The sequence below is a fragment of the Dendropsophus ebraccatus genome, chromosome 3 (assembly GCF_027789765.1).
Source record: "Dendropsophus ebraccatus isolate aDenEbr1 chromosome 3, aDenEbr1.pat, whole genome shotgun sequence".
Lineage (NCBI taxonomy): Eukaryota > Metazoa > Chordata > Amphibia > Anura > Hylidae > Dendropsophus > Dendropsophus ebraccatus.
This window is the reverse complement of record NC_091456.1, coordinates 172,703,847-173,280,562: the sequence shown is the minus strand read 5'-3', so window position 1 is coordinate 173,280,562 and position 576,716 is coordinate 172,703,847. Positions and strand designations below refer to the sequence as shown.

General features: G+C 41.8%; 1 protein-coding gene and 1 long non-coding RNA gene across 4 annotated transcripts; both read right to left on the bottom strand.

Annotated features, from left to right (window-relative positions):
- Positions 1–91,072: 91,072 nt before the first annotated feature.
- Positions 91,073–117,016, bottom strand: LOC138787478 (uncharacterized). Of its 3 annotated transcripts, none has more exons than XR_011362385.1 (4): positions 116,934–117,016; positions 106,237–106,345; positions 91,708–91,792; positions 91,073–91,481 (listed from the first exon to the last, which is right to left on the bottom strand). It is a non-coding gene; the product is annotated as an uncharacterized lncRNA (long non-coding RNA). The 3 variants fall into 3 exon arrangements; XR_011362387.1 differs by lacking the exons at positions 106,237–106,345; positions 116,934–117,016 and adding exons at positions 98,599–98,666; positions 105,616–105,661; XR_011362386.1 differs by lacking the exons at positions 106,237–106,345; positions 116,934–117,016 and adding exons at positions 98,599–98,666; positions 99,685–99,768.
- A 69,288-nt stretch (positions 117,017–186,304) lies between these two features.
- DCC (DCC netrin 1 receptor) lies at positions 186,305–562,143 on the bottom strand. Its single transcript, XM_069963563.1, has 30 exons — positions 561,992–562,143; positions 560,075–560,145; positions 529,842–530,162; positions 459,990–460,274; positions 446,820–446,970; positions 442,380–442,516; positions 385,217–385,371; positions 378,738–378,858; positions 343,135–343,291; positions 325,419–325,573; positions 306,636–306,784; positions 300,480–300,618; positions 296,619–296,668; positions 276,691–276,832; positions 271,039–271,149; positions 265,973–266,167; positions 247,396–247,491; positions 242,071–242,249; positions 241,146–241,284; positions 239,598–239,705; positions 234,855–235,049; positions 226,816–226,848; positions 224,051–224,110; positions 212,965–213,124; positions 210,124–210,350; positions 209,759–209,875; positions 205,763–205,915; positions 200,064–200,276; positions 187,338–187,480; positions 186,305–186,885 (listed from the first exon to the last, which is right to left on the bottom strand). Exons 1-30 carry the CDS (start codon positions 562,141–562,143, stop codon positions 186,796–186,798), a joined length of 4,404 nt encoding a protein of 1,467 aa, XP_069819664.1. The 3' UTR covers positions 186,305–186,795.
- Positions 562,144–576,716: the final 14,573 nt, after the last annotated feature.

Sequence of the window (576,716 nt, the reverse complement as noted above, 5' to 3'; positions counted from 1 at the left end):
AGTCTGACACAGTGCTCTCTGCTGCCACCTCTGTCCATGTCAGGAACTGTCCAGAGCAGTTACAAATCCCTATAGAAAAACCAGAGATCACTGTGTCAGCCTTGAAAGAAAACATCACTTCTGGCAGGACATGCAGCAGCTGATATGTACTGGAAGACTTGAGATTTTTAAATGAAGGTAAATAACAAATCTATATAACTTTCTGACATCAGCTGATTTAAAAGATAAATAAATCACTGGAATATTTCTTTCAGCTTGTATAATTGGAAATCATTAAGTAACATATCAATGAAATCATGTTCTGCACCATTCCAGACTAACAGCCTCCCGTTTATGGCCACTGAAGCTTTGTTGAAGTATATATATATTTGCATTCACAAGTTCAGTGTTTTTCCCGTTCTGTGATTGTGGTCCGGCAGCAACCTCCGTGATCCGTGCAAAACAGTCCGTTTTTCATCCTTTTTCTATCCGTGTCCGTTTTTTTCATGGATCTGTGTTAAAGCATTTTAAATTACATTGATTACATCACATCCGTGTTCATCCGTGAAAAATACGGATCTCATTGATTTCTATGGGGAATCCTTTCCGTGCATCCTTTCCGAGTAATGACATGTCCTATTTTTTAACGGAACGGATCATGGATCCTTGAAATCACGGAAAATCTGAATAGCCCAATAGAAAGCAATGGGCTGTAAAATTGTCCGTGCGCACGGATCCGTGAGCACGGACAACTTCCCGGAACGTGTGAATGCAGCCTTAATCAAGACCTGACAACAACATGCCATATGGTCCTGATGGACTATTTAAGTTACTTTTCTCTTTCTGTAAACGCTGCCTGACTCTTGTTCTTTGCAGCAGTTCCTCACAGTCTCAGCGTTATATACCCTATTTTTGGTTTACAGGTGTATTCTGGACTCTGCCTCACTCTGCTCCTAGTCTGATTCCAAGTTGTCTTCTGATTTTGATCCAGCCCCCTCCTGGATTGTTCTTCTGCCTAGCTCTTATGGATACTGTTTCTTGTTCTTGTCTATGCTTGTTGGTCCTGTGTCTCCACTTTTTGGCCCTGTGTCCTAGCCTGTTGGTCCAGTGTCTATGCCTGCTAGTCCTGTGTCCAAGTAATTGTACGACTTTAGCCTGGCTCCATTGACTACATTCCAACTTAGGCCCATTAAAGGGGAACTCTGATTAATAAAGATTTAACCCTGTTGAACAGTGTTAAACCACTCCCTGAAGCGGATGAAAATCCTCACTTCCTGTTCTACTCTGTCTCCAAGCCTCTGTCCTCCCCTCCCATCTGAGACAGAGGTCACATGTTCTATCTCTTCTCTTGCCATGCAAGCTGTAACACCTCATCTGTAACCCTGCCCACCACTGACATCACACAATGAGTAGCTGGCCAAGAGCAGGGAAACAAAAGCTTCTCCTGAGCAGTATAGGGGAAAGGAGACCCTGTTGTCTTATCTCTCTCTACTCTATGTAGATAAATAGATGGGTGGGTAGATAGATAGATAGATAAATAGTTAGATAGATACTGTAGATGATAGATAGATAGATAGATAGATAGATAGATAGATAGATAGATAGATACTGTAGATGATAGATAGATAGATAGATAGATAGATAGATAGATAGATAGATAGGAGATAGATAGATAGATAGATAGATAGATAGATAGATAGATAGATAGGAGATAGATAGATAGATAGATAGATAGATAGATAGATAGGAGATAGATAGATAGATAGATAGGAGATAGATAGATAGATAGATAGATAGATAGGAGATAGATAGATAGATAGATAGATAGATAGATAGATAGATAGATACATAGATAGATACATATATAGATAGATAGATAGATAGATAGATAGATAGATAGATAGATAGATAGATAGATAGTGTTACTGTGTTACTGTGCAAAGCAGATACTACAAGACAAGGGCATTTGGCTCTGAGGTGTAATGCATGCTGGGAGATGTAGTTTCCTGGCTGATGCCATGATGTAAAAATGGGATCATTTGTAAAAGTTTGAATCTGGGTCTAGGGGCAGCGTAGACAAGTGGGAAGGGTGTTAAACAATTGGTATGAGATTGGTGAGGGCACTTATATACTTTTTATGCATTTTTTTATTAGATCACTGGAGTTCCCCTTTAATTTAATATGTTCTAGTTTAGTTGCTGTGTCCATGTTTCCATCCTGTTGCTGTGTCCATGTTCCTGTCGGAGTCCACATTCCCATCATGCTATTGTGCCAATGTTCCTGTCCTGTTGCTATGTCCACTTTCCCCTCCTGTTGCTATGTTCATGTTCCCGTCTTGCAGATGTTTATGTAATATTTTATGCTGTACCTTTGTGAGAAGTAATTACATTGCAATAAAAGAAAATTAAGAAATTCACGGCTATAAAACTTTTTTTTAAATTCATTTATTCTTTTTTTAAGCTTTTTCTTTATATGCACATTAACAACCTAAAAAAATGTTTAAAAAAAAAGTATTATCAGGAAAAGTCTATGAACCTGGGTGCAATAAGCAGATTATTACATCTGGATTTGTGGACTTATGTGGAGCACGACCACACGCCATTGAGATGTTTTCGGGGGAGACAGATAGAGAAATCCTCCCATGCACATGTTATTTAGAAGTGGTATCTTGCACTTTTTGGTCTAAAATGATTTATCGGGTGGAAAGTGAAAGTCACATATATTACGAGTAAACTTGCTGGAGCTAAGCTTTTCATTCTGACTCCCATTGACGTAGAGCCTGTAGCACATACTGCACCTCCACGGTAATAAATCAGCACTGGAGAATGAAATGATGGCTCTTTGTTTACTGTCGGAGACTAATAAGATTTCTGCACTTCTGTCAGTTCAGTGAAAATCGTGCAAAACCTAGAGATAGGTGTCAGTGTTGGAGGATACTAATAGATTCAGCCTCATGCCTGAGGAAAAATGCCTCGTAAGACATGAACAAGCCTCGGTAGGGTTCACCGGTATTATGATGCATAGGCAGTGAACACATACAGATAGATGCTAATGCATTTGGTAGACACAGTCTGTGCTATCATTATAGAGTAAATATGCTGCCACACAATACACATAAATAATGCTGCTATATTGTACACGTTATGACAGTATTTTCAGAATATTTCCACTAAAGCGTTGTCCAGGCCTTGACGCGTACACGTAACTGTACATCCATTTTTGTGGTGCATTTCACGGAGCGGCCGGTCTCTGCAAAGATCGCCCTGGCCGGTACTACAGTACCGCCTGGATGATCTTTCACGCTGCAGAGTTCTGATGCGGGCGCATCCGTGTGCGCCCGCATCAGAACTCCCCACAGCACACTATGAAGCTTGCAGCCGCTCGCTTCTTAGTGTGCACTGACATGGTTTCCTACGGCCGCTATTCACTGAATAATGGCCGCAGAAAACTGACATGTCAGTTGTTTGCGGCGCCGCTAGGGGTCCTGGCCGGAGCATATACTGTGTGTATACGCTCCGGCCAGGATCCCATAGACATCCGGCCAAAGTATTTTTTCCTATTTATACGGCCGTTGTTGCAAATTGCACCAACGGCCGCATAAATAGGAAAAAATACGTTGTGTGAACATAGCCTCAGGACGTATAGGTCCAGTATATGGTAGAAAGCAGGTGATTGGTTCATTTGGTGGGTATCTTGTATGGTTAGGCACATGATCAAAACTGGATGACGTCTTTAAAAAGAAAAGATATTGAGTCCTGGGCAGTGCTGTAAAAGAATTATAAGGACTTATTGGGATTCGGGATTAAGAAGCGGCACAGAAGATGACAGCAAGGTACAGTCTGGTCACTTTGGATAGATAATATTATCTCTTCTCCCACTGGCACATATGGATTACACAGTCTCGGTGTAAGTTGTATCACCGCTTTCATGAATTAGTATAATTCCAGCTCTTCGGTCACAGCTCTGTGTTATTTTTTATCGTTGTGGCTCCGTGACACGCTGCAGGCCTTTGACTGGCACCTCCAATCTCTCTGATTATCTATCCTCCCATCAGCTTGTTTATCTTCTTAGTGGAAGTGACAGGGCTACAATCCCCGCAATGAGCCAGCTTTCTATCACTGCTGATAAATGACGGATCTTACTGACCCCATATTTGCAGGCATTTTATGCAATAGAAATGGGCACAACAGAGACTTTATGTTTTCAATTTGCCAGTGCACATAATAACCGTCCGCTCTGCTGGGTAGGTTTTTAGTTTCGCTGATTCAACTATTGTAAAAGGCAGGAGAGAATTATTTATAAGGGAACATTAGCAAAGCAACAGTATGAAGAAAGTGAGTCAAGTATAACAATAACAAAGGAGAAGCCAAGATCTTTATATTCCTATAAAAGTGCCCATAGGTACAAGAATATAACTACCTTAGGGAATGTCTTATTTTGGCATGAAGAAGAACCAACACTTATTGTTAAATAAGAATTGAGAACATTATATACTGTATAGTAGTTGTCATCACAAACCAGCATAACCAGGCAAAACCAACCACCCCCTCCCCTTAGCAGCGTGGCGATCCTGTAAATCCTGCACTGTGCCTTATTTTCAGAGGATGTCAGAGAAGCAGGGTACCAAACTTATAATACTGCCTCCATTGTAAAAGAATATAACTTCTATAATACTGCCTCATATGTACAAGCATACTGTATAACCACTATAATACTGCTCCCTGTACAAAAATATAACTAATATAATACTGCACCTATGTACAAGAATATAACTACTATAATGCACAAGCCAAGTAGTGAAGCAGCAGAAAGATGACCCGTAGCACTCACCAGTCTTCAGGCAGTACGTATCTTTATTTCAGGGTGACATCAAACAGGTTGGTGTGGGGCAGGGGGAGACAGATCCAGCAGATGCTGTGCCCTCGGGCTACAGCCGTTTCGCTGGTAAACTTCCCGCTTTCTCAAGCCCGCTTGAGAAAGAGGGAAGTTTACCCGCGAAACGGCTGTAGCCCGAGGGCACAGCATCTGCTGGATCTGTCTCCCCCTGCCCCACACCAACCTGTTTGATGTCACCCTGAAATAAAGATACGTACTGCCTGAAGACTGGTGAGTGCTACGGGTCATCTTTCTGCTGCTTCACTACTTGGCTTGTGCATTATATTGGATTTACTTACCTCTGCATACCTGTCTGAGCACCACATAAAGGCAACTCTATCGGGTCTAAACAATCCCGTTACCCGAGATACCAAAAGTGACACTTCCTACACTTAAAACACATTTGTGAACGCATTGCTTACCACTGAATGCGATAGTGCCGACATCTCTTTGTAGCTTGTGTGATATAACTACTATAATACTGCCCCTATATACAAGAATATAACTACTTTAATGCTGCTCCTATATAAAAAAAATATATTTATAACTGCTATAATACTGCTCCTAAGTACAAGAATATAACTACTATAATACTGCCCCCTATATACAAGAATATAACTACTACAATACTGCTCCTATATACCAGAATATAACTTCTATAATACTGCCTCCTATATACAAGAATATATCTACTATAATACTGCTCCAATGTACAAGAATATAACTTCTATAATGGAACAACGTAGAAAAAGAGAGGCGGTCACTCACCATTTAGATGCCGAAAATACTCATTTATTCATCCAGCTCATTGGCTTGGATATGGAAGGACTCGTCATGATTATTAATGCGTCTGATTCTGATCATTTGGCTGTAAGGTATAGATTTTTTCACAGATGGAGGATGTGAGCTGGAGTAGTGCAACAAGGCGTTGGATGCTGTTGCCTTGCGGAAAACTGATGTATGGATCGAGTTGTCAATGATTTCAATTTTAACATCTAAAAACTCAAGCTTGGTACCACCAAAAGTAGATGTAAAAAACATGTTAACAAAATTCTGAGTATTCAGATACGCGACGAATTCAAGGAACGTCTCAGATGAGGCGTTCCAAACAATGAAAATATTGTCCACGTATCTGAAAAAAGAAACAATATACTTAATATAAGGATTATTGACAGAAAAAATCAAATTTTGTTCCAACCAAGAGAGAAAGAGATTGGCGTACGTACAGGAGACCGGCGTGCCCATCGCAGTGCCGGTCTCCTGACGATACCAATCTCCCTCGAACATAAAACAATTGTTACCTAAAACAAACAAAAGGGCTTCACTGATAAAGGATCTATAGGCAGGTGACTGACCCGTCCGTCCAAGGATGTGATCGACAGCCCCCACACCCGCATCATGGGGGATGCGGGTGTATAGGCTCTCGACATCGATGGACGCCATGGAATAACCGGACTGCCAAGAAATGGTGTCTAGAGCATGCAGAAAGTCATTAGTGTCTTTCAAATAGGTGGCAAAGGTGGGAAGTAGAGGGCAAAGGGCCCAATCAAGGTATTGTGATACTCCTTCAGTCACTGAGCCGACCGCCGAGACGATGGGACGGCCCGGCGGCCGGCTCAGCGACTTATGTATCTTTGGTAACAAATACCACTTAGAGACACGAGGGGAATCAGGGATGAGCTTTTCAGCTGTTTTTTGATCAAGGGCTTTATTAGCCACTGCTCTGTGCAGTAGTCCTCGCAATCGCTCTTTAATCTTGACAGTGGGATCCTTGTCAATCTTGACATATGTGTTCGTCTCGCCGAGTTGGCGATAGGCCTCTTCTAGGTAATGTTTCTTTAGCATGATAACAGTAGAGCCACCTTTGTCTGCACGCACAATTTTCAAATCGGGTCGTCTTTTGAGCCAATCCAGTGCTCGTTTCTCACTCTGTGTCAGATTGACCTCAAGCTTAGGGTAAACTTGAGCTTTAGCATCCCGGAGTACAGATTTATAGAAAATGTCAATAGCTCCGCCTGGAGGAATTTGAGGAGAAAATGTGTAGGGTTTTCCTCCTAAAAAAGGCTCGTTTGTTTGAACAACAGGATGTAATGCAGATTGTTCACCATCCAGGGTGGACAAGGTATGGATACTTGATAAATCTTGAATAGTCAATTCCTCTGGCATAAAGAAGCCCAAAGGGCCAATATGATACTGAGGGGTGGAGAGCTCTGAGTTAGTTCTACAAATCTGTACTCCGGGATGCTAAAGCTCAAGTTTACCCTAAGCCTGAGGTCAATCTGACACAGAGTGAGAAACGAGCACTGGATTGGCTCAAAAGACGACCCGATTTGAAAATTGTGCGTGCAGACAAAGGTGGCTCTACTGTTATCATGCTAAAGAAACATTACCTAGAAGAGGCCTATCGCCAACTCGGCGAGACGAACACATATGTCAAGATTGACAAGGATCCCACTGTCAAGATTAAAGAGCGATTGCGAGGACTACTGCACAGAGCAGTGGCTAATAAAGCCCTTGATCAGAAAACAGCTGAAAAGCTCATCCCTGATTCCCCTCGTGTCCCTAAGTGGTGTTTGTTACCAAAGATACATAAGTCGCTGAGCCGGCCGCCGGGCCGTCCCATCGTCTCGGCGGTCGGCTCAGTGACTGAAGGAGTATCACAATACCTTGATTGGGCCCTTCGCCCTCTACTTCCCACCTTTGCCACCTATTTGAAAGACACTAATGACTTTCTGCATGCTCTAGACACCATTTCTTGGCAGTCCGGTTATTCCATGGCGTCCATCGATGTCGAGAGCCTATACACCCGCATCCCTCATGATGCGGTTGTGGGGGCTGTCGATCACATCCTTGGACGGACGGGTCAGTCACCTGCCTATAGATCCTTTATCAGTGAAGCCCTTTTGTTTGTTTTAGGTAACAATTGTTTTATGTTCGAGGGAGATTGGTATCGTCAGGAGACCGGCACTGCGATGGGCACGCCGGTCTCCTGTACGTACGCCAATCTCTTTCTCTCTCGGTTGGAACAAAATTTGATTTTTTCTGTCAATAATCCTTATATTAAGTATATTGTTTCTTTTTTCAGATACGTGGACGATATTTTCATTGTTTGGAACGCCTCATCTGAGACGTTCCTTGAATTAGTCGCGTATCTGAATACTCAGAATTTTGTTAACATGTTTTTTACATCTACTTTTGGTGGTACCAAGCTTGAGTTTTTAGATGTTAAAATTGAAATCATTGACAACTCGATCCATACATCAGTTTTCCGCAAGGCAACAGCATCCAACGCCTTGTTGCACTACTCCAGCTCACATCCTCCATCTGTGAAAAAATCTATACCTTACAGCCAAATCATCAGAATCAGACGCATTAATAATCATGACGAGTCCTTCCATATCCAAGCCAATGAGCTGCGTAGCCGTTTGTTGACCAGAGGTTATCCCTCTGACGTCATCAACGACGCATATCTTAAGGCTTGTAATATAAGCACCACCTCCTTATGCAAACCCAAACTAAAAGAGACTAGTTTCCATAATGATAGTCTCAACAGGTTCACGTTTTCCTTCCAAAACTCTTCCATGAATGAGACCTTGAAAAACATCGTTAGGAAACATTGGTACATTTTGGAGCAGGACGAGGATATAAAAAGCGCCGCCCTTAACAAACCTCTATTCACTTTTAAAAAAAGTAAAACTATAGGAGATATATTTTCGGCCGGTAAAGTTAGTCGCCCTAAGTCCTGGCTCACTAAGTCCCTGCCCTCGGGCAATAGACGATGTGGACAGTGTCAATACTGCCCCCAAATGTTGGCACAGTCATACATTGTCCTTGGAGGAACCGAATGCTTTATAAAGCAGTTCATAACATGTAAAACTACCCACGTTGTGTATGCAATCATTTGCCCCTGCCATAGATACTATATAGGGAAAACCAAAAGAGCTATGTGGGTCCGATTTAAAGAGCACCTCTATTCACTGCGGTCCGGAAAGGGGGTTCCTCGCCTTATTAACCACATATGCAATGAGCATGCAAATGATGCCAAATGTTTAAGAATCATAGGCTTGGAAAGGGTTAACCCCCCTAGCAGTGGCAGCGATTGGCTAAAACTACTTTTGAAGTGCGAGACAAAGTGGATCATCCGATTGGATGCCACAGGAGTGTCCGGTCTCAATGAGAGAAATGACCTCAATGCTTTACTATTTTAATATGTTCCCTCGGCTTGGTTTTAATGTGTTTTTCATATGTGTTTTTGATAACCAACTACTTTTGTATTGTCTTCACATGTGTCACATGACCTATAAACACACCCCCACCTGTGTTAAGCACGCCAGAACTGACGAAGCGCGATAGCGTGAAAACGTTCGTCTGATTGCACCTGCTCCTCCACCTTCCCCCTTCCCTGCTTTGTTCATTCCTGGATGAATAAATGAGTATTTTCGGCATCTAAATGGTGAGTGACCGCCTCTCTTTTTCTACGTTGTTCCATACCGGACTGTTTTCTTTGGCGTTGTGCACCTCCATGAGCCGCATCCACATCCAGGTGGGAGCTTGCCGTCCATAAGACTGTTTATACAGTGTGTATTCCCGTAGTGCCAGCCACCCTGTCCTCACTTTGTATAACTTCTATAATACTGCCTCCTATATACAAGAATATAACTAATATACCATGGGGCAATATGGGGCTGGTACATGGGGCAATATGGTTTGATCAAATTATATACCAACATCCTGGAGTTGGTTTTTAAATGTAGTTAAGAAGCATTAGTATCAGCCACAGGTGTGAGGTGCAGCGCCATTTTCTCTTCTTGTACGTATTTTACATTTCTCCCTTTTCTCAGTGTTTGCACTTCTCCTGGTAAGACCCACATGACCGCAATTAGCAGGAGACACCTGTGCACACATGACTTGTACCTCCTATCCTTCCCATTCTACCTGCTGGAGTGTGGTGAGTGTTTTAGACCTTGTTCACACTTGTGTTGTTTGGTGACAGCTTTCTCCGCCGACGGTGCCTGCTGGGATTTACGGGGGCTCTGGGTATTGGTCCTGTGACAGTGGGGTTGCAGAGCCGTTCTATGGCCTCCCTTCCCTGGTTGTGCACGCCTTGTGGGGATGGCGGTCGCTGACTGACACGGTGGTGAGTTAGTGTAGGGACCCATGTGAGCCAGGAGACCTGCAGGCTGGTACATGGGGCAATATGGTTTGATCAAATTATATGCCATCATCCTGGAGTTGGTTTTTAAATGTAGCTGAGAAGCATTAGTATCAGCCATAGGTGTGAGGTGCAGCGCTATTTTCTCTTCTTGTCCATAACTACTTTAATACTGCTCCTATATACAAGAATGTAACTACTATGATATTGCTTTTATATACAAGAATATAACTACTATAATATGACATGGAGAGAGGAGCGGCTGCACATCACACCTATGGCTGTGAGCACAGGTATATTCTGCTTAGTGATTAGCAACACTAGTATCAGCCATATGTGGGATGTGCAGCTGCTCCTCTCTCTCCATGTCGTGTTTTACATTTCTCCCTTTTCTGGGCAGCTGGCACTCCCCTTTATAAGACTTCCGTGACCCAAATCAGCAGAATATACCTGTGCTCACATGTCAGTATCTCCATGTTTTTCCCATTATGTTTGTAGCAGTGATGGTGAGTGCAATACCATATTCATACTTGTGTTGTTTGGGGGCAGCCTTCTCCACCAGTGGTGCTGGCTGGGCATTGGTGGGATATTTTGGGTTTGGTCCTGTGACATTGGGGTTGCAGGGCCATTGCATGGTCTCCCTTCCCTTCAGGTGCATGCTTTGCGGGGGTGGCGGGCACCAACCGACACAGTGTGAAGTTAGCGTAGGGACCCGTGTGAACCAGGAGACCTGCACGTGGTACACGGGGCAGTATGGTTTGATCAAATTATATGCCAACATCCTGATGTTGTTTTTTAAAATAGGCTTAGCAGCACTAGTATCAGCCATAGGTGTGATGTGCAGCCGCTCCTCTCTCTCCATGTCGTGTGATCACTATTATAATACTGCTCCTATATACAAGAATATAACTACTATAATACTGCTCCTATATACAAGAATATAACTACTATAATACTGCTCCTATATACAAGAATATAACTACTATATACTCAGGGCCGTTTCTGCCATGAGGCAAAGTGAGCACTTTGCCTCAGGCGGCAGATTCTCGGGTCCCTGAGGGGGCGGCAGCTGGACCTGTCATTTCAGTGAAGTCAGTCTGAAGTCAGCTCACTGATTGTTGCTGTCCGTGCTGCTGGTGTGTGCTGAGGAATGGCCACCTCCTTATCTGCACTATGTGCTGTCCCTTCCTCCACCTGTGAGCTTAGAATAATCAAGTTTAGGACCTGTGTGAGCGGGCTCGGCGTCATACACAGGTCCTGAACCTGATTTATGGTCGGAGGAGGGGAACATGTCTCCTGACATGTCAGGACGTTCCTCACTGTACAGCAGAGTGCTGGTGTCCCCCTCCCCCTCACTGACCACGCTGCTGCTGCTGCTCCTGTAGTCCTCCTCCTCCTGGGCTGGTGCTGCTTTGGAGGCTGCTGGTGAGTTTTCATAAGGGTGCGGAGTGACTGGGAGTGATGGGGTCAGGGAGGTCAGCATGTGAAACTGAGGAGAAGATTTCCTCCTCTACTGCTCTGGCACAGCTTACACCCAGGCATGTCCCATAAGCCAGTCACTGTTCATACTGGGAATGTCAGGCTGTTTTCAGTTAACAGTGAATGGTGCCATCATTTATTGTCTGTCATTGTGAGTTATATTGTCATGTTTCAGGAGGGCTCTTGATCAGTTTTTAATGGCTCCCATGTAGCATTATGATTTTCTGAGGGCATAATGTGTTTGGCACAAATTTTCTGGGGCACAGTCTTTTTCACTGTAATACTCAGAGGACACAGTATGTGTGTGTGTCACTCTTTAGGGGGCATAATGTGTGTGGCGCTATTTTATTCAGAGGGCACAGAATGTGGCAGCATAATACTTAGGGGGCACAGCATGTGATGCCAATATATTTAGGGGACGTGGCAGTATTCAGGGGGCACAACATAACGTTCAGGGGACTAGTTGTGTGTGGCACTATAATAAGGGTGCACATTATGTGGCTGCATTGTATTCAGGAGGTACAGCATATGGCAGTATTATATTCAGGGGTCACACTGTATGGCAGTATTATATTCAGGGGTCGCAGTGTATGGCAGTATTATAGTCAGTGGGCACAGTGTGTGGCAGTATTATTCATTATATTCTGTCCCTGCACAAAAGGTGCTGTGCTGTCAGAAGATGAACAAGAGGGGGCGCCATTTAAATTTTCGCCTCAGGCAGCAAAAAGGCCAGAATCGGCCCTGTATATACTACTCTTATATACAAGACTATAACTACTACAATACTGCTCCTATAAACAAGAATATAACTATTATAATACTGCTCCTATATTCAAGAATATAACTACTATAATACTACCTCCTATATACAAGAATATAACTACTATAATACTGCTCCTATATACAAGGATATAACTACTATAATACTGCCTCCAATATACAAGAATATAACTACTATAATACTGCTCCTATATACAAGAATATTACTACTATAATACTGCTCCTATATACAAGAATATAACTACTATAATACTGCCTCCTACATACAAGAATATAACTACTATAATACTGCTCCTATATACAAGGATATAACTACTATAATACTGCCCCTATATACAAGAATATAACTACTATAATACTGCTCCTATATACAAGAATATAACTACTATAATACAACAAACAAAGAGCAAAAACTGGGGCACTCACCAGGCTTCCAAGTTCAATCTTAGTGCTTTATTGCAGAAAACTCAATCCATCAGGTGAGGGAGGACAAGGTGGACTAGCGGGCGCTATTATAATACTGCTCCTATATACAAGAATATAACTACTATAATACTGCTCCTATATACAAGAATATAACTACTATAATACTGCTCCTATATACAAGAATATAACTACTATAATACTGCTCTTATAAACAAGAATATATCTATTATAATGCACAAGCCAAAAAGACAGAAATGGCTGCACATCGCACCAATGGTTGACATGAAAGCTTGTTCAGCTACATTAAAAACTGAAATCAGAAGTTAGTTTATAATTTGATCAAACCATATTGCCTCATGTACCACGTGCAGGTCTGAAATACACGAGTCCCTAACAAAAAACATCACTGTGCTGGTCAGCGAATACAATCCCTGCAAAGCGTGCACAAGCAGAGAAGGGGGGCCACGGAATGGCCTGCAACCTCAATGTCACAGGACCAAACCTCAAAGGGCCCCCCCCCGAACCCCGCAGGCACCGCCGGCGGAGAGAGTGGGCGCCAAACAACACAAGTGTGAACAAGCTCCTACCTCTCACCATTACTCCTGCAGGTAGAATGGGAGAAGTGGTGCGATGTGCAGCCATTTCTGTCTTTTTGGCTTGTGCATATCTACTATACTACTGCCTCTGATGTACTAGACTATAACTACTATAACTGCCGCATGAACTATATACGATCAGTGTATCTTAGCAATAGGGAATGTCCGTTATCAGGTGTAACGTACTGGTGGTCCACATCCAATATAGGAAAAAGAAAAATTAAGCACAAGCCATAGAGTAAGAAATAAGAGCGGCACTCACCAAATGGTCTACTTATTGTAAATTGGGGTATAACTGCAAATGAAAACCACACGGGAGACAAGAGTCTCCATTTCTTTATATATAAAGTAACATCCAGTCAACAACACAATGAACACAACTCCAGGATACAGCGGATTCCGCCTCTAAATCCTCATTATTCCTCCGCTCTACCGCTCACCTCCCAATGTCTCTCACATCCCATTGAGTTGCATTTCGGTTGCAGAAATCCCGATAGTGTCGCTGAGAGACTCACTGTATATGACCGCCAGCCTGAAACATTCTGACAAATCAACATTACATCCAATAAGAGCCGCATCGCTGGGAGCCAAACGCATGAATATAAATAGGATTGAAATGAAAAGAATTACGTAGCACTACTAGAAGGAAAACACCAGCATCTCACCGCTGGCTTTGTTAGAAATGGGATTGTTTTTGAATCTACAGTTTTTCGGCATTGCAGGATTCATTCTGGGCAGGAACGGAGAGAATCACAAAAATAAGGGATTGTAATATGGAGAAAATGAAGAGAAATAGACGTTATAAATGATGTTTATTTAAAGGGAAAGTAGCATTTTTTAGAAAATTGCTTGGTTACATTTAGAAATGTGTTGCATTCGGAGCCAGAAGAAGTTGGATGCAGCCCTAGGGAGTACTAAAATCATGGATGCAGGATATAGCCTATGGTTATATCCATATTTTTCAGGCAGCTTTAAAGGGATTATCCAGCATTACAAAAACATGGCCACTTTCTACCAGAGACAGCACCACTCTTGTCTCCAGTTCAGGTGTGGTTTGCAATTAAGCTCCATTCACTTCAATGGAACTGAATTGCAAAACCTGCCCCAAACTGGAGACAAGAGTGGTGCTGTCTGTGGAGGAAAGTGGCCATGTTTTTGAAGTGCTGGATAATCCCTAAAGGGATATTCCACTTAAACATAACTTTTTATGTATTGCTGCTCAAAGTGAGTCCAACAATTCATTCCATACTTGTTATTATCTATTCAGTCTACTTCACCCAGTTTTGAGATGCTGCTCTCTGCTAAAGAAAAGAAAACAAAAAACTGTGTGAGCTTTTCTCTCCGTCTCCCCCCCCCCCCCCTCCTTCCAAGACGGCTGATGTAAACGGCTGGCAGGCGATATCTGTAACTTTGTAGCTTCTTTGGGATGCTAGAAGGGTTAATCTGAGGTCAAGTTGCTGATGAAATCACCGTGATTAACCCTCCCAACATTAAAAAGTTGCAGATAGGGACTTGTTTACATCATCTGTTTTTGAAGAGAGGGGGAAGGAGGGGGAGACGGAGAGAAAAGCTCACACACAGATTTTTGTGTCTTCAGCAGAAGGCAGCAGCTCAGAACTGGGGGACGGAAGTATGGAAGGAATTGTTAGGGGGGTATTACACGGAACGGTTATCGCTCGAAAAAACATTAAATTGTTCAGGTTTAAACGATAATCGTTTTGTATAATAGCAGACAACGATTAAACGACCAACGAGAAATCGTTGGTCGTTTGATAGAATTCAGACCTATTTTTATCGTTTGATCGTTCGCACATCGTTCGGTGTAATAAGAAGTCATAGCTAAAACATACACAATAGCGACAACATAACGTACGTAAGAACGATCATAAGTAACGATCATCGTTCCGTGTAATTGGGCAAACGATTTTGGGTCGTTTTCCATAGCGTTCGTTTGAGGTCGTTTATCGTTAAATGTTAGTCGTCAAAAAATCGCTTGGTGTAATAGTACCCTTAGTCTCATCATGGGCAGCAACATATCAAAACTTATGTTTGAGTGGAATACCCCTTTAATACTGAGAGAAGCAGGATAGTGGTTTTGACAAATTGCCCACTATCTAGGCCCACAACAACTGACGAGTAAGTGATCCTTTTGTATCTACACTTTCATCCAGCGTAATGGACAATACTTTGGGATATTTAAGTTTGTTTTTAGGACACTTGGACTCCATTTTGTTTTAAGACACTCAGCCTTCTTTTTAGGATATTATATCATTGTTGTTTTTTAGTGATGAGCGAATAGTGAGATATTCGAATATTCGATATATGTACGAATATCCCGCGAATATTCGAATATTCGATCCCATTAAAGTCTATGGGAACAAGTATTCAATTAGTATAAAACATCTATTTGACCATTTGGAGGGTGAAACCGGAAGCTGGGGGATTTGAACGCTTATCGAATAGTTATCGAATATTCGCGGGATATTCGTACGAATATCAAATATTCGAATATCTCACTGTTCGATCGAATATCTATTCGATCGAACAGTATTCGCTCATCACTATTGTTTTTGTATCTACTACATTTGCAGATATTAAATGTCCATTTTTGTATAGTACCTACTATCATTGTAGTCTTCTCCACACTTTCCTTTTTTCCTATGTTTTACTTTTCTAAGTGTGAACAGGTGCAAACTTTGGAGTTAAGACTCTGCTTGTAGGCAGTCCATAGCTGGTGGGACATTTTTACTCTTTCTTGTTCAGTGACAAGAATACAACTTGACACCCAGGCGAGAGGTGCCCAAACATATCTCATCTTGTATCCAGACTAGAGGTGCCCAACTGTATCTCATCCTTTATCCAGGCTAGAGGCGCCCAACTGTATCTCATCTTGTATCCAGGCCAGAAGTGCCCAATCGTTTCTCATCTTGTGTCCAGGCTAGAGGTGCCCAACTTTATCTCTTTTTTTTTTTAATCCAGGCTAGAGGGGCCCAACTGTAACACAGCGTTTAGCCAAGATAGGGTACTTAACTGTATGTCATCTTTTATAAATGCTAGAGGTGCCAAACTGTATCTCATCTTTTATCTAAGCTAGAGGTGCCCAACTGTATCTTAGCTTTTAGCCAAGCTAAAGGTGCCCAATCATATCTCATCTTTTATCCAGGCTAGAGGTGTCTAACTGTATCTAATATTTTATCCAGGCTAGAGGTACCCAACCATATCTTAGCTTTTATTCAAACTAAAGGTGCCCAATTGTATTTAATCTTTTACCCATGCTTGAGGTGCAAAACTGAATCTAATCTTTTATCCAAGCAAGATAAACCCAACTGTATCTAATATTTTATCAAGGCTATAGGTGCCCAACCGCATCTCAGCTTTTATCCAGGCTAGAGGTTCCCAACTGTATCTCATCTTGTATCCAGACTAGAGGTGCCCAACCATATTTAATCTTTTATCAAGACTTGAGGTGCCCAACTGTATCTCATCTTTTATCCAGGCTAGAGATGCCTAACCATATCTCATCTTGTATCAAGACTGGAGGTTCCCAACTGTATCTCTCCTTGTATCCAGACTAGAGGTGCCCAACTGTATCTCATTTTTTTATCCAGTCTAGCGGTGCCCAATCATATGTCATCTTTTATCCAGGCTAGAGGTACCCAACTGTTTCTCATGTTTTATCCAGACGTGCCCCACCATATCTTCTCCAAGCATCAGTCATGTGCTTGGTGGCTTCGGTCTTCTCTATGAAGTAGCTGGTACAGCAGAGAACGCTTCAGTGGTGTCGTATAGAGATGTTACCTATATTTTACCTTTTTGACCTCACAATCCCCTGTTCTATGCAGTCAGACAGAAAATTGAGCCATTATTTTCACTGCTTTTCACTCCCCACAAGAAAAGCTCCAGTAGACTGAATAATCCTATGGAGGAAAAATGTTTCACCTGGATGAATGGGGAAGAACATTCATGTCAGCGAGTCCAGCCTTTTATGTTCCATCAATAGGAATGCATTATTTATAGAAAAACAAGGCGTTGTGTAATGTGCGAGATATAGGGGTCATCTAAGGAATACTATAGTAAGGGAATGAAAAGATGTGTATTATGGCTGAAACTGTATGGAGGCGTATACTATAGCTGGAACTGTACGGAGGCATATATGATGGCTGGAACTGCATGGAGGCGTATATTGTAGCTGGAACTGTATGGAGGCGTATATTGTAGCTGGAACTGTATGGAGGCGTATATTGTAGCTGGAACTGTATGGAGGGGTATATGATAGCTGGAACTGTATAGAGGGGTATATGATAGCTGAAACTATATGGTGAGGTATATTATAGCTGGACATGTATGGAGAGGTATATGATAGCTGGAACTGTATGAAGGTGTATATGATGGCTGGAACTGTATAAAGGGGTACACTATAGCTAGTTATAGTCATACACAGCTATAAAGTTAACTATATATAATTATCAAATCAACTGGTTTTAATACAAATTTGTAAATTACTTCTATAAAAAATCCCAATCCTATAAGTTCTTATCAGCTGCTGTATGTCCTGCAGGAAGTGGTGTATTCTTTCCAGTCTGGCATAGTGCTCTCTGCTGCCACCTCTGTCCATGTCAGGAACTGTCCAGAGCAGGAGAGGTTTTGTATGGGAATTTGTTGCTTCTCTGGACAGTTCCTGACATGGACAGAGGTGGCAGCAGAGAGCACTGTATCAGACTGGAAAGAATACACCACTTCCTGCAGGACATACAGCAGCTACTAAGTACTACAAGACTTGAGATTTTTTAATAGAAGTAATTTACAAATCTGTATAACTTTCTAACACCAGTTGATTAATTTTTTCTTTCAAATATATATTTATTTTTTTTTTCTTCCGAGTACCTCTTTAAGGCTGATATTGATATGTTGTGGCTGAAACTACAGTATATAGTGCACTTTTTCCCTCATGACAAACACACAGAGGTTGCTATGCAATACCCGAATAACTCATTTCAATGTATTATTTCTATTCTATATAATTCTATAATTGCTATTCCTATTCCACGTTACAAACACATTACAGCTTTGGTTTTTCCAATTACACTATAACATAACAAGTGTAACTCCGGTATTATCAGCCCCTATGTCATGTAGGAATCACTTACATTGGACTCAAATTCCCCCTTTAATCTTCTCGGCAGCAATATTACATTTCTATAAGTTCAGTCTTTGAACCTGCGGAGTCTCAGTCATTGCCGGTGGGTGGAAAAAAAAATCGGAATGCAGTAAAGCGATTGCCTTTGGTGTGTAATTATATGGCAGAATTTAATAGGAATATGTATTTTCATATCAGTCCTGACTATATTCAACACCTAATACAACATTTAAGAGCAGCCGGTGATGTGATTAGAAAGCCATGGCTTCACTTGTCGCATTTCATCCGCCGCTGACCTCTCACTTGAATCATATAATTGGGGCCGGTGAAATTACTTTCTGATCTTACATTTTTAACTTAAAACTAATTTGGTCTTCCAGAGGACGGCCCTGGCCATGGCCATTTTTCAACATTACCTCTTAAATAAAATATTAAAAAGAGGAGGTTCTGTAGCCTTCTTACTGGAGCAGGTTTCTGTGTCAAATGGACTTTACAACCTGTGGATGACATATTAAATATAGAATAAATCTGTATAACGCAATGTAAATTGGAACTACATCACATGACTTATCCTGTACTGATCCTTAGTTCCATCCTGTAATATACTCCAGAGCTGCACTCACTATTCTGCTGGTGGGGTCACTGTGTACATACATTACATTACTTATCCTGTACTGATCCTGAGTTACATCCTGTATTATACTCCAGAGCTGCACTCAATATTCTGCTGGTGGGGTCACTGTGTACATACATTACATTACTTATCCTGTACTGATCCTGAATTACATCCAGTACATCTCTATACTGTCCTACAGGAATAAAAATAATTTATAATTTATATGTACAATAATATAACTATTATAATAATGCCTCCTATATACAAGAATATAACTACTATAATACTGCTCCTATATACAAGAATATAACTACTATAATAATGCCTCCTATATACAAGAATATAACTACTATAATACTGCTCCTATATACAAGAATATAACTACTGTAATACTGCCTCCTATATACAAGAATATAACTAGTATAATACTGCTCCTATATACAAGAATATAACTACTATAATACTGCTCCTATATACAAGAATATAACTACTATAATACTGCCCCTATATACAAGAATATAACTACTATAGTACTGCCTCCTATATACAAGAATATAACTGCTATAATACTGCTCCTATATACAAGAATATAACTACTATAATACTGCTCCTATATACAAGAATATAACTACTATAATACTGCTCATATATACAAGAATATAACTACTATAATACTGCTCATATATACAAGAATATAACTACTGTAATACTGCTCTATATACAAGAATATAACTACTATAATACTGCTCCTATATACAAGAATATAACTACTATAATACTGCCCCTATATACAAGAATATAACTATAATACTGCTCATATATACAAGAATATAACTACTATAATACTGCTCCTATATACAAGAATATAACTGCTATAATACTGCTCCTATATACAAGAATATAACTACTATAATACTGCTCCTATATACAAGAATATAACTACTATAATATTTCCCCCTATATACAAGAATATAACTACTATAAGGCTATGTTCACACTGCGTATATGTCCGGCCGCATATTTTCGCTGCCGGAGAAACTTGGTAAACGGGGTAACGCAGTAAACTCCGGCCGGAGATTTACGCTACTTGCGGCCGGCTACGTACGGAGCACGAACTTATGCCTGCAGCCTACTTACGCTTCACGAGTGCCCTACGTAGCGATCTGACAGCGGTCTTTTACTTGGAAAGCTTTGCCTAGCCCCGGACACCCCACAGAACCTTTTGGATCGGCACAAAAAGCTGCAAAAATGAAGAAATCACCACTACGTACGGGACCGCATGTAACGCTACGGGCGTAAGTTCCGGCATTTTCGTACGCAAACAATGGTCTGGTTCATTTTTTACGCCGCCTCGTACGATCCGGGCGTAAGTTCGTACGTAGTGTGAACTGTGCGGCCGTACTTCGTTTGCTTTCCATTATACACAAACTACGTAAGTCTCCGGCCGCTTATTCACGGAACGCGCTACGGCCGGAAACTTACATAGTGTGAACATAGCCTAATACTGCTCCCTATATACAAGAATATAACTACTATAATACTGCCTCCTATATACAAGAATATAACTACTATAATACTGCCCCCTATATACAAGAATATAACTACTATAATACTGCCTCCTATATACAAGAATATAACTACTATAATACTGCCCCCTATATACAGGAATATAACTACTATAATACTGCCTCCTATATACAAGAATATAACTACTATAATACTGTCCCCTATGTACAAGAATATAACTACTATAATACTGCACCTATATACAAGAATATAACTACTATAATACTGTCCCCTATGTACAAGAATATAACTACTATAATACTGCCCCCTATATACAAGAGTATAACTACTATAATACTGCCTCCTATATACAAGAATATAATTACTATAATACTGCTCCTATATACACGAATATAACTACTATAATACTGCTCCTATATACAAGAATATAACTACTATAATACTGCTCCTATATACAAGAATATAACTACTATAATACTGCCTCCTATATACAAGAATATAACTACTATAATATTGCTCCTATATACAAGAATATAACTACTATAAAACTGCCTCCTATATACAAGAATATAACTACTATAATACTGCCTCCTACATACAAGAATATAACTACTATAATACTGCTCCTATATACAAGACTATAACTACTATAATACTGCCCCCTATGTATAAGAACAGAATTGCTATATTTGCTATTGCACAATTCTAGGTTACATTGTGCTGTAAGAAATGCTGCCCCAGGCTGTGTGTTATATATTGTATATATTCATTAATAATACAGCATCTCTTTTTTTAAGTCATGTTAAATTTTTACGATAATTTTCCATTTATTATAGCGCTATGTTCTAGGAATCTATAGGAATCTTCAGGATAATTATCAGCCTTACCTTCAGGATCGATGAGTGTTTAAACAATTGGTGAAGATTTCGTTGCGGCTTTTATTAGGCTCCTATATTAGAGCGTTAAGTGTGGTTGTCTCGTCCGCGTCTCCTGGGTGGAATGTACTCTCGCTGAGATCGATTGACTCTCTATTTGTGACTGTTTTAATGATTCATCCCCCCTATGCCCGGACCTGCCTTACAGTAGGTAATTGGTATGGGACTTCTGTAGTATCTGTCAACAAGAGCTGCCAATATACCGTCAAAGCCGACCTCGCCGCAATGTGTTTATAAAGATCGTTCTCCCCGTGGTGGTTTTAGGCCTGATATGTGACTGCTTCTGTAAGGTTTTGCTTTCTATGTAACATTTATCTGTTCTTACATTACTATTATCATTGTTTATTATCCTCATTTATAGTTATTTTTAGCAGTTTAGAGAACAAATTAACCCGGTGATTTTTCTCGATCTTTCAGCACTGTACCATCCAGATCAGAAAAATTGTTATTTTTATTGTCAGGCTTGTTTTTTGTAGGACTAGTTGTATTGTTTAATAGTACGTTTTTTGGGGGGTGGGGGGGATTGGCCACTTTATAGTAACAAAAATGGCAAAATAGTTCAGTGTACAGTATTAGTCAGTGTACTCACAGCACTTACTGACAGCAGCTCCCTAGGCCTTGGCCCGGGGTGCTACTGCAGATGTTGTGTGCAGCCGGTGGGCTCTGGTGTTTTGGGGCAACTTGTCATGATGGTCAGGAGTAGTAACACCCAACCCAGGACACACGGGCACCAGACCTTAGGTAGAACTGATGTGACGGGCAGAGTGTGGCGACAGAGATGACAAGGGATGAGTCTCATATTAACCCCAGTGAACCACCATTGAAATACCAACAACACTATTTAAATGCTTTTAGCTTTGACAGAGGCATTTAAGTAGTTAGTTTTTTGGCAGCCACTGGGTATGAGCGTCCCTCCCTTACCTACCTATGCCCCCTTACAAACTTTATTGTTCCCCTTGTAGACTGTAAGCCCTCGCAGCAGGTTCCTTTTTCTTCCTATGGAAGCCCTCATGGGCAGGGTCCCATATCCATATTTAAACCCTTGCGGGACAGGTCCTCTCTCTCTATGTAAGCCCTAGTGGGTAGTGTCATCTATCTTTATGTGAGCCCCCGTTGGCAGGGTCCTTTATCTATATGTAAGCCCTCCCAGGCAGGGTCCTCTATCTCTATGTAAGCCTTTACGGGCAGGGTCCTCTATCTCTATGTAAGCCCTTGTGGGCAGGGTCCTCTATCTCTATGTAAGCCCTTATGGGTAGGGTCCTCTGTCTCTATGTAAGCCCTTGTGGGCAGGGTCCTCTGTCTCTATGTAAGTCCTTGTGGGCAGGGTCCTCTATCTCTATGTAAGTCCTTGTGGGCAGGGTCCTCTATCTCTATGTAAGCCTTTGCGGGCAGGGTCCTCTATCTCTATGTAAGCCCTTGTGGGCAGGGTCCTCTATCTCTATGTAAGCCCTTATGGGTAGGGTCCTCTGTCTCTATGTAAGCCTTTGCGGGTAGGGTCCTCTCTCTCTATGTAAGCCCTTGTGGGCAGGGTCCTTTATCTCTATGTAAGCCTTTGCAGGTAGGGTCATTTATCACTATGTAAGCCCTTGTGGGCAGGGTCCTTTATCTCTATGTAAGCCTTTGCAGGTAGGGTCATTTATCTCTATGTAAGCCCTTGTGGGCAGGTCCTCTATCTCTATGTGAGCCCTTGTGGGTAAGGTCCTCTATCTCTATGTAAGCCCTTATGGGCAGGGTCCTCTATCTCTATGTAAGCCCTTGTGGGCAGAGTCCTTTATCTATATGTAAGCCTTTGTGGGTAGGGTCCTCTATCTCTATGTAAGCCCTTGTGGGCAGGGTCCTTTATCTATATGTAAGCCTTTGTGGGTAGGGTCCTCTATCTCTATGTAAGTCCTTGTTGGTAGGGTCCTCTATCTCTATGTAAGCCCTTATGGGCAGGGTCCTCTATCTCTATGTAAGCCCTTTTGGGTAAGGTCCTCTATCTCTATGTAAGCCCTTATGGGCAGTGTCCTCTATCTCTATGTAAGCCCTTATGGGCAGGGTCCTCTATCTCTATGTAAGCCTTTGTGGGCAGGGTCCTCTATCTCTATGTAAGCCCTTGTGGGCAGAGTCCTTTATCTATATGTAAGCCTTTGTGGGTAGTGTCCTCTATCTCTATGTAAGCCCTTGTGGGCAGGGTCCTTTATCTACATGTAAGCCCTTGTGGGCAGGGTCCTTTATCTATATGTAAGCCCTCCCAGACAGGGTTCTCTATCTCTCTAACAACTATTACCTAATGTCAAGTTTGTAAAAATATATTTAATTATTTAGGTTCAACACCAGCAAAAATCCCCTCACATTATAGATGTGGTGACCTTCAAATTCCTCAGATCTCAATCCGATCTATCCTCTGTGGGATGTGCTGTAAAACGTGCCAAATCCAAGAAGGCTGCACCTTACCACAGGTCTTGTGGAGTTCAGGCCTCAGTGAGTGAGAGTTATTTTAGAAACACAAGGGGGACTTACACAATATTCAGCATTTGGATGTAATAGCCAATTGATGTATATAAGATCTGTCTGAGAAGTATCTAGCCATGATATGAGATATTTTCTGAAGACAATACGAAAAAAATTGTACATAGGACAATAATGCCTCGGTCCCCTTCGGAGTAGACACCTTACATCAGCTGCATTTTCCGGAATCCCATTGATGGTCTCAAATCTATTCCCTTTCAAAGGTGATTTTATTTTTTGGGGAAAAAAAACGGGGAAAAAAATTTGGGGACACCATATCTGGGTGACAGAATCTCAGCCATCTTTGAAGACTTTGCTTCTCACTATTATTTCTGCTGGACTCATTGCATCATCCCTGAAAGCCTTCTCAATCTTTTCAATCATTAGAGTAATTTTTTCGGCAGTAGTAATAGAAACTGTTTCATAGAGGAGTGTTGGTGTAGATACGTTGGCCTACTCGCACAGGTCTCACAGTATGCACGCTTATTTACCAGCATCTAGCGCCCCACTGACTTGTACACAGTCCATTCTCGTTGGCTTTGGGGTTATGTCGATGTCACCCAAACCATTCTCATTACATAACAATGTCTATTTAGTTTTCTGGATAGACCTGCTACTGTCTTTCTCGTTGTCTTGACCTAATGTGAATCTCCCTTTGAAAACATTCAATTAAAAAAAAGCAAAGTTTTGTTAAAAAGGAAAATAAAAAAAAGGCTTTGTAAATAAATTCCACAGGCTTTACAAAAACTACAGAAGCCCGGCACAAAAACCAGCATACAATTATAAAGCGGGGGAAGCTGTTATGTGACTATGGATGCGTAACATTATAACGGAACAAATAATGACTAATACGTAAGTCTGTTCTATCAGAAACGTGCCATAACCCTTCTTCTACGGCTTGCCGGTTTAATTGGCATTGCGTCTGCCAAGAGAAACAGTCGGACATTTTTTGCATTGATGAAGACAAAACAATTTGTTTCAGCTGAGGTTGGAGTTTTGTAACCTGGTAGGGAAAAAAAAAAGAAAAAGAAAAAGGAGTTGGTTGACATCGCTCAATTAGTATCCTCAGCTTAGTGGAGCCAAGAGAGCGTTTTATAGCTCGCAACTGAAAGACTGTGCCACGTAATTACTTGGGAATGGTCAGAGAATCAGAGCCGGAGCCAAGAAATTCTATTTCCGAGAGCATTTTTTTTTCTCTCACCATCAGGCTCCTCCAAGAAATATCCAGCACAAATATTAAATATTCATTTTAATGAAACCTCCACAACCGGCTTCAGTTCCCGAGCACTGCAGAGACTTCTATTGCCTTTTAACCAGAAGTAAATTAAGAATCCTGTCTATCTCTCTCGCCCTGACAGGTGGTCCTCTGGCTGATATTTTCCAATGAGATTGTTATTTTTTACACATAAATAACCAAATGAATGTTTCTGTTACATAAACCCAAACGGGAACAAACCATGTTGCCACATGACATGATCGAGTGCCAAAGAGTAACCCTATCAACAACCAAGTAGTCAGATTAGACTTTACCGTTGTCTTCCAAAAGCCAAGGGTGTTGTAACTTCTCTCCATGCTTCAGGCCGCCACCGCATTCGCTCTCCCTGCCAGCTGTCTTCTGCAGATGCCTGAGCCCACATGTAGGGGCGCTGCACTGCTGTTGCTTTGGCCCTTAGGGGTGCCTCACCACTTAACTTCACGGTCCTGCTCCCTGCTGTCCTGGCCGGTGCATGCGCCCCCATCTTCTAGGGCTCACACATGCCGGCTGTCATAGATTTAAAGGGACAATGCGTCCCTAATTGGTTAGTGCACAATCACCTTCCCTACAAATAAACCATCTGTCCTCACATTCCCTGTTGGAGCCTCTGCATGCTTCCCATGTGTGGTCCCAGCTCTCCGTGATTCTTGCTCGTGGTTTCTGCTAGTGATTCCTGCTGTTCCTGGTTCCAGCTACCTTTGGTTCTGCATGTGTCTGCTATTCCAGCTTGCCTGTCTACGTGTCACCAGCTGCACCTTACCCGCCGCCACTAGTAAACCAAGCCAGGGGTAGCAACCTGGGGGTTGCCAGCCGCAGCAACTCCATCCCGCCTTGCAGTGGGCACTGGTGAAGCGGCCCCTTAGACTCTCCTTCCTGGTGCGGCCTACATCATCAGTAGTGGTGGTACAGCGGATCCACGACTCCAGTCGTTACTCCTCCACTCTGTACTACTCATCCTGCGGGGTGCAGGCAATTGTGGGATATCTCTCTCAGCTACTCTGCGGCCGGGCCTGAAGCCCATCAGGTCCTGGAATGCAGCAAGGCCCCTGTACACTCTTCTCAATCACTTATAGATGATGTAGCCCAGATATTTATTTTTCTATTTTTACTGATTCTATAGCTCTTGGACCAGATCTGGGGAACCACCATTTTCCCCATAGTTGCAGGCACCAGAGGTGGGCACCCCATCTATCAAACATTCATGGTACAAACTATAATTATGCAATAAAAGTCTACTTCGTGAACACCTCTCACACAGCGGCATGGGATGGATCAAATTACGGGAAATGACTGTATTTCCTCCTTTCTTCTGTCGGATTTTGATCTTAATGGCTTTTTTTAGTCATTTACGATAGACGGATAAACTACTTTTATTTTTTCACAATATACTTTTCTTTTATCAAGCATCAGAATCATCTAAACGTTTTTATGTGGAGGAATTGAAAGGAGGAGCCAGAGGATATACGGGAGAGCTCTGCTTTAAGGTCCTTGACTTTAGAAACGTTGTTCTTTATCTGCTTGTTGTGAAGGTAATTTCTTATAAACAACCTTCTGCTGAGTCCTACACAGCATCTAATTAACAGAGAAATAACTGGAGAATAGAGCCGGGTTCACATTTGCATTTTAATTCATGTGGAGAAGGCGCTGATGACGAGCTTTAGAATTCACACAAACAAATGGAAACTCTGGGCGGGGGAAGGGGGGATGAACACCTAAAGAGCGTGGAACTGATAAAAAATGATGGTATATTCCTGATAATTAACAAAAGCCGACATCAGCCTTGATGGTGTGTGATCTAGAATGTTCTGAGCGACTCCTTTGATTCTTAGAATCAAAATCATTGACTTATTTATCTACACTTTTACTTAAAGTCCGTCCAGTACCAGAAAAATACTGCCTCGTTGTTAGGATTTGTTTGTTGTTGTATTTTTCATCTTCTTTGGTTGTATAAGTGATGGATCACCAACTCACTAAGTATTAAAGGAACTGTCTGCTCTTCCGATCAGCTGCTGCAGGTGTGTCCCGCCCCAGTCACTGATTGGCTGAACAGGCAGTTCCTGTTGGGCTGTGAATCTGGAAAAAGAGATGGGAGAAGCAACGCAGTGGGACGGGTGATTGTCCTGCATTTTTATATTTGGGCCAGATAGCCCCTTTAGATCCTTAAAGGAGAAGTCCGGCCAAAATGTATTTTTTATATGTTATTACTTATAGAAAGTTATACAATTTTCTAATGTACATTAATTATGGGAAATGCTCATATACTGCTATTTCCCTTAATTTAGTGTATCAGGAAGTGTTAGAATTCTCTCAGAAAAAGTGACGTCACAACGAAGGGTGTAATTCCTATGGAGTGTCCAGCAGGGGGCGCTCTATATATAGACGTCAATGAGTACCATTGACTTCTATATATAGTGCGCCCCTGCTTGACATTCCATTGGAATTACAATGAATGTGTGTATGTAATGTAATGTACTGTACTTTGCGATTAAATACATTTATGGAATACTTTGGGGAGCAAGTGTCCTTGCTCCCTAAAGTATCCCATAAATGTAATCAATAAATACATTTGCTGGGCACCGAGCAGGGAGGGAGAGAGGTGCCATCTACCTCCCCCCTCCTTGCTCGGTGCTGGGAACATATACAAAGTACTACTCCCCCATTATCTGCAGATAATGGGGGAGTAGTACCTGTGCTATCTTATCTTATCGCTCTGCCACCACTCACATAAGTGTCGCCGGCTCCGCCACCGCCGCTCACAGAAGTGCCCCCTCCTCCTCCGCTCCCCCTCGAAACACTATGGCCCCGCTGACTCCCCGCCGCCGCCGCTCACATAAGTGCCGCCCGCTCCACCGCCGCCGCTCACAGAAGTGCCGCCCGCTCCGCCGCCGCTCACAGAAGTGCCCCCTCCTCCTCCGCTCCCCCTCCTCTTCGAAACACTATGGCCCCGCTGACTCCCCGCTGCCTGCCCGTGCCGCTCCTCACACTATCCGGCTGGCCACCGGTCTCTGCTCCTGCAGGCTGGCCGCATCAGCCCTCACCCACACCGGCCGGGAGCACAGCGCTCCTGGTGCTTCCTGGTGTCCCAGGCCGGTGTTGGTGAGGACTGACGCGGCCGGCCTGCAGGAGCAGAGAGCGGTGGCTAGCCGGATAGTGTGAGGAGCGGCACGGGCAGGCAGCGTGGAGTCAGCGGGGCCATAGTGCTTCAAAGAGGAGGGGGAGCGGAGGTGGAGGGGGCACTTATGTGAGCGGCGGCGGCGGGGAGTCAGCAGGGCCATAGTGTTTCGAGGAGGAGGGGGAGCGGAGGAGGAGGGGGCACTTCTGTGAGCGGCGGCGGTGGAGCGGGCGGCACTTATGTGAGCGGCAGCAGCAGGGAGTCAGCGGGGCCATAGTGTTTCAAGGGGGAGCGGAGGAGGAGGGGGCACTTCTGTGAGCGGCGGCGGTGGAGCGGGGGGCACTTCTGTGAGCGGCGGCAGCGCGGGTGGCGATAAGATAGCACAGGTACAACTCCCCCATTATCTGCAGATAATGGGGGAGTAGTACTTTGTATATGTTCCCAGCACCGAGCAGGGAGGGGGGAGGTAGATGGCACCTCTCTCCCTCCCTGCTCGGTGCCCAGCAAATGTATTTATTGATTACATTTATGGGATACTTTGGGGAGCAAGGACACTTGCTCCCCAAAGTATTCCATAAATGTATTCAATCGCAAAGTACAGTATATTACATTACATTACATACACACATCCATTGTAATTCCAAATGGAGTGTCCAGCAGGGGCGCACTATATATAGAAGTCAATGGTACTCATTGACGTCTATATATAGCACGCCCCCTGCTGGACACTCCATAGGAATTACACCCTTCGTCGTGACGTCACTGGTTCTGAGAGAATTCTAACACTTCCTGTTACACTAAATTAAGGGAAATAGCAGTATATGAGCATTTCCCATAATTAATGTACATTAGAAAATTGTATAACTTTCCATAAGTAATAACATATAAAAAATAAATTTTGGCCGGACTTCTCCTTTAAATTCATGGAGCATGAATCTCTCTATTAAACAATTTGACGATATATTCATGGACCAAGGATTATTCTTCCAAAGTTTTTGCCATGGATTCATTAAGCTATGGATACCTTTGTCATGACCACAAATTCATAAATCCCTCTATGGAGGACTTGACCAAGAGTCCCTTCACTAAGGACTTTCACCATAGACCCAGGAATCTTTTTACCAAGGGAATTGAAAAGTCCATAAACTCTGAAACCCTCCATGGAGGACTTTGACCATAAATTCTTAAACCTTGGATCCATTGACCCAATATACCTGTGCCATGGACTTTCACCACACATCTATGAATCCCTATATTGAGGACCTGACCAAGAATTTGTGGAGTATAGATCCTTCTTCCAAGAACTTAAACCATTGATCCATGGACTATGGATCCCTTCACTAAGGATTTTTACCATGGAACCATAAATCGTTTTCCCTAGGGATTTGACCACAAATCTATAAACCATAAATCTCTCCATGGATTCTTGTCCAAGGATTGTTCTTAGCTATGATTATTTGTCTTCTCTTACTCTTGTCCTTTTCTTCAACCAGTCTTGAGATCTTATGTTCAGCTATACCTTGACATCCACCAAAAATGTTCCAACCTCCATTCCATGAGGAGCCGTTGGTTGAGAACATGGAGGTCTTCGGACTACTTGGAACAACAATTGGCACATTTTCCACATGTGAAGATTTTATTGGAAAAGCTTTTACAGCCCATAGAACATTTATAGGTTGATAAAGTGACAAAATGGTCAAGTGCCTCCTAGTCTTCTCGAGTGTCAACACTAAGGCTCATCAGTGTTTCTGTGAGGTTGACACAAGTACCAATTCTTTATGCCTCATTCTCTTCCAGTAATAGTATTATATTACATATTGTAATAATGCAATAGATTCTATGGCTCCCTCTGGACTAACCCTTGCCAGCCCGTGCCAGTTTCCCATCTACATTTATGTCCTCTTTTTACCACTTTTGGAGAATTTTTTCCCTGATCTGTGTTAGGAAGCAAAGTGTTAACTCTTCTTTCTCTCCAAATTTCTTTCACTTTCCATCACTCTCTCCCTAAAGTCTTTGTGCACGAGCAATATGCCGCCATCCAGCCACACTCTACCACACACAGTCCAAATGCCGTTGAAGTTAATAAATTCTCTAATAGAAAATGATGCATCTGTTCCCTTCACATTTACGACATCCAATTGGTTTCATTGGCAGCCAAGATTTGTTAGCGGAATCTGCATTAGATTCTAGCACAGTTGGGGATAATATTTTTTTTTCGGCCTTTTCAGTGCTTTTTCTTTTTAGAAATGTTGAGATATGATTTGTTTTTTCTTTATTACAAAATCTTTCCTATGCGGAATCCTATTCATTCTAGAGTTGTGGGCTGTTTATGTTGACCTTTATTGGTAGACATGGATATATTTTAAGGGCAACACATATGAGTACACATCCTTCTAGCTGTACTTATTTGGAGATGCATGGTGTCAGATGACCAGCTTTTAAAAGCCTTATGGCTACTATGTATTTGAGACTCAAAAGCCCAGGGGGCGTTCTTTAGCAGGGAAAAACCACAGGTAACTCTAGCCCATGCACTCTTTATATAGAGGCTTTCAGTCAAATGCAGTAGATATATGGAAGCCAGTACAGAGGCAATAAATAAGAGTATGTGGGTTGGATAGACTTCCTGGGCTTTTGCCATGCTTGCCAACACACCCCGGGCTTTTAGGCCTCATTTGCATATTAACAAAAAGGTTTATATCTGGGCGATAGAAAATACTAGTAAGATAAGAAATGTATGCCCAGAATCCTTATGCAAAGCACTATCTAGCCATGGGCTTACTAATCCCCTGTTTTTCTAGTGACAGGTTCGCATTAATTTGTATCTTATGAAATAGAAGTCTTCAACTAAATTTGCAGAATGGCAATAGACAAACTAAGTCTGGTTTATTAAGAAACAGGAATTTTTCTTGTTTTTGCCTCACTGCAAACAGTTTTTTTTATTTTAGCTCACAGAGCATTGTCTAAACTGGTTCGCTTCTAAGCTGAGAGCAGGACTAGCTATGTACAATGTATCAGTCTGGAGTCCAGGCTGTAGAGCTCACAGAGCATTGTCTAGACTGGATACAATTGTATCACTTCTCAGCTGAGAGCAGGACTAGCTATGTACAATGTATCAGTCTGGAGACCAGGCTGTAGAGCTCACAGAGCATTGTCTAGACTGGATACAATTGTATCACTTCTCAGCTGAGAGCAGGACTAGCTATGTACAATGTATCAGTCTGGGGTCCAGGCTGTTTAGCTCACAGAGCATTGTCTAGGCTAGATACAGTTGTTTCCACTTCTGAGCAGACAGCAGGACTAGCTATATACAATGTATCAGTCTGGGGTCCAGGCTGTTTAGCTCACAGAGCATTGTCTAGACTGGATACAGTTGTTTCCACTTCTGGGCAGAGAGATGGACAAGCTATGTAAAGGTTTCTTTCTCTGAATATCAGTAAGAGTGTTGTTATTCATTGACAACAGGTATACAGCCACAGGATGATGACCATTGCCCCAAGAACATGACCTGTATTTTCCAGAGCAGTGTTCTATAAGTGGGACCTGTCAGGGGTCGGCCTGGGACATGGTACTTAATGTAGTTGAGCGACACAACCAGGAACCAGGAAAGTACATGCAGGAATTGGTAGCTTTCATGTGGAGGGTAGTTGTTAATCTCTCACTCCTTCTATTTTCTTGTTTCTGTTTTATCCTTGAAAAACAACTGAACAGGAATAAGAGCTTTGAAATAATGTCTAGAATTTCATTCCCCAGAGCTTTATAGAAAAGTTCAACAAAAAATCTTAAAAGTGGAGGAAATAAGTTGAAATGAATTTCAATTAAAAAGCAATGGGCTGTTTATACGCAGGAACATGTTTTGTTCATGAACCCATTCATCACCTTGGCTTTAAAGATGTCCCTTCAGCCTGGACCGGGAGCTGATCTGTAATGTTTGGCAAAGTGGCTGCCTGCGCTATGTACAAACAATACAGAGAGGGTGGACCACTGTGCTCCCCCAATAAAATAAGCTATTACCTTGTTAAGGAGTACTCTAGATTGCTCTGCTTTTATAGTACACAATAGACCATTACTAAGAAATCTATATGCTCCTGTGTATGCCTTATGTGCACCTATTTTACTTGAGGTACCATTTAGAAACATTGAGAAATTTAAAAAAATGTCCTTATTATTTCCTTTTTAATCCCAGGCAGTTTTACATTCACTTACAGCGAAATAACCAACCACATCAGTTGGAAGTTTATGTATCTACTACTATTTAAAGGTTTTCATCATGTCCCTCCTTACCCTACTTCCTTCTAGTCTACACAGCTTTTTCACTCTTTCTGGACCATCCACCATCTTCGTACCCATTCTGTTGTATAAATATCCTTTTTGTAGGTCAGATCTCCAGAACTGGACACAGTATTAAAGATGTCTCACTAGAGCTCTATTAGCGGGATCTCTCTTACCCCTGATCATACCTCTAAATGGGTTGATGGCCATCTTGATTCCTTTTCCCCCTCTAATATGGTTCTCTGAATATAGCCTAAAGTTCATATATTCTATACATAATCCACTGAGGATGAAAAGTTTCCCTTTTTGTGCTCAAGTCCTCTATGGACTATTCCCCTTACTAGTTTTATTAAATAATAATTATTTATCTTATACTATAAGACTTTTAAGGGCTCTGATCTTGTATTGAGAAATACCTTAGAGTTTGTATCTAAAATATGCTGCAGCTGTTTGCACTATTGCAGTGTTCGGGTTTTATGTGTCCTCCACAGAAAAAAAAATATATCTCTCAGAGGGGGAGTATGCAATGACCCACTACATGTTTCCCAAATTAGAACTTTGTTATTTTGCACTGTGGTATAATGCCCAATGTACTGACATCTAGTAGTTGTTTTTTAAACTAAAAGAGCAAAAATATTCAATGTACTATACTATACACCCATATATGTTTAGAAAGTTCTAAATAGTGGGAGGATCCTACTCAGCCATCAATCCCTTCTCTAGCTGAGAAAAGAGTATGCTATCCAGAGGGGAGGAGTAGCTCTGTATAGGAGTGAGACTAGTTTACAACAGTTTAGCCTAGAGTGAAGAGTGAGGTTTGAAGAATGTGTAGGTCAGATGGGTCAAGTGGGGACCTGGGACCTGAAGTGCCACACCCACTTAGCCAGTCAGCGGTCATAGCAGGGTCCTGCCTCAGCCGATTACTGCCTGAGTGAGCCTAACAAGTCATGTCCCAAATCTCCACTCAGACCCAGAAGTTTCTGTGACTGGGCGACTGGAGCTGCAGGATACTGCACTGGAGTGAGGGAGGTGAGAACATGCTACTTCTTTTATCCTCCCCCTCCCCAGCACTCTGGCAAAAAATAACCCCAACCTTTAAAGCGACTCTGTATGCACATTCTGACCCCCCCCCCCCCCCAAATGACTTGTATCTTCAGATAGCTGCTTTTAATCCAAGATCTGTCCTGGGGTCCGTTCGGCAGGTGATGCAGTTATTGTCCTTAAAAAACTACTTTTAAACTTGCAGCCCCATGCCCAAAGGCCGGGGCTTAGAGTATCTGTTCCCTAACTTTGCACCACCCCTCCTCCCAACCCTCTTCATCATTAGGAATGCCACTGGAACATTTTCTCCTGTCTGAACATTGCACAGGTGCCTTAACGATCCAGCCCATGTTCAGTATTCAGACGACTGATGAATAGGAGACAATCTGCCTAGAGCATTCCTAATGATGAGGAGGGCGGGGAGGAGGGACAGAGAGGTTGTGCCAGCCTAATGCATACACAATCTAAGCCCCGACCTTTGGGCACGGGGCTGCCAGTTTAAAAGTAGTTTTTTAGGACAATTACAAATGGACCCCAGGACAGATCTTGGATTAAAAGCAGCTATCCGAAGGTACAAGCGGTTTGGGGGGGGGGGGGGGGGGGGTCAGATTGTGGCTACAAAGCAACTTTAAGCTTCTCCTTTAATCAGAAATGTAAACATTATGTAGGGTTCACAAACTTCTATGCACCACTTTAAATGTAAACGACGGGCCACATGAACAATCCAATGAACGATCATTGAGCAATGTAAGCTTAAATAAGCACCATGCTGCTAGATATCTTGGGTGGGCGTCTGCTAGACTGAAAGGACCCTTACTCTAACCTCATTTATTTGCAAAATTGGTCATTTTGCGTCAATTGAAATATCTCGAACCAACAGGAGAGATAAAGAATGGCACATTTGTATATTGGGAGAAACCAGCAACAAAGGGGTCGGAGTCTTGTTATTAATCTATATTGGAGCATATTTTTGGGAGCACAGAGAAGAACTGACTAATAAATAGGAGCACAGAGAGGCTTAACTACTCTATGGGGACATAGAGGGAACCTAAGTATTATATGGAGGAACAAAGGGGACCTAACTACTATATATCGGCACATAGTGTTGTAATACAGGGTAATTGCCCCACGCCTATTGAGTTGACATCAAATAGACCAGATTTCCTCAACCTGTGGCTCTTCAGCAGTTTCAAAATGACAACTCCCATTGGTTGCCCAGGTATGATGGAAATTACCATTTAGCAACATCTGGAGTGCCACAGGTTGGAGAGCTCTGATGTAAACTGTTGGGTCTTCACACTCTATCACCACGGATTCATTTAATCTCCGAGAAGCACTACACGCACTTCAGACTTCTATTCTGAGGCTTATCTGACACCGAGACGTTTTAGAGACTAATGAAAGTTATTTATAGCAGACGTAAGAGACGTGTAGTTTCCATCATTATACCGGGGGAAAACAAACCAAGATGTATGTTCTAATGGAGTCTTTGTCATTGACGGAAATAAATATGGAATAATGTTTTCCTTCACAACATTATCAAGGCGCTAAACAGACTCTAATCGTCACTTTTTACGCACTTGGTAAAGAATAGATGGGAGCCGTCGGCTGTCACCTCTATATAAATGTTGTGTCATTGGATTAACCACTGGAGAAAGCCAATTATGTCTAATTATGTCTGTAAATTACATTGATTGCTGCAGCAGAAGAAGTGAGATACCACAGCTATTCTAGATTGGGATTTGTCTCCATTACATTAAGATGTATTCTAGGCAACTTCACAGGAAAAAAAAAAACTTTGGTTAAAAAATGGGAAAAAGTATATCCCCCCCTCTAGATTCCTCCATATTTATTCAATTTTTTCACCTTTTGGCTATGTTCACACTACGTATATGTCCGGCCGCAGATTTTCGCGGCCGGACATATACGTGTTAAACTCCGGCCGGGGATTTACGTAAGTTGCGGCCGGCTACGTACGGTCCGCAAACTTGCACCCGTAGTCTACTTACGCTTCCCGAGGGCCCTACGTAGCGAACTGACAGCGGTCTTTTACTTGGAAATCTTCGGCTAGCCCCGGACACCCCACAGAACCTTTTGGATCGGCAAAGAAAAGTGCAAAAATGAAGAAATCACCACTACGTACGGGACCGCAAACTATGGTCTGGTTCATTTTTTTCCGCGCCGTGTACGATCCTGGCGTAAGTTCTTACGTAGTGTGAACTGTGCAGCCGTACATCGTATACTTTCCATTGTACGCAAACTACGTAAATCTCCGGCAGCTTATTCACGGAACGCGCTACGTCCGGAAACTTACGTAGTGTGAACATAGCCCCAGGCAGGGGCAGATTAACTTTACCACAGGCCCCAGCCTGTTCATGAAGCCTGGGGCCCTCCAACCTATAGTAATTATGGCAGCACAAGTGTGGTGTTCAAAAGCAGCAATTTTTTACAGATCATGGCAGAATTGTAGCCAGGAGACGATATACCCATAAAGTACAAGTCTGTTTGGGCGGCCATGGGCCCCCTAGGAGCTCAGGGCCCGAGCTACCACCCAAAACTGACCTATTTAGATCTGCTACGGCCTTTAGGCCACGTTCACATAGTGTATATTTTCAATAAACAACGGCCGTTATTTAATGACAGCAGCCGACCACATTGGGCTCTGTGGAATCCTGGCTGGAGTGTATACACACTGAATACACTCTGGCCAGGATTGCATGCGGCCGCAATTCATTGCGCACATTGTGCGGCCGCTATTCATTGGATAGCGGCTGCACAAGACTGACAGAGCAGACAATGTAAAGTGTGGCTCCGGACGAACTTTACATTGTCTGCAAAGACTAATTGGAAAGCGGGCGCACCCGCATGTGCCAATTCCAAAGAAGTAATGTTCATACGTCCGGTATTGCAGTACAGGCCAGGGTGAACTTTCTGTGACACGGCCGCTGTCTTACAGCATTTGAACAGGGCCAGCGTCTACATCCAGGGAACTAGGGCAAAGAATGGGTCCCCTTGCTACTAAGCCATTGGATGTGATGCCATTTAAGGGCTTGGTGATTTTCATATCTGTATTGGGTTTATATCATGCCATTAGCTGTGTGCATCTGTTTTGATCCGTTCTTCCACTGACTTCCATTATAAAAAAAAAAAAGGATCAAAACGCGTCCATTTTTTTTTTTTGTGGTCGACCACATTTTTGTGTACACTAAAAAAATGGAAGTCAATGGAAGAACAGATTAAAAGGAGAACGGAATACGAAAACGTAGTGTGAACCCAGCCTTACCTAGCCTCACCTCAAGCTGTCCTCCTCTTTGCTGCGCAGCTTGTAATCCAACTGTTAACTCCTTGATCCCCTCTTTCAGCAGCTTTTCTCTTTTAGTGTTCTGGACAGCTTCTCTACTGGTTCTTAGCTCAAGTTTAATGGAACTTTAATGAAACTGAGTTGCAAAACCACACCCCAACTGGGGTCAATAGTCATGCTGTTTCTGGAAGAAAGCGGCCATGTTTCTTAGACTATGTTCACATGTAGTATGAGACCAGCTGTTCCGTGACCTGGCTGGGTCACGGAATGGCCAAGCTCGGAAAAGATCATCCTGGCCAGTACTGCAGTACCGGCCAGATGATCTTTAGCGTTGCTGAGTTCTGAAGCGGGCACATCCGTGCATGCCCACATAAGAACTCCCCACTGCACACTATGGAACGTGCAGCCGGAGCCGCACGCTCCATAGTGTGCACTGACAGGGTTTTCTGTGGCCGCTATTCAATGAATAGCGGCTGCAGAAAACTGACATGTCAGTTTTCTATGGCGCCGCTAGGGATCCCGGCCGGAGTGAATACCATGTGTACCGCAGTAATAACAGCCGTGGTAACAACGGCTGTGATTTCTTCAGAACTTACGCAGTGTGAACATAGCCTTAGCCTGGATAACCCATTTAATGTAAAAATGTAAAAAAAAATAAATAAATAAATATATATATATATATTACTAAGTTTTATAACTTTATAAAAGAACTTTAGAAAGATGCCCTTTAACTTTTTGATTACTTGAAAAAAAATCCCCACAAACCTAAGTTATTTCCTTTTTCATGTTTATAGCTTATATACACATATATTTCAGGATCCACTTCCGACACAGGCATTTGTGAGCAAAATGGCCTGTGGTTTGAGCATATTGTAGGCAGCGAGCATGAAATCTCAAAAGGCTGAATAGGGAGAGAGCAGTCGTGAAGGAGACAAAGAGGAGAGAAGAGGGGGAACAGTTATTCCACATGAATACATTTTAATTTTCTTTCTTTACAACCCAAGGTCCCCTAGAGCTGAGAATGATGTACTCTCAGTCTTCCCGCTCTGTAATAAGGAATAATGTTAACCTACAGTGAAGATTAGCTGACTTTTACTTTATCTCTGAGCATCAGGAATGCCAGATGTTAAGTGCAGCTGTGCGCGCAGTGGCGGCACGTTTTATATTAAGGACCTCGTTCCTGCAAATATTAAGGAGGGAAAGAATCAGAAGCCTCATATGCTGCTCTGTTTTATTGCTCAGCCCTGAGCCGCTCTATAAAAGCTCTGCTCTCTGGTGACTCTATTTACAACGCGGAGATCTTATTTATTCGCCGCAGCTGGGCATTGCTCGCCGGGGTCCGTAAATAAGAGTTTGCAAAATGTTCTCTCATAATCACCTTTGACTTGAGGTCAATGCGCTTTTATGTTTGTCAGAGTTGTTTGTACACCAGCATATTTTTCATTTTAAGCAACCGGGCCCGAGGTGGCGCAGAGGTCCATCGCTAATAGGTGATTATGTTTCTCCAACAGAGAAGATGGCGGGAGGCCCGACTTTTATTAACATCTCTTGTTTTATCGTGAGATGTTTATATCTTTCTTACGGGATCTATGTCCAGTCAATTAATTAATTGCATGTTTTTCTCCAAGCACGGTAAACTCTTGTATTAAATGCACATCTGTGGCTTATCCTAAAAGGGGTACTCCAGAGAATGTTTTTTTTTTTAATTTAGCTGTGCTCAGGGTACAATATGAAAAAAGCTATACTTACCCCCTGGCTCCCCTAAATCTCTTTGCCAGTTTCCTGCCATGCAGCACTTCCTGGTTTTCTGTGCCTAGCTGCTCAGCAATCAGAAAGGAGGCAGGGCACTGCTGTTGTCATTGATTGGCTGAGCAGGAAGGTTCTAGTGAGATACAGACACAAAGAAGTGCAGGGCGGCAGGGGAATGATATGGAGATGGCATAAGAGTGAGGGGGGTAAGTACATTTTTCTATTTATCTGGGCCCTAAGTAACTAACAAAGAAATACTCAAAAAAATAATCTAGGATACCCCTTTAAAGAGAATCTGTCAGCTCCAACTCATATTCCAAGCTGGTGTTTGCTCAAGGAGACACATGCTACCTTTTATATATCTGGCTGTGCTTCCATAACTAAGAAAATACCTACTGAGCAGGAGGCATATGCTGCGTGCCTTTTGCTTTGTAAATACTGTCTGGGCCAGGCAATACCATTTTTAGAGGAGCAGAGACTACTGTCAAAATGAAAGAAGTCACTGCTCCTCTGCTAAATAGTGTGAGAATACTGACCTGCTCCGGTTTATAGCCAGGCCCCAACTGGTGTCGTCTTCTGTGATCTTCAGTGACCATATAGTGGTCACTAGAGACCTTTACTGCAGCACTCTAGTGACCAATAATAAATGGTCACTAGAGCATCAAAGGGGAAGATACAGGACTGGGCCTGGAGTCATTTTACAACAGATCTCCAGGGCTAAATAACCAAAACAATACAGCATATGAATGGCTACCCAGCAAATTCTTAAGCGAATCAAAGAAAATTTGAATTCAACAAAATCAGATTTTTTTTTGTTAACCTCCGAATGAATCTGATTTATTATTAATCCATTTGCTAAAAACTAGTAGAGGTCATGGCCCCAACCAGAGCTGTACAGTCTCTCCCTGAGGGACCGTCTATGGTAAATACATAGTTAATTGTCATGTTATACTTGGGCTCAAAGGGATTTTTTTTTCTTTCAATGAACTGGTGTCAGAAAGTTAAACAGATTTGTAAATGACTTCTATTTTTTTTTCCAGTCTTCCAATACTTATGCGCTGCTGTATGTCCTGCAGGAAGTGGTGTACTGTATTCTTTCCATTCTGACACAGTGCTCCTCGCAGCCACCTCTGTCCATGTCAGAAGCTGTCCGAAGCAGTAGCAAATTTCTGTTCTCTGGACAGTTCCTGACATGGACAGAGGTGGCAGCAGAGAACACTGTTCCAGACTGGAAAGAATACACCACTTCCTGCAGGGCATACAACAGCTGATAAGTACTGGAAGACTTGGGTTTTATTAAATAGAAGCCATTTACTCACCTGTATACATTTCTGAAACCAGTATATTCAATTCCCCCCCCCCCCCCCTCCGAAGTATCCCTTTAAATATCATTGTAACCTACCAGGTGTCCCCTGGTGCACCAAATACAACCCAACTTGCAATTCTTACGCCATCACTAGCGGTGATTCAGTGAAACCATGGAACTGGTAGTCTTTGGATAGTTTCTTGCCATACTAAAATAGTGATAAAATTTAAAATTGTAAAATTTTACTTATAGTTAGTTTCAGGCCCGCTTCTGCCATGAGGCGGAATGAGCCTTCCGCCTCAGGCGGCAGATTTTGAGGTCCGGCAGGGGGCGGCATTATGTCCCCCCTGCTGTCATTTTTGTTAAGTATCACTTAACAAAAATGACAGAGGCCGCTCACCTGTCCCGTCGCCTGCGCTCTCCACATCCCGTCAGGTCCCGCGATGTCACCCTGCAGCTGTCACGGACCTCCAGGCTGTGGTGAGTGCCCGGGGTCGGTGGGGGACGCGCTGGGGTGATCGGGTCGCACGGGGCCGCCCTGCGCGACCCGATCACCCCACTCACTCACCACAGCACAGTTGCGGGGGGGATGCCGGCCATCACTCGGGGCGGCCGCCTGAGGTTTGCCTCAGGCGGCAGAAACCCCAGAATCGGCCCTGGTTAGTTTAGGTTGATAGATGTTTTTCTGCAGTAACAGATAAGTATAGGATCAGACTACAGAGGGCTCATTTGTAGTCTGTTACCATAGAGACCTGCATAATAATTAAATTCATTAAACAGTGGGAGATTTTTAATTAAGATTGTTTACAAAGTGCCTTCTGTTTTTAGCATTAAAGTGACAAAACCATAATTTATGGTTGCAAAAGTGTTCATCCCCTTTAGCTGTGTGATTATGGATTCACACTTCAGATTGCATGGTGACCCATGACACATCCATAAATTACTTGGGGGAGAAAAAAATCTGCACTATCCAAGTCAAACAATATTTTTCCCTCTATGAATGCAGAATTTTTTTTTTTATTCATTCTGGTAGCCGGACAATAAAGCACTTCAGAAATCGTGTCAGGGAGATAAATGAGCGGACGTTAATCTCATAAACTCCTCATTCTTTCTTTAATTGCAAGAGTAACCATTAACGCACTATATAAAACCGGGAATAAACTGGGCTGCGACCGCTCTATAAAGCTGTGCATTAGTATTTATTAACAGTGAAGATTTTTATAGTCTGGAAAAAAAACAAAAGTCAGTGACATTTTTAATGCTAAAACTCCAGGTGCAATAATAACAGAGATGTATAAATTAAAGGGCATTGTTAGTAATAATAACTGATGTCTAGTAGAATAATAGAAGAGAGTAAATGTTATCTCTTGTGGTGGAGCAAGGTGTTAGGACTGGAATACTAAGTTTCCGATCTTCCAGGAGATGACACGGGTGTCAGTCTGCCAGAGACACAACACGTTTTTGCAGAAAAACAAAGACAAAAGACTCTCCAGCGCCATAAAAACAATAGTATATTTCTTCAGTAATTAAACCCAACGTGTTTCGAATGCATCAAAACATCCTTAGTCATGGTTCATGAATTTTGAAGTGTGCATCAAGTGTGCATCCAGCACATCATCCACAAAAAGTAAATGAGCCCCCTTTAAATTTTGTGTTTCTTATTGGATAACCACAGGAGTCACAACCCTAACCTGTGGCCTGCCTGAACTTATCACTATTAACCCCTTCAGGACCGGGTAATTTTCGTTTTTGTGTTTTCATTTTTTCCTCCTCGTGTCTAAAAGGCCATAGCGCTTGCATTTTTTCACCTACAGATCCACATGCAGGCTCACATTGGGCCAAGGAAGTCCCCGGTGGGCCCCGTACCCAAGTCACACCACACAGCACGCTGTATTCTCTACCTGTAACACCACACACTGTATTCTCTATCTGTAACACCACACAGCACACTGTATTCTCTATCTGTAACACCACACAGCACACTGTATTCTCTACCTGTAACACCACACAGCACGCTGTATTCTTTACCTGTAACACCACACAGCACACTGTATTCTCTACCTGTAACACCACACAGCACGCTGTATTCTCTACCTGTAACACCACACAGCATGCTGTATTCTCTACCTGTAACACCACACAGCACACTGTATTCTCTACCTGTAACACCACACAGCACGCTGTATTCTCTACCTGTAACACCACACAGCACACTGTATTCTCTACCTGTAACACCACACAGCACACTGTATTCTCTACCTGTAACATCACACAGCACGCTGTATTCTTTACCTGTAACACCACACAGCACACTGTATTCTCTACCTGTAACACCACACAGCACACTGTATTCTCTACCTGTAACACCACACAGCACACTGTATCCTCTACCTGTAACACCACACAGCACGCTGTATTCTCTACCTGTAACACCACACAGCACACTGTGTTCTCTAGCTGTAACACCACACAGCACACTGTATTCTCTACCTGTAACACCACACAGCACGCTGTATTCTCTACCTGTAACACCACACAGCACGCTGTATTCTCTACCTGTAACAGCACACTGTGTTCTCTAGCTGTAACACCACACAGCACACTGTATTCTCTATCTGTAACACCACACAGCACACTGTATTCTCTATCTGTAACACCACACAGCACACTGTATTCTCTGCCTGTAACACCACACAGCACGCTGTATTCTCTACCTGTAACACCACACAGCACGCTGTATTCTCTACCTGTAACACCACACAGCACACTGTATCCTCTACCTGTAACATCACACAGCACGCTGTATTCTTTACCTGTAACACCACACAGCACACTGTATTCTCTACCTGTAACACCACACAGCACACTGTGTTCTCTAGCTGTAACACCACACAGCACGCTGTATTCTCTACCTGTAACACCACACAGCACGCTGTATTCTCTACCTGTAACACCACACAGCACGCTGTATTCTCTGCCTGTAACAGCACACTGTATTCTCTACCTGTAACACCACACAGCACGCTGTATTCTCTACCTGTAACACCACACAGCACACTGTGTTCTCTAGCTGTAACACCACACAGCACACTGTATTCTCTACCTGTAACACCACACAGCACGCTGTATTCTCTACCTGTAACACCACACAGCACGCTGTATTCTCTGCCTGTAACAGCACACTGTATTCTCTACCTGTAACACCACACAGCATGCTGTATTCTCTACCTGTAACACCACACAGCACACTGTGTTCTCTAGCTGTAACACCACACAGCACACTGTATTCTCTACCTGTAACACCACACAGCACGCTGTATTCTCTACCTGTAACACCACCCACACACTGTATTCTCTACCTGAAACAGCACACTGTATTCTCTACCTGTAACACCACACAGCACGCTGTTTTCTCTACCTGTAACACCACACAGCACACTGTATTCTCTATCTGTAACAGCACACTGTATTCTCTACCTGTAACATCACACAGCACGCTGTATTCTTTACCTGTAACACCACACAGCACACTGTATTCTCTACCTGTAACACCACACAGCACACTGTATTCTCTACCTGTAACACCACACAGCACACTGTGTTCTCTAGCTGTAACACCACACAGCACACTGTATTCTCTACCTGTAACACCACACAGCACGCTGTATTCTCTACCTGTAACACCACACAGCACGCTGTATTCTCTACCTGTAACAGCACACTGTATTCTCTACCTGTAACAGCACACAGCACACTGTATCCTCTACCTGTAACACCACACAGCACACTGTATTCTCTACCTGTAACATCACACAGCACACTGTATTCACTTTCTGTAACACAGCACAGCACACTGTATCCTCTACCTGTAACACCACACAGCACGCTGTATTCTCTACCTGTAACACCACACAGCACACTGTATTCTCTATCTGTAACACCACACAGCACACTGTATTCTCTGCCTGTAACACCACACAGCACGCTGTATTCTCTACCTGTAACACCGCACAGCACACTGTATTCTCTATCTGTAACACCACACTGTATTCTCTACCTGTAACACCACACAGCCCGCTGTATTCTCCATCTGTAACACAGCACAGCACACTGTATTCTCTACCTGTAACACCACACAGCACACTGTATTCTCTACCTGTAACACCACACAGCACACTGTATTCTCTATCTGTAACACCACACAGCACACTGTATTCTCTGCCTGTAACACCACACAGCACGCTGTATTCTCTACCTGTAATACCACACAGCACGCTGTATTCTCTACCTGTAACACCACACTGTATTCTCTACCTGTAACACCACACAGCACACTGTATTCTCTACCTGTAACACCACACTGTATTATCTACCTGTAACACCACACAGCACACTGTACTCTCTATCTGTAACACAGCACATCACACTGTATTCTCTACCTGTAACACCACACAGCACACTGTATTCTGTACCTGTAACATCACACAGCATGCTGTATTCTCTGCCTGTAACACCACACAGCACGCTGTACTCTCTACCTGTAACACCACACAGCACGCTGTATTCTCTACCTGTAACACCACACAGCATACTGTATTTTCTACCTGTAACACCACACTGCACACTGTATTCTCTACCTGTAACACCACACAGCACACTGTATTCTCTAGCTGTAACACCACACAGCATGCTGTATTCTCTACCTGTAACACCACACAGCACACTGTATTCTCTACCTGTAACACCACCTACACACTGTATTCTCTACCTGTAACACCACACAGCAGACTGTATTCTCTACCTGTAACATCACACAGCACACTGTATTCTCTACCTGTATCACCACACAGCACCCTGTATTCTCTGCCTGTAACACCACACAGCACGCTGTATTCTCTAGCTGTAACACCACTCAGTACACTGTATTCTCTACCTCTAACACCACACAGCACACTGTATTCTCTGCCTGTAACACCACACAGGTAGCTGTACTCTCTACCTGTAACATCACACAGCACGCTGTATTCTCTATCTGTAACACCACACAGCACGCTGTATTCTCTACCTGTAACACCACACAGCACACTGTATTCTCTACCTGTAACACCACACAGCACGCTGTATTCTCTACCTGTAACACCACACAGCACACTGTATTCTCTATCTTTAACACCACACAGCACACTGTATTCTCTACCTGTAACACTACACAGTGCTGTATTCTCTACCTGTAACACCACATAGCACGCTGTATTCTCTACCTGTAACACCACCCACACACTGTATTCTCTACCTGAAACACCACCCACGCACTGTATTCTCTACCTGTAACACCACCCACACACTGTATTCTCTACCTGTAACACTACACAGCACTGTATTCTCTACCTGTAACACCACTGAATTAGTATGACATGATCGGCCCGCAGTTTGGATCCATCAAATTGTTGATTCTTAGGTGATCCATTATCTTCTTTTTTAGAAGTATTTCCATAATTTTTACTACTAAAGATATTAAGCTAACTGACCTGTAGTTACTGGTCTCTTCTTTACTAACATGGCCTCTTTCTTCTAGAGACAGCACCGCTCTTGACTCCAATTTGGGTGCAGGTTTTGTCACACAGTTCCATTGAAGTGCATGGAGCTTAATTGCAAACCACACATGAACTGGAGACAAGAGTGGTGCTGTTGCTGGAAGAAAGTGGCCATGTTTTTGTAGCGCTAGATAACTCCTTTAACAGCTCCTTCTCTGACAAGCAGGGAAGAAAGCTATAGCAAGTTATTTCTACTGGCTGATCTGCAGTAAGCAGAGGATTGGTATGTACAGGCAGTGACTGAGCACGTGCGTCCACCAGCCTCATTTCAGTGGGTGGACATGCACATAGTGACCAATTTTTAATAATTTTTCTATGCTGCATTACTGCTGGAAAATCTTGCCATCTAACCGTGATGCTCATCTCTCTCAATTATTTCTTTGGATGTCGCTCAATGTATTTTTCTGAGAACAGGACGTTTATTAATGTGCATTATAAAAATGGAAATGTGGCGTATTTGTCATTATCTTTCCAGCAACATATTAATTTGATGTAAATGAGCAGCTCTCTCACACAGCTCCGTGCAATGGAAAATACTTGTAATAACTGGAGGCTGCAATTACGCTCAAGTATTTTTCCGTAAGTAATTGAGAAAAAATGGATTTCATAACAATCTCAGAAAAATCTGATGAATTGTTATCAACGGTTTCATCAACGGCAATTATAAAAAAAAGTGGAGAAAAGCCTGGAAATAAAAATTCTGTTTAGTTTATTTGGATTTTTTTCTTCAACATTTGCATTTCACTCTTTCTAAACGTATAGGCTTTTCGGGTAGGGGTGGGAGGAGTCACCATTAAAGGGACACTAATTTATTATTTTAATTACAGGTTATGAATAATTTTTTCATACTTTTTGGTGTAATTTTTTTTTTTTCATTTGGCTTTAGTAATTTTTCCTATTTTTTCTTCTGTAGTGGCTTGAGTCCACAGCTAGCTCCTTTTTTTCTTTTTCCTTTTCCATATCATGCATACTCACTAGAGATGAGCGAACCTTCGGCATTTGATTAGCAGTGGCTGCAGAACTTAGATAAAGCTCTAAGGTTGTCTGGAAAACATGGATACAGCCAATGACTATATCCATGTTTTCCACATAGCCTTAGGGCTTTATCCAACTTCAGCAGTCACCGCTAATCGAATGCTGAAAGTTCGGGTTCGGAACGATTCGAGCATGCTCGAGGTTCGCTTATCTCTAATACTCACCATCACAAGTCCTATAGCACCATCTGTTTTTCTCCAGGAGAGCTGAATCCTATAACGCTTCCAGACAAGACTCACCAGGGATGATTCCGTCCTGTCCGCTCCTCTGCTGTGCTCCATGCTTGTCCTAGGGCTGCTCGTGTCTTCCAGCCTCTTCTTTCTGATGTAGGTAGCTTGTATCCACCTCTTACGGCCATCTGTCAATCCAGAACCACCTGCACCTATTTAAACCAGCTCCACCTGCCCCTTCCTGCCTGAACATTGTTGGATTCTAACATTCCAAATGAAGGTACCTGTCTGCTGTTTCTGCTTTATTCCAGTGTATCTTGTGCCTGTTCTTCAGAGTACACTTTCTGCCTGACCCTGATCTGTACTGCCTGCCTTTCCCATTACTTACTTGAATTGCCTCACTTGCTGATGATACCCATCTCATCCCTAGTACTGAGCTGACTCTCTTGCTCTCTGAGCTGACTCTTGATCAGGCTTGCTGACCATGTGTACTTGGCTTGTTCCCCACTGCAACCTAGTACTCACACTATGACCACACGTGTGACCTAGTGACCTGATGTCCTCTGATCGCAGAAGCTCAGCTTTTGCATCTTGGAGAGGGATAAAGGGTGAGGGATAAAGTGGACCTAGAGGGAACTTAGACTCTGCTCTCTGGTGTGGCTCAAAGCTAAGCTGGTTTAGTAGCATAGAGGGTCCACACTCACTGTCTGGTACAAATCCATTGCTATTACTGGGTCATGTGACCACCAATCTGACCCACAGAAAATTGTAGCGTTTAATGTGTCAGAGAAAGTAAAATTCTTGTCCTGATTTTTCCACAAAAAATGCCATGTGAAAAATGCCATAAAAATATCACTAATGAGCAGCAGTGATGAGACTCCTCCTCTCTTCTCTGCCACATCTTTATAGTGCTTGAGAAAGTCTCCTTCTTCCTCCATGTCCCCTGATTTTCTGCATTTTGAAGTCCTCGGCAGTGACAGGTGGTTATTAGTGATGAGCGAAAAGTGAGATATTCGAATATTCGAAATTCGTACGAATATCCCGCGAATATTCGAATATTCGATCGAATATTCAATCCCATTAAAGTCTATAGGAACAAGTATTCGATTAGTGAAAAACATCTATTTGACCATTAAGAGGGTAAAACCGGAAGCTGGGGGATTTGAACGCTTATCAAATATTCGATCGAATATTCGATCAAACAGTATTCGCTCATCACTAGTGGTTATTGTTCAGATGTATTTTTAGATTTTCATTTGAGACAAAAAATTCCCCCATAGAAATGAATGGCAGAATGTTTAGAAATTTAGATATGACACAGTACTGAGCAGCCAATCACAGCACACATGCAAATAGCTGAAATGTAGCAGCCAGTGGAAACTCACAGGTCCTTCACTCAGGGCCTGACAACATCCATGCAGCCACATTTGTCCTATTGGCCAACAGAAGATGGCAGGTCCTTATGATTTTACTTCATTGACATAAATACAGAGTTACCGAGCAATATTCTTTACTATTAGAATGCCGCTGTGGATGTCACTGTTAAAGGGACGGTATGGAAGTCGCTCTTAGAGGGCCGATACTGAATTCATTCTTAAAGGGCCAGTATTGCATTCAATTCTAATGGGCTGTTACTGAATTAGCTATTAACTGGCCCGGGCCTGAATTTAGTTTTAAAGGACCACTAACGAATTAGCTCTTAAAGGACCAGTACTGAATTTACTCTTAAAGAGACATTTCTGAATTCTGAATTCACTCACATCCACTTCAGGTCCCGTCCTGAATTCAGTCTTAAAAGGGCCTGTACTGAATTCCCTCTTAAAGGGCTGGCATCAAAGTCATTCTTAAAGGGCTAGTTCCAAATTCACTCTTAAAGGGTCGGTACTGAATTTGTTCTAAAAAGCAGCCAGGGACAGCACTGTATGAGGTGTGAAAACTCTGCCAGCCCACCTAATACACCCTTATTGGAACCACAAAAACAATAAACATTAAAGCATTAAAGGAGAAGTCCGGTGAAAATTTATATTAAAGGATTGTATTGCTCCCCAAAGGTTATACAAATCCCCAATATACACTTATTACGGGAAATGCTTATAAAGGGCTTTTTCCCTGCACTTACTACTGCATCAAGGCTTCACTTCCTGGATAACATGGTGATGTCACTTCCTGGATAACATGGTGATGTCACTTCCTGGATAAAATGGTGATCTCACTTCCTGGATAACATGGTGATGTCACTTCCTGGATAACATGGTGATGTCACAACACGACTCCCAAAGCTGTGCGGGCTGTGGCTGCAGTAGAGGATGATGGCAGGAGGACACTGAGGGACACAGGGCACTGGAGGGACACTGAGCATCCCCCTGCCATCATCCTTTCCAGCAGCCACAGCCTGCATAACTCTGGGAGTCGGGTCGTGACATCACCATGTCATCCAGGAAGTGACATCACCATATTATCCAGGAAGTGACATCACCATGTTATCCAGGAAGTGACATCACCATGTTATCCAGGAAGTGACATCACCATGTTATCCAGGAAGTGACATCACCATGTTATCCAGGAAGTGAAGCCTTGATGCAGTAGGAAGTGCAGGGAAAAAAGCACTTTATAAGCATTTCCCGTAATAAGTGTACATTGGTGATTTGTATAACTTTTGGGGGGCAATACAATACTTAAAAAAAAAAATTCACTGGACTTCTCCTTTAAAGTTTCTCTTAACCTTGGCTTGTTTCTATGACTGTCTCCACCTGCACTTTTTTTCCCACTGTCTTCCCTTCCATTCTCCTGTCTTTTTATGATGGCCATGGCAGGTTTTTCCACAATGCACAACCCCATACCTTGATACCTTAAGTAACTCCGCTGTTCTTTATTATTGGAATTGTCATGACTCAGGTACTTGTATTATTAGATGGGTCCAAATGTCCTCTGATTCATCCCTAATAACATATGTATGTACAGTATATTGCTATACACAGTAATTGAGCCACTGTACAGGATGCAGAATGACCTCTGTATTAGGGCGACTTCCATAAGAAGGTTTTTTTTCCATCTCAGTAGTGTTGGATGCACAAGCTCTGAATACGAGGAGGAGATTGACAATCTAAGTTTTTTTCCCTTCTGTAATGTGGGAGCGCGAGACAGAAGATGAAGCTGTGCCAAATACTCTCCGCTGCTCAACAAGAGCTCTGAGTGGATGTCACCATAACCCGACAGACTCTGGGAACCATTTGCCGCTAATGGGCCTCGAAAGATTCAAATGTCGGCATTTCAGAGGTGAAGATATTGAAGCAGCCAGAGAGAGAGATGAGAGAGGATGTAGAGACAGGTGATTATACCGGCACTAAAATGATACAAGAGCGGCATTTATTAAACCTATTAAAAACCATCACACTGAGTATGTTAACCCCTTAAGGACCGCGGGCGTACATTTACGCCCCTGCTGCCTGGGCTTTAAGGCAACAGGGCGTAAATGTACGCCCGCGGTTTCCCCGATCGCTGTGTATACACACACAGCGATCGGGGAAGATGGCCTGCTATGATGTATAGCAGGCCATCTCTGCTCGTCGGCACGGGGGGTGGTAGACCCCCCCCCCCCCGTGCCGACGGTTGCTGCTATAGGCTGATCTATTCAGATCAGCCGATAGCAGCTAAATTCAGCTTTCCGGGTCATCAGTGACCCGATGACTCGGAAAGCAATGGCAATTGGTGCTGTCCGAGACAGCACCAATCGCCATTAGTGTGCTCCGGAAAAATGGCGCCTGTGCTACCACCACGATCGCTGTGATGGGCTGGCCAGTACCAGCCGGCCCATCACGGCGATCTAAGTGTAAAAAAAAGTGTTGCCGGGTTCTGCACCCCTCAGCTAGGTAGGTGTGTATAGTGTAGGTGCACTTTACTCACCTGATCCCAGCGTCCGGAGCGACTGCGGTGCGTCGGGTCACTTCCATGTTCTGTCGTCTAACAGCGGAAATCCTCGGCTCTTCGGGCTTCGGAAGCTTCACTCTACTGCCCCCTAGCGGCTGATCAGTGGGTTCCCCCCCCCCCATTTTTTTTTTTCTTTTTATGCGCCCTAATGCCGCTGAGAGCTGATCAGCATCGCACGTAAGTGCGCCGCTGATCAGCAACACCTCCTTTTTGACGTAGGGGCGTTTTTTCCCCCTTTTTTTCTATATCCTACCACCACTGTCTGCTGATAAGTGCGGCATTTATCAGCAACACCTTTCTTGGCGTAGGTTTTTTTTTTTTACTGTTAACATTTTTTTTAAAAAACACTACGCTACACGAAATAAATTTTTACACTACACATTTACATACCCCATATACCTATCCCTATATAAAGATGGCCCCCAGGGTGTTTTTGGTGGCAGAGGCATACGTTATTATTGCCTCCGACACCGAAACAGCCAGTGACGATGAATGGGGGGGGGGATCCTCATCAGCCAGTGACGTGTCTGACGGTAGCACAGTGTACGCTGCCCCCCAGACACGTCTTTTCCTCCAGTACATTCCCAATAAGAGATCACGGTATGGCGTGAAATTCTCCAAACTCTGTGAGAGTACCTCAGGGTACACTTACAGACTTAGGCTATGTTCACACTGCGTATGAATCCGTCCGTAGATCGTATGCCGCCGTACATGTGTGGCTAAAACTACGGGCTTGGGAAAAATAGACATGCCGCCGGATGCGTACGAACCGCGAACATACGCCCGTAGTACAGTTATGCTTCCCTAGCTTGTTTCGAAGCGATCTGAGGCTGGTCATTTACTTGGAAATCTTCACCCAGCCCCGTAAACTACACAGAACCTTTTGGATCAAAAAAATCAAGTTCAATTTGGCTGAAATAAGTACTTCGTACGGGACTGCATGGAAATCCACGGGTGTAAGTTTCAACATTTCCGTCCTCAAACAATGGTCTTGTTCATTTTTCACGGCGCCGTATACGATTCGGCCGTAAGCTCATACGTAGTGTGCACTGTGCGGGCGTATATTGTATACTTTCAAGCGAACGTATATTCGCGGTTCGCACTACGGACGGATTCATACGCAATGTGAACATAGCCTTAGGGTACGTGCACACTGCGGAATAGTGTAGGATAACTCTTTGTGTATTCCACAGCTGGCACCTGCCGGCAGACTGAGGCAGGCACATGTCTCCACCCGTGTCATAGACTCCCTCCTACGCACGGGCGGATTCCGTCATCCGTACAAAGAATGAACACGTTCATTCTTTGGACAGAGAGCGGAATCCGCCCGTGCATAGGATGAAGTCTATGACACAGACGGAGACGCGTGCCTCCATCAGTCCCCCTGCGGGTGACAGCTGTGGAATACACTAAGGGTTATCCCTCACTATTCCGCAGTGTGCACGTACCCTTAGAGTGTATGAAGGAAGGGACACCCGAATCCAGCCCCTAGATTCCCCCCCACCACCATCCTCGGAGTTAGTGGGAAGATCGTTTGGGAACTGATCTTCCCACTGCTTGATTAGGGTTACCACCTGGGATAACTTTTATACCAGCACCCCCTCTTCCGGTCCCTCGCTGCCCGAGCTACTGTAGTTTGTGGCACAATCCGAACATATTAGAAGCAGTAATAAAGCCCTAATATTTAGCAGCTATGGAGCGGACCCATCGCTTCTGGATATGAAGGACCCCGTATCGCACCAGGGCAACATTTTCCAGGTGACGTCCCCCACACGGGAAAACAGGAGACCCCAGAAGAAGTGCAGAGTGTGGGGTAACAGGGGGATCAGGAAGGACGCCATTTTCCCGTGTGACACCTGTCCTGATCCCCCCGGCCTCTGCATACTGGATCGCTTCAAGGCGCACCACACGTCATCGGAGTTCTACATTTTCTAAATTCTGTCCCTTATTCCTATTTCAGGGGTCACGTTGATCCAGTGATTATTCTGATCGCCATTATGGAGTCGGGAAGGAATTTTTCCCCTATGATGAGGCTACTGTCGTCTGCCTCACGAGGATTTTTTGTCTTCCTCTGGATCAACACAGGTTGAATTTGATGGACACCTGTCATTTTCAACCTTATAAACTAATAATTGGCCTAATACCCCCAAATAAATTAAAATTGTCCGTTTTCCCCAACTAAATCGGTATGGCCACCATTCCCATTAGAGAATGTCATGATGCAATTACAAAGCCTCTGTGCTGCCAGGACAGTAGAAACCCCCTACAAGTGACCCCATTCTGGAAACTACACCCCATAAGGAATCTAACAAGGGGGGCAGCGGGGATATGGTATTTTTTTTTTTCACGGCACATGTTCTACATATGTGCCCGTCACCAGTGGGGTCCATATGCTCACTGTACCCCCTTGTTAGATTCCTTATGGGGTGTAGTTTCCAGAATGGGGTCACTTGTGGGGCGTTTCTACTGACCTGCCAGCACAGGACACAGGTTTGTAATTGCGACATTGGCCTCCATCCTCAATTCCAGCCTCTAAATGGCGCTCTGCCCCTTTGGTGGCTTGCCCTATGCCCATATGCCACATTATGTCCACATGTGGGGTATTTTCCTACTCAGGGGAAATTACCCTACACGTTTTGCATTCATTTTCTTTTTAACTCCTTATGGAAATAGAAAAATTAAGGCTAGACCAACATTTAGTGTAAATTTTTTTTTTTTTTTTTTTACACTAAAATATTGATCTTGTCTTGATTTTTTCATTTTCACAAGGGGTTAAAAGATAAAAAAACACAAAATGTATAGAGCAATTTCCCCTGAGTACGAAAATACCCCACATTTGGACATAAAGTGCCATGCGGGTGCAGAGTAAGCCTCCAAAGGGAAGGAGCGCCATTTCACTTTTGGAGGCTGGATTTGGCTGGAATGAATTTCGAGGGGCCTTGTAGCATTTAAAAGGCCCCTGTGTTGCCAAGACAGTTGAAACCCCCCACAAGTGGCCCCATTGTGGAAACTACACCCCTCAGGGAATGTAACAAGGGGTGTAGTGAGCATATGGACCCCACTGGTGATGGGCAGAAATGTGGAACAATATGGTGTGAAAATGAAATATTACATTTTTTACACTATAATGTTGGTTTAGCCATGAATTTTTCATTTTCACAAAGGTTCAAAAGAGAAAGAAACACACAAAATGTGTAGAGCAATTCCCCGGTGTAACGCCCGGAGTAGTGGATCCACTGGACCGGCACCAGCGATGGCACAAACCTCACCAGGGAGCGGAGTCTAAGGGGCCGCTGGTTTTCACCAGAGCCCGCCGCAAGGCGGGATGGACTTGCTGCGGCAGGCGACCCCCAGGTCGCTACCCCTGGCTTGGTTGCTGGTGTCGGCAGGCGAGGCGTGGCAGGAGATGGCACAGGCAATAGTCTGCAGATGAGAGAGCACGTGACAGGCTGGACACGGGAACAGGTGGAGTGACAGGGGAACAGGAACCAGGAACAGGGACTTGGGACCAGGTAACGGACAGGACTCAGGAACAGGGACTTGGGACCAGGTAACGGACAGGACACAGGAACAACAGGGAGCTGGGCCAAACGCTATGGGAAGCATGTAGAGGCTCCAACACAGGGGACAGGGCATGCTGGGATTTATAGGGAGTGATTGGGTGCAACTATCAATTAGGGACGGACTGGCCCTTTAAATCTGAGACAGCCGGCGCGCGCGCGCCCCAGGAGGCGGGGACGCGCGCGCCGGCCGGCACACCGGGAGACAGGAGCGTGGAGAGGTGAGGCGCCCCCCGGGGCCGAGGTGATAGCAGCGCCGGGTCCCCGACTATGGACACCGGCTGCTGCATGGGGCAGGAAGCGGTCGCGGCGGCGGCCCGGAACGCGGGACGCCCCCGCGGCTGTGACAGTACCCCCCCCCTTTGGCCTCCCCCTCTTTCTTGCCTGCAGATGGCACAGGAAGCCACAAAGTCTTTGACATCTTGAAACAAACTGGACCACCAGTAGTGGCGAGAGATCCGTTGGCCGGTCTTACGGACTCCAGGGTGCCCGGCCTCCAACGAGGAATGACCCCACTTCAAAATACCTCTTCGAAGCGCAGGGTGAACATGAGTCTTTCCGGGGGGTACTCTCCGAAGCGAGGAGGTGACGACTGGTGCTAGGCGATCAGGCGGTAAAACATGGCAAGGGACTGTGGGTCTGTGGACGAGGACCTTCTGTAAGTTCTCCCGGTGGTGAGAGGACCCGACCTTAGTCTTGGGTACGGAGAGAGGGTACACCTCGGCAGAGAAGGCATCCGCCGAGTCTTGGTCTTCTGCCGGTAGGTCGGATAGAGGCTTGGCTGGGACAGGAAACGGACAGGACTCAGGAACAGGGACTTGGGACCAGGTAACGGACAGGACACAGGAACAACAGGGAGCTGGGCCAAACGCTATGGGAAGCATGTAGAGGCTCCAACACAGGGGACAGGGCATGCTGGGATTTATAGGGAGTGATTGGGTGCAACTATCAATTAGGGACGGACTGGCCCTTTAAATCTGAGACAGCCGGCGCGCGCGCGCCCTAGGAGGCGGGGACGCGCGCGCCGGCCGGCACAGCGGGAGACAGGAGCGTGGAGAGGTGAGGCGCCCCCCGGGGCCGAGGTGATAGCAGCGCCGGGTCCCCGACTATGGACACCGGCTGCTGCATGGGGCAGGAAGCGGTCGCGGCGGCGGCCCGGAACGCGGGACGCCGCCGCGGCTGTGACAGTACCCCCCCCCTTTGGCCTCCCCCTCTTTCTTGCCTGCAGATGGCACAGGAAGCCACAAAGTCTTTGACATCTTGAAACAAACTGGACCACCAGTAGTGGCGAGAGATCCGTTGGCCGGTCTTACGGACTCCAGGGTGCCCGGCCTCCAACGAGGAATGACCCCACTTCAAAATACCTCTTCGAAGCGCAGGGTGAACATGAGTCTTTCCGGGGGGTACTCTCCGAAGCGAGGAGGTGACGACTGGTGCTAGGCGATCAGGCGGTAAAACATGGCAAGGGACTGTGGGTCTGTGGACGAGGACCTTCTGTAAGTTCTCCCGGTGGTGAGAGGACCCGACCTTAGTCTTGGGTACGGAGAGAGGGTACACCTCGGCAGAGAAGGCATCCGCCGAGTCTTGGTCTTCTGCCGGTAGGTCGGATAGAGGCTTGGCTGGGACAGGAAACGACATAGTACACTTGGTCTGAGGTGACCTGAGACACTGGTTGGAACAGTCCTGACCCCAACTGAGAATCTCCCCGGTTCTCCAGTCCAGTTGAGGGGCATGTTCTTGCAGCCACGGGAGTCCCAGGAGGACCGCGGGGGAAGAATGGGGCAGGACGTAGAAGGATATCTCTTCTTGATGTAAAGGACCCACCTGGAGGACTAAAGGTGCGGTCTGGTAGTACACACGGTCGGTAAGAATTTCGCCTGTGACCAAGGAGATAGTCAGGGGCCTGGCTAGTCGGGTCACGGGTAGCCGCCATCTTTGGACCAATGTTGCCGCAATAAAACTGCCTGCTGACCCAGAATCGAGGAAGGCAGTAGTCTGATGATTTCGTCCTGAGAGAGTCCGGATGGAAACTGGCATAGACAGACTTGGAATGGTGGCATTCACACCTAGGGACACCTGTCCCACCGGACCTAGGTGCGAGCATTTTCCGGATGTTTGGGGACGTAGGGGACATCCCAGCCGGAAGTGATCGGAACCCCCGCAATAGAGACAGAGATTCTGCTCCAGGCGCCGGATTCTTTCATCAGGCGTCAGGTGAGCCCGTTCCACCTGCATAGGAATCTCAGGAGAGGGTTGGGACATCGAAAGGTCAGGATTCTGGAAAACCGGCGCCAGCTGGGGATGGCGACGGGAACGGGTTAGTAAATGTTCATGCCGAACCTCCTCCTCCCTCTCCGAAAAACGAGTATCAACTCGGGTGGCCAGTAGAATGAGTTCGTTCAGGGAGGTAGGCAGGTCTCGGGCAGCGAGCACGTCTCTCACACGACTAGACAGGCCCTTCTTGAAGGTGGCCAATAGGGCGGCCTCGTTCCAGTCCAATTCGGCTGCCAGGGTGCGGAACTGGATGGCGTAGTCACCAACAGAGGAGCTGCCTTGAGAGAGGTTGAGGAGAGCAGTCTCGGCTGAAGAAGCACGGGCAGGTTCCTCAAAGACGGAGCGAAACTCGAATAGGAAGGCCCGGAGATTGGCAGCAACTGGATCATCACGGTCCCACAGTGGCGTGGCCCAGGCCAGGGCTCTACCTTCTAATAGGCTGATGATGAAAGCCACTTTAGAGCGCTCGGTGGAAAACTGACTACTCAAAAGTTCAATGTGCATGGTGCACTGAGTCAAGAATCCTCTGCACAACTTAGAGTCCCCAGAGTACTTGCATGGGAGGGCCAGTCGGAGTGAAGAAGAAGCGTCAGGAGGTGGTGTGCGCTGGGCAGTAGTCTGCTGCTGTAAGGCGGCAGTGAGTTGCTGGATCTGCTGTGACTGTTTCTGGATTTGTTGCGCCTGCTGAGTGACCACTCTGGCGACGTCACGGAGATCGGGCACCTCGCCGGGATCCATGGTTGGAGCCTACTGTAACGCCCGGAGTAGTGGATCCACTGGACCGGCACCAGCGATGGCACAAACCTCACCAGGGAGCGGAGTCTAAGGGGCCGCTGGTTTTCACCAGAGCCCGCCGCAAGGCGGGATGGACTTGCTGCGGCAGGCGACCCCCAGGTCGCTACCCCTGGCTTGGTTGCTGGTGTCGGCAGGCGAGGCGTGGCAGGAGATGGCACAGGCAATAGTCTGCAGATGAGAGAGCACGTGACAGGCTGGACACGGGAACAGGTGGAGTGACAGGGGAACAGGAACCAGGAACAGGGACTTGGGACCAGGTAACGGACAGGACTCAGGAACAGGGACTTGGGACCAGGTAACGGACAGGACACAGGAACAACAGGGAGCTGGGCCAAACGCTATGGGAAGCATGTAGAGGCTCCAACACAGGGGACAGGGCATGCTGGGATTTATAGGGAGTGATTGGGTGCAACTATCAATTAGGGACGGACTGGCCCTGTAAATCTGAGACAGCCGGCGCGCGCGCGCCCTAGGAGGCGGGGACGCGCGCGCCGGCCGGCACAGCGGGAGACAGGAGCGTGGAGAGGTGAGGCGCCCCCCGGGGCCGAGGTGATAGCAGCGCCGGGTCCCCGACTATGGACACCGGCTGCTGCATGGGGCAGGAAGCGGTTGCGGCGGCGGCCCGGAACGCGGGACGCCGCCGCGGCTGTGACACCCGGGTCCGTAAATACCCCACATGTGGACATAAAGCGCCATGTGGGTGCAGGGCAAGCCTCCGAAGGGAAGGATCATTTACAGAGCCGTTGTGCTGCCAAAACACTAGAAACCCCCCACAAGTGACCCCATTCTGGAAACTGCACCCCTCAAGGAATCTAACAAGGGGTACAATGAGGATATGGACCCCTTGATGATGGGCACATTTGTGCCGTGAAAGTGAAAAAATTAAAAATTTCCCTTTCACGTCACATTGTTCCACATTTGTGTCCGTTACCAGTGGGGCCCATATCCACACTGCACCCTTGGTTAGATTCCTTGAGGGGTGTAGTTTCCAGAATGGGGTCACTTGGGGGTTTCAAATTTTTTGGCAGCACGAGGGCTCTGTAAATGCGACATGGCCCTTGAAATCCATTCCAGTGAAATTCAGCGTCCAAAGGCCAATTGGCGCTCCTTCCCTTTGGAGGCTTGTCCTGCCCCCGCTTGGCACTTTATGTCCACATGTGGGGTATTTCTGTACTCGGGAGAAACTGCGCTACACGTTTTGTGTTTTTTTTTCTTTTATCTCCTTATAAAAATGAAAAATTGAAGACTAGAACAACATTTTAGTGTAAAAAATTTAATTTTTCCTTTTTCACGCCACATTGTTCTGAAAATCTGTGAAGCACCTGTGGGGTCCAGATGCTCACCGCACCCCTTGTTACATTCCTTGAGGGGTGTAGTTATCTAAATTCTGTCCCTTTAGGGGTGTTTTTTATGTTTTGGCACCCCAGAGCCTCTGCCAACCTGAAGTGGTACATTCAAAAATGACCAAATATAACGGAGGCATTGAAATTCACTAGGCGCTCCCTTATATCTGAGGCTTGTGGTTGCGTCAAACAATGCATTAGGGCCACATATGGGGTATTTCTATAAACTGCAGAAACGGGGCAATCAATATTGGGGTGCATTTCTCTGATAATAGGTTTAAAGTTATGAAAGATATTGGATTACAATAAAATCTCTGCACAGAAAATAAAATTTTTCAATTCAATTTCTTACACACTTAGGGCCACATTTATCATCCGGCGAATGGATGATTTTCGGCGGAAAGTGCCGATTTGCGTCTTTTTTTAAGCAAAAATGGCGGATTTGCGAATAAAATATTCGCAAATCGGCACTTTCCGCCGAGTACGCCAGGGGGCGGAAAGGGGGCGGAAAAGGGGCGGAGAGTGGGCGGAACGGAGGGCGCGGTCTCAGAGTCCGCGCCATTTATCATCCGTTCCGCCAAAATGTACGCCGAAAACCTACTCCAGTCCTCAGCTGGCGTAGGTTTTCGGCGGTGCGCAACGGCGCGCACGGGATTTATGTAGAGGCAGTCCGCCTCTACATAAATCTCTGTAGCGCCGGAGCTGCGGGGGCATTTTTACGTCCGGCGTAAAAAACGCCGGACTTAATAAATGCCTCCCTTAGCTTTTATTTCTGGGTTAAAAAACTTTCTGGATGAGCTTTTGCAGAGTTTGGGGGGTGCAGTTTCTGAAATGGGGTGCTTTGTGGGGCTTTCTAACATACAGTCCCCTCAAATACACTTTGAACCTGAATAGGTCCCTAAAAATATCTGATTTTGAAATTTTACAGAAATTTTGGAAAATTGCTGCTAATGTTTTAAGCTTCCTATTGTCTAAAAAAGATATTAACGATAGTGTAATAAATGCCGCCAACATAAAGTAGACATGTTGCTAATTCTATTTAATATATAACTGATGTGGTATAATCATTTTCTGTATAAGCAGGAAAGTTTCAAAGTTGGAAAAATGCATTTTTTCACAATTTTTCACCTTTTTTGTTTTTTATTTCATAAAGATTCGTTATAAGTATCGACTCCAATTTACCAGAAATGTAAAGCACCATATGTCACGAGAAAACAATCTCAGAATCGTCCGGATAGGTAAAAGCATCCCGAAGTTATTAATGAATAAAGTGACACAGGTCATATTCATAAAATTTGTCTCTGTCCTTAAGGCCATTTCAGGCTCTGTCCTTAAGGGGTTAAAGGGGGTTGTCCAGGCTTAGAAAAACACAGCTGCTTTCTTTCAGAAACAGCGCCTTGCCTGTCCTCAGTGGGTGCAGCTCAGGTCCATTGAAGTGAATGAAGCCAAACTGCAATACCACACTCAACCTGATGACAGGGGTGGCGCTGTTTTTCCAAGAAAGTAGCTTTGATTTTTCTAATCCTGAATAATCCTTTTAAACATTGGAGCTCTTCTTTGTAAGGGGCTCTAAATCTGGCCATGCACATAATATGTTCTACAAACGGTTTTCGCTATTCAAACTATATACAGCGGTGCCTTGAATTACAAGCATAATTCGTTCCGGGACTGTGATCCAAATCCACTCTGAAACCAAAGCAAATTTTCCCATAAGAAATCATTGAAGTGCAGGCAATTGGTTCCACACCCAAAAAATAATGATTTTTTTTTATTCTGAATAACATAGAACGTAGAACAGATGAAACAAACTATGAGAAACAGCTGAATATGTCAAAGTTACTGTACAGTATAGAAATCAGTATGAATTACAATGTATAGTAAGTGCATAAACCTGAAAAACACAGCAGCAGTTTGTAGATACAGGATGGAGCTGTAGATCCCCATAATGCAGTAGTGTAGTACAACAGGCTAGAGTAGAGAAGCAGGGCTGCTGTCAGAGGTCTGTGTGGTCACATGGCAGAAATGGGGAAGGGGTGTGTGTTCAGCCTGGACCAATCAGGGAGTGTGAAGGAACGAGCAGGGCAGATGTGGACACATTGTAGCAGCAGCTGTGTGTATAGCTGAGTGTAAGTGCAGGCACATTATAGCAGCAGTATATATAGCTGAGTGTGAGTGCAGGCACATTATAGCAGGAATGGAGACTGACAAAGACTGCAGGGAGTATGAAGGAATGAGCAGGGGAGATGTGGGCACATACATGCAGCACTATTTGTCTGGGTAGAGAGGGCTTACAGCTATGGAGAGATCACCTCCACAGTCCAGTCCCCTGATGCAAGCCCCAGCCTAAAGTGGATCTGCTATGACTTGGGAGGTGAGACTTCCTGGGTCAGAGTACACTGCTGTAGTCCCCAGATCCAAGTTCCAAGTTCCTCTTAAACCAAGGTACCACCAAGGTAACAATGTAGACAAATGGTTTTCCTTTTCACACATAAAAGTTTCTAAAATGTTCATTTTTTTCATAAAACTTTTCGTTCCCCTGTAAATAGAGTTAATTTCCCTCTTGTTGAAAATAAAAATGGTTATAATAAATGTATAAATGTAAAGATTTAGGTTTCCATGTGTTTCTCATACAAATGCAGCAGAAACATACAGATCGGGGAGGGGAAGGGTGTGATGGGTGATCTCATCCTGTGGTTTACAGGACCCAGTACAGACCATTTTCACTGTCACATTAAACCCTGTGATTTTCTGTGGGTCAGGCTGATAACCCCATGACCCAGTTACAGTGATGTAATACATGGGTGCAACTGTGCTGGAAGGAAACAGAGAGCACTGTAGGACTTAAGAAACAAACAAACCCTTACTGCTTTTTGAACATGCATGGCTTGCTTTTAAGGGGCTTTTTAAGGGATTGTGGATCAATGTAGGGACACTAATATTTTATAATAAGAGACTAGAACTCAATGGTGGCACCATATGCCTTGCTGATTGGTGTGTGCAGTGTATGCCTTAGAGATTGCACAGGAGTCCCTGCTGATTAGACGTAAGCAAATGTTTCACAATTTTAACATAAAAGATTGGTTCAGACCAAACCCACCCCTCTCCAATAGCCCCAAAACTTGTGTATAACACTGCCTAGTTGCCCTAAAATCCCTGTATAACACCCACCTAGGAGTACATCTAAGTACCTTTGATCTGTGTTTTAACTGGCAACAACAACCAATCACAGCTCAACTTTCAAAGATATTTGATGATTAAACAATAGATTTATCCAAGTGGTCCAAAAATGATCCCTTTTTGGGTAATGCAAGAGGATTGGTGGGTTAAAACATGTTCATAAGTGACAAAAAGTTCTTCACCCTGCTTTTTTACAACAATTGGTGTACTACAAAACCTGTCACTATTGTGTTGTGTTTTATCGAAGTCCTTTCTGTGTCCTTTACCAGATCCTCATTTTATCACATGCTATCTCTAGAATCCACCCTGAAACTATGTTTATAGGCTTTACACAACAGTTAGTGTACCACAAAAACTGGCACACCAAACTTGCTTTAACTTCAATTATTGTGTTTGTGTTTTCTTCATCATATCTTTGTTCCTCACAGAGATCTTCTACTAAAACCTCCTATGTCTAAAAATGACAGCTGAAGATTTGTCCATAGTCTTTTATAGCGAATTTGAGATCACCTCTATACTGTCTTTTCATTGGGTGGGATGAATGCTTGCAAGGAACTATGGGCTACCCTGAGGTCATGTGATCCTTACTTCCTGCCTTGTGGCTGATGCTGCTTTAGCAGTTGTGCCCGAAAGGAATCCCTGGGGTCCAAGATTGTGGTTTGGATTGCTCATCTCTATATTTTGGGCCGCCCTATACTATTGATGTAGGTGCCACGTAAAGTACACACAGGAGCAATTACTGCCCAAAAGCAGCATACATAAAAGTGAGCGAATGTTGGGTGGTTTCTCTTCAGATAAATATAGATCCTGGACCAAACTCCTCAAAAAAAACCCTAGACGAGACCCTAAACTGAATTCAGACCCCAGACTCCTAAAATAAGTCAACCAGTTTTCACATCTTCCACTTTAAGAAATTTTTCAAATTCAAATCTTTAAAATTCCTGTCGGAAAAAAACTGTTCACCCACCGGGTCTCTACAGTGAGAAACTGCACTCCCCGAGAGAAAATCCCATTACATATGACTAGGAGACTATACATAAATCCTGCTCCATCCCAGAGGAGCGTAACAAGGGGAATCACAGGAAGATAATTCCAGCTACATCTCTATAAGTGCCTGGCTGTCTTCTTCCATTCATCGTGATGGGCTCCGCACACGCTGTTCCCTACAATGATGGTATCACAGCTACATATAAGATAAGCAGGTAATATCATGCTGCAATGCCAGACTGCTCTGGTTTACAGCAAACGTAAAATAAAAACATGTTGCGCCAAGGGGGATTTTATATAAACAGGACGTGGCGCCATCTGAGAACGTCAGGCAGAAGTATACAGAGAAAAGGTCTATATTACACAGTGTGTACCGGATGGCAGCAATACATTATAGGAATTTAGATTTTGAAAGTTAAACAAGATTAAGTATAATACAAGATGTAACTCAGGATCAGTACATGATCAGTAATGTATGTACTCAGTGACCCAACCAGCAGAATAGTGAGTGCAGCTCTGGAGTATAATACAGGATTATGCCAGGTGCAGTGTCCCAGAGCGGGTGCCAGAGGCCCAGATCCTTTCCCAAGGTGTGTTTTCCTCAATCCTAGAGGTCCCTGGAGATAAATGAGAAAGAGTAAGTTTAGTTTTTCAGTTAGTTAAAGAGAAGGAGGCGTTAGTGTGAGAGAAGCAAGGAGAGAGGTTCCAGTGAGTGAGTCGTTTAGAACCAAAAGAGTTCTGTCTGGCTAGCACAATTTTAGTGAAGTGAAAGACAAAGGGGATCTCCTTATCCACATAGAGGGGCTATCAGAGCAGTCAAAAGGAGGATTTTCAAGAACGGCTAAGTCAAGCCAGCAGTTCGTTTAGCGCACAGGCCAAGATTATGCTGCACCCCAATGGCTAGCTTACCTAAATTTGGGGCCTGCATCCCTGATTGTGTGTCATTCCATGCCCACAGGATGGGCAAGGCGGACATTTATCTCAGTGGAAGCAGGTATTTTTCTATTGTCACTCCTAAGGTGGTCAGAGACCCTTCTTATTGATAACCTTTGAATCTGGATAAGCCCCATTCCCTCAAGTTACTATACTGCACCAAGCTAAAGCAAAGTCCTATATAGGCAAACCTAACAGCGTGTAGCTGCAACCTAACCTTAACCACCTATTCAAATATACCCAAGGTCAACCCTGTCCAAGATATCTTAGACAGCAAGTGTTTTACTGTATCTACTGTACCATTTACACTTTACACTTACAGAGTTTATATAAGCTGTATTGCACAGGTATTTAACTATGTTTTATGTCACTCAGGTAAAGGTAGCTTTGTCAGGTGTCACACCGGGGGATAAAGATACCTTTGGCACTTTAACAACTTGGTGTCTCACTCTCCCCTATCTGTTTTGTAAGAGCACAGCTGAAGGAAACTCCATAGCCAACCACACTTCTCCTCTCTTCTATCACCTCTATATAGAAATAGTTCCTAGTGGGAGGTCTTTTGTCTGGTTTTATGGTAGAGCAGGCAAGCAAGCTAGAGAGTTCCTGCTGCAGTGATAACTGGGCCTGGCCCAGGGCCAGAGCCTTTATCAGGGACTAAAGACTAAGGATACTGTCATGAGCGCTCTTGATAGCTTTGTTCAGCTTGTCTGTCAGCTAGATCCTGCCTTTTCTCAGATTGTCTGTATTCCTGGTTTCCTTATCCCTTCACTTGTTTTTTGTCCTTTGGTTCAGTTTACCTTGCTTAGTTCCTGCTACCATCTCTGGCTTTTGTTTCTCTGTTTGCCTTGTTGCGTCTCTGGCCCCCAAGACGGCCCCGACTACACTCTTTCCATGCTCAACTATACCTTCTTTAAGATAAGCTACACTTCTTCTTCTCACTCCTTGTCCAAGTTGCTACCTTCAGTACTACTGCCACCTGTACCTGCACTTGTTAAGTTGTGTGTTACAATCAACTGTATTGCACTGAAGCTCCTAAGTAAAAGTCATCTCTGTTAAAGTGCTGGACTCTGTGCTGATTTTTTGCCGCACCTGCACCCACACCTTGTGCTAAGGTGTGGGTGCAGGGCTGGGCAACCTACCACCCTTGGTCACTTGACAAGTGACCCCCCCCCCAGCTTGCTGCCCCGGTAATTACACAGTGACTTGTTTTATATAGATCCATTCTATATGAAAACTATATAACCAAATCAGTCACAGTTACAGTCACTTTTTGCCGGTGAGACTAAAGGAGCAATAATTTTCTATGCAAAGCAAAAACAAATCCATGGATTTTTTGACTGATGTCTACAACATAAACAGGATGCTGTTCTTCTGCCGCACATGCATCTTCCCTGGAACACTGCAATAATCTTTTGTCCCAACAGATGGAGCTTTAAATCTTTTATACGACTTCTGAAAGGAAATGCATGTTTATGCATGCAGGGTACAGTGTATACAAATTGAATGACTGCACGTAGAATCGCAGGAAGATTCAGGCTGAAACTCATCCTATTTATTTCATGGTTTTAACCAAGCGGATATCACAGTTTAGCTTGTCATGGTGGGTTGCTCAGGTAGAAAATGGAAAGCACCTCTAATGGCTTCCAGACGCCCATACACAACATATGTACACTATGCAATACACAGCTTCTGTATAGTTAGTACATACAAATTTAAATTTCTCAAACAGGGCTCCGGGTGGTTCCTTGGTAGCCTATAAGGGATTCCCCTAAAGGGATAGCTGGAAGGGTTTTTTGAGAGGAGTTATTTCCCATATAATTTCACCTATAGGATCTCATTTAGGAGATAGGAAATTTCTAACAAATCGAAAAACAGTTGAATGGGTGTATGTAGTCGTAGTCAGGGTAAGGGCTGGCAGGTAGGAATCAATAAATATCTTCGGATATACTTTCAGAAATGAACAGTATACATATCCTATTGTATAAATGAATTCTTGGTGGTCCCTCCCCTCAAAAATGCAAGTTATTGTTGGTGGACAGTGCCGTATGAGTGCCATGATCGTTGGCGTCCACATCTCCGCCTACATCAGTGTGGCAGGCCCGCCCCTCTGTGACATCATCGGTGATTAGGGGCCTAGGCATTTTGTCGGCCCATTCCGGAGAGGGTAGACTTAGGTGACAATGACATCATGGAGTGGACAGGGCCTATGGCGCCAATGTAGGGGGGGATATGGCCCACCAAGAAAACTGTCCACCAACAATAACATGCATTTTGGAGGTGAGAGACCACCAAGAAATCCGTTATATGATAAGATAAAAAAATGGCCAGAATATAAGCTTAAAAAGAATGCTGAGAACTTCCTATATGGAAAGGGTGTGACAATGTCACTTTAACCTGTCTACTGTATCCCATTGTCGGTTACAGTGCTACAAACACATACACTAAGGAATTGGGATTTGCTAGGGTGTAAGGATGCATTAGATTTTGGTCACATAACCTTCCCCCAGGTCAGCTTCTGCTAGATGTCACCAAAATGCTCTGAGGGAGCCGTTCCTTTAGTCTACCTCTTTTATCCAGTCCAGGGGAGAAAATGTGTGCGATTAAGTACATGGCTAGTAAAGGGCTAGTCATCAGGATCCTGGAGATACCTTAGCACCCATATAAGCCTTTATATTATGCAAATTAGGCTTAAGTCCCCAGGAGGTGTTCCCCAGCATAGCAAGGGTTCAGGGTTAGCCAACCCAATTCTTTTTTGACCCAATCCATTGGGATGCAAGTTGGCATGCAATTGTAGCTTTGGAGAAGATGACCTGGGTAACCTTGGCCTCCTGCCTTGCTGGAGAATACCCAGTGGGCACTTGAGCTCTATTTACATTATACATAAAAGCTATTGTAATAAAAATAGATGGACCTAATCATTTTGACCGACTCTATTGTGCTTTTTACACTCTTGTTCCACCCCCAAATCCTATTGATACAAGATGGACTAACAACTTACTGAGAGATTAGGTTACATGCTGCCTATTCAGGGCCATGAAGAGGGGAGGAGTGTTGAGTAAGATGGGAGGGAAAGTAAGTCTAGAGAACAGAGTCAGAGAGAGACACATAGAGAAACAGAAGCTAATGGTAAGTAATTGATCGGTCTAGTTCACAGCTTAGACTGTTCATTACTACTTTATGATGTCCTAAAGGGGTTGGCCACTTTATAGTAAAATAGTTTAGTGTACAGTATTAGTAAGTATAGTCACTGTATATACTCACAGCAGCTCCCTGTGTACCACATAGGGCTAAAATCAGACTCCCCTCCTCCAAGCTGTGCTGCCTTGCTCTGTGGTGAGTCTGTCCATAAGATGGCTGACATGGAGGAGCATGTGACCTTGCCCAGCTCCTAAGTGTCCACCACTGAGCCTGTATATGCCTATGGTGGACACTCGGGGGCGGGGCATGGTCACATGCTTCTCCATATCCGCCATCTTATGGACAGACTCACCACAGAGCAGGGCAGCACAGCCTGGAGGGGGGAGTTCTATATTAGTTCTATGAGGTACACAGGGAGCTGCTATCAGTATATATATAGTGAGTACACTTACTAATACTGTACACTGAGCAATTTTACTATAAAGTGGCCAAACCCTTGAATGTTGCTGTCGCCTCTTAGGGTGTACTATAAAGACATATAAAAACAGGATCCTGTTCTTTGCGTATGTCATGTATGGTAGATATCACAGAGCCTAGGCCCTACAAAGTAGCTTAAAGGGAACTGAAAATTATGGGTGAAGACTGCAAAGGGAAAACTGGTGAAAAATGTGATATAGAAGTCATATAATGCCCAGAAATAACACCGCTCCTCATGTACAGGCAGGTAATGTAGTAACCTTACCCGAAGTCCTATGTAAAATCAAAGAAAACAGGTTGTTAAATCAAAGAAGCATTGCGCCAATTGATCTGATCTGTGGGTTACAGGCAGAGAACAACATCAATGGGGCGGGGTGTGATGTCACCAGGCCTGGCCGTGTATAGATGCAACCTCTGTGATCAGCGCTCTCATTAATGGCGGAGAGATGACACATTAAATATGACACCTCGCCTTGCCTATAATTAAGCACGGGAAACGTTTAAGGCTACAAACAATTTAAGTAAGTCATTTATTTTGGCGATTAAAAAGGTTCACTGAATGTTAATGGATAAAGTTACATTTCTCACTATTTGAAGCTTTCATGAAACCGGCCTAATTATTTAGTAAGTGCCGGTACTGTCTGGCCATCACTGAGAAAGAAACGTGGTTAACCCTTTCCTAAACCTCCATAGAGTAGGAAAGCGAGAGACAGTTTTTCACTCTCACTTTGTATATGCATAGATATATATATATACATAGATAGAAGGCTTTAGGGGTAGTGATTTCTGACACCTCCCAATGAGTCACCAATGCAACCAGGTGGTAGGGGAAGCAAATCGTATGCTGGGTTGTATAGATAGAGGTATAACCAGTAGGTAGACAAATATGAAATAATGGGGGGTCCGATCTCCAGTGTGTGTCTCCTCTCCCTGCTCTGCAAGCTCACAAGCTGCCTGCATCCACAAGAGTTATTGGCAGGGCGGGGAGCCTATGGCTCCTCGCTCTGTCAATGACAGCACTGCATCATTTAAACTGTGAGCTCTCAATACGAGCACTCACGGTTAAAAAAACAAACAGACACAGCATCTGGTGGCCGCGTGGGCCCCGATTCAACGGGTGCTACCCTCTTTTCGACAGCAATGGGTGCCCAATGGTGTTTGGGGTTCCCTTGATGTTATTTTGCAGATATAAAGCCAGATCCTGAGCAAATGGAGAAAGAGATGGTATTTAGTTAAATGGCATCTCTTCCACAATCTGGAAGGCACAGTTTAATCCTAATAGGAGCCACCCTTCTGGGCGTAAGGTGTGTGTACGTGTGTGTGTGTTGGGGGGGGGGCCCAGGAACTTTGCATATTCACTCCAGCTCTTTACTGCAACTGGTTCATCTAGACCAGTGATTTTCAACCTTTTTTGAGCCGCGGCACACTTTTTATACTTAAAAAATCCCGGGGCACACCACCAACCAAAATGGCACAAAATGACACTAAAACAGTACATATTATACATATAGTTAATAATATAGATTCTAAATGTATTTATACTCACTGAAACCTGGGCCTGTTTTCTTCTCCCCCCTGTGCTTCTCTCCACCATACTTCTCTCATGTGCTTCTCTCCACCATACTTCTCTCCCCCTGCTTCTCTCCTGTGCTTCTCTCCACCATACTTCTCCCCCCTGCTTCTCTCCTGTCCTGTGCTTCTCTCCACCATACTTCTCCCCCCCTGCTTCTCTCCTGTGCTTCTCTCCACCATACTTCTCTCCCCCTGCTTCTCTCCACCATACTTCTCTCCACCAAACTTCTCTCATGTGCTTCTCTCCACCATACTTCTCCCCCCTGCTTCTCTCCTGTCCTGTGCTTCTCTCCACCATACTTCTCCCCCCCTGCTTCTCTCCTGTGCTTCTCTCCACCATACTTCTCTCCCCCTGCTTCTCTCCACCATACTTCTCTCCCCCTGCTTCTCTCCACCATACTTCTCTCCCCCCTGCTTCTCTCTGCTGTTTCTCTCCCCCATCCCCATGTTTCTCTCCCCCCTGCTTCTCTCCCCCATCCCCAGGTTTCTCTCCCCCATTGTTTTCTCCTTTTTCACAGGGGCACCATAGTTTGGGGAACTTTCCCCGTGGCACACCCGACCATGTGTCGCGGCACACTAGTGTGCCACGGCACACTGGTTGAAAATCACTGATCTAGACCATTGAAGATTCAGAGTTTGGCTGTATAGACCTAAACATTTTACGCCCAGTGCAATAATTATTCCTTTTTCCCCATTCATATTAAGTGCACTATAGGGGGCGACACTGATCATATGAAAAAATTCCTTATTGGGCACAGGGCCGGCCTTAGGGGTGTGCAGCTAGTGCGGTTGCACAGGGCGCAGCATCACTCCCGGCCAGCAGGGGCGCTCCTGCTGTTAGATGTTCTGTCTGCAGGAGCGCCCTCCTCCTCCGCAGGGGTTTTCTCCTTTCCCCTCTCCTGCCTTCCGGACAGCGCCCTCGGGCCACACAGGCACTTGCCAGACCATCAGTACCTGGCAAGTGCGGCCCTCTCAGCCCCCTGATGCCGCCTCTGGCCCTGGCTGGTTCTCTCCTTAAACTCACATGCTGCACGGAGCTGCTGACGGCCCCTCCCCCTCTCCTGCTGTGTGTGAGGAGGGAGAAGGGGGAGTGATGGCGGCAGCTGGAGGCCTCCTACCAGGGACTGGACTATGAAAAGGAGCAGCAGCATTGACAGTGAGTGTCATCATCAATGTGTTGTCTGTCAGGCTGCTGAGTGCTGCTAGTATTTCCCAAACCCCCATCATACCCTGGTAGCTGGTGTGTGTTACATGACTACAACCCCCATTATACCCTGGTAGCTGGTGTGTGTTACATGACTACAACCCCCATTATACCCTGGTAGCTGGTGTGTGTTACATGACTACAACCCCCATTATCCCCTGGTAGCTGGTGTGTGTTACATGATTACAACCCTTATTATACCCTGGTAGCTGGTGTGTGTTACATGATTACAACCCCCATTATACCCTGGTAGCTGGCGTGTGTTACATGACTACAACTCCTATTATACCCTGGTAGCTGGTGTGTGTTACATGACTACAACCCCCATTATACCCTGGTAGCTGGTGTGTGTTACATGACTACAACCCCCATTATCCCCTGGTAGCTGGTGTGTGTTACATGATTACAACCCCCATTATACCCTGGTAGCTGGTGTGTGTTACATGATTACAACCCCCATTATACCCTGGTAGCTGGTGTGTGTTACATGACTACAACTCCTATTATACCCTGGTAGCTGGTGTGTGTTACATGACTACAACCCCCATCATAGCCTGGTAGCTGGTGTGTGTTACATGACTACAACCCCCATTATCCCCTGGTAGATGGTGTGTGTTACATGACTACAACCCCCATTATCCCCTGGTAGATGGTGTGTGTTACATGATTGCAACTCCCATCATCTCCCATCATACCCTGGTAGCTGGTGTGTGTTACATGAATACAACTCCCATTATACCCTGGTAGCTGGTGTGTGTTACATGATTACAACCCCCATTATACCCTGGTAGCTGGTGTGTGTTACATGATTACAACTCCCATTATCCCCTGGTAGCTGGTGTGTGTTACATGACTACAACCCCCATCATACCCTGGTAGCTGGTGTGTGTTACATGATTACAACCCCCATTATCCCCTGGTAGCTGGTGTGTGTTACATGATTACAACCCCCATCATACCCTGGTAGCTGGTGTGTGTTACATGATTACAACTCCCATCATACCCTGGTAGCTGGTGTGTGTTACATGATTACAACCCCCATCATACCCTGGTAGCTGGTGTGTGTTACATGATTACAACTCCCATCATACCCTGGTAGCTGGTGTGTGTTACATGAATACAACCCCCATTATACCCTGGTAGCTGGTGTGTGTTACATGACTACAACCCCCCTCATAGCTGCAGTGTTACATGACCACAACCCCCATCATAGCCTCATAGCTGCAGTGTTATATGATTACAACCCCCATGATCCCCTAAAAGCTGCAGTGTTACATGAACACAACCCCATCATCCCCTGATAGGGTATGATGTAGAAAATAATAGCGAGACGGCACTCACTGGATTCAGCTGGATGCTGTTTAGTTGCAAAAATCACCGAATATAAAATGCAATGGCATACAGGGAAGCCTTGCAAATAAACAGCATCCAGCTGAATCCCGTGAGTGCCGTCTCGCTATTATTTTCTACATCGTATTCTTGTAAGTACCTCTCATGGACTGAGCACCGCTGTGCGTCACTGTAATACCACCATTTACCTGCACGAGCTTCCTGTGCCCCAGCGTCTGTACACTTGGCTGGATGAACGGTGAGGATAAGTAGTGCAAGGATTTGCTACTATTACTGGATTTTTGTACCCTGATAGGGTATGAAGGGGTTGTGGTCATGCAACACTGCAGCTGACAGTGGGGTTGGGCGGTAGGATTTGGTGGTGGTGGGGGGCGCCGAAAAAAGTTTCGCACAGGGCGCCGTCTACCCTAAGGCCAGCCCTGATTGGGCATAGAACATAATGTAATGTTCCACTATGATGCGTGATCCGAGAAGCGAGTCCTCAGCCAAACTTCCAGTACACACAGATTTTAATCCTCCCCAGCCTTCGCTATGCGCCTCAATTCCTGTATTTCTGGACTTACATCAATGACACATTTATCATGGGCTGTATTTACAGCTGCTTTTTTGCAGGGACCGCTTATGATTTTGCATTGCTTTCGATATTACCTTCATCTGTTTCGCTTGTCACAAAGCATGCAACTTGGAAATACTCAGATGTCCACTGTGACCGGCATCCAGTCTATGTTCCTGGGTTTGATACACTGCCAAGCCGCAACCTGTCTACTGCTTTTTATTTGTGCATCTATCAAACTGAATAGCAATTTAGCACACATGACAGATTAATCCATACTTAAAAATGTTGTAACAAATGTACAGCGCGGCAGGCACCGAGAGGGAGAATGGACATTATATCGATGCTGCACAGGACCCAGAAACACAAGCTAACCAGACTTATATCTCATAGGCTATAATTGCTAATAAACATAATATTATAGGATAGTAATATACACTGAAAAGCTCGTCCTTAAGATAAAGGTGTAATATGGTCAGGTAAAATACATACTAAATCATCTCCCCTCCTAGAGACTAACAATTTCTTCCATACTTGTTATTATCTTTTCAGTCTCCTTACCCCAGTTCTGAGCTGTTGCTTTCTGCTGAAGACACAGAAAACTGTGTATGATCTGTTCACTCTGTCTCCCCTCCTCTCCCGGCTCATGTAAACAACATCCCTGGCCGTCTGTCTCTGCACTCTGTAATGCGGGAGGGTTAATATCAGTAAGGTCACCAGCAATTTGACCTCAAAAAGGGGTGGAAATTCCAAGGGGAATCCCCGCCGTGGACTCCGCTTGGAATTCCGCCTACCTCAGTTTCTCAATGTAAAATATAGGGTGCCTCCACTCTGTGCGGCTCTCCACTAAAAGAATTGACATGCTCTGAATTACTCCCTCTTTCCTCAATTTGAACGCACCCAACCCTCCCAGCATTACAGAGTGCAGAGACAGACGGACAGGGACACTGTTTACATGAGTAGTCTCAGAAGGGAGGGGGGAAGAGGGGAGAGACAGAGAGAACACCTCCCACACAGTTTTATGTGTCTTCAGCAGAAAGCAGCAGGCTCAGAAAAGGGGAAAGAAGATGGAAAAGATAATAACAAGCATGGAACGAATTGTTACTCTCCAGGAATGGGGATGATTCAACATGTATTTTACTTTACCGGATTACCCATCAAGATGATATGTAATGATTACAGGTGAGCTCTAATTACACACTGGGAGGGTGTAACAGTGCTTTCCCTGCTGGGCTATAGACAAAAACCTCAGAGTCTACTTTGGGGTAGTGTACCTCTTGGTGAGAAATCGGTGATTGCTAGCAATTTCTCAATTACGCACTTGAAGAGAGGGGGGCATCATTGGACAGAGAAGCAGGACGGTGGTATTTGATGGATTGTCCCCATGAGTATCCCAGCGGTGGTAATGGCAGAAGTGCAAGAGTGTAAACAGGAAACAATAAATTTGCTCTTCACATCCATTAAGTGTATAAGTATACAAGCAGCAAGACTCCATCAAAATAATAGTCCTACAGGTAATACGACGCGTTTCAGCCAGTGCGGTCCGTAGTAATGGAATAACACCATGGACCAAGACGTAAAATAGGGAAAAACATGATGGTAAATGGAAAAAAGGTAAAGAAGTGGATTACAAATAAACAAATAAAAAGACGCATGTTATTGTGTGTGCTGCGGGAACATTAATAACATAGTAATAATAATAGCCCAGATTGGATGAAAAGCACATGGTATGGAATATATGGGACTGGTCATACTATAAGGCTGTGTTCACACTATGTAAAACAACCGCCGTAGTCCTCGCCGTAAAACTACGGCCGTTGTTTTGAGGTTCCCTATTATGACTGCAATGCAATGTAACTACGGCCGTTGAATGCACACTACGTATCAGATAACGGCCGTTGTTTATACGTCCCCGTGAAAAATGAACATGTCAATTATTTCCGGCCGGTAATGCTGCAACAACAGCCGTGGATTTCAATGCCGCCGCGAACGTAAAACTTATATCTGCTCAATTAAACTTGATGTAATTTTGATGTGGTGTCTCGGGCTGGGCGCAGTATTTAAAGTAAATGACCTGTTTCATCCCGCTTTAAAACATGCTAGGAAGCAAAAGTTTTGGTCGCAAAAGTCCGGCCGGTGAAATCAACGGCCGTTATTTTACGTAAGTGTGAACATAGCCTAATACCGCGGGTACATAAATATAAGTATAAATAAATAGAAATAGAAGATTATACATGTGATTATACATGTGTTTCCTCTTGGTATATTTTATGGCCAGAATGTGTTTTACTTATATATTCCCTTATATTTAGGTACCCGTTGCATTATATGGTTTTCATTATATTCCATGCTATGTGGGATATTATAATGTATAATGCTCTTTCTGCACACACAGCAATGTATCTGACTTGTTATTTTTGGTTTACATATTTTTCTTGTTTAAAGCGACTTTGTCCCCACAATCCCCCCCCCCCCAAAAAAAAAAACACAAAAAAAAAAAAACTTGTACATTCAGCAGGTGATGCAGATATTCTCCTAAAAAACTACTTTTAAACTTGCAGCCCTGTAGTGTGGCCTCTCCGTCCTTCCTCCCAGCCCTCTTTCTCATTAGGAATGCCCCAGGCAGGATTTCTCCTATTCATCACTTGTCTGAACACTGCACAGGTGCCTTAAGGATCCAGAACATGCGCAGTGTTTAGACAAGTGATGATTAGGAGAAATCCTGCCCGGGGCATTCCTAATGATGAAGAGAGCGGAGATGAGGGACGGAGAGGTGGTGCACGGGTACTCTAGGCTATGCCAATTTGACACAGGGCTGCAAGCTTAACCCCTTAAGGATAGAGCCCAAAATGGCCTTAAGGACTGCGACAATTTACTTTTTTTGCATTTTTGTTTTTTCCTCCTCGCATTCTAAAAGTTTTCTACAGGGCCATATGAGGTCTTGTTTTTTTCAGGAACAGGTGTACTTAGAAATGCAGCCTTTCAATCTATCATAAAATTAACCCCTTAAGGACCGGGCCAATTTCCATTTTTGTGCATTTGTTTTTGTGCATTTGTGCTTAAAAGGCCACAGTACTTGCATTTTTCCACCTAGAGACCTACATGAGCACTTATTTTTTGCGCCACTAATTGTACTTTGCAATGACAGGCTGACTTTTTGCATAAAATATGCTGCGAAACCAGAAAAATTAAATGTGTGGTGAAATTGAAAAAAAAAAGCAATTTATTTTTATTTGGGAAGGTTTTGTGTTTACGTCGTTCGTAGAGATGAGCGAACCTGGAGCATGCTCGAGTCGATCTGAACCCGAACTTTCGGCATTTGATTAGCGGTGGCTGCTGAAGTTGGATAAAGCCCTAAGGCTATGTGGAAATCATGGATATAGTCATTGGCTGTATCCATGTTTTCCAGACAACCTTAGGGCTTTATCCAACTTCAGCAGCCCCTGCTAATCAAATACCGAACGTTCGGGTTCGGATCGACTCGAACCCGAACCCGGTTCGCTCATCTTTAGTCATTCGCCCTAGGATAAAACTGAATTGTTATACATGTTCCTCTAGCCAGTCAGTACAATTACAATGATATGTAACTTGTGTAACATTTATTTTATTTGATGGCTTTTAAAAAATAAAACCTTTTTAAAAAAAATAAATGTTCCTTAAAATTGCTCTATTACCATGCTTATAGTGCTCCAATGCTCTCAGCTGCTGCAGTCGAGAACAATCGATTGCTGAGCCAGGATCAGCGCCAGACCCCCGGCCAGACCAGATGTGGGGTCCCTTCCTCCGCAATCCCGTTGTGAGGGGGCGATCCCCCCACTAGACCACCAGGTATGGGGGAAAATAGCCTTTCAAATGCAGCTGTCCACTTTGACATCTGCATTTCAATGGCTAATTAGCAGGCACAGAGATCAGACCGTGCCCACTAATTGCCACGGTCCTGGGATGCAGATAGCCCCCGGGATGGCGGCGGTTCAGAGCCATGTCAGCCATGTGAAGACTCCAGTCTTATAATGGTACAGGGTATAGCTATTGCATCGGAGAACCAACGCTTCATGTTTGGCCTGTAAAAAGAAATTATATGTTTTCTAATTACCGGCAGAATAAATGATCGGTGAAGACGACCGAGAAATATTCATGTTGTATATATTTACCGGTATCGCTAATGTCAGAGTTTCTCGCCTTTTCCTGTTGTATTTTGTTTGCAGCAACAATAAAATCCCATTTAGCTGCAGAATGTTCTCTGTATTAATAGCTCTGAGCACCTATTGATTCCTTTATAAAGTTTCATTATCTTTTACCGTTTTGGGCATAAGCGACTCATCTCGCCGGCATCATATTAATATGTTCCAAGAAAAACGAGGAGCACAACATAAGGACACAAACAATTATTTAGCATTATTATGACAGAGGACATTGCTGGCGAGATGGAAACACCAATACAAGTGAGAATAGGGGCAGAAATGTTGGAGGGAAGGGAAAAAAAGGAGCAGAGAGAACATGAAGTCAAATGGGAAAAGTAATATTGTGACTAATACCGTATAATACCGCTCACTAGTCACTGAAAAAGAACAAAAAATGAGTCGCAGGGGAATAGAGCTATAGTGTTAGTGTATAGTATATTCTTTATAAGATTCTCTAGTACCGTGTTTCCCCGAAAATAAGACATACTCCTAAAATTAGACACCTCAACTAGTCTATCAACTAGCCCAAAGCAAGTCATACCCTCAAAAATAAGGCAGCCCTTGAAAGTACAGCCGCCCACCACCACCTGCCACCGCTCACCCCCTCCCTCCCCATGCTTGTCCCATGCCGCTAACATCCCTCCCTGTGTCGCTCACTTCTCTCCCTCCCCGTGCCACTAACATCCCTCCCTGTGTCGCTCACTTCTCTCCCTGTGCCGCTCACCTTCTTTTCCTCCCTGTGCCGCTCACATCCCTCCCTGTGCCGCTCACCTCTCTCCTTCCCTGTGGCGCTCATATCCCTCCCTGTCCTGCTTACCTCTCTTCCTCCGTCCACGTGCCGCTCACATCTCTCCCTGTGTCACTCACATCTCTCCCTCCCCTCTCACATCTCTCATAACTCTAGAGAATACTTGAGAGATACTTGTGCATGTGTTTAGACTGTGCTGTCTCTGACCATCTTCTGCATTACAGTGTCGGGGTACCCGTCCTACCAGGGTGAAACCAGCCCCAGCCATCGTTACCTGGGTGTAGGTCAGTGTCCGAAGTCTTCCCGTATCACCTGCGCTGCGAGATAGAGTATGTAGACCTTCAGTTCACATCCCACCCCGTGCCGCTCACTTCTCTCTCTCCCCAAGACACCCCCCGAAAATAAGACATAGTGCCTCTTTTGGAACAAAAATTAGTATAAGGCACTGTCTTATTTTCAGGGAAACATGGTAGGAGATATCTTGTATACTACACCGCACAGGACACATCCTCCTCTATACTACACCGCACAGGACACATCCTCTATACTACACCACACAGGACACATACTCTATACTACACCACACAGGACACATCCTCTATACTACACCACACAGGACACCTCCTCTATACTACACCACACAGGACACATCCTCTATATACTACACTACACAGGACACATCCTCTATATACTACACCACACAGGACACATCCTCTATACTACACCACACATTACATCTCCTCTATACTACACCACACAGGACACATCCTCTATATACTACACTACACAGGACACATCCTCTATACTACACCACACAGGACACATCCTCTATACTACACCCCACAGGACACCTCCTCTATATACTACACCCCACAGGACACCTCCTCTATACTACACCACACAGTACACATCCTCTATATACTACACCACACAGGACACCTCCTCTATACTACAACACACAGGACACATCCTCTATACTACATCACACAGGACACCTCCTCTATACTACACCACACAGGACACATCCTCTATACTACACCACACAGGACACCTCCTCTATACTACAACACACAGGACACATCCTCTATATACTACACTACACAGGACACATCCTCCTCTATACTACACCACACAGGACACCTCCTCTATACTACACCACACAGGACACATCCTCTATACTACATCACACAGGACACCTCCTCTATATACTACACCACACAGGACACATCCTCTATACTACATCACACAGGACACCTCCTCTATATACTACACCACACAGGACACATCCTCTATACTACACCACACAGGACACATCCTCTATACTACACCACACAGGACACATCCTCTATATACTACACCACATAGGACACATCCTCTATACTACACCGCACAGGACACATCCTCTATATACACCACACAGGACACATCCCCTATACTACACCACACAGGACACATCCTCTATACTACACCACACAGGACACATCCTCCTCTATACTACACCACACAGGACACATCCTCCTCTATACTACACCACACAGGACACCTCCTCTATACTACACCACACAGGACACCTCCTCTATATACTACACCACACAGGACACATCCCCTATACTACACCACACAGGACACATCCTCTATACTACACCACACAGGACACATCCTCTATACTACACCACACAGGACACATCCTCCTCTATACTACACCACACAGGACACCTCCTCTATACTACACCACACAGGACACCTCCTCTATATACTACACCACACAGGACACATCCTCTATACACTACACCACACAGGACACCTCCTCTATACTACACCACACAGTACACATCCTCTATATACTACACCACACAGTACACATCCTCTATACTACACCACACAGGACACATCCTCTATACTACACCACACAGGACACCTCCTCTATACTACATCACACAGGACACATCCTCTATACACTACACCACACAGGACACCTCCTCTATACACTACACCACACAGGACACCTCCTCTATATACTACACCACACAGGACACCTCCTCTATACTACACCACACAGGACACCTCCTCTATACTACACCACACAGGACACCTCCTCTATATACTACACCACACAGGACACATCCCCTATACTACACCACACAGGACACATCCTCTATACTACACCACACAGGACACATCCTCTATACTACACCACACAGGACACATCCTCCTCTATACTACACCACACAGGACACCTCCTCTATACTACACCACACAGGACACCTCCTCTATATACTACACCACACAGGACACATCCTCTATACACTACACCACACAGGACACCTCCTCTATACTACACCACACAGTACACATCCTCTATACTACACCACACAGGACACCTCCTCTATATACTACACCACACAGGACACATCCTCTATACTACACCACACAGGACACCTCTTCTATACTACATCACACAGGACACATCCTCTATACACTACACCACACAGGACACCTCCTCTATACACTACACCACACAGGACACCTCCTCTATATACTACACCACACAGGACACCTCCTCTATACTACACCACACAGGACACCTCCTCTATACTACACCACACAGGACACCTCCTCTATATACTACACCACACAGGACACATCCCCTATACTACACCACACAGGACACATCCTCTATACTACACCACACAGGACACATCCTCTATACTACACCACACAGGACACATCCTCCTCTATACTACACCACACAGGACACCTCCTCTATACTACACCACACAGGACACCTCCTCTATATACTACACCACACAGGACACATCCTCTATACACTACACCACACAGGACACCTCCTCTATACTACACCACACAGTACACATCCTCTATATACTACACCACACAGTACACATCCTCTATACTACACCACACAGGACACATCCTCTATACTACACCACACAGGACACCTCCTCTATACTACATCACACAGGACACATCCTCTATACACTACACCACACAGGACACCTCCTCTATACACTACACCACACAGGACACCTCCTCTATATACTACACCACACAGGACACCTCCTCTATACTACACCACACAGGACACCTCCTCTATACTACACCACACAGGACACCTCCTCTATATACTACACCACACAGGACACATCCCCTATACTACACCACACAGGACACATCCTCTATACTACACCACACAGGACACATCCTCTATACTACACCACACAGGACACATCCTCCTCTATACTACACCACACAGGACACCTCCTCTATACTACACCACACAGGACACCTCCTCTATATACTACACCACACAGGACACATCCTCTATACACTACACCACACAGGACACCTCCTCTATACTACACCACACAGTACACATCCTCTATATACTACACCACACAGTACACATCCTCTATACTACACCACACAGGACACATCCTCTATACTACACCACACAGGACACCTCCTCTATACTACATCACACAGGACACATCCTCTATACACTACACCACACAGGACACCTCCTCTATACACTACACCACACAGGACACCTCCTCTATATACTACACCACACAGGACACCTCCTCTATACTACACCACACAGGACACCTCCTCTATACTACACCACACAGGACACATCCACCACACAGAAGAGCTAAACATTTTGCAGGATCAGCATATTTTTAAGTTATTAACCAACAAAATACAAACCCAGAGCCATGATATGTAATCTTACTGTCTGTTCTGGATTCATTATAAAGCTCAGCTGCAATTGCCCTGAATCCTGAGGAGACAGGTGTCATCGCAGCAGAGAAATGATCCCGTCACATCTGTTCACAGTGAGTAATCACTACAGCAGGTATGGATGTCTTGTCATCGCTCTCATCTGTGGGGCACGGCTTGTAAACAGAAAGCTGCAGATCTATGAGCAGCTATCAGACTTGTGCAGGCGTCTGCAGAGATCTTAGTGGTACCTGGCTGTGCCGTACGGTTTTTGTGTACATAGGAAAAAGTCTCCTACAGGCAGTGTTGACTTTTTGTGAGAGGATATGGACCCTGTAAATGTACGGCTTATATACCAGCAGCGTTCACTTATATCCGCACATTTTCTAGCAGAAGGAAACCTTCGATCCTTCTGCACTGCAGTAAGTGCATTGCAGACTACAGTACTACGCAGTAAGAAAGGACTCTATTTTTGTCACTAATTGCAGTCTGAAGTTTATAGAAAGTTTCCATAATCTTAAAGGAGATTTCCATCAATGAATGAACATTAACATCCTAGTCAATGGGGGCTCTCTTTGGTGACTGCATATCCCCCAAGGAATTTCAGAAAAGCTCAAATACCTGTGTGAACTGTCTTGGTTATATTTATGTGGTATGGTACCCGCTGATGAATGTTAAACTACGGACTATAACAGGTAACTTTTACTGAGCATCTTCCATAGAATTGAGGAACAGATCTTACCTTAGGCAGATGATGGCAGGAGGTCAATGGCACTGCAAAAGTTAACCCATATTTATAGTAGTTTTGTAGACCGGTCCTAAGATGTTGAATCCCTAAAGTTCTTAAAGGAGAAGTCCCAGCATTTTTAATATTTGACAGGTGGCAGGGGAGAATATAGCAATGAAGCATGGCTTACCTTTCCCCATGCCCGTGTTGCACAGTCTGACCAGCCCCGGGACCCCCACCAGAAGGCATTTTTTCCCGAGATGTGATGATGTCAAGACTCGGGGGAAAATGCCCATCCCAGCTGATGGACAGCCGCTCAGCCAATCAGTTACTGGAGCAGTGTCTCATCCCAGTCACTGACTGGCTGAGCGGGCCGTTTATCAACCAGGTTCCCACAGCGGCAATCCAATGCTAGAGATGCACAGGAAGAGGAGAGTTGGGTGGTTTGTTATATTTTCCCCTGCCCCTGGAGTTTGACATTTTTCACTAGTGGCCAGACTTTTTTTTTATTTTAGGCTGGGTTCAGGGGCTCTGAAGAGGTAGAACCTTCTCTTTTCTTGGCTTCGCTATTTTTAAGAAAATAGTTCAGGTCAGGATACAGACTGTACACAAGATATTATAGTCCTCTGTGTTGTAGCCTGAAGTGGTACACAAGGTCCTGGTCACTTTTTCCACTTGATCCAACAGGCTAAGCAAATCTTAGCAAATATTGACGTCTAAACCATTTGAGACTAAGAGAATAGGAAAGACCCTGAGACCAAGGGATTGGAAAAAGCTGGATATTTATAGATTACCTATTATGTGTTAATTGACTAAAGTGATCGGCTCTAACACTTGAGAGTATAATTGGCTAGGCCTGAAAGTTGTTCCCCTTTTATTAGAAGGTCCTAGACCAATGGTGTGCAACCTTCAACCCTCCAGCTGTTGCCAAATGACAATACCCAATATGCTTTGACACCCATTGGCTGTCTAGGCATGAAGTAAACTATATATAGATAAAAACTGATGAAAAAGACTCACAATAAAAACCTTAAAACAGATGTTATCCTAGTCCTGCTAAGATAGCTACAAAACACTATAGCACTCCAAGTGGAATCTGAGAGTAAGCCTCCTGCCTGGGTGAGATTAAGATTTCTGGATCTATCTGAGCAAAATGAGCGGCCCCATGGCTTTTTTCATGGAAAGACTGAACTGGTTCTTCTGTTCCATAGCAGTTAAATAATACCACAATATAATATGAATATACCACTCATGGATACTAAACATACAGTGGTGCCATTATAACATTGCTATGTAGTGTGGGAATAACTATAACCGTAACTGTATGGGACGACAGATTAAATTTTAGGAGGGGGTACTCAGGTGCAAGGATATTGTACCATATTTAAGTGAATAAAAAAAAAACAGTTGGCTTTCTGCTCTCTAGCATCACCATGTAAGTTTTTTTCATATAAGGTGCTATTACCTTTAGTTATTGTTACTTCCGTTTCACTTCTCTGTCAGGTGATGGGCCCGCTCTCATTTTGCTTGGAAGATCTATAAATTCTAATTTTATAAAGCCTACTACAAGGCTCGACCATTGCATGGGAGGGATGGAAGAATGATGATTGGATCGCTCATCCGGCTCTCCTGTTCTATAATATATGATCCCCTGATCACACTGGGAGATGTTCAGTCAATAAGCATTTATTTTAAGCTGGTTAAAGTGATGTGATCATCCTCATTGTTGGCCCTATTATACAGGAGGTATCAGCCACTTTAGCCAATATTTGCCCCATTTTATAGGGTTCTTAAAATTTCACAAGTTCTTATCATTGTGCTTGGTACCTGACATACATTTTAGTATTTGAGATGGCAGTGGGCCCTAAACCTACAAGTCCTTGGTATATATAGTGTCTGTACCTTTCTTAGGGCCTAGACATGTAAGAAACTATCTTTATAAAGGTTGGGATGATGAACAAAGTTTTATCGAAGACGGAGGAGTCTGAAATAATTGAGGAGATGCTACAGGGGGAACATAAGGTCGCTGCGAGTTGTTCTTTTACTGATTGCGCTTCATGGATATAAACACAAATAATAATTCAACAGTTATGGCTGATGACTTCTTGCTTCCACCAGTATTGGCCTGTCAGATGTTAGTGGAGGGATCATACATCACTGGTCCTCTAACAGCGCCTCTCTATCTTCTTGAACGGTTAAAGTACGTAATCGAAAGTCATGTTCACTGAATAACCTTTAAAAGATAAGCCTCCAAGTGTCTTCCCAATGATCTCTTTAAACTATACAAGAGAAGACACAAAGTTGCTGATGGTAAACTCTACGACCTCTTCGGGTGTTTTTGTGAGACGAGACAAAACACTGTGAATCATCCTGTACCTTGACTTCGATAATAAAAGTAAAACACGAAACGGTGAGATGTGTAATTAGAAAACACCTCGTCGGCTATAGATAGTATCTGCTGGAACAAAAACATTCAATAAAGTAGATGGAACATGACAAGGTCCTGACAAGGGCAATTCATTAATAATGATTACAGGACGGGGTTAAACAAGAAAAGTACTGAGGGGAGATCGACTGAGGATGGATTCATCTTTCCAAAATGTCCACCTACTTAGCCTTTTTTAACCTTATGTGGAGACCTGGAATAACACGGAGGTCAGACAGGTGCTGGTAGAGATTGACTTGATAGGAGGAGACAAAGCTTGTGGTGCATAGTAATAAAAAATAGAAAAGAAAGAGACATAATATAGATATGGAAGATGTAGGGTTGTCCAGTGGCACTTAAAAATAAAAAAAACTGTCTCAGAGTGTAGGAATCGGGAGGCTTTTTAAAAACAGGAGCACACTATAGGGATCACCGCACCGTCGCCCTTAAGGTAGTAAAAAAATAAATAAATCATTTTGGAAAAGGTGGTGGCAGCGGAGCGAAGAGGCTATATACCCCCTGCCTGGGCAAAATGAAAAAAAAAGTTCTCCCCTGATAACCTCCTTAACTTTTATCCTTGTATAAAATCCTTTACTGTGTGGGTACTATATATTTGGTTTGTGTATGGAAGTAGCATTACACATTGTAGATGTCATGCCCGTACCGTTTTGGAACTTGGCGTGGCCCCCAGCTCATGGTAAATGGCTGAGACTGCGCTTTAGTCATGTTTTTTTTCCTCCCACATGTTTGAACATAGAATACTGCTCTATTCCTCTTGATTTTTTTTTTTTACCACACTCATCTCTTCCCTGCGAGTTTCCTCTGGCCACTTAACAGTTAACCATTGTTTTGCCTTTGATTGAAACTTTGCCTTTCCACTTGTCCTCCACTTGTTGGTCTGGGTTCTGGTTCTCTGATCCAATCACGTGCTGGACCGAACCCATGAATTCCTTTATATACTTATTTGGTCTGTTAATCCTTTGCTAGCTATTAGTCTTTTTTTTTGTGTGCTAGTGTATTCCGTGTGTCTTTACCCTCTATATGTTATACCTGGTCACCTGAATTTGGTTTATTGTACCTTTCACTTTGCTTGTGTTTGTTTGTCTTTATTTTATGTTACCCATTGTCACAGAGGAGCGTCCGTCTCTGTGGTTGTCCACAGTCGCAAGTAGGGGAGAGGATGGGGAGAAGTTCAGGGCTCACTGTCGGTGTCCACCTTGTCCCATCCCTGGTCAAACACTACCTGCGGTTGTGACAGTAGAACAATATTTTTCGACACTGTAGAAGTAATATATGGGTACTGTATAGAAAAAAATATTCTGTTACTGTATTGTTTGAGCCATATATAGTGGTATTATTAAGCTTTCTATAGAGCTAATAATTTAGTACGGTTAGGTTTTATTGTTTGGGCATTGTACTGCAGTTTAATTTAATAAATGTATTGAACTAGTATTAAAAACTGTACAGCAGTACTATTCGAGAACTGTATGGAAGTATTATTAGAGTACTTTGTACTGATATTATTGCATTGTATTATTTGTACTACAGTATATCTGAAAATGAAAACGTGAAAATATTACTTTACCAAAAAAGTACTACATAATTGGAACAAACTTGAAGCATATTAAGAAAAGAAAGATGGACTAGGGGTAGCCAACAATCTTGTATGTTTCAATTTTATTTAGGTACTGCATTGTGGGAGCATTTGGTTACTGTACTGTTTTATAATTTTGGCACTGAATAGCACCATACTGTGGGCAAAGTATTGTGTTGAGTATTAATATTTGGTACTTTATAGCAGTCTCATTTGGACAATGTACGATGGAATCATGTATTTGAGTGCTGTACAGTGTTACTTGAACACTAGATAACAGTATTTGGACACTCTGTATTGGTATATTTCAGCACTGTATTGCAGTATTATTTAGACACGTTATAGCAGTTAAACTTGGATGTTATATAACGGCATTATTTGTACACTGTGTAATGACATATTTAAGCACTTCATAATGGTATTAAGGACTGTTTAAAAGTATTATTCAGGCACTGTATAATGTTATATTTCAGTTCTTTATAAAGGAATTGAGCTCTGTATAGCAGTACTATTAAGGTACTGTATAACAGTATTTTATGGGTGTTGCATAATGTTATAGTTTAGCACTTCATAATGGTATTACTTGAGCACTGTATAGCAGTACTATTTAGATATTGTATAGCAGTATTATTTGGGTGCTGTATAGTGTTATAGTTGAGCACTATATAATGGTATGAATTGAACACTGCATGGCAGTACTATTTTGATACTGTATAGCAGTACTATTTAGATATTGTATAGCAGTATTATTTGGGTGCTGTATAGTGTTATAGTTGAACACTTTATTGTGGTATTATTTGAGCACTGTATAGTAGTATTATTTAAGAGCTGTATAGTTCAGCACTTTATAATTGTATTAATTGAGCACTGTATAGCAGTACTATTTAGATATTGTATAGCAGTATTATTTGGGTGCTGTATAGTGTTATAGTGAGCATGTTATAATGGTATTAATTGAGCACTGTATAGCAGTATTATTTAGGTGCTGTATAGTGTTAGAGTTCAGAACTTTATAATGGTATGAATTGAGCCCTGTATAGCAGCATTATTAGGGCAAAGTGTAGTAATTTTATTTAGCCATTATACACCACTGTTATTTGCATAATGGAAGGGTGGTAAATCTTTTTACCGTGAAGGTCCAAAAATGTTGAGAAAAGTCCAATTACTCTGAAAAATGGAGGCCTTGATCTTAGTTATATGTTGTAAATTTTTTTCCTCACGCCATTGTCACTGGAATCCCAAACACAGATCTCAGTATCTATAATAAAGTTACCAAACTTTTTTGCCTTTTTGTTAGTAATATATGTTCCACAATAAACTATTGAACTTTCTCTCTAATTATACCGCAATGTATACGTCTTATATTCTCTCCTGGCGTGGATGATATAAATGATTCATCCATATATTGGCAGCTATTTGTTCTTGCTTTATGTGTATCTGCTCTGCAGTCATATAACATAGATATCTGACAGCATCCTCAGCAGGGGTGTAAATTAAAGTGTTCATGTATTAATGCTGATAAATAAGGTGACATTTATGATCAGCAGATGCCGTATATCACAGGGAACGCCACACTGCCGGGATTTATTATATTTATTGGTTACAAATAATTAAATGATGGAAGAATCAAATCTTCTTTATGTATCTAACCTATATTGTATGGTGTTACCGGATAAAATTGTATTATTTTATTTGACGCTTTACAATAGAAGTAAATAGGAGACTAGATTAAATATGGAACTATGCAGGACTTTTAACAAATAAAATTAAAGGGCACCTCCCATTATAGACTGAACATTGATCAGACCCTTGGGTATCTACTCCTTAAAGGAGATGTCCAGGGGAGAAAATAACAATGCATTGCTCACCTCTCCGTGTCCGTGATCTGCCGCCTGACTGGCCCCGGGACCCCCGCCGGAAGGCATTTTCTCCAGAGTTGTGAAGACGTCACGTCCCAGCTAATAGACAGCCCACACAGTCACTGACTGGCTGAGTGACCAGTCCATCTGCTAGGACAGCTGTGCTATGCTGTGATAGATATCCTGCAGCAGCGATTCAGCACTAGAGAGGCACAGGGAGTGGTTAGTTTGTTAGTATTGTTTGTTATGTTACCTGCCTGCCCTGAGGTTTGAAAGAAAATGCCTGTGGCCGAACTTGTTCTTTAATATCACACTAAGCTTTGGCTCTTTCTGCCAGCTCAATGATCCCTCTAAGGACTTTTTGACTAGTGGTGCAGACTATAGAATTCTTACATGTCCTATTACAGCTGCAAAGGTCCCATGCCAACGCAGTCCGTAGCCACTTCTTGGCCTATACCACAGCCCAATGGCATACTCATGGCACCTAACTAGGCTCAGACTTAAGGCAACTCTGTACCCACAATCTCCCCCACCCCCAAACAACTTGTACCTTTGGATAGCTGCTTTTATTCCAAGATCTGTCCTTTGGTTCGTTCGGCAGGTAAAGCAGTTATTGTCCTAAAAAACAACTTTTAAACTTGCAGCCCTGTGTCAAATTGACGTGGCCTAGAGTGTCTGTGCCCTACGCCTTCTTCCCCGCCCTCCTCACCATTAGGAATGCCCCAGAGCAGGATTTCTCCTATTCATCCCTTGTCTAAACACTGCAAAGGTGCCTTAATGATCCAGCCCCAGTGCCAAACGGACGCTAGGACAGGTCGCGGATTAAAAGCAGTTATGCAACACTACAAGCAGTTATGGAGGGGGAGGGGGCAGATGGTGGGTATAGAGTTGCTTTAAAATCAAACAGGCCCCACAATACACTCATGCACAAGTCTGCAGCCATACTCACTAAAGACACCACAACACAAACTTTTAGGGTCTTATCCTGCCCTCCCGCAGGCAACATATACTTTCAAGTTATTACGGGCACCAGAACAATGGCTCCGGTTGACACCACCCCTGCCAAAAGGGTAGCATCTAGAAAGCTCATGTCTTTGTGCCACTAACTAGCACAAGAAATGGGAACTAGTGTTGGCAAGACTTGCCAAATCTTAAAATTTCTCCTACCCCAAACGCTCGCCATCTGACAGCGGCTGGAGGCGTTGGATGCCGCCCTAGGGAGTCCTGGAAAATATGACTACATCCATAGGTCATAGGCTGTATCCATGTTCTCCAGGATTGCCTACAGCTACATCAAACTTCTTCGGCCGACGGGAGTCAAGCATTTGGTTTTGGAAAACAGTTTTACAAGTCTGCTGAACACTAATGGTAACACTGCGGAGAAAACAAATCATAGGCTTATACTCTTCATGCCAAGGGGGTGCTAGGATTCTCTGTGGGACGCGATACAGTAATATACAACGCACAATAACAGGAATCACAAAATATAACTTTTTAAGGGGGGTATGTTTATTGCAGTCCACCCTGATATATAATAATATCTCCTTCTGGCAACTGTAACATATAGGGGGCCTATGGGCAGCATGTGGCTCCTGAGCCACTGGTGGGGCAATAGGGCCCTACACTGTCCGTTCAGCAGAGATAACCATGGAAAGATCTGCCAGTCTGTCTACAATTGTTTCTGCTACTAATAACATTGGCCTAGACTAGGTTCACATAGCCAAGCTCTTATTCTGTGCCCAGTACATGAGGCCGGTTGGCATGTGCCATCTTGGCCGTATCTATAAACCGCAGAGCTTATGCGCCTGGCTGGCCTGAACACAAGGACATCTCCATGTTCTTACCTATATTTGTACATCTTTTTCTTTCATTAAGACTAAAAGCTAGCCGCCCGCTCTCTTTTCTTGCTCTTGACACTCCAGCTTGACAATGAAGCCTGGCAGATGCTGATTCTCCCACTAATGATATGCCGTTTCATTATGCTTACTTTGCCACTGGCTTTCTGTATAGACTTGGAGCATTATAAGCTTAAACCGGCTGCTCGTACACTCTAACGCCAAGACTGGAGATGGGGAAAATGTAAAATCAGCAAAACCATTAACATTTACACATTGCATCCAAAAAAAAAAGAAAAGAAAGACAAATACCTGTACTGAATGCAATCTGGAGGGATGATGGAATGTATTATGCATGACAATGGCCTAAGAGGATATAGAAAAGCATAGTGCAATTGGTGACATTTGGACTACATTGTGATCATGTGAAATCTTGTTTTTACATGGGAATGCAGCCATGTACTATGTTATCTAAGCAAATTCAGCTCTGCTACATCTGTATAAGAGATTCTTCATTTACGGATGACAAAGTAGGGGAGGCAACAGTTCGGTACAAAGTTCTGAGTGGAGCAGATTCTGCGGGCTGCAAAGAACAGAAATATACAGGACATATAGAAGCATGACATGGCTCACTTACTACATCTGACCTGCGGAATTTGAGTGAAAACTACTTACAGGGAGTAACTAACTACTAGAAGCTATGTACAGGGAGTAACTACCTACTGGAGGCTATGTACAGGGAGTAACTACCTACTGGAGGCTATCTACAAAGAGAAACTACCTACTAGAGGCAATCTATAAGAAGTAACTACCTACTTGAGGCTATCTATAGGGAAAAAATACCTACTGGAGGCTATCTACAGGGAGAAACTACCTACTGGGGGCTATCTACAGGGAGAAACTACCTACTGGAGGCTATCTACAGGGAGAAACAACCTACTGGAGGCTAACTACTGGGGGCTAGCTACAGGTGGTAGCTACCTACAGGGAGAAACTACCTGTTGGGTCTATCTACAGGGAAAACTACAAACTTGGTGCTTATCTATAGAAGGTAGGTACCCTATATACTGAGGAAAGTACTTAATAGGGGCCTTTATACGGGTGAAAATACCTACTGGGGACCCACTAAATATACTGGAAATCTACTTACTTGGGATCTGTGTACTGAGAGAACTACTTGCTTTGGACCTATATACTAGGACAACTACCTATTGGAGCCCCTACTGTATGTACTGCAGAAAAAACCTACATGGGCCCCCACTATGTTTTGGGGAAATTACCTACCCTGTATACTGGGCATTCTGGTGGGTGCTGTCTACCTACTGCAGCAACCTAACTACATATAGGAGGAGACCTACCTATGCTTTCTACCAACCCATTTACTTACGTATTTTACTGCACGGACACCTATACTTCTTTTTACTGTAGGGAAGAGAAGTAAGGAGGAGCCTGAGATATTTATTCAGCATATGAGTTGTGGGGGGAAGAAATCATGTGGTCTGGGCCAGATTGAATGACCGTGATCAGAGAAGACGCCTCCTGTCAGTCACTGGATGTACTGTAACTGCACTGTAATCACTTAAATGGTCTTCAGAGACAGTGTACAGCTAATGTCTACCACTGTATGGGCATTATATGTATAGTATAGTATGTACATGTATTTTATTATTGGTCTTGATGTGAAGGAAATCATTTTATTAACCTCCCGTCCATTAGTTGTCCCATATCCTGTGGATAACTGATACCTCTTATATGAGAATACCCCTTTAAGCTTTCATCCAAGGAGTGGGGGGAGTTTCCTTTTATAAAGTACTCCCCTTTGGAAGAGCGCCATTAACTTACAGCAAGTCTGACAAGCTTCCTGTCATCTCTACGAACGCGGCAAATGTAATTTTCTATCCAAACATCCTCCATTTTCGCTCTTTCCCTCCTCTAATGTGATGCGGCTCAGTAATGGAGCAGTAATTTGTGTCTTTATACCGCCATATAATGCAGATCTCCAATTAACATCCGATTCCTGGACATTTACTATGTTTCATTTCATCTCACTTAATATAGGATCGGATAAACAATGGTGAACGCAGTTTGTGATCTGGATAAAAATACAATTCTGCAAAATGAACCTTGAAGAGTTTATTGCTGGGCCGTGATATATTTCACTTTTAGTTTATTACAACGCCATTTATGCTGTTATTCTGTTGTGCAGCTGTCGGCGCCGGCTCCAAGCATCATTACGCCTCTTTTTTTTAATTTGAGCCTGTATATGAATAGAGAGATATCTACCATTAAACAAGTGCAATGAACGTACAGTCATCCAGTCTTGTAAATGAAATTCGCTAAATGTATAATCCTCGAAGACGCTCAGGTGGGTAGGAGACGGCCATCAGTGGTGACGGATAGGGACCGGATAAGGAAGAAGTGTGGAATGGAGTTAGAGAAACATATTTTGGTAGCTGGTTATGTGGTGTGATTACTTCTCTTACCAGATGCACAATGGTTGTTTTCTCATCAGTCATTCCAGGCCGATGGATTGCAATCTGTTACCATTCATGTAGATCCATTGGAAATCTGATGGAGAGAAAGTGGAAAATGGAAGCGATCCTGCAATAAGAGGTACGATAAAACAGATGCTTATGTATATACCAACATACACACAATGCAGTGTGTGCAGAGGCTTAGCTAGCTTTCCTGATATTGGGGCAAAGATGCAGTTTAGCACTGTCATCGTCCCCCCTCCCCCCCAGTGAGGTATAATGCACTGTGCACCCCCTCCCCCCCAGTGAGGTATAATGCACTGTTTTCCTCCCCATTGAGGTATAATGCATTGTTTTCCTCCCCATTAAGGTATCATGCATTGTGTCAGATGAAGCGTCGAATAGGCGTGAAATGGGCCGTCGCTACAAGAAGTATTAGACTCCGCTACTCCCTCCCTGCCATGTAATGCACATTGAAGCACTTTATTAAAAGTTTTTGCAGTTGAAGATCGGTGAGTGCCACTCATTCATTATTTCTAATGCTAGTGTCCCTCCCCAGTGAGGTATAATGCACCGTGTCCCTCCCCAGTGAGGTATAATGCACTGTGTCCCTCCCCAGTGAGGTATAATGCACCGTGTCCCTCCCCAGTGAGGTATAATGCACCGTGTCCCTCCCCAGTGAGGTATAATGCACCCTGTCCTTCCCCAATGAGGTATAATGCGTTGCTTCCCTCCCCAGTGAGGTATAATGCACCATGTCCCTTCCCAGTGAGGTATAATGCATTGTGTCCCTCCCCAGTGAGGTATAATGCATCGTGTCCCTCCCCAGTGAGGTATAATACGTTGTGTCCCTCCCCAGTGAGGTATAATGCATTGTGTCCCTTCCCAGTGAGGTATAATGCGTTGTGTCCCTCCCCAGTGAGATATAATGCACCGTGTCCCTCCCCAGTGAGGTATAATGCACCCTGTCCTTCCCCAATGAGGTATAATGCGTTGCTTCCCTCCCCAGTGAGATATAATGCACTGTGTCCTTCCCCAGTGAGGCATGAAGCACTGTGCTACCCCTTAAAGGAGAAGTCCGACCAGGAAGTTTTTTTTCATGTTGTCGGGGAGGATAAAAAAAAATAACAACATGCACTTCTCCTTTAGGTTACAAACCCACTTGCCGGATCTGCAGCGAGTCTCCTTGCTGCGTTTTTGCAGCGAGACTCGCTGCAGATCCTGGCCCTATACTTTCAATAGCAGAGAAACTCGCAGCAGGGATGTACATCCCTGCTGCGATTTTGTCTGCAGCCCGCCCCATTAAACCCCCGGCCGCCGGACATTATACATTACCGGGTCCCCGTTCCTGCTTGCTTCGGGGCTCCCGGTGTCTTCACGGCCCGCCCGGCCAATCAGTGCGCTGCGGCGGGGCAGCACACTGATTGGCCGGGCGGAACGTGCCGGGAGCCGTCGAAGCAAGCAGGAGCGGGGACCTGGTAATGTATATCCTGCCCGCCCCCCTGCAGCCCCGATCGCCCCGCAGCCCCCTTGCTGCACGATCGCCCCCAGCCCCGCAGCCCCCTGCCGCACGATCGCCTGCAGCCCCCCGGCCGCATGATCGCCCGCAGCTCCATAGCCCCCGGCCGCATGATCGCCCGCATCCCCCAGCCCCGCAGCCCCCGGCTGCACGATCGCCCGCTGGGGGCGATCGTGCGGCAAGGTGCTGCGATGCTGGGGGCGATCGTGAGGTCGGGGGCTGCAGGGCTGGGGGCGATCGTGCGGCCGGGGGCTGCGGGCGATGGTGCGGTCGGGGGCTGCGGGGCTGGGGGCGATCGTGCGGCCGGGGGCGATATACATTACCTGATCCCGGCTCCTGCTTGCTTCAGCGGCTCCCGGCACGTTCCGCCCGGCCAATCAGTGCGCTGCCCCGCCGCAGCACACTGATTGGCCGGGCGGGCCGTGAAGACACCGGGAGCCCCGAAGCAAACAGGAACGGGGACCCGGTAATGTATAATGTCCGGCGGCCGGGGGGTTAATGGGGCGGGCTGCAGACAAAATCGCAGCAGGGATGTACATCCCTGGTGCGAGTTTCTCTGCTATTGAAAGTATAGGGCCAGGATCTGCAGCGAGTCTCGCTGCAAAAACGCAGCAAGGAGACTCGCTGCAGATCCGGCAAGTGGGTTTGTAACCTTAATGAGATATAATGCACTGTGCCCCTCCACAATCAGGTATAATGCACTGTGGCTCCTTAATACATTGTCCCCCCAAAGAGGTAGCATATATATATATATATATATATATATATATATATATATATATGTGTGTGTGTGTGTGTGTGTGTGTACACACAGTATAGGCATATAAGCACAGACATAAATATATATATATATATATATATATATATATGTATGGCTATACATACACAATGCAGAATATATATATTAGTCATGTACACTGTATACAGTATAAGCACAAATGTATACAGTCAATGCAGCATGAGCACAGACAAACACACAATGCAGAATATGCACAGACACGGACATACACATAGGGGGAATTATCTGAGCATGCCAGATGCAGAAATCTACACCTGCTCAAGAGCAGGTGTAGATTTTTGCCATGATCTAGGTGTAAATCATGATAAATCAGGTGTGAGAACGCCTCCTCCCCATCTTCACATGACCCTTCCTGCCCATCATGTGAACGGGGCGTAGGTTGGATAAAAGGCGCAGATTCCCCCCATAGTATATCTCTAGGGGTTGATGACCAACATCATCCCCTCTACACTCCCGATCTGCCGTTATGCAGCACTATTAACGATAAGATAACTTTATTCTGCAGGTCAGGACAATTATAGTGATTCCAAATTTATATTTTTTCGGTAGGTTTTATTAATTTTATAGACTTAAAGCTTTACATTATCATGTTCTGACCTTTATACCTCTTTTCTTCTTACTAATGTGATGGTAGTTTTCATTGATACTATTTTAAGATACCTACACAGGACTTTTTTTACGCTTATTATAGCAATTCTAGCATTGGGTAATTTTTCTTTTCTGAAAAATGAAATACATGACATTTTGATTTGATTACTTATTAAGTTTAATTGTTTCAGTTATTTTTTCACATGATAAAAAAGTTAATGTTCTGAATGTTTATTACTTGGTTTTATTTGCGTAATAAACACTTTTTCTCCCCAAACCGCTCATACAAAACTAATAAATTAGACGGACATTGTGCTAGCGGCCCCCCGACTGCTATGTTTACCAGTAGGCACCCTGTAATAATGCCATTAGGAGAAGAAGGAGGTAATCAGAAAAAAAAGGTGACTAGTCCATGATATTTTACCGCCTAGATATCACCGAAGCTAATGACCACAGCATCTAGGGGGCTAAACAGCTAGGATTGGCAGTCGCAGCCATCAGAACCAGTGGCCACCATAAGATACTGCCGACTTAGCTCCTTAGCCCTCTCCTTCCTTCTTGATTTAACAGTTTGGAGCCCATTACTTATTTAATGTTTTAGAGATGAGTGAACTTACAGTGCTAGTGAAACCTCCGCTACGTTCGGCCGTTGGCTTAATAGCCACCTGTCTTTGAACTCGGTGACACTCCACTCCGGGTTCCTGGAAAAGCTGAATGCAGTCCTGGGCACAGTTCACCAGGACTGTATCTAGGATTTCCAGGCACCTGGAGCAGAGCTGCACAAAGTTCATAGGCAGCCGTCTGACAAGCCGATGGCCGAGCTTAGCAGAGGCTTCACTAGCACTGTAAGTTCGCTCATCCCTAAACATGACTTTACTTCTCCCATTGGGACAATGAAAGATGAGGCATGTTGGATTATAAAGCAGTGCCCCATGACTTTCACCGCAGCTGTGGGATTGTATACTGTAGGAAGTGCCGTATCCATAGGTGGTGCATTGTCCAAGCATGAGAGTTAGGAAACATAGTAACTGTCCCTATGTGCCTAAGGCTGCGTTCACACTGCGTTTTTTTTTCCATCCGTTTTTACAAAAAAACTGATGGAAAAAGTGATGCATTTGTGTGCATCCGTTTTTCCATTGACTTTTATTAAAAAGTAAAAGGGATCAAAACATATCTGTTTATTGTAACATACACAAAAATGTGGTCAAAATTGTGGTAAAAAAAACGGATGCGATTTGATCCTATTTTTTAAAAATGGATGAAAAAAAATGTAATGTGACCCAGCCTAGCCTGTCCCTCTACTGTGCACAGTTTCCAGCTCTCATCCCCAGGGCCGTCTTAACAGCATTATGGGCCCCTGGGCAGAGGTGCGAATTGACCCCCCCCCTAGCGGCCGCCGCCCCTCTTATCTGGTAAGGTACAGTGGTACCTTGGTTTAAGAGTAACTTGGTTTAAGAGCTCACAGTTTTTCAAAACTGTGACTTGGTTTAAGAGCATTGTTTTGGTTTAAGAGCTCCCTGTATTGAGTGGGAGGGCGGGTGGAGGAGGGACATGGTCTGAATAGCGGGGTCTACAGCTCTGTACTCTGACCCAGGAAGTCTCCCTCACCTGCCAAATCATAGCAGATCCACTTCAGGCTGGGGCCTACATCAGGGGACAGGACTGTGGAGGTAATCTCTCCATAGCTGTAACCCCTCTCTCCCCGGACAGAGAGTGCTGCATGTATGTGCCCACATCTGTCCTGCTCATTCCCTCATGCTCCCTGCAGTCTCTGTCAGCCCTTGTGTTTCCCATCCGCTCCATTACTGTACAGTAACTTATAATATCACAATATGTTTGTTTCATCTGTTTTACATGTTATTCAGAATAATAAATCATTATTTTTTGGGTGTGGAACCAATTGTCTGCATTTCTATAATTTCTTATGAGAAAATTTGCTTTGGTTTAAGAGTGATTTGGATTACAAGCACGGTCCTGGAACGAATTATGCTCGTAATCCAAGGCACCACTGTATATTGCCTATAATAGTGATTGTCATATATGTTGCACACATACAGTATATCACTATTACAGGCAATATACCTTACCACCTATTTATCTACCATATAGATACAGGTATAAGGGTGGAGCAGTAGGTAGGTGGTTATATAGCCTATAATAGTGATATATGTGTACAAATATATATATGGGGGGTACAGGTATATGTGGGGTATACAGGTGGTGGGTAAAAGCCTAATTAATATATATTGGTGCCCCTCTCTATATATGAGACATGTTGCTGTCCCTCTGCATATACGCCATGTTGTCTCCCTGTATACTGTATAATACAGGGAGTCTGTGTATACTGTATTATACAGTATACAGGGAAACAACACGGCTTATATATAGAGAAGGGCAAAACAACATGTCTTATATATACAGAGGGGCAACAACATGACTATTATATATGAGAACCATGTTGTCTCCCTGTATGTATACTGTATAATACAATATACAGGGAAACAACATGGCTTATATATAGAGAAGGGCAAAACAACATGTCTTATATATACAGAGGGGCAACAACATGACTATTATATATGAGAACCATGTTGTCTCCCTGTATGTATACTGTATAATACAATATACAGGGAAACAACATGGTTCATATATAGAGAAGGGCAAAACAACATGTCTTATATATACAGAGGGGCAACAACATGACTATTATATATGAGAACCATGTTGTCTCCCTGTATGTATACTGTATAATACAATATACAGGGAAACAACATGGTTCATATATAGAGAAGGGCAAAACAACATGTCTCATATATACAGAGGGGCAACAACATGACTATTATATATGAGAACCATGTTGTTTCCCTGTATGTATACTGTATAATACAATATACAGGGAAACAACATGGTTCATATATAGAGAAGGGCAAAACAACATGTCTCATATATACAGAGGGGCAACAACATGACTATTATATTATATATTAACCATGTTGTTTTGCCCCTCTCTATATATGAACCATGTTGTTTCCCTGTATATTGTATTATACAGTATACATACAGGGAGACAACAATGGAGTGATAGGTGAAGGATAAGTATATAATACACTGCTGTATACACTGAATGGAGATATATATACACACTCAGGAGGAGGATAAGTATATAATACACTGCTGTATACACTGAATGGAGATATATATACACACTCAGGAGGAGGATAAGTATATAATACACTGCTGTATACACTGAATGGAGATATATACACACACTCAGGAGGAGGATAAGTATATAATACATTGCTGTATACACTGAATGGAGATATATATACACACTCAGGAGGAGGATAAGTATATAATACATTGCTGTATACACTGAATGGAGATATATATACACTCAGGAGGAGGATAAGTATATAATACATTGCTGTATACACTGAATGGAGATATATACACACTCAGAGGAGTTACACCCCCAATCCCTCCCCCTCCCTGTTTACCAGTTCACCCACGGCCCTGTCTGCATCCCTGCAGAGAGCACTCCCATGATTAACACCTTCCCTGCCAGCTAGCCTCCCCCCTCTGGTATCAGCACATACTCACTTAGGCTTTGTGCTTCAGGCCTCTAGCTTCTCCTTCCTCTCAGGGCTCTGCTGGTGACGTCACTCTCCTGCTCCGCACGGGAATGCAGGGGGTGAGAGAGACCTCTAGTGACCGGAAGCAGAATGCAGCTTCCGGCCACAAGAGCGAGCTGTGCACAGCCCCTATGTACCAGCGCTGATCAGGAGCACTCCCAGTTAAAGGGCCAGGGAATATGACACAGGGCAGGGGCCCCCTAGGACGCATGGGCCCCCGGGCAGCCGCCTACCATGCCCAATGGTTAAGACGGCCCTGCTCATCCCTTCATCCTATATATTAGGTGGAGAATCGATTTTTTTTTCCCATTACCTTTCTTTTCCCTCACCTCTGTTCACTTTCCCATAAATAAGTTTTTTACCTAAATGAATCAGCATTGTTCTGTTTATTCACTGCAGAGATCTAGCAGCCCCGGGGGCCTGGAGAAGTCTGTGGATTGGAACAAGTGCAGATATTGTAAAAGTATTAACTTCATCTCAATGCAACTAATTCTTCTACAATACAAAAGTCTAATTGTTCCCATATCTTTCTGACCATTTGTTTTTCTATACTGACAGGTATACAGGGATAATTCTTCTATGCAATGTTAGCCAGGGTTCACACTACGATATTTGCACCTGTCAAAATTGGGATCCCATTTACTTCTATAGCACGAAATGGCTTCTGCCTGTCCAGGTGATCTTGTCTGATAGATTTCTCCTTATCCCAAAACAGGGAGAGATCTATTAATCAAGTCTGGTGGGTGGGGAGAAGTTGATGGGGACCGCCCCACTGACTCATGGTTTAGGAAGAATGAAAGTAATGGCAGGTTCCTATTAACATGATGGCTTCTCCTTATATTACATCTTAAGAGAAGAGCCCCGACAACCTTGCTCCTCCAAGCACCCCATTGTTTACACAGCTCGGCCTCTATGCCTGGCAATGTAGTCGTTGAACCCCATTCATTATGCTAATTGTTAAGGTTCCCAAGGGTCAGACTCCTATAGATCAAATATTATAGGGGAATTCTGCTTAAAAATAACTTTTCATATGTTGCTGCCCCTGGGGATAACATACCAAACAGTGTATTCCTACCTTTCCATGCTCCCCTGGTGGCCTCCTACATCATCTTTGCGTCACTGGCTGAGCCTCCACTTCCAAGATGGACGTGTCTAGGGATGACAGCCTGCTCAGCCAATCACTGGGTGCTGTGCTGTCCCGTCTCGGTCAGTGATTGTCTGAGCAGGCCGTCACCCCCAGATGAGTTTGTCTAGGAAGTGAAGGTGGAATTTCTCAACTCGAAGATGTAGAAGGACACAGGGGGGAAGGCAAGAATACACTGTTTGTTATGTTATTCTCATGGGTAGCAACATATAAAATTTTTTTTTTGAGTAGAATACCCCTTCTAAAAATTGAAAAATAGACTAGTGAAGGACAGGAGCGGTTGGTATAAATATAATGAACCCACCTGTTCCAGTCAACTGCACTCACCATGCCATTGTTCCCTGTCCTATGCTGCTCTTCTCTCTGTCTTAGTTCCTGTGATGTCACATCACCCATCTCATAAACTTACTTGGGTGACATGATGTCACAGGAACTGGAAAATAGGGGAGGGCAGTGTAGGCGTAGCAGCAGAGCGGGATGGGTGAGTATTACTTGTTTATTGTGTAGGTGTGGCAGCAGAGTAGGGTGGGTGAGTATCACTTGTTTATTGTGTCTACACAACCCCCATCACCCTAAAACTTTTATTTTATTTTTCCTCTTTAACGTCTTCTATTTTTATCTCTTTCTCAACCAAGCGGCCCATCATGAACCCCCTCCTGGCCCATTACTCCCAGGACACTCGCCCTAAAGACAATGGGGGAGCTTTATCAAACATGGTGTAAAGTGAAACTGGCTAAGTTGCCCCTAGCAACCAATCAGATTCCACCTTTCATTCCTCACAGACTCTTTGGAAAATAAAAGGTGGAATCTGATTGGTTGCTAGGGGCAACTGAGCCAGTTTCACTTTACACCATGTTTGATAAATATATCGAAGCTTCTGTATTGAGACTTCTTGTGATTTGGAGTCTCTCATCATTAGGACGGTGATGTAACATTGTTATGACTTGACAAGTATTTGGTGATTGCTGAGCACTGGATCCATCGCCGCTGATTTTTCAAGATATATATGTATTTTTTTCTTTCTTTTTGATGTTTTGTTGTTGTCTGGCTGAAAGTGACATGGAGTGAAGGAGAGAACAGATGCGGAGTCCCGCTATCCCATGATGTCCTATTAGTAAATCATAATTCCATTACCGTTGCGTTCCTGTGTGACTCTCTAATGAAGCTTGACGCCTCTGAGCTACAACTTAACAGACTGTAAATTAATTTCAAATACGAGGGGAAATATTCGCTGTCACTTGCACCGCAGACTTTGTTTTTGCTTAATACTTCGTTCAGAATTCATTAAAACCTAAAGTCGTATGTTACTCTGCAAATGTATCTCTCTGCCAAGACATGATGAAGCTAGGTGACCCAATATATCATCCAAAGAGCTACAAGCGTCATAAACTGTCAAAGGGAAACTTCAGCAAAAAACACCTAGGTGCAGCCCCCCTCTTTAATTTGTAATTTACTTTTTATTAAAAAATTTCCAGTCTTCCAATACTTATCAGTTGCTGTATGTGCTGCAGGTAGTGGTGTATTCTGACACAGTGCTCTCTGCTGCCACCTCTGTCCATGTCAGAAACTGTCCAGAGCAGTAGCAAATAATCATAAAAAACTCTCCTGCAGGATATACAGCAGCTGATAAGTACTGGACGACTGTGATTTTTTTTTTTTTTCCAACAGGGGTAAATTAGAATTCTCTGGCATTTTCTGACACCAGTTGATATGAAAGATTTTTTTTTCTTCTGGAGTGCCCCTTTAAAGCATGATATTAAGCCTGTGCACCTATACAGATATAACAGACCTTATCTGAGCTACAATGACGTGAATTTCCCCCCAGAGTGCAGTGTCCCACTGCGTGCATTAGAGATTTGTTGGTTAGGTGTCATATTGTTACTGCTCTAAATGTCATTATATATATATATATATATATATATATATATATATATATATATATATATATATATACACACACACACACAGTATATAGTGGGAGATTAGCTCTGTAGAGCAGGGCAGACAGCAGGATTGGCAGTCAGAGACAGTGACACAAACTTTTATAAAACAGAGATGCCCTGTTTGTTTATTGAAACCAAAAGAAATTCAGCCTTACATACAGGCACAAAGTAAAATAATTCCTGCTCGTCTGAGCTCTAACTTAGGGCGGGTTCACACTACAAAATTCTCGCGGACAATGTCCGCGGAATTCCGTCAGCTGTCCGCCCGCACATCTGGGCGCCTTTCCGCCGGTCCCATAGACACCATTCTATGGGCCGGCGTATTCCGCTATACGCTGAAAGAAGGGTCATGTCACTTCTTTTAGCGGATCGCGGAATACGCCGGCCCATATAATGGTGTCTATGGAGCCGGCGGAAAAGCGCATGCCCGTGCAGGTGGACAGCTGACGGAATTCCGCGGACATTGTCCGCGAGAATTCCGTAGTGTGAACCCACCCTAACACAGCAAATCCTAGCTAAACAGGTGACTTGCTACCAGTCACCCAACATAAAACAACACAAGTTGGTACAATACTGGTGTGGCTTAAAGTCCAAGCAGAAGCTTTAGCAGCCCTGACCCTCTCCACAGCCAGGAGAGACCTCCATGTACAGCCACACCTCTATACACTCTGTGCCTCCACTTATGAGGCCAGTGATGGGCGGCCTCCAGCACCTGGGCTGACTTGGCCAGATAGAAAAACCTGGACTGGCCAGAAAGGGAATGACAGGCCCCACTACCAACCTGCCTGTCATTCCATAAAATCCAGGCCCTTTTCAGCAACTAAAAACAGTCCCATAGCAAGTAGTTCGCTATGGGTTTTAACTTTCCTGGATTCCTCCATATCTCACCCAGCTTTCCCTGGATGAGGTAAGGACTTTCTGGAACCTAGTGTTCACATATGACAAGTACCTCGGGGAGATATAGCGATTCCCAACCACAATCCCTATCACTTTCTCACTATATAGGGATGAGCGGACCGGCTGAGGTTCGGGTTTTTTATGAACCTCAACTATCGGCTTCTGATTCCCGCTGTCTGCCCGCTCCGTGGAGAGGGTAGATACAGCCTGATGACCGCCTAGAAAACTGGGATACAGCCTATGGCTATGGCTGTATCCCAGTTTTCCAGGCGGTCCTCAAGGTTGTATCCACAATCTCCACGGAGCAGGCAGACAGGGGGAATCAGAAGCCGATAGTTCAGGTTTATACAAACCTGAACCTCAGCTGGTCCGCTCCTCCCTAATCACAACCACTGGGTGGTGTCCTGTAGACACATGCAGCATAAACAACTCTTGACAGAGTATGGCACTATCACGCTTTCCTTCCAAGCTGGTTTCACTCATCTATGTTGGGCCAAGAGGATCAAATCGGGGTCCCGTCTATACAATATACTCTCTAGGTTTATTTCAAATTAAATGGAATATTTAACAGCTTTTAAAGTGGGCTGGTTGACTTTAGTAACCGTGAAGCGTCTATCCATCTGTCCCTGTGTTTGTAAGCTATTAATAAAGAAGTAGAGTCTTGGCAGGGATACAGCAAAGTTTCTGCAAGGTTTTACAAGATGCACTTTAAATGTAAAGGAGAATGGATCAACATATTTCAACAAACAAACTGCTCGGCTCCCATTGACAGGAGCCGGAGAGAATGAATGGATAAGAGGAAAAGAGCTTTTTTTATAACTGTCTCTCAAACAGCTTCACATTGTGCAGTATGGGCAATATAAAAATGCAGTTATATGAAGAAAAAAAAATTATTTAGTAAATGCTGCACTATGTAATGGTCTGAACAGTGCCAAAGCATTGAGAGTAATTAGATTGTTTATCTGCAGCCACATGATGGAGCGCCGTACAGGGGGCTGTCTTATTTCTGCAGGAACATTTCATAATCTTTTCAATAGTTAAGTATGCTTTTTTTTTTTTAGCTTGGCAAAAGAGGGATATACAGTATGTTACAAGGTGACCTGTCTTACTGTTCTGCCAAATGCTCATCTTCAGTTATTGAGTGATATGCCTGCCCGGTTAATGTTACTGACAAAAAATAGGCATTTAGATCTCTTTAAAGGGAATCTGTCACTAAGTTTATGTGGCCTTAAATGAGGGCAGCATAAACTAGTGACAGAAATGCTGAACAGATCGGTGTGTTACTCCGCTGTTCTCCTAATATGTAGGAGAATATTATTCTTTATGCACAAGCCAAAAAGACAGAAATGGCTGCACATCGCACCCATGGCTGACACGAAAGCTTGTTCAGCTACATTTAAAACCAACATCAGAAGTTAGTATATAATTTGGCCAAACCATATTGCCTCATGTACCACGTGCAGGTCTTCTGATACACATGAGTCCCTAACCAAACCTCATCACTGTGCCGGTCAGCGACCACAATCCCCGCAAAACGTGCGCAAGCAGAGAAGAGGGGCCACGGAATGGCCCTGCAACCCCATTGTCACAGGACCAGACCCAAAAGGGCACCCCAAACCCCGCAGGCGCCACCGGCGGAAAAAGTGGACGCCAAGCAACACAAGTGTGAACAAGCTCTTACCTCTCTCCATTCCTCTGCAGGTAGAATGGGAGAATACTAGGAGATCCTCCCCTTATGTACACAGGTGCTTCCTGCTAATTTGGATCACATGGGTCTTACACAGCACGAGTGCTAGCCACAATGACAAAAGGGACAGAATACATAAAATATGCACAAGCCAAAAAGACAGAAATGGCTGCACATCGCACCCATGGCTGACACGAAAGCTTATTCAGCTACATTTAAAACCAACATCAGAAGTTAGCAGGAAGCACCTGTGTACATAAGGGGAGGATCTCTTAGTATTCTCCCATTCTACCTGCAGAGGAATGGAGAGAGGTAAGAGCTTGTTCACACTTGTGCTGCTTGGCGTCCACTTTTTCCACCGGTGGCGCCTGCGGGGTCAGGGGGGGCCCTTTAGGGTCTGGTCCTGTGACAATGGGGTTGCAGGGCCATTCCGTGGCCCCCCTTCTCTGCTTGCGCACATTTTACGGGGGTTGTGGTCGCTGACCGGCACAGTGATGATGTTTGGTTAGGGACTCATGTGTATCAGAAGACCTGCACGTGGTACATGAGGCAATATGGTTTGGCCAAATGATATACTAACTTCTGATGTTGGTTTTGAATGTAGCTGAACAAGCTTTCGTGTCAGCCATGGGTGCGATGTGCAGCCATTTCTGTCTTTTTGGCTTGTGAATATTATTCTTTTCCCACTCCTCCCCCCGCCCTCCAGCTGCTGATTGACAGGTGGCTGCCTATACACAGCATGGATAGATAACTGCCAATCAGCAGCTGGTGGGGGGAGTTTCTGCTTCTCATGAATATTGAGGACTACTGAGCTCACGCACATAATGGAGAGGACTACTTATTGTCTATGTTATTCAGGAAGATATCTCTGGATCCCCTGCTGATCATCATTCTGTTCAGCTTCTCTGTCACCCTGTCTCTGTCAGCCTAAACCTACTTACAGAGACTCTTTAAAGTGCATAATCGCCAGGGCATTCCCCGCTATAATCATCCTCAGCGACAGGTTCAGGTCATGAAACACCATTACTTTGGAAACTTGCTTTTTCACTTTGCTTTAAAGAAAAAAAATATAGCTGCTTTCTACCAAGAACAGCGCCACACCTGACTGCAGGCTGTGTGTAGTATTGCAATTTAGCTCTATTTACTTCAATTGAATAGAGCTGTAATATCGAATACAAACTGAGTACAATGGTGGCGCTGTTTCTGTAAGTAAGAGGCCATTTAAAAAAAATACTAGGTTAACCCCTTTACCTAGATGTGTTAACGTACCAGAAACGTGTCATCAGAAAAAGATCCTCTGTGTAAATCATGTTTTTATGTTAAATGTGGGTTTAAAATTTTTTTTTTCCATTTGATGATCCTCAAATCTTGCAGTTTTCAATCTCAACACTTTTTTTTAAGTGTATTTGTCACATCAAACATGTGAAAAGATTTCTGATATCTGCTCTGATTGGAAGATATAGCCAGAGAAAGATTGCAGCAGTGCAAAGCAATCCCTGGCTGCCCCGGCAGTCCGTCACTATTCCCCATAGAAGTCTATGAGAAATTATTGATGGAATACAGGGCCTGAGAAGACGTCACTGCCAATATCTTTACTCAGTTATATCTTCTGATGAGAGTGGGTCTCAGCAGAGTTAGTTTTAGTGACAGTGTCCATTTAAGAAATCAACAGGGGTTGGGGTCGCAAGCGGTTTTGTAATATACTCACCTTATGGGAGATTTATCAAACATGGTGTAAAGTGAAACTGGCCCAGTTGCCCCTAGCAACCAATCAGATTCCACTTTTCATTCCTCACAGATTCTTTGGAAAATGAAAGATGGAATCTGATTGGTTGCTAGGGGCAACTGAGCCAGTTTCACTTTACACCATGTTTGATAAATCTCCCCCAAAGGGGGAGATTTATCAAACATGGTGTAAAGTGAAACTGGCTCAGTTGCCCCTAGCAACCAGTCAGTTTTCTATGTTTATGCATGGAGGGAGCATGGGCCATATGTATAACACTAATTTAAACGTAAAAAAAGGTAAAATAAATAAATAAAGTGAGTACATTGAAAAACTGCTTGCGATCACAAACCCTGTTGATTTCTGAAAAAAAAAAGGTTTCCTCCCACGCCTCATTTATCCTGATTTGCGCCTGCCAGCATGTCCATGGTTTTTAGAGGGGAGGAGGGGGATGAAGCTGCAGTTGGAGCTGCGGCAGGAGGGGGGATGGGGAGTATTTGGCTCTCACAGTTGTGCACAAGTTTAGGTAGAAGGAAAATGCATCAAAGGAAGGACAAACATCTAACTAAGAAGATGCATGCAACTGAATGGAAAAAAAGATCTTACTTTGCTTTTCTTCTTGGCAGAATAATGATATTTGTTACAAGGTGATCGGCCTCAGTGTCCTGCCAAATGCTTGTTTCCAGTAAATGGGTTATCTGTACGCCTAGGAACGCTTTAGAGAGATTAGGTACAAAATACACATTTTAGATCTCATTGAAGGCCTTAGACTCTTTCACATACACAGATAATTTACCACTAAATATAAGACCCTGAATGTCCTCTGCTATCTCATTGTTCAGTATCTTCTCCGCCGCATCTGCCTGTCCCCTCTCCCTGCCTGCAGGAGCTCTGTAATGCCCAAAACATGATGATATAGATATAATAAAACATGATGATATAGATATAAAAAAAACCTAGTGATGTAGACATAATAAAAAATGATGACATAGGTATAAAAAAACCTGATGATATAGACATAATAAAAGATGGTGACGTAGACATAATAAAATATGATAATATAAACGTAAAAACATGATGATTTAGACATATTAAAACATGATGATTTAGAAATAATAAAGCATGGTGGCGTCGACATAATACAATATGATATCGTAGGTATAATTAAACATGATGACGTAGGTATAATAAAACATGATGATGTAGACATGATAAAACATGGTGACGTAGACACAATGAAATATGATATAGAGAAAAAACACGATGATCGAGACATAAAAAAACATGAATACGTAGACAAAATAAAACATGATTACGTAGACATAATAAAACATGATGTTGTAGACATAATAAAACCTAATGATGTATACATAAAGATAACATAGACATAATGAAACATGACATAGACATAATGGTGTTGTAAACATAATAAAACATGATGTTATAGAAATGAAAAACCTGATGATGTAGACATAATAAAAAATGATGACGTAAAAAGATGACATAGACATAACTCTTCAAGTCACAGTCCCTTTCACTATAGCACCCTCTAAGTGCCCTATAACAAATCCATATTGTAGCCATATACATGACAGATAGAGGCTGAGCACTGTTGCCAGATCATACAGTGCATACAAATTGTGACCAGGTACAAGATGTGGCAGCAGGGCTCGACTTCCAGCTGACTGTCAACCAAGCAAGCAGGGTCAGGGATGGGAGGGGGAACAAGCAGGAATTAGATCTTACAGCAGATCAGGTATTCAGGTACCACCTCTACGCCGATGACACTCAGATCTACCTCTCTGGTCCGGATGTCACCTCTTTGCTATCCAGGATTCCAGAGTGTCTATTCCAGTCTGTTTATCTTCCTTCTTCTCCTCCCGCTTTCTAAAACTCAACATGGACAAAACAGAACTAATCATCTTTCCCCCATCTCGCTCCACCCCGCCGTCTAACCTGTCAATCACTATCAATGGCTGCACTCTGTCCCCTGTGCCCAAAGTCCGCTGCCTTGGGGTCACCTTTGACTCTGCCCTGTCTTTTAAACCACATATCCAGGCCCAGGTCCAGAATCCGCTCTTTTCTCACCCCTGACTCCACAAAACTGCTGCTACTGTACATACTCTCATCATCTCTCACTTGGACTACTGTAACATCCTCCTCTCTGGCCTTCCATCTAACTCCCTTGCTCCCCTCCAGTCTATCCTTAACTCTGCTGCCCGACTAATCCACCTCTCCTCTCGCTTTGCCTCTGCCTCTCCCCTCTGCCAATCCCTCCACTGGCTCCCCATTGCCCAACATATTCACTTGAAATTGTTGACCATGACGTACAAGGCCATCCACAACCTGTCCCCTCCGTACATCTCTGACCTGATATCCCGCTACCGTCCCTTACGCAACCTTCGATCCTCCAGCGACCCCGGTCTGCGCTCCCTACTTGTTCGTACCTCGCACAACCGCCTCCAAGACTTTGCCCGAGCCTCCCCCATACCCTGGAACTCACAACCGCGACACATCCGGCTCTCATCCACCATCAAGTCCTTCAAAAGTAACCTGAAAACCCATCTCTTAAAAGTAGGCTACAATCTATAATAATTCTGCATCACACTTGACTGGCTGCACTTTACCTCCTGTCTCTCTCCCCGTACCTTATAGATTGTAAGCCCTAGTGGGCAGGGTCCTCTTCCCCCATGTACCAGTCTGCCATTTGCCTTCATGTAATGTGCTTTTGATCTTGTATTGTTCCTGTTTGTTACCCCCTATCTCTTGTATAGCGCTTTGGAATTAAGGGCGCTCTATAAATAAATAAATAATAATAATAATGAGGTATTCAGGATCATCTCTGACTCTTTGCATCAGTGAATAAAAGTATTTTTCTATGTTCTGCAAGCACAGACAGATACATGAAAGGTACCATGTGTCTCTTTGACCAATGTTAGCAGTTTGGATGTGAATTACAGATTCCATTTAAAAACAGAGAACAAAACCAGTGGTTTATGGATGGAACTGAATATGAGGAACTGTAGGCCTCACCCCACCCAGAGGTTTTTGTTCTCCTTCCCTTCTATACATTTTTATTCCTGTCTTTCATCTCCCTGCATGATCAGAAATTATGTTTTTTGTGAGTTTTTGTTCCACGATTGGTAGTTGTAATAGACACATTCATGTATCTTCTTCATCCTGAATTCTTTATGGATATGTTATATTTTTGGATTTTTTTTTGCGTTGTGTTGGCCCCTGTCTTTTTCCTTTTATAGATTTATAAGATTTCAAAAGAGTGAAGCAGAGGAGAAGAAATATAAGAGCTGGGGATTATAAAGAAGCTCGGGGAGACTACTCAGACGTGATTGGCGTCACCCAAAACACTAGTTTTACAAAGTACCGAAACATCGTTCTTCCACAGGAGAGGATGAAAAATGGGCAGAGATAAAAAGTTTGTCAGAAGAGAGCTGGAAATATGGATGTTTTTATGAGTGTTTTTACCCTGCTTGCAGGCTGCATCTTGAGGAAAGTTCTGAAAGCACTTTAACATAAATGAGAAAAATGTTCTGCGTCTATTGTGCCTTACAATCCCAAAGATATAAATTCACAATGATTCCTTCAGAGAGGCACAAAGTGGATGAATGATGGATCGCCCTGCTCCGCACAGTCACCATCACATCATGTGTCAGATCCTACCATCTCCTCTTGATGCCTTTTGTTAACTTTGATACTAGAGATGGCTTTTAATTGCAGAATTAAAGAGGAAGTCCGGACAGACCCATTGTTTTAAGCAAGTGCAGGGGAGGATAAAAGAAATAACAAGCTCTTACCTCCCCCGCTCCAGTACTGATAGCTGCATACTGCCGCTAAGGTCCCCGGCCGTTTTCTGGTCTGAGCGGAGAACCAGGTTGTGACGTGTGAGGTTTGCTCAGCCAGTCAGCGTCTGAGGCGGGACCCTACTATGGCCGCTGACCAGCTGAGCAGAGCTCACACGTCACAACTAGAGATGAGCGAACTTTTCAAAAGTTCGTTCCGACCGGACTATTTCATAGTTTCAAGCATCTATATGATACGGGGGTAGTGTATTTGGTTGAATTTAGGGCTCTACATGTCAGTAACATTGTTATCTTTTCAATAACTCAAAGTAAATTTTTTTTTTTTTAACTTCAATATTCACCATTACAGGGTCTTTGCAGGAAATTTACCATTACAGAGTCTATGCAGGAAATTCACCATTACAGGGTCTATGCAGGAAAAAGGTCACAAATGCAGTGAAGGAGCAGCAGTAGTCATTGGAGGTATATTTGCACGAGGTATATCATATATGTCATATATGTCATATACACTCTCACAAGGAGCCAACTATTGTACTTGGAATATCTGTAGAGCACTTTTTTTTATAGTTTTATTCTCCACAAATGCACAAGGTATATTTGTGCCTCAGGATAACACCTATGTCATATACACTCTCACAAGGGTGACAGTATAGTGCTTATATATCTGTAGAGCACGTTTTTCTTCTGTGCACCCTTTGCTTTCCTATGCCTAATCTATCTATCTTTCAACCTCTCTATTTTTCTCTCTTAATCAGTATATGTTTCTCCTCTCCGCCTTCCTAATAATCTTGTGGTCTTTGCTTTTGTAAATATCTTAACGATAGTCAGTACAGCAGCGTACAGCAGCAGCATTTTGTCACTGACGAGCTGTGTGCAGTAACAGACTCCTTCCCCGCTCTCTGCAGACTGCGTGGTGCGGTCATGTGACCGCTCCTCTTAAAGCAATACCGACGTCACACAGGTGGTGGGCTAGTGCAAGATCCCTGCTCGGAACACTTCCTGCTTTTTAAAATGGCAAAAATACAAAAGTATTGTATTGCCCCCTAAAAGTTATACAAATCACCAATATACATTTATTAAGGGAAATGCCTATAAAGTACTTTTTTCCCTGCACTTACTACTGCATCAAGGCTTCACTTCCTGGAACATGTGCATCATGTAATGGACTTCTTGTTCCTGTCTACACTTCTGCCAGGAATTCAGCCAATTTTTTTTCTCCTCTGCTATGTGGGAGGGATTGTTGTCAAGAAAGTGTAGTGGGAAAGAGATATAGTAGGCTGAATTCCCATCTAGAGTGTACACAGTAACAGGAAGTCTATTACAGTATGTACACCAAACAGGTGGTTGGGCAGAAGACAAAAGTAAAAGAAAAGAGTAAAAGGTAAAATAATAATAAATAATAATAATAATAATAATTATAATTATTATTCAGCAATATGTGTATATATATATATAGATATATATATATATATATATATATAAAAAAAATTATTATTATTTATTTATAAAGCGCCCTTAATTCCAGAGCGATATATATAAAAAACATGCCTCTACAATCCACAGATGTTTACCTATTGATTTAGGCATTGACTACTTAACCACCATCAGACCATCAGGATTTTACAGTAACACTTATCCCATATATATATATATATATATATATATATATATATATATATATATACAATTATAATTGGAGTTACATTAGCGGCCATGTTGTTCCTACCAGCTGCAGGCTTTATGAGTTTTGCATTTGATAAAATTCCTACTTTTTTCACAAATTACTTTTCTTTTAGGTTATAGCAGGACTATGTAATCTTCTCAGCAGTTTTAATTGGCAGGCGTCCATGTTTTTAGAGCTTCCAAACTATATTGAGAGACAAAAAGTGACAAATAAATGCAGCGGTTCATGGGCTGATTTATTATAGAAGTTTTTTTTTCTTTGTGTTAAGTAGAATTGCTGATTTGTGTTTTGGAAAGCAGAACTTGTAGGCTGATCTATTGTCATTGTGCTTACATCAACATTTGTTACCGTGCTTATATGCTGATTATTATATATATCATTTAGCAATGACTCGGCAACAGCAAAAGAGCCGTGTATGGGGAAAAGTTTATGCTAATCTGAATACACATGTGGGCACGGATAGTTTATAGACTTGAGCAGATTGCTCATTGATTTCAGACTTTCTACAAGATTTTGGAGGTGTCTGTGGGAATATTTGCCAATAGACGCAGAAGACATTAGTGAGGTCAGACAGTGATGTTGGGGAGAGGTGGACCTGACCCAGTCTTCCAGGCCAGACCCCCGTCCCCCTATGACCTTGCTGTATGCTCTGGGGGCAGTCATTGTGGAACAGAAAAGGGCCGAACCCAAACTGTTCCCACAAAGCTGGAAGAGACAATTGTCTACAAAGTCTTGGTATGATAAATATTAAGCTTTCCGTTCTAAGGAACTAAGGCACTAAGCCAACACCCGAACATTATCCCTCCTTCAGCAAACTTTACAGCTAATACAATGCAGTCAGGCAGGTAACGTCCTCCTGGCATTCACCAAACCCAGACTCCTCCATCAAACACCAGATAGAGAAGTGTGATCCATCGACTACACAGAACATGTCTCCTCTGCTCCAGAATCCAGTGGGGGAGGCTTTAGAGCCCTCCAGCATTGTGCTTGGTGATGTAAGGCTTGCATGCAGCTGCTCAGCCGTGAAGCTCCCGGCGGGCACAGTCTTTGTACTGATACCTGGTCAAGTTTGGCCTCGGCAGTTATGGAGTCAGCAGAGCGTTGACGATTTTTATACCCTTGGTGACTCTGCTTTGTAACTTTATTTGGTGTCCACTTTGTGGCTGAGTCGCTGTCGGTGCCTCCACTCTTGTTCTCAGGACTTATAGGAAAAGATGAAGAAGGGAAAAATTCCAGGAAATAACTTGTTACAGTGGTGGCTCCTACAGCACGGCGTTGGTATCAGTGAGCTCTTATGTTTGTAAAGGCAACTACAATTGTAGCAATCTATAGTGAGAAGATGAGGATAAGAGAGAATCACTGAATGAGCTTAAATACTTGTCTCAGGCTGAGTCCAACAACTCTCCCTCTACTAAGATGATCTGCCACAAAGGGTTAAAGAGGAGGCTGCACCTAGGTGCTATGGTTAGTAATGGTGGACCTTGTAGTTCCCTGTAGCTTTCTCCCTAGTACTGTTGTCTGAAGTGTTGGTGAAGATACCCTTGGTGTTGATGAGGTGCAATATGAATCAGACAACAGGGAGTTAAGGCTTTGAGGTGCAACAACAACTTTACTCAAACTTAAGGTACATTACAGTGTCTATCTGTAGAGTACTTCCCAAGATGGCCATCGGCCAGAGTTGGGTCATTGTGATGGTATGGAGATTTGTTGTAACAAAGTGGTGCCTTTTTGGAATAGTGGTAAACCACAAACCCAGTGGGATGAGAGTTTTTTTAAAATATCTGGGCCAGGCTTTAGGCCATCATAGAGCACCCAAAGGGCAATCAGTCCACCGAAACTAGAATAATGTACCAATAGCCGTCATTGCAATTATGGGTGGCCAAAAAGCGAAATGACGGATATTTTTTATTTTTCAAAAACGGAGATGAAAAAACATTGTGGGAACATAGCCATATTCTGGATTTTATGCCCTTGTGGCAATGGGACTGAATATAACCTCTAAACTCAATTCCTAATAAAAAAAAAAGTAAACTTTTCATTCTTCTAGTCAACCTTTTAGTATGAGATCCATATATCTTATTGGAATTTTTTTTCTTTTTTCGCTTGGATTCAGCAAGTAAAAAAAAAAGTTTTCTCCAAGTGTCCAGAGAAGGACCCGGAGTAACCTCCTCCTCAACTAAGTCAACTTTTCACAGAGGTCAGCAATGTTTTTAACTTCTATTACTTATTGAATGTTAACTAAGTATTAACCCCCCCCCCCCCATCCCAACACACGCACAACCGTCAGCTTCGTCTCCAGCAAAATTCATCCTTGTCCTAATCTCCTCATTGACTGCGGCAAAAAATTGTCCTTATCCTCTCCTCTTATCCTCCGAATTTGGAGAGAGAAAGCTTTGGCAGAAAATGGATTATATAAGTGGGATACAAAAGTATAATTATATTCAATTCTGGCGTCCTAATGAGCCAAAATTATGCTTTTCCATTCCGTAGAAATCAGACGTTAGTCCATGTATCCCCAGCATGGAGGAAAATTAATAAAGAGAGGTTTCCATTGAAGTCTACTCAGTGATTGAGAGAACTTGTTATCAGCCACTGTGTAATACCAGGATGGGGGTTCATGAATATATGAATAGTCGCTTTATACTCAAGTGGTTTCCCCTCTAGACTATTCGCCACTAAGAAGAATGCTCCGACCCCGGACAAAGACTTTTCCATGCTGTGCGACAAAATTACTTATAAAATGTCTACTCTAAAATGTCAGCCAGAGAAAAACCTAGGCATTTATCTCTGACTCTTTGGATATTTTTGTGGACAATTTGCAGTGATTGTTTAGCGCCGCTTTTCATCTTTTATAATAATTTCGGCAATGAAAAAAATACTTTATTTTGGGATTTAGAACAGGTTCAAATGTTGGCCGCTGAGCAAACTTTAAAATTGTTACTTTTGTATAGGATTTAGTGAAAATGGACGGAAATAAACGAGACAAAAAGATCTGCTAACCGAGGAGGCTGGGATCCTAAAAAATAGGTGATGCTGGGGAATTTATGTTATTTGACAATTGGGTGGTTTTTATTTAATTTATTTTTTTGTTAGACATAAAATATAAGCCGCGACAGAATGGATGAATTGGTATAACTGTATCAAATCTTAGGCTGGGTTCACACACAGTATATTTTTGGCAGTATATTTGTTCCTCATGCCAGGTCCTCATTGCAACCAAAACCAGGAATGGATGGAAAACACAGAAAGGCTCTGTTCACATAATGTTGTAAGAGAGTAGATGGCCATCATTTAATGGCGAATATTTGCTGTTATTTTAAAACCACAGCTTTTGTATTGAAATAATGGCCGTTATTTACTGTTATATGACGGCCATCTACTCAATTTCAACATTGTGTGAACATAGCCTTTCTGTGTTTTCCATCCACTCCTGGTTTTGGTTGCAATGAGGACCAAATACTGCCTGAAATATACTGTGTGTGAACCCAGCTTTAGGCTATGTTCACACTACGTATATGTCCGGCCACATATTTTCGCGGCCGGACATACTGTATACGTGTTAAACTCCGGCTGGCGATTTACGCAAGTTGCGGCCGGCTACGTACGGACCGCGAACTTACGCCCGTAGTCTACTTACGCTTCCCGAGCGGCGTACGTAGCGATCTGACAGCAGTCTTTTACTTGGAAATCTTCGCCTAGCCCTGGACACCCCACATAACCTTTTTGATACGGGACCGCATGTTACGCTACGGGCGTAAGTTACGGCATTTTCGTCCTCAAACAATGGTCTGGTTCATTTTTTACAGCGCCGTGTACGATCCGGGCGTAAGTTCGTATGTAGTGTGAACTGTGCAGCCGTACATCGTATACTTTCCATTGTACACAAACTACGTAAATCTCCGTCCGCTTATTCACGGAACGCGCTACGTCTGGAGACTTACGGAGTGTGAACATAGCCTTAAGGTGGAAGTGTAGCAAGGGGGAAAAAAAGTTTTCAAATCAACAAATTTCAAAGACTTAAACAGTTAAGTAAGGCTAGGTTCACACTAAGTTTTTGCACTTACTTTTTTAATGAAAAACGCATGAAAAATTGATGCATTTTTGTGCATCCAGTTTTCCATTGACTTTCATTATAAAAAAAAAAAAGATCAATACGAAGCCTTTTTTTTTACGTACACAAAAATGTGATCTGCTACGTTTTTGTGTGATCCCTCTTGTTATAATGGAAGTCAATGGAAATAGTGATCAAAACGGATGCACACAAATGCATCAGTTTTTGCATCCAAAAACGGATTTCAAAAATGTAGTGTGAAACCAGCCTAAGTTACTTATATTAATAATAATAATAATAATAAGGCTAGGTTTACATCCCGATTTTGCAACGCGTCTCACTTTATCTGTTTTGAAAAAAACATACAAAAAAACACGGTTAACCACATTTTGGTGTACGTTACAAAATGTAAAAAAAGAAAAAAAATGTATACGCTTTGATCATTTTTTATAATGTAAGTCAACGGAAAATGGATGAAAACGTATGGCATACAACAGCATCCATTTTTACCATCCGTTTTTGCATCTTTTTTTTCATAGAACGGACACATTAAATGCATAGCAAAATCGGCATGTAAACCTAGCCTAAGTCTTCCAGTACCTAGCAGCTGCTGTTTGTCCTGCAGGAAGGGAGGGAGAAGGGGGGAGGAGCTGCCTTCCTAATCTATTTTCAAGACAGGATCCTCTAGTTTTATAATAGATGCTTTACCCTTTATTATAACTCTGATAAGCTCCAAGTGAGTGGATGTCTGAGAAGAAGCTCAGACACAGCATTCTTCTAGTGAGTCTTCAGACAACTATGCAGTGCTAAGCTTTCACCAGGGGAGAGAAGCCAAACAGGGATACACCTTGCCCACACCAGGAACCTTTGTAAAACGTGCAGGACCTGAAAGCTATAGTAAATGACCCCAGTGGGACAAAGCTTTGGAACGTCTTCATATCCCTCTGCGCAACGCAGGACAAATGGGAAACTCCAGGAGTCTGCTTCGTCCAGATAACCAAGGACGGGGGCTAATACTACCCACCTAGGATGAGTGGCTTGCAACTAGGGGGGCATAAGGTGGTCAAGGACTAATAAGTCATCTGTGAGTATGAGTAGTCTCTTTCACTCCTTCTGTTCACCTCAAACTGTTCTTGCAGAGCACATTACTACATTGGGCAGGGCCCCTCTGGCAACTCCTCTCACTCTACTGCAAAGCACCTTTCTACTTCAGCTACCAGCACCTAAGCCTTCTGTAAGATTTGTAGGGGTGTGTTCACTACCACTCCAGGCTACCGTGACAAGTGCTCAAGTGACCCTAGACCCATACAGCTACCACACCACGGTACCAGCTAACCCGGCAGGAAAAACCACCAATACCCTGCGCCTCACCGCAACTCCGCCCCCTCTCACTACAGCAGCATTAGAAACTCATTTCAGAGTTTCAAATACAAATCAGCATGGCTGGAAACTCCTGTCTGCCATATTAAGTAAACCAGCTAAGCACAAGTTATCCATAAAAAACCATTACATTATTCTCTAATAATTTGCAGGACTTTATAAGGGAAAAAAAAAATAATAATAATTGCGGAGTGCTTCTTTAAGTTGCCAGACGGATAACCTCACGTTTGCTTCAAGAATATTCTGGCATCAAGTGGAGTTCATTGTTGCCTTTCACACTATTTGTGCTTCATATTTTGCAGTAATAATTTTTTACATGGGTGGACGACCACAATAAACCTTTACGTAGGTGGAAGTACTGTAGCATTACCTCCAAACTACAGGCAATAATGCTATCAGGCCATCAATCTTCAGGGTTGCATCTTCTAGTTCCATAGAGGGACAGTGGAACTGTTAAAAAAAAATAAGTTTAGAGAGTTTTATTAAATTAAAAGGGTAAAAAACTTAAATATATATATATATATATATTTTTATATATATAAAACAGATATAAGGACATTATTTGAGTCTGTTCACACGTGGCAAAAAAAATAATAGAAATAAAATGAAAAGCTATGTCGTTTGCAATATGTTGTTGAAATTATAGAAAAACCTCTTGCTCAAAAATAATCCTGCCCTTAAGGAGTTAAGCTTCCACCTCTGTTATTTTGAGGAGGTCATGAATCGGCGTTGGTTCTGTTATTCTCATCCGTTCGCTGATGATGATGCTTACAAGTTGTTGCAAAACAGGATTCACATAATAACACCAATCTTCACATACTTTCGGCTTTCGAGCAGAAAGCAAAAAAAAATTGTCATCACCTTTAGAAATATCATATATTTCAGTATATAAGAAATATACCGATAAAAAAAATAAAAAATAAGTTGTGTTTGTATTATAGTCTATCCAGTCTTTTCCAACTTCATCTATGATCATAAAACATTGTGACTGATCATTGGGAGAACTGTAATAACCACCCAATCTGGTCTTTCATCCCAGAATTGACCTGAATGGTTAAAGAGAGTTTCCGGGACATAAATGTGCTGATGAATAGTGGTGAGCAGATCTGTCATACTGTATCCATGTTTTCCTGGCAGCCCTGGGGCAGCATCCAACTCCTGCTGCTAAGGGGAATCAAATGATGAGTATTCGGATTTCGAGGACGTTGCGGAACCAAAACAGTTTGACAGGTCCGCTTAAACCTACTGATGAGTTGTCCACGGGATCCACAGGATAGCTCACCAGTAGTGATGAGAAGAACTCAAGCATGTTTTCTATCGTTCGGCATTTAAATACTGGTGGCTAAAGAAGTCCCAGAGAGTCTGGGAAAACAAGGATACAACCATAAGGTATAAGCCATGTCTCCATGTTTTCTTCAGCCACCGGTAATCAAATGCCGAACGATTGACCTCGAGCATGCTCCAGTTGCGCTCATCTCTACTCACCAGTAATTGATCAGCTGTAGCCAGTAGCGGATTATAATAGGTCCATTTTGGGCGGTAGCCCGGACCCTAAGCTCCCTGGTGGCCCATGGCTACTCAAACAGACTTATACTTTCAGTGGTGTATTGTCCCTGGCTACAGTTCTGCCATGATTTGCAAAGAATCACTGCTTTTTTACCTTGATTTTTCACAAATCAGGTCATCATGACATTATCTATCCTGTATTATGAACACCACGTTAGTGTTGCCATGGTTACAGTGGGATGGGGGGGTCCCAGACTTAGTGAACAGCCCGGGGCCTATGGTAAAGTTAATCTGCCCGTGGCTGTAGCAGTGGTCATGTGTAGACCCAGTCAGTGGAATGTTCTCTGTTTTGCCAATCTCCTCTCAGGCCTAAAAGGGGATATCCTGTCCCTGAACGGGTTAGATGAGGTTAGAGGAGAGTAATATGGTAGTATGAGGAGGTAAGCAGAAGTTAGGCTTTCCTCCTCTAACCTAGGCCTCAGGTTTACCCTGAGAGCCCATGGGGGACATTTAAGAAATGTCCGCCCAAGGCATACGCCAGGGAGAAGGTGCAGATTCGCCCCCTTCTCCCTGGCGTACGCCTGCCGTATGCCACGCTCTCCGATGGGCAGACTGGGGGAGCTTGGGGGGCCGTGACAAGGTGGGTAGGAGGCGTGGCCTCATTTATCATGATTTATGCCTACACACAAGCGTAAATCATGATCCAAATCTGCACCTGCTGGAAGCAGGTATAGATTTAGTATGCCAGACGCAGGTTCAGGCGCCCGGCCGACCAGATTTACTAAGAGGAGCGCGCGTTCCTGTTTAAGTTATCCTGCACACTGTGTCTTATTTAATTGCACCATCACACTACAGGGGACAATAGGACAACCTAAACAAGTGTGTATTGGGACCTAGGGTACTGTAGGTATCGTGAAAAGTGCTGCACCAGTACTGTACCTTCCAAATAATACCCCAGCGTCACCACAACGGTCTTTAATAACACTGCCATAGTATGGCGGAATAGGCGTGTGCGGAGCACTATCTCTACTGTGTCTAGATCCCATCCTTTCAAAGGTTAACTAGAAGGTGTTGAAGAAACATAACCCTCTAAGATAATACAACATAATGACCTCGTAACAGCCCCCGTATTGCTGGAGATATTGCAATAAAAACCTCAGCTCCTTCCGGCTCTTACAGGAATCTCAATAGTAATACAATATGGTTGCAGTTCATATATTTATTTTTAAGCTGCCTCTAGAGAGTCAAAGAGCACTTGCTTCCTCACATGAAATGCTGTTTTCTTAGTCCTTAAAATACCGCAACAGATGGAGCAGATTATGCTTCCATGAAGACGTGTTTATCATTTTTGGAGTAGGTAAACTATTACTTTTTTATAAAAAAAATGCTTATAGGTAGTGTCGACCCCTTGGATGATTATGTGCACTCCGATATATATAAAACTGAATATACAGCTTTAAAGACGTTATACCGCCACTCACTCCACTTAATACTCTCCCTCAGGTTGTGTGTATCCCAGATGTCACTGTTAATGCCTAAGGTTGAGAATTCTATGCGTTATAGTGCCATATAAGTGTAGTCGGATGGCAGAAGGCGCTGATATAAATATATTTGATTATGTGAGCGGTTTTCAGGCTGTTATTAAGTCCTCATTTATACTCGGGCAGATTTTATAACATTTCTAGAGTTTTATAGATCTAATGAATTATGCAATTAAAATAGAAACATTGGTATTTACATATTTAATGAAAGAGATCCCCAGGCCTTATAGACCCTGCTCTGGCTGAGCTTTATGTATTCTACATAATTTTTCTACATAATAGTTATATTCTTGTATATAAGAGCAGTATTATAGTAGTTATATTCTTGTATATAAGGAGCAGTTTTATAATAGTTATATTCTTGTATATAGGGAGCAGTATTATAGTAGTTATATTCTTGTATATAAGAGCAGTATTATAGTAGTTATATTCTTGTATATAGGAGCAGTATTATAGTAGTTATATTCTTGTATATAAGAGCAGTATTATAGTAGTTATATTCTTGTATATAAGAGCAGTATTATAGTAGTTATATTCTTGTATATAGGGAACAGTATTATAGTAGTTATATTCTTGTATATAAGGAGCAGTATTATAATAGTTATATTCTTGTATATAGGGAGCAGTATTATAGTAGTTATATTCTTGTATATAAGAGCAGTATTATAGTAGTTATATTCTTGTATATAGGAGCAGTATTATAGTAGTTATATTCTTGTATATAGGAGCAGTATAATAGTAGGTATATTCTTGTATATAGGAGCAGTATTATAGTAGTTATATTCTTGTATATAGGAGCAGTATTATAGTAGTTATATTCTTGTATATAGGTGCATTATTATAGTAGTTATATTCTTGTATATAGGAGCAGTATTACAGTAGTTATATTCTTGTATATAGGAGCAGTATTACATTAGTTATATTCTTGTATATAGGGACAGTATTATAGTAGTTATATTCTTGTATATAGTGGCAATATTATAGTAGTTACATTCTTGTATATAGGAGCAGTATTATAGTAGTTATGATGGATGAGAGTAGTTTAACCGGCACCAGCTGATATGATCACTGAATATAGACTGAAGATAGGGGAGCGAACAGCAATGATGGTGAAGGTAAACCCAGCAAATCGGGGTGCTGTGAACGGGCAAGGCATAAATACAAAAATGAGAAAAAGAATTCCGCACTCACTGAATAGAAAACAGTGGGTTTTTATTTCCCAAACACCGAAGGCTTCAGCTGGGAGGCGGAAGATGTTAAGCAGGTGCGCACCTGCTTAACATCTTCCCCCTCCCAGCTGAAGCCTTCAGTGTTTGGGCAATAAAACCCACTGTTTTCTATTCGGTAAGTGTGGAATTCTTTTTCTCTTTTTTGTATTACAGTAGGTATATTCTTGTATATTTGTATATAGGAGCAGTATTATAGTTGTTGTACTCTTCTACATAAGGAGCTGTATTATAGTAGTTATATTCTTGTATATAGGAGCAGTATTATAGTAGTTATATTCTTGTATATAGGAGCAGTATTATAGTAGTTATATTCTTGTATATAGGAGCAGTATTATAGTAGTTATGAACTGGAGAGAATGGAACCGCTGCACATCCCATCTATGGCTGATACTAATGCCGCTAGGCCTATATTAAAAATCAACACCAGAGTGTCTGTATATGAATTGATCAAGCCATATTGCCCCGTGTACCACCGCACAGGTCCTCTGGTCCACACGGGTCCCTACGCTAACTCCACACCGTGTCGGTCAGTGGCAGCCAACCCCGCAAAGCGTGCACGTGCAGGGAAGGGAGGCCATGGAACGGCCCTGCAACCCCAATGTCACAGGACCAGACCCAAAAAGCCCCACCAAAACCCAGCCAGCACCACCGGTGGGGAAGGCTGCCCCCAAACGACACAAGTATGGATATGGTATTACACTTTCCATTGCTGCTCTCACAGAATGGGGAAGACATAGGGTCCAGACATGTGAGCACAGGCATATCCTGCTAATTTTGGTCATGTGGGTCTTATAAAGGAGTGCTAGCTGTTCAGAGAGGGAGAACTGTGAAATACGAACTGGAGAGAATGGAACGGCTGCACATCCCATCTATGGCTGATACTAATGCCGCTAGGCCTATATTAAAAATCAACACCAGAGTGTCTGTATATGAATTGATCAAGCCATATTGCCCCGTGTACCACCGCGCAGGTCCTCTGGTCCACACGGGTCCCTACGCTAACTCCACACCGTGTCGGTCAGCGACCGCCAACCCCGCAAAGCGTGCACGTGCAGGGAAGGGAGGCCATGGAACGGCCCTGCAACCCCAATGTCACAGGACCAGACCCAAAAAGCCCCACCAAAACCCAGCCAGCACCACCGAGGTGCAGCACTCTGTTTCTTCCCTGAACCACATTATAGTAGTTATATTCTTGTATATAAGAGCAGTATTAAAGTAGTTATATTCTTCTATATAGATGCAGTATTATAGTAGTTATATTCTTGTATATAGGGAGCAGTATTAAAGTAGTTATATTCTTCTATATAGATGCAGTATTATAGTAGTTATATTCTTCTATATAGAAGCAGTAGTTATATACTTCTTTATAGAAAGCAGTAGTATAGTAGTTATGTTCTTGTATATAGGAGCAGTATTATAGTAGTTATATTCTTGTATATAGGAGGCATTATTATAGTAGTTATATTCTTGTATATAGGAGGCAGTATTATAGTAGTTATATTCTTGTATATAGGAGCAGTATTATAGTAGTTATATTCTTGTATATAGGAGCAGTATTATAGTAGTTATATTCCTGTATATAGGAGCAGTATTATAGTAGTTATGTATAATTGAGAGAAAGGAATCCTCACTCACCGGTCTGCAGAGAAAGGGGTTTATTGATCCATACACCAGAGGCTGGAGCTGGGAGGGGGAAGGTGTTACGCAGGTGTGCTCCTGGCAGCTACAATTGTTTCTCGCCTATTCGGCGCTTCGTCCGGCTGTGAGCAACGTCAGAGGAAGGGGGAGGTGCATTATATACAGAGACAGGTGAGGAACGAAGACAAAATAAACGTATATGTAAATCAACACAAAATACAAATTACAGTAACGTATTCATGTCATTTCGCTCATTCAGGCCACCTTATATTCTTGTATATAGGAGCAGTATTATAGTAGTTATATTCTTGTATATAAGAGCAGTATTAAAGTAGTTATTTTCTTCTATATAGATGCAGTTTTATAGTAGTTATATTCTTCTATATAGAAGCAGTAGTTATATACTTCTATATAGAAAGCGGTAGTATAGTAGTTATGTTCTTGTATATAGGAGCAGTATTATAGTAGTTATATTCTTGTATATAGGATGCAGTATTATAGTAGTTATATTCTTGTACATAGGGGTCTATTTTGGGGGTGAACTACCCCTTTAATGCATCTGCTCTGGTAAAACTAAAGAATTCTGAAAGATAGTGTTGGCTGAATCACTGACTAGAGTGTACACAGGAATAAAAAAAGTCAATTACCAGACAGGAAGTGCAGCAGGAAGAGCAGACAGTTTGGATGACAGATGAATAAAAACCTTTAAAGGGGTTATCTAGACTTTGGAAAACAGAGCTACCTTGTTATAAAAACAATGCCACCCCTGTCCTCAGGTTGTGTGCGATATCACAATTCAGCTCCAATCATTTCAATGAAACCAAGGTCCAGTTACATCCAAACTGAAAACAGGAGAGGTTCTGTTTCTGGAAGAAAGCGGACATGTTTTTCTCAGTCTGCATTATCCCTTTAACATAGTTTTAACTTGACTCACCTTTGAAAAACTTCTTAGTTTACGCAAAACCAATATTCTCCCATTCTTTATTCAATTTATCCGAGTCGTACAACTTCCACATCCTTTTTTTACTGCGGTTACTAAGAGACGGTGTCCGACAGAAAAGAGAATGCAAATGTTCCCGGACCCTAAGAATTCTGGGTAGATTTTAATGAACAATTGGCTCAGCAGAACGGATCTGGCTGGAGATTCGGAGCCCTGGAACAGATAAGCATAGCGATGTATAGAAGCTAATGGATAAAATGGCAGCTGCTATCTAGAGATTGAAATTTGAATGACAATAACCTTTTTTTTTTAGTGTCTCCTTGGAACAAGCAAATAAGACAAAAGCCTCGTATTTTATATATGTATTTTCCAGTAGGATAATGGGGGCCAGAAACGCGTCATTAGTATTCATGAAAGGGATTATAATTACTATGTAAAAATCCCCTGAATGGAAATAATTAAATTTCATAAACCGGAATATTTTAATAACAAGGGGGATGAAATACTGTGAATAATGTTTATCAAAACTAGGAATTAAAGAGTTTCATGTTCCCAAAAGACGGATGTTAATTTAGTGTAGAGTGAAATGCGGTATCGTCCGCCAAGGTGGAGAAGCGGCGCAGTGAACAATGTATATAAATCCTGACGCTTTAACAAGGCTGACCTGATAAAAGATGATGTATTCTTAATATTGCGAGGGAAAAATTAATTTAGCCGCTAAGAAGGTGTTAATGAATAGGTATGGGGATCTTGTTTATAGACATCAGACATGGGGGGAACAACGCTTATTCCTCTTCAACCACTGAAAACACTTGGAAGCTTGGCTCAGCTATTATAGCAGGCGGTAAAATAGAGTCAAGACGGGCAAGCAATACCTACATGTTTACTGCACATCACAGCATAGGAATGGATTAAAGGGAAACTCCAGTTAAGAAAGATTTAACCCTGCCCAATCCCCACCCATATTCTAAGCTTGTTTATAATAGGTTTCTATGACATGAATTGGGCCGTTTGTCTGCAGCACATCCTGTCTCACACCCTGAAGCTGCTGGAAATGGTCATTGCCTGGTCCATTCTGTCTCCACTCCTCTGTTCTTCCCCTCCCTTCTGAGACAGAGGTCACATGATCTCTGTCGCTTTTGTTGATAGGCAGGCTCTAACCCCGCCCACCACAGTGATCACCTAGCCAAAGTCATCTATGTAGATGAATAGATAGATAAACAGATAGATAGGAGATAGATAGATAGATAGATAGATAGATAAGAGATGGATAAATAGATTGATAGATAGATAGATAGAAGAGAGAGAGGGATAGAGATACTGTGTTTACGAGGCAAATCAGAAGCAGATACTACAAGACAGGGGCAGGTACCTGGCAATTGGCTCTGAGGTGTAATGCATGCTGGGAGATGTAGTTTCCTGTACGGGTGCCATTATGTAAAACTGTGATCATTTGTACAAGTTTGAACCTGGGGCTACGAGCAGCATAGACAAGCTGGCAGAAACAGCTCCTCTCTGTTTGGTATTACACTTCTTTTCCAATTATTTGAATACCGCAGTACCAGACATGGCCATTCAAGGGTGGCGCTGTTTTCAAAGAAAAGAATCTGACCCATTTTTTCCCCCCAATCTCTTGCAACACTTAGAGACTCTATTTTGCTGCATGCATAGACTGTTCCGGATGCCTTCATATTTCAGCACAACCCCAGCCGCGGCTTAATGTAGTCAGGGGATGAGTCCTATGACAAAGTATGGCTGTGTATTTTGCATTCTTCTCTGCAGAGATGTAAACTCTCCGAGATGTTAAGTTACTGTGATTTATAATGGCCTTCCGTGTATCTGTCACAGCAAGTGCCCTTGTCACATTGTGGTCCGGGCTCGGCTTGTCGTCTCCCATATATCAGCAGTCGGTAATGCTATCTCCGGCTCTGTTACAAGTTCAAGTTCATTTACTGTAAACATTCCCTGTATTTTTGCTTTATGGCCTTTTTATCCTTGTCACGTTTGTTACGAACACTGAATTAGATGGAAAGGATATATCTTGGGTATTAAAGGGGTAATCCTGTGGTGAATGAGCATAAGATCTGCCACCACTTGGTGATCTTGAGGATCTGGCACTCTGTTCTTATGATTGTTCATCTTGTTACCCCATATGCTGTGATGAAAAGAACAACTTTTTAGGGATAGGTATTAAAGATGAGGGCAAGTTGAGCATGCTCAAGCCTGATCGTTCACCATTTGAATACCGGTGGCTGAAGAACTTGGATGCAGCCCTAGGGAGTCTTGGAAAACAAGCTTACAGCCATAGTCCATAGGATGTCAATGTTATCCAGGACTCCCTAGCGCTGCATCCAACTTCTTCAGCCTCTGGTATTCAAATCCGGTGGGGAATTATTTACCTGTCCTGCTCCAGGACGCCAGCCGGCAGTCTTCCTAGCTCCCCTGCAGCTATGACACGACCCAGATAACGGATGCCCCGCACAGCTAGTCAGTTTGGAGAAGATGACACGTATCAAGTGGTGCACAGGTCTTTTTTTGGCAGAGAACCCACTTGCACATAAATTTATTTGCGAATGCTTATTTTGTTAATAATTTATCCTATAATTTATACGCCACTTGCACCAGAGAGGCGGGGAGGGGGCGTAATGGGGGGCGCGGCCTCCATGTGCACCACAATTATAATTTTTGTGTTAAAAAAATGTCAGTGAAACCTATGCCAGCTCTGAGCTGGCATAGGTTTTTACTTTGTTCGCATGGACAAGGTCCGGCGGTTCGCACAGAATTTATGTAGAGGCATTGCGCCTCTACATATATCCTTAGAGCTTCAGCGCTGTGGGGACATATGTAATCACCAGACTTTATTTAATTAAGTTCCCCCCAAACCATGCGGGTAATATTATCCCCCGCCGGACTTTTCCTTTAAGTGACAGTTTATGTGTTAGCAGGGTACCTTTGCCTTAGTTCTCTAGGGAGAGGATGCTGCACAACTTCATATATTTCACTGTAATCAAGTGTCAAAGAGGAGTCATGGTGAAGGGCTCCTGCCTCACTTTGGCACGCCTAACCACTCCTTCCTCCTCCCCATGAATATTCTGCACCGGACGGCCCTCTGTATGTTTGAGCCAGCCTCCACCTCCACCTCAGTTTGTAACTGATTTCACAGGCCGTGCACTGAGTGTCCTGACTGTGGGCATTGGCTTTAGCCCCTCAGCGTGTGTGCACCGCAACCACCTGGTCTATGGCGCCTGTGCGAACAACGAAAAGAAGAGGCGTGCGGTCTGTTATATCAGTGGCAAACTGTGAGGGCGGCATGCACGGCCCGACAGCATCAGTGCATGCGCGAACATGGAGGTTGGTGCAACCATGCAGTAGGCTGTTTGGCGCAGAATATTTATGGAGAAAGGGGAGGAGGAAGGATCGGCTGGGTGTGCCAGTGTGGCGCGAGTGCTTAACCATGACTCCTCTTTCACACTTGATTACAGTGGAAGAAATGAAATTGTGCAGCATTCCCTTCCTCTGAGAGCTAAGGCAAAGATACCCTGTTAATTTGTAAACTGTCACCTAATGCACACAAGCAGCACCTTAGGTCGGCACCAGGTGTGGGCAGATTCCCTTTAAGGGACAAGGATTTTTTATTTTTTTTGCTTCGTCCTCCAAATATACTATCAGCCAATATTTTTCTCTTTAAAGGGGTAGTGCGGCGTTCAACATTTATTCACTAAATAACACACATTACAAAGTTATACAACTTTGTAATGTGTATTACTTATGTGAATGGCCGCCTTCCCCATGTTCCCTCCACCCTGGAAGTGTGGTGAAGTTTTCCACCCAAGATGGTGGCTGGGGTCGACAGTGATTGCGTGAGTATAATTCACCACACTTCCGGGGGTGGGGGGACACGAGGAAGGGGTCTATTCACTTAAGTAGCACACATTACAAAGTTGTATAACTTTTAGTGAATAAATGTTGAACACCGCACTACCCCTAATATCTATGTGACTATTTGAGCCCTTGTTTTATCGTTGTAAATATTTCAGGCTTCATTTGGGAATCATAGTTTGTTTATAAGAATGTGGAATATTCCATAAAAACACAATAGTGTTCCCTTTTATTGAGCTATTACCTAATATTTTAGCCTCTTAATGCTTCTTTTTTATAGCGGGCATAGAAAAAGGCAGCGCGGGGATCGTGGGAGCTAAGCCGTCAGCGTGACAGACGAACTCAAACCCCTGTATCTACTAGGGACAGTAGGTTAACCCTTTACATGCTGCGGTCAGATTGTGACCATGACATGAAAAGAGTGTAGTGTAGTACTTACCCGTCGGTTTCTGGATGACATGGCCTCCAATACTAATGGGTCTCCATGAAAGTTGGGGGGGGGGGGTGACAACTTGTGAATGCCCTCAGACCTGCCATGCTAATGCAGATAAAGTGCAAAACACTGCACTAGAGGACTTGTAGGACAAAAAAATATGTGCCTGTACATTGTGTGTATGTATAATATTTTGCACAGATATTTGTTAAAGCAAACGTAGAGTATGACTTAACAGGCAATGTAACGCAGGACAGCCCTGAGGGCCTTGCTTAGACCCCATGCTGTACATGTCAGTCCCCGAGTCTGACAATTACTTTCCTAAGATTGACAAGGGAAACAAAAGGAGCCTTGCCCTTTGCTACCATCATGATCTTCATACACTCAGAAAATTTTGGCTGGGAAGCTGTCAAACCCAGCTGCCCGCTCTTTGCTTCTATAAAACCACTTTGCTGGTACCATGGCCAGACATTTGCTCCAGGACCCCAATGCCAGATCTGTAACAGGCAGGGCTGCCAATCTCATTATTGGTTCTTGAATAACTTCTCACAAAATCATGGACAGGTTATATTTTTTTTTTATAGACAAATTGGAAAACCATAATAAATCATCAAGATTACAAGTGATAAACGTCCAAGGGCCAGAATACTGATATGAGCACATTGGCAGATTTCACGGGGAACTGTAAAATGATGACAATTACAATGACAATGAGCTGTACAAGCTCCACCAGTGTACAAAATAATCATTGGCGCAACCTTTTTATTTCTTGGACATAGAAAAAAAAATCCATAAATTTTTTTGGACTGTCTACTAAGTAATAGCTATCTAAAAAGAAAAAATTGCAAGCTAGGCTTAAAATAGAAAAAAAATTGTACTCACCTGCCCCCACTGTCTTCAGTTTCTGTTTATCAACAATTCCTGCTTTACTCTTTGACATGCAAAAATGTGCACTTAGGGGCCTATTCCACAGGAGCGATAATTGGCTGAATCGGCCCTATTTGCCCGTTTTTCACTCCGTGGAATAGAGAGAACGATCAGCCGATGATCATGTCATCAGCTGATCGTTCATTTAGGTTCAGACCTAAAATTGTTGTTCACCACCAGCGCATTGCTACGGTTAAATAGCGGTGCGTGGTGGCGACCGACGATTTCAGCAGAACCTTACATTACCTATCCGGGCACAGGTGTTCTTCTCTCGGTCCCGCGTGGCAGCATTGGCTTCGGAGCGGGGCTGTCTGATCTGACAGACCGCTCAGCCAATCACTGGCCGTGATTGGCTGAGCGGTCTGTCGGTTCAGACAGCCCCGCTCCGAAGCTGCTGTGGCTCGCGGGACAAGGAGAAGAAGACCTGCGCCCAGACAGGTAATGTATGAAGCAAGGGCTGCAAGGACATCGGTAACGATGTCCCTGCAGCCCTTGTTTCACCATCATCGGGGCCATTGAATAGGCCCAGTAAACGAGCGCCGATCTAGCAGATCGGCGCTCGTTTATGTCGTTGATCAGGTCCTGCTCGTCCGGTGGAATAGGACCCTTACCCTAGCATGTCATAAAGGAAAGCAGGAACTCTGAGCAGCAAAGACTGGGGACTTTGTGAACTTCAGTGGCAGGGGATCAGGGTGGGTGAGTGTAACTATTATTTTCTTTAAGACAGTATTATTTTCTTTAAAGGGGTATTCCAAGAACATTTAACGTGTCCCCTATCCACAGGCTAGGGGACAAGTAAGAGATCATGGGGGGTCTGACCTCCGAACCCACCGGCGATCTTCATATTGGTCCGCGGCCTCTGTGTTAATAATAGAACCGCGGGTACGGCACTCTTTCAGCCTACTCTGCTCTTTCCGGCAACTCTATTTATTCCTATGGAGGTGCTGGAGAGAGCCGAGTGAGCGCTCTTCTGGCTTACTCAGCTCTTTCTGACACCTCCATAGGAATGAATAGAGCCGCGGGTCATGTGCCATACCGACAGCTCTATTCATAACACAGAAGGCAGAGGCCGGTACGGAGATCGCCGGGGGTAGGGAGTTCAGACCCCCCCCCCCCCGATCTCTTACTTGCCCTCTATCCTGTGGGTAGGGGACAATTTAACTTTTCTTGTAATATCCCTTTAAGCCCTAGGGCTACCAGGAAAACATGGATACAGCCTATGGCTGTAACCATGTTTTCCAGGATGCCCTAGGGCGGCATCCAACTTCTCCTAATACCGGAGTTAAATGCAGAGGGTTTGGGTTTAGCCACTTTTCTCCTGTTTGTTAATAACTACTCAACAAACTTTAGGATTTACATTTTACCTTCACATATATGCAATTTGTGGAATGTTATTAAACTTCTAGACAAGATATGACGGTATTGCCTTAGATGCCTTAGATAGTAGTAAGCGCTGTGGAATCTGTTGGTGCTATACAAATAAATATTATTATTTATAGTATGTGTATACGAGACCAAGATAGATATTACGTACCTAGCACTAGAACGTTGCTTCGACCCGGCCTTGGAGCATATACTCTACCAGCTGCCCCCACCGCACCCCTACAACCACAACGTAATAAACAAGGACCCAGACTGGAACCAGTTGGTTGTCAGCCTGTCATTGTGATGATGCATTGCGTCGCTGTCATATAATTCCTCCCCGGGCTTATTGTAATACATATTTCACCATGTACATATTAAATTGTGACATTAACTTGAAGTGCGAATGTGGAGTTCTGTTTGCTTTGCCATCCCATATGCCAGTGTTGTCTCTTAGAACAAATTAAACATAATCTGTGGCAGATAAAACATCGGAAAGTAAAAGCAAGCTTTTGGCTCATGTTTAATGATATGTAGTTAAAGGCTGGCAACGTAGTGCTCTAGAACTGTCATTAAACTGTCATCATACGTCCCGGGAGTAAATACTTACTTACAAGGTAATAAAACGATGTAGGATGCGTGCCATGTTCTTTTAATTTATCGAAGCAATTGTACCACCAACTCCATGTAATAAATAATAACCTTAATTTAATTCACTTTAAATACAAATATACATGAAATGGAAATGTAAAGCAATCAGGAAATATTTGCTACAATATGGTGGAGTAATGAGTCTCGGAACAAAACATAATAAAAATTAAGTAGGTGGCAAAAATCGTTCTTGGGGATGCCATTGACTTTTGAAGGTTGTCTACCCATCAGACTGTAGACTACTTACACCATTGGTCGTAGTCATGATATATGCCCAGAGATGTGAGACAATCGTACAGTAAATTTTCGGCCAAAAGAGCAGCCAAAGGAGAACACCGCTGTAATGTGTGTCAGAGCTCCATTTATTTAGTCCATTTATTTAGTCCAACTGAGGTTACTTGGGCCAGCCAAAGAAATTATTCCGAGACCCCACCTCGTAACTTGGCCCTCTTAATGACTGCCAGTACGTGCTTTTACGAGGGCCATTAGGGAGCTTTATCCAGCGACAACATAAAAACACAGCACATGGTGCATGGAGAATTGTGTTGTGCAGCCAAAGAAGTTGTCTGGAAGAGAATACAGAACAAGTTATAACTGCATCATAAACTTTGTTGTTATCATTCTACACATAGGATGTTAAGAAAAGAGAGATATTTACTGTCTGGGAGTTAGGGTGTTAACTACTGTGTGGGGGCTAACTGCCTCATGGGGTGCACAAAGAAGGCTAACTACTGTGTGTGGGGGGGGGCACAGTTAAATACCATATGTGCAACACAAAGGAGCTAAACAACTGTGTGGGGAGACTACCTACCTTGAGGGGTGCAAAAAAAATCTAACTACTGTGTGAGGGCTAATTGCCTTCTGGGGTGCCGAAAGAAGGCTAACTACTGGGGGGCTCAAAGACAGTATAATACTACACGTGGAACACAAAGAAGCTAAACTACTGTGTGGGGAGGCTGACTACCTCTGTGGGAGACTAATTGCCTTGTAAGGTGCACAAAGACGGCTAACTACTGTGTGGTGGCTAACTACCTTGTGGGGTGCACAAAAAAGGGATGGAAACTATTGTGTATGTGTGTGGAGTGAGGGTTGGGAGGCTAACTACTGTGTTGTGCTATCAACTTGCTGCATCACCATCAATTGTGCAGCCTCCGCTCTGCCACTGTGTACTAGTGAGCCAGTACTGATAAATGTGGGAAGGCGCCTGCAGGGCAGGAACAGTTAAAAAAATGGGCTGTACTCTTAAGTATACATACATACATTGTGTCGATGGACTCCAGTTTCTTATACGACCATGCAGTGGAAGGCTTTGTTGTTAAGTATAGGGCTGCATTCAACAAGTACCATGAGCGAAATGGAAACAACTGGGAGCTGTGCTTAGTCTATTTTAAAGTATGAGCGAACCTCTGAACAATTGATATGCGTGTTTTCCGTGTAGCAGAACGCAGCCGTAAAGCAAAAATCAAAAGCGAGGGAAGATTGCTACTTTCCCTGTGTAATTTTCACACAATATCTAATTTACATCAAAATGATAGCAATTGTGTTCAATCGGCTTACTTTCCCGTATTTTATTAAACTTTCCCAAATTTAAAGCCCCTAAAGTTTCCATCACCCATAGAAGTAAAGTACGGACCTAACTAATGTTTGTGGTGTGCTGCACCATTAAAAAGGGTTCATCCAGGTTTAAAAAAACATGGCCGCTTTCTTCCGGAAACAGCACCTCTCTTGTCCTCAGGTTTAGTAGGGTACTGCAGCTCGATGTCATTGAAGGGAATGGAGCTTAAAGTGTCACTGTCTTTTCATTAAACTTTTGACATGTCAAAAGTTTTAATTGGTCCGGGTCTGAGTGTTCACACCAATACCGATCGGGAGATAGAACTGGGAGAAGACCACGCTAAGCGCAATCCCTTTCTGGCTCTGTGTCACGTGATTAGTCTAACTTATAACGGAGCTCTATGGATAAGTTCGACTGATCACGTGAAACAGGGCGCGGAGAGAGAAGGCGCACAAGCCTCCCACAGACTGTCATTATGACACGGAGGCTGGCGGGATTCTGTGGCGGAGAATTCCGCCAATTGTACTGTGTGTGAACGGAGCCTTAATTATAATACCACATACAACCTTATGGCAGGGGTGGTGCTGTTTCTGCTGTTTTTTAAAGTCTGGATAACCCCATTAAAGCATTTATGTCATGTGCGCAAACTTTTTACATGGCCTCCAAAATTTTTACCACACCTGTGTGGGCTCCACTTCCCAACCACCACTTCATTATAGTCTGTTATGCCCGTCTCCTGCCATCTGTCAAATGTGGTGGCCAGCCTGGGAATAAAGCTCACTGCTGAGTGCTACCAAGTGAGAAGTTGGATGCAGCCCTATAGCCTATGACCCTATCAGCCTTAGGACTGCATCCAACTTCTCCAGTCACCGGGAGTCACATGCTGAGCGTTTGGGTTCTGACAAACCAGAACAATCGGTAAGTTTACTCATCACTTGCCAAGAGTCATTTAACTGGGGAAACAAAGACCAGGTTCTATCCATGGCGGCAAACCCTGGCACCCAAATAGGGTCCCATCTTTTCCTGATACGCCACTGGTCCTAAAGCTCACATATATCTTAATCACAATGGTAGCCCATATTAAATATTATATCTTCCTGAAAATCCTAAAAGTTGATTGGCCTGCCCCTAGACCTAATTTCTACTGCTCAGCAACCATATATTCAATTGGTCTAAGCCTTTATTGAACAAACGTATAAGCTCCACCCCTTGGACTCTTTCAAAACAGGCAAACTTACAACACTCAAAGAGAGAATTCTTATTATTCTTTTTATGAGAAGGATCAGCTGTATTTTTAGCCAAAAGCTAGAAATGGCTATTTTCAGTTGGGACTTACTGTAAACCATTTATAGCCCCCAAACCAGACAAAAAATGGCCCAAAAAGGCCAGAAGAGTAATGCTTGTATGAATAAACAGTAGCTATACTATATACATAGTATATAGAAATTTTTTGGGGCCATATTCACCCATAAAATGGCCATTATACAGTGGTCTTACAGGTGAAACAACAGTCTGAAATACTAAGTGGGAATATGACCATAGATGTCTTGCTGCTGAAACCTTTAAAGGGGTACTCCAGCAACATTTTTTTTTGCTATCAAATTAACTAGCGTCAGAAAGTTATACAGATACATAATTCACTTCTATTTAAATATCTAAATATTCCAGTACTTATCAGCTGTTGTATGTCCTACAGGAAGTTGTGTATTTTTCCAGTCTGACAAAGTGCTCTCTGCTGCCACCTCTGTTCTTTTTCAGGAACTGTCTAGAGCAGGAGAGGTTTTCTATGGGGATTTGGACAGTTCCTGGAAGCAGAAAGCACTGTGTCAGACTGAAAAGAAAACACCGCTTTCTGCAGGATGTACAGCAGCTGATAAGTACTGGAGATTTTTTAATAGAAGTAAATAACAAATCTGTATATCTGTATATAAGACATTTCGGCAGAGTACCCCTTTAATCAACCATAATCGCTGAGAGAACTCAGCAGGAAGTGCTCAGTTGTCTTGCAGTGCCACCACAGGTGAAATAGGGTATTACATAATGTGTAGTGAATTCAGTCGACTGTTTGCATATTGCAGAAGGTTTGTAGCTGTTTACTTCTTCGGCTTATAAAAGACAAGGCCTTGAAGAAATCACTAACAGGATACTAAATATCAGAATGATCTGTTCACTTCAAACTAAGAAAACCCTGGAAGCCAAGTTGGACCCAGAAAAGTTTCCCGAGAAGAGATGTAGATCAGGGTGATTGCTGATCGTGATGGAACAAAACCGATATTCCTTCACATCAATGTCTGTGTTTGTTTTAAGATGGGAGGTTTATATATGCTGTGTATCCAATATTTTTCTTTTATAGATTGACCCATCGTCTCCTCTCTGCCTCTAACTTCGAGGAAAATGATAACTGAGTCCTTGGAGGGTTTTATGTTCCTTATTGATTCGGAGCGTCTGGTAACAATGTGCTTATCTCAGGCTTTTTTTTTTTTTTTTTATATATATATATTTTTTTTTATTAGTGTGTGATTTGACTGTGCTATCTACAAAGAAGAAACTACAAAAAAAAAGTTAAAAACCATGAATTCATGCTACACAAACACACAGCACTCCGAGGTATTCTGATCCTTTAGATGCATTTCATATGTGTTAATTTGATGATTATAACGTTGCTTTTCTGCATTTCAAATAATTTTTTTATGTGTTTTCTTAATGACGATGCAGATATGCCATATTATAGCTCTAGCAGAAGGTTTTAAAGGGGTATTCCAGCAGAATTTTTTTTTTTTTTCCAAAACAACTAGAGTAGTGCCAGAAAGTTATACGGATTTGTCCTGCAGGAAGTACTGTATTCTTTCCAGTCTGGTGCAGTGCTCTCTGCTGCCACCTCTGTCCATGGCAGGAACTGTCCAGAGCAGGAGAGGATTTATATGGGGATCTGCTTCTGCTCTTAACAGTTCCTGACATGGACAGAAGTGGCAGCAGAGAGTGCTGTGTCAGATTGGGAAGAATACATCACTTCCTGGTCCTAACTTACCTCTCCCTGTGTCCACAGTCCACCATCTGACCAGCCCCGGGACCCCAACTGGAAGGCATTTTCATCACAACTTGTGGGCATAACCCTTCCTGGCTTATGAACAGCCTGCTCAGCCAATTAGTAATTGAAGTACTTGACTGGCTAAGTGGCCAGTCCATCAGCTGGGTCGTGGCATCGCTGCACAGGAGATCCCGGAGCCTGGTGGGGTTCCCGGGCCGGTCACATGGTGGATTGTGGGTATGGTGAGAGGTGCCCTACCATTAAAAAAAAGTCCTGAGGTCAAACTTCTCCTTTAACTACAGTTAACTACAGCCTTAGGGGTATCCTGAGGGGAGGAGGCTAAGTACAGCACTAGGGACATCCTGATGGGAGGGGGTTCACTACAGTACTTGGTGCATTCGGGAGGGAGAGGATTAACTGCAGGTTTGTGGGCAGGGGGCATCTACCTAATAAAGAGGGGGGGAGGGGTTAACTACCTACTAAGAACAACCTGAGGGGTGACAGAGATCATCTACCTAATTGGAGGTGTGGTTAACTTTCTGAAGGCATCTACTTAATGAAGGTAGGGGTTAACTACCTACTGGGGGCACATTCCCATCTGAGCTTGCTTTCCTATAGGATTGGGGATAACAAGCTGACCGTTGGGGATCTGACTGTTGGGACCCCCAGCAAACCTTGGGCAGCCAAGCTGAATGCCCCTGTTTACATGATTGGTGGGTGTCCCGGTGGTCAGACCTCTAGTGATCAGGTTAATATCACGTTCAGTTGGTAATACCGTATCTACTTATTTGGTTTGTGGGGGTTACACCTATCATTGTTTTCTCACCTTATTGGCGTGTAGTTGCTCCCACCACTAGAAGTATGGAAGCCCACACTGGGTAAGTTCTGTGCACGAGCCCTTAGGCTTGTTAACAGAACCTACGTGCCCTGGTCGTAGCCATAGTTGCCTGAACCATGAACCGAACTTATTAAAAAGTTCGTACCAAATCTTGGTTCATGAAGTTCGGTTTGCTCATCTCACATTACCACTTAGAAACAAAGACCCAAAAGCCTTACTTCTCTGCTCTACTGCTTCTTCCAACAATCTCAGCACTGCTACACGTCCAGACCTCAGGTAAATCTATACGTAGAATAAAAAGTCATTTTTTTAACGTTGCCTCCTTATCAACTATACATGAAGCTGCCATTACTATTACGAGCCCACACGTTATAGATTATTCGGGATAAGGAGTCACATATAGGATACGACGCACTCCGGGAGAGGACAATGCATCATAAAAATGGAAATCTCTTCCTGACTGCTGATTACTCCGGTTTTCTCAGCCTGCATGCAGAAGTCACGGCGAACGGCGGGAAATGACTGACACGTGTATTACATGTGACATTTTCTAGTTGGAAATGTCCCCAGTGATTCATGTCAAGTCTGTGAACGGCCTCGCGTTGTGCTTCTTATTTTTGTGGGAAAATTCAATTCTCTTTTATATTTTATACAATCAGGAAATGAAAATTCAAAGCTGCCATGGCGGAAGAAAGCTGGAGCGGCATTATGTGGTTTGTTCTCTGGAAAAACTAGGACATTTTTATTTTATCAACAGACATGAAAATTTTATCAGAATTGTTATTATTATTCCTACCCGGAGTGTGTTGTGATGTCATATGCAAGGATTTTGATTTCTTATTGTTTGGTGTCGGTGGGGTTGTAATTTTGAGAAAACTTGAAAAATTTCGAGCCAGGATCGCTGAACTTTAACGTAAAATTCGGGTTAATCAGAACCGAACCTTAAGGGTATAAACCCACACACCGTATAAGCAGCGTATTTACTGCTGCGATACGCAGCAAATACGCAGCAGATTAGATCTAGATAACTGAACACAGCATTAAATCTGCACCATCAAATCTGCTGCGTATTTGTTGCGTATTTGCTGCGTATACGGTGTGTGGGTTTGTACCCTAAAGAGACTCTGTCAGTAGGTTTATGGTGTCCTATCTCAGGGTAGCATGAACTAGTGACAGAGAAGCTAAACAGAATGATGCATCACTTACATGGTTCTGTGCAGCTGATCCAGAGATAACATGGATAATAAGTCATCCTCTCCATTGTGTGCATGAGCCCAGTAGTCCTGGTTATTCATGAGAAGCAGAAAACTCCGCCGACCAGCTGCTGATTGGCAGTTATCTATTCATGCTGTGTATAAAGAGTTAACTGTCAATCAGCAGCAGGAGGGCGGGGGGAGGGGTGTGGCAAGAATCCTATTCTCCTGCATATTAGGAGAATGACTGAACAGAATAATGTAAGTAATGCACCGATCTGTCACTAGTTTATGCTGCCTCATTTAAGGCAGTATAAAACTAGTGAAAGATTCCCTTTTAAAGTGTCACTGTCATCTCTATGACAGATTGTTATAGAGACGTTAAAAAATGTGATCTTTCTGGGTCTTAGTGTTCAGACCGGTATCAATCGGGAGAACAAGTGCGGAGAATGTCCACTTCCGCTCTGTGTTAAAAAAAAAAAAAAAAAAAAGAGTCAAGCTCATAATGTAAGTTTATGGAGACCAACTCTTTTTTTTTTTTTTTTTTTTACACAAAGTGCGGAGGAAACCCTGAGAACACTTAACCACAATAAAACAGCTAAACGATTGCAGGCATTTAGCTTATAGTTACTTACCTGTGAGCGCCCTCCCAATGTTCTGCTTCTACAGTCTTCGGTGTCCCTCGCAGCCGCCAAAATCCCGCTCAGCTACTTAGTGACTTAAACGGATAGTCCTGCGGCCAATGATGCCAGTACATTGAAAATATGTTTAAAGTCACATAATGCATCAGTGTAGATCTACTTTCATAATGACACAATCCCTTTAAGTGGTCATCTGATTTCCCATGACTACAGGCATCCACATTGCAGAAAAGTAAGACACCCAATAGCTCAAGACTTCAGAGCTGTTTTTCAATGGTAAAGAGTCATTTCTGGATAATAAAATTACAAATATATTAGGAGTCTAGAAATACCTGCACTACCCACCATAGTGGTACAACACCTGTACGATATAGTGGTGACTGGAAACCTCTCCAATGTGATGCTCGACAAGGTGTGGCTACCTCCTGTTGGCTTGCAGGACTCCACTTGACCTTGACTCCACCCATGTCTTGCAAGTGTTATAAATAGAGATCTTGATCCTATCTGCCCAGTTGTAGGCTTGTTAAGCGATTGCTAGTGTGAAAATGCTAGAGTAGGGACCATGTCTCTGAAGACACCTTAACATGGTGACATGGTACAGTCTGATTGATCCTCATTTTTTTAAATCTATAGAGCAGGTTTTTATTATGTGCACTCCGGGGGGAGTATATACGGTAAGCACTTGCACCTGTAGGTTGCTGTTGCACTTTCTGTAATTTTTTGTCTATTTTTTTTTTGTCTTGAGCCGCATGCAGCATGTAACCTGCAGTGTGAAGAGAGACATAGAGGTGCTGCCATTTTTTTTTTCAGTGGAAAATCTTAGGTGTAAAACTGAGTGACCCTGTAGTAAAAGGCTTTACAGGTTATAAAATAAAGGTTCTGTCTGCATAATTAGGGGTTTTAGCCCTAATAACATTAAACGAGGTGTTTTTTTAATTATTATTATTATTTATTTATTTTATTTTTTTACCTTTTTAAATTTCAAAGAAAAAAAACTCGGAAAACATTTCATTTAAAAAGTAAAAGTAAAAGGTGTAGACAGGGCCGGCTCCAGGTTTTTGTGGGCCCTTGGTCGAGAGAGCCTCGGCGGGCCCCTTTGAATAGCAAATTATATGGCATCATTGTTAGAGGGTCTCTAGCTCTTGATTCTGTGTAGTGGATCAGCTGTGTTATATACTTATTACCCCCCCTCCTGTTTGAGTGTGTATATATCTATCTCTCGAGCACATATATACACACACTCATACAGTAGGAGGATAATAAGTATATAATACACTGCTGTATACCTACACAGAATGGAGAGATATATACACACTCATACAGAAGGATAAAAAGTATATACTACACTGCTGATTACCTTTTTCACCTCGGGGCACACCTACCAAATAAAGTTTGACAAAATAACAAAAAAAACAACAAACATAATTCGGTAACTCACAGGTGACGTCTTCTTTGATCTGATGCGATCGCTCTCTGTTTCCTCGCCATCCGGCCCAGACCACCATGATGATTTCTTCCAGCTACAATTCTTCTCTTCAGAACCTGTGAGACAAACATCTTAGGCTCCGCACATTTCCAGCAACTTCCTTCCCTTTTCCCCGCCCATAGGCTCCTATACATTAGTAACTCCGCTGCTTGGTGTCATGTGCAGTAAAGTAAGAAGGTTTGTGTCCCCATGCTGTGCCCCCATATAGTAATAATGCCCTCTGTCCCCATAGTAATGCCCCCTGCTCTGCCCCATAGTAAATGACCCCTACCCTGTCCCATAGTAGATGTCCCCTGCCCTGTCCCATAGTAGATGTCCCCTGCCCTGTCCCATAGTAGATTTCCCCTGCCCTGTCCCATAGTAAATGACCCCTGCCCTGTCCCATAGTAGATGACCCCTGCCCTGTCCCATAGTAGATGACCCCTACCCTGTCCCATAGTAGATGACCCCTGCCCTGTCCCATAGTAAATGACCCCTGCCCTGTCCCATAGTAGATGACCCCTACCCTGTCCCATAGTAGATTTCCCCTGCCCTGTCCCATAGTAAATGACCCCTGCCCTGTCCCATAGTAGATGACCCCTGCCCTGTCCCATAGTAGATGACCCCTACCCTGTCCCATAGTAGATGACCCCTACCCTGTCCCATAGTAGATGGCCCCTGCCCCATAGTAGATGCCCCCTGCTCTGCCTTAACACAAAACAAAAAATCATACTCACCTAATCCAAGGGACGGTCCTCTTCTTCCTGGCTTCTCCCTTCTGCTAGCAGGGACGGATCCGCTAGCAGGCGCGATGACGTCATCGCTCTGCGCCTGCTGAGGGGATCACGTCCTGAAGCGCTGCGGAGGAAGGCCCAGCCCAGGACGTCATTGAGGACGTCGCATCCGCCCAGCAACGCCACACCCCCCGGATGTCGCCAGCAACGCGGCCCGCCGCATCCCCCGTACTCACTGTCGGCACGACAGTGAGTACGGGGGATGCGGCGGGCCCCATTGCTGGCTATATCCAGTGGCTCATTGCTCGGGCAAGTGCCGGGGGGCCCCTTGAGAGGCTGTGGGCCCCGGCACTTGCCCGAGTACGCCACGTGCTGACGCCGGCCCTGGGTGTAGAGTACATTGATAAAGGAACATTCTGGGATCTTTTCTGTCTCTATATATCTGTAGGGATATTCCTATGTGTAACAAACACAATAACACAACAAACTTTGATGGAAAATTTTCTGATTCGCGCTGTGTGGAGAACATCATCCGTGTTTTAAAAAACAAACTTGTTACATGTATTTTTCATGTGCCCAGAGGACGCAGAACAAGCTGAGGTTTCACAAAACTAAAATTTTTTTATTCCCCTGTGTTGTCTTTTGTGTTTTTATTGAGGCACTCGGGGCTGAGATATTCACTTGTAGACAGGGAAGAAAACTTATATTTGTTTTTGCTGCTTATTTGTCTATGAAATATTAATGTGTATGCAGAACCACAATGAGCACTAATACATCCGTCATCGGAACAATCCCAATAGTACGCAAGTCTGGAAATAATAGAGATCTCAGCTTTCATGGGCATTTAACCTAATATTTAAAGGGATTTGTCTCCTGTGAAAAATCCCAGTGTATATGTGTGAACTTCTTAAAGTGCGTCCCCCAACCATGAATTCTGTCTTATGTCATAGACCCGGGACATCTGTGAATTATGTATACAACTGCTTTCTGCAACAACAACTGGTAGTAAGGGAAACTGGACCCACAGCAAACCATTGATTGCTGCACCCAATTCTTTTAAAGGTGCTTTTTGACTTAAAGTGTCACTGTCATTTATTTATTATTATTATTATTATTATTATTATTTTTTAAATCAATAGTACAGGCAATTGTAAAAAAAACTTTGTAATTGGGTTTATTAGCCGAAAAAATGCATTTTTATCATGAAAAAGCAGTTTGAAGCTCCGCCCTGTCTTCATTGTTCTCTATGGAGAGGGGAGGAGTGGAGGGAGATGAGACACCAAAACAGGACAACAAAGGGTTAATTTACAGCTACATCACCAGGCTATCTCCTCTGAAGTCAGCACTGACGTCTCTGACCTCTGAATACCGGCTTTCACGAAGCTCCCACTATGTAATCCTTTGTTCTCTGCTCTCTGCTGCCGACTAATCTCTCTCCTCCCCCTCCCCTCTGCATAGAACAGACAGGGCTCAACTGATTTCCTGATAAAGAGCAGTGAATGAGAGAGAGGAGGGAAGGGGGACATGGGGAAAGGCTTTTTGAATGCAGATAATGCCATATCAGCCAAACAAACCCAATTACAAAGTTTCTTAAAATCGCCTGGACTATTGATTTCTGGAAAAAAAAATGACTGTGACACTTAAAAAACTAAATCTGCTTAACCTGCTTAAAAACATAAAAACCCATACATATACTTACCTTTCTCTCTCCTGCTACAGCTGCCATTCTCTTAGAGCCGGTCCCAATGCATAGTGCCTGCACTGCCTGCTCAGCCAATCAGCAGTCAAAGCAGTGTCTAATCTCAACTGCTGATTGGCTGAGTGGGCAATGCAGGTGTTGCACACTGGAAGGAGTAGTGTTGATAGGGAGGTAACTATTAGTGGGAAATGGTGAAGATTTGTTAAAAAATACAATTCTGAACATGTATTTAAGAATCTACCTTTAGAATTATACCACATATGTGTTTATTTATTGTACATGTTCTGTTGAATGACAAATTTGAGAGAGGTCTCTTTGGGTTACAGCATGGCTTTTACTTTTTCAGACTATGGATCCACCCCCTGCAACCTCCAGCAACTGTGGGATGCAGTCACCATGTCTCTACAGACACCTAGAAGGACCTTATGGAGTCTCTTCTGGTCCATCCAGCAACTGTCCTTCTGCTAGTGTTTACTATGGATATTACCTGCTGGTCATAATTATGGATCTCCAATGTGCAGAACAGAGGTTTCACTACCTTCTGAGGGAACCAGCCTGTCCCTGCTGAAGGGGTCATTTTCTACAAGTCCTGCAAGCCACATTGTTTCTAGTCAGTGGTTGGAGAAGTTGCTTTTCTCCAAAGTGCCATGTTGCAAGTTGCCGAATCCAGATGCTAATACCAAAGCTCCACCCTTATAAGTGCTTCTCGTGGTGCCAAGTACTCCTGGATGTGCCGCTCCCATTACTCATTACGGCATAGACGGATTTGTGACCATAAGTAACAATTTTGTCTTGACTCTAAAGTCATTGCAGCCAAGCCAAAGTTTTCAGGACACCCTTCCAGCAGAGCACTGTACCCATTACACAGTGCCCCTAGATAGATAGATAGATAGATATAGATAGATAGATAGGAGATAGATAGATAGGAGATAGATAGATAGATAGATAGATAGATAGATAGATAGATAGATAGATAGGAGATAGATAGATAGATAGATAGATAGATAGATAGATATAGATAGGTATAGATAGACAAATATTAGATAGATAGATAGATAGATAGATAGATAGATAGATAGGTATAGATAGACAAATATTAGATAGATAGATAGACAGACAGACACACATTAGATAGATATTAGAGAAATAATAGACACATTAGATGTCTGAGACTACTTTTCTTTCCTCTGACGCTTCCTTGCTTCCGTATTTTGTTGGGTTTTGGTGATCCATATTAATTGCTTGGTAAAATTAGCGCAGAGCTCTGCTAATGGTCCAGTGATTGCTATTTAGAGGAGATAACAGAAAATGTTTCTTTATATGCAAATGATATTGTGTATGGTGCCGTCTTCTCTTTTCATCTCATTTACTTCTAATTGCTTTCCTCAGAATAGCTAATCTCCTAAATCTTGTCAGCAAGACTTTATTGGGTCACAGTCTCATTACTAATCACAGAAAGTTAGCCCGGATTTCCCACAGACGGCATTTATCATCCACATCATAGGTTTCTGGGACGTGGGGGTCCTCACCTCTGGACCCCCATAGCTTAATAGGACTGGGGCCAGAATCTCCCTGCTCCTCTGCACTGCACTATATGATGGTGGTGAGGAGGAGTACAGTGGTCGTGGTCGAGCATGAGCAGTGCCTTTCCAGTCATCGTCGTTTAGACTGATGGGAACAGGTGATAAAGGTACAAACATCTGCTCTAACAAGTAATGTACTGTGCAGTCAAATGCATTTTATTTCTTTTAATGTTTGAAGGCTTTCCTTTTTATGTAATGATTCGTTTTTATGTAATAATGATTTCTTTTTATAATGGGTCAGGGAGCACAGAGTGGGCTGAGGAGCTAAGCGTGCTCTATACATTGAGGGTGTCAACAGTTAACTACATGTGACCTCCACCATCAGTGGCCAGTACCAGAGATAAATCTGATCATGACTCTTTATCCCCTATATGGTGAAGTCCATAGTCAGTTAGAGGGGGAAGACCTTTCTGTCACCTAATACCCATCCTCGGCAGGCTGGTAAACAATATGGATGGTGTGTGACTACCTCCCAAGGCAACCAGCATGTCCACGCACAGTGTTCCTGTTTCTAGTCAGTGGTTGGAGAAGTTGTTTTTTGCCAAAGTGCCATGCTGCAAGTCACTGAGTCCAGAGGCTAATACCAAAGGTCGGCTCCTACTAGTGTTTTTCCTGGCGCCAAATACTCCTGGAGGTGCTGTTTCACATACTTATCACAGCATAGACGGCTTTCTGACTATGACTACCGATCTCTTTTACAGATATCTATTACTGTTTGAAGGCTTTCCTGACTTTTTATGTAAATATGATGGTTCAGGGAGCAGAGAGTGGGCTGAGGAGCTGAGCATGCTAAATACATGGAGAGTGTTGATAGTTTATTACAGCTGACCATCACCACCAGTGTCCAGTAATAGAGATAACTCTGATCATGGCATTTTATCCTCTAGATGGTGAAGTTCATAGTCAGTTAGAGAGGAAAGGCCTTTATGTCACCTAATACCCACCCTCAGCAAGCTGGTAAACAATTGAGAGGGTGTGTGACTACCTCCCAAGGAAACCAGCCTGTACACGATTGTTCCACAGTGTTCCTTTTTCTAGTCAGCGGTTGGAGAAGTTGCTTTTTGCCAAAGTGCCACTTTGCAAGTCAGAGGCTAATACCAAAGGTGGCTCCTATCAGTGTTCCTCCTGGTGCCAAATACTCCTGGATGTCTCATTCCACATGACTGAGTGATGATCTCTAAAGTAATTGCAACAAAGCCAAAATTGTCAGGATCCCCATCCAGCAGAAGGCAAATGCCCTGGATTTTCCTCTGCACCAGCAGTTGTGTTCTCTACCCCAGATCTACCCCAGGGTCTAACCCCTCAAGCCAGCACTACCAGTCCGTAAGCTGAAGTTTGCTTGCTAAGCACATGATTTGCTGCATCAGCAAAACCAACTTTTAAAGATTCGCATTAAGATTCCAATGGAAGGAAAACTACTTTATTCGACCTGCTTGTTATTGGGAATCACTGGACTTTTTCTATTAATATCAGCCATATTTTCCTCTTCCAAAGAATCAAATTGCATTCAGAATGATTGCAATCAATAGTAATGATATATGAGTGGGACGTAAGAGTCCAGAGTCTATTCATTTCTGTTAAATTGTGGTGGAAATGATATTTCTTAGAAATCCAATTAAAGATGGCAGTAAATACAATGCAGGAGACTGTCAGCTCTGGACAGGGTTTATGCTTTGTGAGTGATATGAAGCCATTGTTAGCTTAATAGTTGTTGCCAGTTGGCTGACTGTTCAGCTTAGTGGATCAGATAGAGCTTAGGTTCACGCTTACCTTCTATTGGGGTCACAATTGTTCTATCAAGCTGAATCAGGGCTGATTCATGGCTTTTCTTATAATTATGTATGAAAATGGGGAGAATTAACTTCCGTTAAAGAATCTCAAATATTCCAGTACTTCTCAGCTGCTGTATGTCCTGCATGAAGTGGTGTATTCTTTCCACTCTGACACCGTGCTCTTTGCTCCCACCTCTGTACATGTCAGGAACTGCCCAGAGTGGTAGCAAATCCTCATAGAAAACCTCTGCTTCTTTCCAGACTGGAAAGAATACACCACTTTCTGTAAGACATACAGCAGCTCATAAGTACGGGAAAACGTGAGATTTTTTTAATAGAAGTAAATTACAAATCTCTGGCACTTTCTGGCACCAGCTGATTTTTTTTGTGAACTACCCCTGTTTTTCCAGGATTCCCTAGTAGGACTTCATCCAACTTCTTCAGCCTCCCGTGATCAAATGTCGAAAAATTTGACTCTAGTCCTTCTCATCCCTATTCGTTGGGTGTTTTTTTTTTTTTTTTTTTTACTTCATTCGCAATTAACAGGACGCTATCACATTATATTTTAATATTTTCAAAAATTTGGTGATGCCAAGTCAGTTTTTTTTAACATAAAAATATTGGTGGTTTGTGTTCTTGTTAAAAAAAAAAATGTAAAAACTTTTTTACACCTTTTTTTTTTTTATGCTTTTGTACTCCTTAGGCCATGTTCACATGGCATAAGACACCAACCGTTCTGTAACCCGGCCAGGTCACAAAACCGCCTGTGTCAGAGAAGATTATTCTGGCCAGTAATGCAGTACTGATCGGATGATCTTCATTTCTGATGAATTGGGAGCCCCTGCATCCCAATTCGCTGCTGCACACATTAGAGCGTGCGGCCGGAGCCGCATGCTCCATTGTGTGAACTAATATGTCTTTTTTTGGCAGTTTTTGGCGAGGCCGTTAGCGATCAAGCCGGAGTCGTTTTGGACGTCCAAAACGACAGCTGCAAAACAGCGTGTGAACATAGCTATTTAAGTGCCGCTCTTAGCTTTGACTGAGACATTTAAGCAGTAAATAGTTAGCATGGGCAGCACGTGGAGCCACCAGGTATGACGCCCATCCCCCGGAGCCTCTATGCATGCAGCTCTGCCATAAAAATAAGCCCTTTGGCACTGCATTAGTACATACAAGTTCCATGCATTACAAGTATATGGCTTTGGAGAATACATATATTTTATAATATATATTTTTTCCATCCTTTCATGCCAATCATTATGTAGTTGCGTTTTCATACACTCGTGTCAGTGTCATACCCTCTCTATGGTAGAGTCAGTCCGGCATCTAATAGGTCTTTTTCAGGGTGCAGCTTTGTGTCCTTGATGGTAAAATGTCCAGATAATCAATATTCATTATTTATAATTTATTTCTTAATTATATCATTGGGAACTTCTGAAGCGAAGCCAACAATTCTCAATTAGCTAATTCCTTGGTACAAGACTTTTTTTTCTTAATCAAAGAGAATTTCCCCAGAAATTAGAAATAAAACATAAAATAAGATTTCTTAACCTGAGAGGTGTCGAAGATCCTGGGCCCCAATGCAAAATCTGTAATGAGGCCCCAACCTTATTTATAATACTGGTTGGTCACTAGATTAGGCAGAATTAGGCTTCACCTTTAGCAGTCACCTTTCCTGGGTCCTCATTGTGGCTATTAGTACTCATATTCTCCCAGGACTTACAGTAGTGCTAAAGTGTAATGTTAAAGGGGTACTCTGGTTTTTTTCAATATGCCCGGAGAGGGGGTGGATGAAGACAATGACGTCCATTTACATGCCCAGTTCCTGGTCTATGAGACGTGATGTTTCAAACCCACTACAGGACCCCGCTACAGCTGCTGATTGGCTGAGCAGGCTTAAAACGTCACATCTCCAGCAGCGTTATATACCAGGAAGGAGCCGGGGATCGGAGCCCAGAGACCAGAGACCAGAGCGGCACAATGTGAGGCCCAGCGCTGTAATCATGGAAGTAAATGGACATTGTTGCTTTCATCAACCATATCGCCAGTCATAGTGAAAAATTCCTTCCACCCGGAGTACCCCTTTAAGCTTATAGTATACAAAAATATCCAAAACTCACTGAAATGAGTTGTGTTGTGACGTAACCAGAAGCTGGGAGAAAATGACAACCAGCGGATTACAGGAGGCTGGTGATTCGGTGTAGCGGTGTAGTGGGCATGGGGTTTTTAAAATATACTTTCTTTATTATGTTTGCCCTACCCCTTGCCCGCACAATAATTTTGCCAGGATTCTCCTTTGAACCAGCACTAGCTGCACTACCTGGACATGGCAGACAGAGGGCACTAACTTCGGCTGTCACCAGGAACTCTGCTTTACATAAGAGTAATAAATTGGCTGTGGGACAGTTGCATATCAATTGCCCTCATTTAACTAATGGACCAAAGAAGACAAAAAAACAGAATGTTTCCTGCTATTTGTAATAAGAGAAACAGATCGCTGATGTCAGGGAGACCAGCCAAACAATAACAGTGCCGGCTGCTAATGAAAGTGCTTAATGCAGTGAAGTCCTAGCTGCATTGCCCCCTGGGAAACATGAATATGCAAAAGAAAAACCTGTGGAGCCTCATCAAAGAGTCTCGAAACACAGGACTAGCCATATATCCCTCCAGAAAGGACCCAGCCGAGGGGTGGCTCCTGTAAGGAAACCACCAAAACCACCATATTAAGTGGCCCTATAAGTCAATGTAATGACAAGGGAAAAACCAAGGCCAGGTTCCATCCACATACAGCTGTTTCGGGCTGTTGCCCCTCATCAGTGTGGAGCAGGATTCTGGCTAGGTGAAACCACCTACACCTTCTTCCATGCTAAGGCTGGGTTCACACTACGTATATTTCAGTCAGTATCGTGGTCCTCATATTGCAACCAAAACCAGGAGTGGATTAAAAACACAGAAAGGATCTGTTCACACAATGTTGAAATTCAGTGGATGGCCGCCATTTAATGGCAAATATTTGCTGTTATTTTAAAACAACGGCTGTTATATTGAAATAATGGCCGTTATTTACTGTTATATGGTGGCCATCCACTCAATTTCAACATTGTGTGAGCAGAGCCTTTCTGTGTTTTTAATCCACTCCTGGTTTTGGTTGCAATATGAGGACCACAATACTGACTGAAATATACGTAGTGTGAACCCAGCCTTAAATTGTCACTCTTGTTTCTAATATCCTCCCTCCATGCGATAGTCTACATTACATATTTTTAATTTGCTTCATTCACAAAAATGACTCCTTACCACAGAAAAAACAACTCTATAGTCTTGGCTACTAAGTATATTCATGTTTTACTATCTGCTTTCCACTTCCTGTTGTCTGGGGATTTTTGTCTCTAGTAACAAGGATATCAGGACAGAACACTGGAAGTGGGGGAGGGGCTTAGCATCTGATATGTGCAAGAGATGGGGAGAGCCTGGGCTGTGTACCTGCTAACTGGAAGACAAGTTCCAAGTTGTCATGTTTGGGCAACAGAGAGTCATTTAGGGCTGTCTCTCCTAACTGCCTGTTGCATTGATGACGCATATTCCTATGTGTAATCCCTACATACAGAAATAAGACTTCTGCACAGTGCAGAGTTGTTGTATGCAGGATGTTGTATGGAGACATACAAGGCCCCTGTGGCTAGGTACTATTAAGCCGTAGGCATTCAATGTCCCGCCATATGGTGCTCTGAAGTATTGTGTAGTAAGGAATAGAGCTTCACAAAGCAGAATCTGATTTTTTTTGTAGGATTCCTATGAAATCTGACAGGAAAAACAACCTCCACGCACCTTCTTCTCCAGCTATTGTGAACTACAACTTGTAGCCTGAGGCAAAGGAACAAGACACCCTGAGAGACGTAGCTTCAAAACAGGTAACATTACCGCTTAAGGGGTTATCCGACTATTGTTTACCAATCATTTCATTACAAGGAATTAAAGCATTTAGTAATATATTCCTGTACTGAAGGATGCGCCAATACCCCACGCTAAACCTCAGTCACATAACATAGAGGTTCTGTAGTTTCTTTCTGTAAGGTGACATATTGACGACGTGTCAGGTGACTAAGGGCTGCTGTTCAAGTCTCTGGTCATGTGACCACAAGCACAAGGAGCTCAGAGAATGATTGCCAGCCTATTGCAGTCATGTGATAGTTGATGTCTTGAAAAAAAATATCTGCAAATGCATTAGAGATGATTGTGCACATGTAATACCACATTTCTCCTATAGTGGCAACTGCAGGAAACAGGGGCGTAATTAGGATTCATGGGGCCCCATAGCAAAAGACAGTATGGGCCCTACAAATCCTAGTGTCTATGGGGTTGTGTATGTTAGAGACTGGGACCAGGAGGGGGCTGGGTGATTACTGCGCCTTGAGGGGCTGAGCGTTGTCCGGGGGTAAGGAGGGGACGCCACTCTAAACCCTGTATCATGGAGGTCGGCCACACTCTGCTGCACGGGCCCCATACCAATTGTGTGGTCTGCCTCTATCTTAGCTACGCCACTGGCAGGGAACATAAGCAGCTGATGGCAATCTCAGATGTTTCTCTCTCTCTCTATATATATATATATATATATATATATGTACACAAGATTGCCATCAGCTGCTCATGTTCCATGCAGTAGTCACAATAGAGGAAAAGTACTATATATAAATGTATATATGTAGATGTATAATGTAGCATAGGCTACTTTAGGAAATCATATAGAGGTTCTTGCTTATGCCTTGTGCCTACCTGTTTAAGCTAATGTGGCAGGCTTTGTTTTCCAGCCATGTTGTTTTCCATTCCATCACTGAAATGATTTCCCAATGCTGCCTATATTTCCCAGGAATCCTCTGGCTTTTCATAGAGAGGGCAGAGTCTCATCACCGCAATTAATCTATTTAGGCTGGAATAAAACAGATGGCGTTGTAGGGCTATTGATAACGAGCGTGGTGTGGATGAAATAAACCCAAAGTGCTTCTCTAAGTTGCATTTCCGTGACGAGACAATCCCATTAAATGCCATGTTTCTATTTCATGCATAAACTCTATACTTTGGCTTTAAAAACTGAGCAATAAAGAATTTACAAAATAAATTTCTTTATGGAAATCCCTGTTTTTTTCTTCTTCTCTTTGCCTGTAAAATTTTTGCATTTAAAGTAAAGCAATGTAACAAAATCCCACAACCTGTATATCCAGCAGAAATATTAAAAAGTATATATTATAAAGATTTTATCTGCAATGAAGCTCGGTGAGTTTGTATTTTTTTGTAAGTGCTGATTCTTCCTCTCGCCGCTTTACTTGCTAATATCAATCAGGAAGGTATATATGTATTTATATTAAAGCCGGCTTCAACAGGATTTGTCAGGATAATATCCCATTCAGTCAATTTAAAGGGATGAGTTAATTTTATGGGCCATGTAAAATAACATTTCGCACCATTTTAAGGATAGATTACAAAGAAAAAATGAACTGCACATAGTAGGGGTAGTTTGTAAATTCCTCCAATTGCATGTATGATATTCATCTTCTGTACAGCCATTTATATAGATGACTGACTTCATTTAAAATGTCAATTTTCAAAAACATTGGGGGTCATTGATAAGGAAGAGCCTCTCCTCGCATGTGCTCCATATTACGCAGATTACTCTTCTCAATTGGACCTAGATTACCAAAAGTCTAATGATACTGTGATCATTGAATATGGGCCTTCTGTATCAAAAATATCAAATATACTAGGCTTCTTCTAGTGCCCTGCTAGGTTATTATAGGTAGGAATGGTTGGGAACTGAACCTGCCTTAACTAAAACTCTAAGAACCTTCTGGATGGGAGGAAGAGCTTAGCTAGTTTCTTCAGAAGGAAGTTAGTGTAGTTGATAGCCTAGAGCAGTATGGTTGATAGCCTAGAAGTATGTAGTTGATAGCCTAGAAGCAGATTTAATAAGTGGACAAGCACAAAGAGGTGGAACCTCTGGATCACCAAGGAGAGCTGACGTCCCTTCTCTGCGGAGCGGAGTCTTAGGAGCTCCTGGTTTTCACCAGTGCTCGCCACAAAGCCAGTTGGAGCCTGTGGGAGACTCCCAGGTCGCTAATAGGCTTGATCGAACTACGGAAAAAGCTAGGTTTGGACCTATTTGGACCTTCCGCATTTGATTCCTGATGCCTTCCCAATCCGTGCGGAAGGAGGAGACAGCCCGGGTACCGCCTGGAATTCCGGGATACAGCCTGCGCGAACCGTCGGACTTTAGGTCCGACGGCATCTGACCTCGATCATGATGCCTGGGATCCCGGGTGCATACTTGCGATCCCTGGAATATGCGGCCAGGATATTCCAGGGAATGGATCCATTCCCTGGAATATCCTGGGCACATATTCCTGGGATTGCAACTATGCACCCGGGATCGCATGCATCACGATCAAGCAAACGGCTTTCGGACCAAAAGTCCGAAAGGTTCACTCATCTTTACCTATTACCTAGGCTGAATCCCGGAATTCCAGGCGGTCCCCGGGATATCTCCTCCTTCCGCCTGGACCGGGAAGGCATCAGGAATTAAATGCGGAAGGTCCGGCTAGGTTTGAGTTTGATTGAACCTAGCATTTTCCGCTGTTCGATCAAGCCTAGTCGCTAACCTCAGAGAAGGACCTTGGTGACCACTGACTGAAGAACTGAAGGAATGCTGGAGTCCAGGTATAGATGCTCTCTCTGTTAGAAGTTCGGGTTGAACATTAGAATATAGTTTAGACAGAACTGAGTTGGAGCTGGAAAGGAAAGGAGATCCAGATACTGTAAACTGAAGATCTCTTGGAAGTGGTTGGAAGCAAGGTAGCATAGACGAGGTTGCTGAGAATCAACACTAACTACTGAGCGAAGGAGGATGAAAGTAGAGACTATATATATATCCTAAGGAGAACTTTCCAGAAGTCTCCAGAGCCTGTGGGCTGGGCTATAAATACAGGAGAACAGGTGAATGCCTGACACTAGAGGGAGCCCAAACCAGCAGGAGATCAGCTGAAAGCAAGAAGGCTGTCACAGGAGAAGCATGCCAAGAGAAAATGGAGATGATCACAGTGTGAACCTGAGCAGGTAGGGATAACGGACACAGCAGTGAGCTCTTACAGCAGACTGGAGAAGCCTGTAAAGAGATGCAACCAATATCCTAACAACTATGGAATAGGCCATAGGCCTTGAAGGGATATATGAGCCTCCATCTTATATACCCCTTCTCCCCCCCCCCCCGGCTACTGCACATAATTAATTATCCCTTTCAGATTACATTTATAGGTATCTGATGAAGTGCTGACCCTTGTGGTCTCGTTTAACGGTTCCTCCTGTTTTTATGGGAAGGTGACACCAAGAGACTTTTGCTATGGGAATTTGCTACTGCTCTGGACAGTTCAGACATGAGCAGAGGTGGCAGCAGTGAGCAGTGTGTCAGACTGGAAAGAATAAACCACTTCCTGCAGGACATACAGCAGCTGGTAAGTACTGGAAGACTTGAAATTTTTAAATACAGGTAATTTAAAAATCTGTATAACTTTCTTGGTTAGACAGCATTTTTTTTTCTCCGCAGTACCCCTTTAACAAAATAAGAATGCAATCTCATGTTTCCCTCATGCATCACCCGAGGATATTGTTTCTCCTTGTGGAGATATAGATGGTGCAGGGAAGTCTACCTTGCTGCCTTGAAAAATTTTGCTCCAAAAAAGTCTAGAAGTGCTACAGAGAAGTCGTCCAATTTTTATGGTAACAGTAACTATAATAAATTCTATGGCTCATCCTGGCATTGGCTGTCATAGGGCACAAGTACATTGACCTTTGCCGAGTCTGAGATTTCTTTAAATAGATATTTTTATTTATTTATTTTTTACATGTACTTCCCCTTAAAGTAACACAATCTAAGAGGCTCGTGTTGTGCAACCCCCCCAAATAAATCTCCTTGAGCATCTCCTATAAATGTCTGCACTCCTGTATTATCATCACGGCTGCACATCTACAAATAGAAGCGGTAATTAAGTGTGGGCGAGCATCGGGAACTAGCACGACTATCGAGACCATTTAGGAGAGAAAATCTGTTCTTTTTTTTTCCCCCAACCAAAATAACATATTTTGGAAGGGATAACGCTTAGAGGAAAACAACAGGAAATTATGCAACTTCATTCTAATGTGCGGAGAGATGACATATGGGCTGTAAAACATTTGTACAATGGGAAAAGGCACCTAAGCAAATAAATCATTCTGTGTGCGTGGTGGAAAACTGAAAAAGTCAAAGGATTGTTTAGCCAAGCATATAGTACCGAATTATATTCAAAGTGATGGTCTTACAAGGGGGGGTCGGGGGATGGGGGGCTGATGTGGCATGCACCACAATGCCAGAAGGGGTGCCAACCAACAATTTTGCCCCAATCAGGGCATTTGGATACATGGCTAGGGCAGCAGGCTGAATTTTCCCCTTGTAAGGCTAAATCTAGCTGCAATCATTCACTATTAGAGTTACTTGAGTGCTCACCTCGTGTAACAAACCCTAATAGAATCAATGGGAGACTTGAGCATTTAAAGGGCTATTCCAAGAAAAATTTACAGTATTTGTCCCCTATCCAAAGGATAGGGGACAAGTAAGGGATCATGGTGGGTATGACCTCCGAACCCCCCAAAGATCTCAGCATCGCCCCCCGGGTTCTGTGTTATGAATAGAGCCTTGGGTAAGGCACAAGACCGGTGGATCTATTCATTCCTATAGAAAGAGCTAAGTAAGCCGGAAAAGCGCTGTACTCGGCTTTCTCCGGTGGCTCCATAGGAATGAATAGAGCCACTGGAAACAGCCAAGTAAGCCAAAAGAGTGCTTGTCCTGGCTGTCTCTGGCACCTCCATAGGAGTAAAGGGTCTTTTTGGCTTCTAGTGGCATTAGGACCCGGGTTTGGACACGTCTTAGCTAAGCTCCTGCATAGAAGTGTGTATTAGGTATGCGAATGACTGTTATAAATTATTGTATCTTTATATATTGTTCTATGCATAACAATGAAGACCTCCAAGTGTTAGACTTTCTAGGGCCCACAAACGCAATAACCTTCCCTCTACAGGTCATTTCCTGCTTTGCAACTTTTTTGGAAGAAGAAAAAGGCAAATTGCAAATTTCCATGTCTGCCGTATATTCTGCTCTGCAGTGTTATCACCTGAACTAGCAAAACTTTTATAACATTCAATAAACCAGATCACAGCTCGTGGCATCCAAGATGTATAGGTCTATTACAAATCCAATGTTTAATTCAGATGTCTGATAAATATTATATTACTCCTCCTTTTTGTTAAATCAAGAAAACTGGTGAAGCAAATGATCACGTATGAGCGACAAAACTATAAGAAATGGTTGTTGATAGAAATGATTGCTACTGGAGCATGCTTGAGTCTGATCATTCGGCATTTGAATAGCAGTGGCTGAAGAAGTTGGTTGCTGCCCAAGGGAGTCCTGGAAAACATGGATACAGCCTATGGCCCTTGGCTGTATCCATGTTTTCCAGGACTCCCTATGGCTGCATCAAACTTCATCAGCCACCGCTATTCAAATGCCAAAATATCGGACTCCAGCATGCTTGAGTTGCGCTCATCTCTAGTTATCAATAATATGGAAATACTTGACATTTATCTGGAGCAATGGTAATGCCAGAATGTTTTGGGCACCTCAAAGGGAACCTTGCCCAATATTATCTTCTGCTACTATCCACTGGATTAGACATCAAGTAGGCATGTATCCAGCAGCTAGGATCCTTTGTTTCTTATTGGTATGGTTATATGTTCTGGCTCCATCCACCAAGTACAGTAGTTTCCTTTGCGATATGGTGCATGTTTGTTATCTGTTTTGACCTTGCAAAACATTTGGTTCCATATTCCAGAGTTTTTCCTGTTGTATTCATCTTCTGCATTCAAGTCCAATGCTTAAAAGGGTATTCGAAAAACTCAGCCTGGTATATAAAAACCATATTTACCCTCCTCTTCCCTGTTACTCTTTGTTCTCCCGTTCCATAGTGCTCCCTCCGTTTGTTGGCCAATCATTGGCAGAAGACCACTGTAGCCGGTAACTGTGCAGTACATGTGCCAAATAGAAGAAGGGGATAGAGGTAGCTTTGGGAGAATGGTGGGTGGTGTGATCGATAAAGATAGGTATAGTTGTTATGCACCAGGCTGAGCACATTCTTAGAATAATAATACAACTTGGAATACCTCCTTAAGAAGGTCTTCCTTAGACTCAGGACCCCATTTGAGGTCTAAGAGTAACCTAGAGGCACCCCTAGCATGGCCCTGACATGTAATGTACAGTACTGTACTATTCGCCTCAAAATGAGCTGAGTTTTTGCAGTACCCTGGCGCCACCACTACACAGGAAATGGATCCAACTGCTTCTGGCTCCTTTCCCTGTTGACAGCAAACAGGTAATTGACAGGGAAGCCAAATGTCAGCACCTTACCGAATAACTATTGATGCCCCATCCTATGGATAGGCTATCAATTGCTTTATCCTTGACAACCTCTTTGAGTTAAAAGGGTTTTCCAATTTAATCTACCTTGTCTTCTAGTCGCAGGACAGCGGACAAGTAAGAGATTGCGGGGGTTCGACCACTTTCTCCCCCCAAGGAATCTCTGGATCGGCACCCCGGCTCCTTTGTTATAAATGGAGTTGTGAGTAGTGGCATGACGCGCAGCTTCATTCATTCTCTATGGAGACGCTGGAGAAAGCCAAATACAACATTGGATCTAGAAATCCCCGGGGGGCTCGGAGGTCAGACGTCCCACAGTGTCTTACTTTTCTGCCATCCTGTGGATAGGGGACAAGTAAGTTTAAATCAGAAAACCCCTTAGGCTATGTTCTCACAACGTATGAGACCGGCCATTATGTGACCCGGCTGGGTCACAGAACGGCCAGTCTCTGAAAAGATCATCCCGGCTGGTACTGCAATACCGTGCGCACCCGCATTAGAACTCTCCACGGCATGCTATGGAGCGAGCGGCCGGAGCAGCACGCTCCATAGTGTGCACGGAAAGGCTCAGTTGTCAGTTGTTTGTGGAGCCACCAGGGATCCCGACCGGAGCGTATAACGTGTATACGCTGTGGCTGGGATCCCATAGACAGCAAGGTAACGTATATTTTCGTAATAATCATGGCCGTTGTACAAAGGTCGTGGTTTTACGAAAATATACGTTGTGTCAACATAGCCTTAATCTGCAAAATTGTAAAATCAATTAAAAAATACATCCCTTTCTGCTAATATTAACAAATTGTATAGCAACTAAAAGGAAAGTGTCCATGAAGGGTGAAAAAAAAAGACGGCAAACCTAATTCTACCGATGTGACGTTAGCTTTTTAGACACGCTGACATTTTTGTTATAACATTTCATTTCCCAGAATCATCGGAGACGCCGTTGTTAGGAATCTTTTAGCAGAAACTTCTTCCTATGCGCGGTGAGGAATGTAATATTTATAGAGCTAGCCTGGTGTGATCTCTAGAGGTATCAAGGGTTTCATTGGGACGTTGCAGATGGTGAGATTCTTTTTCAACCCCGCGTCTTGCGGCTCATTTTTAGCTACCTCTGATTTTCATTAAAAGTTATTCGGCATCTCTGGTTGTTGGCACAGGCTGGAGACACCTGCAAATGTTGCTGTCACACGCCTGGAGTTCTGTGGTGCCGATTCAGGAGGGAATGTTTTTTACGTGATTAATTATGCATGATTATTTTAGTGTTAAATTAAAAACCTTAAGTAAATTGATGCTATTTTGGGGGAATTATTTAATTGAAGCATGTCATGGATTCATTTTATAATGTTTTTTTTTTTTTTTAACTCCCAGACAACCAAAGGAGTTTTTGACCTTTGTGGCAAAACACTTCTTTTTTTTTTTCAACTATTGTTTTTAATACTTTTGGTTTGGTGTGATAGCTTAACAAAGAACACATCAGTAATTTTGTTATTCTAATCTGATACTCCATTCCCGAGATAAGCACAAAAATTTTATATTCCAATTAGCTTATTTGGTGCTCTGAAGGTGGTCCATTCCTGTTTGCTGTGCCCGTCTCCTAATAAATATTCATCATGGGGTCTGCTTTTGATATAGGTTCCAGCCTTGGCAAATCCCATGTAGAGATAAGTGAACCAGTCTGTCTGAACCCAAGTTTAACCTGAACTTTCCAATTGAACTCGCATTTGGTTTCCCTCAGCTATTGATTGGCTAAGCTCAGAATGAGATGGAAGACCTGGGAGGGTAAGTATATTTCCTGCATCTATTGGTATATTCCCACCCCCTTCCAATAGATGTGCACTGAGCCTTAACCCTGTTCCTTGTTGGGGTGGGTACAGTAGAGGACAATCCCAGTAATCCCTGTGAGCCAGATTGCAAACGCCAGTTCTTTCTAAACCAATTTGGGTTGAATCCAACTATCGACCCAAATGGTTGCAAGCCGAACAAACTAAACTTTTTAAAAGTTGGCTCAACTATCTATTATACCATGGTTATATTGTTATGGGACTCAATAAAACTTACTGTACTCCTGAAGCCAGAGCTCTCTCTCCTCTCTTGGGTGTGTAAAGGAACAGCGCATGCGTAGTCACTAAGCACCATATTAGTACTCTCAGGCGCCATTTCACACATCAGTATTGTTTTCTCTGTCCGGGTCTGTTGTCCACAATTTATTTTTTTACCACGTTTTGCAAAAACTTATGAAGTGCATCCGTATTACATCTATATTTTCCGAATCCGCAAATAGAGGATAGTTACCTGTAGAAAGTCTGTGAGCCTTCTGCATTTTGCAGACACCCATTGTTTTCTAAGCCCCAATACTGATCTGTAACAAATACAGATCTGTATATGGGGCCATAGAAATCAATGGGTCCACGTTCTGTCCAATACAGACAGTAGCAGAGCCAGCAATAAATATTTATGAGAAAGTGGGCACAATAGGAAGCAATAGTGGTGCACAGGGAAATTGGTTATTATAATATAGAAATACTTCACATATATCTGGAACTAATTTGCATATTTTTCTTACATATATTTGGAATGGAGCATCGGATTACAATAAAATAAGTACATATGTGTTTAGCATGGCAGCAGCTGTTACAGCATACTAAAACGTCATTATGTGGTATGGTGATCATAGATTCCCTCTAAGGCGCTGTCGCTTCCACAAAATCTGCATAAATCAAGAGTATACAAAAATATAAGACACTTTGTATATTATCTTATGTCAAAGAAAGTGCCCCTTTCTCCACTTACAAGGCTTTATTCCTGCTCTTCCTGTAGACTCAAAATTTTATTCTGAAAAACAGCTCAAGATCATCAGCTCACAGAGGGATCAAGTTACATGCTGCCCATAGAAGTGTATGGAGAGGGGAAAGAGAAGAGGGGAATATAAAAGATGAAATGGCAGTGGCCACATGGAGTCAGAATCAAGCAGAAACTAGAGACTAGAGGAATTATACTAGAGGAAAGATACAATATAAATCTAATCCCATTGTTAGATTAACATCTTAAACTGCATATTATGGGGACTGAAACACACAGGAAACCATATTAAAGGCAGAGCGGAAATCATTATGGCTACTAAATAGAACAGAGTTTTAATCATGGGGGCTTAGGGGTAGGAGTCTATTATGAGAACTGCAAGGAAGATAGGGGTCATCATATTAGATAGGGCACTATAATGGGGATCAAGAAGGAGAGGGAGCCATTATTGAGCCTAAGCAATAGAGGGGGGTCATTATTGAGACTTAGCAAAAGACTGGGCCCTCATGAAGAGCATCATGTGAACTGTTAAGGGAAGCATCATGGAGACTGGGAGGGAGAATGGGCTTTCCTGGGAACTAAGTAGGAGAAGGAACTGTGATAGGGACTGAAAAGAAGAAAGAGACCATCATGTGGATTGAGCAGAAGAAAAAGGCCATCATAGAGACTGAGAAGGAGAGGGAGACAGGGAATAAGGAGGAGGGGAGGACATCAATGGGTCTAAGGTAGAAATTAAGGGCTGTCATTAGAAGAGATGAGCAAAGTGAATTCCTGCTGCTTTGTTAAGGAAATACATAAAAAAACAAAATGGCGGTCTGGAGCATCACTGGGCGGGAAAAAGGGATTAACCATAATGCCTAGCAGCCGTCAAATCAGCTTCAGTCCCCTCTGTGACCTATATAAGAAGGTTCGGTAATGGAGTTGGCCAGTTGGCTGTGTGTGGAGGAGAGAGCAGGGTGGCAGCAGGTACTTACAGCAGAGCAGGGAGAGACTAACAGAGCCATAGAGGAACAAAGGAGAGGAATGGCAGAAATTGCATGATTGACAGGCTAATTAACATTTTTTAAATTGTGATTTTCCAATTTTTGACACTTTTACAACAACATGCTTTAACAAATTCTCCCTTCTGTAATAGTCCCAGTACTGTAGCTATTATAGTTTGGGCTGTTTTAATGAAATTCGCTAAGATTCAATTTGCAAATCTTAATGATTTTTTCAGAAAATTTGCGAAACTCGCAAAACAAATTTCCAGCTTCTTTGCTCATATCTAATGGTTAGGATTGAAAACAAGAGGGTCAATCTGGGTGACAGAACAGAGTGGCTATCATACGGATTAGAAAGCATGGGAGGAGGGATGCTTAATAAAGGCTGAGAAGTAAAGGACGTGCCTTAATAGAGTCTAATAAGGAAAAGGTGTATTCACCGGATACAGAATTTATGGTTTTCATAGATATGATTCCACCTAACAGCGCCCCTAGTGGATAGGCATGGCATTAAATTAAAAGTTATGAGAGCTAAAGTAGAACAGTAACACTATTATACCAGATCCATCAGGAGTCCTATAAAATCACACAATCTTGAAGAGCTCAATGTCAATGTGTCTGCTACATCTGGTAATAACTGTGACTTTCAAGTGTATTTCAACATTTTTTTCCCCCAGAAATTCACAATGGACTTGCAGAGCCTGAGTGAATGTGCTGTGCATTTCCATGAGACTGTCGCACACACACAGTCCATTAGCTTGAAAAATAGTACTCTGTGGGTCTGCCACATAATCCCAATTGTAGAATAGACCCTTCCAATATAGACAAAAGTAAAAATCATAAAACCCTCCAACTCCTATACGTAACATTAAACAATTTATGTAATCTCCGCGGCGCACCGATATCCGTTCCGCACTCCCCGAACATGAGAACATTTTTCAAGCTGACAGTTTCTATCCTCATCACCTTAAAAAGGTCTCCCTGTGAGACGTCTAATGAGGAGAAGGATGAGAGGACGGGATGAAGCAGAATTACTCGACAGATTGTAAGAAATGTCAAATAAATTCATTGCTGAAGGATATAAAGAAAAAAAAAATCCAGCTCCTGAAAAAAAAAATATATAATAATTCACGTAACTGGAAAGCACAAAACTCAGAGCCCCATATTGCATCATTAAAGCTGATTCTGATGTCACCTTCTGACATACACTTCACCTACTGACATCATTAGACACTTAACCCTCTAAGAACATGTGCGATTTTTACCATCAAGATGATGTATTTTTTTTTTTTCTGTGAAAGCCATAACTTTTTTTTATATTCCATGACTGTCTCTGTATGGGGCTTATCTGGTTTTGGAAAGGGTTGGGTATTGCACTATGTATAGTCATTGCTTAAAGGGGTGTTCCCTGTTGTTGTTTTTTTAAAGAGTCCTAGGCACTATAGAACACTTCCAATTTCATCACTATCCTTCATACAAGCTTTGGTTGACCTTACGGTCTTTCTTGACAGGAGGATGACATGTGACCATTGCAACCAATCGTTGATCTCCGGTGTCACCTGCTATAACAGTCACCGCTTAGTGGTGGGAACCATAATGCAGGGCTGCATATAATTGCTGCAAATACTATTGGCTGCAGCAGTCACTTCTGCTTGTGAAGGTAGACCAGGGCTAAACAATTGTTTAGCTGTTTTGGTGCCGTTTAACTATTCACTCAACAATACTTACCTGCCTAGAGTCCTCCTCTGTGTCTACGATGTCTTCAACTGCCTCCAGCCTGCTCAGCCATTTACTGATTAAGATGGGACAGCGCCACGGCCAGTGATTGACTGATCGGGCTGTCACTCTTCAGCCAATCACTGGCCATGGGACTGTCTGGTCTCAGCCAGTAATTGGCTGAGCAGGATGGAGGCGGCTGAAGACATCAGAGGCACAGGGGAGGATAGCAGGGGAACGCGGGTAGGTGAGCATTTATTTCTAAGTTTTTCTTTTTTTTTTCTTTTGCACAAATTTAAAAACGAAGTTTGCAAAAAGTAGCTCGCAAATCCAGTTGTGTGAGTGGGTGGAGGTGTTTGTGTGTGTGTGTGTGTGTGTGTGTGTGTGTGTGTGTGTGTGTGTGGGGGGGGGGGGGGGGGGGGGGGGGGTAATATTCTTGCATTGTTCCGTGAGCATTTTGAATGGCATGACAATATCAAACTGAAATTTGGAAAACTTTTTAAAATGTTGCTACTTTTACACAATAAAAACTTTAGTTTGAATTGTTACAATGTAACAAATGTATTTTCTGGCATGTTAGTTCACTTTTTTTCTAGTCCCACCACGGTGCTAGGCCATGTTCTAGCCTGATAACTCACATAATATGCTGCAATATTTTTGTGTTGATGTGTATAATGCCCCTGGCAGGACCGGATAGGTGAGCTGAGATGGCAGACCTGAGAAGAAATAAGAAGAGCACAGGTGTAGAGAGTATTCTGCCGGCTGCCTCTAGTGACGATCTGTTCTGGCCACACGGCACAAGTTCATTTCATAGTTTGAGGCTGTTGGTGAATTAAAACATCATATTGCAGCTCCCGTAAATTTCAATGCATTGTGTGAGAATTACAAGGATACAGGCCTTAGAGAGTAGATGCTGAACATTTTTTTGCCCAGAATGTTCTGTTTTTCCAACATGTAATACTAATTTCTTCCACTGCTGGCTCTGCATGCAAGGAAATTGAATACTTACTGCCAGGTTTCTCTACAGATCACAGCAGTCTGCTGAAGAAACCAGCAGGGGCTTCAATTTATTTTCAAGGAACCTTTCTTACAAAAAGTAATAATAATAATTTATATATATATATATATATATATATATATATATATATATATTATTATTTTTTATTTTTTTTATAAAAATTTATATAACTTTCAATATATTCAGCCAAAACACCTAAAAACCTAAATTCTACATAACAGGGTTCTCCTCTTGGCACAATCCTTACTTTGAAAATAAGTGATCAGCTTTAATCTGTGAAGGAAACTAAGTGCTCAATTTCTCTGCAGCTCCCCCGGAGGAGAAATGAAGTATTACAGCGTTCTCTCATAAATGAACATAAACATAAACGTCCATATAATAAATAAGCATGCTGGGTGCTCCAGGGTGAGAGACTACAACTGCAGATGTTTTAGACATGACAACCACTTTTATATATTATTTACGCTTTATGAGAACTACCAATATCCTCTAATATGTTACATGTGAGTCACAGATTTTATCCGCACAACCGTGGCTGGATTTTGTATGTGTTGATTGACAGACTTTTGAAAATTGTTTACTTTCTGTGTGTGCTGATCTTTGCATTTTCTTTGACCTGAAGGCACCTGCAGCTTCCTGGATTATTTTACATAGCGCTGTACTAGATTGCTGGTGTGTTTGCTTATTCCAGTTTTTTTCCCCCGTAATGGCTTGTATATCTCTCTACAGGGGATAATGTTCTACAGAAGATACTTTCACCCTCTAGCAATGAGATATTTAAGGAAATATGAAGGGCAACGCTCACACCAGCCATCTCATAGGATCTTTTAGCTATTCTAAAACTTCCTTCCCATCCTTACCATTAATATAGGCGCTCTGAATAAGTATAAGTCCAATTCAGTCTGGGATTCATGGTGAATTTCAGAATTAGCGTTGAAGGGTTTATAAATTTGGGAATTTACAAAAATTGTACCAATTGCACAATATCTGTCACTAATAGTACCCGGAGCACTCACTCTAAATTCTAAGTTAAAATCCATACACAGGAGTCTGTACACTGAGAGATCATGTTACACGCCACCCATTAAACTTTATAGAGAGGGGAAGAGAGGGAGAGCTAAGTAACAAGACATCTGTAATTAGAGAGAGAATGACACAAATGCACAGAAAATCTTCATACTGGGTTTATAGAAACATTGCTTGGCATTGCTTTATAATGTCCTCCATGCTGCTGCTTCTCAGTTTATGTTATGGAGATATAAGAATCTCCCACCCTTCACTGTCCTTGATCTTCCACCCTTCACTGCATCTGTGTCCTCTGAAAAAAGTACAAAGGCAGAGCAGTACATGATGGCCACATGAGCCAGCGCAATGTCAAGACATCATCTCAGCTGGGGATCCCACTTAACTGCCTTAAGCACCTACCTACAATGGGGCACTACTTTTGAATGGACAGAGGGCATTCTTACTATATGGGGGCACAGAGGCTATTACTTCTGTATGGGGGCACAGGGGATATTATTATTGTATGGGGCATAAGGGACAATATTAGGCCGGGTTAACATATGTCCGGCGGTGCAGCCGCGTTTCCCTTTGGCGCAGGAAAAAAGCGCCGGAGGGAAACGCATCATTGAACTGATCCCATTGTTTTCAATGGTATCGTTCAAAATGTGCGGCGGTGAACTAGTGGCCGCCGTATCGCCGGACCGTTGGTGCGTTAGGACGCATCTTGCAGCGTCCTGGCGGACCGCCGCTCCGGTGATGTGGCGCCGCACCAATTCAATCGAATAGAGCGCCGGATGCCTCGCCGGGCAGGACGCATGCCGTTCGGCTCTGGCATCCGGCGTTCAGGCAAATAGAAGCACAAAATAAACACATCTCTCCCCCTGTGTGCTCTCCCCCTCCCCTATAGTCCCCCCTTGGTCCCCCAGTAGTATATAGCCCCCCCTGTTTCTCCTCCAGTAGTATATAGCCCCCCTGTTGCCCCCCCAGTAATATTTAGCTTCCCTGTGTGCTCTCCCCCAATTAGTATACAGCCTCCCTGTGCGCTCTCCCCCAATAGTATATAGCCCCCCATGTGCGCTCTCCCCCTCCCATATAGCCCCCCTGTGCGCTCTCCCCCTCCCATATAGCCCCCCTGTGCGCTCTCCCCTTGTAGTATATAGCCCCCCTGTGAGCTCCCCCAATTAGTATATAGCCCCCATGCGCTCCCCCGCAAATCCCATTGAAAATGACAGGAAAACATACTTGGAAAAAAAAATGTCAACTGATGAGAGCAACTTGTGACAACTGATGGGAACTGATGACAACTGATGGAAACTGATGGTTTTTAATGAAAAGAAGGATAGAAAAACTGATCACAACTGATGCATTTTTGGCATCAGTTGTGACATCAGTTGTGGTCAGTTTTTAGGCAAAAAACGCAACTGATGCCAACTTATATATGTAAACCCAGCCTTACTGTATTAGGGTACAGATTGTATTATTTCTGTATGGGGACACAAAAGGTATTAGTAGGCCGTGGTCACACACTGTCTTTCTTAAAACTTAAAAATAACAGCCACCATTGTAATTTAAAATTACAATGGTGTTGTTTTCAGTCTGTTTTCAGCTGTTGTTTTCAGTCTTCAATGATTTGCATTGAAGTCTATGGAAACAAAGGCTGATAGTTTACACAATGCATTGAATAACAGGCACTGTTTGCAGCGGCCGTCAAATTAATGTTTGTGTCATTAATTCATTAATTTTAGTTAGCAAACAAAGGCCCCTATATTACGCTTGTAACGGCACACAGACATATCCGCTACCCCCTACCTGCTCTTTGTCGCACTGTGCTGGGATCATCTCCCGTTCTCTCAGCCTGCTTGTACTCTGGCAGCTTCTCTTGCTCTGTGCTGGCCTCCTGGAGGATTGGGCTCCCTCTAGTGGCAGACATGCGCCTTTCCACCTGTATTTATAAGCTCATCCCTCCAGGATCTTCTGGCATGTTCCCCTGAGGATATATATCGTCTCCACCTCCTCACCTTATCACTCAGTTTTGTTTGTCTGTCCGCAACTACGTCTGTGCTCTATGGCTATCCACCACTTCCTAGCAATCGTCTAGCTATCTGGATCTCACTCTATTCTTAATTCCAGTTAAGTTTTAGTCTCAACTACGTCCTAACATTGCATCCTGAACTTCTACTACAGAGGAAGAGTTCCTAATCTCGGACTCCAGCACCCCTTCAGTCGGTGGTCACCGAGGTTCTTCTCTGAGGATAGCGAATAGGAAATTATTGGTGAGGACATTATTATTGCATGGTACACTAATATTGTCACCATATTCTGAAGATTTGATGTTAGTAACTTACCTAGACTCACTCCTGCGGAGCAGAGTGACGTCACAGAGACCCGACGTCACTCACAGCCGGCTGGCCATGCAGCTGAGCGGCATTTCACTCAGGCTGAGTGACAGATCGCTCTGCCATTCGGCCTGCAGTGCCTCAGCTGCAATGTGGCTGGATTCAGAAGGCCGGACCAATGAGCTTCTGGTCTGGGCTCCTGATCCAGTATAAAGTGGAGTGATAGCCAGCATCTCATAGCTGGCTATTAGTGAAAACTAGTCCCAGCTCCCCTGTTCCTTTCCCAGCATCCCCTGTCCTAATACCCTTGCTATTATTCTGCCCGTTCTCTGACCTCCGACTATACACTCTCTTTCCGATTTTGTACTACTTTGCCCGTTTGGTTTTGACTTGGCTAGCTGACTTTCCTCCATTGTGTTTGTTTGTCTACGTTTTGTGTTGGACTTACTCTTACTAGTGTAGGGACCGACTCAGTGGTTGTTCGCAGCCGTTTAGGGCCGTCTGTGGCAAGTAGGAAGGGACATTGGTTGGGTTGAGCTTCAGGGCCCACTGTCTCGTACCGTCCCTGGTCTCCCTAGCCTTGACAGTTAAATTGTGTTTTGGAGAATTCATGAGGGCGCTTAGCTTAGGGAGAAACAATTCCTAAAATAATAATATGGTTTATTCATAAAAATTAGGCGGGATTCATATACATTCAGTATGCAAAACTATCTCGGAGACACCACCATCACATGTTTTGTCTTTCATATACATCCAGTATGCAAAATTACCACGGAGACACCATCACACATTTCGTCTTTCATATACATCCAGTGACCTGGAGCAATTCTGGATGAGAACACTAGATGCAACAAGCTGGATCTATTGCAACATTCCATCTGTTGCCCCTTAGGGCACAACATCATACATATGGACCATCCTACATAGTTACTCTCTAATGTAGTTTCTCAATTTAAAAAAATGTTTTTTGGACCTGCAGCTATGCTGGATCTACAGATATATGCAAACCCGGATTTATAGCCAAATGCACATGCCTGTGTTATGGCTATTACAGATGTTTTCCAGGCAAAACTGATCAATGGCCTATTCACAGGATAGGTCATCAATCATTGATCGGCAGGGTGCCGACACCTGGCACCCCCGCCCGGCACTACACAGTGAACCGAGCCAGAAGCAGCTGGCTCTCAACCAATCAGTGATTGATGACCAATCCTTTATATAGGCCATCAATGTATTTTACCAGAAAATCCCTTTAACAAGTTCTGAACTATATGAAACCAATCTATTGGGACATTTTTCCCTGCCCAATTCTGTATGGATTTTTTCCAATCCCATTCTTCATATGACTCCATATTCTAATATTATATGAACACACAATATACCGTCCAAAGTGGTGTGAAGCCGCCGTACAGGCTCTGTGCACAAAACTTCTGGATTGGTAAACAGTGACGATACATTACATTGATGATCTTTTTGGTTTTCCTCTACATTTATGCAAAGGCCACATATGTGAGCCCAGATGCTAATGTAAGGCTACATTGAACCTCCCTTGATTAAAACCGGGTGGCATAACTAATGAATTTTATGGTTTTTTTTTCTTCTAAAACTGGGTAAAAATGGAGATTTTGCAGGTAGGGACTGTCACAGCTGCTTCTATAAGGAGGAATCAAGAAGTTAAGAGGTTCGGGCTCGAAAATCTTAAATTAATTTGAGCTGGAGGGTGGCTAGAAGTGGAGTTTTAGTCATTTCACCTGCAAGAATACATGTAGATCAATGTGTTTGAATGTATGATGAAGTTAATTGAATGTGGATGGAGTTCTGAGTGGTTTGTGGCTTGGCCTAAATACTAAAGAAAAAAAAAATAGGTGAGTGAATCAAAGCACTCAAGTGGAAATGAATAATTAAGTTCCGATTCTGCAGAGAGAACATTGATGTTTGCCGAGTGCAGGTTTAAGAATATTGCATCTGGGAGATGTAAAGGTTTGTTCTACAAAAGTGACTTTGCAAAAAAATTTAGGTTGGAAAGAAATAAGGTAAAAGGGAATTTTTTCTTTCTTTTTTAAGATAGAAGATACATTGGAGTAAAATGGACTTTTTTTTAAATGATTTCTAATTAGATTTTTTAAAAAATGAGCAGAATTGATCTAATTTCGTATTTTTAAATTTAATATTTAATAATAAAACAAATTTGGAAAGTTAAGAACCGGGTGAATATTTTTGGAGAATGATAAATATTTTCAGATGAAAAGTTTCAACTATTACTTAGGATAATTTAATATAATTTTCAACTTAATGTTTTTTTTGTGTGAATCGCAACATTTATAATGAATTGGAATATTATTTAAAAAAATATTCATTTAACAAAATGAGATTATGGTAGGATTATGGTAGGACTATTTTAGAGCAGTTTTGTGCAACCCTCTTCAGATTTAAGCCCTCGTAACTGTAATTTTTTAGCCTGTTTACAGTTAAAGGGGGTTATCCAAGCTTACAAAAACTTGTCTGCTTTCTTCCAGATACAGCACTTCTTCTGTCCTCAGGTCAGGTGTGGGGTTTGCAGCTGAGTTCCATTGAGGTGAATAGAGGTAAGTTGTAAAACCGTACACAACCTGAGGACATAGGAGGCACTGTTTTTTTAAAGAAAGTAGCTGTGTTTTTTTTCTAAGCCTGTCACGTTCCTCTAGGTCGATGACATCACAGAGGGGTGGGGTCTACTGTGCGGAGATATGGAGCACCATGGCCATAAGGCCCGCCCCTAGGGTACTGTCCACCAACAATAATGTAGTTTTGAGGGGAGAGACAACCAAGAAATCCTTTATACCGTAGGATATAAAATGTCCACAACATAAGCTGAGAACTCCTTATATGCATCGGGGGTGACAATATCACTTTAAGTCAGGTCAGCATTTGCTTGCTTCTTGTTCCTCAGGGGGGGAGCTGCGGGGGTGCTCCCCGGACGACCCTATTACATTGCACAATGGCAGCAGATCGTTGCTATACTCCTCGTTTGTCTTCCAACATGTGCATGTTGGCAGATCGTTGCCTTTTATTACACGTAGCGATTGTCGGCCATTATGCCCGATAATCGGCCAAATAGGCTGATGATCTCTTCGTGTAATGGGGCCTTAAGAGTGCACAAAGCCTCAAAATAAAAAGTAGAAAAAATTATATATAAACATCTACAACATTCTCTGCAAATAACAGCATCATTACAACAGATTAACAGAATTAAATGGGAAACTCACAGCGAGTAAGAAGAATCTGACCTGCTGATATCTCGCCATAGTGCAGAGGGTGCTGAGGATGAAGGTATGTCTCTTCTGTCTCTTCTGGGCCAATTTTGTGATATTACAGTTTATTTCCTATGCTAATGAGGTGTATTGGCGCAATGGGGGTGGAACTGCCATCCCCAGATCAGCCCTGGATGGCCCGCATAGCTGGTGTTCATAAGAAGGGAAGGGCTGAGGGTGGTCGTTCCAGTGCACCAAAATGCCTCATTGGCATATGAAATGAGAATACTTATCATAGGGAACCAAATTTTAGGGGGAGAATAAAACTTCATTAGATGTATGTATTCAGATGTCCTTTCAGATAGATCACTGGACCTGGATCCTTGAAAAAAAAAAGAGTAGATCTTAGTATACGATTATGGCTAATCCTATTGGTAATGTGATTTCTATAACTCTTTCCTATAAGGAAAAGAAATCCTCACAAATTACCTGTACAAGATCCTGCAAGATCCAAATGACGGCCATTTTCAGTAGTTCATGAAAAAATAAATCTTCCCAATAGTAACAGAGCTTGTTGACACCCTGTTTGGGGAGATGATGCAAAAAAAATGTGGGGAAATAAAAAAAATGTAGAAAACTTGTTGCGCCACCCGGTGAAGTTTCCGGGGGGACAGGACGGTTTCTGTGTTTTTTTCCTACCTAAATTGTCTTAATTGACTTATCTGGTTTATACACAAATAGAAACAGAACTGTGAAGCTAGCCTAGGTTGGAAGAAGGCAGGGAAACCGCCCTCTGGACACTTTACCGGGTGCCATAACTTGATTTTAAACTAACTTTTCTTTGAAAAGTTACAGCATTTTACAGTAAAATATAGTTTAGTCAAACGTCTTCATGCCCTTTTTTGGGGCAACATAAGACTTCCTTTAATTTAAAAAAAAAACAAAACAATCCGCTTCCACCTTTAATTTTCCAAAGAGTCTGTGAGGAATGAAAGGTGGAATCTGATTGGTTGCTAGGGGCAACTGAGCCAGTTTCACTTTACACCATGCTTGATAAATCTTCCACAAAGTGTCTGCAACATCATAATAAACTATAACAATATAATATCCATGGTAAAAGGCTCTGGAAAGATAGATGACAACTTGTGAGACCCATATGCTTAATATATAATGCTTCTTGAGTGCAAATGTCCCATTAACATGTATTTACTCCAGCGTTACAATCACATTTCATAAAATCAAACAATGGGGAAAGTGATTTAGCAAACGGCAGCGTTAGACTCATTGAGCATTAATTACAATGAGAAGAATCAATAGTCATTTTACAGTTCTAAGGTCTTATAATTTAGGAAAGCTGAAAGAAGGGAAAACAAGCCAATGTGGATGTGAAAGAACTAATACAAGTCTAGTGGTCGCATCCTATATTGGCAACCGGCCCTATGCTGTATATGGCAAATCCTAGAATCCAGTCGTGATTGATAAATCCACCAAATTATTACTGGGCAAATACAATACAGGGGCCTGATCGTTAGAAATAATCATAACCCAGGTGCACTGAGCAGCTTCTGGGTTGCTATGGTTACAACCCCCCTTCCCCTGGAGTCAAACAATCACTCGGATGGCTCCAGGGAGGTCGCAGAGGGAGGGGGTTCCGACGGGGAAGGGGAGCCCTGGGGGATGACGGCAGTGTCAGGGGGAGGAGACAATGTGCCGCAGCCTCCTCCTGCCGCCTGATCTGCAGGAGGGAGTGGATCTCCCCATAGACGCTGCAGTAGCACCGACTGCGGCATCTATGGGGTTAGCTGCTGGGGGGGGGGAGAGCGAGCTCCTCTCCAGGCAGTGGCAGCGGGAGGAGGCAATGTGCAGCAGCCTCCTCCCGCCGCCGGATCACAGGGACAGAGGGGGGAGGCAGGGAGAGCATGACGTCCAGGGACGTAATGAAGCAGAATGGCACTGCTTTTCATGACTGCCCTGGTCTTCATTTTTGGGGAAGGGGTTAAACTGTCCTCCCAGATCTAGCTGCCCATGCGATGCTGTGCTAAAGCATCATACTGTAGGTCTAAAAGCAGATTGGAAAGGGAGAGGGAGCAGTTTGCAATTCGAAAGTTCATATAGTGGCTATTAAAGGTCACATGACCCATATACACCAATGAGATTTATAAATATAGCAGAGCTGGGATGAAACAGATGGCACAGAAGGTGGTGGTAATGTGGGGGGAAAATGTCTATGCAAGTTCTATACTCTGTCCATTCAATTATTCCCCGAATCTGTGGGCGACTATCGGTTTCAGGTATATGGATATCCCCAAGATGATTGGTTGCTTATTATAGGAGAGAAGGACGATACTCCAAGGGTAGGTGGTGCACGTTGTGGATAGATCCAGCAGCAGGTAAATAGAAGAGCCCGGCACTCACCAAATCAGTTATCCTTAATTATTTAGGTGCAACGTGCATAGGTTTACAGCAAGAACGCGTTTCGGCCAAACATGGTCTTCCTCAGCTTAGCTCTTCGGATACTTATGACTTATTGTCCCTATGTGCATGAGCTAAGGAAAGTCCTGAGGCTAGGATCTAATGCAAGTGATGGTATTCTCCGTGCTGCACAACAGAATGTTGGCGATATACAAGCAGCGGAAGATAAATAATACCCCACAACGACCCCGACCTCCCAGCTGCTCGCATCTACTGCAGATTAAGGACGTTCTTGCTCTTTCAGTGCAGATTTCTCCCTTTCCATCCATCGTCATTGGCTCCTTGTTCCCAATCGTCGCGGCTGAAGAAATACAAGAAGCACAAGCTGGCAACACAAGTGGGCCAGTAAATCACGGCAAGCAGCGTCCCGACTCTAATCACTAATTAAACGTATAGCGAGTAACAAACGATTTCATTTCATTTTATAACACAGTCTCATTTGTATGGCTGCCGCTTTGTACGGCAGTGGCGGCGGCTCAGATGCGGTTTTATTGAAGCCATCTAACATTTTAAAGGCAAGCTGCTTTATTAATCGACTAGTTCACCTTTTATAAGCCTGTTAAGAAATTACTGAACACTTTTCATCCATTTGCCAAGCATGTAAACATTGCTTCTTGTCTTCCCTCCATCTACCATTCTACCGCAACCTGGTGCTTCCATCTCGATGTGCGCCACTAGGTAGCACGTTAGCTTCAGCTCAGATCCTTTACTCCTAATATTCAATTACCTGCAATTCAGCCTTAAAATTTTGCAACGTTAAACGTTGCCATTTTTTCAGGTAAAACATCTTGTAAAAAAAAGTCGATAGGTGGCGCTATAGTATTTTTTCGAGACAGTATTTTTTTGAGAATGAAGAGCGTTGTTTGAAACCAAGAGTGACATATTAAATATTTGCAGCATGATTAGTGTAGCTACAGCGCCACCTATCGGTGATTTTCTGAGCAACATCTTTTACTGGGGACCTTATCTTCTAAGTTGCAGGAATACTAACATGGCAGAACTATCATTAGGCCCTGATCTGGAATGACATTCCTATGTAAATGAATCTGATATTACATGGGGTGGGGGTGTTTGGATAACAGAGGGAGAAGCCACGGTTCATATTAATCATGTCTGGTCTACAAAGCGCTGACGTACATGTTGGTGCTATGTGAAGATAATAATATCACATCTCAAGGTTCCATGCATCTCCAGAATCTGTATGCAGAGATATTAATGCAGTTAATGTGGCTCAATCCATTCATCCTGATATGTGCTCGGAACAATCAATTCATCCTGATTTGTGCTTAGACCCGATCGTTTCATCCTGATGTGTATTTGCCCCAATTCATTCATCCTGACATGCACTTGGTCTGATCCGTTCATCTTCATGCGTGCTTATCCCGATCCATTCATCCTGATCTGTCCATGACCCGATCAATTTATCCCGATCCCGTCTGCGCACATGATTAGGGATGAGCGAACAAAAATAGTGCAAAAATAGTGGAAAAAAATTTGCCAAGGTGTAAGTGATTACACGGGACATAGGACACAAAGTTCCTTGGACCCAGTAGGGTGGAAAACAGACATTTGAGAGTGGAACCAGCAGCAGTAATAGTACTGTATTGGACCCAGTGTGGTTGAGAACAGACAATTGACGGAGGAGGAGGAGGCAGCAGCACTTGATTGCACCCCGGCTAGTATGGTTGAGAAGAGACTATTGGAGGAGGTGGCACCACTTGATTGCACTCAGACCAGTATGGTTAAGAACAGACTATTTGAGTAGGGGAAGGAGGCGGCAGTACCTGATTGCACCCAGGCCAGTATGGTTGAGAACAGACAATTGACGGAGGAGTAGAAGGAGGAGGAGGATGTTCAGCTTTGGAGTGGTGACCTGGGAATTCTCACTGATGATGTTGTTTAGCGCACTTTCCAGAACACGGGCGAGTGGGTTGAATCCATTGTCATGCCTGCTCACAAACAGAGTCGCGTCCTCAAAAGGGATCAACAATTGGGAGGACATGTTTGCAGAAACCTGTGCACTATAAGGTTTATCACATGTGCCATACAAGGTGTATGACTCAGCCCTCCCTGCTGCACTGCAGAGACAATGTTCCTCCCACTGTCGGCTACAACACTTCCCACCGTTAGTTGACCTGGGGTCAGCCAAATATCTCCTCCCTGATGGTCTGGAGGAGCTCCTGCCCACTGTGGCTCCGTTCACCTAGGCTCACAAAATGGAGGACAGCCTGAGAGCGCCGGGCCTGACATCGTTGGTAAGACAGCGGGGCAGGTTGGACTCCAGTCAAAGCGGCGGATGGTTGCAAGCTGGTGGAAGCAGACCTTTTGCAGAACTGGCCCCCTAAAGCACCGGGGAGGTGACAGTGGCAAGAATGGGCCAACTTCCTGATGGTCTTCTGGGAGGATGTTGAGCCAATGGGCAGTAACAGACATGTACTGCTCTTGCCCATATTTAAAGGACCAGACATCAGCACTTGGGTGTTCGGTCTTGGACACCAAGAATCCCAACATTTTCTTCACAACTGTGCAGTGATGGGACAGTGCTGGCACTTTTTTTTGGACAGTTTTTTTTTTTTTTTTGCGGCTAAACGGGGTTCTTCTATTTTTTGAACCTTTATTGTAAAGATATGAGATTTTTACTTAATAAAGTAGATCAGCTTGAAACTGAAGTTGCTTTGATGTGTCTTGGTTGATACTCACAGACAGCTGTCACATTACATTTTTGATTAGGCAGCACCCAGGTATATCTGAGGAGACTAGGGGTGACGGCACACATCTTGATATTCACAGAAAACCGGGATACAAGGGATTATAGGAGTAATAATCCCTTGTATCCTGGTCTATTCTGTGATTTTATTTTTTATTGTTATTTTAACCAGATTTGTTACGAACTTTTTCAAAGTTCAGTTCGGTGACTGTAATGAATCTGGTTCGTTACAGTTCGGTTCGCTCATCCCTAATAATGATGTGCGCTCATCCTGACCCATTCATCCTGATATGTCCATGGCTCGACCCATTCATCCTGACATGTGCTCGGCCCAATCCATTCATCCTGATATGTGCTCTGCCTCTTTCATTCATCCTTATATGTGCTCTGTCTGATCCATTCATCCTGAAATGTGCTCAGCCCAATCCATTCATCCTGATATGTGCTCTGTCCGATCCATTCATCCTGATATGTGCTCTGCCCGATCCATTCATCCTGATATGTGCTCTGCCTGATCCATTCATCCTGATATGTGCTCTGCCTGATCCATTCATCCTGATATGTGCTCTGCCTGATCCATTCATCCTGATATGTGCTCTGCCTGATCCATTCATCCTGATATGTGCTCGGCCCGATCCATTCATCCTGATATGTGCCCTGCCTGATCCATTCATCCTGATATGTGCTCAGGGCCGTTTCTAGGTAATTTGGACTACAGGGCGAATCTTGCTAAAAGCGCGTCTTCTTGGATCTGAGGCGTCACTTCTCTTTTCCTCTCCTTCTGGCCCAGACTTCCATGATGATTTCTTTCAGCTACAATTCGTCTCTTCTGAATCTGCCAGACATACATCTCAGGCTCCGCACTTTTACAACAACTTCCACTTTTTTGTGTCATTTGCAGTGAAGTCAGTAGGTATGTGGGTTGCTCCCTGTATATAGGATCCCCTGCTGTGCCCCCATATAGTAATAATTCCCCCTGTGCTTCCCCCCATAGTAATAATCCCCCTATGCTCTATCCCCATAGTAATAATCCCCCCTGTGCTCTATCCCCATAGTAATAATCCCCCCTGTGCTTCCCCCTATAGTTATAATCCCCCCCTGTGCCCCCCATAGAAATAATCCCCTCTTTGCCCCCCAATAGTAATAATCCCCCAGTACTCCCCCCATAGTAATAATCCCCCCTGTGCTCCCCCTTATAGTAATAATCCCCCCAGTGGTCCCCCTTATAGTAATAATCCCCCCTGTGCTCCTCCTCCCCATAGTACTAATCCCCCTATGCAGTACAGATAGTAATAGCCCCATACAGGATAGCCTTCCCCCCGTGTAGCCCCCCATGGTATAGACCCACTGTGTAGCCCCCCACAGTAATGCCCTCCCCTCGTGTAGACCCCATAGTATAGCCCTCCCCCTGAGTAGCCCCCCATAGTATAGTTTTCCCCCTGAGTAGCCCCCCATAGTATAGCTCTCCCCCCGAGTAGCCCCCCCATCCAAATAGCCCCCCATAGTATAGCCCTCCCCCCATGTAGCCTCCCCCCCCCCCCCGTGTTGCCTTCCATACTATTGGCCCCATTGTAGCCGCCACATTCTAGCAGTTATGAGAAGAAAAAAAAATACACTCACCTCTCCTGGATCCTGCGGCAGCGTCTCCTTCTGTCTGGCAGCTGATCTTGTAAGTACAGTGAGCTTCCGGCCCAGGCAGCCTGCCACACACCTGCCCGGAAGCTCACTGCTGTAGCCCCGCAGCGCCCGGACTTCTCTCCTCGGCGGCGGTCATGTGATCACGTCACATGTCCACTGCCAAACAGAAGAGAGAAGTCCGGGCGCTGCGGGGCTACAGCGGTGAGCTTCCGGGCAGGTGTGTGGCAGGCTGCCTGTGCCAGAAGCTCACTGTACTAGATCCGGCTGCCTGGAGGGACCGGCCCGGGGGGCGCACGCCTGGCGGGGTGGCGGCAATCTGGGCAGCTGATGGGACGGGCGGCCAGCGCCCCCTAGCTGTCGCCGCCCCGTGCGGTTGCGCGGTCCGCCCGCCACTAGAAACGGCCTTGTATGTGCTCTGCCTGATCCATTCATCCTGATATGTGCTCTGCCTGTTCCATTCATCCTGACATGTGCTCTGCCTGATCCATTCATCCTGATATGTGCTCTGCCTGATCCATTCATCCTGATATGTGCTCTGCCTGATCCATTCATCCTGATATGTGCTCTGCCTGATCCATTCATCCTGATATGTGCTCTGCCTGATCCATTCATCCTGATATGTGCTCGGTCTGGTCCATTCATCCTAAAATGTGCTTTGCCTGATCTATTCTTCCTGATATGTGCTCTGCCTGATCCATTCATCCTGATATGTGCTCGGCCCGATCCATTCCTCCTGATATGTGCTCTGCCCAATCCATTCATCCTGATATGTGCTCGGCCCGATCCGTTCCTCCTGATATGTGCTCTGCCCTATCCATTCATCCTGATATGTGCTCGGTCCCATCCATTCATCCTGATATGTGCTCTGCCCGATCCATTCATCCTGATACAGTATGTGCTCTGCCCGATCCATTCCTCCTGATATGTGCTCTGCCCGATCCATTCATCCTGATGTGAGTCATTTTTCCTTATTTTTTTCCACATAATCAGGCAACATTTTGCTGATTGTTTTAAGGGGAACAGATTTTCATTAATAATTCATGCCTCCTCACTATACAAGGAGATATATGAGATCAAACACTCCATGTTCTGTCTTTGAGACGGGTTCATGTACATAATCATTTGTCACCGGCTTAACAAATGGGAAAACATCCGCAAAGATTTTACTTAATATTTGGTAGAGAAATCTTAAAGAACAATGTAAGGAGAATTTGCTTACCGCTCTTTCTATATATATCAGCTGCTCTACACAAAGTATTGCCTGCAAACAAATATATCTGGTATTGCCAGATCAGCAGGACCAGATAGCGGCCAAGGCAAATAGAAATAGATCCATTGCCTCAGGCTCTATGTCAAACCCTTACATTGCTTTTTAATGAGTTATCTTTAACCCTTTACACACTCAGTTTTGGTCTTGAGAAAATAAAGAACTGTTTACTTGATCTTTTGCAGTCTGTTGTATTGTTCATGTGTTTCCATGGTAACAGACTGCAAACATGTTCTGTGTAGTCTGATCCTAGATTCATACTCTATTCTATGTTTCCTATACTTTAGGCTAATGTAGTAAATAAGTAGCAGATGATGGGGGTCCTCTGGACTTGGCAATACTTAGAGGCTCCATAGAAAATGAGTACTGGTAGAGCAGGGGGGGTGGGCTCTGCTCATTCAGGGACACAGTTAACCTGCCTTTTCAGGCTTGGCAATGGTTGGACCCTCACTGATTTGTTAGATATCCTCTACCCTTTAATCTGTTATCAATGACTAATTCCATCTTTTGACTGTGCTCGGCAGTCATTGCATATAGCGATAGGTGCTGGCTGTATCTTGCAGGTGAAACCTGTCTACAACTACTGGGAAGGGACTTAAGTCCGATCCCAGCAGTTTTAACCCTCTACATGCCACAGTCAATAGCGATCGCAGCATGTAGAGAGTGAACTGACGGATGTCAATTTATTTATTCATTTTCCTGAATTGTTTCATGTTCTCTTTATGCATTTTAAGGCTATGTTCACACACGTCTTTTTTGTTAAAATAACATACAATATTTATCTATCAATTTTTATCTATCTATCTATCTATCTATCTATCTATCTATCTATCTATCTTTCTATTATCTATCTGTCTATCTATTACCTATCTATCTTTCTATTATCTATCTATCTATCTATCTATCTATCTATCTATCTATCTATCTATCATCTATCTATCTATCTATTTATCACATATCTATCTTTCTATTATCTATCTATCTACCTAATATCTTTTGTCTATCTATCTATCCATCTCCTATCTATCTCCTATCTATCTATCTATCTATCTATCTATCTATCTATCTATCTATCTATCTATCTCCTATCTATCTATCTATCTATCTATCTATCTCCTATCTATCTATTTATCGATCTGTCTGTCTGTCTATCTATCTATCTATCTATCTATGGGTCCATTTACACAGAAAGGTTATCTGACTGTTTATAGTCTGTTTCCGGCTTTGGCTTCAAATCTTTGGCAGATAATCTGAGATCAAGTCATAAAGGAAAACTTGAGATTTCTGCTCTTTTTAAATCCATTCCTTGCTTTGGCTTCAAATATTTGGCAGATAATCTGTCAAGTAATCTTTCTGTGTAAATTGACTATCTATCTATCTATCTATCTATCTATCTATCTATCTATCTATCTATCTATCTATCTGTCTGTCTGTCTGTCTGTCTGTCTGTCTGTATGTATGTGTTGCCCTCTGCATCGGTGTGTACAGTATTCCTACATATTGCTTCCTGTCAGATACAGATGCATTGCTCCTAGCCATCTGCTTTGCTTCTTCTTCTTCTCCCTTAAGTGAAAGGCGAGCTGAACATCTTTATTCCCTCATTGCACACTGGAGATCTGGAGACATTGATGACATGTTTTGTCTAATTAGATTTCTGTTCAGCAAAGAAGGACAAACAAATCACACATTGACCTACAACCATCATGCCGCCTGCACTGTGGTTACAAAACCCATCCTCCTATAGCCTGTGAGGGCATTCAGTGGGTAACTAGAAGGACCATATATTAAGTGTTCTTCAACTGCACTATTATTATTATTAGTAGTAGTAGTAGTATTAATAATTTATTTGTTTGCCTGGAAAATGAGAATAAAAATTGCAATTCTGCATTATTATTATTTTTTCCAATTCATTATATGATACAGATATGGAGTGCCACCAATACTAAAGAGTAATTTATTGTCTGAGCTGTATTATATTATTTTAGAGGGCAAATGAGAAAAAAATCCATGTTTTAAATTTTTTTAAAATTGTTTTCAATCGATTTATGTTTTGTGGAAGTTAATATTATTATAAAAGTACCATAGACCTGTTTTTTTTCTGTTCTGAATTACTATTTCATGATCTCTTTTATTTATATTTTTTATGGAGATTTCTGTTTTATTAAAACTGATTATCCAGGATTGGAAAAACACATCTGCTTTCCTCCAAAAAACAGCCCCACCCCTGTCCTTGGGTTGTGTTTGACAATACTATTAAACTCCATTTACGCCAGGAAAACTGAGCTGTAATACCACACATTACCTGTCAACTGGTGTGGCACTGTTTTAGTTAAAAAAAAAAAGAAGTAGTTTTTGTGAAAAAAAAATAGCTTTTTTTTTGTAATCTGACAAAACCTCCTTTAACGGAGTACTCAGGTAAAAAAACAAAAAAAACAAATAAACTTGCTGCAGAAGCGCATATCTGTTTGCTCTAGTCCTGAAATAACCCAAATTAGCTTGTTTTGGGGTCTTAGTGTGGTAAATCCTGGTTATGCAGTTACTCAGTACAACAATTCTCAGAATGCATTGCTTTATTAATTCATTCAACTCTTCGTCACAGTCCTCCCACCTTGCCTACTCCCCTCCCCCAGCACTCCTGCCAGTTCCCCACCCAAAGCTGTTGCAGAACATCTCATTTCACTGCAGACTATTGCACATCAGTGAAGCACCAGCTGTATAATTCCGTTTTCTCTTTCTGTAACATCATTCAGCACAAGGCAGAATGCTGTAATCCCTCCTCCCTCTCCTAAATGTCCCAATAAAATATATATGTATCTGTATATGACAGGGAGATGGTGATTTAGGCTGGCGGGGCTGTTCAGAGACGCTGACATCAGTCGGGTGGGGATAGAGCTGAGCATTTTTAATCTTTAGGCTATGTTCACACTGCGTATGATTCCGGCCGCATTTCGTACGCCGCTGTACATGTGCGGCTGAAACTACGGGCGTGGGAAAAATAGACATGCGGCCGGATGCGTACAAACCGCGAACATATGCCCGTAGTACAGTTATGATTCCCTAGCTTGTTTCGAAGCGATCTGAGGCAGGTCATTTATTTGGAAATCTTCGCCCAGCCCCGTAAACCACACAGAACCTTTTGGATCGAAAAATCAAGTTCAATTTGGCTGAAATAAGTACTCCGTACGGGATCGCATGGAAACATTTCTGGAACATTTCTGTCCTCAAACAATGGTCTTGTTCATTTTTCACGGCGCCGTATACGATCCGGCCGTAAGCTGATACGTAGTGTGCACTGTGCGGCCGTATATCGTATACTTTCAAGCGAACGCATCAACCTCAAAACTACGTGCGTATATTCGCGGTTCGCACTACGGACGGAATCATACGCAGTGTAAAACATAGCCTTAAAGGGGTATTCCAGAAAAATTTTTTTTTCAATCAACTGGTTTCAGAAAATCATATACTGTAGATTTGTAATTTACTTCTCACACTGCTCTCTGCTGCCACCTCTGTCTGTGTCAGGAACTGTCCAGAGCAGAAGCAAATCCCCACAGAAAACCTCTCCTGCTCTGGACAGTTCCTGACATGGACAGAGGTGGCAGCAGAGAGCACAGTGTCAGACTGGAAAGAAAACACCACTTCCTGCAGGACATACAGTAGCTGATAAGCACTGGAAGACTTGAAATTTTTCAATAGAAGTAATATACAAACCTATTTACCTTTCTGGCACCTATTTTTCTTTCTGCCTGGGTACTCTTTAATTTTTTCCACTACCCCCATTAGTCATATTCATAGACACCATTACTAATTCTTACATTACTATGATATCAAAAGTTTAAAAAATACTGAAAAATTTGAATTTATCCTAATTTATCCAAATTGTTCCGTGCTCTAGGTGGCGTCATGTGCAGTAAAACAATCTGAAGCCGATCCAACTGTTTTGTATCAAAACTTTATTCAATAAACAAAAGAATGCAACATCGGGTAACATTTCTATAAAAAAAAATGAAGATGGGACTGTTCTACAGTGCTTTAAAAAAACCCTTTTCTCCTTAAAGTAGTATACAAGATTGTGTGTAGAAACAGTCCGTGTTTATCTAGAAGTTATTAAGTTTCCTGTCCGGAGAACAGAATTGGAACATTTAAATATTGCAATCACTAATCTAATTTGGTTAACAATTCAAGAAATTCTACTGCGTCTTCTTTCCATTTGGAGATGGTTTTGTATCCGGAAAATAACTGACTTGGCTCTTTAATAAAGAGATGTACAACCAGTAAAACGCAGACACAAAGTTTTGTCAGTGTCGGTAGGGCGGCATATTTACAAATTGGTTTTTTTTTTCCTTTAGCTTTTTTTTTTTTTTTTTTTCGTTTTTGTGATGTTTGAAAAACTCTAATGATAAAGTGTTAAAACAATTTAAAAAAAAAATTATGAAAAAAAATTTCAATGATAAGAATACATTTATCCATTAATATGGTATCAATTCACCAAAGAGTATACAAGTGGAAATGTGTACGGGCCCATAGAAACTTCATGAGGCACTAGATTTCCCCTAGAGGCAACGCAATGGTTCAAGGGGAGAAAATATCTATAACTTGGAATACGTACCATAAGGTAAAATATATATGTATGTAATTGGAGGCAAAGTATGAGTACATAGAATGCTATGGGGGCTGTTTTTATAGATCTGTTCAAGATAGATCTGATGAATGTGAAGTGTTCATTTGGCCAGAGTATGTGAGTGTACTGCAAAAATTAAGAAAACAGGGTATAATGTGAAGGTGGTAGATGCCACTGTATTGTATCCGTCACAGGCATACCTCAGGAAGCTCATTTCCATTTCCTCCTGGTCTACCCTGTGGAATGATACCCAGGATATTTTGCATGAAAAGGTGGCTGTCAGCGGTAGCACCACTCTGCAGGGAGCTCAGGATGAGGAGAGAAAGATAACTCCCTTAAGGAAGGTCTGATGATGTCACTATTCCTATATGGACAATTACCATATATGGTAATATATGGACTCTTTGACTATAGTTGGCCTTTCTCTCCTTCTAAGCTCCGTGCAGAGTGCTGGTATTGCTGACAGGCAAAAGTCTAGAATATGATATTCAGATCTGGTGTGTTCAAAGAATTAAAGTCACAACAAACAGATAATCTTTAGTGAATTGAACTTTCAAAAAAAAAAAAAAAACATAAACAAGCAAAAAACAATAATTAAAGTAATAAAATTATAAAAAAAGATAAAATATAGAAAAAAAATTAATTAATTCCAGCTCAAGAAAACATTTGTACAACGACAATCACAAATGTACATCAGTCTCCAAAGCCAAGTTCAGCTATTTCATAGCGGATACCAATTTTATCATAATTTACCTAAAAGGAACAATCTAAAGAATAAATTAAATAATACTTATAAAAAAAGCACACCCCACCCCCTCCCCCAAACCAGTTCACAAAGTTTGGAACTGGCAGAATTATTTTACAGTTATAAAAAAGTTTTGTGTTTTATTTTTTTTTCTGTTTGTTTTTTTGCTTTTTGTGTGTTTTTTTTCATTATTAATATTTTTTTCTACCACGTTGCTCTCCTTGCACTGAAAAACGTGCAGCATACTGTGATGTATGACCCACAATAGTATAGTAATGATCAGAGCATGTACATCCTTGCAATACAACAAGCAGGAGGACAAAAACTGGGAGATTCTGTGGTGGGGTTTCAACAAGTTACAACATTCAGTGCTCACGAAAAATTACGATAGATGGGTGAGAAAAATTATTGAAAAAAAACAGTGTCTTGTTTCGTAATTTAATGCTATTTGCACAACTGTGGGAAACCAAGAGAAAATTTTGCACATAGCTAAAGTCTAATAGAGGAGTCAATATTTTGATGAATTACAAATTATTTAGAGTGAAACCTCTCCAAAGACCACCCCTTTTAGTCCACACTACATTATGTGTAGTGGACGTTTTCTTTTAAAAGACCACACACATAGAAGGCCACTTTTCAGTGCTATTTTGAGTGGTCTGTTTAAAGAGGTTTCACTGTTTTTAGGTGGATTCTTTATGGTTGACAAATTCGAAATTTTGGAAATGTTGGAAATTTTTTGTTTGCTTTTTTGGACATGCACACATTTACAGGGGTTGCACTAAAGAATATTTGCTGTCAATCATTTTGCCGATGTGGGGACTGGATAAAATCAATCGGACCTGTTATGATTTTTTTTTAGGATTTTGGTTTAATATTTGTCAATTGATGTAAAACACTGTGTTTATCATGAATGTAAAATAAATTGTATCCAAAAGATTATTCTTCGATTGGACCCCCCCCCCAAATATTCCTGTACTAGAATATTAATAGATATTAGAGGTATTAGTAAGTGCTCTGGTTTGGCAGCGGTATCCAAACCCAAATGCTCTGGATGCAGCCCTAGGGAGTCCTGGGTAAACATGGACACAGCCATAGGTCAACAAAGCATCTCCACTCAACACTAGTAATAATCTGTATTTCAATGGAAACCTTGGCTCAATTCCTTTTCCTAACAAATTTGGTAATTGCCAAGAAAAGCCAACTTTTCTGTGGATCATTAAAAGTTTAGTCTAGAGCATCATCTGCAATATAAATTTATTTAGATACTTACAGTCAAATTTTTTATAGGAATGCAAATTAGGGGCTAATATTGTAAAAAGCCAATTAACCTACTAAAAGAAGATTTTTTTGATGTTGCTCTAAACAGATTCGAAACTACAACTTCATCTCCAACCCCTAAGCCAGTGCCAAGAATGTCATATATTGATGATACAGGTCATTATTGAAGGCTACTTTCCTCCCTTGAAAGAGATAGAACCTGTCAAGATATTACACACATGGGCCAAGAGGAAGAAGAGGAAAACTCAGGTAAAAATTTTATTAATCCAATTTAAAAATCTTAGTCCACTGGGAACTATCTTTTAGAAACAATGTGTATTGGAAAGTCTAGCGGGAAGAGTTTGAAGGCAAGAGTTTAAGTATGAAGGCAAGTAATACCATTCATACTTATTTACTATGTAAAAGCTACGATCCCAAGAGTTCTTCAACACATATAAATATTTCAAATCCCCTCTATACCTATGAATGGCAACTGATACAAATAATACTAAGAGTATATGTGGACAATTCCTACTTGTTAGAAGGATCCCTTAACAATATGGAGAACACAAGGTGTACCCATTACTCACGTCAATAATCAACTTTAATTTGTGAAAAAATCTAGCAGTAAGTGTTGAGTTTTCCGGGAGCGACACTGTAGCCAGCAAGGGATTACTCCTGCAATGGCTGGGGAAACAAAGTCACCCCTGCCATAGAGATGGTGGGAAGCGAGGATGCACACGAGGCATGGGACTCTCTTCTGTTGGCAACACAGAGAGCTACCAGACTATGTGGGGGCTTGTTAGAAGACAGGCATGGAAGAAGAAGAGTGGATGAACTGTAAGGAAAATTAAGACACACAAAAGGGCACAGTAAATCCCCCTTACACAGGGCGATCTCTGGGAGCAAGCGAGAGCTGACCTGTCAGGCCGGTGATTGCTTGCTCTTCATTCCCAGCTCGCTGTCAGCACCAATCTTTAGATCGTCCGGCGAGACCATAGGACATAGCGGCGTTCCTCTTACATGGAGCAATGGCAGCAGATCATCGCTATCCTCCTCGTTTGTCTTTCAACATGTTGAAAGACATTAAAAGACAACCATTAGCTGACATCGTGCATGATTGTTACCTTCTATTACACAAAGCGATTAACGTCAGTAATGGCCGATAATTGGCCAAATATGGCCGATAAACGCTTTGTGTAATAAGGCCTTAATTGAGAAAAGGGAGGGAACAGAGAAGAGGGAAAGGAAAGCAAAAGGACCAAAGGGATGTAGAGAAGTTTTACTAGCGAGACAAGAACAGACTGGACTGAGAAGCGAGTATGATAAGGACTGGGGTTTGCAACTGGTCATCAGGTCACCCATCCACCACCAGCAGTGGGCAGCATAGTGCCCCAGCAGTACAGGCAAGAAAAAAGACCAAAAAAAGTACCCTTCTCCGCACTAAAGCAACCAAGAAGGTAGCTGGCAAACAGCATGTGCACAACATGTCACCAAGGACAAGACAGCAAGTTAAGTTTTTGACCCCTTCCCCCCCCCTCCCCCCCCAAAAAAAAGAAAACCTTTCGAATTATAGGTGTATAATCTCCATGCCTTCCATTTGAAGTAGCTACTGATGGAATCAATCTCCATCACCCTTCCAATTGAACGGGCAGAATGGAATTTATCTGACTTCTGACACAACCAGATGTAACTAGAAGCAAAGATCAAGAAAGCAACAAAACCTCTGATACTTTGTGCCAGTAGTCACTGTATGATGTATTGTATCAATTTTATAGAGAAGATAACAGACAGCGCCCTGTACCCACTCATCTGTGCTTTATCGCTGCTGTCGAGCCGGAGACATAAATCATAACCGGAGGGACATCTGAGGTCAAAGAATTGTTTTCTAGAATTCCTTCTCCATGGTCAACTACTGTGTACAAAGACAACGCTACTGCTATAATGTGTGTATGAAACGCGTTAACTGTGCAAATTGGGAGAGCTGTATTTGTATCAAGAATTAAGTCTGGAAATTACAGTTATGTAACATTTACAATGGAATATATTGGTTTTAGGCCTCTTGCACATGAAGCCATCTGTACGGAGTCAAGCATATGGTGCCATCCTACGATACCTCCATATGGCACATTACAGAGGTAGTGTTCCCTAGAAGCAAATTTATGCAGTAATATGGTATCCAGTGTAGCATACCCTGATTTTTAGACTGCAAGATACTATGGAAAGTAGAAAAATGTAAAATCTGAGGCCTACAGATTACCCTATAGACGTCCATGCTTAATACGATGGGTTACTATCTCTGTACACATGGACTCAGACAGTGTCTTCTAGACTCCATACCAAAGGATCCCTATAAGAATTCTATTGTGTGCATGGTCCTGTAACGTCATGGGTAAAGGGATCATCCAAAGATAACTTTAGTGTTCTAACGGAGATTCATACTTGACTGAAGTGGCATTGTACTTGCTTAACCGCTGCTTTCCTTCTCGGGAGACAAGGGATTCCTGTATTGTGATCAGTACTGGTCTTGTAGACAGGTAACTTATATTGTTGGGCTTGTACTAGGCATGGCGAACCAAACCTGTTCCCCGATATGATTTTTATTTAAAATGGAAAACCCCTTTAAATTAAAAAAAAAAAAAAAAAAAGACTTGATATATAGGAGAACTATCCAATGCAACAAGTTACGACAGTAGACTTGTAAGTCTTCTCCTTTCCCTCTACACCTCCTCTTCTTTTTTAGCACTTTCTTATGTGTCATACACTACAACATATGCATTTCCTTATGTCGGTTTCAAAATAAAAGTTTTTCCTAAAAAAAAAAATATACAATTGGCGAAAAAAATAAATAAAAATTCACCTTTAAATACTACACCCATACTAAACTCCCAAACAATGAACATGGAATCAGAATACTTCCGATTTCATCAATAAATATATCTCGAGGGTGGAATTATAAACTGAGCTTGACGCAGTGGCGTCTTCAGGTTCTGAAGTGTTACTCGATCCTTCCGGTGAAAGAGTCTTTGACACATAATCCTTACATTGATGTCCATGAAATAGGGAACAGATAAAGCTGTTCTGAAGAGATGAGTCAATGGGTGTTGGGTCACATGAATTCTTGCAAGTATTACGATAATTCCATGGCTGGGAAAGGTCTGTGGGTCCATCCATTGGTTTTCATGGTTGACTGTGAAACACTGGTATGCTGCAACATTTCTGGATGTCCAAATAACTCCTTGGCTGCCGTTCAGAGGGGGCTAAAGGGCATTGCTCTGCAATGCTTTTCAGGCCCCCATTGGCAGCAAAAAGAGTTAATCTTTTGTCAGATGCACTTAGAAAGCAGAGCCTGTGATAGCATTGAGCTGCTTCATCAAACCTTCTAAGCTTGCCATTTGTTCACTTAGATCGTCTTGCTCATACACCTATAAAAGCAAAAATAAGTTAAAACATAATTTAAAAATAGTTAGAAATTCAAAATTGTACAGATTTTGTCTGTTTTCTCTATATGGCTCAACATACTGGTAATGCTATTAAACACCGTGTTTCAACCCAGTTTTTGAACGTCCTGAGCCCTCAACTATTGTGTTATATCTTCTTATAGTATGGACTATAGAGTCTATTGGTCCTTCTACTGAATTAGTGCTTAATGTGACTGCAATAGCTGCAACCTTTTTAGTTATTAACTCAGGACTTAATAAGTGCTCAGTGGGGGTGGCAATTAGCAGTGGAGAAAGCTCCGCCCAGGAGGAACAACAGATTAGTTCTAAATCAGACCTCTGTGTAAAGCCTATAACATAATAGAAGCTGAATTTATTTTTTATGCTACTCAGACAATGCCCCATTGATAAATTAATATTTTAGAAGTGGGTCTTACACTGGCAGGGTCGTCTGTGTGTTTATGACTCTCCTCTGACACTTCTGGAGCAGTCGGTACTGACACGGGGAGTAGCGGGGATCTTGCTTTTCCTGCCAGGCCCAATGATGCTGTCTTCACTTGGGGCTTGGGTAAGCTGGACCCTAAAATGATAAAAAAAAAGATGAAGTTTAAAATCAAGATTGCAAATTCAATGAATTCTGTTTAATGTTGATAGTTTAGGCCAGCCATACATTTTACTTGACAACTAACCCTCCTCCCATACACCATTTCTTTTTCCTTACACATTCAAGTTGGACTTTAGCTTCCCAAGAACAAAAGTATTGTGCATAGTAAATAAACCAACCACCAGATCTTTCTTTTCCCCGTAATCCAATGTTGGGTAGAGCCAAGAGGCTACAATAAACAATAGATGGTTAGCGATTACCGCCAAAACTGGGGGTCTCAGCCAATATTAATCTCTTTTAATCTCTTAGTGTGATGGTGCTTGACACATTGTAAACCAAGGAGATCAACTACTGACATAGTGTTCCAAGACTGTGGCTTGTAGTTGACAGGTTATCAATATGGAAGACACATGTCTGGAGATGAAAATGGTATAATGAGTAAAGAACAGCTGGTAACAGGATAATGGCCAAGATTGTATAAGTATACTGCAACATTGCTTTTTTTTTCTTTTCAACACAAGAATATTCAGTTTTTGGCACCCTAAAGAGATGTGCCTCCTGGAAGTCTAGGGGGGATGTTTATGGCCAATAGCTTCCTTAACTCCCTGTAACCCCACTCCTCTTTTGCCATCAGTTTTTTTTTGGCTCCTTGGTGGACATCAGGAGCAAGTTGGGACTTCTCTAAGCTTTGGCGTGGTGGTGGCCATTGATCTTTGACGCAACCAGGTGAATTTTGAGAAAGGAAGAGGAAAGCAAAACTGGTTTGTTGGGCTGCAGTTATTTTAAAAAATGGCCGCATCCGTGTTGCATTTTTTTTTGCACTTGAGTGAAAAGAGTGCACATTCCGAGCAGTATAAAATATTTAAGAAAATTTCTGCTTCTCCTTCAACAATCCTTCTTTAATGTATTTCTCCTATGATATCCACCCCATTTGTGTTCCCATTTAAGATACAAAAATATCGTGGACGGCACCTAGGAACACTGAGGACGTAATTCTCTATTAAAATATGCAGATAGAGGCATTTAGCATTTTCGCTGGCATTCTTCACCATAATGATGCTAATACCCTTTTTATTATAATCACAGGGATGATTTTTTATCACTTATTAGCCGGTCCGCTTCAGTTTCCCTGCTTAAGTCAGCAAAATTATTTTTGTAACTGTGTAATAATGCAAACTCAACGATACAATAGATGGTAACATTTTGAATGGGTGCGCTGTTTCTCGGCGGTGGAAGATGGCGAGGATTTGTGCATCTTTAATATAATACCGGAGTCATACCGCTTATTATCTTCATCCTGTTGGCAAAAGTAAAATGTCACGATGTAAAAGACTCTGCAAGTAAAGGGAATTAATTCGACTTGTGCCGTAGCTCGGGTGCCAAGAACGCTTGCTTGTCATCCCGACTAATTACTAGGAGCATGATAGTAAGCAGCGGGAGGTGAGATGGGGAATAAATACATAATGAGATTGTGTTGCCATTTGGTCTGAAGACTGTAGGCTGCCAATATATAACTTACAATTCTTGAGGAAATCGACCAGCTGCCAACTGTTGTGAAAACAAACACGGCTTGGAAAGATTACAATCGGGGAGCAAATTCTGGTGGCCATTCAGTAGTCAGCATTTACAGTACTTTATTATGAATGACCAGACTATACCAAGAGCAAATGGACAGACTATATGGATTACGAGTGAAAAAGCTATACCAAGTACAAATGACCAGGTCATACCAAAGGGAAAGGATCAGGCAAGAAAAATTACCTGGTCATACCAAAGGGAAAGGATCAGGCAAGACAAATGACCTGGTCATACCAAAGGGAAAGGATCAGGCCATAACACGTACAAATGGCCTGGTTATACGAAAGGGTAAGGATCAGGCAAGGGAAATGACCTGGTTATGACGAAGGCAAAAGATCAGTCCATACCAAGGACAAAAGACCAGGTTATACTTTGTATAAAAAAGAACAGACTATACTAAGTGCATATGACCATGTCATTCCAAAAGTATGGCTATACCATGTACAAATGACCAGGCTATGGCAAAAATAAATGGCCAGGTTATACCAAGTGCATATGTCCAGGCTAGATCAGGAACACAAGTTCCTACACTATACTAAGTTCCAAGACCAAGTTATACTAGGTACATGAGTTTGTTATAGAAATATAGGGCGCCTAGTTGGCAGGCCTTCAGGTACCTGTACTCAATAGTGACAAGTCAGCCGAACCTGTCAACCTTGGTGGGGTCGGCCAACTCACTAATATATATATAGGTTTGAGCCTGTTGGATATATACCTAAACCTATTGTTCATAGAGTTTATCTAAGAATTCTGTCAGTGTCTTACCTCTCATCTCCTCACCAAGAACACAGGAATGTTCATATGGAGAGGATCGGAAGTGACTGCTCTTCGCCAATGGACATTTTGCTGACAGCTATTAAGCTTATACCCGCTAGAGTTGCGCATAATTTCAACCATTTTAGACAATTTAGGCGTTCGGAGGGTGCACTGAGGAGACGGGATGAGTGTGTGTGGGTGTTATTATTCCATGCCTTGTCTATGCAGATTTCGGTAAGTATGATATGCTATGGAGTAGGCTGCACCTGTATTGCCCAAGGCCTGCAGTGAAGAGACTTTGATCAATGACCTCCTCCATGACTTGTGAATAACCCCACCATGCACTGCAATAACAATGTCCCTCGTCGTCTCATTAACAAAATGTTCTCGCTGTTTTCAGAGCCGTTTCGTGCATGATAAGCACATTAGAACAATACAGATTATTTCTGGAACGTGTACATTCAGGTCATGCGCAGATCTTTATTGTCCTGGAGTGTCTCCCTGCCTCTTCTATTAATCTTGCTGATGTTAATATATGAATAGAGTCAAACAATAGGATAATTATACAGGTTTCCCAGGGTTAAAATGACTATATAGAGATCCCAGTAGAAAGGAACTGGCCAAACATCCTGAAATTTTCTCAACGTTATACAATGGCACATGCAGTGGCGGTCTTTGGCACCAAGCACCCCAAGCGATCGCTTGGGGCCCCCAACATCCAGGGGGGCCCCCACGCCCCGGTCTTGTGCTCAAGACCACTGAACAGGGCCGCTGCCCCGCTCGCTGCTGCCATCTGAACTGTAACTATGAGCACTCGTAATGAGCGCTCATAGTTACATGCAGTAGCAGTGACAGGGCGGGAAACATTGGCTCCCTTCCTGTCAGTTACTCTTGTGGCCGCAGGAAGGGTTTTCCCTGCAGTCACAAGTGGCAGCTTTGTCCTTGTGGTGCTGGTGCTCCATTGACATCACTGGAGCATCGGCGCCAGGACAAGGGGAGTGCGGCCTCTTGTGATCGCAGGGAAAACCCTTCCTGCGGCCACAAGAGTGAAAAGAAGAGGAGACGCCCGGACCCAGGTGAGTATAAGTGTTTGTTTTATTGTGTTATATACTATATGGCAGGGGGAGCACAGAGGGGTCTGTTTAACTGGGGGAGCGCACATCGGGGGTATATATAAATTGGGGGAGCACACATGGGGGCTATATAACAGGGGGAGCACACAGGGGGGCTATAGACTACTGGGGCTTCACAGAGGGGTCTATATACTACTGGGGGCAGCACAAATGGGGTCTATATACTACTGGGGGCAGCACAAATGGGGTCTATATACTACTTGGGGCAGCAGAATGGGGTCTATATACAACTTGGAGAGCACACAGGAGGTCTATATCCAAGTGGGGGAGCACACAGGGGGGCTATATACTACTGGGGGAACATACAGGGGGTCTATATACTACTTGTGAGGCACACAGGTGGTCTATATATAACTGGGGGAACACACAGGGGTCTGTATACTACTGGGGCAGCACACAAGGGGTCTATATAATACTGGTGGGGCACACGGAGTCTATATACTACTGGGGGAACCACACAGGGGGTTTATATACTACTGGATGAGCACACAGGGGTCTATATCCAAGTGGGGGAGCACACAGGAGGTCTATATCCAAGTCGGGGAGCACACAGGAGGTCTATATCCAAGTGTGGGAGCACACGGGGGGCTAAATACCCCTGAGGGAGCACACAGATGGCCTATATACTAGTGGGGGAGCACACAGGGGGTATATACAACTGGGGGCAGCACACAGGGGGTCTATATAAAACTGGGGCAGCACACAGGAGGTCTATATACTTCTGGGGGAGCACACGGGGGGCTATATATAACTGGGGGAACACACAGGGGTCTAGGTCTATATACTACTGGGGGAAGCAAACAAGGGGTATATACTATTGGGGGCAGCACACAAGGAGTATATATTACTGGGGGCAACACACAGCGGTCTATTGTTTTGGAACGCATGTCGAGGGGGGGGCCCAGACATAACTTCACTTGGGGCCCCAGAAATGCCAAGACCGCCCCTGGGCACATGTATAGGATAATCCAAGCTTGTCCCCTATGTAATATCTATAATAGTGCTTCACCTACCATGCGCCATTTATAATACTGGTGTCTTCCTAAAGTATATCCTCCTAGGGACACATCAAAAGTTTTTATCATTGGGGATCTGAGTGTTCACACCCCAACCGATCAAGTAAGCAGGGATGCTCCATGACAAATTCAAAGCTAATTATTTTGCCTTCCCTAATGCACAGTGATGTCACAGTACAGGGATAATACACACAGTGATGTCACAGTACAGGAATAATACACACAGTGATGTCACAGTACAGGGATAATACACACAGTGATGTGACAGTACAGGGATAATACACACAGTGATGTGACAGTACAGGGCTTATACACACAGTGATGTCACAGTACAGGGATAATACACACAGTGATGTCACAGTACAGGAATAATACACACAGTGATGTCACAGTACAGGGCTTATACACACAGTGATGTCACAGTACAGGGATAGTACACACAGTGATGTCACAGAACAGGGATAATACACACAGTGATGTCATAGTGCAGGGATAGTACACACAGTGATGTCACAGTACAGGGATAATACACACAGTGATGTCACAGTACAGGGATAATACACACAGTGATGTCACAGTACAGGGATAATGCACACAGTGATGTCACAGTACAAGGATAGTACACACAGTGATGTCACAGAACAGGGATAATACACACAGTGATGTCACAGAACAGGGCTTATACACACAGTGATGTCACAGTGCAGGGATAATACACACAGTGATGTCACAGTACAGGGATAATACACACAGTGATGTCACAGTACAGGGATAATACACACAGTGATGTCACAGAACAGGAATAATACACACAGTGATGTCACAGTACAGGGATAAGACACACAGTGATGTCACAGTACAGGGATAATGCACACAGTGGTGTCACACAGTATACACACAGTATGATTCACCATTAGTGGACCGCGTCCAATTTTAATAACTATGTAAACCATCAAGCAGTAAAAATTGTCCTGAAATGGCTCGACCTCAACACTGATGCCACCTGAGTGGAAAAAAGATTAATGTAGAGAAACAATCTTCCTCCTAATACATTTCGTTGTCAGCGGAAAGAAGATGAATGTCATTTCAGATGTAAATCCGTTTGATGAACAGTCCCTTTAAATTGGGAAGTAACCGTAGAGTACAATTATTTTCTTTGACACACCAGTTTGGGTAACCTTCCCGACACCTCTCAGACAGCCCCCCCATCTCATCCACCTTTCTCTTTCTGATGAGAGGTTATCAGCTTTAGTGATTACTCAGCCTGTTTAATATTGATATTACAAATTGATTTCCGGGCCATGAATAAGTTACGTCGGAAAGAAATGACATTTGCGGAGGATTAAACTTATATTTGCAATGACAAAATATATTGGTTCCCTTCGGGTTCTGCATTTAGATTGCACTGGGCTGACAGTTCTGGAAATGGAGAGAAAATCTGATGATTTTTATTTATTTTCAGGTGATATTTTAAAGTCTAAACGGATCTTGTTAACTTCTATAGGTTTTCATGCCTCTCCGCCTGCACCACACTACACTTTACCAATACCCCCGCATGAAAGACACAAGAAGTTCTCTTCTCCCGTCTAAACTTTTTCATGCTCAAAACTAATGAAGATCTTTTTTTCTTGAGCCGGAGTTGTCATCCACCAAAGGACACTTAGCTTTGCCTCATCCTTATGTTACAGTCACTAACATTAGGCGAGTCTCCTTGGAAAAAGAGTAAGGCTACTGTATGTTCCTACATAGTATGAGACCGGGCCGCAGAGTTCTTATGTGGGCGCATCTGTGCACACCCGCCTCAGAACCTCCCACAGCACACTATGGAGGGTGCAGCTGGAGCCGCTCGCTCCACAGGGTTTTCTGCGTCTGACATGTCAATAGTTTGCAGCGCCGCTAGGGATCCTGCCTGGAGTGTATACCATGTGTATATGCTTCGGCCAGGATCCCATAGATGGCAAGGTAACAGATTTTTTCGTAATAATCATAGTAATAGTTTTAATAATATAATAATATAATAATAATAGTTTTACGAAAAAATACATAGTGTGAGCATAGCCTAAGTATGTACCTAGTAAATGGCAAATCTAAGCATATCAATGCTAAAGTTTTTTAAAGTTACATGCGGACATATCTTTGAAGGTAAATGGCTATTTACATATGATGGATCTTATTACTGAACTGTTTGAGGGAGATTTATGAAAGGGTGTAAATATACACCTGGTGTAAACTCCCCACAGCAACCAATCACAGCTCAACTTTCAGCTCTGGTAGAACAAAATCTGAGCTGTGATTGGCTGCTGTGGGCAGTTTACACCAGGTGTGTATTTACGCCCTTTCATAAATCTCCCAGTTTGGGTTCAGGAACTTTCTGCATGCAATACTTAAGACGTGCACCCGCCCCACCATTTCTGCTCCCCGGATAACTCACATATCTTCAATGGTAGGCCTCTGTTCACATGTGAAGGATAACCTCCACGTTCACACAACATAAAAAATCATTAAACAACGGCTGTTGTTGCAGATTGCAGCAACGGCCGTTGTTTATTGACAGCGGTTAGCTGCATTTTTTTCTATGGAACAACGGCCACACTGTAAACACTCTGTATACAGTGCGGCCATTGTTCACTGCGGACGCACAAAAAACTGACATGTCTATTTTGTGCGGCCACACAATATAGTCTGTGCTCCCAATGGATAGTACGACCCTCGGCCGTACTATCCAGTGTGTGCTCGGGTTAATTGCGCCCGCATTCCAATTAAGAAAAAGTGATGTTTATCCTGCCAAGTAAACATCACAGTCAGCAGCCGGTGTTTGACACAGCCGTGAGCGTGGCCGTAATGTGGAAAATGGCTTGACCATGCAATCTTTTGATCACTTTTAGGCTATGTTCACACAACGTACATTTTTAATTATTCATGGCTGTTGTTGCAAATTGCAACACCAGCCATGATTAATTTAAACTATATGTTGCATTCTTTTCAATTGAATCCTGGCCTGAGTGTATACGCATAGTATACCATCGATTCCATCAAGCATCCCCTTATATTAGTAAGTAACGTAACCTGCTCACCACCGATTCCATCATGCATCCCCATATATTAGTAACGTAACCCGCTCACCACCGATTCCATCATGCATCCCCATATATTAGTAACGTAACCCGCTCACCACCGATTCCATCATGCATCCCCATATATTAGTAACTAACGTAACCCGCTCACCACAGATTCACTCGTACATCTCCATTTATTAGTGAAGATGGTAACCCTCTCACCACAGATTCCATCATACATCACCATTTATTAATAAGGAACGTAACCCGCTCACCACCGATTCCATCATGCATCCCCTTATATTAGTAAGTAGCGTAACCCGCTCACCACCGATTCCATCATGCATCCCCATATATTAGTAACGTAACCCGCTCACCACCGATTCCATCATGCATCCCCTTATATTAGTAAGTAACGTAACCTGCTCACCACCGATTCCATCATGCATCCCCATATATTAGTAACTAACGTAACCCTCTCACCACAGATTCCATCATACATCACCATTTATTAATAAGGAACGTAACCCGCTCACCACCAGTTTCATCATACATCACCATTTATTAACTCCTTCACGACCAAGAACGTAACTGTACGTCCTTGGTAAGGTAGGGGAGTCCAGAGCGGGGCCGCGCGGCGACCCCGCTCTGAACCGCCGCAATCCCAGGTGCTATTAATAGCCGGGGACTGCAGCTATTAGCGGGCGCGGTTCGATCAGCAATGTAACCCTGCTTCCCACTGATTCCATCATTCACTCCCACATAATCCATCATGCATCGCCATACCATCAACATTTATTAGTAAGGAACGTAACCCGCTTACCGCAGATTCCATCATACATCACCATTTATTAATAAGGAACGTAACCCTGCTTCCCACTGATTCCATCATGCATCGCCATACCATCACCATTTATTAGTAAGGAACGTAACCCGCTCACCACCGATTCATCTAAACCCCTGTTTCTACGACAGGCAGGAAAGGTTATGATGACTGTATCTCGCCCCGCGTCCCAGATGATTTACACCCTGATCCACTCGGCCCATCATTTTTTCATACAGTCTTTTGCATACCATAAACAATGAGTGAACCCTACAGCGGAGCCTCCCGTATTACACGCGATATACATCAACTTCTTTCTCCCAAAGGTCACGGGTAAGAATAACCTACACGCATTTAATTTCTTTTTCATGTTCTTTCGAGGCTAAAGGCTCCGTCTTGGTGATAAATGGGCACAAATAGCCTAGAGATGTTTCAATAGAAACAATTCCAGCTCGTGCACAATTGCTCAAAATTCCAGAAATGTTTTTTTTTTTTCTGCGTCATTTGGAACATAAGAAATCCATCAGCTTTCCTGAAAAGTAAAAAAAAAACTGAAAAATGGCCGCCCCCTTAAACTCGAATTAAAGGAGACCTGGCAAATGAAAAGGAGACCTTATGTCTGCATATTCATTAAGTGAACTAGGTTTCTTAGTCATTTACACTAGGCCTAAAGCCTGAGGCTGCACTACTGAGAGGGCCTGATGACTACATGTTGTTCTACAATGTTGTCATGGAGACCCTGTATAACCAGTTCACTTGGTCACTGGTAGTTAGGGATATAAATGAAGTAGTGATCTGTCTCCATGACAACCGAGAGCTCCTTAGTAATCATTACAAGTACTATCCTCAGTAGTGCAGCCTTAGGCCTTTGGCTTGTAATCACAGCTAATTAAATCTCAGTATAGCAGTTATTAAAAATTATTTTTGCCAATCCGAATTATCTTTTGGATGGCTTCAAAGTAAAGCTAGAAAGGGAGAGATATAGATATAGTGGATACACAGGTAAGGAGTCAGGTGCTGGGCCCAAGAAGTTTCATTCCAATTAAGCCTGTGTCAACAGGATAGACTTCTTTTAGAAAAAAAAAGGTTTTAAATAAACTGGCATCAGAAAGTTACATAGATCTGTAAATTACTTTAATTTAAAAGTCTTCAGTCTTCCAGTACTTATCAGCTGCTGTATGTAGTGCATGATGTGGTGTATTCTTTACAGTCTGACACAGTGCTCTCTGCTGCCACCCCTGTCCATGTCAGGAACTGTCCAGAGCAGAAGAGGTTTTAATTGGGGTTTGCCACTGCTCTGGACTGTCCCTGTTCCGTGTAATAGTACCCTTAGAGTGATGCTGATTCTGGAAGAAAATTGCAATTTTTTTCAATTCCACTATGTCCCTATTAAATTAAAGTAGGAGTAAGATTATCAGCCAGACAAGGCAGCGAACAAGCACAGTGATTGGCTGAGTGACATGTCAAAAACCATCGGCTGTCAGCAGCACATCTCCCTGTGTAATAGGGCATGTGCAGCTGACAGCTGATTGCAGCAAAGGGCTACATGAACAATGCTGTGATCAATCATGCAGTCTCCCAGTTCAATGCTCTCTTAGAGCGGCCCATCTAATAGGATCCTAAGGCTAAGCTGAATAGACCTGGCTACTAAGTCTCATACAGGGAGCATGCACCTACCAGTTTAGCACTGCCATCAATTCCCTAGACAATGGGTTCTCCTTTTAAAGGGGAATTAAGATGACTCCAACTAACAGCGAGACCGACGCAGAGGAGGAAGGTAACACACATACCTTCCTCCTCAGCGTCCCAGGCACCATAGATTCGTCTAACCTGCTGATTGTTCCTTTTTAAGGCTATGTTTACACTACGTAAAACTACAGCCGTAGTTCTTGCCGCAGAAGTACGGCTGTAGTTTTGCGGGGTGGAACATAACCTTACTTTCAATGGGATCCCGACCGGAGCGTACACACATCGTATACGCTCCGGCCGGGATCTATGCGGCGCCGCAAATAACTGACACGTCAGTTTTCTGCAGCCGGAATTCAGTGAATTCCGGCGGCAGAAAGACCTGTCAGTTCACACAGTGAAGTGAGCGGCTCCGGACGCTTGCTTCACTGTGTGCTACGGGAAGCTCTGATGCGGGCGCACGCTCTGCGGCCGGAAAGATCACCTGGCCGGGGTGAACATAGCCCAACTATAAAAGGTGAAGATGTAGCAGAGTTGAATTGTAGTTTTACCTGCCTTACTATGTGACAAACACAGCTCACCTACATCAGCACCTTTTTCGGATTTGCATAGATCACATCTACATCAAGATGAAACCTGAAGGACAATTTCCCCTTAATTCCTCTTCCCCTCGCCTTGAGACATTCGAGGAATTTCACTTCCCAGTAATAACTCTACAGAAGACATTAAAGGAAGGCGCTCTGGAAATGTTAATGTAAAATAATACACAATCTGAGGCCGATCGCATCCTTCCATAGGCTTATAAACTTCTCTTAAACCTGGTTTGCTTGAAATGCAGATGATTATTTTAGTAGCTTAAGGGAATTTTCACTTGTGAAGGAAGAGTATGGAATTTATGTCAGATCTATAATGCAGCCGGCTTAACACTCCATCAAACATTTTCAATTTACTTGAAAGCGAACTAAACCAAATCACTTATATAGCCGTGTTTATGATTATTACGGAGGGATGACAGGACGCGACGCCGCGCGCGCCGAAGGAATCTAGCATCTTATCTTAGGATTAGGAAGAAGGAGAGCATGCTGCTTTTACATGCACAAACCCTGACTCAAGGCCATAAAATATTTATGAAACCAAAGGGAACCAAATGATTTCCAGTGAATATAATATAAGGTAAAGAAAAGTTACGCCTCAATGACTTTGACGTCTCAACATCGAGAACAAAACATTCTAGAAGCTTCTCATATATGATGTTTGTTGATTGTTCTAGAGGTAAAAAAGGGACATTGGTTGTGGGTGATATATTGGGGCACCCATAGACGGGTGAGAGTGTTGGAGACCAGTGTTAATCCTGGTTATCTTGGCCCAAACAATGGTGATGTTTCTTCTGCGTCCATTTATAACCACCTTGTTAACTTTTTTGTTGAAATGGGCCATCCAGATCTAATAGGTTATTACTGATCATCCAATAAGACAAAGACCCAAGTGGGAAGTGATTGCTCCAAAGTCTTCTCCCAATGGCGTTGTCTTCAGCTGGACCAATGGCATTGGGGGCATTGAGTGACCATATAGTCTATAGCTATATGGTATATGTATTATTTTCTTTATATCATTTTCATATCCATGTTGGAGAACTATGGATCGAAAACAAGACCCCGTAGAATGTTGCCGCAAGCTGTCGTATAGCTGAGACCAGGTTCATTTTCGGTGATAAAGATGGTTGCGGTGAATCAAAAAGTCAAAGCATTCAGTATTTTATGAACCAAGATGGAGGACAACTATGTCGGATTATCCATTGATGCATTTGCTTTGCCCAATTTCAGCCAATACGTCACTGGATGGGATGGTGGCTTTCCAATCCATGATGGATCTGGGTTGTCGGACATATTTGCAACCAACCTTAGTTATATAGAGTGACAGGATTTTCATCCGGAAAGTAAAGGTCAAATGGAATAAGGTAAGAAAACTGACAAACAAACATGTATTCTGAAAAGTGTGTTAGCTTAGGGCAGTAGAGTAAACCTTCAATTGTTGTTGGCCAAACACTCATTTAGTAGAGCGCTACCTAGATCTCCACATGTGGGCATGTGTTTTCAATGAGGAGAGGGGAGGGGTAGGCAGGCTGAGGACTTACCTTCATCCTCAGTGCCCCTTTTGCAATAGAGACATACTGTATCAGCAAGTTAGATTAGTGGGTTTAATACATATACTGCAATGTGATTGTATGTTACTTGTTTAGGAAATTAGACTTGCTCTAAGGGTTTATTCCAAGATTAAAAGTTATTTACCAGATATGGGATCACTAGCTGATCGTTGGGAGGTCTGATCCCTGAGACCCTGATCCAACCGATCACAAGAACAGTGGTCAATTATCTTCTGAATTTAGTGGCAGTAGGCATGCCTGGCCACCACTCCATTCAATGTCTATGGACCTTCTGAGCACTGAACTCAACTAAATGTAGAAAGCACAGAGACCTAGACACTGTATAGAATGAAACAAAGCTGACATACCTGCTTGAGATAAAAGTGACGTATAAGGAACTTTAGGTTCCAATGCAGACATTGGAGGAGGTAACAAGGGATTGGCAAAGCTTCGCAGGGGATGTGTCGGCCGGACGCAGGCTGTAGGTATTGTTCGGCTGGGAGCGTCTTCATTGCTGGGGTGTTCTGGCTGCGTGTGGGATATCAGGGCTGACTGCTGCGGCTGCTGAGTCTCATTCACTGCTGAGAAAAATCAGATCAATGTATTATAGTGACAAACAGTTTGAAACCACAAAAACATTACAATAATAAGAATAACAGTGTACACAGTCATTTAGTCCCCTACTTCAATATCCACATTCCTTCTGGACTTGTGTAAGTGTTGACCATGCTCGGTTGAGCATAGTGCTCGACGGAGCTTCTGAGTGTTTAATCGAGCTCAATACTTGACTAAGCACCTTGCGGTGTTTGGGTAAAGGTGGCCATACATCTTCAATAACTGATGGACGATTGATTGTTCTGGCACCTGCCTTCCATTGGGTACCTTTACCCCAGTATCTAGCTACATGCTGTAAATAAAAAGATCTGCCACTCTATGATCTTAAAAAATTGGTTGACAATCCACGTAATGACTGCCATGTTAGGTATTTAGCACTCCAGGATGCTGAGCTTGTAACCAGAGTAGGGTTTGGTTATAAGAAACGACTCCCACTGTGGAGTACTTGCCTTGTTGTAGCATTACACAGGCAACCCTTTGATATGAATAGGAACTACTACTTCCACTTGTAGGGAGTTTTCTCATCATCATGACCTTGGTGGACTCCATCTTGTGTTTTGGTCCCCACCTGTAGTTATGGGATGACAGTCCGGCTACTTAAACGGCGCTGCAGTAAAACCGAACACCCCTCCACAGATCACAACTGATTGGTGAGGGTCACATCAAGATAAAATTTTTGAACCTTATTTGATCGTCTCCCACATCAGTATTACACACGTAACATGGCAGGCAAGGACCCTGTTACACCCTTAGCATTGGGGCCGAGAACTTCACATTATACCTCTGGTTGACTTTGTTTCTTAAGTTTGTAAAAAACTCAGGTTAAATGAACCATTAGAAGAAGTAAGTTTTCCCTCTTGCCCCCCCAGGTTGTTTAACTTGAATCGACCCGGCTGGTTTCCCAGTCGTTATTAAAACACATAAAAGTAATTGGTGTAAAATGATAGACAAAGCGATTTCTAAAAGGAAATGTGAGGACGCTGCTCAAATTACTCATAACAAGGGCCGTGACTGCGGAATGATAAAGAAAACACATAAAATGATGCTTCACGGCTCCGGAGAAGATCCATTATCCTGGATGGTGTACCGCAGCCCTCACTATAAAGAATTTCATTGTCCCAATGACAATTGATTCCGTTTTATACTAGTAATATATATATATATGCGCTGATATTTAATAGTAAAACCACCGCCTGTTATACAAGCTTCTTTTTTGTTAACTTTTGTGAAATTTTTTTAAAGTATTGAAATAATTTTTATGGCTAATTATATCCCGTAATATCACGGTTCTGGTTCTGTAGGTAATATGAGGCGGTAATACAGCTAATTCTTATATTATTGTATCCTTTATATAGAGTGTTAGTATAGCATGGAAAGATTCATACTGTAGTCGCTCCGTTTTATAACTTTGTATTTTGATGATCCATTATACCTTTAATGCTTTCAATTTCCTGGATAAAACAAGCCTGTGCGGCAGTCTAGTGTTCTGCGGATAGACCACTTACTATACAGGTAGATACCGGGAGATACAGAGATAACCAGCACAGTCCCCGCTCTTGTATCCGAACTGACCAGCGTCAAGCAAATCCAAAAGGAGATAGGATCCAACAATGCTTTATTTTAATTTGTTCCCATAAGTGCCAGAAAAAAGTCATATGATTACATGAGCACTTGTGCGAGAAACATGTCAGATATGGTGGGAGGATGGTTGGATCTTATTACCTTATGCTGGATCATATCTTCTTGCTTGAGGTCCAGTGGATCCCTATAGTGATATGGAAGTCTACACGAAGGTTGGTGGCTGCACCAAGCAAACCGGGGCAGGTATAAGAGCCAAGTGGGTGTCAGGATTCAAAGCCAAAGTTTCTTGACTTCTTAGCTTCTTTCTAAGCTATTGTGCTTGCTAGACAGCACTGGTGAAGAACATAACTGGAGCATGATCGAGTCCGATCATTCAGCATTTCAATATTGGTGGTTGAGGAGGTTGGATGAAGCCCTAGGGAGTCCTGGAAAACATGGATACAGCCTATGACCTATGGATACAGCCTATGACCTATGGATACAGCCTATGACCTATGGTTGTATCCATGTTTTCCAAGACTCCCTAGGGCTTCATCCAACTTTGCAGCCTCGGGGAGTAAAATGCTGAGGGTTCTGGTTATAAGAACACTGCCAAACCTGAACAGTTTGGCCTCTACGCTCAATACTATCAGCCACTTAACTTCCTTTGGAATATACTGTAAAGAACATTCATTTGGGCTAATTCACACCTATTTTACTGTATGTCTGGTCTTCTGGAACTCCAGGTATATGATGATCTAAGGTGGCATAGCCTTTTCTTTCTATTAGAGTTTCCATTCTTGTACATGGACAGGATACATTGAAAGAAGCCCAGACTGTTTAGTTTGGGGTAATGGCCAGATGTATATAACCCCTTAAAGACTATGCTAACTTCCCAAATATGTATGATGTAGCTTTTGAAGGTATTGTTTATCCTTGTCTTACATAGCTCTACTACAGAAAGAAGAAAACTGTCTCTCTAGCACCACCTTTTGGTAGCTACCCTCTAAGTCAATGTTTGACCCATTAAAGAGAGTACTTTGCCAGACTACGTTGTTTTGTGATATATTTCAGAGTTTTGATATGTTTTTCAGTCTGGCATACATAGTGTTTGTCTGATTTCAGAGTCGACTTTGCGCGGTACATGTTGATTTTCAGTTATACGTTAAATTATCTCCCATCTTCTCTGCAGTTCTTTGCGGTCTGTCTATTAAGAAAGCCTTGAGAGCCTTACAAGAGTACTTGAAAGAAGCCGGAGTGCCTCTCCGACAAAATAACAAAAGTAATTTGAGACAGCGCCACAAAACCGTCAGAACCCAATTTTTCGCTGCTGTCTTACAATATTTTCTCTTGTTGAGCTTTGTAGTCTTTAAGGTGTTGGCCGGAACAATCACTACTATCAAAACAAAGGCGGATCGGCTTTTGAAAAGCAATTTGCTTGTTGTAAAATGTTATATAGTTTGCAGAGCTTGTTGTTTCCGAGGCCGGTGAGTATTTTACTATACAGCTTTGAAGTATTCTTCTTTTGAAGGTGTCGTAAGAGCAGCCATAGACGGCATTGCTCCCGCCATCTCCTGACCCCTTATGGCTTTGATGCCACCGCAGAATGAGGAACTTTTCACAGTCTATGATCGATTTTGCTTCCTATGTTAGGCACCTCAGCCAGAAAAAATAATGGTTGGTGCACCTTAATAGGAACATATATAGGACATTGTTACCTACTTTGCTTGGTTCTTGTGCCAGATCCTATTGAGTGGTCACAGCTCTTCCTCTTCATCTGGCCCTGGCTCCTGTCTATGCTACACAGAAGGGTCCCAGATCATGATGTCAGGTCAGTGGACAATTCCAAGAGTGTTGCTTTATAATGCATTGTCTGATTATTAGGACTAGGGATGGTCCGAACCTACCGAGGTTCGGGTTTGTACGAACCCGGACTCTCGGCAATGATTCCCGCTGTCTTAAACCTCTGTGGAGAGGGTGGATAAAGCAGGAAGACCGCCTGGAAAACTGGGATACAGCCTATGGTTGTGGCTGTATCCCGGTTTTCAAGGTGGTCCTCCCGCTGTATCCACCCTCTGCCCGGAGGTTTAAGACAGCGCAAATCATTGCCGAGAGTCATACAAACCCGAACCTCGTCAGGTTCGGACCATCCCTAATTAGGATTACCTTATCTGTCTTTCCTTCTTTGCATTGATTGATTACTGCTGTTCCTGGTCCTGACCTTGCTCCTGTCTTACCTTTCCATTGTGCTACACCTGGCTCTGACCCCATAGTCCTCACTATGCTCTTGTCCCCTGGTCTGATTGTTCTGGTGATGGTCCTTGGCTTCATTCCTGACTAGTCTAATAGCATGACTATTCTGTGGGCTGCATTTGGAGATATTTCAGCAGCAAAGTCCACAAATTCTTGCGGGTGTCAAAGGACAACAGGCACTTAGCCTCTGCTTCCAAGTTTGGTTGGTGTGAAACCAGGGGCGGATTAACTTTACCATAGGCCCCGGGCTGTTGACCAAGCTTGGGCCCCCCCACCCCACTGTAACTTTGGCAGCACTAGCGTGGTGTCCATAGTAAATGAAAAATAATGCCATGATGCCCTGATTTGTGCAAAATTGCATAAAAAAAGCTGTGATTTTTTGCAAATCATGACATAACTGTAGCCAGGAGATCATGCACCCCTAAACGTATACGTTTTTTTGGGTTGCCATGGGCCCCCCAGGAGAATTTAACAGATATACAAGATGACCAATAGAAAAATTTCCTGGAGGTGCCTTAGGGCCTATAGAGAAGATCCTGCCCGATGTCCTACAACTACCTTATCTCAACAAAAACAAATGGCTGGCTGCTGTCCTGAGGGTCATATTGTCCTCCTGTACAATGACTGTAAAAATGAGGGCAATGGACCATCATGATGGACAGTTATGGATGTGTTCAAAACCAAATCTGGCAAATAGATTTTTTTATTTTTCACATCTCTCATTGACACAAGAGCATTGACATCTCTTATTCACAAGAGCAAAATAATTCCAAAATGAGTGTGATGACAATAGGGGGTCTGATCACACCTGGTCCTGGTGTGTAAAATGAGTCTACGGGGCCACAATCACACACAGGTCAGAGTCTATAGAGTGTATAATCACATCCTGGGGGGAGTCCCTAGGAAGTGCAATCACACATTGGTTCTGCTTTGGGTAGCAGAGTCCATGGGGCACAATCACATCAAATCCTGAGTCAATAAAGGGTGCAATCACACCAGGTCCGGACTGACAATCTGGCGGCCTGGGCACATGCCCGTTGGGCCACCCAGCTTGCCAGTCCGTGGGTGGCCCAAGCTGCATAAAGAAATTTTACGTTATTACAAACTAACAGTGCCGCAGCTTTCTGCCACCATGAAGCTTAATCTGCAGCTGAGGGTCGCCGCTGCCGCACCAGATGTGCACTGATGGATCACACCTTGGTCCTGGTGTGTCGGGGAAGTTCGTAGGGCAGACAAGTACACCCAGTTCTAAGTAAAAAAAGGATGCAATCGCACCTCGCTCCTGGTGAGTAATGGAGGGCCTAAATACCACACGAGAAGACAGCAACACTTATAGGCAGGTGGGAAGTGGGGTCCTTGGTACAAACTGTGCACGAGACGCAAGAACACTAAGCCATGCGTCCCGACTTCCTATGACTTTTATCCCCTTTATCACTCCTTTTCACTCAACTCTCCACCATTCTTAGATATTATCATATCATTTTAGAATTCGATGCAATGCAGACCTCAAAAATTTCTATGCTGAGATACAAAAAATAAATAAATAAATTGGTATAAATGTATAAATGAATGAAAAATGTAAAAACATGAAATAAAAGTTTTCTTTTTCATCATTAATTATTACATTTTTTAGCCTTACCTCGACTACTGAATCCCCGATCCACCGATAGTGTAGGAAAAGGAACAGGACGTAGCGTAAACTGCGGATGAGGATACACACAGGTCGGCGATGGAAGGATCCCCGGATACTGGGCGCTTTCTAATGTGGGCACCGGTATGGCGCTGACGACAGCTGTAGTATAAAGAAGAAACATGTTGTAGCATAATACAACGCTCACGTGTAACATTGTAGCATCTGCGCTTCAAGCTTAAGAAATATTAGTGTCAACTGAATGTGATGCGATGCAATGACACCCGTCTGCGATGTAGATATAATATACTGTATATAATGCACAGATCCTACAACCTCTAATTTATACATATACGGGAAATCAATTAATATTACGTTACTCCGCAACTTTTTTTTTCTAGACCATTGTTCCGTGACCGGATCTGATTGAAAATTCGTAGCGGAGATTCGGCAGGGTTGTCGACAATTGAATTTGGATGTGACACTAATGCTAAGAGTTTGGGAGTCTGAGTGTTAAAACAAATCATGTTGAGTTTTTACAACTCCGCAGTCCTATATCACAGAGGCAATTTACTGCGCGCTGTCAGCTTTTATATGCGGAGAACGGATGCCTTAACATGGGGAAAAAAGAGATAAACAAAACAGATTTGGCCTCCGCCTGCCGCTATATTTCCATGTGATATTGTTCGCCTTGTCTCCTACGACGCTCCCGACGAAATGTATTACTGGAGGAAAAGGGGAGAAAATTGAATTATCCAAAGTTATTGTCGCCGGCGTGTCAACGGGAAAACAATTTTCTATCGCCACCCGCTATTATTAGTCGTTTGAATGACAAAGTTATTCATTATTATTATTCTTTCTTTCTTTTTTGGTGTTTTTCATATTGTTATATAATCAGTTAAATATCACATAAATTATGATAGATAGCGCATCAGGCCAGGGCTCATTGTGACATGGGATCATCCTCGAGTCACAGTAAAATTGTTGCATTACTGTAACCAATACATAATCAAAAAGGTCATGTGACAATTAAGGGGTACTCTGGTAAATAAGAATAAATATTTTCAAATCTACTGGTGTCTGAAAGTAAAACAGATTTGTAAATTAGTTCTATTTAAAAATCTCTTATTAGCTGCTGTATGTTCTGCAGGAAGGGGTGTATTCTTTCCAGTCTGACACAATGCTCTCTGCTGCCACCTCTGTCCATGTCAGGAACTGTGCAGAGCAGTAGAGGTTTTCTATGGGGATTTGTTACTGCTCTGGACAGTTCCTGACATGGATAGAAGTGGCAGCAGAGAGCAGTGTGTCTAACTGGAAAGAATACACCACTTTCTGCAGGACATGCAGCAGCTGATAAGTACTGGAAGACTGGAAGTTTTTAAATAGAAGTTTAAATCTGTATAATTTTCTGATACCAGTTTATTTTATTAATCCTCCACCCCCGCCCTTTAAGAATTGTAATACTATGACTTCACAGTGACCAAAAATTGCCAAAAATGACAAGTGAATCTGTCAAGACACAGTTCAGGATAAACCTGCTGACATTGTTAGATAGCTGTTAGGTCAAGGAGACACATGGCGCTTTTCCTATATCTGTCTGTGCTTCCAAAACATAGAAAAATACTTTTATTCTATAGTACAAAGCTTTAAAGAGGTATTCCTGAGCTCCTGAAGTGCTGAGGGCTGAAACATGTCCTTGACCCCCTCTCATCCCTATCTGCTTGGGGTCCGGTGTCCAGCTAGCTGTCAATCAAGCAAGAATAAGGATATGAGGGGGAGTGAGGAGGTGTTACAGCCCTCAGCACTTCAGGAGTATGGAAAAAACTCTTTGACACTTTGCACCAGAGAATATTAGCATTTTCCTATGTAATGGAAGCACAGATAGATATATGAAAGGTACCAGGTGTCTCCTTGACCTAACAGCTATCTAACAGTGTCAGCATTTTGGAACCTGAATTGTAGCTAATATATTCCATTTAATGAAGTAGTTTAAAGAATAGAGAATTTGGCCTCTAAAAAACCATTGGTTTATGCAAAAAAAAAAAAGCCAAGCTCATACCCAAATATAAAAAAAGGTTTTCTGTACATACAAAAGAACATAAACTTCAGTGAGTTCTAGAAAATTAAGAAAAAAAATAATTTTAAGAAGATTTTACCTAATTGTCTAGGGATACTGTTTCTCCTTGAGGAGATACACCTGAGGTATGGAAGCAGGCAATGCTTCATGGGTAAGAAATATGCAAATGAACTGTCTCCGCATTGCCATCTATTGGAGGCATCTAGCCTGTAATTCAGAGATGGGGAACCTTCTGCCCTCCAGCTGTTACAAAACTATGATTCCCATCATGTCTAGAAGGTCATAGCTGTTGATAATACCAATATAACATATTTTAGCTGTCAGGGCATGATGGGAGTTGTAGTTTTGCAAGAACTGGTGAGCAGCTGGTTGGAAAACAATGCAGTGAAGCTGCCTATTAATTCTAGGTTATGGAAATGTAAGGGGGACTCCATGAGTGTTCAGTGAGGGCTGTGGTCACAGATCTCACCGCTGCTGTTACCAACAGCGCCTCTTGTAGTCATAACAATAGAATTACACCTGAACCAAACTACTTAAAGAGATTCTCAGAATTTTTGTTTTATTTAATAAAAGCCCTTCATAATATTTAGTGTGTTCATTTTATGCCTTTTTATCAAAAATTGCATCTTAATAGTTGAGAGATGATTGAACATTGTGCAGTCTTCATGTCTCGTCAAATCGGAATAATTGCTATTCATTTTGCTTGAGAATTAAAGATTTGTCTCTATTGTCCTTGGCGTGAACTCATAAAAAATTGATTTCCTCTCTCTCGCAAGGCCACCAAATCCATATCCTGCTTTCTGTGACCCCATTAGTTGCCTTTTTACCATTACGTCATAGCAAAGTGCATGGTTGTGTTCTGCACAAGAAATATTACAGCTTTTTACAACGCCAGAAAGTGTCAAACAATGGTTTTATAAAGATAATAAATAAATAAAATTAAAGGTTGTAAATAGTTTAAAGAGTCATCGGGGGAGGCGGGGGGGGCATAAATATTAAAAGGATTTTCTGGTTTTATGTAAATAAATAGAGTTCAATCAATGTATAAATTAAATGTCCTACAGATTATTGTATGTTGTAAAGCAGCAGGTAAAATGTATCAGTCAGGAGTCCAGGCTGTAGAGCTCACAGAGCATTGTCTAGACTGGATACAATTGTGTCACTTCTCAGCTGAGAGCAGGACTAGCTATGTACAATGTATCAGTCTGGGGTCCAGGCTGTAGAGTTCACAGAGCATTGTCTAGACTGGATACAACTGTATCACTTCTCAGCTGAGAGCAGGACCAGCTATGTACAATGTATCAGTCTGGGGTCCAGGCTGTAGAGCTCACAGAGCATTGTCTAGACTGGATACAACTGTATCACTTCTCAGCTGAGAGCAGGACTAGCTATGTACAATGTATCAGTCTGGGGTCCAGGCTGTAGAGCTCACAGAGCATTGTCTAGCCTGGATACAATTGTATCACTTCTCAGCTGAGAGCAGGACTAGTTATATACAATGTATCAGTCTGGAGTCCAGGCTATAGAGCTCACAGAGCATTGTCTAGACTGGATACAACTGTATCACTTCTCAGCTAGCTAAGTAGACTTGATTGACAATGAGACAAGGTTTCCCACTTAAAGGGGTTATCTAGCGCTACAAAAACATGGCCACTTTCCCCCTACTGTTGTCTCCACTTTGGGTGCAGGTTTTGAAACTCAGTTCCACTGAAGTAAATGGAGCTTAATTGCAAACCGCACCTGAACTGGAGACAACAGTATGGGGAAAATTGGCCATGTTTTTGTAGCGCTGGATAACCCCTTTAATGCCTTTTTCCTAGTATTTCTTCATTGTGGCATCTGATGGTGGTAACAGCAGGTGGACCCCGAAAGGCAACAAGTCTAGTAGATACATTGTATGACACATAGAGAAGATGCTAGACACTTACGGGCGTTGTTGGACTGTGAATCCATTGGAATCATGAGTTTGGCTCGTGTGGCTCTCCGGGCGGCTAAAGATCTCTCCAGGGTCGAAATGTTACTCCCTGCTTCATCTGTGTCAGGCCCTGGAAAGAGAAGATCACATATTAGTGGAATATTCATCTATCTATCTATCTATCTATCTATCTATCTATCTATCTCCTATCTATCTATCTATCTATCTATCTATCTATCTATCTCCTATCTATCTATCTATCTATCTATCTATCTATCTATCTATCTATCTATCTATCTATCTATCTATCTTTTTCTCCTATTATCTGTCTATCCATCCATCCATCCATCCATCCATCCATCCATCCATCCATCTTACCTGAATGTGATGCACTTTTGCTGCCTAGCTGGGACTCGGACTGGCTATGGCTGACAGGGGTGATATCTTGACAGCTCTGTCTTGGTGATTCTCTTCCTTGAATTTCGGACCCCACCGGCTTCTCAATGTTCTTCATTTCCATCTCCTCATGGTGGATCCAAAGATCCGGTGGCCTCAGATCCTTCTGACTCCCTTTCCTCTTGCTTATACTGTGTGTGGCCCGTTTTCTAATATAACATAAAAACAATATATAACACTTAGTAACTAGTACTAGCTACAATATAGTATAGCAAAAGCATAAAATCAATAAAGTACAAAATACAGCCAGAAGCTCCATAGTGTGAAGGTAAGACACTGTCCTGGGAGTGCAGCACTCAGAGTCACTGCACTTCAGCACCGGCTGCCTACTGATCCATAGCTGATCTTATAACTATATAGGAAATGCCAGCTATGAGACGTGCTGTATCGGGGAACCATTCATCTCATACGTTATACACAAAAGAATAACTCAGCTTCAGCAGTGAACTAAGGACACGATCTCTATACCATAGAAAAAGATAAAGTCAGGTATAAAATCTTAGGAACGTTTCAGGTTTTGTGTATTTCAAAGCTACAATAGGAAGTTGGTAAAATATAATTTATTGTTACATACAGTAACGTCTCTACAAGACCAATGGGGATTTTCACCGCTCTAGAAAACCATTATCCAATGTAATTGTGGGTGGTGATATCTAAGAGGATTCTCTGTATATACCATTAAAGGGGTATTCCAGGGCATACATCCTTGTTTTTTTTTATTTACATTTCTTTAATAAAGCTATATTAATTTATAAAGTAACTTTAATAAAGAAAATTGATTTTTTTTTCCATCAGCAACGGCAGCAGTTAGTGGAAACCCAGATCCTCTGCTGCCATCAGTGGCTGTTTTAGGAACTGCAGGGCTGCTCAAGCCTTTGTACTGGCACAGTTATATATGACTAAAGATACTGAGCCTTCCCAGATGTCTATATAACACATGTTACCATTAGAATAGACATTACACTGAGGGGAGCTGTCTATGTCACTAGTACTGCAGACTCCCCTGATGTCTATATAACACATGTTACCATTAGAATAGACATTACACTGAGGGGAGCTGTCTATGTCACTAGTACTGCAGACTCCCCTGATGTCTATATAACACATGTTACCATTAGAATAGACATTACACTGAAGGAGCTGTCTGTGTCACTAGTACTGCAGCCTCCCCTGATGTCTATATAATACATGTTACTATTAGAATAAACATTATACTGGGGGAAGCGGTCTGTATTACTAGTGCTGCAGCCTCCCTGATATCTATATATTACGTTACCATTAGAATAGACATTACACTGGGGGAAGCAGTCTGTATCACTAGTACTGCGGCCTCCCCTGATGTCTATATATTACATGTTACCATTCCATTAGAATAGACATTACACTGGGGGGAGCTGTCTGTGTCACTAGTACTGCGGCCTCCTCTGATATCTATGCTAACATGTAATACTGAATATATTCTAACATGTAACATATAGACATTAGGGGAGGCTCAGTATCGCTATAGACATGTAACTATATCGGTATCAGAGCAACCCTGCAGTTCCCCACAAGCCTGTGGTGAGGCTGCATCACCCCGTACTGCTGCTCGCCATGTAAAACTTCTAGTAATCCATTAATAAAGTTGAATTACAAAGTATTATGACATTAAAAAAAAAAATATATATTTTTTTCACCTGAATACCTTTTTCAGCCTAACCAAGGATCAATAGGGTGAGGGACCCTAACCATAACCCGACCCTAACCCTGTTTCCTGATCACTAAATTGATGTCCACCAATTTGAGAGATCAATTTTGAAACGTGAAAACAAATCTAATTAATAAAAAATTGATTATTTCCTCTAGTTGTATAAGGTCCAGTTAACACTACAGAATCCCGCTCGTAACGCCTGCCAGCGGTGCCAATTCTGTAGTGTGAATGGGCCCTAAGATACTGGAAACCAAAGTGAGCAGCTGGCTATGGAATACATGGACAGGCTCGGTCAACTAAAAGAAGATCATCTATCTACTATGGATAATAGACCAACAAATCCAGCTGTGCTACATGGATTAGGAAGCATAACTATAGCTTTAAATGCTAAGCGTCCTGGTGGCTCAACATTTTACATGACGTGCTTTATATCATCTATATAGCGGAGACCTAAAAGTCGGAGAAATTCCATTTCCCAACCAAACATCTAAATTGACTGCAGACTGAAATTCCTCTTCTCAATTCTTATCTGGCGTCTTCTTGTTACCCTGCCAGCTGCCGGGGGACGACTTGTCTTGGAATGTTTTCAGATAGACGTCATTTCGAATATAATTCTTAACAAATTCAGAAACATTTTTCTTGCTGGCTACCAAACGCAGCTTTTTTCCCTCACTCCTAAAGATTTCAAGCAAAGATTGCTGGAGGGCAGAGAACGGAAAACGCTGTTTATGGGCACAGCTAAAGTGCTAAAATATTAGATGGGGCCAGGGGAGTCGTGTGTCTTCTTGAGGAGATCGCTAAACTGGTGTAAGGAGTCTTAGAATTGCCAGAATATGCAAAGTAGATGAATTCAAGAAGAAGCAGAACTCTCTCTACAGTGCCACCTGCTGGATGCTGCTTCCCTTACAATCAATGTCCAACTCTCAAAGAGCTTGCGGAAACTTGATGAACTTTCTTGTGAACAAATGTTGCCCTTATGTATCCTTTAAGACATCTTTTAAGGGGGCATAGAACTAGAGAGATTATTGCCGTTATTAATTTATGCAACCTTCCACCAACCATGGGATACATACTTCCTCTGCTGTGCAGACGACCTTCTTGTGCAGATCACGGCCACGATCACCACCACCAGTATTGTAATGGCTCCAACAGTGACCACAATGATCACCAAGAGGTTGCTGTTCTTCTGGGGTGTTACACCGTGAGGGGGGTGCATCTGTCCTATAGGAGGTTCTAGAAAGGAGAGAAAATACACAATGTAAACACTTTTTCCGATAATGTTAATGTAATGAAGAATTTGCATTGCTAGCTTGCAGGGTGCAATGGGCCGTCCCATTAAGGTTCCTAATCTAGTATTCAAATCCAAAAAGAAAGCAGAGTAAATCATTTCTTGAAACAGGGACTCCTGTCTTTGATAGGAGTCCCTGCTCCTATACATAAATACATATATACGTATACATAAAGGCTATAGGGTCTTGCCCCAAGATTCAGTTTACAGTACAAAAGATGGGACTTCAGTCTTTGTCAGAAGTTCCTGATCCAGTATGTACTTTTTGTAAAGCCCTATGCCGATAGAGTAGGGCATCACATAAAGTACATATAGGAGTGGGGACCCCCATCAAAGACAGGAGCCTAAGTTCCTAGGGATGAGTGAATACGCATAGAGATGAATGGCAGATCCAATAATTTTAAACAAATTTTGGTACGTTTGGTATCGATGAGTAAATGCCGATGGCATCTGGTGCCAGGGAAAATATGTACAGGAGCCCCCCACTGTTTTATGCCTGACTTCCCTGAACTAAATACCTCAAAATGTAATTAAAATTTATTAGAATTTGATTAGTTTAGAGTCAATGAGCTTTATTTACTAACAATCTGTCTCTGTTGGTTGGGGGGGTGGTGGTGTTTAAGTCATACCCACGACGCACTCACGATGCGCCCACTTTTTGGGTTTTTGGAGAAAAATGACAGTTTGGTTGAGTTTTTGCAAAGTTTGTGCTGCACACCTTTAATAAATATGGCGGAACACTAAACCAAGAGGGAAAATGGACCAATCCCGTCAACTTTCTGACATAAACACGTTAGTAAATTAGCCCCAATATGTCCAAGTCTACTCATTATTATATATATATTTATATGTTTGAACTTAAAGTTTTCTTCTTGCCCCCAAACTTTCCTTTTCTCTAGGCATTGTCCCATAAAATAGGCATCAAAGTGGGAGGACCACATGCAAATGCAATGGGCGTCCTTGAAGTGGACATATCTGAATCTCTCAAAGGGGATAGACACTTATTATCCGCAGTGTAAGTGCGCAAGTGTCATAAGAATAGGAGACTAGAGTCTATCGTTTGAATGGATTGGTGGGCGAGCATGGGCATTGTCGTCCAGTTAACGCTCTATACTGATGTACTGGGAGGAGTAGGAGTGAAACCCTTCCTGATCGGTGAAGAACTATAAATGGCGGTTCTGATCAAGCTGTAAACATATGCAGATTTTATTGCCAGGAAGGAAATATATATAATACAAATTACGAAAACGAAACCATAACTAAATTTGCTCAAGGGAACTGTACAGGGTTTCTATGTATCATAGGTTAAAAAGCCACCTGCAGACTCAGCAGAAGCAGCCGGCTGCATCGGGTGGAGGAGCGTCGGAGAGCTCGGAGACATCCAGCAGAAATATTTTATGTATGGGAGATTTATGTAAAGACCTTGGTGTATACAGCGATGCTGCTCTGTGTACATTTATTTCATATTGATGGGAAAACTGCGCTGTGAGCAGATGTGAGTTATGGGTAATGTTCTTAAATATTAGCTGCAGCCCCTGCGTGTGCAGCCCGGCTCGCTGCTTGTCATGTTAATTTATACATGTATTTAACGGTGACTGTGCGGGAATGAGCATGGAAGGAGATGTATTTAAAATCGGTAAAAATTACGGCACAATCCAGATTTTATATATTACCGCGGACCTGTAAAATATTAGCGTAAATGCTCTAGATGTGTGAGATCTGTGAAAACAGCTGAATTTATTTCAATTGTGTTAAGTCTGAAAGGAAGAGAGAGAAGAGGGAAAAGCGTAGGATAAGGATGAATATGTCAATAGAAGATGCTGCTGTGGATATGGCGGTCATCCAAGGTTGGCTCCATTTGGATTCCACATGAATAGTATCAATATATAATGACCATACACACTTAAAGGGGTATTCCCAGTTAAAATTACTTATACCCTATTCACAAGCCCCCTGTAATATCCAGAAAATGGCCATCAGTCTTTATTATGAAGAAAACAGGGAGTTGAGGCTACCATAGGTTGCCAAGCTCTCGGCTATCTTTGGCAGCTCAATAGACAATGTGCAACTTGCCGTTCCATTCATACCATACACTGGAGATAATGGGTGTCTCAGTAGTGTAACATGAAGCTCCTTGGCCCCAATATAAGACTGGTAACAACCCCTTCCCCCAACACCTACTATGTGCTACTAATAATACTGATGGGCTCTATTACACGGCACTGCTACTACCTTATGTAATAGGCCTAGGCAGACTAACAACATATATGGACAAAGAGGGGCGCTAATATAGTGTAGCATGGACAATATCAGTGGGAAAATTACTTAAAAGTGGACCAAACTAACCTGGTGGTGTTGTGCAAACCTTAGGCACAACACTAGTAGGCTTTTTTGTTATATCAGTCCGCTGCCTGGCCTCTGGTTCTTTGCTCCCGACACCCATCCTGATGCCAAAGGTCGAAAATGTAGTTTGGAATTGACCACTGGACCATACATACAGCCACGCGCAGGACTCACAAAATAACACAAAGGACCTCACAAGTGTCTTTCTTGGGTGTTTATTCACACTAGGCTTAAAAATGAGCGACGCGTTTCGGTGTCGGACTGACACCTTTATCAAGCTCCTCCTCACTGCAAAACACAAAGTCCTGCCAGGAGCCTGCTCTGTATGGTGCTATAACTGAGCAGGGGACTGGGTACGGCACGTGACCTGCAGCTCAGAAAGAGTGCTGTACTCGGTTAGCTCCAGCGGCTCCAGAGAGAATGAAAGATGAGAGCACTTGGCTCTTTTCAGTTGCTCCATACCCGTGGCTATATTCAAAATAAAGAAGTCGGGGGCCAATATGTAAATTGCCGGGGGGGTACGGAGGTCAGACCGCCTATGATCTCTAACTTGTCCCTTATCCTGTGGATAGGGGATAAGTTATTTTTAAGCTGGAATACCCCTTTAAGCATTTCGGTCAGAAAAAAATTCTGGAGATACGTAGAAGATCTTTTACAATTATTGACTTCCCACTTGCAAAAACAAAGAATTGCTGAAATTCTCTTCTTACCGGTTGGCATCTTCCCGAGGCTTTGAAGGAAACCTCACTCTATTCTGCAAACAACCAAAGGGTAAAGTCCTGGCTGCCGTTGTGCCATGTATACAGCATCTCCCAGAGGCATGGCTCACACCGAGGATATATTGATTTACATTACTAAAGAGTGGTCTAAATGGCTGATGCCAATGGCAAAGAATACGAGAAACTCTGGGAAGTATTTAACACCGGCTCTTATGGAAGCTCCTGACTGCTGTTCATCTCCAGTAGTTTTTTTCCTTTCCTTTCCTTTTATGCCGAATATACATTTACACAGTGAGATGAAGAATAAAGAGAACTGATTTGGTATGCTATCCTCTCTTTATCTTATCAAGAAGAAGAGAATCTCTTCAAACGCTGCTACATCCTTCTGCTTTGCTAAAATTTGAAAGCCTCATTGAAGCCCCAGACAGCTCCCCGCAAACTCCGAGCCTTATTACTCGCATTTTAGAATCAACCATTAAAGTAACATTTTACCAAAATGACATTTGGCTACTAGAGAATCCGGAGAATTATTGTGCTGGTGATTAAGAGGATGAGTCAAAATATTCTTGTATCGTAAGTCATCTCCGAGGCTCGGAAAGCTTCCAATCATGTCACTGATTGTAGATCTTAGTTGTGTATAGAGTATACGTGTTTCTGTATATAACCCCTGGTTAAAGTTATGGAGTCCTGGCACTAGGCCACCATTTTTTTTTTCTTTTTTAGTTTTACTATGACACTCAACAATTTGGGGTAAAAAAGATGGACAGCAGTGGGTGATGTAAACATAATAAACAAGTTATACTCACCCATCCCAATCCCCTGCAGTCGCTTTACTGCTATTCCCAATCCAAAACCTTTGGGGGTTTTTTATTCTTAGTTCCCGTGGCATCACTTCCTCACTGAAACAACCAGTGGCTGCAGCAGTGTCCCGCCTCGGTTACTGATTAACTGAACAAGTAGGTAAAATCCCAGGATAAAGGAGATGGAGGACACTAGCAGAGGTTAAGGAACAGTGGCACAGCAGCAGCAGGGGACTAGGATGGGTGAGTATAATCTGTTTATTATGTTTACACAACCCCCTGCTATCCATTTTTTTTTTTTTGCCACAAAATTCCCTTTAATCCCTTTAATTAAGCTGATGAATATGGATGATAAGTCGACTGCTGAGCTAACAAAGGGCTTTGCTTCATTCATACTGTAAATTTGCTTGTCCCTACTCACTTGCTGAGCAGGTTCTCTGGACTTGGCTCAGCAAAGGTTAACTAAGCAGCAAGGTATACATTTTATACCACACTGCTCAGTGTACAGGAGCAGGGACTTTGTCAAAAGAGAGGAATCCCTGTGGTATTTAACACTATGGTGCCTTGAGGATATGTTCACATGTACCAGATTTAATCTTTACCAAGTTATCAAAGTTTACTGTATATAGGATTGATGAGCTGAGGACCAGTCAGAGTCCACTCTGACACTTGTCAACCACTAAAGTAGTCTACAATGAGCATCAGAACTGGATAATGGAGAAATGGAAGAAGGCATCTGGTCTGATGGGTCTCATTGTGGGCGGCCACGTGTGTGTGTGTCACTTACTTGGGGAAGAGATGGCACCAGGATGCACTATGGGAAGAAGACAAGATGGCGAGGAAATGTGATGGGCAATGTTCTGCTGGAGACCTTGTGTCCATGTGTCATCATGTGGATGTTACAGTGACATTGACCACCTACCTAACCATTGTACACGCCAAGTCATTCTTGGCAGTGGATAATGCCTCGGGGGTGGGGTGGGGCTGGGGTCAGGAGGCACTGAAGACATTGTTTTGGGATAGTTCTGAGTATTGGACATTACTGATGAGTATTTATCAGGCACCACCTCCTGCACCGATGACCCCTTCATTATACTGTTGGGGGTCCCCACTTTTAGTCTTTTTGTTTTAGTCTTTGAAAACCTCTTTAAATCAGGTTTTGTTTAGTTTTTTTCCCCCCTGAAATAACCAAAATTGTATGTAACTCTTGCCGTGATATTTACATTCTCTATTTCCCCCTTTCCTATATTCTTTCCTTCCTTTCGCACTAATGATCTATTAATACAAAGCCGCTTCACGGCTGATAAATTACTTGGATTCTCTTGTACTTTCTTATAATTGTGTCTTAGCCCGAGCTGTTCTACAAGTAATATCCAGAAATCTCGGAGGTTCCCGCTCCCCGTGGAGCCTCTGCTGGGAGCCGGTAATGAATTTATTTAATCAAGGAGTTCTGCCATCGCTCGGTTTCTCGCATTTAGGAATAATGCCGCGTTCTTGGACGGCCCGCTCGCTGATCTTTGGCGCTCCATTTGATCATGAAAATAGGCCGCATTTGGCAGGCAGCAGATTTCCACCGATGGCGGTCACGTCATTTATCTATTGTCATCTCCATGGATTGCTGCCACGTCTCGCACAACAAGCCTATACTTAATTAATATCTTATTTCCCCACAGATATTTTGAAGAAAATTAAGTATCCTGCTGCATATTAATTTTCAGCTTGGCTAAGCATGCACAGGCTGTTGTGTCGGCCGCGTACACGTCCTTATTATAAAATGCATTCGTCTTTATCATCACTTTCTTTCAGGGTATCATTTAATGTTTAATAAGCTGCATGGTGGAGTTGGTGTAAACAGGGCGACGTCAGTATATAAATCGTGTAGTTATGGTCTCCAAGTATGTAAAGTGGAAGAAGAAGATGAATTTAGTCAATATCCTCCTTTTTTGTATTTCCAGGTTAGGTTGTCCAGTCATGGTAGAAATTGTAGCTTGAGGGTTCTCCATCCTCCATCTATAACATCACTATAAAAACAATGGTGGCGGATAAGAAGAGGCGGACATATTGGTAGAGTGGTCACATTTTGAAGTTGTGGTTGAAAAGAAGAAAAATTATGTAGTGTAAGGATTGAAGTGGCTGTGATAGGGTCAAATTGTGATGAGTAGACGACTGGGCAGGAGCATCTCCAAAGCAGCCGGTCTTGTGGGGTTTTCCCGGTCCGTAGTGATCAGTACCGACCAAGAGAGCTACAAGAAAGGACAACTGAAAACCAGAGACAAGGCTCATTGATGTGTGTGTGGGGCAATGAAGGCTAGCCTATTCGGTCAGATAATAGCTGCTGTAAAGCGAGCTGATGAAAAAGAGTCAGATCACGAAAGGCATGTATTGGGGTATTTAACCATTATCTGGTTAGAGTTTTCATGCTGGCCCTGGTCCTCCACCGATAGTGTCTACAATGGACAGGTGAACATCACAACTGGACTATAAAGCAATGAAAGAGAGTGACTGGTCTGATGGGTCACGTTCTCCATCAAGTGGACAATCGGGTGCATGTTCATAATTTATCTGGGGAAGAGATGGCATCAGGACGCACTATTGGAAGAAGTCAAGATGGCGGGGGCAGTGTAATAGGCAATGTTCTGCTGGAGATCTAGTGTTATGGCATCAAGTGGATGTTACTTTGACACCGACCACCTACCTAACCATTGTACACACCAATCTCCACCTTCATGGCAGCAGGCAGTAGGATAATGCCCAAGGGGCCAAACTATAGACATTGTGCGTGGCAAGGAGGTCAAGGTGGTGACTCGTCCTCCAGATTGCCCAGATCTCAATCCCATCGATCATCTGAGGGATGTGCTCGAGAAACAAGTTCCATCCATGGAGGTCGCACCTCATACCGCACAGGATCTGCTGCTGATACCAGAGAGGGCATCGTAGCTTGAAAGGGACCTATATTAGGCTTTAATATATTGGATGCTCAGCGTATATAAAATATATGAGTAGGAAATATCTGATATGCCCTGCCCTAGGCTGGCCCTAGTCTAGTATAGAATAATCTCTTATAATCTAATAATAAATTTTAGCTTTGGTCATCGCTGTGTTGTCTTTGACCTTATGACATCTTTTTTTCAGCCATATAAAGCGTTTGCACTGCCGAGTTACCAGAAGATTGATATTATCTACCATTATAATGGTCTCTTAACTAATAAACCCTTCCCGACCTCAGACGCTCTGTAATAACTAACGTAAACCGGGGACCATCTCGCAATCCCAGGTTAATTTGCCGTAATTTGCATTTAATTAAGAAAAGCTTCTGTACTATTGTGTTACTCCTGTAAATTATTGAGCTGCAACCATACAATAAAGTGATTAATCACCTCCCGATCCTGTTCTATAAAGGTTATACGCCGATACCAGGGAACCAGGCAAGACAATTACACTTTAATTGTTAAAAATGTTAATAAGTTTTCTTATATCACATAATGTAAATGAATAGGAAACACCGCATAACTGTGTAATTCTTAAAGAAACAGTACACCTAGAACTAGAGGTATTCCAGAAAATAAAATTATATATATATATATATATATATATATATATATATATATGTATATATATATATATATATATTTTTTTTTTTTTTTTTTTTTTTTTAACACTTCTTTAATAAACTTGTATAACAGTGTTACATAACTTTATTAAAGAAAATGTCAATTTTATTTTATTTTTTTACATTTTTACATAGAGTGGTAGCAGTAATGGGCATCCTGGGCTCTCTGCTGCCACCGATGGCTGTGGCAGGAACTGCAGGGCTGATAAAGCCATGGTCTTAACACAGGATAACTTGTCAATCACAGCTCAAGCTGGATTCATATTGCTCTTTTGCATTGCGATTACTGTATTCTTTTTTTCGTTTAACCAGGAATGAAAAAACTGACGTGTCTGTGGACGTGTTTTTCTATTAACTTTCAATATAAAGAGAAATTATCAAAAATTATCCTTTTTTTTTAGTTAATACAAAAACATAGTCAACCCCATTTTCTAGGCATTGCAGTAAATATAGCATTACTACAAGACTACAGGACAGCTCATATAGCTAAAAAAAACTGTCATGCCCAATGCATTATGGGAGCTAAGTTGAGTAGTGTGTCTGTCTTGTGTTGTCCAACTTGTAGTTGGTAAAACTACTATGTTGAGCTGGGCATGCTGGGAGTTGTAGTTCTGCAGCAGACCCGTAGTGGTGATCACTGATGGATAGTCAGTGGCAGACCATAGAGAGAAGGCAATCATTACAGACACAGAATAAGCTTGTATCTAGAGGTGAACAAAACTATTGTAACCTCAGCGAAAACCACATCTAGCCGATTGGTCATTGATTACTTTAGCCTGGACAAACTAGTTCTACAGTGCTCCAGTAGCCTGGAAAAGTCCATGATGACAGTCCACGTTTCCTATGACTGCATTCACCTTTTCTTGTCAACTTTAAAACCCAACTAACGTCTACCAGAATAAACTCATCAAAGGCCACTGTGTTAGATTTAAACTACTGTTAGACTAATAATTTTGTTCACGTAGGGTCTATTATTCTACATACTATTAAAAGGGTTGTACAAAAGTAGAAGAAAAAAACAACAACTTTTTTTTACACCTGTACATAGATTACTGTACATCCCGTATTGCAACGCATGCTGGTTAATGTGATCAGGGATGAGCTGCAATACCACACACAACCTGAACACAGGGGTGGCGCTGTTTTAGAGGGCCTACTAATCTACCAATAAGCAATTTATATACACTTGTGCTTCTACGTCCAGATTCTATCTTGTGCATTATGACAAAGAAAGAAGAATCTGCCAAGAAATAATTAATTTTTTGCAATTAACTTCTACATTTCTCGTCCTAATCTCTTGCCGTTCTCCTTTTCTCATATAACATATTTCACACGGCTGCGCACACTAATATCTACAATACCCTAAGTAATTGGCCATAAAATATAGCTTGCCTAATGTGTCCCGGCAATACCCCAACAACTCCACACAGCAAAGTCACACTTTATGGCTATTAATATTCTTATTGAAAGGGCAGCCGTCCATTAGGTGTGCAGAGTGGTCACCTTGTGACTAATGGTTTAGTTTTGAAGGTCAAATATGTCTATAAAGGGGTCTCGATGTTGGGACATTCGGCAATCAGTTAAGACAGGAGGAGGATTTGCCATGTACTGTACAGTCAATTTGCCATAGAAAACAGTTCATTAAAGAGCGGCTGAGGAGCATGATCCCATACTCTCTAATGGGGCGGGCTTTATGCAAAGTAGTTGCTGTGGGGACACTCCTGTTGGTAATTATGTCATTGGCGTCCAATGTTTCTAAAGTCCTCGAAGTGGCTACTTATTAGAGATAATGGAAAATATCAATGATAATAATAATAATAATATTTTTTTTTATTTATTTATATAGCACCAACAGATTCCTCAGCACTTTACAATGCTTTTTATTGGATCTAGTTCTGGTAAAAGTATTAGATAAACCTTGGCCCAATGGGTTTTTGGGGCTCACAGTCATTTGGTTAAAGAAAATATGTGATTTTCAAGGTGTAGGTGGTGGAATTAATTGATGTGGAATTAATCTAATTTGTTCAGAATTTTCAGAAAAATTGGAATTGGAATGTTTGGGATTTGTTGTGGGCAAAATGTTCAATTTGGAAGGTGCCTATTTAGTGATCAGAAGAAAGTTTGGGTTACAATTAGGGACACTAATCCTACTAATTCATAACTTCACCCTATTAACCTTACTAACCTTAAGTCTACTAACCCTACCTGTAATAACCCTAACTAACCCTAACATTAACCCCTTAACCCTAACCTTACAAATCCTACTAACCCTTACAACCTTAATCCTACTAACCCTACCTTTACTAACTCTAAACCTGAGAATTTTAACCCTACAAACCCTTACCTCACAAACCCTAACCTTAATAGCTTTAACCCTACAAACACTACTACTATAATTCCTCCGAACCCAAGCATGCAGCATTTGTATATTGGTGGCTTAAAGGAGAAGACCAGCGAAAAATTCTATTAAAGTATTGTATTGCCCTCCAAAAGTTATACAAATTATTAATATACACTTATTACCGGAAATGCTTATAAAGTGCTTTTTTCTCTGCGCTTACTAATGTATCAAGGCTTCACTTCCTGGATAACATGGTGATGTCACTTCCTGGATAAAATGGTGATGTCACAAGGCGACTCCCAGAGCTGTGCGGGCTGTGGCTGCTGGAGAGGATGATAGCAGGGGGACACTGAGGGACACAGGGCACTGGAGGGACACTGAGCATCCCCCTGCCATCATCCTCTTCAGCAGCCACAGCCCGCACAGCTCTGGGAGTCGGCTCTTGACATTACCATGTTATCCAGGAAGTGACATCACCATGTTATCCAGGAAGTGACATCACCATGTTATCCAGGAAGTGACATCACCATTTTATCCAGGAAGTTACATCACCATTTTATCCAGGAAGTGACATCACCATGTTATCCAGGAAGTGACATCACCATTTTATCCAGGAAGAGAAGCCTTGATGCAGAAGTAAGTGCACGGAGAAAGCACTTTATAAGCATTTCCCGAATTAAGTGTATATTGGTGATTTGTATAACTTTTGGGGGCCAATACAATACTTTTATAAAAATTAGGTGTAGGCCTAAGGGAGTCCGAGAAAACATAGATACAGCCTATGGCCTATGGCTGTATCCATGTTTTTCAGGCAGCCTTAAAGCTGCATCCAACTTCTTCAGCCACCAGCCACAAATGCTGCACGCTCGAGGTTCACTCATCTCTAACTACTAACCGTACAAATACTATCTGTAACATAGGGTTAGGCTTAACCTTTCTTTGCATTATAGAGCTTGTGTACAGTTGTCAACAGTCCCAGGAGACCTTTCAATTTTGACACCGGCCCATTGGCTCAGGAATATGAAAATACTGCTGACAAATGCAAACAGGGTACATACCATTAAGACTGCTCCTGTCTATCAGATTTGTATCCACCGGCCAGTACATCCCGTGTTGACCTATAGGAAGAGAAAAACATAACGGACAGTTTATACCCATTGATAGTTATACTATTGTTATATATGATATAACCATTGGGGACTCATGTGGAGCAGGGTTCAGATCTACAAAGGATTGCTTGGAAACATGAAAAGACTGTACGGGAAATTTTATATTTAAAAGCATGCAAAACAGGGAAAATGTAAAGGACGTGACCATACACCTTCTATAGTCAAAAAACTTGCCACCCCCATTCTTTTCATCCCCAACATTATCTATCAGGGAGAGTCAGGTCATAAAATAGTAGGCTAATCTTTTACAAAATCGGTGGGTTCCGACGACCTTCTGTCTAGCGGTGTTATGTCTTACGGGAGATAACATAGCGAGATAGACTTTGAAGAAACATTATTTATTCATAGGAGTCTAAGTTGCCTGTCTCGTATCTTGAAATCAATTAAACAGCTCTTTAGAAACCTGTGATCAGATGCTGAGCTTTCTAGGTAGCGGCAGGAAAAATACCATATATCGAACAGACGAAAACCCCCGGTCTCCTGCCGAAGATGTTCAGCCTATGTGACACCAGCCATAAGAAACCCTAAGCTCATGTGATGTTCGGTGCAATCCCCATGTTCTAGACTAGATCTGTTCAATAGACCGTGTCTTGACGGCTGTCTCATCCCGAGATACATACATAAATATGTGACATGTTAGCGCCTGACTCTGGCTTCTTGGAAGCTGCCAATCTTTAGTAAAGGAAGAAAAAGAATATTTTTTGCTCCTAACAATTAGAGTCACCGAGAGAATCCTCCTCCCCTATCATCAATATTGCTGGCTCTTGTTTGACAATCTCTGATGGACCATAGAGATCATGTAACACATGACAGATGTAATACAGATTCCCGTCACATCTCATCTGCCCAGCCCACTTGATGGCTTCCAGTTGACATTTCTTTGGCTATAGAAAAATTGCCTTTATTATGTGAAATTGTGACAGTCAATCTCATCTAGGCCGTGTGCCTAAGTCTAAATTTACTTGTCATAGGAAATAAGGCGGCTGTCATGTCCTATTATAGATGGGGATGAGAATCTTAGAGAAAGCATCGTTTGTTAAGAGTCGTGTTTTGGGGGCGGCTCACACCTCAACTTCTAAAGTCTCTACATGTAGTTGTGTCAGATATGTTCACATGAGATGATAACCCAACCTTCCTGATCCTACCTTTATATAGTATACAGTGGAAAATGGCTTCTTGTTATTGACCTAACATGAACCAGTGTCCTTGTTATAGTAATGGCTGGCCAATGGCTATATTTGTCAGGCCCATAAAGTTGAACAGAGCTGCAGCGTTAAAGTTCATTCAGACCTTAGGGCAGGTGGACATGGACTTTGTCCACATCTAGACACATTATTCTAGAAGTGGTCTCACTAGAGCTCTATACAGCGGGATTACAATCTCCTATTTCCTACTGGTTATACCTCTATCTTTACAGCCTAGCATTCCATTACTTTAGCTACCGCCTGGCTGCACTGGTGAATTATTGTGAAATCATTACCGTAAAATACTTCTTTTCTGAACTCTAAACCCTTCTCTTCTGAAATCTACCCCTAAATACCTCTCTTCTGAAATCTACTACCCCTATATACTTCTCTTCTGAAGTCTACTACCCTTAAATACTTCTTTTGAATTCTACTACCCCTAAACCCTTCTCTTCTGAAATCTACCCCTAAATACTTCTCTTCTGAAATCTACTACCCCTATATACTTCTCTTCTGAAGTCTACTACCCTTAAATGCTTCTCTTATGAAATCTACTACCTGTAAATACTTATTTTCTGAAATCTACTACCCCTACATGCATCTCTTCTGAAGTATACTACCCCTATACTTCTCTTCTGAAGTCTACTGCCCCTAAATACTTCTCTTCTGAAATCCACTTCCCCTAAATCCTTCTGTTCTGAAGACTTCAATAACACAGAACTGCCATACGATACTGATAGAGGACTCCTTCTCTTTAAGTGCATTATTTTAAATTTGGAAACATTGAACATGAGTTCAAAGCTTGGCAGAAAAAGCATCAGGCAAGTCCGCGCCAATTGTCTGTTAATACACGGTTCTAGTTGTTTTGTTTAATCGGTAATGAAGTATCGCTGTCTGTATCCTCTACTTAAAAGCAGACACAAATGCTATACTTAACCGAAAAATAACAATCATCCCCCAATGCCAAAAAAAAAAGTTAAGTATAGTCTACATTTGCGTTGCTCTCTCTCCCCCAACACAGTCTGGAGGAAGGGGAATGATTTACAATTATTCCAAATAAAAAAATCTGTAAATGTATTCTCCAGCCAATGAAAGGGATGCAGGAGCCGCCTGGAAATTATGCCGAGCTTAATTATACTTAATGTGAATTATTCAGAAGGCGCGGGGAGAGAGACGAAAATTTATTTCATACAAAGAAGCTTGACATTTTAATTGGTCCTTCAGAAAAGAGACAAAACAATTTCCTCTCAAGAAAATTTACATCACTCCCATCAAAGCGGCGGCGGCCTCATCCTAGCAGAACTTCATTAACAAGATTAATTAGCGCGGCGTCGCCTGTCTGCGCCTCATCAGGTGTGGTACGGTCCAGGTGAGAGGCAAAAGGCGTGAGCACTGACATCATTCCGGAGCAGACCATTGATTTTGTGAAAGGGGGGGGGGAGAAAAGTTGACAGAATGAGGCCACTGTACCTTGGTCATTAGCCATTTTGTCAGGGTGTTCCACTACAAAGGAAAAGAGAGACATTATCGTTACATTATGACAGCTCCTCATAAGACGGGTGACATATCAAATCAGCTATTACGTTAGCAGCCAGAGCCGGGCTTAATGTGCATCAGACAGGATGAAACGCTGCACGACTTAGAGGCTGCCCATGGCCGACTCCCATCATTTCTAGCATTTTTTTTTTTCAAATGTCATCACAGAAAAAGCAAAAAAATAGCCAGAAACGGGTAAATGTGGAGATGCGCTATTTGACTGTCAAAGCCTGAACGTGTTACAAGGACCCTCGGAGAGCAGCTGGTGAGCAGAAAATATGCACAATGCAACAACTCAAGTTTTATTATAAGTTTGGAACTAAAATCAGGCAGATTTACTACTGCAAACACAGCAAAATTCTGCTTAAATGCGGCACATTACCTTTACTAACTATTCATTTTTTACTTTTTGCATTGAAAAAATGTTAAAATTGATAGATATACTCACATACATACATACATACACACATATGTATACTACATACATACACACATATACTACATACTCTTCACATATACATACATATACTACATATACATACAAACATACATATAACATACACATATTTTTACTACATACATACACACACACATACATACACAACATGCACACATATACATACATATACATGTACACATAAATGCACACATACATACAAACATACATATAATACATACACATATACATACATATACTAAATACACATATACATGCATATACTACATAAACACACATACATACAAACATATACATTACATACACATATTTATACTACATACATACATACATACATATACTATAGAAACAGACATATACATATACAACATGCACATACATACATACATACATATACACATAAATACACACATACAAACATATACTACATGCTTACATACATACATACATCCACACACATACATATATTACATACACATATACATACATACATATACACAAAAACTACATACACACATACATACATACATACAAACATACAAACATTATATAACATACATACATACAAAAATACATATATTACATACAAACATATTTATACTACATACATATACATACATACACTACCAACATAAATACATACATATACAACATGCACACACATACATATACACACACATACATACATACACACATATATATATACGCACACACAAACACTACATACATACATACATACATATACACACATATACATAAAGTAAATACACAAGCATACACAGGTTTCTTTAAGATAGACATAGGATTCTCAGGGATATATAGAGTTACAGGGTAGCAACCTATATGTGACACTATCTTCCTCCACAATAGAGCTAATTTGTTTGTCTTTTTCCAGCAAGCATTGCCTGTAAGAGTCCTTATGCCAACCGGATCTCCAAAAGGAGAAACAACCCCTACGTGGAATTATTCTTTAGTTATCCAGCGCTACAAAAACATGGCCTTCCTCCAGAGAAAGCACAACTCTTGTCTCCAGTTCAGCTGTAGTTTGCAATTAAGCTTCATTTATTTCAGTGGAACAAAGTTGCAAAACCTGCAGCCAAACTGGAGACCAGAGCGGTGCTGTCTCTGGAAGAAAGTGGCCACGTTTTTGTAGCGCTGGATAACTCCTTTAAGACAAAGTCCAACCACCGGATCCACGTCTTACACAGAAATTACCAAACCATCTGCAAGTTTTTAACACTTTTTAGTCACTTTTGCGCCTGTGCTCGACAAGGATTTGCTGCTGGTCAATAGCAGAACCCTGCAGTGTCATCTACACATGTGGAAGCAGATAGTGCCATAAACTTTATAGTGGCTCCTATTGAAGTTGATGGAAGCTGAGCTGTAGACACTGAGCATGGACACTACATTATTAGTAGTGCTGTCTGCTTCCATCTCTGTATATGCAGGGGACTATATATATATATATATATATATATATATATATATATATATATATTACAGCTATGCTATATATACCCACAATACAATAGGTGACATGTAAAGTAGGGCTATGCTTCCATTAGTCATCTATGTCATGGCTCTATGGTGACTTTCTTCATTATGGAGATGCATGGCCTTCCACTTGATGCTCTACTATAAAGAAGTTTCCGGGTGACAGATGTTCCTCACCAGACGTGAGATGAAGGTAAAGTCTTTGAGCGTTCTGATGAATTCACATAAAACATTATGTTATAATGGTGCATAAGATCAAAGGCGGAGAAGACATACATAACAGGACCTTTATCCTCTACCGTAATCTAGAATTCTTGGGTTCAAGGAAGATGACTTCTGAGAGTGATGGAGATGAAGAGCCTGTATAATGAGGGGCATAAAGTTTCACGTCCTTCATCTTCACTGGGAACAGAGGGTTCTCAGGATTAGTAATAGCAAGACGGTAGTTTATTCTCACCCTCCAACTACAAGGACGGAATGCATTATGGGGATTAACACACAAGGTGCCAAGATGATATTTTGTACAGTTTTGCGTAAGGCCCGGACCAGGTGGTTGGGTTTGTCTGACAGAATGGCTCACTTGGGGGGGGGGGTCAGTCTCCTTTGGAAGATCCGGTTGGCACAGAGATCTTAAAGGCAATGCTTCCTGGGAAAAAATATGCAAATTATCTCTACTGTGGAGGAGGAAAACTATCTCTCTGGTGCCACCTATAGGTAACTACACTGTAATTCAATATTCCCATGTCTATCTCAAAGAAACTTTATCCTACATGTTTGAGTATATGTGTATATGTGCATGTGTATATGTATATATGTGTAGGTTTGCATGTATGTATGTATATATGTGTGTGTGCGTATATATATATATATATATATATATATATGTGTGTGTGTGCGTGTAAGTCCATGTATGTATGTATGTATATATGTGTGTGTGCGTGTGTATATATATATATATATATATATATATATATATATATGTGCGTGTAAGTCCATGTATGTATTTGTGTGTGTATTTAAAATATATATATATATATATATATGTTTGTGTGTATGTACTATGTATGTATGTATGTATGTATATGTGTGAATGTATAATATGTGTGCGCGTTTGTGTGTGTATATGTATTGTATATATATATATATGTATATATATACACATGTATGTATATGTGTGCGTGTGTGTTTGTGTGTATGCACTGTATGTATTTTTTGTATGTATATACTGTATATGTGTGAATGTGTGTGTAGGTATGTACTGTACTGTATATGTGTGTATTTGTGTGTATGCATGTATGTATATGTTTAAATGTGTGTGTGTTTGCGTGTATGTACTGTATGTATATATTTTTGTATGTATGTACTGTATGTACATATTTATGTATGTGTGTGTATGCATGTATGTATATGTTTAAATGTGTGTGCGTGTGTGTTTGTATGTACTGTATGTATATATTTTTGTATGTGTGTATGTACTGTATGTATATATTTTTGTATGTGTGTATGTATATGTGTGAATGTACTACCCAACACTCAGACCTCTAGGTGGTAAAAAATACTAAAATTCCCATTATGCACTGACAACCTTAAGCTGCCGGAACATGATGGGAGTTGTAGTTTTGAAGAAGTTGTAGTGCAACAGGTTGGGAAATACTGTGCTGCACATTTTCAGAAATTCCAACCTCCAGGCACATGACAGTAGATGACTAAGTCACTAAAAGAAGGGGGCTTTACATGTCACCTATAGCATAGCTGTATTAGGGCAGGTGACACCATAGGATATGCTGTAACTTTACAGATGTTCCATCCATCTACAGTGCCACCAAACCAACCCATGAAAAGAACAGGATCAGCCTGCAGCTGCAATTACAATACTGTGCATTAGGTGGCGCTCTACAATTGAAAATGCTTCTCAGTTTTTTTTGTGTTTTTTTTTTTTTTTTTAAGCCATCAAATTGCAATTTTTGCATTGTGATAAGTAAAAGGCATCTAATATGCAGCGAGATTACTTTCTATTAATCACATCTCTATGGAGCACTGTTAAAGTTGAGGTTTTAATTTAACCGGGGCTTCATTTTTATGGAGTAGCCCATTTAGGTCTATTACAATCAACACATCCCTGATTGTCTTTTTGTCTGTTTGCATTTGGTTTAACCCCTCGAGCAGCCGCGAGAGGAGATTCCTGCAGACGCTACAATCCGGGATTCATTCATCACTAGATATTGGAGTATTATAATAGTTATTTTTTGCTTTGTGTCATATTATACTATACTATGCAATGTTTTTAGCCAATCCTTGAGCTGGATGTGAAGGATCCCATCTTACTACTACAGCAGATGCACAGAAGATTCAGCTCCATTCCTCCATTGTGTATTGTTTGGCTATTTGGGCGACTGTCTGGCGGTATTATTTATGCACTGTATTATTGTATTGTTTGGCCTCCATCTAATAAATTATAAGGGGCTATCAATAGAAGGACCGGCACAGGGCATCAATAAACCTAAGGTCATCCTACGAGAGGTTGATGCAATTTTTTCCATATATATACTATAAGATATGACATATATATAATAATATAGAGCTCTATATCATACAGCAGCCAAATAATACCAGAAAAGGTCACATAATGCTTCCATACTTATTCCGGATAATATCGTCATATCCTACTAAACAATACTGTTACTTATAGTTTGCTTCTGAGGCAAGAAAAAAATGTTACTCTTTAAAATCTGCCCTGCATTAAGGGTTAATTCTGTATTTTGCTTCTAATTTTTAAAGGGGTAGTCCAGGCTTAGAACACCATGGCCGCTTCCTGCCAGAAACAGCACCTCTCCTGTCCTTAGTTTGGGTGTGGTTTTCAAGCTCTATTGAGGCTGAATTGTAATACCACATAGAACAAGTGTGGCGCTGTTGTTTTTTTTTTGTTGTTTTTTGCAATAAAGCAGCTTCCCGTATGGTACTGACCCAGCCTGTCTGAACTCCATTTCTCTACTGTGCACATACCCCAGTCTGGGGACCATCACCTAGATCCTTTTGATTTTCTTTCAAATCAACTGGCTCTAGAAACTTATCTAGTTTTGTAATTTACTTCTATTTAAAAATCTCAAGTCTTCCCCTACTCATCAGCTGCTGTATGTCCTGCAGGAAGCGATGTATTATTTCCAGTCTGACACAGTGCTCTCTGCTGCCACCTCTGTCCATGTCAGGAACTTGTCCAGAGCAGGAGCAAATCTCCATAGAAAACCTCTCCTGCTCTGGACAGTTCCTGACATGGACAGAGGGGGCAGCAGAGAGCACTGTGTCAGACTGAAAAGAAAACACTTCCTGTAGGACATACAGCAGCTGATAAGTACTGAAAGACTTGAGATTTTGACAATTTTGATGATGGATTTTTGTTACCTTCACATTGGGCATCAAGCCACATCCCTAACTTCTTTGTACATCTCTTGGGGATGCGCTATAACCACCTGCCCAGGGTTGTTGTTAAAGGTTTCCAACCCCAAGAATATATGGGCAGGGCTAGATTCATATACAGCCACAGTAGTAGATAGATCTAAGACTTGGGGACAATATATAAGGGAGAGATGCAATACCCCACTATTTGTGATCTGGGTGATCTGGATACACAGTTCAGTTCTGCTCAGCGCTCTACCTAGTGGACATTTGTGGTACTGCACCTCTGTACTGCAACTTTGTCGGTTTCATAAATTACATGTATAATTTAAATCTTATTCATTTCCATATCGTCTCGGCGGATGATATGAAAGAGCGTTGAGTAGGATGCAGTTGTTTTCATGTACGCTTTACACTACAGAGGCTCAGAGGGGGGCGAGTTCAATGGAAGACGGCTCCAACCAGTTTAGCGTCTCGCAGCCTCTCAGATCCATAACGTTACGCTACAGATCGCTGTATGGGATACTTATTTATTAGTGAGCGACAGGAACGCCCCGCCATTAGCATTAGATTTCAAGACTTTAGGACTTCACAGAGACTTGGCACCTCAGATGTGGTGACAGGTCTCCCGGCTACTGGATGACTGACAGTAATAAATGATTACACGCCGTCCGGGGGATTACATCAAACATTCATGTCTGGGGTGAGCGGCCGGACTGCTACCTAATGATGTTACACTGATAGCGAGGACTTTTACTCGTATAATAGTCTTTGGTTATTAGTTGCTGCAGCCAAAATTCGATTTTTTTTTAGAACTTTAAAGGGAATATATTATTAGATTTTTTCGCATACTGAAATGTGTTCTTTCTTTTTTTCTTTCTAATCTTTTTCTGTTTTATGACTAATTTTTTTTATTTAAAGGGGAACTATTAGCAGATTAAACAAATCTGACCTGCTGATATGTCCCTATTACACAGGAGACGCAGAGGAGGAAGGTATGTGCAGTTAGTAGTTTGGAGCACTGTTAGGAGCATGCCGGCCCCCATAGTGCCGCTCCATTCATTATCCTTAGAAAGGGGCAGCCAGGGGCAGATCAGCACTATGGGGACAAGCAGTGCTCCTAATGGGTGCCCCAGTGCTCCTAATGGTCCCACCGGACAGTGTAGTTATTCCCCCATACTGTATACCTCCCTCCCCCTCTGTAGTTATTCCCCCATATTGTATACCTCCCTCCCCCTCTGTAGCTGTTCCCACATACTGTATACATCCCTCCCCCTCTGTAGTTATTCCCCCATACTGTATACCTTCCTCCCCCTCTGTAGTTCTTCCCCCATACTGTATACCTCCCTCCCTCTGTAGTTCTTCCCCCATACTGTATACCTCCCTCCCTCTGTAGTTCTTTCCCCATACTGTATACCTCCTCCCTCTGTAGTTATTCCCCCATACTGTATACGTCCTCCCCTCTGTAGTTATTCCCCCATACTGTATACCTCCTCCCTCTGTAGTTATTCCCCCATACTGTATACGTCCTCCCCTCTGTAGTTATTCCCCCATACTGTATACCTCCCTCCCTCTGTAGTTATTCCCCCATACTGTATACGTCCTCCCCTCTGTAGTTATTCCCCCATACTGTATACCTCCCTCCCTCTGTAGTTATTCCCCCATACTGTATACCTCCCTCCCCCTCTGTAGTTATTCCCCCATACTGTATACCTTCCTCCCCATCTGTAGCTGTTCCCCCATACTTATTACCTCCCTCCCCCTCTGTAGTTATTCCCCCATACTGTATACCTCCCTCCCCCTCTGTAGTTGTTCCCCATACTGTATACCCCCCCCCCTTTGTAGTTCTTCCCCCCATACTGTATACCTCCCCCCTCTGTAGTTCTTCCCCCATACGGTATACCTCCCTCCCTCTGTAGTTCTTCCCCCATACTGTATACCTCCCCCCCCTTTGTAGTTCTTCCCCCATACTGTATACCTCCCTACCTCTCTATAGATGTTCCCCTATACTGTATACATCCCCCTCTACAGGTATTTCCCATACTGTATACATGCCCCTCTGTAGTTATTCCCCCATACTCTATACCTCCCTCCCCCTCTCCATAGTTGGTTCTAATACCCTCCATTCAATGTCTCCTACTGTGCCTCTTCTTACCCCTCCTGCCTCCCCTGCAATTTGTATTGAGCAGGTGGGGGCGGAGCATAACAAGTCTGGCTCTGATTGGCTGATGCTCATCCATCCCGTTTCAGGGATCTGGTCAGCTGACTGTAACTAGGGCTTATATTTGGAGTAGGGCTTATATTTTAAGCCTAGTCCAAAAAGTCTGAAAATTAAGCTAGGTCTTATTATCGGGGTAGGTATTATTTTCGGAGAAACACAATAGACAAATCCATAATGGATCCTAAATCTCTTGTGCTCCTCCTGCACCTCTTGAACTAGATGTTCTCTATGTGTCTTTGGATATGCAAATATGACATTGGGGTGGTCTAGGGACACCAAAAACACTTTCCCAGACTTTCTGAGTTGATCCTCCATGACATCTCGCTGCGTCTCTTCTTAAATCGTTAAATTTTAGTTTTTTTTTTTTTTAAAGTAAATACATACATATTGAAAGAAACAGAGTCTCACCTTTGGGCGTCCTGAACGGAATAGGGTCGGAGAGGGGCCCCAATCCTTTGGCGTTGCGAGCCTGTATCCGGAAATAATAAGCGGTATCTAGGTTGAGGTCGAGGATCTCATGAGTGAGCCTGTCACCGCTGATGGTCTCCATTACCCAGTCATCTATCTGGAGGTTCTTATCCAAGGTATAAAACAGGATATACGCTAAAAACACAAGTACAAATATGGATTGTGACAGCTTTAGGGAAACATTTTAAGCCGCCATGAATTATGAATGAGTCCGGGTCCTGCATAATGTATCTGTAGGTACGATATCAACATCATAACGCATTATTCTTTCCGTGCGGTAAGTGCCAGACTCCGTCAATTCTAATTATGATGAACCGCGCCATTTGCAACCTTGTCAAACATCTTTCTGGATTTTTTTTTTGTTCCTAGAAGCTAAAAGCCTAAATCTCAGCCGAGCTTTTGCCACTAACAACATGGGGCTTACGTGGTGCTGTGCTCAAAAAGGCAAGAGTCCCTGCTCCTGTAGGTACTAGGCCTCACGTACGTCACCTTGGGCCAAGCGACCCAGCAAATATGTGAGTAAACAGTGATGCTTTTTTTGTAGAATTGCTGCTTACCTTTGGGGATACACGCATTGGCCAAGTGTACGTATGTATGTATGCATTGCCACTTACTGTGTAGGAGCAGGGACACCAGTCCTCGACAGGAGTCCCTGCTTCTGTGCAAACTTTCCATAGTGATCCATGCTGATAACATAGGGCACCAAACAGAAAGTACAATGTAACTGAGCGGTGATGTGATTGATCACTGATGAGCAGGAATAGTAGTGGAAAAAATTGACAATGAATGGAGTTTGGATACATAAAATAAAGGTCTTTAAAAAAAGTATGCCTTATATTGAAAATCTCGGAGGGTACAAATTTCCAAAAAATATGAAAAAAACTTTCAGAGATGCTGAACAGAATAGGTGTTTAGAGTCTGCAGGAGGATTTAGAGAATTAGAGAGACTGGAGGAGGATTAGAAGGAAAGAAGGGATTGATATTGGAGAGAGAAGGAACTAGTTCTTAAAAAACTTCAGGCCTTTCTGAATCCAAGGGGACTAAAATGGCCAAAACGAATAATCCTGTCTCAGAATTTAAAGATTTAAAGGTTGTGAACTGATTTTATTTTTATTGTTGACTTGTTTTCTGGATATAAAGTGAAGCAACCTTCTTAATAATCTTTATCAGAAAGTTCCTTCCATTTAGCTGCTACTCAGAAGAAGACACTATCACAGACTGTTTTGTATTTTGGGGGGTTTGGGTGGGAATTTTTGACACCAGTTCACATTGAGGAGAGTGGGGAGAGCATACATGGAGGGCAGCTCACACAGACTGTAGGTAGAGAGAAGAGAATACAAAAGGCAGTCTGTGCAGAGAGTCATATAGGCTGGGAAGCTACCTATCCTTGGTTGGACTAAACTTTTCCTCTCAAGATCACATAGGCAATATGGAGGACATGTGGTTGTGTTTATCGGGTTATTCCCGTCAAAATCCTTTTCTTTCAAATCAACTGATTTCAGAAAGTTATACACATTTATAATTTACTTTCATTTAAAGGATCCAGTCTTCCAGTACTTATTAGCTGCAGGAAGTGGTGTATTCTTTCCAGTCTGACACAGTGCTCTCTGCTGCCACCTCTGTCCATGTCAGGAACTGTCCAGAGCAGTAGCAAATCTCCATAGAAAACCTCTCCTGCTCTGGACAGTTCCTGACATGGACAGAGGTGGCAGCAGAGAGCACTGTGTCAGACTGGAAAGAATACATTACTTCCTGCAGTATATACAGCAGCTGATAAGTATGGGAAGACTTTAGCTTTTTAAATAGAAGTCAATAACAAATCTATATAACTTTCTGAAATCAGTTGATTTGAAGGAAAAAGATTTTCGCTGGAGTACCCCTTTAATGATATGATGGATCAGGACTGAACAATCTCCTGCAGCTTCCCTTCCCCTGGACATGAGCGCCCCCAGCGTGTCTCTTCCTCACATTACAATCTGTGGACATCCTTATTGGAAACACAATAAAGCAGCTGTCTGTATTGTTTGCAGAATATTCCCGCCACCCACATAGTAATCTATTGTTACACGCATCAATATTCTCATTCCAGCAATAATCATTTTTGTTCAGCGCTTGATAAAAGCCGCTGCTCTGTAATTTTCTCCAGACGTATATTTATGCATTATGAGATTATGTGGTGTTTGCTTAAAGCGCTCTTTTAGCCGAGCGACACAACAATACACCATTTTTTGGATATCTTAGTTAGGACCATGATGAGAGGTTGGAAATGGGAACGTATTACTATCATTACTATATTCAATTATAGAATTAAAAATAGATAGGACATTAGCCCAATTCAAGGAGGAAACACAACGGTCCTTTCGGGATGTATGACAGTGTTATATGATCTATGACAGTGCTGTATGATGTTTGACAGTGCTGCATGATGTATGACAGTGTATGCAGAATGTATGACTATGTTATATGATGAATGACAGTGCTGTGTGGTGTATGACAGTGTATGGAGGATGTATGACTGTATTAGATAGGACACTAGCCCAGTGCATGGAGGAACTATGACGGTACTTGGGGGATGTATGACAGTGTTATATAATCTATGACAGTGCTGTATAATATATGACAGTGCTGCATGATGTATGACAGTGTATGCAGAATGTATGACTATGTTATATGATGTATGACAGTGCTGAATCATATATGACAGAGCTATGTGATGTATAACAATGCATGGGGTGGGGAATATATTACAGTGCTGCATGATATATGAGTGCTGTATGATGTATAACAGTGCATAGGGGATATATAACAGTGCTGCATGATGTATTACAGTGCTGTATGATGTCTGGCAGTACAGGGAGAATGTATGACAGTGTATGGAGTATGTATGATGATGTATGGTGGATGTATGATAGACTATCATTGATAGTGTATGCAGGATGTATGACAGTTTTTGGAGGATGTATAAAAGAGTATGGAGGATGTATGATAGTGTATTCAGTGTGTATGAGAGTGTATGGAGGATGTATAACAGAGTATGGAGGATGTATAACAGAGTATGGAGGATGTATGATAGTGTATGGAGGATGTATGATAGTGTATGGAGGATGTATGATAGTGTATGGAGGATGTATGATAGTGTATGGAGGATGTATAACAGAGTATGGAGGATGTATAACAGAGTATGGAGGATGTATAACAGAGTATGGAGGATGTATAACAGAGTATGGAGGATGTATGATAGTGTATGGAGGATGTATGATAGTGTATGGAGGATGTATGATAGTGTATGGAGGATGTATAACAGAGTATGGAGGATGTATAACAGAGTATGGAGGATGTATAACAGAGTATGGAGGATGTATGATAGTGTATGGAGGATGTATGATAGTGTATGGAGGATGTATGATAGTGTATGGAGGATGTATAACAGAGTATGGATGATGTAAAACAGAGTATGGAGGATGTATAACAGAGTATGGAGGATGTATGATAGTGTATGGAGGATGTATGATAGTGTATGGAGGATGTATGATAGTGTATGGAGGATGTATGATAGTGTATGGAGGATGTATGATAGTGTATGGAGGATGTATAACAGAGTATGGATGATGTATAACAGAGTATGGAGGATGTAAAACAGAGTATGGAGGATGTAAAACAGAGTATGGAGGATGTATGATAGTGTATGGAGGATGTATAACAGAGTATGGAGGATGTATAACAGAGTATGGAGGATGTATGATAGTGTATGGAGGATGTATGATAGTGTATGGAGGATGTATAACAGAGTATGGAGGATGTATAACAGAGTATGGAGGATGTAAAACAGAGTATGGAGGATGTATGATAGTGTATTCAGTGTGTATGAGAGTGTATGGAGGATGTATAACAGAGTATGGAGGATGTATAACAGAGTATGGAGGATGTATGATAGTGTATGGAGGATGTATGATAGTGTATGGAGGATGTATAACAGAGTATGGAGGATGTATAACAGAGTATGGAGGATGTATGATAGTGTATGGAGGATGTATAACAGAGTATGGAGGATGTATAACAGAGTATGGAGGATGTATAACAGAGTATGGAGGATGTATGATAGTGTATGGAGGATGTATAACAGAGTATGGAGGATGTATAACAGAGTATGGAGGATGTATGATAGTGTATTCAGTGTGTATGACAGTGCTACATGATGTATGGCAGTGTATGGAGCTCAGGCTTCATCAGATGTTGCACGTACTGAGATGTTTTCCTGTATAGGCAATTCTATATATAGTGTGACATTAAAAAAGAAACTCATGTTGTGAGAGACACACAGGGGAACAGACCAAGGTCTTGGGATATGGAAAGAAACTAAAGGACTTGCTTAAATTAGAACAAAAAAGGTGTGCGCCTCTTTTGTCTACAGGTTGTATCTGGTACAGCAACATATTGTAAGCTGAGCTGAAATACCAGACACAACCACAGACAAGAGTGGCGCTGCAAGTACAAACTGTACTTCTAGACTGAGGACTTTAGGATCCTAGATCTGGGGACAACAAGGCAAGTTCTAGAAAGCAAACCTCATGTTCATTAACCGTCTAAAAAAATGCAATACAAAAGTATACTGCTAATAAGAAGAGAAAGTTATACAGTGAAACATGTGGCATGGAAGGAAAAGGTGCAGAACAAGCAAATTACCAGTAATCTTGCCGTTGGCTTCAATGGGCGGCTGCCAGCTGACTGTGACAGCTCGAGGCTTCCTTTCCCTTGTGATGACTGTTAAATCCTTCGGGGCAGATGTTGGAGCTTAAATTGTGTAAAAAAAGAGAGAGAGAGAAAAAAAAGTAACACTTGGCTGTGAACAAGGTGTAAATGAAGAGTACGACATGCGAGGTGCTGATAGGAAGCATTACCCCGGCAGAGGCGGCCGGCGCAATGATCTGGAGGTTCACACATCTAATAATGACATCCTGACGCGTTTTTGGTTTGGTTTTCATATATATAAGTCATAAAGCTTTCAGGGAGTGAAGATGCGATACTGGTGGCAGCGGTGGGATTGGGAAGTTATAGAAGCTTGGAAGCTCTTGTTCAATTCATGTAATTCCATGAAGTTAACATTGAGGAAGTAGGCTTAGGATTGGCGGAGGGCTGACCGCAATGATCAGCGCTCTAAGGCTATATTCCCAGAGTTGGAAAATGAGAGCTTTTTGGTCTTTTTGGACAGGCGTCATTTTAGCACCGAAAAGCGAATGTCCATTGATAGCAGTGGCCAAGTGTCATGATCAAGAACATTATTAGTGTCCGGTATTATGAAAAGATAGAAGACAGAAAGGCCGTACTTTTTCTATTGAGGACACATAGCCCTTAGGAAGACCAGCTACAACTTTTTATATGAATGAGCTATGTTAACAATGAAGCCCCTTCATTGAGCTGGTCAGTAGGGGTCCCGGAGGTTGGATCCTTACTAATGTTGAGCGGAGAGGCTGAACTGTTAAGGTTCTGAACTAGAACGATCGGCATTTGACTCCCCACAGCTGCAGAAATTGGATGTAACCCTAGGGAGTTCTGAAAAACATGGATACATAGCAGTTCGGCCTCTCCGCTTAACACTAATCTCTACTTGATCATAATGTTCATTCAAAGTAACATGAATTGCCCTTGTTGAGGTATTACAGATCCATCCACAATGGCACCAAAATTGTGGGTCACAATAACTGTACTAGTGACAGTGCCCTAAAGTCAATTTTAAAAAAATGCAAAGGACATAGTAGTTGCAGAAATTGTGCAGCTAAACTTTCTCAATGAACGTATGTTGCTCAACTGTTTGGCTTTGGCAACATTCTCTAAACCCAAAAGCTCTGCAGTTGACTCTCAGCATATGGAGCACTTGGAAGCGGAGTATTGGGAAACAAGAATACAGGTATAGGCTGTATCCGCATTTTTCTGGCAGCCCTAGGATGGCATCGAACTGCTCCAGACGCCTGGAGTCAAATGCCGAGCTTTTGGGGTTAAAGAATATTGCCAAACCCAAAGAGTTAAGCAAGTCCGCTCAACACTACTCATGGGTCATACAGCATAAAAGAGTAATGACAGGTTCCCTTTAATGTATTGTTTCTATAAGTGACTCCTACTATTAGTAACTCTAGGTGGGGAGGAACCTTAATAGGCTTTGTAAGAAATCAATACTGTATTTTCTAGATCGATTCTAGAAAATGAAAACCATCTCACATATTACTCCACCATTACCTGTTTCGTAAGTAGTAGCGTGAGCCGTCATACTCCACGTACTTGACCTTCTGCCTTTTGTGACCATCACTGAAAACTCATACATGGTGTTCGCCTTCAGACCCGTAACTGTATGGCTCAAAGACGTTGTATCGGCAGACTATCGGGAAAAAAAAATCATGTTAGTGCCCAGGGTGTGCACATTGACGGGTCATTGACGGGTCTGTTATCTCTTGAAATCAATATAGGGCCCAACAACATTAAGGGTGACAAAAGGTAATCGGATTCCTACTAGTGATAGCCCGTCTTCTCTTCACTTACATTGTCTATCTGAGTGCCTCAACATCAACCAGACAACCTCTCAAATAATACCATTATCTAGAAAAACTTCTCAAGCTAAGGGCGCTATTACATGGAGCGATAATCAGACAAATCGGGCCAATTCGGCCTATTATCGTTCCATGGAATAGAGATCATTGGTTTAGGTTTGGACCTAAAATCGTCGGGAGCCAACTGCTTATCGCTACCTGTAATAGCAATGCGTGGCCGACGGTGAACAATTGCCCAAACACCTGGTACCTTACCTCTCCCCGCTTCCGGTCTTCTCTCCTGTGCTTCGCAGCTTCCCGCTCCTGGTGGCTGCAACGTCTGAGCGTCCTGTGAGCTGACAGGCCACTTAGCCAATCACAGGCCGCAGTGGTCTTGGCCTGTGATTGGATGAGTGGCCTGTCAATTGACTGCCGGGACTGGTAGGCTGCGGAGAACAGGAGAGAAGACCTGGAGCGGGAAAGGTAAGGTATCAGGTGTATGGGCAACGGCTGCATAGACATCGCTAATGATGTCCATGAAGCCCTTATTGCCCAATTATTGGACTGTCTAATAGGTCTAGCTCGCTTACTAAAATGATCGGGCCGTAGTCGGCCTGTGTAATAGGACCCTGACTCACCTTATACTTGGAGCTGGAGGAGTAGCTTGTTCTCCACCGTATTGTGTAGAAACGAACCTCTGCGGTCTTCTGGTTCTTCAGGACAGAATTGTCTGCCCAGCTGACCCTCACAGCATCGTGCGTTAAAGCAACGGCCTGAACACCTACTGGTGGGAGCATGGGGGTGGACATTTCTGGGACTGAGGTAGGAAAATCATCAATAAAAGGATAAAACTCAATTTCTGATGGATCCAAGGGGTCTGATAATCATGCAGCAAATAATATAATAAACGTTTAAAAAAATGTAAAAAAAATAAAATAAAAAAAACAATAATAAAAGTATATTTACACAGCAAAGGAGAACACAATGGGTCAAATACAAAATAATGGGAAGGGTGAGAATGGCGTGGGGGGGGGAGATAGAAAAAAAGAAATGGCAATTAATTATCTTTTTTTATCATTTATTTTTTATATATTATTTACTCTAAAAATTGGAAAACAAATTGAATTACTAAACATTTTTGATCAAAATTAAAATATTAAAATATAGAAAAAGTTATTAAAAGCAATTGGAAAAAGTAGAAGTAGGGCGAAAATAGAAAAGTACACAATTTGCTGAATTCTGATATTTTCTGAAACACCACGTCCTATATTAATATATATACTGTGTGAGAAGGGAAAACTCCAATCCCTTAATAGTGAATGTGACTCCCTGGAGACTGTGGCAGCAGAAAATCACACTTTTGTATTGACTTCTGAAATGTCCTTGAGTTCTTTGCGGGAACAGATTATTTCTATACATGCTTCCATAGGGGTAGAAATCAATTATATAGTAATGAAAATGTATGTAGGCAAAGTCCATTAATTTCAGGCACCTTGAAAATTCAATTATAATTCAATAAACATTATGGCGGTATAACTACTAACTTGTAATACACCAAAAGTAGATTTGGTTTTTCCTGCAGAAGCCGTGAGCAACGGGGGAAAAAAATTGTTTGGCTTTCAAATACGTCTTCATTAACGATGAAAAGTAACATTTGTTATAATTTGTTTGTATTATTTATTTATTTGTATGAAATTGTTTACGTTTATCCTGATATTTATGTTGTTTTATTGTAATTTATAATTGTAATTGTTATCAGCATTAATATTATTTTTAAAAACACATGACCCACACTGCCATGAGTTGTGGCCACACAGAGGTGCAAGCCCCCAATTGTCATGCTAGTGCCCTGGATCTGAGGGAAATTACCACCCTTCACTGTATATGTGTCTTCCAGAAGTAGATGCAGTAAGGTAGAATGGCAGAATGGACCAGCCAACAACTAAATGGGGGCATGCCAATGAGCCATTGCCTATGAACCAACAACTAAATGGGGGCACGCCAATGAGCCATTGCCTATGAACCAACAACTAAATGGGGGCACGCCAATGAGCCATTGCCTATGAACCACCAACTAAATGGGGGCACGCCAATGAGCCATTGTCTATGAACCAACAACTAAATGGGGGCACGCCAATGAGCCACTGCCTATGAACCACCAACTAAATGGGGGCAAGCCAATGAGCCATTGTCTAGGAACCGCCAACTAAATGGGGGCACGCTAATGAGCCACTGCCTTTAAACCACCAACTAAATGGGGACATGCCAAGGAGCCACTGCCTGTGAACAGCCAACTAAATGGGGGCATGCCAATGCGCCACTGCCTATGAACCACAAACTAAATGGGGGCACCCCAATGAGCCATTGCCTATGTACCGCCAACTAAATGGTGGCAAGCCAATGAGCCATTGCCTATGAACCGCTAACTAAATGGGGGAACGCTAATGAGCCACTGCCTATGAACTGCCAACAAATAGATGGAGACCCATTAATGAGCTAATGCCTATGAACTGCCAAGTAATTGGGGCATGCCAATGAGCCACTGCCTATGAACCGCCAACTAAATGGGGGCATGCCAATAAGCCACTGCCTATGAACCACCAACTAATAAGAGGCGTCCCAATAAGCCCCTACCTTAGAACTGACAGCTAAATGGGGGCACAAGGGGAATTATAATTATATGGAGGCACAGGATACATGATACCTATATGGGAGCACAGGGGACATTATTACTGTATGGGGACACAGAACATTATTACTGTATGGGGACACAGAGATCATTATTACTATATGGGGGAAAGGGGACATTATTACTATATGGGGAACATGGGATACTATTACTGTATGGGAGAACAGGGGACATTATTACTGTATTGGGGAACAGGGACAGTATTACTGTATGGGGGAACAGGGGACATTATTGCTGTATAAGGGAACAGGGGACATTATTAATGTATGGGGCACAAGGGACAGTATTACTGTATTGGAGAACAAGGGAAAGTATTACAGTATTGTGAAATTGGGGACATTATAACTAAATGGAGGTGCATGGGACATTACTGTATGGAGACACAAGGGACATTACTGTATGGAGACACAGGGGACATAACTGTATGGAAACACAGGGGACATTACTGTATGGAAACACAGGGGACATTACTGTATGGAGACACAAGGGACATTACTGTATGGGGACACAGGGGGCATTACTGTATGGAGACACAGGGGACATAACTGTATGGAAACACAGGGGACATTACTGTATGGGGACATAGGGAACATTACTGTAGGGACATAACTGTATGGGGACACTGGGGACATTACTGCATGAGAGCACAGGAGACATTATCACTTTATGGGTACATGAGAGAAATTACTGTATGGGAGCACAGGGAAAATTGTAACTGTATTGGAGCACAGAAGACACTACTGTATGGGAGCACAGGGTTCCTTTCTGTATGGGAGCACAGAGGATGTTACTACTGTATTGGGACCATAAAGTGACCCCATCTTAAAATATTAAGGCATTAACATTGTGCTGAATAAAAAGGCCAACCTTAGTAGTTCTGCATTGACCCCCCAAAAAGGAACAGATGTTTGCCAGAACCCCACACATTAGGAGGAGTTATATGCCTTCATTTCCTAAATTGGGAAACCTCTCTTTAAACTTTAATGCCAATCCTAACTAAACTAAAGTATGAATAACAAGTAGGTGTTTTATCCTGAAGTGCCACATAAATGCTCATAGTCCTATATTGTATGTATAATAGAGGTTAAAAAAAAAAAGTAAAAAAAAGCAAAATAACATCAACCAAGTAAGAAAAAATGAACAGAACTCTAAAATGTCAAACATTTTCTGGTCGGAATAAAATATGTAATTTTACTTAGCCAGTCTGGTCTTGTTTATCACACAGAGCCGGTGATGTTATCTGTATTGATTTTCACTCCAGAATATTTCTTAGCAAAATTGTTTTCAGAAAACCAGTGATATATATTATAATATTTTACAATGAAACAGAAATTACATATTGATTGTGGGTCCAGATGATGGGACAGTGGACAAATGAAAAGCCAAGCTCCCTTGACTATTTCTTTTGGGAATACTTCATAAAAAAAAATCTAAATTATTATTATTTTTTCTCTCCTGTGATCTCCAAGATTGTATTTGACTGGAATATTTTACGGAGTTCTCCTTTGGGTTGGTATGTCTTAGGACATTTGTGCTCTCATTCATATACGGCTCTTACTAAAGGGGAACAGCGGTAGAATATTCCATCAAGTAAAGGCTTGGGAAGACACAGACAATACTATCTTTCCATTTTACACAAAAGTATCAAAAAGTTGTATAAAACTATAAAAAATATCTCCGCGTATTATACAACACAATATAGGAAAAAAAATTTTTTTGAAGAAAACTTGCCTAATTTACCCAGCATTGTGTTATAGATTAGGAGTAGCTGAGCAGATCGATATATAGTTTTGTAGGGAAAGATTCAGTGTAGCCTATGATTAAACATCCTGCCTTTTCCCTGCTTAGGAGTCCAGTGGGTGGTCCTAGTCAGTGAGTGACAGTTCTGTTTACATGTTATACAGAATATTTTCCTATAAATGATACATCAGTCTTCTCAACTCCTTCTGGTCTATATGTTGTTGCTGGTAGATTCAATATAATTTTAAGGCTATGTCCATACACTGTTTTGAAAAGAAAAGAAAAAACAAAAACAGCTTTGTTTGATAATTACAGCTGCAAAAATAATTATCATTTACGGCCATCCTGATCAATATTTATGGCAATTTTTTTGCATAATAAAAATGATGTGTGAATATAGCCTAATGGTTACAAGTTCAATTTAAAGGTGATGATTGTTATCAATATATTTGGTATATGGAAATTTTCGAGACTGCTTTGTTTGGTTGAATTAAAATTTTAATAAAAAATTATTATTACTTCTTTAAATGTCTTCTCCTTTTTATAAGTGTTGAGTTTGGTGAACTTGACAAACTCTTTGGCTTTGACAATGTACTCTGAATCCAAATGTTTGGCATTTGACTCCCGGTAGCTAAAGAAGCTGGATGCAGCCCTTGGGAGTCCTGGAAAACATGGATATAGCCATAGGCCATAGGCTGTATACATGTTTTACTGGCAGCCTTAGTACAGGGTCCAACTTCTTCAGCCACCAGGAGACAAATGCCAAACATTCGGGGTCAGAGTGTCAAACCCTAAAAGTTTCTCAAATCTGCTCAACACTACGTTTAATGCTTAGAAGTCCATTGGACCATTCTAATCAGTGATTGACAGATCTGTTAATATGTGCACTCAGTAAAGGCTGCCAATCCACTGTGAGACCGCCCACTGGACTCCTAAGAAAAAAATAAAGGGGGGACTGAGATTTTAGTCAATAGGTTGCAAGTTACACTCAACCAATGGAAAAAAACCATGATATATATATATATATATATATATATATATATATATATATATATATATATATATATATCAACAATTTCCTGGGAAAATAAGTAATTAATAGTAAAATAAAAAAAAAAATTATATTTATATATATGTATTTTTTTTTCCTATCAATTACCACCCCTCACCCCCTTCCCCAGGTAATTGTTGCTTGTTATAGTTTATGAATAGATCAGAACATTTTTTTTCCCCTTATATCCAGAAAAAACATATCTCGGGGTCCGCTGTAGGAGCATGTGGCTTTGCGTTGAGACATACAGCATTGTGTAATTTCTCTATAAAAGGCTGTCTTTCCTTCGTTACATGCTGCACACTGATGAACAATAATTACACTGCATTAGGCGGTGTCGCCTAATTGCTCTTCACCTACCTGTTCGTTTTGTACAATTAGAAGCTCCGGGGAAAGAAAAAAATAAAACAAACATACGGACAAAAATGCAGAAATAACAAATCCAAGAAAAAAAGAATAAGCTTTTTTTTTTTTTTCACTTACCAGTTTGAGATCGAGTTGTGGCGCTTTCATACAGAGGGACACCTTCTCCGGCGTTATTAAAGGCTTTCAAAGAAATCACATAATGGGAGCTCGGCTCTGCAAACAAAATAATAATAAAAAAAATCCATTAAAAATGAAAGATGAAAAGTAAAGCGAAATGTCTTATTTGTTATTCCATGTTGGATGCGAAACGAAAAGAATGAAAATATTTAAATGTACAACTTTATTAATGGGCTTTACTGCGGCTCCTTGACACTGAGTGCTACAACATCCATTCCTACCCAGCAGCAGAAAACGGTTTTATTGTCCATAGAACGTGATGTCCTCGACTCTGGAATTTTCTTAATGCCATTTACATAGGAACATCATCATTCAGGCCTTTTAAGCAGGATGGATTGGCAGCAGGTATGGCTTTTAAAAGCTACAACTAATAAGGGAGGAAGAGGTCAGCTTGTGCTGAGTTCTTAGGAAGTCATCGCTAAGAAGGAGATAATCTTAGAAAAATACATATTTTAATGCTATGTTACAAGGCGGCTGGAACTGGGCGAGCAGATTCTAAAGGTTGCTAATCTGAAGATTAAACTGGGAGAATCTGGAGCACATGGGATCATAAGTGGAGACTGTCAGCTTCCATGTACAGTGATGCCAACCACATGTACTGTATATACCTTCTACAAAACCTGTGTGAAGACTAATAAAGATTGGGAATATGATACGGAGAGTCCAGATGGAAGAGAGAGTTATGGTCACAGCTGGTGATGCCAAGATGAGTGAGGATATAAGGTTAATTTATGTAGTGCTAACATATTCTACTGCAGGCTAGCTTACACTCTACAGGAGAGAGAACCCTGCCTATAAGAGCTTACACTCTACAGGAGAGAGAACCCTGCCTATAAGAGCTTACACTCTACAGGAGAGAGAACCCTGCCTATAAGAGCTTACACTCTACAGGAGAGAGCACCCTGCCCATAAGAGCTTACACTCTACAGGAGAGAGGACTCTGCCCATAAGAGCTTACACTCTACAGGAGAGAGGACCCTGCCCATAAGAGCTTACACCCTACAGGAGAGAGGACCCTGCCCATGAGAGCTTACACTCTACAGGAAAGAGGACCCTGCCCATGAGATCTTACACTCTACAGGAGAGACGACCCTGCCCATAAGAGCTTACACTCTACAGGAGAGAGGACCCTGCCCATGAGAGCTTACACCCTACAGGAGAGAGGACCCTGCCCATAAGAGCTTACACTCTACAGGAGAGAGGACCCTGCTCATAAGAGCTTACACTCTACAGGAAAGAGGACCCTGCCCATAAGAGCTTACACTCTACGGGAGAGAGGATCTGCCCATAAGAGCTTACACTGTACAGGAAAGAGGACCCTGCCCATAAGAGCTTACACTCTACAGGAGAGAGGACTCTGCCCATAAGAGCTTACACTCTACAGGAGAGAGGACCTGCCCATAAGAGCTTACACTCTACAGGAGAGAGGGCCCTGCCCATAAGAGCTTACACTTTACAGGAGAGAGGACCCTGCCTATAAGAGCTTATACTGTAACGGACAGAAGACACTACCCATAAGAGCTTACACTCTACAGGAGAGAGGACCCAGCCCATAAGAGCTTACACTCTACAGGAGAGAGGACCTGCCCATAAGAGCTTACACTCTACAGGAGAGAGGACCCTGCCTTATTAGAGCTTATACTGTAGAGGACAAAAGCCACTGCCCATAAGAGCTTACACTTTACAGGAGAGAGGACCCTGCCCGTAAAAGCTTACACTCTACAGGAGAGAGGACCATCTCCATAAGAGCTTATACTCTGCAAGAGAGAGGTCCCTGCCCATAAGAGCTTACACTCTACAGGAGAGAGAACTCTTCCCATAAGAGCTTACACTCTACAGGAAAGAGGACCCTGTCCATAAGAGCTTACACTCTACAGGAAAGAGGACCCTGCCCATAAGAGCTTACACTCTACAGGAGAGAGGACCCTGCCCATAAGAGCTTACACTCTACAGGAGAGAGGTCCCCGCCCATAAGAGCTTACACTCTACAGGAGAGAGGTCCTGCATATAAGAGCTTACACTCTACAGGAGAGAGGACCCTGCCCATAGGAGCTTACACTCTACAGGAGAGAGGACCCTGCCCATAGGAGCTTAAACTCTACAGGAGAGAGGACCCTGTCCATAACAGCTTACACTCTACAGGAGAGAGGACCCTGCCTTATAAGAGCTTATACTGTAGAGGACAAAAGCCACTGCCAATAAGAGCTTACACTTTACAGGAGAGAGGACCCTGCCCGTAAAAGCTTACACTCTACAGGAGAGAGGACTCTGTCCATAAGAGCTTACACTCTACAGGAGAGAGGACCATCTCCATAAGAGCTTATACTCTGCAAGAGAGAGGTCCCTGCCCATAAAAACTTACACTCTACAGGAAAGAGGACCCTGCCCATAAGAGCTTACACTCTACAGGAAAGAGGACCCTGCCCATAAGAGCTTACACTCTACAGGAAAGAGGACCCTGCCCATAAGAGCTTACACTCTACAGGAGAGACGACCCTGCCCATAAGAGCTTAAACTCTACAGGAGAGAGGACCCTGCCCATACAAGCTTACACTTTATGGGAGAGGGGACCTTGCCCATCCAATGTTTTAGGGCAGTGAGTTCCACAGATTAGCTGCAGCACGGGAGAAGTCCTATAGAAAGAAGATAGAATGGAGGTTGAAACTTGGAACTATCCACCAAATATTTATTGAAACAGAAGGAACAAGGGTCAATGACTAATTTTATGAAGGTCACATGCATGATACGTCAATCTAGATTTTCTGGTTCATAACCAAATGATAATTACCCTTTTCCTGCCTCCATGATGCTTTGTTGCAGAGCACCACAATTACTATTAATCCCTCTGGTGCCCGGTAGACCCATAATGCATTGTGGCTGATGCATTATGAAGGGGTTTAATTGCAAAGACCTTCCTGGGAGATTACTGAATAATTGATTAGCTCATTGTGAATATCATTAGGACCATTGCCAAAAGAATAAATAAACAATATGATCTAAATGGGGAATCTTTCCCCATTCTCGTTGGATATCATAGCCATTTATTGCATTCCTTTTGAATTCGATATAGTCAAATTGGCCTTTAGAAATTACCTTGGTAAAGCACGCTGCTTTCTGTTTTATTTTTCTATAGAATAATGAATCGCTTAAATTACAGGCAATCAAGGCGAGAAAACCATTCATCCATTTTCATTTTCAAGTGGAACGCGCTTGTCCTTTTACAAGACCATCAAGGCTCTCATTGCTCAGATCTCATCCGACTCGTATTCTACTCAACAAGAGGACCTGTTACTATCGCAGACTTCTTTAACCCCTTTCATCCTGTCTCATCAATGTATGCAAGCTGGTAGTTCATCTTTAGTGTCATACCGTTAAATCACAGGGTTGTGGCCAAGTAGAGATGAGCGCAACTTGAACATGCTCGAGTCCGATTGGTCTATTGACTATGGCTGTATCCATGCTTTCCTGGACTCCCTAGGGGGGCATCCAACTGCTTCAGGCACCGGTATTAAAATCCTGAACGACTGTACTTAAGCATGCTCGAGTTGTGCTTATCCCTATTGCCATGTAGCTAGGAAATTTGGGGAAAACATTTATGTGACTGTTTAATTATTATAATAGTCACAAAGTGCTGTTCTACCTTCTTTAGTGCCCAATGTCCTCATCCTGGCCACCATTGTTCGTGCACATTCACCATGGATGAATATCAAGCCATCTACCCAACTACCATAATACTCCAGGACTCCCTAGGACTGCACCCAACATCTTCAGCCACTGTTAAGCAAATGCCACACACTCAGGTTAAGATGAACCTAAGTGTGTCTGAGATTCAACCATCCCTACATGAGACCAAACTCAGACTGCCTCATATTAAACACTGTTTTACTATAATTCCTGTCTACTGTATTGGTACAGTGCCCAACTGTCCATTCTATATTTATGTGATCACCATTGTTAATGAGGTATTAGAGACATGGAAACGTAGAAGATTGTCGGCAGAAAAAGACCACTGGGTCCATCTAGTCTGCCCTTTTAGTATTTCCCCTTCCTATTATCTTAGGATAGAGATATGTGTATCTCAGGCAGGCTTACATTCTGTTATTGTAGATTTACCAACCACATCTGCTGCAAGTTTGTTCCAAGTATCTACTACTCTTTCAGTAAAGTAATATTTTCTCACGTTGCTTCTGATCTCCTCTCAACTAACATTGAAGGCTTCATAGAGAATACTGAGAGCTTAATTTATTACTGGGTGATTGTGTCCTCTTTCTGGGGAATTCTGGGAGTTCTGACGATGAGTGGGGGTCCCCATAGGTCCCAGGGCACCTATGGATATGGGATAACAAATTCAGATTGGAACACCCCTTTAATACAAGTACTATGAGGGTGGCGACCTGAGGATTGTCTGTTGGAAAAGCCGCATCCCATGGGGGAGTTAAGGGTAAAAAACTCTTGAGATTCCTCATAATTGAGATTCGACATAAACAAGTATGTGTAGGCCAAACATGACAATTTTGGTGGGACCAGCCATTATCTAATGGGCATGGTGGCCTACTGACCTTCCTCAGATGACAAATGAAGGAGAGAAGGATTTATACATTGGATTTATTTCAGTTTTCTTGGGAGAGGAAGTTATCTGATGTGTATGGACTGGCAGGTGAAGCCCTATGCCAAAACTGTCATTGACACACTGGGTCCACATCTCATATTGGACTCTGTTACAATGATCCTGAGAGTGGGGGTTGATATTGAATTGCTAGCCATTGTATGGCACATGGATAGCTCTCAAAGGGAACAAGGGTTTACCTTTTTTGGCCAAAACAATGCTAGCCTTATCTATGGGCTTTAGCTGGACTGGGGATCAACTGCATCACTAGTCACCGGCTATGAGCAAGAGCTTCTGGGGGAGGGGGGGGGAAAGCCGGCACAAAATTAAGGTAAACATTATGGTAAACCAGCAGCAAACAAGGGAACAATTATAAGTATAATCTGTATAATTGTAAAAGCAATTATTTCCCTCCGGCAAAATATCTTTAAATATTCAAAGGAAAAAGGGGCCACAACTATTCTCTTTCTTTTCCTCACACTCGATTCCTCCGAGCTTTCGGAAAGTCGATTTCCCCTCAGTCTGTTAACGGCGGCGTAACTTGTGATAATAGAGAACTTCATACATAAACAATGCTTTGGGTTTCTTCTCTCTAATACATTGTTTTTGTTCTTGTCTTGTTAAATAGTAAGAGATGTATGACTTGTTTTCACTACAGCCGGCGCAGAATACATTAACTAGAATGAAAAATAATTTTTCACAATGGGAACCTAAGCCGAAGCTAAAAGCCTAATCATGGAAAGCGCAGCCTGATAAACTAGCCTTGAAAAAAACTGTTTCTGTGAACATTATAGATCTGTAAAAGTATAAAAATAGCAATAAAATAGCAATGTAGAGAAGTGAACATTGTTATAATAATCTTAGTGAACTCAAATAAATGTCTCATAAAAGCTTGAGTCCTATTAGGACAAGCTTTTCTGTTCAAAGAAACCCCAATATAATCATATGGCTTTATCCCACTGCAGAAACCTCGAGCATTTGGCTGTAATCTGTAGAGGAAGTGAGCAGCAGGCATTCCATATCCCTGCAGCGCCCCCGCAGGAGGAATGAAATATTACACAATTTAATTACTTGTACATTTAAAGCATGGTGTTGGGTCCTCCAGAGAGGGTAAGCCTCATGCAGCCTGATAAACTAGCCTTGAAAAAAATTGTATAGGTAAACATTATAGATCTGTAAAAGTATAAACATAGCAACAAAAAAGAGAAGTGAACATTGTTATACAATTTCTATTTTAATTACTTAAACATTTAAACCAAGGTGTTTTGACCTCCAGAGAGGGTAAAAAATGGGCTTCTCTGCTTTGGCTATTTAATAAGGGTCCCAAACAGGGTATACAACCTCTTTACAATAAATCATCCTTACATGCCACTGTGTCCAATGTACACTGTATAGGAGAAGCAAAACCAAACTAGACCATTATTATTCAGAGAGGAGGGCGTCAATAATTGATCCTGAAATGAAACCATTCTTTACGATGATCTTGTTACCCAATTACTATAAAATATTCTTTCAATATGGATAAAATTCTGAGGAAAACACCAGGTCTCTCAATCTTACAGAACGCAATACTGAGCTGCAAAGACATTGCTATAGGGAGTTTTGAGGTAGTGGTTACTTCTTTGCCAGTAAGAAAATGGGGAGCCCTGTTATAAAGCTTGCATTGAAACCCACACATTTCAAGTAAGAATTAGGAATGAACACTAAAAGAAGACAACAGGATTTCCTATTTTATGGACCCCAATACTGACCCACAAAGGCATAGCTATTAGGGGTTTAGAGGTAGTGGTAACTTTTTTGCTACGTACGAAGACACATGGTACATGGGAATCCCTGTTACAGATTTTGCATTGGGCCAACGCATTTCAGGTAACAATTAGGAATCAACATTAAAGGGAGAGACCAGGATAGACCCCAATACTGACCCGCAAAGGCAGAGCTATATAGGGTTTAGAGGTAGTGGTTGCTTCTTTGCCACATGGCAGGTGGGGAACCCTGTTACAGATTTTGCATTGGATCCCATGCATTTTAGATAATTGTGAGTAAACACTAAGGGGCGACACCAAGATTTCCCATTTTATAGACAAGTATAATAGCATGTAAAGACATAGCTACACAGGGTGCAGAAGTTGCAGGTTCACCTAGGTCTTGAAGTTGGCCTAAAGGCCCCTTTATATGTAAGGAGACACTTAGGGTCCTATCAGACTAAGCAATTTTTAACGATTAGCGATTAACGGCAAACGATTGCAAACGACATTGTTTATAGTTAACTTGAAATCGTTCACCATATTACACCAAACATAAGTGGTTAGTTACGATCATTCCGATTGTTACTACAATCGTTTACTCAATCTGATCCCAGCAAAAGAAGGAACGATTAGTGAATGAATGCGGAATTACAGCAAATGATTAGCCAACGATTAGCCAACGATTAATAATGATTTTAGGGTCAGATCTAAATGAACAATCAACGACACAAGAACAATTTTTCAATCGTCGTCTGCAATTACAGGAAACAGTTATAGTCTAAATCTGAATGATATAACGATTTTCCGTATGATAATCGTCCCGTGTAATAGGGCCTTTACACTATATGTGACACAGAGTAGGTGGAGCGCCCTGCTACTGATTCCTTTAGGGACCAGGAGCTTCAGGTTCCACCTCTGCCGGCATGGTCACAGGTATGTCACAGGGGGTTTCTTGGTCAGCTATACAGAAAAATGTTTGTTTCCAATAAGCTAATGCCATGCAATGGTTGAGAGTAAGGCCATGCATTGTGCTCCACTGTGTATTTAGTTGGTACATTAGGTCCATTTTAATCTCATTGAAAGATTCCGTCTCCATTATTTATAGCTTAATCAAATCTCGGTTACTCCGGTTTAAACAGTAGCCGCGCCGTGACCATTCATTTCATTACGTCCTTGTCTGCACGAAAAACAAATATTCAATTCCATTTTCCCCACTATCTCAAATGAGCAGCACAAATGGAAACACAATCTTACATTTTTTTAATTAAGCGAAATAATCAACAGAAAAAAAAAAGATATGAAGGGCATAAACTAAGCGTAGGTTCACCTTCCTCCGAGCCGGCCATTAAATAATGTGGAAATAAAGAATATCATTATTGGGCCTTGATAAGGGCAATGCGCCTCTGAAGACGGTAATTTATTATTAGCGGGAGGCTGTAGTGAATATGTTTCATATCTGCCCACAAATTGAAATCTAAACTACGTAGAGAGAGGACCGTGAGAGCCGAAATGTAAGATGAATTACTCTGTAATTACTTCACTAATGTCAGATGAGTTTCTATGGGAAGGATAGTTAAAGGGTAAAAGTTTTTGGTTGAAGAGACATTTCAAAAAGTTGAGCAATGGTCTCTTAAAGGGGTTATCCCAAGATTATAACTGATCACCTATCCACAGAAAAAATGATAATTATGTGACTAGTGGTGGTCCAACCGCTGGGACCACCGTGATGACAATAGAGTTCCTGTAGTGGGTGGAGTTGTACTTGCTATCTTCAGTAGTCTTATAGCGTCTGAATCGTGTGGCAGTCAAACATGTCAGCTTGTGCTCCATTTACTTTGGGGACAAAGGGGCTTTATTGGCATATTGTGAAGGTATCAGCAGTTTTACCACCAATCACTGACACTGTGAATGGGTCATTAGTTACTATCCAATTTGAGCCGCAGTTCATCCTAAATAAGGATAGGAGGAAAAATAACTATTCCGGGCACCACTTAGCAATTTCTACAAGAGTGGTATCTTAGTTTTCAACATAGCACAAAAGTATAAAAAAACATAGCTCTCTAAGACCGGTCAATGAACTGACCTAGACCAAGAGAAATTTCAATGTGGTGTTATATAATATAGATAGAGACAGGATATGAAGATCTGATCGGATCTTAGTGAGTTACACCCTAGGCAATGGTGTCCAGGGGCAGTACTTCTAAACATTCCCCAAATAAAGTAGTCCTAGGTCTTTGACTGTACACTATCCTAGACTATCCTAGACACATGGAGTATACCCTTATGTGAACACTCCCTCAAGCTAGGTCACAAAGAACCTAAAGGGGCCCCTCTGCAACTTTACAGGACAACAGTAGTCAATCGTCATGGTAGTTGGACCCTATTTTTTTTCCTTAGGTATAAGAAGGCAAGCTCATGAACACAGTGGCACATTGATGTTCTGTGGGTCTGTACTATGACCCTTAGGCACTTCCAGGTGGTTATTTCACTATAATATAAGATTGCTACATTAGGGGAATGGGACTGCCACCCCATCCTTGAAAAATAGGTGGATCCAGACTGACTGAGCATAGTATGCACTGGTGCCAGCTGTCCAGAAAAAAAAAACAAGATCAGAAGAGATGCTCTCCAAGAGATTGGTTATTTGGCATGCAGACCACATGTTTTGACGGTTGGCAGCCTCCTTTATCAGGTCTGCACACAACGAGCTGTAAGAACACAATATGTTTGTATAGATTCAACACGGGATCATAAAAGGCATATGATCCATCTCTACAACACAGATCTGAAATATGGCCACTCCATAAAAAACAAGTAACCCTACAGCTGTAAATACCAAATGAACCAACGAGACATAAAAGACTAGAATCACAAAATGTTCTCGGTAAATTTCAGTACTTTGTATTTAGCAAGAAAAAATCATGAGCGATTTTATTTCTTATGACAGCGTCAGGCTCATTCTGTGTCACTACCCATTCCTAAGCATGGCGCAGACAGAATCACAATGAGCTTTTCACGATTCGCTGGAGACATTTTGCTTTACTACAGACAGGAAAATTGACTTGGGACTTGGGCTTGTAAAAATACCGCTTCGGCCCTTATCCATTACCGCGTTGACCTGCACCTCCCAGGAATTTGATCCGACTCCCCATTTGGTCATAGAGGAAAGATTATAGCCTTTGGCTACTCTTGTTTTGCTGTATATGAGTCCGTGTTCAATCGTTCTTCATTCTTTTCAAGACTCTCTAACATGTTAACACAGAAACAATGTAGGAGGAAGAATCCTTGGGGTAAGGTGAACATGAACACCTTCTTCATCTACACTTATGTTCCACCATCCTAGGGGACCAGTCAAGCCCTTAAGGTTACAGCTCTTTTCTTTCTTAAGAACACAAAGATTTTTTTATTACTTTTTTTTTTAATCATTGCAATTCGAAAGCTGTAACTTTTTCATCTTTATGTTGATGTAGCCCCATGAGGACTTTTTTTTTTTTTTTTTTACAGTAGTTATAGCTTTGGATGTTGTCATCTATTCATTGGCTTTACACTACTGCTACTCTTTTATTAGGTTTTTAAAGGGAATCTGTCATGAATAAAGTCCTAGTAAATCTTATTCGGGACGATACACTATGATACTTTTCCTTCTGTGTTCTGAGTTGGCAAGAGATTAGAGTTTTTAAAAATATGCAAATGACTTCTATAGACACATTGGGAGAGTGGATTCATTGAAGGGGCAATGGTATCACTTCCTTCTGGTTCCTGTAGGCACTCATGCACATACACACAGTAGCTCTGCCTGAGCGCCGAGGCATTAGGATTGGTGCAAGTTCAAAAGATTTTGCTGATGCCTGTTAGTGACGCTACAGCACTGGAGTTATGCAATGCAGGCAGGCCTATAGGAGAGGAAGGGGAACGATACAGTTGGGATTACCAGTGCTCTTGTAATGTAGCCACGTGTCCAGGGACCCTAACAAAATAATTTGCATATTGATGTAGAGGGTTTTTATTTTTAAATAGTTTTCTTTTCATTTCAAAGTGTCTTAAAGTGTCACTGTTGTTTGTAAAAACTTTTGAAATGTCATAGACGATCAGGAGGACGAGGTGGAAGAAGAGCACAATCCTCTCCCGGCTCCTCAGTCGGGCTCCGATTTATTGCCTATGTAAGTCTATGAAGTCCAACTGAAATCACGTGACTCAGAGCCGGAAAAGGACCACACTTGGCATGGTCTTCTCCCTCCTTGTTCTCTCGATCGGTACGGGTCTGGACAAATTAAAGTGACACTTGAACTTTTTTTATATATATTTTTAAACAATTTGTTAAGATCGTCATTCACATGCCAGTCTTCAAAGTTCTAAGAAGTATATTTCACCAAATTCTGTGAACATTGCGCACCACCTTGGCACATTTTCTTCTGACTTAAGTTCACACCATGTTTACTGCACTGTGTCAGGCTACACCTGTCCGCCAGCGAACTTGCCAAAATCAATCTTGTCCAATTGTGACTATGTTCTGTGTATTTTTTCAAAGTATAATGTATTTGGGTGGCGGACCACACTTCTGGGTCAGTTAAAAAAATAAGTATACACGCAGACTGTAGTCACAATATAACTATATTCTCACTATTCAAGTTAATTATCCCTTTGGCAATGTGTCAGGCTATGTGTTGACATTTTTTTTTCACAGGTTTCTTACATACAGGTGCAGAAAGTAAGGTGTGAACCTAGTCTTAAAGCGACTCTGTACCCACAATCTGACCCCCCCAAACCACTTGTACCTTTGGATAGCTGCTTTTAATCCAAGATCTGTCCTGGGGTCCGTTTGGCAGGTGATGCAGTTATTGTCCTAAAAAACAACTCTTAAACTTGCAGCCCCATGCCCAACGGCCGGGGCTTAGAGTATCTGTGCCCTAACTTTGCATCACCCCTCCGTTCCTCCTCCTCACCCTCTTCATCATTAGGAATGCCACTGGAACGTTCTCTCCTGTCTGAACATTGCACAGGTGCCTTAACGATCCAGCCCATGTTCAGTATTCACACAGCTGATGAATAGGAGACAAACTGCCTGGAGCATTCCTAATGATGAAGAGGGTGCACAGACATTCTAGGCCCCAGCCGTTGGGCACAGGGCTTCAAGTTTAAAAGTTGTTTTTTAGGACAATAACTGCATCACCTGCCGAACAGACCCCAGGACAGATCTTGGATTAAAAGCAGCTATCCGAAGGTACAAGTGGTTTGGGCGGGTCAGATTGTGGGTACAGAGTCGCTTTAAATTCATAAAGTTGCAGTTTACTACTATACCATGAGCAGACAAAGAATTTTTGCAACGTTTGCACCAATTAAAGGGATTTTCTAGGCAAACAGGACAGGTCGTCAGTCACTGATTGCCAGTTGCAGGGTCATCAGTCACAGGGTGTTGAGACCTGGCCATCTCAACGATCAGATGTTCAGAGCAGTGCAGGAAGCAGCTGGCCCCATTCACTGTGTAGCTCAGCTGCCATTCACTTGAACAGGACCTACTGTAAGCTGAAGTTAAAGGACCCCCCACTACACAGTGAATGGAACTAACTGTTTCCGGAGCCCCTTTTCTTGCCACTTGGGTAGCGCCAGTTGAATGCCAAGAAAACTCACAATTTTTTGTGCAAATATGTGAGCTATCTTCTCATAAATATGGGCTTATATCTCCTGACACGTCTATTAAATACGGATAAGAGTAGAATGTCACGTTTCAAGTCCCAGGATGCAATCTATGTGAGGTCAGTGATTGACAGCACATCATGTTGGATGAGCAATGAAAAAAAAAAATCTTCTGAATAATCGGCTTCATTATAGGGAGATCCATTGACAGATGAATTGCCCGCATTACATTATTGAAACATTGATACAACCCATTTTTTTTAATTTCTTTAAATTCTAAAATTTACGCTCAGAAGGCATAACACTGTTGAGACAGAAAATATAGCAGACTGTCACCCGTCCTCACCTCTGGCAATGAATAAAAGACTGTCTCATTTTTAACCAAAGAGAAGAAAGCTCTGAGGACCCCGGCACAGAGAGGAGATATAGTGAGAGATGATTGCAATCCTTTCATTTAGTATTTCATTATCGCTTAAGGTCAAGGTATAATGGGGAAAATCACAGAAATCTTGGCCTTGTTAGCAATTTGAAAAATTTTTGTGAAGATTTGTGTTACTGAGCGCTGATTATGGAGAATAAAAGAAGAAAAGAAGAATAAGGTGAATGAAATTAAACATAACTGCGGCATCTTCGCGTCGGTAATTGTCTGTGCTTTGAAGTCGGTAAATGGTAAAGGTTCAACGTAATCCTAATCGAAGAAGAAAATTCTCCTCCTTCTCGGTAACATTTGTCCAGAAACATTCAGCCACCTCAACGCTAATAGAATTCTTCTAAAGGGTCGTGTGGTCTTCAGAACCGGTGATTACCAGAATACAGATTCCTAGAAAATGATGGGGTGTCCCCGATTCAGGAATCTTATCTACCCGACAAGTAGCTACAGCTGCACTTCCTTGACATGAATGCTCTTAAAATGAATAATTTAGCCATACTTTGTCAGGAGTTCCGTATGCCCAGATTAATCAAAGGGTGTAAAATAGAAACTGCCCAAGCAACCAATCACAGCTCGGATAAAATAAAGGCTGAGCTGTGATTGGTTACTACAGATAGCTCATACTGGTTTTGTTGATAAATCTTGGACCATTGGTGCTAAGGGCTACAAAACAGTCAATCTTGTGCCCAGCGGGAGGACAACCTGTCATCTTATTTTAAGGTGACCATTCTAGCAAAAGTGAAGAGGGAAAAGTGGAGAAACTATTTAAAGGAAACCTGTTGACTTTCATGCCCCCTGAACCATGAGTCATCTGGGCAGCCCCTGGTTGCTTCTGCCTGACCCACCGGCCTTGATTGATAGCTCTCTCTCTATATCTTAACTGGAAAGTTCTATTCACCATGGGTCTTGAGGTGGAAAAAGGCCCTTGGGGAATGTCCCAATAATTGGTGGCTTAGGCAACATGAAAGTGATGACCAGTCCACTTTAAAGCATTACTGTAACTTGTAGTAACTTTTGGGCTATGTACACACACTATGATTTTTTGGTGTTTAATAGAGATGAGCGAACCGGGTTCGGGTTCGAGTCAATCCGAACCCGAACGTTCGGTATTTGATTAGTGGGGGCTGCTGAACTTGGATAAAGCTCTAAGGTTGTCTGGAAAACGAGTATACAGCCAATGACTATATCCATGATTTCCACATAGCCTTAGGGCTTTATCCAACTTCAGCAGCCACCACTAATCAAATGCCGAAAGTTCGGGTTCAGATCGACTCGAGCATGCTCCAGGTTCGCTCATCTCTAGTGTTTAACAACTGTGCTTTATTAAATAGCAGCCGTTCTAGAAGAAGGTCGTCAAATGGCCAAAAAAAGACGGTGTGTGTCAACATAGCTTTGATATGTCCTAAGATTGCACCAGTGTGTATGGAGGGTGTACTGCAGCATGCATCTCTTCTAGGTTGCTTCGAGCTGCAACATCTCCTCAGTCTGAATGTCAAACAGAGATAGGGAGGCATTTCAGCTTGCAGTTCAGGGGCTTGAAAAAGCCTCTGTGACACTTTTTATAAGCATGTTTTTCACTAATGTTTTTCAACATTAGTTATCAGCCAATGATCTGACTGATCTGACATGCTGAAAAATTCTTGTTCACATATCTTATCATGTGGCCAATGACTGATTGACAAAAAGGGCCACACTAATGACCCTATGATCCTTTATGCTACCTGACCAGACAATAGATCAAACCTTGTGAAGGCTCTGAGATCCTAGCTAGTCTACAGATGGCCTTGGGTCATCTAATAGGACTTCAATTTCTTTGGCCACAGTCCCGGGCAAAGCTTAAGGTTAAATAAATAACATTAACATTAAAGGGTTATGAATTACTTGTAAAAAAAAAAATCATACTTGTAAAAGTCATACTTACCTACCAGAATCCTCTTTAGCTCCCATTTCACTTCTATTTCCCCCTTGGTCTTCATTGTAGTTAATCACAAAGCCGGATACTACCCCAATAATAGGATACAATATGTCTCATAAGTAGGACTAAGCAAAGGCTAGTGGGGGACCAGAAGGAATTTGAATAGGTACAGTAGGGTAGGTGACTGGGGTAGGTAAGTATGACTTTTTTATGCTGAAATACTTTAACTCTACCACCTCCATCAGAACTGCAAAGACATAAAACCTAACAGTCTATCCACAACGTTATCAAAATTAATCGAAAAAAAAAGTTTGCCCAGGGAAAAAAAAAACTGAATAGAAACTTCCACCCTGCACACAATACAAGCCCTCGTAAGATTGATATACAGATCTATTATAAGCCAATATAGTCTAAAACGTGTCTCACACTAGAGCATGTTGAATGATAGAAGAGGGATAACATCTTCTTTATGTCCTTCATCTCATTGATAATGACCAGAGAATAGTAGGAGAAAATCTATTGCTCATCCAACAAATAGCAGCAGAGGATCATCTAATAAAACCATCATGATCCCCGGCACCGGGCAGTTGTCATCTTCTCCCCATGAACGCCTTTAACGTGCAGGATGCTGAACATAGCTCTGGCCCACAACAGCAGAAATAAGGCATTATGGATGCAAGGAGCATTACACTCAGCATCTCCTCCACGCAGTTCCCGTCGCCCGGCCGTAAGGCATGCTTTATCGGGTTTGGTTTATTACACCCATATTGCAGGGAAATTCAGCCAGCGATGTAGGCACGCAAAATGATAAAAGTGCCATTGTTTTTTTTATATTGGCTCCATGATGGAATACCTCTGTTTTCTGCTTTATAACTTTTTTGCTGCAATATTGTTTAGAACAGATACTAAAGGATAAAACTTTGCAAAGTTTCCCGACTTTTGTCCCTGAGATCCATAGAGCTGTGTATACTATTTATGAGCCGGAATTATCAAAAGATCAGAAGAGATGGCATCCATTGTGGTCCTATTTTGGGGTTGTGTATTTCTGGACTAAAGACCGATAGAAAACTGCTTCATTCGATCCTGTAGTGCTTTGGCTGTCTGGACATGATGGGAACTGTAGTTTTGCAACAGCTGGACGACTGAAGATTCCTCATTCCTAATGTACGTAAAAGAGCTTTAAAAATAAATATGGTTTCTTAAAGGTTTTTTTTTTAACAAACATTAAGTTGTCCCCTGGGTTATCGCTGGCGGATCCATAAACAAAATATGGTTCGGAGCTGGGGCCCCATTCCGGATATCTCTAGTTGGCTCAGCGGTTGTACCCCCATTATCTCATACCCCAGGGAATAAACTAATGGAAATTAAAATGCCCCTTCTAATAAACCGGATTCTTCTTCAAAAGAGTGAGGCACCCATCTCCACACAGCTATTTCAGGGTTCCTCCTCCTTATCATTAGTATACTGGATGGCCAGATGAGTTAAATCATATTCAATGTGGATATCGGTTCTCATCGAGGAGAGTCGGCAGGTGTATGAAGTTTAATAGGAAATTTTCAAGGGGTAGAAAGTATGCAAATTAGGTCGGGAAAGACGGGAAAAAACTGTCTCTCTAGCACCACCTGTAGATATCTACCCTGTAAGCCAATATCAAACCCATAAGAAAGCTTTAAAATATGAATAGGGATATTTAGCTATCCCACAGGAAGTGATATCTGGCTTTAGGCTGTTTTTTTTAGTTTTTTTTTGTCTCTCATCCCTATTGCCTTACAGAAAAGTTCCTTTTTGGTGAAGACCTATTTAGTATATTTTTTCCCATGATGCATTGCCTTTATGTCTATAAATCCTAATTGGGCACATGACAACAGAGCAGCTTTATGGGCTCCATCTTCTACCCATCTATTCATTTTGGTTCTGTGTTCTACCCTCTATCTACGCATACACGTCTTTTTACAGTTACATTCTAATCCTTGTAGCTATCATTTCACCCCCAGAACATATCATCAATAGGATCTAATCGGTTATTACTAGTGTTGAGCAGACTTATTGAACTGTTTGGGTTCGGCAACGTTCTCCGAACCCAAACGTTCTGCATTTGACTCCTGGCGGCTGTAAAAGTTTGATGTCGCCCTAGGGCTGCCAGGAAAACATGGATATAGCCTATGAAATAGACTGATGGCTCCAAGGTCTCCTCCCAATGAGATTGTTTTCCAATTTGTCCCATTTTACATAGGGAAATATTGAATTGGACAAAAAATTGTTCATACAAAGTTTATATTAAACACAGAAGCTTCACTTAACACAATGCAGGAAAGTCAGATATTGATGTTCCTGAGCCCGGAGCCACCACCTAACGTCTATTAAAGACCTATATTGCTCCATAGTTGACAACACATTGGATGGAACCATTATATACTAAGTATTTGTATCTACAGTATCTCCTCTAACCGTATTTTTCATCTCGCTCCTCTACTGCAGTTATGGGTTACTCCCGGCTCAGTTACTACACCACTGGGTTGAATGACAGATACTTATAGCCTCAACCATGTGGGACTTCTTTAGGATTATTATACTTTTATGCATCTTTAAGAATAAATGATGTTCAATGTAGAATATTATTCTAGATCTTCCTCTCCAGACGGGGGAATATACAGTAGCTTCGTACTAACTTGAAAGGCAAGCATTAGTGGAACTTAACGTCGCTGCGGAACCCCTTGAGACTTAAAGCTGTCATTCAACACTTTGCCGCGTTAAATCACATAATTGGATCCCATGATTGAAGACTCCGTGTTCCAAGAACTTCAGCGGCCGGACTTAACGCATTGAATTCTAAGACGTGTAATTGACATACTGCAGTGCCCCACATAATTTATTCATTTCCAATGCAATCGCACACTTTCCCAAGCACAGTCATGTATTTTCTAAGTATAAATCATTATTAAAGTGAGAAGGGTCTACAGCTCACTATATTTTCTATTGGACGTTCTTGGTGGTGGAAAGGGTTAGATGACTAAATGAAAAAATATAGACAGAGCTGTCTGCTCGGTAGGATGCTGGGTACAGGCATCCCACTGATCAGATCCTATCCTAAGGATTGATTATCCATTATAACAGTCCTGGAGACAAGAAGAAGTCACTATGTAGAAATCATGCAAGATAGGAAGCTTTGGCCTGGTCTCCTGTCCTCCATGAAACCATCCAAGTGGTGACAATGGATTGACCATCCTTATTGTGTCCTTATTGAGTCCTTTTGAGTTCTTCTTGCAGCCTCCCATAGGGGAATTGCAATAATTTATGTGGCGGGGGCGCTTTTTTAACCTGCTGTGCTGCTCATCATAGGCTGTGGATGGATCCCTGCTGTACTGGCCCCGATGATGTGGTGGGTGGTGGTGTACCATGCTGCCCACATAACCTTATCAGAAAGTCAGAAGGGGGAATAAAAAGAGGCTTGTGGCACTTGCATTTAAACACACCATAGGTCATACAGCAAGGCAAATTGATGATATCCCCTGAAGAGTCCTACATGGAGGAAACATGTTGGGATAGGAAAACATTGGGTCAGGTTCATATATTGGGCTTCCACTAGGGAAAACACCAAATATACCCAAAGGGTATAGTTAAAGTGTATGCTGTTGCTATTAACAACTGATGAAAATGGCGGCCAAGACACAAATGCCCCAGACACACCAAGTAAAAATTAGAAACAATTTTCATTCTGTAGAGCGATTAAAAAGTTTTTGTAACTATGAAAAACTTTTGATATGTCATAGAGACATTGCAAAAGTTTTGATCTCTCAGAGTGTTCAAACCCTGACCCATCGCTAGAATGAGCATGGAGAGAAGTGCTCGGATAGGAGCTCCTCTACCTGTTTCCTGTGTGTGTGACCAAGCCAGCTCCATAGACTTGCATTGGAAGTTCATCTTGGTCACACATGTGGCACAATGCTGGAACAGAATGCATTTAGAACATGCTTCTCCTGTAGGGGATAGTTAGATAATGGATAGATGGATAGGAGATAGATAGATAGATAGATAGATAGATAGATAGATAGAAGAGAATAGAATAGATATCCCTATCTCAGACACTTATGACATTGGATCCCTATGAGCAGAAGTTTATCTGATATACTCTTATAGTTATTTGCAGAAGGGTATAGTTTGAGTATTTCATCATGCACACTTACCTAAATTCTCAATGGAATAATAGCGCTGCTTGCTGTCCACTCTCACCGTCTCAGCGTAGGGGCTTCCAACACCGTAGCCGATTATATACCCACGCACCACAATGTTAGGGTTTAGCGGCGGAGTCCAACTCATAATGATGCTGGTGGTCAGAGGCCTGACGTGGAGAGAACTGGGCTGGTCTGGCACCTGAGATTCTACGATTCAAAGAAAAACAACATTAATATTCGATTGGCTTACTCATCGGAGCCCACAGCCTGACTAATACACTCTGATCATAGTGTAAATGCGAAATGTTGTGTTATAAATAGATAATCCATGCTCGCAGACCAGGGGCCGCTATCTAGTCAGCAATGCCAAAAAAACAGATATCATAGAGATTTTAGTATGATTAATGCAGAAACAATACAATATTTACTGGTAACAAGCTGCAATATCTGTTCAGAAGAGGCGGCTCTCTCCGACACCTACTAGATTTTTAATTGAGTAGCTCCAAGACATTCACAAAGCCTCCTTCTCAACAGTGTAAGAAACAAATATTTAGCCTTAAGTCCCCAGAAAGCTAAAATACACTTAAAAAGTTGAGTCACGTTATACATAAATTACATCGCTGTTCTTGGTTTTACAGCTTGTTTCATACTCCGGAGCTGAATTCACATTTTTATTGGCTGCCACTGGAACGGGTAGAAAGGTGGACATATCTTAACAGCTTAACTGAGTTCTTGCAATGAAGAGGATCATATGATCATATCATATGATCACTCCACTCGATAAAAACTGAACACCTGGGATTGGTGAAGTCAAATCCATAGTCAAAGACTAAGCTGCGTCCAGATGGAAATTTCCACTTCAGTGTTGGTGTAGTGGAAGAAACACGAATACAACAACTTGTGCTGATCAGCTGATCAGTCCAGCTTGAACAACTCCGGTCAACAACAGCCGATTACCTGGGGTTACTAAAGTTATGGTAACTCCATGGCTTTTGAAGCTGCACCCACGCAGAAATGTCCACTCCAATGTTAGTGCAGGAGTGAAATGGAAGATTAGTGTTGAGCGGAGTTGCCGAACTGTTCGGGTTTGACAACCTGAACCTCAACAAGCATTTGACTTCCGATGTCTGGGGAAGTTAAAGGGGTTATCCAGTGCTAAGTTAAAGGGGTTATCAGCATTTTAAGGGGTTATCCAGCGCTACAAAAACATGGCCACTTCTCCCCCTCTCTTGTCTCCATATTGGGTGGGGTTTCAAACTCAGTTCCATTGAAGTAAGTGGAGCTTAAATGCAAATCATATCCAAACTAGAGACAAGAGTGGGGGAAAAGTGGCCATGTTTTTGTAGCGCTGGATAACCCCTTAAAATGCTGAACTGGGGCTTCCTGGATACCATGTTTTCCAGGGCTCCCAAGGGCGACATTAAACTTCTCGATATGGTGGGAGTCAAATGCTGAGCATTTGGGTTTGGTTAACATTGCCGAACCCTAACAGTTCGGCAACTCCACTCAACACTAATAAAGGTACCCACTCTGCTGATCAGCTGATCGCTGGGAGTCTGCCTTCAGAAACGCTAATTAATAACAGCTTATCACCTGGAATTTCTAAAGTCAGATCCATGGCTGATCATTTGGTGTCAAAAAATTTATTTTCAGTGTTAGTGTAGTTGCAAAAATATGAAGACATCCTTTGTGCTGATCAGCTGATCGCTGGGAGTCTGCCTTCAGAAATGCTAATCAATAACAGCTGATCACCTGGAGTTTCTAAAGTCAGATATGAAATTACAATGGGGTTCATTGTGGTGCACTATGTTTCATAACTTACCCTGACCTCTACGGAAGCAAATTCTATCCTATCATGGCCACCACATCACATAACAAGAATCCGACTTTGCCATAAGCAACTCCATGAGCACAACATGGTGGCTTGTCTCTTTGAGAGCGTAAGGAACAAGCTAATGTTTTTGCATCACCGAAGCAACTTATCACATAGTGGAAATTTATAATGAAGACATCAGATATTCGGTACGTGGTGAAGCCATCATACGATAGCACAAATGAAGTATTCCCAAAAGAGAACAGCGTGTTCACTAATTATTAAGACTACAATGATGGAAATTTGTACATTTCAGATTTACTTTTCGCTCGAGAGCCAAATTTATGTCATAGCAGATGGTGATGGGCGACATAGAGAGTGAAAAAAAGCAACAAAAATCCTGTAATTGGAATGACCTGAATGCAATAAATGGTGATGCTGAGCTGTATACAACTGACAGAAAAAAAAAACAACTAATCAGGCAATTTTAGAGTCTCGGCTGGCCGCAAATTTACCGAACAGAAAATCTCAGTGTGAAACTTGGCACCATGTTAGTCCTCATGTCTTCTATGATTTATATTGTGACATGTTATAATAAGATGTGAACAATTACTGAGGGGATCAGCTGTGAAGCAGATGCTGGCTTCACTCATAGGAAATAGAGCCCTTCACCACAAATATCCAGCGATATAATAAACAGTTTTGGTGTATTATGGTGAATTGTCCAAATTACCCATCATGCCTAGTGGGGGTGATTGTGTTGTATATCATTCAAATTCTGAACTGAAATTGATTCAAAGAATGGTGGATTCCTTTTTGGAGCTAGTCCCTTGAAACCAGGCCTGGTCTCAAGAAGAGGACACCCAACACTGGCATAAAACAAACTTTTGCTTTCTGTATTTACAGATATGATGCGTTTCGAGAGTTAACTACCCTTTTCATCAGGCAGAAAAAACATGTCAGTTTTCTGCGGCCGCTATTCATTGAATTGCGGCCGCAGAAAACCTGTCAGTGCACAAAATGGAGCGTGCGGCAGCAGGGAATTCACCCGCATGCGAATTCAGCGGCAGTGAAGATCATCCGGCCGGTACTGCAGTACCAGCTGGGATGATCTTCTCTGACATCGGGCGTTCCGTGACCTGGCCGGGTCACGGAATGGCCGGTATCTCACGCCATGTGAACATGGCCTTAGGGTCAAAACATTCAGGGCCTCAAGACTTCTTAGGTCTTCTGCCAGAGCTTGGAAAGCATCATTCCTATTCTCTTCTGTTTGGATGGAGTGATATTTCCTCTGGCTGGCCCCCCTAGAGAACTCTACAGGGTAAGAGAGTGTCCTAACAAAGAATAAAATCCAATACAACCTGCGGATTTTGAGCGCTTTGCTCTGATCATCTGTTGACAAGCTCTCACTTTCGGAACATCTTCACTTAGGCAAATTGAATGAAACCTTTTAAAGGCAATTCTCTTGGGGGTTCCCACAGGAATCCGAAGTCTAAAAATAAATATTTGAGAGCTTCCCAGATGCCAGCAACCACAAGGGAGCATTGCGGGGAACCTTGACTCTTAAGTGGCTTTCCAATCACTTTAGCAAAATGTACTAATTAAAAAGGATATCCGTGGGGAACGGCGGCAGCTCTCCAACATACTGTCTACCTCACTGATGCTCATTTCACATAGAAATACAGGCAAGGCGAGGTGAGCAACATGAATCCTATACGCAATAAAGTAGCTGCCGTTAACAATCTGCCTGGCGGCCCCGGTTGGTGCGCCGGGGCCGCTCAGCATCTAATAGGTGTTTGGCTTCCTCTGGTTTCACCAAAGCATCAATGAAATTTGAAGTCCTGTGCAAAAATACTCAAAACGTGTCTTAATATCACACACGGTAGGGGTCAATGGAACGTATGAGGACTTAGTTACTTTCATGTTTAAGCTTGTTCAAGATCTCAAAAGTAATACAGTTGTATGCTATTGTCCTGGAATGAAGTTGAGGCCTAAGAAATCCAAAAATTGGTCACGGTTGTGTGAACAGTGTTCAATAAGGATACGTAGCCAATAGAGATGAGCGAACCTGCCAAAAGTTGGAGATTCGCACATGTTTGATCGATTGGCATTTGAATTGCCTGGAGAAGGTGAATGCTATGGCTGTATCCAAGTTTTCCAAGCAGTCCTCAAGCTGCATCCACCTTTTAAAATGCTAATCGTTGTGGTTTGTAAGAACCCAAACTTTTGGTAAGTTTGCTCATCTCTAGTGGCCAACAAGGGTGACCGGTAGCACATTGAAGGTTATCGCTGCTAATAATGTTATTGCTATATTCCTGTCTGAACGTAGCTCAGGCCGGGTTATCACAAATCTGCTGTCCATACACAAGCGATGGAGTCCAAAGCACCAAGGTAGGGAGACTGCAAATGATAGATGGGAAGATGGTCTCAAAATCTTTCCAATACACCCAATAGTCTTCCCAACACTTCCAACCATCAAAGACAGAGATGTCAGCATCCTCTATATAATTTTATTGTTCTCTGATAGGCATCCATATAGGAAACATTTTGACCCTACAGGTCTTTTACAGGAACTATTGTAAGGGTCAAAATGTTGCCCATCTCTATTTTTGGTAGAAAAAAACTAAAATTTTTAGGATACTGTCATCTCTATCTTCTTTTTGAGGATAACAGATGGAAACGTCCTACACTGTGTGTATCTCTCCAACGCCCATGGCCGGACAGAGAGACAAGGAACAAGGTGCAAGGAAGACTGATGTCACGAATGATGTCACAGTACTGATTCCATAGGAAATTATTGGATCAATTGTGTCATGTGTCACGAGATGTAAGAAAAAGGAAGAGAGAGTACAACCCCTTCATAAATGGAAACAGGCTTCCTGACAACACCCCACCCCAGCATGGTGATTAGTTGTCAGCCCATACAATTCCCCATCAAATAAATGGCTGTCCATGAATGGATTGGATGTAGTGGGTCTGACGAAGCCCATGGAGGTGGCATATAGCACATAAAGGGGATGTCTTCTGTCTTAAAGGGTGTAATAACAAGGATTGTTTGTGGCATAGCCATGACTGTGATAGCTACTTGGTGGATTATATACGTAATCACTGACCCTGAAGTCATTTGTAGCCCTAACACTATACAAATTTAAACTAATACAACAAAACAAAAAAACCTTTCCTAATCTTCCAGCTACTTCTGCAGCCTATATAACCCTGTACTAAAACTCCAGTGTGAACAAAAATGTGACAACAAATCACGTACCATCAAGGTCGTTCTCTGGCGTTTCGGTGGTATACCAGTCCGAGGAGGGTCCAGTCCCATTCACCGTCATTGCGGAGACTTGGAAGCTGTACTGGCTTCCCTTCTCAAGTCCTGCAACACAAAAAGGCATTCAATGTACTCAAGGACAAACCATACACGGACCAGATCAGAAATAAGTGTCATGACACAGGATCAAATGAAATTCAGGGGTGGTTCTCCTTCTAGAAACCCCTCGATCTTAAAGTGTCGCTGTCGTTATAACTTTAAAAATCTAAATCAACAGTAGAGGTGATATAAAGCAAGTTTGCAATTTGCATTCATAATTTTTTTTTTTAGTTATCATGGAAAACACGACACTTCCTGTTTTCGGACTCTTTTTTTTTTTTTCTCAAAAAAGGGGAAACAGTCAGAAAACAGGAAGTCCTGTGTATTTCAGGCAAACTGAGCGCTCACAGAGAGAAGCAGTCATGTGATTGATGGACAAATTGAGCCGGGACTCTCTGTACTGGCCGGGATCCCTGTGTTTAGTCTGTTTTTTTCAACCAGCACAAGTCTGAAAATCTGCCTTCAGGAGACTGGACCTGGATTTCTGGTAAGTTCAGCTTTGTTTTACAGCATGATAACAACAAAAAAAATAATGTATATAGCACACTTGCTTTATATCACATCTACAGAGGGAGCAAAGAGAAGAGAGGAGTTGTACATGTATTCCGCCACTCTATTCATTCACTATGGCAGCAGCTGCTCCATAAATAAAGAACTTTTGGCCAACAGCTTTTAAACATATATGAACACGTTAAGACTCTCCTTAAAGGGGAAAAGGAAACTGTTTTCAAACCAGCTGGCATAGATTTTTAAATTACTTCTATTTAAAAATCTTAAGTCTTCCAGTACTTATCAGCTGCTGTCTGTCCTGCAGGAAGTGATGTATTCTTTTCAGTCTGACACAGTGCCCTCTGCTGCCACCTCTGTCCATGTCAGGAACTGTCCAGAGCAGCAGCAAAACCCCATAGAAAACTTCTGCTCTGGACAGTTCCTGACATGGACAGAGGTGGCAGCAGAGAGAACTGTGTCAGACAGGAAAGAATACACCACTTCCTGCAGGACGCACAGCAGCTGATAAGTACTGGAAGACTGGAGATTTTTAAATAGAAGTAAATTACAAATCTATATAATTTTTGACACCAGTTGATTGGATTTTTTCTGCCACTGGAGCACTCACTTAAGGCACCCATGCGATCCAGTACCAATCAAACAGTATAAGCAAATCAATCAAACTAATAGTAGAAATCCAAACAGTCACAGATCTACAGCCTCAATGACAAAATCTACCGACGTGTTTCTAGGGTCAATATATTCAATTTTGGGTTAAAAATTCTTAGTGCCTGCCTTCGAGGTTTTCCGTATCTATAAGACACTATACACAATGCTGGAACTGTTGATACCAGCGCCTTAAAGTTAGTTTCCAGATCCTTCACTATTAGTCTAATGCAGGATATTTAAAGCTGTAAGTGCAACTTAAATTACCCTGTTATGGCAGATGTCTGATTGTTCTGGAAGAAGATATACTTACTTTGACAAGAAATACGCTCGCAGAAAGCAGAACATTTAACTGCGACACTTAAACAATCACGCCGTGTCACTTTTTAAAAAAGAAAAACTACAAAGGGTAATGTTTTACAGCATAGAAGTAAAGCAATCAGCCATGTTTTATCTGAGTAGGAGACTGCCCTTTATTGAAATGGATAGTAATAAAAGTAAAGTAATATAAGGAGCTGAAACGCGTTAAAATGACAACAACAGCTCACATTTTAAAATATTTTAGGGATCAAACAAGGACAAAGTGACATTAACTCCATTCAAAACTATTTAATGGCAATTTTTTTAAGAAACTGGTGCCAGAAAGTTATACAGAGTTATAAATTACTTCTACTTAAAAATTCAAGACTTCCAGTACTTATCATCTGCTGTATGTCCTGCAGGAAGTGGTGTATTCTTCCCAGTCTGACACAGTGTTTTCTGCTGCCACCTCAGCTCCAGCATTGCTTAGGGTGGCTTTTTTTTTTAGAGAAAACCTCAAAGACAAGGACATTTTTCAACCCAAAATTAAACGGTTTGACTGACCCTAGAAACACGTCGGTAGATTGTGTCATTGAGGCTATAGATCTGTAACTCTTTGGATTGGAGTTTGAATGGTCAGTTACTTATACTGTCTGATTGGTACCGAATAGCTTGCATGCTTTAAAGTTGCATTCCAGTGGGAAAAAAATATTTTCAAATCAACTGGTGTCAGAAACATTTACAGACTTGAAAATTACTTCTAATTAAAAAAACTCAAGTCTTCCAGTACTTATCAGCTGCTGTATGTCCTGCAGGAAGTGGTGTATTCTTTCCAGTCTGACACAGTGCTCTCTGCTGCCACCTCTGTCCATGTCAGGAACTGTCCAGAGCAGGAGAGGTTTTCTATGGGGATTTGCTACTGCTCTGAACAGTTCCTGACATGGACAGAGGTGGCAGAATAGAGCACTGTGTCAGATAGGAAAGAATACACCACTTCCTGCAGAACACACAGCAGCTAATATGTACTGAAAAAAGATTTTTAAACAGAAGTAAATTACAAATCTATATAACTTCCTAACAGCAGTTAATTTTTTTTGGAGTACCCCTTAAAGGGGTTATCCAGCGCTACAAAAACATGGCCCCTTTCCCCCTACTGTTGTCTCCAGTTCAGGTGCAGTTTGCAATTAAGCTCCATTTACTTCAATGGAACTTAGTTTCAAAACCCCACCCAAACTGGAGACAACAGTAGGAGGAAAGTGGCCATGTTTTTGTAGCGCTGGATAACCCCTTTAAGGCTGGGTTCACACTACAGAACCGGAGCAGAGAATTTCTGATGGATTCCGTAGCACGTACCCGTTCATGGCCGCGCGCCTCTCCGCCTGTGCCATAGACACTATTCTATGCATGGTCAGATTCCGCATTCTGCCAAAAGAATTGACACGTCAATTCTTTTGGCGAATAGCGGAATCGGGCTGCCCAAAGAATGGTGTCTATGGAGCCGGAGGAGAGGCACAAGGCCGTGAACGGGTGCGCGCTACGGAATCCTTAAAAAATTCTCCGCTCAGGTTCCGTAGTGTGAACCCAGCCTCAAAGGGGTTGCAAATCTCAATCTTTTAAAAAAAAGTTCAATACTCTGATCACAAAGGGGGAGATTTATCAAACATGGTGTAAAGTGAAACTGGCTCAGTTGCCCCTAGCAACCAATCAGATTCCACCTTTCATTTTCCAAAGAGTCTGTGAAGAATGAAAGGTGGAATCTGATTGGTTGCTAGGGGCAACTGAGCCAGTTTCACTTTACACCATGTTTGATAAATCTCCCCCAAAGTGTTTTCTTGCAGAGATGAGGAGTAAACTGTGTGGACACTTGAAGTTAGTGGTCACTTTTCCAGTTTTTCACAATTTTTCACCTCCTCGTGAAGAAGAGCCGGTCCTTGCCATAGACTGGACAAGCCCATGGTGTATGGATGGTTTTCCGCGTCTCCACCATTTCCTTCTGATTACTACTTTTTCTATTACCTGATATATAAGAAGAGCACCAGACACTAGATTTCCCCCCCACTTGAGTTATAAGGTCAGCAGCTCAGAAAAGCGATGAGAGTCGGGGATTTATCAAGGCATCTGGCTTTTCAATTACCTCAATCTTCCCTTTCATTTACAGCCCTCAATGATACATCTCGCTTTTGACAGACAGATCGGTCCTAACATTGAATTCCAATAATAGAGGCTTAATATGAAGATCAATCCTGATACATATCTGGCGTGAAGCTGAGGGGGCGCTCCGGACGCGGGGAAGATCGCTCATTTCGTTCGGCTAATTTCATCTCCAATTAATCTTGGCTTATGAATGAATGTGAGGGAGCCTGTCAAAGGTAAATCACCGGGAAACTAAAGGATGGATGACGTCTGATGTGAGGATGACATTTGGGTTTTTATCTAGTTAATTTGAGGACCCACTCAGGGGAAGACATTGATGTCTGGACGTCCCCCGCCATTATAATGTGCCACAATAATACAGTCATATAGAGCCCAAACAACTCCGAACCATATCGGCACACTTTGCCGTGGACTTTCTTATAGCTCGGGGCACCAAGCATTGGATTGAGGCTATGACCACCGCTGTAGCTCTGGATCACCGGGTGCCAATACTATTAGGACTAGTTGAGCTCCCTTTCATATTGACAGATGTACCTTGTGTGACAGTAAAGAAGTCCAACCCAATGGCTGCCATGACCGGCACCAAGCAGTAGCACAATGGAGCTCAATGAGTCCATGATATGGTGTAGCGTCCATGTACATGAAACGTAACATGGATCTTCCATTTCTTTTACCACTATGGCATAATACTGGATATATCCATGTGTCAAATGGTTGAATTCTAGAGATGAGCAAACAGAGTTCAGGTTCAGAGTCGATCCGAACCTGAACGATCGGCATTTGATTAGCTGGGGCTGCTGAACTTGGATAAAGCTCTAAGGTTGTCTGGAAAACATGGATACAGCCAATGACTATATCCATGTTTTCCACATAGCCTTAGGGCTTTATCCAACTTCAGCAGCCACCGCTAATCAAATGCCGAAAGTTCAGGTTCGGATGGACTCGAGCATGCTCCAGGTTCGCTCATCTCTATTGAATTCGCTTCTTATAACCCATCAATTCCAATACATCTTTTGGTTCTACCAAAACCCCTAGAGATGAGAGTGACTCAAGTCCGATCATTGGGCATTTGACAACTGGTGGCTGAAGAAGTTGGATGCAGCCTTAAGCTATGTTCACACAATGTATATTTTCAATTAATCATGGCCGTTGTTGCACATTGCAACACTGGCCGTGAATAATTGAAAATATACATTGCATTGAAGTCTATGGACAGTATACACTTCGGCCGGGATTCCTTGTGGCCACACAAAAAACTGACACATCAGTTTTGTGCGGCCGCTATTCACTGAATAACTGCTGCACACAACTGACTGTTAAGACAATGTAAAGTGCAGCTCCTACCGTACTTTACATTGTCAGCTATGGGTAAATGGAATGCAGGCACATCCGAATGTAATATATACACCCAAATGCGCCCGCATCCCAATTCAAAAGAAATAAAATTTAACCGGCCAGTACTACAGTACCAGTTGGGATGACCTTCACTGAAACCGGCCGTTCTGTGACACAAACATGTCACAGAACATCCGGTGTCTTATGCTGTGTGAACCCGGCCTTAGGGAGTCCAGAAAATATGAATCCAGCCATAGGACATAGGCTATGTCCAAGTTTTCCCGGTCTCTGTAGGGCTGCATGCAACTTCTTCAACCACCGGTATTTAAATGCCAAGCACTCATCTCTATTTATCACTCCTAGATACTACTGGATATATCCATTCATAGAACAGTTGAATTGGCTTCTTGTAATCCATCATTTCAATTAGGAAATCTGAATAAATTTTGACCATCATGATCCAGATTGCTTCCAGTCACACCACATGAGGTTTTCCCAATCTATCATGACCACATTTGATTGACTCTTTGTCTCTAGATATAGGACGTTGATACAATATGGTTGTGTCTAAAGAGTTACGAGTTATAACATTCAGTCACTCACCTGTGAACAAGTACCATAGATTATTGGGCTCTATAGTCTCCAGCTCTCCCCGTCGGGTGGTCTTCCGATGCCGGATTTTATATCCGGTGATAAATCCATTTTGGGTTCCTGATGGGGGTGGCAGCCAGCTGACCTTAATACTCTGAAAAACAAATGGTGAATCCAGAATAAACCTGGAATCTAGTAGGATAATAATCTCTACAGGTTTAATAAGACCAACAATATTTAGCAGGAGTAACACCCAGTACATACAAGGATTGGGCATGAAGCTGCCATTGACTTCTATTGGAAAAAACTCTTACTGGTTTAGTATTTGTATAGAGTTTGAGCTGATGATCCCAACTGGGATTCTTGATCTTTATACAAGGCACGGATGTAGAGCTGTCCTCCTGTATCACAGTACTAGCTAAGCTGTACAGTGCGTAGCACTCATGAGAATAAGCTTGTTTTATTATTTTAAAGATAACCAGCAGAATAATGAGTGCAGCTCTGGAGTATAACTCAGGATCAGTACAGGATAAGTAATGTTTCTACACAGTGACCCCACCAGCAGAATAGTGAGTGCAGCTCTGGAGTATAACTCAGGATCAGTACAGGATAAGTAATGTTTCTACACAGTGACCCCACCAGCAGAATAGTGAGTGCAGCTCTGGGGTAAAATACAGGATGTAACAGGATCAGTACAGAATAAGTAAAGAATTTTCCACTTTTTTCTAGACAATATAAGAACATGCAAATAACAAAAAATGGACATAAAAACACACAGAAAGAAAAAAGTTTTCATCATTTTTTTCCCCAGAGAATAAAGGATCATTTTTCATTATGTGACAGTGACATGGACTTGTGCGCTCTTACAGCTTCGCACCAGGAGATCTCGTCGCTGCGGCTTTCACACCTCGACAGCACTAAGGTCATGTCAGACTCCGTCACTTATCTTACCACTAACTTCTCTAAAGTTTCCTGGCCTCAGATGTCCATATTATAGAGTTGTACATAAAGGCTTCTCCTCTCTTTGAAGAAGTGATGAAAGCCATAATACGCCCCCGACCAAAACTCCTCAATGAAGCAGAGCTGAGTTTATCATTTGTGCTATTCACTGTGTTGCTGTTACTTTTATATGTGGGTTATAATAATAAGATAGGTCCCTGTTCTGTACTAATTATATAATGACCCATTATTAGGATTCATTTTGGGTCTGCTATCCCTTACTATGATAGATTTAGATCAGGTCTAATATACAGATAATGTCGTGTTCCTATAAAGTCCTTTGACTTTCACATCCGGAGAAAAACTTCTGAATCTGAATGATAAAGCTGGCAGCGCTTCCACGAGTCGTACGTGAGCGAATATATCGTGGCGCTGATTCTGGGTGACTCCGCGCTGCGGCTGCCAAAGATTTGTCAAGTGAGTCAGTGAAAAATGTCCAATTTCTTATATTAGCATCAAATGGCAGAAAAGGAAAAGATTAATTCTTCTTATAGAGCCGGTTCATAAAATGAAAGGTAGAATGTAAACTGTGCTGTAGCTGACGTTCATTCCGTAATATACATGTATGGCATGTGGAAAGACAGTAATGGACAGATGTAGCAGAGGTTAGTTTGCTGTTATATTAAGATGGGGCTTTACATACTTCAGAGCTGCACTCACTATTCTGCTGGTGGGGTCACTGTGTACATACATTACATTACTTATCCTGTACTGATCCTGAGTTACATTCCACATTATACTCCAGAGCTGTACTCACTATTCTGCTGGTGGGGTCACTGTGTACATACATTACATTACTTATCCTGTACTGATCCTGAGTTACATCCTGCATTATACTCCAGAGCTGCACTCACTATTCTGCTGGTGGGGTCACTGTGTACACACATTACATTACTTATCCTGTACTGATCCTAAGTTACATCCTGTATTATACTCCAGAGCTGTACTCACTATTCTGCTGGTGAGGTCACTGTGTACATACATTACATTACTTATCCTGTACTGATCCTGAGTTACATTCCACATTATACTCCAGAGCTGTACTCACTATTCTGCTGGTGGGGTCACTGTGTACATACATTACATTACTTATCCTGTACTGATCCTGAGTTACATCCTGCATTATACTCCAGAGCTGCACTCACTATTCTGCTGGTGGGGTCACTGTGTACACACATTACATTACTTATCCTGTACTGATCCTAAGTTACATCCTGTATTATACTCCAGAGCTGCACTCACTATTCTGCTGGTGGGGTCACTGTGTACATACATTACTTATCCTGTACTGATCCTGAGTTACATCCTGTATTATACCCCAGAGCTGCACTCATTATTCTGCTGGGGGGGGGGGGGGATGTCACTGTGTACGTACATTACATTACATTACTTATCTTGTACTGATCCTGAGTTACATCCTGTATTATACCCCAGAGCTGCACTCACTATTCTGCTGGTGGGGTCACTGTGTACATACATTACATTACTTATCCTGTACTGATCCTGAGTTACATTCCACATTATACTCCAGAGCTGTACTCACTATTCTGCTGGTGGGGTCACTGTGTACATACATTACTTATCCTGTACTGATCCTGAGTTACATCCTGTATTATACCCCAGAGCTGCACTCACTATTCTGCTGGGGGGGGGGGGGGGGGGGGGGGTCACTGTGTACGTACATTAAATTACTTATCTTGTACTGATCCTGAGTTCCAGATTCGCTGGAAGCCCTTCGTCCTCTCCGCTCCTCCATAGCTACCACCATAGGATCAGACACCGCTATATTACATTGGTGTCCCATCGTAAGGCAAATGGAAAGGGGGTTGTTCAAATTACAGAACCCTTTCGAGGAACGTCAAGAAAACGATCTGCCGAGACTACACGCCCCATAAGACTTAGTTTATGAGTTTATAATGAGCGACTACATATAGTAGACAAATACCTGGGGGAAGCAAGATGAAGGGACTCCGGCCTTGGAATGATAATGAGGATGGCGGTAATCAATCTGAACCGGGGACTCTTAATAATTTAGGAGATTTCCATTTCATAAAATGCTAATTTACTCTGCTGTGTTAGCGCTGAACCCTCAGACTGCTCGGGAATACAGATAATCTGCCTGCGCACAGTAGGACGGTAATTCTAACCACGCATTTGCATCTGCATGGAAGAGCGGCCACAAATCTGGATGCAACGCGGGGTTAATTAAATATGCATGCTTACAAAATGAAAAAAGCTTTATTTATTCTCGCCCAGTAACACAAGTGTAATGACTGCTGAATCCCCACGGACGCATTTAGGCAAATATTTTATTTATTTAATTTTTTTTTTCCCGGAGACAACAAACACTTTGCATTTTTCATGAAAGTGACCCGCGATGACATCATCACGCGAAAAGTACCAGGCGGCTCCCGGCGGTGAGATAAAGCTGCTGCTGTCTACAGGGAGCGTCGGTCTTATAAATCATTGAACGCTACGGTTTTCAGACAGTTTTAAGTTTGGGAAAAATGGAAATTTTTGCTCTTTTATTGTCAGGTTTTTGTCTAAAACAATAACAACGTGGATCAAGAAGGTGTCACCTGCGGACTCTTTGTAAAATAGCATCAGAAATGTATGAAGTTGGCATTTTAAAAAATAAATTTTAAAAAATAATGATTTTTAAAATTGCTTCTCTCTCTCTCTCTTTATATATATATATATATATATATATATATATAGATAGATATATATATATATATATTTTTTTTTTTTTAAATGGGCTGGGGCCAAAAAGTTACTTGTAAATCACTTCTATTTAAAAGTAGTATTCCAGTACTTATCAACTGCTGTATGATCAACAGGGAGCGGTGTATTCTTTCCAATCTGACACAATGCTCTCTGCTGCCGCCTCTGTCCATGCCAGGAACTGTCCACATCAGGAGCAAAACCCCATATAAAACATCACCTGTTCTGGACAGTTCCTGACATGAACAGAGGTGGCAGCAGAGAGCATTATGGCAGACTGGAAAGAATACAGCAGCTGATAAGTACTGGGAGACTTTACAAATCTGTATAACTTTCTGACACTAGTTGATTTAAAAATATTTTTCTCCCTTTTAATAAAAAGTGTCATCATGAAAATCCTATTTAACTTTTGCAAAAATTGAGGAGCAATCGCTTGATTTTCTCCACTTTTTTGACTTTAAGGGACTGCTACATCTATCTTTTTTTTCCATAGGAGAGAGAATACATATACATCTTCTGAATTTGGTGCTTTCTAAAAGGCATCGGATTTAGAAATGTTTCCACTTTCCACTTTTAATAATTCTATCTGAATCTGAAATTGGAAATTTGCTACTTTCTAAAACTTTATTAGAAACAGAAATTTTTGTTACACTTTTTAAAACTGCATCCCGATTTAAATGGTCAGATTTTGTGCATCTAAATTGCCAACAGAATGAGAAGTTTTCATATTTTGAGACTTTCTACAATGGCGTTTGAATCTGATTTTTTTTTTTTAATTTGCCACTTTCTGAATTCCGGTCTAAGAATTTTTTTTTAAATCTTGTTGGAAACCATCGGCCCAATTCTCAGGAACTTAGTACAATATATTAATCCCAAACTGTGGGATATTTGAAGCCCCGCCTTATGCTTCACAATGTGACAGCCCACATAATCTTAATTTGCATAAACCCCGCCCCTTTGTGATCTTGTTAATGACATGTGAGATGAAAAACCTGACTGTTGACTGAATTGTCGAAGAACAAGTAGAAATTCTGATTTTCTTCTAATAGATGGAGAACTAATGAACATGTATTTCCGCTAAGGTCACATGACTCACTCATTCTGGAACTTTCCCCTGCTAAACACATAGACCATCCTATTGTAGAAGCAGCCGAGGAGAGTGACAAATTAAGTAGAGGTTACATGGAAAGCAACCACAGGAAGTCTATTGATTTCACGTAAATGAATGGTTGGTTGGGAATGGCGGTGTTATGCCGAGGTCTCAGCGTTTACACAGCTCGGACTTATTAGCCTTGTCGTCATACACAGGCCTCGCTTCTCTATACCTGATTTTCCCCTCTTTTTCCACTATTACTATATTCATGCCGCCTCCATTCAGATCGAAAGCGTTAAATCTCATCAATGGCTCAAAGAGACCCGGTGTACAATTCAGTCGCTGCATGGAGAACAATGCCGCTCCACACAGAACATCTATATAAGTGGAGACTCGTGAGCATGACAGAGAAAGAAGGAAGATGGAATGTACAGTATACTGAGCTATGGAGGAACAGTATAGAAAGACCACACTGAGAACACAACAATAATACCAAGAAACTAAGGACGTGTGTAGGGGGTGACTATATCTGTACATGGCTCTGCTTATATCTATCTATTATCTATCTCTTATCTATCTATCTATCTATCTATCTATCTATCTATCTATCTATCTCCTATCTATCTATCTCCTATCTATCTATCTATCTATCTATCTATCTATCTATCTATCTATCTATCTATCTATCCATCTCCTATCTATCTATCTATCTATCTATTATCTATCTATCTCCTATCTATCTATCTCCTATCTATCTCCTATCTATCTATCATCTATCTATCTATCTATCTATCTATCTCCTATCTATCTATCTATCTATCTCCTATCTATCTATCTATCTATCTATCTCCTATCTATCTATCTATCTATCTCCTATCTATCTATCTATCTATCTATCTATCTATCTATCTCCTATCTATCTCCTATCTATCTATCTATCTATCTATCTATCTATCTATCTCCTATCTATCTATCTATCTATCTCCTATCTATCTATCTATCTATCTATCTATCTATCTATCTCCTATCTATCTATCTATCTATCTATCTATCTATCTATCTATCTATCTATCTATCTATCTCCTATCTATGTATCTATCTATCTATCATCTATCTATCTATCTCCTATCTATCTATCTATCTATCTATCTATCTCCTATCTATCTATCTATCTATCTATCTATCTATCTATCTATCTATCTCCTATCTATCTATCTATCTATCTATCTATCTATCTATCTATCTCCCATCTATCTATGTAACAGAAAATCTAAGCAGCACTGCTCAAAAATATTCGGGTGCCAGCGGTCCTGGATCCTGACCACAGATCGTTCCCAAATAGCAAATAGATAATCCACGGCACTCACGGGGTTAAACGGTGAAAAAAGTAAGTGATTTATTGCAGCATTCCAAAACAAGACACAACGTTTCGGTAACCTCACGTTACCATCCACACTTGAGGATGGTAACGTGAGGTTACCGAAACGTCGTGTCTTGTTTTGGAATGCTGCAATAAATCACTTACTTTTTTCACCGTTTAACCCCGTGAGTGCCGTGGATTATCTATTTGCTATCTATCTATCTATCTATCTATCTATCTATCTATCTATCTATCTAGGCTCTTCAAAAAAGTGTGGCACTCAGAAATGAATGAATGCTGGGTGCCAGCGGTATCACCCTGATCCAAGGGTGTATGTTAAATAGCAGAAACGATATGACTGCAGCACGCCAGTCTTGTGGTGAAAAAATCGTGAATCATTTATTCCATAAAGAAAAACACTCGGAACAGTGGTATCTATCTATCTATCTATCTATCTATCTATCTCCTATCTATCTATCTCCTATCTATCTATCTATCTATCTATCTATCTATCTATCTCCTGTCTATCATCTATCTATCTATCTATCTATCTATCTATCTATCTATCTATCTCCTATCTATCTATCTATCTATCTATCTATCTCCTATCTATCTATAATCTATCTATCTCCTATCTATCTATTATCTATCTATCTATCTATCTATCTATCTATCTCCTATCTATCTATCTATCTATCTCCTATCTATCTATCTATCTCCTATCTATCTATCTATCTATCATCTATCTATCTATCTATCTATCTATCTATCTCCTATCTATCTATCTATCTCCTATCTATCTATCATCTATCTATCTATTATCTATTATCTATCTATCTCCTGTCTATCATCTATCTATCTATCTATCTATCTATCTATCTATCTCCTATCTATCTATCTATCTATCTATCTATCTATCTATCTATCTCCCATTTTAGAGCACTTAAAGGGATATTCCCATTCTGTAAATCTTTGTTAGGAAAATGCAAAAACAAAATTTTCTCAATGCATTCCATTGGCGAAAATGCTTATTTTTCTGAGTTTGGTCCCTTTCTGTCACTGTCATGTTGGCAGCGGTTGCTTAGTATCCCAGCCACTGGGCCAGGCAGTGGCGAGACTGGTGGTCGGGAGCTGAAGGGATGTTTTCACTCATCTTATGTCTCCTTCTGACATCCTACATGTCTCCAAGGCTTGGATTGTCTCCGGAGACATGTGTAATGCCAGATGGAGATACAGTGATGCCGATGGTGCCACTGTGCCCTGTCCTTACACCTCCTCCACGCCCTGAACCAGTAAGTGAGAGTGGGCCGAGCTGGAAAAAAGGAGAAAGGAAAACCCCTTTAAGCAATTAAAGAAATGTTTGTAAAATATTCAAACTTTTTAATAAATTTAAAAAGGGGAAGAGTTGGTGTTTACAGAGTTTTTCTTACTATTTGCTATGAGCCCGCGCTGTACATAGTGGTGACTCCGCGCCCGCCTCCCACATCCCACCTGGTTACCGCTGCTCTCAGTTGTTGTTGTTTTTATGTCTCCTGCATATGCGTCAGTGAGGAGATGGAAGATTCTAATAGATCTGACAATATGCGCAGCGCCTCAGTCGCACAGGCTACGGTGATACTTTACAGTAATCGCTACGTGTTCCGGCACTGGCAGATTTTAGGAACAGATGCCGCTAATAAACAGCTAGAAAATAAATGATCTGAGTCTTATGATAGATGGAAACACATAAGCCTGGCGGAAGGCTTATATATGACAGCGATGGCGGCTTTATGAGGTTCCCTCCAAGTGGTGGAAGATGAGCTCCAAAGCCTAGAGGTAAGAATCAGGCTTCATATGGGGCATGACATTAGGGTGAGGTAGTGACCCTCTCAGTAGTAACCCAACTACTGGGCCTAGACCATGATTTCATTGATATATGTTGGCTTCAAACATGGCAGTTTTTGAGCCAAAGCCAAAGTGGATTCAAATTAATGGGTAAAATAAGGGAAGCACACGAATGTCATTGACAAGAATGATGCTTCTGAAAAAAATAAGAGCAGGCCCTCCTTTTAACCCCTTAAAGGGATTATCTACAACTCTTGTCTCCAGATCAGGTGTGGTTTGCAATTAAGCTTCATTCACTTCAATGGAACTGAGTGCCAAAACCTGCACCCAAACTGGAGACAAGAGCGGTGCTGTCTCTGGACAGTGGCCATATTTTTCTATTACTGGATAGTCCCATTAAAGGGGGTTCTCCAGATGATGAAACCTATTTTCAAAAGTCGAATAAATTAACATATATTGACTAAAAAAAGTTATTTTACTACATTTCTGTGTTTTTTTTATCCTTCTCCTTTTTGTTCAAAATGTCTGCCCCACTGTGCTGTCTTATGTAAGTAACTTCCTGCTCCTGTGTACACTCCATTCTATCATTCTTGCACTACGTGGGAGGCACTTGTGGGTATAGTGGATAGGTTATAATAAATAAGGTATAGTAGTATTAGGGTGATAGAGTTGGCTGAATTCCTAGTTATGGAGTACAGCAGGAACAGAAAAGGATGTGCACTAGACAGGAAGTAGGTCAATGAAGAAAACATTTTAGATCAGAAGAAGAGGGAAAGCATGAAAGATCTAGAATAACTACTCTATTAAAAAAAAAAAAAACGTCATGCTTACCTTTCTGCGCTCCCCCGGTGTCCTGATGCAGTCACTGGTATCCCTCACTGTCTGTGCCCTCTGTTACTTCCGAGACAAGCTCGTCTTGGGAGTGACAGCCCGGTCAGACAATCACTGATGGAGATGGGACAGAGCAGTGGACAGTAATTGGCTGAGTGGGCTGTCATTCCTGAGACGAGTTTGTCTCGGAAGTAACAGTGGGCACAGACCGTGGGGAAACACTGGAAACTGCTTCGGGACACCGGAGGAGCATGGAGAGGTAAGAATAACATGTTTGTTATGTTTTCTTAGCAACATCAACAGCAACATGTTAAAAATGTGCGAGAGCAGGATAACCCCTTTAAGGGTCATTGACTGTGGGCATTCAGGGATCGGTATTTTTTACATTTTTTTTTCACCACATTCTAAGATGATTTGAATTTGAAAATGAAAGCTGCGCTGTGATTGGTTGCTCTGATTTTCAGTCGTTTATCGTCTGACTTATGTCCTCTCTGAACACTCTCCATATGATACAAAGATATAAATTTTGCTGAAACTGCTCAGGGACAGGGTGCCGAGAGATAGGGCTTCATAAATCTATCCAAGCATGGCCCCTCCTGGCCTCATTAGAGACCCCCGCCGCTACAGGACTCTTATTTCCATGGATTTGATCTTCCAGGCTGCTACATGGAGAGTTTTATTAGAATAGGATTTAGTAATGAGCCTGAGATTGATTATTTTTTCTTTTACAAGACTAATGCAGACCTCACCAGTGTGACACGAGCGGCGGTAAAAGCTGTCACTGGCTCTGAATCCAAGAACGCTGATAAGCTGCCCGAAGTTTAGACCATTTGTTGGCAAGACGTGAGGTTTGCTTTTAGCTAAGCATAAAATAGTCTCAGGGTGAGGATTCCGGGCTCTTTTATCTTTTAGACCAATGTTTGGCCCCTGTGGCCCCTTGTAAAACTACATCTCCCAGCATGCCCGGAAAGCCAACGGCTGTCCAGGCATGCTGGGAGATGTAGTTTTGCAACAGCTGGAGAACTACGGGTTTCAACCCGTTAACGAAAATTCAACATATACACAGACAATGCCGAGAATCAGGATTATGTCAGAGAATGATAGCGGAGGATAGCGCAGATTATTTCTCCGGTGGTTCCATTGATCAGAAGAAAATTACTTGAATGATTGAGAAAAAGCAGATGCCTAAACCAGTCAATAAAATGTCACGCTACATGGGTAGTAGTACAGTATAGAGCGAGAACCTACTACGGGGGTGAAGCCTCCATGGACAGGACTTCTTCAGCACATCCCACAGATGATCGATCAGATTTGGAGACCGAGTCACCATCTTGATCTCTTCCTTCCTGAACAATGCCTGCAGTGTGGTCCTTGGGGCAATATTCACTGTCATTATGGGGTCCAGCTGCCATGAAGGGGGGGGGGGGGATTTGGTGTCTACAATGGTTAGGTAGGTGGTACGTGTCATAGTAACATCCACATGATGCCAGGGCACAAGGTCTCCAGCAGAACATTGCCCATCACACTGCCCCCACCATCTTGTCTTCTTCCAATAGTGCCATCTCCTCTCCAGGTAAGTGAAGCACAGACCAGGCCACCCTCTTCCATTGTTCTTATGTTCACGTGACAATTATGGACACATTCGATGGTGGAAAGGGGTGAGCTCTGATTATCTGACCCCTATGATTATCTATGGCTACAAAGTAATCTACAATGCCCTAAGTTATCTGACTCCTTTCTATCATAAACAAGGGGAACTTTTTCAGCAGTTTGTTCTACTAACTCATCAGACCAGATGGGTTAGCCTTTATTGGCCTCACATCGATGACTCTTGGGTTTCCATGACCACAGGTGTCCTTTTTTGGAACCATATGGTCAGTACTAACCGCTACATATGGGAAATACTCCACAAGACCGGCCATTCTGGAGATGCTCCAGCTCCGTCATCAACCCATCAAACTATGGTCCTTGTCACAGTCTTATACCTTTATGCTTGCTTATTTTCCTGCTTCCTCACATCTGTCTGGTCAATGCTTTCGGATATACCCCACCCCCTTGGCATAATAAATATTATTTTCTTTTTTATTATGGTTATGGCTTGATCAGAGCTACCAAACTCTTCAGGTTTGGCAATGTTCTTTGAACCCGAACGTTCGGCATTTGACTCCTGGCACCAAAAGCTGGATGCAGTCCTAGAGCTACAGACGACTTCTCCAGACATCTGGAGTGCTGCCCAATATACCTCACCCCCCCAGGAATAATCAATATTATTCACTTCTTTTAAGGTTATGGCTAGTGTTGAGTGGCATTGCCGAACTGTTTGGGTTTGGCAACGTTCTCCAAACCCGAACCTTCAGCCCTAGGACTGCATCCAATTTATCCAGACGCAGGGAGTCAAATGCCGAACATTCAGGTCTAGAGAATGTTGCCAAACCCAAAACATTCAGCAACTCTACTCAAATAGTCATGAATAATATTATAGTAAAATGATAAAACATAAACTCTCACAGTTGTCTTTTATTCCTTTTACAATATCCCCAACAGCCCTAGGGTCCAAACGCCGGGAGTCAAATGCTCCATATTGCTGCCTTATATACCTCACCTCCTTGGCATAATCAATATCATTCACTTCTTTTAAGGTTATGGCTAGTGTTGAGCGAAATTGTTGAACTGATCAGGTTCGACAACGTTCTTTGAACCCGAACGCTAGGCATTTGACTCCCAATGTCTGGACAAGTGCCGGATGTTCAGGTTTAAAGAACGTTGCTGAACCTGAACAGTTCAACGTTCAGAGAATGTTGCCGACCCCGAACCGTTCGGCAACTCCGCTTACTAGTTATGGCTAATATTATAGTAAAACAATAAAACATAACCACTCAGATTGTTTATATGTTCCACATATTCCCAACAGTGCTCCTCATCCGCCAACATTTTCCACGCTGAGTGACACGCCTATTGGAACACTTATCTCTGCGGCAAAAGTTCTCTCTCTATTTAAGTAGTTCTCCGTCTCGTGCCCTTGTTTCAGGTTGGCACAAACCATTTATTAGTCCCGGCGCAGACTCATAAAACCCATCGCTTTAATGAACTTACATAAAACCATTAAAATGTAAATGCTTCAGAGGCGAAGTTACCTGCGCCCCGACTTCTTTAATAGAGAACTATGGCTGGCGCTTTTTATTTGAAGATGAAAGGCTTTGTGTTATTTGTGATGGAGCGCAGACGCCCGCGTGTCTCCTAGGCACCGAGAGGAGAAGTAATCCTGAGAGGAAAACTTTTATTTTTTGATTTTCCTATAACTTTGATGTTCAAATTGGATTGCTCTGATTTGCACAAACCATAGAACCTCCCGCCTCGGGCCCATTAAGTAAACAGTCCCCAAAAAAAGGAACTTTACCGAAAAAAAGAAACAATAGAAAAGTGTTAATATTAATCTTGTGGCGGGGTAAGTTCCCCTTGGGGACCTGACGCAGACTCAGCCTAGATGTCTATGTTCTACGTAAAATCAAATATTATGTATTCAGCGAGTGCTCAGAGCGACACCGAGGTAATAATCCTACAGAAATATCCTTCACTGGAGAATCATTTAAACCTTGAAGATCTTTCTCGTTTTATGGCTGAAAAACAATTATATCTGTAGTTAGAACACAAAATGGCCCCGAAATTAAATGTATCTGTTATGGATGTAAAGTTTATTAGATCTGACGGCTGTAACCTTGATGCTCCAAGGAGCTGGATCATCGAGAGTCATCAGTCGGGCTTGGGGGTCACACAGAGGTCTTAAGGAAGTCAATGGGCATTAGTAGCAGTCATACTATGATTTCATGGGCTCATCTGGGAAACAATGCAAAGGGTCTTTCCTCCATCTATATAGGACATGTATGGAATGATCCAGGGGGTCTTTCCTCCATCTCTAGAGAACATATATGGAATGATCCCAATCTCCTTCATCTATAGGGAGCATGTATGGAATGATCCCAATCTCCTTCATCTATAGGGAGCATGTATGGAATGATTCCGAGGGTCTTTCCTCTATCTATAGGGAACATATATAGAATGATCTCGAGGGTCTCTCCTTCATTTAAAGGGAACATGTATGGAATGTTCCCAAGGGTTCCTCCTTCATCTATACAGAACATGTATAGAATGACCCCAAGGGTCTCTCCTTTATCTATAGAGAACATGTATAGAACGCTTATGGGGGTCTTCCTTTCATCTATACAGAACACGTATGGAATGACCCCAAGGATCCTCCTTTATCTATAGAGAACCCGAACCTGAACACTCATTATTTGACTCCCGAAACTGGATAGGTTGGATGCCCCCTTAGGCCTGCAAGGAAAAACATGGATAAAACCATAGGCCATAGACTGTATCCATGTTTTCCAGGACTTCCTAGGGCAGCATTTAACTTCCCCAGCCGCCAGGAGTCAAATGCCGACCGTTCATACTTGGAGAATGTTGCTGAACCCAATGAGTTTGGCAAGTCTGCTAAACGCCACCTATAAGGCTCGAGGAGAAGTGGTATGATACAGTATATGAAATGCTTAAAACAAAAAAAAGTTTTGACATGTTTTAGTGACATGTCTAAACCAATGAGAGAATTGTTAGGCTGCTTCTAGAGATCGGTGGGGGTCGGAACACTTAGACCCTGAGAAATCAAAGCTTTAGACATAATGTATCAGGACGCAGGTGTCCTTGGGTTATTGGCACTCTATAGGTATGGTTGGCAATATACACACCAAGCAAAGGTCAAAACAGGATAAACCTTTTAATAAAATTAAAGGGAAGCTACACCTTGGCAATCAATTTTGTACCTGACATCTAGAAGACAATATTATTGAAATCTAGACTTAAAGGGGTACTCCAGCATTTTTTTTTCTTTCAAATCAACTGGTTTCAAAAAGTTATACAGATTTGTAAATTACTTCTATTTAAAAATCTTTATTCTTCCAGTACTTATCAGCTGCTGTATGTCCTGCAGGAAGTGGTATATTTTTTCCAGTCTGAAACAGTGCTCTCTGCTGCCACCTCTGTCCATGTAAGGAACTGTCCAGAGGAGGAGCAAATCACCATAGAAAACCTCTTCTGCTCTGTACAGTTCCTGACATGGACAGAGGTGGCAGCAGAGAGCTCTGTGTCAGACTCGAAAGAATACAACACTTCCTGCAGGACGTAAAGCAGCTGACAAGTACTGGAAGATTTGAGGATTTTAAATAGAAGTGAATTTCAAATCTGTAAAACTTTCTGACACCAGTTTATTTGAAAGAGATTTTTTTTCCCCGTTGGGAAAGGGATTATCCAGGTTAGGGGAAAAAACAGCCACTGTCTTGCATAAACTGCGCCCCCCCCCATCCTAAGGTTATGTGTGGTATTACAGTTCAGCTCCATTCCCTTCACTCCATTTACTGTAGCTGATTCTCCCATCCAGTATGCGGCTTAGTGACGGCAGCAAAGTGACATCTTCCATTGCAGATGTTGTTTAGGTGGAGGAGAAAGTAGCAGATGGCTCCTAATTGCGGAGGCAGAATGTGACGGATTCCTAATCCTCTTGTCTCAGTCGGACAAAGAACAAGACTAGATAATCTGCCAATGCCGAGAGAAAATGGAAAATGAAGCAGAATTGATCTGTTCTTATGTTCAGGAAGCACTTAGCAGCGTTCGCCTTTTTCGGGGGGCTTAGCGCTTATTAGCCACATAACGAGACGGCGGATGGCGGCGGCAGCAGGGATAAGTAACCTGCGGCTTTACCAGCTCTGGACGCCAAGGAGCCCATGTCCTACTGGGGATGGACTGAATATCTGTCAGTCAGAGGGCCAAAGATTAGGGAACATGGAACATGGACAGCCGAAGGCTGTCAGGGCATGATGGGAGTTGTAGTTTTGCAACAGCTGTAGAGCCACACTGCATGATTGGAGTTGTAGTTTGGCAACAGCTAGATAGTCACACTGCATGATGAGAGTTGTAGTTAGGCAACAGCTGGAGATCCAGACTTCATTATGGGAGTTGTAGTTTGGCAACAGCTGCAGATCCACACTTCATTATGGGAGATGTAGTTTGGCAACGGCTGGAGAGCCACAGTGCATGATGGGAGTTATAGTATGGCAACAGCTGGAGAGCCACACTGCATGGTGGGAGTTGTAGTATGGCAACAGCTGGAGAGCCACAGTGCATGATGGGAGTTGTAGTTTGGCAACAGCTGGATAGTCACACTGCATGATGGGAGTTGTAGTTTGGCAAAAGCTGGAGAGCCACAGTACTTGAAGGAAGTTGTAGTTTGGCAACAGCTTGATAGCCACATGATGGGCACACTCATCTGACAAAGAACATACTAACAGGACTATTAGAGGGATCCACAAGGCATGATGGGAGTTGTAGTTTTTCAACCCCATGTGAGCCATACAAATAATAGGAGTTGTAGTTTAGTAAAAGCTGGAGAGACACTACTGTTAGGAAAATGAGACCAAGGGAATTTGGCTGTGAAGGGATGATGTGAGTAATTTTGCAATAACTGGAGAATCACAGTGCATTATGGGAGTTGTGGATTTACATAAGCTGGAGAACTACAGGTTTGGGAATGCTAACCTACGCAGAACATACTTAGGTTCACACAACATTCTATTTTTAAAAGCACAGCCGCTGGTTTCTGCAGTGACATGCAATGAAGTCAATGGAACAACGGCCATTGTTTTCACACAATGTACTGAACAACAGCCATTGTTTGGCACTGAAAACAACAGCCGTTGTTCAATACATCGTGAGAAAACAACGGCCCACTTCACAGTATATCATTGCAGTATGAAAAGAACGCTCGCTGTTTTAATGGAAAACAACGGTCGTTCTTTTAAAAATAGTACATTGTGTGGACATCGCCTAATAGTGAATCAACTCATGGCTCCTAAGCTATCACTGCATGATGGGAGTTGTAGTTTGGCAACAGCTGGAGGGCCTCAGGTTGGGGAAATTTCTCATACACATAATAGGAAAATTAGTCCTTGGACCTTTGGCTGTCAGGACTTGATGGGAGTAGTAATGTTTGCAATATCTGTAGAGACAGTGCATTATGGGAGTTGTAGTTTTGTAACAGTCTGAGTGCCACACAGCAGGATGGGATTTGCAGTTAACCTACACAGCACATCCTACTAGTGAATCAAACCAGCTGATGGGATTTGTAGTTGTGCAACAGCTGGAGAGTCACAATGCATTATGGGAGTTGTCATTTTGCAACAGCTAGGGATCCACAGATCATGATGGGAGTTGTAGTTGTGCAATCTTTATAACCACAGAGCATGGTGGGAGTTGTAATTGTGCAATAACTGTATATCCACAGGGCATGATGGGAGTGTTGCATCAGCTGTAGAGTTGGGGACACTCATCTACACAGAACATAACATGGTTCCTAAAAAGCAATTTTCCTCCCATAACAAATCAGCCGTCGCCGCCTCATTCCCATTATGCGTGTGGAGAGAAACCCTTTTATAAGGCCAATTCCGAGGCCAATCCTCCATGGCCGTTCTCTCTCTGATTTAGTATAATGAGTGATTTTGAGTGATTGATTAGGGTCACAATAAGTGTCACTTGTGGAGAAATAATGGGTCACTCACTTCATCTCACCCTCTTATTGTAATCCGGCTACGGCTGACTGCCTCCCTATTTATGATAAATGTCAGAAGGACGGAGCCGTGCCTGCGCCGCGCGCCTCTCCACCATCAGCGCCGGCCGCATCGCCCTGATTGACGGCCACATTACCGCCATAAAGCCCTTTGATTAGTATTTTTGGTTATTTTTATTATTACTATAAAACGACATAAAGCGTCCTCTAAAGTTTGTGTGTTTTATCGGAGCGTCCGGCGCGGCTATTGTCTCCTGTAAAACCTATTTCGGGAAGATGCTTTATGGCCTCCACATTATGCTTTATTTTTGTTATTTATGACGCAGCTTTTGTGCAGTTTGCGAGTGAATATAAATGGTAAATTGAGCGGATATTCGGCCCCCTCCTCCTCCGGCATGAGCAGCAAAGGATTATGGGAGCTTAGTGTTTCTTAGAACAATCCATGGAGAACATAATATCATTATACATCGTTTTTTTAAAGGGTATGAATACTTTTGCAATACCTTATTAAGGCTCCGTTGTTAAAGACAACAGACATATAGGGGGATATTTATTACTTGTACACCGTTCTTAAATTAGGCACAAGCCCCAATTTCTCTGCAGGTGGGACAATCGGGACCTGTGTCTGGCGCAGGAATTGTGCATAAATTTACACCCGCACCCGTGGTGTAAATTTTATTATTATTTTATTTTTATTTTTTTTTTGGGGGGGGGGGCATGGGGATGGGGGCCGTTCACTTAAATAACACACATTACAATGTAGTATAATGTTTTATACCGCACTACCCCTTTAATGTCCTCCATAGTTCTAGGTCTGATCCTGCAGTTATATGTTACGCCTCCTTTTCATAACCTACTAGTAATAGAACCAGAGGTAGAAGAAAGGGAGTAGTACATAACTGCATGATCTGACTACACTTTCAGTTATTTGTAGTCTGTAACCATGGAGACACAAAGATCTGAATAAATTTGTGGGAGAATCTTGGTCAAGACTATGAACAAGTAAGTATCACTATTCAAACTACTCAATTAGGATTTCCATGTCACATCTTGTGATGGTGCCGTCCGTTCCTTCTATCGCCGGTTCCTGAGATCCCCTCTAGTGTGTTCTTGTCCGGTTTGGTGCACTCTATCTAAGCTGCTCGGTTCACTATCACATTGCCCAGACAAGTATATACATGCAACCTGGAATTACAGTAGTTAGTGATGCTGTAAATTCACTGACATAGTTTCCCATAGGACATAAGAGAAACAATGTAAAGAGCAGGGACTCCTTTTCATTTTGATAGGAGTCCCTGTTTCTCTACAGGAAGCAGCAAAGTACAATTCATTGCTGCTTACTGTTCTTAGGCAGCATAATGCTACCACTTACGCCCTTGAATAAGCGCAGAGGAAAGAGCTATCAACCTGTTGAATAAAGTGGCGGTTGGAAATGAGGCACCGGACCTATGCACTATCCAGCATACAGTGTTTATTGATCCGGCATCTGCACACAGGATAGCAAATATGCCGGATGACAGAGATATTTGAATCCAGCTGAACCAGTAGGATTCAGGATTTAGCTTTAGATATGAACAGAGAGGAAATGATGGTGTATATATTGTCTATAATGTATATACTGAGCAATGCATCATGTTCTATAGCAGGTACCTGCACAGCACTCTCAGCTGTTGCTTTATGGCGCACTTTTCCTTTTACTGTTCCATAGAATATTCTAACTAGAAAATCCATAGAAGGCGCAGAGAACCTCTATTTCAATAATTATAGGAAAATGAACTGTAAAGTTTTATAATAGAGAATATATCTGACGAGGGCGACGCAACGACAGCTACAAAATATTTATTCTAGCAACAATTACAGTAAGTGCGGCCGGGGTGACGATTTCTGCTGCGATCTTCCATCTGAGAGCGGAGAAGTATAATACGGTTATTACAGATCGATAGCTGTAAGCATTCAGATACCTCGCCGAGCGCGGAGCCCGTGGTAATGGCCGCTCATATCTGAGTGATTGGGGCGCACAGTCTCCGCACGTCTGGATGGGATTTATTATCTGTTCTTCAAGGTTAAAGCTCCTTTTTATTGTATCCCCGCTCAGATTTTACTGAACCTACATCAATATACCTGGACAGTGCTTAAAGGGACACTCTAAAAACAGTCGGTCATTGCCTCTATCGGGTTCTTAGAGTCCTGTGTATTATATATTTTATATTGAGTGAGTATCCTATCACTTACAACATTTACAAGGTCTTCTTTTGTTTGAATCAATTTTTTTGTGTTTTTTTCCCCCCCTAATTCCTATTATTATCTATGTTTAACCCTCTTCCAACCCAAAAAATGTCTATTTGACAGCATGGTTTAAAAGATTATTTTTGCTGGACAAGTAGTATTCGTGTTTTTTTTTTTTTTTTTTTTTTTTTTAAAGAGGGGAAAAAAAGTTGATTTAAATTTTTGAGGTGATTTTTTTTTCTCCACCCCCCAGGTGCTTCATAGATGATTGCACTGTGAGGCCTTATAAGGCATGTAAGGCCTTGTGCACACATCCATAGCCAGAGGAGTGATTCACAGGGCTGGGAGCCAATGGCTCCTGGCCCTGTCAAAACAGCACTGCACTTAACTGTATGCGCTCCTACAGCATGAGCAGTTAAAGGGCCAGCGTTAAAGGGCACTTCCTGATAGAGAATTTAGATGGATTTTTCCTAATGGGTGCAGTGGGCCTTAGATGGGTGCTCTGTTGGTAAAGTCTACCACAGGAAGACTCTATCAGAAGAGAAGTCATGGCAGGACCAGGGGCATAGCAGACTGTTTAGATTCTGCAATCACTATTTATCATGACATCTAAAGAGTTAAATGACCAACATCGGAGGGAGTGCAGATAGCAGCCAGCACCCATCGGGTATACTCCCTCACCTGACCCATGCCTGTATAGGAAAAGGCTGCTACTTCCTGTTTTATAGAGATCACTCCTCAGCAGTCAACTCATCATCAGAGATAGGATAACAATGAATGGTAACACCGATATATTGACAAGATGGGATCAAGCCATTCACGATAGCTGAAGGGCACAGCTTTTCTCCTCCCTCTCCCTGTACAACGACTTTTTCACAGGTCACAGAGCATGCCCACAACACTCTCCATAGAAGTCAATAAATAAGTCATATCCAGACTACAGATTATTATGGTCCATAGAGCTTCCAGCTGCACACAAACCGTGCACCAACCGCCTCCAAAATCATGGGCAGAAAGTGGAATAAACAAGCATTTCAACTAAATAAAAATAGATAAAAAAATAAATAACATGATATGGTTTTACGTAATAATAATAAAATAACATCTGGGTGATAGATTCTCATTATAAATGCCTAGAAACCTTCCCCCTCCGCCATCTGGAATTCAGCTTGAAAATTAAAAGCTTCAAAAACTTTTCACAAACTATAAAGTTCTCTATGATAAAAACAACAACAATAATAATAATAGTCAGAGTGATGATAGAAACTTACCCTGGAGTTCACCACTTCTAAGGAGACATTCTGGGGCATTGCACTTGGCACTGGAGGAAAACAAAACCGGTTGTAAGAATGTGTCTCAAAAATAATATAGAGTGATCTAATCTTTAAAGGGGTTTAGAAGAACAAAAACAGCGCCTCCTCCTGTCCACAGGTTGTGTGCGATATTACAACTCGACTCTGTTCCCTTCAAAGGGAACTGAGCTGTAATACCACACACATACAGAAAACAAGAGTGATTCTGCTTCTGGAAGAAATCGACCATGTTTTTTTTTTTTTTTTTTATTAAATCCTGGATAACCCCTTTAAATGTTTTTTTAGGGCAAAATAAATTGATGACCTCTCCTCAGGATAAGTCATCGATATCCTGCAGTCAACACGACCACAAATCAGCTCTTTGCCAGAACCACAGTGCTTGCCTACACAGTGAACAGAGCTGGAAGTAAACAGTGCCATTCACTATATAGTGGCCATGCTGGGTACTGCAACTCAGCTCCAATTCAATAGAAGTGAATTGCAGTAACCCAGCACAACCACTACACAATGTCTGTTTCTGGTTCTTTTTCACTATGTAAGCAAACAGGTAATCTGTGGGTGTTATTAAAAAAAAAAAAACCTTTCGGATTATTGACTCTTAATACACAGACAAAAAAAAAGCAAAATGTTTGAGGGTCAGTGAAGTAAATTTTCTTGTTTTTCCATACAGTAGCATAAAGCGTGCACAAGCTGTGGTGTCGCTCACGTTGTGCTATGAGCTTCCGACCACATAAAGAGTATATTGCTGATTTCTCAAGTGCCGCTTGATTATTTTTGTCATTACATTTGATGCGGCAACATATAAAAGCAGCAGAATGTCACACGTTGCGGAGCGCGTCGAGCCGGCAGAATATGACAACCCCACAATTAAAGCCGACTCCAGCTCTGATCCTTTTTGTAACAGGGCGCTAAGCAATCACAATGAGCGCTTACTGCTGTGACACATGTCAGTTAGTGACAACGCCGCGACGCCTGACAACACGGAGACTGTAAAGGAACGACTTAAGAAAACGCTCATTACTGATTCCTTCTGCTCCGGAATCTACAGGCACATCTGAAGCCATAGAAAATAGTGGGGGAAAAAATCAAGGTTTTTTTTTTTCATTCACAGATGGTGCCCACGTGCCTACAATGATGTTAGGATAAAGTTTGCTACATACCAAGGCTATGTTCACATGCCATAAAATAAGGGTAAAATACAGCCGAAATTTTAGGGTTAAAATATAGCCGTATTTTCAATATAATATTGCTCTCCACTGAAGTCAAAGGGAAATTTGCTGTCAGTGCACACGCTGTACAGAATAAGGTTCAAAACTGCAAATAAAGCCAAATCTTAAATCTTCCAGTACTTATAAGCTGCTGTATGTCCTGCAGGAAGTGCTGTATTCATTCCAGTCTCACACAGTGATCTCTGCTGCCACCGCTGTTCAAGTCGTGTCTATGGGGATTTGCTCCTGCTCTGGACAGTTCCTGACATGGACAGAGGTGGCAGCAAAGAGCGCTGTGTCATATTGGGAAAAATACACAGCATGTGCAAATATGCACACATGTATGCAAATCAGTTGTGTATGCAAATTAGCTCACTTATAAGCAAATCATTTGCACATCCTAATTAGCTTACCTGTGTGCAAATCTGATGTACATGCAAATTAGCTCACCTGTAAATGAGCTGTGCAAATTAGCTCATGTGTATGCAAATCCATTGTGCTTGCAAATTAGCCCGCATGTATGTAAATTAGCTCACATGTATGCAAATCAGCTGTGCATGCAAATTAGCTCACCTGTGTGCAATTCTGCTGTGCATGCAAATCACCTCACATGTATGCAAATCAGGTGTGCATGAAAATTAGCCAGTAAGTCAATTATGAACCCCTTAACCCCTTCCCAACCCTTTAAATTTTTATTTTTGATGTTTTTTCTTTTTTCTCCCCTCTCACTTTCTAAGACTGTTTTTATGCATATGCATTACACTTATCTATTAGATTGGTGCTCTGCTAGCACAGTCAGCCACAGGCAGACTATACTAGCAGATCAGTCATGGCAGGCCTCATGCTGCTGTGACAGCTAGTTTGCACTCTGCTAATTACTGAACCACTAATGGCATGGGGTCAGCTCCCGAGCCTGTGCCTTACTCCCTCATCTGACCCTTGCTGTAAACATATGGCCTTGGTATGGAAGGGGTTAAAGGGGAACCCCATCTGTGTATGTCATCCTCTACTTACCTGATGCTGATCAGTGGGGATCTGAATGCTGGAACCCCCCACCAAGAGAATGATGGGAACGCACCACATTCATTCATTCTCTATGCAGCAATCATCACTTCCTCCGGATTAGGGGGGTCCTAGCAGTTGGACCCCACTAACCCCTAACCAGTTTACACCATAATACTATGAGGCCCTGCATTGTTATGTTTTGTTTTGCAGCAGGTGGTGTACGTGGCAGACCCCAGAGCAATGTTTATCACTGGGATCCTGTGTGTTATGACACCATGGATATACACACACAGTAAATCTGTCGTCTTTGTGTTCTGACAGCCGAATTGTTCTGAACCCGCTGCGTCCTATCCAGCTCTGACTGACACCTGCCCGCCACTCTCGAGAAAAACAACACACTGTGACAGTCTGAGGCTTCACACTCACTACGCCACGTGCTAATGAAAGATTTCTAAAAATACGTTTCATATTAAAATCCCTCTGAGGGATGAATTGGTAAAAGTCTGTATGAATTTGTGTTTTAATTTAAAGGGGCTGTCTGGTTTAGAAAATCCACGTCTAAGGAAGGCGTTAATAAGGGAGTGACCCCCATCTATTAGCCAGAGCAGCATATAAGACTCTGGACATCATGTAACACAGGGATGGGGAACCTTCGGCCCTCCAGCTGTTGCAGAACTACAATTCCCATCATGCCTGGACAGCCAAAGCTTTAGCTTTGGCTGTCCAGGCATGATGGGAATTGTAGTTTTGCAACTGCTGGAGGGCCGAAGGGTCCCCACCCCTGATGTAACACATGAAAAGCCAAATTATTTCGCAGCGATGTAATACTTTCTATCTCCTCTGGGAGTGCTATAGGGAGATTGAAGATTAGTGCTAATCTTTGTGATGAGCTAATTAGGCGGGGTGCCATCTTGCTAAAAGAAATTATTCAACGTAGATGGTGATTTTAAGGATAATTGTGAAATAAGTAGCAAGCTGTGGAGTAGAGTGCCCAGCTGTGCTTCCCCCGACTCTATCTATCATTTAGTGGAGCTCTGAGCACCCAGACCCTGACCAATCAAAACTTTCTAAAAGTTTTTTTTTTTTTTTTAAACACTCTAACCATAATGTTTAGCGTAAAAAAAAAACATTATAGGAGCTTTGTATCACCACCTGGTGTCTAATTATGAAAGTTCAAGGAGATTAAATGGGTTCTCCAGCAGATTTTGTTTTTAATCAACTGGTAACAGAAAGTTATATAGATTTGTAATTTACTTCTATTTTAAAATCTTAAGTCTTCCACTACTTATCATCTACTGTATGTCCTGCAGGAAGTGGTGTATTTATTCCAATCTGACACACTGCTCTCTGCTGCCACCTCTCTCCATGTCAGGAACTGTCCAGAGCAGAAGCAAATCCCTATAGAAAACCTTTCCAGCTCTGGATAGTTCCTGACATGGACAGAGGTGGCAGCAGAGAGCACTGTGCCAGACTTGAAAGAATGTTTTTTTTACTGGTTCAACTTGGTGTTAGAAACATTTACAGTCAATTCAGATGTAATTCGTTATTGTTCATTTGTAAATTTTAAATTTCCATCCTTGGCCAATTGTAGAAACGTGTATCTTACCATCAGACAGCGTCATAACTGTGTGTTCCTCGGTAGAGACACCTGGTCCGTAGCGATTGTACGCCAACACCCTTATGCTGTATTCCATAAACTTCCGCAGACCTTCTAATCTGTACGAGATGCCATCAACTTCAATGTTCTGTGAAATGAGGAGAAATAAATAAATAAATCCAACCTTTGTGACATATAAAGAAAATATTTAATCTGATCCAAAGAATGTAGTTACATGACATGTATAGTCAATCTACAAATTTAAAGGCTTTGTCCATCATTACGAAAATATGGAAACTTTTTTCCAAGAACAGTGCCACTCCTGTATACAGGTTGTGTCTGGAACTGCAGCTCAAATTTATTAAAGTGGACAGCAGTATTACCTGTGGACTGAAGTTGTGCTAATCCTTTTGAATACAGCAGCCATTTTATCTTCTAATTGGCTAACCATTGGCTAAACCCCTAACTCATGTGTATAGTTAATATGGTGGGAAAACATTTAAAGGGATGTCTCATGAAGACAGGATCATCCTCTAAGGCCAGAAAGAAGAACCACTGTGTAAGAGTTCCCCTGTTCTGTTGGATCTAGTGTATCTATACCACACAGAGAGAGGGGAAGGGTCACCCACTGGAACCTATATAACCAGATGTGGCTTCTACCAGAAGATGCACCAAAAAAAAGGGGTTGACTAGGCAAGACTACCATTTCCAACATCACAGTATGACACTAAATATTTTAACCACTAGGTGGAGTATCATGTAGCACACAAGATTTCTGCATTCACATAAACATGCTTTCTCTAAACAGCACACCAATAGGTCAGGTAAGGTATTGCAGCTTAAAGGGGTCATTTAAAAAAAAAAAAAAAAAAAAAAGTTGGTGGTCTTAAAAGGTTAACTGGTATTACCACTTTAAGTCTGTAATTAACGATAAGATTAGGATCCTACAGTGAATTATGGTCATCCATCAACCATATGTTGGAATTGGTCAACATGTTGGGATTCTTGTAGTTGATGATTGTAGTTCAGCTTTCTTTGTTGATTTGTCACATTTTTAAATCTTTCGGATCAACTGGTGTCAGAAAGTTATATAGATTTGTAATTTACTTCTATCTAAAAATCTCAAGTCTTTCAAAACTTATCAACTGCTGTATGTCCTGCAGGAAGTGGTGCACTTTTTCCACTCTGACACAGCGCTCCCTGCTCCCACCTCTGTCCATGTCAGGAACTGTCCAGAGCAGGAGAGGATTTCTATGGGGATTTGCTACTGCTCTGGACAGTTCCTGACATGGACAGAAGTGGCAGTGGAGAGCCCTGTGTCAGACTGCATAGAATGCACTACTTCCTGCAGGATATTCAGCAGCTGATAAGTGCTGGAAGACTTCAGATTTTTAAATAGAAGTAAATGACAAATCTGTATAACTTTCTGACACCAGTTGATTTGAAAGAAAAAAAATTGAGTTCTCCTCTAAGAATTTAATTATTATTTTTTTTTTTACCAAGCACTGTCAACATCCTAAAATTATCAGAGCGTTTCGACATATTAAGAAACAATTCTATGTCTATATATTTCACATCTACTAAACATCTCGACCTTTCATTGACCCAGACCCAGTAGAGAAGCGTTAATATGAAGAAATCTCGGCCATCTTTTCGCACCATCGTAGCTGTTCCTGTCTTACATAGAGTCCTGATAGGGTGATGGATGGATGGATGCGACATAGACACTTGGAGGTCTGAGCCTGTCAAACCTAATAGCAGAAATGATTTGGGAAGTTCCTGGGAAAAGGCTGGGACTCTCTGGAGCGATGACTATATAGCACGTCTCCCTATTTAATTATATAACAGACCATTTGCGCCTTTGGCTTTATTACACTCTCTTACGCTCCGCAAGTAATTATCTTTTTCCACTGGTGAAATCTCCATCAAAAAACAGAAGCCGATATTTTAGTCACATCTATTTTCATCGCTCTCCTGACTCCTGATTTGATATTAAATGACTTTGATTTATGACTCTGCGGATGAAAGTTAAGATAGTTGAGACGACGCGGCGGACCATCTAAGGGATTCGTTAGGAAAATTTTTTTTTTTTTTTTAATTTACAAATCATTTGTGTCCCTGATTTGTTAATAGACCTGGATCCTGCGTCTCCATAGCTTTAATGGGTCCAATAAAACTTGAAATGGCGTACAAAGATCAGGTCCCTGACCTCCCCGAGAAGGGGAAATGGATGAGGCTATAAAATGAGGCCGTGTTTTAGTGAGTCTCTTCTAATTTAACGGCCTCTGTCTTCTGCTTTAATTAAAATGATTTCACTATACTGGATCGGAGAAAAGTATCACTTCAAACTTTAAGGGATACCTGAGGTGAGGCAAACACTTTAGAAGTTTGGGCCATTCACTGCTTCTATATCAGTAAAGAAAAGTTACAGATAACCGAACTTCCCGAACTGAGATGACTTCCAAACGTTTTGAAAGACGGTGGCTGCACATTGAAAAAACAAAAACAACAACAACAAAAAGTTTCCTAACCTTTCCGCGTTCCCCCTATATCTTCTGGGTTTCCGGTCCCCAAATCAGCCGAAATCACTTTCAGCCAATCACTAGCTGAGCAGGCTGTCATTAGAGTGACAGCTGCTCAGCCAATCAAGGGCTCCAGCGCTGTCCGGTCTTTGTCAGCCAGTGATTAGTTAAGCAGGTTGTCACCCTCATCTCAGGAGTGACAACCCATTCACTCAGTTATTGGCTGAACGGTATATTGTTGGCTGTGGGGACTGGAGAAGGAGTAGAGAGCGGACAGGTAAGTATAAATGAGCAAATTTATTGAACTGCACCAAAACAGCTAAACACCTGCAGTCGTTTTAGTTTTAGTGCGGTTCGTTTAATGTTCAGTTCAGATGAACCCAAACTTCATGCTAAAGTTTGGCAAAACTGCCGAAACGAACTTTTGAACAGTTTGCTCATCTCTATTTATATAGTTAAATTACTTCAAGAACCATCAAGAAGTTTTTGGATGTTTTCAGGCACAAAAAAGGGAATATTTTTGTTTAAGGTACTTAAAAGGTCATCGTTTAGTGAGACCATCCTGGTCCTATTTGTCATAATTAAAGTAAAAAGTTTTCCTGGTCTTATTTGTCGTGGTGGAGGAAGACCTCCATAGATTGCTTCTGCCTAGAGGAAGGACATACTGTAGAGACTGACACAGGATGTACTCTAGAGACTGACACAGAATGTACTGTACAGGCTGACACAAGATTTACTGCAGAGACTGACAAAGGATGCACTGTAGAGACTGATACAGGAAGTACTGCAGAGACTGAAACAAGATGAGACTTACACAGGGCATACTGTAGAGACCGACACAGGAAGTACTGCAGTGACTGACACAGGAAGTACTGCAGTGACTGATACAAGAAGTACTGCAGAGACTGACACAGGAAGTATTGCAGAGACTGACACAGGAAGTACTGCAGTGACTGACACAGGAAGTACTGCAGTGACTGACACAGAAAGTACTGCAGTGACTGATACAAGAAGTACTGCAGAGACTGACACAGGATGTACTGTAGAGACTGAAACAGGAAGTACTGCAGAGACTGACACAGGAAGTACTGCAGTCACTGACACAGAATATCCTGCAGAGACTGACACAGGAAGTACTGCAGAGACTGACACAGGAAGTACTGCAGAGACTGACACAGGAAGTACTGCAGAGACTGACACAGGATGTACTGTAGAGACTGACACAGGATGTACTGTAGAGACTGACACAGGAAGTACTGAAGTCACTGACACAGGACATACTGCAGTGACTGACACAGGAAGAACTGAAGAGACTGACACAGGGCGCACTGTAAAGGCTGACACAGGACATACTGCAGTGACTGACACAGGAAGTACTGCAGAGACTGACACAGGAAGTACTGCAGAGACTGACACAGGAAGTACTGCAGAGACTGACACAGGAAGTACTGCAGAGACTGACACAGGATGTACTGCAGAGACTGACACAGGAAGTACTGCAGAGACTGACACAGGAAGTACTGAAGAGACTGACACAGGATGTACTGCAGAGACTGACACAGGAAGTACTGAAGAAACTGACACAGGGCACACTGTAGAGGCTGACACAGGACGTACTGCAGTGACTGACACAGGATGTACTGCAGAGACTGACACAGGAAGTACTGCAGAGACTGACACAGGAAGTACTGCAGAGACTGACACAGGATGTACTGCAGAGACTGACACAGGAAGTACTGCAGAGACTGACACAGGATGTACTGCAGAGACTGACACAGGAAGTACTGAAGAGACTGACACAGGGCACACTGTAGAGGCTGACACAGGATGTACTGCAGAGACCAACACACAGGGGTGGATTAACTTTACCATAGGCCCCGGGCTGTTGACCAAGCTTGCGCCCCCACACCATACTGTAGTACAGGATAGATAATGTCATGATGCCCTGATTTATGCAAAATTGCGCTAAAAAAGCAGTGATTTTTTGCAAATCATGGCAGAACTGTAGCCAGGAGATAATACACCCCTGAAAGTATAAGTCTTTTTGGGTGGCCATGGGTCTACTGCCCGAAAAGGACCTAATATAATCCGTTACTGCTGACACCGGAAGTACTGTAGAGACTGACACAGGAAGTACTGCAACGAATGACACAGGAAGTACTGTAGAAACTGACACAGGACAACATAGTGAACAAGGCCGGAGATGTGCGGCTGTGTAGGAGTAGTGCCAGGACTAGTAGAAGTGGCCGCCATTTTAAGAGATACATCTAAAAAGAACCTCAAAAGTTTCACATTCCTGAAATCACAAAACTTTTTTTTTGTGTGTCACTCATCATCCTTCTCTCCAAACCATAGAAGAAGATGAATACGACCACGTTCCAGGATGGATCCGGCTCCTATTGTGCATGCACATGGGACACCATTGCACAATGTGTACACTATGGCAGTACTGCATATTATAGAGATTACACCATTGGCCGATGTATAATTTCCAGCTGCTTTCCAGTAATCATACTCTTCAGCTCCGTATCCATCATCCCAGAACGTGGACATCATCTCCCGTTCAGCCTCATTTCATTGATAATGTTCACACATGTTTCATAAGCAAACGGAACATGATGTAAGTTCATTTCCCTCTGATGACTTTTTTATGTCCTTCCAGGGAAGTGACCTCCAGATCTGCATCTAATTACGTTACATTCAGCCGGACTAATGATGTAAGAAGCCTCCATCCTGCAGTAATGGTCCTGGACTCTCATATCTTCTATTACCTACAGTAACTATCCCGCACTAACCGCTGTATGGAACGTCTTCCATCCAGGCTGTCACAATCAATATTTGAGGTGGGAAATGGGGTATGATATAACAAAAAGATTATGGAAATGGCGCTAGGATAAAACAATGAGGTATGTAAAGTAAAGAATGAGTATATATAAGGATTGGCGGGAAATTTGAAATTTAAAGGGGTACTCCAGCAAAATTAATTTTCTGTTAAATCCACTGTGTAAAGATTTGTAATTTACTTCTATTTTAATATCTCCAGTTTCCCAGTACTTATCAGCTGCTGTATGTCCTGCAGGAAGTGGGATATTCTCTCCAGTCTGACACAGTGCTCTCTGCTGCCACCTCTGTCCATGTCAGGAACTGTCCAGAGCAGGAGAGGTTTTCTGAAAGGATTTGCTCCTGACATGGACAGAGGTGGCAGCAGGGAGCACTGTGTCAGACTGGAAAGAATACATCACTTCCTGCAGGACATACAGCAGCTGATAAGTACTGGAAGCCTTGAGATTTTTAAATAGAAGTAAATTACAAATCTATATATATCTTTTTTACATTAGACTTAAAATAAAAAAATTTTTTTGTAATATCTGACAAACCAATATTGATAGCCAACCAACAATCACAAGAATCCTAACATGGTAACCGACATTAAATCAATGTATGAACATCATACGTCATTGTAGTATCCCAACCTTATTGGTAAATTAGAGATTTGACTGGTAATAATCGTTAACCCTTTATGTCCCCACGTCCTGGCCCAATCATGGGTCTCATTGCCTGAACTATCAGGTGCCAATCAATTGGCTACAATACTGTGAAATCGGATCAAAAGGTTTTTCGGTAACTTTTTGTGATCACTCACCTGTTCTCTCCCTGAAATAGTCTCTGTACACAGTACTCTGTAGCCTTGGACAGGACCATTTGCATAGGCAGGGGGTTCCCATGAAATTAAAATCGAGGTAGGTGAAGTGGAAATCACTTGAAGGTTTTCTACAGGTCCCGGGACTTGCACTGGAAAAAGAAAATACACAAGTTTTGTTAATTTCTATTTTGAACAGTGTCACAAATCAATTATGCTATAGGGCCCCTGGTCTTTTCTTAAAGGGGTGATCCCAAGAATAAAGGGGTACTCAAGTGATATATATATATATATATATATATATATATATATATATATATATATATATTTCCTTCAAATCAACTGGTATCACAAAGTTTGTAATGTAAAAATCTCTAGTGTGCCAGGACTTATCAGCTGCTGTATGTCCTGCAGGAAGTGGTGGATTCTTTCTAGTCTGACACACTGCTCTCTGCTGCCACCTCTGTCTGTGACAGGAACTATCAAGAACAATCCCCATAAAAAAAAAGTCTCTCCTGCTTTTCATACTGGAAATAATAAACCATTTCCTGCAGAACATTTCCGGCTGATAAGTACTGAAAGACTTGAGATTTTTCAATAGAAGTAAGTTACAAATCTCTGCCTCTCCTCCTCCATAATTCAGCCCTCCACCAATCAGCTAGTCATTCCCCAATCCTGTGTATAGGGAATAAATTTAAATCTCAGAATAACCCCCTAGAAGGACCCTCACCTCTAGACCACTACAAAACCATTTCTTATTAGGAAACACCTAACACATCTATAGATTTTAATAAGAACTCTGTAATACTTCATTTGGCCTGCGGGGGCAGCGTTACAAAACTAAACCCAGATTTTCCCACATATTTCTACTGTTTCTTTTATACCTGTTTCTTTTTCTATTTGATTTAATACAAAGTAATATAAGCTGATTTTTTTTAATTTTTTTTTTTTATTGTTTATAGCTATTCTTTTCCGGGGGTTTGATAAACAACCTGTAAGATAATGCATTAGAAACATTTTTACAGTTAATTGGATTTTTGGCACATAAAGAAAAACAACACAACAATAGTAAGGCCGGGACCCGGAGTGACGCAGAATTAATCATCTCCATAGAATTTCTTTTTCTTAGTCGGTTACAGGTGAGCGTAGCGTATTCACTACCGTACAGCAAAAGAGCCTTAGAAATGGCATTAACCTCTCAGCATTACACCAGGTTCAATATATAATGAAGATTTTTCTTCTCCCTTGGTCACAGACCTCTAGGTAATTGTTTTATCGTCATGTGTGTTTTTTTTTGTTTGTTTTTTTTTTTAAATATCTGAGTCTACATGTGGCCTGGAATAGAATTACTGTTATTCAACGTAATACAGAGGGTTAGATGTGCCGTAAATTATATGCTGATATAACCTGCATGCTACAGGCGGCATAGTTTATTAATGAGTCACAGATTTGCTGGGGGGGGGGGGGTGCAGAATCTAGCAAATGGTTGACATGTTTTTACTATTTGATGAAGAAAAATGTTGTGTTTTCTGCTATTTTTGAGAGTATAACTATAAGGAAAACTGGTAAGACAACAAAAAAATAAACATATAACCAGGATATATTTTTAGATTTTATTTGAAGCATAGTTTTTAAGGGGTTATCTCACTATAGATTTGACTGTACTACTACCACTCCTTCTTCTGGCCAGGATATTCTGGCCGGAAGAAGCAGTTGTCCCCGAAACAGCTTTTACAGGTGATGTGCAAAATCAGTGAGTGCCGGAGTTTTCTTATTTGTTTTCCAAATAAAAATAACATTATAAACATCTAAACAAGAGATATTTCTAGATTTTATTTGAGGCATAGTTTTAAAGGGGTTATCTCATTATAGATTTGACTGTACTAATACCACTCCTTCTTCTGCCCAGGATATCCTGGCAGGAAGAAGCAGTGGTCCTCGAAACAGCTGTTACAGGTGACGCGCCAAATCAGTGAGTGCCGGAATTTTCTTATTTGTTGTCCATTGCTGCCGCTGATCTCCCTCTCCCCCGTTATATATATTCATGACTTGTACATACCTCCAGAGCTGGCGTCATTATCCTGTAGTGTAAAGGCGGAGCTGTGTGGTGTGGGCTGGCTGTGTCTATGCACCTGTCTAAATATGTATATGCAGCATTTATCGTATGATATGTAAGGTTCATATTTGTTCCTATACTGTTGTGTAAAAATTACTATTTTGGTCTCATCTGACCATTTGACTTTCTCTTGTCTCCTCTGGATCATCCAGATGGTCATTGATAAACTTCAAATAGGCCTAAACATGTACTGGTGTGAGCAGGGGGGTCCTTGTGTTCCCTACAGGATCTTAATCTTTGATGGCGTGCTTTATTTCTAATAGTAATATTTGAGACTTTGGTCCCAGCTCTTTTCGGGTCATTGACCAGGTTCTCCCTTGTAGTTCTGGGCTAATTCCTGACCTTTTCCAGGATGAACATTACCCTACGAGGCAACATTTTGTATAGAGTCCCAGATCAAGGAAAATTGACAGTCATTGTCAATTCTCTAATAATTGTTTGAACAGTTTTTGCCAAGATGCTTGCCTATCGTTCTGTAGCCCATCCCAGCCTAGTGCAGATCTACAATTTTATCCCTGGTGTCCTTAGACACTTCTTTGGTCTTGGCAATGGTGGAGAGGTTAGAAAAGTAATTATATTATATATTATACAGGTAACGAGGTAAAACAGGTGCAATTGATACAGATAATAAGCACAGAGTATTAGAAGCTTCCGTCTGTGACAGCCAAAATTCTTGCTGGTTGGTCATCAGATCCTTATTTCATGCAATAAAATGCAGATTAATTAATGAAAAAAACATACCATGTGATTTTCTGGAATTTTTAAATAGATTCTGTCTCTCACAGGTGAAGTGTATCTATGATAAAAAATTACACCCCTCTATTCTTTGTAGGTTGGAAAACTTTTTTCTTTACTATTTTATTATGATTTCAATACAATTTTTAAAAGATCATTGGAACACTAAAAAAGCAATTAAACTAAAACAATGGTGAGATATGTAAATCACAACCACTGTTATACAAATTATTCTTTTTTTTCTCTCCATGTACCTACCCTGTGCATGCGTCTCCGTAGCGTGGGGTCCATTTATCATGGCCAAGGAAAACCTGGGTGCTACTGTACGTGATTTATGTGGCTATTAAGATCCGTATGACTATTGTTAAAGGAAATCACATCTATCATGTGTAAACCCAACAATAACAAGAGAAACACCCTCAAACTACCAGCAGAAAATTACCAAAAATACAAAACTTGAAGAATATACCAGTGCTGGACCCCATGCCAGATGCAGAAGCTAAATTATATATATATTTATTTTTATTTATTTATGTTTATTTATTGAATGCTTTGTTAGAATTAGTATTTTTAGGGACTTATATATTATATATTAAAAATTATAATATCATTACTTTAATTCATAAAGGTTGACACTTGATATTGATATTCATGCAATTTGCCTAAGATTTGATATGTGCGCTTCAACACTTATTTCAACTATATAAGCATAACCGTGAAATATGAAAATATTTAAAAATTTTGTAAGTTCTAATATTTTTTTATTAGCGTATGTTGTGTAGGTGAATGAAACACAAAAATCAGTCGGTAATTTGTACTTTTTAGATTAAAATTATTATTTATTAAAAAAAAAAAGTGTTTTAAATTTAACTTTAAAACACTACGGGGGAGATTTATCAAACATGGGGTAAAGTAGAATTGGCTCAGCTGTCCCTAGCAACTCAGTTGTCCCTAGCAATCTCCCCTTTTTTTAAATAAAAAATATTTTAAATGTAAATTTGCAAAAGACAATTTAAAAAAAAAAATTAAAACAAGTTTAATTTTATAAAATACAAATCATCTACTCGCTGCTATTTTTTTTTTTTGGCTTATACCTCTTAATGTTCTATATAGCATAGAAGCTTAAGGCCTAAAGCCTATACTTTATACTGTCTTTATCTCTAGAGATCACTGACTACACAGACTATGTAGGACTCTTTAACTATTAATGTATAGAAATTAGGTGTGGGGGGGGGGGGGGGGGGAGAGATTTAGCCTGGAACATGAAGGATTTCACTTGTCTTGCAATAATTCAGAAAATGGAGAAGGAAACTGATCTAGTGATGACTTGTATAAAAGATTCATGGATTAGAAGGGAATCCTAAATTTCTGCAAATTAATTTACTGATTAGAATGAATGCAGGTTTTACAGTAGTCATTAATTTACCAAACCGGACGAATGTCCAAATGACATCCGAACATGGATTTATAGCTCTCCCTACTGAGGGAAGGAAAAATATGGAGATTATAGTAGTTATACTCTTATATATCAGAGCAGGATTATATTAGGTATATTCTTGTATATAGGGGCAGTATTATAGTAGTTATGTTCTTGTATACAGGAGCAGTATTATAGTAGTTATATTCTTGTATATAGGAGCAGTATTATAGTAGTTATATTCTTGTATATAGGGGCAGTATTATAGTAGTTATAACAATGTGCAGAGTAGATCTAAGTTAGCACCAACGTTCATAAGGTGTATACCCATGAGCTAGGATAGTTCCAAGTGACGATTCTAGGCAACGGAGTGCAGCATGAAGGTGCAAAAGCTGATACAGTACAGGTATATTCCAACCAAAAAGAGAAAAGAGCTTGCACTCACTACAAATCGCTGCGGGTAAAATCCGTTTATTCAGTCTCAATAGACATGTGTGGGGAGGGGAAGTAAAAGCAGGGGCGTCTGATGGCTACAGCCGTTTCACGTGGTTAACCACGCATCTTCTGGCCTGAGGATGCGTGGTTAACCACATAAAATGGCTGTAGCCATCAGACGCCCCTGCTTTCACTTCCCATCCCCACACATGTCTATTGAGACTGAATAAACGGATTTTACCCGCAACGATTTGTGGTGAGTGCAAGCTCTTTTCTCTTTTTGGTTGGATTATAGTAGTTATATTCTTGTATATAGGAGCAGTACTACAGTTGTTATATTCTTATATATAGAGGCAGTATTACAGTAGTTATATTCTTGTATATAGAGGCAGTATTATAGTAGTTATATTCTTGTATATAGGAAGCACTATTATACTAAGGAGCAGTATTATAGTAGTTATATTCTTGTATATAGAGGGCAGTATTATAGTAGTTATATTCTTGTATATAGGAGCAGTATTATAGTAGTTACATTCTTGTATATAGGAGCAGTATTATAGTAGTTATATTCTTGTATATAGAGGGCAGTATTATAGTAGCTATATCCTTGTATATAGGAGCAGTATTTTAGTAGTTATATTCTTGTATATAGGAGCAGTATTATAGTAGTTACATTCTTGTATGTAGGGGCAGTATTATAGTAGTTATATTCTTGTACATAGAGGGGCAGTATAATAGTAATATTCGTGAATGCTATTGGGAACACACCACACTCTATATAGCCATTCGTACTAATATTATGGTGTTATTCTGGTGCATGAACTAAACATGCACCGTCTTTCTTCCTACTGTATGCCAGGCCATAATGTCTCTTTGTATTTACAGAGTAATAATTCCTATTAGATGAAGCCACATTTTATACCAGTACAGTTCAATGCTGCCTTGACCCCCAAAACTTAAGTAGCTTTATTCTAATAAATCAAGTAGCTATTCGCCGGTGTGTTTTGCCATTTTCGCTTCCTGAGCTGATAACCTTTTCAGCGCGCTCTTTACAAGTCTGTCCTATTGATTTTAGCAGAAAGCGTCCCCCTGTTTTAAATGCAAACACAATTTACACAATCTCTAAAACGAAAAGCAATAGCTTTACAGTCAATTGCACATTTTTCAATATGAGCCTATAAGGCAGAGACATGGAGAATGGGGTTGACAGGAGAATCAAACACATTCGGCTCTGCTACATATGCATGTACATCAGTTTGAACTCCTCTTCTTGGTACTATATGAATTATAGTTGTATAAAGTCTCTCTCTGTATTGCCACACTGCAAAAATATATCTTGTTCTGCTAAGGTGTCTACATGGTTCCCTTCATAAGACACAGTCAGCGGAGTGTGCAGAGGAGTCTGCCGGCCGATGACCATGAGCTTCAGGATGACGGATCTTCTGGGCTGAGCTTAATGACCCTTGATTTCTTAAAGGCACCAGAAAGCTAAAATGTATCTAATCTCCATCATCAGTTTAGGTCAGGCATGTCCAAACTTTTTTCGAAGAGTGCCAAATTTGATGAAGTGAACATGTGCGAGGGCCGACCATTTTGCTTGACATTCTTTGGACCATTAAAATTAATGCAAATAAACTTTTTTTTACAAAGTTTATTGAAAACGGCATACTTTTTATACTTAAAAAATCCCGGGGCACACCACCAACCAAAATGGCACAAAATGACACTAAAACAGTACATATTATACATATAGTTAATAATATAGATTCTAAATGTATTTATACTCACTCAGTGTGAAACCTGGGCCTGTTTCGATAAACACAAAAGGGATATCCCTGTTTCTCTCCCCCATCCCCATGTTTTTCTCCCCCCTGCTTCTCTCCCGTTTCTCCCCATCCCCATGTTTCTCTCCCCCCTGCTTCTCTCCCCTGTTTCTCCCCCATGCCCATGTTTCTCTCCCCCCTGCTTCTCTCCCCTGTTTCTCCCCCATGCCCATGTTTCTCTCCCCCCTGCTTCTCCCCCATCCCCATGTTTCTCTCCCCCCTGCTTCTCCCCCATCCCCATGTTTCTCTCCCCCCTGCTTCTCCCCATCCCCATGTTTCTCTCCCCCCTGCTTCTCCCCCATCCCCATGTTTCTCTCCCCCCTGCTTCTCCCCCATCCCCATGTTTCTCTCCCCCCTGCTTCTCCCCCATCCCCATGTTTCTCTCCACCCTGCTTCTCCCCCATCCCCATGTTTCTCTCCCCCCTGCTTCTCCCCCATCCCCATGTTTCTCTCCCCCCTGCTTCTCCCCCATCCCCATGTTTCTCTCCCCCCTGCTTCTCCCCCATCCCCATGTTTCTCTCCCCCCTGCTTCTCCCCCATCCCCATGTTTCTCTCCCCCCTGCTTCTCCCCCCATCCCCATATTTCTCTCCCCCCTGCACCACGCTCCTGGTCTCCCCTGATTGGAGGAGCACGTCCGGGCCAGTAGGTGAGGGGGACGGCGCCCGCGGCACACTGGTTAGAAAAACACTGCTCTAGTGCACGGGAAAGGAAAGCCGAAATCTCGGACATTGCGAGATTTCGGCTTTCCTTTTCTGTGCACTAGAGTGGCGTGGCGCAAGGTATCTGTTGCTGCCGGATACCTGGGGGGCCAAAAAAGTTCGGGCCGGGCTTTGGACATGCCTGGTTTAGGTGACTCCAATCTATTCTTCTATTCTATGAGCCATTTCATTGTGGATATACATAAGCGTGGCTTACATTGTCAGATATTCTATTTTGTAAGCTTTCTAGTGAGGTTTTATACCAGAATTCGATAAGTGTGGATGGTATCCTGTAAAAACAGCGCCAGGCGTGTCCGCAGGTTGTGTGTGGTATTGCAGCTGAGTATAAGTAATACTAATGAAACTGAGCTGCAATACCAGACACAATCCATGTCTATATGTCTATGCTATGAGTTTGGGGTGTCAGGAGAGTCACTCTAGTTAATACGCTGAAGTGACATTGTATTACAATAATTCATATACAATGTATAGTGATGAGCGAATAGTGAGATATTCGAATATTCGATATTCGTAAGAATATCCCGCGAATATTCGATCGAATATTCGATCCCATTAAAGTCTATGGGAACAAGTATTCGATTAGTAAAAAACATCTATTTGACCATTTGGATGGTAAAATCGGAAGCTGGGGGATTTGAACGCTTATCGAATATTTGTCGAATATTTGCGGGATATTCGTACGAATATCGAATATTCGAATATCTCACTATTCAATCGAATATCTATTCGATCGAACAGTATTCGCTCATCACTAACAATGTATTCGATTATTTAATCAGAGATGAGAGAACCATATTTGCTTTGCTTCATAAAAAGGAAAACTGATCTGCGCTTGTTTCCCTCAGGCTGGCCTTTCCGTACAGAGGGAGGATACCATCTGGGGAACGCTTAAAAAATGCCTGAAAATCATGGATACAGCCATGGCGGCAGAGAGCACTGTCTCAGACTGGAAAGAATACACCATTTCCTGCAGGACATACAGCAGCTGATAAGTATTCAAACACTGGAGATTTTTTTTAAATAGGAGAAAATTAGAAATTTACACCAGTTGATATGAAGCATTTTTTTCCCTATGGAGTATCCCTTTAAGTTATTTCATTATACTAATGTTTTATCAGGCCATGTTCAAACAACATGTGAGACCGGCCGTTCCGTGGCCCGGCCAGGTCACGGAGTGGCCGGTCTCTGAAAAGATCATCCCGGCCAGTACTGCAGTACCAGTCGGATGATCTTTCCTGCCGCAAAGTTCTGATGCGGGCGCATCTGTGCGCGCCCGCCTCAGAACTCCCCCACAGCACACTATGAAGCGAGCGGCTGGAGCTGCTCGCTCCACAGTGTGCACTGACATGGTTTTCTGACTGACAGGTCAGTTGTTTGCGGCGCCACTAGGGATCCCGGCCGGAGCGTATACTATGTGTATATGCTCCGATTGGGATCCCATAGACAGAGAGCTAACATATATTTTCCTAATAATAACAGACATTGTACAACGACCGTGATTTTACGAAAATATACGTTGTGTGAACATAGCCTCACATTGTTTTATATCTACTTATTCATACCATATTACTGAACGTTATATAACATCTTGTATTATATTCAAAACGAATATACCATGTTTTTACCGTAGCCGCTTGGCGCCACCAGTCTTTTCCGGCCTGGCTCGGAGCACTGGGGGCAGTTCTGCCGTCCCCTAGTGGAACCATATCCGCCCCCTCTGTGAATCGGCTCCATTGATTCTAAGGAGCCACGTCACAGAAGGGCGGAGCTTTTGTCGCACTGGGGTACACCAGACCTGCCCCCAGTTCTCTGAGCCAGGCTGGTGCTCGGGAAAAGACTGGCGCTGAGTGCAGGGATCACCGAGATTGCTGATCGCTAAGATAAAGAAAAAGCAATGCACTTAAAGGGGTTGTCCAGCGAAAATCTTTTTCATTCAAATCAACTGGTGTAGGAAAGTTATATAGATTTGTAATTTACTTCTATTAAAAAATCTTAAGTCTTCCCATACTTATTAGCTGCTGTATGTCATGCAGGAAATATTGCTTTATTTTCAGTCTGACAGTGCTCTCTGCTGACATCTCTGGCCGAGAAAGGAACTGCCCAGAGCAGGAGAGGTTTTCTATGGGGATTCATAGAAAACTGAGACAGAGTTCCTCTCTCGGCCAGAGATGTCAGCAGAGAGCACTGACAGAGTGTCAGAGTGAAAATAAAACTTTTCCTGCAGGACATTCAGCAGCTGATATGTATGGGAAGACTTAAGACTTTTTATTAGAAGTAAATTACAAAGCTATATAACTTTCTGACACCATTTGATTTGAAAGAAAAAGATTTCCGCTGGACAACACCTTTAAATTATTTATTTAGTTATATTAATCCAGAATCATTTATTATGTCATATTATACAATATTAGCACTGCATATCGGATCCTATTACTATGCTATTTAATATATCATATTATATTTAATTATGTTAATCTGGTATTGTTGATTAGGTTATATATGTCTAGCTATATCCCTGCATAACATATTATATTACAGAACATTGGTCTCTAAACCAAGAAGCGGCATGACCATAGGAATACTGCACTCCGAGGACGCATCAGATCTTACGGAGTTATATAAATATATTTTTGTTGCCATCGAGCTCTTCCTATAAAATCTGTAATCTCATGGCAGGAGATTATTTATAATGCGTCTGATAAAGAGCAATTTACTGTCCCCTATCTGCCTACTGGATCAGGACGATACTTCTCCAATGATTGAGTCACAGTTTGTATTAAGTTTCTTTCATTTTCAGAATTTAACAGATAAGGAGTTCATTAACTTCTTGGCAGATTCCGTCTTCTCGGGAGATAAATAGGGAAAGACAAATAGATTTCCACATTAAATTATTGAGCAGAAGTTTGAGAACGACTTCAATTAAGAATGAATCTGGCATGTTATAAAGCTCCGGGAGATTAGATCTTTGTCTTCATGTTAATTGATAAATCCCATTTGATTATGTCACCCCCAACACGAAATAAAGCCGGGCGTTTCATGGCCGAATTGGTTAATTATGATTGTAGAATAAGAAATGAGGTTGGCTTCTAAACTTCGACAATAAGAGCTCTTGTTACTGTTGGATACGTTATCTTTTGATAGATCAAAGTTAGAGATCACATCTGGTCTCACTCCCGAGACCTGGTGCGATCACAAGATATAGCCGGCTGAAGTGTGTCGTACTTCACTATACGACTGGTCACTGATTCACTTCATTGACTATAGTGGAGGGTGTAAATCAGATTTAATTGACAGCTGAGAAATCACACACACTGTCCCCTAAGGGCCCTATTCCACCAGACGATTATCTTTCAGATTATCGTTAAATCGTTCAAATCTAAACGATAATCGTTCAGTTGAAATGCAGTTAACGATTAACGACCAAACAAGAAATCGTTGATCGCTTTATAAGACCTGGATCTATTTTTATCTTTGCTCTTTCACAAAACGTTTGCAAATCGTTCGCATTAAATAAGACGTTGTTCGGTAGTTCGCAGTAGATACGAACGCAATAGCGAAGAAATAGCGAAGAAAAGACGATCGCAAATACGATCATAAGTAACGATTATCGTTCCATGGAAAAAAGTGATCTTTCGCAATAGCGGTCGTTTGAGATCGTTAATCCTTAACGATTATGCGAACGATAATCGTCCGGTGGAATAGGGCCCTTATTCAATCCGAACGATTTGCGAACGAGCAACGATAAAAATAGGTCCAGGTCTTATAAAGCGATCAACGATTTCTCGTTTGGTCGTTTATCATTAACTGCATTTCAACCGAACGATTATCGTTTAGATTTGAACGATTTATATAATCTGAATAATAATCGTCCGGTGGAATAGGGCCCTTAGTCTCAGGACCCAGAACCTTTGAGATCAGTCAATATATTTAACAGTTATCAGTTATATATTTGGCAGTTAGACTTTGAGACTATGCTCCCACAACGTCTTTTCATGAGCGTTTCATGGCCGAGAATAATTTTGCTAGGAAAACATGGCAGTTTAATGCAAATTATGACTGTTATTTGCATAAAACTGCCACGTTTAGGTGCTACAATGATAGTCATCCAAAAAAAAAATGGCCGCAAACCGACCAACAAAAACATTGTGGGAACATAGCCTAAAGCTTGCCTGCCAGTACAAAAAATTATTCGAATGTCCTAGAGATAGGTTGAGAGGAGCATGTGTCTGCCGACTTGTGTCTATCCAGGTCATGTGACACATAGCCGGGAGAGAACATGCTAAGCGCAGACTTCTTCCAGGTTATGCTCGGGATCGGTGGGGGGTCTGATGAGTAGATCAAGCAAGAAGAGATAGAAAGGGGAGAGGAGAATATGTCTGTTGATTTGCGTCTGTAAGACCTGTACAGCCCAACAGACTTTGCATTGGGAGTCTCCCCAGGTCATGTAACACAGAGCCGGGAGAGGATGTGGGACTTCTTCTGGCTCGTTCTTGGCATCAGTAAGGGTCTGATTTGTAGATCAAGTGAGGAGAGAAAGCAGGGAGAGGAGCATGTGTCTGCCAACTTGTGTCTATGAAACTTGAACGACCAAATAAAGGAGGAATGCGCTAATAGCGGACTTAGGATCTTAGGATCGGAAGCGGTCTGAACTAGAGATGAGCAAACCGGGTCCGGGTTCAGGTTTGAGTCGATCCGAACCCGAACGTTCGGTATTTGATTAGCGGGGGCTGCTGAACTTGGATAAAGCTCTAATGTTGTCTGGAAAACATGGATACAGCCAATGACTATATCCATGTTTTCCACATAGCCTTAGGGCTTTATCCAACTTCAGCAGCCACTGCTAATCAAATGCCGAAAGTTCGGGTTCGGATGGACTCGAGCATGCTCCAGGTTCGCTCATCTCTAGGAAACACCTAAAGGTGCCTTCACACCTACCGTATAGCAGGAGAAAATCCGCTGCGGATCCGCAGCAGATTTAACTAAATGAATGAACACAGCATCAAATCCGCACTTACAAATCTGCAGCGGATTTGACAGTGTGTATTTAATGCTGTCAAATGCGGATTTTCTGCTGCGATAAGGTAGGTGTGAAGGCACCCTAACACATCTTTTACGTAGTGTGAACATAGCCCCAATATATCTTCTCAAAGACGCCAACATTGGAATAGTAATTCTTCAAGAATGATTTGTTGTTGTCGTCATTCCATGTGTGGTCCCGAGGTCCAATAAGCCCCTGGTGTCGTCCTTTTTGTTAAAACGATCTGCTAATCTGGAGGAGTGGTGTCAATGAGGCGGTGTCTGGAGCTTCTGTGTCCTAGGCCCGAAGCAGCAAGAAGAAAAAGGCTCTGCAGGCCTAGAGCAAAGATGCTTAAGGCCCCACCTCATTGACACTTCTCCTCTGGTAATACGGTAATGGTGGTTTGAGTGTGGGGGGGGGCAGAATACAGATTCACTTTAAGGCACAGACTGGTGTATAAAAGCTTTTACGATCTAACCAAGACCTTCTGGCTCACAGGAATGTCCAGTGACCTTTTTCCTTTGGGACTTGGCGCCTCACACCATCCTTGTGCACTATGGGAACGGACAACCTCTGGCTCTCAGTAATTAAACTGGTGACTCGTATAGTCATATGGAGAAGAATACTCCTTCATATATTATTAATACGTCCATTTATTTTTCAAGTGAATTTCCTATAATTTGAAAACCTCTCATTTTACTTTTTCCATTACTACGAGGGAATCTAATAATAATCTACTGAAATCTCTAAAGCCATTATAGCGAAACTCAGTGAGAAATCTTCTCATCTACCAGAGCTTAAAAACCATGACCTTTCGCTTAAATGATGTTGAACCTGCACAGAACTTATTTTATCCCCATTTGAGACTATAAACTATTTTTCGGATAATTTATCAGAAGATTTTGAGTTAGTAAAAGAGACTCCATTATCGAGAAGATTCCATAGACTTAGATTGTAAGACTTGGTCACGTCTTCTACCAGCTCGTTCTAGCAATCTGTGATGTCTGATCACTAAAACCCCGATCAATGACAATTTTCTTTCTTTGTCTCCACCACATGTCAAAGGTTTTTTTTTTTTAAAGTGACAGAGCCCATTTAAAGTGTCATTAGTCACAACCCATGTTATTCATGCACCAGTAATAGGATACAACAAGCATTCTCATTGTGTGCCTTCCCCACCTGACTATATCCACAGCTAATTTATTACTTGGAGATTTTTATTGAGAATGACGGCAAAAAAAAATCAAGATTTAATAAAGTTAGACAGGATTTAGCCCCTTGTCATCCTCCGGTTATGTAATGAAGGATAACGGCACATGACGTTCATTATCTACCTGCCTATGGTCATTTATTGTAGTTATCTTACAGAAACAATCCACATTCTGTTATCTATACAATGTAATGAAACTGATATGTAGATACTATGGGTGTGAGATACAGATAGAACAGTCTAATCATCACTTCATCTAATATCAGGTTATCTCAAGTGCTGTAGCTATAGGAGGTGCTGAGGTAATAGTCACACCCGGGACCTGGAGCCTTAAGGCCCTATTACACCAACAGTACTGACGACAGATTATCTGCCAAAGATTTGAAGCCAAACCCAGGAGTGCATTTAAAAAGAGGAGAAATCCAGTCTTTCCTTTATGACCTGTTCTCTGTTTATAGTCTGTTCCTGGGTTTGGCTTCAAATCTTTGGCAGATAATCTGTTGTCAGATCTGTTGGTGTAATAGGGCCTTTAGGGGATAAAAGGTTCTGCTGCTACTGTATATAAGGAAACGCCAATACTGCATTAAGTCCTGGGGGTTTCAAATTATTTTTTCATTTACTGTTCATTACTAGATACTGTATACAGGTGAACTGATGCATCTCCATGGCTGCTGGAATATAGTATAGGGATCTGGCAAAATCCATGAATGGCAAGTGTTAAGGGCTGGAAAATTGAGTGATTTAACTCTTTTATAGTAGAGAAAGGGGCCAAATAACAGTCGTTATTTCATAACGACGCCCATCATCCGTGCAATAACAGCTATTATTATAAAATAACTACCGTTATATGGCCTTTGTGGGAATGTACCTCAGATTCTCTGTTCTAAGGGCCCTTGCACACTAAGAAAATCACGCGGATAACTTGCCACATATTCAATCCCCCCCCCCCCCCCCTTCAATTGACTCACTCTCCGCCCATCCCATAGACTGCATTCTATGCTCTGGCAGAATCAGCCATTTGGGAGGACAACAAAATCTGCCTGACCATAGAAAGGAGCTTTAGGACCAGCAGATCTTGAAGTGGGAGCGTGGTAGGGTGGGGGGTGAGAGGTGGACTCCTTAACCGTGTGATTTCCTTAGTGTGCGAGGGCCCTTATGCTTTATAAATTCCATGTTTTTTTCTCTCGGAATACTGGCCTATTGGCTATGTTCACACATCGTCAAAATGACGGCCTTTTTTTTATATCAGCCAGCCGTCATTTACCGTCAATTGTGTAATATATAAAATAACAGATGTTATTTGCCCATAAATGAAATAAATCAAAACGTCCGTCATCTTCATGGCGTGTAAACATAACCATTATCCTTCTTATTTACTTTATATTACTGAATGCAAAATCTAACATGGTAGCCAAAAATTGTATGTCCCCAGTCATGTCCCATTTACGGTCACCTATATTATATTGTCCCATGATAAAATACAATCCTTTAAAAGTCAGCCAGGACAGGTTGTGCTATAGAGATAAAATAAGTAAATATTAACAACAACAAAAATTCCCACTAACCCCTACCCCCCCACCCACCACCCCTTCGCCACCACCACCACCACCACCAGCACCTACCCGCCATCCTAGTGATATTATTGTCATACAGGAGTATGGCAGAGCTGCTAACAGGAAATGTGTTAGTGCGGTGTCATCTCAACACCTGATTACTTGTCATTTAAAATGATTCCAAATTTCCTTGACTCTCCGCCATCTCCCTGTACAACCAACAGAGCGGCTGAATGGCAGAGAATCAGAGGGAAACAGCTGGAAACCACTGGCCGCAGCCATACAGCGGGAGGAATCACGAGCAGCCTCCAAATCCTGTTCCACCAAGCAGAGAGCCCCCTCCGACTGACTGATTATCCAGCTGATACATTAACAGTCCCTTTCTTCTTCATCGCTGGAGTTGAAAAGGCCCACAATGCACTGCTGCATATTCATCACACCGCCTGGTATTACCAGTAATGATGGACTTAACAGCTTTGGGTAATGTTATTGATCGCGGCATTGATCAGCCTTTTGTCACAATAAAAAATAAATAAATAACAAAATACACAAAGAATCGTCCAGAGATTAATATGGTAAGAAGGGAGATCAGACAATGGAGGCGACACTAAGGTACTGAGGAAGATGACAATGATGAAGTCCTGAAACTTCTCAACAATGGAGGAATTCATCAAGTTCAGGAGTGTGGGAGATTCTGCATAGTGTTCTGAAATATCTATCTATGTATGTATCTATCTTCTATCCAATTTATTATCTATCTATCTATCTATCTATCTATCTATCTATCTATCTATCTATCATCTATCTATCTATCTATCTATCTATCCCCCATCTATTATCTATCTATCTATCTATCTATCTATCTATCTATCTATCTATCTATCTATCTCCTATCTATCTATCTATCTATCTATCTATCTATCTATCTCTATCTATCTATCTATCTATCCCCCATCTATCTACTATCTATCTATCTATCTATCTATCTATATCTATCTATCTATCTATCTATCTATCTATCTATCTATCTATCTATCTATCTATCTATGTATCTCCTATCTATCTATCTATCTATCTATCTCCTATCTATCTATCTCCTATCTATCTATCTATCTATCTATCTATCTATCTATCTATCTCCTATCTATCTATCTATCTATCTCCTATCTATCTATCTATCTATCTCCTATCTATCTATCTATCTTCTATCTATCTATCTATCTATCTATCTATCTATCTATCTATCTATCTATCTATCCCCCATCTATTATCTATCTACTATCTATCTCCTATCTATCTATCTATCTATCTATCTATCTATCTATCTATCTATCTATCTCTCTCTATCTATCTACTATCTATCTATCTATCTATCTATCTATCTACTATCTATCTATCTATCTATCTATCTTCTATCTATCTATCTATCTATCTATCTATCTATCTATCTATCTATCTATCTATCTATCCCCTACCTATCTATCTTCTATCTATCTATCTATCTCTCTCTCTCTCTCTCTCTATCTATCTACTATCTATCTATCTATCTATCTATCTATCTATCTATCTATCTATCTATCTATCTATCTATCTATCCCCCATCTATTATCTATCTATCTACTATCTATCTATCTATCTATCTATCTATCTATCTATCTATCTCTCTCTCTCTATCTATCTACTATCTATCTATCTCTATCTATCTATCTCCTATCTATCTATCTATCTATCTATCTATCTATCTATCTATCTATCTATCTATCCCCTACCTATCTATCTCCTATCTATCTATCTATCTATCTATCTATCTATCTATCTATCTATCTATCTATCTATCTATCCCCCATCTATTATCTATCTATCTACTATCTAGGTAGAGAGGAGAAAGGAGCCGCACTTCTTCACAGGTGTAGCGGGTGCACTCCAGCATAAGGTGAAAAAAGGTGGTGGTTTATTACAAAAATGTGCATCCTGTGTTTTTGCACATTTTTGTAATAAACCACCACCTTTTTTTCACCTTATGCTGGAGTGCTTTGGATTTTCGCGTGATATCTCCTATCTATCTATCTATCTATCTATCTATCTATCTATCTATCTCCTATCTATCTATCTATCTATCTATCTATCTATCTATCTATCTCCTATCTATCTATCTATCTATCTATCTATCTTCTATCTATCTCCTATCTATCTATCTATCTATCTATCTATCTCCTATCTATCTATCTATCTATCTATCTATCTATCTATCACCTATCTATCTATTTATCTATCTATCTATCTATCTATCTATCTATCTATCTATCTATCTCCTATCTATCTATCTATCTATCTATCTCCTATCTATCTCCTATCTATCTATCTATCTATCTATCTATCTCCTATCTATCTATCTATCTATCTATCTATCTATCTATCTATCTATCTATCTATCTCTCTCACACACACATAATGGTAAATATAAATATTTCCTCTCTGACTCCATGTAAGCTCTTTTCTGTATATACAGTATATTTCCGTGTTTCTATGAATATCAGAAGGATTAGGCTGATACAAGAACGGGGGTGTATTTAGTTATTACGTTCCATCAGCTTTTAGAGATGAATCCTCTTCTCCCTAATAATCACTATTATTACACATTAGGAAAGTGACAACACGGCGGCCGCCGCCACGTGGGGCCGCAGAATTAATCTCTTGTGCGTATGAATAGGAGAGCACCACTGTAGATTATTATAATGTCTAATACTTTTATCCTCGGAGCAAACTATTCAACATTTACATAGGAAGTTTAAAAAATCCATTTTTAATTACATTTTCCTTTTGACATTTTGAAGAAGAAGTAACTAGGAAGCAAATGCTGATTCTCCAGCTCACTGTATGGGGTACGGAGAGATGAGGCACTGACTGAGTCCACCACTTATTGGTTGCATCATAGGATGGGGGGGTTAGGAAGACTAAATCTTTGGCTTGGACAAAAAAAAAAAAAAGCTTCAGTAAAAAACGTAGCCATCTCTTTAAGGGATGAAAGGGGATTTTTAGTTTAAGGATTTTTTTTTTAAGGCTGCATCCCTTAAAATGTTCAAATTAAATATGCCTATTGGAGTTTTACAGTAGATCAATGTCCGAGGGGTCCGAATAGGCCATCAATGTCTGATTGGTGAAGTGCTGACGTCCAACATCCCCAATGGTCTCCACGGTCAACTGTTCAGAGAGCTGCTTCAAATGGACCAAAAAACGATGAATAATGCTGTGTCGTTTTAGGCATTGGTTACTTTAAAGCAAAACTTTTTCAGATTCAGCCAAATTCTTAGCGTTCAGATTCGGAAACGTTCGGAAATGTTGCTGAACCCAAACTTTCGGCAAGTTTGCTCATCACTACTCATCTCCTGTCAAGTTAAATAGGAGCAGAGTTGCAGTAACTTGGCCACCACTCCACACTATGGTAGTATACCAGGAAGTGAAATGCGTTTCTACCCCATGTCTCTTGGATATATAGTATCTAGACATATCTAATGATAGGACTCTAACCACTAGGACCTCGACTGGTCAAAAGTTTTGATCAATCAAGGTCCCAGTGCTTAGAGTCCTAAAAAGTAAAAAGGTAAAAAGGGTGGGATGTATGAAAACCCTACTGAAAGTTTGGCATTTGATTGCCACTCCGGGTGTTTCGAGGGTGTTTTAGATTTTATTGTCCCAATTTTTTTTTTAAACTATTGAAAAGTACTTATAATTATGATACATATAACACTCATGTACTTACATTCGGGTTGTGTGGCCACCTTAACTGGCTGTGAGCTCTCTCCCGGTCCCCACTCATTATAAGCTACGACCCGGAAAGAGTAAGTCTCCTCTGGTTTCAAGTTGCCCACTGTTAACTGCAAGGCCACAGGCTGTGAGGTGTTTAATGCCCGCTCCCTGAATGAAAAGAACAGAAACAAGATATAGTACAAAACAGAAAAGCCAGAAAACATAGTAAACCAGGGAAATACATCATAACAATAAATAAAATAAAACAGCTTGTGGTGGGTGATACGTAAAACCTTTGGTTCTTTAAGGTGGTCATTGGGATCATGGACCTTGGCCAGTCTCCAGATCTATTGAGAAAACTCTTTGTCCTATGTCGACTTCATGTGTTTATATTTGCTATTGTTGGTGTAACCTGTTTATCTTGGTTGAAGCAGTAAAATACTCTTCAATCTCTATCAATCTTCCATCTCATTGCTGATGATAAAGACCATTTTGGCAAACAAGACAGAACTAGTTGGTTGATAGCGCACAGTAGTTGACCCGTGTAATTGTTGGTTGACTGACTTCCACTTGGCACCTATCTGTGCTTTAGTAAATAACGTTCTTCCCATGGCAATAATTAGGGCCCTGAAAACTCAAGCTTGTTTTGTGCATGCCACCCTGCCAATCCCTACTCTGTGCCACATTACTGGGTCGTGATTCCATTACTCACTGCATAGGATTTGAGACCAATGCAACTGGAGAATGCTCGAGTATGATTGTTCAGCATTTGATTACCGGTGGCTGAAGAAGTTGGATGCATGTGGAGTCTGGGAAAACATGGCCTATGGTTGTCTCCATGTTTTCCAGGCAGCCTTAGGGCTGCATCCAACTTCTTCATTCTCTGGTATTCAAATGCCAAATGATCAGACTTGAGCATGCTCGAGTTGTGCTCATCTCTGCATAGGACGTAAAGGTTTTGAATTTTAAGTTAAAGGAGAAGTCCAGTTGTTTTTAAAATCTGACAGTTGGCAGGAGCAGGGGGGGGGGGAGTTGATCAGGAGTATGAACTTACCTCTTCCCATGCCCGCAGTGAGTGTTCGGACCAGCCTTGGGACCCTGCTGGGCTCCGGGATCTCTGGCGCTGACACGTCATAACCTGGCTGATGTACTGCCTGCTCTGCCAGTCAGTGACTGGGGCGGGACGCTGCTCCAGTCACTGATTCGCTGAGAGGCCAGTGCATCAGCCGGGACAGGCCTTTTCCCCGCGAGTCATGACATCATCACAGCTCGGGGGAAAATGCTTTCCTGGTGGTCCAGCCACTCACTGTAGGCATGGGAAGAGGTAAGTTAATACTCCTGATTAAATCCCCCCCCCCTGCCCCTGACTGCAGCCAGATTTAAAAAATGGCCAGACATCTCCTTTAAATGTGTCCAGGCTGTGTGGTAAAATAAAATCAGACTGTACTTACCCCCCACTCCCTCCATTACATCCTCCATTATTTCAGTGCCCTGTTTTTACTGCACTCCACATCCTAGTTCTGAGGCGGCATATGACAATTCCATTCAGCCAATCGGTGGCTTAGGCACTGACCCCTTTGGTGAGTGACTGGCTGAGAAGCAGCAGAGACCAAGTGCTGAGGCAACAGAGACTGAAGGAGGTTGAGGCAAGGAGGTGAAGTATTATCTGTTATTATTTGGTCACGTAACATAGGTATTCTTATCTAAAAAATATTTACTGGATGAGTCTTGGTCAAGACCCCTCTGGCTGTAAGTAGATATGAGCAAACTTGCCATCTGTTTGGGTTCGTCAACCTTTATCCAATTGGTCGGCATTTGAGTCCCGGTGACTTCCAGGATTCCCTAGGGCAGCATCCAACTTCTCCAGCTGCCGGGAGTCAAATGCTGAGTATTCAGGTTTGGATAAATGTTGCCGAAACCAAATGTTTGGCAAGCTGTAAGGCAACTGGCTGCTGCACTACTGCTGCCTCTCAATATACAAGTGTTATAAATAAAATTGACATTTTCTTAATGAAGTTTTATTATATACAATTGTATAAAAGTTATAATGTAAGGGGAAAAAAAAATTGCTGGAACACCCTCTTAATGTATCCAGTATATCTACAGATTTCTCTGACAGCCCAACACTGCGTTACGCAGGTGCCATCCAGACGCAGCAGATATTAAGTATAATGGATTCACATATCGCCTAATTTTAGATGTTCTTTCCTTCTATTTATTTTTACCCTCCGCTTACAATGTAAAACATATGCGCTCGGTTATTGAAACTGTTCTCTCAAGGGTTCCTCTTGCCAACATCTACTCCAGTGATTTAATAAGAAAGGAGAAGAAATGTGTTTTTGTGAATAAGAAAAGCACCTGGGACTCTTGGAAGTACTCGGTGGTATTTTTAGACGCTATCGGTGGCGATGATGTATCTTACGTATCATTAGATGGATAAATAATGAGCGCATGACGCCGCGTTTTAGACGTAAGACTATAATCTAACATTTGTGGATTGTTTTGACTGTCTGAACACACGCGCTGATGGCGAACGTCTTACATTTACCGTCACAAGTGACAGGAACGGAGAGGAACGAATATGTCAGCTCGAATTTGAAAGATTCTCTTTCTTAATAGGAGACACAACATCCCACTTCTCTGTTCACTGGTTGTGATCCCTGTTAGAGAAAACTTGACATAACACCATCTCACTAATATGTAAAGAATTTTTTATTTTTTTTTTGCAAGGTCTTCAGGATTTTACTTTACTTTAAAGGCAATGGAGCTAAGAGACAATTTTCTAAGTAAAAAATATTCAAATTTTTTAAAATTTTTCAAAAGGTTGTTCCATCTGGACAACTACTCTTCTAAAGTAGGACCCACAGGGCCAATGCTGGCTGAGACTTTGGCAGCTTAACTTCCCCAGCAATCAGCCGTAATCGGTGAGGAAAGCTACAGGAGAAAAGTGGCATTCTAGGCCGAGGTAAGGTTGGCTGCTCTTTTTTTAATTTGCAAATTTAATTGAATTCCGGACAGTGCCAAACTCCTTCCAAGCTGCTCCTCTATGACTGTCCAAATCAGCCTTTTCTTTCCAGAATTCAGTGCTTTAGGAAGATCAAGAGGAAAGCATAAAATAAAAATAGGTCATGGTGTGTGAAATGTTTTGCCACCATAAACCACATTGAATGGAGAAACACTTGCTATAAGATTTTTGGAACTTTGAATAATAATTTTTGCTATATATACTTATATATACATACCCACCATGACTAGGTCTATAGTATCTATTTCATCCCAGCAAAGCTGTACCCATGTTCTTCATTGCTGTAACTGAGTCATGTGATCACCAGACTGACCCACAGAAAATCACAGTGTTTAATGTGTCAGAGGAAGTGGACTTTCCTAGGTCAGCTGACTTCCTGTGATGTAAAGGATGACATCATCATCATCTATCAGACCCCTCCACTCCCAACTCTGTCTGTATGATGCTGCCGTCACTGTGGAATCAAAACGTCTGGTAGTTATACACCTCCCAGAGATTTTTTTTCAGTTTTCTATTAGGATTTTCTAAAAATTGAAGCTTCTGACTAAAGTGTATGGGGGCCTTTAGTCTTATCCACTTATTCACCCTACACACCATCAAGGCAATTTGGCCCTTGGGGTTCCAATGTTGGTGTGATCAGCTGGATCAGTGGAAATTTGCTGGCACAAAGTGCCACTCAGCTGTACGAGAAGGTGGTAATGTATGCACTCCAGCACTTTAGGTGGTGAAGGTCATGTAGCATTCTGTGTAACCCGTCCTGGGAAGGTATTACATAAGACCAATTCAAGCAGGAGCAAGAACAACATTTCCACTTATGTCCTATTCAGTTGTTCCAGACCATCCAAAAACAGACCTGTATGTCCTCCATTAGGCCAATCCGTGCTCTTACACTGTCTGGGAAACATCTGGTGACCATGTTGTTGTTTCCTTAATTATAGCAATTATGGACATAATGATGGGACCATATTGTTTTATAAACTGGTTCCTATATTGATTTTATGCACTGGTCACCATACTGGTTTATGCACTGGTCACCATATTGATGTACTGTATGCACTGGTGGCCATATTGGTTTATGAATTAGAGACCATCTTTGTTTATGCACTGGTGACCATATTGGTTTATACAGTAGTGACCATGTTGGTTTATGTGCTGGTGACCATATTGGTTTATACAGTAGTGACCATATTGGTTTATGCACTGGTGACCATATTGGTTTTTACAGTAGTGACCATATTGGTTTATGTACTGGTGACCATATTGGTTTATACAGTAGTGACCATATTGGTTTATGCACTGGTGACCATATTGGTTTTTACACTAGTGACCATATTGGTTTCTTTTGCAATGGTGACCGTATTGGTTTATGCACTGGTGACCATACTGGTTTATGCAGAAGTGACCATATTGGTTTATGTACTGGTGACCATATTGGTTTATACAGTAGTGACCATATTGGTTAATGCAGTAGTGACTATATTGGTTTATACAGTAGTGACCATATTGGTTAATGCAGTAGTGACTATATAGGTTTCTTTTGCAACAGTGACCATATTGGTTTATGCACTGGTTACCATATTGGTTTGTGCAGTAGTTACCAAATTGGTTTATATAATGGTGACAAATGGTCACCATTATATAAACCAATATGGTCACTACTTTATAAACCAGTATGGTCATCAGTGCATAAACCAAGATGGGTACCATTATATAAACCAATATGGTCCCCATTGCAGAAGAAACCAATATAGTCACTACTGCATAAACCAATATGGTCACCAGTACATAAACCAATATAGTCACTACTGCATAAACCAATATGGTGACTGATAGTGGTTTCTACAGTTATGGGCATACTAACTGTCACCCCTAACAAATACAACAGCAAAAAAACGTCCATTACAGTTAATATAAAGAGGATAAATTTAAACTCGACTTCAACTTAAAACTTTTTGATCTCTTCTTTATTCACCGCCTTCTGTTTAAAAGCCTTCACTTCCATGTCTTGGCCTGCCACGGAAGAATAGGAGGCGTTACAGGAGCGAACACCTCACTGTGAAGACGTACATGGAACGCACAATGCATCAGCATGGGATCTGCCTACCACAGCTTACGTCTATGCTATCATTTTCTTGCTTACACTATAATTCTCTGGATGTGTAGTGAGAGGAGAACCTGCTGAACACCTCCGCTACTATAGAGACAGATTGAAGGTTGGGCCCTGGTAGACTCCAAGTGCAGATTATTCATTACACGGCTTACAAAGTGCCTGTAGATCATCTTACATACGTGTACAACGTAATTACACCGCTCCTGTACAACTCCTAATGATAGGACGTGATGTCAAATGCCTCATTAGCTGCTGCAAGGTGCCAGGGACCTGATAATGTTCCTCTCCGTGAACTGGTAAAAATCCGAGAACAAATTATTTTATGCCGAAATTACGTGTTGGAAGTTTTGTTGCCTCGAGGGATCTATTAATATGTAAAACTTCTCTACCGGATGGTTTCCCTTTATATTAGATGATCATGGAGGATATAAATGTATATTTGGAATCAAGGGGAAGATTCTTAGTGTCAACAATGATAATAAGCTTCTCTGTCTGTTCTATGTTCACCCCCTGCTTGTTCATTCTCTGCTTGGAGAAGAAAGACAGCATAACTATTACTATAACATATAACGATTAGATCCAGCATTTGTGTATAGAGTTCTATGCCGGAGCCATGAGGGCTTCATCTCTACATGTTGCACTGAGATCGGCATCATCTGTGGCAAAAGAGACTCTAAAGGTCAGAAAGCAAGACTTTAGATGGCCAATTTTAACTTTAGCCATAATTTTGGAAATAAAGGGGTTTTCCGATTTAAATTTACTTGACCCCTATCCTGGTATGGGATCCTAGAGGGGTCCAATATCCATGCCTACTGAGCATCTCTAGATTTAGATGACTAGATCTCTGGATGTGTTGACTTGCGACTCCCGCAGTCTTCCCGTTCCGTGGGGAAGGTGGAGACAGCCCGAGTCCCGCCTGGAAAACAGGAATGCAACCTAAGGCCCAGGCTGTATTCCTGTTTTCCAGGTCGGACTCGGTCTGTCTCCACCTTCCCCATGGAACGGGAAGACTGCGGGAGTCACATACCAATGGTTTGAGTTTATACAAACCTGAACATCAGCGCTGTTCGATCATCTCTAGTTATAACAGAGGGGTCGGGGAGCAGATCTAGAGATCCCTAGGGGGCATGGAGGTGGGGTCCTCTGGTGATCCTTTACTTTTCCCCTTGTCCCCTATCCACTTGTTCACTTGTACCCCTGTCCCCTATCCTGTGTATTATATCTGACCTGGTCCAAATTGTAGGTTTGTAGGTTTTTCAAAAAAATTCTAATTCATCCAGAGGGCAGTTAGTAAAATTAAAATTCCCCATTTTAGAACGTTCTGGAGGGTGTCTGCTTCTCCAAATTAGACGAAAATCTAAAAACGAGCACTATAGATGATGCGCTTGCCATTAAGTAAAAATTTGTTGGTGCTAAAAGCTTTCTATAGGTGGCCCTGTAGCTACAAATGTTCAATATGTCCCCCTTGGCTTTCAACAATGCTCTCAATTCGCAAATCCATGAGTCAGAGTTTAACAACACTACAGCATGCTGACGAATGCCGTCCTTCAGATCTGACACTGTTTTGTTATGGCAGACCTGGTCCTTCAAAAAACTCCATAACCAGAAGTCACACAGGTTGAGATCAAGTGAGTGAGCAGACCACATTATTGGGAAATAACAGCTAATCTGTGAAAGCTTTATAGGGGTACTCCAGCGAAAGATTTGATTTTCAAATCAACTGGTACCAGAAGGATAAACAGATTTGTAAATTAACTCTATTTAAAAATCTCAAATCTTCCAGTTCTTATCAGCTGCTGTATATCCTGCAGGAAGTGGTGTATTCTTTCCAGTCTGACACAGTGCTCTCTGCTGCCACCTCTGTCCATAACAGGAACTGTTCAAAACAGTAAAGTTTTTTTTTATGGGGATTTGCTACTGCTCTGCACAGTTCCTGGACAGCAGAGAGCACTGTGTCAGTCTGGAGAGAATATATCACTTCCTGAAGGATATACAGCAGCTGATAGGTACTAGAAGACTTCAGGTTTTTTTTTTTTATCAGATAATTTTTATTAAAAGTTTTTTCATTATCAGACATACCACTTTGCACAAGAAACAAAAAACAAAACACTCCAAGACATTGCCAAGAATAGGAGAGAAAGAAACGGGCTAATATTCTGTATGACCCCACGTAGGAGGCAGCAGCAATAGAATCGGTATAGATACAAGACTTCAGGTTTTAAATAGAAGTAATTTAAAAATCGGTATATCTTGAAATTGATTTGAAATCAATTTTGTTTTTGACCGACATACTCCTTTAATTTTTGCACAAAAAAAATAAAAGAAAAACTTTTATTGTTACAGCCCCACCTATAGGAAAATTTTTGTATTACATTTTTTTTACTTCATAAATGGCAATTGCATCATTGTCATATTAGAACAGCAGAACATCATTTGAAGTTAAATTTCACTAACTTTAACTATAAATCTGTAAAAATTGGTATATAAAAACGTGGAGAGTAGGTAAAATATTTACAAAATAGGGAAAAAATATTGAAAATTAAATTCTCGTTATATATGGTCAAAAAGTTTAAAAATATAAATTTATTTTATTTAAAAAAAATGTGATTAGTATGAAATATTATGATTGCTTTTTAGTGAATAATATATTTTAATAAATATTAATATTATTTATATTGTACATATACAAAATAATATATATATATATATATATAGATAGATAGATAGATAGATAGATAGATAGATATATTACTATACTATATACTGTATATCTATATATATATATTTTTTGTAAGCAATATAAGTGCAAGTGGGCTGTAAATCATGTGTCTAGTGGTGAATGTCTTTCATCCTGAGATGAACATACAGAAATAATAGCTTTTCTTTAGCATCTGTGCATATTTCCTACATTAATTTAGTGTTAGACATAAAAGGGTTGACCCGTAATTTTTCAAGCTGACATCACTTGAAGCCGTGCAAACCAAAATAATGCATGTGCCCAATAATAGGCTGTAGCATTACCATATTTTTCATTGTCAGCGCGATGAATAATTAATATTTTTGGCCTGCTTAACTGCTTATGTCAAGTAAAGCCCTATTAACAGATTATAGGAATGGTTTAATGCAGGCAATAGAAAAATGGCTCCGGAGCCTCCGTCTCCTGGACTGGATATAAACTTCTTGACACGTATTTATTGGAGGGTAAGATTAAATAGGGCGATATAAAATATTCTTATTGCGGGCGACAACAACAGCCATTTATAATCGCTGATTTACTATGGGTTTGCCTTGGATTTTCTTTTGTATGTTATTGCTGTGTTCATGTTTATTGAGCTTTTTTCCTATCTTCGAAGTGTTTTATGGTAACTTGTTTGGTTTAGAGAACTGCCATCATCTCCAGAAACCTTCAAAGAGCGTCTCTCTTTCTGGAGGACTCGGCATATCCATGTGTTATACAGATTCTATATATTTTAATGGGTGATGTCCATACCTTTTTTCACCTGTGGTGGCGCTGTAGGGAAAGTGAACACTTGCTACCAGTTCAGGTTATGGGTGATTTTATTCTCTAATAAATTTAAAGGGGCTGAAATCTTTTTTTCAGATGTTTATTTTACTAAGAATGTACTAAGAAGGACACCATGCTTTATGACATCCATCCACACAATAATTTTCTTCATTAGAATTATAAGGCATCATGGAACTCTGTACTACACATGTCTATGGTTGGTATCTAATTTTATGGTGTGAATATGTGCAGATCCCAGTAAAATTGTAGACTTATAACATTGGCAGTTGATTCCTGACAACTTTTCCAATGGCCACTATCATGCTGCCTCTCTTCCTGCTGTGGTTCCTGGTTTTGCCAGTAGGGTGCACACGTTTTCTGCAACTTAAAGGGGTAGTTCACAAAAAAGATTTTTTTCAAATCAACTGTTGCCAGAAAGTGGCAGAGATTTGTATTTTACTTCTATGAAAAAAATAAATAAATCTCACGTATTCCAGTACTTATCAGCAGCTGTATATCCTGGACAGAGGTGGCAGCAGAGAGCACCATGTCAGTGGTTGTTTTGGTGAACAACCACTTTAAAAAGACCCTTTCAGTAGCATTATGGTGTCCTATCTAAAGGTAGCATAAACTAGTGACAGAAAAGCTGAACAGAATGCTGTATCAATGATATCCTCCTGAATAACATAGACTTTGAGCACCACGCACTAGTCCTCTCTCTTATGTGCATGTGCTCAGTAGTCATGGATATTCATGAGCACCAGTGCAATCATTCCATCTGATGCGAATTGGCAGTTGTCTATCTATATTGTGTATATAGACTATGTATAGGCAGGCAGCTGTCAATCAACATCCGGAGGGTGGAGGGAGCAGCGCAGAACAAAGCCCATTCTCCAGCATATCATGTAAGTAATATACCGCTCTGTTCAGTATTTCTGTTACTAGTTTATGTCCTCCACCTATTCTGGTCCTACATTAAGGTGCTATACCCACTAAACTGTATCTGAGAAACATTGTGGCTTACAGTATCAAAGCTGTCTTCAGGGGCATAACTACCACCATAGCAGCCATAGCGGCTGCTACGGGGCCCGCCACATCAAGGGCCCCGGTGGGCCACTCCTTCAATACTCCGGGTTCCACTGTCTTATTCTCATTTCTGTGTTTGGCCTCCTGACCCCGTAGTGCGGTCCCGCCTCGGCCACTGACTTGCTGAGCGGACCTGACACATCACAATCCGGCTCCCCACTTAGATCAGGAAGCAGCCAGGGACCCGGGGACCGGAGCAGCGGTATGCACCCACCAGCGCAGGAGCCAGGGAGTCGAAAACATGTTATTTCTTTTATCATCCCCTGCACTTGTAAAAAAAAGAGGCCTGCCCTGACTTCTCCTTTAAGACTCCTGAACTTACGACCATTAAACTGGAATAAAGTTTGTTTAAAATACATCTATGCCACCAAGATTTAAAAAAAAAAAAAACTCAGAAAAAAAATAAAACAATTGTTTGAACATAAACTTTCTGTGAACTCCAGTGACCCTGGAAATGTCACGAAAACTGGATTTTGCAGATAGCTGAAAGCCGGATACAAAAATCGCAGTCATTAATTTCACAGTCAACTTTACTTGTCTCTACTTAAAATAAACAAGATTTTCAGACTTTCTAAATCCAAGGTGCTTTAACCTTACACGACGCGTTCTTTGCCCATGAAACTAATGACAACTGTAGAATTCTGAAAAGAAACAATGTGTCTGTCCGCCGTTCTGAGGCTTTTGTCTATTGTTTTATCTTGGAGATAATTAACATCACTAGGATTTCATACAAAATTGTTAAAATATATCGGCTTTAGGTACAGAGACAAGGCTTGGGGCATTACAATTAACTCTGGACGTTACATCTCCATGCACTATGGACTCATCTCAGCAGTTTTAGGGTATGGTTAAATATAGTTTAAAAAAATACCAAAATATGGCTATAATTTTGAGCAAAAAAAATACAGCTGTTTTTGCAATGCAAGGCTATGTTCACACAACGTATTTTTTCGTATTTATACGGCCGTTGTTGCAATTTGCAACAACGGCTGTATAAATACGAAAAAATACGTTGGCCGGGTGTCTATGAGATCCCGGCCGGAGCGTATACACATAGTATACACTCCGTCCGGGACCTCTAGCGACGCCGCAAACAAATGACATGTCAGTTTTCTGCAGCCGCTATTCAGTGAATAGCGGCCGTAAGAAACCATGTCAGTGCACACTATAAAGCGAGCGGCTCTGGACGCACGCTCCATAGTGTGCTGTGGGGAGCTCTGATGCGGGCGCGCGCTGATGCGTCAGCATCAGAACTCTGCGTCAGGAAAAATTATCCGGCCGGTACTGCAGTATCGGCCGAGTTGATCTTTGCAGAGACCGGACGCTCTGTGACCCAGCCGGGAACTACGCAACGGCAGGTCTCTTACGCCATGTTAACATGGCCTAATAATGTGCTTTATTGAACGCTATGGAAAATTAGCCATCAGTGCGCACACAGTCCAAAAAAACAATAAACATACCCATAAACATGCTCATTATTTTTGATCTGGTTTAAAAAAAAAAAAAATTCACTTTATCTATTCAAACATGGTTTTTATATTGACAGCTATAAGATGCTAAAAAAAATGCCCATATTTTTAACATTGCCCCTTCCAAAAGATAAATTACTGGAGAAAGAGGAACAAACTAAAAAATAAGGCCGTATTTTTAACCTGACCATAAAAGCAGTTGAAAAAAAACCAGTTACTTTACTGTTATAAATTGAGGCCATAGTTTACATACACTACAGCCCTTTTTTACAGTTATATAATACTGCAAAAAAAACTGTGGGCGAACATAGCCTTAATTTTATTCATTGCTGAATATTTTTGAAAACACATGACTCTCACTATCTTTTAATGATTTTAAATTGCAAAAACAATTGGACTACTAAAGCAGCTTTCAAAATTCTGTTGCATTCTCCTCTACAGGATCCTACATCTCCATGCTGCCACTTGCAGATGTACAGATGTGTCCATCCTTACCTTTCTTCAAATCTCTATTTAGGACATAAATTTAAAACATAACTGCAATACGCGGTACAACCACTAGGTGGCCACATATAGATACATATAGCAATACCAACTTTTGACAGAGTATCACTCAGCCATATTTATTCAATGGTCTTTAATCTCCAAAATAAGGGTATGGAAGGACACATCTCTACATCTATATAAACCTGATATAATATATTATTGGACAAAGTGTTCTGCTGAGTACCTGCTAACTCTTCTTAAGAATAAACATTATGTCCTCATGCTGTCCCTGCAAGTTCATGCCTGTACATAATCATTTTTGACCTAAGATGCTCGGAAGCAATGTATTGTTGGAGAACTAGTTTTTTGTTGTCTTCCTGCTAACTCGCTTAGGTGGTTAACATAATTTCTTCATGCTGTTTCTTGCTGTAAGGAACATTCATGACCTCACATAATTCTAATATTAGATATTGGTAGTATCTTACAGAAAAGAAAATATATCACTCAACATGAGAGGATTTATCATTTTATTTATCATTATTTTTTAAAACTAAACTAATTTCCAAAAAGTTGCATCATAACTTTTTAGTTTATTTGGCCACCCAAATTTGACCAATTGCCCTAAAATCATGTATGACAATCTGAGGTTTCCCAGGACTATATCTGACTGTATTCAAGCCCATTAACGTCTGCACGGCATAATGCTAACATCGGGGTTAGCAGAGTTAGGATTCCTAACTATAACCCTACTAAGCCTTAACCTAATCCCTAACCTTTTTTTTCTGATTGCTAAACTTGTAGCCACAGTTTTGAACAATTTGCCCAAAAACTAAGCTCAAAAAATTTGAGTTTGATTAAATTTACATTTTTGGAAATCCTTTTCATGTGTTCCAGGTTGATTTAATCATTCCTAATAACCACTTTTATTGCTTTAATATATGCAAAAGAAATCAACTTTGTAGTAGCTCTGAGATGGGCACTATTGCTTCAAACAACTTCCCTCCATGGTTGGCCACTTAATAGTAAAATTACTCAGTGTACAGTATTAGGCTGGGTTCACACTATGTATATTTGAGGCTGTATTTGGTCCTCATGTCAGGTCTTCATAGCAACCAAAACCAGGAGTGGATTGAATACACAGAAAGGCTCTGTTCACACAATGTTGAAATTGAGTGGATGGCCGCCATATAATGGTAAATAACGGCCATTATTTCAATACAACAGCTGTTGTTTTAAAATAACAGCACATATTTGCCTTTAAATGACGGCCATCCACTCAATTACAACATTATGTGAACAGAGGCTTTCTGTGTTTTCAATCCACTCCTTGTTTTTGTTGCTATACAGCCTCAAACATACAGCCTCAAATATACGTAGTGTGAACATAGCCTTAGTGAGTGTATTCACTGTATATACTGACAGCAGCTCCCTGTGTACCTCATAGAGCTAATATCAGACCCCCCTCCTTCTGACTGTACTGCCCTACTCTGTGGTGTTCCTGTCCATAAAATGGCTGACATGGAGGAGCATGTGACAGTGCCCCGCCCCCCGGTGTCCACCACTTAGCCTGTATATGTCTATGGAGGACACAGGGGGCGGGGCATGGTCACATGCTCCTCCATGTCAGCCAGAAACAAAACAGAGTTGGACAGCAAAGCCTGGAGAAGGGGAGTCTGATTTTACCTGCATTAGGTACACAGGGAGCTGCTGTCAGTATATACAGTGAGTACAGTTACTAATACTGTAAACAGACCTATTTTACTATAAAGTGGCCAACCCCTTTAAACAAAAATTAATCTTCAACCCACTAGGTATCTCCTTTTTTTTGCAATCTGCTGTCCACTGCCTGTTGTCAGGAGAAATCTGTCTGTAGTAACAGAGAGACACAAGGAAAACACAGTAAGTTGAGCTGATGCTTACCTATAGCTATATGCAGAGAAAGTAAGAGAAATCCTGGCTTAATTCTCATCTCTGACCACCCAAATAAAGCTTAGGGCTGCTGTCCCTTGTATAGATCTACTGCTGTATATCACACAGTGCTGCAGTGTTATCTCCCCCTCCACTTTCCCTTCAGCTTCTCAGCAGCAAGTTCTCACACAGCACATTGCAAACTTAGTGCATCAGTAACCCCTTCTTGTCTCTAAATGCCATCCATGCCTGTTCCCAAGCAGGTGTAGATTTCTGCACAAGTCCTGTGACAGGTTCAGGTCCAGATGCCTTTACTAAGAGGCAGGGGCATAACTACCAGCTTAGTACCTATAGCAGATGCTATGGGGCCCACCACATCAGGGGGCCCATCCATAAAATACACTGGGTCTCCTGAGCTGCCATCATAATACCAAGTGAGATGCCTACCATGGGATACACGATGTACTGTGCGGGGTTGGAAACTAGGGGAGATGCCTATTTTGGGGAACAATATCTATGGAGGGATGCCAGGGGAGACCATGTCTACCATGGGGGAAATTTAGGGGAGAGGCCTACTATGGGGGACACTAGGAGGGAAGATGTCTATTATGGGGGGCACTCTACTGGGGGGGGGGGAGATACTAGGGGAGATGGCTAAAATATGCTATCTACTGGGCAAGGGGCCAACAATCAGGGGGATTACCTACAGTTGATGGAGGGGCCCATCAAAGCTTGCTATGGGGCTCGGCCCTTTCTAGTTACGCCCCTGCTTAGTAAATCTGGCTGGATAACTAGGGGCGGAGCTTTACGAGTACACCAGTCTTGATAAATGTCCCTCTATGTGTCCATTACTCCCTTCCTTCTCTCCTGTCTATTTGATCAGACTACACACAGTTTGATTGTAGTCTGTACCCATGGAGACACATAGATCTGTAGGAGAAAATTATTCAAGTATTTGCAACAATACTCTTTACTGTAGATGCACTAAATCTGACTACCCTTCCTATTCCATGCAGATTGATGGTCACATCCGACCCATTAGATTTCATGTACTGTTATACTGTAGTATCCATGTTTATTGATCGATAAAAGATCGGACCATTGTGATGGTAATAAAAAAAAAATTATGCCCTGTAAATCAGTGATGAAAAAAGATAAAATAATGACATGGTAATAGGATCCTGTATCTGATGTGCTTCTAGTTATACCCCGCTTCCTAATGGATATGAATATTTGTGCAGGACACATGAATGAACAAATCGGTGCATCCCCGTCCAGCCTGTAGCTGTATTACATATTTATAGGCCTCCTGGATGAAAGCTGCCGACTCATTGTATAACGTTCAATCTGCAAATATTTGACAGGAAAAACTAATTGCTGGAAGCAGAAATAAAAAAACAAACTCATTAACATGTTCTTTCCAAGATGAGAAAATTCTCCGGGCATCTACAATGACCGAACATTTAGAGTGCGTTCACACGTACAGGATCTGCAGCAGATTTGATGGCGCAGATTTGAAGTTGCAGATTCAATGCAAAGCAACTCTGGGCCATCAAATCTACTGTGGATCTGCTGCAGATTCAAATCTGCGCCATCAAATCTGCTGCAGATCCTATATGTGTGAACGCACCCTTAAAGGGTTTTTAACAAATGTTATCCTGGTAGAGCTACACCGTCTCCACAATACATTACCTTACACCTTGTACTCTAAGAACCCGATACAAGGTATTGTCTACATATAAAAACAACATAATTAATGTTATAAGAGGGTGTGTATACTTACGCATCAGCCATTATTATTGTTCTAATGCAGGGATGGGGAACCTTCCGCCTTCCAGCTGTTACAAAACTACAATTCCCATCATGCCTGGACAGCCAAAGCTTTGCTTTGGCTGTCCAGGCATGATGGGGGTTGTAGTTTTGCAACAGCTGGAGGGCTGAAGGTTTCCCATCCCTGTTCTAATGCATGTAATAGGGAAGTCTAAGCAAAGAAACTTCTTTACGTGTTTTGTCTACAATAGTAGGGAATCAAATATTCTATAGGGTGACAGCTTGTCTCAAAACTATGAAATTTTAGTTGGCACATCAGGAGGGAGTTGCTTTTGTTGAACATTTATTATTATATAGGTGACTTCATTGGGCCAAAATGTTTAAAGCAACTTTTAAGGCTCCGAAGGCCCTTTATCAAGCTAAAGGTCCTGCCTATGTCTGGCCAAAGGCTGAGCTAGGGCATATAATGGTAGCGGACAGGCTCTGAAGCTGTAGGTAGTGTGTGGCAGAGCAGATGAAGCATATACACTACCTACAGCTTTAGACCGGGTCTGCTACTATTTCCTATACTGGCCAGGAACCTTAAGATAAAAGGCCTTTACAGACTGAAATGTCGCTTTAAACACTTAGAGGGGAATTTATTAAAGGGGTTGTCCGGCGATAAAAAATTATTCACAGAATAACACACATTACAAAGTTATACAACTTTGTAATGTATGTTATGTCTGTGAATGGCCCCCTTCCCCGTGTTTCCCCCCACCCACGCTAGACCCGGAAGTGTGGTGCATTATACTCACCGCATCTCGTGTCGTCCACGGTCTCCGATCCTCAGCAGTGACGTCTTCTTCGGGAGGCCGGCGGATCTTCCCGAGTGCCGGCCACCCTCTGCAGCGTCATCCGAAGCTCAGCCGCGATTGGCTGAGCATAACTGTGCTCAGCCAATCGCGGCTGAGCTGCTGATGACGCGGCCACGTCATCAGCAGCTCAGCCGAGATTGGCTGAGCACAGTTATGCTCAGCCAATCGCGGCTGAGCTTCGGATGACGCTGCAGAGGGCGGCTGGCACTCGGGAAGATCCGCCGGGCTCCCGAAGAAGACGTCACTGCTGAGGATCGGAGACCGTGGTCGGCACGTGACAGGTAATGTATAGCGCACCACACTTCCGGGTACACGGGTGGGGGGTGGTGGGACACGGGGAAGGGGGCCATTCACAGACATAACATACATTACAAAGTTGTATAACTTTGTAATGTGTGTTATTCTGTGAATAATTTTTTATCGCCGGACAACCCCTTTAAGGTTATGCCGGTGGCGTACACCATAGAGAAGGCGCAGATTCTTACGCCAGCTGTAATCTGATGGGCGGGTGAGGGTGTGGTCAAGGAGGCAGGTCTCAGTGGGAAGGAGGTGTGGCCTTCTATCATTCTGAGTTATCAAGGTTTCTGCCTGAAAAAAAGAAGTAAATCATACAAAAATCTACATCTGCTCTAGATTTTTCCACAAAGCCAACAACATCGCTGTGCACCCCTTAGTAGATCCAGTAAGGAAAATGTGGGCGGGGCTTTATCTACATTGATAAAGACTTTTTGTCGTCTAATCCTTAAACCCCTCTATTTTCCATCTGCCCTTTCCATCTTGCTTATATACTGCACATTCAGTAGACATTTGAAAAGTACAGAACACATGGAAGGCAGTGAGATGACCTCACGATCAGACTGCGTAGTCTGTTACCATGGAGACATGTAGGACTGCATAGGAACTGCATACGCTACAGAAAAAGACTAGTTGTACAGATATTTATCTTTACCTATTGATTTTTTGTTTTTATTAGGAACAATAAAATAGTTGCAAAGGTGATCATACCCTTCAAGAAAGAAAAGCTGTCACTAGAGGAGCGTAAAGGAAAGTATCAAAGTTTTTATGTGTTGTTATTTATTGTATACATACTGAAGTATCGGGATTAGAAATGTAACATCGTACTTCCATTAAACTGAATTGAGTATGACCTAGTATGACTATTTTGCAATCGAGAGGCTGACCCTGATCTTGAATATTTTTTGTGAGGCCATTGGCTGAACCCTAGTGTTGGACTCTCACTAATGTAGAACTCACCCATCATACTATACCAAGAATAACAATGGTATTACTGTAGGCTACTACTCCATAGTGGCTGAGTGAGAAATTTGCATTCAAAAATCAAAAAAAAAAAAAAAAAAAAGTTTCTAAATCGGCAGAGCCGACTACCATGATTTTCACAGGTAGAAGCAAGCTATGACCACTGGGTCTTCTCTAGTGTTGAGTGTAACCCACCAATATAACACATAAGGTAGAACAGAGATATAAAACATAATGCAAGCTAAATATCACGTACCTGTGAGCCCCATCTTTGGAGAAGTAGACGGTGTAGGCCTGTATGTTCCCTCTTGTGTCTACCGGGGGCCTCCAGCTGAGACGGACGAATCGGCTAGAAACCAAAACAGGGACCACATCTCGAGGAGCAGAGGGAAGGATACTGGAACTGGGAACAGCTGTAGGGGAACGGGGGGATTCAGTCAGAGAAGCGGGTGATACAAAGGTGAGAGGATCGGCAGGAAAATGTGTGGGGGTAAAAACTACTAAATTCATAAAACGTGGGACCAGGCAACACATGGATCAGGAACAAATGGAAATTAATACATGTGATCATTCATGTCAATCTTCAATATGCTAATCACATACATAAGTAATATTTGTACTGTTTCAAACATCTTTCCCTTCAAAAATGTAAGTCTATATAGGCCAGGAGGAGTATCCTGAACTGCATGTTAGGGGCGTTCCTATTAGTTTAGTTTTTCTTTAGGGAAAGGACAGGGGTCCAATGCCTACAATTTGGTTTTCAAGTGATGACAACGTGACCAGACTCCTCGGCCAAATGCTCATTTGACCAAAACTTATCTCCTCCAACCCCTCATATACTTGAATACCTGGAAAAGTTGGATATTGCCCTAGCACTGCCCGGAAAACAAGGATACAGCCTATGGCCTATGGCTGTATCCATGTTTTCCTGGACTCCCTAGGGCGGAATCCAACTTCTCCATACACCGGGAGTCAAAAGCAGAGCGTTTGGGTTCAGAGAACATTGCCGAACCCAAACAGTTTGCCAACTCCGCTCAACACTACTATGCTCAGCTTGACCAAGCATGCCTGTGTTTTTAATTGGGAAAGAGGAGTAAGTTGCTGCCAGATAGTTCTATTGGCAACTTATCTCCCCCAGAAATAATAAAAAAAAATTGCATGTTGAAATCCAGCTGCCATATTCTTTCCTCTATTCCATTGGAGTCTATGGTTAGATGGTTGGCTGGTCCTGCCCAAATCTTCAGGCTTGGGGGACATTACTTGTGGACCCTTCAGATCCTGAGGACATAGGGCAGAATGGTAAGGAGAGGACAACCCCTATACTTATATTTTTGATATGTCAAATGGTGTCAGTAAGCTTTTCCTGGCAATGTGACCAAGTACTAAAACTGTATTCAGTATAACAGAAGAGCAATTGGAATATTCCGGCAGCATCAGCTCCGCACGGTTCCTTCTTATGCATAGTAGAAAACTCATCTGCCCACATTTTGAATTTCCACAATCTGAACTAATTCGGGGAAACGCTCCTGCCAAGATTCCTGTGAATGTGCTCCTCCACCGCCGCCACCGAGCACCTGTCCCATTCCACAAAGCCGGCACTTACCATTTTACTAGTAAATGAGCCTTTATCATCCCTAATAATAGTTTCCCCTTAAAGAAAATTGCAGTAATAAAAGTCGGCTAATAACAGCTATCAGAGGCACTTTATTTTTAGCGAATTCCATAGAAAAGGGTTGAGAGTGAAACCTGACTGGTTCCCGATTCATGGGCCACCCGTGAGATATAAAGAGGGGTGATAAATGTTGTCCTTTTTAGTTTTATAGTATCAGCTTTTATTTACAAGGATCCAGATCCACCAGGAGACAACAGTCTATAAAATACTGTAAACTAAGTCATAGGGACCAATAAAACAATGATCCAATAGGCTCCTGATTGGGTGATATTGGGGACACAGCTGCCAGGAAAGCAGGTGTAAAAACTACAGTGGAGTCTTGTTCACACTGTGTATGTTGTGTTTTTTTTCAGGCATACATTACCATTTTACGTCTTAAAATACACTCCAAAACTATGTAAACGTAACCAAATATATAAAGCATATATTTAACATTTGAACCTGTCATGCTGGAGACTGGAGCAAAAAGCACCCTACCCCGTAATAAAGATTTTCATACTTACCCTCTTAGGCTCTGTGATGCTCTGGATGCCCGTTGCATTGCTGAGGAATCCCAGCTACTTTTCTTCTTGTTCATTATGCTAATGAGCAGAGATGATTCATATCCTATGGACGTCGGACTCATCTCTGCTCATCAGCATAATGAGCGTGAATAAACAAATAGGGGATTTCTAGGCAGCGTGACTGGTATCCAGAAGGTAAGTATGAAAATCTTTATTATGTGGTAAGGTACTTTATGCCATGGTCCCCAACATTACAGGTTCCTTTACAGGTTTGCTATCATTTCCACAAAATGTTGACCTCTCATGGAGAGATATCAAGAGTTTTGATCAGTTGGGGTTGATGTCAGCAAGATTAAACTGGAAACATAGTCAGCTTAACGTTTTTCTCCTCTTCTCTCTTGTTAATGGAGGAGATGAGCTCCAAAGACTTCTATAGAAGAAAGAATGGGAGAAAAAGACTTAGCCAAGCCTGTCTGTGGTCTTGTTCTAGTAATAGGTGGGAGTCTGAACACCAAGACCCCGGGCAATCAAAACTTTTGAAATATCTATAACATTTCAAAACTTTTTTTTTTTAAATACTTCTGGATCTACTGGAACATGTGCTGTATTGGGTAACTTGCTACAGAGCATCATGGTCTTAGTATTTGGTCATTAAAAAAATTATTACCTACCAGCATGAGCTACCAAGATGGCAGATGTGAGAAGGTTTATCTGCTCCATAACAAATGGAGGGGGGAGAGGATCACCAGGCAAGGTGCCTACCATGATCATGGAGAGGACTATATATATATATATATATATATATATATATATATATGTATATATATATATATATATATATATATATATATATATATATATATGTGTGTGTGTGTGTTTTTAACTGGATTGCATTTAAAAATCTCAAATCCTCCAGTACTTATCAGCTGTTGTATGTCCTGCAGGAAGTGGTATATTCTTTCCAGTTTGACACTGTGTTTTCTGCTGCCTCCTCTGTCCATGTCAGCAACTGTCCAGAGTAGAGGTTCTCTATGGGGATTTGCTGCTGCTCTGGACAGTTCCTGCAATGGACAGAGGTGGCAGCAGAGAGCGCTGTGTAAAACTGGAGAAAATATGCCACTTCCTGCAGGACATACAGCAGCTGATAAGTACTGGAAGACTTGGGATTTTTAAATAGAGATAAAATACAAATCTGTATAACTTCCTGCTTCCTGGAAGGAGGGGGGCGTAATGACTTAAGGATGTGATGTGATGAGGGTGGCCCCTCTTTGGCTTAAGGCGGTCTGGTATAAATATTCACTTTCCCTAATAACACGTAGCATAAAGACATAAATAAAGAAATAAAGAAAACTGAATTGCAATACATTATTCCGGATCAAAGGATAACTAGAATTTTTCTTTAGAAATGTATTCTTAAGCCCCAGAAGATTGAGCACGTCAACTCCAGCAATTTCTCGGAGGCTGATTCATTTGCAAGCTTAATCTAGCAATTAGCGATTATCTGCTCTTACCTAGAGAGGAGCAGGCATTTCAGATGTTTCCATAGCCACAGAGATCACTTATCTGTTGTCATGGAAAATCCAGCAGATAAACTAACTTAACAATGCTAAGAGATTGGGAGAGTGGCTATTATATCATGTGGAGGGCTTGCCATTTCGTGTCTAGGATACAGTATGTCTGCAATTATGTTGGCGCACGGCGGCGACAGGGACGTGGCTCAAATTGATAACGTCATTGGCTGTCCCGTTTTTGGATGATTAAAATTTCCTCTTCCTCTGTTATATATAAATTTTATGTAATGCTCATGTATTTGTATTTATTCTACATTCTCATGTTTATGCAATTCTGGGACGGGGAACCCGTGGCCCTCCAGCTGTTGCAAAACTACAATTTCCATCATGCCTGGACAGCCAAAGCTTTAGCATGATGGGAATTGAAGTTTTGCAACAGCTGAAGGGGCCACAGATTCCCCATCCCTGATGTAATTCATTTACTAAGAATTCCCCGCTTTTGACTGGAGTTGCCTATAGGCAAAGTGGGATGGCATGGACTTCTCTATGTAAGAAAGTATGCTATAGGATGGAGTAACATAGCAATATACTTAATTGTAAATTATATTTTAATTAATATGTTTATTCGGTGTATGGCAGGATCATAGCCATATATATTAGATATAGCCTTATATCTAAGATACAAGGAGGTTAATGGTAAAACAATGACGAATGATCATTTGACAGATGTAGTAAGGCACATTTTAGCCCATACTGACACTGACAAAGGTTTAAACAGGCCTCATGATCAACGACACCCTGCAAAGGAAAAGCTTTGCCTATTGCCTGAACATTTCTAATATGGCCTCTACCATTGACTGCCAAGACACCAAGGAAAGGATGAGGAGAAGGATACAGAGTAGAAGGACATCCTGGAAAGGATAGTGGGCAAGGCTGTAGAGGAGAAGAACATCTAGGGAAGGATAAGAAGAACAACTAGGAAAGTATAAGAAATAGGCTGAAAAGGAGAAGAACATCTAGGGAAGGATAAGGCTGCAGAGGAAAGAACAACGAGGGAAGGATAAGGCTGCAGAGGATAACATCTAAGGAATTATAAGAAATAGGCTGAAGAGGAGAAGAACATCTAGAGAAGCAAAGCGGGCATGGCTGCAGAGGAGAAGAACATTTAGGGAAGGATAAGGAGAAGACTGTAGAGGAGAAGGGGGAACAAGGGAAGGATATAGGGCAAGGTTGTAGAAGAGAAGAACATCTAGGGATGGATGATGAGAAAGTAGCAGAGAAGAAGAACATCTAGGGAAGGATAAGGGGAAGGCTGCAGGGGAGAACATCTAGGAAAGGAGAATGAGAAGGCTGCAGGAGAGAACATCTAGGGAAGGATAAGGGGAAGGCTGCAGGGGAGAACATCTAGGAAAGGAGAATGAGAAGGCTGCAGGAGAGAACATCTAGGGAAGGATAAGGGGAAGGCTGCAGAGGAGAAGAACATCTAGAGAAGGAAAGAAGGGCAAGGCTGCAGAGGAAAAGAACATCTGAGAAAGGATAAGGCTGCGGAAGAGAACATCCAGGGAAGTATAAGGAAAAGGTTGCAGAGGAAAAGAACATATAGGGAAGGATAGAGGACAAGGCTGCTGAAGAGAACAATATCTATGTAAGGTTAGGGAAGAAGGCTACAGAGGAGAAGAGCATCTAGAGAAGGGTAAGGAGAAGGCTACAGAGAACATTCAGGAAAGGATAAAAGGAAGACTGCCAAGGAGAACATCTAGGGATGGATAGTGGGCTTGGCTGCAGAGGAGAAGATCATCCAGAACACATCCAGGAAAGGATAAGGAGAAGGCCACAGAGGAGAAGGGCATCCATGCAAGAAACAGGGGAAGGCCACAGAGGAGAAGGGCATCCATGCAAGAAATAGGGGAAGGCTACAGAGGAGAAAATCCAGGAAAGGCTAGGGAGACGGCAAAAACATCTAGGGAAGGATAAGGATAAGGCTGCAAAGAAGAAGGACATCCACGGATGGACAAAGAGGAGACCACAGGGGAGGAGAACAGTTAGTGAAGTATATGACAAAGGCTACGGATGAGGATGACATCCGAAGATAAGGGGATACTGCAAAAGTACAGGTCACCCTGGGTGGGACAGGACTATGGCTACAGAGGAGAAGAAATACCAGAGAAGGAAAAAGAAAGCGTAGTTCATTTAGTGCATACAAATATTTTAACATTGTATATCACAATAGCTGCAGCGTAATAAAAAGGTTGGGTCTAAGGCTCCTGGTTATCAATGCCATCTGCAGACTTGTAGATCTTGCTACGTGGGAACAATGCCTAGTAGGGCCATACGGGAAACAGATTTCACTGTATTGAGCGCTTTAGCCGGCAGCTGGCAGTGTTATCTTTGTCTGGTCTCCCTGAGATCATTGATCTGTTTCCAGTATGGCTCTACTAGGCATTGCTCCCACCTAGCCAGAATCCTGCTCCACACTGATGAGGGGCAACACCCCAAAACAGCTGTCTGTGGATGGATACCTGGCCTTGGTTTTTCCCTTGCCATTACATTGACTTATAGGGCCACTTAATATGGTGGTTTCCGTAAAGGAGCCGCCCCTTGGCAAGGCCCTTTCCATAGGGATATCTGGCTAGTCCTGTATTTAGTCTGTTGTCTTAAATGAGGCTCCACTGGCTCATTTTTGCAAGTTTATTGTCTGGCTTTGTATTTTCTGTGCTTTTATCTGTCGCTGAATGGCGGTATTATAATTTAGTTACAATAAGGTAAGTAATATGGTGGTTTCACGGCAACTAACGCTTACATATATATCTTAGTCACAGGCCTCACGATCTGACCTGCTGACCATGACAAACGTCTATAATAGAAGAAATAAACTCATGGCTAAGTCTCTACTTTTCCCGACGCCTTTTGTCTCAGTGCTGTAAAAATACAGCCGGTCACTGTGGATTTATTTCTGACAGCGAGTCATGTAAGAGCCTCTTGTTTATCCTATGAACCAAGCCTTGTATAATATTTCACCATTGTCTCTGATACGCATTGAGGATTTTCTGGAGTCTGGAACAAACAATAAACAGCCGCTTGTCCAAAATGACAACAATTACAAAACAATCGCTTGCATGCTAATTTATGCAAATGAGAACAAGAAATCACATCCCTGAAATAATGCTCGGAATAAATTTATGTTTGTTTCATTCCGCTAAAAATAATCCTCCTTTTTATTGGACAAATTAAGCATCTGTGGCTATTCTATTGCCGATTCCATATTTAAAAAAAAAAAAAAAAATCTCCTGCTAAAATAAGCGCTGCCGGTCTGATCTAAAAACTCTCTTATCATTCATGATTGTAATTTTGCCTAAGGGAGACAGTATATAGCAGTAGATAGTAGTTAAATGGCCTGCAAAAGTATCAAACAACTTTTTTGTACCAAAACTTAAATCAGAGCCGTCCCCTCTGAGAATTGTAAGTAGGTTTCAGGGTAAGCAGACACAATCTGGCCTTAAAGGGGTAGTCACAGTCTAGTTTCACAAAGTTATCTCCAATCTACAGGATAGGGGGTAACTAAGGGATCAGTGGGGGTCTGACCATTGGAACCCCCACCAATCCAATAATGTAGATTAGCAATGTTGGGAAGCCCCATGGAAAATATTTTGAGCCCTGACCACACACGTGTGCAGCAGCTTCGTTAATTTTTTTGTATACGTCAGACTGGCAGGGTCCCAGTAATCAGACCCCCACCAATAAGTTAACTGTGTGGAAAGGGGATAACTTTTTCAAATGAGAATATAGTTTTAAATAGGCAATGCCATTTTATCAAACTCGGCATGATCAATAGTGTAAGTGAATATAAGAAATGTTGTAATATATCTTATCAGACAAAAATGCTTCCTTTTCCTGTTATCAAGTATTTTTCCTATCTACCCCGATTTGTTTCTAAACTGTCATCCCCTCTGAAAAACATCTCTGAGCTGTCCTGTAGCAGCTTAGGGATCAAGTTACAAGTACAACTCTATTGAGGTAGGTGGAAGAGAGAGAGAGAGAGAGAGAGAGAGAGAGAGAGAGAAAGAGTATTTTAAGTAAGAGATCTCATCCTAGGGCTATATACACAGTTTACACTGCTCCTTACAGCTTTATTATGCCTTCCAAGCTGCTGCTGCTGCTTTTTTGGCTGTGCAGAAAGACAGTGCAGGATCTCCTCCTCTGTATGTGAAGACACCATAGAAATTTAGCCCTTTGCGATCCTTACCTATATAGAGAATAGGAGTCCCCAGATCTGTCTGTTCATGCTGTCCATTTGAAGAACAAATGGAGAAGTGGCCTTTAGAGATGAACGCAACTGGAGCATACTTCCCATACACCGCAATGGGAATAATGGAAAAACTTGAGCTTGGCTTATAAACCATCACAGCTTTTTTATCCTTTTACGCTCATCCCGCTACCTTATGCCATATATATTTGTACAGAGGACAAGAGGACAGAACATGGAGCTCGGCAACTCTTTGATCCGTCGTTCGCACACCAAGCTAAAATAAGTGTTCATTTGAGCAGATATCTCTAAGCAATTAGCCTGCACCAGATTGGGGGGGGGGGGAATCAATAGAGAAAATAACCGGTTGGTCCTCTTTTAGAAAATCAATATTGTTTTTACCATCTGGAAAGTAGTGACAGTGGCGATGTAAGCTTCAATCACTTCTCCATTACAAGTGACACCTGTCATAATCCATTAGTCGTCTCGAAAAACAAGGGAGAGTAGGAAATAGGCTGCGGATTACACGGGCAAACAAAATTTATGAAGGATCCCATGGGATGGATGTGTTAGTTACTGTACGGAAAACAATAAACTGCTAAAGCATTGCAATGGAAAAAGAAAAACGTGGAAAGCCATGGTCTGATACCATAAGATTTGCTGCAGGATTCACACTAAGGGCGTTATTACATGGGATGAGTATCGTGCGGAAAATCGCTATATTGTTTGAATTTAACGGTAATCATTCTGTGTAATTTCAGGCAACAATCGAAAAATTGTTTGTGTGTCGTTAATCGTTGATTTACACCTGACCCTAAGGGTCCTATCAGACGAATTGATTTTTAACGATTAACGACTAACGATAAATGAACACAAACAAGATTGTTTATCGTTAACCTGAAATCACAATGAAGAGGAAAAAGAAGAACGCACAGCCTGGCTTCCCACTATCCGGTACTGGACGGCCGTGTCCACCAGTTGCTCTGTGGTGCTCAGTCCCAGAAACAACATGCATGCAATAGTCCAAGGAGAGGTATAGGACGGCACTCACCGATGCAGTAAAACAATCCGGCTTTATTCAGGCAAAAGAAAACGATACAACTTGGGGAAAGAAACAGTCGGATGACCTTGGATGACAACGGATTGTTTTACTGCATCGGTGAGTGCCATCCTATACTTCTCCTTGGACTGTTAACCTGAAATCGTTCACCATATTATACAGAACAATAGTCGTTAGTTACGATCATTACTATGACTGTTTACTCCATCTGATCTCAGCAAAAGAAGGAAGGATGGGCAATTATGCTGCGTTTACATGGAGCGAAAATTCGCCCAATTGATCGTTTAAAGATTTGGGTTTTTATAACGATCAGCATTTAGAAAAATCGTTAGAAAAATTGTTGGAAAAATCGTTATTTCGATCGTTTTTAAGATCGCTTAAGCCCATCTTTCACATAGGGTGAATCTTTGACTGTTTACACAAAGCGATCTGCAAATTTTTAGCGAACCACAACCAACAATTTGCGAACATGTTGAAAGACCAAAATGAACGTCGCTTGATCGTTTGCTGTGTTTACACGGAACAATTATCACTCAAACGTGATCGTTATTGCGAAAATTTGAACGATAATCGTTCCGTGTAGATGCAGCATTGCACTGAATGATTAGTGAAAAAATGTGGATGGCGGTTAAGGGGTTGAACTGCCACGACTTGACAGACTCGCAGCGGGATTTACGATGCGAGTCTGTACGTGTGAACTGACCCTTAACCACTTAACGACATCGGGCGTATACTTACGCCCTGATGCCGGTAAGGACGTTCAGAGCGGGGCCGCGCGACGACCCCGCTCTGAACCGCGGCGGTCCCGGGTGCCGCTTGTAGCCCGGGACCGTAGGTATTAGCGGGCACGGTCCTATCGCCGTGCCCGCTAATACAGTAATCAGATGCAGCTGTCAAACATGACAGCTGCATCCGATTACCGGATTCAGCCGTTCCCTGGTGTCTAGTGGCGGAGATCACTCCCCCGGGATGTTATCCCGGAGGAGCGATCTCCGTTTCTGAAGCCGGCCGGGGACCGCTCCAAGATGGCGCAGTCCCCGGCTCGGCACTCGTTTACTTCCGGCTGCAGCAGCCGGAAGTAAACGAGTGCCTATCTCATGGATCTCTACAGCATATCTATACTGCAGAGATCTCTATGAGAGATCAAAGCACTTATACTAGAAGTCCCCTAGGGGGAATAACCCTAACCCCAGGGGGGCTTCTAGTATAAGTGTAAAAGTTTACAAAAAAATGTTAACAGTAAAAAGCCCCCTCCCCTAATAAAAGTCTGAATCACCCCCCTTTTCCCAGGTTATAAATAAAAGTAAATAAATAAATAAATAAACAAACATGTTTGCTATCGCCGCGTGCGTAATCGCCCGAACTATTAATTAGTCACATTCCTGATCTCGCATGGTAAATGGCGTCAGCGCAAAAAAATCCCAAAGTGCAAAATTGCGCATTTTTGGTCGCATCAAATCCAGAAAAATTGTAATAAAAAGCGATCAAAAAGTCATATATGCGCAATCAAGGTACCGATAGAAAGAACACATCATGGCGCAAAAAATGACACCTCGCACAGCCCCATAGACCAAAGGATAAAAGCGCTATTTTAAGTGACGTATATTTGTTGACAATGGTTTAAATTTTTTACAGGCCATCAGATACAATATAAGTTATACATGTTACATATCGTTTTAATTGTAACGACTTGAGGAACATGCATAACAAGTCAGTTTTACCCCAGGTCGAATGGCGTAAAAACACGTTTCCCCCAAATAAACAAAATGCTTTTTTTTTTCAATTTCACCACACTTTGAATTTTTTTCTGGTTTCGCAGTGTACTTTATGCAAAAATTCAGCCTGTAATTGCAAAGTGCAATTAGTGACGCAAAAAATAAGGGCTCATGTGGGTCTCTAGGTGGAAAAATGCAAGTGCTATGACCTTTTATGCACAAGGAGGAAAAACCAAAAACGCAAAAATCGAAATTGGCTCTGTCTTTAAGGGGTTAAAATCTACAAGGAAAAGTACAAGGAATTCTGTATATATCCTGGATATGCTTTCTGCCATGTCTGAATATGGCCTTAAAAGGAACCTGTTATCTCTTTCATGCTGCCCGAGCCACAAGTTATTGGAGAGAGGTCCTCTGTCCTTGATTGATGGATTTCTCCCTATACCTATACAGGAAGCAATCTATCAATCAACATTGGTGAAGAGAAGAGAAGCCTCCAGGGATCACCTCGATGAGGTACATAGAATCTCCTTGAAGGGGTCTTAAAGGGAAGCTCACTCATAAAGTAGAAAATATGCAATGAAACTTCTATGAAAATCTACACCAAAAAGATGAAATGTACACGTGTTGCACATTTGGATGTGGGTTTCCTCCGCTGCAATGGGCAAGCTATGCAAAGGATTTCTGCTTAAAGGGATTACCCTGGATTATAAAACATTGCTGCTATTTTTCATGAAACAGCTCCAGTTTGTATTGAAGTAAAAGGTCATTGAAACCTGTCTGCAACTAATAAGCTTCTCTGCAGCGCCACCACAGGAGAAATGAAGTATTACACACTCCCTATTCAAATCAATGAGCTGTCTTAGTAATTGCAGATAACAGGGGTCCAACTCCAGTGCTACACTCCTTTGGGGACACAACATGGTCATTTTGAACACTTTATCTTACTTGGGTATATATTAAAAAATTTTCCCAACCCCTTTAAGTGGCTAATATGCACGAAAATGACCTGAATTATGTACAACACAAATGATAGTGCTGCTATAAGCATTTGCTATTTTCAAGGCATTCTCTAATGTGACAGCGCAAGGGTTAAAGGAGCAAGGACTAATGATATCAGTGCTCAGAACAGCATGACTCTCCAGATATATAGCGCCTACTGTATGTACACACTACATGATACATGGGCTATCCCCTGGGGCTTAGCCAGCCTTACCTTTATAAATAAGACATGACCATATAATGACCTCCAGAGCCGTAAAAGAAAAAGCAACTGTCTAGGATCCCTATCTCCATTAATAATACATGCAGTAGGAAGTGTAACATTTAAGTCCCACAAAAGGCTCCTACAGAAACCCCAAAGGCTTCAAAACAGAGACACACAGGGCGTAGAGAATGAGAGATAACCCGAGATACAATCGGAAATGGACGCGGCAGACGCATCCCGAGGAGCTGAGCGCTTCACGTGTGACCTGTGGTGGTCGGCGGAGAGAGAGCGCAGATCAATAACTTTGATTTAAGATTCAGACGAAAGATCGACCTTGTTCCAAGAAACTATTATATGGTGTAAAATATTTGTCTGTTTACTTTTAGGTTCAAAAGGGGGTAAAAAAAACACAAGCTAATATAATAAAATGGCCAAAGTAATAAGTAATAATATAAAGTGGTCATAGTAAAGTACAAATGGTAATATTGCTGCTCCTACAGCTACAACAACAACAACAACAACAACAACAAATATTAATATTATTATTATTATTAGTAGTAGTAGTAGTAGTAGTAGTAGTATTACTACTACTACTTATAATAATAATAATAATAATAATAATTATTATTATTATTACAACAACAACAACAATAATAATAATAATAATAATAATAATAATAATAATAATAATAATAATAATAATAATAATAATAATAATAATAATAATAATATGCTTTTCAGGGTATGCTATAAAAAAAAATTCTATATACCTATCTAAAAATATTTCCAATAAATATCTACCCTTATTATTGCTTTACTATTATTATTTACTTTTTTTGTGAAGAAAAGCCACAGAAACACATAAACCCCAGTGGAGGAACATTAAAGGAAACCTGTCATCGCCTTCATGCTACCTGAGCCGGGATTCATTGAGCGCTCCCTGGTGGCTTCTTCCAGTCCTATCAGCCTTGATTGATAGATTTTCCCCTGTTTGGGTATAGGAAGAGATCTATCAATCAAGCCTGGTGGAGGAAAAGCCACTGGGGACCGCCCTAATGACTGGTGGATCTGGTAGCATGAAAGCGATGACAGGTTCAATTTAAAGCCTGCCTACATTTTCTACAAAATTAATTCTCAGAAGTCCTGGCCCCCAGTGCAAATTTTGTAGAGGACCCTACCTACTAAATGTTAATGTGGCAGTGGAACCTTTGGGCTCCTTTATGCTATAAGTGTAGGGAGTCAGGAAACTTACATACAGGAGCAGGTACGCCTGTCAAATAGAGGAGTCCCTGCCACTGTACAGTAAGCATCCGTTCTGTATGCACCTATTAGAGGGGAAATCAAGCTAAAAAACCTTGGCACAACTTTATCCAAAACTGCGGTAGCCTTTTCCGTATTCAACTAGAACTGAGGAGTCGGTGACTAATCTATATGCAGGTGCAGTCAGGCAGCTGGTAGAAATGTTTTTTTTTTCTTTCAATGGAATTTTCCAATTTTTTCTCTACGTTGAGAAACATTTACTGTTTGCGATTGTTAAACAAACAAATTTGTCCATTTCCCCCCCCTGAAAACGATTCCTAATTGTCTACTTTTTCACAATCAGCATAGTAAACCCATTGCCTGGAAATGACATAAAAAACTCAGACACACACAAGGAAAAATCTGCTTTTTATGAACTCGCTTGTTGGTTTGAAGCGAACGCAAGGGCTCGGGGAATTTATTACAGCTTTGGCAGACTCGTGCGTGCTCCGCTGAATTGTTAGCAATCGTATGGAAAGCAGAGAGCAACCATTTAAATCTCATTTGTGCTTCTGTTGCCACCACGTTGAGTCCAAAACAAGCAAAAGATCCTGTTAATGTCATCGCGGGGCCAGGAGCACTGAGCCTGTCCAGGCTGCAAATCCGCTTAGCTTGCGTTTGCCTTTTTTAATATATATATATATATATATATATATATATATATATATATATATATATAATTTATTTCCCCAACCTGACACAGTGCTCTCTGCTGCCACCTCTGTCCATGTCAGGAACTGTACAGAGCAGGAAAGGTTTTCTATGGGGATTTGCTGCTGCTCTGGATAGCAATGTTTTTTTCTAATTCTGGAAGGGTTGTCCAACCTGTGGGACCTCCATGATTTTCTAAACAGAGCCCTGAATCTTTGAATTGAGCAGCAAGTTGGCATGGATAATGTACCACAACTCCATTTATTGCACCAAAGCCATCAATGGGAATGCCCACTGTGATGTATTGGGTCGGTCTGGCCTAGTTTTAAGCTGTCTAAATTTAGGACAACAATAATAATTCTGTCCTATAGTTTCAAAAACTTCTGTAAACTTTTAATACTGTTTAGCGTCAGTTTTGAGCCCTGAATGCCATACAGAAGATGAGGGGCGCAGTGTAAATATATTCCTGGTGAAGGTCATGATGGTAACTTGATCAAGGTCACAGTCCCAGATGCCACCATTATAAGTTCCCAGGAGCTCTATAGACTTAGTGATTTTCTGACTCTACGTCTAGTCTCTGAGTAATGTTTCTAATATCCAATCAGGTGACTGCTGCAGCTGTCATTGAGAGGGGTTGCTGGGATGTGCTAATTAGGTACTCAACATAATTGCCCCGCCTCCTGGACACTCATCATAAATGGTCTGCCTCCTGGCACCTAACATGAATGGTCTGCCTCCTGGGCACTCAACATGAATGGTCTGCCTCCTGGGCACTCAACATGAATGGTCTGCCTCCTGGGCACTCAACATGAATGGTCTGCCTCCTGGGCACTCAACATGAATGGTCTGCCTCCTGAGCACTCAACATGAATGGTCTGCCTCCTGAGCACTCAACATGAATGGTCTGCCTCCTGAGCACTCAACATGAATGGTCTGCCTCCTGGGCACTCAACATGAATGGTCTGCCTCCTGAGCACTCAACATGAATGGTCTGCCTCCTGGGCACCCAACTTGAATGGCCTGCCTCCTGGGCACTCAACATGAATGGTCTGCCTCCTGAGCACCCAACATGAATGGTCTGCCTCCTGGGCACCCAACTTGAATGGCCTGCCTCCTGAGCACTCAACATGAATGGTCTTCCTCCTAGGCACTCAACATAAAGGTTTTGCCTCCTGGGCACTCAACATGTTAGCTCTTTCTCCTAGACAGTCAACATGATGGGTTTGCCTCCTGGGCAATGACATGAATGGTCTTCCCCCTGGGCACTCAACATATAAGCTCTTTATCCTAAACAGTCAACATGATGGGTCTGCCTTCTTGGCGTACTCGATGAATGGTTCACCTCCTGGGCTCTGAATATAATTGCTCTCACCCCTGTGCGGTCAACATGCAAGGTCTTCTTCCTGAGTACTCGCCATGAATGGTCCTCCTCCTAAGCATTTAAAACTAGGGTTTCATGGTCATGCAACCTACATGACTATTAAAGGAGCTATGCATCCACTGTCACCACAAAGCACTCAGAACCAGCAGGAAACAAGATGAGACTATAGAGCAATAGATAAAAAAATATAGCAGAAAGCAAAAAAGATCTCGGACAAGATGAATTTGTGATCTGGCACAAAAAGGATCTTATGGGATTGTATATAAATCTATCAAATGACAAACTCAGCTCTGCTACATCTGTATCTATGTATCTGTATCTAGGAGCCTTCTCCTGCCTGTTCTATACAATACTGATATCTATGCTGGACTAGTCCCCACAGGCAGCTGCAACAAAAGTAATGTGTGGATTAGGCGTAAATCTGTGACAATGTGAGCGCACGCACCGACTGCGTAAAACCAGCTGAGCAGCTTCTGCTTTGGTTCCTGGGTCATCTGGGTAATGCTGTGATAGCTGGCAGACAGGCCGCCTCCGGCTCAGAATCAGCTGCAGATCTAACATTCAGACGCGGGTCACACTGGGATAATTCGTGAAGTCAGCTGTGATGGTGGAACATAAGTTTTCAGACTAGAAGTTGTCAGAGTAGGATAAAGAAATTCTCTGTCATCCGTGAACCCTCCTCCTCCCCCCTCCGATATCTACAGCTTTATAAATAACCACCTACCTAATAATATAGGATTTAAAGGAAACACAACAAGGCATAGCGTCTTCTCCATAAAGTGTATCCCTGCTTCATATTTTTCACCAGTTTTCCCCTCTGTGGGCTCTATCCCTAATTGTCAATCATCCTTCAATAATCGATTGGGTGTGGACTAGCTGCTATGAAGTCTCCCATACACTATACACACACAGAATGCAAATCCTACTCCCCTATATTTCTATAGCATGCCATGAGAAGTAGAAGCAGAATGGAGGACATTATGGAGCAGTTCCAGTGTAAGGTAGTCTAAATTAGGAATCAAGTACTGAGATAATATAAAAGTAGCTGTCCAGATCAGTAGCAAATCCCCATAGAAAAGCTCTCCTGGTCTACACAGTTCCTGACATGGACAGAGGTGGCAGTAGAGAGCACTGTGTCAGACTGGAAAGAATATGCCACTTCCTGCAAGATATTCAGCAGCTGATAAGTACTGGAAGACTGGAAGTGTCACTGTTGTTTAATTAATTTATATTTTTTGCAGAAATCAATAGTACAGGGGATTGTAAGAAATTTTATTAGCCGAAAAATGCATTTTTATCATGAAAAAGCAGTTTCTCTTATCGAGAGGGGAGGGATGGAGGGAGATGAGGAACCAAAACAGAACAACAAAGAGGTAATTTACAGCTACATCACAGTGCTATCTCCTCTGAAGTAAGCAATGACCTCTCTGACCTCTAAATACCGGCTTTCACACAGGTCCCGCTGTGTAATACTTTGTTCTCTGCTCTTTGCTGCTGACTAATCTCCCTCCTTCCCCCTCCCCTCTCCATAGGTTACACAGGGCCCGACTGATGTAAAAGAGTCGAGGTTTCCTGATAATAAGCAAAGGATGACAGAAAGGAGAGGAGGGGGGGGGACCTGGGGAAAGGCTTTTTGAATGCAGATAATCACATATTTGCCTAATAAACCCAATTACAAAGTTTCTTAAAATCGTCTGGACTATTGATTTCTGCAAAAATAAAAAAAAAATAAAAATACAACAGTGACACTTTAAGATTTTTAAAAAGAAGTAGAAATCTATATAACTTTTTGATACCACTTTATTTGAAATAAATAAATAAATAAATAAATCCCCAGAGTTCCCCTTAAAATCTGGAGTAAATCCATTTGTTCATATCTAGGGAGGAGTTTTGGGACCACACCTGGCTCAATGTGCTTCTTAGGGACCTCACTTTCTTCCTACCAGGTTGGAGTGGATTGTTTGACCTTGTTCACATCTGGATCATGGCTTCTGTTCCCAGCACTGTGACCTGTCCATCATACAATGGGTCAGTTGGTGCTGATGGTTAGTCAGTTAGTGAACTCCATTGACTATGAGGTCCATCACAGTTTCAGCAGCTACGTGTTGGGACGGCAGTGTGAACATAGCCTAGGGAGATCGACTATTTCTGTAAGGACAATTGACAGGCTTTTAGTATTAAAAAGCTTTTGTCTCTCCATCCGGAGGTCAGTCCAGGGAGAGCGGCAAGGACACAACCATCATAAACTACGGCTATTGACCAATATCAGATATCACCGACTAGACTGGTAGATAAAGTGACGGGTGACATATTTATTCTTAGTTATAAATGTAGCTATTTCATAATAATTCTAGTATTATATCTACCACTTAAAGGGGTACTCCAGCGATTTATTTTTCTTTCAAATAAACTGGTTTCAGAAAGTTATATTGATTAGTAAATTACTTCTATTTAAAAATATCCAGTACTTATCAGCTGCTGTATGTCCTGCAGGAAGTGGTGTATTTTTTTTTCCAGTGTGGCACAGTGCTGTCTGCTGCCACCTATGTCCATGTCAGGAACTGTCCAGAGCAGGAGAAATTCTATATGGATTATCTATTGCTCTAGACCATTGATGGGGAACCTTCGGCCCCATGGACGCACAGCAGCTGATAAAAAACGTAAGATTTTACGCCGGAGTACCCCTTTAATGGCGCTCCAATAATTCTAATAGATCCATTAGACAAGTCCTCTCCTCTTAGTACACTGGCCGGTGGTGATGTCTAAGTATTCCGCTGCGTCCATAGATCAGGGAACCACTTTGCTGAAGACTACTGTGAGAAAAAAAAAGGGGGGGGGAGTGATGTCAGCAATATCACCGTGGACAGCTGTCTGCTCCCTGACAATATGACTGAAGGCTCTCCTACTCCAAACGGAGATAATCAGACCCAGAAATTCGGAGCGGCTCTTCTCCTCGTACAGTGATTAAACGCACATAATGTCACTATAAACCGTTGTGTCACAGACGACTCTTCCTCCATTACACCCCAGATAATGGAGGAGGATTTTGAGAATTTTTCTTGCATTTCGCTGAATTTTTGCACATAAGTGACGTGTGCCGTTGCCACTGCTCTGCGTCTACCCTCATTTACCGGATATATGATATATCAGATCTTCCAGAAATGTCTCTCCATAAAGGAATCATCTAATTGAGAGAAAGTTACAATGACAAACTTAACTCTGCACAATACCGCAATCCATTCAATTATTGTCATGGTACCAATGAATAGATGTATGTAATATCTTTACGTGTGGCGTATTTCACATACAGGGCTGGTTCCAGGTTTTTGCGGGCCCTCCAGCGATAGAGCCTTAGTGGGCCCCTCATCCATCCACTATGCACCCATCATCCAGAGACACTACTAACATACACAAACACCCATTATTGCTACTGACACTGACTGACTGACACAGACTGGCACTGACTGACTGAAACTGACTGACTGACACTCAAAGACAGCATTTATAGCTCAGACTTCTCCCTCTTCCTCTCTGTTCAGCTGCTCTCCACACTGTAAGGTTGAGGACCTTTGGGTCATGTGATAAGGTCCTTCACTCTTTTCCCTCTCTGTGCAGGTCCTGTTCCCTCTCCTGTGTCTTCTGATGGTCAGCTCCTCACCCTGCACTACAGTGAGCAGCTGAAAATTAGAATACAAAGCCTCTCTCTCTCTCTCTCTCTCTCTCTCTCTCTCTCTCTCTCTCTGTATGACTGTATTATTTGGAGAGTATGTGGAAGTATTAGTGCACTGTATGGCTGTATTATTTGGAGAGTATGTGGAAGTTTTATTAGTGCACCATATGGCTGTATTATCTGGACAGTATATGGAAGTATTATTAGTGCACTGTATGGCTGTATTACTTTGACAGTATATAGAAATATTACTAGTGCACTGTATGACTGTATTATTTGGACAGTATATGAAAGTATTATTAGTGCACTATATGGCTGTATTATTTGGACAGTATGGACATATGAAAGCATTATTGGGGATCTGTATGGCTGCACTGTTTGGAGAGTATGTGAAAGTATTATTAGTGCACTGTATGGTTGTATTTTGTACACAGTAGGTGGAAGTATTGTTGGTGCATTGTATGACTATTTGGAGAGTATATAGAAGTATTATTAGTGCACTGTATAGCTGTATTATTTGGACAGTAGGGTGAAGTGTTGTTGGTGCATTGTATAGTGAATTATTTGGACAGTATATGAAAGTATAATTAGTGCACTATATGGCTGTATTATTTGGACAGTATATGGAAGTATTATTAGTGCACTGTATGACTGTATTATTTGGACAGTATATGAAAGTATTATTAGTGCACTATATGGCTGTATTATTTGGACAGTATATGAAAGCATTATTGGGGATCTGTATGGCTGCACTGTTTGGAGAGTATGTGAAAGTATTATTAGTGCACTGTATGGTTGTATTTTTTACACAGCAGGTGGAAGTATTGTTGATGCATTGTATGACTGTATTATTTGGAGAGTATATAGAAGTATTATTAGTGCACTGTATAGCTGTATTATTTGGACAGTAGGGTGAAGTATTGTTGGTGCATTGTATAGTGAATTATTTGGACAGTATATGAAAGTATAATTAGTGCACTATATGGCTGTATTATTTGGACAGTATATGGAAGTATTATTAGTGCACTGTATGACTGTATTATTTGGACAGTATATGAAAGTATTATTAGTGCACTGTATAGCTGTAATATTTGGAGAGTATGTGGAAGTATTATTAGTGCACTGTATGGCTTTATTATTTGGACAGTATATTGAAGTATTGTTAGTGCACTGTATGACTGTATTATTTGGACAGTATATGAAAGTATTATTAGGGCTCTCTATAGCTGCACTGTTTGGAGAGTATGTGAAAGTATTATTAGTGCACTGTATGGTTGTATTTTTTACACAGCAGGTGGAAGTATTGTTGATGCATTGTATGACTATTATTTGGAGAGTACAGTATATAGAAGTATTATTAGTGCACTGTATGGCTGTATTATTTGGCCAGTAGGTGGAAGTATTGTTGGTGCATTGTATAGCACATTATTTGGACAGTATATGGAAGTATTATTAGGGCACTGTATGGCTGTATTATTTATTTATATTCGTATATATAACTTGGGCACTGTATAAAATTTTTTCCCCCAATTTTCTGTGGAATTGACCCTGGTGATTGTTTTGATTTTTATTATTGGATAATGGAGAATTATTGTCATACCTATAGGGAAAAGAAACCTTTCACATATAACATTAACCAATCCTGACAATTATATGTTTTGTTTTTTTAAGTTAGTCATCTGTCACAAATATATATCTCATGTATGACATTTATATAAAGCAAATATATATCTTAGGTTTAACTATTTATATATATATATATTTTTAATGTATTTATTCTTAATTTTTCCTCCCCTCCCTCTCTGTCAGGCCGCCTTGCTTAGCCCGGTTTCCAAGGCAACAGACAGGAAGCAGGCGTTAAACAGAATCTTTCATCTGGGAAAGGGTTGATGGGAATGGATGAAAGAGTATAAGCAAGGTCAGACATTTAGCGCTGAATACAAATCTGTCACGCCTAATAGATGAAGCTCTTTAGTTTCGGAGGAAGTCGGGCTGCACCCAGCAGCCAAGGAGAAAATAAAAAGACGCTCAGGCATGAATGCCAATCAGTTTGTATTGGGCACAGTGATGTATGGGCAGGCGGGCTGGCGCGGCGGCGCACTCCACTGCAGGACACAGACAAAATTAAATAAATATCAGTATTTATGCACGGCCCGATTCTCCTCACTCCGGATATTTATTACCGCCTTAAAGGGCACACAGGGAAGTGATTTGTCGCCGCTTATCTCCCTACAGCACGCTGGCTTCTTTTATTTCTTAAAGTAAAACCGTCCGTCATAACCATCATTTCATGTGATTTTTTTGTTGTTGTTGTTTTTCTTGTTTTTGGACTGGTGCCATCCTGGCTAGTGTTTACACCATACTGTCATTCCTCAAAAGCCTCGCTGCTGCCAGCATACATCTTCTGCTTGGACAGTGGCCACAGCTGCAAGGTGTCTTATTAAATGGCTTTCTTTTTATTAATTTCCCGGTGTGACATGTAGTGTAATCAGCTGCGGCGCCCCTTACCTGTGAAAGATGGAAGGAGAGGAAGCGCTGCGTTATTGGCGATGACCTGGTGGTGACCCGACTGCAGTGATAAGGCGGAAGAATCATGCCAGGTCCTATGTGATGCTATGGATATCAGCACTGATATATATATATATATATATATATATATATATATATATATATATATATATATATATGAATATAGGAATAGAAGGATAATAGTTGGATTTCAATTGTGGGGCAGGAGATTCTCCACGGAAACATTGGAGAGAGAACCGGGCAGGGTTCCAACCATGAAGAGAAGAGACCATGGAGATTCCACCCATGAAGAGAACAGACCATGGGGGTTTCACCCATGAAGAGAACAGACCAAAGAGGTTTCACCCATGAAGCGAACAGACCATAGAGGTTCCACCCATGAAGAGAACAGACCATGAGGTTCTGCCCAAGAATAGAATATGCCACATAGGTTTCAGTCATGAAGAGAATAGAGGAGGGACTCCATTCATGAACAGAACAGGATAGGGAAGCTTCACCCATAAAGACCTACAAAATTACAAAATAAAGCTTTGAACACTTTTTTAAAGGGGGAACAGTGCACAAAGGTTCTGCCTATTACGAGAACAGAAAAGGGAAGCTCCATTCATGCAGAGAAAAGGCCAGGGAGGTTTCACCCATGAAGAACGAGGACATAGAGGTTCTGTCCATGAAGACAACAGGACAGGGAGGTTTCACTTATGCAGAGAACAGGCCACTGAGGTTGCCCCCATGAAGAGAACAGGGTATATAGGTTCTGCCTATGAAGAGAGCAGAGAGCAGAAACTCCACCAATCACGATATCAGGCCATGGAGAATACAAAAAAGAGATCACAATGGTTAAGGAATTTGTTAGATATTGGGATATTGGGATATTGTATTGAATTTTGTGAGAAAAAGGAGACCTTCAAAATATTTGCAGATAGGTAGAGTAGGGGGTGTACACATCTGTACAATGTATACACTGCTCTTTAGTAACTGTTGCCACCATATATAATACATATGACTATTAGAGCCTTCTTCATCTTTTCCTAAAAATAGAATGATGTACATCTCCATGTGTTGGTCAGATTCAAAACCCATTGTCCCAGGGCTGTAGGAAAGCGGTGCAGGCGGTTCCATTATAATGCCTGTAATATTATAAACAAGCTTCTCTCCATAATCACCTGTCTCTGCGCCTCGACAAAAAGAGAGCTAGTTACATTGTCTCTGCTCGCAGTTAGTCACCAGCCAATGCATTTATTTAATGTTGTGCCCCCGAAGCAGCGCGAGACTGTCACCATAGATAAGTCTCATCATCATGGAGGCATATGTAAAGTAGCCCATTGCAATCAATGATTGAAGACGCTTCCTGGATATGTAATGAGAAGCAGGCAGGAGCTTTGTATTCCTCCCTGGCTTTCCTCTGACTTGTGTAGTGTGCAATGTCTACATCCAGCTAATAACTAATAAGCGATCACATCCAGCCGCATACAACCAGTCTAAATATAGGTCTACATGGCGTCCTCCATTGTGTATGGAGACATGCTGCTATGTCGTGATGGTTCCTACACGTATCGATCCTCTCTATTCACATAGACAATTCCATTATTATCATCTTTATCATAGACTCTATTGACTGCCTCTCAACAACAGGGAGACAGGGTCTGTATGCAACCCTGATCTAATTACATATATTAGAAGTCGTCTCCGGTCGATGTCATAGAGAATATATGGAGCGTTGTATGACCACTATATCCTGATGTCTTATTTGACCAATCATATTTTTCCCATCGTTCTTGATTTTAGCCTTCTTAAGCAATTCTCCTATTATCCACTGCCTTCTTGTAATTTTTTATAGGTTTCAGTCAAAGTCTTCTCATTCTCCTTTTTCCCCACATTTCGTTCCTCTGCTCTTCTCCAGTCCTCTGTCTTGGACTGTGCACCATTTTATTGCTCATTCTTGGATCCTCTCAATATTATCAATGACTCTTTGTTGGAGAAGTCTCCAGAAAAAAGTGAAATATTCATAAGCGCCATAAAAGTGAAACAAGGCATTCCTCCACCTACCAGAAATCCATCTAACAATGTGACACGTAATACAGACATGGTCTTCAGGTCTTCTTCCATGGTCATCAAGTTACAGTGTGAATACCTTTAGGCTAAGACAAACTATTTGGCTATTATTATAAGGTCCCAACACTATTATAAGGTCACCCCATAAGGTCAAGCATTCGTCATTTGATTAACGGTGGCTGAAGAAGTTGGATGCCGCCCTAGGGAGTCAATGAAAACATGGATACCGCCTATGACCTAGGACTGCATCCATGTTTTTCTGGACTCCCTAAGGCTGCATCCAACCTCTTCAGCCACTGTTTTTCAAATGTTGAACGATCAAACTCGAGCATGCTTGAGTTGCGTTCTTCTCCAGTAAAAATTTATCCGACCCCTCTCGTTTTAGCGGGACTGGACAAACCTCTAGTGTGTATGGAGGCCTACCGTCTCTCAAAAAGCCAAAAGATGTTGTTGGGGAAGAGAAAGGTGGGCCATGTGTAATTTAAGTTAGCCTATAAACCCCTACTCATTCACCACATCTGAACATTTGGCCTAGTTCAACATTTATGAGTATGGGATGAATGAGAGAGAGCTGTTAATGGAACAAATGTTGTGCCGACAACTATTGAAGGTCTATGGGCACATTTAGTAATGTTAGACTATTAGACTTTTTCGGCCATGAGTGTTTACTATTTGGATCTCACCTCTTCCAAAGTTACCTGGCTTTACAATAAACTATTTTAGGGTGGACATATCTGTAGTGGACAGCTCAACATTCAACTACCTTCATTTTGTTGGTCAGCTGTGCTTGGAAACTACAATGTACACAAGAAAATCCCAACATTCTGTACTCATGGCCATCAACCCTATTAGTGTTCCTCAATTTGCAGAAAGGTAAGAGTGGACACATCTGCAGTGGTAGCAGTTGAGTGTCTCCATACTCTTGCCCAGTTGTGCTTGGGAATGACAATGTGCACAAGAACATCATTCTGTACTTACAGTATGGCCACAGACTCTCTTAGTGATCCTAAATTTGCAGAAAGGTAAGAGTGGACACATCTGCAGTGGTAGCAGTTGAGTGTCTCCATACTCTTGGCCAGTTGTGCTTGAAAATGACAATGTGCACAAGAACATCATTCTGTACTCATGGCCACAGACTCTCTTAGTGATCCTCAATTTGCAGAAAGGTAAGAGTGGACACATCTGCAGTGGTAGCAGTTGAGTGTCTACAAACTCTTGGCAATTGTATTTGGAAATTCTAATATAACTTTACCAGAGGACTCAAGAACATCACAACGTCCACATGACCATTACATATGGCCATGGACTCTCTTAGCACTCCTCAATTTGAGGGTAGGTAAGGGCAGACACATCTGTAGAGGTAACAGACAAGTGTCCACATACTTTTGGACAGCTTCTTCCAAAAATTATAATACAGAAAGGTATGGGTGGACACATGGCAGCTGTTGAATGTCTGCATACTCTTGGCCAATGGTATTTAGAAATTATATTATAACTTTACCAGAGGACACAAGAACATCACAACATTCTGCACATATGGCCATGGACTCTCTTAGCACTCCTAAATTTGAGGAAAGGTAAGGGTGGACACATCTGTAGTGGTAACAGACAGGTGTCTACATACTTTTGGCAAGCTGCATCCAAAAATTATAATACAGAAAGGTAAGGGTGGACACTTCTGCAGCGGTAGCAGCTGAGTGTCTACACACTCTTGGCCAATTTTATTTAGAAATTATAATATAACTTTACCAGAGGACAGAGGAATATCACAACATTCTGCACACGTGGCCATGGACTCTCTTAGTGCTCCTCATATTCCCTGACATACATTTTATATGTAAATGCATCCACAACTAATGATCACTTGGCTTTTGAAGACTCATTTAGTGACTCCCGGGGGTGTATGTAAACAACCTGCGCGGTCTGCTCTGCTCCTAAAGGCTGTCCATGAATACTCATAGCACTATTATAATAAAAAATAAATATGTGAGTACAATGCTGGGAGCGTAGGCCATTTCCATGGGGATGGGACCAGTACAGCGTTTAATAGTACCGATGTGATGCATCAATATGGAAAGATATCAGAGGCTCAATCTATGGGGAAATCTATGACTTACATCTGATAGAGTCCGGAGTGGAGGATATCTTAGGCGTATATTAATAGAGTTTGGACTTTCAAAACAAAATATTTATATATATATATATATATATATATATATATTTTTTTTTGTGGGGAGTTTACTTAGCTACATCTCCTTAGATACCTGAATATATTAGATACAGGGTACCTGAGAACATAGTGATACAATGCTTTACCGCATATTACCGTATATAAAGATAATGCATGGTATATAGGATGTTTTCTATCCTTCATGTCGGCTGAAGAAGGGGTCAACATCCACTTTCAAGGAATTGTCTTATTTCACATCTTTTGGCACCCTCAGGATAAGGATTGGCCAGCAGCCGTATTATTACATGGCGGCCATTTGGATGAATGTTCATCTATGTTATATATATATAGACATGAGGTGTCCTGCACAGAGGACTTTTCCTCATTACTCCCTGTGATCTGAACAAATAAGATGTCTCCCACAGAAGTACACGGATCCAGCACCTTGAATGAGTAGTTTCAGCTGCACCTCCCTCCTCCCCTCCTCACTGTTGTCTGTATACTGTTTTACACTAGATGAATATTTGGAGACTGAGAAGGTTCATGACCATTTAAATGAAACCTGAGGGCAGGAAAAAGAAACAACAGGCTGCTGGGAGGTAAGAGAGACATGAGGGTCTGGAGAGAAATAGACTCCATAATGTAAGTAGAGATGACTATTATCCCTCTACCCCCTCAAAGAATGTACAGCAACTGTAATATATCATAAGGCCACCAGATGGCAATGACTGACATATCATAATGAGATACATGTATCTAGATTTTCACATTCTTTCACAGATTTTTTATAAAATGTTACTATAGTGAAACTTTTATTTGTTCAGAGGATAAAACTTCAAGATCTATCTATCTATCTATCTATCTATCTATCTATCTATCTATCTATCTATCTCCTATCTATCTCCTATCTATCTATCTCCTATCTATCTATCTATCTATCTATCTATCTATCTATCTCCTATCTATCTATCTATCTATCTATCTATCTATCTATCTATCTATCTCCTATCTATCTATCTATCTATCTATCTATCTATCTATCTATCTATCTCCTATCTATCTATCTATCTATCTATCTATCTCCTATCTATCTATCTATCTATCTATCTATCTATCTATCTATCTATCTATCTCCTATCTATCTACTATCTATCTCCTATCTATCTATCTATCTATCTATCTATCTATCTATCTATCTATCTCCTATCTATCTATCTATCTATCTATCTATCTATCTCCTATCTATCTATCTATCTATCTATCTATCTCCTATCTATCTATCTATCTATCTATCTATCTATCTATCTATCTATCTATCTCCTATCTATCTCCTATCTATCTATCTATCTATCTATCTATCTATCTATCTATCTATCTATCTCCTATCTATCTATCTCCTATCTATCTATCTATCTATCTATCTATCTCCTATCTATCTATCTATCTATCTTCTATCTATCTATCTATCTATCTATCTCCTATCTATCTATCTATCTATCTATCTATCTATCTATCTCCTATCTATCTATCTATCTATCTATCTATCTATCTATCTTCTATCTATCTATCTATCTATCTATCTATCTATCTATCTATCTATCTCCTATCTATCTATCTATCTTCTATCTATCTATCTATCTATCTATCTATCTATCTATCTCCTATCTATCTATCTATCTATCTATCTATCTATCTATCTATCTATCTCCTATCTATCTATCTATCTATCTATCTATCTATCTATCTTCTATCTATCTATCTATCTATCTATCTATCTATCTATCTATCTATCTCCTATCTATCTATCTATCTATCTATCTATCTATCTATCTATCTATCTAATCTTGCATTCTGTATATATTTGTACATGACATAAATATTCAGACACTATAGCTGTTACTCAGATCACAGTTTTCCTCTTCTACATATTGAATCCTATTAACCACAAGGCTTTTTCTCCCGTCTGTATTCCCCCATTTCTTATAACACGACCTTTCTGTCTCTGATACATTATTCTTTTTTCCTTTTTTTGTTTGTTTGCATAAATCCCTGGAATCCCTGAATATCCTTCCTGCAGCTGATAAATAATAGATACCGGCGGAGCAATCTATGGATTCCTGGGACTGTAATGAAATGGGGGGGATGCGGATGTAACATGCTGGTGCTATGATATTCTCATTACATGGAGTGGAAGACACCCGACAGGACGGGGGGGTTTGCACAGAGGCCCCCCCCCCCATCTCTCCAGGCTCCACCGGACCAGAACAGCTGAATAATTAATGTACAAATAAATGTTTCCAGATTGGGCTGATATATAGAATGGGGGGTGGGGGGTGTACTATCCAAGAAGACAGGAAATCATTTCATTCATCTGATAGAAGAAAAAAAGTGGGAAAAAAATCTGAAAATAAAACCCTAGTTAGAATATGAAGGTGGGAATCAGAATTGACATTTTTAACTGGAAAAAAAAATCAGATATTTTTTTGCTAAACTTGCACAGGGAAATCGATTTTCGGGATATTACATTAATCCGAGGTGTGGAGAACACAGCAACGGGCTGATGGTTACAGGCCTGGGTGTAACAGTTCATACACAGATGTAGCAGAGCTATGGTAGCATTTTAAACTGGGATGTAGCAGAGCTGAGATTGTTGTTGCATTGGTTATGTTGCAGACCTTCGGCTGGAGAGCCATCACTGCTGCAATGCCTGCAGATGTAGCAGAGCTGTAGGAGGTGTTTACAGACAAATTCAACTCTGCTACAACATTTCCTTATATCCACCGCTCTATCTATATGTATAGCTCCCTGCAACCTAATCTGCGCAATTGCCCTTTTTTCCAGCTCCGAGCTCCTTGTCCCCGCTGCTTGGAAATTGAAAGAGGATTGTCTGATCAAATAGCAGAGAAAAAGTCATCCATCATTTATAAAGGGCGACCCAGACAACGCGACGGGTGCTGGACAACAAATTGGAGGATCCGACCCCCCCCTTCCCTTCCGGGTAGCGCTGGAATGTGTGGATTGTGTTCATAGCAATTACTATGGCGCTACCATGGTAGTAGAAGCATCTTGCTGTTCCCTTTGCACTCACCAGGTGGCGTTGCGCTCACATAGTGCAAAGTAGTCTGGCAGCATTGGAAATTACAGAGATGGGTTACTGCAGTGTAAGGGCCAAATACCATGTATAGGGCAGTGTCCAGTATACAATAATGGCACAGTATCCTCTTTAAACATAAAAAATAATAATATTACAGCTCACTTCAGGCCCTAGGAGAAGTCAAGTGCTTAAAGGAACCGATACAATGTGGGAATTTACTAAAACTGACTGATATGTAGATCGTGGACAGTATAACCAGTTGTTTCCGCAGACTGTCTAGTCTAAGTTTACATCACCTATTAGTTCTGTCCTTTAGACAGCCAGATATGGGGGATGTCTACAGAAGTAAATGAGCGTCAATCACTGTATTGTTCTGCGGGTATTTAACCCCTTCGTGCTGCAGCTAGTTTGGGCCTTAATGACCAGGCTAATTTTTCAAAATCTGACCTGTCTCACTTTATGCTCTTATAGCTCAGTGATGCTTTAACGTATGCTAGCGATTCTGAGATTGTTTTTTCGTGACATATGGCACTTTATGTTAGTGGCAAAATTTGGTCACTACTTTGTGTGTTTTTTGTGAAAAACATCAAAATATCATGAAAAATTTAAAAAATTTGCATTTTATGAACTTTGAAATTCTCTGCTTCTAAAAAAAGAAAGTCGTAGCACATAAATTAGTTACTAAGTCACATTACCAATATGTCTTCTTTATTCTGGCATAATTTGGTAAACATATTTTACTTTTTTAGGATGTTATGGGGCTTAGAAATTTATCAGCAAATTATCACATTTTCGTGACACTGATTTTTTTAGGGACCAGTTCTTTTTTTAAATGGATTTAGAAGTCTGGTATCCTGAAAAACCCCATAAGTGACCCCATTTTGGAAACTACACACCTTAAAGAATTAATCTAGGGGTATAATGAGCATTTTAACCCTACAGGGGCTGGAGGAAAGTATTCACAATTAGGCAGTAAAAAAATTGAAAATTTAAATTTTCTAATAATATATACGTTTAGATTAAAGTTTCTCATTTTCAAAACGAATATGAGACAAAAAGCACCCCAAAATTTGTAACGCAGGTTCTCTTGAGTACAACGGTACCCCATATGTGGGCGTAAACCACTGTATGGGCACACAGCAGGACTCAGAAGGAAGGGAGCGCCAATTAGCTTTTCCAATGCAAATTTTGCTGAAGAAGTTTCTGAGCGCCAGGTGCGTTTGCAGTGCCCCTGTAGTGTCAGCAGAGAGAAAAACCCCCATAAGTCACCCCATTTTGGAAAGTACACTCCTCAAAGAATTCATCTTGGTGTGTGGTGACCATTTTGACCCCACAGGTATTACAGGAAAGTATTCAAAAGAAGACAGTAAAAATGAAAAACTTGAATTCTTCCAATAATATGTTCGTTTAGTTTGAAATTTCTCAATTTCACGAGGAACAAGAGGAAAAAAGTACCCCAAAATTTGTAACGCAGGTTCTCCTGAGTACAATGGTACCCCATATGTGGGCATAAACCACTGCATGGGCACACAGGAGGGCTCAGAAGGGAAGGAGCGCCAATTAGCTTTTTCAATGCAGATTTTGCTGCAGAAGTTTCCGAGCGCCAGGTGCGTTTGCAGAGCCCCTGTAGTGTCCGTAGAAGAGAACCCCCCCAAAAGTCACTCCATTTTGGAAAGTGCACCCCTCAAAGTATTCATCTTGGTGTGTGGTGACCATTTTGACCCCACAGGTATTAGAGGAAAGTATTCAAAAGTAGACAGTAAAAATGAAAAACTCAAATTTTTCCAATATTATGTTCTTTTAGTTTGAAATTTCTCAATTTCACGAGGAACAAGAGGAAAATAGTACCACAAAATTTGTAACGCAGGTTCTCCTGAGTACAATGGTACCCCATATGTGGGCGTAAACCACTGCATGGGCACACAGGAGGGCTCAAAAGGGAAGGAGTGCCAATTAGCTTTTTCAATGCAGATTTTGCTGAAGAAGTTTCTGAGCGCCAGGTGCGTTTGCAGCGCCCCTGTAGTGCTAGCGGAGTAAAATCTCGCCATAAGTCATTCCATTTTGGAAAGTGCACCCCTCATAGAATTTATTTTGGGGTGTGGTGAGCATTTTGACCCCACAGGTATTTGAGGAAAGTATTCAAAAGTAGACAGTAAAAATGAAAAACTCGAATTTTTCCAATAATATGTTCCTTTAGTTTGAAATTTCTCAATTTCACGAGGAACAGGAGAGAAATGTCACCCCAATATATGTAAAGCAGGTTCTCCTGAGTAGAACGGTACCCCATATGTGGGCATAAACCACTGCATGGGCACACAGCCGGGCTCAGAAGGGAAGGAGCGCCAATTAGCATTTTCAGTGCAGATTTTTCTGAAGAAGTTTCTGAGCGCCAGGTGCGTTTGCTGAGCCCCTGTAGTGTCAGCAGAATAGATTCCCCCCAAAAGTCACCACATCTTGGAAAGTACACCCCTCAAAAAATTCATCTTGGGGTGTGGTGACCATTTTTACCCCACAGGTATTAGAGGAAAGTATTCAAAATTGGCCAGTAAAAATGAAAAACTCGAATTTTTCCAATAATATGTTGGTTTAGTTTGAAATTTCTCAATTTGACGAGGAACAGGAGAGAAAACGTACCCCAAAATCTGTAACGCAGGTTCTCCTGAGTACAACGGTACCCCATATGTGGGCATAAACCACTGTATGGGCACACAGCAGGGCTCAGAAGGGAAGGAGCGCCGATTTACAGGAGCAAAACCGCAGCTAGTAATGGTTATTAGAATAGCGCAGTTACTAAAATAAGATAAAAAAAATGAGATTACAGGTAATGTGGGGTGGTCACGGGCAACCAGGGGTGGTTATGGGCAACCTGAGGTGGTTACAGGTAATCTGGGGTGGTTACGGACAACATGGGGTGGTCACGGGCAACCTGCTGTGGTTACAGGCAACGTGGGGTGGTTACAGGCAACGCGGGGTGGTTACGGGCAACGTGTGGTGGTTATGGGCAACGTGTGGTGGTCACGGGCAACCTGCTGTGGTTACGGCAACGTGGGGTGGTTACAGGCAACGTGGGGTGGTTACAGGCAACGTGGGCTGGTTACAGGCAACGTGGGCTGGTTACAGGCAACGTGGGCTGGTAACGGGCAACGTGGGCTGGTTACGGGCAACCTGCTGTGCTTACAGACAATCTGGGATGGTTACGGGAAACGTGGGGTGGTTACGGGCAACCTGCAGTGCTTACAGACAATCTGGGGTGGATACGGGCAACGTGGGGTGGTTACGGGCAACCTGCAATGCTTACAGACAATCTGGGGTGGTTACAGGCAACGTTGGCTGGTTACGGGCAACCTGCAGTGCTTACAGACAATCTGAGGTGGATACGGGCAACGTGGGGTGGTTACGCGCAACCTGCAGTGCTTACTGACAATCTGGGGTGGTTACGGGCAACGTGGGGTGGTTACGGGCAATGTGGGGTGGTTACGGATAAACTGAAGTTCTTATAGGCAATCTGGGGTGGGTACCTGTAATCTGACATGGGCACCGCAATCTGGAGGGGGTCATTGGCAATTTGGGGTGGTCAAAGGCGACGTGTGGTGGTCAGAGGCGACGTGTGGTGGTTAGAGGCGACGTGTGGTGGTTAGAGGCGACGTGTGGTGGTCAGAGGCGACGTGTGGTGGTCAGAGGCGACGTGCGGTGGTCAGAGGCGACGTGCGGTGGTCAGAGGCGACGTGCGGTGGTCAGAGGCATCGTGGCGTGGTCAGAGGCATCGTGGCGTGGTCAGAGGCAACGCGCAGTGGTTACGTGCAATCTGGGGGGGTTACATGTAATCTGGCATGATTACGGGGAACCTGGGGGGGTTATGTGCAACCTGGAAGGGTTACAGACAATCTGGGATTGTTACTGATAAACTGAAGTGCTTATAGGTAATCTGGGGTGGGTACATGTAATTTGGGGTGGTTACGGGCAATCTGGAGGGGGTCACTGGCAATTTGCGGTGGTTACGGGCAACGTGCGGTGGTTACGGGCAACGTGCGGTGGTTACGGGCAACGTGCGGTGGTTACGGGCAATGTGCGGTGGTTACGGACAACGTGCGGTGGTTACGGGCAACGTGCGGTGGTTACGGACAACGTGCGGTGGTTACGGGCAACGTGCGGTGGTTACGGGTAATCTGGGGAGGGGTTAGGGGTAATTTGGGAGTAAACTGCAATTATTACTATAATAAAAAGTGTGTGTTTTATTTTTTTGTATGTTTGTCACTTTTTGTACTTTACATATTCATTTTCACTGTATTACTATGATTACTGTGATATTTTCTATCTCAGTAATCATAGTTCAGTGACAGAGACCAAATTGGTCTCTGTCACTTTAAATTTTCAGAGTTGGCTGGTTGTGAAGCGCATGCGCACTTCATAACCAGCCAGGACGTCGAGGAGGAAGGAGCTCCGTCGATCCGGTGAGTATATGGGGAAGGGGGGGGGGGTGACTGGGGGACGGGGGTGACAGGGGGGGTGGGGGGCGACTTGGGGGGTGGGGGGACATCACTTTTTATCCCCTGTCACCAATCATTTATGGTGACAGGGGATAAAAAGTGCCGGGAGCACATGGCACAAGCGATCAGCGGTATATAGTATATACCGCTGATCGCTTGCACCGGGACCCCACAGGGGGGTCCCCGATGACTGCCCCATGCTCTCCGCTACCTCCGGTGGCGGAGAGCATGGGGCTTTCATTAATTTTAACCTTTTAATCGCTGTGAACCGACGTTAGTCGGTTCACAGCGATGGCGGCGGCCATCTTGGAAATGATGGCCGCCGGGGGAGGGGGGTTAGTTATCGGGGCACTAGGGGGGTCTGATCTGGGGTCTGATATACACTTATTTCATCTCCCCCCGCCGTAGATTCACGGCGGGGGGAGATGAAAGGCGGCGGCGGCACCGGTACTCTCATTTACCGACGGTCGCCGCTATAACGTTAATAGCGGCGATCGTCGGTAAGGGGGGGGGCCGGGACGGACCTCACACACTGCCCCAACCCCTCAGCTACCTCCGGTAGCCGGGGGGATGGGGTGGGGGCCGTCCCGGCCCCGCAGCCTTATTCTCTGCCATCGCCGTAAAAAGCTGATGGCAGCAGAATAAGGACCATTAGTGACCGCCGTAGAAAGCCGTATCGGCGGTCACTAAGGGGTTAAATATATTGCTGTCAGCCACACATCCCTTGTTCACTCTATGGACATAGACCTGTCCAATTGACATGAATAAGAAAAGCTACTGAGCATGTTCTGTGCCCTTTGCAAAGGTCGTTCCACAGAGAGGGGGAGAATGAGCTGTGAGCTTCATCTATTGTCTCCTCCATCTACTGGTGTCACCTTTTACTGTTATGCCGTACAGATCATGTATAGAAGACTCCTCCTTATCATCACATACAGAACAGTTAGGGTACTATTACACGGAACGATAATCGGCCGAATTGGCCCGATTCGGCCGATTATCGCTCCGTGTAATAAATGCAACGATCAGCCGATGACAACGATCATCGGCTGATCGTTGATATAGGTTAGACCCTATTTTGTCGGGCGCCGACCGCGCAACCCCTGCGTGTAATAGCGGCCGGCGACTAACGATATACATTACCCATCCACGTTCCAGGGCTGCTCCTGCCATCCGCTTCTCCCGGGGTCCCGCGCGCGCTCTAGCTTCACAGAGGCCTGTCAGCTGATAGGCCGCTCAGCCAATCACAGGCCGCAGACCCCAGGAGAAGCGGACGGCAGGAGCAGCCCTGGAACGTGGATGGGTAATGTATGCCAGTTTAGCAAGAGCTGCAAGGACATCGGTAACGATGTCCTTGCAGCTCTTGTCAAACGATTATCGGGCTGTGTAATAGGCCCAGTAAACGAGCAACGATCTAGCAGATCGCTGCTCGTTTACAGGTATTATCGGGCCCTGCTCGGCCCGTGTAATACCACCCTTAGCCACAGCTAAGATTTGAAGGGGTTATCCAGCGCTACAAAAACATGGCCACTTTTCTCAAGAGACAGCCCTTCTCTTGTCTCCAGGTTGGGTGTAGGTTTTGTAATTCAGTTTTATTGAAGTAAATGGAGCTTAATTGCAAACCACACCTGAACTGGAAACATCAGTCGTTTTGTCTCTGGAAAAAAAGTGGCCATGTTTTTGTGGCACTGGATGACCCCTTTAAGGTGTACTCTGACATCACAAAAAAATAGACATGCTACAGAAGCATATCATATCATTACCTGTCTGCCCCAGCTCTGTAGGACTTATTCCGCACGTCCTGGTTCAGCAGTTGCTCAGTACTACACTTCCCAAAATGCATTGCTTTCTCTCAGATCTCTATCACAGCCCTCCCACCCTATCTACTCCCATCCCCCAGCATTCCCCTTCCCCAGCAAGTTCCCTGCCAAAAGCTGTTGCAGAACATCTTATTTCACTGCAGACTATTACACATCAAAGAGGCTGCAGCACCTGCTGTAGTAACTCTCTATCTGCCCTAGCATGCTCTATATACACCTCACTCTCTCTATATGTCCTAATAAAGATATTTATGTGTCTCAGTATATGACAGGGAAATGGTGAAGTCAGCCGGAGGGGCCAGTCACAGATGGTGACATCACTCAGGAACTTAGAGACAAGATCCAACCAAGTCTCCTATGACATCAGAGGGTGATGTGTTGTCTCAAGAGAGAGGAGGAGCCAGGGAGCTGGAGACAATACACATTGTGAAGTTCTTCTATTTTCTACTTCCTGTCAGAGGGAACTAACACACGAACCACTAAAGCCAGTACTATTAGTAATAACACTGTATTAGTAAGTTATATGTCTTGGGGTGATTGGTCATTGTGGGTAGTTCTGGGTAGATCAAGGGTGGAGCTTAATAGAGCTTAATACATCTATTGACCATGATGCTTTGCAGCAAGAAACAACATTTAGTATTTCCTAACTTCTCCCATTTTGAGGGAGGAGGAAGCGACAACCTACCTGAGTTGATATAACTTGGGGTGTAACTGTAGTATTTGCCTCACCAGCAGGGGGCAGACACTGTAACAGGTTTACATACAGTACTGATGTGCTACTGTTCTATAGAGAATACTCACCAGGATCTGGAATGATGAGCTGCGCATATGTCTCGGCTGTTCCGGCTTCATTTTCAGCTATACATTGATAATAACCTTCATCTGACTTCACCAGACCTAATATCCTTAGATTGCTGCCGCCCTGAAATACACAAAATATGGACAGAGAGTTATATCAACACAGGAAATCTGGTGTAGCAGAGCTGTGGTTGTCAGGTAGAATCGTTTTACACAAATAAATGACAACCTCATAATAAAAGAAGGTACTCCTATAGCGGAGCTGAGTATGTTAAAGAGGTATTTCAGATTAAGTCAACAAAGATTACAATTTGCAGGATATAGTTTCTAACTTTCCAATATACTTATGATTCTTCTAGATCACTGCTTACTGTAATTGCATAGAAGCCCCCACTACTCCACCTTCTTTATGATTGTTCTAGATCATTGCAATTCCATAAGAGCCCTCACTACTTCACGTTCTTCATTATTTTTCTAGTTCACTGCTTAATGTAATTCCATAGGAGCCTCCATTACTCCACCTTCTTTATGATTGTTCTAGATCACTGCTTACTCTAATTCCATAGGAGCCCCCACTACTCCACCTTCTTTATGATTGTTCTAGATCACTGCTTACTGTAATTCCATAGGCACCTGCATTACTCCACCTTCTTTATGATTTTTCTAGATCACTGCTTACTGTAATTCCATAGGCACCTCCATTACTCCACCTTCTTTATTATTTTTCTAGATCACTGCTTACTGTAATTCCATAGGCACCTGCATTACTCCACCTTCTTTATGATTTTTTTAGATCACTGCTTACTGTAATTCAATAGGAGCCTCCATTACTCCATTTACTTATTGCGATTTTTTTTCTTCTTGTTCACTGCATACTATAATTCAAGAAACCACCATTACTCCATCTTCTTTGTGATTGTTCTAGACCACTGCTTGCTGTTATTCCATGGGAGCCCCCAGTACTCCACCTTATTTATTATTGTTCTAGATCACTGCCTACTGTAATTCCATAGGAGCCCCCACTACTCCACCTTCTTTGTGATTTTTCTAGCTCACGGCTTACTTTAATTGCATAGGAGCCCCACAACTCCATCTTCTTTGTGATTTTTCTAGCTCACTGCTTACTGTAATTGCATAGGAGCCCCCATTACTCCACCTTCTTTATGATTTTTCTAGATCACTGCTTACTGTAATTCCATAGGAGCCCCCACTACTCCACCTTCTTTATTATTTTTCTAGATCACTACTTACTGTAATTCCATAGGCACCTCCATTACTCCACCTTCTTTATGATTGTTCTAGATCACTGCTTACTGTAATTCCATAGGAGCCCCCACTACTCCACCTTATTTATGATTGTTCTAGATCACTGCTTACTGTAATTCCATAGGCACCTCCATTACTCCACCTTCTTTATTATTTTTCTAGATCGCTGCTTACTGTAATTCCATAGGAGCCCCCACTACTTCACTTTCTTTATGATTTTTCTAGATCACTGCTTACTGTAATTCAATAGGAGCCTCCATTACTCCATTTACTTATTGCGATTTTTTTTCTTCTTGTTCACTGCATACTATAATTCAAGGAACCACCATTACTCCACCTTATTTATTATTGTTCTAGATCACTGCCTACTATAATTCCATAGGAACCCCCTCTACTCCACCTTCTTTGTGATTTTTCTAGCTCACGGCTTACTGTAATTGCATAGGAGCCCCCACTTCTCCACCTTCTTTATTATTTTTCTAGATCACTGCTTACTGTAATTCCATAGGCACCTCCATTACTCCACCTTCTTTATGATTTTTCTAAATCACTGCTTACTGTAATTCAATAGGAGCCTCCATTACTCCATTTATTTATTTATTAATTTTTTTTTTTTCTTCTAGTACACTGCATACTATAATTCAAGGAACCCCCATTACTCCATCTTCTTTGTGATTGTTCTAGATCACTGCTTACTGTAATTCCATAGGAGCCCCCACTACTGCACATTTTCAACAGTTTTCAAGATCTCTGCTTGCTTTCTTACAATAGGAACTTTCATTCTATCAATGGTCATGGGATGGATACTTTTAAGAGCCACAGTACAGTTACATGCGCTGGTGTATGCATTCAGGGCATGATGGAAATTAAGGCACAAAGAGGTGGAGTTTACATAAGCCCCACCCAAATTTGGTCATTAGGGGGCATTCCCAAGCATTTTAAGGTCATTCATAGGGCAATCCTGGGGATAGGGCTTATTAATCCCGATACTGGCTTTTAATGGTGGTAAGTAGCTATGTACATTTTCAGAGTTATGTGTCTCTACACTTACTGGCCATAGTCTTACCCTGCAGTCACACTCACTTCCATCTATTCTTTCTCTTTTCACAACTCAGGACGGGTGAATCTCCCAAAATTTGTTTCAATTCAGATCCATTTTTAATTTCCGATTTGGATTCAGATGTGCCCCAATTGCCCTGCATTTGCCCAGGCAAGGTATGCACAGTAGCAGGGACTCCTATCAAAGACAGGACTCCCTGCTCCTGTGCAGTATACTCAGCCCCAGTGCACATTCACTGGGCCAAATGGAGAGATTCCATACTGAGTGTAAGCTGAGACGTATATACCATTGCAGCTTACCTTTAGTCCACTCCTGTCTTCAGAAGCAGGGACTCCTATCAAAGACAGGTGTCCCTGCTCCTGTGCAGTACACTGATCTGCAGTACACATTCAGTGGGCCAAACACAGAGTGTCCAGCCCAACAAATGTATTCTATGTAAGTTGAGATGTAAACCACATTCTGCTTACCTCTGGGATGCTCAGTGTACAGGAGCAGGGACTCCTGTCTTTTATAGGAGTCCCTTCTCCTATATAAACAAATGAATGAAATTGAATGCAATTTAAAAAAAAAAATCCAGAATAATTAGTTTTTCTTATTTCCGTTTACACCTTTTACACAGAAATACTGGATCAGACTACGCAGAGTTTGTTTGTAGTCAGGAACCATGGAGACACATACGTTTCCGTAGGAGGGATAAACACAAAGGGGGACATTCAAACAACTAAAGCCCCGCTTCCTCTCATACAGGAGTACATAGTTAATCTGGCTCTGCACCTGCCACACGATGGGCCACGTTAACTAGGAGCAGGTGTACATTTCTGCCAAGATTTCTAAGTAAGTTGTAATTTTTTTTTATTTTCAATGCATTTCAGTAATAGAAAGAAGCGATGTGCTCCATTGGTTTTCCTGCAGGACGGGTGGTAAAGACGGATGATCTGAGCTGCAGACACAAAGTGGCCATTTTAATAATGCTTTCCTTTGGTCCCTGTTGCATCTTGGATGAGCGTTGTGTCTGGGGGCGATGTACGGCATGAACCTGTCAGCTCCTCATTGCCGGAGCTTTCGTCCTCTTAGTGCCGCCGCACCTGTGGGAATCATCACTGGTGGAAAAGTTTAAACGAAATTGTTTTGCCGTTGGGCAATGCTTTAATGAAAGAGACAAATGCATGGCATCTGATCACATCTGACCCGCTCCGAGGAGCCGAGCGCCAGTGTAAGCATAGAGCGTATTCTGCACGAGAGAGACTACTGAGCATCAGCTCCGGGGCACCACACCATCGCCGCATCAAACACAACTCCCAAAACTGAGATTAGCCGATAACAAGAAAATCAACATTCGGTTATAGAGTCAGCCTTCCTGATAAACTGCGCGACATTAACCCATTCACTGCCCCAGACCACCAGGTATAATGACTCTCAGACTTCTAGAAATTCTAAAATTAACCCTTCCACTGCCCCAGACTGCCATGAATACTGGCATAAGCCTATTCTCTGTCCTTGACCATTACGGACATTGGCATTAACCCTTTCTCTACATTAGACTACCTGATAAAAATTCCTTAAAGACTCTAGACTGTCAGATACAGTCTCATTAACCCTTTCTACCTTTTTCTCCTCTAGATTCCCAGGGATCCCTATAGTCTCCCCTCTTCTGGTCTAGACCACTAGAGATGAGTTCATTGCTTTGGGTCTTAAAGCGACTCTGTACCCACAATCTGACCCCCATCCCCCCCCCAACTACTTGTACCTTCATATAGCAGCTTTTAATCCAAGATCTGTCCTGGGGTCCCTTCAGCAGGGGATGCAGTTATTGTCCTAAAAAACTACTTTTAAACTTGCAGCCCTGTGTCAAATTGGCGTAGCCTAGAGTGTCTGTGCCCTAGACCTGCAACGCCCCTCTGTCCGTCCTCCCCACCCTCTTCATCAATAGGAATGCCACTGGAACATTTTCTACATGCTGAACACTGCACAGGTGCTCAACGATCCAGCCCATGGGCTGGGCTAACACAGGTGGGGAATAGGAGGCAATCTGCCTGTAGCATACCTAATGATGAGGAGGGACAGAGGGATGGTGCAAACTTAGGGCACAGATACTCCCATTTGGCACGGGCTGCAAGTTTAAAAGTTGTTTTTTAGGACAATAACTGCATTACCTGCCGAACGGACCACAGGACAGATCCAAAAGTACAAGTGGTTTGGGGGGGTCAGATTGTGGGTAAAGAGTCGCTTTAAGGGGGTACTCCAGAGAAAAAACAATGTTTACAAATCAACTGGTGTCAGAAAGTATACAGATAGGTAAATTACTTTTATTTAAAATCTGAAGTCTTCCAGTACTTATCAGCTACTGTATGTCCTGCAGGAAGTGGTGTATTCTTTCCAGTCTGATACGGTGCTCTCTGCTGCCACCTCTGTCCATGTCAGCAACTGTCCAGAGCAGGAGAGGTTTTCTATAGGGATTTGCTGCTGCTCTGGACAGTTCCTGACATGGACAGAGGTGGCAGCAGAGAGCAGTGTGTGAGACCAGAAAGATTACACCACTTCTTGTAGGGCATTCAGCAGTTCATAAGTACTAGAAGACTTGAGATTTTTAAATAGAAGTAATTTACACATCTGTATAACTTTCTGTCACCAGTTGATTAGATTTTTTTTCCCTCTGGAGTACCCCTTTAAGGGTCATAGAAATTAACCTATTATCAGTGCTAGATCAACAAGGATAATGAAACTGCCCAAGATCACCGGGAATACTGACAGTAACCCCTTATCTGCCTTAGATTACCAAATAAGTGTTATTAACCCCTTTTCCACACTACTAGGGATTCTAAAAGTCACCTTTTAACTCAATACCAACAGGGATGGTTTTATTAACCCTTTCTCTGCTCTAGACCACCAGGGATTCTGAAAAAAATCTTATCTTCCCCAGATCACAGATGATACAGGCGTTAACTTCTTCATTGTTTAAAGCCACCGGGAATTCTGAAATTAACCCATTCCTGCCCTAGACCACCATAAATACAGATATTAACCCCTCTCAGTCATAGACCACAAGAGAAACTGACATTAATAATATCTGTGCTAATGGCTGGCAATGTTTTCAGGCTTGGATGATTTTTTACTAAAGTATACAGGCACCTTTAGACCACAGGGTATACAGAAATGTCTTATCCTAGACCACCAGGGGTGCAGACAATAGCCCCATTGTTTTACTAGTGCTCAGGGATGTTACCTTAAATCCATTAAGCACTATGGTTTATTATGGAATATTACTTAGGGCTATAAAGTAATATTTATTTTCCTCTCTATTAGGATAGAACTACAGCTACAGCCCTATGTGCCCTGCTCCCCGGCAATGAAGGCTACGAGGGAATGTCCTTGTAAACTGCAGATCAGAAGGAAGTTAGTTGTCTTTACTCTCTATGTATCGGGGGATTATGCAGAGTAACCATGTGTCATAATCCGTGGCAACCAATCACCTTACAGGGACCTAATTAGACTAATGAGGGGAAGAGTTGTCTGGTTGCCATGGCGATAGTACACATTCTAATATGATTGCATTCAATAATTCACAGCTATAACAACTACATCCAAAATAAAAATATTATACATTATATATCCTAAAGGGGTACTCCAGAGAATATTTTTTTTCAATCAACTGGTGTCGGAAAGTTATACAGATTTATAAATTACTTCTATTTAAAAATCTCCAGTCTTCCAGTACTTATCAGCTGCTGCATGTCCTGCAGTAAGTGGTGTATTCTTTCCAGTCTGCTCTCTGCTGCCACCTCTGTCCATGTCAGGAACTGTCCAGAGCAGTAGCAAATCCCCATAGAAAACCTCTCCTGCTCTGGACAGTTCCTGACACGGACAGAGGTGGCAGCAGAGAGCACTGTGTCAGACTGGAAAGAATACACCACTTCCTGCAGGACATTCAGCAGCTGATAAGTACTGGAAGACGAGATTTTTAAATAGAAGTAATTTACAAGTTTATATAACTTTCTGGTACCCCTTGATTTGAAAAAGAAAACCTCTTAAAAGGAGCTGAACTGCAATACCAGGCATAACCTATTAAGGAGAGTGGTGCTGTTTCAAGAAGTCAGCAGCCATGTTTTAATAAACCCTTTAAGAAACTATTGGTAATTCTAAAACAGGGGAGACTTACCACTATCTGAAAGTAGTCACTGGGGATGACCACTTCTCCATTCTTGGTCCATTTCACTGAAGGAGGGGGCTTCCCAGATACAGCACATTCAAACTCGATGTCCATGCTTTCATAGGCGTACAGATTGGCCGGGTGATTCAGGAACCGTGGGGGTACTGAAAATAGAAAGGTATGAAAAAGAGTTATAAAAGTCCATAGAACTGAATAGCTATGTGCACAGGAATGACTTTGGCTCCATAATACTGTAGTTATTAATGGGTCCAATACAGGTGTATGACAGAATCAGTGCCGGACCTTGGTTTACTGGCCCCATACGGGATGATTCTGCCCCCATCTTTATAGAACAACTGTACATTGTTCCACTGGTATCATTATACTGTACGCACAAGACCATCAATAACATCGAATAAAAAAATACAGCCTTGAGGCAAGAGGTTGCCCCGAAAGTCATTCCCAAATAGAGCTGTTCTCTTTGTGACCTATTACTGTACCTGGCTCCTCCCCCGAGGATCTAAATATCTCTGAGACTAGGAGCATCTAACCTGCTGATAGGTCCCTACAGGACACAGGGTGTTGAGGATGAAGGTAAGCTTCTTTTCGTCATCCTTGGCTCAGTTTTCAGGATATTCAATATAGTAATGAGGCGTTGGGGGCGGGGCTACAGCTCTTAGTTCACCGATCTGGCACAGCCGGCTTACCTCACCTAACTAATTTTAGCAGAGCACCACCTTAATATTCATTAGGCAGACCAAGCCGGGCGGGGCAGATCTGTGCAGTGAGGATGGTAGCCCCGCCCCCTGTACACCTCATTAGCATACTTAATAAACTGCAAATTACGAAAATGGCACCAATGGTGAGGGCTTCTTGTGCACTACAGGGACATATCAGCAGGTTAGATACTTAATAATATTATATTTAAAGTTTCTCGAAAAAAGACTTGCAACTAAGTTGCATGCAAGCTGTGCTAAAGTTGCATGTGCACCCCCTAAGTCACGGAATAACCCCGTAGCCACACAGCAGATAGAGAGAACACAGACGTTCCACATTATTATGCAGACACCGTCCTCTCCAGCAAATGTTACAATTATTCTGCATTTTTATCACTACAACCCCCGAGTCTGTGTTCATCTCATCAGCCCAATCTGCAAATAATGAAAAATATTCTCCTGTACGACAACATGGAGGACGACATCACCATGAGTCCGGGCTCGATATCAGACGCTCTCTTGGTATTGAGCGTTTTATAGATCATGTGATAATTCTCATTAGGATAAAGACCTTTCAGATTTTAATGCACATAGTTAAATGGAATTAATGTGAGAATGGAGACTTGATATCATTAGACGTGATCTTTACTGGATTGATTGGAAATGCGACGGAGGAAGGAGAGCACGTAGATGTGTATGGATGGGTGGGAAGGTCGGGGGCGGCAATGGGGTGGAAAAGGGGTATAAACGTAAGGAGAGGAAGGGAAAAGGGAGCAAGGAGATGTACGTGGATGGATGGATGGGAAGGGAGAAGGGAGCAATGGTGTGGTATGTGAACGATTGGGAAGGTTGGGGGACGGCAATGGGATGGGAAAGGGGTATAAATGTATGGAGGGGAAGGGAAAAGGGAGCAAAGTTGGTGTATGTGGAGGGATGGGAAGGGATGGGAAGGTCCGGGGTGGCAATGGGGTAGGAAAGAGGTATAAACGTATGGAGGGAAGGGAGAGGACAGCATGGAGGTGTATGTGGATGGATAGATGGGAAAGTCGGGGACGGCAATGGGGTGGGAAAGGAGTATAAATGTATGGAGGGGAAGGGAGAGAAGAGAATGGAGGTGTTTATGGATGGATGGGAAGGTTGGGGGACGGCAATGGGGTGGGAAAGGGATATAAACGTATGGAGAGGAAGGGAGAGGGGAGCAAGGAGATGTATGTGGATGGATGGGAAGGTCGGAGGATGGCAATGAGGTGGGAAAAGGTATAAAAGTATTGAAGGGAAGGAAGAGGGGAGCATGGAGGTGTATGTGGATGGATGGGAATGTTAGGGGGTATTAAGGAGGGGAAAGGGAGAGGGAGAGCATAGAGAGGTATGGGGATGGATGGGAAGGTGAGCGGCAGCAATAGGGTGGGAAAGGATACACAATTATGGAGGGGAAGGGAGAAAGGAGCATGGTGATGTATGTGGATGGATGAGAAGGTCTGGGCATGGGAATGGGGTCGGAAAGGGGTATAAGTGTATGGAGGGGAAGGGAGGAGAGCATGAAGATGTTTATGGATGGATAAATGGAAGGTCAGGGAAAGACAATGGGGGTGAAAAATGGATATAAAAGTATGAAGAGGTAAAGGGAAGGGTGGAGAGAATGGGGTACAAATATTTAGAATAGGAAGGAAGAGGATAGCATGAGGATAAAAAGGGAAAGACAAGTAGCAATAGCAAACAGAGGCAAGAAAGAAAACAAGTGAAAAAGAAAGAAGGAAAGGTGAAGATAAGTTAAAGAAAAGAACAATGAAGAAGCAGTAAAGAAAATTACCGGACATAAAAGTGGACGAATGGGAGAGAGAAAAACAGGAGGGGAGAACACCATAAAATAGAAAAGAAAGTTGTATAACAAAATAATCTAAACATAATAATAAGCTACAAAACCATAGAAAATAACATTCAAAGGGTCATAAAAATCCTTTGAAACTCAAGGCCTTCAGCTGTAGAATAGCTCCACATGAAAGCTTCTCCTCTTCCATTGGCGGGATGCATTGTGTGCATCCTCTGAATTATGTACAGATAAGCCACTCATTATCTGAGGCGGGAGAAGCCGGACCCCCTCCCCTCAGGCTGGGGTGCGTATCTACATTATTAAAAGACTGTATAATTCCTACATGAAGCCTGGAAATGCTGGAAATCTGTGAGTTATTGTCTGTTTTCTAATGTATGAGATGCCTTAGGAACAGGCTTACCATGAGAAACTCGTAAATATCGAAACACAATTGCAAAATATATTTGTCTTCAGAATTGAAAATTAACAGGTCTTCCTTTTCTCCAAAACCCACACCACTATTGTCCAAAGGCTGTTCCATTCACTTTATTGTGGATAGGCTGCAATACCAATTACAGCCAGGGGTGGCACTGTTTTAGGGGGATTTTGACAGAATCTCTTGACCTGTCACAAAATATTTTTTTAAGACATACACAGGGGTTGTGAGCATGCAGATTGTATATATTAATGGAGGACAATTAACTTTTGCTAATTCTATTATCAGCTCTGCAGCTTACTGTGAGACAAGGTTCTTTGTTATGCAACAGTTCAGTCAGTATAATGTCACTGTGTGGTTACAAAGGTTTTGGTACTGCATGACAGGAGAGCTGACCATACAATGCAAGCACCCCCAGGATTCTCAGCTACTGAATGTGGAAGGGCAGAAGCTGTACATAAGTGCAGTGAAGGGAGACACCTAGTGACCATACGTATAACATTGATTTAAACAGAGTGTATTAGAGTGTGTTTTTTGAAAAAAGAAAAATGTGAGAGGTATTCTTTAACTCCTCCAACCTGCCTGGTTACTCTGAGATTTACAGTATTCAGAAGCCCTATCGCCAAAATGCTGCTGAAATATCATCAAGCGCTCATTTCCACAGACGCCATAAACCAGAATGTTGGAGATTAGGCGCCGGATCAGACAAAATACAAACATGAGTTAAAATGTTAATTTGCTTGTCATCCGGTAATAAACCTGTTATGTTCTTGATGTCAGTGTGATTGGCTTGTGTTTCAATTCTCACATTGTCAGGAAAACGGAGTACGCCAAATAGGAAGGTGCAACTTTCTGAGCCCGTTCATTATTCATGGATTTGATTATATAAAAAGATTCAAAATCTTTGGCTACTATACAGTTTAGTTAACTTGTCTCTACACCTTTAATTACTGATGGCAGACTCCTCTGGTCTGTTACCAGGCCACATTTAGGCTATGTTCACACAATGTATATTTTCGAAAAGGCACGGCCGTTGTACAACGGCTGTGATTATTCCGAAAATATACGTTACCTTGCCGTCTATGGGATCCCGGCCGGAGCGTATATACACATAGTATACACTCCGGCCAGGATCCATAGCGGTGCCGCAAACAACTGACATGTCAGTTTTCTGCGGCTGCTATTCATTGAATAGGGGCCGCAGAAAACCCTGTCAGTGAACACTGTGGAGCGAGCGGCTGAAGGAACGCTCATTAATGTATAGGGATTGAATGAGATTTCTGTCAGCTAATCAATTTCATGTGTACATGGTGATCAGGTGAGATTTCTGTAGGCCAAGTAAATGTTTATGTGTATGTAGGGATCAGGTGTAATTGCTAGGGGGACCAAAGGAACATTCATCTGTATACGGTGATTGGGTGAGGTTGCTATCAGCTTAAGTGTATGCAGGGATCAGGTGAGATTTCTGTCAGTCAAAGGAACGTTCATGTGTATGAGGGGATCAGGTGAGATTTCTGTCAGTCAAAGGAACATTCATGTGTATGAGGGGATCAGGTGAGATTTCTGTCGGACGAAGGAACGTTCATGTGTATGAGGGGATCAGGTGAGATTTCTGTCAGCCGAGGGAACATTCATGTGTATGAGGGGATCGAATGAGATTTCTGTCAGACGAAGGAACGTTCATGTGTATGAGGGGATCAGGTGAGATTTCTGTTAGACGAAGGGACATTCATGTGTATGAGGGGATCGGATGAGATTTCTGTCAGTCAAAGGAACGTTCATGTGTATGAGGGGATCAGGTGAGATTTCTGTCAGCCGAGGGAACATTCATGTGTATGAGGGGATTGGGTGACATTTCTGTCGGACAAAGGAACGTTCATGTATATGAGGGGATTGGATGAGATTTCTGTTGGACGAAGGAACGTTCATGTGTATGAGGGGATTGGGTGACATTCTGTTGGACGAAGGAACGTTCATGTGTATGAGGGGATCAGGTGAGATTGTGTCGGGCAAAGGAACGTTCATGTGTATGAGGGGATTGGGTGACATTTCTGTTGGACGAAGGAACGTTCATGTGTATGAGGGGATCTGGTGAGATTTCTGTTGGACGAAGGAACATTCATGTGTATGAGGGGATCAGTTGAGATTTCTGTCGGACTAAGGAACATTAATGTGTATGAGGGGATTGGGTGACATTTCTGTTGGACGAAGGAACTTTCATGTGTATGAGGGGAACAGGTGAGATTGCTGTTGGCTGAAGGAATGTTCATGTGTTTGAGGGGATCAGGTGAGATTGCTGAAGTCCTGCTGACAGCTATTGAAGTGTATGGGCCTTATAAGATGCAGGCTTTGAACATGAACAGAGTAAGGAAACAAATATCATACAGACAAGCTGTGACATGGTGGATACAGATATATTTTAGTCCTGTATCTTCTTTTATTCCCTAGAAGGAGACTCGTACTTTACATAACACTTCACATTTTCTACAGATCTTGATTCTTAACCAAGATAACTTCTATACCCAAAACGAGTGTGACGCCAAAGCTTCAGCCTGTAACATTATCATAATGGAACATAATTGGTTTACTCTCCTCTGGATGCGCTGGAAAACAGAAGCGATATATTAAGCTGCTACAGGACAACAAGAATTAGCATTATAATTTACTTTGTCACACCGAGCTGACTCAGAGCCAAGTGCAGACGCTCTGGCCGCTTCTTCAGGGATGTATATGGTTATTTATAATAATCCGCACATCGGGCTGTGCCTCTTCATCAGGAAATTGGAGGGCGACTTAATCGAGTTCTGCTTATTCTATGAAGTTAGAAATGAAAATTTTGGCAGGAGAGGAGACTACTAGATCCTTGCAGTTTACATTAGCTTTATGATTTCACATGAATAGAATGGCGCCGGCATGGGAAAGCCAGTAGCAAAGTCCTTTTCTTGAACCGTAGTCCTGTTCCCGCGTACGGCCCCATTTAATTCCAGGCACTGGCCTGGGGTGAAGCACTGGAGGCAGACTGGCCTTCCCCCAGTCAGAGGAAACCCCCGTCCCTCTATGATGAGGCTCCATTGATTTAAATGGAGCTACGTCATAGAGGGGCAAGGGTTTCCAGTGCTTCACTTTTGGCCGGTGCCTGGGAATAAAACAACATCAAATGAGAACCAGGCCGCTGTTCAAAAAAAGGACTGTGGCACCAGCTTCCCCGTACCGTCACCGTTCTACCCATGTGGAAAACAAAGTGAATGTACTGATGCTACATTCGCTTTAACCATTGGCTGACTATCCTTCTGAAGGGGTAAGAGAGTCTTATATAGCATTGGAGACTCCCTGTATGATATCTACTTGCCCCATAGAGCGTTCCATCATCAGCTCATTCACTTTTAGGGTATTTTTTCTTTCCTAATAATTAATGTAACACATGAAGAAACGTGTTTTCTGCTGACACACATGCTAGGAGTATGAGCGGGTGTCTGTTAAATGATGGCCCTAGGCAAGGGACAGAGAACTCAGCATCGGGGTTAAGGAATTATTCAATCACAGCCATCGGGTAGAGAAGAAGTTTGCAAAATTGAGTTGATTTGTTGCTTCGGCGTACGGTGAGATCTTCATCTCAAGGGCGCCATCTCATCACATCACTCAGTCTCTGCTCATTCTTTCCTTTTTTATTTTCGTTATTGCTAAGAGAAAACAAATTGGGTTGACATCTACAAAAAGTGGTAAAAAAGGTCATAAATATTTATCAGAAGTTTAGGAACAAGAACAGAACAAGCGCACTATAGTCTTTCTGTATTCTGCATTCTTTCATAGTTTGTTTTCTTTTTCATAGGGGGAAGTCTTTTTTATATTAAACAAGAAGGTGGTACAAAAGAAAACTGTGTGGAAGTGTGGACCCACCAGGCTACCCAAGTGGTTTTACTTTGGGTTAAACTCAGTAGCAGGAAGTAATAGAGATGAGTACAATTGGAGCATGGTCGAGTCTGATCATTCGGTATTTGAATAACGGCAGCCGAAAAGTTGAATGCAGCCCAAGGGAGTCCTAACAAAATATTCGTACAGCCTATGACCTATGATTGTATCCATGTCTTTCAGGGCTGCATCCAACTTCCAAACGATCGGACTCAACTTGCACTCATCTCTACTAAGTACTATGTAGGTTTTCCCCCTATGTGCCAGGATTTGGCTGCTGGAGTAGTCCCAAGATTGGCCCAGTGTTGGTAACAGCTGGGCCAGCAGACCAGAAAACACCAATGTGTGGTAAGGAAAAGGTTAGGAAAAGAAAAGTCTACACCCAAGCATAGGCAGGTAAAGTGGTCAGGAAGAGGCAGGAAGAACAGGTTCGGGGTTAATAATCCAGGTCAAATGGTAGAGGAGTCAGAAGATCTGCAGCCGTAAACAGGTAGTGCATGCTTGTGCACACCCTATGGGCCATGCATGAAACCATGGGTGAAACCGGAGCCAGGGTGAAAGAATGGGGCATGCAGTATGTTGGAGGCGGCCAACCACAAGCATTACAGAGATTTTATTAAACACACATGACATGCGTCCGCCACTGTGGTGCCAATATGGGTGGTGTGTCAGAACTGCAGATAGTGACGAAAAACTTTAAAGTTCTCTCACTATCGATATCCCCTATGAAGGGAAGCGACAGTCCTGAAGCTGAATCCAGGGCCATAGCCTGATCACAGTAGTGGATAGGTTTAGAGATGGCCTTGTCTAGTTGAGACCTTCCCAATACCTATGGATAAGCTTAAAAAGTATAAAAGGCAGACAGATCAGCAATTGTCTCTTGCCTTCTCGTACTCCCTCTGGCATCGCATGCAAAGTTTTTCCCCTGCTGAGGGCAACAATAAAATCTAAAGGAGAAATCTCCCCTCAGAGTATAAAGCTAGTGAAATCTGAGGAAAAAGGTATTTTATTAGAATTTTTTGATTTTAGAATTTCAAATTACCTCTTAAATTAAAAAAAAAAAGGATATTTCCCACCGGATATGGCCTCTGAACCTCTCATAGTCTATGCTGACCGCTCATTTCCTATGGGAACAAACATCATTGGATATTATGAAAACACTGCAAGGGCCCAGGAACTCGCAATGGTGGGAGAGTGTGACAGGTAAGTATACATCACTGACATGTCCCCCACAATCTCGGCATCAATTAAGAATGTTTCTCGGACAAACTCTTTAACTCCACCATTAGCTTCTAGCTATGAACAAAGACCTTCCAGATCCCGTTGCTTCTTTGTTAGTTCGAGGTCATTTGTCCAAAATGTGAAAGCAAAATGCAAACAGCTCACATAATAGAGGCAATGAATTCCCACGAGGAAGCCTTTCCTATTACACCGGAGAGGAGATGAACGACCTGTTTTTTGCCTCCGGCTTTTTCGTGTCCACTGATTTTCCCTGAACTGTTCTCTGGCCATTGTGTTTAATGTCCATATCTCTACACCTAATGTTATGCCCCGGGCTCAGCACTGTTGTGGTCATCGGGCCGCTGTCAGGGTCATGTCGTTTTAAACTAATCCAAATGGGTCAATAACTTTTATAATTAGATTTAAACAGAATCTAAAATGTTCATTCTAAATCTCTGAATTATCTGGTTATTTATATTCTATACCAAACTAATCCTGAAACCAAAATTTTAGGGAACTACCCCATAAGGTTCACCCTCTGTCACTTATTACGGATTCTCTCAGTAATCTGAACTGTTGGCTATAATGCCGAATACAGGAATAGAGAATCACTTCAAAGACTATGATCAGGTCAACTCAAAGTCAAGATGATTCTGTAAAGCATTAAGGTGCCCATACAACTTTAGTGTCCGTTCACGTTTCCTGAATGAGAAGAGGGGAGGTAAGGCACTGGCAGTGAAATCCAACATGCCCAACTCTTCTCTCTCCCCTGAATTCATCTGTCGAGAGAGTCGGGAGATCTAGAGACACATTATGGGGTTGGCAGGTTTCACCAATTAGAGTCAGTAACCTAATAGGGATTCCAGCCAAGTATCTACACACAATGGTCACACCTCAATAATTCTTCTAAATGTATCACTTCTTCGAACGTTGGTCAATGCAATCGAACCTAAAGAATCCTAGAAGATAATTGGAAGAGTCACGTGCCGGCCATCGATCGTATGCTCTATGTGTCTATATCACAATGTCATAACATGCAACCATTATTTTTATGTTCTCATAAACGATAATTTACACGATCAATGAGCGTTTTATTACCCGTCGATCAGTAGCTTGCACTATTTACATGAAGCAATTATACTGCATACTTCAATGCTTGGGTAAATGGACCTGAACCTGGATTCCCATCTTCAGGTCAGCTCAATGTCAAGGCGAAGCAGTGTGAAGCCTTTGAAACAATGTTGTTTTTGAACTCTGTTTGCTTAAAGTTTCTATGGGGCATAATGTAATTTTTTCTATGAACCCTGAACAGTTGTCATTTGACTCCGGGCAGTTGGAGAATTTGGATGAGCCCTAGGGCTGCCAGGAAGACATGGATACAGCCTCTGGCTTAAGGTTGTATCCATGTTTTCCAGGACTCCCTAGGGCACCATCCGACCTCTGCAGCCGCCGGGTGTCAAATGCCGAGTATTCCGGTTTGAAGAATGTTCCCAAACCTGAACAATTCGGCAAGTTTGCTCAGCACTACTTGTCATCACTCAGAAATCAGAGTGCCCAGAGGAAACCCATACAAACATTGAATAAGAATACAAACTCCTTGAAGATCTTGTCCTTGGTGGGATTTTAACCCCAAACCCCAGTGCTACAAGGTAACAGTGCTGCCCTATGGCTATAAGACTCTACTGGTCAAATTTCACAGAAATTTGGAGCTTCGCTACTATACCCATCTATAGTAAAGAGGTGTTGAGCCCCCATCATGGGTACCCAGAACCATGTCATCCTCTCCTCTATTTATCTTGACTCCCCTGTATGAAAGAGATTTTTCAATTTTCAGGAAGACTTTATCTTGAAAGTGCAGGATCATTGCACGATTCCGAGCACCCTTCCATTCAGTACGATTTGTTTATTTTGCAAATCCATTTCAGTGAATGCGGCTCAAGATTAACAGGTTATTTGTTCAGCTTGATGTGTATTTTATAACGGCCAGACTTCTCTATAAAGGAGCTGCCAACATCTCAGGACCTAACCAGTGATGGGATGCCAGTTGTTGACACTCTCGGCTTTCAACGTTTAGCCAACAACGGGCATTTTAAGACATCTTTTTGTAGTCAGATCCACAAGTGCCATTATGACAGACAAAAGCATCCAAGTCTTTATCTGTCTGGCTGCCCTAAGGCCTAGGCTTAGGATGATAAAATAATTCACCGTAATGAGCACAGTGGATAGAGGGAAACGCAACCTAAAGTGAATGTCGAACATTGATCGCTAATTTTTTAAATAGGATTACACGTCAGTGTGGAATCACTTCTGAATATGTCAGTTTTTTTTTTTGATACACAGCTCAAAATTCCCTGTATAGCCATAGAGGTAAAAGAAAAAGCAGTTTTGCAATATACTACCTTTTCTATGTTTAAATCAATGTTATACATATGGCCAAACTGTGCTCTATGCTCCCTCCGTGCTGATATTTGGCTTTTCTCTCTTCAAAAAAATAGACCAAACACAGGAAGTCCCTGTCCTTTGTGCACTCACACAAGGAAAAATACCTGTTCATCATGCAGGTTGTATATCACCTGAGGGCAATTAACTGAGGCTAATAAATTATTAATTTTTGCTAATTACATTATCAGCGCTGCAGCTTACCAGGAGACAATGCTCTCTGTTATTCAACAGTTCAGTCAGTATAATGTCTCTGTGTGGTTACAGAGGTTTTGTTGCTGTGTGACAGGAGAGCTGACCATACAATGCGAGCACTCCCAGGATTCTCTGCTACTGAATGTGGACAACAAATTAAGGCTTAGCACAGCATTTGGGGTAGAACTTTGGTTGCCATGCAGGACTAGTTAGGAATATGGTCAGGAATATTGTCAGGAATTAGGGAATATCAGGATCCTGAAGTAACGACAGTTACTGAGCATTAGTAGGTATAAGTGGGATCAAGAACTAGGCCAGGGCCAAGATCAGGATCTAATTCTCTAACAAGGACTCATTGAACATTATGGACTGAGTGGCACCAAGAAACAAAGATTCCTTTGAAATAGGCCACCAATTATTTCATCATCTACCGAAGTTGGAATCTGAATAAACGCAATGTGGTCTACCAGGAAAAAAGCTGATACTTGGACATATAGAAACATTGGCAATAGGAATAGCTGCTGTGGAACAGAGAGCAGAAGCATCAGGTAGTTAACCCAGCAGAGACCCAACACTGGAACACAGAGTAAGAAAAACTGCAGCAACCACTAGGTGGAGCTTTAGAGCTTAACGCATACTGCTTATACATTGACCTCATTAATAACACAGTACACAGTGAGATTCCTCTAGCTGCCTGATTCAGAGTATTTGGATCTCTGTATTGGAGCTTTCTTTTACTAGCCAGACAGGCAAGGAATAAACGGGATTCCTTCCTACTTCAGGGACTTTTTTTGCAGTAAATTTGTCTCGATAAAGAAGTTAGAGGAAGAATGGAACAAGAGACGTTATTTATACGAATATTTGCTCAGACTAATTTTCGATTTGCAATTAAGCACAAAGCGCTATTCTGTTGCCGTTTGACACACACACAATAATTACCGGCATCTGTGACTTGTATTATCTTCATGTTTGTTTGTGCAATTTACTTTTTAATTTTCCAGCAGCATCTGGTACTTAAACATCACATTAAGGCTGTGACTGGAGTTTTACAAATAAAATCCATAAATACATGACAGATGGGACAAATGCAATCCGCATTCTGAAATCTGCAAGTAAAAAAAAAAGCCTAAAAATAACTTTCTGCTCTGCCAGTCTTTGATTAAAGATGGTGCTCGATATTGCTCACTTAGCTAAATGGACATTTACAGGGTTTTCCCCCTAAAATAGGAAGGATTGTTGCTCAGAATCCCCTCTACAAACTACAACAACTAGAGATGAGCGAACCGAACACCACAATTGAGATTTATTATAAAGTTTGCAAAAAGTTTGGTTCGTTACTGAACCAAAATTTTTGTAAAGTTTTTGCGGCCGCACAATTTAATACATATAAAAAAAAAACAAAAAAAGAGCCTATGCTTATTTTTCTGTGCACCCCCGGTGTCCTCCTACAGGTCTCTGGTGTCAATCAGCAGCTTGTTTTGTGTATATTTACTTATACTTTTGTATATTTTAATTTTGTGTATATTTAATTTTACGTTGCAATATTGCTGTTGGAAACGAAAAGCAGCAACACTGGATTGTAAACATGTTGTTATAAGTAAATATACACAAAACAAGCTGGCAGGGTAGAAAGCAATAGTTAGGATCCCCTTGTTTGCCAATTGCCTTCTACCCCTCCAGCTTATTTTGTGTATATTTACTTATGGCAGCATTTTTTTCTTTCCATTGTTGCTGTTTTTCGTTTCCAACAGCAACATTGGAACGAAAACATGCTGTCTTAAGTAAATATACACAAAACAAGCTGGCAGGATAGAAAGCAATCGGCATACCCAAGGATGGCGTCTATGCAAAGGTAGCATACAGAAAACTGACTGTATACAACTGCTTAATCCCCTAAGATAATATAAATCATCTTATTTTAGGGAATTAAGAAAAGTTCGGTTTCATCTAAAACTGAACCCGAACTTTGCTTGAAAGTTTGGCGAACCTACCGAACCAAACTTTTGAAAAGTTCACTCATCTCTAACAACAACCTTACATTTCAATGGCCACAGCTAATACAAAATTGAATCTATAGTGGTCACTGCATAATGAGTATCTCATGACCAGGATGTCAGAGGATTTCTGTGAGTAGATAAAAAAAAAAGAAACATTACAGTACCAAAAACAGCACCATACCTGTCCACCAATACAGATGTCCCATCCGCCATGCAGCACAACATAATGGTATGATAAAGCAAATAGACGGGACAGAAATGGGTTTCTTAAAATGGAAAATCCCTTTAAGAATAAAACTGGTAAAATTTCAGCCTGTAAAAGTTATTCTGGGACCAAAATAACCATTCCCACAGGGGTCATCCTGTTCTTCCAGTATCCTAAAAGTTAAAGGGGTTAGAAAAACATGGTGACTTTCCTCCAGAAATGGCGCCCCTCCTCAGTCCTCAGTTTGGGTGTGGTATTGCAGCTCAGTTCTATGGAAGTCAACGGAACTAAATTGTAATACCACATGGGACCTGAGGAGGGGGGGGGGGTGCTGTTTTTGCATGAAAGTGGCTGTGCTTTTTCTAATCCTGGATAACGCCTTTAATAAAGCTAGGGGTTACTACTATAGTCAAGCTATACTATAACTGCTCCATCTCAGTGTCACCACTTTGCAGCAATCATGCAGTAAAGTGATTCTTTACTACTATTTTTGTTGACTGTAGAATTTTCTCTGAACAACACCTCAGCATGCACTGACATTAATAGGAGCTAAGATGAATAGTTAAGTCATGGCGGAGGCCGTGTGCTAGATCACAATGTATTCGATTTCAAGGTTAGAGTACAAAGTCTTAGGAAAGTGGCCATTATTTAGCATATTTTGGGTCAGTCAATAAAGTGGACGCGTCCCATAATTCACTGTGAAAACGAATGCGCTACAACTTTTCTACAAGGCCAATAGTTTATCATTGTTACCGACTGCTTGCTTAAAAACAAAGAGATCGCCTAAATACAGAGAGATAACAAGAGAGCCAGGGAAGCATTGCGCACCTGACCATCAGTCTTCATTGAGGGGAAGGGCATATTCTTGAGAGAAGACCTAAAAGATGTGATATCTGACTGTAAGTTATGAAGAAAATAACTAGTAAAATAGCGGTTTAGGTATAGCAGAGCTGACTTTGTCACTGTGAATAATGCATGTTTATATTGTTGCACAAAAGGGTTAAAGGAAAAAACTTCTTGAACCGAGATTTGTTGCAAATTTTGAAAGTTCGTCACACATGGTCCAAAATGACGACTGCGCATTGTACATTAAATTATATCAAAAGCTCGGGTGCAAGGGGGTTATCCATAATCCTGCTGGGCAATCGGCTGCAAGGCACCCTCCATGAAAAGATAGAGGATATTATGAGGGTAGTTGTGTAAGCTGTGTAGCTGTCAAATGGTTCCTGTACTGTCAATTTGTGTGCCAGTAGACGCTGTCCACAGCTCTCCTGGGTGAAGTTAATCCTGTAAACACCTCACAGGTTATTTCAGGTGGCCTGTTCTAATACCATGTTTGGCAGACATGGTATCAAATTAGGCCACCTGACGTAACCTGACAGGTAACTCACTGGGTTAAATTCACCCAGAAGAACTGTGAACAGTGGTGGATCACTGGTGTGCACTGACAGTAATCCACCAACGTCCACAGCTCCCCTGGGTGAACTTAACCCTTCGAGTCACCTGCCATTCTGTAATACTACTACTACTGCTACTACTACACAGCTGCAAATCTTCTGCCTTCTCCATCATGTTCCATACTGTACTACTACTACTATTACGACTACTATTACCCTACACAGCCACACATCTCCTATCATGTACTATACTGCTAATACTACAACTACTCATATACAGCTGCATATCTCCTGTAATCCATTATGTTCTATACTGTACTACTACTACTACTACTACTACTAATAATACTACTAATACTACTACCACTACACAGCCTCACATCTCCTACCTAGTCCATCATGTTCACGGTGATTGTGGTACTTTTTATTCTGACTGAATCTAATCTGATAGATGAGTCTAATAATAAGCCTATCACAGGATATTCCCTTAGAAATGGAATGGAGAAATTCAGCAGTAGGCATTCATTTTTTTTTTCCCGCAGCGCCACCACAGGTTGTATGAAGCATTACGCCCTGCCTATTGAATTGAATAGGCAGTCCCTGTCTTTTATGATTGTGTTGAGTCCTCCACAGCAAGAGATGATCACTGAGACCACTGTTTGCTCCGACTATTAGATTAACGTCAATAATTGGGTGTTTAAGGATACGTAGCATTTTGTAAAGTTGGTATCCTATAGCTAAACGCAGCATCGATGGCATTGTTGTGTGTATAGAGAATTCACAGCACCAGTTATAAGTGTGACCTATTGTTGTATAGATTTACAGAGGTTCTGCTCTACTCTTCTAGACATTGTTCACATTCCTATTTTTTTTCCTGTACAATTTCCAAGATGCAATGTTAGCAGCTGTCATTACGGAGTCAGTGGAGCGTGATGTATAGTTACCAGATAACCTTCATGCACAGCGGAATATACTCAATGATTAAAGCCACCAGGGAAGGCCACTGGGAAAGCAGCGAGGTCAGCCCAGCGTCATATTCAATTAATACACCATCTGTAGCACAAGGAAGCTGTAAGTGGTCAATTTCTGTCTTCAAGTAGAGACCCACATTGGCCTCTCATCCGCATGCCATGTCAAGGGCCAGTGCACCCAATGCAACTCCCCCATCCCCCGCCAGACTGCACAGGGGAACAATATGAAGCTGAGAAGCCACTAAGATGGCGATAAAAGGCGTCAGCAAAGTTCATACAATACAAAATATACAATTATAAGGAAGCGGCCTCATGTAGATATTGCAGATTTTATAGATTTCATGCTAACAGATGTAGCAGATGTGTGTAGCGAGAGAAGTCAGTGAAGTCGGTGAATGAGCCTCTGCAGAACATGAGCTGCAGGGGGGTGTATCACAATGTGGCGACCCTCGGGCTGCATTCACACGCTGCAGCAATTTTGTGCAGAAAAATAAATAAATAAATAAAAACATTTTAGAAGAACCTGATAGAATTGCAACATGTGAATGTACCCTCAGTATTGGGAAAATATGCTGCAGTGTACGCTGTAAGGCCGGGTTCACACATGGTGAGAGCAAATCCAGGAGTGGGTCTAATACACAGAACTACTGGGCGCATAAAGGGAAACTATACAGGGTGGAGAGGGGGCAACTATACAGGGGTATAGAGGGGGCAACTGTACAGGGTGAAGAGGGGGCAACTAAACAGGGGTATAGAGGGGGCAACTAAACAGGGGTATAGAGGGGGCAACTATACAGGGTGGAGAGGGGGCAACTATACAGGGGTATAGAGGGGGCAACTATACAGGGTGGAGAGGGGGCAACTATACAGGGGTATAGAGGGGGCAACTGTACAGGGTGCAGAGGGGGCAACTAAACAGGGGTATAGAGGGGGCAACTGTACAGGATGGAGGGGGCAACTAAACAGGGGTATAGAGGGGGCAACTGTACAGGGTGCAGAGGGGGGAACTAAACAGGGGTATAGAGGGGGCAACTGTACAGGTTCAAGAGGGGGCAACTATACATGGTGCAGAGATGGCACCTATACATGGTGCAGAGAGGGCAACTATACAGGGTGCAGAGAGGGCAACTAAACAGGGTGGAGAGGGGGCAACTGTACAGGGGTATAGAGGGGGCAACTGTACAGGGTGCAGAGGGGGCAACTAAACAGGGGTATAAAGGGGGCAACTATACAGGGTGGAGAGGGGGCAACTATACAGGGTGGAGAGGGGGCAACTGTACAGGGTGGAGGGGGCAACTAAACAGGGGTATAGAGGGGGCAACTGTACAGGGTGCAGAGGGGGCAACTAAACAGGGGTATAGAGGGGGCAACTGTACAGGGTGCAGAGGGGGCAACTATACATGGTGCAGAAAGGGCAACTATACAGGGTGCAGAGGGGGCAATTATACAGGGTATAGAGGGGGCAACTGTACAGGGTGAAGAGGGGGCAACTATAAAGGGTACTGAAGATGCAACTATACAGGGTGCAGAGGGGGCAACTATACAGGGTGCAGAGGGGGCAACTATACAGGGTGCAGAGGGGGCAACTATACAGGGTGCAGAGGGGGCAACTATACAGGCTGCAGAGGGGGCAACTATACAGGGTGCAGAGGGGGCAACTATACAGGGTGCAGAGGGGGCAACTATACAGGATGCAGAGGGGGCAACTATACAGGCTGCAGAGGGGGCAACTATACAGGGTGCAGAGGGGGCAACTATACAGGGTGCAGAGGGGGCAACTATACAGGGTGCACTTGATAATGATTCTGTGACAGAATAAAAACGTTGCATCTTGTTTTTCTTGCACATTTTTTTGGAATAATTTTTTTTTTTCACCTGAGCTGGTGTGCTGGGAGATAGATAAATAGATAGATTGATAGATAGATAGATAGATAGATAGATAGATAGATAGATAGGAGATAGATAGATAGATAGATAGATAGATAGATAGATAGGAGATAGACAGATAGATAGATAGATAGATAGGAGATAGATAGATAGGAGATAGATAGATAGATAGATAGATAGATAGATAGATAGATAGATAGGAGATAGATAGATAGATAGATAGATAGATAGATAGATAGGAGATAGACAGATAGATAGATAGATAGATAGGAGATAGATAGATAGATAGATAGATAGATAGATAGATAGATAGATATTTTTAGTAATTTCAGCAGCACAGGAAAAATATGGGTGCCAGGCAAATACTCCAACCACGAGTCCACAATATATATGTAAAGTAGCTTGACGGCACTCCAGATAAGGTGAGAAAAAAGGTTTCACATTTATTCACAAAGTGCACAGCACAGCATACAAAGTAATTAGGCAACGTTTCTGTGGCCTCTCGCCACCATTTTCAAGCCATTTTCTGGCTTGAAAATGGTGGCGAGAGGCCACAGAAACGTTGCCTAATTACTTTGTATGCTGTGCTGTGCACTTTGTGAATAAATGTGAAACCTTTTTTCTCACCTTATCTGGAGTGCCGTCAAGCTACTTTACATAGATAGATAGATAGATAGATAGGAGATAGATAGATAGGAGATAGATAGATAGATAGATAGATAGATAGATAGATAGATAGATAATAGATAGATAGATAGATAGATAGATAGATAGATAGATAGATAATAGATAGATAGATAGATAGATAGATAGATAGATAGATAGGAGACGTGGATAAAGATCCCCTCCCCTGCTGATGTACCATTATTTATTGGTAAGGACGGTGTCCTTTTAAAGTGACTCATGGGGGAGATACATTAACCCATGTGCAGAGGATTGGTGGAGCAGTTACCATTCTGGCACCTGATGTGTTTGCTCCTTTCTCTGCCCTATACAAGAGCTGATGCAGAATCTTTATATCAGACGTAGAGAATATTGCGCACTAACCAGCAGTGTTAGTGAACCCGAGTCATACAGTAATCAGAAAATAATTTGCTCCCCTCGTGCTCCATCCAAAGGTTAGAGTCTGCTATTCACGGTGACCTTTACGGGTTAGAAATTTTTATCAGAACTGGCAGACAGGACGCACACAATAAGGCGCCCATAAAGGAACATATAAGTGGACTTCCAATGCAGTAATCTTTCTGAGTTACAGGAGAATCGCTGCCATGACCTATTATAATACAAACCCAGGATGTGACATTTAAAAGCTGCAGAGCTGCGATCACCCTGTATCCTTTCCATAACTCCAACAAGAGCTGCCGGTACGGCGATGGGCGCCGGAGACAACCCGCTCTATGCCTCCCATTCTGCGCAGTGATTGGGATTTTTGCAAATGAATTATTGGCGGATGAAAGATTTATAAGGAAAATGCACTTTCTAATGTCGAGTATATAAACCCAAACGCGGAGCCGCCGCTTTTTGTATCCGCAGATTTATTGGCTGAACTGAGTGATGTTGAAAACAATTCCAAGAGGCAGTAAATACCGCCACATATGCTGTCTCACGTCTTGCCAACATGGCATAAATAATGGGCAAAAAAACACATGATAGGTTTTGACAGTATTAAATCACGTTGGTGGCGCAGTTCGGTGGAAAGTTCTGTAAGAGCGTTAAAGGGAAACATGGGTGAAAACTTAAAGGGAGACCAGGGTGACAATCATAAATTTGCACATAGAAAAAAAAAAAAAAAAAAAAAAACCATTTAAAAAAATCCTTCACATAGGATTGTGGGTCACTTTAAGAAAAGTATATTATTGCTATTCAAAGGGAATCTTTATATCATAACCAGAGCTTGGATAGGGAGAAAAAAGAAATGATACTTGTATCTTAGCTGATGGCTGCGTGCAAAATTATAAAATCATGTTTTTCCCAACCAGGGAGGAGTGAAGGAGGGGGGAGGTGTGCATTCTGCAGCTCAGTCCAGCCTTTATGACACTTGAGCTTGGATGGAAAACATGATTTTATAACTTTGCAAACAACCATCAGCTACTAGACAGGCATAAATTCTGTTATCGTCCTATCTACTATCGGATACAGCTGATAGATTCCTTTAAAAAAGCCAAGATAGAGTGGTGTCGAGGAACTACCTCAAGCCACATTCTGTTATGACACTGACAGGCTGTTAGACTGCAGAACCAGGAATTATCATTACTAGGCCTTAACAATAGCTCCCAATACTCAGATACCCCCAGGACTTGGGGTAGAACAAAAAAGTGGGAACAACCGGCATTGACAAGGAATTCAAACAGATAACAGTAGAAGTCTTACAAGTTGGTCAAGCCCTTTATGTGCATTTCCCATAATAAGTGTATATTGGTGATTTCTATAACTTTTGGGGGGCAATACAATAATTTAATAAAAATTTTCGCAAGACTTCTCCTTTAATAGGCAGAACACATGGGTACACCCAAGAAACTTCCAGTACAAAATACTAAAACCCACGTGAGACAGACTGGACAAGACATGACAGCACAACACTAATAATAGAATTAATATAACACAGACTGGACAAGATATGGCAACCGGGCACTAACAATTATAATAAAAGCAGTACAAGACAGACTGGACAAGATATAGCAGCAAATGTTAGTAGGGCACTATCAATAACAATGAAAATAATGTAGGACAGACTGGACGAGATATGGCAGCACCTTGCAGCAAAGCACTAATGATAACAATAAAGTTAATATAAGACAGACTGGACAAGATATGGCAGGACAGCACAACAAGATCAATAAGAACAGGACATGACAGACAAAACTAAACAATATCTTTTATCTCAAACAATCTAAACAGACTGGACAAGACAGGAAAGAGGTATGCTGAGCCAAACCAATTGTTCATGTGTATTGGGTGTACGAGTTGGGTAGCTCAGGTATGGATAAGATACGTTGGGTGGTAACGTATGAGTTGTGTGACCTGTTGGGCACTGCCGGTGGGTTGACAGCTCAGTTTTACTCAGCAGGGTTGTATTTTAAATTCACATTTACCCTTTTTGTTCCTTCTTTTATTGTGTTTATGTTTTTTTTTTCTATTGAAATTTACATCTTCCCTACATATTTGTATGCAAGCTTCAGCTCAGTCACCGCCGGTATTATCTTCAGTCGGAGACTGCCAAGAACCTTTTATCTTCTTCAAAGCGAGAAGTGCATATATTCATGTCATTGTCGTGTACCAAAAAAACCCAGTTCTGACGTATAGTGTAATTGTTGTTGTATCTGCATAAAGACCATGTCATTTAGCTTCACTCCTGTTATTGTAATGTGCACATTCAAAAAACACAGCAGAGGTTTCGGCAATGGCAAGTCCCGGATGTTGTCTGCAGGGGTCAAAGGTCAACCACTCTCGATTCCAATCAGCTTAGTTTCCTGGATAGGTTTATATCGGGTCATATCAATATCTAATCCATAGACTATATTGTAAGATTTACACCCCCTAGATGTTGATATGATCTATATGGGGAGATTGATAATCCATACAGAGCGACTACAAACTTCAGACTAATAAAGACCCCTCGAAATATAACTTGGTGCTGGTTTGCCACTCTTTTTTTTAAAGTGTACCTATTGCAAAGAAAAAAAAAATTTTGTTATCGCAAGCAGTTATGCAATATACTCCTTTTTATTTTTTAAATCAACATTTTACATATGACCACTAGGTGTCTCCCTTACTGTCAAACTGTGGCCCATGCTCCCTTGGTCTTTTCTCTGTTCAAAAAAAAAAAAAGAGACCAAACACAGGAAGTCCCGGTCCTTTCTACGCTCACACAAGGAAAGACACCTTTTCATCATGCAGGTTGTATATCCCCTGAGGGCAATTAATTTAGGGTAATTATATTATTAACTTTGACTAATTCTATTATCTGCTCTGCATCTTACCAGGAGACAATGCTCTTTGCTATGTCACAATTTAGTCAGTATAATGTCACTGTGTGGTTAGAGAGGTTTGGGTGCTGTGTGACAGGAGAGCTGACCATACAATGCAAGCACCCCCTGGATTCTCTGCTACTGAATGTGGACGTGCAGCAGCTGTACACATGCGCAGTGAAAGGAGACACATAGTGGCCAAATGTATAACTTTAATTTAAACATAGAAAACTTACATATATATTATATAAATATATATTTATTATAAAGTATATTGCAAAACTGCTAGCGATTGTGCCCTCTTTAACAAGGTGATGATACACTGTTCTGCTGCTAAAATCCCAAGTGATCGGCTGCAATCTGTGCGTGAACTTGGCAACAAGTAATTGCTCTACAGCACACCCACAGGACAAATGGAGCATTACACAATTCCCATTGAAATATATTGGATACAGTGACTTTGCACATTTAACAGATTGGTGTTCTGCACAGCTAAGGTTCATAACTTTCTGCACCCTCTGACAACTTTGGACACATATGAGATGATCAGTTAAAACACCCTTTTGCCCCATTGACACGTCACTATTACTCGCTGGCAGAAGGCCAAAACAAGCTCAGAAATTCCAAGCATACCAATACCCTAAAAATTAAATAAACCCAAATAGCTTTAAACCCCATCAATCCCCATGACCCTTCCTGTGGCATGAGGGTGCAGAGTTGAACCTCAGTTTAATGAAGTCGTTTATAAACTTTTTTTCCAATTACTTTCCTTCCACGCCGGATAGGAGAATGGTCTTGTGTTCTAATTATCTAGATTACATCTAAGCGTTCCCCCGAGGTCCAAAAACTGCAAGCGCATCTAGAACCGCTGACTCTCCAGAATGTCGTGTGACAATGATAAGAACAGGAGTCTGGCAGATAAGGGGACTTTGATGCATAGTTTATGACGTGAAGTCCGACTATAGAGGAAGATGTGAGATTTGTAGGGGACACAGGGTATGACTGACATGAAGAGAGGAGAACATCATAATATGGATGTAGTATTACCAGTAATCACTATATACAGTATGCAGAATTATAGATATAGATGATAGAAAATAGATAACTAATGATAGATAGATAGACAGAAGAGATAGATAGATAGATAGATAGATAGATAGATAGATAGATAGATAGGAGATAGATAGATAGATAGATAGATAGATAGATAGATAAATAGAAAGATAGATAGATAGATAGATAGATAGATAGATAGATAGATAGATAGATAGATAGATATGAGATGATAGATAGATAGATAGGAGATAGGAGATAGATAGATAGATAGATAGATAGATAGGAGATAGATAGATAGATAGATAGATAGATATTAGATAGACAGATACTGTAGATAGATAGATAGATAGATAGATAGATAGGAGAGAGATAGATAGATAGATAGATAGATAGATAGATAGATAGATAGGAGATAGATAGATAGATAGATAGATAGATAGATGATAGATAGATAGATAGATAGATAGATAGACAGATACTGTAGATAGATAGATAGATAGGAGATAGATAGATAGATAGATAGATAGATAGGAGATAGATAGATAGATAGATAGATAGATAGATAGATAGATAGATAGATAGGAGATAGACAGATACTGTAGATAGATAGATAGATAGATAGATAGATAGAAAGATAGATAGATAGATAGATAGATAGATAGATAGATAGATAGATAGATAGATATTAGATAGATAGATAGATAGATAGATAGATAGATAGATAGGAGATAGATAGATAGATAGATAGATAGATAGATAGATAGATAGGAGATAGATAGATAGATAGATAGATAGATAGATAGATAGATAGATAGGAGATAGATAGATAGATAGATAGATAGATAGGAGATAGATAGATAGATAGATAGATAGATAGATGATAGATAGATAGATAGATAGATAGACAGATACTGTAGATAGATAGATAGATAGGAGATAGATAGATAGATAGATAGATAGATAGATAGATAGGAGATAGATAGATAGATAGATAGATAGATAGATAGATAGATAGGAGATAGATAGATAGATAGATAGATAGATAGATAGATAGGAGATAGATAGATAGATAGATAGATAGATAGATAGATAGATAGATAGGAGATAGACAGATACTGTAGATAGATAGATAGATAGATAGATAGATAGAAAGATAGATAGATAGATAGATAGATAGATAGATAGATATTAGATAGATAGATAGATAGATAGATAGATAGATAGATAGATAGGAGATAGATAGATAGATAGATAGATAGATAGATAGATAGATAGATAGGAGATAGACAGATACTGTAGATAGATAGATAGATAGATAGATAGATAGATAGATAGATAGGAGATAGATAGATAGATAGATAGATAGATAGATAGTAGATAGATAGATAGATAGATAGATAGATATTAGATAGATAGATATTAGATAGATAGATAGATAGATAGATAGATAGATAGATAGATAGATAGGAGATAGATAATAGATAGGAGATGGATGGATAGATAAATATTAGATAGACAGATACTGTAGATAGATAGATATTAGACAGATACATTTAGGATTTATTGGCCTATTTCATGTCTTTCTATGAAGCCCTATTCCCAGTCTCGCTCTTAGTTGAGCGGAGTTAATACTGTGCAGTTGCGGCCATCCTTGGTATATGGTATTGGGTATAAATCTCAAGTACGGATATAATAATGTGATGGAGACATAGAAATAGCAATATCTTCTAAGTACTATTTTCTTTAGCCTGATTTATAGATGTTTTTTTTTTTTCTTATTAAAAGTCCCTGGACACCACTATTCGCTCCGATAATCTCCTAAGATTACTGCGCCGATTTCCTGTCATTGAAAACTGTAACCGTCACCATAGAAATATCCAGGATTATCCGTCACCTATGGGTAGCTTGGGTGTAAATGAGAAAGAAATAACACAAAGAGACAGTATAAGAAGGATATGCTTAGAAAAGAACATAAAAAGGATAAAGCAGACTGATATCTACAGCCTCACATCTACATTGTACTCAGAAACAATCCTTCCAGGCATAACTGCCAACAGTCCCGGTTTTGAAGGGACAGTCCTACCAGGAAGACTTACTTGGGGGGGGGGAGTTCCTAACTACTATATGTGGGCCTAAGTACTATACAGAGGCACAATCTTCTAAATGTAGACAGAGACAGGATTATTTACTATATAAGGGTACAGATGGGGGCCTAACTACTATGTGATGGCATAGAGAAGGCCTAAGTACTATTTGAAAGCCTAAAGACTTCATGATGCAGTAACAAATGTAGAAGCCAACCAACAACCACTCCAAGATAAATATAGGAAAAAGGAAAATATAGGAAAAAGGATCCACCACTAGAGTAAAAAAAATTCTGCCTAATGTTTCCGAGTTTCTGCTAATCACCTCGTTCACAATAATGTTATATTGTGAGCAGCTTTTATTTGAAACTTCACAACGGACATAAAACCACATCCAAGCATAATGTTTCTGCATTTCAGCAAATCACTTTGTTCACAACATATCATTATTGGAAACAAGCCAAAAAAGCCGAAACTCGGTAACATTAGGCTAAAGTTTTTTATTTTTATCAGTGCTGGATGCTTCTTCCTAAAGACTTCATGGGAACACAAAGTGGCCACCATTATAGTCTGGAGCAATACAGATGTGGAGTTTATATAGAGGTGAGGAAGGTGCTGAAGGAAGGAGTCTAAAATGTTTGTCTGGCAGATTCTGTGGAGACAAGTTGAGGCTAGAAGCAGTCTTCATGAAGGCCGGTCAATGTACGGAAGAATGTGAGCGACTCTGTTTAGAGAAAATGCCCCCTGTAAGTCACTGGATATAACTGCACTGTATTTACTTATCTTAATGATCTTCTATGACTATCGGAAATAACACACTGCAGACATTGTTCAGGAATAAGAAGGTGGTGGATCGGCCTCCAGATCCCCCAGATCTCAATCTGATCATCTGTGGGATGTACTGGAGAAACAAGTCCCAACCATGACGGATACCCCTCACACCTTACAGGATCTGATATCACCGGGGACATCACAGATTTACAATGGGTCACAGCATCACACGGTTTGGCCATTCAATGCCTATAAATAAGCCGCCTAGAGCAAACAAATCCCGTAATACATTCCTGCTCCCATATTACAGATAATACAAATAAGAATTTAATCCTCGTAATTAAATTTATGGCAAAAAAAATTGCCCTCCTTCCCTGTGTCTATGTATTCTGTAATATATTACAGTGTATCAATCCATTCCACACCACTTCCTTTGTCTTACAAGTCATGCCTGGGGATTTAAACACTATCACAGTAAAGCCAAATTTAATGGAAAATGGATTGAATCAGCGAAGAAAACACATTGAAAATGTTGCTTGTGTTGAATATATTAATATACACCGCGGCATTATGTTATGATAATGGTGACGGGCGGCGGAGCTTCACCACAGTCATCATGGGGAAAATTATTCTGGATATGTCATCTGCTCAGGAACCATGGCTCCGAGCTTCAAAGAATTCCATCCACAAATTGATCCCGGATTATCCCGACCTCAAAATCCCATGGTCAATATACTCAGTGATTACCAAAGAAAATATAGAAAAAAAAAAAAAAGTCAAATATTCGGATACACTATCTCCTCTAGACGTCTATTCCGGATGGGGGTGGTGACTTGCCGACTCTCCACATTTCTTAAGCACTGAAGGTTATTCTCCAGGAGTGAATTGAGATGAACAGAGGAGGTGACTCACAATATAATCCCTGACAAATCAATATTCACATTTTTTTTAATTGCCCCCTGGAAATAGAATATTAAATTTAAAAGGGTAAATATGAGGTGCAGGGTCAGTGTTGTTCGGGATGACTGGATATGGAAATTAATACTCCCCATGGGATCGTCCATGGTAGATGGCTTTAGGCGCAAGTGATTTTAATTTGATGGTTACACCGATTTTGTTGAGGGATCAGTGGGAGATTTGTTGTTTTGTAAATTTGTTATTGTAATTTGGCCAAAAATATTTTTAGATTATGAATTAAAGGGAAAAGGTCCCTTTCCTTACACTGTGTAAACCCTTCCCAGTACCATAAAGCTACCAGGCATAGCATCCAGTCTGCTGCAAGGTGGAATTTTCAAGGTATTAAGGTGGAGCAGCAGCCATACTGTATGTTCATGGACACACTGCCTGAGTGTCGGGCTCTGCATAATGTTCCAAGCCCACTTGAGCCTTGCCTCCTTTACTACTTACTGAATATTATGAACAGGGTTTAAACATCATTATTTTACATATGCTGCCTCAAAACAGACTATCAGGCACAGTGTCTATAGCAGGGGTTGCAGGCCAACCTTAATATTTACTGAAATGTGCATGCAGCTTTCCTGGCACTGTCAGAGTGGCGTACATCCTCCCAATAGTGCCCCATATAGTTGTCAGTACCCCACATAGTAGTCACCCTCCCCAAAAGTGCCCCATATACTGTAGTAGTCAGCCTCCCCAACTAGTACCCCACATTGCAGTCAGCCCCCATACTCTAGTACCCCGCATAGAAGTCAGCCTTCCCAATAGTGCCCCACATAGTAGTCAGCCTTTTAATAGTGCCCTACATAGTAATTACTCCCCCAAATTAGTATCCCACATAGTAGTGAGCCTTTCCAATAGTGCCCCACACAGTAATTACTCCCCCCCCATTAGTGCCCCCACAAGCGTCAATAGAGTGGGCTGGACTTAACTTTCCCGGGTCCCTCAGCTGCATGAACTGAGTATGAAGATGTCACCGGGAGGCGACAATGTTTTCTATTCCTGTTCCTGTGTACACTCTAGTCAGGAATTCAGCCCACTCTATCTCCCTCCACGTGGGAAGAGTTTAGTGTATCCTTTACATGCAGTGCTCCTTTATATATTACAATTATATAGATTACACGAACACAGGTTAGTTCTTATTAATGTACCTTAAGGGACTGATGCAAAAACCATTGAGAAGCGAAAAAGTTCAATGTTTTTGTAAGCTAACAAGAAAGAACACAGTTCCCTGATATATACCTAACGTTTTTTAATTTTCTCTGTGTAGAGAGAAATGTCTCTCTCTCGTGCTAACTCCGTTTGGTCAGAATAATGCTGTGTCACCCTTTGTCTTTGATCGTAATTAAAATGTAAATTTCCTCTCCGTCGCCTATCTTCATAACACTGGGGTATTTTAAGAAAGTGAATACAATAGTTTGATCAATGCAAAATATATAGATGTTTCCAGCCATCTCTAAGCCAATCAGTTTTAGCTTTTGCCCGCTGGCTGATTGAAGCCATTGTATTCTCGTCGTCAGAACAAGTGATGTACAACAGACGTCAAAGACAATGGCTTAAAGTAGTCAAAAAGACCGCAAGAGGTGAAAACAAGCAATTGAAATAAGGCAAAATTTTTAAAATGCTCTGTGATGCTTATGTGATGAAGCATCTCAAGTTATTGCGTCTAGGGTCAAACAGTTCTACTATGACACGTGAGGAATATTTGAGGATCTAGTAGTAAGTCCACAGAGTAGGTTACAATCGAACTTGATGATACCTAAGGGGCTGTCCTTGTATCCTGTTGGAGCACCCCCTTATATGAGTCACATGCTTGTTGAGGGTAGAAGTAGCTGGACCTGAGGCACTTACTGGTCTAATGAGACAACCCCTTTTGGGGCAGCAACCTATCACCTTTGGGTTTCTGAATCTCCATAAGAATTTTATAGAGTAGAACACGACCAATATACATTGACTTGTAAAAACTGAAAAAAGATGAGCAAATTTCAAGTACGCTCGGGTCCATCTAAACCTGAACTCTGAAAAAGTTGAATGCAGCCCTAGGGAGTCCTGGAAAACATGGATACAGCCATAGGCCATAGGCTGTATCCATGTTTTCAAGGCTCCCTAGGGCTGCATGCAACTTCTTCAGCCGTTGGTAAGAAAATGCAGAGAGTACAGGTTTGGACAAACCTGAATGTGCGGGACAGCACCGAGGCCAGTGATTGGTTGAGTGGGATGACAATCCTGAGATAAGTGTAACCGCCAGCTCAGCCAATCACTGGCCGTGGTGCTGTCTCATCTCAGTCAGCGGGCTGGAGGCAGCTGCGGGGGAAAACCGGAGAAGAAGAACACCAGGGGAGCGCGGACAGGTAAGTAGTGATTAGCGAACTTGCTAACTTGCCTTCAAAATAATTTGCCACTGGCACCAAAGTTGGCCTTACACCTTAGATAGCTGTTGGCCAAATAATTATTTGGCTGATTATTTGTCTTTTCCTTCTGAAATCCAATACTCCCAATTCATATCTCCCTTGATACCATCTCTTGGGACAGAGTATGGAGGCAGAAATATAAACTAGAGAGTCGACCAGTCCTCAGCACATCTGAAGGCTTGGCCAACTTTTCACTAAAGCATATGGGGACCTTAAGAGTCTTCTGAGAAGGCAAAAATGATAAAATGGTCACACAATGGGATACTAATGGCCATCACTGACAGATATAAAAGAAATCTAACATTTTCTGCCTCAGAAAATTGAATGGTTGATATCACTGGATCACTGGCGTTTGGGCTTCTCAGACAATGGAAAACTAATGGCCAAGCAACAATCAAGGTCTTAGGAGTAATTTTACAGTCTACATGGATCAATAATGACGAAATTACACAAAAGCTTCATGCACTTGGCTTCTATTATGGCCAAATTGAACCGAGCCAACAAACAGCACCTAGCCACTTCATCAGGACCATTGTGTGTCATCATGGCATCTTCATCAGGCGGAGTTATTTTTACTAAAATGTAGTAATGCATACTTACCTATCCCAATTCCCCACCGCTTCTGAATCCCAGGCTGCCCACTCTGCACCGCTTCCTGTGTTTTCAGAACATTTGACGATGTTGCGCTATCATAGGAAACAAGTATAGAGTCTATGCTGAGTGCCAATTTCCAGTGTGGGCACAATGTCAATGTATGTTATGAAAACACAGGCCATGGTGCAGAGCGGGTGGCCTGGGATCCAGCAGCGGTGGGGAAATGACACAGGTAATTAAACATTACCGACATGTCCCCCGCAGCTCCTGCAGCCTGACCAAGTATTCCTTTTTTCCCAGACAATGATCTATGACTTGATGCTTACTTTCTGGCCTAAGGAGGTGCCGCCTTAAATTTGATGGGCCAGGCACTCTGTATCTGGCTCCACAACCATTATGATGCCAAGCGCTCCAAAACTATCCAAGTGTATGTTCACACAAAGTCTTTTTTAAGTAAAAAAAAAAAAAACTGCATTTTTTTTGACAATGACGGCCACAAATAATAGTAATAAACATTATTTGCGGCCATCAATATAAAATAACGGCCATTATTTTAAAGACAACAGCAGTTATTTTGCCTAAAAAAGACATTGTAGGAACATAGCCTAAGGCTTAAAAACAAAATAACTATAAAGCAGCCATACTTACCTGTCCATGCTCCTCCGGATGCCTGCTGACTCTGGTCCCTCAATCAGTGACAGTATGCTCAGGCAATTAATGGCAGTGGCGGGATAGATCAGAGATGGGCTAAGTAGGCTTTCATTGAGAAGAGGACTGGAGCCAGAAGGCATCTGGAGGAGCATGGACAGGTAAGTATGGCTGCTTTATTGTTTTTTTTTTGTTTCTTTTTTTCTTAATGTGTCTTACAGAAACCTTTTACATTTTCCATTCCCATATCTCATTTAAGTTCAAGTTAGTAAGGGCTCCTCTGTTCTGTCGAGCAGGGGGCACCTGGTTAAATACTTGATTCTACCATTGATTTCAATGTTGCTCATTACTTGAATTGAGTACTCGAGCATTTAAGTGCTTGCTTATAACTAACAGCTACCTAGAACCAAAGGGGGTAGAGGCCATCACCAAGACCCAAACCCTGAAGACAGAGAAGACCAAAAGATTGAGTAGCCACATAGACCAATAATACTAATTCTAAGAATTTTGCCTAAGAGCATCCAATGAGGCCTCGACCTAGAACAAAGCTGAAAACTGCACCAGCCGCGGGAACTAGAAACCCTTTCAATTAGCAGCCATTATAGAAAGTACAATGTAAATGTAACTATCATCGAGATTAGCATTAAACAATATTCCTCATTTATATGGTAATGGTGAAGCAGGGCAGAGACTCGTGTTCAGAATAAAGGGAACATCAGAAGCTGCCATGTTATAATGAGCTTACTTTATGATCTGTTTACCAACCTCATTTACTTAATAGCATTATGTGCCTGCTGAAAAATGAGCCGCCGTGTGTGCCAGGGTGCTAGAAAGTTTCTTGTGGACGCCTGGATGGTGCAGTCCTTGCTTTTCATAAGAAACGGTCATGTACATGCAGAAACCAAGCAGAACACGGACTGCTTAAAGGAAGTTTCCAGTTCCTCTTCTTTATTACTTCTACTGATGTGCCAGAAGGACAGAAACTATCTGCTCAGCATATAGAGTGTAGAGGTTTTCTATGCTGAGCAGGTGTCTCCTGTCCGCAGGTCATTTAAACCGGTCTCATTTAAACATCCCTTCAAGCTAATCAGGTCAAGGCAGGAGGCACCTGGTGAAATGCTCAAGTCTTCCATTGATTTCAATGGGGTTTGTTACTTGAGTCAAGCACTTGAGCATTTTAGTACTCGCTCAATAATAATTATTTCCTATCTAAGTGGAGACTTTTTTAGTCTGTACTGAGAAAATAAAGAGCGAGAGATAAAAGTATTTGTTAAAAAGTTGCACATTGTAATAAAGGACCTTTCCAGGCTTCATGCCGGGCCTAGAGACTTTATGACAGCCAAACCACAGATTTCCTTTCACCCTACAATGGGCGATGCAGCTCGATTGAATAACTACTGCTGTAGAATTCTCTATCTATATTATCTATCATCTATCTATCTATCTATCTATCTATCTATCTATCTATCTATCATCTATAATCTATCTATCTATCTATCTATCTCCAATCTATCTATATTATCTATCTTCTATCTATCTATCTATCTATCTATCTATCTATCTATCTATCTATCTATCTATCTTCTATCTATCTTTTTCTATGTATGTATCTATCTATCTATCTATCTATTTCCTATCTATCTATCTATCTACCGTATCTATCTATCTATCTATCTACCGTATCTATCTATCTATCTATCTATCGCTCTATCTCCTGTCTATCTATCTATATTTCTTTCTATTATCTATGTATTATCTATCTATCTATCTATCTATCTATCTATCTATCTATCTATATTTCTTTCTATTATCTATGTATTATCTATCTATCTGTCTATCTATCTATCTATCTATCTATCTATCTATCTATCTATCTGTCTATCTATCTATCTATCTATCTATCTATCTCCTATCTATCTATCTATCTATCTATCTATCTCCCTATCTATCTATCTATCTATCTATCTATCTATCTATCTAACATCTATCTATCTATCTATCTATCTATCTCCTATCTATCTATCTATCTATCTATCTATCTATCTATCTATCTATCTATCTATCTCCCATCTATCTATCTATCTATCATCTATCTCCTATCTATCTATCTATCTATCTATCTATCTATCTATCTATCTATCTATCTATCTATCTCCTATCTATCTATCTATCTATCTATCTATCTATCTATCTATCTCCTATCTCCTATCTATCTATCTCCTATCTATATATCTCCTATCTATCTATCTATCTATCTATCTATCTATCTATCTATCTCCTATCTATCTATCTCCTATCTATCTATCTCCTATCTATCTATCTATTATCTATGCATTATCTATCTATCTCCTATCTATCTATCTATCTATCTATCTATCTATCTATCTATCTATCTATCTATCTATCTCTCTCCTATCTATCTATCTATCTATCTATCTATCTATCTCCTATCTATCTCCTATCTATCTATCTATCTATCTATCTATCTATCTATCTATCTATCTATCCACCAATCATGAAACCAACTGTACATGGTCACTTTAAATCATACAAAATGTTAGAGAATTACTCCGGCATGTCTCTGCATTTACCAGTCATCACAACCTACAATTTACATGTAAAGCAGGCAGACATGGCGGAGTGGTGTTTACCGCAGATTCCTGCTATATCTGGATGGCAGAATGACCCGGCAGCTTATACTCCTCATCTTCCTATACATGCCGCTAATCACACTGGATATTAAAATTACCCTCGGCCTCTCGATTCTTGGAGAAATGGAATGGTATTTCTTATTCATGGGGCTGTTTGCATGCAGATGAGAAATAAATACAGTTTCCGATGGTCTCTTGTCATCCGCTTGTGCAGCTACAGGCAGTCAAGTGGATCAATCAGCTCTGACTGTGCGCCGCCTGCCAGCTGGGAAGCCAGGCAGATAAAAGACAGCAAAAAATGCCAATCTGGCAAGGAATGAAGGGTAATACTTCCTGACGCTGAGAGAAAGGTGGCATCTGTGGGCTTACACCGCATTAATCCATTAAATACAGAACAGTTACTGGTAGACTAGACACCGACGGATAAGACCCGGCTACTTTGTCAAACAGGATCTGCCCTAAAAATAGTAGTGTAATCCTGTATACTGACCAATATCTTCACCGCGACATGTGGAACATGATAAAACGTAACTAGAGATGTACACAACGTGAGCATGCTCCAGTCCTATCTCTCAGCATTCGATTACCAGTGGCTGAAGACGTTGGATGCAGCCCTAGGGAGTCCTGGAAAACATGGATACAGACATAGGCCTTTGGCTCTGTCCATGTTTTCCAGGACTCCCTAGGGCTGCATCCGACTTCTTCAGCCACCGGTAATCAAATGCCGAACGATTGGAATTGAGCATGCCCGAGTTGTGCTCATCTCTAGGTCTTGTCAAGTTAAATATTTTTGCAAATACAGTGGCACCTTGGTTTAAAAGTAACTTGGATTAGGAGCGTTTTGCAAGAAGAGCTCACAGTTTTTCAAAATAGTAACTTGGTTTAAGAGCATTGCTTTGGTTTAAGAGCTCCCTGTATTGGGTGGGAGCGGGAGTGGGGGAGGGGCATGGTCTGCAAAGCGGGGTCTACAGACCTGTACTTTGACCCAGGAACTGCACTCTCACTAAGCTATACACACTGCTACTATAATGTGCCTGCACTTACACTCAGCTATACATACTGCTGCTATAACGTGCCTGCACTTACACTCAGCTATACACACTGCTGCTATATTGTACCTGCACTTACACTCAGCTATACACACTGCTGCTATAACGTGCCTGCACTTACACTCAGCCATTCACACTGCTGTACATAAAGTGTCTGTCTCTGTCCTCCTGCACAGCTCTGTGATTCTCACTTACTGATTGGTCCATGCTGAACACACACCCCTTCCCCATTGCTGTCATGTGACCACACAGACCTCTGACAGCAGCCCTGCTTCTCTATGCTAGCCTGTTGTACTACGCTCAGGGCCGTATTTACCACTAGGCACCCGTGGTCCGGTGCCTAGGGCAGCACCTTGCAGGGGGGCAGCACCAGTGAGCAGGGGGACAGAAAAAACTATTTTTATTTTTTTATTTTTTTAGTTTCCCTCCTCCCGTTCAGACTTGCCAGTAAATCTGGTGTCTTTTCCAGGGGGGTGGGGGTATGGTGGTATTGGTCAGGTCTGGTATCGCCAATAGGTGCGTGAAGATGGGGCATCTTCAGGTTTAGCGCCTAGGGCAGCAGCAGCTGTTAATACAGCCCTGACTACGCTACTGCATTATGGGGATCTGCAGCTCCATCCTGTATATACAAACTGTTGCTGTTATTCAGGTTTATGCCCTTACTATACATACTATACTATACTCCACATGCTAATTGCTATATTGTACAGCAACTTTATAATATCACACATTCAGCTATTTCTCATTGTTTGTTTCATGTTCTACATAATGAAAAATCATTATTTTTGGGGTGTGGAACCAATTGTCTGCATTTCTATGATTTCTTATGGGAAAATTTGCTTTGGTTTAAGAGTGGATTTGGATTACAAGCGCGGTCCCAGAACGAATTATGCTCATAATCCAAGGCACTCATATGCCGCTCTTTTCTCCCCATTGATGAAACCTCGTTGTCTCAGTTACCAACCACCGCTCTTGATCTGATCTTGATCTGGCTGGCGTATATATAGATATAATGAAGATCTATAGAGATATAGTAGTTTATGCTATTAATTATGAGTTTTTGCACAAAACGTAAAAATATGTGCAAGATTTAAAAAGGCCTTTATGCTTCTTTTGAGCAGTTTGTGTTGACTGCAGCATTTTTCACTTTTTACGCTCAGAGGGGGTGTGGTTTTATATTAGCTACTTTATTACTTAGATTTATCGCGTGATTTCTCAGTTTTTACACAAAAAATTGTGTAGCAGTACTCCACTCCAACCCTATGTGGCACATCTATGCGGCAATCCGCACAGTCTTTTTTGCTGTGTATTTCCCTTTCTGCACAAACCCCCCCAGATGTATCAGTATGCGCCCTGGCCTTGATGAATTTTTGTCGGCAATTTTTTGGCTAAAACAACTAGGCTAAAAAACTACACTAGGGTAGGAGAAAAGTACTGCTGTACAATTTTTTGAGAAATTGCGCATCATAAATCTAATTAAGTAGTATATAACCAAACCCCCTCCGAGCGTAAATAATGAAAAATGGCGCAGCCAAAAGTAGCACAAATGCCTTTCTAAATCTTGCGCAAATATTTACAACTTGCAAAAAACCTCATTAGTAGCCAAAATAGTAGCACAAACTCAATGATAAACGTCCCATAGTGTATAATATAAGTAAATATGTATTCTATAGATATATATACACCAGCAATAACACTGCTTTTTAGAGCGGAGTGGTGGTCGGTAACCTAGACAACGAGCTGTCAACAATGAAAGGGGATGATCAGACATATAAGGTGAAGGTGAAAAGTTTCGTAAAATTCTGTAATTTTTTGTTTTATTAGTTGAGATGTGAATGTCCCTTTTATGTTTTTTTTTGTTTTTTTATTTAATTTAGAAAATATAGCTGTTTTTTTTTTTCCACATATAAGATGTCTTAAAGGTACAAAATAAAAACAAAATTGACATTTCCGGACTCTCCATTTTTTGATATGATGACCTCCGTAGTGCACAACATATATATATATATATATATATATATATATATAGCAACTATCAGAGATGTTACAGTCTTGCTGTTCCAACTCTTTGAGCCAAAACTCTTAGACATTGTACTAGACAAACCATTTGGCTTAGACTTTGCATAACATTAACACGCCAACAAATGGGGAAGTGTGCGTTATTTGGATGATCTACTTAGTGGTTTTAGATATGTTCTAGACTCATTCTCACGAAGTAGAAAGTATCAGTATGATATCCTACTCATTGACTTTACGCTGCCCAGTAGCTGTTTTTTGTTTGGCACTGTTTGTAATAACATTGTGCCTGCTCCTGGGTGAATCGCGTCTGTAGACTCCACGTTTGTACCTATTCCAGATGACTGAGCTTGATGACAGGGGCTAATTAATTTGCCATGTTGGACCGGGTAGCCTTCAACTTGATGTTGTTTTATCACTTAGATCTCCGCTACCACCTGCTGCCTGACAGTTGATGTCTGAAGGCGATGCCAAACATGAAACAGCGTGGGTGGTGGTGACTGCGCTCATCTTCCCAACTTGTAAAGAGCATTCGCATACGCTTGGCACCAGAAACTACTATAGAGGATTGTTGGTATTTTAGAATTTTAGCTTCTCGCCATCGTTCCTGAGTCATTATCCAGAATATATGGGCCATACGTTTAACAAAGTCATAGGCAACAAAAATGTGTTCAAAAATTTCTAACTAGTTGAAAACATTCTAAACTCTTAATTATTTATCTGCTGTAGTAATTTATACCCATTCGGGCATTTATGACATATATATATATATATATATATATATATATATATATATATATATATATCTGGGACTGTCTGGAAAACATGGATAGAGCCTACGGCCATGACCTTCAAATGACGATCAATTTGGTCGATGCAAAACTCGAACTTTCGGCAAGTCCTATCCCGTCTAGTAAACAATGTAGTACCCTGAGCGTAGGAGTTATGGAAACAGCGTAGCTCATATTGCCAGTGGAGGCAGTAAGAAGGTTGGAAGAGGCCCTCAATCTCTAGACAGGTGAAGGTTTCTACAGTGGGACCTGCATCTATCATGCCGATCTTAGAGGTTCAAAAATCTTCATTTATTGGCCATACCCTGACCTATGTAGTAGAGCATGGGTGCTTTATGAAACCGCTGGACCACAGGAACGATCCAGTAATCAATTGTGTGGCCCTGGCCGTGTGATAGACTCTGTAAATGAGGGCCAATCTAGGAGATCGGCATTCATTAGTGTTCAGCAAGCACTTAAATGATGAAACCCATTGAAATCAATGGGAGAGACTCAAGCATTTAACCAGATGCCCCCTGTTAGGCAGAGCGGAGGCAGCCTGGTTAACATATTAGTTTTTTGTTCTAATTTTTGTATATTTCATCGCTGGAAGGACAAAAAAATGAGATAGGTTTCTGCGGGAGATAAATCTGATGGCTGAATGATCATTTGGCCGTCAGTTATTGAAGATGTACGGCCACTAGAGATGAGCGAACCTGGAGCATGCTCGAGTCCATCCGAACCCGAACGTTCGGCATTTTATTAGCGGTGGCTGCTGAAGTTGGATAAAGCCCTAAGGCTATGTGGAAAACATGGATATAGTCATTGGCTGTATCCATGTTTTCCAGACAACCTTAGAGCTTTATCCAAGTTCAGCAGCCACCGCTAATCAAATACCGAAAGTTCGGGTTCGGATGGACTCGAACCCAAATTCAGTTCGGTCATCTATGATGGCCACCTTTACCCAAACATCTAATCAACACGAGGTGCTTGGTCCAGCATTGAGCTCGATCAAGTACCCCGAGGTTCAATCACTCAACACTACAGCCAACCAGTCCTCTCGGGGCAAGAACCCTGACACTGCTGCCTACTGACCTTGTTTGAGCCATGTTTAAGGGTTTTACCTTGACTAACAGGGTTGCTATCTATAATTGTCCTTTTAAGGAGAACTAATTTGCATACATTTTCCCACAAAGCCTTGCCCCTAAGACTTCATACACCTGGCTCTCCCCAATGAGAACCAGTACTCCCTACAATCTATTCTGCAGGTTCCTGATATTCATATACAGTATTAAGAACACTGTTATGAAAATTCTCTGCCTATAAAAACTACTTATAAGACAACATTCTGATCCCGTTTTCATTTTTGAGGCGATTATGAAGCTTTGAGGCGCGTTTTATCTTCATTGTGTTCGGCATTTGTTATATTTCACTGGAGACAAAGATCACAAGACACAAGCTATTTATTTCATTTTATCCAATATAAGTGGGCTGGGACGCTGACTGGTGACCTTTACAGTAAAATCACCTAAATTTTGAGTAATGACATTGCTGTTGATCTAGAGCGGGGGTGGGATTTGGGGGTGGGGGACGGGGGGGTCTGATGAAAACACCAAAAAAATCTAATAGAGTCGTGACATTTATTCATGATGAAATGCGTGAAGCAGGTGTCTAGTGTGAATTGGTCGCACCATAAAGTTAAATAAAACAAAGTGACAGGCGGATGTGATATTTCGGCTGTTAAGTTCATCGCACAAATATTATCAGACTTAGGAAAACAAGCGCTGCCACTGTCTGTCTGCGTGAGTCCAGAACCTGACAGATTATCCATACCCGGCTACAAGTGACTGCACTGAGGAACCGGCAAGTTCTCAACAACTTCTGTGCCGACATTAGACGGGCCGAGAATTGGATGGTTCTTCTAATAGAAGGTATTGATTGAGATCTGAGTTATATCAAGTGTGGTATTGAGATAGATAGATAATAGATAGATAGATAATAGATAGATAGATAGATAGATAGATAGATAGATAGATAGATAGATAGGAGATAGATAGATATTAGAAAGATAGATAGATAGATAGATAGATAGATAGATAGATAGATAGATGATATATAGATAGATGGATAGATAGATAGATAGATAGATAGATAGATAGAAGATAGATAGATAGATAGATAGATAGATAGATAATAGATAGATAGGAGATAGATAGATAGATAGATATTAGATAGATAGATAGATAGATAGGAGATAGATAGATAGGAGATAGATAGATAGATAGATAGATAGATAGATAGATAGATAGATAGATACAGGGGCGTAACTAGCACTATAGCAGCCATAGTGGCTGCTATGGGGCCTGCCGCATCAGGGGGCCCCATGGCCTGCTCCTGCAATACACTGGGCCCCCTGAGCCGTCATCATTTGCAGCACCGGGTGGCCCTGCTGGTCTCCTGGGTTTTGCAAATGTCCCTTTAACTCCAAGCACTCCTGACCAGAGCTAGCAGTTATGTAGTTATGACTTCACTTGACCGTTTAGTGGTCAGTCGGGGGGGGGGGGGGGGGGGGCAATCAAAAGTTTGCTATGGGGCCCAGCCATTTCTAGTTACGCCCCTGGATAGATAGATAGATAGATAGATAATATATAGATAGATAGATAGATAGATAGATAGATGATAGATAGATAGATAGATAGATAGGAGACAGATAGATAGATAGATAATAGATAGATAGATAGATAGATAGATAGATAGATAGATAGATAGATAGGAGACAGATAGATAGATAGATAATAGATAGATAGATAGATAGATAGATAGATAGGAGACAGATAGATAGATAGATAGATAGATAGATAGATAGATAGATAGATAGAAGATAGATAGATAGATAGATAGATAGGAGACAGATAGATAGATAGATAGATAGATAGATAGATAGATAGATAATAGATAGATAGATAGATAGAGAGAGAGAGAGAGAGAGAGATAGATAGATAGATAGATAGATAGATAGATAGATGATAGATAGATAGATAGGAGACAGATAGATAGATAGATAATAGATAGATAGATAGATAGATAGATAGATAGATAGGAGACAGATAGATAGATAGATAGATAGATAGATAGGAGACAGATAGATAGATAGATAATAGATAGATAGATAGATAGATAGATAGATAGATAGGAGACAGATAGATAGATAGATAGATAGATAGATAAATAGGAGATAGATAGATAGATAGATAGATAGATAGATAAATAGGAGATAGATAGATAGATAGATAGGAGACAGATAGATAGATAGATAGATAGATGTTTAGTATACATAGTGTTAGTAGTACAGCCGCTCAGGTGTGTATATCGGGGCGCCGGCGTCACTCTTGGATTTGTTCTGACTTTAGTTATAATAGAAAACAAACAGAAAAGACAAAGGCAATGGAGTAAATGCAAACAGCGCAGCGCTGGGATGCGGGAACATATTGTTAGTATTAATGCTCGGGGGTAGAGATCATTTCCATAGGAACTGGATGCACTGTGATGGCGGAGTGAAGCCTTCTCCGCGCCGCCAGCCTTTTTATAATCGCCGGCTTGATCTTTTCTTAGTGAAAGCGATATGTGCGGATATTATATATGTTCTTTTCTCCGGCTTTACATGACACTTATTAGAAATGGTTTCTTCATTTCACAATGTGATAGCATCTGCAATCCGTGAGGGAACTTCTAATACGCGGAATTATTCGGGATACACCGCATGGCTTTTATTCCGGAATTTTCTGTACGGAAAGTTGTTTATTTAGTAACGTACAAGGGTGCGAGGAATGATGTGAGGAGAGGTGAATGGGAAATAGTTTCACATGGAGAATCTTCAGATCCAACCAGTAAAGGGGTTCTCCAGGATTAGAAAAACATAGGTGCTTATTTCCAAGAACAGCGCCACTCCTGTCCTCAGGTTGTATGTAGAATTACAGTTCGGCTCCACTTACATCAATGGAACTAAACTGCAATACCACGCACAAACTGAGGACACGAGTGGCGCTCTTTCTGGAAGAAAGCACAGAGACTTCCTATCTGTTACTTATCAGCTCCTACTCCTTGGTGCTTTGCAATGATATAGTGTTGATGAAAGTGCTTTGGTTTGGACAGGATGGCTCAGTGTACACTACTATAGATGAAACGATGAGGGAGAGGGGGTTACTGATGCACCTAGCATAGAGCTTTGTGAGTGGTAGGGAAAGAAGTAGCAGCAGCACAGCAAAGAAGGGGTTACATAAACCACTGAACTGCTACTGCTGCTGAGATGAAAGGAAAGCATTGATTTACTTTTCAGGGACAGTATGGTTCCTCTGGAGAATGGTGAGAGGCTCCCAGATTGTAGATACACAGCTCATGCCTTCTCCAGCATATATAGCTAAGTCCCATCCTCTGTGTCTTAGTTGCTCTGTTGTTAGAGACAGAATCTCCCTAACAACAGACAATGAACAGCAAATTGCAGAGAACTGAGACAAATAGTGACCAAGTGTTTCTTGTTTTTTTTCCTACCTATGCAGGGGGCTCTGTGAGATATCTTAAGGGTTCACTGGGAAACTGTAAGACACCATGTGGTCAGGATTGGTATTACAGTTGAAAACTGAAGAAGATTTTGTTTCAAAAGGGAACTTCAGTGATTTATTTATATTTTTAAATCAGCTGATGTCAGAAAGTTATAAAGATTTGTAATTACTTCTAATTGAAAAATCTCCAGTCTTCCGGTACTTATCAGTTGCTGTATGTCCTGCAGGAAGTGATATATTATTTCCAGTCTGCCACAGTGCTCTCTGCTGCCACCTCTGTCCATGTCAGGAACTGTCCAGAACTTTCCTACTGCTCTGGACAGTGACTTGATCTGGAACTGGTGGAAACAATTTCTGTTGTCTAGTCTAAAGAGCTTGCACTGTAAGTTATTCTTATGAAGAAGGCAGACATAAGTAATATTCCCCATGAGACGGCTTATGCGTCATGTGAGCACCATGTGGCTCTATATGGGCACGGTTTGGCGCTATATAGACACAGCCTTGTTGGGTTTGTATTATACAAGTCGGTTAGTGTTCATTATCTATGTAGTTTGCATAAGTAGATATGGGAGGCTGGTAATTCTAGGCAATAGAACGGCATTGGGCAGTGGAGCCAGTTGGACACAAATGTAACCACCGTCCCCCGTTGTGCCATATCACCAGAGGCATACCGTAGCCATTGACTCTTTATAGCCCTGATAGCATCCAATGCAGACTTAACTCTCCATGACCATAAAGTAAATGCTGCTGTAAAGCGCCCTGTAATCACCTGTGATCGCAGATGTGCTGCAAAATCCCCGCTCACCCCCCGTCATCAAAAGTTTGTTTGCACAATAAAACGAGAAAACGACTGCGACGATTAGCAAGATTCCAGAACGTTTCATCGGGGGTTGGTAATTGTCACCGACGCGTTAACCCAGAGATGATTCTATTATAAAGAGGGTCTGTGTATTCTTAGCTGCCGCATGAATGGACGGGTTAGGAACGCGCGGCGTGCGGTGTCACACTATAATTCTCTTGTCTCTGAATAGGCAGGTAATGAGTGTGTGGGCTGCGCCCGGCCCCTTTACCACTGTCAGATGCCTCTGCCGCACCAACCAATGGTATAGAAGTCTGGGCTGCAGCTATAGAATAACAAAAGCGTAAAGTATAGGATATAAGCTTATAGGATAGACGTAAAAAAGAAGATTACAGTGAGGAGGATGCGGAATATGGGGGGAGGGGGAGTGTGTAAAATAGTCATAGATTAGTCTGTCATTTATGGTATACTGTATACAGCAGGGGTAGGGAACCTTGGCTCTCCAGCTGCTGCAAAACTACACCTCCCATCATGCCTGCACAGCCAAAGCTAAAGGCATGATGGGAGTTGTAGTTTTGCAGCAGCTGGAGAGCCAAGGTTCCCTTTCGCTGCTGTATAATCTGGTGATTGTGAAGGTTTTGTAGTTGTACTACCAATGCAGGGGGCGCTGTGGGATATTTTAAAGGTTCGTTGAGAAAATGTGGGACACCATGTGGTCACGTTTGGTATTGCAAGTGAAAACTATAGAATTATTAGACTATGTTTATTCAACGTATTTTTAATTATAAAAAACGGCTGTTTTAAATTAAAACAGCAGTCTTTCTTGTCATAGAATAAAACTGGTGCGTTGAAGTCAATGCAAAGTCCAGTACTTATCAGCTGTTGTATGTCCTGCAGGACGTGGTCTTTTCATTCCAGTCTGACACAGCTCTCTCTGCTGCCACCACTGTCCATGTCAGGAACTGTCCAGAGCAGGAGAAGTTTTCTATGGGGATTTGCTACTTCTCTGGGCAGTTCCTGACATGGACAGAGGGGGCAGCAGAGAGCATTGTGTCAGACTAGAAAGAATACACCCCTTCCTGCAGGGCATACAGCAGCTGATCACTGGGAAACTGTAAGACACCATGTGGTCAGGATTGGTATTGCAGGTGAAAACTGAAGAACATTTTCTTTTAACAGGGAACTTTAGTGATTTATTTATACTTTTATGGTATTTGCTGCTGCTCTCGACAATTCCTGACATGAACAGAGGTGGCAGCAGAGAGCACTGTGTCAGACTGGAAAGAATACACCACTTTCTGCAGGACATATAGCAGGTGATAAGTACTGGAAGATTTTTTTTATAAAGATATCAATTATAAATTTGTATAAATTTCTCATATCTGTTGATTTGAAAAAAAAAAAAAAAAAAAAGTTTCACCGGAGTATTCCTTTAAAGGGGGGCATTGGCTATACATACATATATATATATATATATATATATATATATATATATATATATATATATACACACATTTATATGGATCAGAAAATATTCCATATAAAGGGGGTATCCATAAAGTAAAAATAAGCATGCCTGCTTAATTCTACAAACAGTGCCACTTTTATTCACAGGTTATGTTGGGTACTGCAGTTAAGCCCTGTACACTTCAATGGAGCCATGTTGCAGTACCAGACACAACCCATGGACAGGTGTGGCGCTGTTTCTGGAGGTAAGGAGCTATCTATCCATAATACTGCTCACATTATATAACACTTTACACATCGTTGATGTATCTGATATTATTACTAGCCGCTAGTGAATTGGAATCCTCCTATATACTATCTTAGTAGCGAATCTGTCCGCTCACAATGTACATGACTATAACAATCACAATATAGGTATAAAAAGCAACAATTACATGTCAAGGCGTCAGGTAATTCCAGCATTTACAGAATAAAAGCCAAAAGCGTTCATCTGACAGGCGACGCTCTTTTATTCGCACTTATCTACTTAACACCATTAGGCAAATCTCCATAAAGCAGAGCTCCGACCCCTCTCCCCGCACCTCCCATTGTCTTCCCGCACACTGATATGATGGGATAATGGCAGCAGAACTCAGGGAGATTGCATTGTTTGTATCAATAGTCTGAACACAACCCGATGTCACCATCTTATGAAATGTCATAGTCACTCAATAGAGAATGGTAATGATGAGACAGAGAGAAGATTGGTCCGCAGAGAACAACAGCCATCGAGTGACCCCACCAAATCAATGGTGACTTCACGGGAGGAGGAGGAGGAGGAGGAGATGGATGGCTTTGCATGCTTTTAGCATTTCCAGTAATAAATCTCCGGCATAACAAAGGGAGAGCGTTGTATTGTCTTTCATGATGGAGTTATGTAAATGACTCGGAGAAGAGGATGGACCTGAGATGTGCCGATCATGTTGGGAGACCGATCAATGCTGATCAGGGAAGGCTGGTATCACATGTATATGGCTGCAGTCACTTCTTAAGGGGGATTCCCATTACATTTCTCAGTTGCTGCTTACATATGGTTAAATGGAGATGGATGGGTGAATGGATGGATGGATGGATGGGTGGATGGGTGGATGGGTGGGAGGTATAGACAGACAGACAGATAGATATGATAGGATGACTAGGATAGATGGATGTATAGCATGGACAGGATGGATGGATGGGAGATATAGACAGATAGATAGATAGATAGATAGATAGATAGATAGATAGATAGATAGATAGACAGACAGATAGATAGGAGATAGATAGATAGATAGATAGATAGGAGATAGATAGATAGATAGGAGAGAGAGAGATAGATAGATAGATAGATAGATAGATAGATAGATAGATAGATAGATAGATAGATAATAGATAGATAGATAGATAGATAGATGATAGATAGGAGATAGATAGATAGATAGATAGATAGATAGATAGATAGAATAGTGGATAAGATGGATGTATAGGATGGATGGATGGGATAGTGGATGGATGGATGGATGGATGGATAAATGGATGGATGGTGGATAGGATGGATGGATGGATAGTGGACAGGATGGATGGATGGGATAGTGGATAGGATGGATGATGGATGGATAGGATGGATAGGATAGATGGATGGATAGATAGATGGATGGTGGACAGGATGGATGGACGGATGGGATAGTGGATAGGATGGACGGATGGGATAGTCGATAGGATGGATGGATGGCATAGTAGATGGAATAATAGATAGGATGGATAGATAAGTTAGGGAATAGTCTATCTTTTCTGGAAAACCTGTTACAAAGGGGATTATCCAGGATAATCCAAAACAACACCACCCTTGCCTTCAGTTTGTGTGCAGTATTGAAGCTTAAATACATTAAAATAAATACATTTTAGTAGTGATACTGCACACAAACTGTGACTGAGTATGGCGCTGTCTATTTCTCACCTTACATAGATAGCCCCCTTAAAGGAGGTTTCCCCTCTTGACACGTTCTCCCTACAGTATGGGGTATAATTAATAGACCGCAAGGGGATCTCTGTCCTCTCTTCCTCTATTTCATGTCTACTTGTCCATGACTTCGCCCATTACTACATTACGGTCTTGTGGCATTTTTAGATTCCAACCCTAACGTTGGCGTTTGTCCAGATAAGCGGTCAGGATAGCCGAAGAACCAGGGAATCCACATGTATAATAAAAAGTACAGAGTAAAGTATAACCAGTGTATTATCATTATTGATGCTTGGCATGGGGTAACTTGGACTTCTTGGATTCCTGGAAAAAAAAAGTTCTTCTTCAAGAATAGCTTACAGGTTAACAGCCCGGTTACGGATTGCTCAGCCCAGTAGCTCTCTTCATGCTTGGCCGCTCCAAGATTGTGCCATAAATGTTGGATGGCCTATCTGTCACACACCCTCTGAAGTTACCAGGCGAGATGCCAACTCTCTTTCCCCCTCGGAGCACCTCATTTAAGGAGGTAGATCCGAACAAATGAATGTGGTTCATCTGTCATGTAGTGGTTCTTTGGCCGAGCTCTATGATAACTGCTGGCCTCCTCTTCACCCTGCTCACCGGGCTTTAAAGCCAACACTGCTGATCTATTGTGACATTGTATCCGAATCACACCGATCATTGTTACCGCGGCTTTCTAGTGAGAGCGGGAACCTTCTGTTAGTGCTGAACTGGTGCAACCGAGCACGTAACACGGGATCCACCCAGATAAATAAACTAGTAGATCCTTGAGTCCATTGGCTCCAACACAGGAAAAGAGAGGTTAGGAAATCGAACAGGATTTGATTTAATTCTTTTTTTATTATTTATTCCTTAGAATCTGAAATGTTTGTAATTTCTTGCTCCCCTTGGGCCAAATGGCCTTAAATTTTTTCAAAAATATTTTTTTTTCCTTAGAATCTGAACTTTTTTGTCTATTGTTTGCTTCCCTTGAACCATATGGCCTGACATACATGGTGGCATTTAATGTACTGTACAGGAGCAGGGACTCTTCTCTTTGACAGGTGTCCCCGCTCCTGTACATACTTTGCCTGGACAATCACGTTTCCAAATCCGAATCGGGATCTGAATTCGAAGGGAATCTAACACATTAGCCGAATGGATCCTGATCTTTGGAGATATTCCATATCTGTTTGTACAACCCAAATGATCACTATTACAGCTCCAACAGAAAGCGCTAAATACAAAGAGAGAGTGACAACTAGTGTTGAGTGGCGTTCTCCGAACCCAAATGCTCAGCATTTGACATCAGTCATCTGGCAAAGTTTGATTCTCCCCTAGGGCTGCCAGAAAAACATAGATTTCCAAGGGTGGCATCCAACTTCTCCAGATGCCGGGAGTCAAAAGCTGAGCAGTTGGGTTAGGAGAATGTTGGTGAACCCGGACAGTTCAGCAACTCGACTTCAACCTAGTGACAACCTATTTTAGTACTCTTAGGGTATGTTCACACTGAGCAAAACAAGCGGAATCCTGCGGCGGAGCCCCCTACCACCGAATCCTACCTGCCTCAGTGTCTCTATGGGATGGCTCGCGCGCCTCCGCTTCCAACGCTCTCCGCAGAAAGCGATGGAAGCAGAGGTGAGTGAGCCATCCCATAGAGACAATTTATGACATTAAGGCAGGTGGGATTCCGCGGTGGGGGGCTCCACCGTGGAATTCCGCCTGTTTCACTCTGTGAATAGGCCCTTAGGCCGCTTTCACACATCTGCTTATACTGTTCACATTTGTGGAGCTGCAAACTCGTAAATTTCTATGACCCCCTACACATACCCATAGGTGTTAGCGGTCCACATATTAAATGAATAGGTCCCCACCGCTACGGACAGCACTATGGACATGTGAATCGGGCCTAACTGTAGCCAAACTGGTAGTCATCCAACCAGCCTACTATTATAAAGTAATTACCGCTACATATTGGCTGTAATATAAAACTTTATTAATTCTCTACACCAGGGAAAAAATACCGCCCTGGGCCATGGAGAGGTCTGTGAGGGGGGGGGGGGGGGGCTGGGGGGTTAAGGCGTGACACAGAATAATGGCCTAAGGGTATAACACTGCACATCTCCTGCAGAGAACAATAGCAAGCGCCCATTTATTTCTAATTTATTGTATATATGGAGAGAGGTCATACCATGCCATTAGACTCAATATACACACTATATGACCATATTGTGCCAGCCTGGTTATTGCAATATTTATGTCCCACTAAAACCTGTCCAATAATGTCCTCTCACTAGTATACACTTACCTTATCCTTTTATCCCTCAGGCACCGTATAACGTTATTATATATAGACAATAAATGGCAGTATATGGCATTATAATGTGTGCACTGCATAATAGGATAATGTTTGTACTGTCTGTATTATTTAGAGGCTGTATAGCAGTATAATTTGGACAGTAAGTGTTGCGTGGACATTATACGGTAGCAATTATTTAGATTGTCTATACACTTTATTATTTAGGCAGTGTTACATGGTTAATACTTGGCAGTGTTATGTGGGCACTATATGGAAGCATTATTTGGATATTGTGTATTGGTATGATTGTATATGGTATTATGTACCGTATGGCAGAATGATTTGTAAAATAAATGTTAACTTTTTAATACCAATATCTGGGCACCATAGGGAGGTATTATTTAAGCACTGTATGACTGCAGTATTTAGACTGAATGTGTTATGTGGGCATTGTATGGCAGAATAATGTGGGCACTGTATGGCAGTATCCTGTGGGCTTTGTATGGTTGGATGATTTCTCCGTGGATGACAGTATTATGTACAGATTGTATGATATATGATTTCAGCTTGTATAGCAGTGTTATGTAGGCTTTGTATGGCAGTATGATGTGGGCACTGTATGGCAGTATGATGTAGGCCTTGTATGGAAATAGTATTTCATTTTGTATGGCAGTGTTAGGTAGGTACTGTGTTAGGTAGGCAGTATGACATGAGCACTGTATGGAAGTGTTATGTAGGAGTTTTATGGCAGTGTATGGAAGTACAGTATGATGTGGGCACTGTATAGCTGTAGGATGTAGGCAATGCATGGCAGTATTATGTAGGCACTTTATGGTGTGTTTTGTAGGCGCTGCATAACAGTATTGTGTAGGCACTATATGATAGTATTATGTATGCACTGTATGGATGGTTGAATTGATCTTGTATGGCAATGTGATGTGGGCATTGTATGCATATATGATTTCACTTTCTATGACAGTGTTTTGAAGGCATTGTATGATGTGGGCACTGTATGGCAGTATTATGTAGGCATTGTATGGCAGTATTATATAGGTGCCGCATGGCAGTATGATGTAGGCATTGCATCCTTGTATGATTTAACCCTGTATCACAGTATAATGTAGGCATTGTATATCAGTATGATGTGGGCATTGTATGGCAGTATTATATAGACACTGTATGGGGGTGTGATGTGGGCCCTGTATCACAGTAGGCATTGTATATCAGTATTCTGAGGCAGTATTATGTAAGCACTGTATGGCAGTATTATGTAGGCCCTGTATGGCAGTATTATGTAGGCCCTGTATGGCAGTATTATGTAGGCCCTGTACGGCAGTATTCAGGTATAAATATTCAGGTAATACGAGTAAATGTGGGTTTTATACCGGCCCTGTCTGTCTCTTTGCACCAAATAAATATAAAATCACCCTTTTCCATTGTATCGGTACGAGCCACTTCCAAAAACTGCAACGAACATCAATCAGGACTTTGTTCATTTACATATCTCTATCGTTTAAAGACACTTAATAGTGTCGCTCCGGAATCTGTAGCTGGTGCCAATACAATTAGGCCCGTGTCCCTGATTCCCTTTTATGTTCTCTGTGAAGCATTTTATTTCAATTTATAATTAAATCATGCCTAAGGGTCTCTCCTCCACGCTCGCCGGCCTCAACGGCCTCCAAGTCTTTTTTTATTCTCAGCTTTACAGGTTATTGTCCACTTATAGCTGTGTATTAATATGGATATACGTTATCGTCTTATATAGGAGCTTCAGTGTACCAGGACAATGAAGGCTGCAACTATCACACAGACTTCATACCATGTCAGTAATATTTGGTTATCTATATATCATGTATATACACCATTCATCAGAGTAGTTTACAAATTCTGTTATACGGAGAATAACTGGTAGGAAAAATAGGATTATGCTCCCAGTGGCCAAAAGTGGAATTACAGTTCTATTTAGATACCACTTATAGCCATTGTCATAGACAGCTTATAATTAAGCTAAAATGGTCTTGTTCCACCGTTGATCCAGAAGCGGGTTGTGACAGGTGCACTTTAAAGGGGTTATCCAGCGCTACAAAACCACGGCCACTTTCTTTCAGAGACAGCACCGCTCTCCGGTTAGGGTGGAGTTTTGTAACTCTGTTCCCTTGATGTGAATGGAGCTTAATTGCAAACCACACCTGAACTGGAGACAAGAGTGGTGCTGTCTCTGAAAGAAAGCGGCCATGTTTTTGTAGCACTGGATAACCCCTTTAACTTGCTGAGCCCTAAAAGTATAACTATATTAGCTGAGAAGGGAATATCACTTTAATAGGGCTGTAGTAGGATCTCCTGGTTTTAGGTTGTCCTCTCCGATAGCCAGTTGTGATCATTTGGGGATCTTGACAGGAAGTATTCAGTTTCTCAACAGCACCACCACAGGTGAGATTGTGCATTACACAATTTCTTTTGAATTTAAAGGGGTACACTAGTGGAAATAAATATATATATATATATATATATATATATATATTTATTTATTTATTTAAAAAAAAATCCCCAGTCTTCCACTACAGGAAGTGGTGTATTCTCTCCAGTCGGACACAGTGCTCTCTGCTGCCACCTCTGTCCATGTCAGGAACTGTCCAGAGCAGTAGCAAATCCCCATGGAAAACCTCTCCTGCTATGGACAGTTCCTGACATGGACAGAGCTGGCAGTAGAGAGCACTGTGTCAGACTGGAAAGAACACACCACTTCCTGCAGGACATACAGCAGCTGATAAGGACTGGAAGACGATATTTTTTTTTTAATATAAGTAATTTACAAATTTCTATAAATTGGAGCATCTTGGCAGGAAGTGATCAGCTTCTCAACAGCACCACCGCAGGTGAGATTAAGTATTACACAATTACTTTTGAAATTAATGGTTTGAGCATGTAGTTTACAGGCATGTGGGACCTTTAGAGTGAATATACTATCTACTCCAGCGCATATATTACTGTGGGACCTCCTATATACAGTAGGGGCCCTTTATATTTTATTATCTTTATCCTTCCTTGAGACTTCATTGACCCATAGATTTTTAAAAAAATCATTTTCTTTCCTTCAAAAAATGGCGCCACCCCTGTCCTCAGGTTATAGGTGGCATTACAACTCAGCTCTATCACATTAATAGAACTTATCTGCAACACCACCCACAAACTGAAGACAAGAGTGGCGCTGTTTCTGAAGGAATGTTTTTGTAATCCTGGAGAGCCCCTTTAAGGATTTTTCTCCATACTAGGGTGATTGTACTGTATGAGCCATTAGCAAATCTCTGCATGTTGATAAATATACGGTAAGACTATACACAGTAAGTGAATGGACGGGTCTGATTTGGGAGCCTGCTGTTTCTTGGATGGAGTGATATATAAACAGATCTTCTCTGTGGGATTCAGGGTCATTAATAATGGAGGACGGAGTTAACCTGATTTACTACCTGGGGCTGAAACAGTGAAAACATCTGTCATATCACACAGAGCTGACAGCACTTGTATCCTATAGAGGCGGCTTATGGCTGAAAGTTTCCTACAAACACGTCCATCTCCGAAGGTGATCTATAATAATACAGAGTGGTATATAGAAATACCATATATACCTGAGGGAAGACAAAAACCAACCAGGAGCCCAAGGTTCTCAAGTGGGAAGAAGTCATATGTGGGTGATACAGGAAACTAGGCACAATCCAAACTATGCAAAATCCAAGATATGTGTGTGTGTGTGTGTGTGTGTGTATCCATGCATGTCCTGTAATGCACTATATGTGTAAGTTTATATAAGTGTATATCTCTATATACATATACAGGCTGCGTTCACACTACGTATATTTCAGTCAGTATATATATATTTCAGTCAGTATTGCAACCAAAACCAGGAGTGGATTAAAAACACAGAAAGGCTCTGTTCACACAATGTTGAAATTGAGTGGATGGCCGCCATTTAATGGCAAATATTTACTGTTATTTTAAAACAACGGCAGTTGTATTGAAATAATGGCAGTTATTTACTGTTATATGGCGGCCATCCACTCAGTTTCAACATTGTGTGAACAGATCCTTTCTGTGTTTTTAATCCACTCCTGGTTTTGGTTGCAATATGAGGACCACAATACTGACTGAAATATACGTAGTGTGAACCCAGCCACAGTATGAATGTGTGAGTATCTAGGCACATACTGTATATTTGTATGAATATGTGTATGTATACAAGTGTGTATTCATGTTTATGAATATGTGTGAGTATGGATACAGTGGGGGAGATTTATCAAATATGGTGGGAGATTTATCAAACATGGTGTAAAGCCCCAATCACACAGAGCAAGAGCAGCGAAATTTCGTGGCGAATTGTCCACCAGCCGCCAGCCTCCGTGTCATAATGACACTCTACGGGAGGCTCACGTTCATTCTTCAGCCCCCGAGCCTCCTATAGAGTGTAATTATGACACAGAGGCTGGCGGCATTCCGCCACGGAATACCGCCGCTCTTGCTCTGTGTGAACGGGGCCTAAAGTGAAACTGGCTCCGTTATCCCTAGCAACCAATCAGATTCCCCCTTTCATTCCTCACAGACTCTTTGGAAAATGAAAGGTGGAATCTGATTGGTTGCTAGGGGCAACTGAGCCAGTTTCACTTTACACAATGTTTGATAAATCTCCTCTAGTATGTGTATGTGTATACGTGTGTATTCCTGTTTATGTGTACGTGTCTGTGTGAGTGTATCACTATGTGTATACGTGTGTGTTATATGACTATTATTACACTGTGTTCAGTGGTTCCTTTCTCAGCAGCTCCCAGCCTGTACATTATAGTCTATAATTATCCGGCCATACGCTATACTTTTCACTGCAGACATGTCACTAATAAAAGAATATACTATTTCATATACATTACAATTAGACTTATACATAAGGTTAGATATATCTGGGCTATATCAGGTATATCCTATACACACAGAGGCTTTCCAGGCACCTACCCCATACACTGGCTATATACTGATGTATGCATAATGATTGTCTATATGTATTTGTAGGTGTTGTATATATGTATTTGTACATGTTGTATATATGTACTTGTACGTGTTGTATATATGTACTTGTACGTGTTGTATATATGTATTTGTAGGTGTTGTATATAGGTATTTGTACATGTTGTATATATGTACTTGTAGGTGTTGTATATATGTATTTGTACATGTTGTATATATGTACTTGTAGGTGTTGTATATATGTATTTGTAGGTGTTGTATATAGGTATTTGTACATGTTGTATATATGTACTTGTAGGTGTTGTATATATGTATTTGTAGGTGTTGTATATAGGTATTTGTACGTGTTGTATATAGGTATTTGTACGTGTTGTATATATGTACTTGTAGGTCTTCCTATATGCTGCCTAGTTTTGATCCCACAGCACGAGACGCCTTTTTACTTTTCCTTTAAAAAGCAGCATAAATGACATTTCCAGGAATTGCCCAATTTCTAGTGTTTGTTCCCCAGAGTGTGCTTTCACCTTGCTGCCTCAGCAGACACTCATTGATCTGACCTCCAGCTTGCGGACCCCTGCAGCTCTCCCCCGCACCGCCATGCTGATGCATAACTCACAGCCACTGAGCTCCATCATGCATCTCCTATCCAAACAGCTGGGAGAGCAGAACCGCAGAGCGTCGCCACTAATACCTGCATCATTACCGGCCATTTAAGTAGTAATAACGCCTATCCTGTGATTCAGTATTATTACAGTCAATGCCATGCTAATGGACGCTGGCATGTTTGATATAATGATCGTCTTATTCCCCCCATAGGGCCACTTATCTTTCCAATTTATAAGATGGAGCCCGAGCTTGCTTGCTTTTAATGGGACAAACAAAATGACTGCTCTTTTCTGCTGACTACGAGCAGCGTGGAGCCGGAGAATGTAATGCACGTGCCGTAGTCATTGCTTACGGGAACGCAATATGTGAGCAAATTAGATATTGCGAGGACGTGTCGATAAATAAAGAGCGCATGTCACCATGATATTCCTCTTCCTACCTATAGGGGGCAGTAAGACTATATCTTGTATCTGTATAGCAATGCCACACCACTGCAACATTGAAGTATGCCAATTTTTATTCTATATACAATAGTCCTGCAGCCTCTAGTACACTCTATATTACTCTAGTCCTGCAGTCTCTACTACACTCTAGTCCTACAGTCTCTAGTACACTCTAGTCCTACAGTCTCTACTACACTCTAGTCCTGCAGTCTCTAGTACACTCTAGTCCTACAGTCTCTAGTACACTCTAGTCCTACAGTCTCTACTACACTCTAGTCCTGCAGTCTCTAGTACACTCTAGTCCTACAGTCTCTAGTACACTCTAGTCCTACAGTCTCTAGTACACTCCAGTCCTGCAGTCTCTAGTACACTCTAGTCCTACAGTCTCGTGCACTCTAGTCCTGCAGTCTCTAGCACACTCTAGTCCTGCAGTCTCTAGTACACTCTAGTCCTACAGTCGCTAGTACACTCTAGTCCTACAGTCGCTAGTACACTCTAGTCCTACAGTCTCTAGCACACTCTAGTTCCGCAGTCTCTAGTACACTCTAGTCCTACAGTCTCTAGTACACTCTAGTCCTACAGTCTCTAGTACACTCTAGTCCTACCGTCTCTAGTACACTCTAGTCCTACCGTCTCTAGTACACTCTAGTCCTACAGTCTCTAGTACACTCTAGTCCTACAGTCTCTAGTACACTCTAGTCCTACCGTCTCTAGTACACTCTAGTCCTACAGTCTCTATTACACTCTAATCCTACAGTCTCTAGTACACTCTAATCCTGCAGTCTGTAGAACACTCTAGTCCTACAGTCTCTAGTACACTCTAGTCCTGCAGTCTCTAGTACACTCTAGTCCTACCGTCTCTAGTACACTCTAGTCCTACCGTCTCTAGTACACTCTAGTCCTACCGTCTCTAGTACACTCTAGTCCTACCGTCTCTAGTACACTCTAGTCCTACCGTCTCTAGTACACTCTAGTCCTACCGTCTCTAGTACACTCTAATCCTGCAGTCTGTAGTACACTCTCTTCGTTATAGATTTTTATGAACAATTAAAAGAAATGGGCAGAATGTAAAGTTAGAATAAGTTCCAGAATTATATATTTTACTTTTAAATTACAGGGTGAGATCCAGTTTGATTTTTTTTCTTGATTTCAAATTGTATTCGAGAACAAAAGACGGGAAGAAATATATTTTAGCTCTTTATTTAAACCATTTTATATATTTTTGTTGATGGGAAATTTGTTCCTTTGAATTTATTGTCTTTTGTCTGATCGTGGTTTCCAAGTATCATTGCGTCTCGCTGACAATAACATTTCTTAAGCGTGCCACGCTTTATATTTCACTCTGACAGAGCCAAGTAGTCAAATAATAACTTCTGGAAGATTCTTCTTATGTAACCGACTGAGTCTAATTATCGAGATATTTTAGTATATTGTATGACACGGTGACGTCTACCAGACGAATAGCGGTACGTAGATCTACACACTGGGAAAACTTATGAAAATGCTAAAGGGGTTATTCCCATCTCAGCTTGGTATCCTTTATAAATAGAAGAGGGGATGACAAGCTGATCAATGGGGGTCTGACTGCTGGGATCACCACCAATTCTCATCAATCATAGGGACAAAATTATCCCTGAAATGAATGGAGTGCACTGAGCATGTGCGACCACCACTACCACTTATTCTCTATGGAGTCTCAGAATATAGCTGAGGTTCAGACATCTTTACCGGCCCCATAGAGTGCTGGTCATGTATGCCCAGTGTGCTCCATTCATTCAAGGGATATTTTGTCTCTGTTCATGAGATGGGTGGATCCATGGACATGATCGGGAAGCTGAAAACAGCCAAAGCTCAGGAGTTATACAATGTGCTACAGTAAGGGCCCTATTACACTGAACGATAATTGGCCGAATCGGCCCTATCCGGCTGATCGTTAATATAGGTTTGGACCTCTAATCATACATTACCTATACATGGTCTAGGGCTCCTCCTGCGCTCTGCTTCTCCCCGAGTCCCGCTCGCTGCAGCTTCAGAGTGGCCTGTTTTAGCTGACAGGTCGCACAGCCAATCACAGGCCGGGACCGCCGTAGCCAGTAATTGGCTGAGTGGCCTGTCAGCTAAGACAGGCCACTCTGAAGCTGCAGCGAGCGGGAGAAGCAGAGCGCAGGTGGAGCCCAGGACCATGGATAGGTAATGTATGCAGTTTAAGCAAGGGCTGCAAGGACATCAGTAATGATGTCCTTGCAACCCTTGTTAAACGATTATCGGGCCGTGTAATAGGCCAAGTAAACAAGCGCCGATCTAGCAGATCGGCGTTCATTTACAGGTATTATTGGGCCCCCATTGGCCCGTGTAATAACACCCTAACTCACGCTTTGTAACTCCCAAAGCTTTGTAAACAGCATAGCTGATTGGGCTACGCGGTTTGCACATCTCCCATTATAGTAAATGGGAGCTAAGAACATTGTGCACTTTGTCTATTTTCAGCTTCCCCATCGTCTTTAGTGACCCCCAAACAGGTTGAAGAGGATGGGAAGCCATCTTAACAGGATCGGAATACTACTTTTTTGTATGCCCCATCTGAGTTCTGTTAATGGTTGAAATGGATTATAGTCTTCCCCAAAAGTGCCAAATGGGAGGGGCAGAGATCATGGTTGTTAAGGAGCTCCTCCGATTTATCTTAGAGTCCCTTTACACACACAGATTACCTGACAGATTTTTGCAGCCAAAGTCAAGAACAGACTATAAACAGAGAAAATGTCATAAAAGAAAGACTGAGATTTCTCCTCTTTTCAAATCCATTCCTGGCTTTGGCTGCAAAAAGCTGTGTTAAGGGACCTTTAGAGTCACGTGATCTCTCTTAGTGCTTCTGATTGGCTGACACGAACCATGTATTATTATGCTGTCTGCAATATAGCTGTGGAATTATATTCATAAAAGAATATATCTAATACATTATGCTAGTATTGAAAGTAAGAAAATCTCATATTCGCCTTGACAGCATGAGACACCTGTTGGGCTAATATGAGACATTTTCTTCCCCTTTTATAGAAGACTTAAAGGGGTATTTTGGTGATTTCATTAATAAATTAAAAAAAAAAAATCCCTTGCCCCTGATTCAAACTTTTACAGATTATTTCTATTTTACATTACAGGAAACTAGATCTCCCAGCATGCATTGCACCTCAGAGCCAAATGCCTGGTATCCACTCACCACTGGCTCATTCACTGATAGGTGTGAGTCGGTTACAAAAGACATGTTACAGCTTGCCTGGCCCAAACGATAGATGAAGATCACATGACCTCTGTCTCAGAAGGGAGGGGGATGGCAGCGGAGTGGAGACAGAGTGGACCAGGAAGTTAGGATTTTTAGCAGCTTCCGGGTGTGAGTCAGGATGTGCTGCAGACAAATGGACCAATTCATGTCATGGAGACCTATTACAAACAAGCTTAGAATATAGGTAGGGACTGGACAGGATTAACTGGAGTACGCCTTTAATTTTCATATTTCTTTCCCATTATGCATTGCCTGAAAATAAGTCTATTTAATGAGAAACAGCACCTCTCCAGCTAAACCAATAGAAGAAAAAACCCTCATGTAAAATAATAACTCCATGAGAATCCTTACATTATAAACACCTACAGCCTGGAAGTCTGAAGCTGAGGGTATACAATTATGAGGAAGGAGAAAGTAAAGGATTCATTTCCATTCTGCCTGTGAAGTAACCTTGTGTCACACAGCGAACATGAAATAGCCTAAAATAGTATAATTATAATAATAATGGGCTAATAATTATAGGACGCATATCACTGGGCTGCTTAATGGATGTGAGTACCAAGCTGGGACACCTACCCATGACGCTGAGCTCCGCCGAGGCGCTGCTGTTCTCGCTCTTGTAGGTAACCAGACAGGTGTATGTGCCGGTGTCATCATCCGTCACGTTAGTAATCAGCAAATTGCTGCTTCCGAGGAGAGAATATTTTCTTGTCCTGGAATATATTAAGGAGATTAGATAAGGAGGCGACAAGGGTGGAGGTCAGTGAAGGGCACAGCGCACAACATATCAGACTTAGGAGGCGGGTGAGGGATTAAAATATGATTTGGGGGAAAAGAAGTGTTAGGTTTGATGAGATTGGAAAAAGACTGTCACAGATGTAGCAGAGTTCAGGTTGTCGCATAGCAGGACCAAGTGGGAGGAAGGAGGACAACACTCTAGTCCTGCAGTCTCTAGTACACTGAAGCCCTGCAGTCTCTAGTACACTCTAGTCCTACAGTCTCTAATACACTCTAGTCCTACAGTCTTCAATACACTCTAGGGCTGGGTTCACACTACGTATATTTGAGGCTGTATAGCAACCAAAACCAGGAGTGGATTGAAAACACAGAAAGGATCTGATCACACAATGTTGAAATTGAGTGGATGGCCGCCATTTAATGGCAAATATTTGCTGTTATTTTAAAACAACGGCTGTTATATTGAAATAATGGCCGTTATTTACCATTATATGGCGGCCATCCACTCAGTTTCAACATTGTGTGGACAGAGCCTTTCTGTGTTTTCAATCCACTCCTGGTTTTGGTTGCTATGAGGCCCTGACAAGAGGACCAAATACAGCCTGAAGTATACATAGTGTGAACCCAGCCTAGTACTGTAGTCTCTAGTACACTCTAGTCCTACAGTCTCTAGTACGCTCTAGTCCTACAGTCTCTACTACACTCTAGTCCTACAGTCTCTAGTACACTCTAGTCCTGCAGTCTCTAGTACACTCTAGCCCTGCAGTCTTCAATACACTCTAGTACTGTAGTCTCTAGTACACTCTAGTCCTACAGTCTCTAGTACACTCTAATCCTACAGTCTCTAGTACACTCTAATTCCACAGTCTCTAGTAAACTTTAATCCTACAGTCTCTAGTACACTCTAATACTACAGTCTTTAGTACACTCTAGTTCTACAGTCTCTAGTACACTCTAGTCCTACAGTCTCTAGTACACTCTAGTTCTACAGTCTCTAGTACACTCTAGTCCTACAGTCTCTAGTACAATCTATTCCTGCAGTCTTCAATACACTCTAGTACTGTAGTCTCTAGTACACTCTAATCCTACAGTCTCTAGTACACTCTAATACTACAGTCTTTAGTACACTCTAGTCCAACAGTCTCTAGTACACTCTAGTCCTACAGTCTCTAGTACACTCTAGTTCTACAGTCTCTAGTACACTTTAGCCCTGCAGTCTCTAGTACAATCTAGTCCTGCAGTCTTCAATACACTCTAGTACTGTAGTCTCTAGTACACTCTAGTCCTACAGTCTCTAGTACACTCTAATCCTACAGTGTCTAGTACACTCTAATCCTACAGTCTCTAGTACACTCTAATCCTACAGTCTCTAGTACACTCTAATTCCACAGTCTCTAGTAAACTTTAATCCTACAGTCTCTAGTACACTAATACTACAGTCTCTAGTACACTCTAGTCCAACAGTCTCTAGTACACTCTAGTCCTACAGTCTCTAGTACACTCTAGTTCTACAGTCTCTAGTACACTCTAGTTCTACAGTCTCTAGTACACTCTAGTTCTACAGTCTCTAGTACACTCTAGTCCTACTGTCTCTAGTACAATCTAGTCCTGCAGTCTTCAATACAGTCTAGGCTGGGTTCACACACTGTATACTTCAGGCAGTATTTGGTCCTCAAGTCAGGTCCTCATAGCAACCAAAACCAGGAGTGGATTGAAAATACAGAAAGGCTCTGTTCACACAATGTTGAAATTGAGTGGATGGCCGTCATATAACGGTAAATAACTGCCATTATTTCAATATAACAGCCGTTGTTTTAAAATAACAGCAAAAATTTGCCATTAAATGACGGCCATCCACTCAATTACAACATTATGTGAACAGAGCCTTTCTGTGTTTTCAATCCACTCCTGGTTTTGGTTGCTATACAGCCTCACAAATACAGCCTCAAATATACATAGTGTGAACCCAGCCTTGCAATACTGTAGTCTCTAGTACACTCTAATCCTACAGTCTCTAATACACTCTAATCATACAGTCTCTAGTACACTCTAGTCCTAAAGTTTCTAGTACATTTAAGTGCATTTTGCAACAGGCTTTACGGCAAACGTCAGGGACATTATCTTAGTGACCCTATTCTCTCTATAGGAAACATCTGTAAGCATTCTCTGTGACCTCTGTGACCTGTGAGAACTTCTTTTTACAGGGAGCTCCCTTTATCTTCTCTATCTACCAATCTCACTGTATTGCTGTAAAGATCACTTTCCAGCACACTCCTCCTTATCATCATAAACAGAACAGGAAGTTTTAACCCTAGTGACCAGAATGAAAACTGCAAGTTCTCATGACTATTTTATAGAAAAAAAAAAACATTTTTTTCCCAATTTTGATACAACATTGTCAGATCTGTAGGGAAAAAAACAACAGCCAAGCGGCGTGTAAACTGCGATGGCAAAGAAGTTAGATGAAATTGTATCCCAAAAGGAGGAACAATAAATTTAGCGAGATGTTGATTCTACCCAGTCATTTATGTGTTTAAAAAACACCCAGGTATTCTGTCTCATTGCATTGACTTCATTGTTCTGTGCCGCCATTTCAAGCCCCTTTTGCCTCCCAGTCCTGTAATTTCCCACTCTCCAGTCACTGAAGTGTATGATGCATCTTAAAAAAATACAATAGTCTTTTCCAATGGAATAATCCGCAACAATCACAATTAATGATATCTCAGCTTGCAGGTGTTACATGTTATTTCTCGCACTTTCCACTGCGTTGTCATTACATCTGAAAGCTGCATATTCCACCAATGGGTAATGATTGAAAAATAACATACAGCCATTCCCACAGCTCATAAAAGAGAGGCGAATTATACCGGTCAATGAAACGTGATGGGATTAATTCAACGCCAGAGAGGAGAAGTAAAAGAAGGCAGACGCTGGGAAGATGTTAAGACTACTGTAATTTGCAATACATACATAGTTTCATATATATATATATATATATATATATATATATATATATATACACACACAGTGGTCCAAAAGTAGGTGGACAGTATGCGTAATAGGGTTATGAAGTGCGAGATTTGTCAAACATGCTGTAAAGTGAAACTGGCTCAGTTGCCCCTAGCAACCAATCAGATTCCACCTTTCATTCCTCACAGACTCTTTGGAAAATGAAAGATGGAACCTGATTGGTTGCTAGGGGCAACTGAGCCAATTTCACTTTACACCATGTTTGATCAGTTGATAAATACTGTCCACCTACTTTTGGACCACCTTAAATTTATAATAATAATAATAACAATAATTATTATTATTATTTATTTTTTTATTTTTATTTTTTATTATGTCAGCTTAGGCCCCCTTCACACTAGAGGAGATGTGCATCCAGGAACTGTCTGGAATTCCAGATGTTTTGCTTGGCAACCCAGGCTCCTAAATGTACATATATAGTCATGTGCAACACTGTGTTTGACAGGGCTGGGAGCCATTGGCTCCCAGCCCTGTCAATCACTGTTCTGGCCACAGAAGGCAGAATTATGTCTCTGGTTATAAGAGGATGCTCTCTCACCCCCCCCCCCTCCCCCAGTGTTGCGTGGCACAAGTGTAGTCACTTTAAGACAAAGGAAAAACACGGAGGAAGTCAGCGCAACAGCCTGCAAAAGATGAGTATGTTTTTTCTGATGATTTCCTGAAGCCTCCTGAAAAGCTTTCTGACTGATAACGGCCACGGATGTGTGAAGGGGGCTACCTACAGTATATCGACTTTTTACACTGTCATTTTGATCATATTTTTTCCCCTCATACTTCAATATGTGAGGAAACTTATTTCCCTGGAGCATTCCTCACAATGAATATGGAGCATTACACCCTTTAGGTCAATAGACTGTCCATGTAATATAATGCTGGGTCCTCCAGAGCAAAAATAGCAAAAAAAAAGGGACCCTCTCTATTCATTTAGATTGTGCTCACATTTCCTCTGCTAGATGTAAACATTTTTATTCTTGAAAGGAATCTGTAATCATGCAGGCCTGCTCCCTCCTCCACCCCTCCCTTCTATGCATGGTTGATTTAAAGGCTTTGGCTTTCAGCACTGAGGCTTGTACATCATGGTGGAGGGAGGAGGCATGCATGCAGCAGCTCAGCAGGACACTTGAGCTTACATTACACTCCCAACTGCAGGGAAATGTGTAAAGTGGAAGAGAAAGGACTAGGTTGCTATGCCGATATCTCCTTTGGAACATTTATCTAGATATTTCTGTAACAAATGATGCTACATGCCTGGTTGGGATGACTTCTTCTCCTCTCATCCAGAAGACGGTGGGGGTGGGGTATCCGGACACTGCACACTCCAGCACCACATCTTGGCCTTCAGTGGCTATGATGTTTGAAGGTCTTTGCAGGAAGATTTGTTGTCGATGTAACCCGGATTCTGCAAATAAAGAATAGGCAGTTCTGTAAATTTGTTTTGCTGGAATCCTACTCTTCATTTGACATTTTTTGGACTAAAGATAAAAGCACAGTATGATAGAACGGGTGACAGTGTAAAACAGAGAAATGTAATCTGCAATCCAATCAGCGTAATTAGAGAGACGTGATTGGATAATGCGGCTAATTTTTCTCTGCTTCAAAGTTTTCTTGTCTGAGTCATTCATCTGCTTCATATACTGCAGCTGTCAGCGGTGATGAATCATAGAGAGAGATAGACAGGAGATAGATGATTGATAGATAGATAGATAGATAGATAGGAGATAGATAGATGTTAGATAGATAGATAGGAGATAGATAGATAGATAGATAGATAGATAGATAGATAGATAGATAGATAGGAGATAGATAGATAGGAGATAGATAGATAGATAGATAGATAGATAGATAGATAGATAGATAGGAGATAGATAGATAGGAGATAGATAAAAAATAGATAGATAGGAGATAGATAGATAGATAGATAGATAGATAGGAGATAGATAGATAGATAGATAGATAGGAGATAGATAGATAGGAGATAGATAGATAGATAGATAGATAGATAGATAGATAGATAGGAGATAGATAGATAGATAGATAGGAGATAGATAGATAGATAGGAGATAGATAGATAGATAGATAGATAGATAGATAGATAGATAGATAGGAGATAGATAAAAAATAGATAGATAGGAGATAGATAGATAGATAGATAGATAGATAGATAGATAGATAGATAGATAGGAGATAGATAGATAGATAGATAGATAGATAGATAGATAGATAGATAGGAGATAGATAGATAGGAGATAGATAGATAGATAGATAGATAGATAGGAGATAGATAGATAGATAGATAGTTAGATAGATAGATAGATAGGAGATAGATAGATAGGAGATAGATAAAAAATAGATAAATAGGAGATAGATAGATAGATAGATAGATAGGAGATAGATAGATAGATAGATAGATAGATAGATAGATAGATAGATAGATAGATAGGAGATATATAGATAGGAGATAGATAGATAGATAGATAGATAGATAGATAGATAGATAATAGGAGATAGATAGATAGATAGATAGATAGATAGATAGATAGGAGATAGATAGATAGATAGATAGATAGATAGATAGATAGATAGATAGATAGATAGATAGATACAGATGCTGTAGTAAATATTAAATTAAAATGTTTAGAATTTTTATATTTACATTTTTGGTAACGAAATAAGTTAATAAATAATTTCAGAAAGTTTTAACCTTTCTCTCCAATCTTCAGAAATACAGTTTGTTTCCCCTATTTTTTAAGAGAATCTCTAAATACACTGAAAATGCCCATCCCCCCCCCCCCCCACACACACACACACCATTTAGGTTGGGGTAAAGTTCATCTCAGGATAGGCCTCACATTTCTCTGAAAAGTCAATAAAACCAATTGCCCATTTGTTAACATTGTGGGCCGGGGTCTCAGAGCATGAAATGACAGACGGCCAAACATCAATACAATTTATCAATTCTTTCTTTTTTTCAGTGCTAACATATTGTCCTTGTTGAATGGAAATCTTTTTCTATTCTGAATGAATGTGAGAAGTATGACAGACTTTGTGCTGGATGGATGGAGTCCGGCTCCAATTCCCTCAAACCAAATGGGAAAAATGGCTTCAGATGGCTGATTCCATAGAGCTCCATAGAAGATAATCCTGTAAGGAGTTTTTTTTCTTTCCATCATTCCCTGGTTAAAGGGTTTAAGGTAAAATGTTTAGCCCTGTAAATGTCTTTACTACTGTCTCCAGCAACATCACATCATTGTTCACTGATCCAAATGCTTTCCAGAATCACTAGCCCATAGTGTAATCATTAGGTCAAAAACAGCGACCTTCACCACAAAGGAAAAAATAATCCTATATAATACCCGGCACGGAGAAGATGGGATGAAGTTTGTGTGAAGAACTTCAGATCAGCCAAAGGCAGGAGAATGTTACTTGCTCTATCCTATATACTATATGCTGAGTGTCCTGGCCTTATTCCTATATACTATATGCTGAGTGTCCTGGTCTTATTCCCTATATACTATATGCTGAGTGTCCTGGCCTTATTCCCTATACACTATATGCTGAGTGTCCTGGTCTTATTCCCTATATACTATATGCTGAGTGTCCTGGCCTTATTCCCTATATACTATATGCTGAGTGTCCTGGCCTTATTCCTATATACTATATGCTGAGTGTCCTTGCCTTACTCCCTATATACTATATGCTGAGTGTCCTGGCCTTATTCCCTATATACTATATGCTGAGTGTCCTGGCCTTATTCCCTATATACTATATGCTGAGTGTCCTGGCCTTATTCCCTATATACTATATGCTGAGTGTCCTTGCCTTATTCCCTATATACTATATGCTGAGTGTCCTGGCCTTATTCCTATATACTATATGCTGAGTGTCCTGGCCTTATTCCCTATATACTATATGCTGAGTGTCCTTGCCTTATTCCTATATACTATATGCTGAGTGTCCTGGCCTTATTCCCTATATACTATATGCTGAGTGTCCTTGCCTTATTCCTATATACTATATGCTGAGTGTCCTTGCCTTATTCCCTATATACTATATGCTGAGTGTCCTTGCCTTATTCCTATATACTATATGCTGAGTGTCCTTGCCTTATTCCCTATATACTATATGCTGAGTGTCCTTGCCTTATTCCCTATATACTATATGCTGAGTGTCCTGGCCTTATTCCCTATATACTATATGCTGAGTGTCCTGGCCTTATTCCTATATACTATATGCTGAGTGTCCTTGCCTTATTCCTATATACTATATGCTGAGTGTCCTGGCCTTATTCCTATATACTATATGCTGAGTGTCCTGGCCTTATTCCTATATACTATATGCTGAGTGTCCTGGCCTTATTCCCTATATACTATATGCTGAGTGTCCTAGCCTTATTCCCTATATACTATATGCTGAGTGTCCTGGCCTTATTCCCTATATACTATATGCTGAGTGTCCTTGCCTTATTCCCTATATACTATATGCTGAGTGTCCTGGCCTTATTCCTATATACTATATGCTGAGTGTCCTGGCCTTATTCCCTATATACTATATGCTGAGTGTCCTGGCCTTATTCCCTATATACTATATGCTGAGTGTCCTGGCCTTATTCCCTATATACTATATGCTGAGTGTCCTTGCCTTATTCCCTACATACTATATGCTGAGTGTCCTGGCCTTATTCCTATATACTATATGCTGAGTGTCCTGGCCTTATTCCCTATATACTATATGCTGAGTGTCCTGGCCTTATTCCCTATATACTATATGCTGAGTGTCCTGGCCTTATTCCCTATATACTATATGCTGAGTGTCCTGGCCTTATTCCCTATATACTATATGATGAGTGTCCTGGTCTCATTTAATTTACACTATATGCTGAGTGTCCTGGTCTTATTTCCTATATACTATATGCTGAGTGCCCTGGCCTTGTTTTCTATGTATTATATACTGAGGTTTCTGGCCTTAGTTCCTATGTATTATATGCTGAGTGTCCTGGTCTTATATCCTATGTACTATATGCTGAGTGCCCTGGTCTCATTTCATTTATACTATATGCTGGGTGTCCTTGCCTTATTCCTATATACTATATGCTGGGTGTCCTGGTCTTATTTCCTATGTACTATATGCTGAGTGTCCTGGTCTTATTCCCTATATACTATATGCTGAGTGTCCTGGCCTTATTCCCTATATACTATATGCTGAGTGTCCTGGCCTTATTCCCTATATACTATATGCTGGGTGTCCTGGTCTCATTTCATTTACACTATATGCTGAGTGTCCTGGTCTTATTTCCTATGTACTATATGCTGAGTGTCCTGGTCTTATTCCCTATATACTATATGCTGAGTGTCCTGGCCTTATTCCCTATATACTATATGCTGAGTGTCCTGGCCTTATTCCCTATATACTATATGCTGAGTGTCCTTGCCTTATTCCTATATACTATATGCTGAGTGTCCTGGTCTCATTTCATTTACACTATATGCTGAGTGTCCTGGCCTTATTTCCTATATACTATATGCTGAGTGTCCTGGCCTTATTTCCTATATACTATATGCTGAGTGCCCTGGCCTTGTTTTCTATGTATTATATACTGAGGTTTCTGGCCTTAGTTCCTATGTATTATATGCTGAGTGTCCTGGTCTTATTTCCTATGAACTATATGCTGAGTGTCCTGGTCTCATTTAATTTATACTGTATGCTGAGTGTCCTGGCCTTATTTCCTATGTACTATATGCTGAGTGTCCTGGCCTTATTCCTATATACTATATGCTGAGTGTCCTGGCCTTATTTCCTATGTACTATATGCTGAGTGTCCTGGCCTTATTTCCTATGTACTATATGCTGAGTGTCCTGGTCTTATATCTTGTCTACTATATACTGTGTGTCTTGACCCTATTATCTATTTGCTATATGATGAGTTTCCATGTCTTGTTTCCTATGTACTATATAATGAGCCTCCTAGCCTTAGCTCCTCGTACATGTCAGTGGGGGGGCACCGACAGATTATGTAGGGTCGGGACAGTTTTTTAAGGACCCTCTTACATCACATATCCTGACTGTATACTGTCTAGCTCCGGGACCCACAGGTCTCACTTACTATTATACAAGGCAGGAGGAATTACTTGAAGCCTGCCAAGTTAGTCTACCAACACATTGCCACACAGATGCTGTTGGAACAGTCACGGTGCGTTCCCTGTTAAAGCATATTGTGAACAGTTGCTGAATGGAACCGTGTTGTCTTCTTTTTCTCGGAAGGGATGTCTATTAGAGGATGTTTATTTTTTGCTTTTTTTTCTTACACTTACTGAATGAAATCTGTTACCTTTTGTTTGGCACAAATAAAATATGACATTGTGAGGGTAAAACGTAAATGCGACTTATGGAAACTTTGGCTACGGGAAAGTGGCGAAAGTTGTAACTGGGTCCTAAAGCCTTAGGGGCCCCAAAGTTCCCTCAGTGACCCATAACAGGGGTCCTGATTCTGTAAAGGAATCATGACATTTAGCGACTCAGATAGAGCCTTAAGGGCCTTTTTCATGGGCCGATTATGGTCCAGAAGCATTGCTATAAATGCTCCTACAGCAGATAATCCACCCATGTGAAAGTGACAACCATCAGCCGAGGACTGGGAAAACGGCTGATCCTCAGCAGTTCGTTCATTTAGATCGGATTTAAATATTTTTGTCATCTGCAACACGTTTTTCTATGTAAACAAGGGGTGAAGGCCAGTAGCGATAAGGGGAAACTGACAGCACAGATATGTTTATATCCATGCCGTCAGTTTGTAGAACACACAGCAGTCCGTACTTACCTAGTGCACTGCTGCTTGTGATTCAGCATCCTGTTCTCCAGCTCTCCTATCCAGCCGCTGTTTTTAAAGAGTCACTGTCGTATTTTTTTTTTTTGCAGAAATCAATAGTCCAGGCGATTTTAAGAAACTTTGTAATTGGGTTTATTAGCCAAATCTGCCATTATCTGCATGTAAAAAGCCTTTTCCCAGGTCCCCCCCTCCTTCCTCTTTTTCATCCACTCTGAAAAATCTGAAAATTGTGACTTGTTGCAGGAGACGTCCCCTGTCTGTTCTAGGGAGAGGGGAGGGGGGAGGAGGAAGGAGGGAGTTAGCCGGCAGCAGAAAGCAGATAACAGAGGATTACAGGCACGGAGCTGGGTGACAGCTGTAATCTGAGCTGAGACAGGTCACTGGTGATGGTCCCAAGAGATATCAGGTGAGGGATTTGTAGATTAACTCTTTGTTGTCCTGTTTTGGTCTTTTCTTTAGCTCTCTCCATAGGAGAACAATGACAGGGGGGAGAGCTTCAAACTGCTTTTTCATGATAAAAATGCATTTTTCGGATAATAAACCCAATTACAAAGTTTCTTAAAATCGTCTGGACTATTGATTTCTGCAAAAAAAAAATTCACGACAGTGACACTTTAAGCTGCTGCCTCCTCTAGAATGGTTGACAGCCAGAGGAGGCAGGCACAGCAGCTGGACAGAACAGTTGGAGAAAAGGATGCCAGATCATAAGCAGCAGAGCAATAGGTAAGCATGTATTGCTGTGTGAAATGGAAACTGACAGCACACATATGTATTTATCCGTGCTGTCAGTTTCAATGGCTGCACAAACAATACAAGGATTGTTCGTGTAGCCTGGCTTCTTGATTTCTCGTTCCGTGTAAAAGCACTGCAAACAAGCGCCGATCACTCTAATTGGTGCTCATTTGCGTGTTTCACGGCTAGATGATCCTAGCAAGATTTCACCAGCTTAGAGAACCTATTACATGGCTCCAGAATTGTGTGGCAAGGGCTGTATATATTTATCGATAGTAATGTCCATGCAGATAGAAAATAATAAATTTATACTTACCTCTCCATGTCCACCACCTCTGCCAATCATTGGCCGTGGTGCTGTCCTGTCTTGGTCAGTGAGTGGCCTGTCACTTCAGAGACAGCTTATAAAGCTTCAGTGGCGGCTGTGGTAAGCAGGGAAAAGGCAGCAGGAGACCGGGGGAGTCGGGACAGGTGAGTATAATCATTTTTATTTTCTCAATAATGTCATCAGCAGTGGCTGCGCAACTATTACACGTACCGATGCGTGGTCATGGCAGATGATTTTTTTTTAATGTTGAAAGACAACGATCACGAGGAACGATCAAAGATGATAAGTTCCTTGGCTGATCATTGTCTTTATTACACAGAATGATATCTGCCCAAATGAACCTGATTCAGCAGATAATTGCTTTATGTAATAGGGCCCTCGAACCCACAGGAAGAGATCGCTTTCATAAATGTGTATTATGCTGCGTTTACATGGAACGATTATCGTTAGAATTTTTGCAATAACGATCTCATTTGAGCGATAATCGTTCCGTGTAAACACAGCAAACAATCAAGCGACGGGCAAAAAATCGTTCATTTTGATCTTTCAACGTGTTCTCAAATCGTTGTTCGTCGGTTGCAAAAAATTCGCAGATCGCTTCGTGTAAACAGTCTTTCAAGATTCACCCCATGTAAAAGATGGGCTTAAGGGATCTTAAAAACGATTGCAATAACTATCTTTCTTCCGTATTTTCTAACGATTTTTCTAACGATTTATTCGTCTAAAAGCTGATCGTTATAAAAACCAAATTGTTGCTTAAAAATCGTTATACGATCGAGTGGGCGAATTATCGCTTTGTGTAAACGCAGCATCATAGTTAGCGGTTAAGTAGCAGATTAGGGGGAAATGCCTGAAACTTATGCTACGTTTACACGGAGCGATAATTCGCGCAATCGATCGTTTAACGATTTTGAAGCATGGATTTGGTCTTTATAATGATCAGCGTTTAGACGAATAAATCGCTAGAAAAATCGTTTGAAAATTCGTAAGAAAAATCGTTATTGCGATTGTTTTAAAGATCGCTTAAGCCCATCTTTTACATAGGGTAAACCGGTGAAAGACTGTTTACACGGAGCGATGTGAGAATTTTCAGTGAACGTCGATTTAAGAACATGTTGAAAGATCAAAATGAACGATTTCTCGACATTTACTAGAATGGGAGCAGAAGTGACAGTCAAACCCAAGCCCTGGATCTTAAAAAGAGCCATATAGAGGGCCCATATATAGTGTCCCTCTATATATTCTGCATTGGGCTGCGGGTCGCTCTGTGATCTCAGCCTGATGGGAGTGATGTGCAAATTCTCTACTGAAATGTCACGTCCACTCTCACGATTCACGGGATGAGCGATTATCTATAATCACACGTTGTAATAGTAATGATATATTTTGCTTACAGCAGATTATTCGCTCAGACTCACATCAAGAAAGTTATTCGCTACGTACGAGATTCTACAAGCCGCACGCACACAGTGACATGTTAATGGAAGCCCGGCACCTGACCTCAGACGGGTTACCAGCTACAGTAAGTGGCGTGTTGGGAGATAAACGGCACCGGTGCATTTACTTAGAGTAATGTCAAGGAGGTCAAACGCATCAGAAGTAATTGGTGTAAACTGGTGAAGGTAACTTTTAAGAGGTGTTCAGTGTCTACAGGGAGATCGAACAAGCCTGACAAGTCATTCAGAACAAGATAGCTCGTCTGGAGATGAACAAATATCACTCGATTACTAGAGGTGCCATGATGCCAGAGCACTCCGGGGCAATGCTACGGCACTAGTATGGCTGCCAGGGCACAGAGGACATACCATTCCCTGGATGGGGGGATATCTAAAACAATTAGCCTGTCAGATATGACATCTATATGCTACAATATCTATATATGGCACAGACATATTGGCCCAGCAGAGGAAGTCTACTAGCCAATTGTTCTATCTCAATAAATTACCTTCTATCCACATGACAGGGGATAATACTTTTATCGGAGTCCGGTCACTGGGACGTCCACTGATCCCGAGAATGAGGACATAATTGTCCCCAGAATTAATGGTTGCACAGATTCGATATAGCCAGTGATCCATTCATTCCTTATGGGGCCAACGAATAATGCCGGCGATGGTGCAGGTTGGATGTGCATCATGCATTCTGTTTTTAGGATCGGTGGGATGGGAGTATTCCTTTGAGGCTATGTTCACACTACGTCCTAGACCGGCTGTTCCGTGACCCTGCCCGGGTCACGGAACGGCCAGTCTCTGGCTACTTAAGTACCAGCCGGATGATCTTTCGGCCGCGGAGCTCTGATGCGGGCGCATCAGCGCGCCCGCATCAGAGCTTACCATAGCACACAGTGAAGCGAGCGGACAGGGCCGCTCGCTTCACTGTGTGAACTGACAGGTCTTTCTGACATATCAGTTGTTTGCGGCGGCGTATGGGATGCCGGCCGGAGCGCAGACAATGTGTGTACGCTCCGGCCGGGATCCCATAGAAAAACAGGCATTGTTCCATCGCGGTAAAAGTACGGCCATTGTTGCCATCAGCAACAACGGCCGTACTTTTACGTAGTGTGAACATAGCCTAAAGCAGGATTCTCCCAGTTTTTGTATGTACCATTTTTGTCCAGAACAAAAATACAACAAAAAGTATAAAGGTGATTTTTGATCCTGGAAAAATGCTCATTCGGCCGATAATCTTCCTGTGTGACAGAAACAGGAATAAGCCGCTCATCAGCTGATCGTATATTTGTGCGGTGTTAAAAATGTATCGCTATCAACCACACATCCTCCTGACCAACCCCAGTGTGACATTCTGCCCTCCCCTTAGAGCCTTATCGTTCCGTGTAATTTCAGGCAATGATCGAAAAATCGTTCGCATGTCGTTGATCGTTGATTTAGGGTCCTAATCCACAGGCCGAGGAGGGCCCGATCAACGATGTAAAGAGCGCCGATCTGCTAGATCGCGCTCGTTTACTGGGCATATTTCACGGCCCGACAATTGTTAGCGAGGGCTGCAGGGACATCGTTACCGATGTCCTTGCAGCCCTTGCAGCATTAATTACCTAGCAGGGCTTCTCCTCTGCTCCATCTTCCTCCCCGGGACCGCCACGGCCAGTGATTGGTTGAGCAGTCCGCTCCGGAGTTGATGCTGCGCCACAGGACCCAGGGAGGAGGATGTAGCAGAGGAGAAGCCCTGCTAGGTAATGTATGGTGCTTCTCAAATCCTTGGTCGCCCGCCGCGCATCGCTATTCCACGCAGCGATGCATGGTGGGTGACCGATGATATTAGATTTGGGCCTAAATAAACGATCAGCCGATGACACGATCATCGGCTGATCATTTTCTTTACTCCACCGAGCGATAATCGGCCGATTATCGCTCCGTGGAATAGGCCCCTTAGATCTGAACCTAAAATTATCTTTAATCGTTTGCTAATCGTTCGCTGTAATTCCACATTCGTTCGCTCAAGTTCCGCATATTTTCCCTAATCGTTCAGTGTAATTGCACATTGCCCATTGTTTGGCTGGGATCAGAAGGAGTAAACGATCATAGTAATGATTGCAATAACGATGGTAGTAGCGATCGTAACTAACGACCATCGTTCTGTGTGATATGGTGAACTACTTCAGGTTAATGATAAACAATCCCGCTTGCCATCGTTTATCGTTAGTCGTTAATCATTAAAAATCGCTTCTCGTAATAGGACCCTTACAATCAATGGAGCCGCTTCATGGAGGGGAGGGGGTTTGTCACACCCGAGGTTGGCGGGGCTACCTCCAGTGCCCAGGATTAGACCGGCACCGTACACAGAAACTGGGCCATGGTTCAAAAAAAAGAACCACCGCACCGCCATCCCCGCGCCAGTCTATTGATGTAAAAATCTTAAAGCGATGTACCTGAAGGTACGTTCTGTTTAAGAACGCATGAAGAGTCATTCATGTGCATGAAGGAACAGGAAGAAATAACTGTTGGACAAAAAAAGTTCTCCCGACAGCTATTGAGGGTTTATAACCACCTTTCTCAGGGCACTTATTTGAAACATTGCCCCCAGTGTCACTTCTTTGTCACTACACCAGATATTTTTCTTGTTCCTTTCACTAGGAATCACCGCGCTCTAGAGTTTTCCCATGAATTCCCATCTCAGTTGTCTTTTATTACCCATCTCCGGTAAACACTCTAAAATATGTTGCTTTTTTTTTTTTTTCCTGCTGTGCTATTTATCTATTATCCCATAAATAAAATGTATTCATTCCTTCTATTGTGACACAGCTGAAACTTCTGTTGCTCTGCGCCTATACATCATGTCAGCGCGGCGAGATCTCACATTAGGTATTTTCTGTGTAAAAAAAAAAAAAACACGAAAAAACGCGTCTCTGCTGGGAAAAGTGCCAATTCTGTAAAAATTATACCGAACTAGAATTCTCTAATATAAAAAAATCCACCGTTTTCCTTTGCGGGTGATATCGATAGATCTCTGCTGTTTTAACCAAAACAAATAATTTGCCAGAAAAACACCTACTATGAGATCTCATAACTACCCGGTATAATGAGCGGCGCGGGGCTGATGGGAGATGTCACGCCGCCAGTCGCTTAGGGAGCCATTTTACCCATGTTCAATGGCATGTCTTCAAAATGACGGAGTGTTATTGGAAGTTACTGTGTAATTCATATTCATCTAATTTCCCCGGTGTAATGAAATTACTGTTGTTTTTATCATTTTTATGTTTGCATTTAATAGATGCGGCATTGTTAGCGGAGCCGCGAAATATTAGTCTACCGTCGAATATTAACGTCAAAGCGATGGCGGGGTCTTTAGTGTTTGTTAAATGGCCGCAGTTACCTATAATGCTTTAATGGGGATATTTATTACAGCTGTCATCTGCACTTTTATTGGGTTTAGGTTGGAGGCGGCAGAAACACACCAGACGTGTGAGGATGAGGGAAAGGTTTCAATTCAGTCAGCTGTGCACAAAATACAGTGTGAGAATCAGTCTCAGGGTATAAACCCACACACCGTATACGCAGCTTATTTACTGCTGCGATACGCAGCAAATACGCAACAAACGCGCAACAAACACGCAACAAATACGCAGCAGATTAGATCTAAATAACTGGACACAGCATCAAATCTGCACCACCAAATCTGCTTCAAATCTGCTGCGTTTTTGCTGCGTTTTTGCTGCGTATCTGCTGTGAATACGGTGTGTGGGTTTGTACCCTCATAGCGATACTGTAAGTTGTAGCCATCACATGGTGGAGCTTGTTGTACATGTGTTACATAATCAGTTCTAGCTGTACGCAGTATGCGCCACCTATTGGTGGCAGTGGAGATTTGGAATTTAATAATTTAACTTTACAGCTATGTAATGTAGGTGATTATATATGTAGCTGCAGTCTATTTCCTTTCTATGTATTTTATTATCTATCTATCTATCTCCTATCTATCTATCTATCTATCTATCTATCTAATCTCTCTCTCTATCATCTATATATCTATATAAGCCATAGAACATAGGCTGTATCCATGTTTTCCAGGACTCCTTGGGCTGCATCCAACTTCTTTAGCTGCCAGTAATCAAATGCCTAACAGTCCGGGTAGAGCATGTTCACATTGCGCTCGTATATATTACATTAATATTACATTTCTAGTAAGAATCAGAGAGGAACAGCACATCACAGACCTAAATCCAGAATTGCATGTTTGCTAAAACAGACAAGTCAGCAGTGGTGACAGCTTCATGGCTACATTTATGGCTAATTCTAACAGAAGGAAGAGGCTGAACATTCAGGAACCTAATCAATCTGATATAGCTGACAATGGCTTCAAAGAACATCCCCCTCCCCCATCTCTCTGAAGCTCAAAAACCATTGATACATAATATTGACATGCTATTGATTTCAATGGAACCATGTAATGCTTTTTTACTCCTGTGGTGGCGCTGCAGGGAAATCAAAAAGGTTCCTCCACAGATTACAGGCGATTGCTGGGGATTCCACCGTGTGATCAGCTAATCTTCTAGGGAATTGCCACATTTCTCATAGTTTCCATCCCCTTTACATTTTGTCACTGTTGTTTAAATTTTTTTTGCAGTAATCAATAGTACAGGCAATTTTAAGAAACTTTGTACTTGGGTTTATTAGCTGAAAAAATGAATTTTTATTATGAAAAAGCAGTTTGAAGCTCTCCCCCTGTCTTCATGGTTCTCTTATGGAGAGGGGAGGGTTGGAGGGAGATGAGGCACCAAAACAGGACAACAAAGAGTTAATTTACAGCTACATCACCACATCTCCTCTGAAGTCAGCGCTGACCTCTCTGACCTCTGAATATTGGCTTTCTCACAGCTTCCACTGTGTAATCCTTTGTTCTCTGCTCTCTGCTGGCGACTAATCTCCCTCCTCCCCCCTCCATAGGCTACACAGGGCTTGACTGATGTAATTTTTAATGCAGATAATAGCATATTTGCCTAATAAACCCAATTACAAAGTTTCTTAAAATTGCCTGGACTATTGATTTCTGGAAAAAAATGTTGATGAAATCCACCTACCAGATAGAATGCGAATCTCTGCTTCATTTCCCGTCCTGGAGCTGCCGGGGTTTTTAGCCAGGCACCTGTAAAGTCCGGCATCCCCTGCTTGTAGGCGACTTATCTGTAAGGCCCCTGACGGTAAGACCAGCACCCGAGTGTCACCGGGGGTCAACACCAGATCCTCTTGGTTCTTCTGCCAGTGTACTGTAGGCATAGGCTCCCCCACAATCTCACATTTCAGTAGAGCGGTGTCTCCGATGAAGGACGTTACAGATTCTGTCTGGGAAAGGAACCTCAGGGGACCTGGAAAATGCAAAAGAAAACCAATTAAAGTCACAAAAAAAAAATAACAGGTCTCCGGAGCTGAAATCTACTTAACTAATAGCAGAGTGTAAAATACAGTTGTTAATAGCAGAAGCACTTTGTAGAGGCTGCAATAATACCGCTAAGTATTGTTTAATTCACGCTCACGAGTGGCGAAGCAGCTGCTGAAGGAGCCATTTGTATTGTCTAAAAAGCCGCTATTATTAGAGAGCGTCAGATTGATGGATACCCAGGCATGTTTGCAATTATAAACCACTTATCATGTAAAACATTGTGGTTTCCCAATAATTACATTTGTGAGCAGCGATGATATCCACCGGGCGCTCGCACGACGGAAGGCAGACAATTGATTCCTCAGCCAGACGACAGACACAAGGCAAGGACATCACATACTGACGCTTACAACTCCCGGAAATAGATGAAATATACCCTAATTAGCCATGGCAAACATAAATCCAGCCATTGGGAATCTATAGGGACTTTGCTTGGCCAAAAAAAAAAAATCAATTCAGCATTTTCTTATCTGTGAACACCCTGAAACTGAGCAGATTATGTTGTAGTATTTCTCTATCTCTTGACAACTTATTGAGAGTGTCTCCTTCAGATAGGACTCCATACTTCTGTCCTGCGATGATTAGAATCCAATGTTCTATAGAACAATATTCCAATAGATTATCTAATAATGGTTGTTGCATCGACAATGTGACGTCGTCTATGTAACATTGTCTATTGAATGTCGTCTACGTAACGTTGTCTTTGTAACATTGTCTATGTACTGTCATCTATGTAACATCATCTATGTACTGTCGTCTATGTACAGTATGTAACGTTGTCTATGTTCACTCTTGAACATCATATTGTTTTTTATCTTTTATTCTAAATAGTTAGATTCTGCACTTGATCATTTCCCAAACATTTTTTGTTGTGCACAGTTTGATGTTTATATTTCTGATGCAGAGCTCCAAATCATCTGCAAAATGATAACATTAAATAACACAGTTCTAACTGTCTGAAGCCACCACTAGATGGAGCTCAGGAGCCTACTGTATACACCGAACTCAATAATAAAATAAACTGCAGTAAGTTCCTTAGCTGAGTTATCTGTAATATTCTATCTCCTATCTATCTATCTATCTATCTATCTATCTATCTATCTATCTATCTCCTATCTATCTATCTCCTATCTATCTATTTATCTATCTATCTATCTATCTATCTATCTATCTATCTCCTATCTATCTATCTATCTATCTATCTCCTATCTATCTATCTCCTATCTATCTATGTCCTATCTATCTATCTATCTCCTATCTATCTATCTCCTATCTATCTATTTATCTATCTATCTATCTCCTATCTATCTATCTATCTATCTATCTATCTATCTATCTATCTATCTCCTATCTATCTATCTATCTATCTCCTATCTATTATCTATCTATCTATCTCCTATCTATCTATCTATCTTCTATCTATCTATCTATCTATCTATCTCCTATCTATTATCTATCTATCTATCTCCTATCTATTATCTATCTATCTATCTATCTATCTATCTATCTCCTATCTATCTATCTATCTATCTATCTATCTATCTATCTATCTATCTCCTATCTATTATCTATCTATCTATCTATCTATCTATCTATCTCCTATCTATTATCTATCTATCTATCTATCTATCTTGTATCCTATTTATCTACAAAATTACGTTCTGTCTCTGGTGATATAACCCAGATGTTTCTCTTCTGCAATAAAGCAATGACAGTGATAGCTGCACTTTTAACTAGATTCGGGGAAATGTTAAGTTCTGCTAAAGATGTGGAAAAGAGCAAAGTGCCATTAAATTGTCAGTCATTTACTAAATAGACACAAGAACAGTTTCTTAGTTTTCTCATAATATATCACCAGGGGAACACGGAGAGTGCGGTTTTCTAGAAGTTCAAGCAGCAGCATTGCACAGGGGATATATAGAATCTGTACACAATCTCTGATGCTGATAGGGCCACATAAGCATTGTCTATAATGTATCAGTCTGGGGTCCAGGCTGTAGAGCTCACAGAGCATTGTCTAGACTGGATACACTTGTATCACTTCTCAGCTGAGAGCAGGACTAGCTATGTACAATGTATCAGTCTGGAGTCCAGGCTGTAGAGCTCACAGAGCATTGTCTAGACTGGATACAATTGTATCACTTCTCAGCTGAGAGCAGGACTAGCTATGTACAATGTATCAGTCTGGAGTCCAGGCTGTAGAGCTCACAGAGCATTGTCTAGACTGGATACAATTGTATCACTTCTCAGCTGAGAGCAGGACTAGCTATGTACAATGTATCAGTCTGGAGTCCAGGCTGTAGAGCTCACAGAGCATTGTCTAGACTGGATACAATTGTATCACTTCTCAGCTGAGAGCAGGACTAGCTATGTACTATGTATCAGTCTGGAGTCCAGGCTGTTTAGCTCACAGAGCATTGTCTAGACTGCATATAGTCTATTTTCTAATGGGCCCAGGTCCTAATAATAAATTATAAAAAATAATTTCAATAAACCAGTGTATTCTATTTATTTTTCCAAGTTCAAACAAGGCAGAGCCTGCTTCCCAATGCACAGGAGTGTAAATTGCTCTGTCAGGCTGCCATTTACGTATTACCAAATAAGTCATTCAACTTATTTTCACTCCATTACTCCTCTAAAACAAACAAAATGTGTGTTCTGCCCTGGGGCTCGGTAATTCTCAACTTGCTTGCTATTTTTCCTTGTATCATGGCGATGCTTTCATCTTGCACTGGGTGCAGAAACAGATGCAGTGATGCAGCACCCGGAGTAATGATAACATTGTATCATCCTGTTCTGTCTAGACATTGAAGACATAGACTTTGTAATAAAACCGTAGGGAGAAGAACTAACGGGAAATGTATCACAAGAGGGGAAAAAAGAGCTCGATCAAAGGATCCGACTGTAGGCAACAATGCAGAGGCATGGAAGGTAGACCAGGATGTCATCCATAGATAGCAAACCGAAATGTTCATGATGCCCTCTATGGTTTGGTTGGGTTGCGTTCCCCCCTCATAGTGCACAGAGGGCCATACACTATGGGGCCCAAATAAAATTACCATGTATTGGCCAATAGCTGTATTCTGTGCCACCACCACTTTGCCTTCCTTCAATTATAATCTAACATCCAATGTCTAAATAGCAGTGCCACACAGTGTCCATACATAATACCAACATACAACTTCACCTACTTGGAAACGTGGGAACATAGCCTTCTTGTTTTTTTTTGTTTTTTTTTCATTGTTACGGCATCTTTCAAAATTTAAAAAAGGGTCTTGAAATTAAGAATAGAGATGATCGAACATCGGGAAATCTTAGGTTCAACCAAACTCGAACCTTCAGCATTTGATTCCTGATGCCTTCCCGTTCCGTGGGGAAGGTGGAGACTGCCCGAGTACCGCCTGGAAAACAGGGATACAGCCTAGGTACTAAGGCGGTACTCAGGCAGTCTCCACCTTCCCCACGGACTGGGAAGGCATCGGGAATCAAATGCTGAAGGTTCGAGAAGGTTCAAATTCGGTCGAACCTAAGATTTCACAATGTTCGATCATCTCTATTTATGAATCAAAAACCACACGACTGTTACCTGAAAATGACAAGTATTCTAGTTGTTTTAAAGTTTTTTTTTACAGTTTTTGAAAATTGGATTTTTTTTTTATTTTTTTTTACCTTTTAATTCGTTAATTTTGTAACGAAGCAATAGAATCGAATTCAGGTCAAAAGTTCTCATAAAGTTTTCTTTTCTTTCCCTATTTTACCCAAAATTAAAAACCATGCGGATCACAACTTTATTTGTCAACAGAAGAAACTTAATGAACCCAACCAAAGACCGATCATCTATCGGCCGTCCTAATTTTTATGGCTTATGACATATAGCCTGATCCTAGTGAAGTTTTTATTCATTTATTTTTTTACTTTTTGACCTGCATAAAAGAAAAACATAACAAATTTTATCAAAAAATTAAAATGGAAAATATATTGGGATGCCGCCATTGTGCACCAACATCCTTCTCCTCGACTCGCCATCAGTCATTCTATAGCAAGGCAAACTCTTAGGCAAACATGACGGGTCTATGTCAGCTGGTTAGTACTTGTGGTTTCTCACCTGATTACAGTAAACCCGTTTAGGACTGTCACACCTTACATGTGCTCCTTGGATTCTGAACATATTTGATGCCCGATCTTATGGATTTGACCCAGACTGTTTCCTTCCTTTCGATCGCTGCCTGCCCTGACCTGTATCTGTCGCATCGTGTTTTATAAACTCTTCCGGCGCCGGCCTGGGATTTTTACGGCCATGCTTCTGTTTATTGATTCTAACGCTTCACGGCGGAAATGTCATCTGCAAGCTGCCAGCAATTGCTATTGAAGAATAATCCTGGGAAGCAACCTGGAGAGTCTTTCCACCATTATTTTAAAGGGGCTATGTCTCATTTCAATACCAAAAGACATAAAAGACTATTAGACAGTAAATGTTATAAATTACTTGCTTTGCTCATCTTTTGCTAGCTTATGTTCCTTTTGTGGTGCTGCTAATGTGTGTTCTTCTAGAGGTGGAGTCTGGATTGGATCAGTCTACTCCCCCCTCTGGCAGATGATATTATAGACCTATAGTCCCTTTTTATGTCAGCTCAGTAATACTGCCATGTACAGATGAAGCATCAGCCAACATGACTGGCGGCATGGTGCTCTACACTATTGGCAGAGAGAGGTTGAGAATGTGTGACCACCAGCAATCAGCACATGAGGTGGATGGGGAGAGAGGCTGAGCATGTGTGTCCACCAGCAATTATCACATTAAGTGGACGGGGAGAGAGACTGAGCATGTGTGCCCACCAGAGATCAGCACATTAAATAGACGGGAAGAGAGGCTGAGCATGTGTGTCCACAAGAAATCAGCACATTAGGTGGACGGGAAGAGAGGCTGAGCATGTGTGTCCACCAGCAATCAGCACATTAGGTGGACGGGGAGAAAGACTGAGCATGTGTGTCCACCAGCAATGAGCACATTAGATGGACAGGAAGAGAGACTGAGCATGTGTGCCCACCAGCAATGAGCACATTAGGTGGACGGGGAGAGAGACTGAGCATGTGTGCCAACCAGCAATCAGCACATTAGATAGACGGGAAGAGAGGCTGAGCATGTGTGTCCACAAGAAATCAGCACATTAGGTGGACGGGAAGAGAGGCTGAGCATGTGTGTCCACAAGAAATCAGCACATTAGGTGGACGGGAAGAGAGGCTGAGCATGTGTGCCCACCAGCAATCAGCACATTAGGTGGACGGGAAGAGAGGCTGAGCATGTGTGCCCACCAGAAATCAGCACATTAAGTGGACAGGAACAGAGACTGAGCATTAGATAGATTGGGACTAGAAATGAGTGAATTTACATTAATAATGAAGCAAATTGTTTGTTAGCTCAGCAGTCGGTTTATCAGCCTGCTGCCTTTTAACTCTAGGAAAACTGGGAAATTTCCCATCACTGGCTCCAAATTTTCCAGGCATCCGGAGGGGAGCGGCAAGAAGTGGCCTGGAGTTAAAAGGCAGCAGGATGATAAGCCGACTGCTGAGCTAACAAACAATTTGCTTCATTATTAATGTAAATTCACTTATCTCCAATGGATACTGTGTCCAACAATCCAGAAGAGTCAAAACACCCAGACCCTTACCGATCAAATGATTATTTTTAATTATCTATTTTTTTTAAAGTGACAGTGCTCATTTAATTTCTAAGATCTACACAATAATGGTAGAGCAACATCCCTTTAAAGTGACTCTGTACCCACAATCTGACCCCCTCAAACCGCTTGTACCTTCGGATAGCTGCTTTTAACCCAAGATCCGTCCTGCGGTCCGTTCAGCAGGTGATGCAGTTATTGTCCTAAAAAAACAACTTTTAAACTTGCAGCCCCATGCCCAACGACCGTGGCCTAGATTGTGTACGTATTAGGCTGGCACACCCTCTCTGTCCCTCCTCCCCACCCGCCTCATCATTAGGAATGCTCCAGGCAGATTGTCTCCTTTTCCTCACCTGTGTCAGCACGGCACATGGGCTGGATCGTTAAGGCACCTGTGCAATGCTCAGACAGGAGAAAATATTCTTGGGGCATTCCTAATGATGAAGAGGGTGGGGAGGAGGGAAGGAGGGAAGGAGGGGTGGTGCAAAGTTAGGGCGCAGATACTCCAAGCCACGGCCATTTGACACATGGCTGCCAGTTTAAAAGTTGTTCTTTATGACAATAACTGCATCACCTGCCGAACGGACCCCAGGACAGATCTTGGATTAAAAGATTTAAAGCAGCTATCTGAAGGTACAAGTGGTTTGGGGGGGGGGGCAGATTGTGGGTACAGAGTCGCTTTAAATCAACCCCACAGTGCCTTAAAGGGTCCATGCTGTGACAGCAATAAGGATTCTAAATCATGGTTAAAAGTGCCTATACACATTCAATAACTGCTGCCTGGGGATGGTTTTGCCTGTACTGTACCCCAGCAGGCACCAATCCTCCTCACCTGGAAATGATGCCCCTGTTAAGCAGCTGCCTGGCACTGTGCGCAATAGATCATTAAGGTTGGGATATCTGCAGAGAAGCGGTGTCGGCATTCCTTACATTGTTAACACTGACACCTTCCTTTGGCTAGCTAATAACTGAGAAATGCATGAAGACAATTAAACATGGAGTCCTGTCTTCTGTTTTTATCGCACCATCTCCCGCTTCACTTCTGTAAATTGTTACGAACAAAACCGACTAATCCGCGTCAACTCTTCCCAGCTTTTTCTCCACCGCACATGCCCTTGTTTTACCGTCTCGAAATAATTTTTCAGAAATGAATTTTTTTCTTTTTTTCAATTGACTTTCATTCGTTTTCCCCCCAGAGGGAGACTTGTTTTCCAGCCGATAGCTCCATGTATTATTCCATACCTGGAAATCAATTCTAATCTCCAAATGGTGAACACACACATGCAAGTCTGATTTGGCCTGGGGCGTAGATGACAGCCAATCGGGACTCCCGTCTTTCCCTACGGAAGGTATAATTATTAAGTAATTAAAGTTCACTTAATATAAATGCTTATCATTAAGGAGACAGACCTCGGGGTTCTTCCATGTACGGCTATTAAATATTCACCGCTTTTAGTCACACTAACAATCCTAAGGGAAGAGCGGCTTTCTCATGTGTTGCCGGATGTGAGGAGAGGTGAGTTATCATAAAGACAGAAGCCTTCAGTTCCTGTTATATGATCTATACAAATGATTTAATAGGACGCATAAAAAAACAATAAAGTCCATGGTCGGCCTATCAAAAATTCATATTTTGTGCCAAAATTCAGAACAAAATAAGTGTAATCCATAATATTCTGAAGGGGTCGTATGGGGGTTAGATCGGACTTAGACCTAAGTATTAGCAATCTTCTATTGGTTCTTAAAGTTCTAGTAAAAGCAACCAGAATGCAATCGATTTCATATGGGATGATCACAAATAGAATAATAAATCTTACAATGATATAATAAAATAAATAAATAAATAAATAAAGTACATTAAGGAGGCTTTCCAGGGAAAAAAAAAACTGAAAAAAAATCAATAGCCTATCAACATGATAAGAAAGCAAGGACTCCCCAGCTCCCCCGGAGTAATCCTTATCCAGATTTCAATAAAAACTGACACATTTCTTGTATATTGCAAGCACCCTTATTTTTGGCTAAAAGTACACATAAACTGAAAAAGGTACGCTGGCATTTTTTTTTTTTTCAAATCAACTGTCAGAAAGTAACACAGATTTGTAATTTCTATTTAAAAATCTCAAATATTCCAGTACTTATCAGCTGCTGTATGTTCTGCAGGAAGTGACGTATTCTTTCCAATCTGACACAGTGCTCTCTGCTGCCACCTCTGTCCATATCAGGAACTGTCTAGATCAAATACCCATAGAAAACCCCTCCAGCTCTGGACAGTTCCTGACATGGACAGAGGTGGCAGCAGAGAGCACTGTGTCAGACTGGAAAGAATACATCACTTCCTGCAGGGCATACAGCAGCTTATAAGCACTGGAAGACTTGTTTGTTCCAAGTATCTACTACTCTTTCAGTAAAGTAATAGTTTCTCACATTTCTTCTTTAACAGCATTTAAATATATAAACTGGAAGTGACAGCCAATCTAAAAGGTTACATCACATTAAAGGGACAGACATAACATAATACACAACACATATTACAAAACAACAAATCACACAAGAAAAGTTTAAGTTTAACCATTAAGATCAGGTGTCACTTCTGGTTTGTACATTTAAATGTTGCCAAATCCTGTAATTAAACACCTGAAGAAGAGGCCGGTTCGGCCTAGAAATGCGCCGTGCTGTACACAGTTATTTCTTATCATTTTAATAAAAAAATGTAATATATATTATACCTGCCTCGGGTTGGCTGCACCTCTGAAACCTGTATGAAACCTAAGTAGTATGTATTTATGTAGTATCGTGTAGGGTTATACAGGTGTTGTAGTTTGTATTGGTGCAGCATGGTGTGGGGTCACACATATGGAGCAGTATGTATTGTGCAGTGGAGTTTTTAATTATACAGGTGGAGCAGTATGTATTGGTGCAGTATGTATTGATGTAGTCTGGTGTTGGGTTATACAGGTGAAGTAGTTTGTATTGGTGCAGCTTGGTGTTGGGCTATACATATGAAGCAGTATGTATTTGTGCAGTGTGGTTTTGGATTATACAGGTGAAGCAGTTTGTATTGGTGCAGTGGGGTGTTGGATTACATAGGTGGAACAGTATGTATTTGTGCACTGTGGTGTTAGGTTAAACAGTTAAAGCAGTTTTTATTTCTGCACTACAGTACTGATTTGGGACTGCTACACTATATGGCGGAATAGGGTGCTGTGTAGTAGTATGCGTTTGTTGGTGAGGCCCCAGCATCAACATGGATAACCTGGTGAAGCCCAAGAACAAAAAGATTGAGAAGCCCTGCTGTAGATAAAATAAACAACTCCCGACGGAGTAAGATCATAAGCTGATGCATCATTTATCTCAGAAGCCAAAGACACAAGACACATAACTATCTCCTATCAGATTTAGATATATTAAGATTTCCATCCATCTCTTATTCAATACTAAAATAAAAGCTTAAAAAGCTTTTACTGCTGATCCTGCACTGGGGTCAGGAGGTTAATCGAGGAGGAATAAGTCTATTTACGGTGCAAAGCACTTAACAGGAAGATGATTTTTTACTAATGTACAATGAAAATATTTTTCACAATTTTAACCTAATAACGAAAAATGAAGTAAGCAATTGATATTTCCTTTGCTTTGCTTCCTTATATGGGTTTAAGGTCACCAGGGCGAAGAAGCTGAAATCAAGCCTAGAATTAAAAGAACCTCTTCAAATGTTTGACATGAATAATCCTTGTTGACCCTCCACAGAATGGGCAGTCGTTGGTGACTACTAAGTAGTTGCTGTAAACCGCTCATCACCGTTCACCACTAGTAAAGCTTTACTGTGAACAAATAATAAAAGAGCAACTGTGTAACTGTGTATTGAGTATGAGTATTCGGGTCTGGGGGTGGGGGTGTAGCTGGTGGGGGCTGGTGTGAGCCGCTGCCAGGCACTGTCAAGGCGTGGGGGTAGGGTGCTGGTGTTAGCCGCTGTCCAGGGGTGTGGGTTGGTTGCTGTCAGTGCCATAGCTAGTACCATGGAGGCAGACCATACTTCACTGGGCCCCTTTGGCACACGGGCCCCATAGCAGTTGTGTGGTCTGCCTCCATGGTAGCTAAGTCACTGACCCTTGACTACTGACTACTCCAAGTGATGTCACATTGTGTAAATTTGTCAATCAAATGACCATCCAATTTAAAAGAACATAGCAGGGAACTTCACCCCTGAGGAAGTCAGGGAAGCTCTGCCCATGAAGAAAACTGAGCAGGAAGGTTCCAATCATGAAGAGACCAGACCGGGGAAGCTCTACTCATGAAGAAGAAGATTAGAAAGCTGCCACCCATGAATAGTACAGATCAGAGAGGCTCCACCTTTACTTCCCTGACGATGATCATCTCTATCCATGGGCCCCATAGACTTATAAAGGAGCCATCTGAATGAAGATTGCTGTAATTCCGTTCCCCAGAATAGAGAGGGTCTGGTCGTTTTCCTTTACACTTTTAAAGAACACAATCCCATCAATATTTTATTTCTCCTTTTTTCCCATTTTCTTTGGGATTTATCCCACCACTGATCTTCTAATTTCTTTTTTCCTAATTTTTTTTTTTTTTATTTCTATTTGTCTCGTTTTTCTTCCCCGTCTTTGCATTATATATATTTTTTCTCATCTACTTCAATTTCAATCTCTTTTAATATATTCCCAGCCTATTACCTCCCTTCCACTATCTTTGTTTCTGCACATTGTTCAATTTAAATGACTGTTGATATAATCTTGTTTTTTCCTCCCCCTTGGGGTTGATGTACTATTTCAGCAGACAGAAAAAGTATTCAAATGGTAGAAGTCATCTTTTGTTGATGTGAACGTCAGGTCAGCCATCATCTCAGCTCGCTGGAGCTTTCAAGCTTGACTCTTTTTGCATTATCCGAATTAGGAAGAACCTTAGTAGTAAAAATTTGTGAAGCAGAAGAAACAGTATAGTGGGGAATTCTTGACCTACAAGGGCCACCTCATCTCCATGTGTTTGAAGTGTAAGTAATGATATTGTAAGCCCTGCCAGCATGGAGCCACTCAATGTGAGCCAGGTCAATATATTGTAATAAGAAAAATTAACACTGAAGACTGAAGAAAAAAATAAATCTAACTTCTGATTGGCTGAGTGTTACGAGAAGAAACATCAAAGTCTTATACAATACGAACCAGTCAGATCTCTACTTGGGAATACAAAGAACATTTTTTCTTTTAGGGAAGATTGTTTAAAGGGTACCTGTCACGATCGGGAGCTTCTGGATCACAGGTGAGATCCTCTACTAATCTAGAAGTTTTGGTCTCCATGGATATGGAGCTGCAATGAGACCGTAATGTGTGTGACCCTCTTTAGATCCAATGGGGGTTGCACACATTATGTTCTCAATGTGTCTCTGTCCCAGCGTGATAGGTACGGGCCTTAGGTTGCCTAAAACTAAAGTTGGGCCACTGGCAACAAGTTTGGCTAACAGTATAAGGTTATGGGGGTCTCCTGATCATCTGTCTGATAATGGTAGTGAAGATAGGGGTCAAATGTGATGGATGTTCTTGGAGGGATAAGCCAGCAACAGAGCAGTTTGGCAGTAGCTCAGTAGCCACCGTAACTACTTAAGGTTTCATGGGTTGAACCTTCTTGCCCTGGCCCCTTCATAGGTGGAGCTTTCCTGCCCCGATATCTTCATAGGTGGTACCTTCCAGCCTGTTATCTTCAGGAGTGAAGCCTCCCTGCCCTACTATCATCATAGGTGCTTTCTCCCAGCCCGGCTTCCTTATGGGTGCGTGGAACCTTCCTGCCCTGCTATCTTCATAGATATCTTCATGGGTGGAGTATCCCTTCCCTACTAGCTTTATAAGTGGTACCTCCTAGCCTGTTATTTTCATGATGGATGCCCCCCTTCTCTTTTAGCTTCATAGGTGATACCTCCTAACCTATTATCTCATGGGTGGAGCCTTCCTGCCCCACTATCTTCATAGTTGGTACCTTCAAGCCTGTTATCTTCATAAATGAAGCCTCCTTGCCCTACTATCTTCATAGGTGATACCTCCTAGCCTATTATCTCATGGGTGGAGCCTCCCTGCCCTACTATCTTCATAGGTGGTACCTCCCAGCCTGTTATCTTCAAGGGTGTAACCACCCTGCCCTGCTATCTATATGGATGGTGCTCTCTTTTTGAGTAGAGACCCTCTGCCTTGTTCTTTCCTAGGCCCATATATATTTAAACTATTATTTCCGCACTTAGGAGTCCATATTCTTTGGTCTGTTAGGAAGTGATGTAATTTGACTGACAGTAAGAAATCATCTGGAGCAGAGCAAGACATCACACAGGAAAAAGACAGATAATTCCGTACCTGTTACATAGGTCACATGGTGTTTTGTTCTGGAACTTCAACAATGATATAATTGAGCGATTAAAACACATATCAAGTAGATAGTAGATACTTTTCATCCTCTACTACTTTGCATTAGTTCCATTTTGAATGGTTATATGATATTGTGGTGACCTTGTACTTATGTAGATGGCTATTTTTGGCCACATGGATATATATATATATATATATATATAGAAGGTTCAGAATTTGCTGTTACACTTTGGTCATGGTACCTGGGGGGCCCAAGGGTCTACCTGCCAAGAATTAGTCCTCTATGTGTTATAGGGAAGATAAGAACATGTGTTACAGAGTTCGTACAGGGGTCAGGGAGAGTCACGTTGTGCTTGGTCAATAATGCGTCCACTACATCAAACAATAAAAACAGCGGTAGCCATAAAATAATAGAAAGGTTGGTAATTAAATTCAGGATTAATACGATCATTTTTAGAATATTCCATGCTAAACCTTTCCAGCCAGCAGACTATTGTTTACTCACATTAATAGAATATACTAAATCAATAAAATCCTTGAATACTAAATAAAAATAAAAAAAATTACAAATAAGGATTCCAACCAGAATTGGCATATTTATCATCCTAACAGAGAGGAATAAAGCACTTCTCTTCTTAATGTACTGAGATTAAGATAACCGGTGGAAACAAAAGCTAATCAGTTTTGCTGCCGGTTGCCCTAAAGGGCAATGAGATGCAAAGTAGGGAATGCGGGACTGAGAAATGAGATTTCAGTTCCAGAAAGCTAATGCAGTAGTCACATTTCCAAGACTTCTAAGTATCATTATATTAATTGGCTATGGAGAAAATACTGGAGTAGAACACAAGGAAGAGTTCTGAAGCATTTACCACATTGTCTTTTGGCTGTGACTGTCAAATGAACAGACACGTACGATGAGTCTGAAGAACTGCCTGGGTTTGCATGGTATTCTCCGTGATTGGCGCTTGTGTGACCTGGCTACATGAATGATCACTGAATCTTACCCTGTTATCAAGTGTCAGGGGCAAATTCGCTACTATAAGACACATGGTACCTTTCATATATCCATCTGTGCTTCCATAATATACAAAAATGCTTTTATTCTACCGTGCAAAGCGTCAAAGAGCAGCGATGAGCAAACTTGCCGAATGTTCGGATTTGACCAAACCTGAATGCTCAGCAGTTGACTCTCGGTGGTTGAAGAAGTTAGACGCGGCCCTGGGGCTTCCAGGTAAGCATCCAAGTTTTCCAGGACTCCCTAGGGTTGCCTTAAAATTCTCCAGCCAACAAGCCAAATGCAGAGTGTTCGAGATTGACCGAATCTAAACATTTGGGAAGTTTGCTCATCACTATCAAAGAGGTGTTCTCAAGCCCCAAGTGCTGAGGCTATAACCCCTTCTCACTCCCCCTCCCATCCCTATCCCTGCTTGGGACTCATCTTATTGCCAATTACAGATGAGCGAACCTGGAGCATGCTCGAGTCCATCCGAACCCGAACTTTCGGCATTTGATTAGCGGTGGCTGCTGAACTTGGATAAAGCCCTAAGGCTATGTGGAAATCATGGATATAGTCATTGGCTGTACCATGTTTCCAGACAACCTTAGAGCTTTATTCAACTTCAGCAGTACCAGCTAATCAAATGCCGAACGATCGGGTTCAGATGGACTCAAACCCGAACCCGGTTCGCTCATCTCTATTGCCAATAAAACAGGGAGGGGGAGTGAGGAAGTGTTACGCCCCTCAGCACTTCAGGAGCTTGGGAACTTCTTTTTGACAGGAGAATAAAAGCATTTTTCAACATTCTAGAAGCCCAGACAGATATATAAAAGGTACCATGTGTCTCCTTCACCTAACAGCTCTCTAACAAAGTCAGCATTTTGGAAGGTAAATTCCCTTTAATAACCCTTGTCTTCTTTTGTAATTTAATTATTATTAGTGTTGAGCCAGCATGCTCTATTGTGGCGTTCAATTGAGCCTGATGCTCGACCAAGCAATTTGTGGTGCTTGCATAAAGGAAGAGATAAACGAAATATACAAAAACAGCAATTAAAAAAATGTAATATGTTGCTGCAATACACATTAGAAATCAAATGAGGGCATACCGGCGGAGTTTTCTTGCATTAACGTGTTGTATTTTTTCGTTTAGACATTCCTTGAAGGTGAACCAGACACCGTCCACTCTGCTGAGCAGGGGGCAGCTGGTTAAAGGAAAAGTCTGGTGGATTATCAAATCCTGCAGCTGGAAGGGGGAGGGGGGAAATTGGTAAGTAGTAACTTACCTCTCCCATGGTGAGCAGTGGTACCGGCAGGAAGACCCCTCCCAGAAGGAATTTTTCACCGAGTTACATAGTTACATAGTTACATAGTTAATACGGTTGAAAAAAGACACATGTCCATCAAGTTGTGAGGACGTCATGACTCAGGGAGAAAAGTCAGTGTAGAAAATACCGTACTGCACTCTCCTCTTAATTTTGGTGCCAGTGGGTGGGGATTTCTAGCCTGTCTAGGCTAATGGACTGGTCGCTCAACCAATCAGTGACTGGAGAGGCGTCCCGCCCCAGTCACGGACTGGCTGAGTTGGCAGTCCATCAGGTGGGTCATGATGTGTGAGCTCTGGAGATCCTGGAGCCCGGCGGGAGTCCCGTGGCTGGCCCACTGCTCATCGTGGGCATGGGGAGAGGTAAGTTAGTACTCAAATTCCCCTCTACCGAATGCAGGATATTATAGTCTGACAGACTCCTCCTTTAAATGCCTGAGCCTCCTATTGATTTCAATGGGGTTCGTAACTTGATTCGGGCCCTCGAGCATTGAAAAATGATTGACTCAAATAATATATATATATATATATATATATATATATATATATATTGTTGGACGTATTTACAAGACTCATGTCTAAGGAATGGTTCTTTGAAGGCTCTCCATTAATCTCTTGGATGGACCTTTCTAGCCTAGTGTGAAGCAGATTCTAGCCTGCACAGCAACACAACCATAGCTTGTAATTCAGCATGTGAAGCTAATGCTCAGTAATCATTCCAGCCGCTACGAATGTTTCATCCTCACAGGCTCTTATGCAAGATATGTTAGAACTTAATTATCCTGTATATCAAAGAAATGTTGAGCTAGGAGGATTCAAACTGTGTACAGCTCCAATAATCTTCATATCCTTAAATATTTAGCTACATGACTCTTCCCGATATCTTATCTTCCTTTTTTTTTAGGAGAGGGCTTTATGGGCGCACAAAGCAAAACTAAGTGAATTTACTCGGGTAAAAGCAAAGAAGCGAAAAATGGTGAACACAGTTGGACTTCTGGTGAGAAGTCTTGTTCCTATCTATCATGATTCTCCCTCCTGACTGTATAGAGTTGAATTACTTAAAGCGAATGTACCATCAGTACATTCGCTTTAAGTTTTGCACATGCATAGAACAGTGGCGGTACAGGGAAGCCGTTTAAACTTCAAACTAAAATGCTTAGGGGTGCTGCGGTCCTTTTTTTAAACCGCGGCCCCATTCCTGCATTTGGCACCGTTCTATTCCTGGGCCGGCCCACCCCCAGTGGGAGGAAACTCCCGCCCCTCTATGATGCTGCTCCATCGATTCTAATGAAGCAGTGTCATAGAGGGGCCGAGGTTTCCTCCCATTGGGGGCAGGCGGGCTATATATGTTTTAGGCTAGGTTCACACTACGTAAGTTTCTGGCCGTAGTGCGCCCCGCGAATAAGCGGCCGGAGATTTACATAGTTTGCGTACAATGCAAAGTATAGGATCTACGGCTGCACAGTTCACACTACGTAAGAACTTATGCCCAGATCGTATGCGGCGCCGTAAAAAATGAACCAGACCATTGTTTCGGGACGGAAATGCTGTAACTTACGCCCGTAGCGTAACATGTGGTCCTGTACGGAGTGGTGATTTCTTCTTTTTTACACTTTGATTTGACGATCCAAAAGGTTCTGTGGGGTGTCCGGGGCCGAAGATATCCAAGTAAAATACCGCTGTCAGATCGCTACATACTGTACGTCGCTCGGGTAGCGTACGTAGCTTACGGGCGTAAGTTCGTGGACGGTACGTAGCCGGCCGCAACTTGCGTACATCCCGGCCGGAGTTTTACACGTATATGTCTGGCCGCGGAAAATATGCGGCCGGACATATACGTAGTGTGAACATAGCCTTAAGGGACAAATGCTTAGGGATCTCCTTGGCATTTAGGGGTCTCGGGATATATTTTGGACAGTACAGCCTATAGTATCTGTATAATATGTTCACACAACGTATATTTTCGTAAAAGTACGTCCGTTGTTGCAATTGGTAACAACGGCCGTAGTTTGTACAAAGACATACCTTGCCTTGCCTTCTATGCGATCCCGGACGGAGCGTTTACACATAGTATACCCTCCGGCCGGGATCCCTAGCGGCACCGCAAACAACTGGCATACTGTATCAGTTTTCTGCGGGCGCTATTCAGTGAATAGCGGCCCCAGAAAACCCTGTCAGTGCACACTATGGAGTGATCGGCTCCGGCCGCTCGCTCCTTAGTGTGCAGTGGAGAGTTCTGATGCACGCACGCACGGATGCACCCGCATTATTTGTATGATCTAAAAATTATACACAGATTTGTTTGTTTGTTTTTTGTTATAAACCCCAATGTATTACAAATCCCACACTGCATTAGCAGGAAATTACTTGGTCGACCACCAGGGAAAAAGTAGTAGTGGGTGAGGCAGTATTAAAAAATGAGCCTGTAATGGACATTCACTAGTTGGTGATGATGATGTTAAAAGACTATGGTTAATAAAAAAATTAAAAAAAAAACTAAATATTAAATATTTTTCTTTTAAACCAACTGTTGTCAGAAAGTTATATAGGTTTGCAATTTATTTTTATTTAAAAATCTCAAGCCTTCCAGTACTTATCAGCTGCTGTATGTCCTGCAGGAAGTGGGGTATTCTTTCCAGTCTTACACAGTGCTCTCTGCTGCCACCTCTGTCCATGTCAGGAACTGTCCAGAGCAGGAGAGGTTTTCTATGGGGATTTGCTACTGCTCTGGACAGTTCCTGACATGGACAGAGGTGGCAGCAGAGAGCACTGTGTTAGAATGGAAAAAATACACTTCTTCCTGCAAGACATACAGCAGCTGACAAGTGCAGGAAAACGAGATTTTTTTCAGTAACTTACAAATCCATGTAACTTTCTGAAACCAGTTGGTTTAAATAATAATAAAAAAAACATTGCTGGAGTATCCCTTTAATTACTGATGAGAAGAATAGTAGTATTTTTTTTTATTCACAGTATCTTTGCATTTAAACTTCCTAAAATTCCAAATTTCTAAATTTATCGCAAGACTATTGGAAATGTATTCAAAAATTACTTAGAATTCAAGAATTAATTTTCATACAAAAATCCTATGCTTGAACCTCATTATTTCCTACTTACGATATCACACTTGTCATATTATCGCTGGCCATATTGCCTCAAGAAGGTATTGTTACTGTCACATTTTCATTTGCTCTAATTTTTGGTTGATTTTTTAAAAATGGTTCTTTGTAGAATTTCCCATCACTGTTTAATCAATTCAAGTATTCTTGAAACCACTAAAGATCTAGCAGGTAGAATGGATGGAGATGGGGCAGGTCATGGCTGTTCACAATTAGGAGAGATACATGACATGAGGCAAACACTACTTAAAGGGATTATGAAAGAATAGAAAAACAGCAACTTTTTTTCTAGAAACAGCACCACACCTGTCCTGGTTCTGGGTCGTATTACAACTTGGCTCCATTCACTTCAATGAAAGGGAGTTGCCATACTAGTAACAAAGTGAGAACTATGGTGGCCTGTTTCTGGAAACAAGCAGCTTTGTTCTTTTAACTCTTGATAAGTCCTGTAAAACTCAAGGCTGACCATAACATATAGGTATATAATTAAAGGTGGCCATACACCTTCTATAGCCGTTGGCGGACGGGTATCTTCCCAGACCCGTCTATGCACATGAATGTTCTTCCACACATTAGATGGTTGGCTGTCCTGAAGAAATCAGTAGGTTCAATGTGCCTATTCCCCTTTAATAGCTGTTGACCTCAGATTTGTCCTTCTGACAGCTATCTCTCCCATTCTCCCCATGCACATGAACCAGCTCAGCCAAACATTTATATGTTGTGACTGAGGCGAATGGAGGTACTTTCCTGCCAGACAGCTCTGGGGATGGTTCCTCTCTAAAAACAAAAGGGTTGGACAGCTGGTTGGGCAATATGCCTATTCCTTCTCTCCCCTGACATCATCTGTCTGGAGTCCGGATGCCCCATACATTTTGGACAATCAGCCACCAGTCAGGTAGTAGTGTTGAGTAAACTTGCCAAACGTTGTCTCCCAGTGGCTGGATAAGTTGAATGCAGCCCTAAGGAAAACAGCCCTAAGGAAAACATGGATATAGCTATCGGCCATAGACGGTATCAATGTTTTCCTGGCAGCCAAAAGGCTACATCTAACTTCTCCAGGCAACGGGAGTCAAATGCCGAGTGGTCAAGTTTGGCAAGTTCACTCAACACTATTGGCCAACACTTGATAAAAGCACATTGAGACCTTAACAGAATTGTGTGGGGAGCAGAAGATGGCTCAAGCCTTCTGCTTCACAGCACAAACTTCCTGTCTTTCTTAAAAGTATACCTTATGAAATTGTAAAGGTCCCGATCATTACGTGCTGGTAAACCAATAAATGCACAATGTCACCCCCTCCTACCTCGGAAACAGTAATTCCATGATGTATATAAAAAGACAGTAAGTTAGCACTGGAAGCAGAAGGCTAGAGCCATCCTCTGTTCCCCACACAACCGATTTAAGACCTAGAACATATGGATTTAACCTTAGCAGGTGGTCGATTGGTTATGGTTGTTAAATTATCAAGAGGTAAAATTATTTTACATTTTTCAGTCCTCGGGAGATTTTATACCATGATAATTCTTGATGGGGGTATCGAAGAAGTCATCCTTAAAAACTGTTGCTTGCTATTAGGTTCCTTAGTGATTTTTTTTTTCATATATACTATACAGTATATAAAAATTCTCCGAAATTTGCCAGAGTTAGATAATGACATCATCATCCACATTTTTAATATATGTGAAGACCTTGACGCAAGGTTCTTATTCACATTAAAGAATAATCAGCAGAATCACCCAATTGACCAACTGGCCAACTATTGTCATGTGCATGTGGTTCCTCTGATTCTCCTTCGACAATTAATGTTGGAGACAAGGATTGGGCATGTTAAATTTCAATGTCTGATCCTTTTACTCTTTCCCAAGAGGAGTTGCCACCATCCAAGCACATGTTTATGGAGATGGTTGGAAGGAATGGCTATTGGCATTCGAATGAACTCATAGAGAATAGACAATGTCATTAGTCCAACTCCTCTCTGTCTATAATGTAAAAAACTAATAACCTGTAACCCCATCTATAACATCTAACCTTATTAATGGCTGAATGGATCATATTATCTTTGGCATTAGTGGAACCAAATTATTATCATACAAGATATATCTACACTGTATTACAGTCTCATTCTCTTCTCCACTCTCATATTGAGTATAGGGCTGAACTCTCACCTAGTAATTTCTTGACCTCCAAAATGGTGGATGACTGGAAGTCCTAATATGGTCGTGTCTAAATGGTCACGTGGGTAATGTATGGATCATAGTGAGATATAGCTACGTGTCCAGCTTGACCAATCCACTTGGAGCTTTGCCAGTATACCATTTTTGGGATATAAGTTGTACTGGGTGTAACCATATTTGGGCATAAGTGTATATATTTTCCCGGTCAGGAGAGTATATAGACTTAGAAGGTTAGTTGGTTGGGGGGTCTTTTTGTATACCATCTTTCAAGAGAAGCCTCCACGCACATCTGGGGTTTGTTAGCCCCCACCTCAGGAATTCACCCAAGGAAGTTCTTTGTTCTCAAGCCAAATCTGGAGTCACCATTGGAAAGACTACATCCCCAGCATTTTTGGGACTCTGAGACTTGAACCACAGAGACATTCTAAGACATTTGTAAGATTATTGCCTTATTTCTCTTATGACTGATATCCTGTTTATATGATATTTGTACCTCCTTTGGTGAAGAATTAAACCCACCATATTTTTACCTACAAGTTTTCTTTTGCCGTCCTGGATCATTCAAATTTCCCTCCAAAGCACACTCTTCCTTCTTTTTTAAACCTCGTCCTTATTACAGAGTGGCGAGCCAACCAGATTCTTTATTTATTTTTGGATCCTCACCTAGTTCAGGGGGGACAGACTTGTGCGTTGTTTGTACAAGGTTACGGACAAATAAATAAACAAAGAAAAGGACCTTTAAAGTCTGGGATTTAAAGGCTATTAAAGGAGTCACAACGGAAGCGTCCTTCAGCATCCAGGCAGTGACTGAGATAGCATCCCAGGAGGAGAACATCTAAAAGCTACCAGAGTGTGAGTATTTTCATTCCTTCTTTATATCATATATAGAGGATGGATTTCATTGATAGCTATGCCAGTAAAAGTAATGTACAGTTTAGCTTTGATAATTGTCAGACAAATGCACAGTTATGGGAGAGATTGTATCAGCAATGTTTGGAGAGTAATAAATTGATTGACAAGAAATTGTTGTGTATAGATAAAGAGAAAAGAAAACTTAGAAATGTTTTAAATCTGGTAAAGATTTTCAATGATATACTAATAGAGGACGGTCAAAGAAGAAATGTCTGTGTGGTTCAGCAGGCAGAGACAAAGTCAGAGAAGGATTATTCAGATTGTGAGAACTGTTTCATTTTGGCGCAGCAGCTTGAATTGTATGAACAGGAAATTGATGTAAAGACACAGTTGTTATCAGACATATCCAGGGGTAACAGGATTGATCATAGAAGTAGAAATGTGTGTACATTAACTAAGAAAAGTAAAACTACTGCAGATGGGTCTTTTGTGCCAAATCCGAATGTTTCCGGAAATGTAATAGATAGCGAGGACGAAGAGATTATTAGTACAGATGTAATAAAACGAAGAAAATTGCATGAGAGAGCTGCTAAGTTGAATTTGAAAATTCATGATCAGTTGATGAAAATAGCAAAGGATATTCCGGCTTTTAATGACAGGATGGATGCATTCTTTAACATTGATCTTTTTGAGTCGAATTGTGATAAGTTTAATCTGACTGAGGAACAAAAGAATAAAGTATTCAAGGTTTGGTTACCCTCCCATATGTCAAAAAGATTAGAGACATCTCCGAGGAGCGATGGCTATCATAGTTCGGATTCGGATCGGTTGAGGCAATTACTTCTGTTTATGACAGGAGAGCCTCTCCCTTCTTTGTCTATATTGGAATCATTAAAAGTTAGCCCACAGGAGGACCCGTTCTCATTTCTGATGAAATTTGAGAAAGCGTACCGCATGGTAATGAAGGTGGAGGAGGGGGAGGAGCCTCCGGAAATGATTGCTGCATTTGTGAAAAAGTTTGGTTATTTGGATTCTTTGTCTTTGCATATTGCGTCAGAAAAGCCATCCTTGCATGATGCGGCTACTTTTATTGATCGCATAAGGAGATCAATCAAAGTGAATCAGGTGAAGGCTAAGGTTGCAACGGTACAGAATAAAAGTGATCAACAGTTAGAGCAAACCCAGGGCAGCCTACCCAAGCCACAGATACATCAGGCTGCTGGACAGGGGGAATTTATGACCCAGAAAAGAGGTAGAATTCAGGCCACATGTTTTTTTTGTAAGAGGCCTGGTCACATAAAAAATCAGTGCCGTGCTTTTCTCCGTAGACAACTTTCTAGGTCCCATGAAAATGGTTTAGTCCCAACAGCCCCGACTATTACAAATTCTGTGTCTGGAGAAAGTACTTCTACATCTCCGTATGCAGACCTAACAAGACAGATACAGGAAATGAAAAAGAATGGTTCTGCTATCCCGGACAGCAGGGGGGCAGGGAGACCTGAGGAGGGTGTGCCATCCTCCCATTGACTAAAGAATGTTTTAACCCATTGTTCACTGGAACTTGTAGCCCCTTTCTCAGTGGATAATTGTGGAAGGCCGTTTGTGAGGGGGATTCTCGATGGTAATGACGTCACATTCCTTTTGGATACAGGAGCTCAGCTCAGTGTAACTAATCAGCAGCACATGTTGTTAAGCCCTAATGCTCCAGTTTGTACAATTGTTGGTTTCAGTGGGAAGGGGACCACTGACGCAACTTTGGTGAAAGGTGTTTTGTTTGAGATTCCTGGTTATTTGAGCATAGAGATTGATGTTTGGTATTGTCCTAGTTCTCAGAATATTCTTGGTACTGATTTGATGAAAGCCAAAGGCTGGATCATTGATCTAGCAAATCAAGTGATCTGGAAAGGCAATAAAAATTGTAAAGCTGTGGTGGTTGATCCAAGTGATTATGCTTCAGTTGCAGGGATTAATTTGGTTGAGCAAATTTCTCCAAATCATGTTTGGCCAGAGGTAGACAATGAGGATCTGGAACTTGTTGAGATTGTGCAGAAATATCCTTCTCTATGGGCTCAGTTCAGGAATGAGGTTGGAACATTGAAAGGATTTGAAGTCAGAGTGGATGGATTAGACCCTCCCCCACAGAAGCAGTACAAGTTGCCGCCAGAAACCATAGAGCCTTTGTCTAAGATAATTAAGGAATTTCTTCAACAAGGAGTTGTTTGCAAAGCCAATTCAATAACAAACAATCCAATATGGGCAGTGATGAAAAGTGACAAATCGGTCAGGATGCTTTTGGATTTGAGGTTGTTTAATAAGTATACGCCAAATGTAGCGCCTATTGTGGCAAGCACACCTGATATAATGGCGCGGTTGAACGCAAGGGCGAAATATTTTACCGTGTTAGATGTAAGTAACGGCTTTTATTCATTAATTATACAAAAAGAATCGAGATATAAATTCAGTTTTTCGTTCGGCGATGAACAGTACGTTTTTTGCAGGCTTCCGCAAGGGGCTCACCTATCCCCAAGTGTATTTCATCAGGCGTTGGCAAAAGTGTTGTCAAAATTTTCTAGGCCAGATTGTATTTTGCAATATGTGGATGACATTTTGTTGGCAACGGAGGACAGGGAGACTCATCTGATTTTGTTGGATGAATTGTTCAGAGTGTTGCATGAATCTGGGCTGAAATTGAACCCAAAGAAAGTACAACTGTTGAAACATGAGGTTAGATACTTGGGAGTTTGGATTAGTCCTGGTCAGAGACGCCCTCTACAGGAAAGAGTGGAGACTATTGCATTGTTGCCTGTCCCTACAACATACAAAAGTTTGAGACAGTTTTTGGGTCTTGTGAATTTTTCCAGAGAGTTCATTGAAGGATTTGCAGAGAAGGCCAAGCCTCTGTATGATGTATTGAAAGATACTGATGATGACAAATCCTTTGTTTGGGGTAATGAACAGCAGATGGCTTTTGAGCAATTGAAACTTGATCTGCAGAGAGCTCCAGCTCTGGCTACAATGTATCCCTCAAAGGCTTTTGGAATACAGGTTCATACGTCTGAGACGGCTGTCTCAGCTGTTCTGTTACAACAGCAGGGTAATGAATGGAGGATCATTGGTTATTTTTCTAAACTTCTTTCTCCGGTGGAGAAGGGATTTGAAACTTGTGCCAGGCATCTAGTGGGCGTGCATTTTGCAGTTAAGGCTACAGAACACATTGTGGGATTTGACAAATTAATTTTGCAAACTCCTCACTCTACTTTGAAACTTCTTCTTGAAAAAAGTGTGCCAGGTGTTTCCCATCAGAGATTTGCACATTGGTTGTTATCTTTGTCCCCAAAACAGATTGAAGTAGATCACAATGCAAAGTACGTTCTTCCTCAACTAATGCAGTATGAGGGGGAGTGTCATGAGTGCATTGATACGTTTCAGGGGGAGTATCCAATTCTCTTCAGAAGAGAAGCAGGAGAAGATGATAACCCAGTTTTTGTTGACGGATCACGTTTCTGTCTAAGAGGCACATATCATACTGGATGTGGCATCTGGTTTCCAAACCAAAGTCGAGAATTAAGGTACAGATTACCAGGAGGTTTCTCAGCTCAGAGAGCAGAACTTGAAGCTGTTAAAACAGTTTTGGAGCTCAATGAGAGAGAGAACGGTGGTCCCTTGGTAATTTACAGTGACAGTGCTTATGTTGTTCGATCATTGACTGATTACCTATCTGTGTGGAAAAGAAGAGGATTTGTGGATTCTTCTAACAAGGTGTTAGTCCACAAAGACACATTGCAAACTATCTTTGAGCTTGCTTCCAAAAATCCTAACAAATATGCCATTGTCAAAGTTCCAGGACACAGGAAAGGAACTAGTGATTTAGCTGTGGGCAATGAGAAGGCGGATTTTCTTGCAAAAGAGGCAGCGCTGACAGGAGAGATAGTGATGGAGACTGAATCTCTGGAAGCCGTACCAATTAAGATTGTTGAGAATAAGGTGATATCATTTAGTGAGGAGCAGATGAAAGATCAGTTCATCATTGAATGCAAGAACAATATAACACATCCATTTGTTTGTGAAAATGGAGTGGTGTGTTATGAAAAAGATGGAAACTTATTACCAGTTGTACCAAAACACTTGCAAATGGAGTTCACTCGTTTTAACCATGAAAGTCTGGGTCATTTGGGTCAACAGAAGTTGATGGAAGTCCTTAAAGGAAAATTTTTCTGGACTTCCATGGAATTGACTGTACAACGAGTTGTTCAGTCATGTCTTGTTTGTGCGCAAGTGAATCCAAGGCCGAAAGGACAGAAACCTCCACTTCTGAGGATTGCACCTGCAGAGGGGGCGTGGGCATCTTTACAAATAGACTATATCGGACCTCTAGCTGCCGGTAAGAATGGTCTTAAATATGCCTTAGTTGTGGTGGATGTTTTCTCTAAATGGGTGGAACTGGTTCCGGTCCGGAAAGACGATGCTTTATCTACGGCTAGAGCATTGGTGAATCATGTCTTTTGTACATGGGGGATCCCGAAGTTAATATCTTCTGACCGAGGTAGCCATTTTACTGGCAAAGTTATGCAAGCTGTATGTTCAATCTTAGGTATACAACAACGATTCCATGTGCCTTATCATCCACAGTCAGCAGGGATTGTTGAAAGGATGAACAGAACGATTAAGTCCAGAATTGCCAAAATGTTATTGGACAGAGGTAATACGTGGGTTGATGCAATACCTTTTGTACTCATGAGTATCAGAGGGTCAAGCTCTTCAACTACACAGTTTACTCCGTTTGAATTGATGACAGGTAGGAAAATGCCTCTGGTGTTTCCTAATGAACCATTTTTGTCGACACCACAGAAAGATGCCATAGCAAGAACTAAATGGCTACAGTTACTCCAAGAGAATCTGAAAACGATTCTACCGTATGCAGCATCTAGAATGCAGCGCATGGTACCTCCTCATTCTTCTAAATTTGTAAAGGGAGCTTTTGTAATGATAAAAACCTTTAGGAAGAGTGGACCTTGGGAAAGTAACTGGGAAGGTCCTTTTGAAATCATTGACACAATGGGTCAGGTTATGATCCTAGTTCAAAGAACAGCTAAGACGATTAAAAATAAGCGTAGACAGCATAAGTTATGGATACATGTTGATCAGTGCAAACTGTTTGTACCTGATTAATGATACTGCTTGTCTTTACAGGTCAAACCTCTCTGAAGTAAAATGACGAATAAAAGTCATCTCCGGACGGAGCGAAATCTTCAAGAGGGAAGTCGATGTCTACAGGATGTGAAGAAGAGGTGTTTCCTAACACCAATATTTCTCATATTATCCATATGTACGATATATGAAGTACATCATTATTCTTCTAAACGATCTGCAAGCGAATTCAAGGAACCAACTCAGAAGGAACTGATCTCACGCAAATCTAGAGAAGTTACCATCGTTGATGATTTGTTGGATACAAGAGACATTGATACTGCCAATGACTTAGTTGGGGATCTTTGTGTGGGATATGAAGCTACATGTTGTGTAGAAATCCATTTTGAACATAATGCCACCATAGAAATGAATATAAAGGCAGGACCTAAGACTGGGTTTACACAGTTTCAGGGTAACTACATACACAATAATCAATCAGGAACATGGGAGTGTACTCCAACAGGAACCATATTTTGGGGTTTTAGAGTTAAAGGGGAAGAACCACCACGATTTTCAGGGGATATTAATAATCATATGTTAGCAAAAGGTAAAAGAGTTGGATCCGGGGAGAAAATCTTATACAAATCTTCAAATTACATACTTTACCTGGTTCCAAAGGATCTTCTTATATCGGAAGATGAAAAAGATTGGGCAAAGGTATGGAATTGGCAGATGGTTAAAGGAAATGCCCTCGTAACGATTAATCTCAAATTTATAGCAACTAACAAAATAGCACCTGAAGTCAGAGTAAGTCCAGTTAACATCAGAGTTCAAGAACACACAGAACCAATAGAATTACAATGTGGGACCAGATTACCACTACCTAGTGACACAACATTAACATGGTCAAAAGGGAGAATTCCCTTAGGTAGGTTTGTCAACAGACTTACTGGTGTAATTCACAATGGTCAAACTGGAAGTGTTAGCTGGGACGGACAATATCTTATGTTTCGTCAGGAACATCTTTCCCAGGAAGATTCAGGTCTATATGAATGTTGTGCTATAAAGGGAGATACATATAGGCATTGTGATACAGTGAATGTAAATGTATGGTCTCCCAAGGATAATAAGTGTACTGACACAAGGGTCAAACCATCCAATCCATTTCAAATTAACCATTTCCAAACCAAGCCTTTGTTACGGAATGGATCGTTTGCCACCATTGTTTGGACATTTAATATCACTGATTGGAAAATATCTTCCACTTATCCCCAGTGTAAACCACATCTTCATAACATGGAAGAGGGCTTAGCACAGTGGTTCGGACAACATGCAACTAAAACCACCAAAAAGAGACGAGGAGCAGTAGAAGGAATTCTAGGAGGTTTGGGAACCATAGGAAGTTTGGTCAATACTATGGACATTAATACCCTGAAAACAGATTTGAGTTCCATAGGATATATTGGTAATAAGGGAGTAGCAGTACAAAAAGGGTTGAACCAGCTTGTTGAAAGTATGATTCTAGATACAGCCAAAGTATTGGGATCCTCAGTGTCTCATCTTCAGGAGGTTTCACTTGGATTAATAGAAAGTCAAGAAGAGACGCAGGTCTCCAGGGCTTGTCTAGAGATCCAAGTGGAGTACTCAACTAACCTAAAGATGATCACTCAGGCTTTGCAAGGTGGCATCGTACCTTTAGGTCTATTGAAAAATTTACCCGAACGTTATGGCTTCAGCTTAAGACACATGGAGTTATGGGTAAATAAGTGGAGCGGCTGTGATGAAGAGGTTTGTATTGGCACCTCATTAATACCAATAACTGGGAACGAACAGTCACTCGTACCTGTCACAGTATTAGGTATTCCTGTTAGTGATACACAGGTCATTCTCTATCACTTACAATACACACAGTTTGTAGTTGAGGGGGATGATTTGGTACAATTAGACTTATCATCATGTCTGCACTTTGATTCTAAGATCATTTGTTTAATGGGTCAAGACAAGGTTATCCATCATTCTTGCTATCACAATCAGACATCATGCCAGGCAAGAATTGAGATGGTGACATCTATCAATGATCTTGTAACTCAGGTAGAATTAAGGAAAATCTGTTTCCAGGTGATGTTGGAGGAGGAAGTGGTAACAGCATTTTTTAGCACTTGTATCCATAGAGAGACTTTATCTAGAGGATTATATTGTATGGAAGGCGATGTAAAAGCCATAGAGATACAGGGGGAAAAGATCAGTGTAACGTCTCTCCCTACAGAACATCTCAGAGCGTTACCGATACAACTAAATCTTACTCAGGTAAATCAGTTCCCTTGGCAGCAATGGACTGAGGAGATAAAGAAGGATAAAGGGCTATTGGAAGTGTTACAGAAACAATTACAGAATGCTGATATTACTTTCCAACACCAACAGGGCCAATTGGAACAAATCCGACATGAATGGGATCAGATGTCAGGGTATAGTTGGTGGAAAAACTTAAAGAAATCTGTAAATATGTGGTCGAAAACTTCTGTGAATTCTGCTGCAGGAAACATATTATCTAATCCTATTGTTATTATTTCTATTCTTGTATTATTATGTATTATTTATCAAATATTCCTGATGTATAGAATGAAAAAATTGTATAACAAGGTAAAATTAGAGGTAAACAAAGGAGACAATATAATAAGAGAAATGGTGAGGAGAATACAAACTACTAAGTCTGTAAACAATTTGGAACAAGTTATACCACAAGCCAAGCAAAATAATACGATCCATGACAAAGTGTGACATGCGGTGACGGATGAATGTGATACGAATGTGATACGAATGGAGGAATGAATGGGTTTGCATGAAAATTTTATGCTTGGAAATTATCTCCAAAGCATAAAGAGGGGGAAATGTAAAAAACTAATAACCTGTAACCCCATCTATAACATCTAACCTTATTAATGGCTGAATGGATCATATTATCTTTGGCATTAGTGGAACCAAATTATTATCATACAAGATATATCTACACTGTATTACAGTCTCATTCTCTTCTCCACTCTCATATTGAGTATAGGGCTGAACTCTCACCTAGTAATTTCTTGACCTCCAAAATGGTGGATGACTGGAAGTCCTAATATGGTCGTGTCTAAATGGTCACGTGGGTAATGTATGGATCATAGTGAGATATAGCTACGTGTCCAGCTTGACCAATCCACTTGGAGCTTTGCCAGTATACCATTTTTGGGATATAAGTTGTACTGGGTGTAACCATATTTGGGCATAAGTGTATATATTTTCCCGGTCAGGAGAGTATATAGACTTAGAAGGTTAGTTGGTTGGGGGGTCTTTTTGTATACCATCTTTCAAGAGAAGCCTCCACGCACATCTGGGGTTTGTTAGCCCCCACCTCAGGAATTCACCCAAGGAAGTTCTTTGTTCTCAAGCCAAATCTGGAGTCACCATTGGAAAGACTACATCCCCAGCATTTTTGGGACTCTGAGACTTGAACCACAGAGACATTCTAAGACATTTGTAAGATTATTGCCTTATTTCTCTTATGACTGATATCCTGTTTATATGATATTTGTACCTCCTTTGGTGAAGAATTAAACCCACCATATTTTTACCTACAAGTTTTCTTTTGCCGTCCTGGATCATTCAAATTTCCCTCCAAAGCACACTCTTCCTTCTTTTTTAAACCTCGTCCTTATTACACTAACGCATGACCATATCGCTTCGATGTGGACTGGACTTTTTTCCCAGTGTGTATTTTCTCTTTCACTCAAGGATTTTACATTTCCAGCTATACATGTAATGAACTTTAGCTGTCGGATAAGTCTGCCACTAGATAATACCAGTCTCAATTTTCTCGCTTTATCAGGGAGAATAAGCAAGAAGCAAACCGGAAAGATCAGAATCTTAAAACTTCCATTTAGTACGCCCAAAAGGGTGAACGGCAATGTCACATCTTATAGGAGAATTCTTTAAAATTTTAAATTGTCTGTCAAAAAAATAAAAAAATAAAATATTCAGCGTAATGTAATGTTCACAAGCACCTTCTTCAACCGCCGTAAAAGCTTTCTATACAAAGGGTTCATTAAGAGAAGCGCGGATTAGAGCAATAAGTCACAATGGAGCTTTTAATTAGAGGACTTAGCAAATTGAATTTTAATGTTTATTTTCAATTATGTAAACCTGAAAAAAAACGACAAAAAATTGCTTATTATTAGGGTGGTAAGAACATTAACATTTAAAGAACATTCTCGTCAATATATTTGTAGATGAAAGGGATTAGGAAATTCAATGTTTTTTTTTTTTTTTCAATAAGCTCTTATTATCTCCTGATCTTTTAGGTGCTTTATTCAAGGGGCTGGCAACTTTTTTTTTTCTTTTTTTTTTTTTTACAAAATTGGTTCATAAGAGGATATGAAAGATGTATCTCCATTTTCAACTCTTATTGGTGTTTTATTGGTGAGGGTCCAATGGTCGGAATCTTCACTAGTGTTTACTGGATCTCTCGAAATGTTTGGGTTCGGCAACATTATCCAAACCCAAGAGCTTAGCGTTTAATTTCTCGTGGCTGCAGAAGTTGGATGCCGCTTCTGGGAGTCCTGGAAAACATGGACATAGTCATAGGCCGTTAGGCTGTATCCATGTTTTCCTGACTACATAGGCTACATAGGCTACATAGGCTACATAGAACTTCTGCAGCCGTGGGGAATCAAACGCTGAGCTCTCGGGTTTGGATAAAGTTGCCGAACTCAAACGTTTTGACAGATCCGTTTAAAACTAACTTGCACCAATCGCAAGAATGAGGGTCCTGTGCCTGGTGGTTGAGTGGAGCCATAGTTGAGTATGTGTGTTACCACCATTTAATCACTAAATGCCCCTAAGATGATGACGCACAACCAGAGTATTCATGAAAATAGTTGAGAATGAGCATATTATGTTGGCTCTACATAAAATAACAGGTAATCCTCGAAGGTTAAAGTCTCCAGAGGCCGAGGAAGACTTATTTGTCAAGACAAAAGAATCAATTTGCTGCCATAACCTCGTATCTAAGCCACTTGGCCAAGGTGCCTTCCCTACAGTATATGTCTCTGTATTGACTACATCCCACCCACTCTCTGTATCTGTCACCCACATTTAGTGAGATATCTGCTCATCCTCGGAGATGTTGGGCAGTAAATACCATCTACCCATATGGTTAAAAATCTAAGCCATTTCATGTTCTTCTCCAATCCAAAGTTAGCCAAGGATGACCCTTTAAGGGTGAACGCTAAAGATGAGTAAATTCCTAGAAATTCGTTTCAGAATCACATTGGTTGGATCAGTCATTGGATTGAATTTGGACTAATAAATTTGGGTTGAATCAAAAGGAAAATAATTATGTATTACACTCAGAGGTCTCCTAGGACTGTATCCAACCATATTCAAGATTAATGCCAAGAAAGTGTAAGGGTAATCCAAAGATCTCCATCCCAAAATCTTATGGTATTCATTTCGGGGGAAGTCTTCTGTCTTCTGCGAAAATGGTGAAGACTTCCCATAAGATTTTGGGATGGGGATCGATTTGATTCATCCTTTGCTCTTCTCTAGTGCGCACATACTGTACACAAACAACTTTCTACATAGCGAATGTGTAATTATGGAAAAGGGTTAATAAGATATGTAAAAAATCAGGGTATAGAGTAAAGGTCGGTAATTAGAACAGCTGAGGCTTCCGGATGAAGATTTCTATGTCTGGGTTGTTGAAAGAATGAAGATAATTAAAGATTGATTTAAAAGCAACACGGAGACAAATTACCTTCCAAACACCGGCAATATTCCTCATTTCCATCACATGGAGGTCCCTGTGACAGTGTCATTCACTCGATGACTGGCAGTGATTTTCTGCTATCTTCATTTCTCCAGAGTCAATCATCGCCAATGTAAATATAACATATATATCAGGCATTTACATGCAGGAACCTGCGAGGAGGCATCTGATTAAGGCGCAGTCATTCCGCCTCCATTACTAATCAGTCGTTTGTTCTCGGTTCAGTAATTAATGGAAGGCAGTTTTGCAATCACAGGTGAAAAAAAAAAATCGGTGGAATAATCATTAAGCAATGAACGTACAAAAAGCTAATCTATGGGCCATTACATGGGAGCCCACAACCGAACGAGAATACAATCAAACACAGGAATAAGGGTAAGAAAATAGCGATAACAATGAAAAAAAATGATCACGAGTAGGAAGCATTAGGGGGGATCGAGAAAAACGGTAACTCAATGCCAGATAGCAGCTGTGAAAGCAAACAAAATCTGGTTGCACAAAGATCGGATATAAACAAATATGATTTTACCCCTTCACAACCCCCCAAATTTAGGTTTTAGCTTACACTTTTGCCGCCCTACCATCTGGGACCCATGATTTTCTATCTGGGACCCATGATTGAGGAATTATTTCTTGCAGGACAATATGGATTTTTTAACTTTAAAATGGGTCCGGTTCCATGTTCTAACCCTTATAACTTATAACTTATAGCTCAGGCATCTGCGTGACCACTGATGTCGGTCATTATTTTTCAGCATCGTCAACTGCAGATAGCAGACAGCGCTCATGTTTTCTAATTAAGTTGAGGGTCCTATAACTGATTCTGTGTTGGGGTACAGGAGTTTAAGTCATTGTTCCTTCCCATATGTAGATGCAACAAGGGTGGGCCGTAGCGTTGAGCGAACTTGCCAAACGTTTGAGTTTTGCCAGACCCAAAAGATCGACTCCGGTTTCCTGGAAAAGTTGAATGATATCCTAGGGCTGCCAGGAAAACATGGATGCAGAATATGGCACGACTCCCAGGTGCTGCAACCAATTTCTCCAGCCACCAGTTGTCAAATGCTGAGTGTTCATGTTCCTTCAAATACGAATGTTCGGCAAGTTCGTTCAACACTAGTGAACGACTGTGAGTTTGGTCCACCACATATTCCCAAGGTGACTATGTCATTATATTCAGTACCAAAACTGCATATAAATATTAAAAAAAAACTCCAGTACTTGGTGCTTGCTTCCTCAATGCCACCAATATCTTGGTGATAGCATCTCCTAAAATGCACTTCCTTATCCTATCAGATGACACACCACATATTGGTATAGTAGGAAGGTCCTTGTTCCCACACAAAAACAAGTAAATTCTTCACAGTGGGGAGTGACACTGAGACAGTGATAGCAGCAGGGGAGTGAGGAAGGTGAGTATAAGATTTTTTTCTATTTACCATGTCCTGAGCACAAAAATCTCTGGAATACCCCTTTAAATAAATCTCCCTCAATGTCAATATACTCAATCTTTTCAGCTGTCATTGCCCCATGTCTCTCTGCCCAATTTAGTTGCATATGGAACAAATTATTTACATTTATACCCCTCAAGTGTCATATGACGGGACTAATTGTTTACATTTAGGTCATTTTATAGGACTTACTATATGTAGACTTGAAGGTTAGGTGAGCGTCCTGATGGTTGATTGGCTACGCTCAATCTCATTTAGACACATAAGGAAATTGCTTTCTCTCTTTTCATTAAAGAAATGATATCCTAAAGTGCATGGCTAATCCTGTAATAAGCATACATCCTGTGAATTAGGTACAGTAATATGCATCTGAGCCATAGATACCATCCTGTCCTGCCCATTGCATCCAATTAGTTCCAGACAGACTCCTGTTGTGTTGATGAAAGAGTCGTCGGCTGTAGAGATCAGAATACTGCAGCTATAACACGACATAACACACATCCAGCAATCTATGTAAAGAAAAAAAATTGACGGGAAAAAGTCTTTACACTGACCTTTCCTGTCCAGCTGGCTTTCTATTAAGTCATATCTGACAATATGGCTGCCATTATACGGATATCAGAGACAGTGAACTCATAAAGACATTGTCCTGCCATAAATTACAGCCCACACAACCGTTCAGCAGCAGTACATTTAGGTTATAGCTAAGACCTTTGCCTGTGAGTTTACCTACTATAATACTGCCCATATATACAGGACTATACTTACTATAATACAGGACTATACTTACTATAATACCAAAAAAGTTACTGTTATAATACTGCCCTCTGTAAACAAAAATATACCGGATAAACTAAGCTATATGGTGCAGTGGGAACGTGACCTATCAGTTTCTTATTCCACCCGTGAATGGCAGGATATTGCTCAACATACAGCTAAAATATCCATAAATGCAGCGCTAGTAGAAGCCAACTATAAAGTACTCCTAAGATGGTACCTGGTACCTGTACGTATAGCAAAGATGGTGCCGGAATACCCCTCTCATTGTGGAGCGGAGGGAACAATATACCATACATGGTGGACCTGCTCGAAACTTAGAAGGTTTTGGCGTAGGATCTTTAACATGTTATACTCACTGACCCAATGTAAAGTATGGATGTCACCCGACTATGCTCTACTAAATGTGAAAATTCCAGGACTGCCAAAGACCTCTCAATGGTTTGCCTCCTTTGTATTTCTAGCCGCTAAAATTGCCATAGCAACTTCATGGAAAAAAGCAACGGTGCCAATAGACTTGGTTAAATCTAAGCTAAACTGGATAATGGTCAATGCCCGACTCCATGCCATTCTTAATGATAAGGAAGAATTATTCCACAAGGTCTGGCAGCCCTAGATGTCCTATTTGGATCCCACATCTACTGTAAGCAGGCCTCACTAGGTGGAGGTAGTCGCGTGTCTGTCGGTGTGTGTATGCTTAATATATGTTCTGTGTTGAATCTAGATATTCGATTCAGTTAAGGGAAGAAAAACGTCCTCCTGTTTTTTCTTGGTCTTGGGACCCCGTATAGACTTCACCGAGACTACTGGATACTAATTCTATCACGGGACATGATGTGATGTTACTTCATGACAATGGTAATATTTTCCGCCTATTGTTCTTTGTTGGCCTACTGTTAGGCCTTGTTGTTACACCTATGTTAGGCTAATTGTGTGTGCACTTATACAGAAAATCATTAATAAAATTATTTGAAAACCAAAAATATAACTACTATAATACAGCAATGGGAGAAAATAAATCCATATACTCACCAGTGCTTGAGTGAGTGCTTGGATTTATTTTCTCCCATTGCTGTATTCACTGCCCTTGAGCACGGCCTATACAGATCAGTGTGGTAAAGGAGCCTTGAGTTCAGCACCTGCGTGCAATCAAAGGTTAACCAGGACTCTGACAGCGCTGGCGTCTATACCTTTGTTCACATTATAACTACTATAATACTGCCCCTATATACAAGAATATACCTACTATAATACTGCCCCTATGTACAAGAATATAACTACTATAATACTGCTCCTATATACAAGAATATAACTACTATAATACTGCTCCTATATACAATATAACTACTATAATACTGCCCCTATATACAAGAATATAAATACTATAATACTGCTCCTATGTACAAGAATATAACTACTATAATACTGCCCCTATATACAAGAATATAAATACTATAATACTGCTCCTATGTACAAGAATATAACTACTATAATACTGCCCCTATATACAAGAATATAACTACTATAATACTACTCCTATATACAAGAATATAACCACTATAATACTGCTCCTATATACAAGAATATAACTACTATAATACTGCCCCTATATACAAGAATATAACTACTGTAATACTGCTCCTATGTACAACAATGTAACTACTATAATACTGCTCCTATACACAAGAATATAACTACTATAATACTGCCCCTATATACAAGAATATAACTACTATAATACTGCTCCTATATACAAGAATATAGCTAATATAATACTGCCTCCTATATACAACAATATAACTACTATAATACTGCCCCTATATACAAGAATATAACTACTATAATATTGCTCCTATATACAAGAATATAACTAATATAATACTGCTCCTATATACAAGAATATTACTACTATAAAACTGCCCCTATATACAAGACTATAAATACTATAATACTGCTCCTATATACAAGAATATAACTACTATAATACTGCTTCCTATATACAAGAATATAACTACTATAATACTGCTCCTATATACATGAATATAACTACTATAATAATGCCTCCTATATAGAATATACCTACTATAATACTGCTCCTATGTACAAGTATATAACTTCTATAAGATGGCCTCCTAGTATTATTGAATATTGAGATACCATATAACTAAGCTGGATCGCCCCAGGGTAAACCAATACCCTAGAGATAGATCTGAGAATATAAAGAGATGTCCTGAATATTTGTCAGAAAAATAGCTCTTAAAATAATATCTGCATGCATGAAGCAGCTTATGAAGGTCAGGACTCCTACCGTACTTACCATGAAAACCATTGCGACACTAAGGCGCTTTGTTTTCATTTGCATAAACATAATGTTTGAAGTGTTTTTTGAAGAATGACAGCAAAATAACTCGGCTAGACATGGGACTACAGATGAAAAAAAAACTCTGATTTGCATTAGCAGCAACACTCATACAATATTTAAGAAAGAGAGTGCCATAGAAAGAAAACAGTGTCCTCTGCGTCACCGCCTATATCTGCATTCACTATATCTGCAGTCACTTCCAAATGCTAAGAACACAAAAAAGACAACAATATGTTACCCAACACATGGTAAATGGGGGCCCTATAAAAGATTTTGAACTACACCTCTGGAGTCTGATATAAAAGAGGTTAAAGGGAACCTGGCACATTGAACAAGAAGTCCAATCTTACAAATGTATGTTATAGAGCAGGAGGAGCTGAGTAAATTAATATATAGTTTTATAGGAAAAATTTCAGTAGAATGTGTCATTTATTCATTTAAATCTCTGGGTTTAGGAGTCCAGTGGGCGGTCCTATTTTGTAACTGAATAGGTGAAACGTTATACAAATATTTTTTTACACAAAAGTATATATCAATCTGCTCAGCTCCTCCTGCTCTATAACATGCTGCCCACTGATTGGATGTTATTTTTATGGTGACAAGCTTCCTTTAAGTGGTTTCACACCTGCGTGAAACTTATATAAGAATGTATAGACAAGGAAAACCTACAGCAATTTCTGATGACGAAAATAAGTCACAAGAGAATAATCTCCTGTTGCTTTATTATATACATTTATTGTCAACCATTTACGTTAAAAAAGTTATATTATCCACATAAGGAGAGGTAAAAGCCCCCTGCGTAAAACTAATATAAGGCCATGTTCACATGGCGTAAGAGGCCGGCCGTTCCGGCTTGGTCACGGAGCGGCCAGTCTTTGTAAAGATCATGCTGCAGTACCGGCCGGATGACCTTTCGGCCCACAGAGTTATGATGCGGGCGCATCCATGCGCGCCCGCATCAGAACTCCCCACTGCACGCTATGAAGCTTGTGGCCACAGCCGCTTGCTCCATAGTGGGCACTGACATGGTTTTCTACGGCCGCTATTCACTGAATAGCAGGCGCAGAAAACTGGCATGTGAGTTGTTTGCAGCGCAGCTAGGGGTCCCGGCTGGAGTGTATACTATGCGTATACGCTCCGGCCGGGATCCCATAGAAACCTGGGCAGCATATTTTCTCGTATTAACTACGGCCGTTGTTTCAATCGGCAACAACGATCGAAGAAATACGAAAAAAAACGTGGTATGAACATAGCCTAAGAATGTATAAACAAGGAAAACCTACAGCAATTTCTGATGGCGAAAAGAAGTCACAAAAGGACAATATTCCATTGCTTTATTACATTTATTTATTCTCAACCATTTATGTTAAAAAAATTAAAAAAAAATCCCCAAATTATATTGTCCACATTAGGAAAGGTAAGAGCCCGTATACCATTGTATTAGGCTCACAAAAAAAAAAAAAAAAAAAAAAGATGAAAAAAATTCTTCATAGACATCTTACATCATCTATATTTTTTAATCTAATGGAGTAAAAATAACAATAATGACGATAATAATCATGGGCCTTCACTTGGTCTGTTTATAATGAAAAGCAGAAAATGTCAAATCCTTGTATAAAAGTCAAGAGCCAGGCTTGTATAACACGGCCAGCTCTGGCATTGTGTCCCTTTATAGAACGACTATGATTGAAAAACAAAGCCGCTAGGTTTTGTATGTGATGTCAAAAACATTATTGTAAGGTTTTATTAGGATGTTTATAGTCTTTTAAGCAGGTCGCGGGGTAGTAATGTGATTTGACAACACGCTCTGTTTTTTAACAAGTGTAATAGAAAAGCGTTGACTCGCCGTGACACGGGCCGCTTATGGAGGCAGGAGCTTTCTTCTATCATAAATGTTATATAGGTTATATAAGTCCTATGGATAAAAGAGTACGCATCCTTCAATTAACACCTGAATTGTGCAACCAAGTGCGACATAAAAGCCTCGAAAGCCAAAAGGTATAAAAGTAGGCTGACGTAGTATATGTCAAAGGCTCCATAAAAGATTGAGAATGGGGAAAGGAAGTATACGGGATCAGGAAAGACACTCGAAACCCGTTGGGGCTTTAAGTCATACAAGTCAGACAGGGTGGTTTGAATACTGTATATGAAAATATTAAAGGGGTATTCCAGCCCCTAAAAATGTATCCTTATATTAAAAGTAGGGATGGTCCGAACCTGCCGAGGTTCGGGTTCGTGTGAACCGAACGCTCGGCATCAAATTCCCGCTGTCTGCCCGCTCCGTGCAGCGGGTGGATACAGTGGGAGGACTGCCTGGAAAACTGGGATACAGCCTATGGCTATGGCTGTATCCCAGTCTTCCAGGCGGTCTTCCCGCTGGATCCGCCCGCTCCACGGAGAGGGCAGACAGCGGGAATCATTGCCGAGAGTTCGAGTTCGTACGAACCCGAACCGAACTCGGTTCGGACCATCCCTAATTAAAAGGTAAAGTAGATGAGATTAACATGAGAAATTATCAGACATGTAGACCAGTCCCTGATTTAGTGGTAGAACTAGTAGTAATGGTAGTATAAGTCATAGTATAAGAGAAGCAATAGTAGTAATAATGATAGTAGTAGTAGTATAAGTAATAGTAATAGTAGTAGTAGAGTAGCAACAATAGTAGTAATGATACTAGTAGCAGTGGGGGGCAGTAATAGTAGTATAAGTAATAGTAATAGCAGTAGTGGTGGTGGCGGCCGTAGTAGTAGTAAAATAAGTAATAGTAAAAATAGTAGTAGTAGTGATAGGGGTAGTTCTGGGAATGACAGTAGTAGTAGAGTGGCAAGAGTAGTAGTAATGGTGGTGGTGGCAATAGTAATAGTAGTAGAGTGGAAACAGTAGTAGTAATGGTGGTGGTAGTGGTGGTAATAGTAGTAGTAGTAGTGGTAGTGTGGCAACAATAGTAGTAATGGTACTTTTAGTAGTGGGGGGCAGTAATAGTATAAGTAATAGTAATGGCAGTAGTGGTGGTGGTAGTCATCGTAGTAGTAGTAGTAGTAATAAAATAAGTAGTAGTAGTGATAAGGGTATTTCTGGGAATGGTAGTAGTAGTAGTAGAGTAGCAACAGTACTAGTAATGGTGGTGGTAATAGTAGTAGTAGAGTGGCAACAATAGTAGTAATGGTGGTGGTAGTAGTATAGTAGTAACAGCAGCAGCAGCAGTAGTAGAAATAGTAGTATACGTCATAGAAATAGTAGTAAAGTAGCAACAGTAGTAGTAATGGTGGTGGTGGTAGTGGTGGTAATAGTAGTAGTAGTAGTAGTACAGTGGCAACATGGTAGTAATGGTGGTGGTAGTGGTAGTAGTATAGTAGTAGCAGCAGCAGCAGTAGTAGTAGTAATAGTAGTATATGTAATAGAAATAGTAGTAGAGTAGCAACAGTAGTAGTAATGGTGGTGATAGTAAGAGTAGTAGTCGTAGTAGAAGCAGCAGTAGTAGTAATAGTAGTATAAGTAATATAGTATAGTATAGTAGAACATTAGCAACAGTAGTAGTAGTAGTAATAGTGTTGGTGGTAAAAGCTACACGAAGGTAGGGCACAGTTTTTGCAAACTTCCTCCAAAACTGGGCTGGTTCAGAAGTTTTTCTGCTTTTTCAGAGGTGAATTGGGGTAGCAGCTACAGCAATGGTAGAACTGAGACAATCTATTTATTTGGGAGTAGTAGGTGTGATGCCATTGTAGGAGTATAGTTGTGCTACAAAAAAATGTTTCTACTGTTGCGAGAATGTTCTTTAACTAGGCAATTGTGGGGGCTTCTTCTGGGACCCCCATGATCACTAGTAGTATTCATGGTGCACTAATACAATGCATAGCGCAAGTCCTGACCCAACTTACCCAAAACCGGTCTGGGAAAATTTCTCGTCAAGGTATGTTCCCACTACAGAACACATGCTGAAATTCCAAGCGGAGACCTCGTGGCAGACTCCGCTTGAAGTTCCGTCTGTCCCATAGACTCAAAGATATTCTGAAGGTCAATCTGCCATCCACCCAAAGAACGGCGGATTGAGCTTTAGAATATGATTGAGTCTATGGGACAGGCGGAACTTCATGCGAAGTCCACCACACGCCCTCCACTGGAAATGTTGACACCTTTTCTGTAGTGGATACATACCGTTATGGAAAGACCCTGTACAGACCATGTACAGTACTTCTGGGATTTCCATCAACAACTCTTCTCAACTTAATCCATGTTTGTAACCCACATATTTTTTTCCTATAAAACAGTTAAGTAAAATTCATTTTTACGCAATTTTATGGGATTATTCCTCCTGCTGTTTTTTTTTTTATAAATAGAATTACTTTAATCAAAAAAGACCAAAAGAAAACTTAACTCAACCCAAGGCTGAAAGTAAAAGGCTTCAGCTTCCCATGTCGAGCTGTAAATTTTGTCCCCATTGAGTGACTCCTTGAGTGGTGACCTGGAATTATTTCCCTTAATGGTTTTGCCTTTTCACAATTTTTGCACTTATTACTTTCTCCTGCCAAGTTAACGGTTCTGTATGAATATTTTTTCGAGCCGGCCAGCTCAGTATGTGCCGATTATTGCTTGACTAAAATCCTCTAAAGTCATCTTCTCAGCATGGAACACTTTGCGTGAACAATAATAACAAATACCCGCAAGTTCAAATTGGAGGAGAAGTATGTTTTTTTTTTGTTTTGTAGGTTACTTTTTGAACCTTTTGTTAGACAATAGCAATCACATTGTGAATTCTTGACCGTAACATTGGTCGGGGTTAATTCATACTTTCTTTTACGTTGACTGTAAAAATACATGCCGGGAGTTTCTAACTTTTTGTTTTCTAAGCCATCAGCACAGCTTCGGATTACGATTTCCGGCACTCATCTACATGTACAATGGACAACGTGTTATTTTCCCGCATTTTAAAGTGGCTGGAAGAACAAAAAATTTCAGCGCTCTATGAGAAGGCACCGCAGGGATTCTTCCATTAAGAGCCCAAGGTGACAAGTTTTATGAGATGTCAAGAAAAGAAATCATCTGAATAATGTCCTTAATATGAAAAAAATTAACTTAGCAGCGGTGCGCGCTCCACTTTTATTTACTTCTGTGTAGACATTAAGTCTTCTGCAGGAAAACACGACCTGACCCATTGTTTTTATATTATCGTGTTGACGTGTAGGAAAGAATGAGTTCCTTCAATTGACTTTCACACATTGTGAATTTATACATATAACCATAACCAATGAACGTGTATGAATTCCTCACCTTAAATTACTTTGTAGCATGAATGGATTTCTATTATTCCTTTATTGAGACATTTACATAGAATATAGAGAGTTTACAGCATTCTGCCTGGTGAATGAGCAGTGTGCTGCCTGGTGAATGACGCCACAGAAAGGGGAGAAGACAGGGAGTAAATGCAGCAGGTGCTACAACCTCTCTGATGTGGCTGTTGACACAAAGTGTCCCCCTGAGAGACCACTCTGTAATCTGTTTGGAGAATGGGTTGCCTCTGTAACTGCTCTTTAATTTGGCCCGTAGGTGACCATATGGAGGATCTCAGGATCTACTAAAAGGGTATACAAAATGGGTTTCTGAGTGGTTTAGGTAAGAATCTTAACCCTCTCCAGCCGCCGCACTGTAAATTAACTTTGCTGCAGCCTATGCCTGATGCTGCAGCGACGTTAATTTATGATTCAAGATGACACAGGCACAGGAGCTGCGCCTGTGTCATTTGCGGCAGGTCCCGGCTATTAGTGATAGCCGGGGACCCGCCGCAACTCTCAGCACCAAGAGTTAACCCTATAGATACTGCAGTCAGCATGACCGCAGCATCTATAGGGCTTCAGACAGAGAATTCTCCCTCTACAGAGGTAGAATTCTCTGTCTGCTGTCCATCAGGGCTCTGAGAAATGATCGCAGAGCCCCGATGGTAGCCATGGAAACCGGAAGCCAGTTCCTGGCTATTAAGGCCGGCGGGGAAAGGGAAAGCTGGGCACGTGGGGCGCGCCCATGAGGTCTACCCCCTCATCTCTCTCCCCTGCCGCTGGTACAAGATTGTAACATCGGCAGGGGACAGGGCAGAGGGGGCAGACACAGGGACATCAGCTTATGGGATCATTATGATCCCAAAAGCTGATGTCCTAAAACGACCTGGGCATTAAGGAATCAATGACCCCAGGTTGTGAAAGGGTTAAAATCTAAAGGCCCCTCAGTATAAGGTGTATGGAGCTCTCCAAACCAACAGATGATTTTTGGGCTTGATGGAAAGTCACCATCTTACCCCTTTGCTCTGGGACAGATAAGCAGCAGCTAGACCTCACTGTTTGCAGCTTATCCATCCTCTTCCCATAGAAAACCTAGGATCGCTCAGGGGTATGGGGAGGACAGGTGGCAGATTGGAGAGATAACTGACAGCATCAGTTATTAAAGGTGTATGGCCACCTTAAACGGATCATCTGGGATAATTTCCTACTTGATTCTGCCAGAGCTGTGGGGGACATGATACATACTTACCTGTCCTGCTCCCTTGCAGCTGCAGATCTCTGGCCATCTGCCCATGTCAAAGAATATTTCCAAAACACTGAGAGAGCTAGAGAACGGATGGGCCAAGATCCGGCAGCTGCTGCCCCAGCAGGATCCACAAGTATCAAATTATCTTGAACAATCCCTTTAATTTGTAGCAGTATCCATACATGGGATAGAAGCTGCCCTATGCTTATCTCCACCAACATGATCTGTCAAGAAAGAGTCAGGAGTCCACCAGAAGGCAAAAATGTTGTCTGAGGGTGGGCAGTGAAGGTCTCAAAGACCGTTGGTGTCAATGACGTATCTGCCTAACTTACTCGCAAGCAGGGATGGGGAACCTTCAGCCCTACAGCTGTTGCAAAACTACAATTCCCATCCTACATCCAGTACCCAGATCACTGCTTCCTGTATCCAGTACCCAGATCACTGCTTCCTACATCCAGTACCCAGATCACTGCTTCCTACATCCAGTACCCAGATCACTGCTTCCTACACCCAGTACCCAGATCACTGCTTCCTGTATCCAGTACCCAGATCACTGCTTCCTACATCCAGTACCCAGATCACTGCTTCCTACATCCAGTACCCAGATCACCACTTCCTACATCCAGTACCCAGATCACTGCTTCCTGTATCCAGTACCCAGATCACTGCTTCCTACATCCAGTACCCAGATCACTGCTTCCTACATCCAGTACCCAGATCACTGCTTCCTACATCCAGTACCCAGATCACTGCTTCCTACATCCAGTACCCAGATCACTGCTTCCTACACCCAGTACCCAGATCACTGCTTCCTGTATCCAGTACCCAGATCACTGCTTCCTACATCCAGTACCCAGATCACTGCTTCCTACATCCAGTACCCAGATCACTGCTTCCTACATCCAGTACCCAGATCACTGCTTCCTACATCCAGTACCCAGATCACTGCTTACTACACCCAGTACCCAGATCACTGCTTCCTGTATCCAGTACCCAGATCACTGCTTCCTACATCCAGTACCCAGATCACTGCTTCCTACATCCAGTACCCAGATCACTGCTTCCTCCATCCAGTAACCAGATCACTGCTTCCTACATCCAGTACCCAGATCACCGCTTCCTACACCCAGTACCCAGATCACTGCTTCCTGTATCCAGTATCCAGATCACTGCTTCCTACATCCAGTACCCAGATCACTGCTTCCTACATCCAGTACCCAGATTACTGCTTCCTACATCCAGTACCCAGATCACTGATTCCTACATCCAGTACCCAGATCACTGCTTCCTACATCCAGTACCCAGATCACTGCTTCCTACATCCAGTACCCAGATCACCACTTCCTGTATCCAGTACCCAGATCACTGCTTCCTACTTCCAGTACCCAGATCACTGCTTCCTACTTCCAGTACCCAGATCACTGCTTACTACATCCAGTACCCAGATCACTGCTTACTACATCCAGTACCCAGATCACTGCTTACTACATCCAGTACCCAGATCACTGCTTCCTACATCCAGTACCCAGATCACTGCTTCCTGTATCCAATTCCCATCATGCCTGGACAGCCAAAGCTAAATCAGCTTGCAACAGCTGGAGGGCCGAAGGTTCCCCATCCCTGCTCAAAAGGAAAAAAAAAGAAAAGTAAAACTCGCTGCATGGACAGATATCGACTTAAATAAAACGCACTCAGCCAAAATATAGAATGGAATCAAGAACGCAGGAGATGGAAATTATAATTGAAGACTGATTTTTTTTTTTTTTATCTTTTATTTTTTTAAATTTATCTCAGTCGGTAATGTGTTTGTTTTCTCAATCCGACTACAAGAAGAATCCAATTACCTCTTAATGAGATTTAGAATATTGCAGATTCATCAGAAGGAAAAAGGACGGTGTGACTGGTATTAAGTAAAACTGATTTATCGTGAGTATTAAAAAATGAATATCATTAGCAGATATAAAATGGAATCTTAAAATACCTTTCCCAGCGTCTCCACCGAGGAGAAGTAACACGCGGAGTCTGCGTTTAGACACATGTATCACAGTAATGTTCCAGGTCTGTTCCCATAGAAAGTCCATTTATTGGTCCAGTGACTCCAATATCTCAACACCTCAACAAGTTTCTCCATCTAATAAAAATCATTGCAGGGGAAATGATGATCATATATAACAGGGGACGGGGATAATTAGACGAAAATGGCAGTGGAAAAAAATTGGTCCATGTGTTATTTGTGATGGGCAATGATCTCATAAAAGAAATCCTCTGATACCGACAGTTAAGGATTGTAATATGTTCTAGTTAATACAGGAGGTTGTTCATTGTAGACATTTATCAAATTGCCAGAGAAGAGAGAGGGTACAAAGAGTGTCTCCTTTTTTTATACCACCCTGGAGGACCTGGCATGTCCATTGCTTGTAAATTGGTGCCATGTAATACCTCATTCCCCCTCTGGGTGTGCTGTAGAGAAATAAAAAGGGCTACAATAATTAGGGCCATGTCCAAGGAACAATGCTGGTTCTTCTAATTCTTTTTGTAGAACTCTTCTAATGAAAAAGGAATTGCTATGGAAAAATTAGGGGTGTCTCTTTGTTTTCTACCTTCCTGGAGGACCTGGAAAGTGTATTGATTAAAAATTGGTACCATGTAATACCTCAGCTCTCCTTGTGTGAGCTGTAAGAAAATGGATTAGAATAATTGGGGCCATGTCCAAGTTACAATCTTGGCTCTTCTACTTTATTTTTATTTTATTTTTTTTGGGGGGGGGGGGGGGGGGGTCTCTTTCTTTCCCCTACCTCCTCACTCAACAAGTCCATTATTTGTAAATTGGTCCCATGTAATACCTCACTCCACCTCTGGGTGTGCTATAGAGAGATTAAAAAGTATACAATAATTAAGGCCATGTCAATGTTGATTCTTCTAAATCTTTTTGTGGGACTCTTTTAATGAAAAAGGAATGGCTATGGAAGAGTTGGGGGGGGGGGGGGGTCTCTTTTATTTCCATTGATTTAAAACTGGTGCCATGTAATACCTCGACTCTCCTCTGGGTTTGCTGTAGAGAAGTAAAAAAGATAATAACTGGGGCAATGTCCGAGGAACAATCTTTGTTCTTCTAATTCTTTTTGTGGGACTCTTTTGATGAAAAAGGAATAGCTGTGGAAGAGTACTTTAATCTATTACTATTAGGAATGGCTATAAACCACTGACTCATCCATTTCTTACATTAAAAACGGACTAATTTCTAAAGGAATGATAAATTAGACTTGATGGACACGTGTCTTTTTTAAACTTACCAACTATATAACTATGTATGTAATACCCCATTTGACCTGTGGGAGTGCTGCAGGGAACCTATTTGCCACTACAGCAGGTGATCACTGAGGGTCTAATCGATACAGGCGATCACTGGGGGTCTGATCGATACAGGTGATCACTGAAGTCAACATGTGATCAGCTGGAAAAATTATTTTTTATTGCTCTTTTTGAAAATGTTTCCATGTTTTAGTCCAAGCAGCTTGTTTTACATTCATCTAAGGTAGATGAGAATGTTACACTAGGGTTCAGGGTCCCTCCTCCAGGCCAGTTATGTTACAGGCAGATAATGATGGATTTCTGCATGAGACGTGGACGTCCTATATAATCATGTAGGGATCACTATGTACGTCCTGAGCTCCTATACATTGTACATGTCAATGGGAAGTAGAGAAATAATCATTATTATGAGCTTTATAAATTATTCACTTTCCCATTTCAGCCGTCAGGTCCACGGTAAACAGATTGCTGAAGGCTTCGCTTGGATCATCTTCCGAGAGGTGGAAATAGGGAATGTATAATATGCTGTGAGCTGATGACAGAAATGAGAAGAGGCAATGAAAGATACAGCGACATCTGACCGAGAGATCCCCCCGGGGGCCACATCTCACCCGCTGGACCATATGGAGCCAATAAAATGAGAGATATGTAATTAGACATCTAGGTCCCCAAAGGGAATTTCACAGAAAAGAGGAACAGTCTTAATACTGAGGAAGGATAGATAGATAGATAGATAGATAGATAGATAGATAGATAGATAGATAGATAGGAGATAGATAGATAGATAGATAGATAGATAGATAATAGATAGATAGATAGATAGATAGGAGATAGATAGATAGATAGATAGATAATAGATAGATAGATAGATAGATAGATAGATAGATAGATAGATAGATAGATAGATAATAGATAGATAGATAGATAGATAGATAGATAGATAGATAGATACATACATAGATAGATAGATAGATAGATAGGAGATAGATAGATAGATAGATAGATAGATAGATAGATAGACCATCATTATATCATCTGTTACCACTACTGTTCCTCCATTTGATAATATATGATTACACTGTGGAGGAACATTCTATATCCCCCCAATCTCTCCCATGGACCCTCTTACAGATGGCGGGGGCGGACTTCATCTGCCTACAATGATCTGACACCATGAAAACTCTTTCTATAGAGTCACAAACTATATTTTACCAAATCAATATGTGATGTGTCTCGTTAAGTAGATGGTAATTGCTGCATTAGGCCCGGGTGATGGGATGTCTTCTCTTCTCTTATTCTATATGCAGGATTTGTAGGCGACATAAAGCTGGCAATATCATTAGGTTCTCCATACCATCAGCTCACTTCATTGTCCTTGTATTTAGATTAGTATTACTATTACAATGATATATTATAATAATTAGTATTATTTGTCAAGGAAAGGACAATGTTCATCAGGACAGACTATATACTATGGAGATGAGACACCATGACCAGTCAGGAACTCACAGAGGGCTTATATATACTGTACATTTTATCCATGTACTTTTCTCTGCTTTATGGGTATCTCTTCAAGGGGTGCCCCACTTTGGATCAATGTATATCAAAGTGATATTCTCTGTTGTGGACAATGCCTACTTGTTAGACAATACACTCATCACAATGTTTCCCAGTACTGGGAACCCCAGTGATCAGATGTAACCTGGCAGTAAGTGTTCAGCTTCCCTGCAGCGCCACCACAGGGGAAATTAAGTATTACACTTCAGTGTGGTACTGGAAGTCAACATTTCCATTGAAAGAAAGCATATTGCAGTAAACAGAGAAGGATCAGGCCCTATACTTAATGGATAGTGACTACAAGGAGTGTCTTTCCTTCTAGAAGACCCAGTACATCCGTGATCCACACTGATTTTATAGTGTAATACTTCATTTGTCCTGCGGGGGAGCTGCAGGGAAGCTTAATACTGCTGTGTCCCCCACAAATTATATCTGATGCTTGAGGATCCCAACCAGATTGGAAGAAGTGACCCCACTCTTGCCTCTACAGCCGGAGTGCTTCCTTTATAAGTGTCCTCCTTTCTTCTGTGTCTCTTCAGACGTAGAAATGTTGATATAGAATGTTAGCGACAGATGTATTTAATATGTATAAGCATAACTAGGGGGAAAGGAATACCTTTGATTACGCTCAGGCAAAACGAAGTGAGAGAAGGTTCCGTAGCTGACGGCATGGAGCATTAGTAACCATGGCAACGGCAAAGCGATGTAATCTAGGAAAATTAACTCTGAGTGTAAAGCACTCTCATTCAGTCGAGCTGCTTTTAAGGAACTGCATGGGTCCGGTACTCCAGAAATACAGGCAAGGAGTAAGCTGAAGGGAGGATTAGTAAGTTACAGATGTAGCAGAGTGGAGTTTGTTCTTTGGCGCAACTCATCAAGTTGTTTTCTGCAGGCTTACATAGGACTGCACATAAACAAGATGGAATAGGCAACCATGTACAAATACATAAACCAAGGACATAATTGACCACACATTAAACTGGGATAAGACTAGTGTTGAGTAAAAATGCTGAATTGTTTGAGTTTGGCATAGCTGTATCTATGTTTTCCAGGACTCCCCAGGTATCCAAGTTGTCCAGCCACCGGGAGTCAATAGCTGAGTGTTCGGGTTGGAAGAACATTGCCGAAGCTTAACAGTTCCGCAAATTCACTCAATAGTAGTTAAGAGTAAATACGGGGGTTCCTGGGATCCTGGCACTGTATGTGCAGTGCGGGTTTGCTGCATTAAGATACCCTGACCTTTATAGCAGACTCAATACAGAAAAAGATAAGGGTTTCAGTTTTATTTATTTTTTATGGTACACATATTGTTGTGAATAAGCCGTACATACATGATTTGTGCATAGATGGTTTCACAAAAGTGAGGCACATTTTTGTCTTGATAAATTAGGGCCAAGCTGTTTAATTGCAAATTCAGGTTGCAGGAATATTTTTATTTTCTTTTGGTACACCGATTGTTGTGAAAAAGCAGTGATAGATAGATAGATAGATAGATAGATAGATAGATAGATAGATAGACAGATAGATAGAGAGATAGATAGATAGATAGATAGATAGATAGATAGATAGATAGATAGATAGGAGATAGATAGATAGATAGATAGATAGATAGATAGATAGGAGATAGATAGATAGATAGATATGTAAAGTAGTCGTCACGGCACTCCCAATGTAGTGTAGCAAAAAAATGTGTTTATTCCATAGAAGTCAGCACAGCAAAAAATCAAGTGGCCACTTGATTTTTTGCTGTGCTGACTTCTATGGAATAAACACATTTTTTTGCTACACTACATTGGGAGTGCCGTGACGACTACTTTACATATTAGTGTGAAACCTGTGGTTGGAGGACGTGTGCACTGGCACCCACTATCTAAGACTGTGCTGCTGATTATACTTCAAGATAGATAGATAGATAGATAGATAGGAGATAGATAGATAGATAGATAGATAGATAGATAGATAGATAGATAATAGATAGGAGATAGATAGATAGATAGATAGATAGATAGATAGATAGATAGAAGATAGATAGATAGATAGATAGATAGATAGATAGATAGGAGATAGATAGATAGATAGATAGATAGATAGATAGATAGATAATAGATAGATAGGAGATAGATAGATAGATAGATAGATAGATAGATAATAGATAGGAGATAGATAGATAGATAGATAGATAGGAGATAGATAGATATATAGATAGATAGGAGATAGATGATACATAGATGATACATAGCTAGATAGATAGATAGATAAAACGAATCTTGGAGCGGCACCACCTTAGCAAGGTGTAGTGGGTGCCAGCGGACAGTCGAGACCACGACCAGACTGGATATAAAACCGGAATCTCCACGGCACTCCAAATTCATCAAAATTAGTGTTTATTCCATGGTAAAAACAGCACAGCAAAGTGTCAAAAACAGCGACGTTTCGACGACCTCCGTCGTCTTTTTCAAGCGTGATAACACTACATACATCAGATCCTCTTATACAGGTGAGTGAAATTAGTCCACAACAGTGATTGGTGCACAAGTGCACGTGACATATACTTGACAAACAAAGCATTTGTTACAAAAATTATATTATTGTGTTTAAGGTACAATATTTCTTGTACAAGTGCATAGTGAAGTGAAAAATAAATAAAAAAATGCTCGAGCCAGACGGCGAGTCATGTGTCAAATCCAATGGTTAGATTAAATAAATACTGATTGTAGCGGTTGCAGCTCACACCCAAATGATCCAGGAACCTTGGCAGCAGGTAATAAGAAAAGTTCATGTCCACACCCATCAGGTGTGGAAGCAAAAATGCATGTTGAGAGTAGTAGTACAATGGAAGCAAGGTACTTCAGGCCGCTCTATGTGAGATCGCATCACCCCAGTACACATGTGTGTATGGTACCGCTATCTCACTAAATGGAGCTGCCTATTCCCCTGTTACAGGATACAAAAAACGTCTAGTGTATGAACATTCACCAACATGTTGAAAAATTATATAATGAAAATAGTAGTATAATGGGAGCAGGGTACTTCAGGTTGCTCTATGTGAGGTCGCATCACCCCAATGCACATAAGTGCATGGTACTGCCGTCTCACCTGTAAGGGCTACCTATTCCCCTGTTCCTAACTACAAGAGAAACGCATGATGTGTAAACAGTTACCAACATGTTTGAGAGAACATTACAGTGATTAGAGTAGTAGTACTCTAATCACTGTAATGTTCTCTCAAACATGTTGGTAACTGTTTACACATCATGCGTTTCTCTTGTAGTTAGGAACAGGGGAATAGGTAGCCCTTACAGGTGAGACGGCAGTACCATGCACTTATGTGCATTGGGGTGATGCGACCTCACATAGAGCAACCTGAAGTACCCTGCTCCCATTATACTACTATTTTCATTATATAATTTTTCAACATGTTGGTGAATGTTCATACACTAGACGTTTTTTGTATCCTGTAACAGGGGAATAGGCAGCTCCATTTAGTGAGATAGCGGTACCATACACACATGTGTACTGGGGTGATGCGATCTCACATAGAGCGGCCTGAAGTACCTTGCTTCCATTGTACTACTACTCTCAACATGCATTTTTGCTTCCACACCTGATGGGTGTGGACATGAACTTTTCTTATTACCTGCTGCCAAGGTTCCTGGATCATTTGGGTGTGAGCTGCAACCGCTACAATAAGTATTTATTTAATCTAACCATTGGATTTGACACATGACTCGCCGTCTGGCTCGAGCATTTTTTTATTTATTTTTCACTTCACTATGCACTTGTACAAGAAATATTGTACCTTAAACACAATAATATAATTTTTGTAACAAATGCTTTGTTTGTCAAGTATATGTCACGTGCACTTGTGCACCAATCACTGTTGTGGACTAATTTCACTCACCTGTATAAGAGGATCTGATGTATGTAGTGTTATCACGCTTGAAAAAGACGACGGAGGTCGTCGAAACGTCGCTGTTTTTGACACTTTGCTGTGCTGTTTTCACCATGGAATAAACACTAATTTTGATGAATTTGGAGTGCCGTGGAGATTCCTGTTTTATAGATAGATAGATAGATAGATAGATAGATAGATAGGAGATAGATAGATAGATAGATAGATAGATAGATAGATAGATAGATAGATAGATAGGAGATAGATAGATAGGAGATAGATAGGAGATAGATAGATAGATAGATAGATAGATAGATAGATAGATAGATAGATAGATAGATAGATAGGAGATAGATAGATAGATAGATAGATAGATAGATAGGAGATAGATAGATAGATAGATAGATAGATAGATAGATAGGAGATAGATAGATAGATGATAGATAGATAGATAGATAGATAGATAGATAGATAGATAGATAGATAATAGATAGATAGATAGGAGATAGATAGATAGATAGATAGATAGATAGATAGATAGATAGGAGATAGATAGATAGATAGATAGATAGATAGATAGGAGATAGATAGATAGATAGATAATAGATAGATAGATAGATAGATAGATAGATAGATAGATAGATAGATGGATAGATGATAGATAGATAATAGATAGGAGATAGATAGATAGATAGATAGATAGATAGATAGATAGATAGATAGATAGGAGATAGATAGATAAATAGATAGATAGGAGATAGATAGATAGACAGATAGATAGGAGATAGATAGATAGATAGATAGATAGATAGATAGATAATAGATAGGAGATAGATAGATAGATAGGAGATAGATAGATAGATAGATAGATAGATAGATAGGAGATAGATAGATAGATAGATAATAGATAGGAGATAGATAGATAGATAGATAGATAGATAGATAGATAGATAGATAGATAGATAGATAGGAGATAGATAGATAGATAGATAGGAGATAGATAGATAGGAGATAGATAGATAGATAGATAGATAGATAGATAGATAGATAGATAATAGATAGGAGATAGATAGATAGATAGATAGGAGATAGATAGATAGATAGATAGATAGATAGATAGGAGATAGATAGATAGATAGATAGATAGATAGATAATAGATAGGAGATAGATAGATAGATAGATAGATAGATAGATAGATAGATAGAAGATAGATAGATAGATAGATAGATAGGAGATAGATAGATAGATAGATAGATAGATAGATAGATAGATAGGAGATAGATAGATAGATAGATAGATAGATAGATAATAGATAGATAGGAGATAGATAGATAGATAGATAGATAGATAGATAGATGATAGATAGATAGATAATAGATAGGAGATAGATAGATAGATAGAAGATAGATAGATATATAGATAGATAGGAGATAGATGATACATAGATGATACATAGGTAGATAGATAGATAGATAGATAGATAGATAGATAGATAGATAGATAGATAGATAGATAGATGATAGATAGGAGATAGATAGATAGATAGATAGATAGATAGATAGGAGATAGATAGATAGATAGATAGATAGATAGGAGATAGATAGATAGATAGGAGATAGATAGATAAATAGATAGATAGATAGATAGATAGATAGATAGATAGATAGATAGATAGATAATAGATAGATAGGATATAGATAGATGGACTTAAGGATCCTATTACACGAAGCGATTTTTAACGATTAACGATAAACGATTGCAAACAACATTGTTTATCGTTACCTGAAATCGTTCACCATATTACACAGAACGATGGTCGTTAGATAGGTCGTTATTACGATCCTTATTGCGTTCGTTTCTACGTTCGTTTATTCCTTCTGATCTCAGGAAAACAATGGGCAATGTGCAATTACAGTGCAATGTGCAGTTAGTGAAAAAAATGCGGAACTTACGCGAAATTCAAACAATATAACTTTTTTTCCGCACGAAAATCGTCCCGTGTAATAGGGCCCTTAGTAAAGTTTCTAGCGGTTTGCCGGGATATCAGTGTGGCAGTATTCTCCAGAGGCGGCAGGTAGGACTAGCGGTGGAGCTAACTCTATATGACTGATTTTAATGAAAATTCACTTGTTTGGAATGGAAATAGAAATCTTTCCCGGCCATTCCATAGCCTCGGGTGGAAATACATTATTTCCGGCTCTTTCTTCTGCTGCTTGTGTTAACATTTCACATTCTTTCTCGGTGGCATTTTAAATGTCTAAATAGATTTGGAGCCATTTTTCTGCTGCCCTAAAAGCCTGAGAGATAACAGGAAATCATAGGCTTACGGATTAGGCTGTCTGTTCAATTGAGACCTGGATTTCTCTATTTGATTTCTTCCCTAGAGTTAGGGCTTATCCGTCAGTTGTCCCTATGTGTCGTTTATGGCGCCGGCCTCGCTTTGTGACCGCTTGGAAATATCTGGCAGATCATGCTGCTTTCTGTTTTCTTATAAGAAGAATGATAACCTATAAGCAGCAGCTTCTTCCTCTTCCCCAGGTTTATTGTTCACGCGGACTCTTCCCTCTCTCACACAATAGTGACATTTGTGCTGACAGATCTCCAGGCTTAAAGGAAAACTCCATTCAAAGCTAGATTGTCCTGTGTGTCCCTTCATATTCCCTGCCTAGCATGCATCTGATATGTAAGGTTCTGTGCCTGTGTAGAGGGGAGGGGGATGGTGGAGGTGAGAAACAACAAATGTCACAGCCTTCTCTTCCACTTTCCTGTCCAGACCTACTGACCACCGAGGAGAAGATACAGGAGCATTTTTTCATGTCATCATCCTACTTGTCAATCACAGCCTGGTATTATCACCTCTTCCCCTGTACAGCCTCCAGTGACCTCAAGGGGTAAGATACAGGACCATCTCTTCATGTCATTACCCCTTTTATCAATCACAACCTGGTACTATCATCTCTGCAAGTCCCAGTAATCTCAAGGGAGGAAGATACAAGAACATCTCTTCATGCGATCGCCTTTCTTACCAATCACACCCTTGTACTGCTACATCCTCATTCTCTACAGCTTCAGTGATCTCAAAGGGGAAGATACAGGAACATTTCCTTATGTTATTGACTTTTATTATCAATCACATCCTGACATTGTCATCTCTTCCATCTCTACAGCCCCAGTATTTTTAAAGGGGAAAATACAGGGACATTTCTTTATGTTCCCCTGTACAGCCTCCAGTGACCTCAATGGGTAAGATACAGGACCATCTCTCCATGTCATCACCCCTTTTATCAATCACAGCCTGGTAGGGGAAAATACAGGATTATTCTTCATGTCATCACCTTTCTTATCAATCACACCCTTGTACTGATACATCCTCCCTCTCTACAGCTCCAGTGATCTCAAAGGGGAAGATACAGGAACATTTCCTCATTTTATCACCTTTTGTTATCAATCACATCCTGGCATTGCCATCTCTTCCCTCTCTACGGCCCCAGTATTCTTAAAGGAGAAAATACAGGGACATTCCTTTATGCCATCACCTCTATAACAGCCTGGTACTATCATCCTCTCCCCTCTTTACAGCCCCCAATTTCTTTATGTCATCACCTGTTTTGGCTTGTTCCCATTACCTATTCCCCTGCCCAGCCTCCAGTCATCTCAAGAGAGAAGATACAAGAACATTTCTTCATAAAATAGCTTCTCCATAGTAGGAACTTACAGCCTTACAGCCACAAGTGTCACAAGGGAGGGGGGGAGGGGTAAAAGAAATAATATGCTCTCACTTCCCCAGCTCCAGCGCTGGTGGCTGCATAGGGCCGGACGTTTCCTGGGTGGGGGCATGCCAGGTCCACTCAGCCAGTCAGCGTCCGAGGTGGGACCTCACAGGGGAGAATACTCAAATACATATGTAGCTTCTTGTTTGCTGAAGTTGTGCCAGTGTCAGAGTTAAAGGGTATCTCCGGAGAAAATTTTTCTTTTTCAAATTAACTGGTGTCAGAAAGTTATACAGATTTGTAAATTACTTTTATTAAAAATCTCAAGTCTTGCAGTACTTATAAGCTGCTGTATGTGCTGCAGGAAGTGGTGTATTCTTTCCAGTCGGACACAGTGCTCTCTGCTGCCACCTCTGTCCATATCAGGAACTGTTCTGAGCAGGAGAGATTTTCTATGGGGATTTTATTCTGTTCTGGACAGAGGTGGCAGCAGAGAGCAATGTGTCAGACTGGAAAGAATACACCACTTCCTGGAGGACATACAGAAGCTGATAAGTACCAGAAGGCTTGTTTAAATAGAAATAATTTACAAATCTGTATAATTTTCTGACACCAGTTGATTTAAAAAAGTAAAATTCTCTCCGGAGCACCTCTTTAAATTGCTGATGTCTAATTTTTCAGGGGAAAAAAAGTGTTTCTGGAACACACCTTTAAGGAAAGAAACTAACCTGGTTATTAATTGATATTGCAGCAATGGCCAGGTCAATAGGTCAATTTATTGTCTCTTTGGGAACGCAGCTTGAGTCTTTTCACACTTTGAAGGCAGAAGAGCATCAATTCCTCCTCAGTATAAGGGACACAAGACAATGACGAATCTCTTTGTCATCCCAAGGCTTTTGGGAGTGTGTCCCTAGAGGGCGCCTCCTTCGCCTGCAGTCGTTTTAAAAGTCAAATAAGGCAAATAAAGCAGACTTCAGTCTGGAATTATTCTATGTAACCTCATAAAATTGTTATAAAAAGACACAGCAGAGCCAAATGTGTCCAATGTAGCAGAGCTGGGCTACTGTGGACAAAGCATGGCATTGTGCTTTACATAAGGCTATTGGCCCACTTAAAAAAAATACAGCTCTTAGTGTTAGAAAAACTGTATATATATATATATATATATATATATCCCTACCTCTGTCCACAGGATGTGTGTGGTATTACACATGGTGAAGTCACTTCCTGGATGAAATGGTGATGTCACTTCCTGGATAAAATGGTGATGTCACGACCTGACTCCCAGAGCTGTGCTGGCTTTGGCTGCTGGAGAGTATGATGGCAGGGGGACACTGAGGGACACAGGGCACTGGAGAACACTGAGCATCCCTTTGCCATCATCCTCTCCAGCAGCCACAGCCCGCACAGCTCTGGAAGTCGGGTCGTGACATCACCATTTTATCCAGGAAGTGACATCACAATTTCATCCAGGAAGTGACTTCACCATGTTATCCAGGATTTGACATCACCATTTTATCCAGGAAGTGACATCACCATGTTATCCAGGAAGTGACATCACCATGTTATCCAGGAAGTGACATCACCATGTTATCCAGAAAGTGAAGCCTTGATGCAGTAGTAAGGGCAGGGAAAAAAAGCACTTTATAAGCATTTCCTGTAATAAGTTTATATTGGGGATTTGTATAACTTTTTGGGGGCAATACAATACTTTAATAAAAAATTTCCCTGGACTTTAAGGAAACTGAGCTGCAATACCTTACCCAAACTGAGGACAAGGGTGGCGCTGTTTCTGGAATAAACCAGATATATTTTTCTCATGCCTTTAAATAACAAACACAGCTCTGCTATTCCGCAGGCAGTTTTTTTTTTTTACTTGCTCTTCTTTTCCCTGAGAAGTTTAAGCAACAACCCCAAGTTAAAAGAAGTCAACATAAAGAATCAATTTGTTCAGAAATAAGGAAATCAAGATTAAATTGCAATACACGATGCCTCCATAAATTGTGTAATTTTAGGAGATCTACTTCAGGAAATTCTAGTGCGGTCTCATTAGTTTCCAAGCCGAGCACCTGTAACCTGCAGCTGCCGGAGCAGATTCACATTCAGTTTTTTACGCATTATCTATATTTATGGAGGAGGCAAAGATCGAAAGATTTGTGGAGGGGAAGGGGAATTGTTTTATGATACTTCTGTATTGTGCCATCTCATATATCACACACATGTTCATCACTTAGAAACTTTCTTATATCTGGTTAAATTTGGATAAAGAAATTAACTACCACCATCCATTAAATAGCCTATTATTCACTGCACCACAGCCATCTTCTCCAATACTCCTTGTCCTACCCATGAGCAAAGCACAAATAAAAACTACAGCAAATTGTTGTGTACATATATATCATCACTCATCCTGCATTATACTCCAGAGCTGCACTCACTATTCTGCTGGTGGGGTCACTGTGTACATACATTACATTACTTATCCTGTACTGATCCTGAGTTACATCCTGTATTATACCCCAGAGCTGCACTCACTATTCTGCTGGTGGGGTCACTGTGTACATACATTACATTACTTATCCTGTACTGATCCTGAGTTACATCCTGTATTATACTCCAGAGCTGCACTCACTATTCTGCTGGTGGGGTCCTGTGTACATACATTACATTACTTATCCTGTACTGATCCTGAGTTACATCCTGCATTATACCCCAGAGCTGCACTCACTATTCTGCTGGTGGGGTCACTGTGTACATACATTACATTACTTATCCTGTACTGATCCTGAGTTACATCCTGTATTATACTCCAGAGCTGCACTCACTATTCTGCTGGTGGGGTCACTGTGTACATACATTACATTACTTATCCTGTACTGATCCTGAGTTACATCCAGTATTATACTCCAGAGCTGTAATCACTATTCTGCTGGTGGGGTCACTGTGTACATACATTACATTACTTATCCTGTACTGATCCTGAGTTACATCCTGCATTATACTCCAGAGCTGCACTCACTATTCTGCTGGTGGGGTCACTGTGTACAACATACATTACATTACTTATCCTGTACTGATTCTGAGTTACAACATTCATTATGCTCCAGAGCTTCGATCACAGTTCTGCAAGCTTAACAACATGCGGTATATACTTCATTCTTCTTACTATACTGTATATGATAGTTTCAATTTAAATACTGTTGTGTTGATAAGTGGACAAGCCTTGTAAGTTTAATATTTTTTTTTGCCATAAAGTAATAATTATAATGTTTATTATTATAAAATTAGGTTTGTATAGCGCACACAGATTCTGCAGCGCTTCACCTATCTGAAGTTTTCTTTTGGAATTGGGAGGAAACCGGAGTACCCATAGGAAACCAACGCAAACACAGAGAGAACATACAAACTCTTTGCAGATGTTGCCCTTGGTGGGATTTGAACCCAGGACTCCAGCGCTGCAAGGCTACAGTGCTAACCACTGAGCCACCGTGCTGCCAGGCTGAAGAAAGGCTAAATTCACACATCCGTTGTTCTGTCCGCAAATTGCGGGCACCCATTAAAGGACCAATGTTATTCAATGGCCGTAAGCACAAAGCACTAGAGATGCACATTCGTAGCGCGGGCCCGGTCACGGGCTGCACTACAGATGTGTGAATGTAGCCTAAATCCCTTTACCAGGGTATCACTCTGCTATAACAATATCAGTGTATAGGGTTTCAGTTTTCCTTAACGGGCAAATAATGTAAATGCATTAAACATTTCCTGTAATTTTGAGTCCTATGAGATTTACTTGTCTCCATGGCAACAGACAACTGTGTAGTCTGATCCTGCAGTCATTGCTCCTTTCCTTCCTTCCTTCTCTCTTATTCTTTTCCCAAATGCATTTTAGAGAAAAAAGAAAAAAACAAAACAAAACTAAGGAACAGATAGAAGGGAGTATTACTGCAGGACCAGACTACACAGGGTTTATTTGTTGTCTGTTACCATGGAGACACATAGATCTGCACATGAGCTGTATACACAAAGCAGCAGGACATTTACATGCATATTATCTGCTGAGTGATTCCCTATATCGTTTTACATGCCCTACAAGAAACTAAACTGAAGGTAGACTAAGCGTATGAGCCGAAAAGATCAACGAAAATAAAAATTTCATAGCATAGACTGCTGCGTCTCGCCCCCAGGCCGCCAGTGGGAACGTCCCTGATAGACATCTCTATGCAGTGGTTTATAGGCAGACGGATACAGATATCCCAGAAGGCGACTAAAAATTCAATTGATGGGAATAAAAAAAAATTGTGCTGTCATATCTGCTATGCCACGCACGAGCCATGTGCGCCGCCTGCTATACATTGTCTTCCATGTGACTCCTGCACGTTCATAGATCATATCCCACAATTAAAATTGATCCATATGTCTGACCTCCAGTGCTGGCGGATGTCAGTAGAGACTGTAACTCCGCAGTCTGAAGGTCAGAGTGTTCTGCACGTAGACAACTAAGATATGCTTCATAATTTCCTGCGGGTCAAATTGATCAAAATTCATCATTTGATCTCCATCTAGCGCAGTCTCTGCACTTCACAATGAAGTTTATTATCGATCCTGGTGGTCAGACGGTCAGATCTGTCAGGAGCACGTAATCCGGGCCTGTGTTTTATACTGTTTATACTGTTATTTTATATGTATAATGGGGGGTCAGGCATCCATCATCAAATCCCAGTAACCAAAGCCAGAGTGCTGGGCACCTTAACGGGGTTCTCCGGGGAAAATGTTTTTCTTTTATATCAACTGGTTTCAGAAAGTTATATATTTGTATGGTACTTCTATTTAAAAATCTCAAGTCTTTCAGTAAGTATCAGCTGCTGTATGTTCTGCAGGAAGTGCTGTATTCTTTCCAGTCTGACACAGTGCTCTCTGCTGCCACCTCTGTCCATGTCAGGAACTGTCCAGAGTTGTAGAAAATTCCCATAGAAAACCTCTCCTGCTCTGGACAGTTCCTGACATGGACAGAGGTGGCAGCACAGAGCACTGTGTCAGACTGAACATAAAATACCACTTCCTGCAGCACATGCAGCAGCTGATAAGTATGGGAAGACTTGAGATTTTTAAATAGAAATCTAGATAAATCTCGTAAACCTCTTGATTCGAAAGTAAAACATTTTCCCACAGCACCCAATAAAGAAGGGGGGAGGGGGAATGGGGGGGGTATCTCTACTTTCCAAATCTTGATCTTGAAGTAGAGGATACACCGTTTTGGTACTTTGGCATTGGCTGGAGTCAGTAGCATTCAGCATAAACGCAGGTGTCAGTGAATGTGCTACAGTCAGCCTATATATATATATATATATATATATATATATATATATATATATATATATGAGTTTGGGTGCTCTTAAAGGGGATCTGTCAGCTCTATACAATGCTCAGAGCTGCAGACATTGGCAGATAGCTGAAAGGACACAGAGAAGAATTCATACATCTCTATTGGCTGTTTATATGGCTCTATATGGCTGTTTAAAAAGTTCTAAAATTATGTTTTCTTTCCAAGCTCAAGCTTTATAGAAGATGCCCTAAATGAGTGATGTACATAGCTCAGTGCTGGCAGCCAAGCAAGGAGAAGGGGTGAAGGAAGGAGGCACGCATGCTGCAGCCCAGCCTAGCTTCTATGAAACTTCAGCTTGGAAGGAGAACATGATTTTATGCTTTTTGTAAATAGCCATCAGAGAATAGAAAGTATGACTTGTTTTATCTTCCTTTCAACTATTTGCTCATTTCCGAAGTTCTGAGCCTGCTACAGAGCTGGCAGATCTCCTTTAAAGAATTTTCAATTTTGTGATTTTTGTTGTAGACTAAGACAATTGCAAAACATCTAAATTTGGCCATACACATAAGCTATCTCCTCTGATTCTTCCATACCCATGCATGTATAGTCTGGCAGATCATGCAGGTACTGTCAATAGGGAGAGAAGGTCTGCTGCCAGACTCTTCAGAAATCTCCACCCCTAAATCCTACTCTTCTGAAGTTTTGACTAACACAGAAACACCAATAAATCTTCCTGAGAACAAAAGGATTGGGCTTGTTGATTTCAACTCACATATGGATGAGCATTACATTCTGCCATGGGTTGGAGGCAAAGGGGTGGACACATTATCTATGATATTATGTGGCACCCCCTATAGATCTGCTATATATGACTGAATAGCATGGAATGACAGCCCATGGTTTATTCTTTGTCATGTGGAAAAAAAAAAATTCGCCATCCCTCATGTTTTACGTTTAAACGTTTAAATGAGTTTCTGTGGTAGAGATGGAAAAAAATAGACGCCACAAAGCGTTGAGTTATGGAGATCACAGTCAATAACTTTTATGAGTTATCTGCAACCCGCCGCTTATTCACACAGATTACCGCTTCTTTTTTTTCTGGATTATTCATCAACGTTACAAGAAACTTGTCATTGTCAGCGGTATTCAGATTCGCTAAACAGATGCAAAATGTGCGTACACCGTCAAGTCCGAGATTTATTTCTCGTCTGTATAGTAAAAGATATGATAATGTTAATCCCGAAGATGATTGAGCGGTTAGAGGGTTTTATGGTTTATGAGCATCAAAGCAAAAAAAAAAAAATTGTTATTTACTTAATGGCAGCATCGGCTGAAGTCACGTCTAAGCTGTAAACTGCACTCAAGTTTGATAAAGTTGCTGTTGTTGCACAAAAAAAATTGACTTTCTAATATGGTGGTGCTCCTGCTGCCTATGGTAGTATGGTGGGAAGTAATGAGGAACTTCTGGTCTAGTGATTTGAGAAACAGATCGCTCATCTCAGGGAGACCAGCCAAACGATAACACTGCCGGCTGCTGGTCAAAGCGCTCAATGCAGTGAAATCCGAGGTGCATTGCTCCCTGGGAAACATGAATATTCAAAAGAATTTAAGAGTCTCAAAACACAGGACTAGCCAGATATCCCTCCGGGAGGACCCAACCAAGGGGTGGCTCCTGTAGGGAAACCACCAAAACCACCGTATTAAGTGGCCCTATAAGTCAATGTAATGGCTGATGAGGGGCAACACCCCGAAACAGCTGTATGTGGATGGATACCTAGACTTGGTTTTTCCCTTGTCATTACATTGACTTATAGGGCCACTTAATACGGTGGTTTTGGTGGTTTTTCTACAGGAGTCACCCCTTGGCTGGGTCCCACCCGGAGGAATATCTGGCTAGTCCTGTATTTTGAGACTCTTAAATAAGGCTACATGGGCATTTTTTTTTGCTCTAGTGATTATAATCATCTACCAATGGGGCTCTCAAAAACCATGTATGTAATTATTATCCTGAGTGTCCTTTATTATAAAAACAACTCAAAACATCAGAGTGCTGCTCATGGGCGGGGTCATTAAACAAGAGGAGCCATAGAAGATCTGAAATATGGATTCTAATCCACCAAAACACCTTTCTGAAGCAGCCAACCCTAGGAAATGACAAGCTTGGGAGGTTGGTGGTGATAGGTGGAGGTGATGGGGCTTCATTTAGTCTTGTGGACCTCTCTAGCTAGGGCCCTAGTATTTTTTAAGGTTAAGTAGATTGCTATTTCAGTTCTGCTCAGTGACGGTGCCTAGTCATTCAAGGGGTTTTTTTGCAGAAAAAAATTATATATATTGATGACGTATTCCCAAGATAGTGGATCATGGATAGGGATAACACCTGGCACCAGGACTTTTTTGTGTCCACACTACACTGAGAAGAGGGATAGAAGCAGTTAACTCAATACTCAATGTAAGGCTGGAGCCATTTGTCACCAGTTTCATTCTCAGTATAGTAAAGATGCCAAACAGTTTATTGGTAGAGATGCTGGGAGTCTACACCCTTCTGATCCACCATTCATAGCCTATCCTGTGGATAAATTTTTTTCTGTAAAATCCCTTTAAGGAAAGACACCATATAAGTTGAGATGTCACATAAGCACCATAAGACAATGAAGCCGTTAGGCCTTTGTTCTGACCTAGTCCCCACTATAATAAACACCAAAGTAGCCTCAGTCCAAACCCACCAGTAAGGATGAGAGAAAGTAAACACATCCAAAGACATCTAGAAGGTCTCTAACTGTAAGAAGCCGGATATTTTTTGCACACAATTTTCCACAAATGACGTGATATACCAACCTTCCTCAGTTTATAAATTCCAACCTTAAAATGTCAGTGTTTGTAGGTCAGCTCGGAGATAAAACTATTCGGGAGAGAAACGGCCGGTGAACGCAAAGACCAAGAGCCCAGCGCTTTCCATAAACATGAGCTACAGTATAGAGTCAGCGAGAGGTCATTATCTTCCACCGCCGTAAGTTAAGAAAAAAAAGTACTGCTTAATAGGATGTGCCGGTGGTGCTCCGCGTCTGCACTTTCCTATGGAAGCGGTCAAGTTGTGGCCACGCGTGGCCCTTTAATTAAAGTCTCCATAGAGCACAAAGTTGGACACGGTCTCTTTGAAGAATTTTTTTTTCCAAAACTTGATGCTGCACTTTTTATCAACAAATCTTCTTTATATTCCCCTAGATGCTTTAAAAGGTCAGCAAGTTTGTGTTGTAAACAACTTGACCATCCTATTAAATGTAACCCCGGTCTCCAGTATGGATTTCTAATAGAAAAGGTCGGATAAGCAGTGCAGGCTAAATTGCTTCTAAAATCAGACGGCAAAGGAAAGTAATACCATTATGCAGCCTAAATAGCCCGCTGATGGTAAATGGACTAAATCACTCTTTTATACCAAAATAGTGAGCGTCTAATAGGTATATAGGGCTCCGGGGAATTGGCAGTCCTGCAGCCGATGACAGTCCCATTACTGTACCTGTAAGTAGGCGAACACTATCACTTAGATGCTTAAAGAAAAACAGTCAGATATTTTCTCTTAAAATTCTGTGCTTTGCTGTTCTTCTGTTACTCCTCTTGGAAATATATGAATACACTGACAACTGGGTGTTACCATTCGCATTGTTAATGGGGCGTGTCCCTATAACTCTTGTGGGCACTGGCTGGACAGTCTATGTAGGGCCACTATATTGACAGAGGGAATGGAAGCATCCAGTTGTTCATTTATAATTGAAATTGCAATATTAAGCAGGAAACCACAGGATCGACTAGAGACTAGATACTCTGTCAGTAGGTTTCTGCTGTTGTGTCTCAGGGTAGCATAAATAGAATGACGTATCACTTATTATTCTGTGCAGCTTATTCGGAGATATCCCCCTGAATAAGAAGGAATGTAACAATCCTCTCCATTTTGTGCATGTGCTCAGTAGTCCTGGATATTTATAAGCACAAACACACTCTGGCAATTGTCTAGCTAGACAGCTGTCAATCAGCAGCTGCATGGTAGAGTTAGTGGAACAGCTTAAAGTGCATTTCTGTCACTAGCTTATAGTGACTTCATTTAAGGCAGCATAAAGCTAGTGACAGATTGCCGTAAATTTAAAAAACTAAACCAAAAGTTCTCAATTTATTCAGTTTCAAATATTAGCATTGCGTATGCAAACACAGACGTTTATATGGCAAAATGTGTAATAAGGTTATTAATGGTTGTCTGAGGAATGTTCTGCCACGCTGAAAGCACTTGGTCACCCAAATCATCACCCTGTTGGCAGATCCCTTTGCAATTGCTGACCAATGATGTCCCAAATGGGCTTAATGGGAGTAATGTCCAGAGATGCTTACAGTGGCAGGTTCGGCAGCGTTATTCGAGTCTGAATGCTTGGCATTTTACTGTCCATGGCACAAAAATTTGGATGCCGACCCAGGGAGTTCTGGAAAACATAAACAGCCATGGGCCATAGACCATATCTATATTTTCCTGGCAGCACTAGGACAGCATCCAACTTCTGCAGCCAGGCGTTCAGGTTTAGAGAATGTTGCCGAACCCAAACAAGTCCGCTCACCACTAAAGCTGAGCTGTTAGCGTAACTGGAATGTAGACTAGATTGGTCCGGCTACCATACATTATACCATCCCATTCCGTAATCCCAGGAGGAGGACCGGTGTGACGCTCTCTTCTTAACAGTAAAAATGCAACATTGAAAGAGCCAGCCGTAAGGTTATGGTGTAGAGCCAGATGACAATGGAGGCTGGAATGGAGGTCTATCCTCTTCAGCGATGACTTCCACTTTTGTCTTAGACACAATTGGTCTGGAGACCACACGGGCAACACCATAAAGAGTTCTTCACAAGGGAACATCACACTAGTCCTCCTACCAGAATTATAGTGTGGGGTGACATAATGTATGATGGCCGGACCTGATATTGCAACCAGTGGTACAGCTATATCTCCAAAGTGTCTCAGGAGCCTTTTTTCCACAAAACACCAGACAGCCTGTTGCTCGGGCTACTGTGAACAGCCTGTATGGCCTAAACCTACTACCATGGCCTATAGCTTCTCTTGACTTGTTTCCCATCAGGCACATCTGGGACCTCATTGACCAGCAATTGCAATGGAAGCGCCAGCAGTGGCTCTTGATGATTCACATTAAGTGTGGTTTCTCATCTATCTCTCCATCTGTAAATGGTATTTGTTTGGAGACTAATAGAAAAGTACAACATGGCCACCGGTTAAGCACTCACTTGTTGACTGAGGACTATGATCATTTCCCTTCTATGAAATTATACAAATTCCTTTTTATTTGCAGGTGACATGCACATTACTTGTTTCATACCATTTAAGTCTTATTTATGAAATGCCAACATAAGACATTACCCAGTGATTCTACATCCACAGTCAGATTTATAAGAATAATGAACGTTCTCCCTTCATGCAAGAGCATTGCAATTTCCAGAGCTAAACACTTAAAGGCATTTAATTAGTTCAGTGGGAGGCATTGCCAGTTTGGATTGAGATGTTTAACTATCAGACATCTCATGGCGTTCCCTTACTGTCAGCTTGCTGAAGCATATGTCACGCCGAATCCACATCGCGGGGAAAAAAAAAAATTAAAAAAGACAATTTTAACACATTTTTATGTTCTGTGAGGACGTAAAGCTACAACGAAGATTGTAACACATGTTAATGTATATAAATTGTATGTATACCACGGAGGCAAACAAGGGCCCCTCCCCTGAGGACTCCCCTCCTCTAAGCTCTCTCTTCCCCTAAACACTCCTCTCCCCTGAAGACTCCTCTTCCCTGAGCATGCTCCTCCTCTAAACACTCCCCTCCCCTGAGCACTCCTCTCCTCTAAACACTCCCTTGTCCTTAGGACTCCCCTAAGGACTCCTCTCCCTTGAGTACCCGCTTCCCTAAGGACTCCTCTCTCCTGACCACTCCCCTCCCCTAAGGACTCCTCTCTTCTGAGCACTCTCTCCAATAAGGACTCCCCACCTCTAAGCACACTCTCCCCTAAGCAAACTCTCCCCTAAGGATTCTCCTTATCCCCTATCCTGAGCAGTCTCCTTTCCTAAGGGCTTATCTGTCCTGAGCACTATATACCCTAAGGACTTCTCTCCCCTTAGTACTCTTTCCACTGAGGACTCCCCTTTCCTAAGGGCTCCTTTCCCCAAGGACACATATCACCTAAACCTTGTCTGCCCTAAGAACTCCCCTCCCCTGAGGACTCCTGCCCCCTGGGCATTCTCATCCCTAAAAATTGCCCTCGCCTGAGTACTCTCCTCTCCTAAGGACTCATCTCTTCTGAGCACTTTATCCCCTAAGGACTCCCCTCCCCTGAGGACTCCCGCCCCTGAGCACTCTCTCCCCTAAAGATTCCCCTCCCCTGAGTACTCACCTCTCCTAAGGACTCATCTCTTCTGAGCACTTTATCCCCTAATGATTCCCCTCCCCTGAGAAACACCACTGGTAACAAACAAAAGGTAGGGGAACCGACCAAAGAGCCACAGAAGGTAACGTAAGCAAAAACAAACCTTTCTGCCCTGGATAACAAAACACATGTAGACCCATCTTTGACCACTTGCAAAACCTCAGCTTGCTGTTGCTATCAGTGTTTGGGAGAACTTTCTTTTCCCCTATATTTTATAGCTGAGCATCTGTCATGATCATCACTATTCCGTTTTCAGCTAAACTGCCTAGATTACAAGCTGATACTTTGTAGCAAACCTTCAGGATAGGAAAGCTTTGTGCTGCTGCTGTGTTTGGCTCCCTGAGGGTTGTCTAGACTGGATACAATTGTAGCAACCTCTCAACTATAAGAAGTTCTACATTTTTATGGGTTTTAGGCCTCTGGGAACAATGTCCTCATTCACTCATTACAAGCAAATATTTGAAAGTGAAACTGGAACTATGATAGAATGTTGTAGAACTTTTGATATTCCAATATAAAACTAATCGTTTTTGACCTAACATGACTGCAGTGTCCTTGCTGCGTACTTGAAAAGGGTAGAGCATCCCAAATCTTATCTCTTTATACTCGTAAACTTCCTTCCACATGTTCATGGAATATCCTTACTTTCATCTCTTTATGGGTGGAACCTTCCTGCCCTGTTCTCACTTCATGGGTGGATCCTTCCTACTTTGATCTCTTCATGGGCGTAATCTCTTCATGGGTGGGACATCCCTACTCTGATTTTTTTTCATGGTTGGAACCTCATTGCCCTGTTTTTTTTTGTAGGTAGAACTTTCCCAACTCTGATAACTTCATGAAAGGTACCTTGCTACTTTCTTTTCTTCATGGGAGGAACCTCCATGATTTTGGAGTTAATTCAACCCCCAACACATAATATTTTAGTTATTCTACAATATTCTTGTTATAATTTCAACATACAGATTTGCAATGAGGAATTTACAGGAGTTGTGTATTGCAGCATAACACCCTGTATACAACCACATCTTTATTTCTGTTTTTACATTTCTAAAAAGTCCCTGCTCTCTTCTTTTTATTTGTGCCATGCTTTCCTCATGGGTGGAGCCATATACCATTTATGGGTAGAGCCTCCTTGTCATGTTCTCCTCATGGGTGGAGCTTCTCAGTGCTGTTTATCTAATGAGACATTATGTCATTTGTTGCATGAGTTTCAAAAGGAAAATTTGTTGAAACTGAAATGTTTTCTATAAATAATTCTATTAAATGTATTGCAAGTAGAAGAGTCAAAGGGAGGACTGAGCATAAACACAAACACCTTGGGGGAGTCTATAATTTCTAGTAAGAATTCCAATGCAAGATTTGTACAGTATATATCTCTAACATACTCAGTCATAGGGTCACTTTTGGTTTATCAAGCAGTGACCTATTCTTGCTATATATTTAATTGCTCCCCATATACAATACATTAGAATCACTTTCTTCTTCTTGGATGAGGCTCCATTTCTTGTACGAGCCATCAGACTGTTCTAAGAATGAAGGATTTTCTTGAGGTTTTTGAGGCACAGATTGAGGAGAACACCCAGGAGAATGTGACTTACTTACTGAAGAGATATTTGCTTGGAATTACTGAAACACAGCTGTGCTTGTGTCAGTCCCAGCAGATCTATACGGAGACGTTCCTCGGCACTGTTGTACATCAGGGTAATTAAGAATTTAAATCACTTTATATTACTTGCGCTTTTTATTATTGAAAATTCGCAGGAATGAATTGTTTTTGTAGTTCTGCACTGTAATAACGTCTGATTCAATTACAACGAAGACTAAATCACAGGGCGCCAACCTGGATTTTATACAAATGGTTACACCGGGGATGGTTATTGAAGCTATAAATAGACAGGTGGAGATCTCAATGTAGTCTCTGTGCAGCTGCATATGTGTAGGGCTTATGTATGGCTCAGAAGTACCATGGGAGGTCGGGACATTACAGAAAAGAAGTTATGTAAGAGGGAAAATCATCTTATAGGTCATAAAGCAAATTAGCTCGGCAACGTTCAATACCCGAATGCTCGTCATTTTACTCCCAGCATTTGGAGTTAAAAGACTATGGCTGTATCCATGTTTCAGGCGGCATCCAACATCTTCAGATGCCTGGACTTAAATGGCGAGCGTTCAGGTTCGGAGAACATTGGCAGACCCAAACAGTTTGGCAACTCTGCCCATCACTAGATGTGGAGGAATGGGTCTACGCATGGGGGAAGGCTGCCATGTTTACAGTAGCATTTCTTAGCTCTACACCATTGTCTTGGGCAGCTTCTGGGTCTTCTTCACAGTTTTCTGCCCAGTCAGATCATGGCAGCTAAATGGAAACCATAAGAAGACTCCATCTGAATTCTAGATGCCAAACAATGTGCCAGATCATAGTAACAATGTATCTATGGATGAGTGATTGCCTGCATGTCCCAGATGGACAAATTTTCTATCACAAAGTTGAATTTCAAACAGAAACTGACAATGAAGGCTAATGAGGAAACTATAGCTCTGAAACAAGAAATTCAAGACATATAAGACCTCTTTTTTTAAAAAAAAATAAAGTTTTCTGACAAATAGGTCCATCTAACACCCCATAGTCCATCTTAACTAGAGCTCTAGTATTATCAACAGTCACAAAATGAAGTTGATCTACAGAAGGAGACTTACCGGCAACCAATACTTTAGCTGTCCGACTAATAATTGCCCCAACCCCATCTAACGATGCTTCACACTGGTAGGAGCCCTCGTCGGGCCGGTGATGCCGTGAGTGTACCACAGTCTGTATTATCAAGGATCCATTGGGCTGTTGTTGCCTTCTGTCATCTATTGCTAAATTTAGGTAAACTCCATCCTTTTTCCACTTGATGATTGGAGACCCTCGATCTGAGCCAGCAGAGCAGTTTAAGACCACGTAGCTCCCTCTCATGGTGACTACATCTATGGGCTCAGAGATGAACCAAAGTGACGTGAAACTTTTCACTTGTGACCCTAAAGAAAAAATAAAGAAGAAATATTAGATTTTGGTTAATTCCTATAAAATTGATTATCTGTATAGATGCCCAAAGCCCAAGGAGATCCATCCCCAAGACAAGAAGGAACAAAATCAAAATTGTTTTTCCACTCCCAGTCTCCTTCCTCCTGTTCTCTTTCAAACACGTCCATCCATAAAATGCAAGTTCACCCTCTTAGTCCACATTTTATATTCTTAGGTCACCATTACAGGTCATAGACACCAAAAGTCTTTATAAGATTCTTACATTCTACAAATTTTAAGGATTAAACACCATCTTTCTATCACAGTTCTCTATATACAGTTCTTATGCAGACCATTGTGTCTCCATGGTAACAGACTACACACTCTGTGTTGTCAGGTCTTGCAGTGTTCAGCTCCTATGAAGATCTCTCAATGTCCATAGCAACAGACTACAAACAATTACTTTGTGGTCAGGTCCAGATGCCATGTGTTATTTCCTTCCATTTGATTTCACAAACCCCGTGTGTTCCTCCACACTAAAATATTGAAGAGGAGGCAATGAAAGATGTAGCACATCACCGCCGGACCTGATTACAAAGAGTTTGTAGTCTTACTTTGGAGACACATACAGATGTTCATAAGATGGAAGAAAGTAAAGTGACTACTGGACACTGGACGTGACCACGAAAGGTCTGTTTGTAGTCTGTAACCATGGAGACCTTTATAAGACTTGTATTTATATGTGTGTGTGTGTGTGTGTGTGTGTGTGCGTGCGCGCGCGTGTGTGTAGAAGGAAGATGGAACTAACAATTCCAGACATGACAACACAGTTTGTTTGCAGTCTGTTACCATGGAAACACATAGGAACTACATAAATGTCTAAAATTGTAGATTTTAAGGTATTATTTGCAATGTTTTTACATTTGTTAGCAGTAAGTAGGGGGAAAATGGAAGGAAATAAAATGACTGGAGACACACAGATGTTTACAGGATCTTTCTTTGAAAAAAAACCAAAAAACATATACAAGCAATATGTACAGTAGGTAGGGGGCAGATGGAAACAAAAAGTAACAGTGACAACAAAGAATTTGTTTGTAGTCTATTACTATGGAAACATACATATGCACAGACACTGTATAAACTAGTAGTAGATTGTTTGTTTGTTTTTTTGTTTTTTTTTTGTTATACATGCCATAGGTATTGGTGCATGCTCTCTAACATCCCTGCCACAAGCCGCTCAATGTTAATATAATGACATTTGCAGGTTCTCCTTTACAGAAGTACATAACCGCATGTAATTGCCTCTCCCAGCGCCCGTAAGTACCGCGCACATGAAAACGGGATGTTTTATGTCCTACAATAGGGCCGTTTGTTTCATGTACACAGGACACCTGCTTCCTAGGAGGCTATTTAGCGATGAAGTAAACTCATTTGTACTTTAGACTAACACTTTCATGTTTTTTTGCTCCCCGACTCTTAACCAAGAGAACACTTTTAACATTTGCATCTATTAGCATAATGGCACAATAATTAAACAGGGTTTTTTCAAAGGACAATAAAAGCACTTCAATCAATCTTAATCATTCACAGCAGGAAGGCGAAAAAAAAAATAACTCCGCACTGCCTGTACTTAGGGGGAATCTTAACAGATACAAACGCGTCCACCGCGACTCAGCGTTTGTGATGTAAACCTATTATCAAGGCGTATAGAGCCTCAAATTACAAACAGGCAAATAAGTAAATATCAATTATCTTGTAGAGATACATCCACATTACGGTAGGTTCTGCAGCAGGAGGAGACACACTGTATACCGTGGATAGGAGTATTTCCTTGCATATCTGTCAATGTCTAATAATGTACCGGCGGCCTCACTATGTAACACAAATCACTCGCCACACATCACTATTGCAAAATAAATATTCAGAATAAACTTCTAGAACATTCTAATAAACAATAGAAGCTCTAACTGTGGAAGTTGAATTAATTATTGTTTATAGAGGGCAGTATTACAGTAGTCATATGCACAAGCCAAAAAGACAGAAATGGCTGCACATCGCACCCAGGGCTGACACGAAAGCTTATTCAGCTACATTTAAAACCAACATCAGAAGTTAGTATATAATTTGGCCAAACCATATTGCCTCATGTACCACGTGCAGGTCTTCTGATACACATGAGTCCCTAACCAAAAAACATCACTGTGCCGGTAAGCGACCACAATCCCCGCAAAACGTGCGCAAGCAGAGAAGGGGGGCCACGGAATGGCCCTGCAACCCCATTGTAAAAGGACCAGACCCTAAAAGGCCCCTCCCAGACCCCACAGTAGTTATATTCTTGTATATAGGAGCAGTATTACAGTAGTTATATTCTTGTATATAGGAGGCAGTATTATAGTAGTTATATTCTTATATATAGGAGCAGTATTATAGTAGTTATATTCTTGTATATAGGAGCAGTATTATAGTAGTTATATTCTTGTATATAGGAGCAGTATTATAGTAGTTATATTCTTGTATATAAGGAGCAGTATTATAGTAGTCATATTCTTGTATATAGGAGCAGTATTATAGTAGTTATATTCTTGTATATAGGAGCAGTATTATTGTAGTTATATTCTTGTATATAGGAACAGTATTATAGTAGTTATATTATTGTATATAGGAGCAGTATTATAGTAGTTATATTCTTGTATATAGGAGCAGTATTATAGTAGTTACATTGTTGTACATAGGAGCAGTATTATAGTAGTTATATTCTTGTATATAAGGAGCAGTATTATAGTAGTCATATTCTTGTATATAGGAGCAGTATTATAGTAGTTATATTCTTGTATATAGGAGCAGTATTATAGCAGTTATATTCTTGTACATAGGGAGCAGTATTATAGTAGTTATATTCTTGTATATAGGGGGCAGTACTATAGTAGTTATATTCTTGTATATAGGGGCAGTATTATAGTAGATATATTCTTGTATATAGGAGCAGTATTATAGTAGCTATATTCTTGTATACAGGGGGCAGTATTATAGTAGATATATTCTTGTATATAGCAGCAGTATTATAGTAGTTATATTCTTGTATATAGGAAGCAGTATTATAGTAGTTATATTCTTGTATATAGGAGCAGTATTATAGTAGTTATAGCCTTGTATATAGAAAGCAGTATTATAGTAGTTATATTCTTGTATATAGGAGCAGTATTATAGTAGTTATATTCTTGTATATAGAAGCAGTATTACAGTAGTTTTATTCCTGTATGTACAGTACATAACCAAAACCAGCCAAAACCAGAGCTGCACTCTCACTAATCCTTCGAACAGTGGCACCATATATCACATCTTGCCCTCTCCAGCATAGAGATACACCTTGAGGATCATACCTGGGTTATTGGAGCAACACACTGGGAAAGTGGGTCCAACAGAGACGTTCCGCAGCTAGAGGAGGCAAAGGATAAATTCTCAAAGTCCTTGTATGCAGCACTGAGTGCTGGGTGCAGTCATTGATACGGATATTCAACCAGAACTCAAGTCCAGGGGCAGGCGGTCAAGTGGATGGAGTATGGGCTTGCTCCGGCCTGCAGCGTGCACCTGAAAAAACGTCCGCCCCCGAAAGTCTAGTGACGTCACACAAAATAAGGAGACTCCATACTCCATCCACTTTACTGTCTGCCCCTGGACTTGAGTTCTGGCTTAATATCTGTATCAATTTTTTAATTCTCTCTGCCTGCAGCTGCCACTAGGTGGAGCTAACAATTAATGCATAGACTTTATTGAGAAAACTTTTGAGCTCCTTCAAGCAATAATTGCATAAATATTACTACAGTATATCCCCTATTCTGCAACATCATGCCTTAGAGTAGGGATTGGGAACCTTCGACCTTTCAGCTGTTGCAAAAGTTCATTTCCGCTCATGCCTGGACAGCCAAAGCTAATGCTAAAGCTTTGGCTGTCCAGGCATGATGGGAAATGTAGTTTTGCAACAGCTGGAGGGCCGAAGGTTCCTCATCCCTCCCTTAGAGAGTGCATATTAGATGTGTGAGTATACACAGCAAACAGAGGAAATCAGCTCACCCCGTATGTATAGTCAGCAGGCACCAGTGGGCGTGAAGTACGGAGGATCAAGTCGGGCCGACTCCCGATGTATACGTGGAAAAGAGAAGAACTGCATCCGGCTCCACAGGAATGGAAGTAAAAACTGTTTCTTTATTGGATCATTTAAAATGAGTACACACACATCCTAGATGCCAACGCGTTTCGGAAAAATACACTTTCCTTAATCATGGCATGTTGTGCCTTTGAGATATACCTCCATTTATACACATACTTCAGGGAGGGAGGGGAAACAGGAAATGAGCGTGGTCAGACTATGCCCAGCTGAATAGAATCAATAGTATCACCAGTAAATACATAGGATAGTTGCAAACAAAGACCATGCATAACAGACAAATAAGAACTAAACGCACTGTGTGCATGCAAACATGGCCCAATTTTCCCAAAAAATGACCAGAAATACTAAAATACCATAGAGAAATAGCATAAAGTATACATATAAATGTATGACTTGCTACTAGGTACATGGTATGAACTTCCATTCCTGTGGTATTCATGGTATGAATTTCCATTCCTGTGGAGCCGGATGCAGTTCTTCTCTTTTCCACATATTAGATGTGTGTGTACATTACATTTCGGGCCCAATTATTTCAATGACAACTGTGTAATACTTTATTTCACCAATAGGGGCACTAAAAAAAATGTACATGGCCACTGCCAGGCCTCTCACCAATAACCAACAATGGTTAGGAGTCCCAGCAGGACAACTTCTGTCCTAAGAACATTCAGAACGTATGGCCCACATAGATAGGATTTCACTCTTTGGACCTACCCCTATATGAAACAGGGGGCTCCACTCTTTAAAAGGTTGCTGTCAATCTGACTCACTTAGTACATTTGTGTGTACCATGGACAGCCATTTATTTGAATTAGTTACATGTAAATTTCACAGTCTCCGATTCCCTGGCTTGTTATATGACCACTTTTCTTTCTTCTGCCGGCCCTGACCTGTGCTTGTTTCCTGATTTTGACCTACGGCCGTACACATACACGTCTACCTTATCCTTCTCTACGTTATATCTACAAAAGCAGCTGTCAGTGGTGACCCGGAAGAAGTCTGTGCCCCATTGGGGCAGATAAGTGGGAAGATCCAAGAATTTCTTGGCGTGGACCCACACTACACAGCTGCAGAGTCCAGAGGATCCATAACAAAATCAGGTAGGCCTGGTACATTGGGATTTCATCAAATTTCTACCAAGGTTGTGGCCTTGCGATTGTGTGACTATGGAGTAAGCTCTTCTCTTCCTTCTTCCTGACAATGATGGGTTAAGCAATGCTGGTTATGAAGATGTTAATTTACTGTACACAACAAAGGCAAGGTTAATTAAAACGGCTATCATTATCTCATTAATTGGCATATGGCGATAATGCGGCTGCCTGCCAGTCACCAGATGTTTGTGGTGTTTGAGCATCATGTCTGTGGTTATGTGAGTACACAAAGACATATATCAACAAGACGTGTTCAAGAGCTGCAAAAACAAGGCGGGCCATACTTAAAGTGGCCTTCCTTTAATTTTTTTTTCCTTTTTAAAGCAGTGAGAGTGAATCTGTCATCCTTTAACCGCCTACCAAGCTGGCGGCACCGCTGGATAGATATCAATAGGAGCATTCAGAACATACTGGGGGAGATTTATCACACGTGGTGTAAAGTGAAACTGGCTCAGTTGCCCCTAGCAACCAATCAGATTCCACCTCTCATTTTCCAAAGAGTCTGTGAGGAATGAAAGGTGGAATCTGATTGGTTGCTAGGGGCAACTGAGCCAGTTTCACTTTACACCATGTTTGATAAATCTCCCCTATAAGTAGAACAAAACCTATACATATCCCAGTTCTTCTCCCACTGCATCTGTTATCTCTATGTTGGTCCCCACCTCCTAAAGACATGTCACATGGACTGATAAAAACTTTTCACAGTAGAGCTTTAAAGGGGTACTCCAGGGCAATTTTTTTTTTTTTTTTTTTGTTTCATAAAGTTATATAATTTTGTAATTTACTTCTATTTAAAAATCTCAAGTCTTCCAGTACTTATCAGCTGATGTATGTCCTGCAGGAAGTGGTGTATTCTTTCCAGTCTGACACAGTGCTCTCTGCTGCCGCCTCTGTCCATGTCAGGAACTGTGCAGAGCAATAGCGAATCCCCATAGAAAACCTCTCCTGCTCTGGACAATTCTGGACATGGACAGAGGTGGCAGCAGAGAGCACTGTGTCAGACTAGAAAGAATATACCACTTCCTTCTGGACATTCAGCAGCTGATAAGTACTGGAAGACTGGAGATTTTTAAGGAAATTACAAATCTATATAACTTTCTGACATCAGTTGATCTGAAAGAAGGGGAGAGTTCCCCTTTAAAGGCAATGATTTGTGATGACCTCGAAAAACAGTGGTACATGTATTCCTACAATGCTTACACGAGTGGTGGGGAACCTTCAGCCCTCCAGCTGTTGCAAAACTACAATTCCCATCATGCCTGGACAGCCATTGGCTGTCCAGGCATGATGAGAATTGTAGTTTTCCAACAGAATGAGGGCCAAAGGTTCCCCACCCCTGGCTCAGACCTACATCCCTTTGGCAATTGTCCACCTTCTGGATGGATCCGCATTCAAGACGCAACCTCTTGCGTTCTGATGCATTGTACTACTTCATATTAATCAATATCCCACCTACTAAATCCCTCCCCAACAGGATCTGAACCGTTACTCTTCCCACGAATAAAAAAAAATAAAAATTACAAACCAGATAAACGAGCGATGGCAAATATATTAGCGGCAGCGACTTTCCCCCAGCTATGCATCATGCAGTATTTAAGCGCGCCGCTCCCCAGCTTGCAATCATTTATTGAAAACCGAACATAAAACTGAATCACAACTTGTCCATAAATTTAAATGCTGGAAAATAACAAGTAACGAACTTGTATCTGATTTAATAAGCCATGCGTCATATAAAAAAAAAAGAAATAAAAATGCTGGGCTCAGAGTATTTTAATATGTGGTCGGTTTCAGGCTCCACCATCATTTCTGCAGGCGATGTAATGGTCAGAGCTGTCTGAATAATATATCTCTGCACTATGGTAGAGGAAAAGACTTGTTGTAGGCAGCCGGCTGGAGCTGTTAAATATGTCCTTCGAGGCATAACAAAGAGGAAAGATTAGCAGCCGCTTACTACTGTAGATCTGCGCCTTATTAACATTTTATTTATGTGTATAGAAACTGTAAATTTCCCCCCGAACAAGAAGCTTGCCGAAAAGAATGACGAAAATCCCTTAAGTCATTAGTGACTGTGTAAATTTACCAGAAGCAAAATGAGAGTTTAAAAATCCACAAATTTAACAAAGTAGAGGAGAAAAGAAGGTAACAAAGTGGCAGGATGACGCCAGCTCTCCTGCTCAAAGACAAGTAACCTGGAGTTACAAGCCTAACTAAACTATACTGAGCCCAAAAAAGAAGATCCAAAACAGGGCCCTCACATATTAGTTAACATTAACACTAATTTCTTTCAATGCAGGAAAGAGGCCTTAGAGAGGCTGCTCATGGGAGGGACAGTTATCGCTAGGCCCCGCCCCTGCAGTTCAGATTGCAACATATCTTTAGAAAAACAACAAAAGAATTGACATTATTAGTCCCTGTTGAAAATAAATGTACGTATGAAATTCAAAAAAGAGTAGCTCTTGTAAAACTATAACTAAAAAGTAGGGATGGTCCGAACCTGCCGAGGTTCGGGTTCGTATGAACCCGAACGCTCGGCATCAGATTCTCGCTGTCTGCCCGCTCCGTGGAGCGGGTGGATACAGCGGGAGGACCGCCTGGAAAACTGGGATACAGCCTATGGCTATGGCTGTATCCCAGTTTTCCAGGCGGTCCTCCTGCTGTATCCGCCCTCTCCACGCAGCGAGAAGACAGCGGGAATCATTACCGAGGGTTTGGGTTCGCTCGGTTCGGACCATCCCTACTTAGAAATAAAATAAGTGGAATGTGGAAAGATTTAAAAAAAAAATCTCCTTAAACAGTTTTTTCTTATATGGAAGTGATGTGATGTCAATCTATATAGAATTGGTTCACTTAAAGGGGTTGCCCGATCTGCTGATATTTCAGATCTGCACTGCTCCATCCTTGCTCACTTCCTGGTCTGGAGTAGGATGGGGGGGGGGGGGCAGGGGGGGCATTGCCACAGTGATGCTGAGCTGAATCAGCTGAATCTTTCTTTGCTGTGTCTCCCAGTAACACATGTCTCCAGGAACAATCCAAGCCCTGGACGTGTGTGGCCTCACTGCGAGAGGAGTAGATGTATAATTTTCACTCTCTAAGGTTATGGCACAGTGATTGGTGACACCAGTAGGTAGAGATAGCAATAGGTTAAGCTCAGAGCTCCCCCACCCTATGGAGTGATCATTGGATAAGCTTTAAAATGCGTAAAGCATGGCACTAAGTGGTGTTCAAAAAGCTCAGACAAGATGGCAGCCCATATAATAGTGTAATATATATATATATATATATATATATATATATATATATATATTCAGAAAATTGAAACATTAGAAAAAAAAGAACGTGTTTCAGTATTTGGCTCTAATTTGTGAAAATAAATGTAGGTGATGCATTCCCTTTAAGCCATCTTTACAGTATATTATATGGATGACCATTCATCTGAATAGCCACCCTGCAATACCTAATTTCACCTGTAGTGGCTACAGAGAAAGCACCTAGCTGGAATAAAAAAAGTAAAAAAAATAAAAATAACAAAATCCTACATTTGCCTGGGGCCCGACTTGATTGCTTATGAGCATCACATGAACCTCAATGCGTCAAAGCGGAAAGAAACTTAGCGAGAACAGCTCCCAATTATGGCGGGCCCATCAGGTTCATTTCCCCTGCAGCAGGTGCATAAAGCTCTCATGGTGATAACTGCCGATCCTTGGGGACTCCACCAGTCTGACCTGATGCAATCAATTGATCACCAAGGCAGCTGTTTTCACAGACAAAACCCCTTTAAGTCCAATTACACTACTTCAACAATAAAAAAAATAATATTGATACAAAAATATATCAAATAAATCGTATTTTAAGGCTGAGATTTGGAGAACGCTTCAATAAAACATGTTTAGCAACTCGGCGGTACAGAAACAACAGATAAATGTGATACATAAGCCTGTACACACACACAAAAAAACAACAACAAATACAACCATGCATCAAATTCAGCTTCACGCTGTAGTAAAGAACAACATAGTATAATAAATATACCGTGCCTTACCTAACCTGTCTACCGAAATACATGATAGAATGCTAATGGTGGGTCTGGCTGATTTATTTATTTATTTATTTATTTATTTTTTACATAAAATATTGTAAATATAAAAAAATCTTGGATACATTTAAGATTAATAATGGCAGCTCTTAATGACTTGGGTCAACGTAAGATAGATGAAAGCGCTGAGTTATATATGGATTGGTATCATGTGTCACATTAACGTCTCCGAGGACAAAGTATCATTATGTGTCAGAGCTTAAATATGTCACGGAAACAAAGTGGCAAATTTTCTTGATTTATTGATGGATGCGTCGGGGGTCAATGAGATGAGTCGGGGGTGATAATATGTCTGCAATGATTGCCTAAAATACCGCTTCATATTGTTACTCGGTGGAAGGTAAAAGGAAAAAAAAAAGAGAGATTAAAGGGAATCTGTAACTATAAAAATGTTATTCAATCTGCAGGCATCACATTATACAGCAGGAAGAGATGGGCAGATTGATATATAGATGTGTAGAAAAAAATCTGTAAAAGTAGTAATTTATTGATTAAAATTGCTGCTCATTCTGGGCCCAGGAGTCCAGTTTCATTAGACTACTAAACCCAGATTTTAACCAATATGTTACAGTTTCTTTCCCCCATAACTAAATTATGCACTTGGGGAGGAAGAATCCTCTAAGCAAGTATCATATTGGCAGTTCTGTGTTGGCAAAGACTTCAGAAGAGAAGGATTTAGGGGTAGTGATGAGTCACCAGTGTAACCAGGCAGTAGGGAAAGCTAATCATATAATGGGCTGTATATATAATGGTGTGCTGGTCTGTATATATATATATATATATATATATATATATATATATAATGGTATGCTGGGCTGTATATATAATGGTATGCTGGGCTGTATATATATAATGGTATGCTGGGCTGTATATATAATGATATACTGGGCTTTATATATATAATGGTATGCTGGGCTGTATATATATATATATATATATATATATATATATATATATATAAATATATATAATGGTATGCTGGGCTGTATATATATAATGATATGCTGGGCTGTATATATATATATATATATATATATATATATATATATATATATATTTATAATGGTATTCCGGGCTGTAAATATAATGGTATGCTGGGCTGTATAGCTAGAGGTATAACCAATAGGAAGAGGCATGTTGTGATCCCGCTGTATAGAGCTCTAGTGACATCACATCCGGAATACTGTGTCCAGTTCTGGAGACCTCATCTACAAAAACACATTGATAAAAGAAAAGAATGGGTCCAAAGAAGAGCTACAAAAATGGTGGAGGGTGTGAGGCACAAAACCTCATATGTGGATTTGTAGTCTGGCAGCCAAATTGTTGCTCTGCTGCCCCTAGTGGTGGACCTGTTCTCTTTTACCTGCCCAAAGGGTATGCATCCTTATTATTTGTAATTGTCAATGGCATCCCATGCCCCACCACCACTGAGCACTTAGGGAGCTTAGGTGAGCTCCCACAACAATGTCTATTGCCAACATGAGATTCATTGAGAAGTTACTATGTAGCACCGGTCACAGTATGTAATCTACAAGGTGATTCTCCATGCAGACTGATCTTATGCACATCGTATATCACTATATAAATTTTACAAATATCCATGAACAATGATTTCAATGCAATCTCCTATATCTAAATCCCCCCTCAGGCTGAATGTCGAACTGTTTGTTTCAATTAAGTAGTAGTCTTCAGAACAATAGATCTGATTCTTAAAAATTTAATGTAAAGACTGAATTATTACTATGGGGAACTAATACCACCTTAAGCTCTTCCTCATATCCTTTCCCCCAATGGTTCACATCTTTTCCTGAGCAGAACAAATTGGCGTGCTAATGAATTCTGATTAACAAAAAGTGGCAAAAAGGTAAAATTTATGGACTATACCTAGAGTTTTTTTTAAAAAAAAATTTGTAAATATTTTGTAGAATTTTCTGCCTTTCATCGACTACGAACCAGTTAGTCATTTCACCGTTAACCATTAAAGAAACATTAGCTCCCAAATGGCCTATTTCTTCCAATAATGAGACTTAATTAGAAAAAAAGGTAGTTAGAAGCACCCTCAGTTTTCAGATGCATAAAACAGGGAGTAAATTGAAAGCCAATTAGACAGAAGAGCATTTACTGACAGTCAATTAATGGCTTCACTTCCATGGTGCTCTATATGATTCGATCTCAGCAGGAAACCTCATCTAGAAAATTTACCTTGATTGTTGATGAAATGACATTTCTGTGCTCTCATTTCTAAGGGCCATCGGGATGAGGTCAAGGAGCTCAACATTATTAGATAAAAACGTAAAAAAAAAAAAAATCACAATAAAAAAACAGCAATTCTTCCTTTGTATTTATTATAGTAAAAAAGAAAATTATTAGGTCTTATCAAAAATTTTCTTTCCTTTCTCTTCTACAACCTTTATAACTCGTTGTACTAACTCTATTTTCTCTCTATATGTAAACACAGCCAATATGATTCTCTTCTGCAAATTGATGTATCTATGCTCTCCTCTCTATCTACATCTGATGTGAGCTGCCCTCCACGTATGCTCTCCCAACTCCCACAAATTGCTTTGGTGAGTAACCTCCTCCCCTTCTTTATTCCTATCTCTAACACTGAGATGAACTTCTCTGGGTAGCAGCTAAATGGTAGAAAATTTGTAACGAAGACTATCTTTAAATACTAGCTGAGATATTATCGTTTAAGGACACAGGTATAAATCCTAAGGCTGTACTACTGAGATACGGATCTGACTTTGTGTCATAGGGACCATGAACAAAGTTGCTGGGTTCACACTATGTATATTTGAGGCTGTATTTGTGAGGCTGTATAGCAACCAAAACCAGGAGTGGATTGAAAACACAGAAAGGCTCTGTTCACATAATGTTGTAATTGAGTGGATGGCCATCATTTAATGGCAAATATTTGCTGTTATTTTAAAACAACGGCTGTGGTATTGAAATAATGGCCGTTATTTACTGTTATATGACGGCCATCCACTCAATTTCAACATTGTGTGAACAGATCCTTTCTGTGTTTTCAATCCACTCCTGGTTTTGGTTGCTATGAGGACCTGACATGAGGACCAAATACAGCCTCAAATATACATAGTGTGAACCCAGCCTTAAAGTGTACCTTTCCCAAAAATGTTTGACTTGTCAGAGAGACATGTCAAAAATTTTTAGTCGGTCTAGGTTCAGACCCTGGTCGATCAGTAGAATAAGGGGGGCAGAGGACCATTCTGCCCAAAGAGGGCGTGTCCATCAGAATCTCTCAGTAGTGCAGCCTCAGGCTTTAGGCTTTTAACTTCAAACGCTCAAATCTCATCATAGAAATAGGATAATAAAAACCACTTTTCTCATTTTTCATGAACACCACAGACCCTGTTTCTAACACGGCGTAGGTGTTCTACAATAAGGACAAATATTCGTGCTGCAGTGTATCTATGGTTGTTCCTTTGTAATTTCTATTGCATAGCTTAGGCCAGGCAGCTAACTTTTACAATAGATTCAAGGACTTCTCTAGAGCTCTCTTATTCTTTCTGCCGAGGACTTGACAATAAAAACTTGTGCGCCAGATACTACGGAAGCATTTTAAAAATTCTAATTATTTACCAGCTGAAAAATAGCAACATTGTTTTCCTTTTTTTTAAGCTAATTCACCTTCAACAGACTGCATCTCCGACACTGAGGGGCATATAGTTAAAGGGGAGCTCTAGTAAAAACAGCTTCCTATTGTAATGACTCGTACACTCTTTGTACCTGCTAGGGAACAGTGGAAGAATTTTTGGACAGTTTCCTAGCAGCAGGAACAATGTATAACGTTAGTAGTGGTGGTCGGTCAATACCATTTATTGTACTGTAGAGTGTCACGTATTGATGCTGTCTTCTATATTTCAATCCTTAGGGGCCTATTCCACGGAGCGAATCGGCCGAATCAGAGCAATAACCGGCCGAATTGGGCCAATTCGGCCGATTATCGCTCCGTGGAATAGAGAGAACGATCAGCCGATCATTTAGGTTCAGACCTAAAATCATCGTTCGCCACCAGCGCATCGCTACGGTGGAATAGCGGCACTGCGGCGACCGACGATTTCAGCAGCATCATACATTACCTGTCCGGGCTGCAGGTCTTCTCCTTCTCGTGGTCCCGCACCGCAGCAGCTTCAGAGCGGGGCTGTCTGAACTGACAGACCGTTTAGCCAATCACTGGCCGGAACCGCCAGACAGCCCCACTCCGAAGTTGCTGAGGCGCGGGACCGGGAGGAAGAAGGAGAACACCTGCAGCCTGGACAGGTAATGTATGAAACAAGGGCTGCAAGGACATTGGTAACGCTGTCCCTGCAGCGCTCGCTTAACGATCATCTGGGCCGTGGAATAGGCCCAGTAAAAGAGCGCCGATCTAGCCGATCAGCGCTCATTTAAATCGTTGATCAGGCCCTGCTCGGCCCGTGGAATAGGCCCATTGAAGTCAGTGGTGGTCTGCTGCTCCTCTTATGAAAGGCGTCACACAACGGACAGTCATGGCACACGTCATGATCTTTCAACCACAGACCACAATCGGCCTTTGATCATGGGTCATGATCATTGATCATGGGTAAAGTCAGTTTATCCCTTAGATGAGAGTAGAATAAACAGGTGGGATAGTTGGGTGGGCTACCAGGGTATATGCTCTGGGTGCTGGATGGCTGTGGTTGACACTTTGCCTTGGCCAGGGTATTTAGCTATAGGACTAGCAAACTGAACTATTACGTTGGATGACGCAAAGTTTAGGCTGGGTTCACAGTGCGCTGTTTTGGTTTTCTTTGCATAAAATGGACTAAAAATGGACGTATCTGTGTGCATTCCTTTTTACCAGTTTTTCCACTGACTTCCAGTATTAAAAAATGAAACAAAAAACGGATCAAAACGCATCCATTTTTTTTATATAGTACACAAGAACGTGGTCAAAAAAAGATGTGGCTTAAAAAAAAGATGCGTTTTGATCCATTTTTTTATTTTTTTTATAATGGAAGTCAATGGAAAAACAGATCTAAACAGGTGCGCACAAACACATCTGCTTTTTATCCGTTTTATGGCAAAAAATGGACTTCAAAAACGTAGTGTGGACCCCGTCTTAGGGGCCTATTCCATGGAGTGATAATCGGCAGAATCGGCCCGATTCAGACAATTATCGCTCCGTGGAATAGAGACAACAATCAGCCGATGATCGTGTTTTTGTCTGATCGTTTATTTAGGTGCAAACCTAAAATCATCGGGCACCGACCGATCATCGCTGCGTGGAATAGTGATGCGCGGTGGGCGACAGACGATCTCACGAGCACCATACATTACCTACACATGTTGCAGGGCTTCTCCTGCGCTCCTTCTTCCTCCCGATCCCACATGCAGCAGCAGCTTCTGTGCGGCCTGTCTTAGCTGACAGACAGCTCAGCCAATCACTGGCCGCCGTGGCCAGTGATTGGCTGAGCGGTCTTTCAACTCAGGCCGCACCGAAGCTGCTGCTGCATGTGGGACCGGGAGGAAGAAGGAGCGCAGGAGAAGCCCTGCAACATGTGTAGGTAATGTATGGTGTTTAAAACAAGGGCTGCAAGGACATCGGTAACGATGTCCCTGCAGTCCTAGCCAGTAAACGAGCGCCTAGCCAGTAAACGAGCGCCAATCTAGCAGATCGGCGCTCGTTTACATTATTGATCGGGCACCCATCGGCCCGTGGAATAGGACCCTAAGTTACAGCTCTGAGACAAATTAAAGATCTATCGACAGCAGCCTGCCTACTTGTTGACGGTTTCCAACTAGAACCGGGAGATGTCTGTGTTCATATCACGTAGTTTAAACAAATGGAATAGATAAAACTGAGAGAATATCAGATGTTAAATGTGATGATTACTAGTAATAATTAAAGTTGGCGCTCCCCTTTAAGTACACTGTCCTATTTCAGACAATATATAATCCCGCATCTGACTATTGAGGCAAATTCTAGCGTCTGATGATGACTCAATGTTATTTATATGGGACACAGACAAACCTTAAAAATAGAAACCACAGAACGAGAGCACATCAATAATCCGATGTGATGTCTGTGACTCTCATCCAGACGCCGGAGCTTACTAAATATTATGACAGTGCAGATTGATGGTGTGACACCTAGTGCTTCTCATTTATTGTTCCTTAAAGGGGTACTCCGGCAATTTTTTTCCTTTTAAATCAACTGGTGTCAGAAAGTTATATAGATTTGTAATTTAAGTCTATTTAAAAATCTCCAGTACTTATTAGCTGCTGTATGTCCTGCAGAAAGTGGTGTATTCTTTCCAGTCTGACACAGTGCTCTCTGCTGCCACCTCTGTCCATATCAGGACCTGTCCAGAGCAGGAGAGGTTTTCTACGGGGATTCGCTGCTTCTCTGGACAGTTCCTTTCTCGGACAGCAGAGAGAATGAAAGAAAAAAAACATTTCCTGCAGGACATACAGCAGCTGTTAAGCATGGGAAAAAAAAAAAATCGAGATTTTTAAATAGAAGTAAATTACAAATTACCACTTGATTTGAAAAAATTGCTGAATAACCCCTTTAAAACAACAGGAACTGGTTCCGAAGTCACCGAGTGCAATCACAAAGGATCCCGCCCCAGACTACCCATAATTGTACAATTACCTCCATACAAATTAATGATAAAAATGTTACAAGGCTGAAGTATACGGTGGATGGATTCGAAGAAAAATTACTCTTATTTACTGCAATTACCAACTACTCAATGCCACTGCGGCCAATAGGATGTGTGCTGCCCACTACTCCTTATTATATGGCTTAGTAGAAGATAGACAGAGGCTACTGATTGCACTGAATGCCCTGTATGACCACCATTACCGGAGCACAGCTTGTTCTGTTCTCTGCGGTGATGGCTGATGGGTTAAACTGGATTTTCAGCTTACACGGACGATTTTTCATATATTACTATAAGTAAATGATTGAGTAAATGATTACAGGGGGTCTCGTGTACCCTCTCCCGTAGGCCAGAATGGTTACAAAGAGCTTATCTCGTTCTGCAGGTGTTAGGAATGTACAACCAGGGAGGATAGGTAGGGAAGACACAGCAGTGAGCCCTAGCGCTAGGCTCCCCAACTGTCCCTACCTACTTGCCGGCCTGACCCTAGGTGGTCGGTGACAACTGGTTGACATTCCCTTCCTACACCAAAGTGCGCACTGAGACGAGACACAACAAACATACAATGAAGAATGGATGTACAGAAATGAGTCAGGAAAACGGGAGGTCAGAGAAGGGTAAGCCAGAGGTCAGAGGATCCAAAATAGCAATACAGGTAAATGCCAGACACATTTAAATTAGACTTATAGCAAGAACTGAGCAGAGAGCTAGAGCCCTGGTCCAGGGTGTGATTGGACCTGTCCTCCGACATCCAGACCACATAGGAAGGGATATGAGTGGTAATCAAACTAGATGTGCAAAATCTTGGTCAACAGCGCATCCTCTGCCGTACTTTACAGAAAGCGGATGGTACTGAAGCCCAAACGGGCACCGATGTAACAGGACGACCTGTCCTGTCCTTGATAACATAGACAATACATTTCAATGTACACTTTGCAATACTTATTTTCCCCAGTGATGGCGCTGAAGAGAAATTGAACACTTACTGACAGATTTCCCTAGAGATGTGCTAACTTTTGTTTTTACACAAGTAGATCTACAGATCCACCTATCAAATCATGCGGTTCTTATTTTGGAGCTCACATTGATCATTAAAGCAGCCAAAACTGTAAGTAATTTGGAATTGGACCGGCAAATTTGTTTTTAGATTTGAGGCCAATTTGGATTTGGTTCTACATTCTCTGAGCTAGGAGCAGAGTGCCCACACAAAGTGTAAGGGGTCACATTGCAAAGTTTAGCTTTATGGGTGATAGAGCATCACTGTTTCCTGTAAGCAAGCAGGGACTATTGTTAAAATGACAGGCGTCCCTGCTCTCTATATAATTTCTATGGTGCCCTTTGTTAGGTACTGAGCAGTAGGCATAGGCTGTATTCCTCCTGCTAAGTGCAACATGTTAAGAGCTGATACATATCATAACCAGTTATCTCCCTGTAAGAACAGTAAGCAGCAATGTATTGTTCATTGCTGCTTACTGCAGAGAAGATGTAAAGAATACTCACTGCTCCCCGCTACTGTCTGTAACCAGGGCAGGATTGGTAATTTCCTCTTTCGCCTCTATTGACTATACAGCTCCCTCAATGGTCACTGGAAGCTACTGGTACTGGATGTACCATACTGGTCTGGGTCTGGCCACAGGCAGGAGCAGGGAGCAATGAGTACTTGTGGAACACATCTCTATACAATGTGTGGCAGCTTGGCGAAACACAAACCACTGGAGATCCACAGGTTGGGACACACCGACTTAAAGACCTAATTTTCCAGAAAAAAAAAAATTATCCTAAGCGCCATTAAGCATAAAAGCGTGTAATCAGTCGCCGCCACAAACAGAAATTATTGTGCTAAACAGTGAAATCATCATTTCCATCCATTAATCATACAATATAATGGTAATATCCAGGGAGCTGCTTTACATATCTAATATTCCCGCCCGACGAGTCTTCAATTACGTCTCCGGTGAACAACGCGCAATTTATTGTGATCTATTCATTAGATACGGGGAGCTGACATTTAAGATGTAAGAGGCCGAGGAGAACAATGAGAGGCTGATAGAAAGATATGGAGATTATAGTCTCTTAGTATGGATCATACAGTCCATAGACTTCTATTGTATCTGCATGAGCCTCTATGCAGGAACAGATAGTGATGGTAGAGCAAGGAATATCTACAGCTCCGCTATTGCAGGATACGGTGCTAAACTATTGTTGCAACATTCTATCACTAATAAAGGGGTTAGGCAAGAATGGAAAAATAAAAAATCAGCTTTCTTTGAAAAACAGCACCACACCTGCCTTCAGGTTATGTGTGGTATTGCAGCCCAGCTCTATATTCACTTCAATAAATAACAGAGGCATTCTACAGATGTGGAATGAAAGCAGCCATGCTTTCTGATCAGTTCAATCATTACCTGCAGCCACCACTAGGGGGATCTCATTGCATTCAACGAGTTCCCCCTTACAGTAGTTGCAGGCTCACAGAATTCTATAATTCATCTCTATCTGTATATGGGTTAAATTACATCAGTGATATAAGGGGAAAACTACAATTTCCAGCATTCCCTAAAACATGAAACAAAAACTCCAGTCTTTCAGTACTTATCAGCTGCTGCATGTCCTGCAGGAAGTGTTGTATTCTTTCCAGTCTGACACAGTGCTCTCTACTGCCACCTTCTCCATGTCAGGAACTGTCCAGAGCAGCAGCAAATCTCCACAGAAAACCTCTCCTGCTCTGGACAGTTCCTGACATGGACAGAGGTGGCGGCAGAGAGCAGTGTGTCAGACTGGAAAGAATATACCACTTTCTGCATGACATACAGCAGCTGATAAGTACTGGAGATTTTTAAACAGAAGTAATTCACGAGTCTTTATAACTTTCTAGCACCAGTTTTAGCCAAAGTTTCCCTATAAACCAAACCTGTATCTGTAGTTTCCAAAGCTAAAACTCCCAGCATGCCCTACAAACTATATATATATATTACAGTATATATATATATATATATATATATATATATATATATATATATATACACATACAGGGTGGTCCAAAATTAAGTGCACAGTATGTGTAATCGGGTTATGAAGAGGGAGATTTCTCAAACATGGTGTAAAGTGAAACTGGCTCAGTTGCCCCTAGCAACCAATCAGATTCCACCTTTCATTCCTCACAGACTCTTTGGAAAATGAAAGGTGGAATCTGATTGGTTGCTAGGGGCAACTGAGCCAGTTTTACACATCCACCTACTTTTGGACCACTATATATATATATACAGTATATATACAGTATATTGCGTTCTCCTACTAGTGGCTGCAGGGAAATAAATTTCTATTATTTAACTCTATGAGCCCTTTCCAATTCTGAGTACTTTCCAATTCTGGCTTTGCAAACAGGAAAACAGGGCACGACTACAACTCCTATGGCCGCCAGTGCATGCTGGGAGTTGTAGTCTTGTAACAGCTGAAGGGCTGCAGGTTGCAGATCACTGACCTACATCACAAATTTCTAGCAATAGGCACAGAAAAAAAAAGTGAAAAAAACAATCCGGCGGCATTAGGCAAAGTAATCCTATTAAACGTGATCTAATTGTTTACTGCTTAGAAATCAGACAGGGATGAAATGCAAATTCATTTTTTTTTGGATTTAGTAAAAAGGATTTTCATTAGCGCGGAGCATTGTGCGGCCATCATACCGGGTGATGATTTTCTTTCATTTTCTCGGCGTAATGTGTTTTATTAAATTCACCAGGGAACAAACCGGATGACACTGAGCATTATACATGGGCTGGATGTGAATGGCGGATGTATCATCCTGCACACGGCCGCACGTTGCTGCTTATGGGGAATGGAACTCCTGCCTGTCAGCTGAATAAAGAACTGATGGTCAGGGAAAAGGGGACATGTGGTTATGGGGGGCAGGAGGAGATGAGAGGGGCAAATACAGCATTGTGTGAACAGCGGCATACATACCAGAGGGGTGCCATGGGGGGATGAGGATTCTTATCACATTGTCACTTTATTATAGAATTATTCCTACCTAAAGCCACCGCTAGAGGGAGCTCACTGCACTGAATGAGCTGGGTGGCTGTGTAGACATATGTAGAGGGAGCTCCCCCTATGGCAGATGCAGGCAGTCAGGATTTAAAGGGGTTATCAACAACAACATGGCCACTTTTGCCCCGCTCTTGTCTCCAGTTCAGGTGTGGTTTGCAATTAAGCTCCATTTACTTCAATGGAACTGACTAGGGTCCATTTACAAAAAAAGATTATCTGCAGATTATCTGCCAAAGATTTGAAGCCAAAGCCAGGAATGGATTTGAAAAGAGGAGAAATCTCAGTCTTTCATTTATGACCTGATCTGTTTATAGTCTGTTTTTGGCTTTTGCTTCAAATCTTTGGCAGAGTGGGGCAAAAGTGGCTATGTTTTTGTAGCGCTAGATAACCCCTTTAAACAGATACATAAGGGTAGTATGAAAGATAGATAGATAGATAGATAGATAGATAGATAAATAGATAGATAGATAGATAGATAGGAGATAGATAATAGATAGATAGATAGATAGATAGATAGATAGATAGATAGATAGGAGATAGATAATAGATAGATAGATAGATAATAGATAGATAGATAATAGATAGATAGATAGATAGATAGATAGATAGATAGATAGATAGATAGATAGATAGATAGATAATAGATAGGAGATAGATAGATAGGAGATGGATAGATAGATAGATAGATAGATAGATAGATGATAGATAGATAGATAGATAGATAGATAGATAGATAGATAGATAGTAGATAGGAGATAGATAGATAGATAGATAGATAGATAGATAGATAGATAGATAGATAGGAGATGGATAGATAGATAGATAGATAGATAGATAGATAGATAGATAATAGATAGGAGATAGATAGATAGGAGATGGATAGATAGATGATAGATAGATAGATAGATAGATAGATAGATGATAGATAGATAGATAGATAGATAGATAGATAGATAGATAGATAGATAGATAGATACAGAGGAGAAAGGAGCCGCACTTCTTCACAGGTGTAGCGGGTGCAATAGGATGTAAATCCCTTGGCTGGGGGGATCCCCAAGTATCACACGAAAATCCAAAGCACTCCAGCATAAGGTGAAAAAAGGTAGTGGTTTATTACAAAATGTGCAAAAACACAAGATGCAACATTTCAGTTCTCTCACAGAACCATTTTCAAGCATGCTTGAAAATGGTTCTGTGAGAGAACTGAAACGTTGCATCTTGTGTTTTTGCACATTTTTGTAATAAACCACTACCTTTTTTCACCTTATGCTGGAGTGCTTTGGATTTTCGTGTGATAGATAGATAGATAGATAGATAGATAGATAGATAGATAGATAGATAGATAGATAGATAATATATAGACAGCCATCATTCTCTCGTCTGGCCACCAGGGGGCCTCACTCTGCACATCCATTAGTAAGAATCCTGCTATTTCCCGTCACCCGCAGTCTCTCGCCCCGCCATACGCCCCGGGCCTCACACGTTATAAATAATCCTGGAGGATAATAATATTATTACATTGCTTCTTCCTGACTTTCTATCTTTAGACGTCTCACAATGGTGTAAATGTTCTCATTGTGCCGCAGATTATCTCCTGCAGATGTGCTGTCATCTAGTTAATGCAGATCCCTGGAAGCCCTGCCGCCACTGCTTACAGATGCTCCACTGAAGAGCTCTATCACAGCCGCGTAGCAGAGCTGACTCGCCAGTTGGCACACTTTCGCAGCCTATTACCTAGGATTACAAGCAAAGCCACTGAGTCATAAATCAGAGGATTGCCATGATACATGACAGCCATCCCCAGCCTGTGACTCTCCAGCTGGTGCAAAACTACAACTCCCAGCATACCCTGACAGCAGTCAGCTGTTATACATGCTTTTCTGTTTTCCCTACCTAAACAGCGCCACTCTTGTCTCCAGGTTATGTGAGGTATTGCAGCTCAACTGAAGTGAATACCAAAGACCACTGAGTGGTTATCTGACAAACTCAGCTCAGCTACATGGTGGTGGCACCAGTGTTTAGGATTTTCATTCTAGTTTTTTAGGTTTTTCTATATAGAATTCTTATTTGGTTATTGCATGACAAGGCACTTATTGATGACCATAAACTATATAGAGAGGTAATCATGTAACAAACTCAGCTCTGCTGCATCTTTCTTTTGCTATGTATAATGGTGGTGCTATATAGAAGCATTATTTGGTTTATCATTATGGTGACCATACACTATGGGGGAGATTTATCAAACATGATGTAAAGTGAAACTGGCTCAGTTGCCCCTAGCAACCAATCAGATTCCACCTTTCATTCCTCACAGACTCTTTGGAAAATGAAAGGTGGAATCTGATTGGTTGCTAGGGGTAAATTGAGCCAGTTTCACTTTACACCATGTTTGATAAATCTCCCCCTTTATGGTTATTTATACACTATATAAAGGGGGTATCATGTAACATAGAGCCATCTGACAAACTCAGCTCAGCTACACCTGTCTTTTACAGTGTATAGCATTTTTATGTTACTATATAGAATCCATATATAGGAGGTTTATCATTACAGTGACCATACACTATATGGAGAGGGATATCAAGTAACGTAGCATCATCTGACAATCTCAGCTCTGCTACGTCTGTCTTTTACAGAGTATAGTAGTTTTTTATTAAAGGAGAAGTCTGGTGAAAATTTTTATTAAAGTATTGTATTGCCCCCCAAAAGTTATACAAATCACCAATATTCAGTACACTTACTATGGAAAATGCTTATAAAGTGCTTTTTTTCCTGCACTTACTACTGCACCAAGGCTTCACTTCCTGGATAACATGGTGATGTCACTTCCTGGATAATATGGTGATGTCACTTCCTGGATAACATGGTGATGTCACTTCCTGGATAACACGGTGATGTCACTTTCTGGATAACATGGTGATGTCACTTCCTGGATAAAATGGTGATTTCACGACCCGACTCCCAGAGCTGTGCGGGCTGTGGCTGCTGGAGAGGATGATGGCAGAGGGATGCTCAGTGTCCCTCCAGTGCCCTGTGTCCCTCAGTGTCCCCCTGCCATCATCCTCTCCAGCAGCCACAGCCCGCACAGCTCTGGGAGTCGGGTCGTGACATCACCATGTTATCCAGGAAGTGACATCCCCATGTTATCAAGGAAGTGACATCACCATGTTATCCAGGAAGTGACATCACCATGTTATCCAGGAAGTGAAGCCTTGATGCAGTAGTAAGTGCAGTGAACAAAGCCCTTTATGAGCATTTCCTGTAATAAGTGTATATTGGTGATTTGTATAACTCTTAAGGGGCAATACAATACTTTAATAAAAAATTTTGCCGGACTTTTCCTTTAAGGTTACTATATGGAAGTATTATTTGGTTACCATATAAGAAGGGACTTTATGGTTATTTATACACTATGGGGGAGATTTATCAAACATGATGTAAAGTGAAACTAACTCAGTTGCCCCCGGCAACCAATCAGATTCCACCTTTCATTCCTCACAGACTCTTTGGAAAATGAAAAGTGGAATCAGATTGGTTGCTAGGGGCGACTGAGCCAGGTTCACTTTACACCATGTTTGATAAATCTCCCCCTATATAAATGGGGGTATCATATGACATAGAGCCATCTGAGAAACTCAGTTCAGCTGCATCCTTCTTTTGCAGCATATGGTGGTGACATTGGTTTATAGCATTTTTACTTAGGTTACTATAGGGAAGCACTATTTTGCTATTATACAACAACAATAAACACTTCATAGTGACGATACAGTATATGGAGGAGGGGATGATGTTACATAGAGCCATCTGACAATTTCAGCTCTACTGCATCTTTCTTGTTGCAAAACTACAACTCCCATCATGCCTGGACAGCCAAAGGCTGTCCAGGCATGATGGGAGTTGTAGTTTGCACCAGCTGGAGAGCCATGATTCCCTACCCCTGCTCTAGATTACTCAGCTCTACTACACCTATCAAACTCAACTCAGCCGCATCTCCCAAACTTAAACTCATAGTATATAACCAAAACCAATACAGCCCAAAATGCGTGAGCACATACACCCATATGGGGATCATACCCCCACCCCTTCCCCCCGGATCCCTTTGATCTCCATCTGGCCTGCGGAATCGGACATTGACTTTGGCTCATTGGAAATAAACAGCAATAATCTAGTGTGAATGAGACAAAGGGCGTGTGACGCCGGAGCGGGGGGCTCATAACCCAAGGCACAGGCAGGACATGAGACAATGAGGGTCTCCATTCTGCCGCCTCCATGAATAGCCCAGCACCCAAGAAGCCTATTATCCGGAGAACAATGGCGGGGACTCAGCTGAGCGCCGTGACTCAGGTGCCGCAACATCTCTAATCTCTTTGTGCAGCAGATGGGTTAAGAGGTGGCGCAAGGAGTTAAGCTGTAAATTAGTATGGAGGCTTCTAAAACATAGGCCTGTCTATAGGCTGCCAGCCATAATAACACGCTGCCTTCACGAGACCAAATCCATGGCCTCCGCCTGAACAATGGCTACAGCCCACTCCACCAGCGCCTCAGGCGGGAACAGATGAGATAGGATTTACCGGTGACGGAGAACTGGCCGGAGCCAAGAAAACGCCACAAATCAATAGGAAAGAGATGAAGGAGAAACAAAGTGATACACGGAAAACCGAGACAAACCAAATAATAGAAGCAATAACATACACCTCTCTGCTCTACCACTGGTGTAGTGAAAATTGGTCAATATATTCAAAAAAGTCAGTTTTTCACACACACACAAAAAAATTAGTAGATTTTTAGCTACTTTTTTTCCAATCTATTTGTACACATTTTTTTTGCAATTTTTAACAAAGGTAAAAAAAAATTAACTGGTATGTAAATGTGTAAATTAATTCTATTTAAAAATCTCAAGTCTTCCAGTACTTATTAGCTGCTGTATGTCCTGCAGGAAGTGGTGTATTCTTTCCAGTCTGACACAGTGCTCTCTGCTGCCACCTCTGTCCATGTCAGGAACTGTCCAGAGCAGAAGAGGTTTTCTATGGGGATTTGCTACTGCTCTGGACAGCTCCTGCAGGACATACAGCAGCTGATAAGCACTGTAGATTTTCAAATAGAAGTAATTTACAAGTGTATATAACTTACTGACACCAGTTATAGCCAGAATTTCAGTACTTTGAAATTCTGGCTTTGATAACAGAACACGACTACAACTCCTATGGCTGCCAGTGCAGTGCAGTGTCAGCTGCTGTATGTCCTGCAGGAAGTGGTGTATTCTTTCAAGTCTGACACAGTGCTCTCTGCTTCCAACTCTGTCCATGGCAGGAACTGTCCAAAGCAGCAGCAAATCCCAATAGAAAACCTCTCCTGCTCTGGACAGGTCCTGACATGGACAGAGGTGGCAGCAGAGAGCACTGTGTCAGATTGGAAAGAATACACCACTTCCTGCAGGACATACAGCAGCTGATAAGCACAGAAAGACTAGAGATTTTTAGATAGAAGTAATTTACACATCTCTATAACTTTCTGACACCAGTTGACGGAGTTTCCCCTTTAAGTTACCCTAAAGCAGTGCTGCCCAACCTGTGTTACTCCAACTGTTGCAAAACTACAACTCCCATCATGCTGGGGCTCACAGCTGGAGATCCACAGGTTTCACCATAGCCATAGCTCTATAACGTTACGGAGTTAGAAGCATTGGTTACATTGTCTATATATTGTGAACTCGTCTTTCTTTCCCATTCAGAACAAAACTTGTTTCTTTTATACAATAGTAGACACAAGGACGGAGGACGATTCCGGCACATTCGTCTTTTTATAAAGCTGAGAAAAAAATTCAATGGAAAAGAACAGCGCCAGTGTGAACAATAGTGACTGCGTAATAGTATACACTGTAGCCGCGCTGATTTCAAGGCCCCAATGAGCGCGCTCACAACATACCACCACAATGTCCATGTCTCTCACAAGCTTGTATAGATTTATTTTTTGCTTTTTATTGTAATTTTCCATTTTACTATTTATATTATACAATAATTCTAAAATCTTGCAGTTTTCATTCTGGCCACTAGGCCTGAAACTAAGCTGAGACTGCCCGTTCTGTCTGTGATGATAAGGAGGAGGCTGCTGAAAAGTGATCTGTACAGCAATACAGAGAAAGAAAACTCTTTGATGACGCCTCCTTCCACTGAAAGGAATGAAAATAGTGGAGTTTGCTTCTTTCTGCGTCAGTTACCACTCTGCACCGGAGAGGGGTGGCATCGCTTACCCTGCACCGGAGAGGGGTGGCATCACTTACCCTACACTGGAGAAGGGTGGCATCACTTACCCTGCTCTGGAGAAGGGTGGCATCACTTACCCTGCACCAGAGAGGGGTGGCATCTCTTACCCAACTCCGGAAAAGGGTGGAATCTCTTACCCTGCACCGGAGAGGAAAGGCATCACTTACCCTGCACCGGAGGGGGGTGGCATCACTAACCTTGCACCGGAGAAGGGTGGCATCATTTACCCTGCACCATGGAGTGGTGGTATCTCTTACCCTGCACCAGGCAGGGGTGGCATCACTTACCCTTCCCCCGGGGAGGGGTGGTATCTCTTACCCTCCACCAGAGAAGGGTGGCATCTCTTACCCTGCACCAGACAGGGGTGGCATCACTTACCCTGCACCGGAGAAGGGTGCATCTCTTACCCTGCACCAGACAGGGGTGGCATCACTTACCCTGCACTGGAGAAGGGTGGCATCACTTACCCTGCACTGGAGAAGGGTGGCATCACTTACCCTGCACCAGGAATGGCATCACTTCCCCTGCACTGACTGCTCCCTTTATATTCATGGTGGGTTGTGTCTATCAGAGATGGTAATATTGCTATAATGTCTGGCTGATCAAGCACATAGTAAATAAGTAGCAGAATCCTGGATCCCCTCTGTATAGCCCGGGCACATTGCGGAATAATTTGGGATATGGTAATTGGTGCGTGGAGCACTACACCACCTGCCCCCGGAGCGCCGGGTGCAGGAAACATTCCCAAATATTTACAAATCAGGGAGAAGTGCGAGGAGATAAACAGTGATTAGACATGGCCGTATGCGGAGGCACAGACAGCGGCTGTCACTGGGAGCAGGGGGGGGGGGGGTCCTCAACCTGTCCACCCAGGACCCCCAGCCCATCCGTCTACATACCACCCCCCACCTGGAGAGTGGGGACTGGAGACCATCTATATACAGGGAGAGATACCCAGGGGACCATGAGGGGAACCAGGAAAGGAAATAATAATAAGGAGGACTAGAGGGAACAGGAGGGCTTCCTCACCAACAATTATCTATCTCCTATCTATCTATCTATCTATCTATCTATCTATCTATCTCCTATCTATCTATCTATCTATCTATCTATCTATCTATCTATCTATCTCCTATCTATCTCCTATCTATCTATCCATCTATCTATCTCCTATCTATCTATCTATATCTATCTATCTATCTATCTATCTATCTATCTCCTATCTATCTATCTATCTATCTATCTATCTATCTCCTATCTATCTATCTATCTATCTATCTATCTCCTATCTATCTCCTATCTATCTATCCATCTATCTATCTCCTATCTATCTATCTATATCTATCTATCTATCTATCTATCTCCTATCTATCTATCTATCTATCTATCTCCTATCTATCTATCTATCTATCTATCTATCTATCTATCTATCTATCTCCTATCTATCTATCTATCTATCTATCTCCTATCTATCTATCTATCTATCTATCTATCTATCTATCTATCTATCCATCTATCATCTATCTATCTATCTATCTATCTATCTATCTCCTATCTATCTATCTATCTATCTATCTATCTATCTAATATCTCTATCTGTTATCCAACTGATAACTTATCGGTCAAGAGAGTAAGATCAGCACCATGAGTTACTTGCTGACTAATAGTGATGGAGATGACCTAGAATAACCCGCAGTATCTGAATGGATGTATACACACACAACTCCATTTACAAATGTTTTTCTTTCTCTTTCTTTCTTTCTTTCTTTCTTTCTTTCTTTCTTTCTTTCTTTCTTTCTTTCTTTCTTTCTCCTATCTATCTATCTATCTATCTATCTATTACACATCTATCTATTTCCTATCCATCTTAGTTACAGCTAGGTCAGGGGTCAGGATGGTTACAACCACAAGTTGCTTGCAGGTTAATAGTCATATACAGGAGATGGATGGACAGTGACCTAGAATAACCTGGATAACTATTACTTGATGAATCCAATACTCTAAGAATCCAATAATCCAATATGTAAATGTGTTAGACCCCAAATCCCCTCACCCACCCCAGATTGTATAGGAGACTGCAGGCTGTATGGGAGTATATAGGAGACTGCAGGCTGTATGGGAGTATATAGGAGACTGCTGGCTGTATGGGAGTATATAGGAGACTGCTGGATGTATGGGAGTATATAGGAGACTGCTGGCTGTATGGGAGTATATAGGAGACTGCTGGCTGTATGGGAGTATATAGGAGACTGCTGGCTGTATGGGAGTATATAGGAGACTGCTGGCTGTATGGGAGTATATAGGAGACTGCTGGATGTATGGGAGTATATAGGAGACTGCTGGCTGTATGGGAGTATATAGGAGACTGCTGGATGTATGGGAGTATATAGGAGACTGCTGGATGTATGGGAGTATATAGGAGACTGCTAGATGTATGGGAGTATATAGGAGACTGCTGGATGTATGGGAGTATATAGGAGACTGCTGGATGTATGGGAGTATATAGGAGACTGCTGGATGTATGGGAGGCTAAAGGAGGTATATAGTAGTATATAGGAGGCTAAGGGAGGTATATAGTAGTATATAGGAGGCTAAAGGAGGTATATAGTAGTATATAGGAGGCTAAAGGAGGTATATAGAAGTATATAGGAGGCTAAAGGAGGTATATAGAAGTATATAGGAGGCTAAAGGAGGTATATAGAAGTATATAGGAGGCTAAAGGAGGTATATAGTAGTATATAGGAGGCTAAGGGAGGTATATAGTAGTATATAGGAGGCTAAAGGAGGTATATAGTAGTATATAGGAGGCTAAAGGAGGTATATAGTAGTATATAGGAGGCTAAAGGAGGTATATAGAAGTATATAGGAGGCTAAAGGAGGTATATAGAAGTATATAGGAGGCTAAAGGAGGTATATAGTAGTATATAGGAGACTACAGGATGTATATAGTAGTATATAGGAGACTGCAGGATGTATATAGTAGTATACAGGAGACTGCAGGATGTTCAGTATATAGTAGTATATAGAAGACTGCAGGATGTAAGCGCCACCAGGATCCATCCAAGGATCCCCAGGGACCCGGTGACGCATCTGGGTCCCCACACTCCTGTTTATCATATATATATATATATATATATATATATATATATATATATATATATATATGAGAGGGGGATGGGATGGGGAGAGGGGCTGCTGCCTCTCACAGTGCTCCCTGAAAAGACTCTTCCAACAATGAAGCTACAATGTAACAGACTGAGAGCAGTCCCTAACAAGGCCCTTCTCCCTCCAGTAACATCACAGTATACAGGAGACTACAGGATGTATATAGAAGTATACAGGAGACAATGCCAGAAGCTGGAACAGCTGTGAGAGAGAACAACCTACCAGTAAATTCACATGCAGTCCTATGTAAAACAAATTTATCATCGTGGGGACACATTAACCTTAGACATTCAGCAATCCCATGTAAAACCATAAAGCAATAACAGTGGCAGTCAGGGCTCCTATGACACAGCCAGCTCTGCTACATCTGCCAGCATGGAGAGCATTACCTGCTAGGAGAGAGGGAGGCAGCAGGAGCCAGAGCACAGCTCCATACACAACCTGTAGCTCCATGGCCAGGCTGCAAGAGCAAAGAGGAAGAATAATCCAAGGCAAAGAATTATAATCCCATGTGAAGTGCAAAGAGTAGGTCTAATCCCATAGGAAGGAGGTGTAATCCCAAATAAGAGGGTCACTAGAAGGAAGGATGGATCCAATGTCAGGCCATGAGGTGCTCAGGAGGTCCACATCCAACCACTGCTAGCCAAGGCTTGGGCCACACTTGTCTCCATCAGATCATGTGCAGGAGCCTTCAGTGCTGGTCAGTGCCTCCTCTTCCTCCTCCTGCAGGGAGTTCATGAAGTTCCACCAGGAATGATCAGCAGATCTCAGGAAGCATCTTGTCCCTCTCCCAAGGTCTGGCAGTCATCTCTAGCCTGTCAGTCCCTAAGCTCTGCTGCTCCCCTCCTGCCTCCTCTAGCAGCAGCCACATAATGGGCCCCAGCAGGCTCAGCTCCCTCATAGACAAGAAAGGATTAGCCAGGGGCTGCCCTCTGATCCGCCCACCGCCTCACCAACCTGCTACCTGCTCTGGAGCTCACACTACAGCAGCAGCAGCAGCAGAGCTGGGGGTTGGAGACACATGTAGCAGAGCTGAATTTGTCTTTTATTTTATTTTATTTTTTTTTCAGAGCTGAAATTTTTAATTAAGTATTGTTAGTAGTTGATAGTGTTGTTGGAAAACCTGAGACAGCACATCTGGACATACTCCTCTCTGTATCTGCAGATCCCTCCAGCCTGCAATCCATGAGGAATATGATGGAGAACAATGCACCAGTTGGCAGCAGATGGGATGCAGTCTGCCCTGGGCTGGTTTTAAATACAGATGAAGCAGAACTGAGTTTGTCATTGGTTTCTTGGAAAAATCTTTGATGTTAGTTAAACCAAATGCAGTTTAAGGCTATGTTCACACTGCGTACGATTCCGGCCGCATTTCGTACGCCGCCGTACATGTGCGTACGAACCGCCAACATACGCCCGTAGTAGAGTTATGCTTCCCTAGCTTGTTTCGAAGCGATCTGAAACAGGTCATTTACTTGGAAATCTTCGCCCAGCCCAATAAAACTCACAGAACCTTTTGGATCGAAAAGTCAAGTTCAATTTGTCTGAAATAAGTACTTCGTACGGGACCACATGGAAATCCACGGCCGTGAATTGGAACATTTCCGTCCTCAAACAATGGTCTTGTTAATTTTTCACGGCGCCGTATACGATCCGGTCGTAAGTTCATACGTAGTGTGCATTGTGCGGCCGTATATCGTATACTTTCAAGCGAACGCATCAACCTCAATACTACGTGCGTGTATTCGCGGTTCGCACTACGGCCGGAAAGATACGTAGTGTGAACATAGCCTAAAAAACACATCTCTGTAATGCATGCGTGTGACCATAATATGGATCCCTATGGAACTGCAAAGTCATATACAATCCATTGGAGTATTATGGTGAATGATGTACCTGGAGGCTTCATTTAGTACCTGCATATTGCTAAATACAGAAGCATACAGATGTAGCAGAGCTGGATTTGTCTTTCAACTCTTGGAAAACTCTTAACAAACACATCTCTGTAATGCATGCACATGATAACATAATAGGGATCCCTGCAATATGGATCACTGTGAACCTGCAAAGTTGTCCACAATCCATTGGAGTATTATGGTGACTGATGTACCTGGAGGCCTCAAGTAGTTACTGCATATACCTCATACAGAGTATTACAGATGTAGCAGAGCTGGATTTGTCCTTTAATTCTTGGAAAACTCTCAACAAACACATCTCTGTAATGCATGATCATGACCATAATATGGATCCCTATGAAACTGCAAAGTCATATACAATCCATTGGAGTATTATGGTGAATGATGTACCTGAAAGCCTCATTTAGTATTTGCATATCCCTAATACAGAACATTACAGATGTAGCAGAGTTGGATTTGTCATTTAGTTCTTGGAAAACTCTTTGATGTTGGTTAACTCCAATGCATCTTAACAAACACATCTCTGCGTAATGAAGGCCCATGGCCTAAGAGGGAACTGCAAAGTCATGCACAACCCATAGAAGTGTCATGGAGAACAATGTACCTGGAGGAGCCATTTAATAGTGCAATAGACGAATACTGCTCTTTGAATTGAAGAACCATACAGATGTAGCAGAGCTAGATTTGTCAATCAATTCTTGGAAAGCTCTTTGATGTTGGTTAACTCAAAACACAGGCAATGCATATTAACAAACACATCTCTGTAAGGGCTAAGGCAAGTACATGACCATAGTATGGATCCCTATGGACCTGCAAAGTCATCCACCATCCATGAAGAGTACCGGAGGGGCCATTTGGTAGCACCATAGGTGCCTGCATCTCTCCAGTACAGAAATATACAGTAGATGTAGCAGAGCCAAATATGTCAATCAATTTCTGGAGTTTAAAAAAAAGCCATACAAAACAGTATGGACTCTGTAGACATTTGGGACTGTCTATAGTTTACTGTTCATCCCCCAATACTCAGAGATTGGACATGGTGCAGAGAATATCATGGTCTCAAGTGGTTTCCAATTGACGTCCATGTCGAAACAGCTCCCAAACCAAATGTTCAGCTCCGAATCCTCCCTCTATAGGGCACAAGCTGTTCTTTATGGCAACTGAGTCTGTCTGTCAATTACCCTTCAAGGGGTTCTCCATATATTAGTGGGGGCTGCACAATGGCTGTCAGGAGGAGATTGTGCGGGCAGGTTCTGTCTCTTCCCCTACAGCTGTCAGGCAGATGACGGCGGGTGCTGTGACTGCTGACACCCCGCCACCGCCATCTATGTAAATGTTCCCTGACAATCCTGCCTGACTGCAAGAGAGAGCAGAGCGCAAGTCCTGGGGCTGAGACAGAGAGAGAGAATCTATCTATCTATTATCTATTTCCTACAGTATCTATCTATCTATCTATCTATCATCTATCTATCTCTCTCCTATCTATCTATCTATCTATCTATCTCCTATCTATCTATCTATCTATCTATCTATCTCCTATCTATCTATCTCCTATCTATCTATCTCCTATCTATCTATCTCCTATCTATCTATCTCCTATCTATCTATCTATCTATCTATCTATCTATCTATCTATCTATCGCAGGGATGGGGAACCTTGGCCCTCCAGCTGTTGCAAAACTACAATTCCCATCATGCCTGACTGTCCAGGCATGATGGGAATTGTAGTTTTTCAACAGCTGTAGGGCCAGAGGTTCCCCATCCCTGATCTAATGCGATGATGCTATGTAAATCAAGGATTGTGTTAACCATCAATACCTATAGGAATCATTTGGATTGTGGTGAATAGAGTGCAGTACCCTTTCCGCCCATCAGATGTCACTGTTACAATCCCTTTCTATAGACAGCCTTTTTTTGCCCCCTCTCTTCCTATCCACACTACTAAGGTAAATCTAATGGACAAGTGTATCATCAGTGATGTCAGATTAAGTTTTTTTTTGTACTCGCTCCAGGGCGTCTGCATCCTTTTCGACAGGAAGGTTAATGTGCATAGAGAAGTAATCCCATTGTATATAAAGTTTTATTTATTTGTATGACACTGAAACGATTTATTCGCCGGCCACAACAATATTACCCTGAACTGCTCGGCATTCATTCAGGCAGACTGAGCCTTATCCGGAGTAAAAGAATGGCCTTAATGATCTGTAATATGTATAAAACATTTACTACAGAGGGCAGACGCATGGATGAGGAAAAAACAGAATAAAAACAATGAAAAAAAACATTAATTCATTAACATATGTATATACCGTATCGGTAAATTATCAATTTGATAAATAAAATACAAAAGGATAAATACATATTCAAGCCTTACTAAAGATAAATCTAATATTTCTTCATTAGACCCTATTAGAACTATATATTAGAATTATAAGAATATTACACAGCATTCTACTGCTGAGACATCCAGCAATCAGATCTGGGGAAACCAGCAACAGGTATTCCATTTCTCTATAGCTCCCCCGCAGGAAGAATGGATCATTACACACTTCCCATTGTGTAATGTATGGATAGGTTACAGTCAGGGCCGTATTAACAGCTGCTGCTGCCCTAGGCACTAGACCTGAAGACGTCCCCATCTTGGGGAGCGTTGTCTCGGCCACATGCATTTCTCTACTTGTAGAAACATTGTCTGAATCGCGTTTTTCATAGTTTTTAACTGCTTAGATTGGTAGGTAATAGCTCCAGGCGTCACATTTACCACTGCCACACCAGACCTGACCAATACCGCCATACTGTGACTGGATAACACCGCCATAATAGACCTGACCAATACCACTATACTCTGACTGGATAACACCGCCATAATAGACCTGACCAATACCACCATACTGTGACTGGATAACACCGCCATAATAGACCTGACCAATACCACCATACTCTGACTGGATAACACCGCCACACCAGACCTGACCAATACCACCATACTGTGACTGGATGACACCGCCATACCAGACCTGACCAATACTACCATACTGTGACTGGATAACACCGCTACACCACACATGACCAATACCGCCATACAGTGACTGTATAACATGCCACACCAGACCTGACCAATACTCCCATACTGTGACTAGATAACACTGCCATACCAGACCTGACCAATACCACCATACTGTGACTGGATAACACCGCCATAACAGACCTGACCAATACCACCATACTGTGACTGGCTAACACTGCCACACCAGACCTGACCAATACCGCCATACTGTGACTGGATAACACCGCCACACCAGACCTGACCAATACCACCATATTGTAACTGGATAACACCACCATACCAGACCTGACCAATACCACCATACTGTGACTGGATAACACAGCCATACAAGACCTGACCAATGCCACCATACAGTGACTATATACCACCATACCAGACCTGACCAATACCACCATACTGTGACTATATGCCACCATACCAGACCTGACCAATACCGCCATACTGTGACTGGATAACACTGCCATACCAGACCTGACCAATACCACCATACTGTGACTGGATAACACAGCCATACAAGACCTGACCAATGCCACCATACAGTGACTATATACCACCATACCAGACCTGACCAATACCACCATACTGTGACTATATGCCACCATACCAGACCTGACCAATACCGCCATACTGTGACTGGATAACACTGCCATACCAGACCTGACCAATACCGCCATACTGTGACTGGATAACACTGCCACACCAGACCTGACCAATACCACCATACTGTGACTGGATAACACTGCCATACCAGACCTGACCAATACCACCATACTGTGACTGGATAACAACTGCCACATCAGACCTGACCAGTACCACCATACTGTGACTGGATAACACTGCCACACCAGACCTGACCAATACCACCATACTATGACTGGATAACACTGCCATACCAGACCTGACCAATACCGCCATACTGTGACTGGATAACACTGCCATACCAGACCTGACCAATACCACCATACTATGACTGGATAACACTGCCATACCAGACCTGACCAATACCGCCATACTGTGACTGGATAACACTGCCATACCAGACCTGACCAATACCACCATACTGTGACTGGATAATACCACTATACCAGGCCTGACGAATACCGCCAGGTGCTCCCTACTTTTTATGTCCAAAAGGTTTCCCCTAGATGCAGGGTAGGGTAGAACTGGTGAGACTGATAACAGAAGAAAGTGGTCCCCAAACGTGGCCAGTCCGCTATTCATTCTGTATGGGGCTCCTGAACATTGCCAAACAGTGAGTGGTCTGAGCCCAACAAATTATAGAATCTATCTAGATATGGTAAGAAAATACATAAAACAAATGATAAAATTTTACTAGTTCCCTTTAATAATGATTCTACCGCCATAGACACTTATATCTGTTCACAGTCCCTTATGGCTCATGTCCACCAGACGATCTACAGTGAGGTAGCAGTATTGAGTCAGGCATTGGTGGGGTTAACAATCCTTGGAAACAGATGAAACAGCTTAGTCCAGAAGCCACTAGCGCTTCATTATCCCGACCTGGCAACATGGGACCCTGTCAAGAAGAAGGCTACATCTCAGGATGAATATTAATGACTTTCCTCTTCTTCTGCGGAGGGGTCACAGGTCAGGAGGCCTGGCTTCACTCCGCAAGCAAAGGCACTTACCCGAAGATCAATAGACACAGGAAGATCCCCATCATCACTCTATGATGTCTCCCCGCACACACAATATAACACAGTCAATCTGATTAAGCCTGTGGATCAACAACCCTATTAGATGGAAACAACCGGTTGAAGACAATCGTCCGCTTCCTTATTGGAGACATTTTGGCCTCTTTAAGGAAAAAAATCTAATTTGGGAGTTCTTGAGGATCCTGAAAGTGTCATCTATTGTCCCCGATGGCTCCATGTCATCCTTAAATTTGCTCCGGAGCGTTAGCGAGAGTCGCTGTCATTTATCAACCATTACGGAAATAAACCAGTGTCAGTGGGATTTCTGCTCCGTGGTCTCGGGGCCCTGGGGACGCATTTATGAAGCCTTTATTTCATAAGAATATCTGGCGGTAGAGCTGTAGACGGGATCATCATTGTATATCACCAGGCTGGAGACGCAACGTCATGAGGAATCAGTAGTAACTGAGGGGTCTTTACACTTTATTACTCTGTGGTGTTGTAGGATTAAATGTATTATGTGACACTATAACTACATGTGATGGAGATCTTTCAGCAACTCATAGAGGAGCCATTGCCTATAACAACGTCCAACCAGTAAATGCTGGCCGGTAAAGTATGAAAGACGAGACGAGAAAGAGTTCTTGTTTAGTCGAAAGAGTCGAAAAAGAGGAGAAGCGAAGCCTCAAGCTCCTTGGCCCCAAGTAATAATGGGTCATAATGAGTATCAAATGGACTTGCCGAACTGTTCGGACTCGGCAATGTTCTCCGAACATGAATGCTCAGCATTTGACTCCTGGTGGCTGGAGAGGTTTGATGCCACCAGGTTGTCAGGAAGACATGGATATAGCCTGTGGGTCTATACCTGTTTTCTAGGACGTCCTAGGGCAGCACCCAACTTCTCCAGCCACCCAAAGTCTAATGCTGAGTGTTCGAGAACATTACCGAGTACGAACAGTTCAGCAAGTCCGCTCAACTCTAGCCATAATGCTTTTTATATGGCGGCTTTGGGCCCCCTTTGGCACCTGGTCTTGGATGTTACTGCCACCCCTCCAATTTTTTTAGCCACACCCCTAAAAATTCAGGCAGAATTAATTTTCTTCGTTCAGGGTCCACAATAAATTGCGTTAGGTTTCCTCTTGGTATCGGTTGAACACTTTGCTTATCCATAGATCCTACATATAGGGCATAGGTAAGGCCAAGATGGGCTAAATTTATTAAAGATGTCTTGATTCCCGATATAAATCATAGTAAGAAAGAAAGCCCGTCCATATTTTAAAAGCTGCAAGTGGAGCATAGATGCCAAAAAATGGTAAAACCTTTCTACCACCCGAACAACCTCTTTAATAAACCCACTTTAATGGCTTCAATAAAAAGTTGACCATATACTATATAGGGATGGATAAAAATGCTATTCTGTTGTTCACAAGAAGGGTTGAGGGTTAGTAAGAGACAGTCACATAACTCAGGGTTAGTTTTTCTTCCATTAGCCATGTGGTCTCATGGTGACCCCCTGGAAATGACATGTGTCTATGTGCTCCCAGTGGAGACACAATCTCAGCCAGCAGAACTGCCTGCATGGACTGTTCCATACAAGCTCTTCGGAGGGGGGAGACAGAAACACTGATGTTGATTATTCAGCTGATATCACACATAGCATGTATTTTTACAGATATATTGAGATTAAAATTACTACATTGTCCTCCTAGCGGGCAGGTGGTTCTGGCTCTAGCTGCTCATGTGATGAATCATGGAATTGAACAGGTTTGGAGAATGAAGTAAAAACTTTAAGTCAAGATGGTGGCTGATCATTACTAGTCACATGACCCAGATAAATGTATGGATGCAGCAGAGCTGCTATGAAACAGATGACACTGCAGCAATAGTGATGGTGAGTGAGCATTATATTGGCAAAAAATGAGACCCTAACCCTACTAACCCTAAATCTACTAAGCGTAACCCATAATTTAAGATTAGGGTTGTGATGCTTTGACACAGTTAGATACATTTCTAGGATACCTCAGAATGTCATGCAACTTTTCAATGGATTTTTAAATCCAAATCGAATCCAATGGCCAATTCAGTAGAAGTCGATTTGAGGGCAAGTCCGGGCCTTATAGCCCAAGTCTGACCCTTATGGCCCAAGTCCAACCCTTATAGCCCAATTCCGACCCTTATGGCCCAAGTGTAACCCTTGAAGCCCAAATCCGACAATAATAGCCCAAGTCTGACCCTTATAGCCCAAGTCTGACCCTTATAGCCCAAGTCCAACACTTATGGCCCAAGTGTAACCCTTATAGCCCAAGTCTGACCCTTATAGGCCACCTCTAGTGTTAGTCCCATGTTGTAACCTACAGTTCCCCAATATCTATAATATCCACGTGACGCATAGTTAATAGATTTTTCTCCCCAGATATATGGGACATGTAAAGCCCCAGCATCTTAAATCTCTCGCATTCGGTGAAGAATACAATCTTTCATTTCAGTATCAAAGTCACGAGGCTTCTTTATACGCCGCTGTCTTTCCTAGAGGGTGATGCATTTTCTTCTCATCAAAGTCACCGGAGGCATTAAAGTTATATAGCAGCCGAAATCTCTGAGGAATGATCAGCGGTGACCTATGGAAGTTAAGCTCTACAGACAGAGATGGGATTTTATTACATCTGTTCTGCTCACTTGATATGGCAAAGCCTACAACAGCTCTAGGGTCTTAAGTCTTCCATTTATCTACCCAGGAAGATCGTAGAGAACTAGATAGCGGCAGCTTTTTTTTTTTTTTTTTGCGCTGCCCCGTGGTGACCTATGGGTTTCATTGAAAGACTCTCGAAGTTGATTTTGAAATGAGAAGCCATCTTCGTCATTTCGTTCCATGAACTCAATCTGATAATGTGACCTCGGCTCCTGGATTTAGGCTTGGGACCAGACTTTGAACGTCAGATACCTGGTAGAGTTACATACCGTTCCAGTTCATATGAGTCCCTGTTATTATTTTACGCATTCGGCAGGCTGTACAGCCTCATTTCATCTGCGCCTTGGACAAATCCATAAATCTCCTTTAAATTAAGTTTTTGATCCAAGACACCTAACATTTTGTTATTAGTTGGATGTATAATTGTGTTATTGTAGATGAGACTAAGCCTAACAATATATACAATATATGAAACAAGAGAATACTAGTTACAGGGAGGTAAGATAACAGCTTGGCTAGGGCCAAACTCCAAAACTTAGATACTATATAGAGACATTTTTAACATTATTTGGTACCATGTTGGGTAGAGTGTGGTCCTGACCAACTCTGGAGGACTGGAGTCTAGCCCAATGTAAGAAATGAAAGGTTTGATGTAGACTACTAAGCCAGTGGTTGACGACTGCCCTGTATGGATAGGGTAGGTCCTTCAGAAATGGAACATTAGGACAGATCTTCTATGACACCCCACTTTCGTAACAGGTCAGAAAAGGGCTGTCTAAAGTTATCATTATCATTAGTATTGGGCGGAACTGTTTGGGTTCAGCAATGTTCTCCTAACACGAATGCTTGGTATTTGACTCCCGACATCTGAAGAAGTTAGATGTGGCCCCAGGGAGGCCTAAAAAACATGAATAGAGCCTATGGCCTATGTTTTTCTGGACTCCCTAGTACGGCATCTAACTTCCCCAGATGTCGGGAGTAAAATCTGAAATCTAAACAGTTCGGCAACTTCGCTCAACACTTTCATCGATAAATTTCTCTGGTTTGACCACTCTGCCCATGAAGAATAATTTATATGGCTTTTTAAGGGCATGAACTTTCTCAGTAGAGGTTGTCACGTTCTCATTTACAAGCTTAGTTGTCAACATTTGGGGACAACTTTGGTGATGTCTGATCTTCATACCCAATCTTAGCGTCACCAGAAGTTGATCCAGAACTCCAAACCAACATAGAAAATGGGTACAAGTTTAAAGGTTATCTAGCTAACAGTGAGGTGTTCTTGGCTATTGTTCCAGTCACTCTTTAGGGACTCCTAAACACTGGCAGGTGTTCAATGGAGCAGAGGATGGGCTTGGGCTCTGGCACTTAATTCGCTTAATAGATAACTAATGTCCATTTGTCTAATCAGTCTAAAAGGTCTGAGATCAGCGATCTGTTTCACTTATGGCTCTACTAGGCATTGCTCCTACCTAGCCAGAATCCTGCTCCACTCTGATGAGGGGCAACACACCGAAACAGCTGTATGTTGATGGATACCTGACCTTGGTTTTTCATTACATTGACTTATGGGTTTTTCATTACATTGACTTATGGGTGTTTCTAGACTCTTCGATGAGGCTCCACGGGCTCTTCTTTTGTCTAATCAGTCATGGTGGTCAGACCACCACCAACCAGCTAGTTATATAATATACTATGGGGATAGCTTCCCTTCAACAGAAAATTTTGACAGCCAATTCATTACATGGTCCATTGTTGGATGGTAATCGTGTTATCTTTAGAGATGAGCGAACCGGGTTCGGGTTCGAGTCGATCCGAACCCAAACGTTCGGTATTTGATTAGCTGGGGCTGCTGAACTTGGATAAAGCTCTAAGGTTGTCTGGAAAACATGGATACAGCCAATGACTATATCCATGTTTTCCACATAGCCTTAGGGCTTTATCCAAGTTCAGCAGCCACCGCTAATCAAATGCCGAAAGTTCGGGTTCGGATCGACTCGAGCATGCTCCAGGTTCGCTCATCTCTAGATATCGTCCATTGGAGGCAGAGGAAGACATTCATGCTATGAGATCAAGAGTGGGTTATATCTGCCAAAGTGAACTGAATATAGTCACTACCAGATTTATAATTCAGACTAAAGGCATCATCTAGGAGACTTGTATCATGCTGCCTGAACCACGAGTCATCATCGGGGCTTCTTATTGCTTTGCTGGCCTAGATTGATAGATCTCTTCTTATACTCACACAGACCTATCAATCAAGAGTAGTGTAGTAGGGAGAAGTCTCTACAGACTGCCTGACGACTTGTGTTTCGGGCAGCATGAAAGTAATGAAAGTAAAGTTCTCTTTAAATTTATCAAAATTACTTCTATAAAAATTCTCAGAAAATGTCATGTGCCACTTGTCCTCCTGACAGCCGAGATGTAAATGTAGAGCGAGCAGGACATATCCCGCTGCCTCCTGGCCCCGGTCATTCATGAAATCAACCGCGGCTAATTAAACATTTATATTTGCTTCTCGGATTGACAGAATGAACTTTATTCCATCACAATATGAAGGTTGATGTGTTTTCAAACAATCTGAAATGTCAATTGAGGTTCTCTTCCCCAGATGTGAAATATCAGCCATTATACCGCGAATGAACAGTGGATTATTGCGGCTACCAAGTATATACGGCTCAATGCCTCTTATCTAGGGGTGTACGTATACTACTAGTGCAGAGGGTGGGGGTACTCCTAGACCATGGTGCTTGTGAGAGCCCAAAGAGGCAACAAGCTGGATGTGTTATACCAAGCATCCCATTTGGCACCAAACTTAGAGATGATCCAGGATACAGGAGATGTGATGTGATCATCTGGCATATGTGAACATGTCCTTATAGGAGCATTAAAGAGGTAACACGGTGAAAAATGTTTTCTTTTAAATCAACTGGTGACACAAAGTTATAAAGATTTGTAATTTACTTCTATAAAAAAAAAAAAATCTCAGTTTTTCCAGTACTTATCAGCTGCTGTATGTCCTGTAGGAAGTGGTGTATTCTTTCCAGTCTGACATAGTGCTCTCTGCTGCCACCTCTGTCCATGTCAGGAACTGTCCACAGCAGGAAAGCTTTTTTATGATTTGCTACTGTTCTGGACAGTTCCTGACATGGACAGAGGTGGCAGTAGAGAGCACTCTATCAGACTGAAAAAAAAATAATTTCCCTTTAAGATACCCCTTTTAATCCCACCAAGATGAAGCAAAGATTTCATAGTCCCATACTATGGAAGGAGTTGTCTGCTCTATGCTGCTGATTGGCAGTTATCTATCCATGCTGTGTATAGGCAGCTGGAGGGCAGGGGGAGGGGGTGTGGCCAGAATCCTATTCTCCTGCATATTAGGAGAACGGCTGAACAGAATGATGTAAGTAACACACCGATCTGTTCGGCATTTCTGTCAATAGTTTATGCTGCCCTCATTTAAGCACCATAAATCTAGTGACAGATTCCCTTTAACTGTACAGAAAACATTATTTAATTTTTTGAGCATTGTTCTCTAGGAGTAGCCTTGAAAAGTTTTTTTCTACACTTGCTATAACTAGTATTATTCCATCAATTCCAGGGAATTTTCAGATTTGTCTAGAATAGAGGATTTTTAGCGATTATAGATATGGTCTATCCTCCTTCCCTGACATTAGTTCGCATTTGTCTACTTTTCGCAGAACTTCTCCAAAGAACTTATGGCAGCACTTACATTTTTTGGCAGACGCTTTCAGTTCGCCACAAACGTACAAAGTAGAAAAGGTTGGGAAGAATGATTTATTATTTTGTGTCAAAGACATCAACAAAATACAATATTTGTTGCTAAGCAATGCATTTTAATGTCGGAGTGCCATCTCAGAACAAGGAACAGCCAGCTATTAATACCAGGGGAACAGGCTCAAATTGTAGACGGCTCAGATTCCCAGAGCAGCGTAGAGGCTCCTATTAAGAAACTTGGGAAAACTTAAAGGGGTTCTCCAGCTCTACAAAAACATGGCCACTTTCTTCCAGAGACAGCACCGCTCTTGTCTCCAGGTCAGGTGTGGTTTGTAATTAAGCTCCATTCACTTCAATGGAACTGAGTTACAATACCTGCACCCAAACTGTAAATAAGAGTGGTGCTGTCTCTGAAAGAAAGTGGATAACCCCTATAATTTCCGAATTATATCCCGTAACAGAAGTCATATAACTATGAGATCAGGGGTTATCAGGTAATAGTCACACTTTATGGCCCCTAGGGCTTATGGGTAGTGTTGAGCGGACCTGCTGAACAGTTTGGCTTTGATAATGTTCTCCGAACCCAATCGCGCAGCATTTGACTCCCGGCAGCTGGAGAAGTTGGATGTCCTATGTCCTGGAAAACATGGATACAGCCATAGTCCATAGGCTGTATGCATGTTTTCCTGGCAGTTCTAAAGCGGCATCCAACTTCTCCAGCCACTGGGCGTCAAATGCTGAGTATTTGGGTTTTGAGAACATTGTTGAACCTGAGCAGTTTGGCAAGTCTGCTCAACACTACTTATAACCTTAAGAGAACCCATTGAGGTGGGCCAAAAAGTGTTGAGCAGACTTGCCGAGCTGTTCAGGTTTGGCGATGTTCTTCCAACCTGAACACTCTGCCCTGGAGCTGGCACATGGATGTGGGCCATAAAACTCATCATTAGCGTTCATTGAACTTGCCAAACTGTTTAGGTTTGGCAACGTTTTCGAAACTTAAACACTTGGCTTTGATTACTGGCAGCTCTGAAGTTGGATGCCGCCCTACAGCCAATGGCTGTATTCGCTCAAAACCACTATGGGCACAATTTTGAAATTTCACTAGTAGTTGCCTAAAGGATATAGCTAGTTTTTTTTTTTTTTTTTATTTAAATTTAAATTTTCAATCTTTAGGGCCCTATTCCACCGGACGATTATCGTTCACATAATCATTAACGATCAACGATTTCAAACGACTGCTATTGCGATAGACTTGAAAACGTTCACTCATTTCCATGGAACGATAATCGTTACTTATGGTTGTATTTGCAATAGTTTTTTCTTCGCTATTTCTTCACTATTGCGTTCGTATCTACTGCGAATGAACGAACGACGTCTTATTCAATGCGAAGGTTTTGCGAACAAGCAACGATAAAAATAGGTCCAGGTCTTATAAAGCGATCAACGATTTCTTGTTCGGTCGTTAATCGTTAACTGCTATTCAAACGAACGATTATCGTTTAGATTCGAACAATTTAACGATAATCTGAACGATAATCGTCCGGTGGAATAGTGCCCTAAGTGCAAGTCCATACTTTGTCTACCGTCAACTGACAAAGATCGGTGCTGTGAGATGCAAATTCCATGCACGAGTCCTGGTCATTAGAAAAGGGCTTCTGCATGGAAGGTGGCCTCGACCTCAATCTTTGCAGGACTCTGGTCTTTGAAGGGATTGTTCACTGGCAATTTTTTTCTTATATTTGTCTGCGGCATGTTAACTTAAAGAAGCCATACTTACTCCGATCCTTCACAGCTGTGGTTTCAGTGGTTCTTGATCTCCACTCATCTCAACTGCTTTCTGGTTTATGTCTACAAGAACTGCCTGCTCAGCCAATCAATGACTAAGGCTGGACCATGCTGTTACCAGTGATTGGCTGAGCAGGCAGCTTCTGTGAGGACGAGATGTCACAGGAACAAGGAAGATGTGCTGACGAGCAGGGACCATCAGGTGGGTAAGCATGACTTCTTTTTATTCTTAATGGGATCCTGGCCAAATAGAAAGAAAAGTTTTGTCCCGGGACAATCCCTTTAAAACCTATTCAGCTTTGTTGAATTAAACTGGTCCAAATTGTAGAATTTCCTTTAAAAACTAGACTGAAATCCTGCAGTATGTTGACACACACACACACACACACACACACACACACATATATATATATATATATATATATATATATATATATAATTTTTTTTTTAGAATTTTTCCGGTCAAGGTTTCTGAATTGTCTGCTATAGAAATGCTTTTCATTGAAATGACATCAGAATAGGACATAAGATACATAAACTACATCAGAGCGCAAAACCAGGGTGAACAAATTGATACTTTGTTTCCGGTTTTACCAAACCCATTAAAGCCATTTGTATTCTATCAATAGGCGCGGCCCCGAGAAGTCACGTCAATCCTGCGGCGGGAAATGCGTCCTTCCATTATAGGAGCCAACGGGGGAAAAAAAACAAAAACAAAATCTACAGAAGACACAAAGTGAAGCTGATTAATTTTCTTTGTTACTGAAGAAAGGGGCACCCCCACTGTGACAGCTTCATTGCTCATCTGTTCCAGCATCGTACTGAGAAAACATTTACACGACATAGAAAAACAAAATATACAAACATGGAAAAAAACTGAAAACACGTCGGTATGATGTGATGTTGTTGTGTAGAAAACTGTCTGCCATGATGCGTATTAGACTGGAGTTTGTAGGGGCCACCAGGAAAGGTGATTTTGAGCAGCATCACTTAAGCCCCTATTACACAAAGCGATTATTGTCTGTATTTGGCCGATATCGGATGGTACGGCTAATAATTGTTACGTGTAATAGAAGACAACGATCAGCCGACATGCATGATGTCGGCTGATCGCTGTCTTTCAACATCAACGACCTAGATAACAGCGAACTGCTGCCGTTTCACCGTGTAATAGGAGCAGCGGGAGCAGACCACTGCTATCTTCTATGTGCTGCTGGACGATCTAGCGATAAACCCCCTGTACTGGAGGCACTCACTGTAGCTAGGGATTATTTTTGGAGTATTGTTATTTCAAACCTACTCTAAACACCTTGCAAAATTAAGATAGGGCCTAATTTTTGGGTAGGGCTTATTTTTGGAGAAATAGGATGGATATATATATATATATATATATATATATATATACAGTATATATATAGGCTCGGACTGGCCCACAGGGGAGCAGGGAAAACCCCCGGTGGGCCCTACCCATTGGTGGGCCCCTGAGCAGAAGGTCTGCATCTCTGTTTAGCAGCTTCAGGATGACATATAATCCCCCAGTTAGTTTCATTGGACTTCACCTTTCAAGAAACTTAACCCTTTGAGGAGATATAATTAGGTGAAATTGTAAAAAAGAATGCAATATGGTAACGTTTGGGGGGTTCCTGTGTCTACGTAATGCACTATATAGTAAAAGCGACATGATACCATTATTCTATAGGTCAGTCCGAACACAACCACATGCAGGTTACACAGATTCTCTAATGTTATATATATTTTTTTTAATGAAATCCTTTTTTTGGCAATTAAATATTAATAAAATAGCCCTATTGTGACGCTTATAACGGTTTTATTTTTTCACCTATGGGGCTGTATGGGGTGTAATTTTTTCCGCCATGATCCCTAGTTTTTATTAATACCATATTTGTGAAGATCGGATGTTTTTATAACTTTTTATCAATTTTTTTTATATATAATGTAACATAAAATCGGTAGTCTGCGCACTTTTTTCCCTCTTTTCATCTACGCCGTTCGCCGTTCGCAGTGACGCTTGTAATACTTTAATAGATCAGACAATTACGCACGCTACGGTATATTATATGTTTATTTATTTATTTTTATATGTTTTATTTATATAATGGGAAAGGGGGGTGATTTCAACTTTTATTGGGGGAGGGGTTTTGGGGTAGATTTTAACTTTTTTAT

Coding starts and splice junctions, on each gene's coding strand:
- DCC (XM_069963563.1), bottom strand. CDS start 562,143: ATGGGCCTTCATTACGCAGAGATGTGTTTGTTAAGATGCATTGGAGTT. Junction 385,372..442,379: donor GGCGGAGCTCAGCGTCATGG/GTAGGTGTCCCA, acceptor TTCTATTTTCAG/TACCCCCACGGTTCCTGAAT. Junction 224,111..226,815: donor CAAAATGGCTAATGACCAAG/GTACAGTGGCCT, acceptor CTCTTCCTATAG/GTCAACACGGGATGTACTGG.